At 45.6% G+C, this 490,022-nt stretch overlaps 3 protein-coding genes, 1 long non-coding RNA gene and 1 other non-coding gene across 19 annotated transcripts in view; 4 read left to right on the top strand and 1 right to left on the bottom strand.

Annotated features, from left to right (window-relative positions):
- The window catches only part of LOC131765760 (acyl-coenzyme A oxidase-like protein), a 120,647-nt gene extending 92,856 nt beyond the window's left edge, over positions 1–27,791 (top strand). The window contains exons 14-16 of the mRNA XM_067008285.1: positions 21,844–21,975; positions 24,588–24,649; positions 27,612–27,791. Of these exons, the coding sequence (XP_066864386.1) occupies positions 21,844–21,975; positions 24,588–24,649; positions 27,612–27,791 (374 nt within the window). The remainder of the gene's footprint in view (positions 1–21,843; positions 21,976–24,587; positions 24,650–27,611) is intronic.
- A 28,193-nt stretch (positions 27,792–55,984) lies between these two features.
- Positions 55,985–248,963, top strand: LOC136792066 (acyl-coenzyme A oxidase-like protein). Of its 5 annotated transcripts, XR_010835227.1 has the most exons (6): positions 55,985–56,056; positions 57,046–57,162; positions 79,363–79,516; positions 110,367–110,459; positions 165,103–165,190; positions 199,527–199,607. XR_010835227.1 is itself a non-coding variant. In XM_067006890.1 (4 exons), exons 1-3 carry the CDS (start codon positions 56,019–56,021, stop codon positions 79,496–79,498), a joined length of 291 nt encoding a protein of 96 aa, XP_066862991.1. In that variant the 5' UTR covers positions 55,985–56,018; the 3' UTR covers positions 79,499–79,516; positions 81,342–81,415. The 5 variants fall into 5 exon arrangements, 1 of the variants encoding a protein (XP_066862991.1); XR_010835228.1 differs by lacking the exons at positions 165,103–165,190; positions 199,527–199,607 and adding an exon at positions 124,693–124,802; XM_067006890.1 differs by lacking the exons at positions 110,367–110,459; positions 165,103–165,190; positions 199,527–199,607 and adding an exon at positions 81,342–81,415.
- Positions 248,964–252,062: 3,099 nt separating this feature from the next.
- On the top strand, positions 252,063–298,752 carry BCL2L11 (BCL2 like 11). Of its 11 annotated transcripts, none has more exons than XM_059079686.2 (5): positions 252,063–252,318; positions 254,944–255,080; positions 255,249–255,338; positions 280,751–280,860; positions 294,247–298,752. In XM_059079686.2, the coding sequence occupies exons 2-5, from the start codon at positions 254,957–254,959 to the stop codon at positions 294,343–294,345; spliced, it is 423 nt and encodes a 140-aa protein (XP_058935669.1). In that variant the 5' UTR covers positions 252,063–252,318; positions 254,944–254,956; the 3' UTR covers positions 294,346–298,752. The 11 variants fall into 11 exon arrangements, with proteins under 11 accessions (XP_058935669.1, XP_066863328.1, XP_066863331.1 ...); XM_059079682.2 differs by lacking the exon at positions 252,063–252,318 and adding exons at positions 253,718–254,009; positions 284,409–284,533 and having other exon boundaries at positions 254,944–255,338; XM_067007226.1 differs by lacking the exon at positions 252,063–252,318 and adding exons at positions 253,747–254,009; positions 284,409–284,518 and having other exon boundaries at positions 254,944–255,338; positions 294,247–294,272.
- On the top strand, positions 293,762–293,897 carry LOC131766070 (small nucleolar RNA SNORA31). The gene has a single exon (XR_009338372.1). It is a non-coding gene; the product is annotated as a small nucleolar RNA SNORA31 (small nucleolar RNA).
- A 134,163-nt stretch (positions 298,753–432,915) lies between the features above and the next one.
- LOC136792125 (uncharacterized) lies at positions 432,916–436,812 on the bottom strand. The gene is made up of 2 exons (XR_010835373.1): positions 436,568–436,812; positions 432,916–435,870 (listed from the first exon to the last, which is right to left on the bottom strand). It is a non-coding gene; the product is annotated as an uncharacterized lncRNA (long non-coding RNA).
- Positions 436,813–490,022: the final 53,210 nt, after the last annotated feature.

The following is a 490,022-nucleotide window of genomic DNA, read 5'->3' on the forward strand; positions in this document are numbered from 1 at the left end:
TTTCCATAGTGGCTGCACCAATTTACATTCCCACCAACAGTGCAGGAGGGTTCCCTTTTCTCCACACCCTCTCCAGCATTTATTATTTGTAGACTTTTCATTGATGGCCATTCTGACTGGTGTGAGGTGATGATACCTTATTGTAGTTTTGATTTGCATTTCTCTACTAATCAGCGATGCTGAGCATCTTTTCACGTGCCTCCTGGCCATCTGTGTGTCTTCTTGGAGAAATGTCTATTTAGGTCTTCTGCCCATTTTTGGATTCTCCATCCCCTTTTGATCTCCTATCTGGTATCAAGTTGGTGGCTTCGTTTTCTAGGGACCTTCTCGTCCAGGATCCTGGCCATTTCCCCAGTCAGACCTGCTCATCACATACCTGTTGCCACCTCCACAAGATGGCCGCCTCTAGGGAAATCTTTTGCCTGCCACCAAGGGGATCTTTCTCAAACACAGATCTGATCATGCCCCTCCCACTCAGGAGTTTCCATGGGCTTCCATACGTAGAGAACAGCGTTCTGACCCTTAGCATGGGCTTCAGACCTCCTCCCCAACCTCTGTCCCCTCCCATTTTGCAGCCCTGAGCTTCCTGCCTCCTTTACCCCTTGCTCTGGCATTTTCCTCTGAAGAATTAACTTTCCTCCCCTCTTCTGTATTAGTGTACTCCTACTCACCCTCCAGTGGCCTCTTAGATGTCACCTCCTTTTCAACAATTTGTCCAGGAACCATATTCCTTTCTGTTGGAGGTCTCAGGGTTAATTTCCAGGTCTTTTCCTTTCCGTCTCAGGCAGCAGGTTGGAGAGGCAGACTGCCTTCTTATTCCCCCCAACACATGCCCCTCCACATCAGAACATGTGAACTCCACAACTCAGCCCTTCAAGCCAAGGCCATTTGGCAAAGCCATTCTGCATGGGTGGGTCTGGGAGGAACTGGTTGGTCTTCCTTTTATAATATCTCTGAAAGGTAACCACTCTTTTACTTTCAAAAGGATAAGGCACCCAACTCAAATTGATCTAGAGATTCCATACAAATCAAATGAAAATGTAGAAACATAAATGTTTTGTATAATGATAAACTAATTCAAAAAACGACAAGATAATTCAAACATTTATATATAAAGGCAAAAGAGCTAGAATAGCCACAGAAGTGCCAAGGAAACCCATTAGAGAAAGGATAATCAAACCCCAGCCTCAACCCATCCCTTACAACATGTGTAACAACGAACAAAAATGGGTCACGGGCCTAAAGTAAAAGCAAAAAAAATCCCGAAAACTTTAACATTGCAGAAAATCTTTCTGACCCTGGGCCAGGCAAAGATTGCTTCAGACACAAAAAGCATAAACTATAAAAGTTGGTAAAATGGATTTTATCAAAGTTAAAAACATCTGCTCTTTGAAAAACCACTGCTAAGAAACTAAGAGGCAAAAAACAAACCAGAAGAAAATATTTTCAAAACACTTATCTGATAAAGGACTTGCATCCAGAATACATGTAGAACTCTCACAACCCTTTGACAGGAAAGCAAGTGAATAAATGAGCAAAAATTCTTCAACTGATACTCCACCGAAGAAGAGCTATAGATGGCCCATCAGCCCATGAAGAGATGTTCACCATCATTAGTCGTTAAGGAAATGCAAATTAAGACCATAATGAGATACCATTACACACAGATCAGAGTGGCTTAAAAAAAAAACCCCAGTAAAACACAGCAATAAAATATAAAACTCAAAAACACTGTTGATAGGAAGGTGCTGATGAGGACATGGAGTAACCGGAACTCTCATCCCTTGCTGGTGGGAAGGCAGGATGGTGCGGCCACTTTGGAAAGCACTTCCGTCGTTTCTTGTAATTTTATTTATTTATGTATGTATCTGTGTATGTGTGTATGTATGTATGGCTGCGTTGGGTCTTAGTTGCTGTGCGTGGGCTTTTTCTAGTTGCAGCGAGCGGGGTCTACTCTTCTTTGTGGTGCGCGGGCTTCTCATGGCGGTGGCTTCTCTTGTTGCGGAGCACGGGCTCTAGGCGCGCGGGCTTCAGTAGTTGTGGCACGCGGGCTCAGTATTTGTGGCTCGCGGGCTCTAGAGCGCAGGCTCAGTAGTTGTGGCGCACGGGCTTAGTTGCTCCCCACCATGTGGGATCTTTCCGGATCAGGGCTCGAACCCAGGTCCCCTGCACTGGCAGGCGGATTCTTAACCACTGCGCCACCAGGGAAGTCAGTTTCTTGTAATTTTAGCCATTACCTTACTGTACCCCACCCAGTGACTCCACTCCCGGAGTGTACTGACCCAAGAGAAATGAAAACATTCACCCACACCAAGACTTGTATGCAAATGTCCACAGCAGCTCTATTCATGATAGCCCCCAAAGGAAAATAATCTTTACTGTCCTTCACCTGGGAAGTTGGATAAACAGACTTCCACATCCCACATTTCACTGGCATATCTGCACAATGAAATATACTCAGCAGTAAAAAGGCATCATGCTGAGTGAAAGAAACCAGACTCAGAAGCACATCCTGTATGATTCCATTTGTATGACATCCTGGAAAAGGGAGAACCATAGGGAAGAAAACAGGTCCGTGGTTGCCAGGGTTGGGGGTGGGTTGAGAAAGTGGCATGAGGGATTTTTGGGGCACATGGTAGACATATTCTAAATTTTGGTAGAACTGTAACACCTAGGAGGGGTGCATTTCACTGTAATTGAGTTATTCCTCAGCAAACATGACCTAAAGAGAGCTAAGGTCGGGGAGAGCCCGGGCCCCTCTGCACTGAGACCACCGAGTCTGAGGCCACGTGGACAGTCCTGTGTCCAGGTGCTTTGGGATGCGGTCTCAGGGCTTCTGCATACGGAATTAGTCTGTGTTTTGCGTGTCCAGTTCCCTTGTTTTGCTCACTCAGTGAAGACAGTTGACACCTGTAACCTCGCACAGTTTAACTGGCTGATATCTTGAAGCGGGTTCACCGGTGTGGTCAGGACTGTTGTCACCCGTGGACTTTTTGGACCGAAAGGTGCTGGGTGGAGTGAGGCCCTTTCCGTGGATGGGTTCAGCGGGAGGCAATTGGATTTGACCTTATTCTTCACCCACAAGGCTGCTGCCAGGGCGGGGAGTGCTGGAGGGGCTGCCAGCACCTGTTCTCCAGTCTGGGGGTCCCCTGAGCCTGTAGGAAGCCGGGCTGGGCTGGTCTGGCCCCCCTCCGTGGGGAGAGCGGAGGCCCTGGTGCAGGTGCCTGAGGTCACGTTCCTAGAGGCACTGCTCATCTTATCCATCTGGAAAACTCATCGGTCGGCCGGCCTCTCTCTGGAGACCCGGGGAAGGGGGTTGCAGCTGTTTCTAGCTCTCACCAGTGAGAAAGTAGTGAGAAAGCAGCTCTGTGTTCCGCCCTGGCCACCCAGGCGAGTGTGGCAGGTGTCACCCCAACTCCCACTCGGTTGATTGCGCCGGGCAGGGGGCAGGGCACCGGGCACCCAGCGAACGGGGTGCCCTCTGCACAGAGAAACGAGCCTGCGCAAAGGCCATCGGCGGACTCCTCATCGTACTTAGAAGAACAGCCTTTCCGCCATCTCGGGGCCACTGTGCAGGCCAGAGCTTAGGACAGTCCCGCTGGATGAGGGGAGATGCAGGGTCCTGTGTGCCTTCCCTTGACAGGTGCCGCAGCACCCCGGTCCAGCAGATCACGTGACAGTGAGCGTGCATCACCCATTTTATGGGAGGAGAGCTTGCCAAGGCCCTGCTAGCGTTTCCCTTAAGTGGGAGAGGACCCGGGGGTTCAGGCTGGTGCGCTGGGGGGCCTGGACCACTGAAGGCTTCTCTATGGCTCGACCTGAAAGCTGGGCTGTAGGTTCTACGTGCCCTCCTCCTGAAGGGTGTTTCTCGAGTTTTAATGTACAGTTAAATTGGCAAGAGGTAATCCTGAGACAGTTACGCTAGCCACAGAAAGTTCTAGGTTTATCTCCTTTTAGTCAGCAAGGTGCCTTGTTTATAGGTAGTTGTTGCTTATGAATGACGTTTTGGCTTCTTCTGTGGCTCAGACGGCCTAGACATCAGGAACCTCCTGCAGACTCTAAATTACACAGAGGAGTGGGCCTGTGCGGGACCTGGAGTTCCTCCTGAAGCGGGCAGCATGCGTGCCATCCTCTGTCGGCCCATTGCAAGAGGAATTGTGCCGTGGCAGCTCTTTTTTGTTTTCCTGAGGTGTCTTATCGCTTAGATTATACTTCCTGCTTAGGTTGGTAGAGCGTCAAGTGCCGCGCAGAGAAGTGAACATGTAAGTCTACCCTCTGCGGTCGTTTACAAGGTAGGCGTGACTGCTGGTCGCAGCCGCTCGTCTCTTCCACGAGACAGTCTCCATCTCCTTGGAGCCCACGGTGGGTGGAGGTGGACAGCGGGTGCTCAGAGGCACAGAGGAGCTTTGTGTCCCCGTGTGTGGCTGTCCCCCGATGTCCGCAGCATCCCTGCTCCAGAGAGCAAGTTGGGTTACCATCGGTGCCGCCCTCGTGCTTTGAGGCACACCTTTTGGTTATTTATTTACACCCCAGGAACAGTGGTTTTCAACTGGGGTGATTTTTTTCCTCCCAGGGACAAGTGGTGATATTTTTGGTGGTCCCAATAAAGGAGTGGGGGTACTTCTGGCATCTGTGGCAAGGGGTGCTGCTGACATCCCACAATGCACGGGACAAGCCTCTCACCGCAAAGAACTATCCGGCCCCAAATGCGACTAGTTCCAAGATGGAGAAACCCTGCCCTAGACCGAGAGCTTCTCGAGGTCGGCACAGTATTTATTCTTCTTTCCATCTTCGGGGCTGGCAGGCATCACGTGCTTAGTAGTGGAGACGGAATCGAATGTTATTAAGAGGGTCACATGCTATGTTGGCTTTTGGGTTGACAAAATACTGTCTAGTATTCCCCGAAAGTCTTTTTGCTCTGTTTTATCTCTTTGCTTTTTTGTTTACACGTAGAAACGAAATCGGCTTTCCAATGAATCATACTCATGGGTGGGAGGGAAAGGTAGCCCCGTCCTAAATGGTAGACCACCTCGAATCCATTTATGATTGTCTGTGCAACACTGTAGAAGCACACATCAACAGATAGACTCACTGTCACCCTCGGAGCCAGCCCTTTGCCATTCCTAGTGTGGTGTTCATTGGAGGTACACGGGAGGGTCCTGCCCTGTTAATAATCCACGGGGTGTGACACGTTAGCTGGAAGATAATTGATTATTATTGTACCTCGACTGTCCTATTTCCAATATCCCTCTCTCCAACCTCCCCTCCTTTTTAAAACCTGAAAAAGAAAAAGAAATTCCAGAACATTAAAAAAAATCCAATTGGATGTAGATTCATCTGTTCATTCAACCAGTAAATAAATACTGAGTATCTAGCATGACTAAATAAGGTAAAAGCATACCGTATCTGCCTCTGGTGAGTCTGGTGCAAATACCGTACCATTAGGGTGAAAAGGGAAGTGTTTGAGGTACTGAGTGTGAGTGTGTGTGTGTGTGTGTGTGCGTGTGTGGTGGGTGTGTGTGGACAGTAGGGCATGCCAGGCTCCATAAGGTGGGCTGGAGGCAACTTCTGGGGGAGAAAAAAGAGATTAGCAGGCAGGGGCAGGTGGAGGATAGGATTAGTGTTGCCGATGCAACTTCCAGACTCCCTCCTGTCTGTAGGGATGGTCCAGGCAGAGGCTCACTGCATCCTCACGAAGGAGGCGGCATGTGATGGTCCTACACCATGTGGTCCCGGGGATTCCAACTCAAGCCCCGGACTCCAACAGAAGATGTGTTTCCCAAAGCCTCTGGGGGCTCCCGGGCATGATGCACGTGGCTCACAGCCTTGATCCAGCCCCAGCCCCCAGGGAGGGGTATTTGTTTGCTGGCCACTGGCAGGCGCTGCCGTCCAGCGGGAGAGCAATTACATGACGATGTTTGGGCTGGAAGGGCAGGCCATGCCGATGGAAGATTTCCTCTTAGAACAGATCTACTGGAAGTGAGAACCGAGTCGATTTGTGGCAGTGTGTTAAGGAGACTTCAGCTGGTGTGTTGATATGACGGAGGCTGTTGAGGGCTATCCATGAGTCAGGGGTCTGGAAAGCCCGCTCAACCCCAGGGAAGTTTTCATTTTCTGAGTTTTCATTTCATCCCTTGAGAAAGGGAGGCAGCAGTGGCCCCTGTCTGGTGCAGGGTTAAGAGTTCAAAGACCACTGCTCTGCTCAGCCAGTCCCCCTCCCTGCACACCCTGCCCCCCATCTCTCACACTGATGCAGGACTTGGGGCCAGGAGTGGGGGGCTGGGGAGAGCTACCAACCTGTGCTCCAAGAAACTCTCTCCTACTTGAGATAGTTGACTGACCTCAAGGGGCCTGTTTGGTCTGAACTGAAACCTTTTAGGATCTTCTTTTTAATCACACATCCTCTGTGATTAAAGTAGGCGGGGTGGGGGGTGGTGGGGGTGGGGTGGGGTGGGGGACGGGACGGACAGAAAGAAACGTTAGGTGTTGGAGACAAGTCTGCTCATAAAAAGGGAAATTCTGTTGTTTCTTCTTTTATACTTGTTACTTTTCTTTGTATACCTGAAAGCAAGGGAAAAAGAAAAAAGCAGTGATTCTCCCAGTTGCCAATAGTTAACCTTGACCTTAAAAACAGTTTGGTTTTTTTTTTTAACATCTTTATTGGAGTATAATTGCTTTACAATGGTGTGTTAGTTTCTGCTGTATAACAAAGTGAATCAACTATACATATACAACATATACATATATCCCCATATCCCCTCCCTCTTCTGTCTCCCTCCCTATCCCAGCCCTCTAGGTGGTCACAAAGCACCGAGCTGATCTCCCTGTGCTCTGCGGCTGCTTCCCACTAGCTATCTGTTTGACATTTGGTAGTGTGTATATGTCCATGCCACTCTCTCACTTCATCCCAGCTTACCCTTCCCCCTCCCCGTGTCCTCAAGTCCATTCTCTACAGAGTCTGCGTCTTTATTCCTGTTCTGCCTCTAGGTTCTTCAGAACCTTTTTTTTTTTTTTTTTTTAGATTCCATATATATGTGTTAGCATACGGTATTTGTTTTTCTCTTTCTGACTTACTTCACTCTGTATGACAGACTCTAGGTCCATCCACCTCACTACAAATAACTCAGTTTCGTTTCTTTTTATGGCTGAGTAATATTCCATTGTATCTATGTGCCACATCTTCTTTATCCCTTCATGTGTCGATGGACCCTTAAGTTGCTTCCATATCCTGGCAATTGTAAATAGTGCTGCAATGAACATTGTGGTACATGACTCTTTTTGAATTATGGCTAAAAACAGTCTTGATGTGGATGAAATGGCAGTGTGCTGTGCTTCAGATGCTGCATGCTTCCCCATTTAAGTCTCTTAGACCCTAAGATGAGTATGACTGATTCAGTTTCATAGTGAAGGATGTTAATGCTCTGAGAGGTTGGGGAATTTGTCCAAGGCCACACAGCCACTTAATAAAGACCAGGCTCTTTTCAGTATATTAGGAGCCCCATTAACCTGGGCATAGCTGTAAATACAAATACCATTTGAGAAGATGCTCCACACAAGTCAAAGAGCAACTTTGTAGGAGAAGATACAAGATACACATGATTGATTGTCAAAGATATAAACTACAGTCATCCCTCTGTATCCGCAGAGGATTAGTTCCAGGTCCCCCTTGGGATACTAAAATCCAAGGATGCTCAAGTCCTCTATGTAAAAACAGTACTTGCATATAACCTACGCACATCTCCTGTATACAATGTAAATGCTATATAAATATCTCCCAGTGTGCACCGAATTCAAGTTTTGCTTTTTGGGACTTTCTGGAATTATTTTTTCAAATATTTTTGATCTGTGGTTGGTTGAAACCCCAGTGTGGAGCCTGTGGATTTGGAGGATGGAATGTGCTGTGAAATAAGAAGACCCTGTGTGCTAAGGGGATATACAATGTAAATCTCAACTCTTGCTTAGAGTAACAACTGCACTGACTTTGCTAAGACTCAGATGATGTTGCTAAGACTATCTGATAATTCTCTCTGTGCATCAGAGTCATTTTCATCCATTCTTGCCTTGTTTCACTGAACAGTTATTTTGTATCAAGCAGGATGCCTTTAGCTATGAATAACAGGAAACCCTGGCTGAAGTGTTTTAAGTGGTAAGTGGGTTGTTTTCTCACTTAATGATTCCTGACGTCAGGCAGTTTCAGGGTGGTTATTTCAGTAGCTTGGTGACATCCTCAAGGACCAATGTTGCTTTGATCTTCCCTCTCTGCAACCCTCAGCATATTGGTTTTGTCTTTGGCTGACTCCCTCATGGTCACAAAATGGCTGCTGAGGTTCTTGCGGTCACATGCACATACAACAGAATTTTGCAGAAGAATGTCTATATTGTCACTTTGTAGCAGCATGGAAACATTTTACCCCCAGAGATCCTTCAAGAAACTTCCCCTTATCTTTCATTGGCCAGATAAACCATCTGTCCGTTCCTAAGGCCATCGCTGAAAAGGCTAATTGGTTTAGTGAAGCATAGTGGCTCCACGGAAGAGGGTGGATTACATGAACAGAATTGGGATTCTGTTACTAAGGAGGGAGAGAAGAGGAGTTGGACCAACAACTGGGAATGTTACTACTTAAAACATTTTTATTATGGCATATTTCAAACACAAGGGGTATAGCAATAGGGGATTCTCAATTACGCATCTGGTTTCTACAGTTATCAACATTTTGACAATTTTAGTTCATCTCTATCCTGCCCTTCCTCTCCTGCTGGAGTGTTTTAAGAGGAATCCCAGGTATATCATTTTTTATGTGCTCTGTCTATATATTGAATGCATTCTATATGCCTGGTCACTCAGCCAAAGAGAAAAGCTGTTTCAGGGACAAAGAAATTAGTGAAGACTGACCCAGGATTAACTACATTTTGCTAAAGAGAAAAGACTAAATTCCCTGAAACAAAGGAACATGCAGTATCCAGGGATCAGTGTTTTCTCCCAAGCTTTTGTTCTGGCTGCATCTGGAGTCCTTGGGATGTTAGGAAACAGGTGTCCTGGGAGAATGGGGGGTGGTTGGGGGGAGGGGTCCTCCCTGCCCCACCTAGTCAGACATGGAAGGTGAGTGGAAGTTCAGCATCTCATTTGTCATTTCCACTCTCCGGCGGATGAGGTGAATGCTTTCTAAGAGTGGGTTTTGGTCTGATGACACCTGTTTCTTCATGTTAATAGATTTCTGGGGTGAGATAGAGTCGGGTGATGTCACCTGCAGGTGCGGGAGCCCGTGGTAGCGGTCTGCTGTTTGGCGTTTGTTTCCCTAGGCGTTGCGAGCCACATCTGTCCTCAGCTGTGAGGGCGTATTCACCAGCAGGCTAAAGAAAGAGATGTTTTTAACCAGAACAGAAAGTCAGATGTGACAAGTTGACTCTGAGCTGGGCTGTAGACACATGTACTTTACTTATGACTTTAGCTTATTTCATTTAGTTATGGAACAAAAGACATGTGTTTGTTTTTTTTTCTTTCAAATATCACTGTGGCAGTATCTATTTCCACGTACCCTTTTCTGCATTTCTTGAGCCCACCTGTTCTATTACAGGTTTAAAAGACCCCTCTTCCTCCGTGTGTGTGAAACAGGAAGCCTGCCTTCTGATTTTCCTTTGGTTTGCAAACCTTGGCTCTTTTGACACGAGCTCACATGCTTTATGCGGGGCGGTACTTTTGTATATAACATAAAAAGCAATTCACCATTTCTCTAAATCTGCTTCTCATTTCTGCAGGACAATTAAAGGTCAAATTGCAAAGCTGAATCAGTTATAGCTCCGTGCTCAGGGTATACTCATCCTGAGCTGATTTTATCTACCTGGGCTTAGTAAAATGTTAGTGTTTGCACAGTGAGTTTAAAAGACAGAAGTCTTTTGCATAACTATATTTGAAAAATCTACAAGAAAAAAAAAGAAAAAAGAAAGAAAGAGAATGGACTAATGACATGAGATGATGCCATTTGGCTCAGTATTTTGGTAGCCCGGGTGGCTCTTGGAGCAGTTACAATCTTTTAGCGGAGCTTTCTAGAATGTGCATGTTGTGGTTGGGTGCCCTTTGCTTGGCATGCTGTGCATTTTGGTGCTATGTGAGAATCCATCTGACCCCAATACATTTTATTTGACACGCACAGCTGGGTTGCTGGAGCATGGTGCAGGCCATTAAAAAGAAGGCAAAAGAAAACACAGACAATCTATTCATCAGGACGCTGTGAAAGGGAGACTCACTGGGGTGGCCTCTGGCAGGAGTGCACCTGGGGAAAGAGAAGGGGGGGAAACCACTGGGCGCCCCGGAGCTGGAAATGCAGCTGCCACTGACCTCTGATGTGTCTCGTGGCCAAGCGCTCGGCCAAAGGTGAAACCTGATTGCCTTTCCAACTTGTGGAGTCTCGGTGTAGGGTGCTCTGCAAACAGGAGGGTTGGATGGCTGGACTGATCTCTTATTTGCTGGGGAGTGTATGCTCGCCATGTGCTCGGCACCCAAGGGGAACACAGGCCAAGGCGTTTGCATCTGAGGGATGCACCTGACCCTGGGACCACACTAGGTCTCCCCAGGCAACATCCATCTCACCAAAGATGGAAGAGAGGAGGCAGCCTCTGGAATCCTTGGGAAACCTTTCTTCAGCCGCAAGGATGTTCCAATAACCCCGACTCAGTTCGCGCAACCTGCATAGCCCCCAACCCACTTTCCTCTGCCTGCTTCCTTGCTGTCATTTTGCATCTCTGGTTTTACACCTGTTCTTTTATCCACTACAGCAAGCTTTCCACTTGTGTGTGTATGTGTGAGATTGTCACCTGGAGAGCCATTTTGTAATCCTGTGTCAAGACCCTGGGCAGGTCCCTCATCACCTCCGCTGTGGTAGGAGGCTGGGGTGTCTTCCATCACCTTGGTCATTCAGGCCCTTTCAGAGCGGCCACTCTGAGCCTGGCCTGGGCTTAGACATGGCCTGCTGTCCCCAGCTGGTTCATGGTGTGTACTTAACTCAAGATCATGGATCTTAGTGCAGAAGGTAGAATGCTGGGGGCACCTAAGAGCCTTCCTCTCTGGCTAGAGCTCCACACAGCTCTGCATGGTAGAGACCAGGAGCTTTGGAGAGACAGACAGACAGACAGACTTGGGTTCAAGTCTGGCTCCTCCACTCCATAGCTTGGTGATTCTGTGCACAGCAAGCACTTCTCAGAGAGCCTGGCATAGAATGCCTAGGAAGTGGCAGCCGGGCTTAGCTGCATCTTGGGGACAACATATAGAGCTGGTTGATTAAAATGTCCCGCTTTACCCACAGGTTCCCCTATTCTCCCAGGTGGGAGTGATTCTGGAAATGAGAATAGCTCTATGGAACCAAAGTCGACAATAAATTCTAAAAGGGTTTCTAGAGGTAACAAGGTGTTTTGTTTTGTTTTGGAAATGGGTTTGTTTCAATATCAAGTTTTGCAAAATGCCTCCAAAACCAAACCAGGTTCCAGGCTCATACGGCATTTTCAGAAACCTTTTGCTTTCTTTTTGGTTGCTTATAAAGCTCAGTGAAATTCTACAGTGTATTAAGACAACAAACAAAAACAAAACCAAGAAACCTTAGTCTCGGACTAAGGTCCTTGGCAAATACAGATTGGCAAGACTGACTTAAAAACAACCACCACCAAAACCCAAACCTCTGAAAAATGCGTGTGGCTTTTTCCCGTTGGGACAGCAATTTAAGGTGTCCATTTGCTTAGCTGACCTCTGGGAAAGACCAGGATGAAACGCCTCCTTGGTTACTTTCGACGCTTTATTGATTCCCTGTCCCTCCTTCCCCCTTCCTTGCATACATTCTGCTACTTGACCTGGAACGGGGGAAACTCAAAATCTAACCCTGGTTACGTTATTAAATTGTAAACGTTGAAATTCGCACAGGGTAGTTGATAGGAATTTCAAAACAGGGGGAACTTCTGCTCTGACAGAGATGGAACAAAAGCTCTCTGTCTTTTGGAGGTCACTAATCCCGTGTTGGCACCTCATTGTCACTACGTAATGCCTGAAACACTTGGAATTATTTCTAATTAGTGGGTTTAAGTGGATCTTGCTCTCTGAGCCGTTGACCCCTCGGTGTTTGTTTAGCAGGATTTTCTCACCGGTCTTCACCTTGCTGCACATTGTCTGGCTGTCAGGGCGTCTCAGCTGCTCCGGGTGACCCCTGCAGAAATGGCCGTGTCGTGAGACTCGGGAGCTGTTGTGAATTTTGTGATGACAGATGGCAGAGGCATAAAAGCCACCTCCCCGGGCTTTGTGAAAGGGGATTTGGGTTCTCAGAATCGTTTTCTTCTCTCTCTGTTCTGGAGGCACGTCCGGGATTGCTGGCAGAGCTGCGATGTGGCCCATTGAGGATGGCGAGGCCTCGGAGGCCGGAGAAGCCCTAGTGTGTCACATACACCTGCTTGGGGACACACGCATCCCTGCCGGGCTTTCCAGGCTGGCCTCAGCAGACCTGAGGGGCTCGGCCGCTTGCTCTGTTGGAAAAGCAGGCTCTGCCCTGGAGCCCTGGGGTTTCGTTCGGACAGGACTTCCGCCTGGTTTCTGGAGACGGGAGGGCCAGAATGATAGAGAAGGAGGGCAAAGAGGGAGCCTCCTCCTTGGTTCTGCTTCTGAAACGGGCATTCGAAACAGCTGCTTTCCCAGCTCTGGCTGAGACTTTGAGGCTGGAGCTAAGGTTTTCCCCAGATGCAGGGGGACAGCCAGAAAGAAGGAAGGACAAAGTTTTAAAAATGAGTGCAAACTACAGAACCCTATGTGTGGCTCTCATGACTCACCCCTTGGCATTGACTCCAGCACCTGATGGAAACGAGGTGCTTGCTCAGGGCCGAGTGGAACCCCCCAGGCTCCCAGGAAACAGTTGGCCCCTGTGGAGGTGCTGTGGCTGGCTGCTGGCCAGACCGGGAGGGCAAGGAGACCTCTCTTGCCAATACTGACGCATCAGTAGAAATTCTGGATGTTCAGCTTCTTTGGAAAACTGGGCAGCCCAGCAGCACCCTGGCCCCTATCCCACATGGCAGCCACCAGCTGGAGCCTTGTAGCAGCGGCCACCCTCAGGGGACTCACGCTCACTAGCTTTTTTCTTTCTTTCTCTTCTTCCATCCAGCTAACTGTACTCATTTCCGTGACTAACCCCAGTTGGCATTTGAGGTTGCAAATCTTTCATATGTTCTAATCCCTCCAGAGAATCTGAAATGTAAACATGTAACAAGAACCTTGAAAATCAATCCTCATAAAATAATCCAAGATGCAGAAATCAGTTCATGCCACAAAAAGGTTTCTCTCCATTATCGAGGATTTACAAAACTGGAAACAACATAATAAGGGGAGCAGGTTAACTGAATTATGTTGCATTCCTATACTGGAATATTATATGGGCGTGAAAGTAATGCTTAGGCAGAGTTTTAATAACACGGAAGGATGCTAACGATATAATATTGGGTTAAAATAAAAAGCTACAAATCTGCAGTAATCAAGACAGTATGGTACTGGCACAAAAACAGAAATATAGATCAATGGAACAGGATAGAAAGCCCAGAGATAAACCCACGCACATATGGTCACCTTATTTTTGATAAAGGAGGCAAGAACATACAATGGAGAAAAGACAGCCTCTTCAATAAGTGGTGCTGGGAAAACTGGACAGCTACATGTCAAAGAAAGAAATTAGAACACTCGTAACACCATACAAAAAATAAACTCAAAATGGATTAAAGACCTAAATGTAAGGCCAGACACTATCAAACTCTGAGAGGAAAACATAGGCAGAACACTCTATGACATAAATCACTGCAAGGTCCTTTTTGACCCACCTCCTAGAGAAACGGAAATAAAAACAAAAATAAACAAATGGGACCTAATGAAACTTAAAAGCTTTTGCACAGCAAAGGAAACCATAAACAAGACGAAAAGACAACCCTCAGAATGGGAGAAAATATTTGCAAATGAAGCAACTGACAAAGGATTAATCTCCAAGATTTACAAGCAGCTCATGCAGCTCAATAACAAAAAAACAAACAACACAATCCAAAAATGGGCAGAAGACCTAAATAGACATTACTCCAAGGAAGATATACAGATTGCCAACAGACACATGAAAGAATGCTCAACATCATTAATTATTAGAGAAATGCAAATCAAAACTACAATGAGATATCATCTCACACCAGTCAGAAAGGCCATCATCAAAAAATCTACAGACAATAAATGCTGGAGAGGGTGTGGAGAAAAGGGAACCCTCTTGCACTGCTGGTGGGAATGTAAATTGATACAGCCACTATGGAGAACAGTATGGAGGTTCCTTAAAAAACTAAAAATAGAACTACTGTACAACCCAGCAATCCCACTACTGGGCATATACCCTGAGAAAACCATAATTCAAAAAGAGTCATGTACCAAAATGTTCATTGCAGCTCTATTTACAATAGCCAGGACATGGAAGCAACCTAAGTGTCCATCGATACATGAATGGATAAAGAAGATGTGGCACATATATACAATGGAATATTCCTCGGCCATAAGAAGAAACGAAACTCAGTTATTTGTAGTGAGGTGGATGGACCTAGAGTCTGTCATACAGAGTGAAGTAAGTCAGAAAGAGAAAAACAAATACCGTATGCTAACACGTATATATGGAATCTAAAAAAAAAAAATGGTTCTGAAGAACCTAGAGGCAGAACAGGAATAAAGACGCAGACGTAGAGAATGGACTTGAGGACACGGGGAGGGGGAAGGGTAAACTGGGACGAAGTGAGAGAGTGGCATGGACTTAATATACACTACCAAATGTAAAATAGGTAGCTAGTGGGAAGCAGCCGCATAGCACAGGGAGATCAGCTCGGTGCTTTGTGACCACCTAGAGGGGTGGGATAGGGAGGGTGGGAGGGAGACGCAAGAGGGAGGGGATATGGGGATATATGTATATGTACAGCTGATTCACTTTGTTGTAAAGCAGAAACTAACACACCACTGTAAAGCAATTATATTCCAATAAAGATGTTAAAAAAATAAAATAAATTAAAAGCGTGCCGGTGAGTTTTATGTGCAGTGCAGTCTAGTTACCTTCCCAGAGGTAAAAGCTGTGTCAATATGCATCAAATAAGACTGGAGAGAAATTTGTCAAAATATGAACAGTGCTTGCTTTTTGGCAATGAAATTATCCATGATTACCTCCTCTTGATTTTATTCTGGGCTTTCCACGTAGTCTACACTGAATGTGTATTGGTGTTACATTCAGAACAAAACAGTAAAAAACAGAGAAGAAACAGAGGCCTAGAAGATTAAGGGATTTTCTCTGAGCCTCCCAGCTCATGGGTGACAGGGCAGAACCAAAGCCCAAGGTTCCCGATTCTGAGATGGATGAGGATTCGCCCCACTCGTGAGGATCAGGACGCCTGGGGCCGTGCATCCAGCGTGGATGGCCCCAGGGTTCTCACCCAGAAACCCTGCACCTTATGTGGGTTGCTTGTCTGTATGGGGGGGGCGGCAGATATACGTTTAGATCTTTTGTTTTGCCTTCGATTTCACTGTAATGAGCAACCTTTAAGAACCAGACAGCTGTGCCCCTTGAGTAGAAATAAGAGCTAATCTAGGTGTCATTCCATGCGATGCTGGCTTCGCAACCTGTGCGACTTGCGGGCGTATTCCTTTTGGGGGCGCGCCTAGCCTAGATCTTCTCCCGTTTCTCCTATTCCTCCCTCTTCTACTTCTTTTCCACTAGGGAGGACAAGTCAGAAGAACTCAGGTCCCTTCACTGGGCTGGGGAAGTGACGCTGCTCTTAGAGAAAGCCCCAGTACATCCCTTGCCTCTGCACCAAAATGGCAGCCCTTTCACCAAGCATTCTGAGATCCAAAGAACCGAGTCCCCCTCCTAACTCCCGTCGCTAACTGCTTAGGTGACCTTGGTCAAATCTGTCCTTTCTCAGAGCATCTCCCATAATGAGAATAGGAAGAATATTTTCTGTTGAATGACTTTCTCTAGGGTGTGCGGGAGAGGTCTGATGGGTGACAGGAAAGGTCTTCCCAGTTCCCAAGGAGAGGAGGAGGAGGAATTCCCAGAACCGAACCTTCCAAGGGGGTCTTCACCTCTCAAGGGCAGACTCACGTTTAACCGAGCCCACAGGGACCCAAAGCTGTTCATTATTCTCTAGCAAGAAATTCAGCTGTCCAGTGGTCCAGAGGCCAAAGGCAGATCCACTGGAACATTCCATCCCTGTTGACATGTCCTTGGGAGGTTAATTTCAGGCTTTTTGAGTTATGGGGTATTCAGAAGTGCCCTTTAGCTGAGGGAATAGGAGGCTCTCTTCCCTATGTGGGAATAACCTTTTCATGGCGGACAAATGCTTGGTCCCCGTAGCTGGGACCGTCTCCCAAGGAGAGAGCCCTGCCAATGTTTGCCTCTGGGATTTAACGGTTGCTGTGTTTTCCAGGCTGAGTATCTCTCCCTTCCATTGCGGCTCTGTGGAGTTCATCACGCTTTCCCTGACTGTGGTATAGCTTGGTTCTCGGTCCTGGGCCTGGAGGACAAGCTGGCTCACTGATTGGAGCTCTGGGCTTGGGTGGGCTTTGCCAGTTTCGTCCTGAGCAGCCCTGTGCCCAGGTTCCCGGGGCTGGTGTCTCACTGTAGCCTCGTGGCCAGCAAGTGCTCTGATGAGGTACCTGGTTGTCCAGCAAGTGGGTGGATGTGCAGACGGGGACCCCGGGCAGTTGGGGCGTGCAAGACCAGTTGCCTTCCCGCTCTGCTGACTTAACGCTTTTTGTTTCTTAAAGATTTCTGTATGGTGGATGATTTCTACTTTTCCCTGCCTCTGAAAAGACTCCTAAATGCAGGGCCCTCAGGAGAATTTCTGTTGCTGGGAAAATTAATGCAAACTGGAAATATAGGAATCAGCGTCCCCAGACCTAAATTTGCCTGTTGAAAAAGCGTAATTAATTGTACGTTTCCAGTTGTAAATGCTGAAGGAGGGAACGGGGCAGCTTTGCCTGGGTCCCTGTTCCCCAGCTGGCGTGGGGTCAGAGCAGGATGGTACCAAGCACAGGGTGGGGACCAGTCTGCCTTCTCAGGTCTACCTCTCAGACCCTTTCATTTTTACTTTACCTTAACTTTGCATTTCTAGATCATTGAACTCTGGCCTGATTTCACATTCTGAAACTAAGCCTGTTTCTCAATGCTGTGAAGAAAAGGATGTTTCAGAGCAGTGATGACTCACCTTTTATTTTGAGCCCAGTGAGAAGAATCCAGTCCAAGAGGCACTGAAGGGATGAGCATTTGCTATATTTCTGGATGATTACACCCATTTTAATGTGTTTTTTTTTTTTTTTTTTGCGGTACGCGGGCCTCTCACCGCCGTGGCCTCTCCCGTTGCGGAGCGCAGGCTCCGGACGCGCAGGCTCAGCGGCCACGGCTCACGGGCCCAGCCGCTCCGCGGCACGTGGGATCTTCCCGGACCGGGGCACGAACCCGTGTGCCCTGCCTCGGCAGGCGGACTCTCCACCACTGCGCCGCCAGGGAAGCCCTAAAATGTATTTTTAAAGTGATACATGGCGCACATACCTTGTGCCCTCCCACCCCATTCCAGGCCCGTTCCTGGAGGTCACCACTGTTAACAATTTGACGTGTATCTTTCCAGATGATTTGTATGCATTTTCGTCTGTGTATGTGTAGAGAGAGAGAAACATATAGTGTGATTTATGTGTGTTTTTGCATATGTGATAGTACAATCTATACGTTGTTCTACAACTTGTTTTTTCCACAGGACAATATGTTCCGGAGATCATTCCAAATCATTAAATAACGATCTCCCTTATTTTTAACTGCAGACAGTTGTCCTGTGATAGATTTATTTAACTTGTCCCCCTCCCTCTTTATTTATTTTTTTGGAAATAGAAAGGAGTTTTATTTGAGCCAAACTGAGGAGACACAGATGCGAGAAGCACCTGAGTAGTGTTCTGTGGGATTACAATATGGGGGAGGCTTATAGAGACAAAAACTGAAAAGTTGCATAAATTGTTAAGAATTAGGATTGGACCTGGCAAGAAGTAAGGGTGCTTGTTAAGCAAGCATTGACTGGATAACCTGCCCCTTGTTGCTAGATAGAAAATGATTGTATTTTTCCGTGTATCTAAGTGAAACTCTGTTTCAGTGATAAAATAAAATCAGCCTTTTACCTTTTTTCCTCCCCAGAGTGGTACGTACTATTTAAAAAAAGAAGAAGAAACTAAAGAAAGAACGATCCACCAGGAGAGAAGGGGCTGCCGGCCTGGCTGTCTGTTGACAGGGCCCAGGGCTGCGTGTGAGGGCTGATATGCGGTCAGCGGGCCGTGGGGCCTCGTGGCAGGGGTGTCACGCGGTGGTCGTGGGGTGAGAGCCATGCATGGAGGCGGCCGCAAGGGGTCCGGGAGGTCCCTCGGCCAGGAGACAGAGCTGGGGCTTGCTTGGGGTGGCTCGAGCAGAGGTGACAGTCTTTGAGTTGAGGGGGCCAGAGGTCTGTTTGCCTGTCTCTTTTTAATCACTGAGCATAACCTATGCCCCAAGCACAAACTGTGCCCCAAGCACATGCAGGGCGACTGGGGACCTGTGGTGCCTGAGATCAGGATTCCATCCTCTCATCTGGTCAGGGAGAAAGATGTGCACAGATGTGGTCCAGGAAGGGCTGCCTGAGGTGTCAGACGTGGGTTGGTCTTGAACGGTGAGCACCATAGAAGGAGATTCTAATTTAAACTTATTTTTGAAGCTTGATTTCTTATGGTTGCTCTCTCTGGCTTTGTCATTTTCCCTAATTCCTCCAGGGACTGTCATTGGTGGCACTGGAGCTTTTTCTCGGGGGCTGGGGGCTCCGAGTCCTGCTTCAGGATTGGTTGATCTTCCTTCTACCCACTGGGAAAAGAAGCCAGCCATCAACAGGAAAAATAAAGGGTTGATTTCCTCTGACAGCAATGTTCTTCTTTATCGACCCAGTGACTCCTGGAAGGAATGTCACTTCTGTAGGTTTTCACATCACAACTGGCTAACCTGGTCTTTGTTTTCCATCCTCTTCTCCAGCACACGTCTTAGTCACTTGTCTCACCATCGCTCCTGCTAGAATTTCTTACCAACACCGCATAGAGGTAGAGCTGGTGTGTCTCCCAAGGTGGTCCCTCTGGAACGACCATCTGAGGACATGGAAGTGGCAGAGAGATGGTGGCAGCCAACATTCACTGAGCGCTCACCCTGGCCAGATGATGCTCTAAGCACTTTCCCCATATCATTTATTCTTATCATTGCAGCAACTCTGGGGGTAGATACCACTTGCCTCACTTTGCAGTGGGGGTGACTGAGGCACAGAGAGGTTAGGCAACTTGGCTGAGGTCACACAGCTAAGAATGGTGAGCATTTCCTCCACTCAGTGCCTCCCACCCCTACCTTGGAGCCCACCAACATTGTGAATACTTGGCATTTTGACTCTCGTGATGGGAAATGGCTCTCTGGGAAATGGCTATGGGTGCTGGGTGTTGAAAACCCTGTAAAAGCTGGTTGTTGGTGGTAGTGTTCAGGCCTGGGCTGGAACCACAGAGACTTCCAGATTATGTGATGAAAGGTTCCAGGAAACCACATTTCTGCCTCCTGTCACTCCAGAGGCCTTGCTGAGTCAATAGCATTGTCTTTTGTTCAAATTGCTCTCTGGGGAGGGTCACTTGAGTGGACCACCATTTTTCAGCTCCCCACAATGGATTGGCGAAGGGGTAAGGGGTCGGCTTTGTGGCTCGGATGCTTCCAGATTCCCCTTCCAGAAGGGCCTGCCTCCCAGGGGCCCACCTCACATGGGTCCATGGCTCACATCCCTTCCAGGTGGGCTGGGGTGTGTCTGCGTGAATCTGGGTTACACTGGGGTCCATGTCGGGCAAGGCTCTGCTGTCGGCCCTGGGTGGGGGGAGCCTCCCCATCAGCCAGAAGCTTCAGTTTAAGTGGAAATCCTCCATCAAGAATAAAATTAAATGACTTTCTAAATAATCAGCATCTGTGGAAATCAAAGTATGCTTTGGTCTATTGCTGTATCCCATAAAAATGCCTGGGTGCATTTTTACCTAGTTTAGAGGGTCAGTTGAAGATGCTCTGACTTAAAATGTAGAGCACGTGATGAACCCAAAGGGATGGGATCAGGCCCCTCACTGGGAGGCAGGTGCTGTACTCCTGTGCCTGCCCCAGAGTTATGCATCCCCTGAGCCTGGGGCACCCCTAAGGGTGCCGTTCCAGTCTCACCTCACCTCAGTGGTGCCTCTCCAGGGGTGTATTTATCTTGAGAGACTCCGAGGGGAGGAGGGGAGTGGGGAGGAGGGGGTGGAAAACCCCTCACCGGTCCTCCACACGTTCACGTCGGCCCTTGGCCTCCTTTTGCCCGAGAGGAGGAAGGCCCTAGTGGAAATGCAGAGGAAACAGAAGTTAATGCTTGACTTTTTGAAAGCCAAGAAGGTAGGAGCGATGTAACACAAGTTCAAGAGCAATTTGGCTTGTGGACCATGATTATTGCCATTTTTTGTCTTACCTGTTCACTGTAGAAACTTAACCTGCAGCGCCCAAGCCCTCACTCCTCACCCCACCTCTTTACCTGCGTGATACGCACCTTTGCTGAAAACGAGCAAAGAAGCAGGATGCTTCCCGCGTGCCAGGCAGGGGGGCACGTGCTTACCCGTGTAATGGGTGTGCACCGGTCCCATAACAGGGCTGGGAAGCCTCGCTTACTTTGCGTAAATGAAATAGCTTATTCTGTGCGTTTGGCTGATCAGTAGTGGGCTCCCTTCCTCTCACTGGCCTGGGGTGACACTACGTTCTGGGGCTGGAGTGGTGCTTTAGGGAACAGGGCAGGGCCTGGCCCTTAATCTGCAGTGGCCACTGTCATCACCCTCTGAGGGGCCCTGGTTCTCACCAACGCCCAGCGCTGGTCATCTGACCTGGGGGCGGCGGGCGGGGGAGAGACCCTACAAGCCCTGTGCGGACCCTCCCTCCCCAGGCCGCGTTCGTCGGTCACGGAGAGGCTGAGTGACCCGTGAGTAATTCAAGCCCAGGCTGTCTGTCTCCAGAGCCCACACCCCGAGCCACTGTGTGCTACCCACTCTCAGCTGCCACTGGTCCCTCTGTGGCTGTGGGGCAGACGTGGCCCCTTGCTGTGTCAGCCCAGACTCTGCCAGCCCCGACCTGGCACCCCTCAGTCGTCGGATGGGCCCAACTTTCTGACCGAAAGCCTGGCTGTGCCCCTTCAGGCAGGGGGCTTGTAGCAGGTGTACTGGTCTCATGGGCGCCTGCAGACAGCTTGGTTCATTTCCTTCACAGCCAGTTTAAACCCACGGGGCCAGGCTCTTCTCGTGCGCGGGGGAAATCAGGGAAGTTCCCGTGATTTTCTCCTGAGAAGAGGAAGACCGCAGAGCTGATTCTCCCCCGTGGAATGTTTTCCTGAAGCATTCCTGCCATTTTTCAAGAGTTCAGTAGCCACGTGGAGCTCGTGCCTACCTGTTGGACGACACGGAACGTTTCTGTCTTTGCAGGAGGTTCTTTAGACACTGCTACTGTAGGCAGCTATGCTCGGGCAGGCCCCGTGTAGCCCAGTCTCCCTGCTTTTTAAGGAAGCCTGAAATCTGATTTTTCTTTTAATGGAACCTTCTAAGTCTTAACCACTGGAAACAAATCCAAATCTTAAACAATCAAGGTGTGGCAAGAACACAGATGTGGACTGAGTTCCAGGGGTGGGGAGGGCAGGGCATTAATCTGTGTTTTAACAAACCTTCCAGGTGCTTCTGATGCAGGTTAAAGTTTGAAAAACAGCCTGAACCGTTTACTTTGCCTCCAGTTATGCCAGGAACGGTCAGGAAGAGAACCCGGGTCTTCCGATTTGCAGCCAACATCATCCTCATGGGCGTGATCAAATCTGGGCACCTGGTGGCCAACCTTCCTTGCTGCTGGGCTCGAGGTGGCAGAGCAGGTACCTGCTGGTGGTCACCTGCCATTCATGGAAGGTTCTGGAACTTTCCTAGATTTAGCGCTTTCTGCCTCCTCTGTAATCCCTGTTCAAAACCAGCTCCCTGGCTCAGAGCGTAGGGTTTCTCCTGGCTCCTAGGAAGTACTGGGGAGGAGGACTCATGTAGGGGACCCCAGGTCTGCTTGCCATGTGACAGGTGGGGTTTTGGTTCAAATGAGGTCACAGTAGTGGGGGAAGGGCAAGAGAGAGGTCAGGCCAGCTCGGGCGGGACCTCAGACCCACCTCTAAATCATCCCAAAGCTGGAAAAATCTGTTCAGTGCCTTGTGGGATTCATTTCAGAGTGCCAGATTAATAATGACCTCATTGCATTTCCTCCCAGAATGTGAAATTAATGTCACTTACATGTTGGAGAACATTGTATCAAGCTGTACTTCTGGTTTGAACTTCTTCAATGGACAGGATTTGATAGGAAACTTCATATTCCTAGAGTGAGATAGCACATGTTGGAAAGAACCCTTCTAAGATGTTTGCCCAGCTAGAGCAGCCCGTTTGGAACCGGCTTTGTTTGGTGGTCTGGGGAATGTCTCAGAGGTGTTGTAAAAGGTTCTTGTTATAAAGGGACTGTGAGGGCCTTCCCTGGTGGCGCAGTGGTTAAGGATCCACCTGCCAGTGCAGGGGACACGGGTTCGAGCCCTGGTCCGGGAAGATCCCACATGGTGCAGAGCAACTAAGCCCGTGCGCCACAACTGCTGAGCCCACAAGCCACAATTACTGAAGCCTGCGCACCTGGAGCCCGTGCTCCGCAACAAGAGAAGCCACCGCAATGAGAAGCCCGCGCATCGCAACGAAGAGCAGCCCCCGCTCGCCGCAGCTAGAGAAAGCCCGCGGGCAGCAACGAAGACCCAACGCAGACAGAATTAACAAAAAGTCATTAAAAAGTAAATAAAATAAACGTATTATGGCACCCAGTAGACCACGCTGACAGTCTGCCTTCTGGAGAGAAGTAGGCGACAGCACAGCAAAATAAGCTCCTGGCCCAGCCCGGCGGAGGGGCAGACACCATGAAGCCTGCACGGTGGAGCACTGAAAACTGAGAAAGTCATGACCGCTGTTCATCTCAGGGGATTGCAGGTTCAATTTGTCAGAACCTTGTCGTAATCTCGCCACTTGGGAGTATGACTCAAGAGGAATCTCCCAGTTAACTGTGTGGAGGAGGACAACAGATTTTAGGTCATTTGTACTAAGATGAAGTCAAGTTCAAGGTCAAGATCATCATTATTAAGATGGTCAAGAAAGGAAGCAGCCCCGTCTCCATGGGAGCCAGAAGCAGCAGTTCCACTTAACCTGGGGTCACAGATCAGGGCCCCACAGCCCACTGAGCCGTCTCCCCTGACCCCAGTTTCAGGAACTGTTTTTGGAGACCAACATTCAAAGTGACCTGGGAGCAAGGGGACACTTCCCTTGGGTGCCTGCCTCTTGCCTGTTCTGGGGACACCTGTGCCCTCCTCTTTCCTCAGGTTCTGAAGTCTCCCCCCACAGGTGCTCGCCCTGCCTTTCCCCACCTTTCCTGCGCATGGGCTGGTGTTCAGTTATTTGCTGCTGCATAACGAATCGCCCCAAAACTCAGGGCCTACATCGGTAGCAATCATCACTGCTCATGAAACGTGGGTGAGGAGTCTGGAAATGTTGGCGTCAGGGGTTCCTCACGCAGCTGCATGCAGCTGGGAGTTTGACTGAGGCTGAGATTGGCCTTGAGTTATCCACAATGGACCTCCTGGCAGCCGGGCCCCGTCCAAGAGGCAGGAGATGGAAGCTGCCAGGCCTCTGAAGGAATAGGCCCGGAATGGGTACAGCACCCCTGACTCTGCATTCTTGGGGTCAAAGCAAGCCTGAGCCCTGCTCAGATTCAAGAGGAGGGGCAGTCGAGTGCCATGCAATGGCACCTGGGCTGCCCCAGGTTAGAGTGGGCCGGGGAGAGGTACCCAGCTCCTGGGCGCGTTGATGGAGGAAGGGAGGGTGGCGCCTGCAGATTCCCGAGTGCTGTGTTGCTGCCACCCGCCCTGGGCTCCAGGAGGTTGCAGGGAGTGGCCTGGCTCCATCTGCTTTAAGGCCCAATCAGAGACCTGCGTTGCAGTTATTTAGAACAGTCGTGACTGCTGGGATATTCCCTTCAGCCTGGATTTTGGAACCCCCGGGCTTGTGGATGTCGTGGGAAGGGGACCGGAAGGAGGGGACTGATGGCTGGTCAAGCCCCAAGCCTCCTGTAGAGTGTGACCTTGGCCCATGCTCAAAATTCCATGGAAACGTCACCAAAGAGTGGAGGGAGTGGAGGGGTGATACCAGGTTGCCCAAACCCTGATCAAAATATATTTTTACTTTTCTAGTGAAAATCCATGTAGCATTCTCTTTGGCTCTTTCTGTCTGCATTTGTTTTAACATAAAACAAAGGTTCTAAATTCCTTGCCCTTAAGTCTCTTTGGGACTCTCAGCAGATGTGCTGTTTCTCAGGTACACACCCAGGCACCGGCTCCCCCCACCCCGGCTGCCTCAGGTAGCTGTGGAGAGTGACAAAGCTTGGGGAGCTCTTGTCGTGAAACTGTTCTGTCCCCACCAGGTCTTCTGGAGGTGGCCTTCTCCCAGGGTCCTGTTGGTGGCCAGTGGGAGGGCCCTCAGATGGTGATGGGGGGGTGGGCACCCCAGTTTGATGCCAGGGAGTCCAGTGGCAGCAGAATTAGGAGGTCTGGCTGCAGCTCGGGGCCTGGGCCTGGATCAAACTCAGCTCTGGGGGAACAGCATTGCAGGTGCGGGTCCCCAGGAGGCCAGGAGCCCCGCGTTGCCGGACATTTATTGAGTCTGTTCTTACAAGCTTCTCTCAGTCTTATTTACTTATGCCTCTCACCTCCGGCAGAGGTCCTAGAATTGTCCTCATGTCTCCTTAGGGTTCGTGGAGGGTGAGTAGGGGGCCAGGGTTTGACCCAGGTGCCCCCTCGAACACGGGCCCCACCGCCTCTCTCCAGAGCTGGCGAGCGGGGCTGGGGGGGCTCTGTGCTCCTCTGCTCAGCCCTGCAGTGGCCCTGGCTCCTGCAATGGGAGAGGGTGAAGGGGCGTCCACCTGGGTGGGACCAGAGGGGCTTTGGCCTCGAAGCCCGAATCCACTGAAATGCATTGACTGCATCTGTCCAGCAGGTCAGATTTACATACAGGAGACAGACCCATTGGGAAAAAAACTCAGCCTCCCAAGTTCTGAAACGTCCCTGAAGAAGGTCATGCAGCCCTTTTCTCTCACCAGCATCTGAGGCTGAGGACAGGGCATGGGGTGGCCCAGTGGTGCTGGCATCCATCCCGGGAGGCACCAGCGGTCCCCAGGGCCCCATCTGTGCTCTGACCACACTGGGTGGGCATCCTGAGGCCTGAAGCACCGTGCGTCTGGGTGAGAGAGGCTCTGAGGCTGAGAGACAAACCAAACTCCCCCAGAGCAAAAGGGGCAGGGGATGCCCACATGAGCAGGTGGGCAGGGCTCGCCTTGGGAAAGAGGGCAGCAGGGGGAGACCCCCCAAGGCCACCTGCGGGCTCTGAAGGCTAGCAGGAGGCAGTGGAAGCCACAGAAAGCTTTGGGGTGGTGGGGGGGCGGGGCTGCCCCTCGGCAGGGGAGTGGGCATGACATTTGTGGGCTCCAGGCTGGTAGGCATCGTCAAGACGAGAAGTCGTCTGGTTCTGTGGTTGGTTTCATGCTTGTTGTAAAATGCACCCCCCCCCCGCCCCCGCCAACCCAGGTCTCCCCCCAGGCGGGGCTGGGCCGTCGCTGGAGGGTGCAACAGGCAGCAGGAGGGGAATGATCACATCTCTGGAAGTCAGAGTGAGCAAAGAAGGGGAGTGAGAGACCCCAAGAGCCCGTCCCCTGCTCTCCAGGACCGTGACCTTAAGCCAGTCCATTACCGTCCTCCTTAAGAAGTGAAGGGAGGCCCAGACAACATTTCTGAAGGGGGCTCTGTGACTCTCCCAGGTCAGCATGGGGGAGGGGTGTTAAAGTAATAATAAAATCGCGAATAAGTTATAGTTGCCACCTGCCCGTGGTGGGGTGAGCAGGTCACGGCTGACGGTGAAAGCTGCGGTGCTGAGTTCCTGGTGTTAATGGAATTATTGATTTTATTATTTGCACGAGTGTCTCCAGCCCCACCCTGGACCCCCTGCATCAGCCTCCCTGGGGGTGGGACCCAGGAATCTGCCTTTTATGAAACAGGTGCTTTGGGTCCCAGAGCTGTGAGCTGGGAGACAGCTGAGGTCTCTCCTGTGCCGGTCTCGTCCCCTTGTCCTGCATTAGCTCTTTCCCGGGAAGAAAACTGCCTTCCTGATTTCATACATGGTGTAATCATGGCTGTAAGCCCAGGTATGGCCCCCAGCCTGCGGTGTGGCCTCCGAGCTGGGGTCGTGTCTGCACCCCGGTGACAAGAGAAGTAGGAACAGCTCTGCTTCCCACAGGGACACTTAGACTGACTTGGGAGGTGAGCTCAGTTTCCTGGGGACAGAGAATGCTCTCCACGCATAAATGAACCCGTTGAACATGTCACCTTTTAGAATAGTTTCCTTGACTCTTTTCACAGCAAGGCCCCCCAGAGAGCGTGATTTCAGGTTTCTGTGAGTCACAACACACTTGTACTTTCTTTATTAATATAGTTTTGGGGAAAGAAGAATGTCACTTTGAAAACCGGGTCACCACAAGCCACGAGACTATGACAACCCTCCCCTTTACACCTTTGACGTGTAAGATGCAGGGGAGGGGCGGGGCCCCAGGAGTCAGCGACCCAGCAGGTGTGTGTGTGGTCCAGGTGTGTAGGTGATGGTGTGGTTTCTGGCTGCGTTTCCTACTTCTCTTCTCTGGGACCCCCTTTTCTCCCACCTCACTCCTATCCCTCCAAAGGGAAGCCTGTTTTTTTATTTTTAGCAGCCCAGGTGGTATTGCATCCTGCAGTGGGCCCAGCTCTGCCAGCCCTGGTGGCCACACAGGGGCCAGGCAGAGTTCCCCCTGATCCTGGTGCTGTGTGATATAGGACAGGTTGTCTGACCTCTCTGAGCCTCGGATTCCTCTTTGGTAAAATGCAGAGAGAGTAAACTCCACCTGCATGGTACCTAAATGAGGCCTGTGAAAGATGTTCTTGTCCTCTACGAAAGATGAGACGAGGGCACAGAGTGGGTGAGTTGCTGGCTTGAGGACATGCAGGGAAGAAACAGCAGAACCGTTTCTGGGGTCCTCTGGCCCCAGAACCTGCATAAAGCCACTCAGCTATGTTCTGTAAAGTATCAGAAGTGCCTCTGCTTTCAAGGAGACTGCACTCATCCTTGTATCCGTTCCTCTTTCCTCACTTGGACCTCGGGGCACTTTTACAGATGTCTCTCACAAAGTCCTAAGGGTGGGACACATCCTGTGTGATGGAAAAGGGGCCGCCTCCGAGGGGAGCTGAGGTGCTGGGTCTTCGGGTTGGGGCAGAAAGAGCTGGGGTGCTTCCTGCCAAGGCAGGGGAACCCTCTGGGAGGGGGGAAGCAGGCGGGGCAGCGGTGGTCAGGTGCGGCCAGGAGCTGGACTCTGTCAATTTCAGGGGGAGGCTCTACCCTGTACAGCTTCTCCCTCCGGTCTGCCTAGGACCCCTGTGCGGTGGTTCATGGGCTGCCGGGGAGCTTTCCAGCGGACCGAGGGGACCTCTGCACCCAAGGAGTTCAGGCTGAGCCCGATGGGCCCCCAGTGCTGGTGATGGCATCTGGTCTCACCGGGTGGCATGCTGATGAGTGGAAGACGGTGACACAAACAAGTCGGAATGAATGACAAGCCTCTAAAAGCATTTTTGGGGTCCATTCATTTGCCAAGCCCTGTTCTTGGTGCTGCTATTTGCCAAGCCCTGTTCTTGGCGCTGGGGACTCAGCAGTGAGCAAGACAGACGAAAATCCCTGCCTCGTGGAACTGATACTCTTGGACGCAACGGAAAAAAGATAAATAAGAAAAATGTGAATTAGAATACGAATTGTATATAGTGATATTTAAACTGAGACGGGAAGGCCGGAGTCATTCGGAAACTCGCAGCTTAGCGCCCCCCTGGGTGCTCCCATGGCACGCGCCTGCGCTCCCTCTGAAAGCAGGGACACCCCCAGGCTGTACCTGCAGTGACATCCCCCCATTGTCTCTTACGGTACAGAACCCCGGAGGCTCTCAGTAGGTGACGGTTAAGTAAACGGAAGAAAAAAACCGTCCATCGGGTGGGTTTGGTTGTTTGTGTCAGAGTGATACTCCTGCCCTCGGCGTGGCTGTCTTGCTGTGCCTGCCTCTCCAAGACCACATAGCTGTCCAGTACACAGAGGGTTAAACTGGCTGCTTAGGAACTTCTCAAGGTTAGCCCTCAGCTGCCTTCTGCTTACCCTCCACTCTCCAGGGAGCTGGGCATCTCTGCATCTCGCGGCCTCCTTAGTGGCTCTGGGATCACTAGCATCAGCCCAAGCTTTTGCGGGGATTCACGTGCTGGCTTTTTAGATCTTTCTAGAGAGATCTGTAACTTCTGTCCATTTTTCTGTTGCTCTAATAAGAAATCACACTTCTACAGGATCCGTGCAAATGGGTTTTTGTTTGGTTGCTGTTTGTTCAGATGCTGTAGATCTAGCTGAAAACAGACAGAGCTTAACCCTTTGATCATAACCGCTAAGTCGAAGCAGCTCACAAACACATGGGATTTCCTTTTCCTACACACTCCCCACAGCACTTGGGTCATGACAGACGGTAAAGGTTACCATGTTATCTTGCCTTGACAAAGGTCAGACCCTCTGCTGTCACTGATGCCGCATGTTCCTTTGCTAAAACATTAGAGGCCAGAAAGGCCCACTGGGATGGGACTGGCCACTGGGGACAGTGAGGACGGGACGGGAGGGATGCCTATTGGTGTCTTGCTCACTGGTGACAGTGGCTCTGCTCCTGTCTTGTGTGATGCCTGTCTGGGGAGAGTGCTGCTTCCCTCTGCTGCAGTAATCCTTCTTGAGCACGTCTTCCCTGCCCTTGATCTGGGGGTTGCTCCAAGCTCTCCCAGGCTCTCCAAGGTTGGCTGTGGGAAAATCAGGAGGCTAGCCAGACAGGAGCACTTTTTGGATTAATTCTCAAAATTTCAAACCAAAGCTCAGTGTGAATGTCACCCATCTCCTATGTGAAAATTTAAAATAATCCTCATGCTTTCTGAAACTCACAAGTCTTTCCTGAGCTTCTGCTTTAAACAAAACAATAAAAGACCTAGGTTTTTAACAAAGAATTTCAACTTGGATTCCCAAAAATGTTTACCAGTTCCTTCTTCGTGATTATCCTTCATGGCTAAGGGAGGGGAGAGCAGCAGAAGTGACCGACAGGCCTGTTTCACAGGTTGGGAAAATAAATATACGACAGAGGAAGTGTTTTCTTTCCAGGCACTTTCGAGTTCAAGGGTTGGTAGACTTTTCTGCAAAGGGCCAGATGGTTAATATTTTAGACTTTGAAGGCCATGTGGTCTCTGTCACAACTACTCAGCTCTGCTGTTGTAGATCAAGAGTAGTTGCAGATAATCCACCAATAAATGAGCACGGCTGGCTTCAATACAACACTGTTTATATAAACAGGCAGCCAGCCAGCCAGTCCCACCCTAGCTGGTGGCCAAATAAGAGCTAATACTCAGACCTTGTGAACCCTTCTTTATAGGTTGTGTGTTCTCTTTTGAAAACAAATTCTGTTTGGGTGCAGAGTAGACAAGAAACGGGGAGGGGGAAGGGTAAGCTAGGACGAAGTGAGAGAGTAGCATTGACATATATACACTACCAAGTGTAAAACAGATAGCTAGTGGGAAGCAGCCGCATAGCACAGGGAGATCAGCTCGGTGCTTTGTGACCACCTCGAGGGGTGGGGTAGGGAGGGTGGGAGGGAGGGAGACGCAAGAGGGAAGAGATATGGGAACATATGTATACATATAACTGATTCACTTTGTTATACAGCAGAAACTAACACATCATTGTAAAGCAATTATACTCCAATAAAAATGTTAAAAAAAAAAAAAAAGAAAAGAAACTTCAAGTAGCCCTTCCAGGAAATAGTGAGCATCTAGCCATGCTGGATGAAATGTAAAAAGCATCTCTCTCTTTTTTTTTTTTTTTTTTTTTTTAATGCTTTACTAAACTGACAGATAAAGTGAGGTGAAGTGGTAAGGAACCTTCTCTCCAGGGAAATAGTGTAAATGGAAACTGACAGTGTCCTGGGGGCGTCTGCTAATCCCAGTTTTCCCAGGCTCTGTGCTTGGGGGATGGGATACAAAACCCAGGGCTGACACAAGATCAGGAGTTGGGTTGAGAATTGTGAATAAAGCTGGGACCCAGTAGAGTGACATTGTCAATGAAAAGTAAAACCAGGATAAAAGATGGGAATGATAAGGACATTTCCTGTCTTGACCTTGAATATGATGGAGGGGCCAGAAAACCCAAATGGAGTCCAGGGATAGAGTTCCCATAACTGTAATCCTGATTGGGTTTAAGGTCATCTTAAATTGAGAATACCCCCCCAGGCCCTGGAAACCAATCTGAAATCTTCTCTGGAGAAAAACACATTAAACTTAGATTTCCAGAGCTAATGTTCAAAGGAACATGGACCCACAATCTAAACTCATGTAGCACATGAGGAAATAAGCCATAATGAACTGGGTGGCCAACGTGATAAACAATAGTGTCAGACCTGTAAAGACTGCAGATGTTACCAGGTGTGGAAAATGAAATATCTAAATAAACAAAAGAAGTTATGAAAACACTGACTGAGGAATAAGAGGTTAGCAGAAATGACCAAGAACACTAAAAATTAGCAAATAGAAACTCAAGAGATCAGTTAAATTGATTAGATACAACTAAAGAGAAAATTAGCAAGTGAGAAGTTCTACCTGAAGATATTATACCTAATACATCACATGGAGACAAAGACATGGAAAATATATAAGTGGGATTAGGAAACATGTAGGAACAAGTGAGAAATTTATACTAACGTTTGATTGGCACACCAGAAATAGTCAATACAGAGAAGTGAGGGGAGGAAATAATAAATTAAAAGTGTTCCAGAATTGATGAAAGACACAGATTCTGAGTCAGAAGCACAACCTGGAGAGAGTGAATAAAAATAAATCCACATCTAATTCTGTTGTATTGAGCTGAAGAGCAGGCTGCCAGGGAGGTGATAGATTCCCCACTAGAGAAGAACAGGTGGACTGAAAGAGCCTTCATGACAGCAATGACTTAAGCCAGGAGACTATCACAGGCCCTTACTCCTTATTTTTTTGTTTCCATGGATACTGTCTTTCTCCCTCCTGTAGAATGTAAGCTTCTTAAGGGCAGAAACTTTGGTTGCTCACTGCTGTATCCTCAGCTCTAGGAAGTACCTGGCAATAGAAGATTCTCCATAAAAACTGTGGATTGAATAAATGATGAAATGGTAAATCTACATCTTTTCTCCAATGAGGCAAAAGATGGAAAGACTTACATAAAAGCTTTGTATCTCAGTTCTGACCAGTGTCAGAAAGTTTCACTGCTCATGGATCTCTGCATTTTTGTCTCTTTGAAAAGAGTGCCTCCTACCCCTGCAGGACCCCCTTCCCTCTTTAGCTGGAGCTTGGTGTTGTCCTATCAGTTAGAGGAGTGAGGTCACACATCAACTCTGGCCTGCCTTATCCTTAACAGCATCCTGCTGTGGTCTTGAATAGGTCAAGAGGCCCATGAACCTGTTGCTATTAAAACTTTCAACTTCTGTCATATTCATTTAGTGTCCAAACTCTCAGACATACCCCAGCCCATGGAAGCCTTGTGTTCTGGTGTCCTCCCTCTCCTCACAAGAAAGGCTGGGGGTCTTACCCACTGCTGGTCCTTCTGAGGCAATGATGTAGATCATTCACAAGTTGGAGCCACTTCTAAACAGCTTGAAAATCTCTGCCTTCACCTGCTGGAAATGCAAGGGCTTGTTCAAGGCAGCCCTTTGGAGCCCTACTGGCTGTACATAAAGGATTGAGGTGAAAGTGATCTTGGCCATCATCCAACCAGGCACATGTAAAAGGTGTGTCCCAGAATGCTATACTCTGCAAAAAATGAATGTGATGCCCAAGTAACTTAGGAAAACTCAGTAAGCAGGTTTCTTTACTGCAGTGCTTCTCAAAACCATTAATTTGCTATCCCATGTATAGTAGGACTCTCTTGGGGAGGTGAGTATAGTATGCAGTGTTTCCCAAACTTGTTTGACATTGGCCTTGCATTTGCTAAGGGTCCTCAGGGTCAGCGCTCCTTTGTGACGCTTTGGGCATGGAGTTGGATTTAGAGAATTGTTATAAAAACAATGATTTAGAATAACTGCTCTTAAGGTTTCTTTGCAGAAGTCATTAGATTGTAGGGCTAGTTGTTTCTTAAGGACCCCCCCCCCCAGCTTGCGATGGTAAAACCATCTCATCGGCAAATAGCCAGTATTCATCTTCCAATTCTCTAAACTGGTGGCCACATCTGCCTCACTGCCTGTTTTTAGACATAAAGTTTTGCGGGATCACAGCTAAGCCCATTCGTTCAGCTGCTTTCTTACTATGGCAGAGTTGAGTAGTTGCAAGAGAAACCATGTGGCCAGCAAGGCGAAAAATATTGAGTAACTGGTCCTTACCAAAAAATGGTTGCTGAACCCTATTCTAACTGTGACAGGTGGATCTCTCTAAGGTCAAAACCTAGATGGTCTAATGCCAGGTGTAGCCATCATGCCAGAAGAGATTGCAGGGGCTTTCAGAGAAGAGCCGAGATTCTCTGTTAGCAAGTGTGGACGGGCCCATGCTGGACCTGGTGAGGCGAAGCACTTGTGAGGAGGGGACCAGCAAGTAGTGGTTCTGGGGACCGGGAGTGAAAAGAGCACTTTCCTCTCCCTGCGGTTGTCCTAAGTGCTATTTTGTGTTTAGGGATAAATAATATTTTCTGTTTGAATTTAATAGCCATTATTTTTGTTATTTCAGTAGCCTCTTGATTCTCAATGTTTATCAAAAATAGTTCATGCCCACTCCCTTTGTACCAGAAACTTCTCTTCCAGCAATCTACTTAAAGATACACTGTACCTTATGGAGAAGAGCAGAAATGAATATTTAAGGATAGTATTGCTTATCATAGAGACATACTGTAAATACTTCAGCATCTAACAGGGGAGATGGGTTAAATAAAAAGTAGTTAATCCATATAATGGAATACTGTGTGATTGTTACAAAGAATGAAGAAGGAGGTGGGGTGGTAAAGGAAAGGATGGATGGATATATACAAGCATCTGACAGGGTATGTAAGAGCTTGTCACCAGCAGTTATTTATAGGGTGTGGGTAGGGGTGGAGAAGGAGAAGGTCCTTCTTTTTAATACCAATTTTTTTTTTTTGAGGTACGCGGGCCTCTCACCGTTGTGGACTCTCCCGTTGCGGAGCACAGGCTCCGGACGCGCAGGCTCAGCGGCCATGGCTCACGGGCCCAGCCGCTCCGCTGCATGTGGGATCATCCCGGACCGGGGCACAAGCCCACGTCCCCTGCATCGGCAGGCAGATTCTCAACCACTGCGCCGCCAGGGAAGCCCAATACCAATTTTTAAACCACGTGCATGTATTACTTTCTTTTTAAATTTTTTATTATTAATTTTTAGTGGAGTATAGTTGCTTTACAGTGTTGTGTTAGTTTCTGCTGTACAGCAAAGTGAATCAGTTATATGTATACATATATCCTCTCTTTTTAAGGTTTCCTTCCCCTTTAGGTCACCGCAGGTCACTGAGTAGAACCTACTGTACTAGACAGTAGGTTCTTGTTAGTTATCTATTTTATACATACATAGTAGTGTATATATGTCAACCCCAATCTCCCAATTCGTCCCTGCCCCTTCCCCCCTTGGTAACCGTAAGTTTGTTCTCTACATCTGTGACTATTTCTGCTTTGCAAATAAGTTCATCTGTACCATTTTTCTAGATTCCCCATTTAAGCAATACTATACGATATTTGTTTTTCTCTTTCTGACTTAACTTCACTCTGTATGACAGTCTCTGCAAATACTAGAATTTTTTGCAGTTGTTGGCTGCACTGAGCAAGCGTTTTCCCTGATGGCCCTGACCAGTGTATCACAGTGATCTTTCCCCCAAGCCTGAATTTTCTCCTAAGATCCTTCTGCATGTTATGTTTCAGCCTCCAACTGGCGTTAGCCTTGCAGAAGAACTGAATACGTTGCCATCTCAGATTTCTGCCCCCTATTCTGGGCCTGGAGTCATCCTCCAGAACTGCTGTTTGGCCTTCCGCTGGTTGACTGAGCCCCTACTGCAGGTCAGGCCTGTTTCCTGAAAACTGGTTTGGGGCTACTGTTTCTTGTACTTGCTGTTGAAATCTGCCAGCCTCCATGCTGGCTTTTCCTAGGATGCATTCGTCCGGGCTAATCACTGCATTCCCCACCCAAAACTGTTTTCAGTGTTGGCCGACCCATGGTCCTGAGAATATTGTTGTTTTTCGAGAGGTGTGCAGAAAGCAGTTTAGGAAACGCTGGCCCAGTGTGAATGGGTCCCGCTGTTGATGTTTCTGCAGGCAGATGGCCTGCCTCCACATCTTAAGGATGACCTGAGATGGGTGAACTTTGATCTGAAAGTGAAATAGTTGACTATGTTAGCATGTGCCCTATTTTCAGATCTTGTTGTGAGGAGTGGAAATTTGGCTTCTTTTAAAAAATACATCAAAATGCTTTTGTACGGGACCAGACGGCTGATAGAAAACGCAAGGCACTGAATCTCAGTTTCTCTGCATCCTTTGATCACGTTCCCACCTTTCAATGAGAACAGAGAGCAAAAAACCCAGCCCTGGGCCCCAGGCTCGCACCCACCGTGACACACAGCTGCAGGGCTAGCCAATTACTGGAGGTTGTTTCTAGTATTCCAGCTTTGGGAGCTTAATTTACTGTTACTTTAAAAGTCTGTGTTGCCTTTCTACTTTGGGCAAAAAGTCCAACATTCTTACTTTGGATAACATCCAAGTTTTGTTCTTTCTTTTTCATAATGGCAAGCTTTAGTCGCTTGCCGGCTGACAGTGGAGAGCATCTATTTACCTCTCCTTATAGGTATACAAAATTCCCAATATTCGTTTTAAGAGAAAGATAATTATTTGATAATTTGAGTAAATGAATATTTTAAATGATTCCAGAAAGACTTTACCTGCTGATAAATATTTAGTGCACCTGTAATGAATAGACTGCATCTGTTTTCTCTCTTTTTCAGCCAGAGATTTTAGAGTCAACAAAGTCTCCAATATTTGCTTCCCCTCAAAGATGATAGCCTTAGGGTTGGCCCAAACCCAATCCCCATCACCCTGGTCGGTGGCCACTGGTCCTTGTGACCACAGAATCACCCCAGCAGAGGGCTCGAGGGTGGGATGAGGTGAGGATCAAGTTCCAACATGGCCTCAAGCAAATGATCTCCCTTTGCTGGGATTTGGTTTCTCCTTCTAGAAATCTGGGTTTGCTACTACCTCCCTCAGAGATGATTTTGTGGATTAACTTCTGTAACCCACGTGAATGCACCAGGCACTTGGAGCAGTTGCTCTGGAAATTCTCATTTCCTTTCTTTATCCCAAATAGGCTTACACGTAGCAACCCAATAGTAACCAGAATCTTCTTCACCTTCTCTCTTCCCTGCCCCTAAGAGAAAGTCAGTGGACCAAAGACTCATGGGGCCAAGATTCTCCCTCTTGACAGTCATGCTGGAAGTTGTTCTCGTGGACTCTCAATTTGTGCCAGCTTTGAATCTTCCAGTTTCCCGTTACCTTGGCTGGTGATTATCTAAAGACACAGGTACCCCTGCAGGACAGGGAGGACGAAGAATGATCTCACTGGGACTTGTCACTTCAGCGGTTCACTTAGGAGGAGGAACTTGTAGATTCAAATTATAATAGAACTCGAAGGAAGTCCTCAGTGTCTGGGGGAAAACTGTGTCAGAAGGTGCTACTTAAACCTTATGAATAATGTACTAGTAAAAGGAAACTCATAGTTATGAGATCAAACCCGTCTGTCTAGAGAGAAGTGCAGTGAAAACCGAAGGTGCCAATCCAGGAGCTTTTGCCTGACAAACTGGCTTAATACTACAGCTAAATTTAGAATACTGTCCGCACGGAGTGGGTTTTGTTTTACATTTCAGAAGTCTTCTATCTTATCTTCAAAATGAATGTCTGGGGACATTTTAGTTACTATTCTGCACTCATCCCTGTAGAAGCTTTACACACGTGACGCATTCAGCACTTGCACAGACTGCCTCTTGGATGTCCACACAGCTCTCATGAAATGCAGACAGTGCTTTGTGAGTAGCCGCGTATTTCTGATTGCGTAGGATTGGAAATTCAAGAGCCCATGAAGCAGTAAAATTAACTGCCCCAACTGTTTTTTTAAATAGCTTTTTTTTTGGTATTGATTTTTTAATATGGTACTGTATTGAATTATGGTAGAGTTCAAATACCATAAATTTGCCCATTGAAAGTATACAATTCAGTGCTTTTTTTGTATATTCACAGAGTTGTGCATCCATCACCACAATCTAATTTTACAAAATTTTTGTCAATCCCTAAAAGAAACCCTATACTCATTAGCAGTCACTTCCAATTACCCCTACCCCCAGCCTTAGGCAAGGACTAATCTACTATCTGTCTTTATAAATTTGCCTTTTCTGGCCATTTCATATCAATAAAATCACACAACATGTTGTCTTTGTCACTGACATCATTCATTTAGCGTAATGTTTTCCAGATTCATGCATGCTGTAGTATGTATCAGAATTCATTCCTTTTTATAGTCCAAATACTATTCCTTTGTGTGGATATACCACATTTTATTTATCCATTCATCAATTGATGGACATTGGGTTGCTTTCACCTTTTGGTTATTGTGAGTAATGCTCCTATTAACAGTCATACACACACAAGTTTCTGTGAGGATGTATGTTTTAATGCCTTTACCTAGGAGTGGAAATGCTGGGTCCTATGGTAACTGTATGTTTAATATTTTGAGGAACTGCCAAAAAGTTTTCCAAAGTGGCTGTAGCATCATACATTCCCACCAGCAGTGTATATAAGTGTTCCAGTTTCTCCACGTCCTCGTCAACACTTGTTATTGTCTTTTTTATTATAGCCATCTATTGAGTGTGAAGTGCTATCTGCTTGGGGTTTTGATGTGTATTTCTCTAATGACTCATTATATTGAGCATCTTTTTATGTGATTACTGGCCATTCGTATATCTTCTTCTTTTATGTTTTGTTTTTGGCTGCATTGGGTCTTTGTTGCTGCACTCGAGATTTCTCTAGTTGTGGTGAGCAGGGGCTACTCTTCGTTGTGGTGCATGGGCTTCTGTTTGTGGTGGCTTCTCTTGTTGTGGAGCATGGGCTCTAGGCACGCGGACTTCAGTAGTTGTGGCCCACTGGCTCAGTAGTTGTGGCTCGTGGGCTCTAGAGGGCAGGCTCAGTGGTTGTGGTGCATGGGCTTAGTTGCTCCACGGCATGTGGGATCTTCTCGGACCAGGGATTTAACCTGTGTCCCCTGCATCGGCAGGCGGATTCTTAACCACTGTGCCACCAGGGAAGTCCCCATTTGTATATCTTCTTTGAAGAAATGTCTATTCAATTCTTTACCCATTTAAAAAATTGAGTTATTCATCTTTTACTAGTGAGTTGCAAGTGTTCTTTATATACTCTGGCTACAATTCCCTTATCAGATATATGTTCTGAAAATATTTTCTCCCATTTTTTGAGTTGTCTTTTCACTTTATTGATAATGCCCTTTGAAGCACAAAAGTTTTTAATTTTGATGAAGTCCAGATACTTTTGTTTCTCCTTTGTTGCTTTTGCTTTTGGTATCGTATCTAAGAAATCACTGACTAAACCAAGGTCATGAAGATTTACTCCTATGCTTTCTTCTAAGAGCGTTATAGTTTTAGCTCCTAGATTTAGGTTTATGATTCATTTTCAGTTAATTTTTGTGTATAGTGTAAGAAAGGACTACAATTTCATTCATTTGCATGTGGAGATCCCATTGTCCCAGTATTGTTTGTTGAAAAAAACCCCTATTATTTCACCATTGATTTGTCTTGGCACCTTATTGAAAAACTGATGGACCACAAATGAAAGAATTTATTTCTGGACTTTCAATTTTTTCCATTGATCTATATGTACATTCTATGTCAGTACCACACCTAATTACTATAGCTATGTGGTAAGTTTTCAAATTGGGAAGTGTGAGTCCTATAACACTACTCTTCTTTTTTGAGATTGTTTTGGCTATTCTGGGTCCCTTTTATTTTCATGTGAATTTTAGGAGAAATATGTCAATTTCTGAAAAAAAACTTGAATTTTGATGGGAATTTAATTGAATGTGTATATCAATATGGGGAATATTGCCATCTTAATGATATTAAACCTTCCAATTAATAAACATGGTATGTCTTCCCATTTGTTTATATCTTCAATTTCTTTCAACAGTATTTTACAGTTTTCAGCATACAAATCTTAAGCTTATTTTGATAAATTTTTTCCTAAGTATTTTATTGATTTTGGTGTTATTATAAATGAAATTGTTCTCTTAATTTTATTTTTGGATTATTTATTGTTAGTGTATAGAAATATAATTAAGTTTTGTATATTGATCTTGTATTCAGCAACAATTTTTGTATATTGATCTTGTATCCTTGGTTCATGCTAAACTTGCTTATTAGTGCTAACGGATTTTTAGTTGATTCCTTAGGATTTTCTATATACAAAATCATGGCATCTTCAAACAGATATAGCTTTACTTCTTCCATTCCAATCTAGATATTGATACCTAAAGGACAATTATAAAATGTTCCTCTTTATATCTGGTAACATTTTAAAAATCTATTTTCTGATATTAGTTTATCCACTCCAGCTCTTACGGTTGCTGTTTGCAGGATATATCTTTTTTTTGAACTTATTTGTATTTTTGAATCTAAAGTATATCTCTTATAGAGATAATATTGTTTTTTTAAAAATAAATGTATTTATTTGGCTGCGTTGGGTTTTCGTTGCTGCGCGTGGGCTTCCCTAGTTGCAGTGAGTGGGGGCTACTCTCCGTTGTGGTGCATGGGCTTCTCATTGTGATGGCTTCTCTTACTGTGGAGCACGGGCTCTAGGTGCACGGGCTTCAGCAGTTGTGGCACGCGGGCTTCAGTAGTTGTGGCTCACGGGCTCTAGAGCACAGGCTCAGTAGTTGTTGCGCACGGGCTTAGTTGCTCCGCAGCATGTGGGATCTTCCCAGACCAGGGCTAGAGCCTGTGTCCCCTGCATTGGCAGGCGGATTCTTAACCACTGAGTCACCAGGGAAGTCCTGAAAGAATATTGTTGAATCTCGTTTTTTAAATCTGGTATGACAATCTCTGCCTTTTTATTGGATATTTAATCTATTCAGATTTAATGTTACTATAGATGAGGCTGGATTTACACTTGCCATTTTGCTTTCTGGTTTTTTATATTTCATGTACTTTTTACTCCTCTGTTCCTCCTTTACTGCCTCAACTTACAGTAAGTGAATATTTTTCAGTGCAACATTTAAATTCTTTCAATGAGTTTTAAAGGTATATTTTTTGTGTTATTTTCTTAGTGGTTATTTCAGGGTTTAGGATATACATCTTAAGTTATTGGAATCTTCTGATTTATCTTAATTCCAGCAAGATGTAGAAACTTTACTCCTGTAGAGCTCTATTCCTTCCTTGCCTTTTTGTTTTATTATTGTTATACATATTACATCTATAAATTTTACAAACCTAACAATTTATTGTTATAGTTATTACTTTATATAATTTTATTTCTTTTATAGAAATAAGGGAAGAAAGGAGAAGAAGTATACATTTATAAAGTTTGTTACATTAACCTTCTTATTTACCATTTCTGTATCTCTTATTTTTTTCCTGTGGATATGAGTTGCCAGCTGGTGTCACTGCCTGTTCCAATACAGGTTTGTTCCCATCTACCTCTTTCTTTGTGCAGTTATTGTCAAATGTATTATTACATTTCCATATGTTATAGGCATCGCAATAAATTATATTCAAAGTGTTCTATTTAAATGCTTTTAAAATCTGTTAAAAGAAGAAAGGAGAAGAAATATGTAATTATACCATCTTACATAATTGCCTGCATAATTACCTTTACTGGAGCTCCTTGTTCTTTGTGTGTGGATTTAAATTACTATCTGTTATAACTTGCTTTGAGTCTGAAGAACTTCCTTTAGTATTTCTTATAAGGTAGATCTAGAAATTAATTCTCAGTTTTTGTTCAGTGAAATCTGTTACTCCTGCAATGTACAGTCTCTGATGTCACACCTGAGCGGGTGCAGCCTTGAGCATGTGACTGTGTAGATGAGTGCCTGGGAGGACTGTGGCTGTGTCTACTGTCGCCTTCCCTCCGCTCCCCAATAAGCTTTGTTTATTGTTTCTTTTTTTTAATTAAAAATTTTTTTGTTGAAGTATAGTTGATGTAAAATATTATATAAGTTACAGGTGTACAACATAGTGATTCACAATTTTTAAAGGTTATGCTACATTTATGGTTATTATAAAATATTGGCTATATTCCCCATGTTGTACAGTATATCCTTGTAACTTATTTTATACCTAATGGTTTGTACCTCTTAATCCCCTACCCCTACATTTCCTCTCCCCTCTTCCCTCCCCCCACTGGTAACCACTAGTTTGTTCTCTGTATCTGTGAGTCTGCTTCCTTTTTGTTATATTCACTATTTTGTTGTATTTTTTAGATGCCACGTATAAGTGATATCATACAGTGTTTGTCATTCTCTGTCTGACTTATTTCACTTAGCATAATGCCCCCTAAGTCCATCCATGTTGCTGCAAATGACAAAATTTCATTATTTTTTATGGCTGAATAGTATTCCATTGTATGTATATATATATATATATATATATATATATATATATATATATATATATATACCACATCTTCTTTATCCATTCATCTCTTGTTGGGCACTTAGATTGCTTCCATATCTTGGCAATTGTAAATAATGCCGGTATGAACATTTACCCCATAAGCTTTTGAATTATCTGCCTCTATTGGTATCAAACCAGTTGTTGGTCCCCATTAATCACTAGCTGATTGCTATGTTGTTTTAAGCGATGCCCTGGGCATACATTATGTCACAGTGTGTTTGTGCTCCAGTTAACTTTGGGTCCCTTTACAGAGGAAGGATGTTTCCAGTCTTTGAGGCTGATCCAGTCACAGAGGACACTGCTTAGCCATCTCTTTCCCTGATTCTTTATGTTAAACTTCTGGCTGACCTACCATTTCACTGAACTTATCATCTTTTAGCTTGTTGCTAAAAGAATTATAGAGCTACCAGCAACTCTTAGCTGCTCACCATTAAGGTCTCCACTGTTTGTAAAAACACTCACAGGCACGATCTTCTGCATGCTTTGTTCCAAAAACAGCTGGTTTCCTACACAAAGCTGCAGAGACCTCTGTTCTTACGGCCTGCCTCTCTTCCTGAGAGGATCCTGTGCAATATTCAGAGCCGGGGGTGAGACAATGACTTGCTTCCCCTGATGTGATACCCCTGCAAGCAGGACTCTGGACAGGGATGGTAGCTCCTGGTTTTCCTAGCTTATCCTTCCTGGCATGAGACCTCCATCCTAGAAGCAAGCTGAGTCATGGATGCTCAGGATTCAGGATTCTTGACGTGCTGCGTCTGGAGTAGAGCTTCTGCCCTATGAATGGGGACTGGATGTGGAAGGGAGCTGTAGTCCTCTAGGCTGTATCTGTATCTGCCTTGAGTAAAGCTTCTGTAATATGGAGCTGGGAGTGAAGGGGTGGAGGGAATGAGAGATGCCAGTGGCCTGCATGAAGCCATAGCCCTAGACTGGGAGGTAGTGGGAGGGGGAGCCCCATCCTCTTGACTGCACCTGCCCAGAGTATAGCTCCCATCACACTGAGCTATTGGGAGAGGTGGGGGGAGGGGGATGAGGTTCAAATGATATTTAACTTTAGAATTTTTTGAATAGATGTTTCTCCATTTGCTTAATGTCCTCAGGATAATTTCCTGAGACTTTAAGAGTTGTCTTAGAAATAATTTTCAGTGATTAAATGAAAAGCTTTTGGGTATCAGTACCATTGTATGCAGGTCAGCAAAAGTAGTGGGGTCCAGCTGGGGATGAAAATTGGATTTCCCTTTTGAGCAAAGCTCAGAAGTATGCTGTTATCTCAGGTTCAGTCCTGATAGAGGTGGTACGGGGACCCTGGTCTCCTGATCACTGGCAGATTCTCTGGTCCAGTCTCCACTAGCCTCCCCAAGCCTCTTTGAAATGCATTCACCCAGGCTGTCAGCTTGTGTTGCGTTCTTTGGTATCCCACGATTTGGATAATTTTCAGTGTCCTAAGATCGTACACAAAAACTCAAATGACCTTGTGGAAGTTTATTTCCAGGCAGTATCCCTACAAAGCAGATGAATTATTTTTGTCACAGGCATAATAAATTGTTAATTTTGGAAATGTTTTCTGCAAAGAAAACAACTGCCAGATGATTTTCTTTTTAATTTTCAATTATGTGCAAAGGATACATCAGTACAAAGAAATGAGATGGGCTTGTCGTGACCCAGATGATGGCATTGCCCTTTGGGAACGCCCAGGAGAGGATTAGCACTAGGTAACAGACTAGGCGGATAATTCTGGGCAAAATGTGGCAGTGAAATCTGTGTAGTGAAGGAAGAATGTCCCCAAATGAAGCCCTGGGAAACTGGCAGATATGATAGGTCCCACGCAGGTGACTGAGAGCAGCAAACCGATGGTGAGTTCTCTGGACAACTCTGGCTGAGAGAACTTTGCATTGCTGTGTTCTAGGCCTTGATGACAGATGTGTTCATCCAACACCTGACATCCAGATGCTGGGCGTAAATGAGGCCCAGCGACTGGGTAGATAGAAACCGTTAGATGGAGGATGAAGTGTTTAGTTTTTTCTGGGAGGGGTAGTTATGACAATATAGACCCACTCAAAGAGGTTTTTTTCCCTTAAATAAATATTCCTTGAAGGCACATATGCCAACAGAATAGCAAAGTTTGCTTTTACTTATTATTTCAGTTTTAGAATCAAAGATGAAAAAGGATGCCTGGAAAAAGCTGTGTTTAGGGAGGCTCAGGACTTGCATTAATTTCCTGGCAGATTAGAGAATAAAGTGGGAGAGAGGTTAAACCAAGGACTTGTCTGCCAAGTCAATTGGAAGAAGGAAGATCAAGGGAATTGTCTGAAACCAGGGAATGGCTATTTTAAGCAGATAGGAGCAAGAGTCCGTTCACCTTCATCGGTCCTTCTCCGGTCAGCCTAGTGGCACTTGCTGTAGTTAACTATGTTGGTATATTTATTTCGTATCCCACTGGGGTAGACCTACATCTCTCACCTTTCCTTATCTCTAAAGTTAAAACAAACCACAGAATTACATAGATGAAGGAAAAAAGTGACATGTCCTTTTGTATAGTTTTAAAAACATTCCTCATAGGAAAAAAGGTCCCAAAGCAAAAGCGTTAAACTGATTATCCAAAAAATTTTAAATGTACATATTTCAAATGACACAGTAGAGGAATATCTAAACAAGTATGACTAACAGTGGTTCATTTTCCATAGTACATAAAAGGCCTCTATAAATAAATAAGAAAAAAGTAACATCACAGTATATAAATAAATGAGCATGTGATATGAGACCATTTTAAGAAGACTTATCCATGGCTTATAAACATGTAAACAAACTAACTTATTACTAATCAAAGAAAGATGAGTTAAAGTGAGATAACTTTTTACTTTATTAAATTAGCAAAGACTTTTGAAAGGATAATATTCAGATCTGGTAGAAATGCATTAGGAAGAGCAAACGTATATACTAGGAGAAGGAATAAAAATTGATATACTCTTTCTGGAAAGTGAGTTGGTGATGTGTATCAAGGGCTTTAAAAAAAGGTTTACATGTTTTTGATCTAGTATTATTTTCTCTAGAAATTTACCCTAAGGAAATACTCATTAAAATTGTGACTTCTAGAATATTTAATGACATCTGAAATTGCATACAATGAAATTAGGTAAACAGAAAAGCAGGATATAGAACTCTCCTCCATATGTTACTAATCGAATATATTCCTGTATGTTGGAGATATTCATTATCCCTTGATTATCACAAGCATACTTGTTCATTTTATTTTTTCTGACATTGAAGTGTCTGTAACTGGCACACATGTACCGTGTAATCTTCCTTATTCATGATAGATTATCATTAAGTTGGTGGTACATATTTAAGTACTTTTTTAAAGGGTGGAACTATGACATAGAGTAATATTATATTAACGTTTATGCATGATTTTCTCTCTTTCTCCTTATCTCTCTGTTTGTGGAAGCTAAATAAATCTAATGTTATCAATCAGTTATCACACTTCTGCCAGATGAACTTACTTAAAATTGAAATCTAAGTATGTCAGGTACTTCTGCGAAGCTGGAGTAGATAGATGTACTTTCCCCTATTCCTTCCACTTAGAACAACTAAAAAGTCTAAACATTACATATAAAGCAGACATAAAATGACTCTGAAAGGTGGAGACAAGAAAGCAGACCAGCTAGGACCACCAGATCCAAGGGATGGCACGGTGGGGAGTTCCCTTGCTTTCTTTTTGACTCATATATATTCTAGACTGGGTACTGGTGAAGCTGACAACCCAGAAACAACTGGTAAGAAGGCAAAGAAAGAAGTCTGCTTTGTTTAGCCAAAGGACTAGGAAAAGACACTTGGCAAGACAGAAAACTTTTAGGCAGTACTGCTCTACTTTAGTCAAACACCACAGCAGGAACTGTGTTGCCTCGCACCCATGCCAACAAAGGCCAGGTGGGAAGCCTGGACTTCTGCTCTGCCCATGCTCTAACAAGCTGCACCAACTCTGCCACCACAGTGGTGTCAGAGAAGGCCAGCCAGGGAGCTGGGACTTTCATTCGTGCCAGAAGGAAATTCACACCACCCCCTGGGGTGTCAGTAGAGACCAGGTGGGGAGCCTGGACATCCACCTGTACCCAGTACCTCCTCCCACCTCCTGCTGTGGTGGTGTCAGAGGAGGCCAAGTGGAAAGCCAGAACTTTCACTGCCCTTCGGCAGTAATGATGCTCCATCCACCGCCATGTCAGTGGAGGCTACGTGGGGAGCCAGAATTCTCACCCCTACCCAGCAGTGGGAGGAACTCATCCCCCTCACTGGGGTGTCAACAGAGACCAAGTAGGGAACTTGGACTTCTCCCTCCACCGGACAGTAATGACTCCTTTCATGTCAGAGAAATACAGAGGATTTAAATAAGATCCAGAGTCTCACAACATAACATGAAAATGTACCTGTTTCAGTGAAACATCACTTGTCATACCAAGAATCAGGAAGATTTCAAACTGAATGAGAAAATGTAGTCAATAGATACCAACACTGAAATGACAGAAATGTTAGAATAATTTGAAAAATACTTTAAAGCAACCCTCATCAAAAATGCTTCAAAGAGCAATTACAGACACACTTGAAACATGAAAAAATAGAAAGTCTTGGCAAAGAAATGGAAGATATAAAGGAAAGCCAAATGGACTTTTAGAACAGAAAAATGTTATAACCTAAATAAAAAACTCATTGGATGGTGTCAGCATCAGAATGGAGGGGACAGAAGAAAGAATCAGTGAACTAGAAGATTAAAAAAGAGAGAGAATATCAATAAAACAAAGAGCTGGTTCTTTGTAAAGATCAACAAAATTGACAGACCTCTAGCAACATTGTCAAAGAATAAAACAAAAAAACAAATTACTAATATCAGGAATGAACCAGGGGATATTACTACAGACCCTGAAAATATCAAAAGGGTAATAAAACAATACTAGGAACAACTCTGTAGACAGAAATCTGAAAACTTAGATGAAATGGGCCAATGCTTTCAAAATCAAATACTATAATTCAGCCCATATGTATAACAATTTGAATAACTCTATAACTATTAAGGAAATTGAATTAATTTAAAACCCCCTAAAAAAATCTTCAGGCCAGATGGTGTCATTGGAGAATTCTGCCAAACATTTAAAGAATTAACAATAATTATATACAGCTCTTCTACAAAATAGAAGAGGATGGAGCACTTCCCAAATTCATTTTATGAAGCTAGGAGCATCCTGATTGCAAAGCCAAATGAAGACAATATAATAAAAGGAAATTACAGAACAATGTCCCTCATAAATGTAGACACAAAAATCCTTAGCAAAATATTAGGAAATAGAATTTAGCAATGTAAAAAGAATTATGCACCATGACCCAGTGGGGTTTATTCCAGGATGCAATGCTGGTTTAATATTCAGAAATCAATGCAGGGCTTAGATGGTGTCGCAGTGGTTAAGAATCCTCTTGCCAATGCAGGGGACACAGGTTTGAGCCCTGTTCCAGGAAGATCCCACATGCTGGGGAGCAACTAAGCCCATGCGGCACAACTACTGAACCTGTGCTCTAGAGCCCTCAAGCCACAACTACTGAGCCCACGTGCCACAACTACTGAAGCCCGCATGCCTAGACCCCGTGCTCTGCAACAAGAGAAGCCACCGCAGTGAGAAGCCTGCACACCGCAACGAAGAGTAGCCCCCGCCCGCCGCAACTAGGGAAGCCTGCGTGCAGCAACGAAGACCCAACACTGCCAAAAAAAATATATATATATATATATATATATATAAAATCCACCATATTAATAGGCTAAAGAAGAAGAATTACATAATCATAATCACTTGGTGCAGAACAAGCATTTTAAAGATTCAACATGCTTTCTTGGTAAAAAGTCCCATTTAAATAGGAATAGTGAGAAACGTGCTCAATCCGTTAAGAAGCTTCTACAAAATACGTACAGGCATGCCTTGTTTTATTGTGCTTTGCTTCCTTGCACTTTGCAGAGGTTGTAGTTTTTTTTAAAAAAATTGAATGTTTGTGTCAACCCTGTGTTGAGCAAGTCTACGGGCACCATTTCCCCAACAATATTTGCTCACTTCGCGTCTCCGTGTCACATTTCGGCAATTCTCACGATATCTCAAGCTTTTTCATTATTATCATATTTGTGATAGTGATCTTTGACGTTACTACTACGACTCACTGAAGGTGCTGAGGATGGTTGGCATTTTTTAGCAATAAAGTTTGTTTAAATTAAGGTATATACATTTTTAAAGACATAATACTACTGCCCATAATAGACTACGGCGTAGTGTAAATTTAACTTTTATATACACTGGGAAACCAAAAAATTCACGTGACTTGCTTTATTTCAGTGGTCTAGATCTGAACCCACGAAATCCCAAGGTGTGCCTGTACAGTCAACATTAGACTTAATGGAGAAAGACAATGCTTTCCCCCGAAGATTGAGAAGACAAGGATATCTGCTCTTACCACTGTTATTCAATATAGTGATCAAAGTTGAAGCTAGTACAATGAGGAAAGGGAAGAGCATATAGATTGGTAAGAAAGTAATGAAAGTGTTTCTATAGTCAGATGACTTGAATGTTTATATAGAAAATCCCCCAATATTTACAAAAGTCCTAGAACTAAGAACTGAGTTTCAACATGGTCACCAGATACAAAATAAACATGCAGAAAGCAATTGTATTTTTATATACAGTGAACACAAGGATACCAGAATTTAAAATATAAAATAATAACATTTACAATTGCTCATAAAAATTGAAATACTTAGGTGCAAAGTTAACACTTATATGCTGAAAACTGCAAAACACTGTTGAAAGAAACCAAAGATCTAAATAAATGGAAACACCTACCGTGTTTATGGATTGAAAGACTCTGACGTTGTAGGTACCCTTACTTCTCAGGCTGTGGATCGATAGGGAAAGTGGATGCAGCGGCCAGCCCTTGAGCCACTCAGGCATGGCCCATTGCCAAGAGCAGTCTAAAGCCAGCCTACAGCATTAAGAGATGAATGCCAGCCCTAAAGAGAACTTCATTACTTGGCTTTCATCTGCAGATGCTCAACCTCAGTGAAGGAGAACCCTGGAGAGCGTTGGGGCCTCGGTGTAGGTCTCCTTTCTCTCACTGTGGCCAGGCTTGTGTCTCCAGGATGATAGTAGGCTCTGGCTGGCTCTTTGGGCAGGCAGGATGCACTTGGACCCTACACCAGCCATAGTACGGAGGGGAAAGAGGAGAGAAGGGCTGGCTCCCAAAGGGCTCGGCCCTCTTGCTTCCTCACGCTAATGACCAAAGTGCTGGGGGCTTCTGCAGTGCTTCTGCAGTGGTGCTGTTGATAGAAGATCTCTCTCTCTGTATAGATGATTTTTAAAAGTCCGAAAATAATTCAACAGTGAAATCATTAGGCCACCCAGGGAGTTTCAGCTGTAATTTATAGCTCCATGTCTCCCGCCATTGTAATTTTGTTTTGCATTCATTAGGATGTGAGTTTTTTAAAAGAAAAATCTCAAGGAATCACAGTTCTGACGACTAACATTAACCGCCATGCCACTCACAGATATTACTAAGGCTATAATTCTGGAAAGTAAATTAATCTCCCTAGTGTGGGGACCATCTGAATAACATTCAGGTTCCTCTCTAGGGTAGGCTGATCGACTCTGGAAAGAATCTTCTGCTTCTATGGCAACATGATGTGAAGGAAGGCTCTGCCCGCACCTCCTTCCCTGGCATTATTTTGTCCACCTTGTCCCTCCCTGGAATTTGGGAAGAAGAAAACTGGCTGGTGTTCTGGGGTACATAGAAAGGCAGGTGCTTTTCAAAAGCTTCATGTGCTTTCCAGCACACACACACACACACACACACACACACACACACACACACACACACACTTTTCTAACATATTAGTTGACAACTTGTTTTCTTTTCTGTCAGCAATTTCATTATCTTTAATGTTGAGTGGAAGAGACTTTCCTCTTCACTCTGAAAATCTTTTCACAACAGCTTTAGTGATGCAGAATAGATTAGTGCTTTGTTTGGGTGAAAGAGAGTGTTTCTTTTGGGAAATTTTTAAATGGCTTTCCTAGATCAAGGATGAATAGAGGACTTCCCTGGTGGCACGGTGGTTGAGAATCCGCCTGCCGATGCAGGGGACACGGGTTCGTGCCCCGGTCCGGGAAGATCCCACGTGCCGCGGAGCGGCTGGGCCCGTGAGCCATGGCCGCTGAGCCTGCGCGTCCGGAGCCTGTGCTCCGCAACAGGAGAGGCCACAGCAGTGAGAGGCCCACGTAGCACACACACAAAAAAAGGATGAATAGAATAGAGGGTGATCCTAGGAACTTGGGGTAACGGTAACGACTGTGGTGATGACACCTGCCATGCCTTGAACACCTACTATGTGTCAGGCGCGGGCAGTGTCTCCCTTCGTCCCCTCTGTCATTGCCAGCCCCGATTTAGGGCTGAGGCACCCGAGGCTCAGTGAGTTTGTGTAACTTGCCCAGGAGAGAACGATAAGGGGTCAGAGTCTGTATGCAAGCCAGGTTTGTCTGCTCCAAAGCCTGGGATTTAACCACTTTGTCCTGCCTCCCCTCCTGTGATGCCTGGGACACAGTGATGTTGACTTGGTCCCAGGACGGCCTCCTGGGGGGGCAGCAGGAAGCTCCAGAAGAGGATAAGTACAAACTCAGCGGGAGAGGTAGCCAGGTTCTCTCTTTTATTGTGAAGGCGTTTGAGCCACAGCGTGTCAGGTCCGACCCCTCTTGCTGGTGGAACTGAAGCCTCAGAGAAGAAGCTGGAGTTGGTCGACCTTCAGATCCAAGGTGACCCGGGACCGGCTCTCTGCTGGTCCTTCACAGGAGGTCAGCGTCACTGTGATTACAGCCCAGGGCTATGATGTTGGCCAGAAGTGGCCCACACAATAGAAATATGGAGACAGGGACAGTCTGCCTCCTGTTGTGTCTTATCTGAGGGACTTCTGGGGTCTCTACTGGGGTCATCCATCCACTGATGGGAGGCAGTGGCCTGATCCCAACCCCTTGTGGTTCTGTAGCCTGCTCTCCCAGTGCTAGTGGATGGGGAGACAATCTTTGCAGCCTAAGGTAGCAGAATGTCAGTCCCCACCAGGCCGCGACTGGTCACGATTTTAGACCCATGAGTTTCCTGTTGGGGAAGGGCCTTTATGTTCCTGGGTTTTGATTTGGTGTGACCTTTGAGAATGGGAAAAAAGTAACAGCAAAGGCTGTTTGTCTCTGCACTCTGTGGCCACGAAAACACAGACTCTAGTGTCTGTGTCTGTGTGTTTGGGGTAGCGGTCCCTGCTCTTTCTATATACCTTTGGACACAGATACCAAAGCACCCTCATTTTTTCTGTATCTGAAATATTCTCATGTTTAAAAATTGTCATTTTCACTGACCCCATCGCAACCACTGAGGTTCATCTGTTCTTTTCTGTGGTTGGATTGAAAGACTGCTGAGGGGTGGGAGAAAAAACGGGGTCTGGAAGGTGCAAAAGGTACTTGTTGGGATCTCTGCAGGATTGGAAGGGCATTTTGAGAGCTCTTCCTTGGGACCATGTTGCATATTTAATCACAACCAAGGCTCCTATTAAAGCAGCACTTACCTATAGACTACATACGTATACCTCTCCCATCTCTCCTACAGATGGACTGAAAATTGCCCATTTGAAGAATGACACCTAAAACATGGTGGAGGTCACATGTGGAACCTGATGTTTAAGGCAGGATTGCTTTGTCAGAGCCCCAGGGCAAACTAGTAAATGTTCAACTTAAAAAAAAAAAAAAAGTAGCTAAATTTGTGTGCCCGGCCCCTTCTGTGATCCCAAACTTGACCCCAGCTTGGGCTTGGTTGGGACTGGGTTTGGTGAGGCTTGGGGCTGGAAGTCATGTGTCTATTCTACGCATTACCAGATAATAAGTAGCCAGGTTATTACATCCTGGCTGGCCAGCTGAACCCAATCTGCTGGGTCCAACCGGTGCCATTAAAATATACTGCTTTGGGAACTCTTCTCAATCCTCTGTACTGAGCTATATGGGAAAAGAATCTAAAAAAGAGTAGATACATGTATATGTGTAACTGATACACTTTGCCGTACAGCAGAAACTAACGCAGCATTGTAAATCAACTATACCCTAATAAAAATTTTTAAAAATATCCTGCTTTGTAACATATTTTCCCTCTGGGTTTCTATGTCCAGGAACATCACAAAGAAGGGGAGAATTAGGGACAGATGGGCTGTGGGCTCTCCGAGAGGCTGGGGGGTCTCCATTGGGGCCAGTGAGAATGGGGCGCAGTGGTCCACCTCTGGGGCACTCATGGGCTCCCTGAATCCTCTCTGTGGCTGAGTTATTAACGAGGGCAGGTGGCCATAGGGACTGTGGCCAGGGCTGAGGAATCTGCTCAGCTTTTGTCTACAGAGGTCAGCCCTTTGACAGAGAAGGAGGAGAGTTCTGTCCTCTGGCAGCCCGGATGCCTCTGAACCAGCTCGCACCCCCAGAAATCTCAGGATCAAGGATGGAGGCCCAGCCACAGAACTCTCTTTCTTCCCGTTTGACTGGCTGTCATTCAGAGCAGGCTGATGCAATGATGCTGCAGAGCAAGAAACACGCAAAGCAATTATCTTTTTAGTAGGTCACTGGCCTCCTTTGGGAGAAGAGACCAAAGGGAGGGCTGGGGAGGCAGGCAGCCCGGCCTTCCCCAGAGGCTGCGCGTGCAGTAGCTGCGTGGGTGATTAATAGCTGTGTCACTTTCCATGAATGTTGCTTTAAGCGGCCGTGTTCAAAACTGAGTGGGAACAAAATAAAACAACCCCCAAATAAATGTTTCCTCCAGTTCTTATGAGTTGCTGGAATCCAGAAATAGCTTCTCAAATCTATCATTTTAAGTGGCATCGTTCACAGCCCTCTCGCATGGAGACTGATGCAGACGCATCACTTTCTCTTTTTAAAGACCATGAAAAATTTGAGCTCAGTGACTTTGGGGTTGTTTTCCGGTCCTGAAATAAAAGTTATGTTTACAGAGAAAAATATAGCCTTTACATGGGTTTTTAAAGAAAAATAGTAACCCAGTGGAGGAAAAGGACAGGAAGAATACTGTGTCCATATAGACCATAAACTGGAACAGTAAAAACGTCTGGCAGGCAGTAATTGCTGGCCAGCTGCAGGGATTGTGGTCCTGTGAGTTGTGTTCAGGGCAGTGTGCCAGGATGCTGGCAACCGGAGGACCGGCCTGGACCATCCCAGCCCTCCGTGAAGTCGACTGGGGCCTGAGTATGTAAATAAGAGGGTGACCTCCGCCAGCCAGATTTCTCGCAGAGCACAGAGTCTTGAGGTCACCTCTCTCTGCTGCCTCAGTTGGAACCAGGCTGCTGGCCTGGGGATTGATGGTGGCAGTCTTAGGGAGGACTCTGGCTGCATCTCTGGTCAGGAGAAGGGTCATTAGCCTTGAGTGTCGTATTGCTACTCTCCCCTGGAGAAGCCAGAGAGCACATGTGAAGGGTGAGAAGCCCATGAGAACCTCCTGGCTCAGTGCTTGGGGGGCTGTCAGTGCCTCGGGCCAGAGAAAGGGAGGGAAAGGGTGTGGGCGCTGCCTGCCTTCTGCCCACTCATTTGTTTCTTTCTTGAAAAAAACCCAACCCCAGACCAGCAGTGGGTGGGCTTTTGGGCATAAGGACAGGGTGGGTTCCTCATCTTTGTTGCTTAGTTGCTCCATCTCTGTCGTAACTGCCCACTGGCTCCCACTCGGTACTCCAGTGTCTGTCAGTTGGGCTTTTATCAGAACATCTATGAACGAGCAAACATTCCAAAGAGACGTGGAGGGATGGGTGCTGGAGGAGTTGGCTGTGTTGCTGCTGGGAGATGGCAGGACACTCCATCTGTCACCTTGCTTTCAGCCTCTCCTGCCCACTCACACCTGGCCAGGCTGGGGCACCTGAAGACAGAACAGGCCTACCCTCGGTGAGCTGTGAGTCTTGGCCCCAGGTGCTGTTTTAAAATCCTAGGTTGGGGCTTCCCTGGTGGCGCAGTGGTTAAGAATCCACCTGCCAATGCAGGGGACACGGGTTCGAGGCCTGGTCCGGGAAGATCCCACATGCCGCGGGGCAACGAAGCCCGTGCACCACAACTACTGAGCCTGAGCTCCAGAGCCCACGAGCCACAACTCCTGAAGCCCGCGTGCCTAGAGCCCGTGCTCTGCCACAAGAGAAGCCATCACGATGAGAAGCCCGCGCACCGCAACGAAGAGTGGCCCCCGCTCGCCGCAACTAGAGAAAGCCCACGCACAGCAACGAAGACCCAATGTAGCCAAAAATAAATAAATAAAATAAAATAAATTTAAAAAAAAACAAAACCGTAGGTTGTATTAATTGTTTAGGTATGGTGACAGGAGACGACACATCAGGAGCCCACTGCCATTGAAAACCTAGCTTGTTACTTGCAGTTCCCAAGATGCGGAGGGACGCCGTGCCATGCAGGGCCACCTGGGGAGGCACCAGGACAGGCACCCCTCTGTCAGGGGTCAGAGGGAGTGAGGACAAGAGCTTTTATTGGGGGAAGGCATGGGTGAGGCAGGCTAAGCAGGCTAAGCAGGTTCAGGATTTTTTGGTTTAGGGTAGTTTGAATGATTTCTGCAGGTTTGGGGGCCCTGGGGGCTGTCCTGTGGTCTGGCCAGGGGGAGATTAGGGCAGGGCGACAGTGGTCCAGAGTGAAAGAGCCCCTGAAGGAGGTGGTGGGGATATGGGCTCTGGATTGGCTCGTTGGCAGTGAAAGATGTAATCCTTTGCTCTCTCAAGGAATTGGCAAGTACTGGGAGGGGCAGTCCCTCCAGGGTCAGCAAGGGCCCAGATGGCAACGCATCAAAACATGTGGTTAATACAGGTGCACATAGCGCCAGCATGAAAGGGGAAAGTGCTCCCATGTGGGGGGAGTAACAGATGAAATGCTCCGGGCTGTCTGGGGAGAAGCAGCTGCCTGCTTTGATGGCTTTGGTTTGGTGTTTGAAGGGGTGAGTCCGGAGAGGGGAGGACGTGTCTCCATGGGAGGAGAGGGCTGAACCACCAAAAATATGATGTGTGGTAGTTAGGGGTGAGTGAGGTTGGCTGCAGGCAGAGAGCCTGCCTGGACAGAGGCCCCGTACGGGAGGGCGTCTGCGGGGCTTAGCAGGAAACAGTTGGGACCCTCAAGTAAGGCCGAAGCAGGTCTTGAATGCCAAGCTGAGGCATTTGGATTTTATTCTGGATGAGCTGCCAGGGCTGTTTTGCCCTTAGGAATTCTCCTAATGAATTCATAGACTCGTACAGAATGACTCCGCTTGGCTGTGTATCATAATCACAGAACTTAATTAACAAATTAGGATGCTGATGTAAATTTATTCTGGATGAAAAATAGAAATCCACTGTGGCAGGGCTTGAAAATGCAGTGCCTCCCAGGCTTGCAGGTAATGTCGGTGAGTGGAGAGGGCTCTGGGGATGGTGGGGGGGCGGCCGTGCCCCCAATGGAGGGGTTCACGGCCTCAGACCTCCAGGGAATCGCATCATGGGAATGGGGTCCAGCATTGCCAGAGCTTCTTTGTTTTCAAGAAAGGCTGGAAATGCAGATTCTTGTCGTGAAATCACTTGGTCGCTTGGCAATGCATTAGCTAAACTCCGTCCTGCCTATCGGCACAGTGAAAGGCACTAAGAGGCCAGCTCCATGGACCCTTGGTGGCCTCTTTCTGCTCTCCTGTCACCCCAGTTGAATTGTGAGGGTCAAAGAGGAAAGGGGGTGATTTCAAGGTGTTCCTCCATTGGGGAACCAAGGCACGGCGGGTCAGGGGTCAGATCTGGCATCCAAAGACCTTCCCTGAGGTCAGAGTGAGCCGCTCTGTGGGTGCTTCACTGGTATTTCCTCGTTGCCAAAACGCATTAATTCTTTCATTCATTCAGTGAATATTGAGCACCTGCTGAGTGCCGGCCAAGACCAGCACTACACACACAAAATCAGAAAATGTGATGGGATACTGTCTCAAAGTATATTCTTGTTGTAATATTTTTCAGCGAAACAATACCTAAAAGCCGCTGTGATCAGTCCCTTATTTTGCTGTTGCCATGTGGGTGATGCTTCCTGCAATGATGCTGTGGCACCAAAGGAGGAAATACTGGTGACCGACAGGGTGGGCTGAGCGGGGGTGGGTGCTGGGGAGAAGGGATGCACGAGGCTCTCCCTGCCCACGCCACCTGGGCTGCTTCCGTCCGTGTCCTGGCCTGTGAGCTTCAGGCCACGAGCTCCGTGGCCGGGCCTGAGCCTTCTTGACCCTGGGGGCATGCCTGGCGCCTCGGGTGATGCTGGCACCGAGCAGGCCCTCAGATGTCCCTCAGGGGAGTGAATCGCACGTGGTGATGGCTGGTTTCGGTGGAGAAGAGTTTAGCCACAAACGACCATAGGAAAAGTTCCAGTAGAAACACAGCGTTTCAAAATGCAGGTTAAGAGAGTGGGCACAGATGGAGTTTGTAGAATGACCCGACATTATGGTGACACCATGATTGGGTCTGTGACTGTTGGTTTCACGATGATGCGGCAAGAGCTGAGAGGTTTTCCTACGGACTGTCAGGCTCCTTTGGCACTGTGCCCTGTTGTGGTTGGGATGGACAGAGGGCATGGGCAAAGGCAGGGTGGGGTCATGTTCCTCAGACAGCTAGCTCTCTGTGGGGTGGTCAGATGGCGTCTGGGGAAGCTATGCTCGTAGAAGAAGAGCCTGCGCTCACAGTGTGCCTGTGTGTGTTTGGTGTTAGGTCTGTCCTCACTGCCTCCCTCCCACTTGAGATGGCCAGGTTGTGAATTCTAGATGCTTTATGAACTAAAAAGGTCATGGTACCCTCTTTTTAATTACAAATAGGAAGAACATCAAAGCATGCAGTTATGACCCAGAAAGTATCAAACCATAACATTTTTAAAAATGTGCTGTTTCCTCTCTCTCCTTGAGTGATTGATGATAGGTATCCCCATTTCATTGGCGTCTGGAGCACAGGTTCGCCCCGCCTGTTGGATAACCTAGCACGATGTGCACCTGTGTGCGTACATCTGCGGATGTGTGCAGGTGTGTGCGTGTGAAACGTTTCAGAAATTGATGTTAAGATCGGAGCTGTTCACGGAAGGGAGGCTGCCAAGCCCAGGATTGTAGGGTATCACCCTGCGTGGGGCAGGCCGGTGACCTAGACAGGCCGGGCCTGTGCCTTCTGCAGTCGCGGGATTCTGTGAGATTAACCCACGGGTGATGCCTGGGGACAATCCCACCCCACTTTACAAGCTGCTCTGAGGAGGACCTCTGTTCACCCCTACACGGCTGCATCAGAGCGAAAGGCAGTGCTGTCCGCAGGGCACGGGGTTTAAGGAAGGATGTGGAGAACACCTTTTGCACGAGGACCTGCAGGGGGGGGATTTAGGTGGGCTGAAAATAATGACCCGCCTGTGAATCTGACAGAAGCACCGGGGTTGGCGTGGCCTCCTTGTTGAGACTGTCCTTTTGAAATATGCTTTAGGGTATCATTCCTGTCCTATTAATTATGTCAGGAACTTAGTAAAGCTGAATAATTAATGATCGCAGGGCACTAGGAACTATAAAATGCCACGTAAATGTTAAGGAGTAAAAATTACTCTGTGTATTGAGTAGATACAGTGCTTTAAAAATATTCCATGGTGGGAAGGTTAATTTCCAGAGCAGCTGAAAAGCTTTTTTTTTGCGGTACGCGGGCCTCTCACTGTTGTGGCCTCTCCTGTTGCGGAGCACAGGCTCCGGACGCGCAGGCCTAGCGGCCATGGCTCACGGGCCCAGCCGCTCCGCGGCATGTGGGATCTTCCCGGACCAGGGCACGAACCCGTATCTCCTGCATCGGCAGGCGGATTCTCAACCACTGCGCCACCAGGGAAGCCCTGAAAAGCTTTTTGTTGGACTATCTTCAGAAACTTTTGCCATCTTAGGTACATTTTAGGAGACTGAGGCATTCTGTATTTGAAAGACAAATGGCTGTTTGGGATGATGTTGCCTGTTGGATTTTGGTAAAGTTGTGTCTGTTTGATTCTCTCTAGCCAGAGGCAGTTTGGGCCCAAAGCCAAGGAAGAGGTCAAGATTACTGAGCACCAAATGCAGACCCTGCGGCTGACGCCTCACCTGGCCACGCCCTTGGCCCTGACCTTCGCCAGCAGGTGAGATGCCTCTGGGGGTTTGCCCTCTTGAGGAGAGTCTGCGGCTCTGGCATTAATAGGAGGGAGAGGAGAGAGGCAGGCAGGGGCTTCACATTTTTTCTTTTGTAAAATTTTTTTTAATTTTTAAAAAATTTACTTTTAACTGTGAACACGAAAGAGTCTGTGGTTAGAATCCAGTGCTCAGGTTAAACTTGACCTCTGAATCTTGGTAGTCCATATATACTGATGATGGGGTCCATGAAGAATTTGGGAAGACCCAAACTGACGCTTCTCCAGAGTTTCTAAAAGAAACAGACTCAAACAGTTAAAATTTCTCAACCTCTGAAAACGGTTCTAATTTATATTTTCAAAACTAGGTCAAGATGTGTACGTTTGGGGGCGGGCTGTTGAATAAAAGAGCAATAATAATACTGTAAATTCACACAGAACTTCACATTTTACAGCTGGCTCTTCTTATCTTTGTCTCATAAGCCTAGACATTGACCGGGCAGTTGTGGGTCATTACCACCTGGTAAAGATCAGAAATTAGGAGATTTGCCTAAGATCACAGGGTCCAGGAGTGGGTGGACTGGGAATGTAACTCCAGACTTTGGACCCTTATCTGTGTTCTTTCCTCCCTGTGCAGTCCTGCTTCTTGTGGGAACTACAAGAATTAATTTCTGAATAATTTAGAACCTGCGTGTGTGTCAAACTGACCGCACCAGTGGGGAAGCTGGTGCCAGGGTTTATGAAAAGAAGGTGATTGGAGAGATTCTGCCTGTAGTGTGCTGCTGGCTTGTGGGGCTGCTCGGTTGCTGCTGGCCTGGCTGGGAGGAGCTTGGGTGGGCGCCCCTCTGCCCTTACGCACTCAACGCTGGGATACCGGGGTGTGTGAACAGTGAATCCTGCAGACCGAGCTTCCGTAGCAGCACTAAGATTGATCCAAGCCACCTGGAAGAAAATGTAAATCACTCACATCTAACGTCTTCCTTAAAATATTCTTGAATGTCTTTGGGGGTTTAATTTGCATATTGTAAAATGCACAGATTTTATTGCTCAATGAGTTTTGACAAGCATATACACTGGTGTAATGAACACTTAAACCGAATATAAAACATTTCCGTCACTCCACAAGGTTCCCTCGTGCCCCTCTGCAAGTTGCCCCACTCACCGCCACAGCACAGACAACCACCTTTCTGATTTCTATCCCGATAGCTTTTTTTGCCTGTTCTTGACCTTCATATAAATGGAGTCATACAGTATGTCTTTGTGGGTGTGTCCAGCTTATTTCGTTCAGTGGAATGTCTTGATGTTCCGCAGTGTTGTTGAGAGTTTAATTTTTATTGCTGAGTAGTAACATTCAATGAATAAACCACATTTTTTTATCCATTTCTGTCACTGATGAATATTCAGGTTGTTTCCAGGCTTTTAGCTACTATGAATAAGCCACAGTGAATATTCTAACACAGGTTTTTCATTTTTCTTAGGGGAGATGCTTAGAGAGGACTTGCTGGGTGTTGGGTATGTGTATGTATGTCTAACTTCATAAGAAACTACCTGTTTTTCAGAGAGGTAGCACCATTTTATGCTCTCTTGGGCGATACATGGGAGTTCCAATTGCTCTGCATCCTTGCCAGCCATTGTTATGATCAGGTTTTGTCTTGCTTTGTTTTGATTTTAGTTTATTTTGGTCTTTCTCATAGTTGAATTTTATTACCCTAATAACTAATGACATTGAGTATATTTTCGTGTGCTTATTTGCCATCTGTATATTTTCCTCACCCATTTTTTAAAAGTTATTTTTACTTTTTTATTTATTGGCTGCATTGGGTCTTTGTTGCTGTGCGTGGGCTTTCTCTAGTTGGGGCGAGCGGGGGCTACTCTTCGTTGCGGTGCACAGGCTTCTCATTGTGGTGGCTTCTCTTGTTGTGAAGCACAGGCCCTAGGTGCACGGGCTTCAGTAGTTGTGGTGTGCAGGCTCAGTAGTTGTGGTGTGCGGGCTCAGTAGTTGTGGCTCCCGGGCTCTAGAGCACAGGCTCAGTAGTTGTGGCGCACGGGCTCAGTAGTTGTGGCTCACAGGCTCTAGAGCACAGGCTCAGTAGTTGTGGCGCATGGGCTTAGTTGCTCTGCAGCATATGGGATCTTCCCGGACCAGGGCTCAAACCCGTGTCCCCTGCACTGGCAGGCGGATTCTTAACCACTGTGCCACCAGGGAAGTCCCACACCCATTTTTAAATTGGGGTGTTTATTTTCTTATTGTTGAGTGTCAGAGTTCTTTTTATATTCTGGATAGTTTCTTTGGCATCATATATGTGATTTGCAAATATTTTCTCCCAGTCTGTCACTTTTGCTTTTATTCTCTTAAAAGTGTCTTGATCAGAGCAATAGTTTTAAATTTTGATTCGATTTGATAGCTTTAAATTTTGATTTGTCTTGAAATTGGGTAATGTGAGTTCTTTTTCAGAATTGTTTTGACTCTTCTCATTCCTTTTTACCTTTACTTATACGTGTTAGAATCATCTTGTAAATATCTACAAGAAAGATGGCTGGCATTTTGCTTGGGATTGTGTTGAATCTATAGATCAAACTGGGGAGAATTGACTTCTTAATGTTGAGACTTCCAATTCATGAACACCGTGTGTCTCTCCATTTTTAAAGATCTTCTTAGATTTCTAGCTCCATTGTTTTGTAGTTTTCAACACACAGATTCTGCACATATTTTGTTATATTTATACTTAAGCATTTTACTTTTCTTCGGTGAAATTGTTTATTTCTAGTATATGGGAATAGTATTTACTTTAGTATGTTGATCTACAATCTTGTTTGTAGATTTTAATACATATAGGATTCTTCAGATTACCTATTTCTTCTTGAATGGATTTTTATTTACTTCATCTAATTTGTCAAACTTATGGCAATAGTGTTGGTTGTGGTATTCCTTTATCATCCTTTTAATGTATGTGGAATCAGTAGTGATTTCGTCTCTTTCATTCCTGATATTTTGTTCTCTCTCTCCCTCATCAGTTTGTATAGGTTTATCAATCACATTGCTTTTTCAAAAAAACAGGTTTGATACAATTGATTTTCTCTACCGTTTTTCTGCTTTTAATTTTCTTGATATCTCCTCCAATGTTTGTTATTTCTTTCCTTCTACTTGCTTTGCTTTAATTTCTTCTCACTCTCTCTTTTTTTTTGCGGTACGCGGGCCTCTCACCGCTGTGGCCTCTCCCGCTGCGGAGCACAGGCTCAGCGGCCATGGCTCACGGGCCCAGCCGCTCCACGGCATGTGGGATCCTCCCGGACCGGGGCACGAATCCATATCCCCTTCATCGGCGGGCGGACTCCCAATCACTATGTCACCAGGGAATCCCTCTCTTTCTTAAGGTGAGAGGTTAGGTTACTGCTTTGAGACCTTTCTTCTTGCCTAAATGCCAATTGGGTTAAGTTGGTTGGTTGTGCTCTGCAGACCATATACATGCTTTCTGATTTTCTGCCTACTTGTTCCATCAATGGCTGAGAGAAAGGGGCTGGCATTTGCAGCTATAGTTATAAATTTGTCCGTCTTTCTTCTTTCAGTTTTATTAGTTTTTGTCTCAAGGATTTTGACTTTTTTTAGATGCATATACATGTAAGGATTATTATATTTTCTTGGACAACGATCCCTTTATCGTTATGTAATTTTTCTCCTGATCCCTGAAAATATTCCTTGTCCTGAAGTCTATTTTGTCATATTAATATAGCTACTCCAGGTTCCTTTTGTTCAGTGTTCTCATGGTACATCTTTTTCATACATTCATTTTTAACCTGGCTATATTTTTAAAGTGGGTTTCTTTGTAAAACAGAGGATAGTTAGGTCTTGATTTTTTTATCCAACTTGAAAATCTCTGACTTTTAGTGGGTGTGTTTAGACCAATTGTATTTAAAGTGATTGTTGATATGTTTGGATTAAAATCCACATTGATAGCTGATTTTTATTTTTTCCATCTGTTTTTTTGTTTCTTTTTCCTTTTTTTCCTGCCTGCTCTTAGATTAAATGAATATTGTTTATTATTCCATTTTATCTCTTTGATTGACATTATTTATACTACTTTTGGAAATGTTTTCCTTGTTGACCCAGCGTTTACAGTATACATCTTTACTGAATTAGAGTCTGTGTTGAACTATTATACTGCTTCCCCTGTCGTGTATGGACCTGAAACAGTATATTCCAATTTCCTCCCTTCCATCATTTTTTCTGCTATTGTTGTCACATAATTTACTTTTAAATATGCTGCAAATACACAATATATTGCTACTGTTTTTCTTTTACATAGTTATGTTTTAGAGCAATTAAAAATAAGAAAATTGAATTTTATTTTACCTTTATTCAGTTGCTAACACTGTTAATTTACTTGTATAGATCCAAATTTCTAATTGATACCATATTTGTTCTGCCCGAAGAACTTCTAACATTTCTTGTAGAATAGGTCTGCTAGCAGCGAATTCTCCCCATTTTATTTTTTGAGAAAGTCTTTATTTCTCCTTTTTTTAAAAAAGACATTACCAATATGTACAGAGTTCTGGGTTGATAGTTTATTTTTCTTTGAGCATCTTAATGATCTCACTCTATAGGCTTCTTGATTCCTTGATTCTCATGAGAAAACAGCCATCATTTTTCTGGCTGTTTCCCTATATTCCTCAGATATCCCCACTTTAACTGCTTTTGAGATTTTCTCTTTTTCTTTGATGTTCAGAGTTTGATTATGTTGGCCTAGGTGTGGTTTTGTGGTTTTGTGTGTCTGTGCTGTTTGGAGTTTGTGGAGCCTCTGGGATCTGTGGGTTGGAGTTTTTCATCAAATTTGGAAGTATTTTGGCCATTATTTCTTTAAATATTTTTTCTGCCCCATTCTTTCTTTCCTTCCTATACAGATGTTAACCTGCTTCATACTGTCCTACATGTCACTGAAGTTATGTTCTTTGTTTTCTCTATACTTCAATTTGGATAGTGTCCATGGATCTGTCTTCAAGTTCTCTGTTTCTTTCGTACACAATGTCCAATCTACTAAAAAGGGCTGGTTCCTCCCTGGAATTCAGCTCATCAAGGCTCCCTGTAGCATTTGTTCTTTGGGAAAATACAATTTTTATTTTATCCACTTTCCTTCTTACTGCTATTAAGGGAATAAAAGTCTCTGGTGTCCTTTTATATCTTAACCCTGTGACACTTCTTTTAACCTCAACGATTCCATCTGAAGTTGTCACTAACTCTCTACAAAGTGTCCCTCACCCCATTATACCCCTTTTGTCTTTACCCTTCCAGCCTTGCTTCAACTAAGCCAGATATTTCTTGACACAGAGGCTGGTTTCCAGTGGTTCTCTGATGTGCTTTTTAAAAACTACAGACTCTGTGCACCCACTCCCATGATTCGAATTCACCTGGTCTAGGGAGCATCCCAAGGAATCCAGAGTCTGTGTACTTTAGCTCTTTGGTGATTCTTATGAGCAGCCAGAGCTGAGGACCACAGGAACTTTTTAGGGAGTTTCCTAGCGTGACCTGGAAATAAATTTTGCCAACAGTTAAGAAGCAGCAGTATTAAATTATCATGAACATGTATACTGGATCAAGATAATCTGACAGTGAAACCTAAGAATGTTTTGCATGCATGCCAAAGGCAAAGAAAATTCTTCTTTGAATCTTTTGCCCTGTAGAACTTGTGACTATTATGAAGAGACAAGGTTATCTATGCATTCACTTCTTAATCCACTATTTACAAATCCATGACACCAGAAGTTACTAGACCACATAACAAAGAGGCACTATGTATTCCTCATTTATAGTTTATTTAGGTATAAAATACATATTTGTATACATGTATATATGTTTATAGATATATACACTTATATACACCCATCTTTATATGTAACAAAAGTGTTATATGTATCAACATGTTTTTCTCCTTCAGCGCCATTTTTATTTTTTAGACTGATGTAAGTGTCATATACCTGGATTTTGTAAGAACTCTGTTGTCACTATTAATGAAAATTAAAGTTTCTCTTGATTTTAGGGAGATACTCCTCAAAGGCCAACATGAGAGAAGTAGAGATCACTGTTCCAGGTTTAGGTTTCAAGCGAGAAAGGAGAGGTAATAAATGGAAATTGACTAGTAAAAAATAAAAAGTCACGGAGCTCTTACCATGTGGCATGCATGGGTGAGACAGTGTTGAACAGGACACATCAGACATATGCCCTCACCAAGCTGTCAGTCTAATTGCCCCTGGGACCTTCCTGATTTCCTTGACCTTCACCTCCCTGGGCCTCCTGTGGTCTCTGGCCTAGTTCAGTGTCCCCCTCGTGGCTTTGTTTTCTTTCCCTGTGCCTCCTCGGTGGCAGCAGGGGGCTGACCCACTGAAAATCTGGTTAAAGGAATCCCCAGGACGAAGTGCCTCAGCTGTGGGGGGAGGAGAGGTTGTCTGTGTTTTGAAACAATGCCGGGAGAAGTTGGTGTTTCTGTGACAAAACCCAGCTCTCCTGTTTCTCATTTACCATGCCTGTGGCCTCTCCTCCACCTGGTGAGGAACTAGTTTAATGAAGTTGGTTGTTACATGACAAATGCTAAGTACCCCTCCCCACTACACACCCCACTTTTAAAAAACTAAGGTTATCAGACCTTGATTACGGGTCCCATCTCTCAGTTCCCGGGGACCTAATTCTGCCAATCAACTGGCTTCAGTTTCAGGGTCTGGGTAACTTGAGTTTTGATGGGTTAGATGTTTGTTCGACGCGTCGGGTCCCACTCAAGTGCAGAGAGACGCTCGTGAGCATCCAGACCTTCAGGTGTAGGTGGCAGGAGTGGGAAAAAGAGGCCACTAGCCCTGTCTCTCTTCCCATCTAATGTGACCAAAGCACAGATAGTCAGAGCTTCACGTCACAGGAACAAACAGGTCACGGAAGTGAAATGGGACAGCTTCTTCCAGGGCACATCACATATACTCGTGTCTTCAGCAACCTTACGGCACCTTGCTAGTAGGGCTGCCAGGTAAAATACAGCCTCCCAGTTAACTCTGAGTTTCAGGTAGCCAACGCACACCTTTGTAGTCTAAGTATGTTCCCATGACTGCAACAGGGGGCGTGCCCTTAAGCTAAAAAGTATGCATTGTTTATCTGAAATTCAAATTTTACATGGCGTGCTCTGTTTCTGTTTGTTGAGTCTGGCACTCCTGCTGGAGTTGGACGTGGTCCCTGCCACATGGAGCTTGTGCTGCCTTTGTCTAGGCTTTGACAATAGTGGGTCAGCAAGTGGACCTGGTTCCTGATCCCCTTCCGTGCCCATCGCCTCCACAAGCCTGGAGACTGGGGGAGGGGGGAAGGACCTGCTTGGCCCCTAGAGAGCCCCCTTCCCCCTACCCGGCCCCCTACCCAGCCCCACTCATGTCCTCCTAGCCTTGACAAGGAGGGGACAGAACCGGCTGGCCTTTGGCGCCTGTTTGCTCTGGAAGAGGTGGGACCCATCTCCCCACCGCCTGCCGAGCTGCCGGGCAGAGCCAGCTCCGTGGGGAGGGGACTGCCTCGGCGGGGGGCATCTGTGCCAGGTGAGGGACGGCCACCTGAGGGGCCTGCCAGGGCTCCCCCCCTGCTCTCTCCCTCCAGAACTGCAGAGCTTTGCCCTCGCCCCCTCATCACCCCACCTGTGTGTCGGGTCCCTCTCTGGGCCCTGAGGACTTGGCAGCCAACAGCAAGGTCACAGCCCTGCCTGGGTGGCCACGTGGCCAGGGAGGATTCCTGTTTTCCCTTTGGCTGTGGCTGCTCATCCTTGGGTCACTTATGAACCTCCGTGGGGCTGCTTCTCACCGCTGAGGCTCCGGTGTCCTTTGTGCATCCTGGTCCAGTGCCTTGCCCGTGGGCCCTGGCGTCCGGGTCTTCCTGGACCTGCAAGCTGATGCCCTCTGTGTTCTCACTCACAGACTGTGACCGTAATTAATGGCTGTGGTGGGAATACACGTTCGATAACTGTTAGCTGCTGTTGTGCCATCCCCCCCCCAAGGCGCCTCGAACTTCCCACCCCCATCCTGCCAGTTACCGCATCCTGCGGATTTTTCCTCCCTACGCTAAAAGCACTCAAAGCGCACCTTTCCTGGCATCCCGCCTGGACCCTCCCCAGCTCCCTCTCTTGCCTCCCCGCCCCGCACGTCCAGCCTGGCCCTCGTCCGATCTGTTCTCCGCAAGCACAAGGCCCGAGATGAGATCTGAACTCTCACCCGCCTGCTGGGACCCTCCTGCGGCTCCTGTATTAGATGAAACTCATTCCCTCACGTGGCCTCGGGGCACCTTCCCCTGCCTGGCCCCTGCTGCCCCCAGCCACTCGTCGTGTCTTCTGTCCTCCACCCTGGGCTCAGCCTCACCCCTGCTTCGGCCTTTCTTACAGGCAGCCTCCGCACCCCGCCCCGTCACTCACGCCTCACATCCTTGCCTCCCGTCACCTGGTAACTCACCGTCATCCTGCGAGACACAGTTCAGGTTGTCGTCTCCTCCAAGTCACCTTCTTCCCGGAGCTCCTCCTGGAATCAGGAGCCCTCTGTCAGCTTCTTGGAGGAGCATTCCGGGCTCCTTTTTTTTTTTTTTTTTTCATTTCACCATTACTCTTGGTTTGTGGTTATGAATCCTTCCAGCATAGAAATCGTGGATTCTTAATTTGGCATCTCCACGTCTAAGAGTGCCTAGCTCTCTGCATGAGATACTTCAACTCAACTGAATGAAATCACCTTGTGTGATTACATCACTCTTGGTGGAGCCCAGGGCTGGCTGGCCAGGGCGGTTGGTCACTGAAATCACCCCTTGGACTCATCTAGTGGGATTTGCTACAGAAATGAACTTCCTAGCTTAGAAAGTGACCAACAACTTAAAAATAAGTCAGTAGTTGCAGTGTGCCAGCCAAAAGGAGTATTTGGGGTTTGCCTCTCCTGTTATTTATTCCAGTCCAAATGGGCAGTTCAGTAGTCCAGGCTGGGTTCCAGGCCAGGAGGAGCCACAGCACCATTGTGCTGCTGTCTTTATATTGGATCCAGTCCTACTGTTTTTACCCAACACCTGCAAGGATAAAATTAAGACAATAGCTAATACATATTCAATTGCATACCACGTACCAGGCACTGTCCTAAGGTTTTTATGTGGAGTAACTCATTTAATGCCTCATGACAACAAATTGCTCTCTTTGTTTTTTAATGGATGCCTCCAGAGCACCTGCCTAAAACGGTGCCCGTCACAAAGTAAGATCTCACTGATATTTGATGAATAAATGAATGGGTGGAATGATACTTCATAGTTTCAGAAATTCACCAAAGTCCTGTCCATGTCAGAAAATGGGGTTCAGGATAGTTAAGCCCCTTAGAGTTTCTTCACCAAATGAAGACTCTCTATAACTGTGTATCAAATACTACATATAGTATTTGATAGTATTTTTAGTACTATTTATGATACTACCAAACTGTGTTTTTAATATAGTCCCGATCTCTTACTGCCAAAATGTCTTGTTTACTCTTTTTATGTAATACAGATTTTTGTAAATTGGATCCTGCCCTCTTGCTGACTTAACTGTTTTAGAGATACTCCATCTGCATTTCTCATGAGTCTTGCCTCGATGGTGGGTTCTGATTCTTCAAATGGACATAACCTATAAGGAAATATTTCACGTTTCTAAAAGCATTAACTGTTCAATAAACAGGTTTGGAAATGAAGAACGTTTTTGCCACAGCATCCCGATTTTCTAATTTATCTTCTGGGCCCCTCTGAGTTTCCGGTATCAGACTTTCTTACGACATGTGCCTCTTGGACTCTTACACACCCTGAACACAGAAGGGTTTCTCAGAGCTCCTTGGCAAGCAGACGTGAGAGCATGATAGTGGATAAGCGCCACTAGGAGAACCGCTGTGTCTGGCAGATGGCAGCTCTTCCTCAGCAGGGCCCATGTCCTGTCGGTGTTAAGTAAAATCACAGGCCAGCATTGCAAAGAAATCTTACCAGGTCTCTGCTAAGAGAGTCTCATGATTCTTTTTTTTTTTTCTTAGCTGATTTACTTCTTCTTTACCACCCATTTTTACCCTGGGGAACATCTAGGGGAGTGTGTGTGTGTGTGTGTGTGTGTGTGTGTGTGTGTGTGTGTCTCTATGGTTAGAGAGGTTGGAGGGGAATCATATATACATTTTTTTTTTCTTTTTTTTTTTTTTTTTTTTTTTTTTGTGGTATGCGGGCCTCACTGTTGTGGCCTCTCCCATTGCGGAGCACAGGCTCCGGACGCTCAGGCTCAGCGGCCATGGCTCACGGGCCCAGCCGCTCCGCGGCATGTGGGATCTTCCCAGACCGGGGCACGAACCCGTGTCCCCTGCATCGGCAGGCGGACTCTCAACCACTGCGCCACCAGGGAAGCCCTATACATTTTTTTAAATGACCAAACCTAGGATTCTCTGAGCATCATAGTATTGCAGCCACAGCCCAGGGCATGGGTGACTAAACTCTAGCATAGATTTAGAATGTTATTAACTTCCTCAGGGCACTGACATGCACATTACTTATAAGGAAAAGAGAGTGGTATTTAGGGCTGGAGAACCCTAGGTTTGAATCCTAGCTCTGTCCTAACGTATGTGAGACCTTGACTTAGGTATGCAACCTCAGTTGAGCCCCAGTTTCCCCATCTGCAAAGTGGGGATATGATTTCCTATTTCATACAGTCGTTGTGAGGATCAAGTCAGATGACAAATGCAGAAGCTCTTTGCTTATAGTAGTTGCTTCACACAATTAGGTTTCTTTTCATCCAAGTGCGATTAAACCCATGGTGGTTTCCACGTCTTGTCAATTTGCCCACCTCAAGGGCTTCAGTTATGAGGTTGCATGGTGTTTCCTGTTTGCTGTAGCATGAGGCCCAGTGCAACATATTTTGCATGTGCAGGGTTTATTGAGGAAACGAGGATGTTTAGACATTATAAGATTATTCTGTAGATGGAAGATGGTAAATACCTTGAGCCAAAGTTGATCTTTGCCATTCAGAAAAGGAAAGAAAGCCACAGAAAGGGAGGAAATTGTTGTAATGTGTATACCTAACAATGGGGTATTATCCAGGATATGTAAAGAACACCAAAAATAAAATTCAACTAAAAATAAGATGGGTAAGCCACTAGAACATGGGCAAAAGATTTGAATAGATACTTAACAAAAGAAGATTGTATGGTTAGACAGTAGACACATGAAAAGATGTTCTGTGATCATTAATTAGCCGGGAAACGCAAATTCAAACCATGAGGATTACCGTTACATATCCACTAGAATGACTAAAATTAAAAGGACTTAGGGAGGGTGGGAGAGAGGGTGATGCAAGAGGGAGGAGATGTGGGAGCATGTGTGTATGTATAACTGACTTAGTTTGTTGTAGAGGGAAAACTGACACACTATTTTAAAACAATTATACTCCGATAAAGATGTTAAAAAAAAAAAAAAAAAGAGACACACAGAGAACAGACATGCAAAGAGAGAGGTGAAATGACTCCAGAGGCAGGGAGTGGAGTCATGCAGCCATAAGTCACAGAATGGTGACAACGGCCAGAAGCTAGAAGAGATGAAGTACAACCATGCCAACATCCTAATTTCAGACCTCTGGCCTTCAGAACTGTGAGAGAATACATTTATATTGCTTTAAGCCACCCATTATGGGGTAATTTGTTGAAAAGTTATACAATTATATTTAAAGCCATGAAACTGAAGAAGGCACATTTGAAGATGAGTATAGGTAGAAACAAGAATTGTAAGAACTGACTCCTGGAGTACTCCAAAATCAAGAAATTGGTAACAGAAGAGAAATTAACAGAGGTATGTGAGAGGGAACACCTAAAAGGTATTAGGAGAACCAAAAGAGAGTGTTATTTCAGATCCAGGAAAAATAAGTATTGTAAGGAAGAGTGGGCTTCTCCACCAAATTCAGATAGGTCGAGGGAGATGAATATTGAGAATTGGCATTTATATGTGGTACACTGAAGTTATTGATAATAATTGATTAAAAAAATTGTAATAAAAAAAAAAAAAGGACTGCAAAAGATGGCTTGTTGGCAGGCACGTGGAACAACTAGGATTCCCATACACTGCTGGTGGGAATGTAAGATTGCACGACCACTTTGGAAAATTGTTTGGCAGTTTCTTAAAAAGTTAAAAATACGTCTTCCATATGACCCAGTCACTTCACTCCTACATATTTACTCAAGAGGAATGAAGACATATGTCTCCTCTAAGATTTTTACATGAATTTTCATAGCAGCTTTATTTGTAATAGCTCCGAACTGGAAACAACAAAAATGTTCAACAACAAGTGAATGCACAAATGAAATGTAATATATACATGGCATAGAATGGAATTCTAGTCAGCAATAAAAAGAAACAACTTACCAATACACTGCTCAGTATGGATGGATGAATCTCAAGACAATATGCTCATGGAAAGAAGCAAGACATAACATACACTGTGTAATCCCATTTATGTACAATGCAAACTAAGCCATAGTGACAAAGATTGATCAGTGGTTGTCTGACGATGGGGGTGGAGGAAGGGATGGCTTGCAAAAAGGGATGAGGAATTTTCTGAAAATCGTTAGAAATATTCTGTAGCTTGATTGTGGCGGTGTTCTCATGAGTCATAGACTTGTCAAAACTCTCTAAATGGTGCACTTTGAATAATGCAGTCTGTTGAGAATAAATCAATCCTCAGTAAAGTTGATAAGGAAAAAAAGATAAATTGTTTGTTTAAAGCAAAAATAGCAATAAAATTTATAACATGTAGAATATATTTTTGTCTCAACAATGACATAATGGATGGGAGAATGAAAAGGAATTATATATTGTTGTAAGGTTCTTATATTATCCTTGACGTGGTATAACAGTATTTGAGGGGAAAATGTGATAAGTTAAAGATGCATGTTTTAGGCCATAGATAAATTGCTGGAAAAAAATGAGTAACACGGGCTTCCCTGGTGGCGCAGTGGTTGAGAATCCGCCTGCCGATGCAGGGGACACGGGTTCGTGCCGCGGTCCGGGAAGATCCCACATGCCGCAGAGCGGCTGGGCCCGTGAGCCGTGGCCGCTGAGCCTGCGCATCCGGAGCCTGTGCTCCGCAACGGGAGAGGCCACAACAGTGAGAGGCCCTCGTACCACAAAAAAAAAAGAGTAACACAGTTTAAAATCCAGCAATGCAATACTAAAGATTATTCAATTAATCAAGAGAAGACAGGACCACAGGGAAAAGAACATATGGGATAAATAGGGGAAAAATTGCAAGATAATAGTTTTAAACTCAATCACAATAATTACACTGAGTGTAAATGATTTAAACACTCCTATTTTCAAATTGTTAGATATGATGTTATGACTGAACTAGATGCTTTCTACAAGAAACCCACTTAAAATTAAAGACAAATAGGGCTTCCCTGGTGGCGCAGTGGTTGGGAGTCCGCCTGCCGATGCAGGGGACGTGGGTTCGTGCCCCGGTCTGGGAGGATACCGCATGCCGCGGAGCGGCTGGGCCCGTGAGCCATGGCCGCTGAGGCTGCGCGTCCGGAGCCTGTGCCCCGCAACGGGAGAGGCCACAACAGTGAGAGGCCTGCGTACCGCAAAATAAATAAATAAATAAATAAATAAATAAATTTAAAAAAAAATAAAAAATTAAAGACAAATAGGTTAAAAGTATAAGAATAAAAAAATTATACCTGCAAACATTAACCATAAAAGAGTTGGAGTGGCTATACTAATATTAGATAGACGTCAGAAGAAGGAATATTACCAGAGATATAGAGGATCACTTCATAATGATAAAGCAGTTTACTCATCAAGAAGACATAACAATATAAATGTGTATGGATTCCACAAAATAGCGTCAAAATACATGAAGCAAAAATGGAAAGTACTGAAAGGAAAAATTAACAAATCCAAAATTATAGTTACAGACATCACTCCTTCTCTCTGAGTAACTGATATAATAAACAGACAGAAGACCAGTAATGATATAAATCATATGAACAACATAACTAACAAACTTGCCATAATGACATTTACTGAAAACTCTACCCAGCAAGAGCAGAATACACATTCTTTTTTTTAAAACATCTTTATTGGAGTGTAATTGCTTTACAATGTCGTGTTAGTTTCTGCTGTATAACAAAGTGAATCAGCTGTATGTATACATATACCCCCATATCCCCTCCCTCTAGTGTCTCCCTCCCTCCCTCCCTATCCTACCTCTCAAGGATGTCACAAAGCACCGAGCTGATCTCCCTATGCTATGCGGCTGCTTCCCACTAGCTATCTGTTTTCCATTTGGTAGTGTACATATGTCAATGCCACTCTCTCACGTTGTCCCAGCTTACCCTTCCCCCTCCCCGTCCTCAAGTCCATTCTCTGCGTCTGTGTCTTTATTCCTATCCTGCCCCTAGGTACTTCAGAAACTTTTTTTTTTTTAGATTCCATATAAATGTGTTAGCATATGGTATTTGTTTTTCCCTTTCTGACTTACTTCACTCTGTATGACAGACTCTAGGTCCATCCACCTCACTACAAATAACTCAATTTCGTTTCTTTTTATGGTTGACTAATATTCCATTGTATGTATGTGCCACATCTTTATCCATTCATCTGTCGATGGACACTTAGGTTGCTTCCATGTCCTGGCTATTGTAAATAGAGCTGCAGTGAACATTGTGGTACATGACTCTTTTTGAATTATGGTTTTCTCAGGGTATTTACCCAAGAGTGCGATGCCTGGGTCGTATGGTAGTTCTATTTTTAGTTTTTAAGGAGCCTCCATACTGTTCTCCGTAGTGGCTGTATCAGTTTACATTCCGGCCAACAGTGCAAGAGGGTTCCCTGTTCTCCACACCCTCTCCAGAATTTATTGTTTGTAGATTTTTTGATGATGGCCATTCTGACCGGTGTGAGATGATATCTCATTGTAGTTTTGATTTGCATTTTTCTAATGGTTAATGATGCTGAGCATTCTTTCATGTTTTTGTTGGCAATCTGTATATCTTCTTTGGAGAAATGTCTATTTAGGTCTTCTGCCCATTTTTGGATTGGGTTGTTTGTTTTTTTGATATTGAGCTGCATGAGCTGCTTGTAAATTTTGGAGATGATCCTTTGTCAGTTTCTTCATTTGCAAATATTTTCTCCCATTCTGAGGGTTGTCTTTTCGTCTTGCTTACGGTCTCCTTTGCTGTGCAAAAGCTTCTAAGTTTCATTAGGTCCCATTTGTTTATTTTTGTTTTATTTCCATTTCTTTAAGAGGTTGGTCAAAAAGGATCTTGCTGTGATTTATATCATAGAGTGTTCTGCATTTGTTTTCCTCTCAGAGTTTGATAGTGTCTGGCCTTACATTGAGGTCTTTAATACATTTTGAGTTTCTTTTTGTGTATGGTGTTAAGGAGTGTTCTAATTTCACTCTTTTACATGTAGCTGTCCAGTTTTCCCAGCACCACTTATTGAAGAGGCTGTCTTTTCTCCATTGTATATTCTTGCCTCCTTTGTCAAATATAAGGTGACCATATGTGCGTGGGTTTATCTCTGGGCTTTCTATCCTGTTCCATTGATCTATATTTCTGTTTTTGTGCCAGTACCATACTGTCTTGATTACTGTAGCTTTGTAGTATAGTCTGAAGTTAGGGAGCCTGATTCCTCCAGCTCCATTTTTATTTCTCAAGATTGCTTTGGCTATTTGGGGTCTTTTGTGTTTCCATACATATTGTGAAATTTTTTGTTCTAGTTCTGTGAAAAATGCCATTGGTAGTTTGATAGGGATTGCATTGAATCTGTATATCGCTTTGGGTAGTATAGTCATTTTCACAATGTTAATTCTTCCAATCCAAGAACATGGTATATCTCTCCATCTGTTTGTATCACCTTTAATTTCTTTCATCAGTGTCTTATAATTTTCTGCATATAGGTCTTTTGTCTCCTTAGGTAGGTTTATTCCTAGATATTTTATTCTTTTTGTTGCAATGGTAAATGGGAGTGTTTTCTTAATTTCACTTTCAGATTTTTCATCATGAGTGTATAGGAATGCAAGAGATTTCTGTGCATTAATTTTGTATCCTGCTACTTTACCACATTCATTGATTAGCTCTAGTAGTTTTCTGGTAGCATCCTTAGTATTCTCTATGTATAGTATCATGTCATCGGCAAACAGTGACAGCTTTACTTTTTTTCTGATTTGGATTCCTTTTATTTCTTTTTCTTCTCTGATGGCTGCAGCTAAAACTTCCAAAACTATGTTGAATAATAGTGGTGAGAGTGCGCAGCCTTGTCTTGTTCCTGATCTTAGTGGAAATGGTTTCAGTGTTTCACCATTGAGGACGATGTTGGCTGTGGGTTTGTCATATATGGCCTTTATTATGTTGAGGTAAGTTCCCTCTATGCCTACTTTCTGCAGGGTTTTTATCATAAATGGGTGTTGAGTTTTGTCAAAAGCTTTCTCTGCATCTATTGAGATGATCATATGGTTTTTCTCCTTCAAGTTGCTAATATGGTGTATCACATTGATTGATTTGCATATATTGAAGAATCATTGCATTCCTGAGATAAACCCCACTTGTTCATGGTGTATGATCATTTTAGTGAGCTGTTGGATTCTGTTTGCTAGTATTTTGTTGAGGATTTTTGTATCTATGTTCATCAGTGATATTGGTCTGTAGTTTTCTTTTTGTGTGACATCTTTGTCTGGTTTTGGTGTAAGTGTGATGGTGGACTCACAGAATGAGTTTGGGAATGCTTCTCCCTCTGTTGTATCTTGGAAGAATTTGAGAAGGATAGGTGTTAGCTCGTCTCTAAATATTTGATAGAATTCGCCTGTGAAGCCATCTGGTCTTTGGCTTTTGTTTGTTGGAAGATTTTTAATCACAGGTTCAATTTCAGTGCCTGTGATTGGTCTGTTCATATTTTCTATTTCTTCCTGGTTCAGTTTCGGCAGCTTGTGCATTTCTAAGAATTTGTCCATTTCTTCCAGGTTGTCCATTTTATTGGCATAGAGTTGCTTGTCGTAATCTCTCATGATCCTTTGTATTTCTGCAGTGTCAGTTGTTACTTCTCCTTTTTCATTTCTAATTCTACTGATTTGAGTCTTCTCCTTTTTTCTTGATGAGTCTGGCTAGTGGTTTATCAATTTTGTTTATCTTCTCAAAGAACCAGCTTTTGATTTATTGATCTTTGCTATCATTTCCTTCATTTCTTTTTCATTTATTTCTGATCTGATCGTTATGATTTCTTTCCTTCTGCTAACTTTGGGGTTTTTTGTTCTTCTTTCTCTAATTGCTTTAGGTGTAAGGTCAGGTTGTTTATTTGAGATTTTTCCTGTTTCTTAAGGTGGCATTGTATTGCTATAAAGTTCCCTCTTAGAACTGCTGTTGCTGCATTCCATGGGTGTTGGCTCGTCATGTTTTCACTGTCATTTGTTTCTAGGTATTTTTTTATTTCCTCTTTGATTTCTTCAGTGATCTCTTGGTTATTAAGTAGTGTATTGTTTAGCCTCCATGTGTTTGTATTTTTTACAGATTTTTTCCTGTAATTGATATCTAGTCTCATAGTGTTGTGGTCAGAAAGGATACTTGATACGATTTCAATTTTCTTAAATGTACCAAGGCTTCATTTGTGACCCAAGATATAATGTATACTGGAGAATGTTCCATGAGCACTTGAGAAGAAAGTGTATTCTGTTGTTTTTGGATGGAATATCCTTTAAATATCAATTAAGTCCATCTTGTTTAATGTATCATTTAAAGCTTGTGTTTCCGTATTTATTTTAACTTTGGATGATCTGTCCATTGGTGAAAGTGGAGTGTTAAGTCCCCTACTATGATAGTGTTACTATCTCTTTCCCTTTTTATGGCTGTTACTATTTGCCTTATGTATTGAGGTGGTCCTATGTTGTGTGCATAAATAATTACAATTGTTATATCTTCTTCTTGGATTGATCCCTTGTTCATTGTGTAGTGTCCTTCTTTGTCTCTTGTAATAGTCTTTATTTTTAAGTCTATTTTGTCTGATATGAGAATTGCTACTCCAGCTTTTTTTTTGATTTCCATTTGCATGGAATATCTTTATCCATCCCCTCACTTTCAGTCTGTATGTGTCCCTAGGTCTGATGTGGGTCTCTTGTAGACAGCATATATATGGGTCTTGTTTTTGTACCCATTCAGCCCCTCTATGTCCTTTGGTTGGAGCATTTAATCCATTTACATTTAAGGTAATTATGGATATGTATGTTCCTATTACCATTTTCTTACTTTTTTGGGGTTTGTTATTGGAGGTCTTTTCCTTCTCTTGTGTTTCCTGCCTAGAGAAGTTCCTTTAGCATTTGTTGTAAAGCTGGTTTGGTGGTGCTGAATTCTCTTGGCTTTTGCTTGTCTGTAAAGTTTTTAATTTTTCTGTGAAATCTCAATGAGATCCTTGTTGGGTAGAGTAATCTTGCTTGTAGGTTTTGCCCCTTCATCACTTTAAGTATGTCCTGCCACTCCCTTCTGGCTTGCAGAGCTTCTGCTGAAAGATCAGCTGTTAACCTTATGGGGATTCCCTTGTGTGTAATTTGCTCTTTTTCCCTTGCTGCTTTTAATATTTTTTCTTTGTATTTAATTTTTGATAGTTTGATTAATATGTGTCTTGGCATGATTCTCCTTAGATTTATCCTGTGTGGGCCTCTCTGTGCTTCCTGGTCTTGATTAACTATTTCCTTTCCCATATTAGGGAAGTTTTCAACTATAATCTCTTCAAATATTTTCTCAGGCCCTTTCTTTCTCTCCTCTTCCTCTGGGACCCCTATAATTCGAATCTTGGTGCGTTTAATGTTGTCCCAGAGGTCTCTGAGACTGTCCTCAGTTCTTTTCATTCTTTTTTCTTTATTCTGCTCTGCAGTAGTTATTTCCACTATTTTATCTTCCAGGTCACTTATCTGTTCTTCTGCTGCAGTTATTCTGCTATTGATCCCTTCTAGAGAATGTTTAATTTCGTATTTTGTGTTATTCATCACTGTTAGTTTGCTATTTAGTTCTTCTAGGTACTGGTTAAACGTTTGGTTCATTTTCTCCATTCTATTTCCAAGATTTTGGATCATCTTTACTATCATTATTCTGAATTCTTTTTCAGATAGACTGCCTGTTTCTTCTTCATTTGTTAGGTCTGGTGGGTTTTTACCTTGCTCCTTCATCTGCTGTGTGTTTCTCTCTGTTCTCATTTTGCTTAGCTTACTGTTTGGGGGTCTCCTTTTCACAGGCTGCAGGTTCATAGTTCCTGTTGTTTTTGGTGGCTAAGTGGCTAAGGTTGGTTTTGTGGGTTGTGTAGGCTTCCTGGTGGAGGGGACTAGTGCCTGTGTTCTGGTGGATGAGGCTGGATCTTGTCTTTCTGGTAGGCAGGTCCACGTCTGGTGGTGTGTTTTGGGGTGCCTGTGACCTTATTATGATTTTACACAGCCTGTCTGCGAATGGGTGGGGTTGTGTTCCTGTCTTGCTAGTTGTTTGGCATAGGGTGTCCAGCACTGTACCTTGCTGGTTGTTGAGTGGAGCTGGGGCTTTGCGTTGGGATGGAGATCTCTGGGAGATTTTTGCCGTTTTATATTACGTGGAGCTGGGAGGTCTCTGGTGGACCAGTGTCCTGAACTTGGCTCTCCCAGCTCGGAGTCACAGCCTTCATGTCTGGCTGGAGCACCAACAGCCTGTTATCCACACAGCTCAGAACAAAAGGCAGAAAAAAAGAAAGAAGATAAAATAAAATAAAATAAAATAAAAGTTGTTAAAATAAAAAATAATTATTTTAAAAAATTTAAAAAGTAATTAAAAAAAGAAAGAAGGAAAGAAGAGAGCAACCAAACTAAAAAACAAATCCACCAATGATAACAAGTGCTAAAAACTATAGTTAAAAAAAAAAAGGAAAAAAAAATGGACTGACAGAACCGTTGGACAAATGGTCAAAGCAAAACTATACAGACAAAATCACACACAGAAGCATACACATACACACTCACAAAAAGAGAAAAAAGGAAAAAAATATATATGTCATTGCTCCCAAAGCCCGCCTCCTCAGTTTGTGATGATTCATTGTCTGTTCAGGTATTCCACAGATGTAGGGTGCATCAGGTTGATTATGGAGATTTAATCCGCTGCTCCTGAGGCTGCTGGGAGAGATCTCGCTTTCTCTTCTTCGTTCGCACAGCTCCCTGGGTTCAGCTTTGGATTTGGCCCCGCCTCTGCGTGTAGGTCGCCTGAGGGTGTCTGTTCTTCTCTCAGACAGGACGGGGTTAAAGGAGCCGCCGATCGGGAGCTCTGGCACACTCAGGCCAGGGGGGAGGGAGGGGCACGGATCAGGGCGAGCCTGCAGCGGTAGTGGCCAGTGTGAGGTTGCACCAGCCTGAGGCGCGCCATGCGTTCTCCCGGGGAAGTTGTCCCTGGTTCACGGGACCCTGGCAGTGGCGGGCTGCACAGGCTCCCGGGACGGGAGGTGTGGAGAGTGACCTGTGCTCGCACACAGGCTTCTTGGTGGCGGCAGCAGCAGCCTTAACGTTTCATGCCCGTCTCTGGGGTCCACGCTGATAGCCGCGGCTGGCGCCCGTCTCTGGAGCTCCTTTAAGCAGCTCTCTTAATCCCCTCTCCTCGTGCACCAGGAAACAAAGAGGCAAGAAAAAGTCTCTTTCCTCTTTGGCCGCTCCAGACTTCTCCCGGGACTCCCTCCCGGCCAGCCGTGGTGCACTAGCCCCTTCAGGCCGTGTTCATGCCGCCAACCCCAGTTCTGTCCCTGGTATCCGACCGAAGCCCGAGCTTCAGCTCCCAGCCCCCGCCCGCCCCGGCAGGTGAGCAGACAGGCCTCTCGGGCTGGTGAGTGCTGGTCGGCACCGATCCTCTGCGGGAATCTCTCCGCTTTGCCCTCCGCACCCCTGTTGCTGCGCTCTCCTCCGTGGCTCTGAAGCTTCCCCCCTCCACCACCCGCAGTCTCCGCCCATGAAGGGCCTTCCTAGTGTGTGAAAACCTTTCCTCCTTCACAGCTCCCTCCCACTGGTGCAGGTCCCGTCCCTATTCTTTGTCTCTGTTTATTCTCTTTTCTTTTGCCCTACCCAGGTACGTGGGGAGTTTCTTGCCTTTTGGGAGGTCTGAGGTCTTCTGCCAGCGTTCAGTAGGTGTTGTTCCACGTGTAGATGTATTTCTGATGTATTTGTGGGGAGGAAGGTGATCTCCAGTCTTACTCCTCTGCCATCTTGAAGCTCCCGAGAATACACATTCTCTTGAAGTTCACATAGAATATTCATCAAGACAGACGGTGTAGATTTATAATGATTGAAATCATACAAAATATGTTCTTTGATTAGAATGAAATTACATTAAGAATTAATAAAATAAAAATATTTGGGATAATCTTTACATATTAGGACACTGAAGAACACATAATTCATAGGTCAAAGAAGAAATCACAGAGAAATTAGAAAATATTTAGAATAAAATGAAAATGAAACACAACATATCAAAATTTGTGGTAAGCAATTAAAGCAGTGCTCAGAGGAAAATATATACCTTTAAATGCTTACATTAGAAAAGAAGAAAAGGCTAAAGCCAGTGGTGTAAATTTGTATTTTAAGAAGCTAGAAAAAGAGGAACAAGTTAAACACAAAGAAAGTAGAGTGAATAATAAAAATGAGAGCAGAAATCAATGAAATAAATGGTCAAAGAATGGAAAAAGAATAATTAAGCCCCAAACTGTTTTTTTCTTTCAATAAATAAATAAAATTGAAAGATCTTTAGCTAGAATGATCCAGAAAAAGACACAAATTATCAGTATCTAGAATAAAAGAGAAGGCATCACTATAGATCCTACAGACACTGAAAGGATAAATAAAATTCAATATCATTGTTATTATTGTTACTGATGTAATGTCAATGTAATGCCAATACATTTGACAACATATATGAAATTGAAAAATTTCTTGGAAGATACATAGTACCAAAAGTGGCACAGAAAGAAACAGAAAACCTGAATCGCTTTGTCTGGCATTACTCGTGAAATCAACCAAATATGTAAGAAAAGAAAACATACTGATTTTACACAAACTCTTTCAGAAAAGAAAAGGGAAAGGGAATTTTAGGAGCACCCCGACACCAAAACCCAGACAAAGACGTTATGAGAGCAACATCCCTTATTAGCACATGTGCTGGGGGCACTACTGCATCCCTCACAGGTCTCTGATTGTCTTGCAGGTATGCCGGCATCCTTCTGAACGAGGACATCTTCCGAGGTCAGGAGCTTGTTGGCAGTCGCCCGCTGCAGGTGCTGGTGATGGGGCTGAAGGCCTACAGTTCCTGGGAGAACATCGGCTGCCAGCAGGACTGCTGAGAGTGCACCGGAGGCCTGGTGAGCCCCCACGGGACCCCAGTCCTGCAGGGTCTGCGTGGTTACACGTGTGGGGGCTGACTGTGTGGCCAGTGGCCTTTGGAACCAGCTGGAATTCCCTCCTGCCCTTGTGACCCTGGATGCATTATTTAGTTCTGTCACCTGTGCATGTCCACCTTCTTGCATCCTGCGAGGACTGATGTAGACCATGCTAGTAAAATGCTTGGCCCGTGGAGGCTCACAGTAAATGTCATGAAACTTGGTGGTGGTGGTTGTTGAGAGTATAGGAAAGGGCCAGTGGGGGTCAGATGATCAAAGCTCTGCTCCAATGTTTAAATCCCTTGGGGAGAAGGCAGGAATGACCCCAGGGGTTTCTACCCTGGCAAGGAGGCAAATGGGGATATGCCAAGCATTTAGAGAGTGTATAGAGTGTCCCCAGCCCAAGCCTCAGACCATATTGAGCAGTGAGGGGTGTGAGGTATGAGAAACCCCAGTATGAATCCTTGCAGAGCCGAGGGGACTCTGAGGACAGCTGGCATCTGTGCTCTATTCCTCTACAACCCTGAGAGTGGAGGCGTCTGCGGGATGCAGGATGCCAGAGTCTCTGCATCCCTGTGGGAGCCCAGCGCCGGTGAGAAAGGGGACCCAAGAGGGGTCTCTGAGGACAGGATGTGGGGGATGTGTGGTTGTGGACCTGTGACTTGGTGGCATTGCATGGCTGCAGACATCAGCTCTGATGGCATCTGAGGTTCAGCCCCAGATGACAACGCTGTGTGGGTGACCTCCAGGGACCACACCGCCTCATCGTCATGTGGGCCAGAAGCAGGCACTGCAGGAAGATCAGGGAGGAGGAATCCCCTCTGGGGCCTGAATTCCATCTTGAACTGGACTGAATATTTGCCAAACAACAGCAGCTCTGAACCTGAAGGGGAGGCTGAAGAATTTTAGCCTCAGTGAGAAGGGGTCAAGAGCAAGTCAAGGGTGGTTGTAGAGGGTAAAAGGGGAGGATGAGTTTCTGGAGGGTCCGGCACCAGAGCGTCAGAGTCGGGGTCCATGGAGGGGCGAGGAGGGGCTGGGCCTTCACCGCTGGCAGAGCCCAGGGTTTCTCCCACGTGAACGATGCGGATGGGACTGGGAGCCTCCTGTGTCCTTTCATCGGAGAGTCACCGTGGTCCCGTGGTCACTTCTCTCACGGTGGCTGAGTAAGGATGTGCACCCGGTGACGGGGACCTTGGTTAGTCAGATGTGCGTACTGTGTCTGTGATGGTGGGGGACATGCTTGCTTTTCCAGTGGGAATGATGTCGGGGTCTGCCTGGAAAAGAAGGAGAATAGGGAATAAAGTGACAGCTGGCGCTGGGGCGCAGCTGGACCAGGAGTATAGGTCCTCTGAGGCAGCTGGGGGCAATGGCTTATAATGACCTTAAGTGACCTGACACGTGTGAGGCCCCCGCCAAGGGGCTAGTTTCCATCCACCCAGTGGCCCTGCCCGGTCATGCCCTCTTTCGTTGCCAAGCACCGGCCGGCAGTGCAGAAATGACCCCTTCACCCACCATCTTATGGAAAAGAACCTGACCGTGGAGGGCTGCTTTTCCAGGCTGGATGCCAGACCTGTAATCCCACCGGGCACTGCTGCCTCATGAGGCTTTGTTTCCCAGTAGCTCCTCAGCGATGGATGCAGAGGGCCCTGATTTCCATTTCTGTTCCTTCCCTTCTCCTCTCCACCCCCATATCCACCCAACACCTAGCCCAAGGCTGTTTGTAGAGACATAACTATTTGTTGAAAGAAAAGCATGAGCATCTTCTAATTGTTCTAAGTTATATTTACAAACACCGCATCTTCTGCAGGCAGGAGGTCTCCAGGAGTGAAGTGTGAATGTCTGGGAGCTCCCGAGATGGTACTGAAAACCACCTCTTTCATGGCCCATAGGTCTAGGTAGGTCTTGCTTCAAAAAAATGTATTTTGACACACATTTACTGGGTTTGAAGCCGGCAGCCCTGGGTGTGACCACAGGAGAGTTTTTCCCTTCACTATGCCTCATTTTCCCTATATATAAAATGAGGATAAGCTCTCCTTTGTAGTGGTTGTGAGGGTTAAGTTATGCAAGGTGATGAGCATAAAATGCTTCACATGTGAACCCAGGAAGCAGCAGTTGACATCTTTATGGTGTGCTTACCCTGGGGATTTGGAGAAAAAAAAAATACCACATGGTCTGTTTGGCTTGCCATCGTAAAGATGGATACAGAACCCAGACTGGTATGGCAGGTCCTATGCAGCAGCTGGCGGGGAGGACTCGGTGACATCTGGCGGGGGGCGGGGGGCAGTCCCTGAGCAGTGTCATTTTAGCAATTTAGAGGACGAACGAGAGGCTTCGAGATGGGGGTCTGAGGACCTGCTGGATAAAGGGATACCTGCACACAGGTGAAGGTGTGGGAGTGTGTGGCGCATGTAGGGACACTGGGACAGGCATGGGCTGGGTTCAGGGGAAGGTGCAAGGGAGGAACGGCAACTTTATTCAGAAAGCCAGCAGACCGGGAAGATGGTGGACTCGTGTCCCAAAGAACCATCTTACCTGAGTTAGAATTCAGGCTTCTTTTAGCCTGTGGTTAGTTGTTGCAAACTTCTTGGTGTCAGAATCCTCTGTTCTTGCAGCTGTCCTTGTAGGTCAGGTCACGAAGTTCCTGTAAACCTTCCACAAGACAAATGTTATTCTCTGTTCTGCAACTTCTAATCTCTTGTTTGAGTGGGAAAGTGTGATACCTTTAAAGGTCAGAGCCTTGCAAATGGGCTATCCTGTATACTTTTAGGCTGTAAGCAACATTCTTAACTTGTAGCAAAAGCAATAGAATACAAGGGTTAAAGTGAAAGAACAGATCCAATATGGAGTCAGATTTGTTCTTCCCTATTGCAAAAGGGCAGGGACCAAGTCTTTGATCACCACAGCCCTACTTCTGACTATAGTGGGGAATATCAGTAAGCAGCTGTTGACTGACTAAACAGACTGAATGATAGACTGATAGACAGACTGATGTCCATCAGACAGATGGACTGATGGACAGATGGACTGCCCTGTGCCTCCATTTTTCTTTCTTACCCTTAGAAGTTAAGATTAATCCAAAAAACTTGGCCCCTTTGGTCTTTCCTTGCTTTATTATTACTTTTTACCTGGAACATTTTTTTTAAACATCTGACTCTATTGTTAAGTGTTTGGAGACAAAGAACATTTGGCATTGCCTTGAGGCTACTCATATTCAGAAGCAGGGTGCTATTTATCGGGTCTAAAGCCTGTACAGACCCATTCTGACGGCTCATTTGTTGAGTAATTTAGGAAACAGGGACTTGAGAAGAGGGCTGGGATGGAAAATCATTGTACAATTTATCAAGATATGACTACATCTGGCACCTAATTTTTGCCTCTACTTTAAACATACACCCTGTTTACATCCCGTTTCTCTTGCCCGCTAACTTTCATGTTTGTTACTGTTGCCTGAAGTGAGCAATGCCTGTGGAAGGCAGCTTCTTTGCCGAGGAAAGCATATTTGAAATCACATTTCTTGTAGTATTTTCACCAATTACAGAAGTGGTGCATATCCATCGTAGAAATTTTTGAAACTACAAAGACACTAAGAAGAAAGTAAATAAATCCCACAATTATACTTTCCCAGGGTTGACTGCTATCATTTGCACTATATTCGTTCTATGCATTGTGTACGTATGTGTTTAAAATTTTATAACCTCTCCTTTTCATCTATGAGTTGATACGGATACCCCTTCCGATCATTTCTTTGCAGTGAAGTTTTAACGGCTGGTACCATTTATCATGTAGATGCACCATACTTTATTCAACTAATTATTTAGTGTATGTCAGATTTTTTCTTTATTACAAGTGACACTATAGACAACATTTTGTTTGTTTGTTTGTTTTTTCGGTACGCGGGCCTCTCACTGTTGTGGGCTCTCCCGTTGCGGAGCACAGGCTCTGGACGCACAGGCTCAGCGGCCATGGCTCACGGGCCCAGCCGCTCCACGGCATGTGGGATCCTCCCAGACCGGGGCACAAACCCGCGTCCCCTGCATCGGCAGGCAGACTCTCAACCACTGCGCCACCAGGGAAGCCCCTAGACAACGTTTTAGTAGCAAACTTTTTTCCCACATACCTGTGATTGTTTCCTTGAGATCAATTATTTAAATGATATTTGTATTGTCACCAAAGGTTATACTAGTCCCCACTTCTGCCAGGAGTTGAACACAGAATCTTAATAGTTGGCAGGACTACTGGCTTTCAAATTCTTTTGACCGTGACCTATAGAAAGGGGTACACTTTTCAGTACCACCCCGTATTTACAAACACATATACACAGAATCGAAAAGATAAATTTTATGAAACAGTACTCATCTCACTATTGTGATCTAGTGCTCTAGTATTTTCTTTTAATTTTATGTCATTTTAAGAAAAGCTAGTCATGTTGCATTAAGCTGATTTCATGACCTGCTATGCTAGTGGGTCATAGCCTGTAATTTTCACAACGCAGCCTAGACTCACAGATCAAAAAAGGACCTTGCTATATAGAGTTGAGAGCTGCACCTCAGCAAAGTGTGTCCACGGTGATTAAAAAAAAAAAAAAGCTGGGCTTTCAGGGGAATATATTTTCTAGCTCAGTCTGTGGGGTGGCTTCTGCTAAGACCCAAATCTGATAATTCCGTTTTCACCGGAACGCTACTAATTTGGCCCTTTAGGATTTAAGATTATGTATCTGTAAGTGGGAAAGAGATAAAGGCCTTTAACTATCTCCTGAGCACAGACACTAATAGAAAGTGATCAGTTCTTGCTGGCTGCTGCCTCATCTTGGATCTGAGGGGAAAACTCAATGCACAGCAGCCTCCAGCGTTTGGACCAGGCGAGAGTTCACGATCCCAGAGTTGCTGCTCTTAATCTGTTCCATGGAAACTTTTGGATTCTGAGCGTTTTTCTCTTCATAAATCAGTGTTTCCATAGCACTTGGTGGTCGATTTGAATAACATTATCACTCTGTGTCAGGAAGTCATGAGAAAGTCTTAGGTTGGCTGTTTCTACAAGAGCCTTGACAATCACTGCCTTGCCTGAATGTTGCAGAAGTAGCCCTTAGCAGTGAAGTGGATATATACACAGAGTACAAAGAGAAGGGAACTTTGGGATTGAATTATATTTCCGCCTTGGAACTCCTTTGTTTCCCAGCTTAAATTTTTTCTAACTCTCACTACCTTTTCAGCAAAGTCTGTCACGTTTTGTGCATAAAGCCTGGAATCAGTGAGATTTCATGCAAAACAAGAAATGTTTTTCCAAAATCAGATTCTCAGATGAACACTGGTTGGAACTTCCATAATTCATGTTCATGCAGTCACTCCCTTGCCTTAATGACTGCTGGTTAAGAGTCATTGTTAAGGGTTTGTAAGTTCTTTCTACGTGTGGAGCAGTGTACCAGGTACATATTCCCTGTCTTGAGGGCCAGGACATGTGAGGGGTGCACTGCATGCAATTGGGAGGCCCCAAGGTTTCAGTCAGCTGAGCATTAGTGGACTTTTGTTTCTGACAAAGTTGGAGTAAAAGGCAAGCAGATACACCCTCCTGAGTGAAACAACTAAAAAAGTGGACAATATGTATGAACGAAACAGTTGGCGAGATGCTGGACATCAGGCAGTGAGGGACAGTGATCTCTGAGAGAGAGGAAATCAACCAGATGAACCCTACCATCGCCCGTTTACTGCCTTGCAGGTGTTTCCATGCCACGCCTCACGAGGGAAAACCAAGGCAGAGCCCATGGGGCTGAGTCCAGGGAGACCCACACATCTAGAATTCATAGGATAAAGAACCAGACAGAGAACTCAGAGACCTACAGCCAGTCCCCTGCGGTCATTCCATGGACACTGACTATTGCATAAGTGTGAGGAAACCACTCGAGGCTGCGGAAAGAATCTAACCCCAAAGGATTAGAGGGAACAGGGACCTCCCTGGTGGCACAGTGGTTAAGAATCCGCCTGCCGATGCAGGGGGCACGGGTTCAAGCCCTGGTCCGGGAAGATCCCACATGCTGCGGAGCAACTAAGCCCGTGCGCCTCAACTACTGTGCACCGAAACTACTGAGCCCACGAGCCGCATCTGCTGAAGCCTGGGTGCTCTAGAGCCCGTGCTCCACAACAAGAGAAGCCACAGCAATGAGAGGCCTGCACACCGCAAGGAAGAGTAGCCCCCCGCTCACCGCAACTAGAGAAAGTCCACACAGCAACGAAGACCCGGTGCAGCCATAAATAAATAAATAAAATTTATTAAAAAAAAAAAAAAAAAAAAAAAGATTAGAGGGAACAGTACCTGGTGCTTACATGGGGCTGGGAATAGTGCGTTTCCCCACCAGCCAGTCTGGAATACCTTAAGACTCACAAATGAGAAAGAAAGAAATGTTACCTATAGAAGACCAAAGGTAAGGATGATAGATTTCTCATTGGAAGAAATGCAAGCAAGAAAACGATGGAGCAACATTTTTAAAGTACTAAAAAGAAAAGTAATCTAAAGCTCTATACTCAGCAAAATTATGTTTCCAAAAAAAAGAAGGCATAATAATGACATTTTCAGACTTGCAAAAGTTGAGGGGATTTATCACCAACAGGCATTTACTATAAGAAATATTAAAGGAAATTCTTCCTGCAGAAGGAAAATAATATTGGATAGAAGTATGGGTTTGCACAAAGGAATGAAAAGCGCCAGAAATATCAATAGTCACTAAATGTGTCAATATATAAATTTTTTTTAGTATTTAAATCTCTTTAAACAAAAATCATAACAACATAGTGTGAGGTTTATAACTTACGTAAAAGTAAAAATGTATGATAGTAATAACAGCAAGGCCAGAAGGGGAGAAAACGAAGTGTGCTATTGTAAGGTTCTTGTACTGTAAATGAAGTGCTACAGTGTCACCTACCTGGAAGTAGACTGTGATAAGTTGCAGATTTATACTATAAATCCTAAAGCTTCTACTAAAATAATAAAACCGAAACTTGTAACCAGGTAGCCAACCAAAGAGTTAAAATGGAATTATAACAGTACTAAGTTTATCCAAAAGCAGGCAGAAAAAGAGGAAATATGGGAGAATAAAGAGATTGTTCAAATAGAAAACAAACATCCAGATGGGAGATGTAAACCTAACCAAATTAATAAACACTTTAAATGCAAATATCCCAATTAAAAGGCAGAGATGATCAGGATGGAGGTTGGCTGGCAGGTCCAGACCCTTCTTTTCCTCCCAGAACCTCTGAGGTGATTCCCTGCTCTTGCCCTCTGTTGTGGAGCTGAGGGAAGTGCGGCGAGATGTGGCTCAATGACCCCAAACCTCCTTAGTGAGTCAGGGAGGGGCTGGAACGGGAGCTGGCAGGGGCAGCGCGGGTTCCTGGTGCAGCCGTGTACCTTTCCCGTGCTTACACGTGGTCTGGTCTGCGCTGTGGCTTCTAACCTACGCGTGTAAGCGGAGAATCCACCGGCCTGGTTTGGACGTGTTGAAAACCCTTCACCTGCCTGGTGGGAACGCGGAGAACAGACTCTGCCGGCTCGAAGGAGTCACGTGACTCAGTGCCACTGCTTTCCACCTTCTTCCTTTGAGGATCGATGGGGTTTGGACTTCCCTAGTGGCGCAATGGTTAAGAATCTGCCTGCCAATTCAGGAGACACGGGTTCGAGCCCTGGTTCGGGAAGATCCCACGTGCCGCGAGCAGCTAAGCCCGCGTGCCACAGCTCCTGAGACTGCGCTCTGTAGCCCGCGAGCCACAGCTGCAGAGCCCATGTGCCACAACTGCTGAAGCCCGGGCTCCTGGATCCCATGCTCCGCAAACAAGAGAAGCCGTGCAACGAGAACCCCGCGCACCGCAACGAAGAGTAGCCCCTGCTCACCGCAACTAGGGAAAACCCGTGGACAGCAACGAAGACCCAACACAGCCATAAATAAATAAATTTATTTTTTTTAAAAAAAGGATTGACGGGGTCCACCAAATTTTCAGGCTGTTGATATTTAACTGAACTTGCACATGGCCTCTTTTCTCCACATCCAAGCAAACCCAGATTGAATTTCCTACAATCGGCTGAGTGAGGAGTGGGAAAGAGAACCCTGGATTCCATTTCTCATTCATGTGGGACCGTGTCATGGAGAGGGCATTCTGAGTGGTGCGGGGGCACCTCGTCACAGAAGGGGTGGAATCTCAAGGTCAGGACGCTGTGACCTTGGGCCTTACCCCTGGGAGTCTCAGTTTCCTTCTCTCTTAAAGCCTAATGCGTGGTAGGCACTCAGTAAATACTTGACTCTCCTCTTCCTTCTTCCTGGATGTGATTCCAGTGAAGGGTCCCAACTCTCTCCCCTTCTCCCCTCCCCGTCCCCGACCCTGACACATTCGACCTGCCTGGGAGCTGCCTGCTTAGGGCTCTTTGGGGTGCGGCCTTGGACCCTGGAGGCAAGTCAGATTCTCAGCAAATCTGACTCCAAAGCATCAGCGTCTGCAAAGACAGGCCTGGGGCCAGCACAGGCTGCATGGCCCCCACTGTGGGCTGCGCCCCCCAACCCCCGTAGAGCTGCAGCCCCAGCTGCTCACCTTGGCCCTGCACAGCCAAATTCTTCACAGCGACCTTCTACAGTATCCCTTGGGCCTTGAGTGTTACCTGTACCTGGATGGCCTGGGGCTGTGCCGTCCAACACTGAAAGACGCACCCCTGGGCTCACTGGGTCCTCCGAATCAGTCTCCACTGCAGGGCTTTAGGCACCCCCCTCCATCAGGGCCTCTCCGTGGGCGCCTTCTCATCTCTGTCCCCCGGCTGCTCCGTTTCTCCTCCGTGTATCCCCGAATGCCGCATGGGAGAGTAGAACTGGCTGAAGCAGCATAAAGAAAGATGTGGACAAAATTGGAGCAAGATAAAGTTTTAGAAGATATCTCTGACCCAGCACGATGATAAGGTTATCAGCTAACACACGTCGACTGTTCCTTTCATGTTAGGCACGGAGCTGCTGTTTGCTGTCTGGAGATACAATCCAGCTGGACAATGACAGAATCATTATATTTTAAAGATTGCACAAGAGAACACTGAAACAATTACAAGTGTTTATAAATTAAAGAAAAAGCAGTGGTGTGATGCTGAGCCCTGTGTTTATCCAGTAGACTTAGTCCCAAGACTGGATCCTCAGGGAGATGCACCACCACCTCGTTGATCTGGCATCAGCCATTTCTTGGAACACAGCCAAGGCCTGAAACAAGCAAAACAGAACTCCGAGAATCCCAGAGAGATGACACGAAGTCCATGTGCTGAGGCTCAAGCCCTCAGTCTACTCCTGAAGGAGCCTGGCCTGCTAGTTGACTCTTACATGTGGTTCCTGGTTTCCTGGGCTGCTGCAGACTAGGAAGGGTATATGGGCTCCAAATGCAGGCAGCTAAGAGTGCTGGTGAGCAAACAAGAGCCAGAACAACTAGAAAAACGAAACTCAAAAATCCAAGAGCTCAGGGGGCCAGTTCCCAACCCCAGGGAGGACTTGAAGCTCTTGTAGAAGGCAAAGTGGGCTCCGTGCAGGGAGACAGGCAGGCAGGCAGGTACAAGAAGGACAGTCATTCGAGGGCCTCCCTCCATCCTGGATGCTGCAGATTTGCTATTCCCTGGAATACAATATATAGTGTTTGTTTAAAGGCTCAGCTTTTCACAGCAATCCCCTAGACATGTATCTCTCAAAACAGATCAGTAGGTCAGCCTAACGTGGCAGATACCATTTTGCTCCCCATCCAATTTCATAAGGAGACACAGAGCCAAGAAAAATCCTGGCTTGTGCCTGGGCCATGTGTAGCTAGTGGTGCTGCTGGAGGATTCTCTGTCTGAGTGGTCATGGGTCCGGCTGGCTAGGAATGCATATGTGGGCAGGGTAGGGGGAAATTAAGCCATAACACCAAGTAACTGGGTAGCAGAGTAGAAAGGGTTCAGCCCATACTCAGAAAGGATCCAGGGCCTGATCTGGCAAACCTCCTAAGAAGGGATTGGCTGGGGCCCAAGTGTTGACCTCAATAGAAGGGCCGGCTCTGTGGTTACTGTAGCTGCTTAATCAGCCAGACCCTTTGCTCAGCTCCAGCCTGATTTTTTTCTAGGGCACCAACGAGTCTCTGACCAGCTCCCTCCCTTTCCATTTCATAAACCAAAGACCCCTTTCTCTGGACAGACTGAGAGCCTTCAAGAAGAATCCCAATTCTGGAGCTCCAGATTAAGTCCTAGGCTTCTGTTAACCTCTGCTGTCAGTTTCTGATTGTAGTGATTTAGAAAGACAGCACAATAAAAAGCACTTTATGATGATTCGTTATTTCTCAACTTTGAAAGAATCTTGCTCCAAGGTTAGAGGACTTGGCTCTTACTGTTCAAAAAAGGTTTCCATTCCTGACTCCCTGACATTCCTGAGTCCCTGCTAGGGAAAGTGCCAGGACCTGTGTAGATGTGGCCACCTTTAATCCTCCCACAGTCCTATGAGTGGGAATAAACGTCCACATGGGTGGAGGAATTAAGAGCAGAGGTAGATGCTATTTCTCCGGGTCTAGTGAAAGTTGGGGACAGGGGTTCTAATTCAGGTTTTCCAAATCCTAGCCTTTTATTCCTAATTCTGGACCTTGCTTTTTTTCTGGGGGAGGGAGAGGATAACTTTGTTTCTGGCCCCTGGGTCCCATGATAATCAATGTTCTACACTTAACCCTCATTTAACATTATCCACAATTTGTAAACAAGCCTCTTTGTTTTGTTGTTAGCTTCTGGTCACTGGAAAAAAAAAATCATCTCCTAGTGAGAACATCCACATGTCATATTTGTGAGTGTCTTATGTTCATAGGTCTTATCTTGTCAAGCAAATTAGAGTTGGAAGTAGCAGGTAGTAAAACTGACCCTCATCACTGATAAAGAAAAGAGAGATTACTAAAATGACCCAAGGACGATCCATTTTATTGGCAACGTTCCTTTGAAGATCTCAGCCCAAACTTCTTAAGGGCGTAAAGAAGGCAATTATAAATTATATATGCAATGGATAACATCCAGACATATGGTGTGGATAGAGCTGGCATCCATCCCGGGCCAATTTGCCAAATTTTGAATCTACTGTATTCTCATTGTGTCCTCCCTTGAGAGGGTTCATAACTCCTCAGAAGGATTCACTCGATAGCACATCAAGGAAATATGAATGGGGAAAAAAATGAAGCTTCACAAGTTGACTTCTGAATTTGTGATCATCTCAGTTAAGATTCTTTTGGATGCAAGTAAGAGAGACTCATTACAAACTTGCTCAAGTAAGAAAGGAGAAGATATCGTAAGAGAGAGAGAGATGTATTCTGGAATCCAGGTCTCACGAGGACCAGGAACTTGGAAGGAGTCTAGAGTAGAGGCAGCTCTGCTCTTGGTTTCTCCTTCCCTTAGGGGCATAGCCTCAGGCTTTGCTTTTCTGGTGTCTGTCCATTCTGCATGCTCCTCTGCCTATGTGGCTGCCTTTTGGCTGTGGAGTTTCTAGTATATCCATTCTAGCTACTCTCTGAGATGGTGTCTCATAGATGCAGTGCTGAATCGCCGGCTCAGCTGGCGTCGGTGTCCTTCCCAACTCTGACCTTTTTGGTTAGGGAATGGGGTCACAGATCATGAACATGCCTGCTGATGCCCCACGTGTATGGCTGGTAAGACGGTTCTCAGTAGCTGAGCAGATGTCTGTTATAGTACATACGATAGCTTTAAAAATATTTCCTAGCTAATCCTTTCAGGCTGGTGTATAGAAATGGAGTTGAATTTTTGTATATGGATCTTATATCCAGTGACCTTGTTAAACCGTCATAACAATTCTGATAATCTGTTTGTGGTTCTTTTGCATTTCCTATGGTCATAATCATATTCCCTGTGAAAAATGATAGCTTGTTTCTTCCTTTACAATTATTGGCATTCATTTCTTTGTCATATCATTGAGGTGGCCAGAGCTTCCCATGCAAGGCAATGGTTAAAGAAGTGGTTGATAACGGGTACCTATATTTTATTCTTGACTTTAACGGGCATGTGCTTACTTTTGCACCATTAAGGATGTTACTGGTGTGGATATTCTGCTGATATTCTTTATCACAGTAAGGCAGGTATGTTTTAACCTTAGTTTATGAAGAGGCTTTTGTGTGTTTGTGTGTGTACTCGTTTACTTCGTTTGGTTTTAGAATTATGAATGGATCTAAATTGTATGGAATTATTTACATTCCTTTATTTTACTGAGATAATCACACCTTTTCCTCCTTTAGTCTGTTTATGTGGTGAATTTACAGTAACATATTTTCTAATGTTTCATAAATCTTGGGTTTAGGAATAAATACAACTTAGTCATGGTGTGTGTGTGCGTGTGTGTATGCGTGTGTGCATGTGTGTGTGTGTTTAATTCACTGTTGATTCTGTCTGCTGATACTCATTTAGGATTTTTCCATCTGTGATCATGAGAGAGGCTGTCCTGTGTTACTCCTTCCTAGTTCTGCCCTTGTCTGATTTGGATATCAAAGTTACAACACCCCCATTAATTGACTTGGGGAGGGAGTGTTTCTTCTTTTTCTTTTCTCTCAAAGAGTTTGTATAAAATGGAATGATCTGTTCCTTGCATATTTTATACAAATATCAGTAAAGCCTTGTAGGTCTCCTAGTTGCTTTCTTAGACGTTTAAAATGATTGGTTCTCTTTCTTTAGTGATTGTCTTCTGTTTCTTCTTGAGTCTGTTTTGGTAATTTATATTTGCCTACTAATTTGTCCATTTCTTCTTCTTTTTAGAGTTTATTGGCATAAAGTTCATATATACCCTCTTATCTTTTTATCTCAACAGTATCTGTAGTTATGCTTCCTTTGCCACTCCCGATATTGTTTTCCCCACCCCATCTCTTGATCTGTTTTCTTTTTTTTTTTTTTTTTTTTCCAAATAATAGACTTTTGGTTCTGTTGTTCCTCTCCAGATTATATCTTGGATTTCCATTTCATTGCTTTTTGTCTTCGTTATTTATTTCCTCCTATTCTCTTTGTGTTTATTTGCTTTTTTGCTCTTCTTCTATTACCCTAACTTGCATGTTATCTCACTAATTTTTGCCATCTCTCCAATTCTATTATAAACATTTAAATATATAACTTTAGTTATATATTATAATTATATATTATATTAAATATTATAACTTTAAAAACATTTAAATTTATAACTTTTTGGTAAATACTGCTTTGGCTGATCAACCATGATTTGATATGTAAAAGTTTCTGTTTATCAATTCTAAGCATATGTTAACGTCCATCATGACTTATTTGACCCATGAATTAGCTGAGTATGTTTTCTTTAATTTCCTAACGTCTAGTATTTAAAAATAATAATAGCCAAACTTTGTTGCATTCTTACTATGTGTCAGGCACCAGTCTTCACATTTTGCATTGCTTAACGTCCATAATCTTCACAACAACCTTACAAAGTAGGACTGTTATGACCCCAATATTATGTATGTGAAAAATGAGGCACAGAGAGTTTAAGCAGTTTGCCCAAGATCACACAGATCTTGAGTTAACAGAACCAAGATTCAAACCCAGGCAGTTTGGCTACAAAGTATAATAACCACTGTACATACTGCCTTCTTTTTAGTGACTTCTTATTTTTGTTGTCATAATAAAAATAATTATTATATTGGTGCTTTTACTTAATTTCATTGTAGTCAGAGAAAATGGCCAGTGTGATACAGATTTTTTTTGAAATTTATTATGACCTACTTTGTGACCTAGAGCATGGACAGTTTCCATATGAACTTCAAGATGCATTCTATAATGAGCTGCAGGGTTTTAAATGTGACCAATAGATCAAGCTTATTAGTGGCATTATTCCAATATTCCCTATTCTTAATTGAAGTTTTAGTCTGTCCGATTTATCAGTTATTGAGTGGATTAAAATCTCCCACTGTTGATGGTAGATTTGTGGGTGTCTCCTTGTGTTTCTATCAACTTTGGTCTCAGTCTTTTCAAGTCGTGTTAGTAGATGTTTACAAATTTAGAACTATCCTATGTTCCTAGTGTATTGAATCTTCGGTCCTCCTGTAGTGACTCTCTTTAGCTCTACTAATGTCTTAAAATGTATTTTGTCCAATATTAGTATAAGAACAAAAGCTTCCATTTAGTTGGTATTTGTTAGATCCTTTTACATTAGCGTGAGTTCGCATGTTGCATTTATGTTTCTTATCAATAACACTTACCTGGTTTTTACTTAATTTGCTCTGACAACCTCATTTAAAAAAAAATAAATTTATTTTTAGCTGCGTTGGGTCTTGTTGCTGCATGTGGGCTTTCTCTGGTTGCGGCGAGCGGGGGCTACTCTTCGTTGTGGTGTGCAGGCTTCTCGTTGTGGTGGCATCTCTTGTTGCAGAGCATGGGCTCTAGGCATGCGGGCTTCAGTAGTTGTGACTTGCAGGCTCAGTAGTGGTAGCTCGCAGGCTCAGTAGTTCTGGCACGTGGGCTCTAGAGCGCAGGCTCAGTAGTTGGGCACATGGACTTAGTTGCTCCACAGCATGTGGGATCTCCCTGGACCAGGGCTCGAACCCGTGTTCTCTGCACTGACAAGTGGATTCTTAACCAGTGTGCCACCAGGGAAGTCCGACAACCTCATTTTTATCTGTGTAGTCTAAATATTTATTGTCATTGCTGGTATATTTGTATTCATTTCTTCCATCTTATGCCTTGCTTTCTTTGGTTGTGTTTTATCTCTGCTTGTTTAGGCTTCGTACTTTCTTTCAGATTTATTGTTTCTTTCCTCTTTCCATTCTGCTCTCTTCCGCTTTTCATTCTATTATGTTCATTTTGTGGTCACTCTAGCAGTTGGAGTATGTACATTTAACATACAAAGTCTAAAATTAATCATTATTTTTCCATTCTTCCAGCAATATGAGAGCTTTGATTGCTTTCACTAATCACTAACTCCACCTTCTGCAGTATTATTGTCCATTACTTTAGTCCTACGGTTTTTAATCCCATGCATTAGCCATCATATTTATTATTATATAGAATCAGGGTTTCTCTAGAACTACCACTTTTTACCAGTTTCTTTGCTCACAATTCCTTCTTGCATCTCTTCATTTTCCTTGTTCGTGGAGTACTTTCTTCAGAAGAGTGTGGGTCTGTGGCAGTGGACCTAATTTTTCTTTGTCTGAATGTGTCTTTATTTCATCCTCAGACTTGAAAGGCTAAGTACTGTTAAGGATAGAATTCATGGTTGACAGTTATTTTCTCTCAGCACTTGAAGTTTTTACTGTTATTCTGGATTCCCTTGGTGCTGAGGAATCGGTTGTTTAATTGTAATTTTTCTCTCTGCCCCTTTTAAGATACTTCATTTTATTTTTGGTGATCTATGGTTTCACTATAATGTATCTAGGTATGATTTGTTTTTTATTTTTCCTATTTGGGGGTCATTTGGGATTGCTAAATACATGGACTTGTGTCACTTGACAATTTTGAACAATTTTAGGCCATTGTTGTTTTGAAGACTCTCTCTTCGTGTTCTTATTTTATCTCCTTGGTGTAATAGTCTAATATTTATATCTGTTACCTCTACAGTTTTGATTCTGTTGATTATTATCTATCTCTTCTGATTATCCTTTACTTTCCCTTGCTTTTTGTGATTTTTTTTTTTCTTGAGCCCATGAATTTTGGAACTTTATCTTAGTAGTTCTTTCAGGCCAGAAAGGATCTGCATTTACCTCTGCCAGATGCCTGGAGACTTCAACTCACTTTGAACTAGCTCCTCTGCTTGGAGCTTTCAGGGCATCATATGGATTCTGGCCCCAGAGTCATAGGAATGCAGACCATGGTAAAAATTCTCAGCAGAGATGTTTCTCCCCCTCCACTCACAGCCAGAGCTGAGACTAGCAAATTTCCTCAATATCTTCTTAAGTGAGGGATGGTGTTTTCTCACTTAACCCTTGGTAGGCATTGTTTTCCAGAGGATTACATTTATACACATGTCTTTATATAACTTCTTACCTGGCCTCAACACCGGCTCCCCATTTTGGACTCATGCTCTCTCACTGAGTTTGGCCTCTGAGTATTTCTCTTTACCACTTTGTTATACATCCAAATGATTTTAAAAAAATATTCTATCAAGCATATTTTCAATGGTTTCTACTGGAGACTTAGTTTTTGGTTTTTGTTTTTTTGCGGTACGTGGGCCTCTCACTGTTGTGGCCTCTCCCGTTGCGGAGCACAGGCTCCGGACGTGCAGGCTCAGCGGCCGTGGCTCACGGGCCCAGCTGCTCCACGGCATGTGGGATCTTCCTGGACCGGGGCACGAACCCACGTCCCCTGCATCGGCAGGTGGACTCTCAACCACTGTGCCATCAGGGAAGCCCTGGAGACTTAGTTTTTGTTAAAGACTATCTCATCTGCCATATTGCCAGTGACAGATGTCCCAAACAAATCTGGCTTCCCTTCCTCCATGCTACTTAAACTGTTTCGGGCCAGTCAGCATTGATTCCCTGAGGCTCAGCGCAAAGGATCCTTCTGGGTCCTCACCTACCTGAGCTCCCAGGATCATTCATCTTGGTTGACCCCTCCCTCCTGGATGCACCCTTCTCCCAAGCTTTCAGCACACCATACTCTCAACTTTCTTTCTGCTTTTTTGTCTTCTTAGTCTCCTCTGCCAGTTTTCCTCTGCCTGACCTCAGAATGTTGACATTTCCCATAACATGAGCCTGGGTCCTCTCTTCCCTGTGTAGTTATGCTCTTGATAATTCTCTCCCTTCCATTGGTTTTGAAGACTTACATAGTGAGGACTCTATATCTCCATCCCAGACATCTTTCTGCATCTGCAGAATCTTGTATCTCACCTTCATTTTGTCCAGGCCACTTGGATATCTCTCCGATTCTCACATCTAACATTTACAGATAGGAACGTTTGATCTTTCCACACAAACATACTCCTCTGTCAGGATGCTCCAACTCGGTAAATACCACGCCACACACCTGCCATTCATGTGGCCTGGACTTTCTCTTTCTCATGCACGCACCCAATCCTGTCCAACTCCTTCTCCCTCTGACTCCAGGCCACCCAGGTCTCCCATCTTAACCAACTAGTCCAACCCCTTCTCTCTCGCCTCCTGTGGGCTGTGATCACTCAGCAGCTAGAGGTGTCTTTTATTTATTTATTTATTTGGCTGCACTGGGTCTTCGTTGCTGTGCATGGGCTTTTCTCTGCTTGCAGCGAGTGGGGGCTACTCTTCGTTGCGGTGTGCGGGCTTCCCATTGCAGTGGTTTCTCTTGTTGCAGAGCACGGGCTCTAGGCGCATGGGCTTCAGTAGTTGCAGCACGTGGGCTCAGTAGTTGTGACACATGGGCTTTGTTGCTCTGCAGCACGTGGCATCCTCCCGGACCAGGGCTTGAACCTGTGTCCCCTGCATTGGCAGGCAGATTCTTAACTACTGCGCCACCAGGGAAGTCCTAGAACTGTCTTTTAAAATCACAAGTCATCTTACTCCAAAGATTAAAGTTATCTTATGACTTTGCCCCTTAACTAACATAAAATGAATCCCCCAAATGCCTTTTGAGGTCCCAAGTCACTTGACGCCTGTTTCCAACCTTACCTTTGGGCTGCTCTTCTGACTCATCACCTCCAACCCAGCCTTCTCCCCAGTCCTGAACATTCTGTGCTCCTTCTTGCCCACAGAGTGTTTGCACATGCTGTTCTCTCATCTGGATCACGCTGTCTCCATTTCTCTTCTTTACGGTTCCAAGTTAAGCCCTGAAAACTTTCTCTGGCGTCTAGATTAGAAGAGGTCTTTCTTGTCTATTCTTTCCTCATGGAACTCAGATCTTATCTTTTCTGCACTTAACCACAGATGTTTAAATTACCTGTTCTATTTGTCTACCTGACCAATGCCCGTCTCTCTCCTGAGGACAGGACCGTGTCTGTGGTTCGCAGTGTGTGGCATAGTGCCCTCAACGCGAGACCCTCGGTGTACATTTGGTTATGGGACCCACGAAAGAATTCCCTCCCACCCACTCCCCCCAGTTCATAAGCCCTGAGAGTGCAGGGTCACCCCAAAGCACACAGGACAGGGCGGACAACTTGTCATCACCTCCATCAGAACATTCATCATCAGCTGGGCTCTCAGAAGACCCCACCCCAATCACGGCTGTCACAGGAAAGGGTGCAGTGTGTCTCACACACACCAACTGCCCATATATGAGGGGTTATCCCCATTCAGAGAAACGTTGGTGTAAAATTAATGCAACCCTAAGACCCAGTCCCTCCTGGCTGGTCTATTTTCCATCGACCTTCCTTTAACCAATAAGATGTGATTGATTTTGTCTTTTTCTTCTCCAAATTAACAAAATTTACCCTCAATTTGTTTGCGGGGGTGGGGGGGGGGAAGAAAGCCTGTTTCTAATTTCTGATACATTTATTAAACATAATCATATAGTAAAAAAAAAAAATTAGAGACGTTAAAAACAGCAGGAACATATTAAACTTTCAGTGTACAAAGTTTTGAATCATAAAATATGTTTCATGGGGCCCTCACTGAAATGGGACACAACCTTAATGACATCCACAATTACTTGCTAAGAGGCCCGATGTAACCCAGAAGGCAGGGCTAGAGTAACACATCTAACTAGTGTGCTCTTTCCTCCCAGATCCTGGCCTGCATGTCCCCCGAGGATGCTGTTGGCTTCGGGAGCACAGAGTTTAGAGTTCCCTCTGTCTAGTCCACATTTCTTTTTTTTTTTTTTTTTTTAATTCAGAGTGAAGTAAGCTAATGGAAAATATTATTCACTTTGGGGGGGGATGAAATCTCTTTCTTCCCTCACTCCCCTCTTTTTTTCTCATCTGCCCGGCCCCCAACCTGAAATGTATAAGCAAAGGCCCCCACTTAGGAGTCCAAAGTGGAAGAGAAAGAAGATCATGAGAACAACCATTTCATTTTGTAATGAAAACCCAAGGTGCTTGGGAATGCCTTGAGAGGGTGGCTGAGAGCAGGATTTCCTAAGACTCCAAAGGATTTATTCACATTGGAGAAGCGGTTCACGTTGATTTATCTCTGGTGGTGAGCAAAGCAAGATTCGAGATAACACGGTTCACACACAGACACACAGAGACACAGAGACGCTGCTCAGGCTGCCAGAACAAAGCGCCTCAGGCCGAATGGCTGGAACAACAGAAATGTATTTTCTCACAATTCTGGAGGCTAGACGTCCGAATCAAGGCGTTGGCGGGTTGGTTTCTCCTGAGATCTCTCTGCCTGGCCTGTAGATGGCCGTCCTCTCTTCCATGTGTCCTCACACAGTCTTCCTCTGTGCGCCCAACGTCCTCTGCTTGCAAGGACAGCAGTCATTGCGGATTAGGACACACGCCAGTGACTGCATTCAACCTTAATTACATTTCCACAGGTCTTGTCTCCAAATACAGTCACATCTGAGGTCCTGAAGGTTAGGATGCCAACATAGGAATTTGGGGGGACACAAGTCAGCCCACAACACACACACACACACACACGCCACACTCATGCACACACTCTCTGTCATATTCCTAAAGGCCTCCCCAGAGTAAAGCTTTAGTTTTAACTTGAGATACACCGGAGGCCAAAGTGTCCGGCCTGCCGTGGAGAGATTGCCCACGTGACGGGCGGGCTGAGAACCCAGTCCACTCCCCCATGAGGCTTCAACCACACGTGCGTCAGGAGCGCTCGGCGTGGACACAGGAGCCGAGAACCGTGTGCGGTGCGCGGTCCTCCTGCCGAGTGGGCCTCTGTAAAGCTGAGACAATTGTGAGGCTTGGAAACAGAATCCCAAGAGGGCGTGAGGGAGCCCTGTGGCCGGAAGATGGAGGAAAAATGCCCCAGGCAGGGGTAGGAGGAGAGAACAGGAAGTACATCCCTGGTCATTTTCCTAGAATACTTCAGACTCTTCTAGAAAGTACCATGGAAGGAGCCGTTCTGTTGGCATCCTAGGCACTGAGGAGGCCCTCCTCCTCCTCCTGGGCAGAATCTGGGAGAGATGTGCTTTTGGAGGGAGACAGTGTGATGCTGAGACTGTCCCGATGCCCTGAACGGTGGTCCCTGCCCTTCCCCTTGGCGCTGACGGGTCTTTGCCATCTATGGCAAGAACAGACTGAGTCCAAGCTCCTCATCTTGGACGGGCCTACCTGGGTCTTGGAGGGAGGCTCCAGGGGGGTGCCGGCTTGGAGGAGGTGAGGGCAGCAGCTTTGGCTCCAGGGAGATGAGCGAGCGTTAACGGAGATGGCGGGGCCCTTGCCTGAGCTTTTCTACTCTGAGTCTGGGGCCACAGCCCCGGTGTGTGCCGTGGACCCAAGTATGGGGGCCACTGTCGCCAGAACTCGGCTCTTCTCCCAGCTCTGGGGACCCCGTCAGGGGTCAAGTCTGTGAGAAAGTGCTGCCTCTCCTTCTGGGCTCACGTGGCCATTGCAGGGGGCCCGCTCTCTGACGTCATCCTGGGAACCTGGTCAGTGTCCCTCTAAGTGCCGAGTCTTTGTCCCCTGTCTTCTCCTTCCTCCACCCACCCCCAGGAGAGCTGGTTGCTGGTTTTCGCTGGGCCGGAAGGCTCCTTTCTTCCCCCCAACCTGTAAGGACAGGCGGTCCGCTGCTGGGCTGATTCGAGGGTCCCTTTGCCCTCTGGGGGAGCTTGAGTCACCCCTTGTTTGACCCCCACCAGGAGAGTCAGGGACACTGACCGTTCAGACGACACCACTCAGCATCCAGGCCGGGAAACTGAGGCGAGGTTTACGTGAACCGTTTTGCGGCCTTTCTTCTCGAAGCTGCGGCTGTGTTAGCCTTAACTGTGTTCCATCGACTTTCAGCAGCACCATACGGGAGGGCAGGTCCACGTATGAACGGATCTACCCTGTCTCCAGCCCTGAAAAGTCAGCCTCATCCACCCCCAGAGGTTTGAGCCGGGATCACCTGCGGCCTCAGGTAGCAGTTTCCCCGGGCCTCTGCTGCCCCCTTGTCCCCGACCCGCCTCGTGCCGGTCCTGCTGCTGCTTGATACCCAGCTTGCACACTGAGATCCTGGCCCTTCTCTGCCCAGCCATGGGCTCTGTGTCCTATTCTGTCCCCGTGGCCTTTGACCTTTGTGATCTCTATCAGAGCATGACCGGCCTTGCCCCTCTGTCCACACAGGCTCCTGGGCTTTGCAGCTCCTGCCAGGACGGGGCTGGCCCAGGGGTCCCGTATCTTTGTCTTCTGGTTTGTCTCTTCACCTCCCCGTCCACTTCCATGTCCCTCTGTCCAGCTGCCTGTCTGCTTTATAGAGAAGAAGAGCACAGGTGGGCGGCCGAGTTGGGTGGCTCGGGGTTCCAACCCCGTTTCACCACCTCCCCACATGTTATTTCCCCCAGTCGGTTGCAGATCCTATATTGTGCCCGCATGTGTGCCAGGTCTCACCTCCATGCTGGGGGAAGCGGTGGTGAATGGGGCGAGGTCCGTGCCCTCACGGAGTGTACAGTCCGCAAGGGGCAAAAACAGGCAATAAATATATATTTTTTTAAGGAGTAGATTCTAGCATTCTGTTATATAATTATAATAGAATGGAAAGCTATGATGGAAAATAGATCGCAGGGAGGAGACGGGGAGCGATGGGGGTAGGTGAGGGAGCTGTTTCAGACAGAAGGACCAGAGACAGCCTCCCTGTGGTCCAGACGGGTGTGGGGCGGGGGAGACCGCCGCCCGGAGATCTGGGGAGAGTGTCCCAGACAGACGGATCAGTGTTGCAAAACCTCAGGGAAGGCTGGAGCGGAGTGGGAAAACCTCAGGGACCCTCAGCTTCCTCACCCCCAAAACCAGGGTGCTGAGATGCTGTTGTGAAGGGTGGAAAAGATAGCTCCTGTGTAACACAGAACGTAAAATCAGTCCTCAGCAATGGTCTTCACAGCTGTCCTTTCTCTCAGCTCATCCTGTGGTGCTGGCTTGTAAAGCCTTGTGAAGGTGCTGAGTGATGACCTGACATTGCAGGTGTCTCCGACCTCAGAACCCAGGACCGTCCCTCAATTCGCCACCCATACTTGCTGTGGGTAACCACGAGGTCAACGTTCTTCCTGCTTCCCCAAATCCAGCCCTCTTACTTTCCTCTGGCTTCCTCCCCTGTTTCTGGCTTTCCTCACCCCCGACTCCCTCCTCAGTCTCCTCTGACTATTCCTCCCATGCTGTCATATCTCTCCTCCCTCTAGAACACTCCATGGCTCCCTTTGCCCAGATCTGCTCTGTGGATTTCTGGGGCTCTCCCCACCTGCATCCCTGCAACATCTACCTCCATCCTTTTGATTCCCCCCCACCTTCCCGACCAGCATTTTTCTCAGGGTCTTTCTTTCTCAGGCATCCTTTTATCTCCCACATCATGAGATTATGGATGACTTTTTCTTCTCTTTTCCTTTTTTCTGGTGTGTTTGTTTTTTTATAGTGCTTATATATTGCCTTTAGGAATTCATTTTAAAAGTTCTTTTTAAATTAGAAAGTGTCAAACACACACACACACACACACACACACACACACACACACACACACACACACACACACACACACACACACACACACTGCTTATACGCGTTTGTCCCCAAAGAGTTAGGGGCTCCACATTCAGAATTTAACTTCCTCAGGAAGATGAAAGCAAGTCCCTAGTCAGAAACTTCCCGACGCGGCGTGTCTTTCCCTAAACTGTCAGACACATTCATGCAGAACAAGGACGACCAGGACTTTTCTGAACCTAATTAGTTTCTAAATGGTCACCTCTGCTATGCCAAGGATTTCGACTTTTATGAGGATGGGCCTCTCCAGCCTGTTCTAAGGAAATCAGATCATAACTCTGCCCCTGGTACTTTCAGGAGATTGGAGGCGATGTGTTGGCCTTGGCCTCTGCCTCGCAAGTGGTTGGCCTTCCTCTCTGCTGCTTCATTTTTGTTGCCTGCAAGCTCTGTGAGGGCCGTGAGCCTTGATACCTGGGCTCTGACAGGGCCCTGGAGAGTCTGAAATCATCAGGATAACAGTCACACGGTTTTACTAAATTTTCAAATGAGGAGGGGTGTTCAAAGCTGAATTTCATCCTCTAGAAGAGAGATAAATTATATTCCACGTGAAGAACTAACACAGGAACATAAAGCATCTTTACATTTACTGGATTCCAGTGCCTGTGCTGTGAGAGATGCTGGGATTCCGGTGCTGATTCTGCTGCTATTTTTTTTTTTTTTAACATCGTTATTGGAGTATAATTGCTTTACAATGGTGTGTTAGTTTCTGCTTTATAACAAAGCGAATCAGTTACACATACACATATGTCTCCATATCTTCTCCCTCCTGCGTCTCCCTCCCTCCCACCCTCCCTATCCCACCCCTCTAGGTGGTCACAAAGCACCGAGCTGATCTCCCTGTGCTATGCGGCTGCTTCCCACTGTCTGTTTTACACTTGGTAGTGTATATAAGTCCATGTCCCTCTGTCACTTCATCCCAGCTTACCCTTCCCCCCGCCATGTCCTCAAGTCCATTCTCTAGTAGATCTGCATCTTTATTCCCGTCTTGCCCCTAGGTTCTTCATGACCATTTTTTCATTTTTTTTTAGATTCCATATATATGTGTTAGCATATGGTATTTGTTTTTCTCTTTCTGACTTACTTCACTCTGTATGACAGACTCTAGGTCCATCCACCTCACTACAAATAACTCAGTTTTGTTTCTTTATATGGCTGAGTACTATTCCATTGTATACATGTGCCACATCTTCTTTATCCATTCATGTATCGATGGACACTTAGGTACCTTGCATGTCCTGGCTTTTGTAAATAGAGCTGCAATGAACATTTTGGTACATGACTCTTTGAATTATGGTTTTCTCAGGGTATATGCCCAGTAGTGGGATTGCTGGGTCTTATGGTAGTTCTATCTTTAGTTTTTTAAGGAACCTCCCTACTGTTCTCCATAGTGGCTGTATCAATTTACATTCCCACCAACAGTGCAAGAGGGTTCCCTTTTTTCCACACCCTCTCCAGCATTTATTGTTTGTAGATTTTTTGATGATGGCCATTCTGACCGGTGTGAGATGATATCTCATTCTAGTTTTGATTTGCATTTCTCTAATGATTAATGATATTGAGCATACTTTCATGTGTTTGTTGGCAATCTGTATATCTTCTTTGGAGAAATGTCTATTAAGGTCTTCTGCCCTTTTTTGGATTGGGTTTTTTGATATTGAGCTGCATGAGCTGCTTGTAAATCTTGGAGATGAATCCTTTGTCAGTTGCTTCATTTGCAAATATTTTCTCCCATTCTGAGGGTTGTCTTTTCATCTTGTTTATGGTTTCCTTTGCTGTGCAAAAGCTTCTACGTTTCATTAGGTCCCATTTGTTTATTTTTGTTTTAATTTCCATTTCTCTAGGAGATGGGTCAAAAAGGATCTTGCTGTGATTTATGTCATAGAGTGTTCTGCCTATGTTTTCCTCTCAGAGTTTGATAGTGTCTGGCCTTACATTTAGGTCTTTAATCCATTTTGAGTTTATTTTTTGTATGGTGTTACGAATGTTCTAATTTCTTTCTTTTACATGTAGCTGTCCAGTTTTCCCAGCACCACTTATTGAAGAGTCTGTCTTTTCTCCACTGTATATTCTTGCTTACTTATCAAAGATAAGGTGACCATAAGTGCATGGGGTTATCTCTGGGCTTTCTATCCTGTTCCATTTTACTGGCATATAGTTACTTGTAGTAATCTCTCATGATCCTTTGTATTTCTGCAGTGTCAGTTGTTACTTTTTGGTTTTCATTTCTAATTCTGTTGATTTGAGTCTTCTCCCTTTTTTCCTTGATGAGTCTGGCTAATGGTTTATCAATTTTGTTTATCTTCTCAAAGAACCAGCTTTTAGTTTAATTGATCTTTGCTATCATTTCCTTCATTTCTTTTTCATTTATTTCTGATCTGATCTAACTTTGGGGTATTTTTGTTCTCTTTCTCTAACTGCTTTAGGTGTAAGGTTAGATTGTTTACTTGAGATGTTTCTTAAGGTAGGATTGTATTGCTATAAACTTCCCTCTTAGAACTGCTGTTGCTGCATCCCATAGGTTTTGGGTCTTCATGTTTTCATTGTCATTTGTTTCTAGGTATTTTTTGATTTCCTCTTTGATTTCTTCACTGATCTCTTGGTTATTAAGTAGTGTATTGTTCAGCCTCCATGTGTTTTGTATTTTTTGTAGATTTTTTCCTGTAATTGATATCTAGTCTCATAGCGTTGTGGTCTGAAAAGATACTTGGTCCGATTTCAATTTTCTTAAATGTACCAAGGCTTGATTTGTGACCCAAGATATGATCTATCCTGCATAATGTTCCATGAGCACTTGAGAAGAAAGTGTTTTCTGTTGTTTTTGGATGGAATGTCCTATAAATATCAATTAAGTCCATCTTGTTTAATGTATCATTTAAAGCTTGTGTTTCCTTATTTATTTTCGTTTTTGATGATCTGTCCGTTGGTGAAAATGGCGTGTTACAGTCCCCTACTATGATTGTGTTACTGTCAATTTCCCCTTTTATAGCTGTTAGTATTTGCCTTATGTATTGAGGTGGTCCTATGTTGGGTGCATAAATATTTACAATTGTTACATCTTCTTCTTGGATTGATCCCTTGATCATTATGTAGTGTCCTTGTTTGTCTCTTGTAATAGTCTTTGTTTTAAAGTCTATTTTGTCTGATATGAGAATTGCTACTCCAGCTTTCTTTTGATTTCCATTTGCATGGAATATCTTTTTCCATCCCCTCACTTTCAGTCTGTATGTGTCCCTAGGTCTGAAGTGGGTCTTTGGTAGACAGCATATACATGGGTCTTGTTTTTGTATCTATTCAGCCAGTCTGTCTTTTGGTTGGAGCATTTAATCCATTTACATTTAAGGTAATTATCAATATGTATGTTCCTATTACCATTTTCTTAATTGTTTTGGGTTTGTTATTGTAGGTCTTTTTCTTCTCTAGTGTTTCCTGCCTAGACAGGTTCCTTTAGCATTTGTTGTAAAGCTGGTTTGGTGGTGCTGAATTCTCTTGGCTTTTGCTTGTCTGTAAAGTTTTTAATTTCTCCGTGAAATCTCAATGAGATCCTTGTTGGGTAGAGTAATCTTGGTTGTAAGTTTTGCCCCTTCATCACTTTAAATATGTCCTGCCACTCCCTTCTGGCTTGAAGAGTTTCTGCTGAAAGATCAGCTGTTAACCTTATAGGGATTCCCTTGTATTTTATTTGCTCTTTTTCCCTTGCTGCTTTTAATATTTTTTCTTTGTATTTAATTTTTTGATAGTTTGATTAATATGTGTCTTGGCATGTTTCTCCTTGGATTTATCCTGTATGGGACTCTCTGTGCTTCCTGGACTTGACTAACTGTTTCCTTTCCCATATTAGGGAAGTTTTCAACTATAATCTCTTCAAATATTTTCTCAGGCCCTTTCTTTCTCTCTTCTTCCTCTGGGACCCCTATAATTCGAATCTTGGTGTGTTTAATGTTGTCCCAGAGGTCTCTGAGACTGTCCTCAATTCTTTTCATTCTTTTTTCTTTATTCTGCTCTGCAGTAGTTATTTCCACTATTTTATTTTCCAGGTCACTTATCCATTCTTCTGCCTCAGTTATTCTGCTATTGATCCATTCTGGACAATTTTTAATTTCATTTATTCTGTTGTTCATCATTGTTCGTTAGCTCTTTAGTTCTTCTAGGTCCTTGTTAAACGTTTCTTGTATTTTCTCCATTCTATTTCCAAGATTTTGGATCATCTTTATTATCATTATTCTGAACTATTTTTCAGGTAGACTGCCTATTTCCTCTTCATTTGTTAGATCTGGTGGGTTTTTACCTTGCTCCTTCATCTGCTGTGTGTTTCTCTGTTTTGTCATTTTGCTAAACTTACTGTGTTTGGGGTCTCCTTTTCGCAGGGTGCAGGTTCGTATTTCCTATTGTTTTTGTTGTCTGCCCCCAGTGGCTAAGGTTGGTTTTGTGGGTTGTGTAGGCTTCCTGGTGGAGGGGACTAGTGCCTGTGTTCTGGTGGATGAGGCTGGATCTTGTCTTTCTGTTGGACAGGTCCACATCTGGTGGTGTTTTGGGGGGTGTCTGTGACCTTATTATGATTTAGGCAGCCTGTCTGCTGCTAATGGGTGGGGTTGTGTTCCTGTCTTTCTAGTTGTTTGCCATAGTGTGTCCAGCACTATAGCTTGCTGGTCGTTTAGCGGAGCTGGGTTTGGCATTGTTGTGATGGAGATCTCTGGGAGATTTTCACCATTTGATGTTACGTGGAGCTGGGAGGCTTCTGGTCGACCAATGTCCTGAAATTGGCTTTCCCACCTCAGTGGCACAGCCCTGACGTCTGGGTGGAGCACCAAGAGCCTGTCATCCACACGGCTCAGAATAAAAGGCAGAATAAAAGAAAGAAAGAAAGAAAAATATAAAATAAAATAAAAGTTATTAAAATGAAAAACAATTATTTTTAAAAATTCAAAAAGTAATTTTAAAAAGAAAGAAGGAAAGAAGAGAGCAAACAAACCAAAAAAACAAATCCACCAATGCTAACAAGCGCTAAAAAGTATACTAAAAAAAGGAAGAAAAAAAAACAGAATCGTCAGACAAATGGTAAAAGCAAACCTATACAGACAAAATCACACACAGAAGCATACACATAACACTCTCACAAAAAGAGAAAAAGGGAAAAGATGTATATATATCGTTGCTCTCAAAGCCCACCTCCTCAATTTGGGATGATTCATTGTCTGTTCAGGTATTCCAGAGATGCAGGGTATATCAAGTTGATTGTGGAGCTTTAATCCGCTGCTCCTGAGGCTGCTGGGAGAGATCTCGCTTTCTCTTCTTCGTTCGCACAGCTCCCTGGGTTCAGCTTTGGATTTGGCCCCGCCTCTGCGTGTAGGTCGCCTGAGGGCGTCTGTTCTTCTCTCAGACAGGACGGGGTTAAAGGAGCCGCTGATTCGGGAGCTCTGGCACACTCAGGCCAGGGGGGAGGGAGGGGTACGGATGCGGGGCGAGCCTGCAGCGGTAGTGGCCAGCGTGAGGTTGCACCAGCCTGAGGCGCGCCGTGCGTTCTCCCGGGGAAGTTGTCCCTGGTTCACGGGGCCCTGGCAGTGGCGGGCTGCACAGGCTCCCAGGAGGGGAGGTGTGGAGAGTGACCTGTGCTCGCACACAGGCTTCTTGGTGGCGGCAGCAGCAGCCTTAACGTTTCATGCCCGTCTCTGGGGTCCACGCTGATAGCCGCGGCTCGCGCCCTCTCTGGAGCTCCTTTAAGCAGCTCTCTTAATCCCCTCTCTTCGTGCACCAGGAAACAAAGAGGCAAGAAAAAGTCTCTTTCCTCTTTGGCCGCTCCAGACTTCTCCCGGGACTCCCTCCCGGCCAGCCGTGGTGCACTAGCCCCTTCAGGCCGTGTTCACGCCGCCAACCCCAGTTCTCTCCCTGGGATCCGACCGAAGCCCGAGCTTCAGCTCCCAGCCCCCGCCCGCCCCGGCAGGTGAGCAGACAGGCCTCTCGGGCTGGTGAGTGCTGGTCGGCACCGATCCTCTGCGGGAATCTCTCCGCTTTGCCCTCCGCACCCCTGTTGCTGCGCTCTCCTCCGTGGCTCTGAAGCTTCCCCCCTCCACCACCCGCAGTCTCCGCCCACGAAGGGCCTTCCTAGTGTGTGAAAACCTTTCCTCCTTCACAGCTCCCTCCCACTGGTGCAGGTCCCGTCCCTATTTCTTTTGTCTCTGTTTATTCTTTTTTCTTTTCCCTACACGGGTATGTGGGGAGTTTCTTGCCTTTTGGAAGGTCTGAGGTTTTCTGCCAGCGTTCAGTAGGTGTTCTGTAGGAGCTGTTCCACATGTAGATGTATTTCTGATGTATTTGTGGGGAGGAATGTGATCTCAGAGTCTTACTTTTCCGCCATCTTGAAGCTCCTCCACTCTGCTGCTTTTTGAGTGAGCCATTGCTTAGGTTATTTTAAAGCCCTGATGGCCTGGTTTCCAGGGCAGGGTGTGAACAGTTCCAAAATGTCAGAACAGCAGAGAACCTGTTTCTCCCTCTCTTGCTGGAAGAGACCAGAGCAAAATGATCAAGGAAAAAGTACTTTATGTCTTCAAAATTATTATTTTGAGCCTTTAGCAGGTGTGCTTCTTATATATAACAGCTTCTTCACAAGTCTGAGGTGGTAGGTCTCATGTTCATCTTTTTCGTATCAGAACTTGAGGGGTTATTCAAGAACATTCCAACATAGCCCTTGAGCCTTGCTCTCTTCATCTGTAAAATGGGGTAATGCCTATCTCACAGGCTATTGAGAGGAGGAAAAGGATTAAGTGAAATAATAAAGCGAAGTCTGGTCAAGCACCCAGCTCAGTATCTGGCTTGTGGCAGATACTCGATAAATGGTAGAATGCTGATGGTGAAAGTGAGTCAGCTACTCCCTTGCAGGGGAAACACTCTGGGGCCTGATCACACTCAGTCAGAACCCGATCTCATGTGGTTTGCCCGGGGATCAGGGTGTTTACCCTGTGGTTATGATGGGGGAGGGGAGGCACGGCTGAACTTCTCCAGGCTGGAAATGCCACCAATTTATGTTTCCATAAATGTAATCAGTTTACCTTTATGAAAGTTATGAAGGATTCCTGAGGGTTTGTGAAGATGCCTTTGCTTCTGTGAACTAACACTGCGCAGAGGGCCTGCCCGGACCGCCGTGATGCTGAGGGGGACCAGGGGAAGTAGCGGGGCATCAGAGGATGGCTCCCGGGACAGGAAAGCAGGGATACTCACAGGACTTCAGCCTCTGCAGGCAGTGGTAACCCAGAGTGCCCACTTCTGTGACTCAAGTGGTCGTTTCCAGAAATGAAGCAGGTACTCCAAGGATAACGGGTACCTTGAGGTTGGAGTATACGGCTGCCCACGGGAGCACCCTCTGTGACCCTCCCTGGCCCATGTGGCTTGAAAATTCCAACAGGGGCTGAATCTTGTCATTCCTAGACAGAGCCAAAGTGCTAAGTGTACATACTCCTGGGAGAGGTGATGCAACAGCCACCTGTGATGTAACTTACATGGTAGGGCTGATTTGGAAGCAGATTCTGAGAGTGGGAAGGATTCTGAGAGTTAAGGGGGAGGACAATGGGCTGGAAGAAAGAGAGCACAGAGGCCTTGAGAAGGGGAAGGGCCTGTGGCCAAACGTGGGCAACTCTTCTCCCTCCACGTCTGGCCTGGGGCTGATAGCTTTCTCTGGAGGAGCTGATTCTCCCAGTGTGTGTGCAGAAACACTTCACCACTTTGGAAAGGAGCAGCAGGCTACTGCCATTTAAATAAGGATTTCAGGAAGTGAGAAAAGAAAAAAAGTTAAAAACTAGCTGGAAGCTGGAGTGTATATTTATGATGCAGAATATTTAATGACATGAAGAGGCAGAGTGGCAATTTAGGAATTTTTATGTTGTCTCCAAGAATCATAGGTATATTTGCTGATTAAAAAAGGGTTTGGGTGGGGGAGGCATCATTCTCCTGCATATTTGTGGGGTGTAATCACAAATACCTTGACATTTTTTCGAATTCATAAGATTTGGAAGAGAGAGGGAAAAAAAATAGCATAATTTGTTGAAATATTTTGGAAAAATGTGACATGACTGTTTTCAAATGTTTTTACTACCTACAAAGGCCATACCCTCAAATAATATTTATGGACCAAAAGCTCATGGGATGGGTCAAAATTCTTAGGATGGCTATTCTGGGTAGGAGAAATAGAGTTATTTTCTTTTTTTCAATTGTCTGTATTTAATTTCAAAGAAAATGTTAGTCCTTTATAATCATGGGACTACAAATTTAAAATCTGCTTCTTTTCTTTTTTTTTTTTTTTTGCAGTAGGGATACATGATGGAAAATCGAATCCCAGGCTTAAAATGTGACACAGATGTGTTTGTAACTTTTGGAGGTGACAGTGTTGTAATGCTACAGGTAAGATTCGGGAAATGTTTATTCTTTTTAAACAGCATAATTTTCAAGATCAAGAGTTATCCAGAAATCTGAAATGCTTTATATGTTTTATCTTCATCTGATGTCTTCACTTAATTGGCTGGTGTTTTTCCATTAAGCACTTGATTTTTGCAGTAGTTGAATTGAGGGGGTGTTAATTTATTTCCTAGATGATCTTTGATGCTGAACTATATCTTTTTATGGCTTAAGAAAACTACTTCATGTACTTATGGGTGTCATATAGATTCTACTGGGAAGGCTATTCCCAAAGAGTTTGTAAGGTCCAGTTTAAAATACATAGAGTGAATGAAAATGAAAACACAACATATCAAAAAATGTTGGATGCAGATAAAGCAATGCTTAGAGGGAAATTTATAGCATTAAATGTTTACTTTAGAAAAGAGAATATGTCTCAAAAAATTTTGTTCCCACCTCCAGAAAATAAAAAAGTGGAGCAAAATAAGCATAAAAAAGAGACTAACAAAGAAAAGAGCACAAATCAATGAAATTGAAAAAGGTGAAAAATCCATGAAACAGAAAGCTGATTCTTTGAAAAGAATCAATAAAGTTGTTAACTACCTAGCAAGAATGACAAAGACAAAAAATAGGAAGATTCAAATAACCAGTATTAGGAATGAAAAAAGATACATAACTAGATATCCTGCAGCCACTAAAATAATAATGAGGGAATACTAGAAAATAACTTCACATTAATATATTTGGTGACTTAGAAGAAATTACCAATTCCTCAAAAACCACAAAGACCCAAATGCAGCCACTTGAAATAGACAACCTGTGTAGTCCTATAATGGAAAAGAAATTTAATGTTAAATAGTAATACAAAATCTCCCCCCAAAGAAACCTTCAGGTCTAGGTTTCATTGGAGAATTCTATCAAACATTTAAAGAAGAATTTTACACAATCTCTTGCAGAAAATAGAAGAGAAGAAAACAATTCCCAACTCGGTTTTATACAGCTCATATTACTCTGATACCAAAAGTAAGAGAGTACAATAAAGGGGAAGCTACATATCAAAAACCTGCATGACCTTAGATACAAAAATCCTCAATAAGATTTTAACAAATGAAATCTGGCAGTGTAGAAAATGAATTATATACCATGAAGAAGTGGGATTCATTCCTGGTATACAAGGCAGCTTCAACATTCAAAAGTCAATCAATGTAATCCATCATATCAAGTGACTGAAAAATTAAAAAAATCATGATCATGTTGGTTTACACAGAAAAAGCATTTGACCAAATCCAACAACGGTTCTTGATAAAATCTCTCGGCAAACTAGGAATAGAGGGGAATTTCTGCAACTTGTGGATAAAAAAGTATCCACAAAAAACTGTAGCTAACATCATGCTTAATGGTGACACACTGAATGCTTTCCCCCTAAGATCAGATATAAGTCAAGGATGTCCACTGCTGCCACTGCTATTTAACATGGAGTTGGAAGTTATGGTGAGGGCAATCAGGCAAGAAAAAATAAATAAAATACGTAGAGATTAAAAGGGAAAGAAATGAAACTGTTCCTATTTGCAGATTACATCATTGTCTACATAGAGAATCCAAGGAATCTGCAAAAAACTTCTAGAACTAATAAGTGAGTTCAGCAAGACCACAGGATATAAGATCAATACACAAAAATCAATCAGATTTCTATATACCACTAAGGAACATGTGGAAACTGAAATTAAACATACAATATCATTTACAATTGTTTCAAAGAAAATGAAATACATAGGTGTAAATCTAACAGCTATGTATAGGATCTTTATGCTGGAAATTATAAAATGCTGTCGAAAGAAATCAAAGAAGTCCTAAGTGAATGGAGAGGCATACTAAATATCTTCACAGATTGGATGACTCTGCCCAGGAAACATGTCCATTTTGCCAGAACTGATCTGTCTATCTATATATATTTATATAATGAGATTCCTACCAAAATCATAACGAAGTTTTTTGTAGACATAGACTTATTCTAAGACATCATCAAAATGGTGGAAGAGGCGTTTTCTGCCATCTTTCCCCCAAAGAACACCAGTTTTGACAATTACTCATCGATGAGAGCTCCTTTGTGAAAGCCCAGGAGTCCAGTGGAGAAGTTCCAGCACGTTGTTGGAACAAACAAACAAACAAAAAATCTGAGGTTGAACACACTGAAGACGGTAAGAGGAACAGCTTCCCTTCACCTGTGTTACTCCTCTCCCAGGGTGGCACAGCTAAAGGACAGAAAGACCTTCTCGGCTGGTGATTTCTCCCATGGGGAAAATGAGAGCATGTGAGTGAACAACACCCAGCTTCCCCAGCTGTGCAGGACACTGCTGTAGTAATCAAAACAGTATGGTAGTGGCATTAAAAGAGACACATCGACCCATGGAACAGAATCAAGAGCCCAGAAATAAAGTCATGCATATATGGTCAACTAATATTTGCTAAGGGAGCCAAGAATATACTATGAGTAAAGTAAATTATTTGGAATTAATTATTCAGAATTATTTCAGAATTTCCATTTAATGTGGGCTGGATTAAAAATTGCTTTTCTCCTGTCTCTCTCCTGCCTAAGTGTTGTTTTAAAAAACTCTCCTTAAGGATATTCAGTAATCAGACATGGCACTAATTCACATTCTCCACCTCAGCTGATAATCCAAGTGTGTGAGGTTTTCCACCAGTTTTCTCTTCAGGAGTATATTTTAAACTCAAGCGTGTGGTTCGACATTGCTTGACCCTGAAGGTTGTGACTCAGTGCTTTAATTGAAAGCTCTAGCTTGTAGACACTATGGAAAGGTTGTTTAATTTCGTTCTGGGAGCAGTCCCAGTTTCTAACTATGAAGCGAAGTGGAAGCACAGGAGAAACAGGGACAGCTGGCTTCTTGTCATATAAATGGGAGCATGGGCAGTGACACAGAGGGACTCTGGACCATGGAGGGCAGGGATGCAGGGGTGTCGGGCTGGAGGGAGGCTGAGCTGCCTGCTCGGGAGGACACACGTCATCACAAAGAGGCAGAGCACCCAGCAGTAAGAGCCCATACAGGGTTTTGAGGCCCAGGCTGAGGAAGGAAGCCAGGGATGGTCCAGTTTCACAGTCTGCTGGAAAGGAGATCACCAGAGACCTTAAAACCAGATTGTGGGGCTTCCCTCGTGGCACAGTGGTTAAGAATCCACCTGCCAGTGCAGGGGATACAGGTTCGAGCCCTGGTCCGGGAAGATCCCACGTGCCGTGGAGCGACTAAGCCCTTGCGCCACAATGACCGAGCCTGCGCTCTAGATCCTGCGAGCCACAACTCCTGATGCCCACGCACCTAGAGCCCGCGCTCCACAACAAGAGAAGCCACTGCAGTGAGAAGCCCGCACACCGCAATGAAGAGCAGCCCCTGCTCGCCGCAACTAGAGAAAGCCTGCGCGCAGCAACGAAGACCCAACACAGCCAAAAATAAATAAATAAATAATACCTTTAAAAAACTAGATTGTGTAGGCCTTCTTTGGCCAATTTTCCAGATAGATGTCTTCCAGACACATGCTGGAAAAATACTACCTCAAGCTATGATCAAAGCTTATCAGGAGCTGGAAACACGGATTTTATAAGTGGTGTGGATCAGGGGTCCCCAAGACCACGCCCAGGTTTGATAATTCTCTAGGAGAACTCACAGGATGCCACATATAATCATACTCACGGTTAGGATTTATTGTAGCAAAAGGATAAAACACAGACTCGGCAAAGGGAAAAGGCACATGGGCAGAGTCTGAAGGAAACCGAGCATTAGCTTCCAAGATTCCTGTCCCAGTGGAGTCACAAAGGACATGCTTACTTCTTCCAGCAGTGAACTGTGACAGTACATGTGAGACGCTGTTTACCAGGGAAGCTCATCAGAGACTCAACATCCAAGTTTTTTACTGGAGGCTGGTCACGTAGGCACCCTCTGCCTAGCACATATTAGAATTCCAGACTTTCAGACAGAAAACAAGTGTTCAGCACAAACTGTATTGTTTGCACGAAGTGTTTAGGCACAGAGAGCCAGCCTTGTCAGTCACAGAATGATGGGAACCCTCCCCAAATCCAGGTTCCCAGGTGCCAGCCAAGGGCATCCTTGCAAGCACACCCTTCCAAGAATAGCAGTCTCAGGCCTTCTGTGTTAACTCTTCCACAGTGGGGCTCTAAGATAAGGCAGATGCCCTTCCTGATTTTATTGCTAAGAAAACGAAAGATTAAAGGTGGTGGTGAGTGGGGAAGCATTCCCACAGCATCCAGAATTAGAAGGAAAGAAGATACTTAGACACTGCACCATAGATAAGAGGATTAAAAACCAAGGGGATGACTTCTGGTTCGGGATCATGGCATGAACGCCAACAAGGCAGCTCTTTCCTCTTCAATCCTTTTGAAATAACTAGAAGAAAGAATAGAGGGGAACAGATCTGCAAGGCCATTGACAACAGTAGAGGGGCCATCAGAAGACAGAGGAGTTTGATACATTTCTGGAGACTGGGAAGCAGATGGGATGGAATGGATGGATGAACTCAAGGGAACACTGATGGAAGTGGGAATTGTTTCTTTTGGATGTCTCTGGAGAGGTGCTGAGTCACAGGGATGGAGAGCAGGAGCGGGATGGGGGCAGAGAGCCAGGCATTTCTCTGAAGGCTTGTCTGATGGCAGGACAGCCATCCTCCCCACATCAGAGAACCTGACTACAGCAGTAGCATCCGCCACAGCTCTGGAAACCTACAGTAGGAAGGACACTTCGGTTGCCCAGGGAGGGCTTAGTCTCCTGGGGTGAGAGACTGAGATTTGCTGGGGAAGGAGTGGGGGCAGCCTGCCTGCTTGTTGCCAGTGGACACAGCCTACCAGGAGACCTACAGTTGACATGCCCTGCTTTGTACCCAGAGCTTTCAGACTGCCTGGCATCCACCCAGTGGTGGAGAAGGTGGCGCTAGCTACCCTCCGCTGGTCAACCTGGCCTTCCACTTGAGTGTTGGAATCAGCCCATGTTGGGGAGGCTGTCCCTCTCTGGGCTGGATTCTGTTTTGATTCCACTTATCAAAGCAGAGAGAGAAATTTCAGGAGACCAGGGGACAGAAACTGGTCAGTAATTTTCATAGTATTCTTCCATTACTTACAGGGCTTTCAACCCTCTGCTTGAAGGTGGGATTTTTCTTAGCGATCCTGAAGATACTAGAGCTGCTGTCCCATGATTGAGGAGATGTGGACAGAGCAGGCACGTGCTTCAGAGTTTCTGCAGGCTTTGTATATTTCCCTTTAAGCAAGATAGAAGGTCTTCTGACCCTTTCATTATTTTCCCAGGGCAGAGGTTGTAGGCCCTTGGTGAAATTTAATTACACCCTCCACCAAATCCAATTACTGCCTACACCCATGAAATCCCATTATAACTTTCTTTTGCTTCATTAGAGGTACCCTAGGACAGGTCCCTTCTTAATCCACAGATTTCCTGAGGAATATCAGTCAGAGGCTTTGCATCCATTGTTTATTACTCCAAGAGCATATATGCAAAAATGCAAATGACCTACAGCCTGAGTTGCTTAAAAACCAAGCGTGTATCTCGTTTCCTGCAAGAAAGCTGATTCCTTAGGGATTTCAGGCCCCTTGGGGTATTTTCCCAATGATATTCAGATATTTTGTTTTGTTTTTCTTACTATTTCCAACTTCTGAAAATTTCAAACAGAAATTTCAAGGGAAAATTGACAGACTAGTGCAATAACACTTGGACATGTTTTCTACTTCTAAATGTTAACGTTTTGCTATACTTATGTGGTCTCTTTCTTATTCTCTTTATACACATATTTGTGTGTGTGTGTGTGTGTGTGTGTGTGTGTGTGTGTGGAACCATTTGAAAGTTGCAGACATCAGACACTTCATCCCTAAAAACTTTGACATTCATTTTCTAAAATAAGGATATTTTCTTACAAAAGCACAGTACCATCATCACACCTAAGCAAATGAACAATAATTCCATAATACAGGTTATCTAATTAGGATGATCAGAAACTTAAGGAAGAACCATAGCACATGAAAAAGAAGGAGCAATATGAACAAATAGAATAAGTGGCACTAGGAGAAGCAAAAACCCATTAATATCCCTGGAGATGTGTGATGACCTTACATCCATAAGAGGAAAACACCCCGCCTTGACAAATGAGCACTCAGAGAACTGTAGTGCTTTAAACCATAGTAATCCTAGTGCCAAGAACCACAGTAGATTAAAATTATATGTTTGCTTAATTTTTAAAAAATCCATTATAAAGGCCGAAGGGTAAATTTGAGAAAACTTCGTAGAATGGAGATCAGCAAAACTAAGTGAAGGTGAGTAAAAGGGAAAGGCTAAGAGAGCTGGATGATCGTGTCTAGGAAACTGGTGACATACCTAAAAGAGGGAGCAGAGAACCCAGAAAGGCAGACAAATCCAGAGAAATAAAAGAAGACAATTTCCCACATCTGAAAAAAGTCACTAGTCTTGAAATTGGCAGGACCCACCAGAAAAGGTCAGAGTCTGAAGACAGCCTGGAGGATTTCAGATCACCAAGTAAGGACAAAGAGAGGGCCGCCGAACTTTAGACTGAAGAAACATCAGATTATTTACTAAGAAAAGAGAGTCAGATTGACCTCAGCCCTGTTAGCGGCAGCGCTGAAGGCTGGGGCAGTGCCTCTCAACTCCACCGCACCCATACGTTCCTAGGGATCTTGTTCACATTCAGATTCTGGGGTGGGTCCGCATTTCTGCTTTCTAGCAAGCTCCTCGGTGATGTTGGCAGTGCTGGTCTGTGGACCACACTTTGAGTGGCCAGGGTCTGAAATAAAATGGAACGATGCCTTTAGAATTCAGAAGAAAGTCATTTTGAACGTAAAATTTTATAGCTAGCTAAATTATTCATCAAATATGAGCCAGATTTACAGATACTCAGATGCTCAGGAAGTTTACCTTGCCGTGCACTTTCTGAACAATATTACTTGTAGATGAACTGGAGAAAAGCATAAAGGGAATTAAGAATTAGAAAGACATCCGTGCTTTCTGGAGCTAATCCAAGAGGAGTATGTATAAAGAAATACCTGCATAGTAGTGGTGTAGCAGGCCCAGAACACAATTAGTCCAAATTAGAACAGGAAGTCGGAAGGATGAAAAGAATGACTTCGAGAAAGAAATGATTTCGGGTCAACAGATAGAATGATTAAGAAGCAGGGAGGTCTTAGTGATGATGGAAAAGGCATATGGTTCTTCTTGAAACAAGGGGAGAAATAGTCCATTAAGACTCCAGGAAAAATAAAGCTGCTCAATCAAAAGCATGTTCCAAATAGGAAGCAGACTAAAACATAACACAAGAATCTGTTTGACCTTGACATTTGGAAGCTGCTTCTTCTAGGAGAACAAAAACTAATTAAGAATGGGTATTTCTGGAGTGAGGTCCTGGAGGTAAGGCATTGGATAGGAGACATTTACTTTTTATTTAAGACCATAGTATGGCTTGAAGTTTTTAAAAATTTCCAAATCAAATTTATTTAAAACCATTCAAAGAAACAGTCCCCCCCTTAAGTATAAAAAGTGAGGGAGGGAAGAGAAGGAAGAAAGAGTAACAAAGGGAGGGAGGGAGGCCTCTTCAAGAGAATAAAGGCCATGCCTACAAGCACACCCACCTCTTACTCTTCAGCCCTAATGTTCTCCTCACCCCCATCACTGGGGTGAATTCCAGATTCTTCTCCCAGATGAGCTGGACCTCAGGTATTACAATGGGGTTTGGGGACAAGTATGGTGTTGGGTGAGGACTGGCCCTCAGGCTGCGGAACCTGGACTCCCTCTGTTCCTGGAAAGAACCATACAGTAAACCAGAAGGGACATTCTCAGTGGGGCCCCAGCCTTCTGTCTGTAGGTTGAACCCTAGTGAGATCAGCAGGTGGAGATGTTGAGTTGCCAGAAAGAACACAGTTGCCGACACTCCTAAAACCAGAGGTTGGGTCAACCCAACTGCAGGGCCTCGAGTGTCAGTTCTAAAAGAGACTGAGATCTGGCTGCAAGAGCAGTGGTACAAGGAGCAGGCGGTACGGGGGTGATCAGCCTGCAGATGACAGCTCTGCTTTCCTGAAGGGTGGAACTGCCTTCCTCTTCTGAGGGCCTCTTGGAGAGAGAGAACGAGGGTCTGCCTGACCCAGCAGAATCAGAGGCAGACGGTTCCAAGTGATCTCCCCAGAGATCTACAGATGGGGAGTTTCTCCCAGAATCACCCCTGATGATGGCAGAAACAAACAGGTGTGTGAAATGGGACCAGAGGTAGGCAGAGGGCGGCCTAGGGAAGGCTGCGAAGGCCGTCGGCGGGGCAGCAAGAGCAGACTTGGGACCGAGTCTCAGCCGAGAGGAAGGAGGTGCTGCCCAGGCCAGGGGGCGGCCATTGGAAATAGCGGGAGGGGGACAGCTCAGACATCTGCTTCGGGATAGAGTCGATACGAAGCATTTACAAAATGTGCTCGTTCATTTTGGGGGACTTGGAGGGACGTTGAGATGATGCACTCTTAGAAAAGCTGACCAAGGTAGTTTGAACAGACGTTTTAGTTTTCTCTTTCCAAATCCATCGACCCATAACAGAGCTGGCACTAATTCTTTCAAAACCAGATGTTCCAGCATCTAACTACTGAAAGTTCTCCCCAAGAGCTCCATGTGTGAGGTTTGGGAGAAAGAGAGCCTTCTGAACCTTTATCTGTACTTCTGTGCTCATCAAAGTGACTTCTTCATTTTCTGCACGGAAATCAATCTCGCTCCCTCCCTCTCTCTCGCTTTCCTCCCTCCCTCTCTCTCTCTGTCTCCTTGTCTCCCTTCCTTCTTTCCTTCATTTCTTCCTTTCTTTCTTTCCTTCCTTCCTTTCTTTCTCTTTGTTTCTTTTTTGCTTCCTTTCTTTCTTCCTTCCTTCCTCCCTCCCCTCCTTCCTCCCTCCCTCCCTTTCTTTCTTTCTTTCCTTCTTTCTTTCTCTTTTCTTTCTTTCCTTCCTTCCTTCCTTCTTTCTTTCTCTCTTTCTCTTTCTCTCTCTCTCTCTTTCTTTCTTTCCTTCTTTCTTCCTTTCTCCCTCCCTCCCTTTCTTTCTTCCTCTTTTCTTTCTTTCCTCCTTCCTTCCCTTCCTTCTCTCCTCCCTCGCTTCCTCCCTCCCTCCCTCTTTCCCTGCCTCCCTCCCTCCCTCCCTTCCTTCCTTCCTTCCTTCCTTCCTTCCTCTCTTTCTCTCTTTTTCTTTCCTTCTAGCCAGGGAATCTTTACAGATTATCCTCTAAGAAATCTTACCTTGATGGGGTATCCAGCATCTAAAAGAGGAAAATAACGTCCTTAGTGGAGGATCATGTCCAGTTGGCCTTTTCTGCAACCTCACTCCCTGGGTGACACCTGAGCTGCCCTAAGGTACCTTGAGTTGCCAGATGTAGCTGTAATAAAAACACAGAACACGCAGTTATATTTGTGTCTGCCCATCTTCCTGGGACCCTCAGGGCCAGGTCCAGCTTCATGGGGCAAAATCTGTGCAGTCGTACAGGACCTCGTGCTCAGAAGGGCCTGTGCTTGGTTTGCTGCTCTGCTCTCACCATCTTGAAATTCTTAATAATTTTTGAACAAGGGACCCTGCATTTTTGTTTTGCTCCAGGTCCCAAATTCCATAGCCAGTCCTGCCTAGGGCATGATTTGGGACCCCAATGCCACAAGTACTGCCACTTTGAGTGAATCCATCACCCTACGTGGTATAGACCTGAGTGCAGCCTCACTGCCTGCCTTGTCCTGTTATAGAGTGGATAACATCTGCTGGCTTTTCCTTAGAGACCGTGTTTGCTATCCTAATTGACTGTAAGCATTTCTGCGGTGGTAGCAGATACTACTTGTTAGACTTTTAAATCCAAGTTTCACTGTAGCTGGCATAAATCAGTGAAATACTCAGCATGTAGAAATGCTAGTTGCTTCCTACATGCCTTGAAAAGCCATTCGACCTAAAAAATAATTTTTATTGATGCTCCATAATCAGTGTTCTCTGATGCATAGGATATTCGTTACACATGCACGTTTGTGATGTCATTATTCTGCATACTTGCTCAGGCTCATGGCTTCCAAATGTTGGCTGTAGATTAGCTTGATTCCTTCTACAGATGGGATCTTTTACAAAAGGCAAGAACATAGCTGTTCTGGCTGCTTAGTCCCCTGGAGTTCTCTTAAGAAAAGGGACTCCTGAACAGGTGCAGCAGGACTCAAGCCCTGGGAATTTATCAAGTAAATAGAAGAAAATAAAGAGTATTCACATGTTGAACAAGAGAACTGTGTGAAGAGCCACACAGAGACAATCGCCTGGAAAGAAATAACCTCACAGGTTGTCTTAAGAAAATCTGGTGTAAGTTTTCAAAACACCAGACCTAGATAAGGATGTAATTACTTGTATTGAAAAGAAATATATTTTATTCTATAAAATGGGTTTATTTTACTACTGGGTTCCTTTTTAAATAATGAAATCTCTATTACAACTAAAACATTCAATGTATACAAATTTTACTGAATTTCCTAGTTTTGATCATCATTATTGCACGTGAGATATCACTTTTGGGGTAATCTGGATGGTGACTAGACAAAACCTCGCTGTTCTATTTTGATTTTGCAACTTTTTGTGTATATAATTATTTTAAAATAGAAAGTTAAAATTATATATATAAATATAGTATATTATGTGTTTTATATAATGTTATATAATTTATTTATATTTTAAAATTTATTTATATTTTAAAATTTATTTATTATATAATTTATATATATTATATGTTATAATGTATTCAGGAACACATACATGAGGTCAAAAAAAGCACATCTTCATTGCCCGCTCAGTTGAGAGGGTGACTGATCTATCTTTGCTTCCCCCTGATCATTTATCAAATAAAGTACTGAATTTAGAGACTGTCCTGCCCAAACCCCATGGTAGCTGATAGCTTCAACCACTTAATTCTTCACCAGGGGGCATCGATAGCAGAAAGTAAACTCATTTTAAAAAATCAGGTTTTCTTGTCTCATGACCCTAGAAAAAGATGAATGATTCCAAAAGCAAGGAGCGAAAAGTAAAGAGAAAGGAGCAGAGATCTAAACTGAGGAATCTGCTTTTGTGATATTAGCTAGGCTCCAGTGTGTCTATCTTTTAAGTTTAGCACCTAAACTGAGTTATTATGGTCTTCTAATTTTAAATCTAGTTAAAACGAGTTGATTCTCCCAATGTAAGTTGCTTAAATCAGAAAGGTGGACATCGAGACAAAAGTTAAAGGAAATTATTAAGGAATTGAAAAGATCAGGTGAGATACTAAACATAGGAAGGAGATTTATTTATTTATTCACTTATTTAAGAAAGATTCCTCAACTCCTATCTCTGTGTTGCACATTGTTTGAGGGCACAAAGCAGCAGAAGGACAAGAAACCAATAGCGAGTTGTAATGCTCTCTGTCCTCAGGTAGCAGTAAATTCAATGTGGAAAAATAAAGCAAGGGGCTTCCCTGGTGGTGCAGTGGTTGAGAGTCCACCTGCCGATGCAGGGGAGACGGGTTCGTGCCCCGGTCCAGGAAGATCCCACATGCCGCAGAGCGGCTAGGCCCGTGAGCCATGGCCGCTGAGCCTGCGCGTCCGGAGCCTGTGCTCCGCAACGGGAGAGGCCACAGCAGTGAGAGGCCCGCGTACCGCAAAAAAAATAAATAAATAAATAAATAAAAATAAAGCAAGCAAACGTATGAGGGGAGGGGTGGGAATCAGACCAATTTTTAATGCTGGGAATGTTTTTGCTCTTGTAACAGGAGGGTGATGGAGTTAGAGCCATCATAACTTTAACAGATGAACAAAAACAAAGGATGTGTTAATCCTAGTGATGTCAGTGAAACTGACCTTGATTGCTATATCATTTTAAGTTTAATTCTAGTCAAAGTTAATTTCTCCCATTTTCCCATTGCTAGCAGTGTTCGATTTTTACACTTACTATGTATAGCAGAAGCCACAAAAAAGTTTAGGTCCTTTGGCCCATAATATGGTGATCCTCAAGCTCATTGGACCTAATGTCCTCTTTTTCATAGTAAATATTTTGTGACACCCCCTTTATTATCCTGAAATGAAGTCATGGGTAATATAACTTATCTAGACACATGATTTCAAGAATTCAAGACAAAGAAACAAAAGGAATGTGTAATAAGCATAACAACATAGTAAGACTTAACAATGCCTCTATACATGGAGTTGCTGTAGCATCTCCAGTGTAGACCAAAGTCCAGGCTATGGACCAATCATAACTGGGAACATCGCACCATCTTACATGTCACTGACCTAAAGCCAGTCCCATGGCTGCTTCGAATTCAAGGGGGCAGGGGAATTTAACCTTCCACAGACCCAGGTCGGGGAGAACCTGAAAGCTTTAGTGTAAGAGTCAGGCTGTGGGCTATCAGTTGGCTTCATGAGTTTGAGCTCATGGCATTCAACAGGACACTGGATGTGGCACAGTCCTCTGCTGGGTTAGAGTGTCCCATGCATTGCCTGGCTCTGCCCACCAATGCCAATAAAGTCACCCAGGCAAACGTGCCTTGACAAGTTTCCAGCTTCCCTCTCAAAGTCAGGGTGGCCCTCTTTAAGAACCATTGCATCAGTCAAGCTCATTGGATTTATTCTCAGGTAATAATCAAAAAGAGGACAGTCTGGGCTTCCCTGATGGCGCAGTGGTTGAGAGTCCGCCTGCCGATGCAGGGGACACGGGTTCGTGCCCCGGTCTGGGAAAATCACATGTGCCGTGGAGCGGCTGGGCCCGTGAGCCATGGCCGCTGGGCCTGCGCGTCCAGAGCCTGTGCTCCGCAACGGGAGAGGCCACAGCAGTGAGAGGCCCACGTACTGAAAAAAAAAAAAAAAAAAAAAAAAAAAAAAAAGAGGACAGTGCTATTTGTCTGAATATATTGATACCAAGGATATTAATGACAGTATAAAATTGGAAACAACATAAATATTATCTAATTGAATGGAAATGTTTAATTAGGTATGATTTCTCCAAAGAATATTATGCAGCCATTAAACAGATAAATAGAATCCAAAACAGATTGTGAACCGAAAATATCATTTACGATATCCCATTGATTGAAAGCATTATAACATTTTATGTAATCTATAAAAAACATGAATGTATGTGAAATGAAGAAGGAAATATTCTAAAATTGGTACTCATATGAGAATGAATAAGCAACTTATGGCTGTGTAACAAGCCCACCCCCAAAGTTAGTGCCTTATAACGACACGCAATTGTTAGGGCATCATTTGTAGGTCGGCGGTTTGGGCTGAGCTCTCGTGATGTGATTCCTCTGCTGGCCTCACCGGGGCTCACTCCTGCCTGGCAGTCAGCTGGAGGCTCGGCGGGGCAGGCTGGCCCAAAGTGGCCTCACTGACGTGCCTAGCAGTTGCTGCACACTGTCACCTGGACCTCTCTCTACAACAGCCTAGCCCTGGACATCTTCTTTTAATAAACCTGGACAAGCATGCAGTGTTTTAGGCCCACATTATAACTGTAAAGCTGTGAGGAAAGCAATTGATGGAGATTGTTTTACTGTACATTTCAGTATGATTCCTCAAAGGCGTAATCAACCATAGAATATCAGTGGCATAAAAGAAAACAGACCAGCCACCCATCTGGTCCAGGGAAGGCAAGTAGGTTTTATCTGAAGTGTCACCTAAAATGGTTGGTCTTGGGCTTCCCTGGTGGCGCAGTGGTTGAGGGTCCGCCTGCTGATGCAGGGGACGCAGGTTCATGACCCGGTCCGAGAAGATCCCATGTGCCGCGGAGCGGCTGGGCCCGTGAGCCATGGCGGCTGAGCCTGCGCGTCCGGAGCCAGTGCTCCGCAACGGGAGAGGCCACAACAGTGAGAGGTCCACGTTAACGCAAAAAAAATAAAAATAAAAAAATAAAATGGTTGGTCTTGGGACCACATTAAAAGCTGATGCCTCAAAGGGAAAAGAGAGCAGTGAGTAGTTAGCTAGTTAAGCTGGCCATGGGGAATGGAGGGAGAGTGGTGAGTAAGGGCCACACATCTGCTGTGGGGAAGTGGAGACCTCAGGAAGGATGAGTCTTGTCTTTGGGTCCTTCCAAAGAGTTTGCTAGAAGTATCTGGACCTTACCTTGCTGCAGCAATTAAAGACACTCTGGCATTTATTGCGTTTTTGACAAATGGCTGACAAGTGATAAACTCTATGTGCAGGTTGTGGTTCAGGAACTGCTGGCTCAGTACACCAAGCAGTATGAAGAAAGACCCATCTCCAGCCTGCTCCGAAACTGGACGGAATCAGGGGGTGATAAGCTGAGAACCAGGTACGTGACCGTTCAGGCTGCCAACGTTGTTGACCCGGTGTCTTATTCTTGAGCCTGAGTATACAGGGCCTTGTCATGGCACAACTCACTCCTGTTTAAATTTTAAATATTGATATAAAAGAGAGAATCAACAAGAACCTACTGTATAGCATAGGGAACTCTCCTCAGTACTATGTAATACCTTATATGGGAAAAGAATCGATATAGGTAAATGTATAGCTAAACCACTTTGCTGTATACCTGAAACTAACACAACACTGTAAATCAACTCTACTCCAATATAAATTTTTAAAAATATTTATATGTGGAAAAAATAAATGAATATGTATCTTCAATACTCATGCACCCACAAACCAACTTAAGAACCAGAACATTGCTAATTCTGTTCTTCCTACACCTGTTCCTTCTCTTTGGCGTGTTCACTGTTCCAAGGACTTCACAGGTTTTAATCCTAAACACCCCACGAGGTAGGTTATTATTTCCATTTCACAGATGAGGAAACAGGCACAGAGGTTAAGTGTTTTGCCCAAGGTTACATGACACTAGGTGACAGAGCTAGGATTTGAACCCAGAGAGTCTCGCTTCAGGGTCTGTGCTTTGGGTTGTTTTCATTGATTTTTTTGTATTGTCTTTAAGCTTGAGAAATAAGGCATAATGTGTGTGGTATTCTGTAGCTTCCTGTTTTCACTCAATATTTTGTTTCTTAAATTCATCCAAGTTGTTATGTGTGGTTGAAGAGCTTCTGTCTGTGCTCATAATATTTCGTCATGTGTCTGTGCCACAAGTTGCTCATCCATTTTAATCTCCAGTATCAGTGGATATTTGGGCTGTGTTTTTGACATTTTGAACACGCTCTTATGAAAAATCTTGTGTATGTTTTCTGGGGAACGTGGGCAAGAATTTCGACAGGGCTTTCAAATTTAGTTGCTGTGACTCAGAGAAATACATTCTCCATCACCATGGACACCCACACACCCCTAGAGTCTCCTGCCCTCCCTCCCCACCACAGACACAAGTGAAACAAACATTTCATGAAACAATGCTCATCCTATTACTCATAATGCTCTCTGATATTTTTTAATTTTGTTTTTTAAAAATACTGATCTCAATCCTTTAAACTGATTTCATGAGCCACTGTAGCCATTTGCAATATATTGTTTGAAAAACACTCCTCAGTAGCGTATATGACCCAGGAGTGAAATTGCTGTGTTGTGGGTATGCCAGTGTTCAACTTTACTACATCATGTCAAATTGTTTTTCAGTGATTGTACAAATTTATATCCCCACCAGCAGCATGTGTCTTATGGAACTAACACTTGGTATTATCAGGCTTAATTTTTGTCGATATAACATAAGAAAAAGATCTCTCACTATGCTTTAAAATTGCATTTTCATATTACTGTTACAATTGAGGATGCTTTCACATGTCTGTTTGCCATTTGTATTTCTTCCTATGTGAAATGGCTGTCATGCCTTTTGCCGATTTTTCTTTCTTTTTTTGGTCTTATTGACTTTTAGATATTACAGTTCTCGTCTCCAAGTTTGTGGCTTGTCTTATATTTTCTTTATGGTGCTTTTTGATTAACAGAAATTCTTAAATTACAATTGAGTTTATCAATCTTTTCCATATCTTGTCTACTTTGACGTCATGAAATATACACTTTTTAAAGTTTGAGAGTTTCACCTTTCACATTTAACTCTTGAATCCACTAGAAATTTTTGTCTGTGGTGTGAGGGAGGGATTTAATTTCATTTTTTTTTTCTCCTGTAGGGATTGTCAGTTGTTCCAGCCCCATATACTGAATTGACTGTCTTTCCCAAGTGATCTGGAACATTTATTAAATGTTTATTATTTATTAAACTTATGACATTTATTAAACTTTTATATATGCAGGAGTCCATTTGGGGGCTATTTGGTTCCTAGTCTGTTTGTATATTCTTAATTCAACAATACACATCTCAATTCTACTAGGTTTATAATAGTATAATAATATTATATGGTACTTATTATATATAATATTATTATATTATTACCTTTAAAATATAATTCAGAATTGTTGGCTATTCTGGGTCTTTTGCATGTCCACATAAGTTTTAGAGTTAAGTTTGTCAAGTTTCTCCCAAAAAAAAGAACTTACATACACCAAAAGAACAAATATTGTATAGTTGCCCTTATATAAGGAATCTAGAGTAGCCAAGTTCATAGAGACAGAAAGTAGAATAGTGGTTGCCAGGGACTAAGAGGAGGAAGAAATGGGAGTTAGTGTTCGCTGGGTACAGAATTTCAGTTTGGGAAGGTGAAAAAATTTTGGATATGCATATTGGTGATGGTTGCATGATCAAGTGAATGTACTTAATGCCACTGAACTGTACTCTTAAAAATGGTTAAGGTAGTAGATTTTATGTTATGTTTATTTTACCACAATTTTTAAAAATCTACTGGAATTTTCTTTGAACGTGTATTAAATCTATAGATTTGCAGAAAAATTGACATGCTTTTAAAACTGAACTTCCTCTCAGAAATGTTAATCTCCCAAGTGTCTCCCAGAGTTTGATAATTTCTTTCAAACATAGTATAACCTTAGATTTATTACTAGGTACACTAGAATTTTGTTGTTGTTGTGAAAAGAATATTTTTAAAATTCTGAGTTTTGTTGTTGCTGATTTATTATACACGCAGTTGGATTTTGTACAATATATAAACCTGACCGTAAAAAAATTTCTTTTAAATGTGACTGTAGAATCTTTGAAGTAGACAGTCCTACTATCTGCAAATAATGAATTTTTATTTCTTCCTTTCCAGTTATTCTTTTTTGTGAGAAAGTGTTTTATCCCTGGTTTTAAAAAGAATTAGTTTAATTTTAGCTTAATATTTCACTATTAAGAATATTTGCTAAAGTTTCTTGATAGACACACTTTACTTCCTAAAGAAGCCCCTTTAACTGTTATTTTTAACATATTCTTATTGTTATCAGATGAATTTTACTGAAAATGATTTTTATCTATTAAATTGATATTTCTTCTTTAATCAGTTAATATGATAAATAACCCCTGCATGCTTAAGAAACACTCAATTTTGTTTATTGATTTATGCTTATAAATGTACTGCCTCCTTTGTTCTACTTTTGAGGAGCTTATTGTACTTTTTTCTTTTGTGCATTTTAAAAATTATTATTTTTATTTGGAGGGAGACTTTGATCTTCATAACCCAAATGTATTGAACTAATTTCCAAGGAAACTATTCATTAAAAAGTATAATCTTACAATCCTAATAAGAGACATGGAAAACACAACAAATATAGTATGGGACATTTCATATCTGTTGGCATGAAGTGAAATTTTAAAAATCTGCATTCTGTCCTCCCCCCACCACCCTTTTTTTTAAAAAAAACTACTGCTCAGGTTCCTGTTTATCAGACTGTAGTCTATCTTAAAGCTGGAAACATCAAATCCCATATCCTGGGACTGTTTCACTTAAGTCTCCCTCAGTTTGGGGGTGGGTTTTTTTTTTTTTAAGTTTTTATTTTATACAGTTTCCCTTGGTTTTGTCTCAGTTTGTCCTTGCATACTCTAAAAAGTCAGTGAGTCTTTTTAATATTTCTAGCCCTGAATGGGCATTTTGTGGTGCTGATAGCTTTCCCCGAAATTTATTAGCTGGAAAATTTCCAACATATAAGGAGTTGAAAGAACAGTACAATTCCAATCAGAATCAGTTCCATCCATTCAGGAATCGTGTTCCCAAGCTAGCTACAAATCATCTGCCCCTCCATTTCTCTTCCAGATAGCAGAGCGGGGCTTGTTTCCATCATTTCGAAAGCAAAACAGACTCTCGCCGATATGCAAATCTATATTCCTAGCAAGTCTTCCAAGATAGACTTGAGATGTGCCAAAGGCAGTATTCCAATTGTAAATATTTGGAAAGTTCCAGTCCATTTATTTTGTCACTGTTATTAACCTCCAAAACAGTGCACTTCTCTCTCCCACACATCCTGGTTTTACTGATTCAGGCTGGCTGCGTTTATCTCCTTAAGTCCCCAAACCTTACTTATTCTCATTTATATGTATATTAAGAAAAGCCTTTGTCATCCAACACATTTCCGCACACATAGTGTATGGGGCACTTCTCTAGGTGTTGACAATACAGCAGTAACTGTGGGTCCTCAGCCTTCATGGAGCTTACATGCAAGTAGAGCCGTTGGATGTCAGTCTTATTGACAACTTACAAGAGAAGTACCCATGAGCAGGTGGGGACACGAGGTAAGAAGGGGTGAGAACTTCCTGGTGCCCTGAAATCCCTACAGGTAGGCAGCCATTTGTATGGACACCCAGAGGCTAGCCTTCATCTGAACAGTGGGGGGAGTCAGTCATGGTACTGGGAAGGTTCCATGAGACTAGGTGAGGAGGCCAGGGCTTGGCTCTGATTGGGGCTGTACTGGGTTGTGCAACAGCTCCATTCTGCCCTTTCTTGTCCCAATGAGTGCTTCCTCTCCCCCTCTCCTAACGGGTTGCCACTGGAGGAGCCCTCATGGATCTCAACAGCCTGTGGATCCCTCGGAGACTGTGGAGGCTGAGGAAAGGCAAGCTTCTGCACTGCACTTGAATGCTGTGCCATTTATATTATGAACATTTTCAGACACTCAGGAAAATTGAACTAATTGTAGGGAACATTCATATACTCACTATAGAGAGTCAACTATTAACCTGTGGCTGTGATTACTGTATCACATATATATATCCATGTACCAACCCCTCAACCCATCCTTCGATTCATCTTTTCTTTTGCTGGTGCACTTCAAAGTGTAAACAGCAGACATCAATATACTTCTAAATAATAAATAATTTAGAATGAGAATCATTAACTAGAGTTCAATATTTGGTTACAGGTTTTTCTACTTATGTAGAATTTACCTACAATAAAAGACACAAATCTTTTTTCTATAACACCTTTATTGGAGTATAATTGCTTTACAATGGTGTGTTAGTTTCTGCTTTATAACAAAGTGAATCAGCTGTATATAAACATATATATCCATGTCTCCTCTCTCTTGCGCCTCCTTCCCATCCTCCCTATCCCACCCCTCTAGGTGGTGACAAAGCACCGAACTGATCTCCATATGCTGTGCAGCTGCTTCCCACTAGCTGTTTTACATTTGGTAGTGTATATAAGTCCATGCCACTCTCTCACTTCATCCCAGCTTACCCTTCCCCCTCCCCGTGTCCTCAAGTCCATTCTCTACGTCTGCGTCTTTATTCCTGTCCTGCCCCTAGGTTCTTCAGAACCTTTTTTTTTAAAAAATATTCCATATATATATATGTTAGCATACGGTATTTGTTTTTCTCTTTCTGACTTACTTCACTCTGTATGACAAACTCTAGGTCCATCTACCTCACTACAAATAACTCAATTTTGTTTCTTTTAATGGCTGAGTAATATTCCATTGTATATATGTGCCACATCTTCTTTATCCATTCATCTGTCAGTGGACACTTAGGTTGCTTCCATGTCCTGGCTATTATAAATAGAGCTGCAATGAACAGTGTGGTACATGATGACTCTTTTTGAATTATGGTTTTCTCAGGGTATATGCCCAGGAGCGGGATTGCTGGATTGTATGGTAGTTCTATTTTTAGTTTTTTAAGGAGCCTCCATACTGTTCTCTATAGCGGCTGTATCAATTTACATTCCCACCAACAGTGCAAAAGGGTTCCCTTTTCTCCACACCCTCTCCAGCATTTGTTGTGTGTAGATTTTTTGATGATGGCCATTCTGACTAGTGTGAGGTGATACCTCATTGTAGTTTTGATTTGCATTTCTCTAATGATTAGTGATGTTGAGCATTCTTTCATGTGTCTGTTGGCAATCTGTATATCTTCTTTGGAGAAACGTCTGTTTAGGTCTTCTGCCTGTTTTTTGATGGGGTTGTTTATTTTTTTGATATTGAGCTGCATGAGCTATTTGTGTATTTTGGAGATTAAGCCTTTTTCTGTTGCTTCATTTGCAAATATTTTCTCCCATTCTGAGGGTTTTCTTTTCGTCTTGTTTATGGTTTCCTTTGCTGTGCAAAAGCTTTTAAGCTTCATTAGGTCCCATTTGTTTATTTTTGTTTTTATTCCCATTACTCTAGGAGGTGGGTCAATAAAGATCTTGCTGCGATTTATGTCAAAGAGTGTTCTGCCTATGTTTTCCTCTAAGAGTTTTAGTGTCTGGACTTACATTTAGGTCTTTAATCCATTTTGAGTTTATTTTTGTATATGGTATTAGGGAGTGTTCTAATTTCATTCTTTTACATGTAACTCTCCAGTTTTCCCAGCACCACTTATTGAAGAGGATGTCTTTGCTCCATTGTGTATTCTGGCCTCCTTTGTCATAGATTTGGTGACCATAGGTGTGTGGGTTTATCTCTGGGCTTGCTGTACAGTAGAAACTAACACAACATTGTAAAGCAACTATACTCCAATAAAAATTTTTAAAAAATGAAAAGGCAGTCTACTGAGAGAAGATATTTGCAGATGATATATCTGATAAGGGGTTAATATCCAAAACATACAAAGAATACATACAACCCAACATCAAAATCAAACAAACAACCCAATTAAAAAATGGGCAGAGGACCTGAATAGACATTTTCCAAGGAAGACATACAGATGGCCAACAGACACATGAAAAGATGCTCAACATCACTAATCATCAGGGATATGCAAATCAAGACCACAAGGAGATATACCTCACACCTGTCAGAATGACTGTTATCAAAGACCACAAATAACAAGTGTTGGAGAGGATGTGGAGAAAAGGGAACCCTTGAGCACGGTTGGTGGGAGTGTACACTGGTAAATCCACTATGGAAAACAGTGTGGAGGTTCCTCAAAAAATTCAAAAGAGAATTACCATACAATCCATCAATTCCACTTCCACTAATTTGAAAAGAAATATGCTCCCCTATGTTCACTGTAGCATTATTTATAATTGGCAAGATATGGAAACAATCGAAGTGTCCATCAATAGATGAGAGGATAAAAAAGATGTGATGTGTATACACACACACTGGAATATTATTCAGTCATAAAAAGAAGGAAATCCTTGTATTTGCAACAGCATGGATGGACCTAGAGGGTATTATGCTAAATAAAATAAGTCAGATAGAGAAAGACAGATGCTATATGACTTCACTTATGTGTGGAGTCTAGAAAACAAAACAAATAAACAAACATAACAAAATAGAAACAGACCCATAGGTACAGAGAACAAACAGGTGCCTACCACGGGGGAGAGTGCTAAGGGGATGAAAAGAAAAAGAAAATCAGCTATGCGAGGTAATTAGCTTGATGGTGGTGATCACTTCACCATGTATATTCATATGAAGTCATCATGTTATATACCTTAAATGTATAGAGTTTTGTCAATTATACCTTAATAAAGCTGAAAAATGATTAAAAATTACAATTTACGTAATTAAAATGCATCCACTTAAATGAGTTTTAGCAAATTTATTTAACCATGAAATGACCACCACAATCTAGATAAAAAAACATTTCTATCACCCAAAAACATTCCCTTTTTCCAATCAATGCCCACCAGTACTCCCAGCCCCGGGTACCAGTGGTTCTGCTTTTGTCACTATAGACTGGTTTTTAATCTTGCCTATTACTGAATATCATCAGAATGAAATCATATAGAAGGTACTCTTCTGTGCCTGGCATCTTTTTCTCAGATTAATGTTTTTGCAATTGATCCTTGTTGCTTTATGTAACAGTGGTTCGTTCTTTTCACTGTCAAGTAGTATTCCATTGCATGGATTATATTGGAATCTGTTTATCCATTTATTCGTTGATGGGCATTTTTGTTATTTCCAGTTTGGGGCTATTAAAATGAAAGCTGCTATGAGTATTCCAAAAAAAAAAAAAAAAGTCAACATGAGCACAAAACACAGGATGCTTGTTATGCAAATCAATACAGAAGACGCAGCAAAGGTAAATACATGACCAAAAGTTTGTGCACTCAGAGACAGAGTAAAGAAGACACATCAGAAAGCAAGTTCTTGGAGGCTTCTAAGACCCTTTGGTGCTTTTCCTTTAGATGTTCCTACACCAAGGCTGAAGGGCTGTTTAGAGAGTTCCCACTGCCACTTGCTCCCTGGTTTGAGACTTTCTCCAGGGATTGCTTCTCCAAATCTCTTCCTGTTCATTGTGACTTCCCCTTTGTCCCTTGTCTAATTTGTATAAGTACAAATCCCCTCTCCCTGGTTCCCTGGCCCACAACGATTGATGATTTGACTTGAAGTGCACTGGTCTGGTAATCGCTTGAAATCAACTTTTTCATTATAATCCCTAAATTCAATCCACAGTAAGCCATGGAGAGGCATCTTCTGTTACATTTCCATCCTTGGAGACCATAACTCCCTCCAGCTTCCACATCTAGAAGGTGGAGGATTAGATTTAAATTGGGCTATAATATGAAACGAAAGAGTTTTCCATTCTCCTAATAAAAGCATAGACTCTCAGATTACAAATAAATCTAATCATGAACATTTTGTACAGAAACAAATCTAATTATATACAGTGATGTATAGTTATATACATCAAAAACAACAATGATTTTTTTAAAAAAGAATAAGTATAGATTGGGCAACAGTAAGTTATTTTCAGATATCTTTCAGAAGATTGGGATATTAGTCTGCAAGGACTGAAGTCTCCTGGCAGCACGCACATGAGTGATCTTGGTAGTGTATCCTTCAGCCCCAGTCAGACCTTCAGACCCTGCAAGGACTGGGGCCATAGACAGGTTGCTGCAACCTTGACAGGCCCTGGACCCGAACCGTCTGGCTTCTGGATTCCCGACTTTCAGGAAGTGTCTGAATAATGAGTGTTTGCTTTAATCTGCTAAATGTGGAGGGGTATTTGTTACACGGCAGTAGATACCGAATACAGATTTGGGCACCTCAAAGTTGGGTTCTGATCTAACAAAACCCTAAAATGTGTCTTTGAACCACCAAAATTCCTCAAGCCAGAAGCCGGTTGAGGAAATGACCTAATCACAAACATGTGTACCTTTCATGGTAGCAGGATGCCTCAAGGGAAGGACCAAGAGCCCAGAGGTGGAGCCAAGAGCCATGGAGAAAAAAAAAAAAAACTCTTGGGCATGGGTAGGACTGAATCCTAATCAAGGAACTTCTGATGATGGCTCAGCCGGATTTCAGAATTTCTGTGGATTTCTGACCCCTGTATTCCTCCCATTTTCTTCTTTCCTGAGCAAGAGTATAATCCATTCCTATCCCACTAGTGTGTGTTGGCCATGAAGGGGACAAATAACTTGTTTGTTTAGTTAAAAACCTTCAAATCAAGAGGAACTGTTCTGGAGGAATGCCATCTGAGGAAACTTATCTGCATCTAAACCGGATGTAGATGATGAGCTTCTGGAATTTGGACCAATGCTGGTAATGGGACGGGAGAGAGTTTTTTGGGGCCTTGGGGAAGGGTGAGGGTGGGCTGTGATAGATAGGGTCCAAGGTGGCCTTCAGTAATCCCAGCCTCCTGGCAGTCACATCTTTATACAGCCCACTCTACATTGTACTAGGGTTCGTCTGTAGAACCAGTGGAATACAGCATAAGTGATGGTATGTCTCTTCTAAGATTGCATTATAAAAGTTACTGTGGATTCTACCTTAGTTTCTCCCTCCCTTTCTTGGATCCCTGACTCTGGGGGAAGTCATGTCATGAGCAGCCCATGTGGCAAAGAACTAAAACTTCTAAATCTACATGAATGAACACTGAAGTGTTTCCTCTAGCCCTACTCACATCTCCAGAGATGGCAAGGCCTGGAGCAGTCAACAACTTGATTTCAGCCTCATGGCAGAGCCTGAGCCAGAAGCACCAATCAAGACAGGCCCAGATCCAAAACCCCTCAGAAACCATGTCAGATGATAACAGTTTTTTTGTTTTAAGATGCTAAATTTGGAGACAATTTGTTGCACTGCAGTGGGTAACTAATATAGCATCAGAAAGCAAAAATCATGTTATAGTTTTGGCATTGATACATTTGTTGAAACAAAATTCCAGAAGGAGATTATAGCCTTTAAAAATCACTATTTCTGTCTAATCGTATAAGGGATGACATAGACATTCTTTCTCTGTCAATAAGAATATGATCCCCCAATATTCTATGCTCCTAGATTTTTCGTGATTATACACAGTGCCATAATGAACATTCCTAACAATGCAGTTTTTTGACTTTACATCCAAAGTGTTCTCTACAAATATTGAACCAAATTGTACTTCCCCAAGGTCCACATTTGTCCACACTCATTTTTTTTAACACTTTGTTTCTCCAGCTTTCTCACTTTTTATCTGGGAGTATGTCATATCATATTAGATGCTCTCTGGTACTTATTAAATATTCAGAACTGTTTTCTGCTTAAAATTGTTCTCTTCCAGAGAACAAATAGTTCATAAGTATGAACTGTTTCCTTATTTTGAGAAAAGAAAAACTTTACACACATACAAGTGTGTTTTCTGGTCAGAAAATAAAAACAAACATTAGCTGTGTGGCGTGGCAAAGAAATACAAGAGTTTTAGAATCAGACAATTATTTCTTACCACTTCTGAGCCTTATCCCAATTCTATATCCATAAATTTGGGATAATAAGAGTAGGTACAATACAGATTTGTTGCAAGGATGAAATAAGATAGAATATGTTTTTTAAAAAGCATTTAAGAAATGATAAAACATGCACTCATGTTAATTATCTGAGTTACTACCATTAGTGTAACCATTTTAATAGTCAATTCAATTAAATATTCACTAAACAATACAGTTTTCTAGGGCTAAGCATGGGAAGACTACAAAGATTATTAAGATATGCTCCTACCTTGGGATAAGTCCACTAGTTATAGCCCAAGGCAGGATGAAATAAGTACTAAGTTATGACAGAACCTACAAGCTTAGAGAAAAGAATTTTGACTTCTACATTTAAGTTTGTATTTTTGGCTCAGCTTTTTGTTCAGCTAGCTATATGTTGGCTTACATCTACCTACATTAATTTGGTGTATCTGGAAATAAAATGACCTGGTCAGTAATTTGAATATCTGACCCAAATGGAGTCTGGAGAATAGTCTTTGAACAATGTCCAAAGGTGGGTGATTTCATCTAGAATGCCAAGATCTTGTAAAACTAACCATGTGATTTGGTTCAGGATCTTTTCAAGAAGCAAAAAATATGAGTGGGCTCCAGACGTCTGCTTTTCTTTTGTTTTACAGTAATACTCTTTAATTTTCCTCAAATGCACTTTTTATTTTGGAGACACTTAGCTCACATGCGTTAGATAGCCTGTCTCCCTCTTACCCTAGAGGGAGCGCTAAGAGCTAGAAGTTCACAGTTTTAGAGAGTCAAGACCCCTAGGTCCTAACGAAAGACCTATCATCTGATACTGCCTTTCCCTCCTTGGTGCAGCCAGAATTTAACTTAAAATGGAGCCAGGAAATGTCCTTCTGTGTGGTGGTGGCCATGGAGGGAGCCCAGCCCCATGGCTTGTCTTGGAAGCTCCACTTCTCCAGCTTTCTAAAATCATGCTGCAAACGTTGTTCATCAAGGTCACTATATCACTTTCCCATTAGTGGCGGGGGGGGAGACAATAAACAAAGACTTGTCACTTTGAGAATATTTTATTAAGGACTTCATTTTATAGAGAAAAATCTAGGGGAGAAAAATGTATCCCCTGAGTAATCAATATGTTTAACAGATGACTGATTATTTTCAAATGTGGGTAACAAAAATTGGGCAGGTAGAGGGATGATAGTTCAGGTGAGATGGAAACTGTTCTGGTTAACCAGTTTATTCATGTCTGTCTCTCGTCACCTGTAATATTCTTCTACTGCACTGGTGGTTCCCTCATTTCAGGGTGGGTAGGAATCACCTGGAAAAGAATGATTTTAAAAATCTGATTCATGTTGCCCTCCTCCACACTGCAAGGCTGAGTCAAAAGGGAAAGAGAAGTGGTTAGTAAGTGAATATCATGAATCATCCTCAAAATTCAGGGGCAGTCAACTCACTTGGAAACAACTACCCTAAGTTATTTTTTCTTATTCAGAATTTGAGGTCTAGTTGGAGAAGAATTGGTGGAGGCTGGAAATAAGGTTTTCAGAGATGTAACTTTATAGAGCTTTCTGTTTAGAAAAGTGACAGTCACCTACAGTTTTTATTGCTGTGGTCAGTGCACCCTGACTGCTGTGTGTGTGTGTGTGTGTGTGTGTGTGTATGCACACGTGTGAGACAGAGAGAGAGAGAGACTCTAAAGCTCTTTAGATCTTTAGAATATAATGAAATCATAGTACCTCTGAAGGCTATCTTTCTAACAGATGATGCCAGTTATTTTGTTAGAATTTTAGACTAACAGTTTCTTTGCCCAGGTCACCTGGTTGGCATTTGGAATCTTATGTGAGTTCTTGTCTGTAGAAAGTGTGAGCTGTCTGTTTCAGTGATTGGATGGCACACACATGGCATGTGCTGGAGGTCAGGCTGCCAGAATCTCATCAGTCACAGGTCCTCAAGAGCTTTGGTCCAGTGATGTCTGGTAGATGCAGAGAGGAGCTGGAAAATGCCATTGTCTATGAACCCAAAGAGAATATCTAGTCTGCTTTGCTTGTACTTCTCTGAGAGTTTCAGAGTGGAGACAGGAATCAGAGAGTAACAGCAGCTGGGTTGTGTTTGTTACATTTTTAAAAGCCAATACAGCAACCTGAAGAGCAGATGTTTTACTAAAAATCTCATGGCACAGAAATGCCAAGAGCTTTATTCCAGAGACAGATCATCAAAGACAGGAAACAGGATTAGAAACCAAATTTCCTGAGTTCCTGGTTTGCATTGATCTTGCATCTTCTAACTCCTGTGGTCAAGTTGGGATGGGAAGATGACCAGCAAACCAGGGCAAACTGGTGGAGGGGCCTTTTTGTCTTCAGAGCACTGGGTGCTGCCTATGCAATGGCCACCTTATGCAAAAGTAAGGCTCCGCTGCTGACTGGGGCTTGAAATTCCTTTAATGGGGAACATATACCCATTTCTCAGTGAGAGCTAAGGCTTAAACTCCTGCAACTCAGCAAGGGGGAAAGAGTGACTGACTTCCACATCCCAGTAGCTGTACATGGTGTGAGGAAGGGGTACGTGGTGGTCTGAGAGACCCCAGAGTGGACAGGCAGGGAGATCCGAGGCTGCCTATGCCTGCCTCCTGTGTGCCGTGCTCTCTATATTTTTTTAACATCTTTATTGGAGTATAACTGTTTTACAATAGTGTGTTAGTTTCTCCTTTACAACAAAGTGAATCAGTTATACATATACATATGTTCCCATATCTCTTCCCTCTTGTGTCACCCTCCCTCCCACCCTCCCTATCCCACCCCTCTAGGTGGTCACAAAGCACAGAGGTGATCTCCCTGTGCTATGCGGCTGCTTCCCACTAGCTATCTAATTTACATTTGGTAGTGTGTATATGTCCCTGCCACTCTCTCACTTTGTCACAGCTTACCCTTCCCCCTCCCCATATCCTCAAGTCCATGCTCTAGTAGGTCTGTGTTTTATTCCCGTCCTACCACTAATCTCTTCATGACATTTTTTTTTCTTAGATTCCATATATATGGGTTAGCATACGGTATTTGTTTTTCTCCTTCTGACTTACTTCACTCTGTATGACAGACTCCAGGTCTATCCACCTCATTACAAATAACTCAGTTTCATTTCTTTTTATGGCTGAGTAATAGTCCATTGTATATATGTGCCACATCTTCTTTATCCATTATCTGTTGATGGACACTTAGGTTGCTTCCATGTCCTGGCTATCGTAAATAGATCTGCAATGAACATTTTGGTACATGACTCTTTGAATTATGGTTTTCTCAGGGTATATGCCCAGTAATGGGATTGCAGGGTCGTATGGTAGTTCTATTTGTAGTTTTTTAAGGAACCTCCCTACTGTTCTCCATAGTGGGTGTATCAATTTGCATTCCCACCAGCAGTACAAGAGGGTTCCCTTTTCTCCACACCCTCTCCAGCATTTATTGTTTCTAGAGTTTTTGATGATGGCCAATCTGACCGGTGTGAGATGATATCTCATTGTAGTTTTGATTTGCATTTCTCTAATGATTAAGGATGTTGAGCATTCTTTCATGTGTCTGTTGGCAATCTGTATATCTTCTTTGGAGAGATGTCTATTTAGTTCTTCTGCCCATTTTTGGATTGGGTTGTTTGTTTTTTTGTTATTGAGCTGCATGAGCTGCTTGTAAATCTTGGAGATTAATCCTTTGTCAGTTGCTTCATTTGCAAATATTTTCTCCCATTCTGAGGGTTGTCTTTTGGTCTTGTTTATGGTATCCTTTGCTGTACAAAAGCTTCTAAGTTTCATTAGGTCCATTTGTTTATTTTTGTTTTTATTTCCATTTCTCTAGGAGGTGGGTCAAAAAGGATCTTGCTGTGATTGATGTCATAGAGTGTTCTGCCTATGTTTTCCTCTAAGAGTTTGATAGTGTCTGGCCTTACATTTAGGTCTTTAACCCATTTTGAGTTTATTTTTGTGTGTGGTGTTAGGGAGTGTTCTAATTTCATACTTTTACATGTAGCTGTCCAGTTTTCCCAGCACCACTTGTTGAAGAGGCTATCTTTTCTCCACTGTATATCCTTCCCTCCTTTATCAAAGATAAGGTGACCATATGTGTGTGGGTTTATCTCTGGGCTTTCTATCCTGTTCCATTGATCTATATTTCTGTTTTTGTGCCAGTATCATACTGTCTTGATTACTGTAGCTTTGTAGTATAGTCTGAAGTCAGGGAGCCTGATTCCTCCAGCTCCATTTTTCGTTCTCAAGATTGCTTTGGCTATTCGGAGTCTTTTGTGTTTCCATACAAATTGTGAAATTTTTTGTTCTAGTTCTGTAAAAAATGCCAGTGGTAATTTGATAGGGATTGCATTGAATCTGTAGATTGCTTTGGGTAGTAGAGTCATTTTCACAATGTTGATACTTCCAATCCAAGAACATGGTATATTTCTCCACCTATTTGTATCATCTTTAATTTCTTTCATCAGTGTCTTATAGTTTTCTGCATACAAGTCTTTTGTCTCCTTAGGTAGGTTTATTCCTAGATATTTTATTCTTTTTGTTGCAGTGGTAAATGGGAGTGTTTTCTTAATTTCCCTCTCAGATTTTTCATCATTAGTGTATAAGAATGCCAGAGATTTCTGTGCATTAATTTTGTATCCTACTACTTTACCAAATTCATTGATTAGCTCCAGTAGTTTTCTGGTAGCATCCTTAGGATTCTCTATGTATAGTATCATGTCATCTGCAAACAGTGACAGCTTTACTTCTTCTTTTCCTATTTGGATTCCTTTTATTTCTTTTTTTTCTCTGATTGCTGTGGCTAGCACTTCCAAAACTAGGTTGAATAAGAGTGGTGAGAGTGGGCAACCTTGTCTTGTTCCTGATCTTAGTGGAAATGGTTTCAGTTTTTCACCATTGAGAACGGTGTCGGCTGTGGGTTTGTCATATATGGCCTTTATTATGTTGAGAAAAGTTCCCTCTATGCCTGCTTTCTGCAGGGTTTTTATCATAAATGGGTGTTGAGTTTTGTCAAAAGCTTTCTCTGCATCTATTGAGATGATCATATGGTTTTTCTCCTTCAGTTTGTTGATATGGTGTATCACGTTGATTGATTTGCGTATATTGAAGGATCCTTGCATTCCTGGAATAAACCCCACTTGATTCATGGTGTATGATCCTTTTAATGTGCTGTTGGATTCTGTTTGCTAGTATTTTGTTGAGGATTTTTGCATCTATGTTCATCAGTGATATTGGCCTGTAGTTTTCTTTTTGTGTGACATCTTTGTCTGGTTTTGGTATCAGGGTGATGGTGGCCTCGTATAATGAGTTTGGGAGTGTTCCTCCCTCTGCTATCTTTTGGAAGAGTTTGAGAAGGATAGGTGTTAGCTCATCTCTAAATGTTTGATAGAATTCGCCTGTGAAGCCATCTGGTCCTGGGCTTTTGTTTGTTGGAAGATTTTTAATCACAGTTTCAATTTCAGTGCTTGTGATTGGTCTGTTCATATTTTCTATTTCTTCCTGGTTCAGTCTCAGAACGTTGTGCATTTCTAAGAATTTGTCCATTTCTTCCAGGTTGTCCATTTTATTAGCATACAGTTGCTTGTAGTAATCTCTAATAATCTTTTGTATATCTGCAGTGTCAGTTGTTACATCTCCTTTTTCATTTCTAATTCTATTGATTTGAGTCTTCTCCCTGTTTTTCTTGATGAGTCTGGCTAATGGTTTATCAATTTTATTTATCTTCTCAAAGAACCAGCTTTTAGTTTTATTGACCTTTGCTATTGTTTCCTTCATTTCTTTTTCATTTATTTCTGCTCTTAAGGCTTAGCTTGGCACTTCCCTCTTTGTTGTTTCTGGTCATAGGAAATGTTTCTGTTCTGTGATGCTTTCCTCTCTCTTATTCTAGTTACATTAAACCCAGTTATTACTAGGAGTTGCATTTTCTCTTTTCCCCTCACTTCTTTCTCCATCTTTCTCTCAAAGAGATCACCTAAATTCTCTTCCTATGGAAGCCTATTATGGATAGGGAATGGAAAGGAAAGAAAGAAGGGGAAGTGATGAGAAGGAAAAGGAAGAGGAAGTTATATTTCTAATAACTGCTTGGGCAGTGCAGTCATTTCCTTTTTGTGTGAGAGCTAGAAGGGTCCCTCAGGAGGCAACCTGAGGACCAAAAAGGTTAGTGGTTTCTTCAAGGGAATGCTGTCACCAAGAGCAAAGAGGAGACTCACATTTGGTTATGCAAAAATACTATTTTTTTTCCTTAAACTTTACCCACTATTTTAGTAATCATCTATGGATCTTTCTGGAAATAATCAATACTGTGGTGTTTACTAGTGGGAATTCTATTTCTCTCATTCCTGCTACATTCCTTTATTAGAAGCAAGAGCTGTCCCTTCTCCTCCAATGATTTAATGATTTATCTATTCAATTAATTATTATTTATATCAGTGTGGATTAATGGGTATTTATTGTATATTTGGGTTATGTCCAATTCTACCATATTTTATTTTCTTGCTCAAATTGTTCCAGCTTTGGCCATTGAGATCTCCTTCAGTTTAACTAGCCCCTGTATCTCTGATATGTCCCCATCTTTTTTTTTTTTTTGAAACGTTTCCTTATTTTTTGGTACCATAAAATGTTCTAGGCTCATCTCATATTTTCCCTGCCCAACCTGTAATCAACCATTTCTCCAAGAGTCCCTGGTTCCTTTTATTGGAGAATAGTATTTAAAAATCAATATCTGGTTGCTGAGTATGCTAATTGCTACTGGAGTGTCACTACTTCTAGGCTTGTTCTAAGCTAGAAAATAGATATAGGTTTACTCACTCACACATTCTCATACAGATTTGTATGCACATATATGAGAAACCATGAGTTTATATTGGTAGTTCTGATTCCAATCCCAAACCACAAGCATTCCCTCTTTCCTATTTGTAACTTCTTTCTCTGAGAAATGAGAAATCTGGTTTTCATTGTCTACTGTGTTTACTTATTTGATCTTCCCTAGTATACACATTAAGTAGTTTCAGAATTGCTAACCCATCTGTCTGTGAGAAAGATATTTACAACTAGAATACAGTATTTGTCTTTGTGAACTTAGCTTACGGTATCTAATCAAAGTAGTATTTCCAAAATTACTTCGACTTGTTCTTTCCTTCTCCTTCAGTGAGATTGTGTTATTCATTTGCAGCACAGTTGGGTTCATTTGTGGTTATTTGTGTTCTACTCTGGGATCTCCCAACATCCTGGTTGATTTGAATCCATTCATGTTTTGGCTACATGAAACATTACTAAGTTTCTAAGAATCAAAGCTATACAAAAAGTATACTCAGAACTGTCACTCCTTCCTCACCCCTACATCCCTACTTCTTCCATTCTTCTCTTTTTTCCCCACATACCTCCAATAGGTGAGCAGACTATTTAGTTTTTGGCTTATCCTTCCTTTATTTCTTTCACACAAATAATCAGATACATTTGTATTTTCCTATATTATTTTCTCTCTTTCATGAAGGATCACATACTATAGATACTCTTCTGTATTTTTTTCCCTCTTAACAGTATGTCTTGGAAAGCATTCTACATCAGTTCATAGAGATCTACCTTATTCTTAAACAAACAAACAGAAAAACTGCAGAATAATACACTATGGATGTATCATATCTTACTCAACCCCTCTTTGTTGTGTGCATATGAAATTTAGTATTGCTTAAGGTGTACCTTTACGGTGGATTTCTGGAAGTGTGATTGCTGGGTCCAAAGGTAAGTGCATATGTAGTTTGGTTAAGTATTATCAAATTATCCCTCAGAAGGGTTGTACCAGTTTGCATTCTCCCCAGCAATGTTTGTTTCTTCACAGCCTCATCAACAGAATGTGTTATCATACTTTTTATTTTTGCCAATTTGATAGGTGAGAAATTATATCTCTGTATTGGTCTAAGTTCCATTTCTCTAATTATGAGTGAGTTTGAATAGTTTTTCATCTATGTGAGAGCTATTTTAACATTTTTCAGGTATTATTTGTTCATATTAGCTTCCCATTTGTCCATAGGGATGTCAGTATTTTTGTAGAATAATTTTCTATATTAAGGATCTTATACCTTTGTCATATTGCAAAAATTTCTTCCAGTTTGTCACTTGTCTTTTGACATTGTTCATGGTAATTTTTGCCATGCAAAAAGGTATTTAACTTCTATGTAGTCAAATGGATTTTAACAGAGAGAAAGCCTTTCCCTACATTTAGGTTAAAGAAGAAGTTACTACATGGGAACCTCAATCTTAATGTCCTGGAGTCAGCAGATAGAGTTTGAGATTGTCAGGAAGACTGAAAATTGAAGGGGAAAATTTTTAAAAAGGGAGGAAACTTCAAAATATGTGTATTAACACTACTCAAATCTTTAACTGATATCTGAAATATGCATAGGTGGACAAGACTCCAAAGAGCTCAAGGGATCTTTCATTTGAAAGACTTACAAAGCTGAGCAGAGAATTCAACTGTTGCCTACCACATAGGACACAGAATATATAGTTTGAGTTCTGCCCAGTTAGAGAGGTATGGAAAGCTTTCCACTGGAACACCAGAAGGGCCATGCCTTAGGTATAAAAAACTATGTCCCAAGAAAGGGGATTTCCTCAAGGACGACAAGTAGAATTAAAAGATACTAAAGGCAAAACCAAAAAGATTCTTCCTGACAACGACTTAAACCAAGCCTCTACAGATTCAAGTTTATCTGCTACTGATTTAACAGCATGCTGGAATAAAACTCAACACTCTTCAGAGGAAAATAACAGGACCCAGAATGAGTAGTATTTACAGTGTCCAATATACAATAAAACATTACCAGACATGTGAACAAGTAGGAACATATAATCCATAATCGAGAGAAAAATCAGTCAATAGAAAAAAACACCAAAAATAACTCCAGTGTTGAAATTAGAAGACAAGCACTTTAAAAAAAATATGATGAATTTATTAAAGAGTGGACAGGACATAATAAATGAAATTTTCAGGAGACTTTTGGCAATTTTATATATTTTAAAAATCCAAGTGGGATAGAACTGAAAAATACAATACTATAAATAAAAAATTGGGACTTCCCTGGAGGTGCAGTGGTTAAGAGTCTGCCTGCCAATGAAGGGCACATGGGTTCGAGCCCTGGTCTGGGAAGATCCCACATGCCACGGAGCAACTAAGCCCATGTGCCACAACTACTGAGCCTGTGCTCTACAGCCTGCGAGCCACAACTACTGAGCCCCCATGCCACGACTACTGAGGCCTGCGTGCCTAGAGCCCGTGCTCCACAAGAGAAGTCACCACAATGGGAAGTCCGTGCACTACAACAAAGAGTAGCCCCCGCTCGCCACATCTAGAGAAAGCCTGCACACAGCATCAAAGACCCAATGCAGCCCCAAAAATTAATTAATTAAAAAAATTAATTGGGTGGAATTAGCAACAGATTGGATGCAAAGAGGAAAATGTCAGTGAACATAAAGACATCAATAGAAATCCTTTGAGCTAAAGCTCAGAGAGAAAAAGATTGATAAAAATGAACAGAGCCTTAGTGACCTGTGGGACAGAATCACACACTCTAATATACATGCACTTGGAGTCTCAGAGAAAGATAAGACAGAATGGAACAGAAAAGGTATCAGCCAATTTTTAAAAAAAATGACAGCACACAAATCCAGAAAGCTCACAAGATTCAGACAGAGAGATTGAAACCAAACAAACAAACAAACATAAAAACAGAAGCACATCATAGTAAAACTGCTGAAAATCAAAGATAAAGAAAAAATTGTAAAAGTAGCCAGAGAAGAAGGAACATTAGAAACGGAAAAGAAATGATAAGAATGATGGTTGACTTTCATTAGAAATTGTAGATCCAGAAGACAGTGGAAAAGATATCTCTAAAGTGCTGAAAATAAAAAACCAACTTTCTCCCTAGAGTTTTAGAGCCAGCAAAGATACGTATCAAAAATGATTTAAGGCATTTTCAGGTAAAGGAAAGCTGAGAAAATTTGTCATAAGCAGACCTGTACTAGAAGAAATGTTAAGGAAGTTTCTTCAAGCTGAACAAAATGAAATTGCATGGAAATTTAAATTTAAAGGAAAGATGAACAGTGAAAATGCAAAATGTGTAGGTGAATATTAATGACACCTTCCTTCTTGTCTTAAACTTTTTAGAATTCAATTCACTATTTAAAGCAAATGTAATCATAGTTATTTTGGTTTTATAATGCATATGGAAGTAAAATATATGGCACCTTAGCACAAAAGATGGTATTTAAAGTACTTGGAATTATACTGTTGTAAGGTTCTTATGTTATGCATGAATTGTTATTAATTAAAGGTAGACTGTCATAGTAAAGAATATATATTTTAATAGAGAAGGTAAACTGAGACAAAAAAGAAAAATCCTCAGTCAATCTGGAAGAAGGAACAAAAACTAATGACCTAAGGAGACAGACATACCGTAGTAGTATAGTAGACTTACACCCAACATTATCAATAACTATATTAAATGTAAATAGACTGAACATTCCCATTAAAAGGCAAATAAATTGTCATAGGGGGTTAAAAATAAGCAAAATCTCATCTATATGCTTTGAAGATAAAGATACAGACAAGAGAAAGATATAGCTTGCAACTAGAACATGAGAGCCTAAATTAATATCAGATAAAGCAAACTTTAAGACAAAGAGCATTACCAAGGATAAAGAGGGTCATTTCATGAAGATTAAAAGACCACTTCATCAAGAAGGCAATAATCTGAAATAGGTATGCACCATAACAGACATTCAAAATACATGAAGCAGGGGAACTTCCCCGACATTCCAGGGGTTAAGCATCGATGCTCCCACTGCAGGGAGTGTGGGTTTGATCTCTGGTTGGAGAACTAAGATCCCACATGCCATGTGGCCTGGCCAAAAGAAAAAAAAAAAAAAAAAAGCATGAAGCAGAAATTGACAGAACCAAAGGGAGAAACAGACAAATCCAATAATTGATTAAACAAATAGACAGGAATACAATATGGCTTAAAAGATGTGAACAACACTATCATCCAACTCTATCTATTTAGCATTTATAGACATTTATTGAAAACTACACCCAGAACTACAGTTGCTGTTCATAAGACAAATCTCAATAAAAATTTTAAAATATCAAAATAATACAGAATATTTTCCCTATTGATAATGGAATTAAATTAGAGATCAAAAACAAAAAGATATCTGGAAAAATCTCCCAAATAAATATTAAGCAGCTCATTTCTGTGAATCCAAGAAGGAATCTCTAGGGGAGTTAGAAAATATTTCAAACTGAACGATAATGAAAGCAAAACATATCAGATTTGGTGGATGTAGTGAAAAGAGTCCTCAGAGGGAAATTTATAGATTGAAATGTTTATCTTAGATAAAAATAAAAAAAGGTTTAAGTAAATGATGTAAGTTTCCACCTTAAGAGCTAGAAAAAGAAGAGCGAAGTAAGTAGCATAAAGGGAATGATAAAGATTAGAGAGAAATCGATGAAGTAGAAAATAAACTCTAGAAAAAATCAACAAACCTAAAAGTCTGTTCTTTGAAATGATTAAAAATTGATCAATCCTTAGCAAGACTGACCAAGAGAAAAAAAAATAAGGACTAACTAACAAGATCAAGAATGAAAGAGGGAATATCATAACATATAGGACAGAGATGAAAATACAATAAGGGAATATTATGAACAACTTTGTGCACATAAATTCAAGAACTCAGAATAAATTCCTGGCAAAACACAACTTTCAAGAGCAAGCAAAAAAAAAAAAAAAACGGGGGGAACTAAAAATATCTAGTAAATGAATTTAATTTGTAATGGAAACATTCTACAAAGAAAGCTCTAGGTCCAGATGGTTTTTCTTTTGAATCCTATCAAACATTTGAAGATAAAATTATACCAGTCTTACACAAAACTCTTTCAAAAACCCATATAATACTGATATGAGAACTAATAAGTACACTGCAAAGAAAAAGTTATAAACCAATATTTTCATTACATAGGTAGAAATGTATAATAAAATATTAAAGATTGCATCCAGCAATATATATACAAAGAAAAATATGTCACCAAGTGCATTTACTCCAAGAATGCAGTGTTGATTTAACATTCAAATATCAATGAAATCTACAACATTGACAAAATAAAGGAGAAAAATTATGTGTTATATAATGCATAAAAAAAATTGACAACCTCCAACATCAGTTCATGGTTATATAAAGTCTTACCAAACTAGAAATAGAAACTCATTTCCTCAATTTTGAAACAGCACATCTACAGTAAACCTATAGTTAACATATCTAATGGAGAAATATTGCCCACTTTCCTCATTAAGAGGGAAAACAAGGTAAGAATGTCCACTATCACCACTTCTATTTGACATTACATTGGAGGTCCCAGCTGTGCAACAGCTAGGCAAGAAAAAGAAATAAATGACAAATATTGTAAAGGAAGAAATAAATCTGTCTTAATTTGCAGATGAAATAGTTGTTTAAATAAAAAATATTAAAGACTTTACCAAAAATACCCCCAAACTCTACTAGAACTAGTAAGTCAATACATGGTTACAGGATACAAACTCAGTATCCAAAATAAATTTTATTTTTATACACTATCAATAAACAATTGGAAAACAAAATATAAAATTAAATTAAATTTACAATATCATTAAAAAACATGAAGTTCTTAGGAATATATTTTACAATAAAAATTCAAACAGTGCAAGATCTGTATATAGAAAACTATAAGACATTGCAGAAGGTAATTAAAGAAAACTTAAATAAGTGGAAAAGTATATCACGTTTGTGTATGGAAAGACTCAGTATTGCTGTGATGTTCATTCTCCTTAAATTGGTCTTTAGAGTCAACACCATCTCAGTCAAAATCACAGCAGGACTTTTTGTAGAAACTCACAAGCTGATTTGACAATTCATGTGGAAATACAAATAGCCTAAAATAGCCAAAACAACTATGAAAAAAGTTGAAGAAATGTGCAGGCCTTGTACTACCTGAATTTAGAGTTAATGCTAATGCTTCGATAATCCAGACAGTATGGGATTGGCATAAAGATAAACAAACAGATCAGTAGAACACTATAGAGTCCAGAAATCAACCCACAAATATATGTTCATTTGATTTTTTACAAAGGTACAAAGGAAATTAAATGATGAAGAGATAAATTTTTTCAGCAAATTGTGCAACAAATAGCTAAATATCCGAATGGTAAAAAAATGAACCTTGACCTATTCCTCACATAATACACAAAAATTAATTTGAAATTGACCATAGACAAAGTGAAAGTGAAAACTATAAAACTTTTAGAAGAAAACATAGGGTATCATCTCCTTGGCACTGGGTAAACTAAGATTTCTTAGAAAAAAGATAAAAAGCACTAACCATTCAATTAAATATTGATTGATTGGATTTTTTTCAAAATTAAAAAAAAAATTGTTCTCCAAAAGACACCAGTAAGAAAGCAAAAAGACAAGCCATGACCTTGGAGAAATTATTTGCAACACATGTATCTGACAAAAGACTTTTGTCCAGAATACGTAAAGACCTCCTCTAACTTAGTAACAAAAAGACATAATCTAAGAAAAATTACACAAGAGACTTAAAAGACACTTCACAAAAGAAGATAAAAGAATGGTAATGAGCACATTAAACTTTGCTCAATCTTATTAGTCATCGGGGAAATTGAAATTAAAACCACAATGAAATACCACGACACACCCACTGCAGTGTGTTAAACTAAAATGTTTGATGAAATTCAATCATGGTGACAATATGGAACAAGGGGAACTTTCATAATTGCTGTTGGTAGTGTAAAATAGTAATACCCATTTTGGAAAACAGTTTGGCAGTTCCTTATAAAGTTAATTATATACCCACCCTACGACCAGCACTTTCCTCCCTAGGTATTTACCCAAGAAAAGTGAAACCCTGCTCACAAAAAGACTTATACAAGAATGTTTATAACAGCTATATCAATAATAGTCAAAAACTGGAAACGACCGGAATGTTCATCAATGTGAGTTTGGATAAACCAGTTGTGGTATCTTCATACATCGGAATTGTATCCAGCAATAAAAAGGGATAAAGTACTGTTACCTGCAACCAAATAAGTGAATTTTACATATGTTATGTGTAGTGAAAGAAGCCTGGCAGAAAAAATTAATAATGTATGATTCCACTTATATGACATTCATTCAAGAAGGGGTGAAATTAGCAGATGGTTATCTGGGGATCAGAGAGGGAGTACAGAACAGGGTCTGGGAAATTTCTATACCTTGGCCTGGGTGGTTACATGGTTACATACATGTGTAAAAAATCATCAAGCTGTCAACTTAAGATTTATGCATCTGACTCTATGCCTCTTATTCCTCAATTAAAACATTTAAAGATATAACTTAAGTGGTGCCTCACAGCATTTAGGTTGTTTGCATTAAAGGCACTTATCATTTTTCTGTATATGAAATTGGAAACTTAGAAGTTTCCAAGATTCAGCTGCTGAATCTTGATACACTAATTGGGGAAAAGAAGAAATGGCTAATGGCAACAACATTCACCAAGTATCAGTTCTGTGCTAGACAGTTTTCAGTGTCACACCAAAACACAGTTGTGGGTGCCCAGGCCAGCCAGCAGCATGGAATCCAGAGAGCATGGTGACAGATGATGGGGGAGGTCTGGGCCAGTGGCCAGGGTCACAGGAGTCTGGCAAGAGGTGAGCTATTGAGGGCTGCCCCGAAGTCAGGCAGACATACCCTAGAGATTCTGAACCTTCTATTAGAGATCTTACATCCCAGAGGCTGGACCCCAGGAAGCAGGGCCCTGACCAAGGTGGGAAGGAAGGCCCAGGCATGGACCGTTGGGCAAGTCACCCAGACAGGACAAGGGGACAAGACAGCTTAGTTTCAGAGAGAGGCAGATCTATGGGACATGTACCAAACTCTGGGCTCATGGTTGAAGAGCATACCATAGAAATGACATTTTTCTAATTTATGGCCCCCTAATTACTGGTGAGTTTGACTTGGTATAAGTGACTGAATACTAAACAACAGTTTCTTTTTGGCGGGCCTTTCCTTTTTTTCAGCTTTATTGGATATAATTGACATAGAACATTGTGTAATTTTAAGGTGTACAATGTGATGATTCATATATGGTACACTGATTACCACAATAGTGTTAGTTGACACTTCCATCAGCTCACATAATTACATTTTTGGTGGAGAGTGAGACATTTAGGGTCTACTGTCTAGCAGCTTACAAGTATGTAGTATAATAGTGTTAGCTACAGTCCCCATGCTATACATTAGATCCCCAGAACTTATTCCTCTTGTAACTGGAAGTTTGTACCCTTTGACCAACATGTGTCCATTTCTCCTGCCCCCAGCCCCTGACAGCCACCATTCTACTCTGTTTCTATGACTTCAGCTTTTTTAGTTTCCATAAATGAGATCATACAGTGTTTGTTTTTCTATGTCTGACTTATTTTACTGATCATAATGACCTCAGGGTCTATCTGTGTGGTTGCAAATGGCAGGATTTCCTTCTTTCTTATGCTGAATAATAGTCCACTGTATATGTATGTGTGTGTATGTATATATGTATATATATGAACACTTAGGTTGCTTCCATATCTTGGTTTGTGTAAATAACACTGCAGTGAACATAGGAGTGCAGATATCTCTTCAAGGTAGTGATTGCATTTCCTTCAGATAAATGCCCAGAAGTGGGATTTCTGGATCATATGCACCAACAGTGCATAAGGATTCCCTTTTCTCCACATCCTCACCAACACTTTTTATCTCTTGTCTTTTTGATTATAGCCATTCTAACAGGTATGAGGTGATACCTCATTGTGGTTTTGATTTGTATTTCCCTGATGTTTAGTGATGTTGAGCATCTTTTCAAGGCCATTTGTATGTCTTCTTTGGAAAAATGTCTATTCAGGTCAACTGCCCATTTAAAAAATCGGATTATTTGTTTTTTGGGATTTTTTTAAACAATTGAGTTGTATGAGTTTCTTATATGTTTTGGGTATTAAACTCTTATCACATAGATGGTTTGCAGTTATTTTCACCCATTCTGCAAGTTGCCTTTTCATTTTGTTGATTTGTTTCTTTTGCTGTGTAGAAGCTTTTTAGTTTGATATAGTCCCACTTGTTTATTTTTGCTTTTGCTGCTTGTGCCTTTGGTGTCAAATCCAAAAAAATTGTTGTCAAGACATGGTTTTCTTCTAGTTTTATGGTTTCAGTCTTAATATTTAAGTCTATAATCCATTTCTAGTTAATTTTTGTAAGTGGTGTAAGATAGGGGTCTAATTTCACTCTTCTACATATTTTATTGAAGAGACTATCCTTTCCCCATTGTGTATTCATGGCTCTCTTGTCAAATATTAGTTGACCATACATGCATAGCTTTATTTCTGGGCTCTTGATTCTGTTCCATTGCTCTGTGTGTCCTTTTTTTATGCCAGCACCACACTGTTTTGATTACTGTAGCTTTGTAACATAGTTTGAAATCTCAAAGTGTGATATCTCCAGTTTTGTTTTTTTCTCAGCGTTGTTGTGGTTATTTGAGGTCTTTTGTGGTCCCATATGAATTTTAGGACTTTTTTTTTCTATTTCTGGGGAAAAAACCATTTTTGATAGGGTTTGCTTTGAATCTATAGACTGCTTTGGGTAGTATGGACATTTTAACACTATTAATTTTTCTGATCCATGAACATGGTATATTGTTTCATTTATTTTTGTCTTCAATTTCTTTCATCTTATAGTTTTCAGTGTACAGATCTTTCACTTCCTTGGTTAATTTATTGGTTTTTGATGCAACTCTAAATGAGATTGTTTTTATTTCTTTTTCAGATATTGCACTGTTAGTGTAGAAAAATGCAACTGATTTCTGTATTTTGACTTTGTATCCTACAACTTTACTGAATTCATTTATTAGTTGTAATGTTTTGGGGGGGGACTCTTTAGGATATTCTATATATAAGATCATATCATTTGCAAATAGCAACTATTTTACTTCTTTTCCAGTTTGGATGCCTTTATTTCTTTCTTGCCTAATTGTTCTGGCTAGGACTTCCAGTACTATGTTGAATAAGGATGGCGAGCGTGGGCATCCATATCTTATTCCTGACCTTAGAGGAAAAGCTTTCAACCTTTCACTGTCAAGTATGATGTTCACTATGGGCTTTAACAACAGTTTCTTGAAGTTCTCTGTGATTAGGGGGTTGACACATCCTGGGGCTTGATGCTACTGGAAACTGTAGAATTTGGATGCACAGCATTGAATCTATTATTCTGTTTATTCTGCCCTTCCTCAAGGCCAGTGGGCAGACCATTATGGTCAGCTGGGATCAGGACATTTGTCGAGTTCTTGCTGTGATGAGAGATAGCCTAGAACCCAGCACTTTGCCTACAGCCAACACCTGATAGCAGGACTAAGAAAAGGGAAACAGCAAAGTTGCCAGGCTGCAGGGGCCTCCATGAGGAATGTGCGACCAAGCTCACAGGTGTATGACATTAGGACACAGCATAATGCAAAGGAGGGAATCACATATGTCCCTATAAAGGGCTTAACACCTCCCAGCCTGGCCTCCCAAGTCAGCCAGTGTTAAGTCCAGCCCATCCCCTCATCAGCTTAACAGCCTGGCAGTGGGACAGACCACCACCTATTGACCCTAGAATTTCATGTGGCAGCTCTCGGCGACCTGCTGCTCTTCCTTTCCTGCTCAACAACAGCTCAGGCTTTCCGAATAGGCTGTTTTGTTGTGTTTTAACCCCTAGTGTTAATTCACCCCTTACTCACAAGTGTCTCAAAGTCCTCTCCCTGCTGAGCATACAGGAGCACACAGAGGCTCACGCAATGGTCGTCTCAACATAACGAGATGGGTGCTGTTTCAGAACTCCAAAAGGTTAGCCAAAAATAGAAGCCTCTGAGTGACAGTGAAATAAAAGTGCTTAATCAGGGGCTTCCCTGGTGGCGCAGTGGTTGAGAGTCCGCCTGCCGATGCCGGGGACACGGGTTCGTGCCCCGGTCCGGGAGGATCCCACATGCCGCGGAGCGGCTGGGCCCGTGATCCATGGCCGCTGAGCCCGCGCGTCCGGAGTCTGTGCTCCGCAACGGGAGAGGCCACAACAGTGAGAGGCCCGCGTACCGCAAAAACAAACAAAAAACCAAAAAACAGTGCTTCATCGGAGCTTCAGATATATAGATTTAAATAACCAATTAAGAAAAAAAAAAGACCTGTAAACGTTTGAATTTTTACTGAATGATTCCTTGTATGGCAAATGCTGCTGCTCGGTGACGTAGCGCGCCCTGCACCATGTGGGTTCTGGGGCGTCAAAGATGACTAAGACACGGACTCTCAGCTGGAGGGATGGGTGGCAGGGTGAGGGGGGATGTGCAGTGAGAGGGGTCTGGAGCAGAGAGAGGGCCGCCTCATTTTCTGTGTCCGTGGCTCTCGGAAGGAGCGTCCTTGAGCTGAGTCCTGCATGGTGACCAGCAGAGCACGCCCTTTCACACCATCCCCCGGCAAGGGGAGCAGCACCTTGGAGGCTCGAGGCATGTGACGTGAGCCAGTGACTGTCAGGCCCAGGCTGAGCATCGAGACCTCGGCATCCCAGTTCCCAGGCCGGAGAGGCTGGCCAGAGGGTGACTGTGGCGGTGACGGCGGGTCCTCACCGCGGGTAGCCCTGTGCGCCCTGAGTGCGGGGTTGAGAACCTTCCACCTTCCCTGCAAATGATGGGGGTCATGGCCTATCACTTCGGCCATGGTCGTGGCTGAAGGTGGAGTCAAGAATGGCCCTGGGGCTTCCGTTTGTGGCTGGGGGAGATAGGATGCCATTCGTGGACACGGAAGGACAGAGCCCTAAGGAGTCCAAATTGCAGTGGGTTCCGTGCTCTCCCTCCCAACCTGTTGTTCCCTGAGTTCACCCTAGACCCCCATGGGGTGAGTTTTCTGCGTTCTGTACCCCTTGCCTTTCCCTCACCGCCCCAAGAAGGCCTCCTCCAGCTGTCTCGTGTGCCAAGCACCAGCTGAGCTGCTGCAGAGATTCAGGAAACAAAGATCTTGAGGGCTAATTTCTTTCACATATTAAATGTACATTTTTCTGCCTTATGTCAGCTTGAAGCAGTCGCTAAGGGCAGTCAGGCTCCATAACGTGGTCTTCAGCTAAATGCGAAGATCGTGTTATTGAAACAAGATCTTTCTAGCTGACGGTACTCCAAATGCACGCTTTGGTGCCTGTTAAATCTAGTTATGGTTTCCTGATTCCCACCCCCACCCCTACCTCTATCCCACCATCCACCGGAACATTAGAAGGAACTTGTAAAATGAGGACACTGTTAAGAAAGGAAGACGGCATCCAACATTTGTTTGTTTACCTATCTGTTGTTGAAAATGATCAAGATCGATGTCAGAAGCATGTGTTCAAATGTACGCTTACATGACCACAGAGGTTGTATCATCCAACTTGTTTTCTCTTCTGAAAGGCTAAGTAATAAAAAGCAGTCTCTTCATTTGACACGAAAAGGGAAAAGGAGGAGAAATTGGGAAGTAATGTATTCAATTATAGGAGTCTTTTGCCAAGACCGTATTGATTTCATGTTTTGACAATTTCAGTCAAGCTTTAGTGGCAAAAAGATTCAGAAACAGGTCAGATCAAACGTGTGTCCCCCCTGCCCGTCCCCCACTCCTGGATCTTTTACGTGCCTGACAAAAATACTCAGGTCTTCGCTAGGAAGGGGCTCTGTCTTTGGGGTCTGTTCATATTGCCAGGCCCCAGACCAGAGCTTGGAGGACAGTGCAGGTGAGAGAAGAGAGAAGAGTCTGCAGAGACCCTGGCAATCCCCCCAAAACCTGCAGACGCTGTAGCTGCCGTGCAGCGAGGAGGCTGACCTGGAGCCCCACACACCTTGCCGTGTATACTCCTCTCTACTGAACTTCCTCTCGCTATTTCTATGCCCTCTGAATCCAATTGCATTCCACCCCTTCCCCTGGAATCTACCTCGACTCCCAGCATCTGTGAGGGAGGGTCCTTCATGTGCTCATTGGCCCTGACCACTGGGCTGGGTGCCAGGCAGATCACAGTCCTACCCTGGTCAGAGCAGCGTGGCAAGGGCTCCGATGGATGGATGTGCCCACTTGGCAGGAGGGAGACCAGAGCGGGGAACCTGGGGGAGGGAGAGCTGTCGGTGGGGGAGGTGGAGAGAAGGAGACGTGCACATCTCTGAAGCAGCGGAGGGAGTGCTCTGAGATTGGACAGTGCCGGTTGGAGGGGAGCCTTTGAATGCACGCTGATGGAGAACCTGCTCCCATCACCGTAGGGGAGGATGCTTTCTCTCCTGCTGTGGCCCAGGCTGTCTGTGGGGGAGCCCTCTGTGTGAACAGCGAGGGCCGAGGGAAGGGGGCCAGGTCTGTACTCGCACAGCTTTGTTGGCAGCTGGGGACAAGGCACGCCCTGGCAGACCAGATACGTCTGTGTTTCAGATCTAGGCACAGTTACTGGACTTGCCTGGGACTCACCCTAAAACCAGAATGTCTTCACCATCCACGGCCAGCGCTGCGGAGCATGTGGGTGTGTTGGGGAGGTCCCCAATGCTGGGCACCTTCATACTATCATAGCAGCCATCGTTCTCACGGTGTGTTTCTGTGGGAATCCCAGCCTTGCACCCAGGTGACTCATCTCCCCACACAAGGGCTCTTCCACCCCCTCAGCCCTGCAATGCTACCACCTGCCACCTTCTGAGGGAAGGGGGGATTCTGGTGCAGTGAGCCTAGTGCAGAGCTGGGGCCCAGCAAGGGTCTCGGGGTAGGGTGGGGTGCTAGACCCAAGGGCCCTGGGTTCAAATTCTGACCCAGGCTCTGAGAAGAGCATGAACCTCACGGCTGGCCCCTCCCCTCAGGTCCCCAAAGCCAGGACACAGCCCTCTCTGGGGCATCTTGAGAACATTTACTTCTCCTCATAGGAAACAAGGTGGAACAGTGGACATAAGGGTGCCCCCCTGTGTCCTTTCTCATATATCTATACACACACACATATATATACTTTGCGTATATAGTAGGATGTTGGCTGAGATTTATTTAACTGTCTCTCCTGGAATTGTGGCTCAGGTTTAAAGCTTAGGGTAAAGGTATCAAGAATCCCATATTCCCAGTTTAGGAAGCCACCAGTGAGCTGACAGCTGGTGGACCCAACCACCCTGCTTTCTTTGAGAAGCTAGTGGGAGACAAACCAGTACCTGCCCATTGGTACAGGAAGAGGGCGGCAGGATTTGGGAGAGGGCAGAGTTCAGGGAGAGAGGCTACAGGTGGCGGGAAGGGGGTCCTCTGCTCAAAGCCACCCAGAGGGAACCAAGCTTAATCTGGAAACAAACCTGAAGAGAAAAGGGAGAAATAACATGGTGGGAAAACATGTAATGAAAGAGGGACAGAGAGGTCAGGAGAAAAGACAGCTCAAACGACACAGGAAAAAAAGACAGAAATGCAGACATAGAAATATGATAGGCGAGAAAAACAAAAACCCAGCAAAATAGAAAAAAATACAGAAAGGTAGAAAACTCCAGAAACATTAAAAATATAGACAAGGGAAAAGTGATGAAGTAAGGTTACCAAAAAAGAGAGAAAGGAGTCGTTTCGGGAGAGAAATACAGAAAGATGAAAAAAAGATATTAAAAAATACTGGAAGGCAGAAAAATATATATGGACCACACCCCCACACCCCCCCATACACAAAGACAAGACAGAAAGTCAAACAGGAGGAGAGGCCAGAAGGTGGAGGTGTGGGCTGAGTAGGTGAGGAGTGGCCTCGTGCTCTGGCCACACCAAGGGTGCCGTCAGAGAGAGATGCAGACCGGACCCAGGGAGACCCCAGCCTCCCCAGCCAGGGCTGAGTAGGAAGCACACGGGCTACAGAGGGATCTACAGCAAAAACAGAGGTGAAGCCAGGTGAGCATGTGCTGGAGGTGGGGTAGGTCTGGCAAAGCCAGGCCACAGGCTCTACCTACTACAGAGAAGGAAAGGGAGAGAGAAAAGAAGGAGAAGAAAAAGACTCTGTGGCCTGGATGATTTGGGGTGTACCATTTCCATTACTTTATGAGTTGATCATCTGCTGGGCAGGTACAGGGTTTACTCCCTCCTGGACAAGGGCTCACAAGTCTAGGGGGTGGGCTGCTAAGGACACTGGGAGCAGCTGTCCTGAGGGAGAAAAGTGGAAACTGAGGACAAAATCATTGCTTGACCTACTTCGTATAAATTGTTTAAGTAACTGCATATTGTATTGTTCTCCATATTGGATAGGCATAATTTAAGACACGTGGTACCTGAAGTGTGTCGTAGAATCTGATATCCAAGCTCAGCGAATGTGTATCGTTATTGGTCAGAACTGGACTCCTTTTTTCCACCTGATTCTACCCTCTATCCACAGTAAGATTAAAAGGAAGAGGGTAGATTTAAGAGTGAGGACCGAAAACAAATTCAAAGGACATAGCAAATGGATTTGGGGCTGAGTACCAAGGGAGGAAAGGTTTAAACGCTGCCAAAACAGGAGCCTAGGGCCTCCAATCAAGATGGCGGAGTAGAAGGATGTGGAACTCACCTTTGCCCAAAAATACATCTGCAAATGGAACAATTCTCACAGAATACCTATTGAACACTAGCAGGAGACCTCAGACATCTGAAAGGACAAGAAAGGTCTTCACATGGCTGAGTAGGATTGGTTAATAAAAGACCTGAACTAATTTTAAAAAAAGACAGAAGCCCAAAGAATGCATAAGGCAGGCACTGTGAGTCCACGGCTAAAGCTGGGCCCCTGCTCTTGCTATCTTTCCCTTCTGCCCTCCTGTTGTGAGTTGAATTGTGTACCCCTCCACTCCAAAAGATAGGTTCAGTCCTAACCCCCAGTATCTATAAAAGGGACCTTATTTGGAAATAGGGTCTTGCAGACGTAACCAAGTTAAAATGAGGTCATAGTGAAGTAGGGTAGGCCTTACTCCAATATGACTGGTGTCCTTACAGGAAAAGGAGAGACCTAGAGACACAGAGGAGAATGGTTTGTGAAGATGGAGGCAGATATTAGATATTCAAGTCATTTGTCCACAAGCCAAGGAATGCAAAGGTTGCTGGCAACCACCAGAAGCTAGGAGAGGCAAGGAAGGATTCTCCCCTAGAGCCTTTGGGGTGAGCATGGCCCTGCCCATACCTAGATTTTGGACTTCTAGCCTCTCGAACTGTCAGAGAATAAGTGTCTGTTGTTTTAAGTCATCAAGATGGTGGTGATTTGTCACAGCACCTCTAGGGAACTAATACAACTCCTTAGTGTGGCTTTTAACTGTTCTTACACCTACAAGATGGCTGAGTTCCAAGCAGGAAACTAGAAAAAGGACAAAGAGAAGAGGGCACATGCCAGCTCAGGCTCTCTTTTATCAGGAAAACAGTTTTCACAGAAGCATCACCCAGTAAACCTCTGCTTACTTTCATTGGCCGTGTGGGTCCCACATCTAACCCTGGTTGCAAAGGAGTCTGGAGAGGTGAGCATTTTAAAAATGTCAGCTTTTTACTTTATGTATATATAAATATAATTATAAATATATTATTATAATATATTTGATTTTTATATATTAAAATTCACCAATTGCAAGTGTTTTATCAATGAGCTTTGACGAACACATATGGTCCTATAATCAGCACCACAATAGAACATTTCCATCACCCCAAAAACATTTCTTTGTGCCCCTTTTCGTCTCATCCTTTCCCCTGACTCTGACTCCTGGAAAACATTGATTTTCCATTTGCTGTAGGTTTGCCTTTTTTATAATATAATATAAATGGAATAGCATAGTGCATAGTCTCTTATATCTGGCTTCTGTCACTTAACAAAATGCTTTTGAGGTCCATCCAAGTCGTTGGGTGTTCCTTTTTAATGTGGGGTACTGTTCCTTGGTACAGATGCAGTACAATTTGTTTATCCATTAACCAGTTGGTGGATATGTGGATTGATTCCAGTTTTGCTAGTATGAACAAAGCTTCTATGAACATTCTCGTGCAAGTCTTTGTATGGACATATGTTTTTATTTATCTTTTGTAAATATCTAGGAGTGGAATGGTTGGGTTCATAGTAGGTATATGTTTAATTCTATAAGAAACTGTCAAACTGCTTTCCAAAGTGGCTGAACCACTTGCATTCCCAACAGCCATAACTTTTAGTTGCCCTGCATCCTCAGTATTTAACATTGCCTGTCTTACTCATTTTAGCCATTCTAGTGGGTGAAGAGTGGTATTTCATTGTGGTCTTGATTTGCATTTCTCATATCTTTTTCATGTGTTTATTTGCCATTCGTTTGTATTGTTTGGTGAAGTGTCTGTTCAAATTTCTCGCCTGTTTGTTTAACTGGATTTTGTTTTCTTACTATTGAATTGTAAGTTGTCTTTATAAATTCTGTATGGAAGCCCTTTATTATATATGTGATTCACAAATATTTTCTTTTAATCCATTACCCATGTTTTCATTTTCTTAACAGTGTCAGAAAGAGCAGAATTTTAATTTTGGTGAAATTCAACCTTTTTGTGTCATATGTCATGAAATCTTCGGCTAACCCAACGTCACTAGAATTTTCTCACATAGTTTCTTCCAGAAGTTTTGTAGATTTATCTCTTACATTTAGGTTCATGATCGACTTGGCGTTAACTTTTGTATATGGTGTGAAGTAAGGGTGAGATTCATTTGTTTGTTTTTGCATGTGGCTATTCAGTTGTTCTAGCACCTTTTGGTGAAAAGACTGTTTTCTCCCCATTCAGTTACCTTGGTAACTTTGCTGAAAATCAGTTGACCATGCATGTGTGGCTCTATTTCTGGACTCTCTACTTTTTTCCAGTCATCTACATTTCATTCTTATCCCAACACCATACTGTTGTGTTTACTGTCGCATTATAGTAAGTGTTGAAATCAGTTAGTGAGTCGTCCACCTTTTTTTTTTTTTCCTCAAAATTGTTTTGACCATTCTAAGTCCTCTGTATTTCCATATGTTTTACAATCAGCTTCTCAATTTCTACAAAAATATCTGCTAGGATTTTGATTGGCGTTGTGTTGAATCTGTAGATCAAGGTGAGAAGAAATGATGTCTTAGCAATATGGAGTTCTCTGACCCTCAAGCACCGTATATCTCTCCCTTTATTTAGGTGCTCCCTTTAAATTTCCTTCTGCAACACTTTTTTCACTTTTCATGTACAGATATTGCAAGTACTTTGTGAAAGGTGTCCTTAAGTATGTCATATGTTTGATGTTACTGCAACAGCATTGAAATTTCAAGTTCCCATTGTTCATTTCTAGAATACAGAAATACAGTTGACTTTTGTATATCAGAGTCTTGTATCTCTGATTTTGCTTAATTGGCTTATTAGTCCTGGTAGCTTTATTATATATTCCTTAGGATTTTCTACATAAAACATCACGTCTTTTTATATGAAGAGTGTCTTACTCATTTCCAAATTTTAGGCCTTTAATTTCTTTTTCTTGCTTTATTGCTGTGGCCAGGGACCCCCAGTACAATGTTGAATAGAAGTGGAGATAATGGACAGCCTCATCTTCTTCCTGATCTTAGGGGGAAAGCACTCAGTCTTTGACTATTAAACATGACGTTAGCTGAGGATTTTTTGTAGATCCTCTGTAGGGAGTTAAGTGTTTTTAACTGGGTATATTGCTACCCAAAGCTATTTGGGGTGTTTCTAGGAAAGAAAAAGGGGGAATGGATATGGGCATCCACCAAAGATGAGGCAGCAGGGGTTTCTTTATGAGTTCAGCTCTGTCTTAGCTGTATGATGACTTATTAGGAACCAAGCATTTATTTCCCTTAGAGGCTTTAAGTGTGGGGTGTGGTTCACATCAAACCTGACCAGGTGTGACAGTACATCTTTATACACTGTGTATTGGGGAAGGACAGGTGTTGCCCAGGGAACCAACTCCCCATGAGTCCATTGGGAGGCAGTGTATCCTGTGATTAGGAACGTGGGCTCAGAAAGCTGGGTACCCAGTCCAAACCCAGCTCTGCAGCCTTGGGCAAGACTCCTCAACCTTTCTGTGTCACAGTTTTCTACCTGCAAAATGAAGACAATAAAAGATATCAATAATGCTTACCTGCGGGGCTTCTGAAAGCTAAATGAGCAAATGCAATTAAAGGGCTTAGAACAGTGTCCGTTACCTGGTGCATTTTAAGAAGGGTTTGTTTTGCATAAGGCTAATTTACGCACAAGTTTTCGGGAGCAGCTCTACCACTTGAAGTAAACAACAACGTGTCACTGTTAAAATCCTTTCTTCTGAAACCTCATGTTAAGATTTTGTAACGTTGGAGGGCTAGATGTTTGATTTCTGTTGTTTCACAATGTTTTTGTGCAGTAAGTAAATTTAAACTCTCTATGCATTGCAAAGGCCATTGTCAGTGGGGTTACAGTTGCGGACAGTGACACTCTGTCATTGGCACTGAGTCTACACTTGAGGCTGAACCAGAGTCTGATCTTCTGGTCGGCTCGCTTTGACCACTTGATCATGGGATGGAGTGTGCCCCACACACACCTCTCAAAGGCCTCCCTGCCTAGGCACGTGGACCACTGTATAGCCCTCAGTTGGCTTCAGCCTATCACTTCCGGCCAATCAACTAACTCAAGGGACCAGAGGCTTCTCAGTCAGTTGCTTTCCTGGGCACCTGCCCTCGTAAAGTTGCCTTCCTGTCGACACATTCCAAGTCCTGGGTGCTGTCGAGTCGGGGGTGACTCGTGCCCGGCTTTCTATCTGGGAAGTGGCCAGTGCCAGGGGCCGCTTGCCAGCAAGGATGAGGCTACACTGAGCCTTCTTGAGTGGGTCCTGCAGCAGCACAGTGATGTTGACATGTAAGGAAAAGCACCCAGGAGCTGGCTGGCAGGCCTTCAAGGGGCCTTTCCCCTTAACTTGAACTTGCTTTTTACTTCTGCCTCATCCTGTCGGAGGGGTTAAGCCACAGCCAGTTTTGCAGAAGTCCCTCTGCAAGCTTTTCCCATGTGATGTCCCTTCCTCAAGCAGGGTTCCATGTGGTCCGGCCAGTTTTCTGTCCCTGCTTTTCTCTTGATCAGTCCCGTGAAAACTTACTTTACACGTTGACTTAAAAAAATCTAAAAGTGTCCGCAATTCTACCTGGACACATCCACATTATAGTTGATCCTTCCTCTCTCCTTTCCATGCAATGGTGGGGAGCAGCCGATCCAGGTTTAGGAGAGCCTGTCCCCTGGGCTTCAGCATGGATTTCCTGGCATTTTCCTCTGCAGTGTGATGGGAGCGTTTCAGGACCATGAGTGTGTTTGGACAGCTGTTGTCCTCGCCTCTGCCAGAGATGTTCTGTGGGCTGTTCCTTTGAGAATCGCCTATCTCCACTGTGTCTTTTCCGTTGTAATTGTGACACCAATGCAGGGAGCAAAACAGACATTATCCTCTCCCTCCACTGTCATGAGATGCCCCAGTTTTAGGTGGGGACCCCGAGGCACATGTGACATGGTCCTCTGAGCTGTGCCTTGCCGCCCCAGGTAATCGTGCTAAATTATACATGGGTAGAGGCTTTCTGTGCTGCCAGTTTTTCCACTGGAGCACAAAGCTCTCTGTTACAGGAGGATTTTTACAAAGAAGTCCGTCCTCCAGGCTCTGGAAGAACTGGGGAGCTGGGGAAGGCAGGTGACCTTCCAACCAGAGGACTCGGGGTATGAGTTGGAAGCAAATGGGAAGCAGATACAGAGAGTCTAACTTTCTCCTTGAGTGTTATTTCTTTGAGCAGAGAGAACCGCTGAAAGTTTAAATACCAAGCTGTTCAGTTTGCTTCGAGGGGGAGGGTGCTGTCCCCCACCCTAGGCAGGGAGGCCTTTGAGAGGTGTGTATGGGACACATTCCGTCCCATGATCAAGTGGTCAAAGCGAGCCGACCAGAAGATCAGACTCTGGTTCAGCCTCCAAGGGTAGACTCAGTGCCAACTACAGAGTGTCACTGCCCTTCTCTACGGGGGGAAAACAAAGGCAAGAAGAAACAAAAGAAAGAGTGCCACATTTCACACTCCGCTCTGGTCAGATAAGAATCTGCCTTCCCGAAATGACTGTAACTGCCAGCTTTGTGATTCGGCACCTTTTTCTCTTTTCTGTGTATTTTCTTCATTCTTATTTTATTCCAGTTATATTTCTTCACTTCCCTCTGATTACAAAACAAAATAAAGCAAACGACTTCCTTTATTAGAGTCACTGAAAGACCGTCTTACACAGAGTAGAGCTGAAAAAAAGCCACTCGTTACATGAATAAATGACATAAATGTCCGGTGAGTCTCATTTCCATCCTGATGCTCATTCCCCACACATGTCAGATACGGCCACTGCCAGATGCCAGTACTGCAGATGTGACAGGCATTCAAGAAACAATTTGATGAGAATTCGTAAGATCTACTCTCTTAGCAACTTTCAAATATACAAGCAGTTATATTATTAACTATAGTCCCTGTGCTTTCATCTCAAGAAAAAAAAATGTTTGTAACTATGGTGAACGGATGTGAACTAGACTTATGGTGGTGATCATTTTGCAATATACACAAATATTGAATCATTATGTTGTACACCTGAAACTAACATACTGCTATTGTCAGCTATATCTAAATTTAAAAAAAAACATTTTTAATGGCTCAGAAGTGAAATAATTTGTCCTAACCACAAAGGTGGATTGTAACGGGGCTGTAGTTTCAACTTTTATCTCTCAAGCCCCAAAGTCCATGTGGTCTTTCAATGACAAGATTCCGCTAAGAATCTGTCCATAACATTTCTATAATGAAAATCAAAAGGAATGTTGTTATGGACTGAACGACTGTGTCCCCGCCCCCAAATTCATGTGTTGAAGCCCTCATTCCCAATGTGATGGCATTTGGAGATGGGGCCTTTGAGAGGTCATTAGGATTAGATTAGGTCATGAGGGCGGGAACTTCATGACGGGATGAGTTTCCTTATAAAAAGAGAGAGAGAGAGCGCACCCTCGCTCTGCCATGTGAAAAGAGAAAAAAGGCAGCCTTCTGCAAGCCAGGAAGAGTTTCACCGGAACCTGACCGTGCTGGCACCCTGATATTGGACGTCCAGCCTCCAGAACTGTCAGGAAATGAATTTCAAGCAAAAGCTCTTAAGCAAGAGTTTTAAGAAAAAAGAAAAAGAAAGGAAGAGAAAAAAGAAAAGAAAGAATTTGAAAACGTGGCAGTACCTGAGTACAGTGGGGGCAGGGGGAAGGGAAGGTGGGTCGGTTTTGTTGCAGATGAGATTTAAGTAGTTCGTTCTGGTACTTAGAGTTCTCCAGGCATGGAGTGACCTGATTAAAAACCGTCCCACGTTCTGTGTCCCTCGCCTTCGAATTGTTTCTTCGATGCCTGTCAGAGCTCAAGAATTGGCAGCTGCTGGTGGCCATGCTTGGTATGTGTGAAGAATTCATAGAGACACATAAACTGGACTCACAGTATGTTTATGGCATTTCTCCATCTAACGGATAGCTTCTGGGGGTGATAGAGGCCAGCCTAGAGTTAAGTCTTGCGTGCAACATATCCCCGCTTACTGGTTGTACTGAAATGTGCATTATCTGCCATCTGCCTTGCTAGGAAGTTCGATTCTCTCAGAATATCATCAGCGGTTATATTTCTTCTGTCAATTTGGCAGGTGACGAGCAAGAGGGAGGACTTTTTCAGTGCCTGGAACTCGTGTCTTCACCACGTCACCTGCCTGTCTCTGGCACACATTCACAGAGGTCAGTGGGCTCTTGTCAAATATTTGGGATTGAGTGACTTCTGGGTTATCTGGGACTCGGACTCTGCAGAGAAAGGACAGTCCCCGCTCTGCTCTCAGCCCTTGTGTTGAATTTAGGGTCCCCAGATAATGCCCAGCGTGCTAGGAACACTGACCAAACGACACCCACAAAACCTAACGTTAAGCTCGCTAGGAGCCAGCTGGCAAAATGTTGGCTCCTTAGCAGTGGCTCTCTGCCCAGTGGAGACTGTCATTCCCAAATAAACAAACAGGACGGGGGTGGGTAAAGTGAGGGTGTTTTAATGGGATCACTGCCTGAAGAAGTTCAAGTACCGAAACTACTCAAACCTAACCCCCAAGTTAGCAAGGACGAGTACCACTTTTCAAAGCTATGGGTTCTCAACCGGAGGGGATCGCGCCCTCCAGGGGACGTTTGGTGACAGTTAGAGACATTTTTGGTTGTTGCATCTGAGCCAGGGGTTGCTCGTGGGTAGGGGCCGGGGACACCACACCAGTCAGCACCCTCCCCCTCGAAGCAAAGAGCAATCCAGTCCAAAGCATCAGCGTGCTGAGGGTGAGGAGGTGTGAATGTTCATTTTGGCCTCAAAACACCAAAATCACGTAAAGTCAGATGAGACACTGAAAACAGAGTGAGATCCGTGAAGATACGGCAAATTAGTCTTGAAATTATTGTTTAACCTCGAGGGTCATTTGTTTATTCATCCCTGTATGCCCTTCTCCGTGGCGGGAAAGTGTGATAAGAGGAAGGCGCTCTCTGCGTTTTTGCTGTGTGGAGTTTTCCATCACACCAGGGGCACTGCTGGCTCCCAGAAGGCAGGACTAGGTTTTGGTCGCCACCTCAGCTCCGGGGCCAGGCTGCTGGTCCTGTTGCATCCCTGGGCGCTGTCTCGGGGCTGGAATTCCTTGATGGGCTCTGCTGAGAGTCAAGACGTCAATCCCAGAGTGCCTGTCTCCTGCCCCCCAGCTGGGCACCCTCCCTCAGCAACCAGGCAGCTCGGGAGGGGCAAAGTGCCACGTTATTAATGGCTGTGGGAGTGCCCAGGACCGCCGCTCAGAGCCGACAAGAGCTGGATTGGAGTGAGTAGTTTCGGTATAGACGGAGCCAGGCCTCTCCCCTCCCTCTGAGCGCGGTCCAGTGCTTGGGACCCTGGTGAGCCTCATGGCGTGGGGCTCAAGAGTTAGGACCGGAATAAGGATGCTCAGGTGGGTGTGCACGCGCTCAGGTGAACTTGCCAAGAGCACAGGCTCTTCACGGGGTCCGGGAGGCCGCCAGGGGCACCACCCCCAGGGCCGGCCTTTAAACACGGTGACCACCCCCTGTGATAACGATGGCCTCCCCGACACCCCAGACTCTGATTTCTATCTTCTGCTCCCTGGGGCAGAGGAAGGAGGGGAAGGAGAGGGTCCGAGAAGGTAAAGGAAAAGGGCAAAACGTTCCCTCCCCTGTGGGTCGGTAAGGTACAGGATTGGGTTCCTTGGTTTGCAGATGCAGGAGTTTGAATCTGCCTGTACACCCACCGTATATGAGGCTCCGGGCAGTTGCCGCTCCTTAATCAAACTCAAGAGGGTCAGATACAGAAACCAGAAGGCCAGTTCATCCATCACAAACCCAAACCCAACTGCTGAGTCCCCGCACATGCTCCATCCTCTCTGTGGGGACATCTCCACGTGGGATTCGGTTATCATCAGAAGGTGCCGAGGCTGGACCATCTGGACAGCTCTTTGGGGCGAAGGAGCCGGATCTGAGCTCCACGCTGACCTGCCTGCCGCAGACTCCGGAACCCATGGGGGCTCGCTTCCTGGACAGTCTTGATGCTCTCAGCACCTACCTCACCCCTAGGAAATTTAGGTAAACCTCCCCTCCTCTGTCAGTGGGTCATTTTTCCAGATTTGTTGATCAGGCTGAAACTTATCCGGGATATGAAATAATGCTCAAGACACCCTTATGGAAGGCGAGTATGTCCCAGGTCTTCTCCTCCACTCTGTGTACCTTTATGGCTCAGTTCTCCAGGGTGCTGTGGCCCCAGCACCTGGGCTCCTCCCTCTGGGATCCCGTGTACTCACCAGATCTTGCCCTTCCTGGGACACAAGGATGAACCCTGTGGACTCCAGGTCTCACCTTCATTTAAAAAATGTAGACAGGGCTTCCCTGGTGGCGCAGTGGTTGAGAGTCCGCCTGCCGATGCAGGAGACACGGGTTCGTGCCCCGGTCCGGGAAGATCCCACATGCCGCGGAGCGGCTGGGCCTGTGAGCCATGGCCGCTGAGCCTGCGCATCCGGAGCCTGTGCCCCGCAACGGGAGAGGCCACCGCAGTGAGAGGCCCGTGTACCGCAAAAAAAAAAAAAAAAAAATGTAGACAATGTGATATTTACCGCGGGGTGGGGCGGGCGGGCATTGAGCAGATACTTGAATGCCCTTACCGTAGCACCTGACCCATGGTTAGTGTTCAATAAAACTTTTTTTTATTACTGTTAATTACTAATCTACAAAAACCTTAGTTCCCATAACCAAAGTGGAACATTTAGATCCTTTTGCTTGAGAGGAAGAAACAGAGAAAGATTAAACAGGTTAGGTTCCAATGTATGAAGTCTTAACACCAGGAAGAAATGTCAAGGATTTGATGTTGCCACAGCACCAAAGAAATCCAGATTGATTCTGAATCTTTTATTGGTTAATAACCATGGCAAGCAAGAGTGATGATTTTTAGGAAATTGGCCTCCAGTTCCATGACAGATGAAGAGGATTTGGCCGTAGAAAGTCACAGAAGAAAAATCACAAGAATAACAAGAAAAATAATAGGACTCAGTGACAGCCTCTAGAAATCCTAGGAATATTTTGAAATAGAGAAATCCATCCATAATGAGGAGGTCTGTAAGGATACAGAAGGGGTTCTAATGGTAGGAATGCCCTAAACACACTACCCAGGAAAAATTTCGTCAGCCTGTCATTACGTTCAAATAGCACGCACCACCACCACCATCCCCCGCCCCTGCCCCGGGAAGAGGTCTCCAGGGGCCGGGAGAGGAGGCAGAGGAGCCCATCTGTCTTCGTTGACTGGACCCAGATGTTGCCTTTGGAGACTTTTGAAGGAATCACACAAAGCGGGAAGGGAAAGATCGGGCTGCGAAAGCACAGACCTGAGCGTCGTCACCCCAGATGAAAATGAACTCCACATCTAGCCATTTTGATAAGGAACAAACGGGAAAAAAAGCCTTCTGGCATCAGTTTCCATTTGTCACCTGAAGACTCGGGAAACCATGTTGGAAATAAAAATGTTAAGCCGTCTCTAGTGGTTTCTAAAGTGGGATGTAACCATTACGATGATAAATGATTACTTTTCTCTGATACACATTTTTATCTTGCCCTAGAAATAGCAGTGCTGAAGCATGGTACTGTCTGAACCCCTAAGGGCGTACCAATTCCTAAACCAAAAAAGAGACACTAAGCACTTTTATTAAATGAATTACATCCGGCATTCTCCAGCTCTATGCAGAATTATCTCTTGGTTTTCTTTCTCAAAGCTTCTGAGTAGCTCTCATTATGCTTCAAGAAGTCCCTTTTCTGGTTCTTAATAAAGTGACCACGAGTTTAGGAGGTTTGCATTAAGCGCAGGTTGTAACTATAATTGGAATATATAAGTAGTGTGGATTTCTGCCTATTGGGGGATTAATTTCAGACTCGTCTCAAGGATGTATTTGCTTCCAAACAAGACGTCCTTTTTGAATAAAAATGTGACCACATGCATTATTAAAGCGTTATTTCTGCATTTTACCCGTGAGTCCTTTTTCCAGTATTCATGGGATCAGCAGTTTCCTCCTCATTGTTAATGTGGCTATTCTTTATGCAAATTACATTCACCTTGATTTAGCTTTAGCTTTGGCGTTCATCTTCCAGGAAATTACGGGAATACACTTATCACCTCCTCGAATGCACATTGCTTCATATGCAAGCGCAGAAAAATTAAACGCCACAACTTCATCCCAAAGTCCGGTGTGAGTTTAGGAACTTGTCATCCCCTTACACTTAACTGCAGAAGTCCCTCCAAACCCTGAGTCCTCCCAGCTTGAAGGGCACACATGACCTCTGGGGTGGAACTAAAAGTCAAAAGTCAGCACACGTCGTTCTTTGGATAACGGTTTCTGCCATATTCTGCTGTGACCGCTAGAGATGGAGGTCTGGCGGGTGGGGGAGCGGGGTGAACACCAGAGGTGCTCCCTTGGCTGTGACAGCCCGTGTGCCTTCCTCTCCCATCAGCATCCTCTGCTGGGCCCAGGAGTTTGAGAGCGGTCCCAGCGAGCCCGGAGGGCTCCCTCTGATGGAGGGAGGAGCTGGGGTACCCCTGCCCTGCTCCTGACCTTCCTCTTTGGCACTCATTAAATATGTGGATGCTGGAAGCAGGCGAGGGGATCTGGAGAGCCAAGGCTGGGCAGGTAACGATTTGCTGCTAGGTCCCAACAGACCAGCATCTTGGAGGCTCCGACAATGGAGAAGAGAAGGACCGTTTCTGGCCTCGTTTTCTCTGTCCTTCTCACGTTGTGGGGGGGGGTGGGGTGGGGTGGGGAGGCACGTCTCAGACCCATGGTTCCTGAGAGCACAGGGGGCAACTGGGAGTTGATGGGTCCACGTCAGAGGACGCGGTGGCTGGGAGAGGCCCCCGTGGATGTCGTGCACACTCTGTGGGACTCTCTGGGTCCCTAATGCCAGAGTCCGGGACAATAGAGAGGCTCCCTCTGGGAACCCCAGGAGGTGGCACCACGTGAGGAGGAGAGAACGTGAGAACCGGCACAGTATTAGGAGGGAGAGAGGAAGAGAGTGGATGCACCTTGATGGAGACTGTTTGGAGTAGGAACGGGGGTACTCTGCTCACATAAATGATGGCTCTTAAAAAGAAGAATTTATTTAGCTGAACCTGAGCATGGAAGCCCAGAAACCCTGCACAGAGCGTGCAACCTTGCCACATCGGATTTAAACTTTATGCCTCATCAGCAAATAGACACAGGAAGTTCTAAAACGCCGACGCCCAACTTTGGACCACATTCCGAGCCTTCCCCGTTCTGGGAGAGCAGGGGTGAGGGGGCGTGGCTCCCGGGCTCCAGCGAGTGGAGGAAGATCTCTTCTGCGACATCACGCAGGCTGCCCCCTTCATCATGACGCGGGGTTTCCTTCCCTGAAGCCCCAGGCCACGCAGGTGCACTTGAGGTCTGTGTCAGCCAGACCCGAGGACCCCCAAGTGCTGCCTTCTCAAGAAGCGCTGTCACGCGACCCTCGCCAGAGCCCCCGGGCACCCCGCCCACCCCAGCCCCCCGGGAGTGTGTCACCTAGGAGGTCCCGAGAGAGCTCTGGTAACTCACTCTTCTTTGCTGGAGGTGACGACTTATGAGATGGTTTTATGACAGATGACCTGGAAGATTCTGTCGCACTCGGAAGAGGGAGACGAGGAAAAAGCCACGTCAGACTCTTGGAGGATATATGTTTTGCGGAGGCCCGTGGGGGACAGAATTTAGCCGCCGTACTTGGACCCAGACCCTAATAAATGTCACTTACCTTCCGGGCCCCGGGATATTGGCTGACTGGACTGATGGCCTCCGTCACCGCCTATTCGGTGCCGAGCGCCTGGACCCCGTCACTTCTTCAGTCTCCAGAACAACCTCACACAGCCCCTTGAGGAAACTCAGCTCAGGGGTGAACAGTCACCTCAGCTCACACAGATCTAAGTTGTGGAGCCGGGACTCCGCCCCGGGGCTGGCTGACCCCAAAGGCTTTTAAATAGCATCAGATTTTGAGCAAAGTCCTCCCACCTTCAACTCCCCAGGGGGCTCTCCTTCCTGCAGATGAACGCTGCAGAATGGGCATTCTAGTGTCCTTGAACTTTCGGGGGGGGGTGTTTCTTTGTATTTTATTGAACACATACTTTCCTGGGTTAAAGTTGGCCTGTGCTGCTTTTCGCTCTTCTCGCCGCCTTTGTCTCTGAATCGTGCTTCTTATCTTTGCTATCTCACAGGCTTTGTGTGAGATTAATGAGCACTCATTAATCCCCCACCAGGGCAGTGAGGGAGGGACCACCATCTACCCAGTTTCCTTCTGAGGAAGCTGAGGCACAGAGAGGCTGCCTAAGTTGCCCAGGGCCACACAGCAGAAGGGGAATTAAAATCCAGCAGACTGCTGCCATCTGCCCACTTGGTGGGGCTCCTAAGTGCTTGTTGGACCTGAATCTGGTAGCTGAGCATTGCTAAAGAGGCAAGAAAAATAAACCGTCCTCGCCTTTTTTTTTTTTTTTTTAAAAAAGGGGGGGTTTCTTTGTTGGTTTTTTTTTTTTTTTTTTTTTTTTTTTGCTCCTTTGTACACTGTGTGATCGAAAAATGTACCTTATATGATGAATTGCAAAGACCTGAGCTATAGTCCACACTGACTTTCCAGCTCCTGGTACCTAAGTATTTTCAAAATAAGGCTAATCAGCGTTCAAGTTGGCAGGTGAAATTAACCCAAACGGTGAAAAAGCAAAAATTTGCATAACTCTATATTGTGAGATTTCTGCTAGGAATACGATTAACAATAAAACCTTCTAAACTGTGAATGAAAAGTAGAAGCATAGGAAATCTTGTTTTATCATAGCAATTCTAGGTATCATTTTCTATATTTAAAAAATGGTCCCATATCCCATATTCTAAAGTTGAACATATTTGCAGTAAACATAAGGTTACATTTAGGTTTTAAAGAACAACATGTTCTGATCTCACAAAACATTTAGCAAATAACCTTTGAGTTCACATGAGCCACCCACACAAAACCCAAAATGAGCTACAGAGAAAACATAGAAAAAGCAACTGTCTGTTGACAACCAGATTTTCTTTCAGTTCTTTGAGTTTTCTGTCTATAAATAATCTGTATGTTTCAAATGTGACCATTTTCTTTCAAGGTGTCTCCTGGCATGTTCTCACTTAAGTACACTTGAAAAACAAGAATTCACTGTGTAAATCATGGAAACGATTGAGTTTCTGGCGGGGAGAGCTTCAAAATACATGCTTTTTAGAGACCCAGAGTGTCAACATGAAGCATTAAGATGATGTGTTCCTTCTTCAGTGCATCTTTATCTTTTATGAAATCTGGAGTCTGATAGATCACCAGAGACAAAAACATCATTTTTAACCTAGATCCCAAATGTCACGTGGAAAAATAGTGCTGTGTCTCCTCTTCATGAATTTACCTTTCTCTTTGTTTATGAATTATGGGAATTTGTTTGCAGAGAAAACATAATGCTCTATTAACTTGAACATGATGGCTTTTACTCAGAAATGTGAGAACTGAAAAGAAAAAAAAGAGCATTCAATCCTTTAAGATATAATCATTCAACAAGTTTTGATATATGCTCAAAGTGGCATAAAATGCCACTTTACATGGGGAAAGGATCACCAGATAACTAAAAGTGAGGCTTTCATCAGTATTTCATCAGTATTTCACCTCCCCTATCTGACTCAGGACCCCTGATCTGGTCCATCAAAGTGCATGTTGAATCCTCAATGGGGAAATTTTATGTAACATCAGTGTAAATAGAGATGGGTGAAGCTATCTATTGGGATTTTTTTCCCTAAAAATTACTCAGAAATTCTCTCTGAATTGGCAGCCTAGAAAATAAAATACATTCCTACAGATTTCTGTAATTATAGGTGAAAATGATTCTGTGTCCAAGAGGGCAGCCAAAAAAGGACATACAGTCCAGATGGCATCAAACCTCTTCTTCCTGAGATCTGGAGGATAAAAGTGCAGAAACCAAAAGAGTAAGTTAGCCAAGAAGACATAACATGGCAGAAAAAAATGGCTTTTTCAAATGTTCAAGATAGCTATTTTTAAATATGTAATATAGTTTCTTTTTTCTTATTTTTTTTTTTTGCGGTATGTGGGCCTCTCACTGTTGTGGCCTCTCCCGTTGTGGAGCACAGGCTCTGGACGCGCAGGCTCAGTGGCCATGGCTAACGGGCCCAGCCGCTCCGCGGCATGTGGGATCTTCCCGGACCAGGGCACGAACCCGCGTCCCCTGCATCGGCAGGCGGACTCTCAACCACTGCGCCACCAGGGAAGCCCTGTAATATAGTTTCTTGATGCAATTCCTTGCCTTGTGCATATGTTAATAGTTCTTAATTCCTGAGAAGTTTAAGACAGATTAAATTGTATGCAAACCCGTTCCAGGCCATGGACATGTGGTTGAGTTTTTCTGATCATTGTTATAAAGGTTTTTGCAACAACAGACTAAGGAGGCACTCAGATTCCATCCTAAGCACCAGAGTTGCGTCCAGCCGCAGCTGCATGGGACCAGCTGCAGCTGCGAGCAGTTGACCTTGGTTTGCTCTGGTCTTCCCTCTTGCAAGGAACATGCGAACGTATTGGTCCTAAGGAATGGGATTAAGGCAGTGCCTTGGACTCTGGGACCAAAATGGCAGGATGTCCTGGGGAAGTTGAGACTTGCTCTGTCTCTCAAACTCTGATTCCCCACGAAGAACAAATCTGGCTGGACCCAGCTGAGTCCAGTGTCTACTCAGCTGTCCTTCAGAAACAACACTGATGGAGAACACTGTTCATGCCTCTATCTACCCATCCTCAGCCAACAAGTGCTGCTGAAGGCCTGCTGTGTGCCAGGAGGTGTGTTAAGTGCTGGGGATAGAATATCCAGTAAGAAAGGCCCCTGCTCTCAAGGAGCTGGGATGAGAGTTACCCCAGACCTGGTGCACTGGGAGAACATGGTAGAGACGTTGGCCAGTGTGGGGGGTTCATGTGGCTCCCCACAAAGTCCCAGGTGAGGCAATCAGTGTTTGAGACCTTGATATTTTTAGATATACTTTAAAAAAATTATTTACTTTTGGCTGCACTGGGTCTTCGTTGCTGCGCGTGGGCTTCCTGTACTCGCGGCGAGCGCGGGCTACTCTTGGTTGCGGTGCGCAGGCTTCTCATTGCGGTGACTTTTCCTGTTGCAAAGCATGGGCTCTAGGTGCGCGGGCTTCAGTAGTTGCAGCACTTGGGCTCAGTAGTTGTGGCGCACGGGCTTAGTTGCTCCACGGCACGTGGGATCCTCCCAGACGAGGGCTCGAACCCATGTCCCCTGCATCGGCAGGTGGATTCTTAACCCCTGCGCCACCAGGGAAGTCCCGAGACCTTGATTTTTGATGGATGGGCAAGATTTACCTTTAGTTTGTAGGTGGCAAGCACATCACAACAGAAGGAAGAGCAAAATGGGAGGTGTGAAATGCACAGGTGATTTGGGAAAGCGCTTGTGGTGTGGTGCGTCCAGGATGCAGGGCAAATGTAAAGGGTGGGAGTCGCGGTCCTGCAGCGCCCGTGCGGGCCACGTGTGGGAGCTTTCACTGTCCACCTCCGCAGTCAGTGGGGGTCTGGGAGAGATTCAGAGCAGGGGGAGGCATGGCCTGCTTGGGGCTTTAGGGAGATGCCTCCTATCTGTGGTGTGGAGGGGAACTGTGACCAGGGAGGCTGGGCGAGGCTGTCCAGGAAGAAGCTGGGAGGAAACGAACTCAGAAGCGATGGCAGCAGGACTGGGGCCGAGGGTGGGGTTCCGGAGATGTTTCAGGGAAGGAATCTTCGGGACCTTGAGAGCGATCAGACGTGAAGGGTGAGGTAGGAGGGAACGTGGGGGCTGACGAGGGAGGGGTTGGCTCTGGCAACGGGAGACCAGACAGGATGAGATTGCACTTGGACCTGGGGCACGGGCGGGGCCTGGAGCATGTAAGTGAGACGCTGAGACAGGGGCAGGGCAGAGAGGCCTGGGAGCCACAGAGACACCCCGGTCCTGAGCAGAAGTATCGTGTTAAATTGAGAGGAGAATCCCTCAAAGTGGAACATCGGAGTGGATGCCAGGCCCTGGGCAATGGCTCCTGGCCGTTCTGTCCATGACCCTCCTGGAGACCACAGCTCTTGGTGTCCCGAACTCCGTCACCTCCCGTTCTCTTGGTGGATCAGTGGCAGGGAAGGGTGTGACCTCCAGCTGAGCGCCGCTGTCAGAGTTGTCCTTCCCGGCAGTTGCGAGGGATCTGCAGGAGGTTGGGACACTCCCAAGGGGAAGGCTGTCCGCCAGGGAGAACATAGGGCGATGTGGCCACCACCAATGGCTCCTCTCGCTCTGCCTCCCGGTCTGGACCAGACCCCAGGAAGCATTCCTCGGTCAAGGTGAGACAGGGACCACATCAAAGAAGCGAGAGGACGCCCCGCGCATCTGGACGGGCAGCTTCCCGCGTACGGAGAGACTGTGGGTTCCAGAGACGGGAGTCGAGCTGAGCTAGGCCCTCATGGCTTCCCAGGCGAATGGCCACGCTTGCTCTGGGCTGAAAGGACTTTCCCCAGAGAATCGGTGATGAGTGAGCTCCCTCTCGTGACTTCGAGCCTGAGCCGAGCCAAAGACCACAGGTGGATCTCCTTTGCAACCAGCTTCACGGGAAAGAACCCAGGGAAGGAAGATCGAATGGGCGTGTGATGCTGCAGGCACGGGGAGAGGGGTACAGCCTCGTCCCCGAGGCCCAGACACCGCAGGCAGGGCTCGGCCCCTCACACGGCCGCCCCCTCCTCACAGGAACTGCCCACATCTAGAACGTGTCCGCCCTCTATCCGCGTCTCGTTCCCACAGCTCCGACTAGGCTTCCCACACGTCAGTGAGACCCTGTTACTGTTCCCCTCGCAGGGCCTGGCCAAACTGGCTCTTTACCTGCCTCTAGCAGTGCAGGCTCTGCTGGTGCACGCTCTCCGCCTGTGTGGGCAGAGTTCTTACAGATTTCAAAGGAGAGGAGGGAAGTGTAGTTTATTTGCTTACAAAGTTGCCAGTCCTCCTACTTGTAGACTTTGGGCTCGGAGTAGGAGAGGGAATAAGGTGTGAACACTGTACCCTCATGCAAGTGGATGCTGCCGAGCCTGGGAGGGGTACCAGTAGTTGGCAGATGTCGCAGGACTCCACGGTGGCTTCACAGAGGGTCCGTCGGGGCTGGGTCTTGAGGTGAGAATAGGATCCCCAAGTTGCAAGTGTGGCAGTGCATTCCGGGAGGAGGCGACGGTGTGGGCAAAGACGAAGGTGAGAAAGTGAAAGCTCGTCCAGGGGACGCCAGTGCCCCTCTTCCACCAGAAGGGAGGCTTCTGGGGGAGAGGCCAGGAAGAGTATTGAGACGACGAGCCTGGAAGAGTGGGCTGGGGAGGGCCGGGTGCGCTGAGTGCTGCACTGCAGAGCTTGGCCTCTGCCGGGTAGACAGTAGGACGCCCGTGGAGGGGCTGAGCTGGAGAGGGACCCTCTGACCCAGGCTCCCTTGAGGGGAATTTTCCTGGCCCAGGGGCCATGCTGCACTGGAGACAGAGGCCCAGGGTGGGGGGGGGGGGAGCGGAGCCGCAAACCAGTGAGTGCGGCCAGCAAGCGAGAGGACAGATCTGCAGTGAGATGCTGGCAGTAGGGGTTGAAGGGAGGCTTTGCACTGGAGGCGCAGAGGGCCCCGTCCCCATCCTTTGGAAGTGCTGAGGTCCCAGGACTCCGGCAGAAAGTGCACTGAGACTTAGTTACAGGGAGCTGGAGCCTGTCTGCCTGGGGAAGAGGCACCTTGGAGCTCCTGTCATGCCCGTGGTCACGGAGGAGGGGAGTGTGGTATCTGCCCCGCGTGCCCTGCCTGCTCTCTGGAACGGATCCCGTGAGCTGAGGGAGGAGCAGGCAAGCGCTGCAGGGCCAGCAACCAGGACAGAGCAGGTGGGGGGGTGGGGGTGGAGGGAGAGGGGAGCCAGGACCCTTGCCTGGCACAGAGGCTCCCAAGGGTCGGCTCCATGCCCTTTCAGCCCGTCTCAATGGGCCAGAGGCCGGAACTGCTACACCTGTTGGCTGCCAAGAAGTTAAAAGCCCCCGTTCCGCCTCTCTGTGCTGATTCTGAACACCGAGCTGGAGTTCTTTCTGCAAAGACGCAGCCCTCTCTCTCTCTTGCAACATTTCCCTGTTATGTTGTGAAGAAGAGGCGGGAGGGGGGACTTCAGGAGCCTGGAGTGACAGATAGTTCTGCAAAGGGGGTCGCGCGCATGGCTGTCACTCGCAGGTGAGAGGGGACCGCTGAGGGGCAGCCACTGCAGTCTTCCACCTTGTGCTTGGGCATCAGGGGAGCCTGGCCCTTGGGGCTCCCAGTGGGAGGCAGGCCTAAGCCACCCAGGTGGGACGCCCGCCTCCAGGGCCGGGGAGGCCTCCGTAAGGGAGGAGCCTGCATCTGGGCACAGCGCCGTACCCTGGCGAGCCCGGTGTGCACGTGTTCAGCTCACACTGCTCCAGGTAGAACCTTCCGTTTGGAGGCAGGTGTCAGCCTCCCCATTTCTGCTGCCCCAACACGGAGGCTGGCTTCCTCATCTTCACTGTGGGTACGTGAGGTGCAGGCCACATTTTCCTGCCATTCTGCAGACTCAGCTGGGGCTGAGTTTCCTCTTTCCAGGGATGGATGGGGGGGCCTGGCTTTGAAGAGGCTTGGGTGAGCCTGTATTTTCTCACCGGGTCCTTATTCTCTAGCCTGAGCCTGCAACTGTGTGGGGGACCCACAGTGAGGATACCAGACGAGATTACGAAGCAGTGAAGAAAATATACTCTGTCCTCCCGCCATGGCACGTGTAGCTCTGTTCATCCAGAAGGCCAGGTGGGAATCTAGAATTCTCAGACACCTGGAGGTTTCGTGAACTCTGCAGCCTGGGGAAAAGCATCCGCCCTTTCCCCACCTCCCTCTTTCCCATCCACAGCTGCATTCAGCCTAGACACCCCAGGTCTGTCTACACCCCTCCCAACAGCTTCCCCTTGGCCACCCCATGGGTCCAGGTTGCACACACCAGGAGGAGAGCATTCCCAGGAGGGAAGCTCAAGCTACTTGGGCTGGAGAAGTGGGATGAGGGCTCCAGGCGGGCGCTCCCCCATTACCCCGTGGGGAAGGCTGTGGACAGAGGAATACCAGGGCAGGGCTCTCTAAAGCTTGACAACTGGGGCAGGAGCCCTGGTTCCCAGAGCCCTGTCGTGGGGATTGAGAGAAAAGCTGAAAGAATATTCCGAGACAGGATTCCTGAGGAATACAACCCCTTCTGTAATACGTCCAGGCCAGCTGTACTTGAGAACTTAACGATTGTGCCCCGTCTCACCAGCCGTATTTCAAAAAGGACAACGGCATCGTGCATTTGGTTCATCTTACTTTCCCCCATTATTTGTATCAACACGTCGTCATGATAGCATCCGAGGCACAAGCATTTCTTTGAGTTTTCGGGTATCCCTCGTGTTGCAGAATCCTGCGTGCCTTTCGGAAGCGGCTGCAGGGGTTTGGCTGTCGAACATGATTCATCCATCAGCTCATTGAAGGGGAGGCATATGTATTTCATGCCGGCCTATAATTTTTTTTCTCCCAAACTTACCACTTTTTTGGTTTGGTTTTGTTTTTCACTTCAGGCAGGTCATTTTTGCTATGCCTCCCTCCCCAACCTCAAAGCTAACAACAAGTATGTTACCTAAAAACCTATTGTTGGGCTTCCCTGGTGGCGCAGTGGTTGAGAATCCGCCTGCCGATGCAGGGGACACGGGTTCGTGTCCCGGTCCGGGAAGATCCCACGTGCCGCGGAGCGGCTGGGCCCGTGAGCCATGGCCGCTGAGCCTGCGCGTCCGGAGCCTGTGCCCCGCAACGGGAGAGGCCACAACAGTGAGAGGCCCGCGTACCGCAAAAAAAAAAACACAAAAAACCCTATTGTTCTTTGTGTATTGTCAAGCCGATCTTTTAGTCACACAGGGTGGACAGGCTGAACCAAAGAGGGCTTGACTATACACAGGTAGGAGCCTCGGCAGCCCCTATGGAAATAAATGGCCCCGGGACACTTAAGAGCAGTTGCAACAATTGAAACGTGGACTCAAGAAGATGATTCCCTCCCGAGCCTCTTAAGGAAGAGCGCGCCCCAGTGCGACCCGTGTTCTGTGGGCGCTGGTCTGGCTGCAGCAATCCTTTCTTTTCTCATTAGGCAGGCAGCTCCTTGAAGCAGCAGCAAAGGGAGAGGAAAGTAGGTACCACAACTGCTTTCATTTTGAGGGTTAGTTTCCTATTGAAAAGTTGAGGCGGGAGGAGGGAGAGGAGAGTGAAGTGTCTCCTGGGGTTGTCAGGGGGCCCCAGACCTGGGCCCCACGAGCTGCAAGCCACGTTGCTGCCTTTCCTTCCTCTTTCAGGACTCGGTAGAAATCAGAGCAGGGGGAGGTGGGGGAGAAACCCGCTTTGGGCACGAGAGCATCTGTCACCCTGACTCTGAGGCGAGGGGACACAGCCAAGGAATTGGGGAGCCCTGTTTCTGTTTGACCTGCAGTTGTCAGGGTTGGCTTTTTTTTTTTTTTTTTTTTTTTTTTTTTTGTGGTATGCGGGCCTCTCACTGTTGTGGCCTCTCCCGTTGCGGAGCACAGGCTCCGGACGCGCAGGCCTAGCGGCCATGGCTCACGGGCTTAGTTGCTCCGCGGCATGTGGGATCTTCCCGGACCAGGGCACGAACCCGTGTCTCCTGCATTGGCAGGCGGATTCTCAACCACTGCGCCACCAGGGAAGCCCCAGGGTTGGCTTTTATCGTTTGTGTCAAAGGAGTGAGAGGTGATCGATTCATGAAACGCAGCAGGCCAGTTAAGGGGAAGCTCCACCCTGGGGTCCTGTGTTCCCACAAGTGCACTCCAGTCCAGTTCCAAAAACTGGGTCATGACTTGAGGCCTGTTGGGCAGGACGGGCATAGAACAAACAGGCTAAGACCCAGGCTGTCTTCTGGAGCCCGGAGCTTCCCTCCTGAGAGACGGCAGCACGTGGCACCTAAAAACCAAAGCAAGGCTCACAAAGAAGAACCCAGCATGTAACACGTCACGCCGGTGCATCAAACGGGAGTAAATCGGCGTGATGGGGAAAAACTAGACAAAACCCCTTCGAGGTGCAGAGAATTGGGTGCCGCGCCCCCCCGGCACCGGGCACTGACATCCAGCCTCTGCGTTAGTCTTCACGCGGATGCCAGGAGGCCGGCACCGTCTCCACACATAGCTGGTGAGGAAACTGAGGCTCAGTCAGTGTGTGACTCATCTGTTGTCCGAGGAGGCTGGTGGCGGGGGCACCGTCGAGGATGTCAGGTCAGCTCAGGTCCGTCTGACTCCAGGCCTGTGCAGCTGACCCCTCCATCCGCTGGGCCTGGCAGAGGGTGTTCTCTGAGCAGACTGGGAGGAGAGAGGGAGAGGGTCACGTGGGCCGAGGACCAAGCCATGGTTTGAGGGTGGTGAGGAACGGTTGGAGAGGACGTCTTGTCCAGGGCAGAGGAACTAAGATGGTGGAGGAGAGGAGAAGCCAGAGGGCAGTGCCAGGCCTACCACGGTGGCAGGAGAGGAGGGCTGGCCCTCAGGGTTGGGGAGCAAGTTAGAAGGGTTCCGCAGGCATCAGAGCCGCAGCTGTGCCGTGGGGAAGCGGTGCCTTTGAGGGGCAAGGAGAGTCCGCAGGCCTGGCGACAGGAGGGAAAATCAAAGATCTGGGCCTGGAGGCTGGCGGATGACAGTCCCTCCCACTGAAATGGGAAAATTCAGGAAAGGGATTCCTAGGCGTGGAGCTCAACTGGTTTGGCTTCGATGTATCAATACAGAATTTCAGGGAGCAGCTGCTCTCCTGGGTGTCATGTCTCGTGAACAAGTAAAGGTGTCACAGCGGAGTCCAGCACACAGGCAGCTGGACGCATGGGTGCGGGGCCACCCCAGGGAGGGGAGAGGGGAGGGGGAGAATCTAGTAGCCCTCCGAGGAGGCCAGGAGAAAGTGTTTAGATGTCCACGGCCCGTGCTGAGGAAGATGCTACGTCGCAGCAGAAACCTCTAGCAAATAAAACAGCCACCTTCTAAAAGATTATCTAAAGAACACCCACCGAGTGTGGATTCTTTGGGGGGCGGGGGTGGGGGGGGTTTATTTTTTACAGTAGCTCCTTGTTGGTTATCTATTTTAAATATAGCAGTGTGGGGCTTCCCTGGTGGCGCAGTGGTTGGGAGTCCACCTGCCTATGCGGGAGACGCGGGTTCGTGCCCTGGTCCGGGAAGATCCCACATGCCACGGAGGGGCTAAGCCCGTGAGCCATGGCCGCTGGGCCTGTGCGTCCGGAGCCTGTGCCCCGCAGCGGGAGAGGCCATAGCAGTGAGAGGCCCGCATACCGCAAAAAAAAAAAAAAAAAAAAAAAAATATAGCAGTGTGTACGTGTCAATCCCAAACTCCCAATCTATCCTTCCCCCAGTAACCATAAGTTCATTCTCTTAAGTCCATGAGTCTACTTCTGTTTTGTAAATAAGTTCATCTGTATCATTTTTTTTAAGATTCTGCATATAAGCGATATCATATGATCTTTCTCTTTCTGTGTCTGACGTACTTCACTTAGTGTGATAATCTCCAGGTCCATGCATGTTGCTGCAAATGGCATTATTTCATTCTTTTTATGGCCGAGTGATATTCCATTGTGGAAGATGGGCTGGACCCAGGGGATGGCCAGTGGCTTTGAGTCGTTGGATGGGTGGTTGAGCTATGCTGCCCTCAAAGGCAGGAGGTGAGACTGCCCAGCAGACGGCAGTGAAGGGTGACGACAGGTCAAGAGTGAATGCAACTTTGAGTCTGGAAATAAGACGCTCATCTACACGGGGTCACTCAGTTAAAGCCTTAATGCCCGTCGAAAGAAGTGGATTTAAATCAGAGGGTGGCAGGGAATCATGGGAGCATTTTCGAGAATGAAACAATGCAGTCAAAGCAGCATGCGTGGGACGCAGTTGTGGTTTTGTGCTCATTTACACTGAAACGGGTGCTCACGCGAATGGGCCTTGAGTGAGAGCTGGGCCACCAGCATAGAGAAGGGGAGTGTAATTTGTGTAAAGTGTCTCAGTTAATATTACTAGAGCTTTCATGGCCAGTTAAAATGGATCGTTAATCTTTTTTGCGGACCTTCTTGGTTTCTCTCCACCGTCCTGTTGGAGAATGATGGTAGGGGAAATGCGACTTGAAATATTTGGGGCACTTGTTGGGTTTGCTTGAGTCGACACTGGGCCCCCATCATTCATACCCAGAGAAGACTTAACACCGTGGGAATCACGATGGAGACTTGAGAGAGAAAATGTAGCACCGCCAAATTTACAAAAGCAGGCGGAGTCCTCTAGACGGTGGTCACAGGAAATGAACAGGCAGTCTGGTCATGGGGGAGAGGACAGGCTATATGGTGGCTGAACCCAGGACCTCCCGGCGGTGTGTTTTTTATTTTTAAAATTTTATTAATTAATTTTTTTATTGGAGTATAGATGATTTACAGCGTTGTGCTAGTTTCAGGTGTACAGCAAAGTGAATCAGTTATACATATACATACATCCACTCTTTTTAGATTCTCTTCCCATAGAGGTCATTACAGAGTATTGAGAAGAGTTCCCTGTGCTCCACGGTAGGTCCTTCTTAGTTACCTATTTTATATACAGCCGTGTGTATATGTCCATCCCAGTCTCCCAATGTATCCCTCCCCCTCCCCCTTCCCCCTTCCCCCCCCTGCCCCCAGTAACCATAAATTTGTTCTCTGTAATACATCTGTGACTCTTATTTCTGTTTCATAAATAAGCTCATTTGTACCATTTTAGGATGGAGCTTTGCTGATGGTCACGGCCGTGTACTCTGATGTAATCATCCCGGCTGACAAGGGTGAAGTGACGATACTGGCCCTGCTCCCACCTCCCCGGGACGGGCTCTGTCCCCCTTGAACCTATCACCAAGGAAAGACTGTAGCACGCCACCTCTATCTGTTAGCACCGCGATGTCCTCCTCCAGATAGGGTCCGAAGGGTCCAAAGGGATGCCATTCTCTTTCTCTTTCTTCCTTTCCAGTCACTTTAGAGCGGTTCTCCCCGGCCTTGAGGAGGTGTCCTGAAAAGAGGACCAGGCTTTGTTAAAGAAAGTGCGTTATCACACAAAGCACTGATTGCCTGAAAGGCTCACAGCAGTTTTATTGCCCTGAGGAGAGTTTCACTTTTACGAGCAGGAGTAAATTTATCATCCCTGAGTTTTGTGCTCCTTGGGGATAAACTTGTCATCGGTGGGTAGGAGGGTTGCTGGTTAATGAGCACAGCCGCCGTCCTCGGAGTGCAGCCAAGTGACAGGAAAGTGGGTGTCAACCGCTAGCGGGGAATTTATTCAATTCTCCAGAGGGCTCAGTTGGTTCTATTTAAGCTTATCTGACAGAGCCTTGATTCTTTGAGCAGATTTACAAGGCTTGGCCAAATTCTACGACTCTCACCATACTTTTTAATTAAGACAAAGGATCCCATACGTTCTGTGTCTGCCACGTCTTTCGTCACCGTGGGGAACGCTTCACAAATGAGACTGTTCATATGAACCTCTGGAAGGGGGCATCTTATGTCATAGCTTCCTCACCCTCGAGTGGGAGACAAACTTCTTTTTTTCTGGGTGACCGTCGTTCTCTTTCCTTCCAAATGACAAAGGAGCACGGGTGTCGTCTAACGTACATTTCAGTTGTACATCTAGGTGAGCCAAAAGTGTGGAAAAGCCTGTCCGGCAGCCTGCCTGCATTTAATTAAAGCTTAGCCTTTGAAGGCAGAAAGCAGTAGGTACCAGCAGATCATAAAAGTACAGACACACTTTTCCACCAATGGCTGAGACTCATGTTTTCACCTAGAAACTGTCCTCAGACTGACCTAGAGGCATCTGCATTTCCGTGACGTCATTTCAGTTCTGTACTGTCAGGAAACCACGTGTACCAGGAATTGCATTTCTTTACCTAAATACCATACCAGGTGTTCTCTGACTTTAGAAATGGGTGGAAAATATAGGGCGTCACTAGAAGGGATTTTTCAACTCATTTGCCTAAGATGTGATATTTTCAGTCTGTCTTTTTTTAAAGCTTTCAGTGATGTTGATTTTATAATACAGAAGTGCTGATACCAAACATTGGGTTTGCCTGGGAAACGTGGTCCACCAGGGTCCTGGGTCTTCCAATACACTCACTTTCAATGGCACCATTCAGGCACGGAAACTTTGCTCGGCACTTTGAGGTTTTCCACCCTAAGCTCTCAGTTCCCCACCCTGGGGGCCATTCCCCCAGGACCTTCCCTTCCAGGTACAGACAGTGGCACTGTGATCTTGGAGCAGCTCTTGGCCCCCAGACACTCACCTCTTTACTCCATCGCTAGTCAAGGTGACGAGGACACAGTGCCTTTGGCCCCTTCTTCCTATTCCGTCCAGTGTTTCCTCCTGCCGTCTCCTCCTCCTTGCTTCTCTCCTCCTGTTCATCTATCCACCGTGTTCCCTCCTCCGTGCCTCTGTGGGCTGAACCAGCTCCTATGCGTTGCTTGGTGAGCCCTGCATGGAGATTACCTGCGCATCTCCGAGGCACAGCCTGGGGTAGAGAGGGCAGAGCACAGAGCCTGGCACCAGGAGAGCAGACCTCCAGGCCCACTCCTAGCTGTCCCTGTGGCCTCCACGCCTGGGGGTACCACAGCCACTCTCTTCACATCCACAGAGAGAGGGTAGAAAGAGATGCCACCCAAAGCCTCTTCCTTCTCTCACTTTCTCACCCCCCTGCCATGCACACGTTGCCCCAGGCTGGCTTCTTGGGAACATTTGGTTAGAAACTAACAGTTGAATACTCTGTAATGACCTATATGGGAAAAGAATCTGGAAAAGACTGGATATATGTATAGGTATAACTGATTCACTTTGCTGTACCCCTGAAACTAACACAGCATTGTAATTCAACTCTACTCCAACAAATATTAATTAAAAAAGAGAAGAGGCTTCCCTGGAGGCACGGTGGTTAAGAATCCGCCTGCCAATGCAGGGGACGCGGGTTCGAGCCCTGGTCCGGGAAGATCCCACATGCCGCGGAGCAGCTAAGTCCGTGCGCCACAACTACTGAGCCTGCGCTCTACAGCCCGCGAGCCACAACTACTGAGCCCGTGAGCCACAACTACTGAGTCCACGTGCCACAACTACTGAAACCTGCACACCTAGAGCCCTTGCTCTGCAACAAGAGAAGCCACTCTAATGAGAAGCCTGTGCACTGCAACAAAGAGTAGCCCCTGCTCACCGCAACTAGAGAAGGCCTGCGTGCAGCAATGAAGACCCAATGCACCCAAAAATAAATTTTAAAAAAAGAAGAAGAAGAAGAAACTACCAGTTGGGAGTGGGAGAGGGTTCACATAGCCCAAGGTGTCCTGGAATGATATCCAGTGACATTCCGTCTTTTACATCTTCCCTGTTGGTCTCTGCAGACCGTGCGACTATCGCAACGGAGGGTGCTGTCTGTGGGTGTTTTCTCGATATCTGCAGATACTTGAACTGGCATCATCAAAGAAGTTTCACTCAACAAAAACGTGTGCTCAGTTCATATATACCGAAACTATTTTATGATTTTTTTCTCAGGAGATTGAGGTTTTTTAATGTCACATATCAGAGAGCATCATGTGGGCGTGACAGTGGTGTGCAGGATTTTTGTAGATTGTTCTGTGGGAGAGCTTGCTTGCTCAGGGTGACAGTAGATCGTTCTGACTACAGTCAGCCTGTGGTCAAGTTTATGTTCACTCGAGTGAGCTATTCACTTCCTAGATTCTCTGCAGCCAACTTAAATATTTAACCCCACCTTATTGAGTGAACAGTTGTTGCAGGCAAAAAAAAAAAAAAAAAAATGCAGATTGGTGTTGAATATGGTGTTTTAAAAAACAATATTTTGGGGCTTCCCTGGTGGCGCAGTGGTTGGGAGTCCACCTGCCGATGCAGGGGACACGGGTTCGTGCCTCGGTCTGGGAGGATCCCACATGCCGTGGAGCGGCTGGGCCAGTGAGCCATGGCCGCTGAGCTTGTGTGTCCGGAGCCTGTGCTCCGCAACGGGAGAGGCCACAGCAGTGAGGCCTGCATACCAAAAAAAAAAAACCCAATATTTTGCATGCATACCATTGCATCCCTATACTGTCCCAGATAATTGAGGCTTAAGGACAGATATTTCATGACCTGTGAGGGTGCTCTAGACGCAGACTGCAGAGAAGAGGCAAAAGATGAACACACAGCAGTCGAACCAACGTCTGACACCCCTGGAAGAACAAAGCCAGAGCGTGAGGCTTTGGAGATGGCAGAGGCCAGAGCCTTTATGTGTGACAACCAGGAAGAGTAGGACAGGGAGGAGATGTGGCCCTCTGCCACGGCACCGCTAGTTGTCAGGCAGTAGAACTGTGACCACAGAGCCCCTGGACCCTCACGCTGGGCTTCCTCCTGGACTCCTCCCAGATGACCAGATTCACGGAAAATCCACCACCTCGGCCAGAGCCACCTGGGAGGTAAGACTGACGAAGCCTCCGGTGCGCCGCCGTGGCCGGCGTGTGGAATCATGCTCGTGGCTTGCTGTAAATCACACCCTCTTTGCTGGAGGGAGCTGGCTTCTCTGTGACTCAGTTTCCCCGAATACCAAGCAGAGGTCAAGGCTGTTGATGACTTAGGATTTTCCCACCACTGTGGCCCTCTGCCCTCCACTCCACTGTGGCTCTGGATCTCGCCTAAGCTCCAGCTCCACATCCAAGCTCACTCAGCAGGTCTGAACCTCACCTGTCGACGGCCTCTGTCCTCCCTCCTCAGCCTCAGAGCCAGGGGACAGTCCGTGACTCTGTCCTGGGACTGCCACTCCAGAGCCAGTGCATCTGTTCCCCTGGCAGCATCTTTCAGAGTCACCCCTTTCCTCTGTTCCAGAACAGAGCGCCTGGCCTTGGTCCACTGGGGGCAAGTCTGATCTCCACTCTGCCAGGATCCAGGGTGTGACCTTGGGCGGGTCACTTGGACCTCTTTTAGCCCAGTGTCCTCTTCTGGCAAAAGAGGAAGAGAATTAGATTACTCCAGAGACCCATCCAGCATCTACACTCTGTGAATCTGTGCCTGGACATTGCCAACAAGCCTGCGATTCTAAACGTGCTTGAGAATGAATCAGCCTGGTCTTCCAAATGCTTGTCTCTCTCCTTCGGGCTCAGCCAGATGAACCTTCTCAGAGCCCCTTGTCCTACGTGTCCCTCCCTGGATAAGTTTCCAGCCCTAAGTCTCTCTATCCTTTGAAATAGGGAGATGACAGAAGTCCAGAAACATGGACTTCTTTTTTTTTTTTTTTGAGAGTGAAAGGGGGCACCATTAAAAATTAAGCTTGAATGACAGGCATAAACCTTGACTGTCCCAGGCAAACCCAGGCATCTGGTTAGACTTTTTTTTTTTTTTTTTTTTTTTTTTTTTTCGGTACGCGGGCCTCTCACTGTTGTGGCCCCTCCCATTGCGGAGCGCAGGCTCCGGACGCGCAGGCTCAGCGGCCATGGCTCACGGGCTTAGTTGCTCCGCGGCATGTGGGATCTTCCCAGACCGGGGCACGAACCCGCGTCCCCTGCATCGGCAGGCGGACTCTCAACCACTGCGCCACCAGGGAAGCCCTGGTTAGCCTATTTTTGAGTCAAGTCCAAAATCCCTTCCTCAATCAAATGGCTCTACCTTGCCTGTCAAGCTTTGCTCTCAGTGTTCGGTCCAGCTGTTCCCTGCCTGCCTCCCTGGATTGTCTCCTCTTCAAAACTGGGCCCTCTTTTCAGTGATGGAAATTAGTCATGAGACAGGCCCCTTGGTGCCAGTCTGCATTCGGACCGTCATTTTCTAAATCAACTAGAAATGATCACAGTTCCTCAGTCTGTTCTCCGGGGAGTTACTTACACAACTGGCAGCAGTCTTTCCAGGTTGGCCGTGAGACAGCAGCCCAGCAAGGATCCTCACTGGGACAAAAACATCCTGAGGTCGTCACCAGCCGGGTCTCCCTGCCTTCCTTGGAAAAGCAAGTAGGATGTTCTGGGGAAAGTGGCCATTCCTGATCCGTGCTGCTCCCCACCCCAGGCCAGGGCACAGGAGCTTCTGCTGACCTGCTCTAACTGGAGGGTTGGCTCAGAGCAAGGCTCTTCCACACCAGGGATGCTGAGCGAGTGCCTGGAACGTTCCCCACGCTTCAGCCCCCAGCGCGGTCCCGGCTTGGCCTCTCTGTCTAAGTGCTCTGGCTGGAGGCACCGTGTAAAGTTCAAGGTCGGCTTTTCTGTAGGTGAGATCCGATGTCGCACCACGTCGGCTATAGAAAATGGTAAGCAGAGCCAAGCTGTCTGCTCAAGAATAAATAGACCCACTTGAATCTCTCCTCCCCAGACCGCAGCCCTTCGGCAGGCTGTCACACCAGCAGCAGCAGTGATGCCCTGGCCGTTCTCCATTTGCCCGGCAGAAGGGCAGACTGTCTGGGGCGAAGCGGATGATACCTTGGCCTGAGGACACAAGCAGAGCCGTTTGGGTACCCGCCGTCTGTCCAACTGGCACGCGCAGGGGCCCATCGGAGTGGATGGCCCAGTTGCAGGGTGGCTGGGGCCCAGGTCGAGAAAACCTCCAGAGGCAGTTCCCCGGGAGGGCCCCACTGACCAGAGGCTGGAGTGCTGCTGGAAGCTTCCTTAGCATTTCTTACCAGCCACCAAGGGGTCACGCTGCCCCCAAATGCACAGGGGAAACTGGGCAGATATGGAGGGAAGGATGCCAAGCCTCCCTCCCACACCCCCCCTCACCACTGTGGTCTGGCGAGATGGAGCTTTTTCTCTGTCTAATGATGTTCTAGGAAATCAGACACATGAGTCTTTCCTGAAACCCAGAGTCCCTGAGCGAGTGACATGGCCCAACCCTTCAGTCTCCCAGGTTTACAAAATACAACTTCTTCCCAGAAACGGGCCTTTTCTCCTAGCCGGATGGAATCCTGGTCTGTTAGGAAAGGAGGGTTTTCACAAGACAATGATGACTTTACCTTAACAGGGGGCCGGCAGAGCCTTGAGGAGAAAGGGGATTTTCCACATCACTGCTCCACTGACTCACCTCCCCTCGAAGGTTGAGAAACACCCCAGCAAGCTGGCTATCTAGTGTTCCTTAAGTTGTCATCGTCACAAAGGTTCTTTCTGCTTGGCTTCTCCCACAGTTTGCCTCACCCGGCTCGCTCCCTCCGTGGGACTCGGCCCAGGAAGCAGCATCCCGTTGGGGGAATGGCCCACGCATCCTTGCAGGGCCTTTGTGCGTCTTCGTGCTTTCGAGAAGGCCTCTGCTCCCCCAGCCCCGACCAGCGCTCACCATGGCAACCCCAGCATAGGGGCAGGGCGTTTGCAGGGGACTGTCCCCACCTCGCAAGCGGCTGGCAGAGGCAGTTGGAGCCTGTCAAGTGGGAGAGAAGGGGTTTTTCCCTTTTTCCTGCATTCGAACTGCTCTTTCTTCCTTTTCTCCACATGCGTAGGTAGCAGCTGGTTTAAGCACCAAACCCAGCAGCCGGAAGGTAATCGCAAGCACCTCCCACTGAGTGCAGGGAAAACTGCGATGTCCTGCTTTCTGTTTGGCGGCCCTTTTCCTACCCGAGGACCCCATCGTGGCCCCTTGCCTTTGAGAGTGCCCTGGGCCCCAGGGCAGGAAGCAGGAGCAAACATCCTGTGTGTGCGCCACGCGTGCCTGCAGCCCCTGCTCGGACATCTGCAGCCACTCACGGGCTCAGGCTTCCCACCCAGAGGAAGAGGGTTACCATCTGGGGCTTGACTGCATTTCCAAACCCAGTCCCTCACGAACAGCGTCGGTCCCTGCTCCCAGTTCCTGGAGCCCAGATCATTAAGGGTAGCGGGGTCAGCGGTGGTGAAACGCCGTCCTGTTTCCCCTGTTCTTTTCCTGCTACCTTCTCTGCTCCTCGCGAGCCAGAGCCACACAGAAAGAAGCGAGCGTGCGGCTGACATGGTTCCAAGGTAGCTGGTCTGCAGTATTCACTGAGGACCCGTTATGGGCCAGGTGATGTTTTTCTGGGACCTGGCTCGTTTGAAGAATATATTTCGGGTTTCTTAGAATATATATATTTAATAAGGGAAAAGAGCGACAAGTGGCAAAGAAATCAAATTTCAGACGTAGCGTTACAGCCATCAACGGGTTTTCCCTCATTCCTGTACCTCTGTGCCACTGAGGCCCTGGAATGCCTGCTTCCCTTCATTCCTGGTTCTCTTCCCACGAGTTCAAGCTCATGCCAAGGCTCTGCAGGGCTCATCTCAAACCACCCCCAATCCCAAATCTCAATGACAGTTATCTCTCCTGATGAAACTTTAATTTTGGAAAGGAATCTTTGGTGCATAGGAGTAACTTTTTAACTCAAGGAACTAAATATCCAATGGTTGGAATTTCAGGCTCCCCGATAGGTCAACAGAAGGGTTATTTCGTTGACTTGTCTTCACGTACCTACCACAACCCCTCTTCAGAAACATCTGTGAGTGGCTATTATGTGTCAGGCACTGGAGGTGCTAATAGCAATAAGACCCTCACCCTCAATTCCTTGACTAATAGATGAGACCCCAATAAGCAAGCACGTTGGAGTGGGTTACGTGCTGAGACGGAGGAAATTGGGGGTGTTAACAAAGCACTCAGCTGGGGTGCCCAACTCAGCATGGGTTTAGAAAAGACTTGCCAGAGGAGGTGGCATTCGTGCTAAGTTTCTGCAGGAAATCAAATTTAACCGGCTGTGTGGGTTCCACCGTGCTTACTGGTGGGGTCAGTGTGAGAAGTTGTGTTCCGAGTTTTCCAATTATAGAGTGTTTCGGTTGCACTGATGCATGTCTTGCGAGCTGGCTGCCACAGTAGGGGACCTAGACAGCTGCCTCTTCAGGGGAGAGGTCTCCAGAAGCTTCCATTCTTGTTGGCCATGCACGTTTCCCCAGTGTGCTATAGCTATCTTGAATTCCAGCATTCAGTATTCCTTCCTTTGGCTTGGAAGCCTACCCTAACTTCCAGAGATTAATGTCAGTGTTGGGGATCTCTGAGAGGGAATGCGGCAGAAGCCATCATCAGCTAACAGTTGCCCTAGAATTGTTCTGTGAGCACAGCCTCCAGACCAGGGGCCAGAGACAGAGAGTGAGGCAAGGGGTAGGGGATTAGGAGGAGAAAGGAAGAAGGATTTCCTGTCCTGCGGCCAGAGGGCATGCTTTGTTGTCTGACATTCTGTACTTTGCCCACCTCCTCCACAAAGGGGAAATGGACCAAAGCTTTCCTGGCCAAGCGCCATCATGTGCAAACTCTACACGTGCCTGATTACTTAAGAGGAGCATATGATCCTGCTCTGCCCTTGACACTTCTTTATCAAGCATCTAAATCAACATCTTAAGTGGAGAACCAGCTGGAGAGCAGAAATCCCGTGTTCAGAACGGCAGCACGCTTCCCCAAGTGTGGAGATCTCTCATTCTTGGTCCTGCAGGCCTGTCCTGGGACATGTGAAAGAGGTTCTTGCCCGAACACTCTCCCCTCCATGTCTTCTGTGCACAGCTCAAGGGGCAGATTTCATTTCAGGCTGTTCTAGAAGACAGGGCCGAAAGTAAGAGAGGAAACCGCTGGAGACAAATTAAAAAATTGGAAGAATTTGGTGAAAGCCATCTGTAGGAAAATAAGAGCAAAATTTGACCCTAGGGAACTAGAGTTAGTGGGAGGAGAAAACAGGGCCAGGCCCCAAACTTGTCGTTTTGCCATTTAAATAAAGAGGTCAAGATGCTGAAGTGCCCAGGAGAATTTTCTTGAGTGACTTACCCAGAATATGGAGAAATTCTATCAGGGCATTTCAGTGCTATGAGTCTGGGCTACTAGACATTAACAGAACTACCAAGTGGCTTTTCCAGAACACAGTGAAGGGGACATTAGCACTAAAGTTATATGGGGGCTCATGCTGAATGGAATGGGGCTGAGAAAGGAGGCAAAGCTCAGCACTCACACCCAGGCAGCAGCCCCTGACTGCAACCAAGAACATTTGTGCCCTGATTGAAACTGGAAATGTTATGAGACTTGATGATTTCTGCTCCCTGGACCTGCCCAACTCTTCCTCTTGCCCTGACTGAATTTTAGCTGATCTCTTTGGGGTCAATTTTATATTCAGAACTCTACTGAAACACACACACACGCACACGTGCACACACACCACAGTTATCAACTTTGAGAGAGGAAAAAAGAAAAAAAATTAGTTAGCTCTACCCCCTTCCTCTCCTAGGACCCAGCAAGATCCCTAGCACACAGTCAGCTCTCAGGAGGTAAGGAGGGGGAGGAGAAAGGGAGGAAGGAGGGAGAAACTTAGTTTTGGAATAAATGTCAGGAAAATGGCCAGCATGAAGGTACCAGTCAGTTCAATTGCTGCTTCTTCTCCGAGTCTCCTGATGGAATGTTTTTGCCTTTGGGAAAATCTTTCCATCTCTATCTCTTCTAGGACTGTGAAAAGGACAGAATGGGGATGAGACAACTTGATGTGTTCTTGAAACAGACATCATAAAAATGTTTTCATGGGCTTCCCTGGTGGCGTAGTGGTTGAGAGTCTGCCTGCTGATGCAGGGAACGAGGGTTCGAGCCCTGGTCCGGGAAGATCCCACATGCCGCGGAGCGGCTGGGCCCGTGAGCCATGGCCGCTGAGCCTGCGCGTCTGGAGCTTGTGCTCCGCAACGGGAGAGGGAAAAAAAAAGTTTTCATGAGTGACTACAAATGTGCTTGAAACAATATAGAAAGGCAAATCAAATAAATAGTCTCATCAAAGAAACAGTAAATGCAAGCAACCAGATAGAAATATTAGAACTTAAAAATACAATAACTGAAATAAAAATCTCAGTAGATGGAGTCAACAGCAGGATTGAACTGGATGAAAATGAAAATATAATCAAATTTGTGGAACACAGATAAAACAGTGCTGAGAGGGGAACTTATAGTTTACATGAAATAGAAGAAAAGTTTCAAATCTATAACCTAAGCTACCACCTCAAGAACCTAAAATTGAGAGCAAAATAAACCCAAAGACAGCAGAAGAAAAGAAATAATAAAGATAAGAGCAGGAATCAATGAAATTAAAAACAGGGAAAAAATAGAGAAAAATAATGAGGCAGAGTTGGATCTTTGAAAAAAATCAACAAAGTTGTTAACCCTTTAAAAGTCTAACAAAGAAAGGGCTTCCCTGGCAGCGCAGTGGTTGAGAGTCCGCCTGCCGATGCAGGGGACACGGGTTCGTGCCCCGATCCGGGAGGATCCCACATGCCGTGGAGCGGCTGGGCCCGTTAGCCATGGCCTCTGAGCCTGCGCGTCCGGAGCCTGTGCTCCGCAATGGGAGAGGCCACAACAGTGAGAGGCCCGTGTACCACAAAAAAAAAAAAAAAAAGTCTAACAAAGAAAAGACACAAATCACTAACATCAGGAATTAAATAGATGACATTGGTAAACACCCTGCAGACATCAAAATGATAATAAAGGATTACTGAGAAAGTTCTACACACATGAATTAGACAACTTAGATGAAATGGACCAATTCCTCAAAAACACAAATCACCATACTCAATATGAAATAGACAATTTGAATAGCCCTATAACTGCTATGGAAATTGAATTTATATTTAAAATTCTAGAAAAAGAAAACCTCAGTCTCCAGAATTCACTGGAGAGTTCTACTAAACATTTAAATAAGAATAATTCCACAGAATCTCTTCCAGATAGTGCAAGAGGAGGAAATAAATTCATTTTATGAAGCTAATGTTGACCTAATATCACACCAGACAAAAACAGAACAAAAAAGGAAAAGTACGGACCCATATCCCTTATGAATATAGACACAAAAGTTTCTAACAAAATATTAGGAACTAAATATATTTTTAAAATTATATACCATGACCAAGTGTGGTTTGCTCCAAGGATGCAAGACTGATTCAGTTTCCTAAAATCATTCAATTTAGTTATCCATATTAATAGGCAAAAGACAAAAAAAAAATCACATGATCATATCAATTGGTACCAGAAAAAGCATTTGACAAAACGCAACACCCATTTGTGATAACTCTCAGACAAACAGGAAGAGAGTGAAACCTCCTCAACTTGGTAAAGAGCGTCTACAAAAATCCTATAGCTCAGTGGTCCTCAAGCTTTTTGGCACCAGGGACCAGTTTTGTGGAAGACAGTTTTTCCACAGACCGGGGACAGTGGGGGAAGGGGTGGTTTCAGGATGATTCAAGCACATTACATTTATTGTGCACTTTATTTCTGTTATTATTACATTGTAATATATAATAAAATAATTATACAACTCACCATAATGTAGAATCAGTGGGAGCCCTGAGCTTGTTTTCCTGCAACTAGATGGTCCCGTCTGGGGGTGATGGGAGACAGTGACACCCAAAGTGTGTTGTTTATGTCCCGTCTACTCTGTAAGATGCAGCTTAATTGTAACTTGCCACTCACTGATAGGTTTTTTTTTAATATAAATTTATTTATTTATTTTTGGCTGCATGGGGTCTTCACTGCTGCGTGTGGGCTTTCTCTAGTTGTGGCGAGTGGGGGCTACTCTTCGTGGCAGTGCATGGGCTTCTCAATGCGGTGGCTCCTTTTTTTGTGGAGTATGGGCTCTAGGCGAGCAGGGCTTTAGTAGCTGTGGCACGTGGACTCCAGAGCACAGGCTCAGCAGTTGTGGTGCACGGGCTTAGTTGCTCCACGGCTTGTAGGATCTTCCTGGACCAGGGCTTGAACCCATGTCCCCTGCATTGGCAGGTGGATTTTTAACCACTGCACCACCAGAGAAGTCCCACTGATAGGGTTTTTGTTTTTTTGTTTTGTTTTTTTTTTTTGTGGTACGCGGGCCTCTCACTGTTGTGGCCTCTCCCGTTGCGGAGCACAGGCTCCGGCTCAGCGGCCATGGCTCACGGGCCCAGCAGCTCTGCGGCATGTGGGATCTTCCCGGACCGGGGCACGAACCCGTGTCCCCTGCCTCGGCAGGCGGATTCTCAACCACTGCGCCACCAGGGAAGCCCCACTGATAGGGTTTTGATGTGAGTCTGCCAGCAATTGATTTATTATGGTCTCTGTGCAGTCAAACCTCTCTGCTAATGATCATCTGTATTTGCAGCCACTCCCCAGTGCTAGCATCACTGCCTCAGCTCCACCTCAGATCATCAGGCATTAGATTCTCATAAGGTGCATGCAACCTAGATCCCTCACATGCGCAGTTCACAGTAGGGATCATGCTCCTATGAGAATCTAAAGCCGTCACTGATCTGACAGGAGGTGGAGCTCAAGCAATAATGCACGTGATGGGGAGCCACTGAGACTACAGATGAAGCTTCAGTTGCTCGCCCGCTGCTCACTTCCTGCTGCACAGCCTGGTTCCTAACAGGCCATGGACTGGTACAGGGGGTTGGGGACCCCTGCTATAGCTAACAACATACATATCGCTGAAACAAGGAATGCTTTCCCCCTAACATCAGGAATAAAGCAATGATGTTTGGTCTCACCATTCTTATTCAATATAATACTAAAAGTTCTAACTAGTGAAATAAGGCAAGAAATGGAAATAAAAAGCATATTCTTTCATATCAGAAAGGAAGAAGTAAAACAGTTCCTATTTATATATGACATTATTGTCTATTTAGAAAATCCCTAGGAATCTACAAAACAAGCAAACATCCTAGAACTAAGAAATGAGTTTAGCAAGGTCACAGGATATAAGATCAACATGCAAAAATTGATTGAATTTCTCTATATTAGCAATGAACACTTGGACAGGAAAAATTTTTAAACTCAATATCATGTACAATTTCTCAAAAAAAAAAGTACTTGGGTATACATCTAACAATAGATAGGATTTGCATGCTTAAAACTACAAAATGCTGATCCTCAACAGAATACTAGAGGCTGAGTTGAGCAGCATATTAAAAGGATTATACACTATGGCCAAGTGGGATTTATTCCTGGAATACAAGGATGGTTCAACAAACAAAAAAATTATCTATGTAATATATCACATTAACAGAATAAAGAAAAAAAACATGATCATCTCGATTGATGCATTAGAAGCATTTGACAAAATTCAGCATCCTTTCATGATAAAAACACTCAGGAAACTTTGTCAATATTATAAAGCCGTATATGAAAAAATTCACAACATTATACTCAATGGTGAAAAACTGAAAGCTTTTCCTTTGTCAGGAACAAGATAAAGATGTCTGCTTTCACCACTTCTATTCAACACAATACTGGAAGTCCTAGCCAGAGTAATTTGGCAAGAAAAAGAAATAAAAGGCATCCAAATTGGAAAGAAAGAAGTAAAACTATCTCTATTCACAGATGATATGATCTTATATGTAGAAAACCCTAAAGATTACACAAACATCACACATACACACACTGTTAGAACGAATAATTCAGCAAAGTTGCAGGATACAAAAATCAACATGCAGATATCAGTTGCATTTCTATACATCAACAGTAAACAAAAAGTAAATGAAAGCAATTCAATTTATAATAGCATCAAAAAGAATTAAATACTTAGGAATTAACAAAGGAGGTGAAAAACTTTCAGCAAAAATGTTGCTGAAAGAAATTAAGGAAGATATAAATGGAAAGAAATTCTGTGTTCATGGATTGAAAGACTTAATATTTTTAAGATGTCAGTATTACCTAAAGCTATCTACAGATTCAGTGCAATCTATCAAAATTGCATGACTTGTTTTGCAGAAATAGAAAAACTCATTCTAAAATTCATATGGCATCACAAGGGACCCTGAATAGCCAAAACAATTTTGAAAAAGAAGAAAAAAGTCAGAGGTCTCACACTTCCTGATTTGAAAATTTTCAAGTCTACAGCAATCAAAATAGGGTGGTACTGGCATAAAGACAGATGTATAGACCAATGTAGAAATAAACCCTTGCATATTTGGTCAAATGATTTTTGACGAGAGTACCAAGATCATTCAATGGGGAAACGATAGTCTTTTCAACAAATGGTATGGGGGAAACTAGATATCCATGTGCAAAAGAATGAAATTGGACCATTATCTAACATGATATACAGAAATTAACTCAAAATAGACCAAAGACTTAAATGTCAGAGCTAAAACTATAAAACTCTCAGAAGAAAACAGGAGAAAAGCCTCATCACATTGGATCTGCAATATTTCTTGGATATGACATCAAAGGCATAAACAACAACAAAAAACTATACATGTTGAAATTCATTAAAATTTAAAACTTTTGTGCATCAAGTGACACTATCAACACAGTAAAAAAGCAACAAAATATTTACAAATCACATACAGATAAAAGACTAATATCCAGAATCTCTATATAGAGAACTCAAAATTTAACAACAAAAATCCAAACAACCAGGTTAAAAATGGGCAAAGTGCTTGAATAAACATTTCTCCAAAGGTCTACAGATGAGCAATAAGCATATGAAAAGATGCTCAACATCACTAATCATTAGGGAAATACAAAATCAATACAGTGAGATAGTACTTCACACCCATTAGGATAGCTGCTGTCAAAACAACAATGACAAAAACCAAAATAACAAGTGTTGGCAAGGACGTGGGGAAATTGGAACCCTTGTGCGCTGTTGGTGAGAATGCAAAATGGAGCAGCCGCTATGGTAAATAGTATGGCAATTCCTCAAAATGTTAACCATAGAATTACCATATGATCCATCAATTTCACTTCTGAGCCTACATCCAAAGAATTGAAAACAGTGGCTTGAATGGGTAATAGTACCCCTATGTTCATAGCAGCACTAACCACAACAGCTAAAATGTGGAAGCAACCCAAGTGTCCACTGATGGGTGAATGAATAAGCAAAAAATATGGTATATACATGCAATAGAATATTATTCAGCCTTAAAAAGGGAAGGGAATTCTGACCCAGGCTACTACATGGAGGGACCTTGAATACATCACGCTAAGTGAAATTAACTAGTCACAAAAGGCCATATACTGTATGGATCCATTTATATGAGGTACCTAGAGTAGTCATATTCAGAGAGACAAGTAGAATGGTCCCTTTCCAGAGACCAAGGAAAAGGGAGAATGAGAAGTGATTATGTAATGGATTCAGAATTTCAGTTTTGCAAGATGAAAAATGTTCTGGATGTGAGTGGTGGTGATGGTTGCACAGCCAATGACAAACGAGGAACTGGTAGTGGGAAGAAGTGAGATCAATTCCGGGTTAAAACAAATCAGAGAAAGAACCTGGCTGGATGCTTTTCCACAAGTTGCCCAAACTGTCTACATAAAGTACAGTTGGCCCTCCATACCCACAGATTCCACATCCCCAGATTCAATCAATCACAGATCAAAAACATTCAGAAAGAAAATCCAGAAAGTTGCAAAAAGCAAAACCTGAATTTGCTGCACGCTGGCAATGATTTACATAGCATTTACCTTATATTTACAACTATTTATTGTTGCATAGCATTTACATTATATTAGGTGGTATAAGTAATCTAGACATGATTTAAAGTCTATGGGAGGATGTGCATAGGTTTTTTGCAAATACTACTCAATTTTACATAAGAGACTTGAGCATCGGTGGATTTTGGTATCCTCCGGGGGTCCTGGAACCAACCCCCCTACAGATACCAAGGGGAGGGCTGTAAGAGTATGGTTCTGAGCCAGGCTATGTAGTGGGCTGTATAAGAAGTCTCAGAGGAAATAGCTTCCTCTCTGCCTGCAATGCTGTACTTTCTGAATTTTCCCATTCCCACTGGCCATGTAACGGACAGTGCACTGCAGCACTGCAAAGTAGTAGAGAGTTGATTCGCCTGAGTGTGGCAGTCACAGGAAAGCTTGGATTCTGCAGCCAGCTGTGTGACCCCCAAGTGTCCGTCTGTCCTTAGGGTTGAGAAGCAGTAGAGCCCCAGCCTCCCCTCTGCCCAAGCACACGCAGCATGCTGGCAAAATGATATCTCAGGGTTACCTTCTCTAGAGATTTCTCTTCTGGCATCTGCAAAGGCAAAGATAGAGGTATGGCTAGGCTTCTCCAGCGAGGCATAAAGTAGAATGTGCTTTGGGTCTGCCTGGCTCTCTCACCCCTCACCCTAGCAGATGCTCTGCCTTTGATCCACTGTGATACCAGCACATGGCCCACCATCATCTTTACTAAAGTGGTTCCTCTGCTGAAAGTGGTGATGGACAGAGAGCCATCCCAGGCTCTTCAGTGTCCAGAGACTTGGAAAGAAAAGATCACCTTTATCCTTAACCCTCCTCTGCTAGAGCAGCTCTACCAGAATGATCCAGCTGCCACTGCTTGTCACCTTTCTCAAGAAGAGAGGCTTTTAAGACACAAGAAATACCGAGCAGGTTGGATTAAAAAAAAAAAAATTAAATGAACATCTTCAGGCAGTTTCGAAGAAAAAGAGACTTTGATCTGAACAGCTTCCTTGGGTGATCAAAGCTGTGCCTTCTGAACTGATTAGCCCCTCCTCGATCTTTTTCCAGTGTAATATAAATAAGGCTTCCTCACCTGTGGAAGCTGCTGAGCTCACACCTGGAGCTGATGGCATGGAGGAGACTGGACAGGTGAGCTATGTGGATTCAAGATGGGCATTGTTCCAGTCTGGTCCAATTTTTAATCACTTTTCTATTGCAAGGAATGCCCTTAGAAATTGCAAAACTAATATTTTTTGCTAAGGCTGGCAGAAATTCTTTAACTAAGAGACAGTATCACTGGCCATCAATTTTACAAGGCAGGAAGGCAGATCCCAAGTGGCTAAAGTCTGAGGCAGAAGGCAGAGCACTTCATCACAGTGAGAGAACTAGGTTGTTGCCTGGGGAAACTGTTCTGAAATCACGCTGGTATTACCATGAATTAATAAGCTTTGTTCATCTGCTCTGACACTAGAGGTCCAACTCAGTCCTTTTGCTTCATCTCCTTGCTTATTATGCGGTTCAGGCCATGGATACAGGCTGCCTACTTGGCATAAATTGCAGGCAACCTCCCTTCTTTCTGTTGTTGGTCCCAGTGAGCGTAATGCTCCTGGGAACCAAGGGTCTCAGTCCTACAAATGCACACACCAAGCCCTGATACTGGGCTAGGCGCTGCAGAAATTCCAAGATGCATGAGCCCCAGTTCCTGCCTTCCTGATCCCATTGTGGTCAGGGAGAAAGTCACATGGGAAAATAATTACACCAACAGGAAGAATGTGTAATAAGGAAAGACACACTGCTGTGAGAACCCAGGAAGGGAAGGGGTGACTTCCAAAGGGAAGAGATCAGGCAGGGGTCCTGGGACAAAATTTCAGTACAGGGAACCATTAGAGAATATAGCCATTTCAGCTTGGAGTTTGCCATCACAAAGAGAAAGAGATCTGGACATAAAAGATGATATATTTAAATTATTATACAGCAAAATGACCTTGTTTAGAGCTGTGTAGTTCTATGAATTTCAACACATGTGTAGAATTGTGTAAGTACCACCACAGACTGGATACAGAACAGTTTAACCATCCTAAAATAATCCTTTATGGTATGGCTTTATAATTATTCTTTATGGTATGGCTTTATAATTATCCTCTTCCCCTTCTGATAAACCCTGGCAACCAATGATGTGTTGTCTATCACTATAGTTGTGTCATTTTGAGGATGTTATGTCACTGGAATCATACAATATGTAACCTTTTGATACTGACTTCCTTCACTCAGTATTTGAGGTTCAGCTAAGTCATTGCATGCATCCACAGTTATACCTTTTCATTGCTGAGTAGTATTCCATTGTACGGACGTACCACAATTTAATCACTCACCCAGTGAAAGGCATTTGAGTTGTTCTCAGTTTTTGAAGATTATGACTAGAGATGCTATATATATACATATACAAGTTATTATGTAAACAATTTTTCTTACTCTAGAGCGAATTTCTCAATCTTGACAATATTGACATTTTGGGTCAGTAGTTCTTTGTTGTGGGAGTGCTGTCCTGTACTTCGTAGGGTGTTTAGCGATATCTCCGGCCTGTAGTTACTAGATGTCAGTAGAACTTCTCCAGTTATGACACCAAAAAGTCTTCAGTCATTGCCAAGTGTCTCTTGGGGGACAAAGGTCATCCTTAGCAGAGAACCACTCCTCTAGGATAAATGCTTAGGAGTGGATTTACTGGGTCATGTACATTTAGCTTTGTAAAGCTACTACATTCCCAGTGTATGAGGGACCCAGTTGCTCAGCATCCTCATCAACACTTGGTATTGTCTGTATTTTTTTTTGGCCATTCCAATAGGGATATAGGAATATAACATCTGGTTTTAATTTGCGTTTGCTAATGATGTTGAAAAATCTTTTGATGTGCCTTTTTGCCATCTGTATATCCTCTTTAGTGAAATCTGTTCAAATCTTTTGCCCATTTTAACATCAGATAGTTTTTCCTACTGTTGAGTTTTGAGAGTTCTTTATAAATTCTGGGTACAAGTTCTTTCTTGGATGTGTGATTTGCAAATATTTTTCCCAGTTTGTGACATGTCTTTTCATTCTCTTAAAGTCCTTTGCAAAGCAAAAGTTTTTTTTATTTTGATGAAGTCCAATTTATCAACTTTCCTATATTATAGATTGTGCTTTTGGTGTCATATCTAATAATATATGCTTAACCCCAGGTCATGAAGATTTTCTCCTATGTCTTTTTCTACAAGTTTTAGAGTTCTATGTTTTACATTTAGATCTATGATTCATTTTGAACCAATCTGTGTATAAGGTGTGAGGTATAGGTCAATGTTTATTTATCTTTTGACTGTTGCTATCCAGTTGTTTCTGCATCATTTGTTGAAAAGACTGTCCTTCTTCCATCGAATTCCTTCTGCATCTTTATCAAACTCATTCACACATATTTGCATGGGTCTGTTTCTGCATTCTCTATTTTGTTCCATTGATCTATGTGTCTGTCCCTTGACAAAGCCATGCTATCTTGAATACTGTAACTTTATAGTAAGTCTTAAAATCAAATAGAGTAATTCCTCCAGCTTTTTTCTTCTTTTGCAAGTTGTTTTAGCCATTCTAGTTTCTTTGATTTTTTCATATAAATTTTAGAATTAGCTTGTCTCTATCAACAGCAAAAAATATGCTGAGATATTTATTGGAATTATGTAAAATCTATGGATCAATTTGGGGAGAATTGACAAATGTGCTATGTTGACCTTGCCAATCCACTTCATTAGTTCTTCCTTGATTTCTTTCATCAGCATTTTAAGTTTTTAGCATAAAGATAATATATATGTTTTTGTAAATGTATACCTAAATATTTCATTTTGGGGGGAGCTACTGTAAAGGGTAGATTGTTTTAAATATTGGTTTCTAATGGTGCATTGTTAATATCTAGAAATACAGTTGACATGTTGTATGTCGACCTTGTATCCTATGATTTTGCTAAGCTCACTATTAATTCTAGAGGTTTTGAGTTTTTTTGGCAGATTTCTTGTGGTTTTTTTTATGTAAACAATCATGCAGGGCTTCCCTGGTGGCGCAGCGGTTGAGAGTCCGCCTGCCGATGCAGGAGACACGGGTTCGTGCCCTGGTCCGGGAAGATCCCACATGCCGCGGAGCGGCTAAGCCCGTGAGCCATGGCCGCTGGGCCTGCGCGTCCGGAGCCTGTGCTCCGCAACGGGAGAGGCCACAACAGTGAGAGGCCCGCATACCGCAAAAAAAAAAAAAAAAAAAAAAAAAAAAAAAAAAAAATCATGTTGTCTGTGAATAAGGACAATCTTATTTTTTACTTTCTCTTATATGTTGAATTAGTTTCCTATGGCTACTATAACAAATTACAACAAACTTGGTAGATTGTAATAACAGAAATTTATTCTCTCATAGTTCTGGAGGCTGGAAGTCTGAAATCATATCACTGGGCCAAAATCAAGGTGTCAGCAGGATTGCACTGTCTTTAGAGGCTGTAGAGAATTCATTACTTGCTTTTTCCAGCTTCTGGTGGCTGCTGGCATTCCTTGACCCGTGGCCACCTCACTCTAATATCTGTCTCTGTGGTCACATTGCTTCCTCCTCTTCTGTCGATGGACCCTCTCTCGGTCTGCCTTTTATAAAGATACATGTGATTGTATTTAGGGCCCACCCAGTTAATCCAGAATTGTCTCTTCATTTTGTGAATCTTAACTTGATCACACACACAGAGATTCTTTTTCCTTAGGATGTTTGCAGATTCCAGGAATTAGGACCTGATATCATTTGGTGGCCATTATTCATTCTATAGCACATACCTTCTTTTGGGTTGTTTGAGCATTCTTCAGGATTTCATTTTGAATTATCTATATTTCTTTGTATAGTTTTTTTCTTTTTTGTTGATGCTTTAGGGAGTACAATATATGTACTGAACTTTTACAGTCTGCTTAAAATAAATATTTTACCTCTTCAAGTGGAGTGAAGAAACCTTACCATCATGGAGTTCCTTTTGCCCTCTCCCCTTTGTATATCATAGGCATTTTATAAGTAATCTCCGTACATAGGAAACCACATCAGACAGTATTATGTTTTGTTTTCAGTCATTACACACATTTTCACAGAATTCAAGAGAAGACAAGTCTATCATATTTACCCAGATAGTTACCATTTCTATTGCTCTTCGCCCATTCCTGATGTTCTAAGTTTCCTTTTAGTATAATTTTTCTTCTGACTGAAAAACTCTTAACAATTCTTTTAGAGCAGTCTGCTGGCAACAGTTCCTCCCAGTTTTTCTTCATCTTACAATATCTTGATTTCATCTTCACTCCTGAAGGATATTTTTACTCAATACAGAATCCCGGGTTGATACTTTTTAAGTGCTTAAAAAATGTCATTCCACTTCTTTCTAGCCTCCATGGTTTCTGATAAGAAATTCAGTCATTCAGATCATTGTTCTCCTAGAGGTAATGCATCATTTTTTCTCTGGCTGCTTTCAAGGTTTGTTTTAGTTTCAAGGTGTTTGATTATGACGTGCCTGGGCATGGGTTTCTTGGGGTTTATTGTGTTTGGGGTTCACCAAGCTTCTGAAACCTGCATATTTGTGGGGTTTTTCCCCAAATTCAAGGACTTGTTCAGCCATTAAGTCGTGAAGTACTTTTTCAGCCCTGCCTTCTTCCTTTTCTCCTTCTGGGACTCTGGTGACAAGAAGGGTAGATCTTTTGTCATAGTCCCACAGGTCCCTGAGGCTCTGTTCTTTTTTTCAGTCTATTTTCTCTCTATTGTTCAAATAATTTCTGTTATTCTATCTTCCAGCTCACTGACTCTCCTCTGTTTCCCCTATTCTGATGTTAAGCCCATTTTTATTTTGATCATTGTAATTTTTTACTTCTAAAATTTCCATTTGATTCTCCTGTATATCTTCTATTTCTGTGCTGAAACATTACCATTTGTTTCAAGAGGGTTTGTGATCACTTGTTGAAAAATTTTTACAATAGCTGTTTTAAGGCTTTTGCTAGGTAATTCCAACAACTATGTCATTTTTCTGTTGGTGTCTGTTGATTATCTTTTCCCATGCAAGTTACATTTTTCCCTTGTCCTTCACATGTTGAACTTCAAAACATTATTTCCTGGACATTTTGGTTTTTGCACCTCACAGCTTGCAGAATCTTAGTTCTTCCCCGACCAGAGACGGAACCTGGGCCCTCGGCAGTGAAAGCGCCGAGTCTTAACCCCTGGACCACCAGGGAATTCCCCATTTCCTAGACATTTTGAATATTATGTTATGAGATCCTGGGTCTTGTTTAAATCCCATCGAGAACGTTAATATTTTTGTTTTAGCAATGAATGTATCTGGTTGTTTGGGCTGCAAGTTGCAACTCACCTTCTGTTCACTGTGGTTTCAATGTCACTTTAGTCTTCAGAGCCTTTGCTCTACTATTCTGTTCTGTCCCATGTATGCACCACACAGTGGCCAGTCTGGCACCTGCATTTTCATCTGTTTGCTAGTTCAGTTCTCAAAGTGTTTTGTGTACTGATGTGTGTTACATCCATGTATGTACACCTGGGGTTGAGCCCAGAAGTTCATAAACAACTTTATGGGCTTACTTTCCCAAGCACCCCCGTCTCCATGACCTCCTCGCTACTCTCTGGTTCCCCAGGGCTCCCTTTTCCATCCTCCTTCCGGAATCTGGGGTTTATTTATCTTGGTCTGATGCACACCTGTCTCCAGGGACAAGCAGCTTGAAGACTAGGAAAAATAACTAAACTCATCACCTGTTTGGTGGTACTTTGAATTTTAGTCTTCTCCCCAAATCTGCCTACTATCAATATTTATTTTTCAGTTCCTCAAATAGCTTCTCCACTTACTCTGTCCAGGAGTTATGGCTACATTCAGGATTATTGTGAAGACTAAAGGAGGTGAATGTAAAATACCTTGCAGTGCCTGGCACATAGTAGGTGATTTTAAAATATTGGCTATTATGATTCTATGGGCAGAGATTTCATAGGGGCACATGGACTTGAGAGTAAGAAAAACAGTAAAATATTACTCTGACAATACAATAGATACCAAAAAAAAAGGTGTAATTTGGGACACATTTAAAGAAACCAAGATAAGTGTAGAGAGGACTCTCTGATGGCCATAAGTCTAAGGAAGCTATATAAACGAGAAGCATGGTGATGGGGGGAGACGCTTGTCCAGGGATAAATACAAAAGCGTAGCATTTAGTAAATGTCAGGATGGTCAGATCCCACCATAATGTGAGGCTTGACAAATAATCTGATGAAGATTTAAAAGGCTATTTTTAGCTACACTCAGAGTTTGAAGAGACAGACACCTGGTCTGGGGAAGAAAGCTTTGATGTTAATAAATGCAAACAGAAAGCAGACATACTTGTCTCCTAGAATGTCCCCATCTTCTCTCTGAATTGTAATTTTTGTAAAAAATTACAAAATTACAATGATCAGTTGTGAGACATTTGAAACCAAGGAGGACAAAAGAGATGTCAGGAAACAGTAAATGAGCAAATGTCCACGTTAAAAAAAAAAGATAGATTGGGGAAACGATAGAATTTATAAATCCAAGTTAAAATGCTAGAAATGGCTATTCAAGATAGTTTATGAGTGATTAGAAAAAGATGATCAATACGAGCGTGTCTGTGTTCACTGTGGCTAAGCCTTGCTAAACTAACCTTATTTCCTTTCTTAATCAGGTTGCTAGAAGACAAAATCTGGGGAAGTTGATGTATCTTGGTTTTTGCACAGCACCTTCCAGACTCTTAGGCTATCCTTATGTACAAGCTAGAGAAATATGAGTTATATGAGTTTATTAAATAGATTCTCAAATACTTGATTGAAAAGATATAGACCTATCAGTTGAGTTCTGTGATATAAAGACAAAGATGAGATTGACAAATCTGTAAATGACATAAACACATGAGGTGACTGAATCACTATTCATAGAGATTTTGGAGACTTGAGGTAAGTCATATCAACAAGATGATACTTTAAGAGAATAAACTTAAAATCATCCCTTTAGGGATGTGTATGTGTATGTATGGGTTGGTGGAAAATGGTTCATAGGAGAAAAGGCATAGTAGGAGTGTTAAATGAGCAAACATTGGATGTAAACCAAATTGTATGATATTCTTTCACTCATTTCTTCAAAAAACATGTGGCTGTCATAAAAGCAAATGCCATCTTACTTTGCTTGTAAAAGTATAGAGTCCCAAACCAGGACAGTGATGGTGCTACTGACACTACAGTGATGAGAAAACATCTGGACACTGTGTTCAGTCCCGTGAGTCACCTTGAAGGAGAGAATTAAGCATTTAGAAGAGGCCACCAGGTCCAAAGTGGTACAAGAGCTGGAAGCTGCATTGTGAGAAAATGGCAGTCTGTGAAGGCTGATCCTCTGAAGAAGGAACGCCTAAGCAGAGATGTGAAACTTATCTTTAAATTGTTAAGTGTTGTTAACTGGATACTTTCATACACTCCTGCTTTGCTCCTTAGGCAGCAAAAGTTACAGGAGTAATAGCTATGAGGTATACAGGAAATTGGATGTCAGCCAATCTCTTACTGTGTATCAGCTTTTTTCCCAGACCCTAGGCATACAGAGATGAGCAGGACAAGATCCCTTTCCGACAGAGTTAACAATCCATAAATTCATATTCCACATAGACAAGTGGCTCAGTATGCAGTGGTTCTTCCAACAGTGGATTGGAGAACCGGATGCCTCTTAATGCAGTGAGCTCCCATCTCTGACACATAAAAGGAAACACATTCAGGTTCCATGTGAGGACCTGAGGCTGGGCTGGTGGTATCTGGACCTCCAGGTGGTGTTCTGGTCGCCACCGAGAACCAGGACGCCTGTTTCCCAGGACAAGAAAAGAGGGTAGCCAAAGGAGAGTCCGAACTGTGTTCAAGGAGAAAAGAAAAAGTTCAAAGGCAGAAAAGTGGCCCTGAGCATCGGATACACAAGAGCCACAGGCTGTCGACAGGAGGACAAGTCAGGAGTCGACAGAAGGACAGGCAGGCGTAGGCAGCACAGTGTGATGAAACGTGGGAATGGTGTCAGCAGTCGGGGCTGTGTGGGACCAAGTGAACTTGAACTTGAGATAGGACTGGACTAAGGCTGGATGACCACCTGTCGGGGGTGTTCGAGACGGGATTTTGCCAGACATCCTCCCTTTGCTTTTCCAGCTCTAGTCTCCACCCTTCTCCACCCTGCTCTGGGCTCAGGAAATTGATCTACGTAACTTGCATCAGAGGAATCCTTGCCCTCTGGATCCAGTTAGGTTCTGAGAACAGGAAGCCCCAGCTAGAGACTGGAGATGGGGAGGAGAATGAGGGTGGGATATCCCTGGCCCCTGCCTGCCTTCTTGTGGGATCACCTTGGGGTTTCTGTGTTCCTTGGCTGAAGGTCACAGCTCCCCTAAGGGGACCCTGTCAACACAGCTTTCTCTTCCAGGATCGACATAGCTCTCTTCCCTCCAAACCTAGAGATGATTACAATTGAACTTTGCCTCACAATAATATGGAAAGGGGGGAACAGGTGGGAGTAGAGATAAAACAAGATTGGCTATGAGTTGATAGCTATTAAAGCTGGATGATATAGACATGGAGGTACCTTATACTATTATCTCTATGTTTGTATAATTTTGGAATTATTAAATATGAGACACTAAAGAATAGTTAACTTAAAAGTTACTTGTTGATACAGGAAAACTCATCCATTATTGCTGGATACCACTGATGTCATGACGGAGGTCTGCATGTAGTTTTCAGAAACGTGATAGGAAAAACGTATTGAAACAAAATGCAAATGAGGAATGCTATTTTTATGAAAGGCTAATCAAACCATGCTCAATGGGAAATATCAAGATGATATTATTCAGAATGTGTATTTAGAATATTCTTTCATGAATCAGAAAGAGAGCAAACAGAAATATTACATTTATTTTTAAAAATATATTATGAGTGGACTTCGATTCTAAGTAACCCGGGGTGGGGAAGAATTAGATGAGATCGTAGATGAAGAAGACTGGCTGTGAGTTAATATTTGTTGAACGGGGGGGATGGAGACATGGAAGTCGGTTATGCTATTTTTTTCTAATTTTATATACGCTTTAAATTTCTCCATAGAGTGGTTTCAAAATATAAAACATATACTGCATGTCCACAACGTGACCATTTTCAGACTTAAGAGAACAAACTTATGGTTACCAGGGGGAAAGGGGGAGGAGGAATAGATTTGGGAGGTTGAGACTGACATGTACACCCTACTATATTTCAAATAGATAACCAACAAAGACCTACTGTATAGCACAGAGACCTTGGCTCAATATTTTGTAATAACCTAAATGGGAAAAGAATTTGAAAAAGAACCGAAACTTGTATGGGTATAACTGAATCACTTTGCTGTACACCTGTAACTAACACATCATTGTTAATCAACTCTACTCCAGTATAAAATTTAAAAAAACCAAAACATGACCATTTACATGAAGTATGTATTAACTTTTATGATTTTATGAAATGTAATTTTACGCTATTTCTCATTCGCCTCCTGAGAGTCTGCGTTTTCTAACGTATGTTTCCATTTCTCTCCTCTTCCCCCAGCCCTTAGTTTTGTCTGCTATATGGAACCAAACTGGTGTTGCAGGAGTTAGCCTGGTATCTAGAACATAAATATTCGGCTCCCCTGGCCAGCATGAAGATTAGGCGTCAGGTAAGAATCCCTGGGGTGCGGAAGAAACCCTTCGTGCCTCAGCTGTCGGCTCTTTGCTTTCTTAGAAAACAGTCCTGCCAATCTTTTATCGGTTTCCACTCACAATTTGTTGTGCCTCTGAGACTTCACATCCATGTTTTCATTGCCTACCGTGATCGTATTACACTTCAGAGTTTAAGTGACAGGGAAGTGATTCACCGGGTATGAACTTCTCACATGTAGAAGAGAGGAAGAAATCAAAAGTGCTGGCAAAAAAAAAAAAAAAAAAAAAAAAAAAAAAAAGAGGTATGAAGTGATTTTCATTTTCTTACTTCTTACGAAAGCCTATTAACTCATTCTTTATATTTAGCAAAAAGACCTGGTGGTATTTTTGTCAGTGGTTGCAATGGGAATTCAGTGTGACGGCCACAGAGCACCTGAAAATGAAGATAGAGCCAGTGAATCATCACCGTAATGCTGCTTTAGAAAGAGACTATCAAACAGCACACTCATCTATACAACACATTTTCTGGGTTTCCTCTCTCTTCCAGGCCCCCTGTTTGATGCTGAAACACAGACAGGTATATCCTCAGTCTCTGCATGCGAGGGGGCTCATTATAGCTGGGGACACGAAACTGCCTTCACATAACACAAATAACAACACGAGGGAGTGGACCGTTTCAATGAACTTGGCCACAAGAATAAGTTCAGAGGACAGAGGTCACTGAGGAATTAATGGCGTTCTTTGCTCGACCTGGAAGAGGGGAAAATTCAAAGTGCAGGTGGTGGTTCAACTGAGGAGGGGGAAATGCAGGTGAGCCTTCAGATGGGGTTGGAGACGTGAGCAAAATCACAGAAATGCGAGTACTTAGGACAGACACGTTAAGAAACAGTGAAAAGACCAGTTTGGGTGAAGTCTTAAGTGATAGACAAACCTGGAGAAGCCTGCCGGAGCGAAAGACTATAATGAGCTCAGAAGGACCTTGAAGAATCTTTTTCCTTCTTAGGAGGCAGCAATTATGACAAAAACCATGTATAAAAATACTAAAGGGCTTCCCTGGTGGCGCAGTGGTTGAGAGTCCGCCTGCCGATGCGAGGGACGCGGGTTCGTGCCCCGGTCCGGGAGGATCCCACGTGCCGCGGAGCGGCTGGGCCCGTGAGCCGTGGCCGCTGAGCCTGCGCGTCCGGAGCCTGTGCTCCGCAACGGGAGAGGCCACAACAGTGAGAGGCCCGCGTACGGCAAAAAAACAAAACAAAAAAACCCACAAAAAACCCCCACAAACTTCAGCTCTCTATTGCTATGTAACAAAAAACCCCAAAACTTCGTGGCTTAAAACAACCACCATTCCTCATTCCTCATGGTTCTGCAGTCTAGACAGGGCTCCACTAGATGGCTCTTCTGCTCTACATGGTGTCCGCTGGGGCTGAGTGCTCAAGATGTCCTCCATGTGTGCTAGTCATTGTCCTTGGAAAATGATTTGTAAGATTAATATGAAGGGCAAATTGAAGGTATCTTCTTCCCCTTGCAAGGCATCTGAAGGGACTCTCGGCTTGAGACCCACCCTAAACCAAATTCAGGGTTTGAGGTTTGCTGGAAGACTCAGAGAGTTCAAATAAGGGCAGCAATTTCTTTACCCTCCCCCCGGGGCTATAGCTCTTTGGCATGCAGCTTACTGTCTATGAAATTTCTTGCTTAGTGCTGGCCCTGGTTTTCACTGTCATCACCCTGCTCCACCCCAATTACCATGAGGCTGTCAAAGTGAAAATTCAGATTTGCTGGAAATGGCAAATGACCTCATGGCAGACGCAATTTTCTTACTTGTTTATTACTCTTGGTTCCCATTTTTCCTTTATTTTTTGCATTACTACACTGTCAGATCATTGATGCTTTAAAGGTGTAAAGAAAAAAAAAACCTAGCTCTCTAATATCAGAAATAGAAAGTTCCTTCAATATTATCTCACGTGACCTCACAACAACTGTTTGAGTGATGTTCATTCTTCTTACACGTGCATGAGGAAACAGATCCAATGTGACATAGTAACTTGCCCAAAGTAATACAGGTAGCAAAAACCCATCTCTCTCTGGCTCTAAATATTTTCAGTTATTTTATTTGGTTAGAAATCGGCATCAGCCAGTGACAAAAAGCACACTCAGTGCCCAGTTGTTGGTTTCTAATATCATTTTCCAAAATAGGAACCAGGGTCCTTGGAGAAATGGCTGATTCTGGCTGAGGCAATGAATATACAAGATGAACCTGGAACATCTTCTAGAGCCAGAAAGTCAGAAAGTGCTCAAAACAGAAATAAAAATAGAGAGACCCCACAGTTATGGGGGTATGTCCAAGGGATGTGGGAAGGAACTAACTGAAAGAGCTCCCAGGGGCCAAAGTTGGAACACTTAGAGCAACAAAATAGCTAACATCATATTGGATTTTAACCCAAAGTATAAAATAATTAAACACATGGGAATTCCCTGGCGGTCCAGTGGTTAGGACTCTGCGCTTCCACTGCGGGGGGTGCAGGTTTGATCCCTGGTCGGGGGAATAAGATCCCACATGCGGGATGGCCAAAAAATAAATAAATAAATAAAATTGAGCACAGACAAAGAGGCAAGTCTTCATTAAAGAAGAATTCCAAATGATACATGTAGATGCTCCCAGCTCCAGGAAGAGAAACAATTTTCCTCCCTTGAATGTGAGTTGGACTTAGTGACTTCCTTCTATTTTTAAGAATAGAGTATGGAAAGGGAAAAGAGTTACTTTACAGTGGGGAAATCTGGTAGATCCCATCTTAACCATGTGATTAAGGTTAATATCACCAGTAATAAGTCATGCTGATGACGTGGACCTCTGATATGATGTGATGAGAAGAGTACTTCACCCTTCCCCAAAACCCATAGTCCAGTCATGAAAAAAACATGTACACACAGTACCTGATTGGTACTCCTCAAACTGTCAATCAATGAAAGACAAGGAAGGACTGAGAAACCATCATCAACCAGAGGCAGCCAAGGAGACGTGAGGACTGAATGCAGTGTGGTACCTGGATGGAGTCCTGGAACAGAAAAAGGACATTGGTAGAAAAACTGGTGATACCTGAATAAAGTCTATATTTGTTAACATTAGTATACTAGTATTTTTTTAATCTCAGTATATTGTTTTTATCTTCTTTATTTTTTTAATTGGAGTATAGTTGCTTTACAATATTGTGTTAGTTTCTGAAAGCAAATCAGCTATATGTATACATATATCCCCTCTGTTTTGGATTTCCTTCCCATTTAGGTCACCACAGAGCATTAAGTAGAGTTCCCTATGCTATATAGCAGGTTCTCATTAGTTATCTATTTTATACATATTAGTGTATATATGTCAATCCCAATCTCCCAATTCATCCCTCCCCTGCTTTCCCCCCTTGGTGTACGTACGTTTGTGCTCTATGTCTGTGTCTCTATTTCTGCCTTGCAAGCAGGTTCATCTGTACCATTTTTCTAGATTCCACATATATACGTTAATATATGATATTTGTTTTTCTCTTTCTGACTTACTTCACTCTGTATGACAGTCTCCGGGTCCATCCGCATCTCTACAAATGACCCAATTCCATTCCTTTTTATGGCTGAGTAATATTCCATTGTATATATGTACCACATCTTCTTTATCCATTCATCTGTTGATGGACGTTTAGGTTGCTTCCATGTCCTGGCTATTGTAAATAGTGCTGCAAATGACCCACCTCTTAGAGTAATGAAAATAAAAACAAAAATAAACAAATGGGACCTAATGAAACTTAAAAGCTTTTGCACAGCAAAAGAAACCATAAACAAGATGAAAAGACAACCCTCAGAATGGGAGAAAATATTTGCAAATGAAGAAACAGACAAGGGGGCTTCCCTGATGGTGCAATGGTTGAGAGTCCACCTGCCGATGCAGGGGACACGGGTTCATGCCCCGGTCCGGGAGGATCCCACATGCCGTGGAGCGGCTGGGCCCATAAGCTGTGGCCGCTGAGCCTGCGCGTCCAGAGCCTGTGCTCCGCGGCGGGAGAGGCCACAACAGTGAGAGGCCTGCGTACTGCAAAAAAAAAAAAAAAAAAAGAAAAAAGAAACAGACAAGGGATTAACCTCCAAAATATACAAACAGCTCATGCAACTCAATATCAGAAAAACCAACAACTCAATCAAAAAATGGGTGGAAGACCTAAATAGACATTTCTCCAAATAAGACATAGAGATGGCCAAGAGGCACCTGAGCAGATGCTCAACGTCACTAATTATTAGAGAAATGCAAATCAAAACTACCAGAAGGTATCACCTCACACTGGTCAGAATGGGCATCATCAGAAAATCTACAAACAGTAAATGCTGGAGAGGGTGTGGAGAAAAGGGAACACTCCTGCACTGTTGGTGGGAATGTAAATTGATACAGCCACTATGGAGAACAGTATGGAGGTCCCTTAAAAAACTACAAATAGAACTACCATATGATACAGCAATCCCACTACTGGGCATAGACCCCGAGAAAACCATGATTCAAAAAGACACACGCACCTTAATGTACTAATATTGGCTTCTTAGTTCTGACAATGGGCCATAGTTATGTAAGATGTCAACATTAGGGGAAACTGGGTGAAGGGCATATGGGAACTCTCTGTTGGAACTTTTCTGTAAATCTAAATATATTCTAAGGGAATTCCCTGGCGGTCCAGCAGTTTGGACTTGGTGCTTTCACTGCCATGGGCCCAGGTTCGGCCCCTGGTTGGGGAACTAAGATCCTGCAAGCCACGTGGGGCTTGGCCAAAATATATATATATATATATACATATATGTGTGTGTGTGTGTGTATATATATATATATATATATATATATATATATATATATATATATATTCTAAAATAAAAAGTTTATTTTAAAAAGAAGTCAGCATCAGGGAATGGCAATCAGCCTGGGCTGATTCGAAATAATAAAACTTTTCAGAGTACCCAGGAGTTATGCTGAAGCTCCAGTCTAATGATAATTAATAATGCATATATTTATTCTTTAATAAAAAATCTCAGTGCATTCTCATAAAGATCTTCAAGGTAAGTAAGGCTGATATAATCCCCATGCAGTAAATGAATAAAACTAAGAAACAGAGAAGTTAAACAGCTGCCCAAGTTTCCATCTGATCATAGAATCCAGAACTTCTAATCCTAAACAGAGGTGGACTAAGCATGCAGCATCACCTGTTTGTAGCCTTACTTGTCCACATGGGCACCACAGAGCACTTAAAAGACCTGAGTTCAAAAGCTTCAGAAAGGCCTGCCTGATGTCCCAGAGTGGGGAAGATCCACCCACATACTCCAAAAGCAGCCCAAGTGCCCACTGGTCGAACTGATGCTCATGAGAGATGGGGCTTTGGACTGGGTTTTGTTTTCTTTTCAAATGCAAGCCCATCTCCCAAGCCCTTCCTGGCTGTGATAACTAAGTGCTTTCTTTCGTCTGGAGCTTCCATACTGACAGAGCTGGTCCACATTCATGATCCTGTGTAATCCCCACAAGCACCCTTTGGTGTGAATAGCTGCTAATCAACTTTAGGGACACGGAATCTGAGGCTGACTTGCAGCTGATGTAGTGAGAGGGAAAGGTACTTCTGGACTCCAGTTCCCTGCTGTTCTAGTGACCCCAGACCTGAATTGTACGATGGGGTAGCTCCATCTTTGTGCCCTGATTGTGAGACCTTGGCTCAAAGGTGGTGCCTCTGGGGCTCCATCATAACAAGGCCCCCAAGTAAAAGGTCTCTGTGCTCTTTCCATTAAGAACTTTGGCAGGGGTGTGTATAGAACAATTGTGTGCTTTGTTCTTGGAAAATTTAGTGTCCAGGAATTATCCTGTTTCAGTCTTCATTGACCTAGATGTTTGTTTTGCTTTAGATAATTATCAGCATTAAGGAGGAACTATCAGCTGAGGCTCATTTTAAGGAGGAAAATCTTTCAAAATAACCTAAGTTACCAACCCACTAAAACCAACTTCACGTTGCTTAAAATAAGACAAAACCAAGTGAAAACTTCAGCTTTTTTTTTTTTTTTTTTGCGGTATGCGGGCCTCTCACTGTTGTGGCCTCTCCCGTTGCGGGGCACAGGCTCCGGACACGCAGGCCTAGTGGCCATGGCTCACGAGCTTAGTTGCTCCGCGGCATGTGGGATCTTCCCGGACCAGGGCACGAACCCGTGTCTCCTGCGTCGGCAGGCGGACTCTCAACCACTGCGCCACCAGGGAAGCCCAAAACTTCAGCTTTTTAAAATGATGTATTTTAATGGAAATGAATATTTGGCCCTGAGTCCTCTACCTTATTTTATACCAGCCCTTAAAGTCAACTAAGTTTTTTTTTTTTTTGGCTGCATTGGGTCTTCATTGCTGCATGCAGGCTTTCTCTAGTTGCAGTGAGCGGGGGCTACTCTTCGTTGTGGCGCACAGGCTTCTCATTGCGGTGGCTTCTCTTGTTGTGGAGCATGGGCACTAGGTGCACAGGCTTCAGTAGTTGTGGCACGAGGGCTCAGTAGTTGTGGCTCATGGGCTTAGTTGCTCCACGGCATGTGGGATCTTCCCGGACCAGGGCCCCAACCCGTGTCCCCTGCCTTGGCAGGCGGATTCTTAACCACTGTGCCACCAGGGAAGCCCCAAAGTCAGCTAAGTATTAGGGCTGGCTCATTTTTCTCATTGGAGTGTTTGCTCCCTGAGCTCCCTGGCACAGCTGCCTGGCTCTGTCAGTGCCCACCGGTATTGGAACAGTGACTCTTGGTGACATACAGAGAAGCAAGTACATGTAGACGTGTGGTCAACTCACACACTAGGAAATCCACAGGGGAGGAAGCTCTTCAGTCTATGTGTATCAAGAGAACCACGGACCAGCTGTGGTTGCAGATCAAAAAAGACCCTATTCAGCATGGTGAAAATAATACTTAGCAAAATGTTGAATCAGGTTCTGTTTCCTGCCCTGAGCCCAAATCATGGAACCATGTGAGAATGCGGGTTTTAAAGGACCTGCAGGGAAGTGAGGGAGGGCTGTGTAACCCAGCACAGCAGCGCAGAGGGCCACTCCTCTCCACCTCCCAGAGGGCATGGGAGGCTGCCTGTTAAGAGTAACCATGTTAAAAACCAGACACTCGTTCAGGAAGGGAGAAAATAAATACTGATCATGACCATGGCCAAGCAGTCACGCCACCTCCACAATATTTGATCACATTATACCCACAGCTGTTACTCCTTCACCCAGATGTTGCCTTGATGTCCGGATTGAGTTGTGACCGGCCAGTTCCTTCCTGAGGGCACTGTTTCTGTTGGAGCAGCAGTTGACTGGCACCTTTCCCCGTCTGAGTCCTTCTCCCATGCCTCTAGACTGGCTGTTTTCATTTTGGTGCGTTAGGGTGAAGCTCAGATTCACCAGCACCAGCCCAAGTCCTGTTTTGTACCCTCACCAGCAAGTGGACACAGGGGTGGGCCCAGCCCCTAATAGTCTTACTCCGCCTCAGCGAAAGGAATCCTTTTCCTTCCTGAGTGAGAACTGCCTGGAGACCCAGCTGCAGCAGGGAGGCCAGGGGGAGCCTGTTGATGGCTCTTCTGCTATATTTGCTCAAGTCTAAAACAACCACTAAGGTTTGGGTTTTAGTCTCAGTTTAGTCAATCAAATAGTTGATTCATTAAGGAGGAAAAACATTCAAGCCCGATGTTGATGGGTCATTCAAGTATTGATAGTTTTGAGTCAACGTAGCCACTAACACATTGATTTATTCTTAGGAAATGGGCTTAGAGTAAGAATGTGCAGAAGTGTGGCAGACACTAGACCCCAAAGCCAGGATGCTAGGGGGCTCCTTTGAATTTAGAGGATGGATAACACTTATTTACTATTTTGAATAAGTGTACATTATAAATGCAGTCATTGCCCTGTGGCATAAAGACTTGGGTTGGAAGAAACAGAATAGGAAGAAAAACTTGGGGGAGAGTTCCAAGATGGAAGGATGGTGTTGGGATATTAGCCCTTTTTCTCCTCAAATTTTAACTTCAAGAACACTTACCCCATGCTCGTACCCACGAGACTGAGAAACGGTGCACGTGCCCTTCACTTCCTACAAATGCGGTGTTGGCTGTCTTCCATGCTGCGTTAAATGTTTCTTTTTAAATGGCCGCTCGGATTTCTTATCCTTCTATTTCCCTTTCCCCAAACACCTGGATCAAGGTAGCTTAACAGATGTTCAGATACTGGAATCAAATGCAACACAAACTGAGGTTTTAGGCAAAAGATGTGGCAAACATCCATTGGGTTGGGAAAGGGAGGTGGGGCTTCTCCGTCCCTTGGCCTCACCTACTACCTACAGACTCTTTCTTTGTAAGGAATTTGAGAAAAGATCTCTGGTTCCCCAACTCCTGTCCTTCCCACCCAGTAAGGTCCATCTGACTTGGCTACAAGCGACCGATGAGGTTTTGAGAATGCTTGGCTGTGTCCTTCAGGCTGGTATGGTGTGTAACCACAAACACCCATTCCATCAGGGTGGGGAGGGATAGCTCCTAATGATGGATCCTTGGTCTAGAAGCCAGGGGGGGTGTCATTGAAATGACATCACAATGAAGTGGTGTTACATGGAATGCAATTGAGTCAAATTTTAAAATCCTCTTTGTTTTGAAAGCACCTCCAGAACTGGCTTTAACTTCCTTTCACTATTGTAGGACCCCTGGTTCACTTACAGGAGATGGCAGGAAACAAAATATGAGTGTATCCTGGTCCACCTTCTTTTCCAAGAGCCAGAAACCCTCAAACCAGAGAGACAAGAAAAATATCACTCCCAACAGAGTACCACTAAGAAAAGGGAGAAACTCTCTTTTCCCTCCCCCCTCCCCTTTACCTCTGGCCCAAGCCTGCTCTTCAGTGGCATAAAATACATTGTTGAACCTATAAATGCAGGCCATTCAACTGAGGTTAAGAAAATACAAGTGAGATGTGTTTCTTCACTTTGGCCAGTAAAATGGACCCTGAGGTCACCACCCCTGCAATCCTGGTTCTGCGTGGCAGCCATCTGGTCGACCCTTGTGCTTTGCCTCACAGTACAGCTTTGTGTATCTGGGAGAGCCAGGCTCATTCCATTTCATTCATTCAAGGATAACTTGTTATAACCACAGGATAGAGCAACTTGTTTTGCTGAGCTCCAGCCTCTGAGTTCTTCTGGCACCTGTATTATCCTGGGCTCCCTGGGGAGATACTTGAAGTGCTGGGTAATTGGGGTCCTACTCCATAAGTCTTTGAGTTCATCCCCTCACTATGGGATGCACAGTGAGAATTTCCTATCGGTGTAATTTGTTCCTAAGAGTAGTTGTGTTACACACCAACAAAAGACCTTCCAGGAGGTGGAATTCAGCCGAGTCAAACAGACAGAGCAGACGCCAGTCACAGTTAGGACAAGGGGGGTTTTATTATGATTCTATAATAATAAAATTTAAATGAATTACTGAACTTGAAACAGAAATGATGCCTAGTACATCCACTTTGGTAGAAATTACTAATCTAGCTAGAAATCAATACTTTTAATAAAATAAAATGTTTGTAGTTTTTCTTTTTCTCATGGTAAATTGCCCTTTTCCTTTGATTTTAGAGACTCGATACTGCTGTGTCCTGTCCCACTTCTTCCTTCCTCTGGGGGACTCAAAGAACTTGGTGCTTGGTAAACCATCCAAAGACAGCTAGTAGGGGTGGCCCCATTTTAAGGAACAGAGAAGGGACAGGACTCACTTGTGAGGACCCATACGTCTACAGAAAACCCAAATTCCTCTGTCTCCTTCCTTGGACAGCTGGTCATTCACATCACAAATTTTGGCCTTGAACCACCAGGCATTAATTCAGTTCACCAAACTGGCTACTGCTGAGACAATGTAAGAAAAAATAGCCAGCTCAAGTGTGTGACTTTTGGCAAGGTCTCTTGGAATACAGGGGTTCCATTTCTTAATCTGGGTGATGGCTACGTGTGTGTGTTCATTTTGTGATAATCCAGCAAGCTGATATATACTTACTCTTTGTATCTCTACATTATGCTCCATCTAAAAAGAATACAAAGAAAAAAGAGAAAAGAACTCTCTATTGTGTTTATTAAATCCCTTTGTTAAAACCTAACCTGAGAGACATCTGACTACAATTATGGGGGGTTCATTTTTTAATTGAACTTTTCATTTTGAGAGAATAATAACTTCACATGCAGCTGTAAGAAATAATACAGAGAGATTTCATGTCCCTTTACCTAGTCTTCCCCAGTGGAATCACTGGCAGAACTATAATACAATATCACACCCAGGATTTTGACATTGATACAGCGCAGATACCAAGTGTTTTCTTCACCACAAGCGTTCCTCATGTGGTGCTTTTTTTTCCTATTTATTTATTTATTTGTTTGTTTATTTATTTTTATTTTTGGTTGTGTTGGGTCTTCGTTGCTGTGTGCGGGCTTTCTCTAGTTGCAGCTAGCAGGGGCTACTCTTCATTGTGGTGCATGGGCTTCTCATTGAGATGGCTTCTCTTGTTTCAGAGCAGGGCTCTAGGCATGTGGGCTCAGCAGTTGTGGCACATGGGCTCAGTAGTTGTGGCATGCGGGCTCAGTAGTTGTGGCTCACAGGCTCTAGAGCTCTGGCTCAGTAGATGTGGTGCATGGGCTTAGTTGCTCCATGGCATGTGGGATCCTCCCGGACCAGGGCTTGAACCCGTGTCCACTGCACTGGCAGGCAGATTCTTAACCACTGTGCCACCAGAGAAGTCCCAAGATTTTCTTTTTTTTTTTTTTGCCTATGGATGTCCAGTTTCCTTAACAGCGGTTTCTTGAAAGGTTATCTCTTCTCCATTGAATTGCTTTAAAACCTTTGTCTAAAATCAGTTGGGCATATTTGTGTCATTCTGTTTCTGCATTCTTCATTTTGATACATGGATCTGTGTACCTATTTCTCTGCCAATACCACATGGTCAGTCTTGATTACATTCGTTCCATAAACTTGAAATGTGGTAGGTTGATTCCTCCCACTTTATTCTTTTTCAAAATTGTTTTAACTATTCTAATTCTTTTCCTTTCCATGTAAATATTAGAATAATCTTGTCTATATCTACAAAAAATTCTTTCTGGGATTTTGATAGGAATTATTAAACCTGTATATTGCTTTTTGGAGGAATGAGATCAATACTACACTAAATCTTCTAATCTATGAATATGGTATGTCTCTCCATTTATATAGATCTCTTCTGATTTCTTTCATCAGCATATTGTAGTTTTCAGCATACAAGACCTGTACACGTTTTGTTAGACTTACACCTAATTATTTCCTTTTTTTGAGTGCTTGTAAATGGTATTGCGTATTTGATTTCAAGTGTCCACATGTCCATTGCTAGTATATGGAAATACAGTTGATTCTTCATATGTTGATTTTATATTCTACAACCTTGCTGAACTTGCATATTAATTCTAGAAGATCTTGTAGATTCCTAGAATATTCTGTACAGACAAACATGTCATCTGAAAATAATGACATGGTTTCATTGGATATAGGATTCTGGGTTGAAAGTTATTTTTTTCAGCACCTGAAAGCATTTCTGGCCTTCATAGTTTCTAATGAGAATCTGCTGTCATTAAAATCATTTTTCCCTTATGAATAAATCATCATTTTTCTCTGTTTTCAAGGATTTTTAAATTTAGTTTTCAGAAGTTTAATGATGATGTGCCTTGATTTGTATTTCTTAGAATATAACCTGGTTGAGTTTCAGTCAACTTTTTGAATTTGTTGGTTTATGTCTTTTGCCAAAATTGGGAGTTCCCAGTCATTTCATTATGTACTTTTCAGCCCTGCCCTCTTTCTTTTCTCACAAGAACTCTGATGACATTTAAGTTAGATCTTTTGTTATAACCACACAGGACCCTTAGCCTCTGTTCTTTTTTTTTTTTTTTCAGTCTATTTTCTCTCCATTGTTCAGATTTAGTCATTCCTATCATTCTGTCTTCCAGTTCACTAATGTTTTCCTCTGTCTCCTCCATTCTGGTGTTGAAACTATCCACTGAATTTTTATTTTGGTCACTGCATTTCCTTTCCATTTTTAAATTGAAGTATAGTTGATTTACAATATTATATTAGTTTCAGGTGTATGACACAGTGATTCAATATCTTTATAGATGATACTCCATTTAAAGTTATTATAAAAGAATGGCTATATTTCCCTGTGCTGTACACTATATCCTGATGCTTATTTTTTATACATAGTAGTTTGTGTCTCTTAATCACATACCACTAACTCTCCCCTACCTCCTTCCTACTCCCTATTGGTAAACACTAGTTCTTCTCCATATCTGTGAGTCTGTTTTTGTTTCGTTATATACATTCATTCTATTTTTTAGATTCCACATATAAGTGATAATATAGAATATTTGTCTTTCTCTGTCTTGCGTTTATTTCATGGAGCATAATACTCTCTAGGTCTATCCAGGTTGTTGCAAATGACAGATTTTCATTCTTTTTATGGCTGAGTAGTATTACATTATGTATATATACCACTTCTTCTTTATCCATTCATCTGCTGATGGACACTTAGGTTGCTTCCATATCTTGGCTATTATAAATAATGCTGCTATGAACATTGAGGTGCATAATCTTTTCAAATTAATGTTTTCATTTTCTTCAGATATATACCCAGCAGTGGGATTGCTGGATCATATGGTAGTTCTATTTTTAGTTTTTTGAGGAACCTCTGTACTATTTTCCATAGTGGCTGCACCAATTCACAATTCCACCAACAGCATACTAGGTTTCCCTTTTCTTCACATCCTTGTCAGCGTTTGTTATTCGTAGACTTTTTGATGATAGCCATTTTAACAGGTGTGAGTTGCTATCTCATTATGTTTTTGATTTGCATTTCTCTGATGACTAGTGATGTTGCGCATATTTTCATGTGCCCGTGGACCGTCTGTATATCTTCTTTGGAAAAATGTCTATTCAGGTCTTCTGTCCATTTTTTAGTTTCTTTGTTTTTTGATATTGAGTTGTGTGAGCTGTTCATATATGTTGAATATTAACCCCTTGTCCATCATATTATTTGCAAATATTTTCTCCCATTCAGTAGGTTTCCTTTTCATTTTGTTGATGGTTTCCTTTACTGTGCAAAACTCTTAAGGTTAATTAGGTCCCATTTGCTTATTTTGGCTTTTATTTATTTTGCCTTAGGAGACAGATCCAAAAAAATATTGCTACAATTTGTGTCAAAGAGTATTCTACCTCTAGAAGTTTTGTGGTTTCAGGTCTTACATTTAGGTTTTTAATTCATTTGAGTTTATTTTTGTATATGGTGTGAGGATATGCTCTAATCTCATTCTTTTACATGTAGCTGTCCAGTTATCCCAGCACTGCTTTTTTTTTTTTTTGATTGTCAACTTTCATTTTTTAATGAAATTTACATTCACTCAAGATTATGAGGTAATTCTGGAAGTTGCTGAGAAAGATATTAACAACACATTTAAAAAAGTGAAATAGCTTTGTCTCTGTCATTGCTAGGTGTATAAATAATTTGTATTTGAATGTGTCCTTTTTTAACATCTTTATTGGAGTATAATTGCTCTACAACGGTGTGTCAGTTTCCGCTCCACAACAAAGTGAATCAGCCACACACACACATATGTTCCCATATCTCTTCCCTCTCCTGTCTCCCTCCCTCCCACGCTCCCCATCCCACCCCTCCAGGTGGTCACAAGCTGTATCTCCCTGTGCTATGTGGCTGCCCCCCACTAGCTATCTATTCCACGTTTGGTAGTGTATATATGTCCATCCCACCCTCCCACTCTCTCACAGCCCACCCTTCCCCCTCCCCACATCCCCAAGTCCACTCTCCAGTAGGTCTGCATCTTCATTCCTGTCTTACCCTCAGGTTCTTCGTACCTTTTCTTTTTTTTTTTTTTAGATTCCATATATATGTGTTAGCATACGGTGTTTGTTTTTCTCTTTCTGACTTACTTCACTGTGTATGACAGACCCTAGGTCCATCCATCCACCTCACTACAAATATGTCAATTTCAGGCTCCCTGACTTCAGACTATACTACAAAGCTACAATAATTAAGACAGTATGGTACTGGCACAAAAACAGAAATATAGATCAATGGAACAGGATAGAAAGCCCAGAGGTAAACCCATGCACATATGGTCACCCTATCTTTGATAAAGGAGGCAAGAATATACAGTGGAGAAAAGACAGCCTCTTCAATAAGTGGTGCTGGGAAAACTGGACAGGTACATGTAAAAGTATGAAATTAGAACATTCCCTAAAACCATACACAAAAATAAACTCAAAATGGGTTAAAGACCTAAATGTAAGGCCAGACACTATCAAACTCTTAGAGGAAAACATAGGCAGAACACTCTATGACATAAATCACAGCAAGATCCTTTTTGACCCACCTCCTAGAGAAATGGAAATAAAAACAAAAATAAACAAATGGGACCTAATGAAACTTAAAAGCTTTTGCATAGTGAAGGAAACCATAAACAAGACCAAAAGACAACCCTCAGAATGGGAGAAAATATTTGCAAATGAAGCAACTGACAAAGGATTAATCTCCAAGATTTACAAGCAGCTCATGCAGCTCAATAACAAAAAAAAAAAAACAACCCAATCCAAAAATGGGCAGAAGACCTAAATAGACATTTCTCCAAAGAAGATATACAGATTGCCAACAAACACATGAAAGAATGCTCAACATCATTAATCATTAGAGAAATGCAAATCAGAACTACAATGAGATATCATCTCACACAGGTCAGAATGGCCATCATCAAAAAATCTTCAAACAATACATGATGGAGAGGGTGTGGAGAAAAGGGAACACTCTTGCACTGTTGGTGGGAATGTAAATTGATACAGCCACTATGGAGAACAGTATAGAGGTTCCTTAAAAAACTACAAATAGAACTACCATACAACCCAGCAATCCCACTACTGGGCATACCCTGAGAAAACCGTAATTCAAAAAGAGTCATGTATGAAAATGTTCATTGCAGCTCTATTTACAATAGCCAGGACATGGAAGCAACCTAAGTGTCCATCATCGGATGAATGGATAAAGAAGATGTGGCACATAGATACAATGGAATATTACTCAGCCATAAAAAGCACAACTTATTGAAGAGACTGTCTTTTCTCCATTGTATATTCTTACCTTCTTTGTCATAGATTAATTGACCATAAATATATGGGTTTATTTCTGGGCTCTCTGTTCTGTTCATTGATCTGTCTGCTTTGTGCCAGTACTGTGCTTTTTTGATTACTGTAGCTTCATAGTACAGTCTGAAGTCAGGGAGCATGATACCTCCAGCTCTGTGTTTTGTTTTTTTTTCCCTCAAGATTGCTTTGGAAATTTGGGGTCTTTTGTGGTCTGATATAAATTTTAGGATTATTTATTCTAGTTTAGTGAAAAATGTTATGATTATTTCGATAAGGATTGAATTAAATCCATAGATTGCTTTGGGTAGTATGGAAATTTTATGATATTAATTCTTCTAATCCAAGAACTCAGATATCTTTCCATTTCTTTTTATCATTTTCAAATTCCATCATCAATATTCTATAGTTTTCAGAGTATACATATTTTATCTTCTTGGTTAAGTTTATTCTCAGGTATTTTATTCTTTTTGATGTGATTGTAAATGGGATTGTTTCTTTAATTTCTCTTTCTGTTAGTTCATTATCAGTGTATAGAAAATCAACAGATTTCTGTATATTCATCTTGTATCCTGCAACTTTGCTGAATTCATTTTTTAGTTCTAATAGTTTTTAGTGGAGACTTTAAGGTTTTCTATGTATAGTATCACCAACTTTGATGAGAGTTTTTATCATGAATGGATGTTGAATTTTGTCAAATGCTTTTTCTGCATCTATTGAAGATTTTTTTCCTTCCTTTTGTTAATGTGATGTTTCACATTAATTAATATGCGGGTATTGCACCATCCTTGTATCCCTGGAATAAATCCCACTTGATCATAGTGTAGTATCCTTTTTACATATTGTTGAATTTGATTTGCTAATACTTTGTTGAGGATTTTTGCATCTATATTCATGATAGATATTGACCTGTAATTCTTTTTGTAGTGTCTATCTGGTTTTGATATCAGTGTAATGGTGGCCTCATAGAATGAATTTGGGTGTGTTCCATCCTTTTCAATTTTTTGTAATGGTTTGAGGATAGGTATTAGCTCTTCTTTATATGTTGTTAGAATTCCCCTGTGAAGCCATGTGGTCCTGGACTTTTGTTTGCTGAGAGTTTTTTTTTTTTTAATAAATTTATTATTTATTTATTTATTTATTTTTGGCTGCCTTGGGTCTTTGTTGCTGCATGCAGGCTTTCTCTAGTTGCGGTGAGCAGGGGCTACTCCTCGTTACAGTGCATGGGCCTCTCATTGTGGTGGCCTCCCTTGTTGCAGAGCATGGGCTCTAGGCACACAGGCTTCAGTAGTTGTGGCACATAGGCTCAGTAGTTGTGGCTTGTGAGCTCCAGATTGCAGGCTTCAGTAGTTGTGGCCCACGGGCTTAGCTGCTCCATGGCATGTGCGATCTTCCCAGACCAGGGATTGAACTGGAGTCCCCTACATTGGCAAGCAGATTATTTAACCACTGCGCCACCAGGAAAGCCACTCCCCCCTTTTTTAAAATTAAAAATTCAACTTCCATACTAGTGATTGGTCTGTTCAGATTGTCTGTCTTCCTGATTCAGTCTTGCAAGCTTGTATGTTTCTAGAAATTTGTCCATTTCTTCTAGGTTGTCCAATTTGTTGGCATATAACTGTAGCATTCTCTTATGATTTTTTGTATGTCCGTGATATCAGTTTTTATTTTCTTTCATGTCTTGTTTTGTTTATTTGGGTTCTCTCTCTTTTCTTCTTGATGAGCTTGGCTAAAGGTTTATCAATATTATTTATCTTTTCAAAGAACCAGTTCTTGGTTTCATTGATCTTTTCTATTGTTTTTTGTCTCTATTTTATTTATTTTCTCTCCCATCTTTATATCTCTATTATTTCACTCCTACTGCCTTTGGGCTTTGTTTGTTCTTCTTTTTCTACTTCTTTGCTGAGATTTTCTATTTTTTTCATTTGTTTAAAGCATGGTCATAATTACTTACTGAGGCATTTTTATGGTGGCTGCTTTAAAAATCTGTGTCCAATAATTCTAACATTTCTGTAATTTCAGTGTTGGCATCTATTGCTTGTCTTTTTCATTCAGTTTGACTTCTGATTGAGGTCTGGACATTTTGGGTATTATGTAATGAGACTTTGGATCTTGTTTACATCTTCTGTTTTAGCTGGATTCCTCTGACAGTGCTCCAGTGGTGGAAAAGGCACACCACCTCATTACTGGCTTATAGGGATGGAAGTCCATATTCTCCATTTAGCCTCTGCTGATATGCAAGGTTGGCGGGGGCGAGGGGGTCTGTCCTTGTTACTGTGGGGTGGGGGCAGAAGTTTCAGTTATCAGCTTGGTGGGGAGGGGTAGGAGAGCCTCATTGCTCTCCCCACAGGACTTCCAATGACACTGACAGTGTCTTTGCTACCACCATGGGATGGTTAAGTCGACTCTCACTAGGCCTCCTCTGACAGCATCCTGTCTAGAAGAAGAAGGGGTACATTGCTACTTCCAGGTGGAGGTGGAAGTCCAGGTTCCCCATGTGGTCTCCATTGTCACCATGGGGGGGGTGAACCTCATTACAGCCTATGAGGGTGGAAGACAAAGAAGCTCACTCAGCCTTGAGAGACATGGGTAGTGGGGGACACAGTTTTTCTGTGGTGTTTGGCTGGAGTAGATCTGTTATTGTCTAAAAGTTTTCTGTCTTTCCTGGTCCTTTGGGAGAAAAAGCAGGCTTTTTTTGAGATTTTTGTCTGCATCTGTTGACGTTCCTGGGTTGCCAGTTTCTTTAGCTCTGAATGTGGGATGTATGAGGTCAAAAGAAAACCCAGGGAATTCAACGCTGTGTTGTTCCTGAGGTTCCAAAGTCCCTAGACAGTTGGTCTTCTCTTCACCTTTCAGAGTCTTCCTATCTTTGTTTTATATTTTGTGTTCAGGGTTTTTAGTTGTGCTTAGTGGGAGAGTAGGGAAAAGTACATCCATCCTCCAGAAGTGACCTTTGACTATGATTTCTTTTTATAAATTTATTTATTTATTTATTTATCTATCTATTTATTTTCGGCTGCGTTGGGTCTTCATTCCTGTGAGCGGGCTTTCTCTAGTTGTGGTGAGTGGGGGCTACTCTTTGCTGTGGTAAACAGGCTTCTTATTGTGGTGGCTTCTCTTGATGTGGAGCACAGGCTGTAGGTGCGGGGGGTTCAGTAGTTGTGACACGGGATCAGTAGTTGTGCCTTGCTGGCTGTAGAGTGCATGCTCAGTAGTTACGGCACACGGGCATAGTTGCTCCTTGGCTTTTTGGATCTTCCTGGATCAGGGCTTGAACCAATGTCCCCTGTGTTGGCAAGCAGATTTTTAACCACTGAGCTACCAGGGAAGTCCCTGACTATGATTTTTGAGAAGAGAAAATGATATCTTGGTCAGATGCTTTCTGGAGAGTTTTGTGAGTTCATCTGAACCCAGATCAGTAGTCTCCCTGGACCTTCCAGTTGTTGTTCCATCTAAAAGTCTGCCTGCAACTATTTCATCCAGTGGCAATACTTGACTTTATTTGGAGGATCCTTTACAGTCCTTGCTGGCCTGAGAAACTGATTTACTGATTCCTCATTCCCATAGGCCCAAGCAGGGAATTTGGGGACCTTTCTATGGCAAAATGTGGGAAACAAAATATGTTGAGTTTTTCATAATGAAAAATAATTTTTCACTTCAAAATTAAATTATTATGATCATCCTACTTTTTAGGTGCCGAAAGTTATCATTTAAATAAACAATAATGGTAAGTAGTGCTTTTGTTTTGTTATCCTTACTTGACTAAAAAAAAGAAAAATGTTGGGACTCCAGGAGGGCTCACAGCAAGGAGTACTTTCCAGAACGTCTGCTGCCAGTGTCCTTGTCCCCATGGTGAGCCAGCGCTGCACCCCGCCTCTGCAGGAGACCCTCCAACACTAGCAGCCGTGTGGATGACAGGGTCTTGGTGCTCTGGCTGTGTGTCAGGCCTGAGTCTCTGCGGTGGGAGAGCTGACTTCAGGACATTGGACCACCAGAGACGTCCTGGCCCCATGTAACATCAACTGGCAAGATCTACATCTCATTGCTAAGACCCAGCTCCACCCAATGGCAAGCAAGCTCCAATGCTGGATGCCCCATGCCAAACAACTAGCAAGACAGGAACACAAACCAACCCATTAGCAGAAAATCATAGTAACTTCACAGGCACCCCAAAACTCACCACCGGACGCAGCCCTGCCCACCAGAAAGACAAGATCCAGCCCCACCCACCAGAACACAGGCACCAGTCCCCTCCACCAGGAAACTTACACAAGCCACTGAACCAACCTCACCCACTGTGGGAAGACACCAAAAACAACAGGAAGTACGAACCTGCAGCCTGCGAAAAGGAGACCCCAAACACAGTAAGTTAAGCAAAACGAGAAGACAGAGAAATACACAGGAGATGAAAGAGCAAGGTAAAAGCTGACCAGGCCAAACAAATGAAGAGGAAATAGGCAGTCTACCTGAAAGAGAATTCAGAGTAGTGATAATAAAGATGATCCAAAATCTTGGAAACAGAATGGAGAAAATACAAGAAAAGTTTAACAACGACCTAGAAAAACTGAAGAGCAAACAAACTGATGAACAACACAATAAATGAAATTTAAAATTTTCTAGAAGGAATCAATAGAAGAATAACTGAGGCAGAAGAACGGATAAGTGACCTGGAAGATAAAATAGTGGAAATAACTACTGCAAAGCAGAATAAAGAAAAAAGAATGAAAAGAATTGTGGACAGTCTCAGAGACCTCTGGGACAACATTAAATGCACCAACATTCGAATTATAGGGGTCCTAGAAGAGGAAGAGTAAAAATAAAGGGTCTGAGAAAATATTTGAAGAGATTATAGTTGAAAACTTTCCTAACATGGGAAAGAAAATAGTCAGTCAAGTCCAGGAAGCACAGACAGTCCCATACAGGATAAATCCAAGGAGAAACACACCAAGAAACATATTAATCGGGCTTCCCTGGTGGCGCAGTGGTTGAGAATCCGCCTGCCGATGCAGGAGACACGGGTTCGTGCCCTGGTCCGGGAAGATCCCACATGCCGCGGAGCAACTAAGCCCGTGAGCCATGGCCGCTGAGCCTGTGCGTCCGGAGCCTGTGCTCCGCAACGGGAGAGGCCACAACAGTGAGAGGCCCACATACTGCAAAAAAAAAAAAAAGAAACATATTAATCAAACTATCCAAAATTAAATACAAAGAAAAAATATTAAAAGCACAAGGGAAAAGCAACTAATAACATACAAGGGAATCTCCATAAGGTTAACAGCTGATCTTTCAGCAGAAACTCTGCAAGCCAGAAGGGAGTGGCAGGAAATATTTAAAGTGATGAAGGGGAAAAACCTACAACCAAGATTACTCTACCCAGCGAAGATCTCATTGAGATTTGACAGAGAAATTAAAACCTTTATAGACAAGCAAAAGCTAAGAGAATTCAGCACCACCAAACCAGCTTTAAAACAAATGCTAAAGGAATTTCTCTAGGCAGGAAACATAAGACAAGGAAAAGACCTACAGAAATAAACCCAAAACAATTAAGAAAACGGTAATAGGAACATACATATTGATAATTACCTTAAATGTAAATGCTCCAACCAAAACACACAGACTGGCTGAATGGATACAAAAACAAGATCCGTATATATGCTGTCTACAAGAGACCCACTTCAGACCTAGGGACACATACAAACTGAAAGTGAAGGGATGGAAAATAGATATTCCATGCAAGTGGAAATCAAAAGAAAGCTGGAGTAGCAATTCTCATATCAGACAAAATAGACTTAAAAATAAAGACTATTACAAGAGACAGAGAAGGACAGTACATAATGACCAAGGGATCAACCCAAGAAGAGGATATAACAATTGTAAATATTTATGCTTCCAACATAGGAGCACCTCAATACATAAGGCAAATGCTAACAGCCATAAAAGGGGAAATCAACAGTAACAAAATCATGGTAGGGGACTATAGCACCCCACTTTCACCAATGGACAGATCTTCCAAAATGAAAATGAATAAGGAAACACAAACATTAAATGACATATTAAACAAGATGGACTTCATTGATATTTAGAGGACATTCCATCCAAAAACAGCAGAATACACTTTCTTCTCAAGTACTCATGGAACATTCTCAAGCATGATCATATCTTGGGTCACAAATCTAGCCTTGGTAAATTTAAGAAAATTGAAATCATATCAAGTATCTTTTCCAACCACAACACTATGAGACTAGATATCAGTTACAGGAAAAAGTCTGTAAAAAATACAAAAACATGGGGGCTAAACAGTATGCTACTAAATAACCAAGAGATCACTGAAGAAATCAGAGGAAATCAAAAAATACCTAGAAACAAATGACAATGAAAACACGATGACCCAAAACCTATGGGATGCAGCAAAAGCGGGTCTAAGAGGGAAGTTTATAGCAATACAATGCTACCTCAAGAAACAAGAAAAATCTCAAATAAACAACCTAACCTTACACCTAAAGTAATAAGAGAAAGAAGAACAAAAAACCCCCAAAGTTAGCAGAAGGAAAGAAATCATAAAGATCAGATCAGAAATAAATGAAAAAGAAATGAAGGAAATGATAGGAAAGATCAATAAAACTAAAAGCTGGTTCTTTGAGAAGATAGACAAAATTGATAAACCACTAGCCAGACTCATCAAGAAAAAAAGGGAGAAGACTCAAATCAATAGAATTAGAAATGAAAAAGGAGAGATAACAACTGACACTGCAGAAATACAAAATATCATGAGAGATTACTACAAGTAACTATATGCCAATAAAATGGACAACCTGGAAGAAATAGACAAATTCTTAGAAAAGCACAACATTCTGAGACTGAACCAGGAAGAAATAGAAAATATGAACAGACCAATCACAAGCACTTAAATTGAAACTGTGATTAAAAGTCTTCCAACAAATAAAACCCAGGACCAGATGGCTTCACAGCCGAATTCTATCAAACATTTAGAGAAGAGCTAACAAATTTCTCAAACTCTTCCAAAATACAGCAGAGGGAGAAGCATTCCCAAACTCATTCTGTGAGGCCACCATCACCCTGATACCAAAACCAGACAAAGATGTCACACAAAAAGAAAACTACAGACCAATATCACTGATAAACATGGATACAAAAATCCTCAACAAAATACTAGCAAACAGACCCCAACAGCACATTAGAATGATCATACACCATGATCAAGTGGGCTTTATCTCAGGAATGCAAGGATTCTTCAATATATGCAAATCAATCAATGTGATACACCCTATTAACAGACTGAAGGATAAAAACCATATGATCATCTCAAAGGATGCAAAAAAAGCTTTTGACATATTTCAACACCTATTTATGATAAAAACTCTCCAGAAAGTAGGCATAGAGGGAACTTGCCTCAACATAATAAAGGCCATATATGACAAACCCACAGCCGACACCGTTCTCAATGGTGAAAAACTGAAACCATTTCCTCTAAAATCAGGAACAAAACAAGGATGCCCACTCTCGCCACTGTTATTCAACATAGTTTTGGGAGTTTTAGCCTCAGCAATCAGAGAAGAAAAAGAAATAAAAGGGATCCAAATAAGAAAAAAAGAAATAAAGCTTGTCACTGTTTGCAGACGACATGATACTATGCATAGAGAATCCTAAAGATGCTACCAGCAAACTACTAGAGCTAATCAATGAATATGGTAAGGTAGCATGATACAAAATTAATGCACAGAAATCTCTTGCATTCCTCTACGCTGATGATGAAAAATCTGAAAGAGAATTTAAGGAAACACTCCCATTTACCACTGCAACAAAAAGAATAAAATACTTAGGAATAAACCTACCTAAGGAGATAAAAGATCTGTATGCAGAAAATTATAAGACACTGATGAAAGAAATTAAAGATGATACAGACAGATGGAGAGATATACCATGTTCTTGGATTGGAAGATCAACATTGTGAAAATGACTATACTACCCAAAGCAATCTGCAGATTCAATGCAATCCCTATCAAATTACCACTGGCATTTTTTACAGAACTAGAACAAAAAATTTTGCAATTTGTATGGAAACCCAAAAGACCCCGAATAGCCAAAGCAATCTTGAGAAAGGAAAATGGAGCTGGAGCAATTAGGCTCCCTGACTTCAGACTATACTGCAAAGCTACAGTAATCAAGACAGTATGGTACTGGCACAAAAACAGAAATATAGATCAATGGAACAGGATAGAAAGCCCAGAGATAACCCTACACACATCTGGTCATCTTATCTTTGATAAAGGAGGCAAGAATATAAAATGGAGAAAAGACAGCCTCTTCAATAAGTGGTGCTGGGAAAACTGGGCAGCTACATGTAAAAGAATGAAATTAGAACACTCCCTGACACCATACACAAAAATAAACCCAAAATGGATTAAAGACCTAAATGTAAGGCCAGACACTATCAAACTCTTAGTGGGAAACATAGGAAGAACACTCTTTGACATAAATCACAGCAAGATCCTTTTTGACCCACCTCCTAGAGAAATGGAAATAAAAACAAAAATAAACAAATGGGACCTAATGAAACTTAAAAGCTTTTGCACAGCAAAGGAAACCATAAACAAGACAAAAAGACAATCTGCAGAATGGGAGAAAATATTTGCAAACCAAGCACTGACAAAAGGCTCAATCTCCAAAATATACAAGTAGCTCATGCATCTCAATATCAAAAAAACAAACAACCCAATCCAAAAATGGGCAGAAGATTTAAATAGATATTTCTCCAAGGAAGATATACATATTGCCATCAAACACATGAAAGGATGTGCAACATCACTAATCAGTAGAGAAACGCAAATCCAAACTAGAATGTGGTATCACCTCACACTGGTCAGAATGGCCATCATCAAAAAATCTCCAAACAGTAAATGCTGGGGAGGATGTGGAGAAAGGGAGCCCTCTTGCACTGTTAGTGGGAATGTAAATTGACACAGCCACTACGGAGAACAGTATGGAAGTTCCTTAGAAAACTAAAAATAGAACTACCATATAACCTAGCAATCCCACTACTGGGCATATACCATGAGAAAATCATAATTCAAAAAGAGACGTGTACCACAATGTTCACTGCAGCACTATTTACAATAGCCAGGACATGAAAGCAACCTAAGTGCCCATCGACAGATGAATGGATAAAGAAGATGTGGCATATATATACAATGGAATATTACTCAGCCATAAAAAGAAACGAAATTGAGTTATTTGTAGTGAGGTGGATGGACCTAGAGTCTGTCATACAGAGTGAAGTAAGTCAGAAAGAGAAAAACATATACCGTCTGCTAACACATATATATGGAATCTAAAGAAAACAAAACGTTCTGAAGAACCTAGGGGCAGGACAGGAATAAAGACACAGACCACAGACGTAGAGAATGGACTTAAGGACATGGGGAGGGGGGAGTGTAAGGTGGGACGAAGTGAGAGAGTAGCATTGACATACATACATTACCAAATGTAAAATAGGTAGCTAGTGGGAAGCAGCCGCATAGCACAGGGAGATCAGCTCGGTGCTTTGTGACCACCTAGAGGGGTGGGATAGGGAGGGTGGGAGAGAGATGCAAGAGGGAGGGGATATGGGGATATATGTATACATATAGCTGATTCACTTTGTTATACAGCAGAAACTAACACAACATTGTAAAGCAATTATACTCCAATAAAGATGTTTAAAAAAATGTTGGCAATCACCAAATTGCTTTTCTTTCTTTTTCTCTTAATTAAAAAAAAAGTGAGATCTATTTTATATACACTGAAATGCACAAATGATAATGGTACCATTCAGTGAGTTTTGACAGATGAAAAGGTAGATTGCATAGTGCACACACCATCCATCATCTAAGAAATTTCTCTCAGCCCTTTTTCTATTAATACCTTCCCTTCACTACCAAGGTTCTGTCTTTGTCACCACTGCTCAGTTTGTTTGCTCTGGAGTTTCATAGGAATGGAAGTAGATAGACTGGATCTTCTGCTCAGCATGATGTTTATGAGATGTTGAGTAATTCATTCCTTCTTTTTATTTTCTGAGTAATATTTCATTGTATATATCTCTGCCAAACTCTCCCAACTCCCTCTCCCTCTCAAATGCTGACTTCTCTAGAACTCTGCTATGAGTCCAGTTCCTGCAGGCTGACTTCAGAAATTGTCCTTGTTACCTCCAGCTGACCTCAACTGCATCATTCCACAGTTATTAAGGTACAATGTCCTGTCTGTACACACCTGCAGGAAGAAAAAATTACTGAAGATTTAAGATCTTTTAATTTTTTTCTACATTAAATGAGTTTGATTGTGTTAAAAAATTGTTTATTCTATTGTTGATGGATGTTACGGATTTAGGATGTTACGGATTTGGCATTATTATGAATAAGATTGTCAGGATCATTTTTTTTTTTTTTTTTTTTTTTTTTGCGGTATGCGGGCCTCTCACTGTTGTGGCCTCTCCCGTTGCGGAGCACAGGCTCCGGACGCGCAGGCCTAGCGGCCATGGCTCACGGGCTTAGTTGCTCCGCGGCATGTGGGATCTTCCCGGACTGGGGCACGAACCCGTGTCTCCTGCATCGGCAGGCGGATTCTCAACCACTGTGCCACCGGGGAAGCCCCAGGATCATTTTTGTTCATTTTTTTTTTGCACATGTTTTCATTTCTTTTGGTAAATACTTAAAAGTGGTATTAATGGATGTTGTAGTAGATATTTATTTAACTGTCTAAAAAACTACTGTAAACAGTTCTCCAGAAGTTGTTATACCATTTACAACTTTACTAACAGTGTTTAAGAGTTCTGTTGTTCCACACCCTCACTGACATTTTGGTGTTGTCAACCTTTTTAATTTAGGTATTCCAGTGGGTACGTAGTAATATCTCATTGTGTATTAATTTTCATTTTCCTGATATTTAATGGTTTGGGGCACCCTTTTGAGTGCTTCCTTGTTTTTCACGTGTCTTTTGTCAAGTGTCTATGTTTAAATCTTTTGCCCATTTTAAACTATGTGCTGTTGTTATTGTTTTTAAAAACACCAAGTTGTTAGGGTTTGTCATACATTCTAAATACAGGTACTTGGATTTTTCCCAGTCTGTAGCCTATTTATTCATTTTCTTAATAGTATCTTTTGAGAAGATGAAGTTTTAAAATTCAATGAAATAAAATTTTTAACTTAAAATATTAGCTTATAAATTTCCTGGGAAATAAAAGGGGCAAATATGATTTTGATTGTGATTGCATTAAATCTATATATCAGTTTGGGGAGAACTGATATTTCAACAATTCATGAACATGGTATATCTCTCCATTTTATTTAATTCCCTCCAACAATGTTTTGTATTTTTCAGTAATAGAATCCTTGAACATATTTCACTAAATTAATTTCAAAAAATTTTAAATATGTTTTAAAGATCTTGCCAGTGGTATATTTAAAATTTTCATTTTCTACATGTATGTTACATATATGTTCCATATTTAGTACACACACAATGAATTTTTGTACATTGACCATTGACTTGTACAATAAGCTCACTAAAATCACTTAATAGTTCAAGTAGTTTGTTTGTAGATTCCCTGAGATTTTCTAAGTACTCAATAATATCATCTGAGAATAAAAACATTTTACTTCTTTCTTACCAATCTGTATTTTTTAATGCATTTTTCTTGCTTTGTTGCATTGACTGAGACCTGAAGGTCAGTGTTGAAAGGAAAGATTGAAATGAGGCATCCTTGCTTTTTTCCTCGGTCTTATGGGGAAAGACTTCTATATTTTGATATTAACTGTAAGTTTTTCATAGCTGTCCTTTATCAGATTGCAGAAGCTCCCTTTTACTCCTATTTTGAGTTTCTATCTTGAATATTTTGTAATTTATCAAAAGCTTTTTTCTGAATCAATTGTTTTCTGCATATCGATCATATAATTTTTCTCCTTGATTCCATTAATGTAATCAGTGACATTATTTTTTAGTTGTTGTTTTGTTGTTGTTGTTGTTGTTGTTGTTTTAATATCATCCAAGGTGCATTTTGATTTTTTAGTTTTAAACCAGTCTTGCATTTTGGGGATGAATCCCACTTGGCCATGATGCTGGTCCATTTTATATATAGATGATTTTACATGCAAACACTTTGTTAAAGATTACTGTATCAATGTTCATAAGGAATACTGGTCTTTTCGTTCCTTGTTATGATCTTGTTAGCTTTTGGCATCAGGGTATGCTGGCTTCATAAGAGGAAAAATATGTTCTTCACCTTCTATTTTTTTAAAGAGATTTTGTATAAAATTGTCAATGAGAGTTTTTACCTGGTGTAATAATACCCTCTGAGAATAAAGAAAATTGGGGGACAATTTTTTTGTAGTGAGAAGACTCTCATGGCAACAAATCTCCCTGTTTTTACTCATCTTAAAATTTTTAATTTCATCTTCATTTTTAAAGGACAATTTCACTGTATGTTGAATTTTAGATTAATTTGTTTTCCTATTGTCTTCTTTCTTTCCTTGTGTCTGGTGAGAATTCAGCTATCATTCTTATCATTTTTCCCATGCATGAGATTAAGTTTTCTCTGACTAAGCTTACAATATTTTCTTACCTTTTGTTTTAAGCAATTTTACTATGGTGTACCTAGGTATGGGATTTTTTTGTTTGTTTTAAAATTTATCTATTTGGTGTTCATTGTATTTCTTGAATATATAGAGGATGTTTTATATCAAATTTGGAAACATTTCAGCTATTACATCTTCTAGAATTTTCTCATTCTCTCTGACATCTGGGATTCCAATTGCATGTATGTTAGGTTGCTAATATAATCTCACAGGGCACTGATGTTCCCTTCATTTTTTTTTTTTTTTTCTTTTTTCTCTCTGCCCCACTTAGAATAATACTGATCTGTTTTCAAGTGTAGTAATCTTTTTCTGCAATGTTCATTCTGCTATTAAACCCATCCGTGAATGGGTTTGTTTCATTTTACAGTATTTTCAATATTTAAATAAAACATTTATTCTATTTCATTTTTAAATAGTCCTTTTTTCAGTTCTAAAATTTTCCTTTCATTCTTTTTTAGAGGTCATATTTATCTCATGAAGTATCCCATTTTAATCTATTATATCCATTTTTTTCTTATAAATTCTTGAATACATTTATAATCATTGTTTTTAAAATTTTGCTAATTCAAATAACTGGTCATCTGTAAGTTTGCTTTTACTAATTGTACTTTCTCTAGATTTGGGGTTATATTTTCCTGCTTCTTTGCAGATCTTACACCGTTTTATTATACTCCAGACACAATGTATAACAGATTTTATTTTCTTTTGTTTATTTCCTTTTCTTTTGTCTGGTGGTTAGGGTATGGGGCTGATCATTAGGGTTCCAGAGTCAACTTGAGCAGGGGCTGCTTTAATTAACCCAACCCCCATGCCCACCCCCATACTGCCTTTTCGGTCCTGTCAGCAGTTGAGTTGGCAGGATGTTGGAACACAGTCTCAGAAATCTTTGATTCAATTTTGGGTTCAACTTCTGGTTGTTACCATGGGAGCTAAGTTCTCTTGAATCATTTTACATCTTAACTAGAAGTCCTCCCAAATTGCTTTTGAAATCATTTGGTTGATGAAATTCAAAATTCCAGGACCAATGGACACAGAATTTCTCCATAATAACTTGGGACTCTTACTGTATATTTAGTTCTGGCAGTTTGTGTAGCTTCTGCTTCTTGAAAAAAATAGTTTGACTGAAAATTATTCCTTCTTGGGTATGTTCACATTTCTTTGGGTCTGTACTTATATGGCTGAACTATCAGCTGATTAAAATGCCATAATCTCATGTATGAAAACGTGTGAAGCTAGTAGTGAAGTTTTACTTTAACCACCTAATTTAATATTCTTTCTCGGTTCATGTAAATGCCTTTGTAGAAAATGCTACCAAGGGCGGCATTGTGGTTACTTTAATTCCATTGCCAATACTTTTATATGGTTTCCTGTATTCTAAAGGGAAGGCTATATGCACTTGTCTTCTTTTTAAACTTTTCCTCTTATGAATCACTAGCAGTATGAATAAATGTCAGAAGTTCTTATTAAGTGGTTAAAGTTGATACCTCTGTCTCAGCGTTCTTGATTTAAGTAATGATGATTAAGCAGACTTTGTATTAGAAAATGCCAGAGTTATAAAAAAATTGTTTTTTATTACTAAGTAAAGAACACGCAATAATAATAATATTTATAAATACTCTGTGCCAAACTCACTTGGTTCTGACATTTTAGAGATAAGGAAGTCACAACATCAGCATTCAAAGTCCTACTCCTTTACTAAAACGGGCTTTGCCAGCAATACTTAGAAAAGAACAGAATTATGTACTCTTTGGTCGAGAAACATTGCAATAGGAAAAACACTTGGAAGGTAAATTTGTCTCTCCTCAAAATAAACTCTCTAGTTAGGCTAAATGAAGGCATTTTTGTTGTTGTTTTTGTTTGGTAAGGAGTGCAGTTTCTCCATTCTAACATCTCAGACTATGCTAAACATTTTTATCAGATGAAGAAATAATCAGCATGAAATACAATTAATATTGATGCAGAGAAAATATTAAGCTGGAGTCCTGATTATTTAACAGAACCACAGAATTTCATTTCATGCTAATGAAACCTGGCCATAGCAACCATGAGAATGTATGTGTTCTTGAGACCAAGAAGCTAAGGGCTGGCCCCGCCTTGAGGAGCTGGCCAGTGGTCAATAGAAACAGAGCAGAGCTCCCCTTTCCCATGGTTGTTGGGTAAATTGACAGGGCTAGAAGCACAGCACACAGTGTGCGATTCTGCCCCACGTAAAGGTTTCAGGTATGTTTTTCTTTATGTTGACCACTAGCCTGGAATTTGGGGCTAAGGTGGCAGATTAGCTGTTACAGACCTACCATTCTGACCCTTTAGACAATGTTTGTCTACAGAGGCAGGCAATTCTGCAAGAGAGGTGAATGGATGGGAGAGAAGTTGGAAGTCTTCACAACAAGTGGTACCAACTGCAGGGTAATTACTTAATTGATGCGATTTTCACTCATCACTCTTTGACAGTCAGCCTGTTGCTCTTTGAAGGGATTTGACTTGTGTTTGGTGACTTAAGGTGTGGACCAGAAGAGCAGGAAGGCCTGTGTAGGAGGAGAATCCACAGAGCAAGCGGCCCTCTGTCCACAGGTAGGGAATCTGTTGTTTCTTGAAGACCCTTGTATCTGAGCCTCATTGGCTCGTTTTCTGGAGGGTTGAAGCCTTGTCCTTCTTGGGAAGAGCATCAGACTGGCCCTTTCACGTCATGGCGGCTAGCTCTGAAGCCAGTGTCCTCAGCACCTTCCTTCAGAGGCAACATCTGAGAGGCCTCTTGCATCACCCATTGCTGTCCTAAGTCCTCTTGGGGAGCCTGAGGCAGTGCTTCTGGTCAGATCCATGCTTTCCACGTTGGACACATGTGGAGCATTGATTCTGACTTAGGGAGAATAGCACAGGTCACATGTTTGCTACAGTGGTGGAGGCATTTCCTCAGGGCAACACCCCGTACCCTCCAGAGACTGGGAACAGTGAGGCACTGGGGGAAAGACGGAGGCAGAATGGAAGCTGTGGAAGCAGAAAGCTCTGGATGAAAACCCTAGTTGTCCCAGTTATGAGGTATGTGACTTGGAGCAAAAATCCTAAACTCTTTAAGCCTTGGTTTCCTCATCTGTAAAATGGGCTGGTAGCTGACAGACTTGTTACGAGGACTAAAGGAGGCGGTTGATATAAAGGCCTCGTCTGTAACCCGGCACACAGTAGATATCCAGTAAATGGCCATCTCAGGGAGCAGAGCACAGAACGCCTGGGTCACATAGCCGATAGGCCACTGCACGATGTTGTTATAAAGATGCTGGAGATGCAGAGATGCTGCCACATCAAGGCAGCCGAGTGGCTCCCTCTGTACCTTTACGTGTTCAGCCACCTGGGAAGGGGCGTGGAAAGCATGGACCCTACGCGGAAGAGGTGACTCCTTGGCAAAGGCTGGGGGGTACCAATCTACAACATGTCCGCTGGGGGCTAGGATTGAGCAACACTAGCAGGGGATAGCAGCAGAGGCTAAAGGCAGGCAAAGGTGGCCAGAGGCACCTGGCAGAATCTCAGTTATATGTCCCAGCAGCAGTGAAGGCTGTAAATTATAGGCACAAGCAATATGGAAACCTCACTTCACCCATCACTTCAACTTATTCCCTCATCTCATCTTTTAGATTTAAAAATATTTGTCGATTAATTGTTTTAAGCTTCCCCTTCTTTGAAAGTTTCTGGCTCACTTTCTAGTTAATCCAAAATAAGTCCGTTGAAGAAGAAGGGACAGAAAATTACGTGAATAGCCCCCCAATATCTAACAATGCCTTAGAAAGTAAAGACGGGCTACGTAGAGATTCCTTTTGAAAAGTATGTGTAAATGCTATCTTATAACAAGTGTATCTGTGGTTTGGTTTGGTAAGGTTACAAGTGTCCACTTCTGTGCTTTAACCAGCTACAGTCATTGGTACCAAGAAGGACACTCTTGCAAATCACCTTTAGGACACGCACACACACGATGTCATTTCACACATGAGGAAACAGGTCAGGGAAGGCTATTGGCCCACGGTCACAGTATGAGGGAGTGGTGGAGCCTCACTCCACACCTTGGCTGCCTGGTGTGCTTTCGTGAGAGAATTCTCTGCAAACCCATCACCCCTGATTTCCCAGGCATCTGGGGGTCAGATGCCCATGTAAACCTTTTGCTCTATCATCCACGCACATGAAATGCTAGCCATGTAAAATCTAGCTCTGCTATTGGAGGTACCTGATCTGAGTAGCATCTATGTGGTAATGAGACATATAAGGGCAGGTATTATTCTTTTATTTTTAACCAGCCCAGACCTCCTGAAAGATACGCTCCAAAATATCACTCTTTAAAATCAATGTTTTTCCAAAAAAATAAAATATAAAATAAAATTTTCAAATGAAATCAATGTTTCCAATGGGTTTACTACCCTTTTGTAAGGCAGGTCATCCTTTCCTCGAGGTCAGCGTAGGCATGGGAGGCCATTCTGTAGGTGATGGTGGAACTTCCCCTGGTCCTGGCTGCACTCTCCCAGGCAGCCAAAGCCAGAAGGGGTCTCAGAGTGCAGGGGGGCAGCCACTCGGCCATCGTTCTCCCTTGGCAAGTCGAGCAAAAGCCTGAACAGTGCCATGTCACCTGCCAAGAGCAGCTGTGTTCTTCTCCTGTGTCCTGACATTCTGTTACTGACCCAAGAGTGAGTTTGGGAAGAGATTTTAATAACACCCAGAAAGATATATCCTTTTGCTGCTTGACGCAGTCAAAGCACTGTCAGAGGAGGCCAGGTACAACCAGAGATTTAACTAAGAACTGGAGTCTCAAAACATAATACCCCAAATGTCCAAGCTTCAGTTGAAAAACAGGCATCAGACCAAGAACAAGGAAGATCTCAAACTGAATGAAAAAGGACAATCAATATATGCCAAGAGATGACAGAGATGTTGGAATTATTTGATGATTTTAAAGCAGCCGTCATAAGAATGCTTTGAGCAGCAATGATGAATACACTTGAAACAAATAAAAAATAGAAAGTCTCAGCAAAGAAACTGAAACTGTAAAGAAGAGTGAATGGAAATTTTTGAACTGAAAAAATATTATTTATATATATTTATATATATATATATATATATATATATATATATATAATAGTCATACATAGATAATACAGATGAGAATTAAGCATTCAGGGAAAATAAAAGTGACAGAAAAGCAAATGGAGGGCTTTTCCGGTAAGTGGCCTGTGGTGACCTCTAAAAATGGTTCGCTATTCACTTGACCCAGAAAACCCCACAAAATCATGCAAGTCAAGAGGTTCAGATCCTCATGTTCACTTTAAGAACACTCGTGAAAGTGCCCAGGCCATTAAGGGTAGGCATATGTGAAAAGCCACCAAGTATCTGAAGGATGTCACTTTAAAGAAGCAACATCTGCCATTTCCTCGTTACAATGGTGGAATTGGTAGGTGTGCCCAGGCCAAACAGTAGGGCTAGACGCAGGGTTGGTGGCCCAAAAACAGTGCTGAATTTTTACTGCACGTGCTCAAAAATGCAGAGAGTAATGCTGAACTTAAGGGCTTAGATGTAGATTTTCTGGTCACATCCAGGGGAACAAAGCCCCCAAGATGCGGCACAGGACTTACAGAGCTCATGGTCAGATCAACCCATACATGAGCTGTCCCTGTGATCTTTACTGAAAAAGAACAGATTGTTCCTAAACCAGAAGAGGAGGTTGCCCAGCAGAAAAAGATATCCTAGAAGAAACGGAAGAAACAAAAACTTACAGCCCGGGCTTCCCTGGTGGCGCAGTGGTTGGGAGTCCGCCTGCCGATGCAGGAGACGCGGGTTCGTGCCCTGGTCCGGGAAGATCCCACATGCCGCGGAGCAACTAAGCCCGTGAGCCATGGCCGCTGGGCCTGTGCGTCCGGAGCCTGTGCTCCGCAACGGGAGAGGCCACAACAGTGAGAGGCCCGCATACCGCAAAAAAAAAAAAAAAAAAAAAAACTTACAGCCCGGGAATAAATGCTGCAAAAAATAAATGCAAATAAAAGTAAAAAAAGAAAGCAAATGGAGGGAATCAGTATCTAGCTAGTACCTACTATGTGACAAGGGCAGTAATGCTAAATGCTTTATTATTATTATTATTATTATATAATAGAAATATATTATTACATATTTATTACTTAACCCATACAAAACCCTAAGAGAGAGATAATATTCTCTTTCTACAGATGCAGAAACTGAGGCTTGGCAAAATGAAATGACCTGTCCAGGTTCTTTCGACTAACGTAGCAAGTATTTTAGGATGGCTTTACAAAGGCAGTAAATCTGTAACCAAGTACAGAAGAGACCTTGTTCAGTTGCAGGGCGTCAAGTGAGGGAGAACGGAAACGTGGTCCAGATCCCGGTAGTGAAGGGTGTCGTGTGGAAGGCAAGGTAAGTTTCCTTGGCGCCCAGTAGGAAGTGCAGATTGTGCTTGGATGGTGGATGCGGAAACTGGTTATGGGAACTCAAAACATCGAGTGCTGCTAAAGGACTCAAGTTCACAATCGGTCATTTTACCTTAACCTGAGAAGCAGGTGGACGTGATTCCAGGCTTTGGGGAAGAAGAATGATCAGATCAAAAAATACTCGAGGAAGGTAAGAATCTAGAGAACGTAATGGGGGTCTGGATAAAGGGGCTACGGAAAAGAGCGGAGGGGGTTCTCGAACCAGATTCCAGGATAAAAATAAATAGAGCGGAGGAACTCTGGATGACTTTTCCATGGCTGATGAAGACAGACCACAAAGATGAATCGACCTTTCTCATGTTTGAGGTGTGCCTGAGGGATGTGTGCTGATACCCCCGATACCCATTTCATTTAACATTTTCAACTATTTGGAGAAGGTGGTTCACTGAAAAGAAGCAATACATTCTGATGTTGTTTCACACACATGCGCGTGCACCCATTGTTATGAAAGGTTTCAGACAGCTCAGAGGGGTCGAATCGTACGATAAGGGGTCTCTGTACCTGTTCCCCAGCTTGTCACTTTCACGCCGCCATCCTCTCCCAAGTGGAGTCCACAACTCAGTTGTTGCAAAACAGAGGTGTTGATGTATACCTTCATCTTTAAGGAGGATGCTCTTTCCAGCTGTTTTAAATGAGAAAATTTAGGCATCACAGAATAAAGAGAAATCCAACCAGATAGAAGTGGCAAGTCATGCATCCATGTACCCATGCCTGATTTCACACCCTGTCAACTCAGCCCCCCGAGTTTATGTGTAAGTGGAGAGATTCGCATTGAAACTTACCTGGATATGAGTTTCTTGGAAGCTTTTAGAGGCCTTGATAATGGTTTTGGGGGATAAAGAGTTGATAACTTTCTGCTTTGCTGCCTTTTGCAGCTTACACTGTGGCCTTCGCATAAGTACCTCATTCCATCCTCTCAGCCACTTTGGGGATCAGACCTGTCACCCGCACTCTAGAGTAGACAGACTCCAGGCCTTGGAGATGAACACCTGCTGGCCATCCTTGTTTAAGACATCTCTGGGAGTCAGGAAACACTGCAGTCTTGGTGAAGTGAGGTGACAAAGAGGCAGCCGTCCATCACACAGGGTGCCTCTGGCTTGGCCTGACCAGACCCCATCTGTTTCCCTCTACTAATGGCACAGGAGAACTTAAGCATTTACAAGACTTGGGATCCCTAGTTGCAAATATTTTATGTCTTTTTTCCCCATCCTTGACACTTGCTTGTACTGAGGATTTATGTTGGAGGCTAAAGCCCCTCACAGAGATGCTGAAGGAGTGGGAGATGGTTATAAGGCAAGTCCTGGTGATTTGCCTTCTAAACTGCACTAGGGAAGTGGGCTAGGTGGTGGCCTGCAGTGAGACCTCCAGCCTGCTGTTCAAATTCTCTCCCAGATACCCACTAACTGGACACTCATCTGGCTTTATAAGCTATTCTTTCAGGACTGACATTCTCTCTTTTCCATTAAGCCTATTGTCAGCTACACCTGTCAGCAGCTTTAATTGTACAATTATAGCACTGTCCTCAGATAACTAAGGTAAGAAGGTAGAAGTGCAGCTACAGATAGCCCCAATGGATGGCAATTTGAATTACAATTTTTTCTGGTTTCAGTTACCTGTTGCTGTGTAACATACAACCCTGAAACTTAGTGTCATGAAATAACAGTTGTTTATTTCTTGCAATTCTGTGAGTAGGCAACCTGGGTTCTAGTATAGTTCTTCAGCTGGTCTTAGGCAGGGCCACTGCAGTCATCCGAGTTTAACAGGCCCGAGGGCCTCACTCACGTATCTAGCAGTGGGTCTGGCTCTTGGCCAAGGCACCTCGGTCCATCTCCACATAGCCTCTCACCATCCTCCAACAGACTGGGCTTCTGCACAGCAAGGGGTCTCAGGGTCCCAGGGAAGCAAGAGCAGGAGTTGCAAGGCTTCTTGAGGCCTAAGCTCTGAAACTCACACAGTATCACTTTCTGCACCTTCTATTGGTCAAGTCACAAGGCAGCCCAGATTCAAGGGATGGAGAAAAAGACTCTCTCACAGTGCCCAAGCAAGAAAGGGGCTAATTAAGGGACATTTCAACTTGGGGTAAGGGACTTTACACAAACACAGAACAGCATAAGGTCATCTGGTACTGGGAACAGAGATGTGGGGATATGGGAAGAGGCAGGAAAACCTCTGCACAGAGTCTTAGGAATAGCTGGGGTGTTGTAAGCACACCGGGTACCTCGCACCTTGGGCGTCTGTTGTATAACTCACGCCAACACCATGGAAAAATAGAGTTTGTTTAGAGGGCTGTAAAGCGTAGTCACTGCCCATCCTAGGCCATCCTGCTCTCCCAGCTGGAAGAAGGAAAGCAGGGAGAGTCAGAAAGAGGAAGAAAAAACTAATCTACTGCAACCAGGTGGGGATGGGAGGCAAAACCGATGTTATAAATCCCTCCCCCCAAATCCACATATTCACATATCCACATACTGGCCCTCCCTCTTGGGCTGTTTCCTGTTTTTTTAAAGTAGACATTCTCAACTCCTGCTCCCTGGATACTTCGAATGGATCTCATGTTCTTATTTTTAGACCAGTACTTCCCTTGCTTTGGGGCTGTCCTTTTAAACATTTTCTGCAAGAATTTATAACTTGTTCATATTCTCTTACTTTTAAAGGGCACTTCTCCATTGACGTTTTTTCAAAAGCCGGTGAGTATTCTTTGTAAAGAGATGGGTGGGCTTGGGGTGCTTTATCCAGCACAGTTGGCTCACATACTGGCAGGATGGGGTGAGGGAAGGTGGCTACAGTATGTACCATTTTTTATGCTTACAGTATGGAAGTATATGTTTGGTAAGAAAACTAAACTTGTATAGTACTTGGCTAAGTCCCAAAGGGCTCTCTGGTAATAAGGAAATGCTGGAATTGAGTACTAATCAATGCTACAGTAGTTACCTAAGTTTACTTTGTATGAAGATCGTATTTGTAAAAAATCTCTACAACGGCTCAATAACTGCACGAGGTAGGCGGCCTGTCTCTGCAGTGTGCTCCTCTAACTCCAGTGCCCAGCAAACCCCTAACACAGGGTGGACTACAGTACATACTTTGTAAGTAGAAGAATGATCACTATTATTATCGTCCCCAGAGGCAGAGGTGGGAGGCTACCTGGGATCAGAGTCAAACGCCCTATAATAGGAATGATGCCTGATCATTCCACCTGGACAGTAATCATCGTGGGTTCGTGTTGCAGCCTGTGACACACGGAGAAAGCAAGAAGGAGGGCTCTTTCACACAGCCCCGGAAATTCAGGTTTAGAAAGAATCTTAGCAATCAACAGTCTTCTCAGTCAATCCAGTATTCCTCTTTAGAGGGTCTTTGGAGGGTTTGGTCCCTGAACACTTATGTGCAAGGAAACACTCTTTTTCACCAGCCATTGGATTCCTTTTTCATAAAAGATCTACTTTATTCTCACTCTTAGAGGTGTAAAAATATCGAATAGAAACCTGCCGCCTGTAATTTCTACCTCTGGACCGTTATTCTGTGTTCGGCCTCAGACAGACCAAACCCATATTCTCTTGCACACAGCGCTCATTCGAATAATTGAATTTCCCCTGTTGCGGAATAGATGACAAAACTGGTTGAGTTTCATAATGCTAACCCAAAGGAAAAATTGTCTTGAATAATGATATTACAATACGTGGAGAGTTTAGGGATTTGTACACCATCGCCTGGTTTTGAACTGTGTGTGTAGAGACATTGAGAGTTGACAGATTAGTCAGGGATTTGTCAGGAGTATTAATTACAAACTTTGAAATCTTGGTCAGTGAAAGTTCATCATAGTGCATCTTGCAAATATGATCAAAGACTTTTCAGTACTGATTTGATGATGCTTAACCACAGTGTGTAAAGAATGAAGGTTTTCATTAGAAATTACTGATGTAATAGAGCACGCTGCAAGGGAAGATGGATTGTTGGACTATTAAAATTCATGCTGTTCCCCCACCCTACCCCACCCCTCTTTGGGGGGCCCAACTCTCATTGTCTCTGAACACCTGAAATGGAGTTTTGAACTGCTGCAAAGATGTGTAGTCTTTTTTTTTTTTTTTTTCTTGCGGTACGCGGGCCTGTCAGTGCTGCGGCCTCTCCCGTTGCAGAGCACAGGCTCCGGACGCACAGGCTCAGCGGCCATGGCTCACGGGCCCAGCCGCTCCGCGGCATGTGGGATCCTCACGGACCGGGGCACGAACCCGTGTCCCCTGCATCGGCAGGCGGACTCTCAACCACTGCGCCACCAGGGAAGCCCAAAGATGTGTAGTCTTAACAGCATTAGTGCGGCTCAGCGATGACCACCACCATGAGGGCACAGGTGGGGCTGGTGTTAAGTGATGTATTTAAAACCATAAAAATGAACCATAAAAACCTGGGGGCTAACTGTAATTTGGTGAACGAAAGAAATTTACGGCTGGCTGAAAACTTGAAAAATGGAGGAGTAAAGTGTGTAGCTGGTAAGTGGAAAGGAAAGCAGTTCTTCTGTCTTGCCCTTGTCAAGGTTTAGGAAAACAATCTTATTTTTGAGAGCTTTTTTTTTTTTTCTTTCTCCTGCCACCTAAACCATGGGAAATGAAATAAAAACACACTCAATGCAGCTCCTCCAAAATCACTGGGCTGCATTTCCCTCTCCCTTCGGCAAGGAAGACTTATCCGTGCCTTCCAGAGGTTGTCAGAACATGGAGGGTGTCAGTGGGGTTCTTTTGTGCTAATTTCCCACAGGTAGATTTCCCGCAGCAGCCAGGTGGAAGGCACACAAAGGTGCCAGTGCCTGGTCTTGGTCCCCCGGTCCCGGTCCCGTTGTGCTGGTGTTTCAGGAAACATGGCCTGCTGCCAGCCATGGGTGGGAGGTGCTAGTCCCTATAGAACTGGGGCACGTCTTCTCTGGTTCACCTGTTCTGATGCTCTTCCTGTTCAGTTGCCTCTGTACGCCAGAGGGTGGCACCCCAGGCACTCCAGAGGTGGAATGGAGGAAAAGGGAAAGAACTGGAGGAGAGGTGGGGGGAAGGGGATCGGAGGGGAGAGAAGGGCTGGAAAGGGGAAAGTTGATCAATTCTCTGATTTTGGTCTCCGGCTGCCAGCTAACTTGGAGCCCACCCCTACCCCTTCACGGAATAAGCGGGCTTCGGCCAGACTAATTGTCAGAGTTAGGAATTTCTAAGATGAGAAAGGCTTGTGACGGTGACCAACAGCCTCTATCCTCCTGGGTCCCAGGAAATCGGAAGGGAAACTAGCGTCGGCGGCTGCTCGGTGTGCCGGGGCTTCGGGGGTGGGCGTAAAAGCCGCTGGCACCAAATCGCGAAGAGTGAGCACATCTCTTTGTGTCGTGTTTTGCAGTTGCTCTATTTGTACAACTCACTGAAGGATGATGCCCTGAGGGTGATCTCCGCCTTTAACATCCCACACACCTCCCTCCACGCACCAATCGCCGGAATCGCCAACCCGATGGCCTCCTGGGCCTTCTACCCAGCATCGCAGCATCCCCTGGCCCGGGAAGGAGCGCGGTCTCCGCGGCCCAAGCTGGGAGCCAACTTATAGCGGGGGTGGGGGGAAGGGTGGTGGCCCGCCGGCAGCTGCCAGAACGCTTCTCAGACGCCTGGAGCTCAAGGCCGGCTGGCACGTGCTGGGCCGCGGCCCTCAGGGATTTTGGTCACGCAGTGGGGGTCCCGCTGAGGCTGGCGAGGCGCACTTTGGCTGTTGGGAAAGGGAGCCAGGTGGCAGCCCCGAGAGTGTGGCGTTTTATCCTCTCCTTGTAACCACGACTGGCCGGGCCGTGCCCTCTGCCGCCTAAGTCACCAGATCCCCCTAGACAAAGTGGGCTCCCCTTCGAGCGCGCTCCAGAACCGGTTGCCACCAAAGGCCTCCCGTTGTCAGTGGTGACTCAGATTCCCAGTGATATGGGAAGATTGTTGTGCTGGGTGGAAAGAAATAAAACTATGAAAATCAAACACCCGCGGGCAGAGGTTCAGTCCAGCAAGCGATGCTTTTCCAGCCCCCTTGGGCTCCGCGAGGAAATACACGAGAGGGGAGAGGGAAGTGTGAGCCTGGAGTTTTGCTCTGGGCAAAGCACGAACCCGGGCTCGTCCCTCCAGGGCAGGCAGCTTCCGGAGGGACCGCAAGACAAAGCGCAGAAAATGTTTTGACCGAATGAATGTGTAATCTATTCTTGAGACGAGCAAAGATACAGATGAAGTTGAATAAAGATATTAAGCGTTAGGAAGGTTCCCGCTGCTTGCAGAGGACGGGGAGTTGGAGCGGGGCGATACACTGCAGTTAAGTTGGTTTCAGAACTTGGAGAGACCACGCCGGCGACGCCTGTGGTTCCAGCGAGGGCCGTAGATGTCGCCCGACTTCATTCTTGCTTTCAGTCCAAGCCATCCTCCGTTCTCCCTCTCCACATCTCGTGGAGGAGGCAGGAGGGGACACCGCTCTGCTTGTGTCTGCAAAGGCGACATCCAGGACCGGAGCGGAGACCTAACGCCCACGCGCCCTGCTCTAGACTCGGACTCTGCGTGAGAGGGCGGAAAGGGATCGTGGTCACCCGATGCCAGGCGCTTGGCCGAAGCTCCCCAGCACAGTCTGGGTTGCACGAACTGCCGCCTCCGAGCCGACCTCCTACTTGTGCCCCAAATAAGAGCATTTAGACGGTTGCTTTGCCCGACTCCTTTTGTGGGTGTGTGGGTGTGTTCACAGGGTCACTAGAGCAGACGACGCGGGGGCGGCGGAGCTGCACAGAAGCAGAAGACAACCATCAGGGTTTTTTCTGTGTGGTTCTTTTCCGGTCCCTGTCTGCATCGTCCAACTCCACGGAGAGCGCGGAGCACTCGGCCGCGCGGCGGGTTTGGGGCTCTTCTCCCGCACAGCTGGTTGCTCCCTGTTCCCCGGGTGCCACGATAGGCGGTTAAGGCGCAGAGTTTGCCTGCGGCCGCCACCTATAACCACTTACGGGAGAGCTCCAGATGCGGGCACTGTAGACCTCTCGCCTCTGCGTCTACTTCGCCACATCCACACCCACGTCCTTCCCCTCCTGCAGCGAAATCCCCGAGGTGGAGCCCGGCGCGCGTTCTCGAGGCCTCCTTCACGTCGCTAAGGACTCCCGGGAGGATGCGCTGAGAAGACTTTGACCTGGGGCTGTGTTGCCACGCAGACGTTCTGTTATCTGCTTACAAAACATAAAAGTTGACCAAGGTGGCCAGACGGCGGGACAACTCGTCACTCTCTTGCTTCTCTGCACCGAGGCACCCTTCTGAGGTGCCGGTTAGGGAGGCCCCTAAATTGAGTCAGTAGTCCATCTAGCCTGGTCTCTCCCGCGGCGGGATGTTCCACCTCCCAACCGATTTGCCCCCCACTACTCCGCTGCGGGCCTCTCAAAACCAGGGGAGCCCAGGAAAGGTCAGAAGTGGGAATGCAGGACGCATTTAAATGTCAGATAGGGGTGCGGACCTAGAGGAGGGCCAGGGTGTTCACGGAGTTTGGTCTTCCGGGGAAGGAGCGGGAGTGGGGCCTTCGGACACAAAGGACAAGGGGGATGGACAAGGGGGATGGGGACTCGCAGGGAGAAAGGGTGGGAGGTATTGCCCTCTCCCTACTGCTCTCCACGGCGCCGTCCGAAGCCCTCGGCGCTGTCTTCTCTGGCCGTAACACGCCCAAGGACGGTTCCTGGACGGTTCTCTGAGAGCCCAACAAATCTCGAGTATCCCAACCAAGTGGAGGCACCATCCTCTCTCCCACCTGGAGGCCACGACTCTTCTCAGTTCTTTTTTCTTAAAATGATTTTTTTGAGTTCTTTTTTCATTTCCCTATTTCACCTGCTCTGCGCTCACTCGCTTCCCGCCTCGCACCAGGGCTGCGGAAAAAAACGCCTCCGGGGATCGTCCTGGCCCTTTTCTCAACTCCCCACCAAAGGATATGCCTCTTACCGGGGGTGCGGCGCGGGAGAAAAACTAGGTGCCCCTGTGGGGTGGCTTAGAAAGGGCGCCTAAAAAGTACCGCGTGAGGCGAGGGCGAGGAAGATGAGCAACCTGGAATCTGGAAGGGAGGAGAGCTCAGAGACACCCCGCTTACCCTTAGACCCGCGTGTTCCCGAGGACCCACCCAGTCCTGGCGCCTGCCCCAGGGCGGCGGAGAGAAACTACCGAGGCAGAGCCTGGGCTCAGGGGCGCCTCCTGAGGCTTTCCGCTGGCGGCAGCGGCCGGGCCTGGCTCCGAGTGTGCCCGGAGCACCCCCTCTGTTCCACGCGCACGCCGTGGCCACCACTGGATTGCCGGGGGGGGGGGGCGGAGTTGGCGGCGGGGAAGAGAGGAGAGGGCACACTTTGGGGTGGGGGATGGGTGCGCACAGAGCAGTCCACAGCCCAAGTCACTCCAGTAAACACGCCCGGCAGGGGCAGAGACGGCGGCGCGCGCAGCTGGGAACCCAGCAGGGACACCCCCGCCTTTACCTGTCCGTGCCTGCAAGCGCCGGCGGCAGCGGCGCCGCGGGGGCGGAGCTTGCCAGCCCGCGCGCCGGGCGGGACTTAGCGGGGGCGGGGCCCGCTGTGATTGGGCGCGAGCGCGGGGCCTCTAGCATGAGCTGCGGAGCAAAGTCACGCAGGTTTCATTTCGCTCCGCGCAGCCTCCAGGTTTCGAGCTTGTACGAGCGCTGCGTCCCTCGTCGCCGCCGCCGTCACCAGGTTCTCTCAGCCGCCCTGAGCGCCCTGCCCTCTGAGGCCAGCATCGCTTCAGACTGCTGGATTCGCCTCGCTCCCGCCGCCGCCGCCGCCGCCACCGCTTCGGTGCCCTTCCCCTGGCTCTAGTACCCCCAATGTCTGACTCTGACTCTCGGACCGAGAAACGCAAGGTAAATACTTCCGAATCCCGGGGAGCAGGCCGGGTACTGATGGAAGATTGGCGCGGGAGCCAGCACGGCGCCACCTCCAGCACGCTTCCCGCGCACGTGCAGGCAGAGGCGCGCGTCCCCGTCCGGCTTGTCGCGCGGCAGGAGGCGGTCACCAGTGAGGGTCGAGTTCCCTCCCCAGGCAGGTCCTCTTTGGGGAGGGGTCGTCCGCACCGAGGCTGCGAACAGTTAGTCGAAGTACGGCTTGGGCGGGGATGCGGCGCGTGGGGGTGGTGAAGCGTCTCCGGGCCGGTTGGGAGAGGCAGCGCGTGCCCTCCGCACTGGCCCGGGAGCTGGGGGCCACCGCTCCGGACTGGGCTGCGCGCCCAGCCGTGAAGTCTCGCCGCCCGCCCCGGCGGCGCACGAGTAGCTGCCGCGAGGTACGAGCCGGTCTCGCGTCTCGGCTTTTCTCGGGCGCGGGCCCGCTGTGAAGGGTTTATGGAACAGTGATGGTGATTAAACTGACGGGACTCGGCTTTTCCTTTTACTCGTTCAGGCCGACGTTTTGGGCAACTGCTGCGTTCGTCCTTTCTCGGACGTGTCTGGGGGTCCTGTCCGGTATGCGGGCGCCCTGCGGAGGATGCCAGACGCACGATCCACAGACAGCGAGAGACAGAGGGGCCTCCTAACCTGCCCGGACCGTGGGGCCAGACCGTCTTAGCGATTCGGGCGTGCCCGAGCGCAGTGCTGGCTGGCAGTGCCGTGCCCTCGGGGGCCTGTTACTCGGGGTTGGCGCAGGTAGTGGAAGGCCCGCCGGACACCGGGGATGGGACTATGGATGTGTTCCTTGTCTGCGGTGGTCACGTGTGCGCGCGGAAATGCGCGTCGGTGGCCAGTGGTAGCCGCTCAGATTTGGTGCGTGTCCCGTGGCGCACGGGGAGAAAGAGGGAGGAAGTTGGAGGAGGATGGGGGCTACAGCTGCGGAGGGGGTGACCTTTAGGGTCCGCATCTTAGCGGGCCTGGGCGGGGTGTCGGCTGCTGGGACTGGAGTCTGGGGCCGGCCGTGAGGGTCCTGTTCTGTCTCCAGGTGACTGGCTACTGGGGGCGGCGGGAGCTGCGGAGGCGCGCGCGGCTCCCGGACTGGCGGAGGGGCGGGGCGGGGTAGCCTGGGCAAGCCTCCGGCCCCGAGGCCGCGGAAACCTTCGCCGCGGCTCCAGCCGCAGCGACCGCCGGAGCCGCGTTCGGAGGCGAGTTTGTCAACAATCGCCTGGCCTTTGGCGGCCTGTCGGGCAGGCGCCGCCCCCGCCGCCGCAGGCGATTGGCTGTGGCGCGGAGCGACCGCACGAGGGCCAATTGGGAGCGCGGGCACCCGGCGCCAGCGGCGCGGGGAGGTCGGCGGAGCCGGCGGCGGCGGGCGCAGTGCGCGAGGGGAGGAGCGGGAGGAGGCGGAGGATGTTCCCGGCGGCTGCGGCCGGGGCAGCGCGGACCAGAGACGCGGCGTGCGGAGCCCTCAGCTGCCCGGCGGAGCGCGGCAGCGGACGGGCGGCGAGTAGCAGGCTCTCCGCTGCCCCGGGCGCTCCGACCGCGAGTCCCGGGCTTTGTCTCCCGGGCCGCCTTCGTGTTGACGGTCAGGGGGCTCCGGGTCGGCGAAGGGCGCGGGCTGGGCGCCGCCGGGCCCCGGCCCCGACGCGACACTCGGAAGGGAAGGGGCGGACGTGAGTTTCGGCCTGATTGCCTTCGGAGGGGAGAGTCTATGGGGTACGGGAGCCGCACACCCCGATGCCGCCTAGCGTGCGGAGTTACTTGTGGACTTTGCAGGGGTCGCCAGGGGACGGCTTTGGGGACCCCCTCCCATTTGAAGGTGTGCACCTAACAGTGCGGGTGTACTTAGGAGAAGTTCCGGCGACTTCGGTGTGGTGCGCTGCCCCCCCCCCCCGCAGCCGGAGGAGGGGCGCGCGAGCCGGGAGCGGGAGGGACCTCGGGCGGGCGGAGAGCCGGAGCCCGGCTGGGCCGAGCCGCGCTGAGTTACAAACTCTATTGTGACGCACTTACTACGAGTGACGGCCCTTGCCAAACCTTCCCCAGACTTGCTGTCCTCAGCACTTTCGGCAGAACAATGGGGCCGGAGCGGGGAACGCGGCCAGCCGCCTGCAATCGCTGCATCTGCGCCCGCTCCTGGGCTCCAGCGCTGTATCTGATCCCGGGAAATCAGAGCCCGCTGGGAGTTTCTGACTTACTCTAGTCGGGCCTGAGCAAAGAGCACATGTGAATAGATCTCAAACAAGCAGCCTCTCCTAAAACGTGTGTGTGTGTGTGTGTGTGTGTGTGTGGTGTTAGAGCACTAGTTCCACTAGTAATTGACATTGTTGCTGTGTTTTGTTTGGTGGTAGGGAGTTTAGTTCTTCTAGTCCCTCCTCCCCACCTCACCCCCCCAAAAACAAAGATAATGCTACCTTTGTTATGCAGGTTATTTTTACTATTATTTGGAAGAGCGTATGGAAAACGATTCCTATATAAGCAATGACAGTGTTAAAGTGTTGGGCATTAATTCTAAGAAATTTTCATGAATAGGTGAAAGTCTGTCCATTTAGGTATTCGTTGTAATTATTATTTGGCTTAAGATAACCCTAGTTTTAATTTTCCTTGCAGAAAAAAAGACCAAATGGCAAAGCAACCTTCCGATGTAAGTTCTGAGTGTGACAGAGAAGGTGGACAATTGCAGACTGCCGAAAGGCCTCCTCAGCTCAGGCCTGGGGCCCCCATCTCTCTACAGACAGAGCGGCAAGGTAATCCCGAAGGAGAAGGGGACCGCTGCCCCCAAGGCAGCCCGCAGGGCCCACTGGCCCCACCGGCCAGTCCCGGCCCTTTCGCTACCAGATCCCCGCTTTTCATCTTCGTGAGAAGATCTTCCCTGCTGTCTCGATCCTCCAGTGGGTATTTCTCTTTTGACACAGACAGGAGCCCGGCACCCATGAGTTGTGACAAATCAACACAAACCCCAAGTCCTCCTTGCCAGGCCTTCAACCATTATCTCAGTGCGATGGGTAAGCAATGCCCGGGGAGCAGCAGTGCACGTGTGGTTGCTTGACTCTCTGTCCAGAGGCTGTGTGTAGCACTTAAAGCCCCCTTTGAGAATCCTTTGACAGATATATTCCATGTTTGGTGGGGAATGACGGATACGTCAAATCCAACCAACATTTAAGAAACACGTTACCAAGTTTTGTGGCAGCGATGAGTTGAGGTCCAAGCATCAGCCTATTGGGCAGTATATCTCGAACCTCATTAAAGTATCTAACTGTGGCATGTTGTCCTAACCACTAAAATTTCCTCATTAATGACATTCTACTTGAAAGGGACTCAATCAGTTACGGCAGATAGAGTAATAACCTAACCAAAAGTGTGGAAGAAGGGATGAGAGAAGTGAATCATTTTCAAAAATGACATTTTAAGAAGATGAAATAGTTCATATCAGCATTACCACCATAGAACCATGAAAATATTTTGTTTTCTACTTAGATTCCTGTTTGGGCTTATTTTGTGTGCTTGGAGGGTTTGGACATAGTACCAATAAGATTAGATTGTGGGTCTTTATTTCAGGGATTAAAGACAGTTTCAGAGTATGAAGGAGGAGTGGCAAACATAAATGCCTAGAAAAATCTGGCAATCCCATCGGTGAGGGAACCGACCTGGTGGGGATTATGGCAGCTTGGAGAGTGTTTGCCCTTGTCCATTTGGCTGCTCCCAGTTGGGGCTGTGAGGGTGTGTGGTCTCAAGGTGGTAGGTTTTCCTAGAGGACCAGATAATCCGAGAATGCAGATTTTGATGCCAAATCTCCTGATGCTTTGGCAACTTGTTTAAAACTTTGAAAGCACTGTGTAAGCCACATAAAAACATCTGGGGGCTTGACTTGACCTTTGAGCCTCCACGGTATGGCTTTGAGTATGCAGAGTTCTTACCACCCTGATCAAGGGGTGAGTGTGTCAGTTCAAATCGCTGTTCCCCAGTAGTGGAAAAGGTTCATGTCTTGATCAGGATTCACTAGAATCTCATTTACCATTTGTCCAGATTAGCCCTTCTGCGTTAAAGAGATACAAGTAAATTGGCAGCGTTTCCAATTAAGAAATCCAGCATAGATTCTATTAAAACATAGGTGACACCATGCCAAAGGCTAACTAAAACAAAATCATCAGAGTAGCCACGTAACTGCTGGAACACATGAGAAATCTTACTTTTGCAAATACCGTAGACTTCAGTCTTCATAATCTTCAGTGCAGTAAACCGTGCAGGTCCATCCCCATGTTGCAGAGTTAGCAAGAACCTCAGGACCTCGGTCATTTGTCAGAGGTTGGGCACACCTCGGAAGTGGCAGGCAGATGACAAAAATACCAGCGGCTATACATGTTGGCTGCGAGTCTCCTGCTAAATGCTTTCTTAGGACCCCTCCTTCGGGAAAGGAGCTGGAAGTTTTATTATTGCTGTTACTTTAGTTATTGCTTATTGCTCCTCCTGAGCTTATTTTACCCTTAGAAGGTCTTGGTGCTTGCATATATTTTTCTGCCCTTGAAAATGCTCTTGACTATATGAGGACTTACGAGTAAATGAGTTACTAAATGAACTAATGGGGCCTTATGGTGTGTGTGTTTAAAACCCCATGTACTTTAGGGATCCTCTGGAAGCCATTATAGTTTTTCCATGCAGATCTCTGTATCAGGTGGCTTAGTGCATGGAAATAGTTTCTCCTTCCCTGGAATATTCCTTCCTTAACCAGGAATAGTGAGTGAGGTAGCGTTTTGTTTTCTTTCTTTTCTTTTCTTTTTTTTTTTTTTAATAGGGATAGGAATGAATGCTTTTTTTTGGTGATGTGCCGTTTAGCAAGCAAATTACAAGGTAAGCACCGTTACTTGAGATGGCAGATGTAGAGCTTTAGAGAGATCACAATCTAAATTATTAAACAAAGTTATGGATTTACCTGTGAGGTGTAAAGTACTGGATCCCGAGGTATAATTTTATATTATTAACTACATTCCTGTAGGTTGGTGTGATAACTTAGAGTTTAATGCATAGGATTAAATGATAAGTTCTGAGGGGTTTGTCTGGAGTTAATGCACCAAGGTAAGTTTTCAGTATTAAGTTCTTGCGAGGTTTGTTTGGGTGAGGTGGGGGGAGGAGGTGGGATGTGGGGAGGGAGGAATTGCTGGTGGGAGGAGGGGATTTAGATGTGAGTGTGTTAAATTAAAGAATAAAATTTGTACCGTTCGTAGTCTGTAACTTTTTTCCCTGGCTATTCTTAAAATAGTTCAGTGCCCAGCGACCACTGAAATATGCTGAGTTGGTAAATTTGGGTTCTCTAAACATAGCCGTGTTCAGTACTCCTTACTCAGCCATGTCCATTAAGATCTTCAGTGAAGCTTTTGATAATTTACTGCAAAATACATTTTTTGACAAAGAAGTCATTATATTGGTTTCAACCAGTGCAGCACAAATGTGAGGTTAGAAAGAGGTCCTCCTTAGGGCTTTCTTTAGCCACAGAGCAGTTTTCTGCTGAGTGACTTGGGGTGGAGAGCATGTATGTAGCAGTTTTGTTCTTGCACTTTGTTCTACTGAGAAAGTAAATTCTTGTCTGGGATGTACAGCAGTTGGGTGTTTGTACTAGAAACGTCTTCCTATTTTCCCCCCTTGTCTTCAATTTTTCTGAAGGTATATTCAAAGAATGTTATATTCAGCTGTGAGAGAGAGAGTTTTTCCACTTTCACCAAACTTTATTCTGTTTACACTCTGGGAGGATTAACCTGACAAATGCCCTCTTAATCAGCGAAGAGCTGATTATTCGAATCAGAATCACCAACCGAGGTGTATCAGAATCACCAACAGAGGTATTGGTTTGCCGACTGCCTTTTTGGTGAGTGTGCTTATTCTGTGTGTATTTTTAATATAAATGTGTACTAAATTCTGTACAAATTCGTGCTTTGAAGATGTAGTCAAAGCAGTTGCAAATCAGAGCCGAGAAAGGTCAGGATATAGGTGAATGCTAGTTAGTAACAACTCTCATACGTCATTTTGGTAAATGACTTAAACGTTATACTTGTTCCCTGGCACATCAGAAATCATGGGTGGGAGCTAATTGCACTGTTCTTCACGTCCATCCCTCAGCATCTTGTGCCTGCTTTAGCTGGTTACCAGCCCCTCTTTTAAGCTGTGAGCTCTCAGAGTAGGGTTGGGGGGAGGGGCATGATGTCCTGCAGCTCCTTGGGAGATGTTCAGCATCATTTGACCTTTGCCCTTTCCATAGAGCTGACCAGGGACAAATAAGATTTCCCAAAAGGGGGAGATTGGGATTGATATGTATACACTAATATGTTTAAAATAGATAATAACTAAGAAGAACCTGCTGTATAAAATAAATAAGTAAATTTAAAAATAAATAAATTTAATTAAAATGTGAAAAAAATGAAAAGTAAAGATTTCCCAAAAAGTTTTGCAAGAAGAAGACCCTGCCAACACCTGTCAAAAAAACAGTTTTGTTATTTGGATCCAGCTGTAAGGTTTGTCAGGTAGGAGTGACAGGTAACGGTCGAGCCCAGCACAGGCCCGGTGGGGAGACCACACGTGAGTATTGAGCGCTTGAAATGGGACTAATCCAAACTGAGATGTGCAGTCAGTGTCCACACACACTGGAGTCTGAAGACTTAGCATATAAAAAAGAACGTAAAGTATCTCAGTCATTTTTATATTAATTGTATGCTGGGATTTTTTAATATGGGAGTTAAATTATATATATATATATATATATTTCGTGTGTGTGTGGTAAACACAAAATTTACCATCATAACTGTTTCTAAGTGTACCCTTTAGTCATGTTGAGTATCTTCACATCTTCCAGTCCTCAGAACTTTTTCGTCCTGCGAAACTGAAGTTCAGTAGCCAGTAAAGCACCTCTGCATTTTTCTCTCCCACCCAGGTCTTAGCAGCCACCATTTTGCCATCTGCCTCTGTGATTTTGATGACTCCCTAACTACGTACCTCATGAGTGGAGTTGCAGAGTATTTGGCTTTTTCTGACTAGCTTATTTCACTTAGCATAATGTCCTCAAGGGTCATCTCTGCTAAAGCGTGTGAAGTGGATTTCCTTCCTTTTTAAGGCTGAATAATATTCTGTTGTATGTGTAGACCACTTTTTCTTTGTCCATTCATCTGTCGATGGGTATTCGGGTTGCTTTCATCTCTTGGCTGTTGTGAGTAATGCTGCTGTGAACGTGGATGTACATATGTCTCTTTAAGCTCTTGCTTTCCATTCTTTCAGATGTGTACCCAGAAGTGGGATGACTGGATCATATGGTAGAACTATTTTTAATTTTTTAAGGAGCCTCCATACTGTTTTCCACAGTGGCTGCACTAATTTACATTCCCACCAACAGTGTCCCTTTTCTTCACATCCTCACCAGCATTTTTGTATCTCTTATCTTTTTGGTAATAGACATTTTAACAGGTGTGAGGTGATAACTCGTTGTGGTTTAGATTTGCAGCTCCCTAATGATGAGTCACTTTGAGCATCTTTTCCTATACATGTTGGCCATTAAGTTTGTTCTGAGATTAACTGGACTGGTTTCTTTTTACTTTTTTTAAGTGTGGGTACTAGAAAAATATCAAATTAGATTTCCCACTGGCATTCTGTTTTAACAGGATGCTTGGGTTGGCCTGGCGGATGGAGGAGCTGGACCGGGCTTTGTGCTTTTGCAAGCCAGACCTGATTCTTCCACTCAAAGCACATCATGTCCGTGGAACTTACTCCTTTGGTTGCTTTTGTTGACTTAGACGGGTGAAAGTGATTAATCTTGTAAGCATCTTAAACATCAAGTGAGCTTCGTAGATGTGTTCTCCAGGCAAACATGAGTATCCGTTTTGTTTCACCTCTTTAAACTCTGTGGTACATGCAGGCTTCGAAAAGGTGGAAGGCGGAGTGATATGGTTCCTCGGGCACCTCAGGGTGCCCTGGAGCCTGATGACAGAGATAGAATCTTCTTTGCTGAACACCTGGTTCTGGCCTTCAGACCCCCCCCAGGGTCACTTGTTTGGACACCAAGAGAAACAAATTCACTTCGTATGTCCTGTGTGGGGAGAGAGAGTGGCGAAAGAGGGGGAAAATTTTCTTTACTGGTTCCAAACAAAATTTAGTAATTGATAGCTGTCTAGACATTTTTAAGTTTTACATCTTTAAAAGGACTTTATTGTGAGATAGTTCTAGTTTGACATGTGCAGTTGTAAGAAATAACCCAGAGAGGACCTATGTGTGTGTCCTTTACCCAGTTTCTCACAATGGCAACACCTTGTCTAAATAGTACAGTATCATAGCCAGCACATGACCTTGATAGACTCTAGCTGCCTTATGCCGATTTCACCAATCCCGCATGCATTCCATTTGTGTGTGTAGGAGTGTGTTTACTTGTGTGCAGTTTCATCAAATGTGTAGGTTTGTGACAGTCAAGACCCAGAACAGTTCCATCTCAAGGATTCTCTTGCTACCTTTGTATATCACAGCCAACTCCCTCCTGCTCCCTAACCCCTGACAGCCACTAATCTGTGCTGCATATCTATACTTCTGTTCTTCCAAGTATGCTGTCGTGTCATACTATATGTGACATTTTGAGCTTGGCTTTTTTCACTCAGCGTAATACCTTTGAGATCCACCCAGGATGCTGTGTGTATTAGATGTACTACAGTTTAGCTATTGACCTGTTGAAAGACGTTTGGGCCGTTTGCAGCTCTGGCAGGGACCTGGCACAGCTGGCACGTGGGGGGCATTTGCCAGCCTGCATTGGACGTTACACATTGTCCTCGGGTACATCTTTGGGCAGCTGCCAGTTGAAGGCCATGGGCACAGTCTTCCTGGTGAAGTTACCCATCAGACTGGCCACCAAGGCTTCACCAGGGCAACAGAACTGCCGCAGTGAACTGTGCTGTATGGGTTTTTGTGTGAACAGAGTCTCATTTCTCTGGGATAAATGCCCAGAAGTGCAGTTGTTGGATCCTGCGGTACTCGAGTTTTTTAAGAAACTGCCAAACAGTTTGCCAGAGTGTGGCTGTGCTGTTTTATATTTCCATCAGAGATGTGTGGGAGATCCATTTTTTCCAGATCTTGGCCAGCATTTGGTATTACCACTATTTTGTATTTTAGCCATTCTGACTTGTGCGTAATGGTATCTCATTGTAGTTTTAATGATGTTGAATATTTTTTGTGTGTTTTTTGCCTCTGTCTATCCTCCTGTGAAATGGTTGTTCATGTCTTTCACTCATTTTCTAATTGGATTTTTTTTTTTTAACTCTTGAGCTTTGAGAGTTTTTACGTGTTCTAGACTGAAGCAAGGCCTTTGTCAGGTATGTGATTTACAAATGTCTTCTCCCAATCTGTAGCTTGTCTTTCTGTCCTCTTCATAGAGCAAAAGTTTTTAATTTTGATGACGTCCATTTAATCAGTTTTTCCTTCTGTGGATCCTGCTTTTGGTGTCCGGTCTAAGAACTCTTCACCAGGCTCTAAGTCCCCAAATTATTTTCCTAGATTTTTCTTTTTTTTCCTGGAAGTCTTATAGTGTTACATTTTACACTTAGATCTCTGATTTATGTTGAGTTAATTTGTGTGTTAGGTATGAGATTTAGGTCAGTGTTTATTCTTTTGGACTGTGGTGCCCAGTTGCTCTAGCGCTGTTTGTCGAAAAGATTTTTCTTTTTCAATCTAACGGCTTTGCACCTTGGTCAGAGATCAGTTGTCAGGTTTGTGTGGGTTTGTTTCCAGTTTCTCTTTGGTGTTCCATTAATTGATGTATCTGTCCCTCTGCCAATACCACACTGCCTTATTACTGTGGTTGTGTATGAAGCCACTATAATGGGTAGAGTGATTCTTCAGACTTTATTCTACGTTTTCAAAATTGTTTTAGCCTAGGCCCTGTGCCTTTTCATATAAATTTTAGAATAAGCTTGTCTTTGCCTACCAAAACCCCTGCTGGGATTTTGATAGGAATTTTGGTAGACCTGTAAGTCACTTTGGAGAAGAATTTGCCTCTTTACTATGCTAAGTCTTCTAACCCATAAGCAGGGGTGTCTCTTCAAGTATTGAGGTCTTTAGGTGTTGTAATTTTCAGCATAAACATCTTATGCATATTTTGTTAGATTTTATTTACCTTGGAGAAATTGTTAATGGTACTTTGTTTTTTATTTCAGTTTCTGCGTATTCATTTTAGTATATAGAAATGCAATTCATTTTTATGCATTGATCTTAATATCCTACAGCCTTGTTGAACTCTAATTCAAAAGTTTCTTGGAAGACCTATCTAGACAATCATGTAATCTGAAAATAGGCACAGTTTTATTTCTTCCTTTCTGATTTGTATTTTATTTCTTTTTCTTGCCCTAATGCACTGGCTAGAACTTCCAGTGCTATGGTGAATAGGAGTGGTGAGAGCAGACATCTTTGCCTTTTCTGCTGATCTTAACAGGAAAGCTTTCAGTCTTTAACCATTAAGTATGAAGTAGCTATTTTGTAGATGCTCTTTAAAAATATGAAGAAATTTCTCTTTATTTCTAGATTGCTGAGAGTTTTTATCATGAATGGAATGGATGTTGGGTTTTATAAAACATTTATTCTGCATCAATTGATATGATCATGTGACTTACGTTAGCCAGTTGATATGCTTGCTGTGTTATGTTGACTTGCAGTATTAATCTACCTTGCATGCCTGGGATAAATCCTTCTTGGTCAGGGTGTAGTTCTTTTCATAATTGCTGAATTGAACTTGCTAATATTTTGTGGAGGGTGTTTGTGCCTAAGTTCATGAGAGGTATTTATCTGTTGTATTAAGACTGTCTGGTTTTGATCAAGGCCTTAATGGTGGGTTGCATAGTGTTCCCTCCTGCCCTATTCTGGAAGAGATTCTGTAAAATTGGTATTAATGTTTCTTTAAATGTTTGGTGGGATGCTCTAATGAAACCATCTGAACCTGGAGATTTCTTTTCTGGGTGTTTTTAAATTACACATTCAATTTTTTAGTGTTTATAGGACTATTCAGTTTATCTGTTTCATCTTGGTTGAGTTTTGGTACTTTGTGGTTTTCACGGAATTGGTCCATTTCTTTTAAGTTGTTGAATTTTTGAGCCTATGAAGTGTGTATAGTGTTCCCTTATTATCTTTTAAAATAGATACAGGATCTGTTGTGATAGCCCATTTTATTCCTGATATTGGTGACTTACGTTTTCTTACTTTTTAATCTTTATCAGTCTTTTTAATCTTTATCAGATTTTGTCAGTTTTGTTTTTTTAAACACTTTTTTTTTTTCTTGGCTGTGTGCAGCATGTGGGATCTTAGTTCCCTGACCAGGGATCAAACTGGGGCCCACAGCAGTGAAAGTACGGAGTCCTAACCACTGGACCACCAGGGAAATTCCCCAGTTTTGTTTTTTTAAACCAGTCTTTTGTTTTGTTGACTTTTCTCTATTATTTTCCTGTTTTCAGTTCTGTTGTTTTATTATTCTTCTGTTTGCTTTGTGTCTGTTTTGTTTTTCCTAATTTCTTGAGGATAGAAACTTAGAGTAGTGTTTTGAGACCTTTCTACTGCAAGCGTTTAGTGCCATAAATTTCCCTTCTCTCCTGCTTTAACTGTATCCCACATGTTTTGGTATATTGTGTTTTCATTTCCATTGACTTCGCTGTGTTTTCTTTTTATTTCCTTTGAGACTCCCTTTCTGACCCTAGATTATTTAGACATGTGTTGTTTCACTCCCAAGTGCGTGAAGACTGTCTTGTCTTTCTGTTATTGTTTTCTTATTTGATTCCAATATGGTCAAAGAACGTACTCTGTATGATTTCAGTTCTTTTGAATTCGTTGCGGTTTGTTTTACGGCTCAGGATATGGTCTGTTTTTGGTGAATGGTCTATGAGTGCTTGAAAAAAAAAAAAAAAAACAACACCTGTCTTCTGCTGTTGTTGGTTGGCATGTTCATTATGTATTTGTCGATTTAGTCTTATTGGTTGGTTGTGTTGTTTGGTTCTTCTGTATCTTTGCTGATTTTCTGTCTAGTAGTTCTGTCAACTGCTCAGTGTAGTGTTGAAGTGCCCAACTAGAATGGTGGCTTTGTCTCTTTCTCCTTTCATATCTGTCAGATTTTGCTCCGTGTATTTCGAGGCACTGTTTGCACATTTTGAACTACATCTTCTTGTTAGGTTGATATTTTTATCATTGCTACAAAGCATAGCCACCCCTGTTTTTTGTAAAAAAATATTAGCAATGTTTACATGGGATGTCTTTTTCCATCCTTACTCTTCCAGCCTACCTATGTTGTATTTGAAATAAGTTTTTTTGTATACAAGGTATCTTTAGATGATACTGTTTTTTTCTGCCACACCCAATCTGTCTTTTTAGTGGTGCAATTTAGACTGTTGACATTTAAGGTACTTGTTGGTATGTCAAGAGCTTAAGTCTGCCATTTTACTATCTTTCTGTTTCCTCTGTTTGTGTTTCTGTTTCCTATTTTCTTTTTTTCAACCTTACTGTGAGTTATCTGAACATTTTTTAGGATTCCATCTTGCCTTTTTTTTGGTAGTGTTTTTACATAGATTGCTCTGCTATTACACTATGTAGATGTAACTTACTATAATCTACCACCGTCAGTGGCGTCACCATTTTATGACTTCACTTGCAGTGTAGGTACCTTACTTCTTCCATTTAGGTCCCCTTACCTGCCCCGATTTTCAAATATAATTGTCTTAAATATTTCCTCCATATACATTGAACACCATGTCAGATGACGTTATCTCTTTTGCTAAACGTAATTTAAGAAACTCCTGAGAAGTAGGCTAGTTATTTACTCCCACTTTTTCCCATTCCAATATTCTTTCCTTTCTGAAGTCCTAAGATTCTGTTATCATTTCCTCCCTGTTGAGGGGACTTCTCCAGTCATTCTTCAATGACAGGCCTGCTGGCAACAATCCTTAGTTCTCCTTCATCCGCGAATGTCTTTATTTCCCCTCGCCCCCCTGCACCCCCCCAAGGATATTTTCACTGGTTATAGAATTTGCGGTTGACGGTTGTTTTTTTTCAGTGCTTGAAAAACATGCCACTTGCTCCTGACCTTCATGGTTGCAGGTGGGAAATCCTTTGTCATTCGAATTGTTCTCCTGTAAGTAATGTGTCATTTCTGTCTGGCTGCTTTCAGGGGTTTTTCTTTGTCTTTTAGTTTCCAGAAGTTTAATGTGGCTTGGATTTCTTTGGGTTTATCCCTTTCAAGGTTCACTCGGCTTCTTGAATCTCTGGTTTGATATTTTCTGCCAAGTTTGGGAAGTTTTCAGCCATTATGTCTCTGGATATTTTTTCAGTCCCTGCCTGCCTCTTTGGGGACTTCCGTGACAAAAGAGTATTAGTATTTTTGTTGTGGTCTGACAGGTCCCCGAGACTCTGTTCATTTTCCATCATATATTCTCTTTGTTCCAATTAACTAAATTCTACTGATTAGCCTCATGTCCGCCGATTCCCTCCTGTGTCACTTCCACTCTATTATTGGTCCTTTCCAGTGATTTTTTTTTTTTTTGCTTTTTTACTTTAAATGTATTTTTCAGTTCTAAAATTTTGCCTGCTTCTGCTGGGTGGGGTGGATGTTCAGATCCCTCCTGGGCCTTGCTGCTACTTTCCCGGCAAAAGCAGGGCACCGACCAGCACGGCTTCACGGAGCCCAGTCGGGGGTGTACACTTAGCTCCCCTGGCCCCTGTTGACACCTGGAGGGGGAAAGGTGGAGGGTTGACGTGCAGGCCTTGTTTCTGCAGGGCGGGGGCCAAAGCTCAGTTCCTCTCTGCTCCCTGTCTACACCAGCGTGAGGGCTGGCGGGGGCGCAGGTGGAACACACCAGCCCTTCCTTCCACCACCTCGTTCCCCTCACTGGTGCTGGGTGTGAGTTCCCCTTCGTTCTTCATGCCGGGTGGGCGTGGAGGCTCAGTGACCCACCGGGTCCCACTGATCGTTGAGGCTGGGGTATAGGGGGATCAGGGGGCCACTAGCCCTGTTTTCTACTACCTCATTCAGTCTTGCTGCTGCCAGGGGCTGGGCAGGTTCAGCTTCCCGCTAAGCCTTCCCGGCTGGCCTGAGGTGGGGGAAGTGAGGGCTGACTCACTCTGACTTGTTCTGTTTCATTGCTTGTCAGCATTGGGTGGAGGTGGGGGCTGGGCCCGCTGATACATGGTGTGTATGTGTGTGTGTAGTGGCGACTCACCCTGCCTGGTACCACCTCCATGCTGCATAGTCAAGGTGGAGCATCAGCTGTCTCTGGGGCCCTGGAGGTGGGGGGAATCACAGCGCCATCTGTTTCCACCGGGCAGGGCCTGGGAGATCAGCTCCCTGCCTCACCTGCCAGTACCACCTGAGTGGTTTCAGAGCACCAGCCACCCGTGCTGGGCAGCGTGCAGTGTTCAGCTGGAGTAGGGTGGGTATGGCCAAAAGGCTTTCTGTTGGGGGCCCCCGTTCCCCAGTCCTTTAGCTAAAGAGAACAGCTTTCCTTGGAGCGTTTTCTCTCTGCCTGTTGGAGATCACGTTGCAGGCCTCTGCAGTGCCCTGGCCGGGGTGTACGGAGGGTAATGAGCAAACCGGGGAACTCGCCACCCTGTCGTTCTTCAAGCCCCGTGGTCCCCAGGCAGCCCCCGCTCTTTCCCCTCTCAGTCCTGCCAGCTTAGTTGTAAAAAGGAGGACCTGAGGGAGTAGGGTGACCCCACCTTCATGGAGCTAAAAAATCTGTGTCTTCTTTTGACTGTTTATGATTGGTATTGATTGGCTCTGGTTGCAAAGTACTACTCCGAATTTTAGAAATCACCTCTTTCACCCTTTATTTTTATTCTCTATATGGAATAGTAGGTTTTTAATGTCAGGAAGCGGTTTAACAGTAACCCTAGCCAGTTTCTTCAGGTACTCACTGCAGTATCTATTGTTGTGATTTCCCCTGGTGATGTGCCCTCAGAGGGTACACACCGTGCCACCCTCGAACGCACTGCCTGAAAATGTATGCGTGACACAAGTCTGATTCCACATGCCGTAAGGGAACTTCTCATCAGGAAAATGGTAAGTCCTGTAGTTCTGTGTGATTGGACTCTAAGGCCAGGAGAAGGATCAATCATCCACTGATTTGTCTTGGTTCGTATTTAGGGCCTTTGTGGTATTAGATTTCTAGATAGACATATGCACATAATTGCCGGTTGAATGCTCGAGTGTCTTGATGGCCTTGCTTCCTGACCTACTTGAAAACCACTGAATTGGAGCACTTGCCCAGTGCCCGAGTCTCTGCACGCCCCTGGTCTGTGGTCACCCTGCTTGTGTTGGATGGGACTCCCAGTGGGCCAGCAGCCCCTCCCACCTCCCACACTGGAGTCCAGTGGGTCTTCATTCCTCCTTTGTTGGGTCAGCCTCAGCCTCAGTCTGTTCCTCCTGTGACACAATTTCCATCTGCTTTCACCTTCTGGTCACTGTCCTCTGGTCATTCTGCTTGGTCAGTGGCCAGGACCCGTGCCGGGGCATGTGACCTAAGACTGCTTTCCTTCTCTGTGGAGGTCCTGTGGACCCAAAGCGAACGTCTGTCCTTCAAGACCCGGCCGCCTTGGTCCTGGGCCGCGTCGGGCACCGGGCTGTGAGCACCGTGCCGCCGACCCTGCTCTGCAGGCACAGAACAGGGCCTGCCATTCCTTCCTGTTGTAGGAAATGCTGACAGAAACGTATGTGCAGAGGGCTCATCATGGCGCTTTTGGATACCAACCGGAAAAGTATTGGCAGTCCACGTGGTATGGGAAAACCTCTACAGTAGCCAGACTGTGGTGCTGTCTTCTAATGATGTGAAAAAGAATAATCGCACGGAAAATGCTCCTGGTATAATGTCCAATTTAAAAAGGTTACAGAGTCCCTGGCGACATCCTAGTGTCATAGTCTGTTTGTGCTGCTGTAGTAAAAATACCACAGATTGGGTGGCTCCAATCATAAACATTTGTCTCACAGTTTTGGAAGCTGGAGGTCTGAGGTCAAGGTGCCGCCACAGTCCGGCTCTGGTGGGGGTCCCCCTTCCTAGCTGGCAGGTGGCCACCTTCTCGCTGTCCTCATATGATGGAAGGACGGCAAGCTAGCTCCTTGACCTCCTCTTACAAGGGTACTAATCCCATTCATGAGGGCTCCACCATCATGACCTAATCACCTCCCAAAGGCCCCACCTACCAAGTACCATCACACTGGGGAAGAGATTTTAGCATCAGAGTTTTGTGGTGGACATGAACGTGTACTCCATGACATATAATTTGGTATCAAGAAGTTTATAAGCATAACAAGAAGATTAGAAGGAAAATATATCAAAATGTTAATAGTGAATATTTTTGTATTCAACTTACAGGTAGTCTTACCCGTTTTTGTTGTTGTTGTATATGGAAAATCATCATGGCTAGCATTTATAATAGAATAAATTTAATAAGTAATGTATATTTAAATTTTTCTCTTAACGTGAATCTTTATTTGTGGCGTGCACAGCAGCTTGTCACTGTGGCATGTACGATTTCAGTATTAACTTGCTCATATGATTTGGTATTAACTGTCACGCCCCTTATGATTTCATCCAGATGAGATCAAGCTTTTGGCCCATCACCATGAGTACTTTGATGGACATTAGCCTCCTCATTTACTCTTTTGGAGTCCGCCTCTTATTTTAGCAAAGTGAGCATTTGACTGTAAAACATCTTCATCTGGCAGGGTTACTGGTTGATTCAGTGCCCATGAGCTGCTACTACTGCCTTACCTGCAGGGCTGTGCATGGGTCTGGAGCAGGAGGATCTGGATGGCATCCGGCTGTTCTTCAGACCCATGAGTGACCTGGGCGGATCTGTTAGTCCCTCTGGGCTTTGGTTTCCTCATCCATCGGGTGGAGACAGAAGTGCTCACTTCCAAGGGTTGGGGGACTTCTGCATAAGCTACTGGGCAGAGAGCAGCTGGTAGGGACTCGGTCGCTATTTTCTTTGCTGTGCAGCGACCATCATGGCCACGGCAGGTCAGCAAGCATGACGTAATGAAATGTTCTTTTCTCCTTTCCATGGAAAGGAGCTGTCGTTTCAGAAGTTTAGGCAACTCACAGGGAAGCGAATTATCAGAAAATGCTACTATAATTCTAACCCTGCCAGGTCCCAGAACAAACAAACAAAAAAAGAAAATCTGTTCTAAAAACTGGCCTGGGAGGTCCAAATCACGCCTCACCTGCCTGTGAACCCGTATATCACCCTGAGAAGGAACCTTGGTGAATCTTTAGACCGTGGAGAGACATCTGGAAACCCACACTGTGCCTGGCTCTGTCTGAAACGGGCCTGTGCTGGGGACACCTGTGGGAGACGGCCTATTGGATTTGGCAGAAACTTCACAGAAGTTCAAGACGTGTGTTTGGAGCAAGAATGGTCTGGAGACATAAGACATAGGCTGAACTACTTTTTCCTGCAATCAGAAGTTTTTGCACCTTTTTTTCAAAATAAAAGTTATTTTGCTTGTGGATTTAACATTAGAAATATTCATTGCCTGACTAGAATCAAGAATTTTAAAACAGCTTTAAAATTTTTTTTTCCTTCTCCCTGAGGAAATTCTGCTCCTTTGGCCATCGTTAAATTTTGGTTTTTGCTTCTGAGTGAGCAGATCGTGAATCCTTGGGAACTTTTGCTTCACACACTGTGGGCTGACCAATGCCAGCAGTCAGTACAAACATTTCCCTGGTGCACGAGTTGAAGCCCAGTTTATAAGAGGCTGGCCTTCGTGGTTTTAAGTATTTGCTTAGGATGAGTTGATATTCCCAGTGTCCTGTGGGAAACCCAAATTCACTTTGCATTTCCTCTGTTCTCTACCCTGGACCAGATCCCCACAGCTTATGAGTAGAGTTGTGGTTCAACCAGACGGTGATGAAGCAGACCAGCTCCTGGGAGGGGGCTGCTTGGCCACGTGTGCCCGCAGGCCAGGAGTGAGGGCCGTTCAAGGCCCTGTCTGGTTGGTGCTGGAGCCTGGGCCTTGAACCTGGGCCTTCGGCACGGGTGTCTGGCTCTCTGCACAGGGCACCATGCTACTTTTTCTTTTTGTTCTTTTTTCTTTTTTTTTTTTTTTGGCTGTACGCGGGCCTCTCACTGCCGTGGCCTCTCCCATTGCGCAGGCTCAGCGGCCATGGCTCACGGGCCCAGCCGCTCCACGGCACGTGGGATCTTCCGGGACCGGGGCACGAACCCACGTCCCCTGCATCGGCAGGCGGACTCTCAACCACTGCGCCACCAGGGAAGCCCAGATGCTGCTTTTAGTTTGGGTTTCACGGCCCTTCCTTAGGTGTGAAAATGGTTTTGGAGCTAAAATTTCTAAAAAATGGACTCAACCATTTCAGTCCAAGAGGGTGTATGTGTTAAAATTAAAACTGGTTCGACACAATAATTCTCGACTATGTGAGTCGCTCTGGGAACTTTTTTTTCCCAGAGAAAGTCACGTCCTGGACCAGAGCGTGGATCCCACTCCAGTTCCTAAAACATTTCGATGTAAGTGATTTATAGATTTGGTGAGTGATTTGAGACTTCTTTAACAGAAGCTTGCTTATGTGGAAGGGACCTGTTTTTCTCTTGCAAACGTGTGTCGGGGTCAGGGCGTGCACGTATGGGGTGAGAGCCACACTTGACAACCTTAGTTTGGGTGAGTTTGCCGGGGAAGAGGCTAAAAGAAGGTTTCTTATTTGTTTTTTCCCTTGAGAAATTTTTTAATGCCGAGTAGGCTAGAAGAGAATTCTGGATCTATGCTATGTTAGTGTATATTTGAATTCAGACCTCAGTTGCTAAACTGGTCAAAACCACTCGCCAACTTAAGGAAATGATTTGGTACGTGGCAGAACCACATATATTTGTTGATTTAAAGAGAATTCAGTGATATTTAAGGCAGCGGATGAGTGCCCGTGATTCTCTCTTTTGTCCTGTGGATTTTATCACTGGGCTCGTTTGAAGCTTAGAACTGGGTTTTCTCTGTAAGGAAAGCCTGACACATACCATACACCATGCTTCGTTTTCTCTCCGGTCCTTTTTTCTGATAGCTTGATAGGAATTGCTGGAGTGGAAGGTTCCAGCAGGTGACCCAGGCCAGTCTTGGTCTTTCCTCTGAGGCTGCCGTCCAGTCCCCGGGGCAAGTCCCTCCACCTGCCTGGGGACCAGTGTCCTCCTGAACTGGGAGGGTGTTGCGGCCAGTCTGCAGCGGTCAGAGCACTGAAGGGTATCCAGTGTGGGCGGGGTGGGAGTTGCTCTAGACTGGAAGGACCCTGTCGAGTCGGTATTGCACAGTGGTTTTTCTCAGCGCGGGGGTAAGCAAACTGTTGCACCCAGGATCTGAGCCCATGAGATGGTAGAGCTTGGCCAGCAGCTGTGTCTCTGGAGGGGAAAGGACATCAGGAGGAAGAGGAAGAACCTGAGAACCTGAGCAGATAAAAAGACCTTTGATACCACCAGAGCAGACATCTTTCAGTGCAGAATTCTACACATCTGACACTTGTATTTGCCCCAAGGCAGTGACTCTAACTTCCATTCTTTTCCTGTGTTGGGGGTGGGACATGGCACAGCCATGGACAGAACATTTCTGTGGTTTGCAGAGAAGGCCTAGGATCTGCAGCCCCCCACCCCCTGAATTGCCGTGTCGTGCGCGGAGTTTAGGTGGTGGCTTGAACGAGGTCGGTACAGGCTGGTCAGTGGATGAAGGAACTTGGGCTCCAACCATCTTTCTGATTGATGGCTCACAATACCAGTCAGATTCTCTGCTCGCTTTAGCCTTTTGGTTTTCTTATTTTTCACCCAGCGTTCAGTTCTTACACTTCTTTTTATCATTGAGTTTCCTACAAAAGGTTTTGGGGCTGTGTTCACCTGTGTCCCTTTCAGCATAAACGTGCTCTCCAGATGCACAAGCTTTGTGAGTTTTTTAGGGACAAGTCAGACAGCCCAACTGCAACAGACATATGTCTTGAGGCCAAATATTTAAGGTATCAAATGTCCAAACACAGTGATTCCGTCCTTGTGATTATGCAAAATAGTGTCTGGAATTGAGGTGTAATGTTTTCCCTCTTGATAACGATGTGGGATAAAAAGAGGCAGCTGCCTCTTGTGAATTTGTTTTAAGTGGGAAGCTTTCATTATGCCTCCTCCCTTCTGGTGTGTTATCAGTCACCATATATATGCGTTCACAGATGAGCACTTCACTTAGTGCGTTGCCAGTATACATTTTAACTGCATAAATAAAATTACAGGCTTTTACACGTCTTAATTGGAAAGCTGTTTTGGATGTAGCTTTTCAGGATTCTGTTTTTTGCCCCTTGCCTGGGTCTCCACTATCATTAGGACAAAATAACAGTGATGCTTAAGACCTTTGTGTGAACTAAGGAGAAGAGCTTTTTTTGTCACCTGTTTCCTGCCACCAGCGTTAAATTTTATAGAGGAAGCCACACACACTCTGTAATCAAAAATTTTTATATTTGTAGTTTAAATTCTCATTTCCTCCCCCACATCTGATTCTGGGCCAGGAACAACGGATGGTTACCGAAAGCTAGTAACTTCAGAATTGTTAACGCTTTATTTCTAAGGAACGGTCTTAAGTGAATTAACATGTAGAGTTGTATATTATTTATAACTTCCCTGGCTGTAACCACTTAGGCAGTCCCAATCCAGAATTCACTTCTAGACTACTTTGCATTAACCTTAACCACTTAAGTCTTAACCACTGCCGGGGTTACAGTTTAACCCCGGCAGTGGTTATAAGATGCCATGCTTCCACTGCAGGGGGTGAGGGTTCTATCCGTGGTCTGGGAACTAAGAAGCCCGCACGCCGCGTGATATAGCCAGAATGAAATCAAATAAAAGGTCTCCAAAAAGCATTTCTCTTTCTGTAGTTTTGCTGGAGTGAATAGTGAAATAAATTGTCTGGATTGGCATTTCCCTCCACTGTCAGTGGAAGGGTCATGAGGTTGGACTCGTTCTTCTGAGTAAGACGGCACAGGCACAGTCAAGTCCTCCGTGATATTCTGGAAGGAATCTAAGACTATGGAAGTAGAGACCCAGCTGTCCTGGAGACAGTGGGGCTAGTGGCAGTGCAGGGAAAGCAAGGAACAGTAGTGTCCCGTGTCCTGCTGCCCCCGGCCAGACCCACTGCAGACCCCAGCCCCACGCTGTTTAGAGCATCATGTTTCTGGAGCGTCCCGAGGGGGGGGTCAGAGTGTGGTGATGGAGGGCATTCCCAGGGCCCGTCATAAAGGCACGTGGAAGGAACTGGTTCCGGACCAGATTTGGGGCACGAGGTGGCAGTTGCATTGATTAAAAAGAGGGGTAATGACTGAGAGGGATCATAGATTGTCTTTGTAGCCCCAGGGGACAGAATCTAGATTGGGATCGGGGTTAGAAGAGAACATTCCAGTTCCCAGGAGGGAGAAGTTTGTAGCGCCTAATGCCTATCAGCGAGGACTGCAGTGCCTTAGGAAAAGGGGTGCACCAGGCCCAGGGCGGGCGACCAGGCGTCGTGGTGCAGAAGGCTCCTGCCAGGTCCCCCACCTGGCGAAAGCTGCTGGCTCCTGCCGTGACCCAGAGTTAGCTGGGTATGTCCTCGGACATAGACATAAAAACTCGGGATCTGGGTTTGCTCCTGGCCTTGGCTTCTAGAAAATATGCGTGTAGAGGACAGCTCAGGGGAGGTGGGTAACTAGGTCTTCTGAGGTTGAAGAAGGCATGACACATTCATCTTAATGCCTTTAGATTCATATTTTATTGTAGGATACAGTTAAGGTCAAAGGGGGAAGATACGGACACTAGTTTCCAGACTCGTACCCAGTTTCACAGCCTTGGTTTACTGGCAGTTTCCAAAGGGTCAGACTGGAAATTGATCAGAGCAGCTTATTTTGATTTTCTTACTCACGGCCACGTAAAAGCAGTGGGCAATACACATGGAAAGAGTAAGTGTGAAAACCCTGGCTACATCTCATTCGCTTTCTTAGTTTTGTTTTGTTTTTTTGTCCTAGCAGCTATTTATAAAGCACCGTCTTGAATTCCTGCCACTGCTCAGGCTTGACCCACGTGTGTACCAGGGAAAAGCAGGTTTAGGAACTTCATGAGTACTGATGCCGAATACTATCTCTTTATTTTATTTCTAATCCATTTCATTTTCATCCAGTGGTTCAGTGGAATTGATACAGTATTTATCAAAAAATAAAATGATGGAATTGAGAAATAATAGACCCAGAAGGGGAGGGGTGTGTGTGTGTGTGTGTGTGTAATTGGGTTCTTTTGCTTTCTGAGAACAGAGTTGAAGGTGATTTCTGATAGCATTTACTGCAGTCAGTAAATGACAGTAAATGACTGATAGTCAGTTGCTATCACGGCAGCGGCCCTCCTTCCCCTGTGGCTGGGAATTCTGGAGCTGCTGAGACAGCCCCGTCACTCAGGTGGGTTTCCTATGGAAACCTCGGCCAGCTTTCTGCTTGCTTCCTTTTTGTGAGCTGTGGCTAAATCTCAACTGATAAAGATACTTCTGAAGATAGCCCCTTAAGTAAGGAGCCTGTTGGGTTGAATAAACATCCCAGAATTTTTACTTCTCCAAATGAGTGTTGACCTTCACCGTGGCCACGTGCAGGAGCCGTGCTTCCTCCGAACATTTTTTGGAGCATCTTTTTTGGAATTGGTTTAGCCCTGTTTTCAGAGCCAACAAGGAAGTGGTCCTTCATGTCTTCTGGTTCAATCCAGAGTCTCCTCGGGGATAGAGATGGACAGCCCCGAAATGCCAGGAGGAGGGGCTGGCTTTCTGCCCCCACAGTCCCCGGTAAGTGCCGGGCAAAATGAGCACTTATTTGCCTGACTATTACGTTCTGTGGTGTGTTTAAAATAAAAACAATAATTTCTTCAAAGTTATACATTCCACGTCTCTTCAGGGACCAAGACACCCTTTCTCAGCTCTGAGTTGAATATTGATTCAGAGCTCAGTTCATGTTGATTAGTTGAAAATCTAATCTCAATTCTACCCCAGTATTTGTAAGCTCACCGAACCTCTGAAAACAGTATGGAGTGAAATGTTGCCGTGGATTTTCGTTTGGTTTCTGGTTCTGCACTTGAAGCTCCAGTAGTGATGTGCTGGGAACGCAAACAGCCGCTGGCCCTGGGACGTGAGAGCATCCTGTCCCCGAGGATGATTGCAGTGGTGTGAGCGCATGTGTAAGACACGGTCTCACCGCCCCCAGGATGCTTCTCGCCATCGGCACAGCAGCCCGGCCGGGCGTGGGAAGATGGCGGCGAACGTCAGAATGTGACCTCAGCTCCTTTGAACACCTGCCCATCGGAACAGTGGGGTGGAAGCGGTTGGACGTTCAGGAAAAATCAGAAGGTTTGGCTTGACTGATGTGGAGCTCATTATGCATCGACAATCTCGTTTTTGTAAATTTTCCCACTCTCACTGGCGGTGCTACAGAAAGCCCTTTCCGAAAGCCTCAGCCTGATTTCACTATCAGCCACTTAACCACGATATTAATTTTTTTTCAATCGCTGAGCTTTTAAGATTTGGAATTACCCTCTGGGCTGGAAACTAGTTTTGTAGCTGAACCACAACGGTCTGTTAATGCGATACTGCACATCGTTCAGTAACTCGAGTTCTTTGGCGTTGAAAAAAATGTCCTCCTTTCTACCCACCCGGCACACTGGTATAGATTAATCAGAGACCTCGTGGTTTTTTTGGTTTGGGGTTTCTTTTTTTCCTATAGGAAATCAGGTTACCTGAAATGGTAGATTCTGAATTGCTAGATTTCAGAAAACTCTAGCATTGTTTCCAAGAGTTTTGATGAAAATTCAACTAACATAGCGCACTTTTGACAGAATTGCCTGTGTCTGACACAGTTGCATTCCAAAGTTTTGATTAGTGGCTTTGGTTAGAAAATCTGGGCCCAGCAAGTTCCCCAGCTCAGAATGGTGCTTACAGGATCGGAGCCGGCCTTGTGTGGACTTCTGGTTACAGCTTTGGAGTAGTAGCTTTACATTAAGAGCTGTTTATACTTCACTGTGCCTTTTCCTCTTCCCTCCCCTCCCCTCTCCCATTTTAGCACCAGGTTTATGGCATGAAATGCTTTCTTAAATGCTGAAACTACATTTTCTGTGGGTGAAAATGTACCTCATCACAGTTTCCCCTTTGAAGTTCTTACGTTTATGTAAAATTGCCTTAGTTAAAAATGTGATCTAAGTAATAAGAGCTTTTGTTTCAAATAAAGACCCATTTTATTGATCAGGTATCAATAATTGCGGCTGTTAAGCACATTGCAGAGAGCATAATAAAATGTTTATGTTTGATGCTTATCTGTCTTACAGGCTAGAGATATAAATGTAAATGATCTTTTTGATAAGTGGATTATATTAGCATGGGAGCAGGCTGACTGAGTATCTAGAAAGGATTGTAAGAGTGAGGGTGTGTTTTTTGAGTATCCCCTGCCCTTGAACCCCACCAGCTCCAGGTTCGCCTTCGGAAGACCGAGCCACGGATCCCTTCCGCATCGTGGTGGTTCATGCTCTGGGTCACTGTGGGGCAAAATTCAGCAAACTGGTGATACAGGGAATAAAAGCCTTAATTCTGGCTCCGACCAGTGCCGCCATGGGGCCGACAAGCAAATTCTCAGGTCAGCCAGACCCCATTCTTAGTCCTGCTAGGTTCTCACGTGACATGAGACCACGTGTGATGGACGCCAACATTAAACTGGTGATGAAGTTAAGGAAAAGCCCCCGGCCCTCCCCTCGCCACCAAAAGGAGATATTTTGTTACTTGAGAAATAATCTTTGACATTTAGGTGGCAAAAATCCACTGTATTAACTGAGATTAAGGCCACCCTTTTAAAATATAGGAATAGGATGCCTTTGAAAATACTCACAATAGAATTTTTATCTTACGATCTTACCTTAAAACCAATACTCTCTGTATTTATGGGCTAGGTTTTATTGCAGGGTGAATGTTGGTCATTAACTTTAGGTTTATTCAAGGAATAAGAACAGTATTTGCTTCTCAAAAAACTCCCAATTCTTAAAGCCAAGTGGTGATAGCTGCTGTGTTAAGAGTAGTCCAGACACATCAGTCTCCTTTGCAAACGTTAATTTATATTGTATGTTACTATTCTATAGAAAGTTCAAAATTATATATATATATGTGTATATATATATATATATATATATATATATATATATATATATATATACCTAAGCACAGTTGCTAGCTCTCTTACTGATCTGTTTCTTCAGTTAGTGTATGCTAAGTCTGGTCTAACCAATTATCTTTGGCTAATACAACTCTCCCGACTCCTGAATGTTCTCCAGAGACACAGGTCTGGGCCCCAGAACTGATCTGTGGTTTCTTCCTCCTGCTCAGGATTTCTCAGGGCCTGGTCTGTGGACCGTCCGCACCAGGAGTTTGCAAGAGTACAGCCTCCAGGGCCTCACTGCCAGACCACGGGGATGTGTTTCTCTCTGTGCATTTATTGAAGCTAGCGGTTAGAACTCTTCTTTCTGTAGAAGAAACATGTGCTTATCTTCTTCCCCCATGAACAGCAGGGCATTTCTCTCTCAGATGAACAAGTTGGATCGGGTCCCCAAGGTTCCTCATGTCCCCAGCTGCTGGCCAGGCTGGCGCAGAGTCACTGGGTGCTCATTTTGATGTGCACGGGCTCCAGTCGTGGTGCTTCTGGCCGTCAGCCCTCCCGTGAGCCAGACAGAACTTTCTAAACCACGTAGGTAAGTGAAGGGTGTTAAATAGAATTCAGTAGACTTCACCTGCAGGTGGGGGGAAATTAACCGGGGGAGTGAACTTCCTTTTGTGTTATAAGAATACATGGTATGAGTATCCTTGTCCAGAAGAAGTTTATCATTTAGTTGCAGTTTAGCATTTAATCTGCAGGCATGTAAGCTGCTCGTGAGGGCAGGGCTTGGGCGTGTTTGGTTGCTGTACCCAGACCATCTCCTGAGCAGCGTCTGGCTCATGGGCATTCATACTCATTGGGTAAATTAGTGAGTATCTTGATGTACTAAACTTTGGGTAACTTGCCAACAGTTTTTTTTTTTTTTTTTTTTTTTTTTTGCGGTATGCGGGCCTCTCACCGTTGTGGCCTCTCCCGTTGCGGAGCACAGGCTCCGGACGCGCAGGCCCAGCGGCCACGGCTCACGGGCCCAGCCGCTCCGCGACATGCGGGATCCTCCCGGACCGGGGCACGAACCCGCGCCTCCTGCATCGGCAGGCGGACTCTCAACCACTGCGCCACCAGGGAAGCCCTTGCCAACAGTTTTTACCAGTGTGTCATCTTTGTAAAATACGCAGTCTAGATTTCACAGATTCTCTTTGGATAATTGGCATTTTCTGCATTTCTGACTCTAGGGTTGAAGGCAGATTTAGTCTCTCGAAGAGAGCCAAGTGTAGTGAGAAAAGAGTGGGGCTCTGGAGCCGGGGAGAGGTGGGCGACGGGTTCTGAGCCGACCACGTGGCATTCTGTGCGCTGCTCTGGTCACTTGTATGTGTGGATACACGCGTCTCCCTGAGCTAACGCTGCAGGTGATGACCGCAGTGATCAGGCTAAGAAAAGAGGCTTTCCTTTCCCTCCGGGGTGAGTTAACTTTGTAACAACAGCTGCTAAAGTCAGGGAAAGAGCACTTGATTGGCTGATAGTATAAAAAGATAGTAATGATTTGGTACCGCTGATGGACAAAATCCTTAAAGCACTGCAAACCCAGGAGAAGGGGGTGAACTATTACAGACCACTTGGCATCACATATACCCTGAAATTCTGTTTTCTGCCGGTTTAGCTACTTAAAATTTAGTGTTAATAGGCTTGTACAGAGTAACGATAGGATTCGTGACAGAGGTACAGCCAAGGCAGTTTTCTGTGTGGTTGGAGGGGTATTCGGGGGACACGGCCTGGCTTATCCCAAAAGTTTCCTGTCGTAAGCCTTTGTGCTTGTCACCAGGCATCCTTGGGGAATCTCCCCTCTGGCTCGTTGCCAGCACAGATGATTCTGGAGAGGATGCACGTGTATTCTTTGTTCGGTGCCCCACACCTGTGCACACGCGCACACACACGATGCCCTGCCTCTCAGACTTTGTGGGATTGTCGTTCATGTCTCTTGGGTGAGGGCCCGGGAGACAGAGAAGTTGGGGCAAGGGGTTGAGGAGACTTGGTAAAAACTCAAAAAATAGTTCACTTTTAAGTGTTTTTGTAGACCTAGGAACCAACGTCACTTTTATTTGTAATGATAAATAAAACTCTTAATACAACATACAAAAAAATTTTTTTTTACAAAAATACAAAACAGGAAGCTATATTCATGTTATGGCAAAATCTAAGCACAATAGGTGCTTAAATTTTTCGCTGTGGTTAAAACGTAACAACACGTGTGTTTAATTGCCAGTAGAGTGTGCTCCTTTTAACAGGAAGTTAGCGTAAGCTGTATGTGAATAGCAGTTGAAATCCAATAATCTCATCTCTTTTCCTGTTACCCGTGTTACCCAGCTGTTCTCTGAGTGTGGAGAACACTTTTCCTCGTGGTACTTGGAGAATATCGTCTTCCTGATGCTCGGTGGGATCTTTGGACAGCTCACATTTTTGTGCTCCATTTTTGGCCATCACGTGGCTTTGAAATGGGCCCGTTAACCAAGGGCTGAATGTACTGGGTGTGGGTGGGAGTGACAGCTTAATGAAAGGGTGAACCTCCCTCTTGTTTCTCCTTTCAAAAAAGCCTTTGCTCTTACACCCAAAACATTTCCTTTCTCCATGTGGTGTTTGCAGACTTGAGCCCATCTTTCCTGGCTGCATTAATATCAAAACAAAACATGCAATTATGCTTTAATTTGGCCCCTTGGTGGCACTTGTGCAGGCTGGCTGTGTATCACTGCACCTCCTTCCATGGAAACAGGCTCATTCATTTCTCAAGTTTTCACTGACTTTGCTTTGAATACAACCATTCCATATTCCTCGATGACGTGTGACATTTTCCTAGGAATTTTACCTTGCCTTAAGATCAAAATATAATAGTTATTTTACGGATGGCCTAAATTTTTACACTCTCATATGTTTCGAGGCTATTTCTTGGGCGGCATCGATTGTGGCGTTGTTGTGTTAGTTTGCCTTCTCGAAATGGAAGTATGTAATTGACTGGCCAGGAGATTTTTTAATTTGGCAATTCTGAATCTCCAGTTGTTGTTGAAAATTAAATTACTCTGTATTCCTTATTCATGAACCAGAGTTAACGTAGCAGAGCCTGCCACCATAATCTCGAATGCATGATTGTAGCTCTTGAAGTTAGGGAGCGTCCCAAAACATGAAAGCATGTGTGAGATGGGCTTGCTTCTAGAAACTGACCTTTGGAACTTTCTAAATGATCTATGGAAAACAATGTGATTTTTGTTCTGTTTGTTCTGATGCAGCTTCCATGAGGCAGTCTCAGGCTGTACCTGCAGATATGCGTCCGGAGATATGGATTGCGCAAGAGTTGCGGCGTATTGGAGACGAATTTAATGCATATTACCCAAGGAGGGTAATGATGTTTTCTTTACCCCCTTTCTCCCTCACACCCTACCTCTCCCTGCCATTTAAAAAAAAAAAAAAAAAAGAAAAGAAAAGACTGGTAATAATCCTGTGATTATTCTGGAAATGAGTGATATTACCTATGTGTGACCCACCATTCTTCCTCCTTTCCCATTTTCCATTTGCTTTATGGCTGAATGTAAGTGGCGGCCATTAGACAAAATCTGAGGCTGACCAAGGGATGGTAGGAGCACAAACCTTAAACCCTCCGTGCTTGAAACAAAAGGGATTATGTATATGCTTTGAAATATTCCCGTATAAATATTAACATAGTCTTCAAGTCAGAGAGGGAGTTTCAGCCCTCCCTGGAGACAGTTTGGGTCAAAAGTAAAGAAATTTTTAAATTTCCATCTTCACTCAGCCAAAGGGAATGATGCCAGATCTACAGTAAAAGTCTCCCCCTGTGATTTGCCAGGCGGTGAGTCAGAGCAGGGAAGCCTCTGTGTCATTCCAGCCCCCACTGCTGTCGTTGGTGTTCATTTATTGAAGTGTATTAGGAGGCCAATAATTAATAGCCTGTAACTTGGGGTATAAAAATTTTAGACCTCGGGCTTCCCTGGTGGCACAGTGGTTGAGAACCCGCCTGCGGATGCAGGGGACACGGGTTCGTGCCCCGGTCCCGGAAGATCCCACATGTCGCGGGGCGGCTGGGCCCGTGAGCCATGGCCACTGAGCCTGTGTGTCTGGAGCCTGTGCTCTGCAATGGGAGAGGCCACAGCAGTGAGAGGCCCATGTACCGCAAAAAAAAAAATTTTACACTTCAAATTGAGTGCCCCTGGGATTTTTTTTTTTTTTTTTTTTTTTTTTTGCGGTATGCGGGCCTCTCACTGTTGTGGCCTCTCCCATTGCGGAGCACAGGCTCCGGACGCACAGGCCCAGCGGCCATGGCTCACGGGCTCAGTCGCTCCGCGGCATGTGGGATCTTCCCGGACCAGGGCACGAACCCGTGTCTCCTGCATCGGCAGGCGGATTCTCAACCACTGCGCCACCGGGGAAGCCCCGCCCCTGGGATTTTTGAGGTGTGCTGTTGGGTAAAAAAAAAAAAAAATTCAGCCTTAGATCTTACTCCGCAAGCACAGAGTGTATTTTGTTTTGCCCAGTGGCGATATATGTTACCATTTGGACACCTTATTCCCATGGAAGACATTTTAAAATGTGTAGGGTTTAACTCAGGGAGTTAGGCTCTTATGAGCATGTGTGACTACTTCCTGTAGGGGTACCACCAGCAAATGTGTGAGAGAATGTGATTTTGGCTTGCTTATTACCTATTTTCTGGCAATCATGTATGAAGGTATTTCTGTTGATTTATCGAAAAGGAAGTACTTAACAATTATTTTCTACAAAATAAGATTTAATATCATTCTTTCTTACTGTGTTACTTTTCATCTGAATCCTTTTCTTCCAAACATTGTTTCTTATGAATACCTGTTAAAGATTTTTTTTTTCTTTCTTTTTTCTTCTGGAGAGAGTTTATGCTTAGGACCCCCCAATATTTCTGTCCTGCTTTAAATGTTACTCTCTTTTGTAGCTAGCTGTTGCTTAGTAAACAGATGTAACATTACCTGTAAATTGCTTTCAATCAGTCTTGTTTTCCTGTTGTATACAATGCCTTTGAAGCTTTTTAAAACATACATGGAGATGTTTTCCCATTACAAGAGAGTCTTTCATTTCTTCAGTATAGAATCTCCATAAGGGAACTAGGTAGGGAGTTTCAGAAAACTCACACTGGATACTCTTTATCCCTTCTGTAGGGTGTGTATGTGTGTATTTGATGGGAAATATGCTATCGTGTGATTCTGTCATTAAACGGGAGATGTCACATTGATGAACGGGCTCCGGAATTTCTTGTGATACTGGGTCTAGCTGGCGGCATGCCCGGCCGCCTACCCCTGGCGGGGACCCACTCACAGAACGTGAATTCCCTCTCAGCCTAGATCTGAAATGGCAATCACTTTGGCAAGGTGGGTTGTTCTGTAATTTGCCACAGAAGTTACCGTTGCCCTAGTTCTTCTGCCTCGGTTTCGCTGGTGGGGTTTCAGGGTTAACTGTTTGTGTGTGGACTCGGCTGTCCCGCTTGACTAGGAGACAGTGGTCAGAAACAGGGCCCTAGGGTATTCGGGACGTCGGTCCCTTCAAGAGCGTAGGCTGAACGTATCCAGTCCTGATTCTGGAACGTGTCACGAATCCAGCAGGAAGAGGTCACTTCTGACGGCTATGGCGGCTTCTCAGGCTGAGCCTGGGCCGTGAACTGACCGGCACGCTGGGCCTGCCACCTCCCCATCCCATCTCAAAGCGGGTTGGTAGAGGTCCTTAGGGCTCCAGGTCTGGCTTGGCTGGGGCTCCCGAGGAGAAGTGAGGCTGCCGGGCTCTGGTGCCTTCAGAGTCCAGGGAGCTCTGGACACCGAGATGAGTCGGCACAGCTCCATCCTCAGGGGGTTGGATCAGACCCTTTGACCAGAGAGCCAGATGTGTTTAAGAAGGTTTTGCAAAAGTTCCTCTTTAAACTTACATGAAGTATCAGTGACTCTGCAGAGCTTTCCCCCGAGCCTGCCTGGATGGGTCTGGCTGATGCATCTCTGTGGTGGCCTTGAATGGTCGGTGGTGAGACATGGGCTAGGGTGGAGGGGGGGGGCTGGAGCACAGCCATGCCCACACGTAGGCTGCCGAGGTGGGGGACAGTTCAGATCACGTGCAGAGGAGACACAGGCCATTGGGTGCTCTTCATCGCCAAGCCTCTCCCGTGCAGGTGGGAGGAGAGCCTCTCACAGGTCACACCCCACCTCCCCACGTGCTCCCAGCGTTATTACACGGTTTAATATTGAAGATGCTCATATCTGTTTTTTTCAAATGAGCTGTAACCTGTTTGTTCTCAGTGCTTTGGGTAAGATAAATAGAAGTGAGTCTCATTGCAGTATTTCTCAACGTTTGTCATCGTGAACCTTATTTGGCGTCTCTTAAAAAGAACCAATGCAAAAATGCAGTCGCTAATCATTGAAAGGACTCTAGCTTTCTAAGGAGGCTGGAATATCAGGGGAGGAGTTAGGGACAGACTCTAGCTTATAACCTCATTTTTGAAAAATGAGACAGACTTATTCTCCAGGTCTTATAAACAGCCAGTTCCAAACAGCAGGCTCTGAAACTCGGGATAGTGACACAGTGACCCCAGGGCCGCAGACGCCTGTCTTAAGAGTTGTTGGATTCAAAACAGTCCATTGTCTGCAGTCACACTGATGGGCCATTGTTGAATGTTGGGGGTGGAAATCTGGGGAGGAAATGGGAGGGATTCTGCTTCCAAGTTACGCACTTGTCTGTCCGGGGAGGTGTCCCTTCTTGGCAAGCGGAGTCCGTCGCCGCGCTGCTTTGTGGCGGACCGGAGCCTTTTAAACATTCGGTGTCTCTACTTTTGCCTAATACTGTTACAGTACGTTTTGTAAAGTGTTGGTCTTTTGTTGCCATGAGCCTTGCGAAGCCTGACAGGATATTTTCCCGTTTTTTCAGTTAGAGCAATAGAGGAAGTTGTCGTGTAGTTGTCATGTGCTCAGTGCACTTGAGGGCAGTGGGGAAGCATGTGAGACGGAGCTGTGGAGTCTGAACCCTTGAAGCAGGAGGTGAGAGAGGCACAGGTGAGCGCAAAGCCCCGGTGCATGTTCCCTTCTCCTTTTGTGACTCGGTGGGTGTCATCGCCCCAAATGAACCCTGCCAGGGCAGGGCAACCCGCCCCTCTACCTGATGGGAGTTTTACTGCTCCAGGTCTGGTGTATATATGTAACTTTCTGTTTTGAAATAATTGCAGACTTTTACGCCAAAGTTGCAAGAATGGTACAAAGACCCCTCTTGTATCTGCCACGCGAGTCCCCTGCCGTTAACATTCTGCCATGTTTGCTTTAACGTCCTCCCTCCTTGTACCTACCTGTGTGCAAACTATTTTCTGAACTGTTCGAGAACAAGCTGCAGGCACGATACTCCTTTACTCTGAAATTCATCAGTGTGTCCTTCCTAAGAATAAGAGTATTCTCTTGTGCAACTGCAGAGTGATTAGCAAGATTGGGAAATTAACAACGTGGCAGTACTGTTGTGTCATCTGTGGGTCTTATGACTGCAGACTTCTCCAGTTGTCCCAACAGTGTGACATTGTGTCCTCCTCCGTGCATCATATCGGGAGGCACAGGGTGTCAGTTTGTCCCGTTCCTGGGACTCTGGTCAGAGGTGGTATCCTCCACTACAAAGTCAGTACTTTTTCATTTGTCATAGAAGGAACGTGTGTATAAATGAGGAAGAACTTCCCTTTCTCCCCTGTGTTTAACTTCGTTTGTCAGCTTTAGTTCATGGGTCCGTGTTTAGTTCAGCAGGTTGTTATGCGTCCCTCTCGATACTTAATGCTCAGATTGTCACAGATTTGGCCACTGGCAGCCCCGTGGTGTGTCTCCACCATGTCATTAGGCATTAAAGTGCTGCAGCAGCCTAGGCACATGTAGAGCATGTAGTGGGACAAAACCCAAGGGTCCAGAGAAGTGGTGGAGCTCTGGGATTCGTTGCTGGATTACCTGCAACCATACGGTGTCCTGGCTCCATAGCTCCCCGTGTCCAGCTGTGTGAGATCACGGGGAGGGAGGGCGAGGGCTCTCGGGGAACACCGGGCAGCCAGGGACGTCAGTGGGGAAGCTGCATCTCTGGGGCTTTCTGAAGAGGGCAAGCAGCTGGCTAGGAGCCGCGGTGCAGCGGCATCTGTGTGTGTTGCAGCAGCTGGCACCTTGAAGCCTCCTCTTCCCCGTGGGTGGGGGCCTCCACCCAGGCATCCAGCTTTCCTGTTGTTTTTGATAGCCTCTGCTGGCTTCTTTCACAGTTCAGAAGTTGCGTGAGTGCAAGTCCAGGTCCCATCTGCTGGAGGGATGGGCTGTGGTCCCCTGCAGGTGTGGGATGCCGTGTGCTCACCGCACGTTCTTGGGGATGGTGTCCAATTGGATGGGATTCTTGGCCCTGGCTGGGGTTGCAGTCTGAGGCCGTGGAGAGGGTGCTAGACCCTTGAGAACGTGAAGACATGTGCTCTTGGGGTGATCGGCCCCATTTTCTAACCAGCGTGCCCCGGCTCCCCCCTGCCCCCAGTACCGATGCTGGGATCACTCACCTTCTTGCCTTGCCGTCAGCTCGCCCAGCTTAAGTCACTCTTTGCTCAAGTAGGCTGCTCTTGGTTAGCTGTGGCAAGGGGATGTCCCGGTGGGGGGGTGGGGGTGGGGGCTGCAGTGGCCAGCAGCGCGCAATGCTAGGACAGGCTCTCTAGAAGGGCCAAGAAGTGGATGAAAACCCTTTCGTTGTTTGATCACAAGAGACAGTGTATCTTTTGTTCACACTGCCTGCCTCCTACTTCTGTCCCAGGCGTGTGCAGGCGTGAATTGACCGAATGACATAGAGGGAAGTGTAGCCCTGAACCAGACAAAGTAGAGAAGAAAAGGTGGCTGGCAGTCTGGTTCTGAGGGAAACAACAATTTAATTGGTGTCAACACATTAGCATTTTCGTGTAAGTTGACCCGCGGACATCAAAGGGGCTCTGGCCGCAACCCTACTGGGAGTCAGAACTCCTTCCCTGCCTCAAGACAAAGGAATTGATAAATGACTCACCTAAGGGCCGGAAGCTGAAACTGTTTGGACAGAATTTGGACTCAAACTCCAGTCCTTTTGATTTCACGTATTGTGATCTCTAATTGAACACACACTTTTCCCCCCACTTTGCTAATTTTAAGTAAAATGAAACAGGTACCATATTGAAAAAAATCCGTGTGTAAGTGAACCTGCACAGTTGAAACCCATATTGTTCAAGGGTCACCTGTACTGTATGTGAACTTGACATCTGTATGTGTTGTCTTTCCTAACAAGTGAAATTCCGTGTGCTGTGTGATCCTTTTTCGGAAGGGATATTCTTCTATAGATGGTCTTCTGTAGCTAGCGGACGGGGAGAGGTCAAAATCGTAGCTTGTTTGGTAATAGCATAAACCATACTTATGTCCAGAGATGCATGTTCTCAGACGGCCCTCTTTTGAGGCCTCCGTTAATCACATGTTGGAGTCTAACAAAATAAGATGCTTTCTATTACTGTCTGAGAAAAGGATACTGAGAAATCTCCATATCAAACATTAAAACTGGGCCCATCCTATCTCATGGGGTGATACCCCACATTTGTCTCACACAGGTTGATAGAATGACAGTTCCAGCTGTGAGCAGGATAAATTGATGCCTTCCAGTTATTTGGGATACAGTTTTCAGGTTTAATGAGTGTCTTCCTGGGAGTTGGATAAGGCAGTTGTGGTCTTAAAAGCCTTGCACACCTGTCTGACACATGCCATGTCCATACCACACGAACAGTGACAAGACGAAGAGAATGAGCCCATCACGGAGACGCCAGAGCCTGTGAGAGAGAAGAGCCCTCCCTCCTGTGACATCAGCTCTGCTGTGTTTCCCTGAGACCTTCCCCGAGAGCATGGGGTTCAGATTATCCCCATGGAGACTGTGGCTGTGGAGGGCCGAACGAGGGCTTTCCATGACTTGTGGAGGATAAAGGGTGATCTCGTAGGAAGACGCAGCTCACAGACAATTGCAGGGACCTTGGGGTCAGACTCCGTCTGTCCCCCTTCAGGGAGCCCCATTTTCGTTCAGTCTCTTAGGGATGTAGTGACGATTAAACCAAAGCAGTTAGAGATGCATCTAGAAAATGCTGTCCATCATCCTGTGCTACCATCCTTCTGTTTTCTCTCACTTTGAGCTATAGTTGAGACTTTTCTCCATCGGTCTTTAAGCTTTGGATAGAGAGATACTAGTAACTTTGTTTACCTGTGTGTCTGCTACATACCCAGCTCGTTAAAGGAAATGTCGGGGTGGGGGGGGGACCCCGGACGTGCTGCGTCTGTCTGGGTTACACAGATGTGAGCCGAGGTTGAGGCAGTGGTGTGTGTGTGAATGGCTGGGTGGACACCAAGCTGGATGTGGCTTGTGTGCTCGCGCCCACCGCCCGCGAGGGCACCGCACCGTCGGGCTGTGGCAGGTGGGCACACCTGCATGGCTGCCTGGCCCTTGGGGCACCGGAGGCCATCAACACGTAAGCATTTGGAGATGCAGGTGCCTGGAGGGGGACTTCAGAGAGGTCTAGCTGGGGTTTTTTAAATCTCTTGAGGAGGAAATGGAGATGCACTTTGAGGCTCGGCCCTCCTGCAGACGTACAGAAATAATCAGCCTATCACGTCATCCTCCGCTAGACTTCTTCCAGCTGAGCCAAAGCAGAGGGGTTTGAGCTGCGGTTAAAGTGCTTACATCTCATTAGCATTTGTTGGAGGCTGGGGCATTTTGGAACAGCGTGTTCTTGCTCTGCGTCTGATATTTTGTCTAACGGTGCCTCGTGCGGGAGTTGTAAGAGCCATCTCTCCATCTTCTCCGTGGCTGACACGGGGTGACACACCTCGAAGGTCACGGGCCAGGGTTCTTCATTTCAGCCAGCTCGGCCCGTGGGGCCTGGGGGCCGACAAGTTCTCTAGAGATCTACTGCGGGGAGGGGGAGGTATTGTACTAAGAAAATCCAGCACATGCCAGGTTAATGGGAGAAGTCATTATTTGTCCTACCAAAAGCGGTACCTGTTATAGATTCTTTGAAATGATGCGCTGAAAATTGGAAAGCGGGATTTGTGCAGATGCAGTCTCTCTGCGATGTTTGAGGATCACATCATCACCCTAGTGGGAGAGCTCACTTCTGGTGCTTGGGGTGGAGGGGGGCACCGCATCCGGCCAAGGAGCTCCGCTGGCACCCCTTTCCACAGCTGTGTTGACATCAAAGCATGTTAGGCACTAGCTATGCAAATGCCCATGTTGCCTTGGTGATAAATAGAAAGTGAATTTGGTCTTTGGGCAGCGTTGCAGCAGCATGTCTGACACCTGAGAACAGCAGTGGATATGGAGGCTGCACTGGAATCTGAGCTGAGATGTCCTTTGACTGTGGTTCTTTGTCTTAAAGTGGAGAGAGACCAGGTCTTCCTAGCAAGTCTCCACCTTGAGCTCGTCACACATGGGCCCTGTTCCCCTCTCTCTGACCTCTGTGGCACACGCTTGTCACTTAAAATAACGTTTAGATTGATAGGTTGTGGATGGGTAGAGGTGGTCCTCTGTCCGTCGCCGGGGCCACTCTGTCCCTTGCCTCACTCTGTCACCTGTGATTATGGCAGCTCTCAGCACTGTTCTGGAAGATGCCGTGACCGCCCCTGGGGGAGCAGACTCCATCCAGACAGACAGACACTCCATCCTCACTTGCCCAGACTGGAGCAGAGGTTCTCTCTTTGTCAGAGTCCTTCCTGGCCTCAGAGTCCAGAATTCAGTCTCCTATAATGTGTCCCCACTTAAAAATGTATCTACCTTAAAAAAAAAAAAAAAAAAAGTTTAGGATGTCTTAGGCATTCAGTGTTGAGATTCTCTAAGAAACAAGTTTTTGAACAAATTTTTAAAAACTGCTCACAATCTCAGAGTTTCGCGGGTATACCTTGCTTTTTGGTTCGCCTCCTAGAGTTTGGTATTGAGCTCTTTGTGATAAGACGGTGAAAAAGAATGTCCTTGTTAACTTGACTGCCAGGAAACTCCTCCCTAAACTGTGGTTCTGGTGCAGCAAATCTCAGCCCTAGTTCCCAGGGTAGGCCTCTCTTTCTTAATATTTGCGATCTTCCTCAACCTTTGTTTTTACTGTGCTGTGTACATCTGCGTGGTTTTGAGGGTGAGCCCCCCTGAGGAATGCTGAGTAGTATACCTGGGGGTTGTACCTGCCGAGTCCCTTGGCCCAGCGAGGTTTGAGCCTGCCTTTGGAGCCCGGATTGGCGAGTGTGTGTTCTGCGGTGAGCTGGAGTTGAGCCGAACTGTCGCGGTTACTTGGTGGTTCCTGATCCGCAAGCTCCGTCTGTGAAAGGGCGGGAGAGCCACGCTGGCTCGGGGGGTGGTGAAGACTGAAGAGGCGCGTGCCAGGTGGTTCCATTTATCGGTGACAGCGGGCAGCCCTTCTCATCCCCGAGCTCAGGCTCACAGAAGTCCGAAGGCCTGCTGTGTCTTGTGTACTTTCCAGAGGCCGGGCTCCTCTCCATCTGCAGGAGAGGGAAGCGGGATCACAGCGGCCCACTGCAGGTATGCCGTGGGCAACCTGGCCAGTTCCCCGGGGCAGCCTGGGCTCCAGGCCTTTTGCGTGCGGCACACCTGCTTCCCTGGTTTGGCTGTGCCTGTCTTGGCATTAAAATGTCATTAAAGTCCCCGATACTTGATGGGTGGTCTCGAGTGCAACCTGAGGCGGTCCCGGTGCTGCAGCCGTGGCGGTCGCCGGCGCCGTGTCCAGCCCCTGAGCCTCCTCTCCTGTCCCACCCCGCGCGGAGGCCCAGCTCCTCGACATATGGGCTGCTCCCCGGTCATGACAAGTCAGCCTGGACCCTGCTTCCCGCTCCAGGGCAGACCCTCCGTACAGCCCACCCCGTCTGCCACCCAGGTGAGCCTGCGGCCTCTGGTGTGGACGTGCAGGGAACTGTTTGGGATTGCCTGCCGAATGCTCTTGACACTATCTCCAAGGTCATATCCCACATCTTCAAAGAACACCTAAGTCTGTCCAGGGAAACTCAGAGCTCCTGAATCCATCGCTTACCTTTATGGGACGATTCTTGGATGGAACAGTCCCGGAATTTGACACTGCTTTTCATTCTGGCTTATTGTGAAAAAGCAAATACTATATTTTACCATAAAATACGATTTTTAGCAAGCCATCTGCTCCTTCTTGTGTGCAGGGCCCTGCCTCTCCTCCTGTAATTCCCTCTCCTTTCCTCCCAGTCACTCTTCTTCCTCCGACTCAGCATGGGGGCTTGGCTCTGTGCCTTCCTAACCCTGGCTCTCCTGGCCCCGCTGCCCGCCTCTCTGGCCGATGCTTCTTTCTCTGTCGTTGTCTTTACCTCTGTATTACCCTTGTCACAAGATCGTGTTCATTCGCATGGCTCTGTCCCTCAGCAGAGTGTAAGCCCCGTAAAGGAGCTGCCGTCATGTTGCTCTGTGGACAAGAAGGACCCTCCACATCTTGACTGTGTTTTGGTGTAGGCTTCAGGTTTCACTGGAACGTGTCGATGTGTTTCCGTCTGCGAGGTGGGAACTTGCACTTGCCTGCCTCTGGCTCCTGAGACAGGGCAGCTTTCTCTCGGGCTCTTCTCATCGGTGGTGGCACCGTGAGCGCCCTCTACGGTGGGCTGCACCGTGCTCCCCTGCATGCAGTGCTGGGGACTCAGGAATGCCCGCGAGACTTAACTGGGTGTAGACGTGCTACGAAGTTGAGCGTTGCCTGTGACGCCGGAGCCCCTCAGCCAGAGAGGAGCATGGACTGTCAGGATGGCCATAAAAGTCAATCACCCCAAATAATACACTTCTTGATCTAGACCACGGAGGTGAAAATCCCAGTTGGGTGGGATCCTGCACTTTGTACGTGTGTGTGTGTGTGTGTGTGTGTGTAAGACATAAATCGTTTGTACCTAGGAGCGTATTTAGTTTTTTCGTTCTTTCCCCAAATGAATCATTGTAATATATCTTTCTAAAGTGTTTTTATGATTTAGACTGAGACAGCATTACGCAACTCTGAGCTGAGAAGTTTTGTTTTTCACTTAAAAGGTGAAGGACCAGGAACAATGATTAAGCATGAGCGGGTGTATTAGTTTGCTAGGACAGCCCGAGCACAGGACCACAGCCAGGGGGCCTTAAGCGGCAGAAATGTGTTTCTTCACCGTCCTGGGGGCCAGAAGCCTGAGATCTCATGCTGGCCGGGCCGACCACGTCTGGCCTACGTTAGCATCGTCAGGCCCAGACCGTGTGCTCGGTGACTCCCGTAAGGAAGCTGATTGCTGCGGCTGCAGGTGTCAGAGGGCAGCGCGTCTGCCCTGGCGCCAGCTACCCATCCTCCAGCCGTTCGTGAGGTGTGGGCCATGCACGCTATGCCAGCAGCAGCTTCGGTGGGGCTCTGCCTGCTGTCGAGGGCTTTCTGGGCTGCCAGGGCTCTTGGAATCAGTGGTAATGGCTTCCTCCATGGAATGTCGTCCGAAAGCAATCGTTCACTGATTTAAGGGCGTGTGCCGTGTGTTGTCACGTGTGCTGTCGAGGGGCCAGGTGTCCCCGTATCCTCGCTAACCCAGATGTTGCAGCATCTTCTCATTTGTCAGGGGTTGGGTGTTCCTTCTAACAGATCTTTTCCTGCATTCCCCTGCCACCCTGGCATGTCTTTGCATACCCCCCTCCCATATTATTTTCACGTGACACGAAAGCAACAGTCTAAAAAGCTCGGGAAGACTTCTCTCATCCTACACCTGCTGTACTGAAGGGTGCGTGGAAGGTTTATCCTCTCAGACGCTGCCAGTTCTGGAATATAAAATTGGCTAAGTGTCAGCAGTTGGGGTCTGTCCCTACTGTGTGACCCAGTCCCCTCGTGGCATCATTTCGACTCCATTCTCCGGTCCTGCTGAGGCCAGCAGTGACTGTTTGGCTTGAGATTTCCCACCTTGAAGTGATGGTTTAGCTCAGCTCTGCGTACACTTTCTTCATTTTAGTAAGTCGTGGTTTTATTTTGAATAAGCCTCTTTCACCCTGTTAATATTAGTCTCAACTAAAATTAACCTTCCCCTAAATTATTCTCACCCAGAAGAAGCAAAGTAATTTTGAAAGTTAAATCAAAACAAAGCAATCTTGTGTGTCAAGCAGATAAAAATCGCAGACTGTGGTTACGGAGCGCCTCTACAGGAATCGCTTACATAAAGCTGATTTCCTCCAGTCTGGTTCCTGGTTCTGGAAGGAGCAAGGGAAGTGCTCCGGCCTTATCACAATTCCATCCTGTACAACGAGCCCCAGAGGGCTGTGTAAACAGTGGCGAAGAGGGAGCTCTGCTTGCAGCTGGCGTCTGTGGACAGCGATTGTGTCTGGGAAGGGGACGCCTGTCCTCAGCGTGCCCCGTGGCCAGTGGTCCCGTGGATGTGTGTTGGAAAGCACCCCCCCAGCCCGCCCGAGTGAGAAGGGGGGTGGTGGAGCGCTCCAGACAGCAGGGAGCTGGCCTGGGGTGTGGATTTCAGACCTGAACAGGGAAACCGGTCACAGCTCCTGACATGGAGGCAGATGTGCTCTGTTGCCAGCTTTGGCTGCTCTGAGTTTACACCCTGCACTTAACCCACGAAATGGGTTAGAGCTCGAAGGTGGAAGACCCAAGGACCCCTGAGACCTTGAAATACCCTGGCCGTTTCCTTTGGAACAGTTTCTCAGCTTGTCATGATCCTGTGGTGGTCCCCAGCAAACAGGGCTTTTCTATTTCTCGTCGCTCTCTGCCCGCCCCACCGGGGTACTGGAGGGGCCAGTGGTGGACGCCGCCTGTGTCAGTGACCATGGCCGCAGCACTGGACCAACAGCGCTTACCCAGCGGAGCCGCCCACCGACGGCCAGAGACGTGGTGGCGCATCAGTGCTCCACTTTATTTAGCTTCTTAGGGCAAATTACCCTGAATCACTGACTTCTCAAGTGAATGACAGCCACCCGAAACTCACCCTCAAGGGAGTCTGAAACATATTTGAATGTTGGTAACTTGGGCAGTAAGGTGGTTACCTCGCATCCACCAAGTTCTTTCTTTTCCTCCCTTCCATCTGCTTTACCTGCGCCTCTCTTCACGGGACCCCCCCCCCCAACTCCGGGACTTGGGGTGGCTTTTCTCCAGCACCTGCGCAGAGCCGGTGGGGATACTCGTTTTCCGACGGTTGCTACATTTCCTGATCAGGGCAGCTCCGGCCAGCGATGGCGTCACCTGTGGAAAGAATATGTGGTTTTTAGAAGGGGAAACAGTGCATCTATTTGACAGACCTGGAGCAGTTACTGTCTGCTAAGATTTCTACTACAGATGCAAGAAAAAAGGGTCCTCACGCTTTCTGTCTGTCTGATTGTGTTGTGGCAGCCCAGATTGAATGGGGGAATACAGGGAGAAACTGCAGCTCACAAATAACCTTGTGCACGGTAAAAGCCTCCTTTACTCCAGAGAAGAATTTACAAGAGTTTACAATTTTTAAAAAAAGGGCGGGGGAGGTGGGGAAACAGATTCAGGGATTCTCTTTGAGTCTTCCAAACATCCTTTTGGTCGCTTTAAAGAAAACCATCATTTGGTGTGCCTGCCCTTGATGCAGTGACGTCTCAGGGAAGAAGTGGCCCTTTAAGAGGCACCTTCATAGCTGTTCAGATGGGATTGGTGGTTCCCTTAAATTATGGGTTCCCCCGCCAGCCCCCGAAATAAGTCGGGGCTGGAAAGTAAGGAGCTTTCCTTTTGTTGTTTCAGGTCTTTCTGAATAATCACCAAGCAGCCGGAGGTCACCCGCAAATGGTGTTCTTACGGCTGTTACGCCACATTATCCGTCTGGTGTGGAGGATGCAGTGACAGCGGGTTCCTCACGGAGCCGGGATGTGCAGACATTTTGCTCGTTCGGACCGGACCGACAAGCCCAGCACCTCGGTGTCTCGGTGTCCTTGCTGTGCGGCCCGAGGTCCCTCGCCGGAGGGGGCGGGCGGGGAGCCTGCCGGCGTGTCCCCGGAGGACACCGAGCTGCACGTGGACCTGACCTTGTCTTTCATCATCACCACGCGGCCGAATTTCTAACAGAAGCTTGTTGTGAATGTAAATGAGGGAGGATTTTCTTTTTAAACAATGTACAAAATCATGGTTCTTTGGAGCAGGATTTTATGCAAGAATGGTGTTTACATGCCGTGTGTTTTTTGTTTTTTTTTTTCTCCCACCTTCTTTGATAAGAACAGGTTTTTCAAAAAGGAAACGGAAACTTTTTAACCAACTCGTGAGTGATTTTTGTACTAAAATTTTAAGAACCTTTTGCCTACTCTCAGAGGATTGTTTAAACTCTGCAGTGGAAACTGAGCCAGCTGATTTATAAAGCTGCCTTAGTTTATTTTTAGAGGTAACCATACAGCATTTTTAAACAGGAGAGGTATGATGTGGCCCCTCCCTTCCCTGCCGTTGCCTCTTGGACTTTTTTTTTTTTTTAAGTCATTATTATTAATACCAAAAAAGTTCTTATGAAATGGAGCTGGTAAAAGGGGCAGAGGGGTCTCTTGTCAGCCTATATCGACATGCCACTCCCATTTTGTAAATATCTACTTACCTCCTTAAATTCAGTTGCATCTGTGGCAAAATTTCAGACTCTTTTTTTTGTGTTTCTCCTTACGTCCTTAGGTGACGCTCCGCCAGCCTGTCGGGACACTGATGCATACATTTGGTCCAGTGTATTTCCATGGTAAAAAGTATAATTGGGTCTGAACGTGAGTCAGTATCTGCCTGTATCAGACCCAGGTCTGTTTGTCTATTGGTAGCTTACTCACTGGGAGGGGCTCGATGTTGGTTTTCGTTTGGTTTTGATGGGCTTGTCGTTCAGAAGTGTTCTGAAGAGGTAATTACGGCAGTCATAACACAGAAGGTATGCGCTGTTGGCTTCTCTGGATGCAGGCCTTCCCGTATCACAGGATGGACTCTCAGCCTAAGGTCCCAGGTGGTGAACATGTCCACGTGCAGCCGAGTTCCGTGGAGGCATCCAAGCCCGAGCCCTTGTGAGAATCGGCGCAGTCTATGGGCGGGACTTGAGACAGCCGTTTCCTGGGCATCCCGGCTTTTTGTCCAACTCAGAGTTCATCTGGCTTTCAATGGCTAACACTTGGTTCCCGCTCTTTGAAACATAGACTTATTTCTGCTCTCAGCAGTTCCATTAAAAAACCCCGTTGGACACAAGTCTGAGATGGCCCCTTGGCCTTCTGACAGATGTCTGTGTCACTTGTTCCACTTCTCTTGGGACGGCTGGATTTTGTCAGGCCCCCTTCACGCAGCCACTTCTGTTGGGGATGCCCTTGCCCCGCACCTGCCATGATTATGGCAGAGAATGGAAGCCCGCGAGTTGGTCAGTCTTTTCAAAGGCAGTGAAACTACTAGGGAGACCCAAGAAAGACAGATTAGGGAGCATTGAAAGAGGGGAGGTGGAGATCGTTCTGTGAACCCCATCACTCTTACGGTTTTAGAAACCTCAGATCATTAAAGAGCTGTTTAAAAAAGATACGTGATTTTTCAGATGAGTCAACAGTGCCAACAACAACTATCGTTATTTGCTTTTGGCCCATCGAGAACCAGTGTTTTCACGTTATCAGTTGGAAAAATTGATTCATTTTTGTATCTTCATAATTTTATATAAGTATATATATATATATATGTTGCATATACACGTTTTCCTTAGGTAGAGATATTTGACTCCAAATATTCTTCCTTCTAAAAGTTTTCTTTTTCCCCAGATATCTTCTTGGGGTCTTGAATTGTTTTAAAGCTGTGTTGAGTCTCAGCTTGTGTCCTTGACATGTCTTGAACCCCTCTGCAGGGTCCTCAGGTCCACGCGGTTGTTTGGGTGGTTGGTGGAATTGCAGCCGTGGGCCTGCTGGACACACACACCAAAGACGTATTTGGTTCTGGGCCGCTCCCCTCCCAGGATCTCCATACTCTATACGGGCAAGTCTCTCGGACTGGAGCACTTTATTCTGTTCCTTCAGCCCTGGTGCCCGGGGGCTGAGTGCTCGCTCGCCCACGTGCAAGTTTACCTCGGGCTCGGCGGCCTCCAGGCCCCCGGGCTGGCCGTGGAAGCAGCTGGTGAGGAAATTAGAGATTCTATGAATTGTAGAAGTATTAAGAGGATGTTGCCCCAGGACTTAAGAGAGGTGACTGGACGTCTCTGTACTGTACGTATCTGTTTATCAAGATGCCTCCCTGCAGAAAGTATACCCGCTGTGGGTGTACCTTTGACTTCTTATTTTCCCTTTCTTTGACTTTTTATAGAGAAAAAATAACTCGATCCCTTTTTGGAAACTGAATGCGGGTTTTGTGCCTTGACCACCTCGTCTCACGTGAGGTTTGTAGAAAGTGTCCTGTGACTTTTCACAGAAATGCAATAAACACACACGAAATTAACTTCATGAGTGAATCTGCAAATTACCTGGACTCCTGTTTATGAAGAATTTTTTTTTTTCTTGGTTGTGGAGAAACCAGGTGAAAATTTCTTCCAAGTTAAAAAAAAAAAAAAATGTACACAGTAGACGACAGCTTTCTCCTGTTTCCCCTTCTTAATATTGTATATATTTTGACTATTTATTAGATTAGGAAGTCATATTTTACTTATCAACTGAGCCAAACGTCTGTGTGCAATTATTATGTTTCCTTTACCTTTCTTGTAAAATTTTGTACAGCATAAATGAGTAAAAAAAAAAAAAAAAAAAAAAAAAATCACTGTTTTTACTAAACTTTTTCAGAATTGAGGATTGTAAATATTGTAGATTCTTTTTCTGTGTAATGTGTCCTACTGTTTCATAATGCTGTAACTTGTAGAGATGTTGTATATTTATTTCCAGCTTATTTAATGTCTTAAATTCTGAAAAGTGTTGACCTCCCTGACCCCTGCCCCCTCTTGTCCTGTTAATTGCTTTAACTCTGAGCAGGCCTACTGGTCTCCCCGGGGTTGCCCTCCAGCTTTGGTTCCTGGTATTTCTAATCAAATGGGTTTAGATTCTTAGAGTTTGCTGTCCTCATGATGAAGTTTGTGTTTAGACAACAATGAGAGACCAGAAACCTAGCAGGCTGTCAAATTCTACTCTAGAACTTTCCAGTGACTTTCTCGTGTTCCCAAACAGCTAGCTTCTCATGGAAGCTAATGCTGTTAACTCCAGGCTGTATTTTAAAGCCAAAATATATATGCGTTGGCGAGGGGGGGGGGGGGGGAGTTCGTTCGGGTTTTTCCATTACATCTTAGGGAAAAACCCGAACGAACTTCTTTTGGGCCAGCCCCAATACGTGTTATTGGCAGTTGGGAAGGATTTTTTCCATTGAAAATTCATCCCTGACAATACCATGTTCAGAGAAATGGAAACGTCTTCTTCTGGAGGTGCTGTTGTGAGATTGTTGGGGGCAGGGGCCAGGCAGGATGAAGGCACAGTGGGACCAGAGGCCCCTGCTTCCAGAGAGACTTCAGGACCTCTTCACACCACTAAACCCCTCACTGGTAACTGATGAGTAGTTGAGTTCCCACCACCCGCTCTGTGGCTTCCTGTGCTTTGAGGTGCGGACTTAACTGTGTGTGTTCAGGAACTAATTGTACAGCCCCTGCCCTGAACCATTCGGTCCCTGCATTTGATCCACACCTGCTTCTTCAGGGTGACGCTTTCCTTCTTCTCCAAAGTCTTCGAGAGAGGTTGGGGGCCCCACTGGACTGGCTGTTAAGAAGTGGAAGCTTGAAAGAGACTTCCTAGCGGTTCTGTGTCGATGGCTCTGTCATCCCTGCTGGTTTAGCCTGGTGCCTGCGTGTGTCCACCCCACACACACGTGTCGCTAAACCAGCTGGGGTAACTCCTGTCCTGCTCCAAACAGCATTGTGTGCAAGAAGCAGCCTCAAGCTCCCGGCTAAGTAACTTGACTACTTTTATTTGGAAATTTCAGACTTTAGAAGCTCTCTTACGTTTTATGTCCAGGTTCTGTGACCACTAGTTACTGTATCAGAACTCATCAGGTACTCATTTATAAATAGCACTGATCTGTCTGTATACTGATTCATCACTAACTTGTTTCCTAGGACCCAGCGTATGTAGCATATGTATTGCAATTTCCCTGGCTTACTTGTGTTTTGCACTGATGAATTTTGACAGGGTAATTGCCACTTTACTTGTGCAATACTGCTGTAAATAACTGCAGATTTTTTTTTAAAGAAACTCAATCTTTTATGTTCTTAATGAATTTTATATAAATAAAACTTTCAACTAGTTTTGGTGAGCTGTTTGATTTGTTTCACGAAATGGTGGAGAAATAGCTGAAGTCATATGGATATGTACACGCCCACACTCTGCCCTTATCAGTCATACAGTGTATTACAGACAGGCAGATTTCGTGAATTCTCCAAGTCAATTCTGTGTCGTATACTTAAAAGCAAACCACTCTTTAATAAAAGTTTTGAAGTGGCTGGGGAGAGCGACTGCAGAGTTTTCTGCCCACGTAGTCAGGTATGACTCAGCACCTGGATGGGGGGGGGTACTAAGTGACAGATCTGAACTGTATTGATTAGTGATTATAGCAGATACCCTGCCATCTCACCCCGTCTCATAGTTTGAAGAAATTTCAAAGGATGGAAGTCTGGTTTGACTCTAATAGAAAACTGTTCTATAGCACCTGCTCGAAGCCACGAATCAACAGGTGCCTGGACCCGTGTGTGTGTGTGTGTGTGTGTGTGAGAGAGAGAGAGAGAGAAATCACTGCCATCTTATAAGGGTCCACGGAGTTTTGGGAGACCTGTGCTATGTGGTAGGTGTGAACTGGTTTAGGAGTGGCAGAGAGAAATGCTGATTTGGGGATGGAGGTTATAAAATCCTAAATAAATTACATAATTTGCCACTTTTGCTCTGAAATAAGTGCTGGGAAAGTTAAAGCCTGGGTGAGCTTTGTTTTAAACTGGTAATAGATTAATGCTTTTCATTGTAATTAGGCAAGTAGTACATGTGTGTATATATACATTTATTTCAAATCAAGTGGTGGTTCTGGCTCATGTTCTGCATCCTGCTTCCTCAGCAAGGCAGGAGTTTGGATTTTTCCAGCCCATTTTCTGTGTGTGTGTGTGTGTGTGTGTTTACTTATTCAGCAGTTTTGCTCTTCTGTAAACGCTGTACAGTCAGTGTGTGGTTCTGACTTAGTGGGAGGTCATAGGTTTTTCCGTAGTGACTCCATTCTAACCACTGCACACAGGAGTAAAAGCTCCTTGCCTGGTGTCCTGCTATGGCTTTTCTGCATCTTGGGCGCTACCTGGTCCATTCTTCTCCAGCCTGCAGGAGAGGTGCTGGGCCGATGGTTCAGGGTGGTGGGATTAGCAGCTTCAACAGACTCACAGGTGCTGCCGAACTGGCTGTTCTGCTTCACAGGACCACCCGCTGACATCTGCCAAGCCTTGCAAGATGATACCAGCCTGGAGGGGGGAGGGGGATGCTGTTGTCTGAATTCAAATTTTCTACTTGCAAAGAGGATGATCTTTTCAGACATTGTTGGCATCTGCTTTTTTTTCTAAAGGGCTTTGCTTATTTTCAGTTGGGTTTTTTATTTTCCCTATTGATAATTATTAGCTCTTTGTATATCCTGGGTAAAAATCTCTTACATCTTGGCAATACACTTCCTCCAGTCTGTTATTTTTTTTCTCAACATTTTATTATGGAGATTTTCAAACATACAGAAAAGTTGAAAGAGTGTACAGAGAACACTCATATACCCACCACTTAGATTCTACCTTTCACATTTTACTCTACCTCCTTGATTCTGTATCTATCCATCCATTCTTGCATCTTACCTTGTGATGCATGTCAAAGGAAATCGTAGTTAGCAGCAGCAGCCTTATCCCTAAATACTTCAACACGTACATCATTTAGAGTTCATTAATTTTTTAATGAATTTTCTCTGAGATAAAATTTACAGGTAATACAACAACTCTTAAGTATGCATTTGCTAAGTTTTGACCAGGATGCAGATGTCACCCAAACTCCTATCAAGATAAGGAGCATGACCGTTGTCACTCCTAAAAGTTTCCTCAGGCAGTCCCTCCCCTCTTGCCTCCAGGGATGACCTCAGTTCTGATTTTTCTTCCACCATAAATTAGGGGTTTTTTTTGGGGTGGGGGGCGGGTTGCGGTATGCGGGCCTCTCACTGCTGTGGCCTACCCCGTCGCGGAGCACAGGCTCCAGACGCGCAGGCGCAGCGGCCATGGCTCACGGGCCCAGCCGCTCCGCGGCACGTGGGATCTTCCCGGACCGGGGCACGAACCGGCGTCCCCTGCGTCGGCAGGCGGACTCCCAACCACTGCGCCACCAGGGAAGTCCCATAAATTAGTTTTTAGGTAGAGTTTGAATGGGATCATGCAGTATGTGGTCTTTTGTGTCTGACTTCTTTTTTGCTCAGCATAATGTTACAATCATCAGTCGTTTTCCTCTTTCTTGCTGAGTAGTATCCTATTGTGTGAACAGACCACACTTTCTCTGTTGTCTTATTAATGAACACCTGAGCTCTTACAGTTTGGGCTAGGATGAATAAACCCTCTATTAATATTCTTGAACACATCTTTTTGTGAACGTAGGTTTTATTCCACTGCATGTCTTCACCCTGCTGTGGTGTATTTGAGGTAGTTCTCACCGCTTTAGAAGTCAGAGTTATTAATCTGACTTAGGTTTCTGCATTTTGTATTTTAAGAGCCCTTCCCTAGGCCAAAGTTTTAAATATATTTTGTGATATATTCTTCCTGTAATGCTACAGTGTGTTTTCATCTTTAACCCACCTGGATTTTTTTTTTTTTTTTAATGATATGATGTGACTCTAACTTAATTTTTTTCCCCCATAGACAGCCAGGAGTGTCCTCTTTTCTTCACGTGAAATGGCTCTTTGACATCTACCAAATTCTCCTATTATGTGCTTCTGTTTCTCAGCTCTTCTTTTTTTCCAGTGATCTTTTTGTTTTCATCTACATTATGCTCATTACTGTGGTTTCGTAATATGTTTTGAATTTCTCGTCTTTATTTTTCAAGATTGTCCCGGCCAATCCACGTTTTGTCTTTCATGTGCACTTTGGAATTAGTTTAAGCATCTTGAAAAGTTCGGTGGGTGTCTTATTTGGGGACTGCAATGGCCATATTCATTTAGGCAGCGTTGCCATTTTCCCAAGACGTTTCCCAAAGCAGCCAGCTCGTAGTTTCATCTATTAGGCTTCTTTTTGATGCCGTTAGTGTGCTTGGCTTTTCTTCCCATACATCCTGCACATTTCTTGTGAGCTTTTCGCTAGGGGGAGGGATGGGGATCGGCCAGCACCCAGCCCACCCACTGCCCGCTTTCTTATTACCACCACAGCTGCTCTCTGTGTGCCTGCCCCCCGCCCTTGCCTTCCACCTTTGCAACTTTCCTCGCCCCCAGGACTGCGGAGGGCAGCCGTGGCCTAAGCTGGGCCAACCCAGCACTCTTCCCCGGCACTTTGAACCTGGAGCAAGCGAGGCAAGAAGGGGCTGATGGGAGTGCAGCATCCTTGTAGCTGGGTAGACAGGGAGGCACGTGTGCTTTCCCTGGCCGTGGTGCCTGCTGCCCGCGTGCGTGTGCCTGGTCTCCACGCTTCCTTGAGCGCAGGGCCCCTCCCGTAAGTTCTCTCTGGGCTAAGTCAGATGCTCTTGCCGGCAGCCCGAAGCGCTGACTCATTCCTACCTGTCAGGAAAGACCGATTCGAGGGTTGTTAGGAGCCCCCCTATAAACAGTACGAATTCAGAAGGTGTGAGGTGATAGGTTGATGGTTAAAATCCCCCTTTGGGCGAGACCAGAATGGGGCTGTGAGAAGATGGGAAATGACAAGGCAAAAGGATGTTCTCTCACTGTCTCTCACTTCCACCACTGGGCCTCCTTTGCCTGAAACCTCTCTTTCCTGAGGCAAGCCCTAAGTCCTTAGGAGAATTTAGTACCAAGAAGAAGATACAGTAGAAGGCCCTTGTTGCTGGCGTGTTAGCCCGTATATGACGTGCATTTCCAAAAGGGACTCCAGAAGGGGAAGTTATACTAGCTGCTCAGCTTTGTCTCCTTAAAGCAGATTTGGGGAGACTTAGCTCTATAGTAACCCCTCAATCTACTGACTAAACAAGATCAAACTTGGGGAACCATTCTCACAATACACCCTAAAGGTGCCATGTTCCATTGTAGGCAGGCTTTCTGGTCCGGAAGGACATCAGAGAGCTTATACCACCTCATTACATTTTTAGTCCTCTAGGTGGTCATTTGCCTAGACAATTTATTCAATCCAAGTGTGTCTGTTAAGATCCTACCATCTCTCCGGTGCAGATAAAAACATAAACGTGCTTAAAACTGAGACATGCTTAAAACTGAGACCCTTGCTCAGGGTCTCAAGGCCAGTAAGCGGAAAGACCACAGTAAAATTCTGTACTGGAATCCCAGCGGGAGCTGTTTCCGGAGCTTGGAGAGTGAGAGACTTGCGGCTCCCTTGGGTGTCTCGCCCCACCCCCATCCGGCTCCCAGAGCCCCGCACGCGAACCCCCATCACCCGCTGTGACAACTAACCATTGGGCACTTGGTATGTGTGAGGTCCTGGTCACAGCACCCCATCATCTCAGAGCAAACAAACAGCCCTTTAAAGAAACTGCCGTTATGACCCCAGGTGCCGAGACAGGGAAACTGAGTCACGGGGCATTTAATCTGCTTGCCCGGGGTCACCGAGCCCGTGGGTGGCCGAGCTGGGGTGTGAAGCCGGGCAATGGGGCTCTGTCAGCGCACACATAGGTCTACCCGCTCCTCCGTCCCCCTCTCAGGTCCCAGCGGAGCGGGTGCGGGAGGCTGAGGCCAGGCAGGGTCCGCCTCGGAGGGGACGCCCGCGAGGCTGCAGGCCTCAGAAGAGTTCCGCACATTCTGGGGACTCACGTGATTGTGGCCTGGTCCCAATCCACCTTGTAGGGGAGGGGGGGGCACTCCAGACCCCAGGCTTTGCTTGCATCTCCGGCCACCAGGGCATTTCAGCTTTACCAATGGCTCACCTCCCTCTGGAGGCCCAGGTCCTGTATTTCTTGCCTCAGACCTCCTGCAACTCTCGGTGACCTTGCCTGAGGGCCTGCTGTTGTCCCGAGAGTGCTGGGTATGGCCTGAGCCTGCTGACTGCTGCCGTCGCCCTGTAAGGCGTGGCCTCGGTCTGGGGGAAGCTGTGGCCCCCTCGTTCTTTGCCCGCTGTCCCACTCACGCCACCACCAGGGAGAAGCAGCTCCCAGACATTTGTTCACATGTAAGGCCATGTTAGTGCCGGCATCCTGGTGATGGAGCAAAGGGGTCACAGAACCCCCAAGGGTGGTCTCTCCACTAGAACGTAGAGTGAGTGAGGTAGGTCCGGGACAGCCTGGTGTGTATCCGTTGGGAGCAGTATCCACTCTCCCCCATTCGCCCTGGAACCTTTGCCCCCAGACCTGGAGCAGGAAGATGTTACCCAGAGCTTCCCCGGCCCCCAGCATCCTGCCACGCGATGTCTCTGTTCCAACCCTGCAGCGCCCAAAGCCCCTGCATGACCAGCTCTCCTCTACCTCTTACATCTCACTGGCCTGCTCACTGTTTCATTTGTTTTTCGGCTCATCGTTTGTTTGTTTTTCTCTAAGACTTTTTTTCAATGTGGGCCATTTTTTAAGTCTTTATTGAATTTATTACAATATTGCTTCTGTTTTACGTTTTGATTTTTTGGCTGCGAGGCATGTGGGATCTTAACTCCCCAACCAGGGACCGAACCCACACCCACTGCATTGGAAGGCGAAGCCCTAACCACTGGACCGCCAGGGACGTCCCCTCTTCTTTTTAAAAAAAAAAAAAAAAAATACGTATGGAGGTACAAATACATACAGTCAAGTGCACAGTTTTCTCGACAAACTTTGACTCATGTCTATAGCTGAGGATTCATCTCCCCGATGAGGATGCAGAATCTGACCAATTTAAAGGGACAGCAGGGGCTTCCCTGGTGGCACAGTGGTTGGGAATCCGCCTGCCGATGCAGGGGACACGGGTTCGTGCCCCGGTCCGGGAGGATCCCACGTGCCGCGGAGCGGCTGGGCCCGTGAGCCATGGCCGCTGAGCCTGCGCTCCGCAATGGGAGAGGCCGCGACAGTGAGAGGCCCACGTACCACAAAAAAAAAAAAAAAAAAAAAGGGACAGCAGTTCAGTCCTGCTGCCCAAGGCCCAGGCTCACTCCTGCCCTGTCCTCTTGCTCCGGGGCCCCTGGGCCGGGAGCCATCTCTGCAGAGGCATGAGGAGAGGCTGGGGTTCTGGCTGGGGTCCCCCAAGGGCATTCAGCAGCCTCTTACGGCCCCTCTAACAGGAAAGGAGAACCTGTGGCTCTGTCAGTAACTCTTCCCCGCGTGAAGATTCAACCGTGACCTTCGTGTCAATATGTGTCACTTATTTGTGCTGAGAAGCCTGACACAGAAAGCCCTGGATGTGGAAGATCTGGCTTTTTTTTTTTTTTCCTATACATTTATTTATTTACTTATTTATTTTTGGCTGCGTTGGGTCTTCCTTGCTGTGCCCAGGCTTTCTCTAGTTGGGGAGAGCCGGGGCTACTCTTTGCGGTGCGTGGCCTCTAGGCACGCGGGCTCATTAGTTGTGGCACTCAGTCTCAGTAGTTGTGGCCCGCAGGCCCTAGAGCGCAGGCTCAGTAGTTGTGGCGCACGGGCTTAGTTGCTCCGTGGCATGTGGGATCTTCCCGGACTAGTGATCGAACCCGTGTCCCCTGCATTGGCAGGCAGATTCTTAACCACTGTGCCACCAGGGAAGTCCCCTTGCTCATTTTCTTAAAAAGTAAATCCTTTCTGTTACCTTGACATCTGGACCATTGGAAGAGGAGAGCCAGGTGCCAAAGCTTTCTCAGTCATTGGATAGCATTCTGAAAAGCTATCTGGGGAACAAACATTTTTCCTTCTTCTGTCAGCATCTAGGAAATCTCTATCCCATTTAAGTGTAGGTGAAAGGATTTTATTGTCTTTAACTCAAATAGTCTGGAAAAATCTTGCCTTCATTCCTTCACGTATTCATTTGACCAGCAAGTGTTTATTGAACATCTATTATGTACCAGACACAATTGATTCCAAGTGCTCAGGACTCAGCAGGAACCAGGCTGCTGAGACCCCTGCCCTCCGAGGGCTTACATTCAGTGGGGCTGAGGGGCCTAAGACAAACTGGTGAACAAGATGAGCAGACAGTGAAAGGCGCAGGAAATAAACAAGGTCAAGTGTAGGGGAGCAGGTCTGGTGATGCAGCGGGTCTCCTGGTGCAGAGGGTCTGGTGGTGCAGCTAAAGCAAGGAAGGCCTTTCCTCTGAGCCCTCAGGATGAGCCAGGAGCAGCCAGCCAAGAGCTGGGAGAAGAGACCAGACAGAGGGACCAGAGCCACGGAAAGGAGGCCGGGAACAAGTACCGTAGAGGGAACATTTGGGGGCTGGGCTGCTCTAGGCCACATCCTAGAGACGGGCTCCCTTTAAATTCACAGGGCAGTGGAGGCCTTTTGTTACAGAGCCAACATAATCCAATCTGAATTATCTGAGAAAGATTCCTCTGAATTCCAGACTAAGGGAGGTTGAAGGGACATGATGGCTGACTGTGATGTGTGATCAGGGATTTTCCTTTTGCCATAAAGGACACGATTGGGACAAATGGTAAAATCTGAATCAAATATGTAGGTTAGATAATAGTATTGCATCAAGGTTAATGTCCTGATTTTGACCATTGAACCACAGTCGTTTAAGAGAATGTCCTTATTCTTAGGAGACACACACTGAAGTATTCAAGGGTGAGGGGCGTTGCCTGTCTGCAGTTTACTCTTAAACATTCAGAGAAACATATCATAGGCATACATGTGGGTTATATCTTGGGGGTGTGGGAGAAGGAAGAAGCAAATATGGCAACATGTCAACATTTGGGGAACCTGGGTGGGGACTGTAAGGAAATTGTTTACACTATTTTGCAACCTTTTTGTAAGTCAAACTAAAATTTTTATTTTATGTCAAAACAAAAAGTGAAAAGTGTAAGACCCCTCTGGCTGCACCTGGATGGTGGTAGTGAACAGAAGTGTAGGCGCAGGGGACCGTCAGGGGTCCTCCCAGGAGGCCTGGGATCTGGTCCTAGACCTGAATGGAGGGAGAGATGCTCGAGGCGAGAGGAGACAGGTCCTCCCAATGAGGAGAGAAAGAGAGGACAGGATGCTAATTGCGGACTTTGGCCAGAGCGATTGGTGAGAAGAGAAACTGGGTGGAGGAGGAGTAGGAGCCCTCCCCAGAGGGCTCGTGGAGAGTTCTGTTCTCTTGAGCTGCCAGCTCAGCTCAGGGCTGATCCAGAAACGGTGTTATCAGCTCGTTTTAAAGGGAAAATGTTGGGTTTGGGGAAAGAAATCCCAGCCAGTTGGACGGCAAACCATTGGCTGCTTGAAGAAAGGCTACAGCGTAAATATTTAGGCATTTACTTTAACGAAACACATTTTGCAGAACACAAAGGGAGGAAATGGGGTCTTTAATCATGAGAGATGGGGGACGACCCATATGGAGCATCTACTGAATACGGGGCCGGATGCTGCCTGGGAAGGGGGGTGGGGAGTCCTCAACCTTGGAGGACATTAGACTCCCCCAGGGTTTTTTTACAAAATACACACCTCTTCAAAACTCCAGTGGGATTCCAGTGCAGTGTTTTTTGTTTTTAAAGCTCCCTATCCGCGATCCAGTGTGGCGGGGTTTGTGAGCTTACTGATCAGGACTCCCGTGGGTGACTCCGGAAACCCCGGGGCTGGCAGCAGCATCTCTGGGTGAGTGCATCACCCGGGGAGAGTGCTTGGAAGGACACCACTCAGTAAGGTGCTGTTTGTTTCAATTTCTCTTGCAGTTGCAAAATGTTCAATCCTCAGTTCTGTCTCTCTCTGTCAGTGTGCCCTGGCACAGACATCCACGTGTCCTGCCAAATTCAGGGTGAGTAGGAGGACAGAGTGGGCTGGAGGGCCCAGGGCCAAGGCCAAGGCCTGTTGTAGGTGAGGCCGCCCTAGTCTGTGTGCCTGGGGAGAGCCCCGTCCGTCATCAGGTAGGACAGAGCCTCCTTGACAAAGCCAAAGGGCCCGGCGAGGTCAGAGACGTGGGAAGGGGCCGCCGGCTGGGCTCCGCAGGAGCAGAGGTGGGATGCAGTCGGCGTGCAGAGCAGGGAATGAGCGAAGGTGTGAATGGCACCCAGCTCTTTGCAGCTCGGTGGGCGTGGCACGTGAGGGCATCTTGGAATTGTGCGGAGATAGGTGTGGAATGACGTAGTTCTCACTTTAGCCAAAGAGTGTGGCAACGCAAGCACCCCAACAAGTTAAGAGAGCACTCAACTGGGTGGAAAGAGGAGAGGCTCCCCATCTCCCTCCAGACCCCTGATAGCCTCCCTTTGTGGGACCCGGTCATGTGTGGTCTTTTATTATGCATAGATGGGGAACATCAAGGCAGAAGTTTCTTAAAACTTTCTTCCAGAAGGAATTGGGCTTAAAATACTTGCTCAGGGGCTTCCCTGGTGGCGCAGTGGTTGAGAGTCCACCCGCCGATGCAGGGGACACGGGTTCGTGCCCCGGTCTAGGAAGATCCCACACGCCGCGGAGCGGCTGGGCCCGTGGGCCATGGCCGCTGAGCCTGCGCGTCCAGAGCCTGTGCTCCGCAACGGGAGAGAAAAAAAAAAAAAAATCGATGAAGTGGACTTAATCAAAATTAAAAGCTTCTGCTCTGCAAAAAAAAGAGGGGGGGGGGGTTCCCTGGTGGTACAGTGGTGGAGAGTCCGCCTGCCAATGCAGGGGACGCGGGTTCGTGCCCCGGTCTGGGAAGATCCCACGTGCCGCGGAGCGGCTGGGCCCGTGAGCCATGGCCGCTGGGCCTGCGCGTACGGAGCCTGTGCTCCGCAACGGGAGAGGCCACAACAGTGAGAGGCCCGCGTACCGCAAAAAAAAAAAAAAACAAACTTGCCCAGCAGATGGCCAGGGCTGCCCTGGGACACCGCATCTCTTATCTGACAGCTGTCCGCGAAGAGGCCACGGGGAGCTGTTCTCAGAGCATCAGAGAGACTGAGCTTTGGGCCATCCTCACGGGTCACGGCCCTGTTGCCTCCATCTGGGTCCAAGCCATGGGGCTGACCTGCCTGGTGGGGCTCTGAATGTCTAGACAGACAGACAGGCTGAGATGAGAGAGGACACACTTGCCCCCGTGGCTGAAACCTGGTATGGGGCCAGCATGGTCAAGTACACATGGATCAGAAACAGTGGGAAGGAGCCCTGTTTGGATTAACACACACGTTCCTGGGTGGCAAATCCCCTTTTCTAAAAGCATAAACACCTGGGAAGGCAGACATAAAATCTGAAGGACTTTGGCCTCGGTGAGTTGTGTATGTCAACTTGTATCAGTAATACCACACTGACTTAAAAATAATCCCAAGGCAAGGACAAAACACTTTCACTGTTATAAAACTGGACTAATATTACATTTTTTCCCCTGAAATTACTTTTCAGAGTTCATAAGTATACCTACCTTATCAGGAGGAAGGAAACAGCAATCATAGGACAGAGTACAACATTCTTTTGGATTATTTATGCTTTTGGGGGGGTCTGATTCTGAACCCTTTGAAGAAGTGAAAGACTATAAAAAAAGTAAGTTGGATGGTTTCTTTCCAAGAAACATCAAATGAAACTCCAGTTTCAGAGAGATAGAGTTCTTCACCAGTGTTCCCAAATGCCAGGAACCTTCTTTTTCATGTTTTCTGTGACTGAACGTTAGTTGCCTTAAGCCTGCCATGATTTTCAGTTGAAAATATCTGCAGAGGAAGCAAACCTGGCCGGTGAGTGCAAGAGGCTTCATTCCCCATGACTGAGAAGGATCAAATGCTGATCCAGAGGAGAGCTGTGAGTACTGCTCAACACAGAGTCAAGTTCTGGGGGGGGGGGGGGGGGGGGCAGCTTTGAAACTGACAAGATATTGACCTGTGCGGATCAATCAAACAGCCTAGAGCCCCTACGCTTCCTCTTCCGGGCTGCCTTTTCCCCACCCTAGGCCCAGCTCTGTGAGTTAGTTCTCATGAACGCTAGCAGATGACTCCGAACGCCACAGAGGGCCAGGCTCTCTCCCCGCAGGGCTGTGCCCCAAGTCTTCAGAACCCGTGCAGGTCCAGACCCAGCCTGTGGCCAGCCGAGGAAGGGAAACCTCCGCAATCGCATCATCCTCTCAGTGAACCACATTCTGAAGACCCACCACCCTCTCCTTCTCTGACGTTATCATGTCTGATGCTAGAGGCGGCTCTAGACATTTGTCCCTGTCGTGTTTCATGTGTATGTGTGTATCTGTGGCAACTGCACATCTGTGACCATTGGTAGCAGCGTCTCTTGTTGAGTCTGAATACAGTGATCAAAGGCTATGCCTAAGAAAATAATAACCAACAGCACAAAGCAACATTTATGCCAAAAGAATGTCCCTGTGTGCATGAATGCATGCGTGTGTGTGCGTGTGTGTGTGTGTGTAAACATGCCAGTATGGTGGAGTTTGGGAGGGACACTCTAATATTTTTATTGGTCACCTCATTGCACCTGAAATGTTCATGTACTTTCTTCTTTGATGCCCATGTCAGTTTCCAAAGGTAACTGATGATCACCGCCCAGACACACAAGTGTATTAGATTTCTAGAGATGCTGTAACAAATTACCACAAATTTGGTGGCTTAAAGCAACAGAAATTTACTCATTCACAGTTCTAAAGGCCAGAAATCCAAAATCAAGGCGTCAGCAAGGCTGTGCTCCCTCCGAAAGCTCTAGGGGAGAATCCTTCCTTGCTGCTTCTGGCTTCTTTTTTTCCCGGTACTCGGGCCTCTCGCTGTTGTGGCCTCTCCCGTTGCGGAGCACAGGCTCCCGACGTGCAGGCCCAGCGGCCATGACTCACGGGCCTATCCGCTCCGCGGCACGTGCGATCCTCCCGGACCCGGGCACGAACCCGTGTCCCCTGCATCGGCAGGTGGACTCTCAACCACTGCGCCACCAGGGAAGCCCCACTGCTTCTGGCTTCTGACACCATAAGCCAGGCCCCCGTCGGCTCACGGCTGCCTCACTCCTGCCTCTACCTCCATTGTCACATGGCCTTCCCCTCTGTGTGTCTTGTGTCTCCTTTCTGTCCCTTGTCATGGGATTTAGGGCTTTCCCAAGCAATCCAGGACTGTCTCATCTCAAGATCCTTGACTTAATCACAAAGACCCTTTTCCCAAATAAGGTCACATTTCTAGGTGCCAGGGATTAGGACACGAACCTGTCTTTGGGGGGGGCTACAGTTCAGCCCACTCCACGGGGTGATATTTAACACTTATTGGCACTTAATTTGCTCCAGGCACTGTTTGGTGCTTTATCTGAATTATCTCATTTAGTCTTCACAGTGACTTGAGGAGACAGGTACAAATTACTGTCCTCAGTTTTACAAGTGGAGGTACCAAAGTGCCCAGAGGGGAGATAAGTCTCCAGGGTCATGCATCTGGAAAGTGCCAGAAGCTGGGCAGTGGTGCTGCAGAGCCTGCTGGGAACCCCACCGCCCGGCTTGGCTCTCAGAGCTCACACGTGGCTGCGCCTCCCCGCTGGTCAGGGCTTTCTGTCCTCATCCTTGGTGACATCTACATTCTATCAGATGGACCATGCAGCACCTTAACCCGCCTCAAATCTGGATTTCCAGACACAGGTCCTCACCCCCCACCACCCCAGTGCCTGCCACTCAAGTTCCCCCCACTGCCCCATTCCTTCCATTTCAATGCACTGAGCCCCGCCCCTGCCCCAGGCCTCTCAGCTGGCCTCTCCTCCCTTCCCATCCAGCCTCTGCTCCAACATAGGTTCCCTCAGCAACTCAGCCTTTCTCTTGTAGGTTACAGCCCCTTGGCAAAATACCAGCCCTAAATGAACCCTCCCATCTGCCTGCTTCTTGCCTGCAGCAGAGCTGTTGAGTGTTTTGGGAGATAATCACACAACAGGGTTGGCTGCTTTGCTCTAAATTCAGGATCTCAGCCTGGGCGCATCCAGCAGTACCGCCAGGCAGCCCCACCGGTCTCTCTGCCAGTCCGCTGTCCCACTCCCTCACGAAGAGGATGCTCTCACACCTCCTCCTCCGCCCCTGCACTTTCCCTCCAGTTCCCAACTCTCATCTCCCCAGCACCAAACTCACCCCCCCCCCACCCAGATAGGCACCTCTTTTGCTTCTTCCTTCCTAGACTGATGGAGAAAAGTCTCTCCACCTGTGCTCTGGATTGGTCCCTCGAGCTACTCAAGAACTTCGCTCCCTCGGTGGTGTCCTCCCCGCCTTTCACACGGGTCTCCTCCTTTCTCAGACATGCCCCTCTAGTCCTCCTACAGCAACTCCTCCCCTTGACAGCCACCTCCTGATTCCTCGATTCTCTTTCCAAGTCCAGTTTCTCCAGAGTTTGATGCACGCACATGGTCCCCACTTTCTCAACCCCATGCACTCCAGAACCCACTGCAGCCTGGCCCTGTTCCCGATGCTCTCCTGACACCACTCAGTCAAGGTCACCCATGGCCCCCCCCTTGCTGGGTCCAGCCCCACTGTGGGGCTTCATCTGAGTCCTTTGTCTGCTCCTTCCTTCTGGAAACACCCTGCTCTCCCAGTTCCCACGCTGAACACTCTCCCAGTTTTCCTCCTTCACCGGCCAGTCCTTCATGGGGTCCTCCTTTTTCTGACCCCTAAATATTGGTCTTCCTTAGACCCCCTTGGGCCCTCGCTCTTCACTTTCCACCCTCACTTCCCAGCTGATGCCATGCAGTGCCCTGGATTTAAAGACCGTTCTTATGCCAAAGATCCCAAGTCTGTATTCCCAGCCTGGACTTCTCCTTGGAGCTTCCTTCAGATTTGCAGATTCCACTGCCTACTGCCATCTCCACTAGATCTCAGACATGGCAAATTAGCACATCCAGAGCAGACGCAGTTTCCCCCTCCAGACCTGCCCCATCCTTTCCCCAGACTTTGCCATCTCAGTCAATGGTACCCCCTCCCCTCTCTTTCCCCTTCTCTCTTCTTACCGACTTGCTTTCTAAAGTATATCTGGAATCCACCCTTAACACAGCCTGGAAGACACAGCTCTACCTCCCCAGCCTCAGCTCAGAATACTCTCCAGAGACCCTGCTCTTCTTTCTGTTTCTACTTCCCTTCCCCACCCAAGCTCTTTCCCACTTAAAGGTCTTGCACACACCATTTTTCTTACGTGGAATGTTCTCTCCTGTTCTTCATCTAAGTGTTAGTTTCCAGTGTTGCCCATTTGAAGTGACCGTCGCTAACCACGCCATCTAAAGAAGGTTCCTCTGGACTTCGTCATTTCTGCCCCTCAGCTATTTTCTTCATCAACATCACGACTTCAAATTGTTTTCTTATTTGTGTTGTGACTATTGTGGTTGACTTTCTCACTTGAATAGAAGATGCAGGGGAGGCCAGGGGGTTGCTCACAAGACATCTTCAGGACGTGGAACAGTGCCTGACCCGTTACAGATGCTGAGTGAAGGATTGAATGATTGAAGGAAGAAAAGCAGGAGTCTAACCACATCTGTCTGATTTCGGAGCTTTGCTTTCTCCTCACATTCCACATGGTAGTCAAAGAGGGCTTCCTGGAGGAAGGGAGGTGGATCCAGAAGGATGAGACCCCCATGCCTTGTCCCCTGCCTTCTGATCCCACCAGGTCCCATACTGCTCAGCCCCAATCATGACAAAATGGCTTTGAGTCTGAGCTGAACTTGTCTCTCCCGTACATCTAGCCTGTGAAAGAAAGAAATTGGATACCAGCTCTTCTAAGCCTGCTGCCAGCACCTCCTTTTCCAGGCACAAGTGTTTCCAAACACTTCTATCCTCCAAGCTCCTCCCACCTGCAGCTACCTCCAAGGGTTACCCCAGCATCTGGTCCATTCCTCAGCATCCTCTAGGTCCTGCTTAGCGTTTAAGGTCCAGCCCCAAACCTCCTCCTGGAACTCTTACCCAACCCTTCCTGAGGACCCTCAGTTCCTCAAGCATGTCCCTGCTGTCTCCTGTCTCAGGACTTTGCTTTTCTCCCATGGACTGGCTCTGTCTTGCTAGTTTCTCAGGACTTCAGTAACAACCAAACCCCAGCACACAGTGGCTTAACACTGGTGGGGCATTAACAGGCCAAGGGGTGGGGTTTCAGACTACAAGTCCACCGTGATTCGGTGAGAGGCTCTGCTCCCCATCTTCCTCATTCAAGGACACAAGCTGATGAGCCTCTACCCTCTAGAGTGTTGCCAGGCATTGTGGCGGGAGGAAGGGAATGCGGCATCGGCTCTCCCCAGGCATCCACCCCGAAGTGTTCCGTGTCACTTCTGCTCCCATATTACAGGCCGGAGCCATCGCAGGGCCACACCTAATCCGGGAGGTGAGGAGAGGTGGAGAGAAGAAAGTGTGATCCTGTGAAGTGCTCAGTAGCACAAGCGATGGAAACAGTAGTGAATAACCCCCATGGCCTCCACCCCAAATCAACTGGGAGTTCCCAAAGGCCAGGGGCTGGGTCTCATGCTCTCTCTCCCTCACCTAAAACTTGGGCCAAGTTCTGGCAAACTCTCCCTTTCCCCTAAAACAGGTTCTGGTGCATGGGATCATTTGGCTGAAGCCATCAGGACAGCTGCTGGTAGAATTTTGGGTCAAATTTTATATATTTTTTTTATTTTTTATTTTTTATTTTTGCAGTATGCGGGCCTCTCACTGTTGTGGCCTCTCCCGTTGCGGAGCACAGGCTCCGGACGCGCAGGCCCAGCGGCCATGGCTCATGGGCTTAGTTGCTCCACGGCATGTGGGATCTTCCCGGACCAGGGCACGAACCCGTGTCTCCTGCATCGGCAGGCGGATTCTCAACCACTGCGCCACCAGGGAAGCCCTTGGGTCAAATTTATAGGAGCTTACCTCTCCCTGAGCTGTGCTTTTTAGCCACAGACCCCATTTCTTTCCCTGTTCGTGTCCCCATGCCCCACTCCACTCCCGGCCCCACCCTGAACCTCCAACCTGATCTCTCTAGATCCCAGGCCAGTTCCAGCTCGGGCCATCTCAGATGCACGGGTTGAACGGTCTTGTGCCCGCCCCTGAGGACACAGGACCACTCCTTTCTGTTGGCTACAAGGTGTTGAGTGCTCCTCAGAGGTCAGGCACTGGGTTAAGTGCTTTCTCATATCATTTGATGATTTCTTGGTGAGAGGCTTTCATCATGAAATCCATTTTACCGATGAGGATACTAAGGAAGGTTCAGAGAGGTTGAAAAATGTACTCGAGGTGTCCAGCTGGTAGGCAAGATCTCTGGGCTCTCCGCCGCCAGTCTGACTCCCCACCCCACCTGCCCTGTGACTGGTCCGTGGCTGAAGGAGTGAGTGGAGCCAAAGGTCAGCCCTTGGAGCACGTCGCCAGCTCCGTGGGGAACTAAGTGTTCTCTGCGCGGGCTGAAGAGCATAGATAATGGTGGACTTTACCACTCAAGTCAGCAGGGCTAAGTGTAACTTTTCTTTGATAAGCTTGGATTTTATGTCTTTAGGAGCAAACAAACAAACCATAAAAGAGCAGCGAGTTTTAATGGGCATTTTGGAGAACATCCCAGCTCTTGGAGCTCTGCCCAAGGGCAAGAGTGACGTAGGCAGGCACAGCGGGGGCGGGGCGGGGGTGGGGGGGCTGCTCGGCACTTCCCACCCGCTGCCCAGGCTCTGAGCTGAGCCAGCTGAGCGAGTGTCTTCGCTTCTGAGAGCTTCCCTTTCCTCATCTGAAAAGTGGCAAGGAGTCAGCCTCATTTCCACTCTGTCAATCAGGTACTATGGTAACGACCCAAAGCATCTCCACTTAGACGGCTCTGGAACGAGAAAAACAATCCTAGTGATAATGATATCTAACTTATCCTGGCACCATGTTCCAGACCAGATGCTAAGAACTTTATTATCTTTTACAATTATCCCGGTTTATATATGAAGAAAATGAGGCTTGGGCAAGTTAAAAAAATATGCCCAGGCTCATGGTGTTTGTGAGGGATGGCGCTAGGCTAGAGACCCAGAAAGACTTCCCGGGCCTTGCTCTCAGCCACTAAGCTTTGCCACGGAGGGTTGACAATGGTGATGTAAGAGATGATGGCAGTGAGAAAGATGGCGGTGGTGGCGGTGGCGGTGGTGATGGTGGCGGTGGTGATGGTGATGGTGGTGGTGATGGCGATGGCGGTGGTGGCGGTGGCGGTGGTGGTGGTGGTGATGATGGTGATGGTGGTGGTGGTGATGGTGATGGTGGTGGTGGTGATGGTGGTGAGGAGAATTCTGATGACTGATGGCCCCAAGCTCTCTGCTAATCACTTCCCCCATTCTCAGCCTCTTCTAGAGGTCCAAGCCTACCTTGGCTGCCTCACCAGAGGGAATAAGTGGGTTTACCTGAAGGAGAAGGTACCAGGTGCTTGACCAATCCCGCCCTGGTCCGGTCCCATTTCCTCTCCAGGGAGCTCTGCGAAGTACTAGCAGGTTTGTCGAGGGAGAGCCCCTCCCAGGGCCCCACTGAGGCAAACTCTGCAGGGCACAGCTTCTGCCGGCCTGAGGCATCTTCCCAACGAGCTGCTCTGACCAGCTCTCTCTCCTCCAGCCTAGAACGCTTCCACATGCCTCATCTCGTCTGCCCAGCCTGGAATGCATTTTCTCATCCACCCTGCCACTCAAGGTCTAGCCATCCTGCAGGATCCAGCTCAGGAACATGTGGTGGGTCAGCTTGTTCACCCATGCATCCATCCATCCATTTATTCATTGATGTTTTTCAACCACGCGTACATATATACATACATGCCAGGGGTGGACGGTGTAGAGGAAGGAGCACAGGTTGGGCCAGCCTGGTTTAGTCTGTCCTTTCTCAGCTGTGTGACTGGCCAGTCACCTCCCTGAGCTTGTTTTCTCATCTGTAGAATGTGGACCATCAATGACGCTGTGTGCATGGGGTGAAATAATGGCTCATCACGGCCCCAGCGTGAACACTGAACCCCTCCCTCCAGTCCCCTTCCATTGATGGCGTTTCCTTTCCTCTCCCGCCCTCTCACCCACCTGTACGTCCATGGCTTCCCCCCACCGTGGGCTTGAATGGGAGCGTGATAATTCAGCAGGTCAGTCATGGCTGCAAGGGAGGCTCTGGGGACCCTGGGCTGGTCTTCTCGTGAATCTGTGGCCCCGAGGCCTAGGCTAGGTTCCAGGCAAAGGCTCGGCAAAAGCTGGCTGGTTCCCTGGAACAATGAGCCATTCCATACGACATGGGCCTTCTTGGGTATCCTTTCCAGAGTGGGGGGTAGAATGAGATGGGTTCCAGGTCCTTCCCCCAGGCCTTTCAGGTGCCGGCCTGGGAAGGAAACTTCTGAGCAGAGCACGGGTCCCCTCTGCTCCCGTCACTTCTTTTTTTTTTTTTGCGGTATGCGGGCCTCTCACTGTCGTGGCCTCTCCCGTTGCGGAGCACAGGCCGGACGCGCAGGCTCAGCAGCCATGCCTCACAAGCCCAGCCGCTCCGCGGCATGTGGGATCTTCCCGGACCAGGGCACGAACCCGTGTCTCCTGCATCGGCAGGCGGACTCTCAACCACTGCGCCACCAGGGAAGCCCTCCCGTCACTTCTTGATGGTGATGTACCCAGCCAGGCTACCTCCCTCTGGGGTGCCCTGTGCAGAGGGGGAGTGTGTGTGTGTAAATGATGGAGGCCCTTGGTGGTGAGGGAACACTGGGCCTCTGTCACAGTGAGCAGGAACCTCCCGGCTTATCCTGATTGGCCCGCTGCAGGGTTCATGGAGGGGAGAGCCCACCTGGAAGTTTCTGCCTTTGACCTGGTAGAGCTCAGCCCTCTTAGGGGACGCCCTTGGACCTGGCAGGGCTTGCCGGCCACCCTTACTAGGATGTCGGGGCGAGACCAGCACCGGGGGCCTGTGCGTCTGGATACCACCCATCACCGTGTGTGCGGGTGCAGAGGCCTAGAACAGGCAGTCAGGGCCGTTTCACCACGACACCCTGGACTGACCACGGGGAGGAGGTCCTATATGACCTTGGCTGTTGGGACGTGAGAAAGGATGAACCAGGCTGGTATTTTTTTGTCCAAACCTTCAGATAAGTTTTTTTAAAAAGCCATTGAGTGACTCTGGCTCCCGCTAATACACAGACCCATGAACATGCACCCACCGCCCCCAACTCCATGGTCTTTTGAGTGGAAAGGGCTGGGCAGGAGAACTTGCTCTTGACCTCGCCCTGCAGCCAGGGCAGCTGTCCAGCTCGGATCCCTCCCCTGTCCCGCACAGCCAGACGTCCCTCAGTGCGAGGGGCCCCCGGACAACCCACACTGAGCCCTCCTCAGTCTGTCTGTGCAGAGTCTGTGGTCAGGTCAGCCTCTTGACCCCATCGTCAAATCCCACACACAAATCACACCAACAACAGTACCCTTGGGGGCGGGGAGGGGGATGGCAGGGGTCCTGTTGCAATGTCATTCTCTCTTCCTGGCTCACTGAAAGCGCTCACCACTAAGAGTAAGGAATACACACACTCTGCGTTGTCTTGCAGCCGAGTCCGCTGGCCTGTGCCCTCCTGCCTTGGGTCCCCAGGGCGGGCCCCTCACCGTCACCGCCGTGGTCCCCATCATTACTCTCTGCTCAGAAGAGCACAGTGAAAACGCTTTACAGCCTGCAGACCCGGCTGTGATCTCAGCCTCTGGAGAGCGTCTCATCGCGATGGCAACCTCCCTACCGCCTTGCAAACTAGACAGGCTGGCGTTATTGTTACCGTTCGCGCATCCGATGCAGGAGAAAGCCCGGGCTCGGCTGGGTCTGCGGCGGGGGGGGGTCTCTCGCCCTGCCAGCAGCCTGGCTGCTCTGCCCGGGGGGCCCCGTACCGGGAGTTGGGCTGGGGGCTCCATGCCCGGCCAAGAGGCTGCGTCCTCTGCATGGCAGGCGGGGACCACGCTGGTTTGCGTGGCAAAGGCTCAAAACACGTGTGCTCAGTGGAAGCGCTACGTACGTCCTTCGAAGGCGAAGATGTCTGGGTGGGAGCCCTCTGGCTCCATATGCAGCCACTGGAGGGCTTCCTTCCAGAATTGGCTCCACAGAGCGAATGAAGATACCACTTTTCAGGCTTTGCTTCTCAGGCCAGTTTCTTCACACCCAGGTCTTTTCAGAAATGCATCTGTGTCCAGGAGTGAGACCAGGCAGGCCCCTGCGGAAACCATCCTCTGATTTTAGCCCCAGGGATGCCAGATACCTGTCTGTGCTCCTGCCATATTGGACCACCTAGAGAATTAAAATGCAGATTTCTGGGCCTCAGATCCCCCAAGAACCTGATGCAACAGGTGTGTGTGGCTGCGTGGGGAATGGGGATGGGCATCTACCTGTCAAATCTCCCAGGGAAGGCTGAGGCCAGCCAGGCTTGGGAACCCTTGGGGGCCCCCCTGCATGGGAGCCCAGCAGCCTGGTGGGATGGCTGCAGCTGTGAGCTCCAAGGTCCCACGGCCTGCCTACATCCTGGTTCCTGCACTTGCTGTGGTCCTTTGCTTTGTCACTTAGCCACCCTCTGCCTCGCTTTCCTCCTCTGTGAAATGGAGATAGGGACTTCCCTGGCGGTCCAGTGATCAGGACTCCAAGCTTCCACCGCAGGGGGCGCGGGTTCCATCCCTAGTCAGGGAAGTAAGAGCCCGCACGCCACGCAGCCCGCCCCCCCAAAAAAAATGGTACCTTGTCAAGTGGAGATAATGATAGTGGTGTGATCAGAGTGTCATGACAACGATGAAAGGAAGTGTGACACCAGAACCTCAGCTTCCGAAGCCAGGGGGGAGAGGGGGTGGGTCTTTGATTTGGGCTGCCCTCTGTGGGTCCCTTAGGATGATGAAGCCAGAACCTTGGCCCTACCTGCAGACGGGGAAGGCAGGAGCCTCTCTCAGACTCCTCTCCAAGACACATCCCTCCCCTGGGAGCCCACAATTCACTGCAGACCACACAAGCCAGACAGACACACGAGAGGATTTTTTTCAAAACACAAGTGAATGCAAAAGAGGGCTTCTATGGTAACAGCAGAAATACTTTTAAAAAAAGATTAAAAAAAAAAAAAACCCAAAACACAAGACAGAAACCAACACAGCCTAGAGATTGCTTGCTGCAGTAGACTGGCCACAGGGAGAGCAGGGAGGCTGGCAGTCAAGGTTTGGCGGGGGGCGGGGGGCAGGGTGCTCACCACAGCCCCTCGGCTGTAGCCTTGACCTGCAGCCATCTCCATGGCTGAGCCAGGAAGCCCGAAGCCTCCTCCAGTGGCTGTCAGCCACATGTACGATGCCAGAGGCCAAATCCCCTCCTGGCCAGACCAGACAGCGAGATGTGATTCTCCAGTTAATTTTAGTCAGCTATGAAACCTCAGCCCAGCTCCAGTGACAGGGGAAGAAATTAGCATCCATGTGACCAGCGACCATCACTCATTTCCTAAAATGTAACATGTTTACCTCTTTGCTCTCCCGTTTAAGTGAAGAGAGGTTCCTTTTCCCAGGAATGGCTCCCTAGAGAGGTGACAGTCAGGGACAGCAAAAAGCTCACTGCTGTGCTGCCACAGCTCTCCACCAAGCGTGTCAGGCCTTGGTCTGTTTCTTTCCAATGTCAGGCAGATTTAAGAATATTTATCTCATCTTTAAGACACATGCAGAGTCAGGAATACAGCAAGGCCAGCCTCCTGGTCCCCTGGCAGTTTCCCTACATCTTGCGAGGTCAGGAGCTGTCTCCTTGAATGGGTCCCAGAAATCTTACCACCCTCCGCTTCTCTGCCCTCTAAAGAGAGATCTGTCTGCTCTTAAACCGGTCAGGTGCTCTTCTGAGGGTGGGCTGTGATTCTTCTAAATATGCTTGAATTCACTCTGAAGGTGGAGATCGTGGGAGACTTTCACATCAACGTCTGCCCTGTTTCCATTTTCCCTGTCTCCTATAAGTCACAGACCCACTAATTCACTTGGTATCTGACTCACTTAATACCTCACCCAAGGGTGTGCAGCTCTCCATCAAATCCGTGACGGTCGTCAGAATGTAGGTCCGGTTCTGTGAACCCAAATGGTAACGGTATTCTTCCCACATGCCCACATGATCTAGGGGAATAGCCACGTAACCTGAGGGGTCCATATCCCCCCTGCACGGACGTTATCACATTCCAAACAACCCTGTGAGATTGGCATGGTGCCAAGCATCCCCTTTTCAGATGACTAAATAGAGGCTCAGAGAGGGTGAGTGACTTGCCCAAGGTTGCAGAGCTTGTAAGTGATAGCGTCACACTTGGCACCCAGCCTCCCGGCCTCTGAGAGCCTTAACCCCCTGGGCCTCCTGACCCTGAGCTCTGCTTCCTGTGATGGGCTAGGAGTGCACGGCAAACCTTTGCAAAACGTGGCACGGATTCTTGCTGATCTTTGCACAGAGGCCATGCCCATTCGGACTCTGTCTGACTGTTTTCAGTATGGATATCAGCCGCTTATACCATAAGACAGTGGATCTCAACCCTGGATGCTCATCTAAACCATCTTGGAGCTTTTAAAATTTCCAGTTCCCCGGATGGTTCACCAAACCAATCCAATCGGAATCTCTGCAAGAGGGACCCAGGGGTCCATGTTTAAAGCTCCCAGGAGGTTTCTGTTTGCAGTAAGCTTAAGAACCACCACCTAGTGATGAATTAGCACGAATCAGAGGCTCTCCTAGGGTGTAACCTCCTTCTTATATTTTTTTTTGTAACCTGATACCTTTTGTAGGTGCCCTGGATACTGCCCTCCTGCAGTAGGAAGGGAAGTGCGTCTTGATACGTGTGTGGTTTTACCGTCAAAAAGCAGCCATAATGCTTATTTAACCAGCTTCGGAAAGCGCAACTCAGTGCTTGCTTTGCCAAAGCCCAAAGGGTTATTTCTGGCAAACATTCTCCACTCTGTGTGATCAGATGTGCTAAATAATGTTCCCACAGCAGCACTTGCTTGTTATTCAGAGATGGGTGACCCCCTGGCAAACTCTGCCAGAAAACCCCCCTGGCTCTGCTGTCCAGTGGCTTGAAAGCTGGAGGCTGGGGGGCAGGCGGTGGGCAGACCACTCTGTCTTGGGAACTGTGTAAGCGGTGAGCGCCTTGAGCTGGCCGCCATATGTGTGCTTACTGGTGCATGGTGTACTGCAGGGAGGTCTTATCTGGTTAAGCTCTTTTTGGTTAAAAATATTTTGATGACAAAAATTAGAAGGGAAAAATAAAATCCATAAATTCTCCATCCTTCCAGGCTTCTTCCCAGGATATATCTTACGGCCACACTCATTTTATTTTATTTATTTATTTATTTATTTATTTATTTATTTTGTGCGGTATGCGGGCCTCTCACTGTTGTGGCCTCTCCCGTTGCGGAGCACAGGCTCCGGACGCGCAGGCTCAGCGGCCATGGCTCACGGGCTCAGCCGCTCCGCGGCACGCGGGATCCTCCCGGACCGGGGCACGAACCCACGTCCCCTGCATCGGCAGGCGGGCTCCCAACCACTGCGCCACCAGGGAAGCCCCACACTCATTTTCTATAGACACTTGTGCATCCCTGATTTTTTCTCACTTACCACTTTGCTTCACTGTTTCACAGGCCTCGGTCACCACCACAAGCTCTCTGATCGTCCACTGTTCTAGCTGTTCAGACTGCCTCCGTCTCTTTACAGTCACGAATAACGCTTCAGGGAATAGTTTATATATGCAGCTCTGTCCTTTTTCTGATGTATCTGTTTAACATAAATTTCTAGAACTGGAATTACTGAGTAGCAACTTCTTAAGTAACTCTGTTACCAAATTGCTTTCCAGAAGATTTATATTAATACATATTGCCATTAATACTAGATACATGGCAGATCCCATCAGATTTCACCAGGATTGAGTGTTTTTCATTATGGGCAGATTAATATACAAAACAATGCCACATCATTGTTGTAATGTGTATTTCTTTGATTAACTAGCAAGTTCCATTCATTCATTCACTCATGCACTCCTGGATGAATTTATTCATCGGATGCCCATTCTGTGCCAGGCACTGTTGTAGACACTGGACAGACAGCAGTGAACAAAACAGACCAATATCCCCGCCCTTGAGGAAGTTACCTTCCCGTGAGCATTTTCCTGTTTTGTCTGTGCTCTGGAAACCGTGTGACTCAGTCACAGTAGGGGCCGGGCATTTGGGCAATTTCCATGTATTCGTGCAGCCCAGCACAGCAGGGGCTTCTCCGATACACCTTTCTGCAGCTGATAAAGACTTCCTTGCCTTTACTTCCTTCCACTCCCATCGGCCCCATCCAGCTCTCTGGACCTCGAGTCCCTGCTCATTCTGGCACTGGCTGCCCTGCCTGGGTAGATGGAAGGCAGGCAGAGCTGGGGGAAAAGGTGGGCTGGCCAATGCCCAAGGGCTATGGTACCAGGGGTGCCATAGCTGTCCTGCCAATCGTCCCACGCCCACTCTGGAAGACCACCATTTATGCCGCCTCAGAAACAACAGCAAGTTGCAACATCCCTTCCAGATAAAAGCTGGATGGTGACGGGAAAAATGTCTGCTTGTAGGGCCACCAAAGGACCAGCCAGCCCAGGGTGGACACACATCTGTCCTACCTGGATGCAGATTGGAAGATCCTTAGTCTCCTAGCCTAAGTAGATGCCCACTTGAATGTCCAGTCCTGAATCTGCCTGTCCTACAGCTGCGCTTTCTCCCCCAGAAAATGAATTCAGAAAACACGGATGTGAAAACATTCAGAATATTCTCCGCAAGCATGGTCGATCATTAGAGCCAGTATGGCGGGTCTCACCCCACACTCTTAACGTCTGTGCTTGGGGCGGTCAGGGGAGCAAGTGGCTTTCCTTGTGGGCTGCCTGCCAGAGAAGCTGGGTCTTCATAGTGTAGACTCACCAGCAGGTTTACTCCCCTGGGGTCCTTGGCTCCTTCAGTGTCTTGGTAATTTTTTTAAAATAAGAATTCACGTATTTCTTCTATGAAAGCTAGAAAATAAATATATACAATAAGAAGGAAATAAAACATTATCAGAGAGAGCCACTGTTGACATTTTGGTATATGTCCTTTAAAGGTATGTGTGTAGATGGGGACTTCCCTGGCGGTTCAGTGGTTAAGACTTCGCCTTCCAATGCAGGGGATGCGGGTTTGATCCCCGGTCAGGGAGCTAAGATCCCACATGGCTTGCGGCCAAAAAAACCAAAACAGAAAACAGAAGCAATATTGTAACAAATTCAGTAAAGACTTTAAAAATGGTGCACATCAAAAAAATCTTTAAAAAAAAAGGTATGTGTGGATGCATGTACGTATAGAAAGATAGATAGATAGATACATAGATAGATGATAGATAGATATATGCAAAATGGGATCACTGCAGTGTACACATTAGGAAATATACTTCTTTTCCACTCAGCATTCTATTGAGTGTAAATAACTTTCCATGGCCCTGACCTCCTTCATCAATACTTTTCACAGCTGCATGGTACTCCACAAAATGGAAAACTACAGCATACTCAACAGTCCGTTCACAGTAACTTTTTAAGGTAAAGACACATGGCAGCTTTACACACAAAAGACAAGCTGAATTAAATCAAAAGACTTTTATTCAATTTTGTCCCAAATTTCTTAGGACCAAAAAATTTTAAGAAGATGATAATGATGATCATTGGTTAATATACTTGTTCTTTGGAAGGTTCTAATTCTCACATTCAGTGAATTTGCCCTGGATGCACCGAGTATGGGCACAGAACCATCCTGGATCTGGAGAAGTAGGTGGCTTTGAAAATCTGTCACACTGCGTTACCAATGCTATGAGTTTGCTAGTGGTCAGAGATCGTTTTGGTCGCCACAGAAAAAAGATGTTCACTCCTTCCTAAATCTTTTTGATTAAACCAGTGCTTTGGTCTGATGCCCTCTCTCCTCCAGGAAACAGCATCTCTTGACCAGTTAAAAATCCTTTTGTGCTTTTAAAAAAGAACCTGACACTCCAACGTGAACAAAGTGTTTTGTGTTTTGTCTCAGTCTTGCCCCAAATGCAAGCATGAAAAAGACACAAGAATTTAGAATGAGTGAGAAGCAAAGTTTGGGCTTGTTTGGAAAAATGCCTCTAAAACTAAAATATGAGTTTTTGAACAATAAAAGTATTGATAAAATCACACCTCTGAAGTAAAACGCTCTCATCTGCCTCACCGATGTTTCCTGTTTTGGTTAACACATTTTAATTGCCTTCTTCGGAATTTCCGCTGTGGCCCTCCCACCAACCTTCATGTCTGGATGGAGTGCCACATGCACTGTCCAGTAATCCAGAGCTCTGGAGGTTCCAGAAGGGCCTGGAGTCACTGCTTGATGTGATATCAACCTCGCTCAGTTATCAGCCATCTCAACCAATTACTACCAGGAGCTGGACAGCAGGGAATTCAGCACCAACACAGGCCCGGGTGCTTACCAGTCTTCAGAAGAATTTTCAAAAAGTCTGGGGACCAGCCTGTGCTCCGAGATTGGGCTCTAAGGGGTCTGCGGCAGGGGGTCCGGACATTGGTTTGGTTCCTACTGGTTGAGCTCCCCTCAGCAGGACTCTCACTCTGTAATGTGATCCCTTTTCCGGGAGAAGAACGCCCTGCATCTGTGGTTGAGGGATTGTTTCTATGCTATTGTTATTTATAAGTTATTTATAAGTTCCTACCTCTTGAGGTTCTCCCATTGGCGGGCCCTGGTCCCTTCAATCAAATGGAATATTTTGGTGAAGGCTAGCTTCCCCTTTCCAGGGCACGCAGGGGCTCAGTGAATGGAGGCCCCATTGCAGTAACAATTTTAGTCAAGCTTTTCTCTAGCATGCTTTTCTCTTACCTCTACATGGCTTTTTATAATCTTTTATTTTGATGCCAACAGTACAATTACTATATTACATTCACTACAAGCGACTACACATCCTCTTTGGAAGTGGGCAGAGAAAACTTGCAGCTAAAGAAACATCTTTAAGTGTTCCCAAATAGATATAAATAACATAGTATGCTTATGTATTGTTGGTATTTTCAGGGCAAAATAGGGGAAATATACTTGGTGTGGTTGATAGTTTCCAAACATGGCCACCATCAATTCCTTCCTTCCTTTACGCACCGATTGAGATGTAGGATCTATTCCCCTCCCCAGCCTGGGCTGGTCCTATGACTGCCTTGACCAAAGGACTCCTACAGAAGCGTGTTCTGGGACTTCCGAGTCCAGACCTTAAGTGGGCCTGGTGGCTTCTGCTTACTTCCTTTTGGACCTCAGCCTCCATGATACCAGAAGCTTGGGTCACATGGCATGTGGATGGAACCAAGCACCCTGAGGATAGCTCAGCTGGGGTGCCAGTCAGCAGGCAGCATCAGCTGTCAGCTACATGAGGAGGGAGTCTTGGAGACTCCAGCTCAGCTGAGCCCCAGATAACTAGCCTCTTCTGCCAGGGCCTCGTGGAACAGAAAACCAGTCCAGTTGAGTGCAGTCAACCCACAGAATCATGAAAGATAATAAAATGCTGCTTTAAGGCAGTACATTTTGGGGTGGCAGCAATAGATGAAAACAACAATAACAAAGAAAAGACTTGGTGCTGTGGCTTGCTCCAGGTTACGGCAATGGTGTTAATCAGGGTTCTCCAAAGAGACAGAACCAATAAGATGTATGTATGTATACATACATATATGTAGGTAGATAGCTAGCTAGCCAGAGAGCTAGATGGTAGATAGATAAATAGCTAGCCAGCTAGCTAGATGATAGATAGATAGATAGATAGATAGATAGATAGACAGACAGACAGACAGATAGTCCAGGATCTACAGGGCATCTTGGCAGCCTGGAAATTCCAGCAGGAGTAAATGTTGTAGTCTTGAGACCAAAGGCTAAAACCTCAGGCAGAATTTCTACGTTGCAATCTGAAGGCAGAATTCCTTCCCCTTTGGGGAACTTCAGTCTTTTCTCTTAAGGCCCTCAACTGATTGGATGAGGCCCACCCATGTTATGGAGGGTAATCGGCTCCGCCTTATTCAAAGTCTACTGATTTAAACATTAATCGCACCTAAAAAAGACCTCCACAGTGACTTCTAGATGGTTTTTGACCGGACAAGGGGGTACCGTGGCCTCACCAAGTTGGCACACAAAATTTGCCATCACAGCAGTGAAACTTCCGTGAGATGCCGGGCATTCAGGCCCGCACACAAGACTGTCACCCCTCTGTTATTGCTGCAAACGACGAATGTGAGATGCCCAGGGCCAGCCATGGGCCAGGCACTGTGGGAGAGCCTGGTTTCAGTCCCTTGAGTGGGGAAAGGATGAAGGATGCACCTCCTTCAGATAAGCTCCTTGGTCCTCTTCAGTCGATGACTTTCTACACCACAGTCAGCGGGTCTCCAGTTCCCTCTCTGCGTGAGTTCAACCCTGAAAGGAGGGGAGACGTTTCTGCTCACTTCTTCAGCCAAAGATCTTAGAGAGCCCAGAATCTAAACTCATCCCTCAAAGGGAGACCAGATGGGAATTGGACCGGCCATTCATCGTAAAACGGTTCTTTGTACCAAACGGCCATTTTCACAATTCCCAGTTGCTAGTAATAGGGAGCTTCTAGAAAAGGATGACCAATTTAGTTTTAAGGACAAATGAATAAAAAGCTTTGCTTTCTTTTTAAGGACGTCTGTTCGGGGTTTGTAAAAATAGACAACTGATTAACTGCTCTCTCCTCTGGCCCGGCCCTCTGCCTGTTTACGGCCCTCCCAACGGACTGGTCTTTTTAAAGCACAGATCTGATCGTGTGATTCTCTTGCTTCAAATCCTTCCCTGGCTCCCTGCGGCTCATGGCAGTTTTCCAAAACGTGGTGTATAACATACCAGATGGCTTTAGGTGGCATAAGGTTGAATGTTTTTATTTTGATGGTTCTATTTCTATTTTTATGGTTATCTTCTATTTAGGACAAGTAAGGTGGTCTTCCATTTTGGGTAGTAGGATAAAATTTATTTTTTGGTTGATGGGAAGAAAAATATTAGGTTGATAGTGATCTAGGTGGTGGCAAATGGCAGTAGTCATACAGACGGACTCAACCTGAATCTGCGGAGTGACGTGAGCTCGGGGCCCCAGGGGATCTGCCTCCCGCCCTGCCTTCCTCTCTTCTCCTCTCTGTCGGGACCTAGCCTTTACCTTCCACAATAGTAAAGAACCAACAACTCCCAGAACTACGCCAACCCACTGACTGGAATGCTCTGCCCCCATCCCATCATGGCCAACTGGAACACTCTTATTTATCTTTCAAAACCCAGTTTAGGGGCTTCCCTGGTGGCGCAGTGGTTGCGAGTCGGCCTCCCGATGCGGGGGACGCGAGTTCGTGCCCGGGTCCGGGAAGATCCCACATGCCGCGGAGCGGCTGGGCCCGTGAGCCGTGGCCGCTGCGCCTGCGCGTCCGGAGTGGCTGGGCCCGTGAGCCGTGGCCGCTGCGCCTGCGCGTCCGGAGTGGCTGGGCCCGTGAGCCGTGGCCGCTGCGCCTGCGCGTCCGGAGTGGCTGGGCCCGTGAGCCGTGGCCGCTGCGCCTGCGCGTCCGGAGCCTGTGCTCCGCAACGGGAGAGGCCGCAACGGGAGAGGCCACAAAGGTGAGAGGCCCGCGTACCGCAAAAACAAAACAAAACAAAACCCAGTTTAGGAGTTGCCACTTTTGGAAGGCTTTTTCTGAATCCTCCCCTCCCCACGAGCCCTGGCAGAACTGATCGCACCGCTGACAGCCTAAAAATCATAACCTGTGGCCAGAGGTCCTCAGAAGTTTGGGTGTATATAGCCCGGGAAGCTGTTGCACTCAGGCTCTGAGGAAAAGACCCCTATGTCCTGGACTGTCAACTGATACTGATACCCAAGGGCAAGTGCTAAAACAGAGGAGCCTTGTTATTTCCTGCCGTGACCCCAGGGTGGCTGCACCTTGTCTGAAGGGACTCCCTCTCAACCAGTGTCCCAAACACAGGGAAAACATGACCTCTCATGTCCCTGACTCCCCTCCACAGCCCTAACTTCTCTTCCCAGGAGAGTGAAGAGGGCCTGTGGGGTCTGTCCCCTGCCTCCTCCCAGCCAGGGTCCCCCCTCCCCACTGTGTATCTCCCTAACAGCAGGGAAATCCTTTCTGCTCCCCCATCCCCAAACGGAACATCTACCCCTGCCTTTACTAAGCGCCCAGATCAGTCTCATTTTTCCGCAGAGAGAAACAGTCCTATTGTTATCACCAGCGAGTGTGGGTGATGGACGGGGGAAGGAGTTTGGACTAGGGCTGTGTCTTCCCCATGGCTTCTTTCTGTTTCAGTGGAGCAAGCTGGGGAGTGCTGGGCTTGATTCCCCTAAGTGGGATGGAGACAGGCTTCTGGTGGTTTCCAGTTCATGTACCCTGATGGGCAGCTGGTCTCAAATCTTCGTTCTGTTACTTACAGTTACACTAGCTGGGCTCAGGTACTTGGGTGCCTGTCTGTGAAATGGGCATATGGAATGGACCCTGGAAACTCCTCTGTATGCATGGCCTAGCTTTCTGTCTGGCTCCGCCCTTTCCCCCACTGCAGGGGTGGGACCGTCAATCAAGGGAGGGGGTGAGCCCATAACCCGAACGACCAATCAGAAAGCCACGTGCCTGAGCTGCAGTGATTGGCCCTGGCATGGCTCAATAAGAGTCCTTTGGGGATAACTGGTATGGACCCTGGGCCAGAGAAGGTCTCATATTCTGAAATCAAGAAGTCAGGAGCAGGCAAGAAAGTGGTCCAGAGAACAAAGTCAGTACAGAGAAAAATGGAGTTGAAGAGAGAGAGGGAGAGAGGGAGGAAGTGGGGGAAGGAGAAGGAGGGAGAGATTTGAACTCACGGACCAGCCCTCTAGTATGAGTGGCCTCTACCACTTGGGGTAAGAGTCCTGACCTACAGTGAGGGTTAAAGGCACTAGCACATGAGAAAGAAAGCTCCTGATCATAGGCCTGGGCCAGTGTAACCCAATAAATAAGAATTGTGCCCATGGCCGCTGACACCCAGTTCTGCTCAAGAAGACCAGCAGGGGCAAGTGGTCCTGGCTCAATGCATGAAGTCTCAAAGCAACCCTGCTTCTCCCCTGAGAGGTCACCCTGCTGTTATCTAATTACAGCCAGGCATGGAGAGTCCCCTGGGCTGTGGTTAGGTGCTATCGATGGCTTCTGAGACCAGCTGTGAAGGGAGGGGCAGCCTTCCAGCACTTTCTACAGAGAAACCTGTCATCACTTGCAGCCCAACAGGCTGGAGCTGGGATGCTCTCAAGTCGAGAGAGGCCTTGCTCTCAGTCACTGAAGAGAAGACCAGCCAGACTTTGGTTCTAAGCCAGTTCTGAGCCTGGACCAGTTCTCCAAGCTGTTGGAAGCTCAGCCTCCCCAGAAGAGATCCCTTTTGGCACATGGTAGAAAATGAAAAAACCATAGCTCCCTGCCCCCGACCTTGATTTCATTGTATATTTTTTCTAAAAAAATTTTATTGGAGTATAGTTGATGTACAATGTTGTGTTAGTTGCAGGTGTACAGCAAAGTAAATCAGTTATAAATATACATATATCCACTCTTTTTTGGATGCTTTTCCCATATAGGCCATTACGGAGTACTGAGTAGACTTCCCTGTGCTATACAGCAGGTTCTTATCAGTTATCTCTTTTATATATAGTAGTGTGTATATGTCCATCCCAGTCTCCCAATCTATCACCCCACTCCCTGCCTTATCCCCTGGTAACCATATGTTTGTTTTCTACATCTGTGATTCATTCTATATTTTTTTGAAATTGAGATATACATTACATACAGTAAAATGTGCAAATCTTACTTATGCATTCCCACCTAGATCATGATCCAGAGCAGTTCCATCACCCCAGGGGGTTCCTTCCTGGCCTTTTCAGTCAACATCTCCCCAGAGGTAACTACTATCTGACTTCTATCATCATAGTATTGGTTTTGCCTGTTCTTGAACTTCATAAAAATGGAATCACACAATACAGTCTTTCTGTGTTCAATTTCTTTCACTCAGCATAATGTTTTTGAGATTCATCCAAATTTAAATTACATGGATCTTAGTAGTTTGCTCTTTTTCATTGCTAAGTTGTTTTCCATTGTATGGCTACACTGCAATTTAGAGTGTGTCTTGATAGACATTTAATGGATATATGGGTTGTGTCTTATTTTTAGCTATCACAAATTAAATGTATAAACATTTTGGTGGACATTTACTATTACTTCTCTTTGATAAATTCCTAGGAGTGGAGTTGCTGGGTGATTCAGGAGGGAAATGTTTATTTTACTAGAAAATGCCAAAAATTTTTCAGTGGTCTTGTACCATTTTGCATCCCTACCAGCCGTGAGAGCTCTGCTTTTTCTACATCTTGCCAACTTTTAGTATTGTCCATCTCTTTAACTTTAGCCATTTGAGTGGATTTATGGTGATATTTCATGTGTGGTTTTAATTTAGAGTTCCCTCATGAATAATGGGTTGAGAACATTTTCACGTGCTTATTGGCCATTTAGATATCCTCTTTCATGAGGCATCTGGTCACTCAAGTCTTTTGCCCATTAAAAATATTTTTTTGCCAAAATAGATTGGCATTGTGTATTACTTTTCTACTGGAAGCAATATGAAAATTACTCGGAGTTATACTTTTATCCCTTCCAGATTATCTGCATTAAAATCATAATTTTTCAAATAACTGGTCCAAAAGATAAGAATGAAAATTCAGTATTAAAAAAATCTTCAAAGCAACTAGGTATTAAAAATGAAGACACAAGTTTCTTCTATTTATGATGAGGAGAAATAGTTTAAACAAGATTTGACATAAGAAATTTTTAAAGTCTAACTGGACAAAAGATCAAAAGTTAATTAGAACAATTTTCAGTTGGAAAATACCATTTAGGCATTTTCTAGATCCATTACAGTAGTTATATTTCTGGCAAAAATCAATAGGAATTCTAAGATATAATGTCAGATAATGGAATTTGGGCAAACAACTCTCAACCTCACTTTTATTTAACGTATATTACATGCATATGTTGCTGATGGGGAAGGTTAGGGATCCACAAGTATGTACTGGGCCCCCAAGTTCCCCCTTCGGTGGGCTTCTTGAGTTTTCTCTGCAGCCTGTTTTTCTTTTGCCATTTTAGCTGGTGTTCAGTTAAAACCTTTTATAATCCCACATGGAAAAGCAGATTATTATGTTTTTTCTGGACTTAACATATTCCTGCCCCTGGGTTTCTACTTTGTAGCTTGTCTTTGTCACTCTGCTGTCTTCGTTTATACATCATTTTCTACTCAGACACATGGCCATCAAGTTAAATCTAATTTTATCTTCCTTATACTTTTATGTTCTTGTTTTCTGCGAGCTTCACTAGGCTAATCCAGTTGTCCTGATTGTATGCTCCTAAATCAATTAGTCTTTCCCTCGGTCTACCTAATTCACAGAGTCTTCCACCAACCAGAACACATCTCACAAAGCGGAAAGCATCTTACCTGTTTGCTGAAGTCTGCCTCAACTGCAAACGTTTGCTTTCTGGCCAAACTGTTGTTAATTTGTCAAATCACTGCTGTCACCTTAGCGAATTCCTATTTGGATGTTTTATGTTACATTGAAGCCTGGGCTTTGTCGTCGAATATCTGAGGCGTCCCTTGACGTCTCCCTGCTGTAGTGTCCTTATTGACAAACTGACGTACAGGGCTGTTGCAGGATCAATAGTGGCTATTGCCTCTTTCTTCCTCAACACTGTAAACTCCTTGAGAACAGAGACCATGTCTTAAGAATCTCTGTTTCCCAGTACCTGAGAGCATATCTCACACATAGTGCTTATTAAATGTGTGGAGGATGAACAATATTTTCTAGATTTTTTTTTTTTTTTTGTGGTATGCGGGCCTCTCACTGTTGTGGCCTCTCCCGTTGCGGAGCACAGGCTCCGGACGCGCAGGCTCGGCGGGCATGGCTCACGAGCCCAGCCGCTCCGCAGCATGTGGGATCCTCCCGGACCGGGGCACGAACCCCCGTCCCCTGCATTGGCAGGTGGACTCTCAACCACTGCGCCACCAGGGAAGCCCTTTTCTAGATATTTTTAGATATGAAAGGCTTTGTTGAAGCACAAGATTTTCTGATAAGAAGTAGACTGTTGCTTTAGATGGCTATGCCCAGACGGGGCCACCTTAGTGACAAGACTTGGTACGTTTGGGGTGCCAAGAACAGCCCTTAGATCTGGGCCCCTTCACGGCAGTTGGGTTGAGAAGTCTGCTCAGGGAAGCACAAAAGGGAAGGAGAGACTGAACATGATGTTGGAATCATTCTTTAGTGAGAGCAAGATCTCCCCTGGAGTGCAGAGAGGAAAAATCTGAAGTTAGGAACTGACAAGAACAGAAAAGAAGCATATTTTATAGATTATTTAAGAGCAATTAAAATGAAGACTATGGGATTTTTTTTAAAACAAACAACTTAGGAGACAATAGTTAGTTCCGAGACTAATGTAGCTGGTAGGGAACTCTAGTCTGTGGTCGGCTGTAGGTACTTTCCACACCCATGAACCACCACATAGACTTAACCCCAGCAGAGCTCAAGTTCAGATTCTCTAAACCGAAGAGAAAAGCCCCGAGTTGGGTTAACTGACAGCCACATGCTAAAGACAACCAGATATGAAAACAAACAAAAAAACGTGTGTGGAAACAGCCACGTTCTGGTGGTTTCTAACGTAATTATTGTTTCTTTCTCACGGTGATTTGCATAATGTTGCAGACGTGTTGTCAGGTAGGCTCCAGCTAAGTGTGCAGATTTTGTGTGCACCTGTTGGCAGACCAGATAGAGTACAGTCTTATGAGAGTAAAGTCCTGCTACTTTCCGTGGCCTTATTTATTTATTTTTTTTAAGCAGCTTCACTGTGGTATAAGTGACATACAAAAAACCACACATATTTAAAGTATACAAAATACGTTTTCACATATGTATACATCCATGAAACCATCACAACAATCCATACAGTAAACATCTCCATCACCCCCTGTACGTTTGTAGTCTCTCCCAGGCTTCCCTTCTCTTTCCCCTCCATCCCTATTCATTTGTTTCATGTCACCGTAGGTTTTCATTTTCTATAGTTTTATGTAAATGGAATATACAGTATGTAGTCTTTTTTTTTTTGCCTGACTTCTTTCACTCAACATTATGTTTTTAAATTTATACTTATTTTTTATTGAAGTATAGTTGATTTACAATGTTGTGTTAACTACTGCTATACAGCAAAGTGATTCAGTTATACATATATACATTTTTTAATATTCTTTTTTATTATGGTTTATCATAGGATATTGAATACAGTTCTCTGTGCTCTACCATAGGACCTTGTTGTTTATCCATTCCATATGTAAAAGCTTACATCTGCTAATCTCAACCTCCCACTCCATTCTTCCCCCCACCCCCTCCCCCTTGGCAACTAGCAGTCTGTTCTCTGGGCCTGTGATTCTGTTTCTGTTTCACAGATAGGTTCATTTGTGTCATATTTTAGATTCCATTATTTCTTTTTTATTACTGAGTAATATTCTATGGTATACATGTACCACATCTTCTTTATCCATTCATCTTTTGATGGACATTTAAGTTGTTTCCATGTCTTGGCTATTGTGAATAGCGCTGCTATGAACATAGGGGTGTGTGTATATTTTTGAATTATAGTTTTGCCTGGATATATGCCCAGGAGTGGGATTGCTGGATAATATGGTAATTCTATATTTTTAGTTTTCTGAGGAACCTCCATACTGTTCTCCATAGTGGCTGCACCAACTTACAATCCCACCAACAGTGCAGGAGGGTTCCCTTTTCTCCACATGCCCTCCAGCATTTGTTATTTGTATCAACATAGTTATTTTTGAGATTTATCCATATTGTGTTTATCAATAAATAATTTCTTTCTTTTTTCTGAGAAGTGGTCCATTGTACAGAGGTACCACAATTTGTTTTTCCATTCTTCTGTGGATGGACATTTTGGTTGTTGCCAGTTTGGTGCTATTACAAATAAAGCTGCTATGAACATCTGTGTACAAGTCTTTGTGTAGACATCTGCTGCCTTTTCTCTTGGAATTGAATGTCTGGGATGTGTGATAAATGTTTAACTTTTTAAGAAGTTTTAAACTTCCGAAGTGGTTGTATCATTTTACATTCCCACCAGTGGCCTATCAGGATTAAGATCCTCCACATCCTCTCCAGCACTTGGTATGGTCAGTCTTTTTAATTTTAGCCATTCTGAAATATGTGTAATGGTATCATATTGTGATTGTAATTTGCATTTACCTAATGAGTAATGATGTTAAGCATGTTTTCATGTGCTCATTGCCATCCATATAACTTCTTTGGAAAAATGTCTGTTCAAATCTTTTGTCCATTTTATTTTTAATTGGGCTATTTTCTTACTATTGAGTTTTGAGAGTTCATTATATATTCTAGACGTAAGTGCATTATCAGATATATATGTGGCAAAAATTTTCTCCCAATTTGTGATTTGTCTTTTCTTTCTCGTAATAGTGTCTCTCAAAGAGCACAAGTTGTTAATTTTGATAAAGTTCCATTTATCAATTTTTTTTTTATGGATTGTGTATCTGGTGTCGTAGCTAAAAACTCTTTGCCTAACACAAGATCACAAAGATTTTCTCCTATGTTTTTCATCTAGAGGTTTATAGTTTCAGATTTTACATTGAGATCTGTAATCTATCTTAAATTATTTTTATATGATGCATGTTATGGACTCAAGTTGATTCTTTTGCACATGGGCATCCACTTGTTCCAGTGTCACTTGTTGAAAAGGCTGTCCTTTCTCCATTTAATTGCTTTTGCACCTTTGTCAAAAAGCAGCTGTCCAAGTGTGTGTGTGTGTGTTTGTGTGTGTGTGTATTTCGGGTATATGGCACATAGAAATACAATAATATTTTATAAGTGTCCTGTGTCCTGCAAGCTTGCTAAATTCACTTTTTAGTGTTTTATTTGTAGATTCTTGACAACTTCATACATACATAATTATGCCAACTGTGGCTCTTCACAGTCCATGCCTTTTATTTCTGTCTCTTGTCTTTTTGTGCCGGCTAGCACTTCCAGTACTATCTTGAAAAAGAGTAGTGAGAACAGACATCCTTGCCTTGTTCATGACATTAGGGTGAGAAGATTTCATCTTTCATCATGAAATACGATATCAACTGTAGGCTTTTCATAGGTGACCTTACACAGGATGGACAGTACTTTTCTGTTCTTAGTTTTCTAAGTTTTTAATCAGGAATGGGTGTTAAAATTGGCCAAATTTTTTCTGCATCCTATAGAGATGATCAAACAGTTTTTCTCTTGTAGTTAGTATAGTGACTTGTACTGATTAGGGTTTGCATATCAAACCAAACTTGCATTCCTGGGATAAACCCCATTTGGCCATGATGTTTTATCCTTTTTATATATTGTTGGATTAAATTTGAAAATTTTTCTTTAAAAATTGTTGCATTTTGTTCATGAAAGTTACTTGTCTATGTTTTCTTTGCCTGGCTTTGGAATCAGGGTAATAATGCTGGACTCTTAAAATGAATTGGAAGTATTCACTTCAATTTTCCTAAAGAGTTTATGAGAATTGTTATTCCTTCTTTCCTAATGTTTGGTATACTTCACTTGTGAAGCCATCTCAGCCTGCAGTTTTCTTCATGAGTACATTTTAACTACAATTTAGTTTATTCCATAGAGAGAGGGCAATTCATGTTATTATTATATTTTAAGTGAGCTCTGATAATTTGTGTCTTTAAAGGAATTTGTCCATTTCATCTATGTTTTCTAATTTACAGGCTTAAAGTTGTTCATAATATTTTCTTATTATCCTTTTAATATCTGTAGAATCTGAGTGATGTCATCTTTATCATTCCTGATATTGAGTAATTTGTGTCTTAATATTTTTTTCTTGATCAGTCTGGCAAGAGGTTTTTAAATTTTGTTGATCTACTTAAAATACTAGCTTTTGGTTTATTGACTTTTCTTTATTGTTTTTCTATTTCATAGATTTTTTCACTTTGAACTTTATTATTTCCCTTTTAATTCTTACTTGGGTTTGATTTGCTCTTCTTTTTCTGCTTTTTTCAAGTGTGAGTTGAGGCCATTGACTCAAGATCTTTCCTTTTTTCTAAAACAGACATGTAGTGCCATAAGTTTCCCTCTAAGATTACTATAGTGGCATCTTGCAAATGTTGATATAGGGTGTTTTCATTTTCATTATGTGAAAATAATTTTTTTTAACCTTTTGATTTATTATTTGACCAATGAGTTATTGAAAAATGAATTATTTAGTTTCAAAATATTCGGGAATTTTCCAGATACATTTCTGTTAATGATTTCTATTTTAATTGTAATTTTTTTTCAGAAAACATACTTTTAAGAACTTGAATTTATTTAAAGTTAAGCATTATTTTATGGCCCAGAATATATTACATCTTAGAAAATGTTCCAAGTGCCCTTGTAAAAAATGTGCATTCCGTTGTTTCTGGGTGAAGTATTCTATAAATGCCAAGTAGCTAAATTGTATTAATAGTATTGTTCAAGTCTTCTACATCCTTTCTGATTTTCTGTTTACTTGTCTATCAATTATTGAGAGAAAGGTATTAAAATCTGTAACTCTAAATGTGTATTTATCTATTTCTTCTTATAGTTTTGCCAATTTCTGCTTCAGTATTTTGAAGCTCTTTTATTAGATGCACATACATTTATTTAGGATTGTTACGTTCTCTTGAAAAATTGAGCCCTTTATCTTTTTTTTTTTTGCGGTATGCGGGCCTCTCACTGTTGTGGGCTCTCCCGTTGCGGAGCACAGGCTCCGGACGCGCAGGCCCAGCGGCCACGGCTCACGGGCTTAGTCGCTCCACGGCATGTGGGATCCTCCCAGACCAGGGCACGAACCCGCGTCCCCTGCATCGGCAGGCGGATTCTCAACCACTGCGCCACCAGGGAAGCCCCAAGCCCTTTATCATTTTGAGATGTCCTTCTTTATCCCTGATGATATTCTTTGCTTGAAATCTACTTTTATATTTATATGGCCATTCAGATTCTTTTTATCAATGTTCACATTGTATATCTTTTCCCATCCTTTTTCTTTTAACCTATTTATACATTTCTTATAAGTAGCATGCAGTTGGAACTGCTATTTAAAAATATCTAGGGCTTCCCTGGTGGCGCAGTGATTGAGAATCCGCCTGCCAATGCAGGGGACACGGGTTCGTGCCCCGGTCCGGGAGGATCCCACGTGCCGCGGAGTGGCTGGGCCCGTGAGCCATGGCCGCTGAGCCTGCGCGTCCAGAGCCTGTGCTCCGCAACGGGAGAGGCCACAACAGTGAGAGGCCCGCGTACCGCAAAAAAAAAAAAATAAAAAAAAAATAAAAATAAAAAATAAAAATATCTAATTTCGCAAACTCTGCATTTTATTAGAGATATTTAGAGCATTTACATTAAATGTAATTATTGATATGATTAGGTTTAATCCAGTTATCTTGCTATTTTTTCCAAAAATTATCCCATCTGTTCTTTGCCCCCCCCTTACCTTTTCTCTACCTTCTTTTGGATTAATTGGATATTTTTATGACTAAATTTTACCTCTTTTGTTGCCTTATTTGCTCTCTCTGTTGTGTTATATTAGTATTCCTTAGTGTGTATAGAATACATATTTAATTTATCAGGTCTACTTTCAGGTGATATTATACCCCTTCCCATGTAGTAAAAGAAGCTTACAACACGATGCCTGCACTGCTCCCCTCCTGGCCTTGATTTTATTTTTGTCATTCATTTTACATGTACATATATTTATTTATAAGCATCATTCTAATCATTATTATTTTTGTTCACATAGTCAATTATGTTTATAGTCATGCTTACTTTTCTTTATTTCCTCCTGAGGTCCTGAAGTCTTCTGTTATCATTTTCTTTCTATTTAGAGCACTTCCTTCAGTCATTCTTTAAGGGTAGGTCTTCTGGTGACATATTCTCTTAGTCTCCCTTCATCTGCAAATGTCTTTATTTTACCTCTATTCCTAAACAATAGTTTGACTTCCTGTTTCCAGTTCATCATATAAGAAGTTTGGAAGTCATCACTCTGTCCTAACATCAAGCAAAAGGCAGAGCAAACTGAAAAATCAACAACTTTTTGATTTTCAGAGAAATGAGATCACAAGGCAAACCACGTCTCCCAAAATTGAAAAGACAGATAAGCAAATAGTGAGAATCACTTCTATGGGAGTAAAAATTCCTGAGGGAGCAGAAACCAGAGCCAGGGTAAGAAAACCTGAATTGCCGGAGGCTCAGCGTGGACAGGTCTTAGGGTCAAAAACTCCAGGGAGTCCTATCATAGGGAGCCCCCACACTTTTGTCAAATTTGGGAAATTTTTAACCATCATTTATTTGAATACTTGTTTCAGCTGCACACTTTTTCTCCTCTTTTCTGGGATGCTCATGATACCAATGCTAGATCTTTTGTTATCATCACACAGATCTCTCAGACTCTGTTCATTTGTTTTTTCAGCCTATTTCCTTTCCTATTACTAAGACTGGGTCGTTTCCAGTTATCCATCTTCAACCTCACTCATTCATTCCCTGTTGTCTCTAAACTACTATTGAGCCCATCCTTTGGGTTTTAATTTCAGTTTGTATCTTTCAGTTTTATCATTTCCAACTGGTTATTTCTTTAATAGTTTATATTCCTTCACTCAGATTTTCTAGTTTTTTCTTTTGTTTCAAGAGTGTTTTCAATTGCTCATTGCATAATTTTTATAATCGCTGCTTTAAAACACTCTTCAGAATATTCCAACATCTGAGTCATCGTGGTGTAAGCATTGGTTGATTGTCTTTTCTCATTCAAGTGTGATTTTCCTGGTTCTTGGTGTGACAAGTGATTTTTTATTATATCCTGGACATTTTGGCTACTGTGTTGTGTGACTCTGGATTCTAGTTAACCTTTTTTTTAGCAGGCAGTCACCCTGTTTAGGTATAGTGGTAGGTTGTGGTAGGGGTGGATGTTTAATTCCCCCCTCTCAGCCCAGCTGGTACCTTCCTGAGAAAAATGGAGCATCTGTTCACATCCTCTTGCTGGCACTGAGGAGAGTGTAAGTTCAGCCCCCTCTATGCCCTGTTGACACAGTGTCCCTCACACCACTTCATTCTATCTTGTTGCTGCCGGGTGGGGATGGATGCTCAGCTTCTCTCTGAGCCCTGCTGACACCAGCTGTAGAAAAGCAGAGTTCCAACCAGTGTCCCTCCACACTGCCTCAGTCAGTCTTGTTGGTGCCAGGTTGGGGGAGGAGGTTCAGCTCCCCAGTGGACCCTTCTAGTGCAACCCCAGCGGGGGACTTGGAGTGCTGCCTCCTTCTGCCATAAAGGGAGTGGACCATGAGCTCCCACTCAGCTTGAATGAATCCTCTGAGCAGGATCGAGGGGAGGGGGGAGGGGGCACAGGATTCCATTGGTGTTTGGCTTAAGTAGGGCAAATACGATCAAACAAGAGTTTCTATTGTTATGTCGCCTTTTGCTGGTTCTTTAGCTAGGGAAGCAGGCTTTATTCTTAGAGATTTTTTGTCTGTGCCTGTTGACAGTCTTGGGTACCCCATCCAGGATGTGTAGGAGACAAAACAAACACACAAACACAAACTTTTCTAAAAAACCAAACAGGGAACCCACTGCTGTGTTGTTCCTCAAGTCCTGCGTCCCTTAGGCAGTTCACTTTATTCTTTCAGACCCTTTTCAGAGTTGTCTTTTGTTTGCTATGTTGTGTTACATCCAGAGGTTTTTAGTTGTAAGAGGGTAGGACCTGGGGGGAATGGGGCTACTCCACCTTGGCTGGGACTGGATGTCCTCGAGGATCTTTTAAAGACATTAAATAATAAGATAAAATTCCTATTATTTACACATGTATTTACCATATCTAGTACTCTTTATTCCTTTGTGCAGGTCCATATTTCCATCTGATGCCATTTACCTTCTGCCTGAAAGACTTCCTTTAAACTTTCTTGCAGTGTGCATCTGTTTCTGAAGAATTCGTTCAGCTTTTGTATGTCTGCAAAAATCTTTATTTCTTCTGCATTTTTGAATGATATTTTTATTGGGTATTAAGTTCTAGGTTGACAGGTTTTTTTTTTCCTTTGTGAATATTATAGGAGAGATGCTTATCTTATGAAATTATTATGAGAGTAATGTGAAATTATTATGGGAAGTCATGTGAAGTAAGCAATCACAGATATATAAAATAAGAAAACTTTACACCCAGGAACTAGAAGAAAACAAAACTTTTAACTATTTTTCCCTTTGTGTGGTGGAACTATTCATTATCAATTTTCTTTCTATTTTTCTAGGGTTTTATTTTACCCTCAAGATTTTCCCTAACATGTACAGCTTTTATAATGGAAATAGTTTCATTATATTAAAAAGCAATGAACAGATATTCTAGGACAGGTGACTAAATTAAATATGGTGAAAAGTCAGGGAAGTGAGGAGATTGACTGTGAAAAGTACAAGAGCACTTTTTTGGGGTGATGGGAAGGTTTTGTATCTTGATAAGGATGTGAGTTACACAGACGTATCTATTTTTCAAAATTTTAATGTTAAGATTTCATGCATTTCACGGTATATAAATTTTACTTCAAAACCAAAAAGAACTGTATGCCTATAAATTAATTTGTTTGAGATGGGGGTGGAAGACAGATGAAGGCAGAAAGTGGATCGTTATAGAAGGCGGTGATAGATACACAGGGGCCCATTAGACTCTTCTGCTTTCTTTGTGTTATGTTTGAAATTTTCATGATAAAAAGTAAACACAAATGCATAGTCCCTCTGATCTAGAGAAGATGCTGACCACTTTCTTCATTCCTAGGAAAAACAAACACAAGGAGGAAATGAGAATAAATTGTAAGAGAGAAAGTAGGTAGCTCAATTAGGAAGATATTTCATCACTAGGAAAACCTCTCATGGAAAGAGCATCTTAGTGCCTGATCATCTTTAACATTCAATCTTTATTGGCTTTAGTTACAAAAGTAATATAAACTCAATGTAAAATAATTATCCATTAGAGAAAAGCAAAATTTAGAAAATGAGTTTCCTGTATCTTCACAGCCCCCGAGATCATGACTCTCAATGGTTTAGTAAGCCATTTAGATTTTTTCGTGTCTATGTGTATGTGCCTGTGTGTGTGTGTGTGTGTGTGTGTGTGTGTGTTGATGGAACTGGTGTTACAGTATATCTATTATTCTGCTCCTTCCTCTTTTTTGCTTACGCATTCTGCTTGGAGGTCTTTATAAAACAGAATAAACAGCTGTTTAGAAGCAGAAGTTAAAACCAGATGAAAAGGAAGCTTCTTTCTCTTTGGAGTTCAAGAATGTGCCAATTTTATACACATTTTAAGCTCTGACATGATCTTAAATATGGATTTTTACCTAAATACATAATTTTACATGAATAGTATGCTTTTTATCTAAGGACACACACACAGACACACACACAGACACACAGACACACACACACAAACCAACAAAGTGACAGCAGTGAAAACAATGGTGAGATCCTAAGGTTCCATGGCGGTTGCAGGCAGCTGGGCTCTGTGGCTGGGGACTCTGCTTAGTGGAATGACTCAGCAAAGCAATGGCCTGGGAGCAGAGAGGAGGCCGACCAAGATTAATTGCCGTCAGAAGGAACATTCTTTTCAGCTGGCTAATAGCTCTCTTAAGATAATGAAAGTATTTTAGGTTCCTCTTTGTCCAGATGCAAATAAACGGGTGAGTTAAAGTCACTCCCAGTGCAAAAGAGAGTGTAGAACACACATAATGAAGATGAAATGCTTTCCCCCTAATTTTGCATACTTTCTTGTCTGCGCTTAAGTCTAAAAGATATTTGCCTTCACCTGATTTACATTCAGATTTGTTTCTCACTTTGTAGGTTGACCCATCTCCGTTGCCCCACAGATTGTCAGTTTCAAATATCATGCCCCTGATTTTGTAGCACTGGCCCTAAAGAATCTCAGACAAGACCCAAGAATAAGAACCTACGTGCGGGGGTAGGGAAGTGATGAGGTGCCCCTCATAGGATGGAACTCTGTCTTGGGGTTCTTTGTATCCTACAAAGCTTGGCTCTAAGGAGCCCCCAGCATCTCCATACGTGCTTTCTGGTTGATAAATTTTCTCCGTAGGGATTATTTAAGACGTGTTTTGATGCTTCTAAGAGCTAGCTGCTGTGACACATGGTGAGTTGAGATGGGACAACGTCAGATCCAGTCGCAGCCATGTTATAACACCCCCGTGCTTTGCATAAAGCCTCATGCGTTCACTTATTCATCCATCCATTTGTTCAGCTGGCTCTTTCTACACAAAATTCTGACACTAGGCTTTGGGCTATGTGTGTGCCCTATACACCTGGCCTAGTGTCTCCTTCAACTTGAGCCTGCTCTCTTAAGACACCATCATGAGTACATCTCAAAGCCATGCTCCACCCTCCTCCCACTGGAGGACCAGAATGCCTCCTCGTGTTCCTCCAGGCCCAGGCATTGTGACTGCCACTGCCCATGAGAACCTCAGAGCTCCCTGCCTGCCCCCCTCACCCATCCCTTCTCCTTGGCCTCCTTCCTCACCAGTTCCTTGGAGCCTCTCCAGTGTTGAAACCTTCACTTCCTCAGGCTCCCCCTGGGGTCCTCATGGGCCCATGCCAGATTCGTTGAGAGACTGCCCATTTTAGAGCCCAAGGCCTCCCCACACAGGCCTCGTGTGAGATCTCCAACCTTTCCCCAGTTAAGATCAGCTTGTCACGTCCCCAGACTTCTTAAGATCCCAAGGAAAAGCAGTATAGCAAAGGTCTGTCCTTGCTTCTGTGCCCAGCCTGCACCCCGCCCTGTCCAAACCAAAGCAAAATCCAGCCCTGGGAGGTCGGGCTACCCTGCCTTTCTCGCCTGAAAGGCTTCTTCCCACCCACCTGAAGAGGATTCTCAGTTGTCTTTTTTATCTCCACTTGGCAACCCTCCAATCTCTAAAAAAAAATTGTTTTTGTTATATCACATTATAGCAAATTTGAAAAAGAAAAAATAATCCCCCATCGCTTCCACCCCCAGACGCAACCACAGTTATCATTTTGGTGGAGTGACTCCGATTCCACTTTGCTGTGAACGTTGTTTTCACTCGCTCGTCATCCTTATATACACACACGGACTTGTGTCCTCTTATTGTCGCAGGCACTTTTCCACGTGGCTACGTTGTTCTCACGGCCATCGTTTCAAGACCTAACACAATATTAAAACATTTGTCATGCGCTATAATCTGAACACTCGATACATCTGTCAAAATGACAATTAACACTCTAATGAAACTTTCCTCCATATCTTGCTTTATTTTCTTTGGAGAGAGGGTCACGAACTCTTGCAATTCTTGACAGATAATGATAAATTGCTCTCCATGGGAGACTATACAAATATATACTGTCAAGAGCAATGCGTGAAGATAACAGTTTTACCATATCCTTCCCAACGTTACAAATTGTCATTAAAATGATAATTTTTGTTAGTGTATTAGACCAAAGCATAGTCCTTTATTGATATTTCAATTTGATGCCTAATCTGAATGTTGACTGATTTTCTGTGGACTAGTTAAGTCACCGTGGCTCCGAGCCAGTTAAGTACCCGCAGTGTTTCTATACCTCGGAAAGCTATTTTTCATAGAATTTTGGCAAAGGCTCATTACCTCTGGCCATTGATACCAGGCACGCCACGCATCGCAGAGCTTTGACAGGCTTGTCACTTCTGACCACCGATGCCAGGAAGGCCGTGTTTTATAGACCCAGCTCTGTGTTTATTTGGAAGTGGCTCTTCCCCATCTCAGGAAGGACTTGGCAAGGGTCCTGTCCTGTCACGGTGAGTTAGGTGCCTGTCTCCCTTGGCTTGGGGAATTGGCCTGTGGCACTGGAATTGGGTACCAGGTGCCACCTCCTTCTTGGCTGCCCTCTTGGTGACACCTATACCTGAAGCGCCCGGTGGCCACTGGTCTGGGAAAGTATTCCTGGACTGTTTGGTCACAGGTCAGTGGCATCTAAGGAGTGGCCCAGCAGCAAAGCCCCTCGAGGACTGGTGGCCTCCCCAGAGAAGGCTCTAAATCATGTGTCCCCCTCCAACTGCCACCACAGCTCAGTAAAAGTCCGTCATGCCCAAGCACTTGTTTGTGTGTGTGTGTGTGTGTGTGTGTGTGTGTGTGTGTGTATGTGTGTGTTACGTGGGCCTCTCACTGCTGTGGCCTCTCCCGTTGCGGAGCACAGGCTCCGGACGCGCAGGCTCAGCGGCCACGGCTCACGGGCCCAGCCGCTCCGCGGCCTGTGGGATCTTCCCGGACCGGGGCACGAACCCGTGTCCCCTGCATCGGCAGGCGGACTCTCAACCGCCGCGCCACCAGGGAAGCCCCCAAGTACTTTTTGAGAGTAGAGTTCAGAGGGCTTAATTAGGGATGGGGCTCTTAGATCAATGTGGGCAGAAGAGAAGAAAACAGCCCTAAGAATCGGAGTGTGAATGAGGGGGAGAATCCAGCAGCAGAGGTTACAAAGTACCAGGTTCAAGGTTGGTGTGGCCACATCCTATTCCAGCCCAATTCACTGACTGTAACGGGAAGGAGGCTAGCAGGTATGGGAGCCCCAGGTAGCTGATGCGTGGCTTCCAGAGGGAAAGACCCAGGAAAGACAGGGAGGTTGAAGAAATAGGTCAATTTGACAAATAACCAATCACCATTTACCAAAGGCCAATTAACTGAAAACTGATTTATTGAAAATCAATTTGCTGAAGAACCCATTTCCCTGATGAACAATCCCTGGAATTCCCCCAAAAGTTGTTTTGCTCAATTACTTTAAAAGTTATAGAAATTTGTGTGCTATGGTTTCTACAACACTGAAGATTTTTCTGTAGGTTTGGTTGGCTTTTTCACATAAGTTTAGTAGTTTAGCTTGGTTTACAAGTTTTCAGGTGTATTTTCACCAGATATTTCCCTGTGGATTTCTCAGTCCATCTCTGGTAAATGTCAATCTTATGTGGGTTTCCATATTTCAGAAGCAGGGCACTTCTTGAATGCCCAGTATACATATATATATTTGGTGCCAGTGGATGGATTTTCCCTCAACTGCGTTTAGTGTCAACTCTAATTTAAAGACTTGTGCCTAAATTGAACTATAGCTCCCACTTTGGGATTTTGCCATTGGGGAAGTTGTCATGGATATGTGAAAATTAACATGCAGAAGAAACATTTATTTGGCTGAAGGCCAAACCACTTTGAAAAAAAAGAAAAAGAGAGAAGTTGCAAATTGGTGTAAAATTATGCTTGAAGGGCAAAACTATCTTCTCTGCAAACCAAAGGTTAAAGGCTCATGCATTATCAAAACCTTTTCTAAGTAATTTTTGAGAAGTTGTCAGCTTTAGAAATGTGAATCGCATACCCATACATCCAATATAAAACAGTGGTGGAGAAACCCAAAATAAAACTTATAAACTAGAGAAACACCAACGGCCAAAATGTTGAAAAGCATCATTAACGGCTTTTGAAACTTCCTGTGCAAGACCTATTATGACACATTTTGTAAGTAATTAAGAGAAATACGTTTTGGGGGATTTGGCAGTCTGTGGAATCGGTCACTTGGCAAACTGAGCTTTAATAAGTTGGCTTTCTGGTCACAGTGAGAGTTGGCGTTTGGTAAATGGTCTTTCAGAAAATGGCTCTGTTTCTGCAGTCAAATGCTCTACCTGCGAACTCTACCCCCAAATGGCTCTGTTTCTCAAGAAGAGGGTGAGAAGGAGGCTGAGGGAGAGACTTAGCTGGTTCTGAAATGGGGGAGGGATGTGATCCCAAGATTTAGAATCTGCTGGGAAGGAGGGGAAGGAGGAAAGTGAGGTTATGCACAGAGATGGGCGTGAGAAGAGTTAATTCCAGAGGCATGGAGAGTGGGTCCTTTGGCTGAAAGGGGTGAGAACATCTGAGGACGGAGAGTCTGGGAGCAGGAGTGCCTGGGGCCTTGAAGAGAGGAAGCCGCTCGCTGGACACAGGGAAGCTGGTCCAGCTGGGACCGAACCAGAGAAGCTCCTCCGCACACCTACCGGTGTGATTTCTTCAGCGGTCCCCCACATCCTGGGTGTGACCAGCTGGATTGCTTTTGGGGTTTGGGGTTTTCCTGGGCAGGTGCTATGGGAAGATAAGGGAGGAAGAGATTCAAGGATGATGGAGAGAAAGATTAGAAATGAGAAGCCCTAGAAGCCAAGATGGTCGTGAACGCAGAAGCAGGGGAATGCGGCCGGGCGGAACCGGGGTCTCCGTGTGGTGCAGCGTCTGCTGAGAGTGAAGCAGCTGGGGAAGAGGAGAGGGTGTGGGAAAGCTGGAAACGGAGTTAAGACTCTGAAGTGCAACAATGCTGGGGGCACAAGGGTCTCCTGTGGCCTTGGGGGCCCAGGAGGGAGTGTGTGGTGGGGGAGGGACCTTGGAGCTCAGATCGATCAGGGGACATGGGAGACCATAGCATTGGCTGAGTCAGCCAGAGGCTCTGAAGTTGCCAGAGTGAGATGTGAGAGAGTATTTAGTGCTGTTCTCAGGCCCAGCTCCAAGCGCTCCTCCTCACCTCTACACACGCACACACACCACCCTCACCACCACCGGCTCTGCTGCTGCTTCCACCGCCACCATTAACTCTTCTCCCCCAGAGAAAAAAGGGCTTTGAATCACTCCTCCTGGCCTCCCCCCTCTCCCCATTCCTATGTCCTTCCTCCTTGTCCCTGCCTGGATGGCAATTAACACAGTCACAACTCTGGAACCCGCCTCTGTTTCTGGGCAGACATAGCCATTCATCCATGAGAGAATAAAATTAATCTATTTCTATCTTCGTGCTGCCCCGACTGTCTTTCCTCCCACTCCCAGGGGACGGCACTACCACTCCCCATGGCCCTCAAGTTCCTTTCCATCCTTCACCCTCCCTGTCTGCCCTGGAGGCAGCCTCAGCCCTCTGCTGGTGATTGTGTACCCCTGAGGAGCCTCTGACCTACATCAGCTCCTCATCCTCTTCTCGGAGCTCAGCCACAGCCTGGAGTGCAACAGTGACTCCTGGGGTTGTGGACTGGAAAGCCCTATTAAAATGCTAATATGGCATCTGGAAGGGGTAAAGTATCAAAACAGCACTGAACATTCAGTGCTGAGGCTTCCTCCTGCTTTGAGCAGTCTAGGGAATGCAATTCACAGGGCTGTGCATCACATACTGAATGACATTTCTAACCTGTCCTACACCTGCCGTGATCCATACGAAGCTTCCTCTGCTCTCATGCTGAAGGCCAAGCACCACCCAGGGACCCCCAGGCCTCAGGGATCTTGCAGCTGCCACTGCCCAGTGTCATACAGAAATATAACAGGAAAATCTCAAATACTTAAAAACTAAACAACCTACTTCCAGATAATCCATGGTTCAAAGAGGAAGTCTCAAGGGAAACAGACACTGAACTGAATGAAAATGAAAATACAACACATCAACAGTTGTGGGAATTTTAAAGCAATGCTTAGAAGAAATTTTATACTGTTAATGCTTTCATTAGAAAAGAGGAACATTTTCAAATGAGTAATCTAAACTCTTACCTCAGGAAACTAGAAAAAGAAGAGCAAAAATAATCCCAAAGCAAGCAGAAAGAAGAAACTAAGAAGATATGAACAGAAAGCAATGAAAGTGAAAGCAAACAAAAAAAACAAAACAATAAAAAAGAGAGAGAGAGAAAATTCATGAGACAAAAGCCAGACCTTGAAAAGATCAATAAAATTAACAAACCTCTAGCAAGACTGACCAAAAAAGGGAAAGAAAACACAAATTACCAATATCAGGAATGAAGCAGGAAAAATCACTACAGGTCCTGCAGACCTCAGAAAATTAATAAGAACATAGTATAATACCTAGGAATCAACCTACCTAAGGAGGCAAAAGACCTGTATGCAGAAAACTGTAAGACTGATGACAGAAATTAAAGATAATACAAACAGATGGAGAGATATACCATGTTCTTGTATTCGAAGAATCAACATTGTGAAAATGACTATACTACCCAAAGAAATCTACATATTCAATGCAATCCCTATCAAACGACCAATGGCATTTTTCACAGAACTAGAACAAAAAATTTCACAATTTGTATGGAAACACAAAAGACCCCGAATAGCCAAAGCAATCTTGAGAAAGAAAAACGAGGCTGGAGCAATTAGGCTCCCTGACTTCAGACTATACTGCAAAGCTACAGTAATCAAGACAGTATGGTACTGGCACAAAAACAGAAATATAGATCAATGGAACAGGATAGAAAGCCCAGAGACAAATCCACACACATATGGTCACCTTATTTATTTATTTATTTATTTTTGCGGTATGCGGGCCTCTCACTGTTGTGGCCTCTCCCATTGTGGAGCACAGGCTCCAGATGCGCAGGCTCAGCGACCATGGCTCACGGGCCCAGCTGCTCCGCGGCATGTGGAATCTTCCCAGACCGGGGCACGAACCCATATCCCCTGCATGGTCACCTTATTTTTGATAAAGGAGGCAAGAATATAAAATGGAGAAAAGACAGCCTCTTCAATAAGTGGTGCTGGGAAAACTGGACAGCTACATGTAAAAGAATGAAATTTGATCACTTCCTAACACCATACACAAAAATTACCTCAAAATGGATTAAAGATCTAAATGTAAGTCCAGACACTATAAAACTCTCAGAGGAAAACGTAGGCAGAACACTCTGACATAAACCACAGCAAGATCCATTTTGACCCACTTCCTAGAGAAATGGAAATAAAAATAAACAAATGGGACCTAATGAAACATAAAAGCTTTTGCACAGCAAAGGAAACCATAAACAAGACGAAAAGACAACCCTCAGAATGGGAGAAAATATTTACAAATGAAGCAACTGACAAAGGATTAATCTCCAAAATTTACAAGCAGCTCATGCAGCTCAATATCAAAAAAACAAACAACCCAATCCAAAAATGGGCAGAAGACCTAAATAGACATTTCTCCAAAGAAGATATACAGATGGCCAACAAACACATGAAAGGATGCTCAACATCACTAATCACTAGATAAATGCAAATCAAAACTACAATGACGTATCACCTCACGCCAGTCAGAATGGCCATCATCAAAAAATCTTCAAACAATACATGATGGAGAGCATGTGGAGAAAAGGGAACCCTCTTGCACTGTTGGTGGGAATGTAAATTTATACAGCCACTATGGAGAACAGTATGGAGGTTCCTTAAGAAACTAAAAATAGAACTACCATACGACCCAGCAATCCCACTACTGGGCATATACCCTGAGAAAACCATAATTCAAAAATAGTCATGTACCACACTGTTCATTACAGCTCTATTTACAATAGCCAGGACATGGAAGCAACCTAAATGTCCATCGATAAAAATGGATAAAGAAGATGTGGCACATATGTACAATGGAATATTAGCCATAAAAAGAAATGAAATTGAGTTATCTGTAGTCAGGCGGATGGACCTAGAGACTGTCATACAGAGTGAAGTAATTCAGAAAGAGAAAAATAAATACCATATGCTAACACACATATATGGAATCTAAGAAAAAAAAAGGTTCTGAAGAACCTAGGGGCAGGACAGGAATAAAGATGCAGATGTAGAGAATGGACTTGAGGACACAGGGAGGGGGAGGGTAAGCTGGGACAAAGTGAGAGAGTGGCATGGATTTATATATACTACCAAATGTAAAATAAATAGCTAGTGGGAAGCAGCCGCATAGCACAGGTAGATCAGCTCAGTGCTTTGTGACCACCTAGAGGGGTGGGATAGGGAGGGTGGGAGGGAGACGCAAGAGGGAGGAGATATGGAGATATATGTATATGTATAGCTGATTCACTTTGTTGTAAAGCAGAAACTAACACACCATTGTAAAGCAATTATACTCCAATAAAGATGTTTTAAAAAAAAAGAAAATAGTATGAATAACTCTACATATATACATTTGGCAAGTTACATTAAATTTAAGCTTAAAAAGCACAAGCTCCCACAACTCATCAATATGAAATAGATAATATAAACAGCTTTATAACTGTTAAGGAAATCCAATTCATTATTTTAAAACTGGGCTTGACCTTAAAGCACATTCCATAAAATGAAAATTGGTAAATTGGACTTTACAAAAATTAAAAACATTTGTTGGTGACATACCCTGTTAAAAGGATAAAAATACATGCTCTATATTACAAGACAATATTTTCAAATAATTCCAATAGTCAATATTCAATAAAGGACTCATATCTAGAATTTATAAAGACCTGTCAAATCTCAACAATAAAAAAATAAACAATCCTATTAGAACTTGGGTCAAAGAATTGGAGAGATATTTCATCAAAGAGGATATATAGGTGGCAAATAAGCATGTGAAAACATCTTCAACTTCACTAGCCATGGGGGAGATGCAAATTAAGACCACCATCAGATATCACTATATATCTATAAAAACAGCTAAAATAAAATTTAAAATAGTGACAATATCAAATCCTGGCCCAGATGGTAAGAAACCAGATATCCTACATTGCTGGTGAGAATATAAAATGGTACAGCCACTCTGGAAAATAGTTGAGAAGTTTCTTAACAAACTAAGCATACACTTTTTATATGACATAGCCGTTATACTCCTGGACATTTATGCCAGGTAACTAGAAGCTTTAGTGCACCCAAAAACTTGTACATGATTCATTATGGCAGTTTTACATGTAATAACCGAAACCTGTGAACAACCTAAATGTCTTACAGTATAAGAATGATTAAACAAAATGATACATCCATACCATAGAAAACTACTCAGTAATAGAAAGGAAGAAACTCTTGATACATGCAACAACTTGAATAGATCTTAAGGGTGTTATATTGAGTAAAAAAAGCAAATCTCAAAAGATCACATATTGCATGATTCCATTTATACAAAATTATAGAGACAGAGACTAGACTAACAATTGCCAGGGGAGTAGTGGGTGTAACTCTAAAGGGTAGCATGAGGGAGTACTTTGTAGTGAGGGAATGGTTCTGTATCTTGATTGCAGTGGCGGTTATAGGAATCTACATCTGTGATAAAAGGTATAGAACCACACACACACACACACACACACACACACACACACACACATTTTACTCATGTCAATTTCCTGGTTTTCTTATTATGCTGTAGCTAGGTAAGATGTTAACCACAGGGAAACTCTGGAGAAGAGTACATGAGAACTTATCTTTACAACTTCGTATGAATCTATAATTATTTTAAAATAAGAAGTTTTTTGTTTGTTTGTTTGTTTGTTTGTTTTTATATTGTTCCATTGCTTTCTGGCCTACATGGTTTCTGATGAGAAATTTGTAGTCCTTTAAATAATTGCTCCTCTATAAACAACAGGTCATTTTTTTTGCTGGCTGCTTTCAAGATGTTTCCTTTGTTCCTAGTTTTCAGTGGTTTAATTATGATGTGTCTAGTGTTGATTTGTTTGAGTTTATCTTATTTAGAATTCTCTGAGCTTCTTGAATCTACAAGTTTGTCTTTTGCCAAAGTTGGAAAAGTGTCCCACCATTATTTCTCCACATGTTTTTCTCAGCTCCCCTCTATTTATCTTCTCTTTCTGGGACTTTGATAATACAAATATTGTCATCATTTTCTATCATCATGAGTCTTCCTTCTGAGAGACATCTTTACTTTCCTAGAATTCTCATCTTTGGGCCAAGTCTGCATTGTTCATCTCCAAGCTGGAGTAACTTCCATACACTCACCTTCTTTACATTCACTCTTGGGTTCCCAAACCTAGCTGGCAAGTGGTCAGAATGAGGTTTCCTTCACAATCTAACAAGAACATCATAATCCGTGGATTTCTTTAATCTTGCTCTTTTTTTTTTTTTTCCAAGTTGAAGCTAACCTATTGAAATTCTTCTGTCAGGACAAATAATTTCTCAGCCACCACATCTAAGAGTCTCTCTACATTAGTCAACCCTGTTGCCCTTTTACTGAAGTGCTCTTCCTGGATTTCTTTGTCCTCTTACACTCCTTCTCTGAGCCTTTCATGCTCCTTCTTTCCTCCATTGACTCCTCATCCCTCTTGTCTTTTTTTTTTTTAAGTTTTAATTGAGGTATAACATGCATACAGGAAAGAGCATAATTCTTAAAGGTAGAGCTTGCTGGAGTTTTACACACATACCTGTGTATTTGTGACCACCACCCTGAATGAGACAGAGGACTCTTTAGGAAGCTCCCTCATATTCCTTACCAGTCAATCCATCATCCTCCCCTGCTCCTCAATAATCACTACTCTGACTTTTATCAGCATGGATTGCTTAACCTGTTCTAGAACTTTATATAAATGGAACCATATAGTATACGCTCTTTAGTCTGGTTTCTTTCACATGTGATGTCTGGTAGAGTCATCCACGTTTTTGTGTCCATCTGTAGGTCATTCATTTTTGTTGGTAGGCAGTATTTCATTGTGAGAATATGCCATAATTTGTTGATCCATTCCACTCCTGATGAACATTTGGGCTTTTTCCCCTTAGGTGTTGTAAATTCAGCACCCGTCAGTATTTTGTCTTCATTTTTCTTCAAGACGTCTCACTCCTCTTTAAAATGACCCAGAACAATAGACGTTCAGCTTTCCATGGAACCTGCCCTTTCCCAGGGCTAGAGCAGCACCTGAATCACTTTCTGACATCAAGTTATCTGAAGTCAAGTTATCAGTCAAGACACACAAAGAGGGGAAGTGGAAGTCAGCATGAAGCAGTGTGTGATCAAGCAATTGCAGACTTTAGGAGGCATGAGGGGGAGTTTCAGGGCCTGTCTCAGATCTGTAAGGTTCTGTGGGCCAGAGTCCTTGGCCAGGGGGAGCAGGCAGCGGCAGACAGCTCATCACCGGTGCTCCCTGGAGCCCGGCAAGTCTCTAAACTGGGGTTGGGCTCCCTGGCCTTCTGCCTGGTGCCTTGAGGCAACCAAAATGAGAGCCCGAGAGAGCCAAGAGCCACAAGGTTGTTTTTGTAAGACTTAAAGGGATTATGTCATCCATCTAGCCCTGTTTGCCCGAGGGAAGAACCTCAGGTCTCCTCCCTCAGGATCCTCAGATACCTCTTCCCAGGAGAGGAGTAGGGGAAAGAGAAGAGAAAGTGGAGCCACTAGACAGGCCGGGGCAGCTGGGGATGGACCTTGGACAATAGTTGACAGGCAGCTGCGAAGGGGACCCCACCAGGCACTACTCAGGGAAATCCAGATGGGTAACCTGAGTGATGTTTGTGAATGCATTAGGGCTACAAAGCTGAATGTTTATGTGAATATAATCAAAGAAAGGGGGAAAGATTTGGGAGAGAGACACCCGAGAAAACCCCAAGAAAGCCGCAAGACCTAGATGAGAACTGCCCATCTGATAATGACTGGGTGTGCTGTGGGGTTAGTGTTTATTCCAGACAAAGCCAGTGCTTTCCTGAGATCTGGTGACAATTTGGGGCACATATATTTAGGGGGAAGGGCAAGCCCTGGGCAGAGGCTTTGAGTAAGGGACCTGGGTTGAGCCTCAGCCTGGTGGTCCTCTGCTCTTTAGCTTCAGGCAGCCCTCTGTCCCCTGGGCCTGCAGAATCTCTGCCTGTGGATGGCAAGTAGACCAACCTACCTCCATTGGCCCTTCTGGGCTTAAGAGGTCCAGCCCTCAGGTCCAGACTTGCTAAGGCACTGGTCATCGACCTTCACAGTGACCTTGTCAGCACACACTGAGCCATGCCCCATTGCTTCTGAGATATATTCAAACCCACAGCCAGGTTTGCTTTGGTTTCTAAACTGACTGCGGAAAAGGAAGTCACTTTAGAGTCCAATCCTCATAAAACTTCTCACATTAGCAGGCATCGATTTGCCTGATGATTTTGCAGTTTATTTTGAAGCACAAATTCGTATCTGGGAAAGAACCGTTGACTCCAACATCCTCAGAGAAGGTTAGTATGAGATGCTGATCGGGTCACTAAGAGCAGGAAAAGAAATGTAACACCCGTCCTGGCAATGCCAGGGGTTGAAACAACCACCACAAACCTAAGGGATGCAGGTAAAACTCAATCATCTTCATGTTCTGTCAGTGGCTGTGCGACTTGCTCTTTTTGGGGTGCATCCTTCAGACTCTGAGTCACTGCAATGAAATGATGCAATGTTTGTGAATATACTGTACCACAATCAGAAAGGGCTCTGGTGATGACAGAGATACTGGTGCTATGAAGAACGTGAAGATGGAAAAAAGCACCATTTCCAAACTCATGTCTTATTTTAAATATGAACATGTCCCCCCATCACCAGTTAAATAGATATTTAACTATTCTCTCTACATTCCTAAATGTTGATCAAAACATTGCTTACAGAACTTCTGATTGAGAAAGTCATCTACAGAGTTCATCTTAAAATCAGTATATGCTGTCCCTCTAATCTAGAAGAACATGAACAAAAGATATAATTAGGCCCAACCTGTAAATCCCCTGAATGAGCTGCTACCCAGGAAGAAGATCACCACACACAAGATCAACAGAGCCCAGCCCGCCCCTTGACCCAGGCCTCGGTGCCCCAGACTTCAGTGTAGACCCCTGTCCTGTCTTCAGCTGTCTTGAAGGGGTCTTATAATCATGTCCTTAAAGTCTCTGTGCCCCTTGCTATGTGAGAGATTCAGATGACTTGATGACCAGTTCATGACCGGATGGTTGCAAGGTGGGCTTTTAGATTCCCAACAGGGACCACGGGGCCAGAGTGCAGGTGTGTGTATGTGTGTGTGTGTTGTGACAACAAAGAACGGCAAATCCACATTGGGGTTCTTTCCTTTCCTCTTCTCTCTCCTTCCTCACTGGTTACTTCCATCCATCAAGAGCTTCAAGCCCTTGTGATAGAGGGTGTTCAAATGGGTGAGGGCCTGGCTTGGTCTCTGCCCTGGGGAACAGCTGCCTCTGACATTCAGAAACCCACGGCTCAAGGACAAAGCTCTCCAGCTATTTCTTCATCATCACCCACTTGTCCCTCAAATTTGACTAACTCTTCATTTTGGTGGGGGTGGGGCTGATATTCTGGTTGGAAGGGAAGAAGGGGGACAGGATTGTGAGGAAGGTTGTTCTCTATTTTCAAAATAAAGAACTTTAGCCTCTTCACTTCCCCAAATGAGGCTTTCCCTGCAGGCACATTTTCTGGTTCAGTGGCTGCCCAAGACACACAGTGAGAGCCATCTCCAATCACATCTCTCTGTTCTCTGAGATCTGGCTTCCCAGAGAGTTGGAACGGCCATCTGAAAAGGAGCCTGTTGGAGAAGTGAAGTTCTACTGCAACACACTGCAAGGAACTTTTCTGATTCTTTCCTCTTCTGAGATAAGCCGCCATTAGTACTTAGTGGAAATAAGCAGGTTGTCAACAGGGCACCGCCAGGAGGGTGGTGTGTAGTGGAAGGTAGCCTGGGGTAGACCATCGATGAGATGCAGAAATTAACCCAGCAGTCCAATAAGACAATAGGATCTGAGGATTTCTCCTCCAAGTGCTCCTGGCTGTGCTGGAGCTCCCTCATCCCTTTGGGTCTTACATGATCAGAGTTGAGAGAGTCTAACTCAAGACTTAGGTTTTTGGTCCATCAGAGATGCATAGCAACCCCAACTGCAGAAGGCAGGGGGGAAAAACTACTTTACAGGTCATGACAAGTTCTCTGGAAACATATCCCAGATGCTTGCTTCTATAAAGAACTACTCCTCTCTCAAATCAGGGCTCTTTTGAGTGCATCCCAAGACTGGCCGGGGTGGGTCCTCCATGTCTCTCTATCTATGTTAGGGTCTAGATGCCCACACCCACTGTGAGGCACTCCCCTTCCCACTGCGAGAGACTGTTGACAGCAGGCCAGCACACCCTTTCTGAGGCCAAAACTGAAACGATAACAGCAACAACGTAAAACCCCCTTTCTGAACCACAACTCGGCCTTGGAGTGTAATTTTTGAGAATATACTTCTCCATTCCTTGAATGGTTACCTTTGTCTTGATGGCCCTGCTATTTATGTGCTCTGAGAACTCTCTGGAAATCCCTTTTCCAAGAAACGCGCAAGCTCTTCAGGGACCATGTTTACCGAATCTCCTGTCTCAGTTATATCTGAAGGGGACTGCAGGTCAGATGCTGCCAGCACAATCAGGGTTTCTGACAAGCCTCAAGGGCCCATGTATCTTGTTACCACACTCCAGCCACGTAGACTAACTACGTCTCACATCCAAACCTCGGAGCTTAGCCCAACTTACTCCCTAACATTTTCTCGCCTTGTGGTCTCAGAACGGAGTTTCCACCCAGCCCCTGAGATCTGGGGATTAGAGAGAAGGGAGCTGGATCAAGTCCTCTGCCCAGGACACCTGCAGGTAGCGACCCTTTTCTTTCAGACCCACCCCTGGAGCTACAACACAGGACCTCTGAGTCACCAAACAGGCCCCTTGTGAGGTAGAGAAATAAAACAAAACAAAACAAAAAAGTATCCTCAGGCCCATTGGAGGAAATGGCTGTCATCATGCGGTTGTGGTCTGAGGTAGCGTCCCAGCCTAGGGGCCAGTCTTGTGGTACAGTGGAAAAAAAGGGAGGGGGGGCTCTAGGGCCACAATGACTGTATCCTGGCTCCATTAGTCATGAGCAGAGATCATATGCTCACTGAGTCTGTTTCTTCAACTGCAAAATGGGTTGTTGAAAGGATGGAGATAACCTATGACCACATATTATGGGGTCAATAGGTTGTAGCAGCTATTGGCAATGATATCATTGTGATCACCATTATTGTTATCGTTGTCATTGCTGGTAAGCCTTAAGGATCTTTGGAAAATAGCTCCTAGGCTATAAACTATAATTTCCAACTAAAATCCTTCCTGGGCCAGAGTAATGTTAGGTCTAAATTTTTCAAGCACTGGGTCTGACTATAGAGAGTTTTAAATGCTGCACATCATGTCAGCAAAGATTATAGGTTCTTCCCCGGTGTGTGATGCATGTATGTATGCAAACAAGGCCTCCTGTGGACAACAGAACCAACCTTCTCCTGCAGCTCCTGCTAACTTCTCATTAGAAACAACAGAGACCAGGAGACAGTGAAACAACATCCTTAAACTGCTCTAAGAAGTAAATTGTCAGCCCAGAATTCTATCTACAGTGAAAATATCCTTCAAGAATAAATACAAAATAAAGACAATTCAGATAACTAAGAGAATTCATCATCAGGAGACCTGTACAATAAGAAAAATGAAAGTTCTTCAGACTGAAAAGAAATTATACCATTGCAAAGGGTGAATTTCAGGATAAGTATAAAAGACTATTTTTTCACTTAATTTATTTAAACTGCATATGATTGTTTAAAGAAAAATCTGTAATGCTGTCTTGTGGGGTTTATAATTATGTAGATGTAATGCATATGAAAATTATAGTGTAAAGAATGATTGGGGGTAAGTGGATCTATACGATTGTAAGGTTTCTACAGTTTATGTAAAGTGGCACAAACTTAACTCTCACAGATTGTAAAAGGAAAGGAAATACATTGTAATCTATAGGCAATCAACAAAAAATGCAAAAAAGTATAGCTAAAAAGTCAATACATAAATTAAGAAGTAATTCTAAAATCTATTAAAATAATTTTAAAAGAAATTAGGAAAAGAGGAACAGAGGAGCAGAAATTAGAGGCTGCAGACATAAAACAAATAATAAAATGGAAGACCTATCTCCAAATATATCAATAATTACATTGAATGCTAATGGACTAAAAACTCCAATGAAAAGCAAAGATTGTCAGAATGGATAAAAACACTTTCTGTAAGAGACCCACTTGAAACAGAAAGAAACAGATATGTTGAGAGAATGAATGGAAAAAAATACCATGAGAATAGTAAGCATAAGAATGCTGGGGTGGCTGTATCAATATCAGATGAAGTTAACTTCACGATAAAGAGTGCTACCAGGTGTGGAAAGGGACATGTCCTAATGATAAGCATCAATTCAACAAGAAGATATTACAGTGATAAAGGTATGTGGGCCTAATAACAGAGCTTTAAAATAACACAAAGCAAAAATGGCAGAGTTAAAAGAAGTAGACAATACCACAATCATAGTCAGAAATGTTAACACCTCTCCTCAGTCATTGATAGAACAACGAGGCCTAAAATCAGTAAAGACATAGACTATCTGTACAAAACCATCACCACCTTGACCTATTAATAATTATAGAACACTACACCCAACAACTGAAGAATACACATTCTTTCCAGATACATGTGGAGCTTTTGTCAAGATAAAACATATGTTAGGCCATAAAATGTCTTGATAAGTTGAAAAGGATGGAAATCCTACAGAGTATTTTCTCTGTCCAAAGTGGAGTTAAATTAGAAATCAATAACAATAAGAAATCTAGGATGACCCTAGATATTTGGAAATCAAATGTCACACTTCTAAATAACCCCAAAGAAGAAATCATAAGGAAAATTAGAAAAACTTTTGAACAGAATAATAATGAAAATACAACATAGTAATATTCATGAGCCGTAGTTAAAGCAATGTTAAGAGGGAAATTTATAGTTTTACATACTTATATTAGAAAAGAAGAAAGGTCTAAAATCACTGCCTTCAGGTTCTAATTTGAGTCTAAAAAAAATGGGTAAAGAAAGAAAGAAGAAAAAAGTAAACCCAGGGGCTTCCCTGGTGGCTCAGTGGTAGGGAGTCCGCCTGCCGATGCTGGGAGCACGGGTTCGTGCCCCGGTCCGGGAGGATCCCACATGCCGCGGAGCTGCTGGGCCTGTGAGCCGTGGCTACTGGGCCTGTGCGTCCGGAGCCAGTGCTCCGGAGCGGAGGAGGCCGCAGCAGTGAGAGGCCCGCATACCACACACACACACACACACAAAAATGTAAACCCAAAGTAAGTAGGAGTAAAGAAATAATAAATATAAGAATAGAAATAGATGACGTAAAAACAAAGAATAGAGAAAATTAACAAAACCAAAAGTTGGTTCTCTAGAAAAGATCAACTCTAGTTAGACTAATCAAGAAAAGGAGAGAGAATGCAAATTATCAATATTAGAATAAAAGAGGGGTCAACACTGAAAATGCTACAGATATTGAAAGAATGGTAAGAAAATATTTTAAAAACCTTTACACCGGGCTTCCCTGGTGGCACAGTGGTTGAGAGTCCGCCTGCCGATGCAGGGGACGCGGGTTCGTGCCCCAGTCCGGGAGGATCCCACATGCTGCGAAGCGGCTGGGCCCGTGAGCCATGGCCGCTGAGCCTGTGCGTCCGGAGCCTGTGCTACGCAATGGGAGAGGCCACGGCAGTGAGAGGCCCGCGTGCCGCAAAAAAAAAAAAAAAAAAAAAAAATATATATATATATATATAAACCTTTACACCAACAAATTTGACAACTTAGATGAAAAGGACAAATTCCTTGAAAAATGCAACTTACCATAACTCACGATTGATAAAATAGAAATCTAATTTTAGTATATGTGCTGCCGAAGTGAGCACGATAAAATAGAAATCTAAATAGCTCTACATCTATTTAGGAAATTGAATTTATTATAAAAAAATGTTCCCCAAAGAAAACTTTGCTCAAAATAGTTTCATTAAGTCTAACATTTAAGAGAGAAATAATGCAAATCTTTCATAAACTCTCTCAGAGAACAAACGAGGCAAGAATACTTCTGAACTTATTTTATGAGACCAGCATAATTCTAAAATAAAACCTGACAAAGAGGGCTTCCCTGGTGGCGCAGTGGTTGAGAGTCTGCCTGCCGATGCAGGGGGCGCGGGTTCGTGCCCCGGTCCGGGAAGAACCCACGTGCCACGGAGCGGCTGGGCCCGTGAGCCATGACCGCTGAGCCTGCGCGTCCGGAGCCTGTGCTCCGCAATGGGAGAGGCCACAGCGGTGAGAGGCCCGCGTACTGCAAAAAAAAAAAAAAAAAAAAAAAAAGAATATAAAAGCCTCAGGAAGAAATTTAACAAAAGATGGGCATGGGCAAGATCTCTATTGAAGACTACAGAGCATTCCTGAGAGAAATTAAGGAAGACCCAAATAAATGGAGAGATACATCCATGTTCTCAGATTGGAATCAAGTTGTGAAGATGTTTCAGTTCTCTAAAAATTGATCTATAGGATCACTGCAATCCCAACCAATTTACAAACTGATTCTAAAGTTTGTATAGACATGTAAAGAATACCTAAAATAATCTTGAAATAGAAGAACAAATTTGGAGTGCTCAAACTCTGACCTGAAAACATAAAACCACAGTACAAGACAGTGTGGTACTGGCAGAAGGACTGATGAATAGATAAATAGATCTGAATAGAGAGCCAGGAAATAGGTCCTTACTTAGTCATTTCATTTTTGATAAGATGCCAAAGCAATTCAATGGAAGAAAGAAAAGTCTTTCCAAAAAAAATGGTGCTGTGTTAACTGGATGTTCATATGGAAACAAACAAATAAAACCTCAACTCCTTTCTCACACTATGTACAAAGATTAATTTGAAATGAATCGCAGACCTTAATGTAAAGCCATAAAGCTTTTAAAGAAAAACATAGGAGAATAACTTCATAACCTGGGGACAGGCGAATGTTTGATAAACAGAAAAAAACATAAAAGAAAAATCAATAAATTAGTCTCTATCAAAATTAAAAAGTTCAGCTGATAGAAGATTCCATTGAGAAAATAGAGGTGAGGACTTCCCTGGTGGTGCAGTGGTTAAGAATCTGCCTGCCAATGCAGGGGACACGGGTTTGATCCCTGGTCCAGGAAGATCCCACATGCCGGGGAGCAACCTAAGCCCCTGTGCCACAACTACTGAGCCCTTGTGCCACAACTACTGAGCCTATGTGCCACAACTACTGAAGCCCACGTGCCTAGAGCCCATGCTCTGTAACAAAGAGAAGCCACCGCAACAAAGAGTAGCCCCCACTCGCCACAACTATAGAAAGCCCGTGTGCAGCAATGAAGACCCAACACAGCCAAAAAAACAAAAACAAAAACAAAAACAAAACTAGAGGTGAGCGTATATTGGGAGAAAATATTTGTAGAACATCTGAAAAAGAAATGATATCCTGGATATATAAAGAACTCTTTAACTCAGTGATGAAAACCCAATGCAGTTAAAATGGATGAAAGAGTTGAAGGACATTTCACAAAAGAAGATATTCAAATGGCCAACAGGGGCGTGAAAAACACTCAACCATTACTCATAAGGGAAATGAAAATTAAAACCACAAAAAGATACTACCACAGACCTACCTAAAATGCCGACATCACCAAATGTTAGTAAGGATGTGGCAACTTCTTATAAAACTATACAAACACCTACCCTGTGACCCAGCAATACCATTCCCAGGTGTTTTCCCGAGAGAAATGGAAACATACATTTACAAAAAGACGTGTACAGGAATGTTCACCGCAGCTCTATTCATTGGAGTGGAAAAACTGGAGACGTGTCAGCTGTTCCTGGGTTGGAGAATGGATCAGCAAATGGGGATATCTTAATAAAGTGAAATGCTACATAGCAATAAAAAAGGAACAGACTATCGATACACACAACAACAATGATGGATACCAAAACATTACACTGAGCAAAAGGCGGCTTACAGAACAGTACACTCTCCTTGTGTTCACATGAAGCCCTAGACCAGACAAAACTCATCTACAGTGGAACAAAGCAGAATTGTGGTTGCTCCTCGGAATGGGAGGCTTGACAGAAAAGTGGCATGCGAGAATTTTCTAAGGTGATGGCAACATTCTTTATCTTGATATTGGTCAAAAGTCACCTCAGGGGGCTTCCCTGGTGGCGCAGTGGTTGAGAGTCCGCCTGCCGATGCAGGGGACGCGGGTTCGTGCCCCGGTCCGGGAGGATCCCACGTGCCGCGGAGCAGCTGGGCCCATGAGTCATGGCCGCTGAGCCTGCGTGTCCAGAGCCTGTGCTCCGCAACTGGAGAGGCCACAACAGTGAGAGGCCCATGTACCGCAAAAAAACAAAACAAAACAAAACAAACAGGGACTTCCCTGGAGTCCAGTGGTTAAGACTCCGCACTTCCAATGCAGGGGGTGTGGGTTCGATCCCTGGTCGGGGAGCTAAGATCCCACATGCCTCAGGGCCAAAAAACCAAAACATAAAACAGAAACAAGTGTAACAAATTCAATAAAGACTTTAAAAAATGGTCCACATCAAAAAAAAGGTCTTTAAAAATTTTTTTTAAAAAACAAAAATCTCAAACACATAAAAACAAAAAGAAAAAACAGAACTGAACAAAAGAACAATAATAAAAACAAGAAAATCCCCTCTGGTTTCCTTTTGGCTGTATTTCCATGTCCAACAGAAGAATGACAGCCAGTTGTCATGGAAAGATCCCTGAACAGGGAGTCCAGAGAGCTCACTCTGGTTTCCTGTTGTGTGGCCCAGAGTGGATCGCAGCCTTTCTTGGGACCTCCCTCTCCTCACCTGCAAAAGGGCCACCAGGTGAGTCCCTGAGGGCTCCTGACTCCCTTGAGATGCCAAGATTTACAAAGCTGCCTTTGAAATCGCAAGGGACACATCTGTGAGATTCAAGAAGGTGTCTCACACACAGACATAGAGAACAAATGTATGGATACCGGGGGGGGGGGGAGTGGGTGTGGGATGAATTGGGAGATTGGGATTGACATATATGCACTATTGATACTATGTATAAAATAGATAACTAATGAGAACCTACTGGATAGCACAGGGAACTCTACTTAATGCACTGTTGTGACCTAAATAGAAAGGAAATACAGAAAAGAGGGGATGCATGTATATGTATAGCTGATTCATTTTGCTGTACAGTAGAAACTAACACAACATTGCAAAACAACTATACTCCAATAAAAATTAATTAAAAAAAAAAAGACGGCATCTCACAGGAAGGATGAATTGTAATAGCAACTGAGCACTTGCTGTCCACTAGGCCTCAGGCTAACTGCCAGTAGGAGAGGAGGATGCCATTTTACAGATGAGGAAACTGAGGCTTAGAAGGGTAAGTAATGTGCCTGAGTCAGTCGGAATTTGAACCCAAGCAGGTGGATTTTTGGCCCAGACATAGACTGGGACTGAAACTGAGAAATTGCCTTTTCCATCATTTTTACTGGTTTGGTGGCCATACATGCTGTTTTTCTGTTGTAACTATATCCCTGCTGGACCCATGCGGCGTGTGGAAAGTATTAAACGGGCGGGCTTGCTTCAGTGCTTGTCCTGATGGACATATTACACCTCTGAGAGGCAGGACGTTTTAACAAAGAAACACAACTTAAGAAAAGAATGTGTGTTGCTTTCTGGATAAAAGATCAATTTTTTAATTACAGTTTGCTAATCATAAATCCTTTCAGGATTGTCATTTTTTTAAATGCACCTGGCATTTATTCTCTTTGAGATGCAGGTGGAGATCTGCATTTCTAGGCCTTCTCTTTTTGGTTTGCAAATATAATGCTTTAAATGAAAATGCAGTGCAAGCAGGATAGCAGGGTACCCTCGCCAGGGTAGCAGAGGACACCAGGCTGTCCTCTCCCAGATATGCTTTGCTGATGGTGTAATTCAGTCTGAGTCCAAAGGCCTGAGAATGGGGCAGGCGGGATGGTGGTGTAAGACCTGGTCTGAGTTCGAAAGCCCAAGACCTAGAAGCACTGATGTCCTAGGGCAGGAGAAGATGGATGTTTCAGCTCAAGCAGACAGTGAATTTGTCTTTCCTTAGCTTTTTTATTCTATTCAGGCTCTCAGATTGGAAGATGCCCAAGGCATTGGTGAGGGTCCTCTGCATCCCTCAGTCTACCATTCAAAGGCTAACCTCTCCCAGAGACACCTTCGCAGACATGCCCAGAGGTATTGCTTTACTGGTTATCTTAGCATCACTTAGACTAGCCAAGTTGACACATAAAATTAACCATCACAGCCATTTTGTATCACTGGAAACAGGAAATACCAGCTGGAGAACAAAAAAGATATAAGTGGGCTGCCTAAATACAACACATTAATACATATAAATACAACATTCATCTTAAAAAAAAAAAAGTAGTAAAAACATTTGTAGTTTTAGTCCTCACTTTAACTCCTCAAAAAGTGTAAAGATACTCTGTGCAGTAAGGGGCAGGTAGAAAATTACTGCCATTTCAAATAAGCTTACATGTGAAAATTCCATCCATGGCTCCAGTAATAATTTGAGGCCTCCTACAAAGAGCACAATCTTCTCTTTCCAAATGAAAAGACAAGACTAGGGTGGGTCAGAGATTTCATAGCCTCCTTGATAAAACAAAGTTAAAGATAACATAATTTAAAATCATCCTATCAACGTTACTGGATATAGTTCAGACTGTGGTCATGGTACCACTGAGAAAAAACAGCTACCAATGAGATTCTCTTCGTCATGGGCTAGTGGGGCCGGGATGGGGAGATATGAATGTATAAAGAAGATGTGGCACATATATACGATGGAATATTATTCAGCCATAAAAAGAAACAAAATTGAGTTATTTGTAGTGAGGTGGATGGACCTAGAGTCTGTCATACAGAGTGAAGTAAGTCAGAAAGAGAAAGACAAATACGTATGCTAACACATATATATGGAATCTAAACAAAAATGGCTCTGAAGAACCTAGGGGCAGGACAGGAATAAAGACACAGATGTAGAGAATGGACTTGAGGACACGGGGAGGGGGAAGGGTAAGCTGGGACGAAGTGAGAGAGTGGCATGGACATATATACACCACCAAACATAAAGCCGATAGCTAGTGGGAAGCAGCCGCATAGCACAGGGAGATCAGTTCGGTGCTCTGTGACCACCTAGAGGGGTGGGATAGGGAGGGTAGGAGGGAGACGCAAGGGGGAAGGGATATGAGGATATATGTATATGTATAGCTGATTCACTTTGTTGTAAAGCAGAAACTAACACACCATTGTAAAGCAATTATACTCCAATAAAGATGTTAAAAAAAAAGAAAAGGTCATGTTTTGATTTTCCAGTCTCAGACTGACAAAAGTATATACAGTTTAATGTTGTTTTTGGCTAAACCAAATGCCTCTTCAGTAAAATTAAAGTTGAAGGAATTATAAATAGGATCTAATATTGAAGGCTCTTGCAAGGAGGTGAAGAGAAGGAGGAAAGTTGTATCCCAGGCATCTTAGACCGTTTTCAGTGTGTGGAACCTAAAACTCTAGGCAGTAGGCACTTATGACATGTTTTTGATTGGGTAAAGGAGTCCTGCATTTCCAGTATGGAAACAAGGGTATGATACTCAGTACACAGTAGGCCCTCAATAAGTACTTCTTGTCCTGTACTGTAAGCCTGAATAATCAGCCCTCGTCATCTCTTCTTACGCCTGTAACCTCTTTCCTAAACTGTTTATGTTCTTCTAGATGATTCTTCGGACATGAGAATCAGCTTACCGTAGGTCATTAGAGCACAAGGAATAGGTCCGCCACTAGGGCTTAAGGAGTTTGGCCCCTGTCCAAGACCACCACAAGGAAAAGTAGTGCAATCTGCACACGTGGCACCTCCTGACCCGAGCCTAAGCTTGTCCACTCTTGACCCTGTTACCAAACCAAACTTGGGTCCATTTGCCCGCACAGAGTAAAGCCAATGTACTGACACCAGGTTGTAGTGAAGGAAAATGAGGCAGTTATTGCAGGACACCAAGCAAGGAGTTCAGGACAGCTCGTGCTCAAAAAGCCAGAAACCCCGATGGGTTTCAGCAAAGCATTTAGGGAGGGGCGTCCCAGGGTGTGTGATCAGCTCGTGCACAATTCTCTGACTGGTTGGTGGTGGGGTAACGGGGCGACGTCACGGGCGGGCGGTGAACATTGTCAACCCTTAGGTGCCGGTAGGTCTGGGGGCTCCATGCTTCTCATTATCAAGTAGTTCATTTCTTCCCTTTGGTGGTGCTTTTAGCATCTGTAAAACAACTCAGGAAATGTACATCAAATACTGTTATCAAGGTCCTTAAGGGAGGAGCTGGAGCAGAGGATATGGGGGAAGGGCCTGCCCGGGAAGGTCCCATTGGGTCCTGCTTGGTTACAACCCAAGACCGACCGAGGTTCCCGGGCACAATCACCTCCACCACGGGGGAGGGGCTGTCTGCTACGGTTTGGCTCAAGAGCCCCTACCGTGGCTTAACTTGGACCTGCATGGTCCTCTTGCTTCCTCTGAGGTTTAAACCGTCTTTCTTCTTCCTGGATCCCTTTTGGAGTTTGTTCAAGGAACATACAGTCACTGGGTTCCTTCCCTCCCTCACCTCCCTAACCGTGTTCTTAAGCCACATCTGCATCTCCCGTCCCCAACCACTGACCGCTCTTCTAGATTCACCGTCATCATGGCAACAACACTATAGCCCAGATGTCAGCAGTTCCCTATCCTCTGGATCCTGCACGCATAGGGTCAGTCTGTTTTTCATCCCATGCCTAACTCAACCTCTTCGAGGTAAACAAAAAAGAGGCCACTTTTCCACAACTCTTTGTGTGTGTGTGTGTGTGTGTGTGTGTGTGTGCGCGCTAGGCGGGCCTCTCACTGTTGTGGCCTCTCCCGTTGCGGAGCACAGGCTCCGGACGCGCAGGCTCAGCGGCCATGGGTCACGGGCCCAGCCGCTCCGCGGCACGTGGGATCCTCCCGGACCGGGGCATGAACCCGTGTCCCCTGCATCGGCAGGCGATTCTCAACCACTGCGCCACCAGGGAAGCCCTTCCACAACTCTTAACGAAAAGCATAGACTTGACAGACGATGTTGAGTAGCCCGAGGAAGAGATTAACTCCACATATTTCAAAGCCCGCAAAATTCCCTATGAAATAAATTTCTTCTTTCCCAAAGTTATTTCTCTTTTGAGATCTCATCCTTGATGCTCCTCCTTCTGGAATCCCCATCCTTTCCCAGGAGCACCGAGTCCTTCCTCTCTTATCTAGAGCAGCTTCTCTGTTCCTCTGAAGCCTGTGTGCCCAGCCCTGGCTTTTTACCCAAGTGAGCTCAAAACACCTGCCCAACAGATTTGAGTCTGCTCTACAAGGAGTCTCATAAAATCTTCCTCAAAACATCACTTCCACCCCATCACCTCCACCACTTACTGCGTGTTCATTTGGGGTCAGGCAGAGAACTTGGCCTTTAGATATATTACCGCAGTGATCTTATGAGTCAGTAATACAGTTACGCCCACTTAATGAGTGAGAACACTAGAGTTCTGAGAATCACTTTGCCAATAAGCCGTGTTAACACCACTGTGATTCTGTAACTTCAAGTGGGCCCTTCTTGCAGTTGCCGAGCTGTTGGTTTCTTCCCAGCAGATTCCTTGTCTCATCCCCAATAGTAGTTGCCCTGGGCCCTCATCAAGCCCTTAATCCAAGGCCAGATGGCCTCTGTGGTTTCTGCAGAATAGTTTCTTCGATGGACCTCCTCTTTTGCAGACAGCTGTTTGGCTCCACCCTCCTTCTGGTGAGGCCAACATTTCTTAAGCAGCAACTGTTCTAAGCACATCTGGCGCATTATTGCAATGAATCCTCTCCACGAAGCTGGGGGTGGGTAGGTTCTATTAGTATTCAGTGCCTCCTCGCTGCTTTAAAACTCCACAGCATCTTTGACCTGTCCCCTTCCATGACCTCTTGTCCAGGCCTGGGGGGAGCTCCTGCATTCCTCTTCTGTGAGGCTTAATCGGCTCTAATGAGAGCAACGTGCACGGGTTCCTGCTACTGACACAGGTGACTTCAGGGCACGGAGGGGCCATCCCTGGGAAATGACTGGGAAGCCCGATGAGAAAACCACGCAGGGTACGTGTCTTACTGACTTCATAACCAAAGAATGAGACATTTGGGGACCTTTTGTGTAGAAGCAACTTCAGGGCCAACAGCAGCAAAACTGCAGAGAGGATGACTGAACACACGGAAGCTCCCTGGGCAGTGTTTTTTTCATATAGAAATTTCTACCGTACCAATGAACAAATGGGCAAAGCAAGCTACAAGACCTCGATTCTGAAAGATGGTAAGGGGTCTGGCACAATATTAGCAATCTGACCCCGGGGAGAGCAGTTGGGAACTTTGTGCTGGTACCTGCTGCCCTAATTCTCCTAAGCTGAGAGGTGTGTGGGCAGCTATGCAGGGCCAGGTAACAACACATGCCGGGAGGGGGCTGTTGACTACGTATTTGGTCTTTGATTACTATGGCCGAAGGCGGATTGGTATCTTTATGCATCTAACTCAATTCAGCAGTTCCCTCATAAGCCTCCAGGAGCAAAAATGTTCAGAAGAGTAAAGTCTCATTTCACTGTGCACATTTTCACCAAAAATCATATGACCTCAAACTCTGCTGTAAACAAAATCCCAGGCAAACAATGGGGTGTTCCGGCCAAGACCCAGATTTCCTGAGCCCAGATGACACCAAATTTAATTCAAGCACTGAGTGTGAAGTGGCATTTTATTGGGGTTTTTACTTGCATTTATCTAATGACTAACAATGGTGAGCATCTTTTCATTTGCTTATTGACTATTTGTATATCTTTTTCAAAGAAATGTCTATTCAGATCTCTCATCCATCTTTTAACTGGGGTATTTATCTTTTTACTGTTGAGTTGTAATAACTTTTTTATGTATTCTGGATACTCAACTCTTGTCAGATATATGCTTTGCAAGTATTTCTCCCGTTCTGTGAGTTGGCTTTTCACTTTCTTGATGGTGTCCTTGAAACACAGAAGTTTTTAGTTTTTATGATGTTAAATGTATCTATTTTTAATTTAGATGCTTATGCTTCTGATAGCATATCTACGAAATCATTGCCTAATCCAAAGTCACAAGGGCTTATGTTTTCTTCTAAAAGTTTTATAGTTTTAGCTGTTACACGAGGTCTTTGATTCACTTGAAGTTGATTTTTTGCGTGGTGTGAGTATGAAGTCTAATTACATTCTTCTGAAGGTGGATATCTAGTTGTCTCAGCATCATTTGTTGAAAAGACTATTATTTTCCCATTGAATTGTCTTGGAACTCTTCTTGAATATGAATTGACCATAAATATATGGGTTTATTTCTAGACTGTCAATTCTATTCTATTGTTCTATGTATCTCTCCTTATGCCAATACCATGCGGTCTTGATTACTGTAGCTTTGTAAAAGTTTTCAAATCTGCAAGTGTGAATCATTTAACCATGTTCTTCTTTTAAAGATTATTTGGCTATTCTGGGTCCCTTATATTTCCACGTGAATTTTAGGGTTAGTTTATTGATTTCTCCTTAAAGGAGGTTGAATTTTGGTAGGCATTGTGTTGAATCTGTTGGTCAGTTTGGAGAGCATGGCCATCTTAACAATATTACATTTTACAATCCACAAACAAGAAATGTCTTTCCATTTATTTAAGTTGTCTTTAATTTTTTCAACGTTTTGCAGCTTACAGTGTATAAAATTTTATACCCCTTTGATTAAATTAATTCCTAAGTATTTTATTCTTTGTGATGCTGTTATAAATGGAATTATTTTCTTAATTTAACTTTTGGATTATTCCTTACTAGTGTGTAAAAATTCAATGTAATTTTAAAAAATACTGATTTTGTATCTGGCAACCTTGCTAAACTCCTTTATTAATTCTAATAGTTTTTTAGTGGGTTCCTTGGGATTTTCTATATACAAGATCAGAGATAGTTTTACTTCTTTGTTTCCAATCTGGATGACTTCTATTTCTTTTTCTTGCATAAATGCCCCTGCTAGAAACATCAGTACAAAGTTGAATAGAAATAGTGAGAATGGATATTTTTGTCTTATTCCTGATCTTAGGCAGAAAACTTTTAGTCTTTCATCATGAACTATGATGTTAGTTGTTATTATTTTTTTTTAGGGATTCTCTTGGGGATTACAATTATCACCTTAATTTATGACAATCTAGTTTATATTAATACCACTTTAACAATACTAAATGGTTCAATAGTATGTAAAACTCTGCTCCTACATTGCTTCATTTCCCTCCCCCCTCTTTTGTTCTGTATTGTACAAAATGCATCTTTATATTTTGTATATCCATCAATAGACATTTGTTATTATGGCTTTATGCAGTTGTCTCAAATCAAATAGGAGAGGAAAAAAGAATTACAAACAAAAAGTACATCTGTACTCTCTTTTACATTACCTATGTAGTTACCTTTACTGGTCCTCTTCATTTATTTGTGTGGATTCAAGTTGCTGTTCTTTCATTTCAGCCTGAAGGACTCTTCAGTATCTCCTATAGAAACAGGTCTGTCAATGACAAATTCTCTCAGTTTTTATCTAGGAATGCCTTAATTTCTTCTTCATTCTTTAATAACTTTTTTTCTGGATATAGAGTTCTTGGTTGATCATCTTTTTCTTGTAGCACTTTTCACATATCATTCCACCACCTCCTGGTTTCCATGGATTCTGAAGAGAAAACAGCTCAGTCTTATTGAGGATCCCTTGTGTGTGACAAGTCAAGATTCTCTCTTTGTCTTTGACTTTTGAGATTTTGATAATGATGTGTCTAGGTGTGGATATATTTTACTGTGTCCTACTTGGAATCCATTGAGCCTCTTGGATGTGTAGTTTCATGTTTTTCATAAAATTTGAGAAGTTTATGGACATTATTTCTTCAACTTTTTTTTTTTCTGCCACTTTCTCTTTTTCTGCCCCTCTGGGACTCCCCATTATGTGTATGTTGGTATGCTTGATGGTGTCCCACAGGTCTCTGAGGTTCTGTTCATATTTCTTTATTCTTTTTGCTTTCTGTTTCTCAGTCTGGATAATCTCAATTGACCCCTCTTCAAGTTTACTGAGTCTTTCTTCCTCCTGGTCGGATCCATTGTTGAGCCCTTCTAGTGAATTTTCAGTTATTGTACTTTTCAATTCCATAATTTCTATTTGATTTTTTTTAGAAAATGATTTCTATCTCTTTATTGATATTTTCTATTAAGTGGGACACTATTCTCCTACTTTCCTTTAGCTCTTTAGACATGATTTCCTTTAGCTCTTTGAGCTAAAGTTAAAGACTTTGTCTAGGAAGTCCTATGTTTGGGCTTCCTCAAGGACAGTGTCTGTTGATTACATATTCCCTTTTTATGGACCATACTTTCTTATTTCTTTCTATGTCTCATAATTTTTTTATTAAAACCTGGACATTTTAAATAACAACGTGGCAACTCTGGAAATCAGAGTCTCTCTTCCACTTCCCTGGTTTTGTTGTTGTTGCTGTTTATTGTTGGTGTTTGGTTGTTTAGTGACTTTTCTGATATAACTCTGTAAAGTCTGCATTCTTTGTCCTGTGTAGCTAGTGAAGTCTCTGCTTGATTAAGTTAATGGTCAGCTAATGATAGGACTGAGATTTCCTTAAAGGTCTGAGGGCCCTCTAGATTCCCCAGAATATGTCAGAGCTTTTCATATTATTCCTATTCCCCAGTTTTTACTTTAAGCATTTTGGTTAGCCTATTGTTTGTCCCAGCTATTATCCACTCCCTCAAACATCCATGGAGTTGAACAATTACCTCTAAATGTTTTTAACAAATGCACTAGAGGAAATGGCTTTTCTACTGGGGAAACTCCAAATCAGATTAAACAAGGACAAAGTTGCAAGTGAGGTCTACCAGAGAACCACCAGACTGGTTTTTCTCATGATAGAAGCTGTTGGCTTTCAAGGTTACCATGGAGCTGGAGAGAGAGTGATGGGCGTGGGACAGGTTAAAATGCCGTAAAACTCACTGTTTTGTGTTGCTTGCGTAAATATTCCCTGGAAAGCTGCTAGCATTTGGTTAATTTCCAGAGTTCTGAAAAAGGTGACTCTATTTTGATCAGTTTTATCATTGCTTTTATTTTTAATTTACGTTATTTATTTTATTTTTTTGGCTGCATCGTGTCTTAGCTGCGGCACACGGGGTCTTCATTGCGGCATGCAGGATCTTTAGTTGTGACATGCAGGATCTAGTTCCCTGACCAGGGATCGAACCCGGGCCCCCTGCACTGGGAGTGTGGAGTCTTGACCACTGGACCACCAGAGAAGTCCCCTGCATTAATTATTAATTAATTGTTTCACATCAATTTTAACCAATTCATTTGGACTATGTCACCCATACACATTTTTATTAAACTAAATAAAAACTAATGAGGTTTCTGACTAAAGAAAGAAAGAAAGCCAAAGAAAGAAACATGACAATAAGCTGTGCCACATTCTTAGGGTTAAAGTCACATTTTCTAGTAGGCATTTTGTTAAATGTAGTATTTCAAACATACATGCAAATGAGCCTAGCCTCAACATTTGTCATTTGGTGGCCCATTTTCTATATCACCCTTGTATCTGTGTCACCACCTACTTCACACCCCATTCCTGTATTATCTTGAAACAAATTTCAGTACTTAGATAACTTTGTTTGTAAAACATTCAGTGTCTATCTCCAGAAGATAAGAGTTCTTTTTTTTTTTTTTTTTTGGCAACAGCTTTATCAAAGTATCATTGCCACTTAATAAACCTTATATAATTAAATTGTATATTTGAGTAGTTTGGACATATTTATACATCTCTGAAACTGTCATCCCAATTAAGATAATGAACATATACATCACCCTCAGAAGTTTCCTTCTGCCACTTTGCAGTTCCTGCAGCCTTGCCTTCCAACTCCCTCTCCCCCAGGAGGCAACTACCAATCTTTCTGTTACTATAGATTAGTTGCATTTTTCGACAATTTTATGTAACTAGAATCATAGTATGTACTTGTTTTTGCCTTTTTCTCTTATTCAGCATAATTATTTTGATATTCAATCATGCTTTTGTGTACATGAATGTTTTCTTCCTTTTTATTGTTGAGTAACATTCTATTGTATGGATATGTTACAAGTTGTTAATCTGTTCATTTGCTGGGGTCCTCTTGTGCTGCTTTCCATTTTTTATAATTTCAGAAAAAACAATTATGAACATTGGGGCACGAATCTTTGTGTGAATATATTCTTTCTTTCTTTCTGTGTAATAACAAGGGGTGGAATGGCTGAGTCATATGGTAGATATATTTTTAACTTTCTAAAAACACTGACAAAATGCTCTTCAGAGTGGTCATACTATTTTCCATTCCCACCAGGAGTGAATGAGTGTTCCAGTTGCTTCACACACTTGCGAACATTTGGTATGGTCAGTCTTTTTCATTTTATTCACTCACATGGGTTAGTGGTATCTCATTTTGGTTGTAATTTGCATTTCCCTAATGACTAACAATGTTGAGCCTCTTTTCATGTGCTTAAATTCCAACTCTGTGCATTCTTTGGTGAAGTTTTCTTTCAGATCTTTTGCCCACTCAAAAAATTACATTGTTTGTCTTCTTATAAATAACTTATTTATAAGTTCTAGTACAAGTTATTTGTCATGTATATGTTTTGCAAACATTTTCAGTCTGTGGCTTTCCTTTTCATTTTCTTAAGTGTCTTTTGAAGAACAAAAGCTTATTTTTTAGTTTGATAAGATCCAGTCAATAGATTATTTCTTTTATGATTTGTGCTTTATTTGTTGAATTTAACAAATCGGTGCCAAAACCAAGGTCACTAAGATGTTCTCGTATGTTTTCTTCTAAGAGTTTTATAGTCTTAGCTCTTACATTTATGTCTATGATCTATTTTGAGTTGACTCTTTGTATCATGTGAAGTAAGGATTTTTTTTTTTCTTTTTTTTTTTTGTATATGGCTGCCCATTTTTTCCCAGCACCATTTGTTGAATATTACATTTCTACACTGAATTTCCTTGGTGCCTTGTCAGAAAAAAAATCAACCATGTACATGTGGCTCTATTTCTGTATTACTAAGTCTGTCCTATTGACCTATGTCTATCTTGACACCAACCCCACTGATTATTTTAACTTTATAATAAGCAATGGCAATCATAAAGTAAATTATAAAGTTTCATAATAAGCTTTATGAGAGGATGTAGGGCTTAAGAGGTTCCTGGGCTGCGCCAGTGTGTCTGTCCCCGTATCCTGGAGGGTCTTGTGCCCCTTTAGGCAGTGAGGCTGGAGTGAGGGGAAGCTTTGAGGTCCTCTCCTGCCCTGGCACAGATGAGAAGAGAGACAAGGACTCTGACTCGGGAGTCCAGTCCAGCCTGTACCACCCAGCGTGACCAGTTAGGCTAATTCTTCAGAGGGAGAGAGCAGATGTGATGAAAAGTGACTGATAAAAAGCACCAAAGAGGCAGGTGTCATTGCCTCCAGACAAAGAAGACAAGGAAGACAGCAACACAGCAGCTTAGGAAAACCAGCCACTGGTAGGTTCAGCCAAGAGCGTGGCTATAAAATTCAGGAGAGCCAAATATCCCCCTTTTCATCCCTGCCTCTCTACTAAAAATAAATAATAAGAATAAAATCCCCTGCCACGGTTTTGGGTGTTGAAAGAAGGGGCACGTTTGAATTATACCGAGGAGAAAACTTCAGCTTCTGGCAAAGGACTTCTCGCAGGGCTCAGATGAGAGGCCATGCCTGGCTTGTGAGGCCCACACACCAGGGCGGTGTGCCTGGAGGCCACACTGGGCTTCAGGAAGACCCCGGAGGAGACTCAAAATCCATAATCACAGGATGAGCAGAGACCTCCCGGAAAATCAGAGGCGTGGACACTGTTAGAGGGCCCGGCTGAGGTTGTGGTTGGCTCCGGGGAGGATAGAGGGAGGATGGTCCCCAGAAGACACCAGAGCAATGAACGGACTAGGAGACGGGCACTGCTTCTCCAACACTTGGGAAGGTCTGGCCTGTGGTCTGTTCGGCTTATAAAGCCCAGGACGCCCAGGACCTCATCACTACATGTGTTGGGACAGAACTGGGACTAGAGTGCCTCTCTGCCCCCACGAAGTGACTTCTGGGAACCTGGAGTCCCCAGTCAATCCGAGACAACCCAGCGCAACCGAAATGCCCGGCACCGTGTCTCCAGCTATGCCTGAGCCGTTTTGGAGGCAGAAGCATTAAGACAATCTTGCAGAGTTGGCCACTGCTGGCCACAAGAAGGGACACGGCTGGGGTTCAACTTCCTCAACTCTCCCCGTCAAACAACAGAAGTTTTACAGTTTTCAAGGAGATAGATCTTAGCCTGCTTTTCCCTTTTCGTTTTAGCCAAACTTACCCTTGACAAAGTTCCATGTAAAACAACAAAGAGTCAAGAATTCTTTACTTTGAGAAAATCTTGTCAAAGTCATGCCCTAAAGGTGTTCCCCAAACTCACATTTCCGGGCACAGACAGCTTTGGGCCAGTGCATCCCAGCTTTGGAGTGTGGGCTCCCATTCCAGGAGCTGCCCTGTGCAAGGGTGATGCGTGGTGCAATGCATTAGGAACCGTTGCTCACTGTGTCCCCTTTGGAAGATTCACAAAGCAATCAACGTATCAGAGATTCCAAAGCCCAGGAAAGGGTGCTCCACGTCATTAGTTCACTAGGGAAATGCAATCAAAGCCCACTTCACACCCACTAGGATTGCTAGCATTAAAGAAGAGAGACAATAAAGGGCATTGGTAAAGACACGGGGAAATTAGAACTCTGGTGCACTGCTGATGGGAATGTAGCATGGTGTAGCTACTTTGGAAAACAGTTGGGTGGGCCCTCAAAATGAAATATAGAGTCACCGAGTTACCCAGTAATTCCGCTTCGAGGTATATACGCAAGAGAATTGAAAAACTTTTCACACAAAATGTGCCCGTGAAATGTCTACCAACTGAGGAAGGGATAAACAAAATGTGACATCTCGAGACAATAAAATATCAATCCTCAACAAAAAGGAATAAAGGGCTGATGAACTTAGATGAGGCTTGAAAACATTTATGTTATGGAAGCCAGTTACAAAAGGCCACATGTCGTATGATTCCGTCTATATGAAACGGCCAGGACAGGCAAATCTACAGAGACAGAAGGTAGATTAGTGGTTGCCTAGGTGGGAGGGTCATCTCAGATGGCCACAAGGTTTCATTCTGGGGTGATGAAAATGTTCTATAGTTACCATGGTGATGACTGCTCAGCTATAAATATACGAAAAGCTATTGCAGATGCAAACTATTATATATAGGATGGATAAACAACAAGGTCCTACCGTATAGCTCAGGGAACTATATTCAATATCCTCTGATAAACCATAACCAAAAAGAATATGAAAAAGAATGTATATAAATGTATAACGGGTCATTTTGCTGTACAGCAGAAATTAACAAAACATTGTAAATCAACTATACTTCAATAAAATAATTTTAAAATAAAACCTATTGGACACCTAAAATGGATAAATTTTGTTATGTATAAATTCTAGCTCAAGAACGCTTTTTTATTTTTTTTTTTATTTTATCTTATTTGGCCATGCCGTGCGGCTTACAGGATCTTATTTCCCTGACCAGGGGCTGAATCCGGGGCCTCAGCAGTGAAAGCACCAATTCCTAACCACTGGACCATCAGGGAACTTCCAATAAAGCTTTTTATTTATTTTTTTTCTAATAAAAAGGTTTTCAAGAAAGCCTATGCTAAAGAAATCTGCCTCAATTGGTCCTGAATTCATCGAACCATCACATTTTTTTTTTTCTCACATTAACACCCAAAGAAACTGATATCCTAAAAAACATGCTTTAGGAAAAACTGCTTTAGAAAACAGGAGTTTGGTGAAAGAATTTGTTTCTATGAACACATCTTTGGCGTGGTTGGGGTAAACCATTTTGTATTTTATTTACATTTTTGACGTGTCAATGTCTTGTCTTCTTGGTGGCTTTATATACATTTGGGGAAGGAAAGTGTGATGTTTGTCTCTTTGAATCCGTGTCCCCTACCAGCCATAGAGTAGTTTGTACAGTAGGCATGCCATAAATATCCAAGTGGGACTTTGTGTCTCTAATGAGTTAATTCAACCAGTCAAGCAAATCAGAAATTACTTATTAAGGGCCTGCAAATGCTAGGCACTGTCCTGGGTGCTGGGGATACAAGAGTGAGGAAGGCAGAGGTGGGGCTGCCCTCACTTAGGGTCCAGTGGCTGGGTCCCTGCCAGGGGACCCACACAGTGGAGGCACCTCTCCCTGGGGGCGAAGTTCTAAAGTCACCCCAAGGCACATTTTTCACGTACTCAAAACTTCTGAAAATCCTAACGGAGGCACTGCATTTGAGATCACCTCCTTTGCTGTTGAAAAGTCCACACAGCACATTTCTACATTTTTTTCTCCAACGCTGGAAAAGATGCTGTCTCTGGTTGAGTCCCAGTTTCAGACCTCTACTTAGAGGCCATACGGTAAAACAAGGGGCCTCCAGCCTCAGCAGCCAGCAGGAGGGACAGCACAGACAGACAGAGGGATGCACTAATATACCCTCCACTCCCTATCCACTTCCGGGGATAATGAGCATGACACACGAAGTACTGGCACTGTCCAAATAACTTTTATTTATTTAGAAAAATGTGTTGAATTTGCTTAAGTGAGCTTGTAATGTGACTCTCCTGCTTCTGGAAGTTCGGCCTGATCTACAAACACTGGGCTTTGAAGGAAGACAGAAGCCCCGGAGACCCAAAGGACAATTGGTCCACAGCTGGCCAAACCTGAGGACAGAACCCACTCACCTGGGGTCTCCTAAGACACCCAGTGAATTCCTTGGAAAGGTGCCCCCAGGAAACCACCTCAGGAAGGAATCTGAATGTGATATGAGGACCCCACTGAGGACACTCAGCACAGGCAGCCTCTCTTCCTGTTTTAGAAGCAGCAGGAAGTCTCTGGGGAGAGCTGACAGGCAAGGTTACCAGCTCCACTGAGAGTTCCTGGGAAACCGGTCTTGCCAGCTTCTGTGGGGTCAGAGGGCAGCCTTCCCAGCAGGCTGCCTGGCTCTCTAGAGGCTCCTGGGACCCAACCCACCCCTAGGAGACTGGGGCAGGAAGTTTCAGCAGATTGGGCTTCTGGGTCACTGCCCAACGATGTACCTTTTCATCCCCCCAAATGCATCTGAACACAGAAGAAATGCAAGCCTCAGCTGGGTGCTCACATGAAGCTTTGCAGCCGAACACGTGGGGGGCTGGATGAACACCTGGTCTCTCCCTGGTTCCGATGCTTGAAGCTACCCAATTTACATGTAATTAAAGACGCAAGTTTCAAAACGCAGAGTCTGGGTTGGGGATAGGAGGCCTCCCCCATCAGTTGGTTTTGTTTTGCTTTCCCTCTGCATATGGGCCTTAAAATTTGCCAAGAAAGGTTACAGGGGCTGAGATTGTTTAGTTTGGAGATGAGAAAGCTCAGGCATGACTTAACTACTGTCTTCAAACACGCAGAGGCATTTATTACAAGGAGGGATGAGCTGCCTGTTTTCTTCTTAAACTGCAAGAACAGAAAGCAGTTGCAATAAAGGGAGGCTGCACACTGGACCCTCCCTGAGGGCGCCCCCTCCTTGGCTGCTGCTGCCAACGTGGCCGTCTGTAGAGGGTTAACATCAGTGGAGTCACCCATGTGGCCGCTGTGCACCCACTAGGACGGCCCAGACATCTAAGTCTGGTCTCTAGCAGCCAAATGAAGTGCAAAGATTCTGTTGGTCCCAACTGGGGTTGGGAACTGCCCCTGCAACCAGCAGAATGCCTGACATACAGTTGGGTAACAGACCTATGAGGATGAAATGTGAGAACCAGACGTCTCTGATGGTGGGTGGGCTTGAGGGTGTGGGGAGGAAAGACTGGTGAAGGAGAAGGTGGGCTGCTTGGGAGGCCAAGGCAAGGGGCTGATCAGGCACAGCCCCAGCTGAGCTACAGCAGGAGGGTTCTGGATAGAGTGAACCTTTTATATTCTTTACCTGCTCTGGGACCAGGGCTGAGACCTCAGACACTGTGGTACTGTGATATGACAAGAAATATATATTTGATTTTCATCCTCTGTTCCAAGCACAAGAGCTCCAAAAACCCTTGGCATTTCCTGAGTGACAGGGGAGAGAAGAGCATCTTTTGTGATTCATAATGAGCCCTTTTAACCATACCTGAATTTATGCTAATGAGGTGATTCTTGGGGGGGCTTCGGGGCTGGTTGCCAGAGAAACTAACCATATGACTAGAGGGTTGGAGCTTTCAGCCCACCCCCAACCTCCATGGAGGGGAGAGATACTGGGGACTAAATTAATCACCAAGGGCCAAGGATTTAATCAACTCTGCCTATGTAATGGAACCCCCATAAAAACCTGAACAAAGAGGTTTGGAGAGCTTCCGGGTTGGGGAATGTATCCATGAGCCAGGAGGGTGGTGCACCCCAAACTCCATGGGAGCAGAAGCTCCTACATTTAGGACCCTTCCAGACCTCTCTCCAGCTGTTCGTTTGTATCCTTTACAATATCGTTTACCATAAACTGGAAATAGTAAGTAAAACTATTTCCCTGACTTCTATGAACTGTTAGAACAGATTATCAAGGCTGAGGAGGAGGTCATGGGAACCCCCAATTTGTAGCCAAACCAGACAGAAATGTGCGTAACCTGGGGATCCACTACTTGTGATTGGCGTCTGAAATGCAGGGAGTTTTATGGAACTGAGCCCTTGACCTGTAGGTTTTGTGTTAACTCCGGGTAGTTAGAAACAGAACTGAACTAAATTGTAGGACATCCAACTGGTATCTGCCGAGAATTCGAGAATTTCTTGGCTTGGAAAACCCACGTGTTTGCTATGAGAAGTATCGTGAGTAGAGGAACAACTCTCCTTTCAACATCCTTCTCATTTGTGGTTCAGTCCAAGGCCCCCTCTCCAACTCATCCTCTCTGTAAATTCCATCCACACTGAGATCTAGTCCTCCACCCTCACAACAGCTGATCAGTTCCACCGGTTTCTCTCTGTTCCTTAGGGCTTGGTTAGGTCTTTGGGGCCCTCCCCCAACTTATTCCACACCCCCTGTTCCTAAGCAGATTCTGTTCCTCCCTCAAGATCCAACTCAAGTGCCCTCTTCCTCCACCCTTGCCCAGGCTGCCCTTCTGCAGCTATGCACCTCCGTTCAGCTCCTCTGCAGGTGGGATCACACATCAGGGGCTGATGGCTCTATGCCTTGGTCTTGTCTTCCCAAATGGAAGTCCCTTAAGAGAACGGACTCCCTGGGACTCCTGCTGTGGCTGGGCTCCCAATCCATCATCACGGTTCTCACAGACAGTTCCAAAGGGTCATCCTAGCTCCAGAGTTCCCTGTAGGGTCAGCCCTATGTCACTGTCCTAGTCGCTCACTGCCTCTTCTTGCTCCTCCTCCTTTCACAGGTATTGATCCTGAGGACACCCCACAGTAAACATTCTACCTGCTAATCTCTGTTGTGGACTGAATTGTGTCCACCTCAACGTTCACGTGTTGAAGTTCTAACTCCTAGGACCTCAGAATGCGACCTCATTTGGAGACCAGGCCTTCAGTGAGGTAGTCAAGGGGCAATGAGGTCATCAGGGTGGGCAGTCCTTGGGGCCTCCAGATGAGTTGCTGGGGCCAACGCATCAGAGTGGCCAATGTGATGGGACAAGCCAGATCTGGTGGGGACCTCAACCTGCCTTTCTAGTGTACCTTTTTCTAATGCATAAAAATTTCTCACCGTCTTCCCCCATGACCTTGGTGATTTCTGGGGGGACTTTTCTTTGCCAGCCCTTCCAATTTTCAAGTGGATCTATTTGATCCTTTGGCATTTAGGTTTTTGTGGAAGGAACTCTGCTCATTCCTGCTTCCTAGCCTTTCCGTGAAGTCCAAAGGCAAATGCCCTGACCCATTTCCCACTCCTTCCATTTGACATTCCCTGGTTGGTGAGTCAGGGGCAGCCTCCCTTTCCACTCTTGTCTAGACACACATGCCAGCTTGTTCAGCTGTGCACAAGTGAGGATAACAAGCGACGTGTTCCAAACTGGCCTCGCCTCCGTTCTGGATCACCTCGTCCCTTTGTTCACCCTTCCTCTAATCCAGGGGCCCCCAGCCCCAGGGCTGCAGACCTGTGCTGGTCTGTGGCCTGTTAGGAACAGGGCTGCACAGCAGGAGGTGAGCGGCGGGCTCCAGCCAGCAAAGCTTCATCTGCACCTCCCCATCCCCCCCCCCCCCATGGCTCTCATCACCGCCTGAACCATCCCCCAACCCCCGCCCCAGCCATGGAAAAACTGTCTTCCACAAAACCTGTCCCTGGTGCCAAAAAGGCTGGGGACTGCTGCTCTAGCCCCTCTATTGCTGTGGTGCCAACACCTACACGGGCTCGCCTTCTGAATGGGTGAAAGCACGTCTTTGTTTTCCGAGGTGTAGAGGAAGCTGGTGAAGGCCAGACATTGAGTCAGGAGCACAGCCCAAGGCGGTAGGAGACCAGAGAGGTGGTTTCTTGCTAAAGGTTCATATCCTAGACCCATACTTCCTCAGCCTTTTCTGTCCTAAAGAGTTTCTGGAAAACTCTGAAGTGTGTGCTCTTTGAGGCTGTTTTAGAAGTGAGATTTTTTTCCATCCCAGGTCCTATAGCTCCTGACTTTTTTTTGTCTGTGATGTCTTCGGTGGTTTCTCCTCCTTGTCTTTGAGAATGGCCCTGCCCCTCCCTCCCACATGGCACCCGCGATGTCTTCCAGGGATCGTGGCTGAATTCCAGGGTCTCTGTGCTGAGCCCGTCTGAAACCTCAAACCATTGTAATGAGTCCCACGCAAGGGTATTCCTTTTTCGACATCATCATCCTTCCTTTGTCTGTCCTACAAGGTCACAAACTCAACATGTTTATGGTGGAGCCACTGTGTACAGGGTGTTATCAGTGGTAGCAGGGAAGTGAGGTCTCTGTTCTCAAGCTGTGTTCAGGTTAATGTCCTTTGGAGGGGTGCAGGGAGGAAGAGAGGGAGAGTAGAAACTGATTGATGGCCATCACGTGCCAGGTGCCCCCAATCACACCTCCCAGCCAAGGCGTGCACCCCATAACCAGGTTAACGGGCTGGACCTGGGTGTATTTCTAAACAGTGGAACGTCAACACTTGAATTAGGCTTTTCTTTTTTCCCAGTTTTTAAATATATAACAATTTAACTAGAATGCTTTTGTTTCCCCTCTGGATTTCTTGATTTGAAATGGGGTTCCTCCAGCAAGTCGATTTGCTCAGTCAAGTCCTGGGTGATGGTTTCTCTAGGACTTTCCACTCTATTGACCACGGTGAGCTCATCCACAAGACACCGTCCTCTCCTGCGGCCACCTTTCCCTCTCTGTCTGGTAGCCTTGTTCTACTGGACCACGTCCTGGTTGAAGGCCTGGGGGTCCTGACTCCTGGCTAGCGGACACAGCCTCATTCTACTCCTGTTCCCCAGTTTTTCTCCTGGTTGCTGGACACAGGCCATGGCATTGCTCTGTACACTGTTATCTGGAACTTTCCATTCCTTGGCTCACCCCATCTCCAGCCCTGTGGTACTCTATGTGGGCCCAGTCTCACCCCCCTCCACTGCCTGGGAAGCCGGCCTGAATGAAGGGGTTCAATACCCATAATACTGGTGGTTGAGGAATGGGGGCCCGAGAGTGTATGTTGGCAGTGACACAGACATTCAGAGGGAAGTTTTGCATATTCATAGTATATTTGTAAGTGGAAAAGGAAGCTCACAAACGAGTGTGCAATAGGATCATATATATATGTATATATGTCTATGTATGTGTCTGTATGTATATATGCATACATACAGATTATATATACATATATGTATGCATATACACCCATATACATTTAGACATACAGGATAAATGCATTACTCTGCAATTACACACCACTCAGATGCATAAGCAGAGAGAAAAATGCCTGGAAAGATACTAGAAAAATATTCAACAAAGTGTAAATGTAAATAGCAGTGGTTAGATTATAGGTGACTTTAAGTTTTTCTTTTTACTTAGTTGTATTTTCTAGTTTTTCTGAAAAGAATGTATTATATAACAAAAAAATAGTAAGAGAAGAAAAAACAAATTGTTTTCTATAGCTGCAGTCCAAGTACCGGGTTCGTGGAAGACAATTTTTCCACGGACAGCAGTGGCAGGGTGCGTGGGGAGGGGGGCGGATTGTTCAGGCAGTAATGAGAGCGATGGGGAGCTGCAGATGGAGCTTTGCTCGCTTGCCTGCTGCTCACCTCCTACTGTGCAGCCCAGTTCCTAACAGGTCGCGGATGGCCACCGGTCCACGGCCTGGGGGTTGAGGAACCATTTTCTATAGTAGTTCATAAAATCCAAGCACTGCTCTTGGGAATGTATTTTATCTGTGGATCCAAGGCCGGGGGCAGGGTGGGGACGAGGGGTGAAATAGAGACTGCCATGGGTGGTTTTTGACCACTTGGTGGGAGCGTCTCTGAGCTGCTCAGTCTCCCGTGTCAGCTGATCTGGGTTCTAGATCTCACCCTGCTTCTGAACTCTCTGTCCCTCACTTTCCTATGGAAAATGGGCAGATTCAGTTAGCATCCCAGGGATGGCAAATCAGAGAAGGTATATGAGCTTCTCAGCTAGGCTGACAAAGATGCTGAGCTTGATCCAGCTTCCTTGGGAGAGAATGCTGTGATTGATTAGTGATGTCTGCTCTGGGAAGCGCATGGCAAAGTTGCCACCAAACCCTCTCAGCTGAGCACACAGCTGCAGTCCTGCCCTCCTGGGCTCCCCTGACCTTCCTTCAATACCTTGATTAACACTGTTATTGTGTTTAGCAATTACACAGTGGGAGCTCTGTCTTTTTTATTTTTTAATTGCCAATACCAGAGTCTGACTCACATAGGCATTCAGGAATGAGTATGAATTGTAGATGGATTACTCTGAAAGGAATTAACAAATGTGAGTTCTATTGCTAAACATAGGTGTGCAGCTTTTCAAGGAACTCAGGCCGTTGTTTGGATGTGTAAGTTCTGCTTTATTAGTGTACTGTTTAAAGCACACCAGGTTTTAAAATTAATATCTATTAGAGACAAGAAGCTACCACATTCCATCATCCTATGTGGGTTTCAGTGTGTGTAGGAGGATGGTGTGGGCAGAGAGCTCTGACTACCAGCCCACCATCTATCTTTATCGTATATATTTTTATTGAGGTATAATTGATGTAAAACATGACATTAGTTTCAGGTATATTTGATATATCTTTATCATACTTTTGACCTGCCTTATTATAGTGTGGTAGTTTGGACTCAGGGTTTGAATTCAGGCTGGATTATTTGGGGCAAATCACTTTATTGTCACTTTACTGTCCCCAGGCCTCAGCTTTCTCATTCACGAGAGGTGCCTTCTGACTCTGAAAGCTCCATGACCCTGTGTTGGTTCTCAGTCTCCACGGAGACTTCTTCCCTCCTGAGACCTCCCCTGACCCATTCTCCAGATGGATAAGTTGGTGGCAGCTTCTCTCTTGTGACTATTTTAATGAGACATCATTTGCACCTGAAAATTTCAGCGAAACCTCGGAGATCTCACATCCTTCCCTTCCTCCCGGACCTGCACACTTTTCTTTCAAACAGACTGACAACTTGGACCTGGAGCTGTTCCTCATCCTGCTCTCCACGACCCCACACCGCTTCTTTCTCTCTCACTCTCCCCCAACATCTGTCCTGTTCTTCTTTTTTTAAATAATACTTTATTTTTTTGATGTGGACCATTTTTTTAAGTCTTTATTGAATCTGTTACACTATTGCTTCTGTTTTATGTTTTGGTTTTTTAGCTGCGAGGCATGTGGAGTCTTAGCTCCCCGACCAGGGATCGAACCTGCACCCCCTGCATTGGAAGGTGAAGTCTTAATCACTGGACCCCTGGGGAAGTCCTGTGTCCTGTTCTTTTTCCTTTTTTTTTACAGCCCCTTGCTGTCTTCCTATCTTCAGCTCCCAGGGAAGGGAATGTTACTGCCCTTCTACCCCCTACAACAGAACCTTCCAGAGCCTCTCCCATCCCTGGTCCAGGTCCTCAGTCTCCCTCCTCCCCCCCCCCCACCATCCAGTGCTCTAACCTGGCTCCTCACCATGGTATTTCCCCCTCTGCTAGGGGGGATGGGCACCTGGACACCGTCTGGTTAGGAAAAAACAGCCCACGCTGACAGTTCCAACTACTGTAATTGCTTTCAAGTGTTTGAATGCGTTATGGATGGGAGCTGGGCCACGGGCAGGGGCCAGAGAGCTTCGCATATTCACAGGATGTACTTGGACAAACAATCCAGGACTGCAAAGCCTTCTGGCTGCTGCTCCTCGGCTCCCACCCCAGCTCCATCTGACCTGATGCTATTCAGAGCTGCTTCAGCACAACAAACTGATGTTCTTTCTTTCTTCTCTCTCTCTCTTTTTTTTTGTTTAATTTTTATTGGAGTAGAGTTGATTTACAATGTTGTGAGACTTTCAGGTGTACAGCAAAGTGAATCAGTTATGCAAATATATATGTCCACTCTTTTCTAGATTCTTTTCCCACATAGGTCATTACAGACTCTCAAGAGAGTAGAGTTTCTCTTTTAAACAGGTTTTTAGTGTCTTCAAGGATGCTGCAGCAAGATTCAAAGGTCCCCTCTATGTGGGGCTCCCCGTGGGGGAGAGCTAAGCCCCCGAACCTGCAGGGCCTTGCATGTAAATGGCAGCTGAGAGGTGGGCACAGGGTTCCTCTTCTCCCCAAGTCCTGAGTAGGAGGATTTCTGTCATAAGCCCAGGGGCGACCCCAGGGACAGAGCGAAAATAACGGAGTGGCCACCTGACCTTGGACACAGAAGCTTCTGGAAAAGCAGAGTGGCTCAATGCCTGGCATTGTTAGGAGGCTAGGGGAAGCTGATTAAATGCTCCCTGCTGCCTGGGACCGTCCTGAGATGGTCTGGGGGTCTGGGGACCGAGTAGTCCAGGGCCAGGTGTCTAAGTGGCAGGGCTGGGTGGGAGGGTGTAGGTCTTGGGGCAGGTCTTTCGCCGTGCCCCTCTTCAGGAGGCGGCCGGGAGCTCTCTCCCCGCTCTGCTGGGGGGCGGGGGCATTGCATGTGATAAGATGAAGGGGCTGCCCCTCCATCCTGTCCCTGGGGCTGGATTGCGCTCCCAGGTCCATTGCCAGCCTTGCTCTGAAATGGCTCAAGACTCTCACGGGCCTTGCTGGTGGTTGGCCCTCCTCACTCTGCCTGGGATGAGAAACACAGCCCCTCTCCATCCCCATCCTCAGTGGCTCGCCAAGCACCAGATCTGAGCCCCATCCATATGTGACCTCACCAGACCCCACAGCCCAGGACGCAGGGGCCAAGGCCGTGCTCATGTCCCGGGAGAGGCAGGTGAGACCTTGAGAGGTAAGCGGCTGGCCACCTTCACACAGCTAGAGTCGCCGGGCTGGGCTGGAACCCAGCTGGCTGACTCGGCCTGAGCTTTATCCCTACAGCTGACCAGCGTCAGCCACAGGTGGTCTGTCTCGTAGGAAAGGCACAGATTCCCAGGTGTTAGAAACATTCTGGTTAATGCTCAGATTTTGGAGTTTCCTAACCATAGAACCTGAACAGATGGTCTCAGCTCAGGGTACCAGGAGGTTAACATGAAAAATGGAGTAGGAGTAATGGTGTAGTACAGATTCTACACTGAAGACCTAGGTTTTTGTTTCTTGTTTTTTAAACTGAAGTATAGTTGATTTACAATGTCGTGTTAATTTCTGCTGTACAGCAAGGTGACTCAATTTTCTATTCTTATCCACTGTGGCTTATCACAGGGTGTTGAATATAGTTCCCTGTGCTATCCAGTAGGACCTTGCTGTTTATCCATACTATATATACTAGTTTACATCCGCTAATCCCAAACTCCCAATCCTCCCCTTCCCCCATGCCCCTCCCCCTTGGCAACCACAAAACTGGTCTCTATTGAAGACCTAGGTTTTTTTGTTTGTTTGTTTTCGGAACGCGGGCCTCTCACTGTTGTGGCCTCTCCCGTCGCGGAGCACAGGCTCCGGACGCGCAGGCCCAGCGGCCATGGCTCACGGGCCCAGCCGGTCCGCGGCACGTGGGATCTTCCCGGACCGGGGCTCGAACCCGCGTCCCCTGCATCGGCAGGCGGACTCGCAACCACTGCGCCACCAGGGAAGCCCGAAGACCTAGGTTTTAATCCCATGTTTGTGCTTCCTAATTAGCCCTTAGGCGTGGGCCTTTGGTCTTATTAATGGAGGTGGCTTAGAACTCACACAGACCCTTACGAGCCTCAGTCTCCCCGTCTAGACGGGAAGAGTAGCACCAGCTCTCTCACGGGGTGAGGACTAAACGAGCCCAAGTGTGTGAAATGCTCAGCCCAGCCCCGGATGGGTAATGACTGTTAGTATTAGTATTAGCGTGAAGGGCAGTGGCCGGGGGCCAATCACTCAACCTCTGTGAGCTTCCATTTCCTCATCAGCAAAACACGGACATAAAAATAACCGTGACACAGGAGGCTGGGAGGGTCAGAAGGAAAATCCTTGTAGGCGGTCAATGATTTATACCCGCAGTAGCAACTTGTTCGAATCTCCTCTGAGCTTTGCATGGCTCGGTTAGACGCTTCCCGACCTTTTCCCAAAGCTGAGCGTTACTGAGCGTTTGGCATCCCGATCTCTCCACGTTTTTAAAGATGTCCAGACAGTTGTGTCCGAGAATGCAGTACCCTGTCAGCCGCGGCCCTCTCCCCCACCCCTTGTTCTTCTTCTTCTGGGCTACACGGTCCACCGAGGCCAATGGGAACTCGGAGGAACAATGAATGGCCGACTTTGGGGGCGGGGCCAGCTCTAATCTCTACATCTTTGTGTGAATATCTTCCCTGGGGTGGACATGCCGAGGACTGGGGACCCGGATGTGAGCTGGATCTCACCCCCAGCTTCTTGCTGTCAATAGCCACCCCTCGGGCCGTGACCTGCGTCCAGGCTGTGAACCTACGCGTCAGGGGCCAAGCAGGGCTGTAAAGGGACAAGAGAGAAGCCGGCTGAGCACGAGGCAGTCAGTAGAGTGGGGACGTGGGGGCTGAGGGCCCAGTCCCCGAGTCCTAGGTGCCACATGACCAGCTCTGGCCAGCACTCCAGGTGCAGGCCCACGAAGGCCAGGCCTTTGAACTCTTCAGGAGAAGCCAGAAATCGAGATATCTATATAAAGGTTTCCTAGCTTTTAATGATCACTGTGCAGGTCAGAAAAACACATCTGGGGCTTCCCTGGTGGTGCAGTGGTTGGGAATCCACCTGCCAATGCAGGGGACACGGGTTCGATCCCTGGTCCGGGAAGATCCCACATGCCGCGGAGCAACTAAGCCCGTGCGCCACAGCTACTGAGCCTGTGCTCTAGAGCCCGCGAGCCACAACTACTGAGCCCACATGCCACAACCTAGACCCCCTGCTCCGCAGCAAGAGAAGCCCACCCACAGCAGCAAAGAGCAGCCCCTGCTCGCCGCAACTACAGAAAGCCCACGTGCAGCAACGAAGACCCAGCACAGCCAAAAATAAATAAATAAAATAAATTTATTTTTAAAAAAATAAGAGAAAGAAAAACACACCTGCAGTGGAATCCTGGGTGGGGGCCACAGCCGGCCCCCCTGCTGCACTTGGCCTCAGTCATAACCATAACCCTGGCACCAGGGGGCAGGGATGTGCCCCTCCCTCCCCCACTTTTCCTGGGGCTTCTGGTCCAATCACCCCAGCCTGACACTTCACTGTTCCCCACTCTAGCTCTCCCAGCTCAGGGGCTCCCCTTCTACGACCACGCCTGTCCACTAAAAAAGACTGCCACACCAAACCCTTGGCCTGCGTCCATCTCCTCGCCCCAGAGGTCCTCAACCCCAAGGCAGCACTCAGTGGCTCCCCCAAGAGATATCTCTATGAACAAATCCACCAGGTGGGAGGTATCTGGGCCCCACCTCCCAGCTGGTGTCCCAGGACCCCGGGTACCAGCTCGTCACCGGAAGAGCAAATCCTGACCGTTCTGCTTTCCTGCCTTTGCTCTGGCTGTGCCCGCTGAATGTGACTCCCTCCTCCCCAGACCAACCCTCCAAAACTTAGCACAAGTCTCAATGCTTCCAGTGTGTCTTCTGGAAAGATCTACCTGCTCTTCCCGGATCCCTGCTGTCTCGAGGAGGGTTTGACACCAGCGATTTTATACTGGCTATTGCTGCCTCTCCAGGGCTGCATCCTTTTCCCCACTAGAGTTTGCTGGGCACCAGAGACCCACCTGCAGCCTAAAGTACTTTGGAGTTCTGTTTGTCCTGCACCCAGGAGGTGGTCACCAAGGGCTTAGGGAGAAACTAGGAAACTCGGGCCTTGCTTATCAACCAGTATTATCCACCATTTTTCCTTTCAGATCTCCAGAGAATGGCAAGCAGCATCTGTGTTTCCCTAATTCAGAGAGCAACAGTCCTTTTTGTCTGGCTCCATACCCCGTGCCCTGCAGTGCTTGTTTCTACAAGGTCTGTCCTGGGTTTGCAGGAGGAACCAGAGAACAACCTTTGTGGGTGAGCGCGGCCTTGTATTTTGCTGCTGTTTGTGTGTGTGTGAGTTCCTGTTCGAGAAAAGATCCTTCCAAAAGCAACTCAGCCCATGTGCCAAGACCATGCTCAGCACACCCACGTGGCTCGCATACCTGTCAGACCAGGGCTGGAAGTGCACTGCCCCGGGGACACCTGTGACAGCCAAAGCCAACTTCCCGGAGGAGGCCAGCGTGCAAGTGGGGCCATGCACTGGGATCCCAGAAAGGGTCTCTTCTGTGGTCTTGCCCTTCACTTCTCCACTCTGCTTTCTCCTTTCCACGATCAGCTGGAGAGTGACAAAAGTGGTTCTCAGCTCTCAGACTTTCCCCTCAGACAGGACTGTTGCCCAGTAATGGTTCTGCAGAAAATTCCTATCTTCAGATTTTATAAGATGCAACTTGAATCAAAGGGTTCTGTGATCAAAGATGTTTGGAGAACATTCGACAAACGTTCATCATGTTTCTGCAGGACTTCTCAGTGCCTTTATTGTGTATGGCTCTTCAAGAGCCTGACAGTTGCTGTAGCACTTCTAAGCTTTTTGAGACCATGGGGTGCGTTTGTTCAAGGAGGCTCTTGAGGGAGTGCATGGCGAGAAATGGGTTCCAGGAGGTGTGGTTCTGCAAGACCAGCCCCAGACCTGGGCCTGCTCACCATACGGGGCCCTCATGCAACAGGACCCTCTTCCCCACTCCAGCCACGCCGGCTTCACTGTAATTGTTTTCCCATATGTGTCCTGTCTGGTTCCGTACAACTCTGGCCACTGACTTCCGGAATTCTAAGGCCTGACACAGGCCTGTGTGTCCCGAGGTTACCTCTTGTCGCTGGCAGCCTTCTCTATGAATTCTGGAATGAAAAGTACAAAAGCCAGTGGCCAGACTGGCACGGCTGGCCACACGTGGGCAGGACCCATGCTACACTCTTCTTTGTCTGCCTCGTGATCCTGCCATGGCCAGGGAACCCCAGGGCTCTAAGAACCCGGTCGCCCTGCGCTCACACCAACAGACATTTACAACGGAACATGATTTTCACAGTGGCTCTTGGGAGTCTCACATGAGTTGGACCTTCAGCTGCCACCCCATGATTTTTAACTCCTATTTTCTTTGATTCTAAGATGCCATCAATTGTAAGACATGGCATTGTTTTCAGAACAGCTTTTTTTGTGGGAGGGAGAAAAAAAAAAAAAAAGAAACACCCATGTAATGTACCAACTGATTGTAAGACGTATCCTGAATCCAGAATAATTAAAATCTGAACAATTGTGTGCCTTGGAATTAAGGAAACAGACTATTTCTACAGGTCAGGGTTGGCTTCCTTTTTCATCACTCCTGAGGAAGCTGAGATGCCAGTTCCAAGGCAGAAGGCAGGAGGCTGGGTGCTGGGCAGGTGTTTGATCTCAATCATCACTGACCCTCCACACTGCCAGCCTCTGTGCTAAGTGAGAGGAGGGTGGGGTAAAACGTGCCCCACCTCTACCCTCCAGCAAACAACCATTGGATCCTGTCAGGAGGCAATGCATCCCCTGCAGCTTCCCAGAGGGAAAGGCAGTGGTGTGTAACTCCCAGAAACACAGCAGGACTGTCCAAGTGTGTATGGAGCCAGCTCTGCAGACTGTGCAACAGAGCATCACTCTCTTTTTTTTCTGCAATGACATCAAAATTACTACTAATAAAGATAAAACAGAAATTCACTATGAGTACTTTGGAGGAATTAGGAACTGACAATGACCCACCAGTGGTTCCACATCACGGGGGATGCACCTCTGCTCCATCACTAATGTGATCCCCTGCCTGCGTGCCTCAGTTCTCACTAACACTCTGTCACACTACTGATGGGGGCAGGTCCTCGGGTACCTCCCAGTGGCCCCGGGCAATAGGATCACATTGGAGGGATGTCCAAGTGCAAGAGAAGGCCTGGATGGGGACTTCCCCAGTGGCCCAGTGGTTAAGGCTTCGCCTTAAGATCCCATATGCCTCGTGGCCAAAAAACCAATATGCAAACAACAGAAGCAATATTGTAACAAATTCAATAAAGACTAAAAATGGTCCACATCAAAAAAAAAAAAAAAAAATCTTAAAAAAGAAGGAGAAGGCCTGGGAGGAATGACCAGGGAGGATGTGGGAGTCTTCAGGAAGTGATGATATTTAAGGTGGTTCCTAAAAGTCAGGCACGGTGTTGAGGCTGGAGATTTTAGCCAGAGAACCGAGGCCGGAGGCAAGTTGCGGACTAGTGAGAAGTTTGCTGCTGGGACGTGCGGGCTGCGTGGTGGGAGATCCGGGGGATTGGAGCTGGGCTGGGCTGTGAAGGGAGTTCGGACTTTGAATTTATCCTGTTGATGTGCATCATCTTTTTTTTTTTTTTTTTAATATTGGAGTATAGTTGATTAACAATGTTGTGCTAGTTTCAGGTGTGCAGCAAAGTGTCCAGTTATACATATACATGTATCTAGTCTTTTTCAAATTCTTTTCCCATTTAGGTTATTACAGAATACTGAGCAGATTTCCCCTACTGTATAGCCCAGGGAACTCTATCACCTTCTTGCTGACTGATTTCTAGACCTTATTTTCAACAAATCAGCCGAAGACACTTTACACGTTGCCATGGCTGCTGCAGGCATCCGCAGTGCCCCAGATACTCTGTTGTTTCATGGATCACGGTCCTGGGGGCAGAGCCCCCCTTGTAGACCGTAGTCACCGGCACACACACCTTCCATCTGGGGAACCTGGCTGTTCCTCCTTCTGGAATGTTCTTCGCATAGGAAAGTGCATGGCTCAGTGCTCATCTCATCCAGGTCTGAGCGGGCTTCCTTCCTGAACCTCTTACTGTGAACCCTGCCCCCCTCCTTCTGTCTCCTCCATCATGCCTTGTTATTCCGCGGGGCGCTCTGCATGCATGTTTGTTATTTCTCTGTCTCTCCACAGGACTGTGAGCTCTGTCTTGGCTTCATGCTCAGAACATGGTCTGACACTTAGCAGATGGGCAAGGTGAGGGCCCCTCAGATGAGACTGAGGTTGACACCCACTGTGGGATTCCATCACTTGGTAAACAAGACCCAAATGTGAAGTCTGAGGCGCAGGATGTGGGGATGGGGGTGGAGGGTGGAAAACCGAAGAGACTTCCCATGGCAGAGGCTAACTCTGGACCCACCTAGAATTCTCAACTTCTTAAAGATTTCTCTAGCCAGGAGGAAGTGGCCAGGTGACGTCCCCGAGAAGGGTTACAGGAGGCGAGAATCAAGCAAGAAAGCATAAGGCAATGACGAGGATTGAAAACCGGCCCCTCTCTCTGGACTACTCCATTTTCCTAGGTCTTGGGAGAACCGGCCAAGAGAGCCACCAGGCTCTGAACCCAGACATGTCTCACCCTGACCCAGCTCCCAGCCGCACCTGAACGTGGACCCAGGGCCGTCACTCCCTGAAGCGGCTCCTCTGAGAGCCTCCCGTGGCGTCGGGATACAGGTTTGCTCAAACCATCACCAAGATCCACTGAGCCCAGTCTCAGGCTGGCCCAGGTGAGACACGCTTCTGCAGGGTAATCTCTGCTGCCACGTCGTGCGTATCCACGCTTCACAGAGACCTAGTCGGAGCACCCCGACCCCGGTGTGGCTCTGAGGGCAGCACAGGCATCATATCTCAGTTAAGAAGCTTTGGAAATTGAGGCTCCTGAAGGCCGAGGAACTCCCCCCAAATCCCTCACCCCATAATGGCACTTCGGGGAGGGAGGTTCCGACCAGCTGACTTCTCTGCATCTCTCTCACCCATCACACTGGCTTCTCTATGGAGCCCAGCACTGCCAGCCCCAGACTCATGGAGCCTGGTATCCAGTAGGTGCTCAAATGATGTTTTTCATGAAGCCCTTCCATGTCCATTTTCAAGGCCACGGGTTCAGGCAGAAGTCCCTGGGAAAGAGTATTACCCCAGAACGGCTCTCTGGAGAGACCCAGCCAAAGGCGGTATCAACTGAAGGAGAGACTGAAGTTTCCTTGAAAGTAATCCCTCTCTTGACGTGACCATTTGAAAACCACCCAGTGAAATGGGAGTGGGCTTTAAAGCATGGAAATAGATACTGGGCCCCCCACCTGGACTCAGAAGGGAGAAGAAATGTGCAATATTGGGTCTTTCTCTTTCTTCCCCTTTTGTTTTCAGCGAAACAATGAGCAGTCCTGAAGTTGGCAGCCTCTAAGATGACCCTCGATGACCCAACCCACCTGTATCTACACCTTTGAGGGTGGGGTAGACTAAGTGACTTGCTTCTATATTTCTTTGTTGATTTATTTGGTTGTGCCAGGTCTTAGTTGCAGCTTGCCAGCTTCTTAGTTGTGGCATGTGGGCTCCTCAGTTGTGGCATGCGAACTCTTAGTTGCAGCATGCGTGTGGGATCTTAGTTCCCCGACCGGGAATCGGACCCAGGCCCCCTGCACTGGGAGCGTGGAGTCTTAACCACTGTGCCACCAGAGAAGTCCCCTAAGTGACTTGCTTCTAATGAGCAGAATAGGGCAGAAGTGATGGGCTATCACTTCTGATATCAGGTTATGAAAAGACTGTGGCTTCCATCTTGGGTGCTCTCTCACCCTCTCTGGGATCACACAGCCTAGAGGAAGCCAGTCACAGTGTCCTGAGGTTACCTATGGAGACACCCAGGTGGTGAGGGATGGAGGCACGGCAACAACCACATGAGTGAGCTTGGAAACACTCCCACGCCCCACATCAAGCTTTCGGATGAGACCCCAGCCAACAGCTTGACTGCAACGTCATGAGATATCTTGAGCTACGGGCACCCAGCTAAGCTGTGTCCATGTTCCTGACCCACAGATAGTGTGGGATGACAAATGTTTGTTGTTTTAAGTTGCCAAGTTTGGGGGTGATTTGTTACACAGTTAAAGACAACTAATAATAGGTCTTCAGCCTGGTGATGAACAAAAAGGGATGAGGAATTCAGAGAGGGTGACTCTGGTAAAAATGGGAAACTTGCAGATGTCATGGGTAAAGAGCTAACATCTGCAGAATTCAGAGAGGGATTTCCAGAGCAATTCAAGGTTAGAGTAGAGAAACAAAAGGCCAGTGGGGCCTCATGGTTGCACCAAGCACATGGCGTAATCCCAACACAGAGCCACTCTGCTTCCTCTTAGCCTTTCTAGTGAGGCTTCAGCGAGCAACATTTTCAACCCTGCAGCAGCAATGTAATAGCATCAGCGAGTAAACTTCTAAATCAGATTGCTGCCCATCTCAATTAGATCAGAACCTCAAGCAGTGGTGTTTGGGCAATCACATGTTTTTTTGTTTTGTTTTGTTTCTGTTCAAATGATGTGTTCATTTTCTTGTTGCTTTCTTTCACAAAATGTGTACCTTTCACTGAAAGATATGTGTGTGTGTGACTGTGTGTGTGTGTGTGTGTGTGTGTACATTTATAAATTCACCACTACCACGCCCTGCCCAGGTAATTGCTACTCTGATCTCTATCAGCATAGATTAGTTTTGCCTGTTCTTAAACTTCCTACAAATGGAATCTCACCGTGGGTCGATTTGCTCGCTAGTTGAGTGATTTGGGTGAGTTAGTGATTTTCAATGCCTCTGTTTCCTTGTCCATAAATAAGGGATAGTCAGAGCACCTATCTCATGGGGCCATTGGGAGGATTAAAGGAGGTAATACATGGAAAGCACTAAGAATCATGCCTGGCTCATAGTGAGCGCCCAATATATAGTAGCTGTTACTGTTAGCAAGCTTTAAAGTGTTCCTCATTTTATAGGACAAGAAATCTTGTCTTTGATGCTGATCTCTGTTTGCTCACAGCAGCCTCAAGGTGCTATAGTTTGGGTCAGATACCACCATCAGGACCCCAGCCATAGGCAGTCCACGGTCAGCTGCCTTGTATGGCATGTGTGGGTGCGCTCTATGTCTCGTCACAGGTCCCAGGAACCACATGACACAGGCATTACTTTTCCCATTAAACAACGAGGAAGGCTCCAAGAGGCTAAATAACAATCTCAGAGTTTCTCGGTACAAAGGGATAAAACCAGGATTCAAATTAGTTCTCTCCAGCTCTGAAATAAATAGGTTTTCTCATCATTATTATTTTAAAATAACCTTACAGTTGTAATCTTGTGCACTTCTTCCACGTCTTTCTGCTCTCTTTCAGTCCCATCGGCCAAAACCAGAGAAAGGGCAGGAGACAGGCAGCCTCTGTTAGCACCCTCATGAGTATCAGACCAGGGGTTCAGCTGTGTCCCTGCCTTCACAGCGACAGTCTAGTGACAGAGGAAGTAAGTACAGGAGGCTAGGGCTGGAGGTGAGCAGCTTTTCACATCTCAGAATGCGGAAGAACAATGAGTTGAATAACCCTCAGACAACGTGAGAACCAGCGTGCCTAGGTTTTGTGAAAATCCAGAGGTTTTGAAGAGCGCTATGAATGAATGAGTGAAATTTGAAAAGAAGTATGCATCTTAATGTTCACAGCAGCATTTTTTTACAATAGCCAAGCTATGGAAGCAACCTAAGTGTCCATTAGCAGATGAATGGCTAAAGATGTTATATATACATACATATATAGAGAGATAGATAGATAGGAATATTACTCAGCCATAAAAAAGGATGGAATAATGCCATTTGCAGCAACATGGATAGACATGGGGGATATTATACTGAGTGAAATAAGTCAGACAGAGAAAGACAAGTACTGTATGGTGTCACTTATATGTCAAATCTAAAAAGTACAACCAACTAGTGAATATTTCAATAACAAAAAAGAAACACGTTCACAGATATAGAGAACAAACTAGTGGTTACCAGTGATGGGGGAGGGGCAACATAGGGGTGGGGAATAGGAGGTACAAACTACTGGGTGTGAGATAGCCTCAAGGATATATTGTATGACATGGGGAATATAGCCAATATTTTGAAATAACTGTAAATGGAGTGTAACCTTTAAAATTGTATAAAAAATAAAAATAAGTAAAGGAATGAGTGAATGAATGAATGAATGTGTGTATGTACATCTTTAAAAATCAGAGAACACATGACCACGCTGGAATACAAAGAAAATCATAAATAAGTTTCCCAAATAGAAAGCAGATTGTGGATTCTCTGACCACAGTGCAAGAAACCTTGGGTCAACTACAGAAAAGAGGGCCAAATTAATAAGCAAAATCAAAATGTGAAATAGTTCCAGGCTACACGAGGGATACTTGCTGTCAGGTCTACCTATGATATTTCAGCTAAAAGTTACCCTAAGAGTCTAGGAATTGGTGAGCCTGGGGTGCTACGTCTTGGTGAACAGGAACTGGTTTTAGAGAGGGAGGGGTATAATAAAAATAAATACTTGGTCTCTGTCCCCAGTTCCTGGCATAGAGTGCCTAAAATGCTCAGAACTTACTGTCCTTTGTATGCTCATGAGATGACCCATGGGGAGGCCCTAGATAGCTTCAGGATGGGACTAGTCAGCCAGCAAAACCAACCACAGGATTAGAGGGTTAGAACTTTCAGTCCCACCCTTGACCTTCTGGGAGGGGAGAAGGGTGGAGATTGAGTTCAATCGCCAATTGGCCAATGGTTTAATCAACCATATCTATGTAGTGGAACCTCTATAAACATCCCTCAGCAATGGGATTTAGGAGCTTCTAGGTTGGTGAACACACGGGGGTGCTGGGAGGGTGGTACACCCAGAGAGGGCATCAAAGTGCTGCCCCTTCCTCCATGCCTTGCCCTACACATCTCTTCCCTTTAGCTCTTCCTGAGTTGTATCCTTTATAACAAATCGGTAATTGTTAGTAGAGGACTATCCTTAGTTCTTTGAGTCATTCTAGCAAATTATTGAAGTTGAGGAGGGGGTGTGGGGACGCCTGAGTTTGTAGTTGGCCAGGCAGAAGTGTGGATAGCCTGGGTTCCTCATTTGCAGCTGGCATCTGAAGTGGGGGCAATCCTGGGGGACTGAGCCCCTAACCTGTGGGCTCTGCTGTAACGCTGAATAGTTAGGGTCAGAATTGGATGGAATTGCAGGACATCCAGCTGGCTTTGGAGAGTTGGAGAACCGGTGTTGGAACAATGTACTTGGTGTCAGAAAAAAACCACACAGGGAGACTCAGGCTTCAGGGCTCAGCTTTACGCAAGCAGTGGGGGGGACAGCTGGAGACAGAGCATGGCTTGCTGGTCCCTGTTCCCTTAAAACTCACATCAGAGCCAAAATAGCACCCTCTCAGCTTCTCTGCTCACTTCTGTTTTTGCTTATTTTCCAACCAGTCACTTCCAAGACATATAAATGGGCATTTCTACAACAAAATTTCCATGTTTGTGCAAATGTATGATTCTATGAGAATATTTAATACTTAATTTTGGTATTCTCATCTTAAAGTGGGTATTCACTTGTACTGCTATGCAAAGACATGAAAAGAATGACTTGGGACTAAAATTTGGCTTTGTACTTGCTGTTTGCACTTACTTTGCTGTGTGACTTGAATTTTCAAGTTACCTCTCTGAACCTCAGTTTCCTTATCTGTAAAAATGGTGATTATAATACTCGGGCAAGAGGCCATTACATGAGATAACATATGCAGGAGCCCCAACCCAGTGCCTGGTTCAGGGAGGCATTAGATACAGACCGGGCGTGGTTGTTACCTTAGTCTTTTGATTACAATACGCTTGAAATCTTATCTGTAAAATAAATTTCAACCTACAGAGTGAACTGAATGACACACGAAGGTCATGATGTACTACTATGGAAAGTGCCAGCTTCCTAGGGGTTTGGCAGCCTCCGAGGCGAGGACCAAGAAGAAAGGGTCATGTCGGTGGGCAGAGAGACCCTGCCCCTCCATCCCCTCCACTCCCATTTTAGCTGGAGGCCCCAGAACTCTAGCCTCAGGGGAAGCTTCCGGAATTCCAATCTGGGTTTCAGGCCGGTGCATTCCCGAAGGCCATCGGGTGGTTTCTCCAAACTTTAGCTGGCTTTCTCTTCCTTCTCTGTATCTCCGCGTTTGCTGGGAAGGACCTAGAGAGGCTCCATTCTCCTTTATTTACCAGCCAGCTTCTTTGTTTCCAGACTCAAAGTAATTCATTAAGATCATCTACTTTACCCTCCAAATATTCCTGGGATTTCTGCTGAGTCATACCTCTGGGTTCACGGCGCTGGAGAAATGTCCCAGAACTGACACTGACGGTGGCACGGGCAGAACGCAGAGGGTGTGGGCGAGACACTGGCTGGGCTGTCCCTCTGGGGTTTATTTGATGTCCACCTTTTCATCGATAACGACGGGGCCATGATGGGGGATGACTAGGGCCAAGCGTCTGGGCTCAACGGAAGGTGCCCTTTCCCGGTCCATCCTTCCCTCCTTCCCAGGTCTGATCTGAATGTGGCGCCACCTTTATCCAAGAGACCCTCTGCTCCCCCAAACAGACAAAATTCACTGCCCTCGTGTGCCTTACAATGAAAAATGTTAACAAGTTGCTGCCTGAGACCCTTAAACTCACTTTGAGTCAACAGATGTTTTCCCAGCCCATCCCAGCCCCGATGGAGAAACAGCTGGCTCTGGATGGCTTCCTATCACCACTAAGAGAAAACAACATCCTTAAAGAAAACGCCTCTGAATACTCTAAAATATCTCCTCCTCCACACGCAGAGGTGGAGATGAGCATAGCACTGATTTTGTTCCTTCCCAGTGACTCACCTGCATGAAACCCCTGTGGTGCCAGCTGCCAGAGTCCTCAGGTCCTAAGAATTGTCCCAGGGACCTGTAGCCCAGTGGAAAAATCTTAGTCTTATTTCCTGCTACCCCCAGGGTCCTTTTCTCATTTCTCAGCCCCATTTTAAGAAACATGTTCAAAACCTAAGGGTTCAGTGCTGAGGTCATAAGGGTCAACCCACATGAGTGACTCAATTCTTTTCCTGTCAATAGGTCTCTTGGAGGGGAACTTGAACCCACTGGAACGGACATGGGCCAGCCCCTCTCTGGAGCAAAGCGCCACCACGCTGTATAGTAACTAATTTCTGCAGCCCCCCAAGGCCTTGTGCGTGGTCCTCTGCACTGGCTGTGTCGAGCTGGACAGACCCCCACCCCTTCCTTTGCACTCTTATCTTTGTAGGGTCACCAGCCTCTGGGTGTCCACCGTGCTTCGTGACCAGACTCAATGTACCACAGGGGGGTTATTGCACCTGGTCACCTCTGTGTTTTGCTCCTCCCTGGGCTCCTGCAACGCTGCTGGTCTGTAAGGTTTGCCACCAGCATGCAGGAACACCCCAGGGTCACAGCCTGGCATCTGGGGCACTTTTCCAATATCTTCTACTCCTGTACACTTATCTTTACTGGAACATCTCACCAGACACACAGAAACCCTCTGTACACTTCTCTTGGGGAAATATTTCAAATACATGAACAAGTGGAGAGAAGAATATAACAAATATCCATGCACTCCCCATGGCTTCATTAAGTCAATATTTTGCCACATTTGTGTCAAGCCTTAAAAAAAAATTAGTAGGTAAACATTATAGACACAGCTGGTGGCCTCCTTGATTCCATTGTCCATCCCTCTTTCTCAGAGACAGCACGACCGTGAATTTAGTGTATATTAATCTCAAGAATGGGTTTTAGATTTCCCTATGGTGTTTGTCCATAAATATTGCATACATATTTACATACATAAATATTACATACATATTTACATACATAAATATTACATATTGTTTTGCATGTTTTTAAATTTTGTGGAAATCTACCCTACGGTATATATCCTTGTGAACCTAGGTTTTGTCATTCACCATTGTCTTTAGGTTTACCCATGAAGGTATGAGTTGCTTTCACTTGTTTATTTTAACTGCTGTATAATATTCTATTGTATGAAAGTATCACTTTGAATTTATCTATTTCTTTTTTTTTTTTTTTTTTTTTTTTTGCGGTATGCGGGCCTCTCACTGTCTCCGGACGTGCAGGCTCAGCAGCCATGGCTCACGGGCCCAGCCGCTCCGCGGCATGTGGGATCTTCCCGGACCGGGGCACGAACCCGTGTCCCCTGCATCGGCAGGTGGATTCTCAACCACTGCGCCACCAGGGAAGCCCCTATCTATTTCTTATTGATGATTTTCCAGTTCCGTTTTAGCTTTTCACTGGAGCCACAGACAAGGCTGCTGTGAATATTTATGCATGTGTGTGAATTTCCCATTGTGGATCCCCACCCTCCAAAGAGATGGTCCCCACTCTACATCAATGGCACAGAATAAATTCCCAGTGCTCCCTGTTCATGCCAGTACTTGGTACTGGCACACAAACACTTTGGCCAGTCTGATGCGTAAGAGGTTGTGATGGTTCATGTTATGTGTCAGTTTGGTTGGGCCTATTCTGGATGTTTCTGGGTGGGTGTTTCTCAATGTTTATATGTTAAATGGTGGACTTTGAGTAAAGCAGATTGCCTTCCATAATGTGGATGAGTTTCATGCAATCAACTGAAGGCCTGAATAGACCAAAAGGCTGACTTCCCCAAGCAAGAAGGGATTCTCCAGCAATCTGCTCTTCAGACTTCACCTGCAACATCAGCTCTTCACACTTGAACTGCAGCATCAGCTTCTCCCTGGGTCTCCAGCCTTCTGGTCCACCCCACAGATTTTGGACTTGCCAGCCTCCATAATCATATGAGCCGACCCCTTAAAATAAACCTCTTTCCATACATATGCACATCCTATTGGCTCTGTTTCTGGAGAACCCGAACACAGAGATGGTATCTCTTTGAGTTTGCATTTGTCTGTTTACTAATGATGTTGACCATCTGATCAAAATTCGTTTGACATTTGGATTGCCTCATCCAGGACTTGTCCTCATCTTTGCCCATTATTTTTATTGAGCCATTTTTTTTCTCAGTGATTTGTAGGTGTTCTGGATTCTGACCCTTTGTCAGTTGCATGACTGCATTGCAAGAATCTGTATCTGACTTGACATTTAACCTTTTTTATAAACAACGTTTTTAAAAATTAATGTAGTTCTGCTTATTCTAAGTAGTCTATTACTTTTTGCATAAATGTTTGCCTTCTTGTAACTAGTTTGAAAAAATAATTTCTTACTCTGAGTTCCTAAAGATAGTCTTCTATATTTTCTTCTAAATTGTTTAAAGTAGTGGCTTTTTACACTTAGGTATTTAATAAACATAGGATTTATTTTTGCATGTGTTGTGATGTAAGTAACTAACTTATTCTTATAGGGATAACCTATTACTTCCAGGTTACTTATTGAATGAGCTCACCTGTCCCCTTTTTTTTTAACTAATCTGTAATGATCCTTCTGTCATAAATCAAATTTCCATATGCATAGGTCAGTTTCTGAGTGCTCTATTCTTCTATTCATCTATATGCTATCTCTGTACCAATATTTCACTATCTGCATTATCATAACTTTATAATTAGTCTTGATGGTTATCAGCCTTTTAATTTTATGAAAAATACCCTTTGTGATTTTGGACAAAATTGTATTGAATTTAGAGAATAACTAGGGGATGATTGACATCTTTGTTAAAGTCTAGTTTTCCATTCAAGAACATGATAAATCACTCCACTTTTAAAATATTTTTCCATTTTCTTTAGCAGTACTTCAAAGTTTTCTCCAAAAAAAAAAAGCCTCCCCAAACTGAATCAAAACCAAAACAACTTGCACATCTTTTGTTAAATGCATGCAGAGATATCGTATAGCTTTAGTTGCTAGTATAAATGAGATTTTCTTCCTGTTATATTTTCTAATTGGTTTAACTACTGCATAAAATAGTACTAATTGTTGTGTATAGATATTACATCTAGCATATTTGTGAATTCTCTTTCCATTTGACTAGCTTATTTGAAAATTCTCTTGAATTTTCTATGTAGATTATTATATTTTCTGCAAATAAGGACATTTTTGCTTCTTTTTTGGTCAATTCTTATTTTTCTTATTTCTTTTACTTGCTTTAGTGCCCTCAGTGAGACTTCTGGGATACTGATAATGGACATCCTTGTCTTTGCTCCTGATGTTTATGGGAAGATATCTTTGATCACATTAAGGAAGTCCCCTATCATTTCTATTTTGAACACTCACCACATTTACTTTAAATCTCTTACGTTTTAAAAATAAATTCATTCATTTATTTATTTGCTTCTGAGTATACTTTCAGTTGCCAAATTGTTGAATTTTGATACGCAATACTTTTCTTGTCAGTCTGTCCCAAAGAAATTTCATTTGTAATTTTCTCTTTAACCTATGAATAATTTGAGTTCCCACACATACGAGTTTGAGATTATGTTTTTAGTATTGATTTATAATTTAATTGGTTTGTGTTTAGAGAATATAATCTGTGTGATTTTGGTGAATTCTAGACATTTGTTCAGTCTTTCTTTGTGACCTAGCGTGTGGTCAAATTTTCAAATGATCTATGTATCTCCTAAGAAAATGATGACGATTTTTCTTTGGTTGCAGACTTTTATACACACTCACACACACACACACACATACACATATGAAATAATGCCCATTAATTTTACTTTCTAAATCCTTTATATCCTAATTTTTTTCAGCTGCTTGCTTTGTTAATTCCTGGTGAAGTTAGATGAGTCAAAATCTTTGACCTGTAATTCTGTAAATTTGCTTACTATATTTTGAGGTGTGTATACATTAGATGAGTATACATTTAGAACTAAGATGGCTTCTGATCTGATGTCTTGATTATTATGTGGTTTCTCTTCTTCTAATTTGTCTCTTATTGCTAGCAGTGACCTAGTATATATTTTTCTGTCCCTCTATTTTAAATAACCTTTCTGTGTGGTTTTGTCTTAGATTGTATCTTGGAAGCAGGATATAATGGGACTTTTTAGAGAAATCCAATCTGCTAATTGCTCTCTTGGAGTAGATGAGTTTAAGCCTATTTCTAGCTACTGTAATTATTATTTTGCTATTACACGTTTTGTGTGCTTTTTTAAAAAATTATTTTTTTCTTCTTTCCTGCCTTCCTCTTACTCTATTATATAATGAGTACTAGAGTGAAGCTCCATGAAGAAGAGTTTGTCAGGGTCCTGAAATCATGAGGGAAATATACCTGCAATACCAGTAAAACCTACTCTCTCTTGAAGCAGCCAGTGCTCCCTGGGCTGAGAGCAGCTGAGCTACTGACTCTTAATAATTATTCCTTGAATAAAGAATGATGCTAATTCAAGACTCACCTGGCTCCAAAATTCTATTTCTAAAGCCTACGTTGTCATTTGGCATCACTGAGCCCCTGCTCTGCGCCTGCAGACAGAAGTGGGACCACCGTGTTGCCTTTTGGCAACAACTACCTGAAGCTGATTATCAGCCATCCCTTTTCGTGGATCCACTTTCCATTTTACCACTATCCTCACCAGGGATGGCCTAAGGTGAGGCAAGTGAGGCCCAAGGAGCAAAATTTAAGGAGGCACTCACTTTCAGGTGCCAACCCTGTACTTGCAAGGCCCTGAGAGTGAGTGCCTCCTTAAGATTTGTTCACTGGGCAACTTGCTGGCCTTGTCCTAGTCTTAGCCCTAGTCCCCACCACTCTCTACTCTCTCCCCAGCGGTGAGGCTGTGTGCGAATGGTCACACCTTGCTTGCTGTGTTGTTTTACTACAGAGTGAAGAGGAAAGTAAACTATTTCTGGTATTCTGTCTCCATCAAAATTGAATAAACAAAATAGAGACCCAAAAAAGCCCTGGGTTTCATCTGCTTGATTCACCTATGACATTCCCCATGGTCTTGAGTTTGAGAACCCAAGGTTCTCAGTTGGACCATGAAGGGGCTTGAGTGCCAGGCTCCAGGGTCCCAACAGTAGGAACTTTAGACAGAGGAATGACAGGAACAAATATGTCTTTTAGAAAAACAACCCTGGCTTCTTTTTGTCTGAGACCTGATATGGTCTGAGAAATCAAAAGGCTCCTGCAAAGGTGAGGGCCTGGGGAGGAGAGGGCGGCCAATGGAAGGCCTTCCGACGTGTCCCTGTGAGACAGGACTCAAAAATTACTAAATAGTTCTATCAAGGCTTCCTGGTTAAACGAGGAGAGAGGACAGGAGAAAGTGGCCTGTCTGCTTTGGGTAAGCTGAGTTTGAAATCAGGTCAGGACAGCAGGGTGTAGTGGTATAACAAAGGCCAGGACTAGGAGGACTCCTGTCCCGTCCCGTCCCCCCCGTCCCCCCCCCCCCGTCCCCGCCCCTCACACCCAGCCCTCCCTCACTCCAGGCTCTCCCCAGGGGGGCCCCATCAGCCTTCTCAAGTCTGCCTCTGTTTAGAGCTGCCCCCGTGGTCTGAGCCTAGCAGGAAACAGACCCCTCCAGGCAGCCAGTTTTATTTATTGTTAGCAGGCTGAAAAGGAGGCTGTTATTTCACAGCAGAGATAAAAGTTAATCACAGATTAGAATTGCCCCCCAAATATCGATGACTTCATTCACCCGAGTCCTGGCTCCAGGGGGAAGTATTCACCTCTGCTGAGTGGCCAGACCAGTTCAGCCAGTTCTCTGCTCTTCAGAATGTAGCCCAGCCTTAAACAAAAGCCTGGACTCCTGAATAGAGGGCATTCATAGGCAGTCAGAGTCACTCTGCAGACCTACTGAGTGCCCTGCAGTCTAGACGTTGGATTGGAGAAGGTCTGTTTACTCTCTGCCCTGCCTTTTCCCCAGACCCCTCCGCCCCTCTCTCATTACAACTTTTATCTGCCAGCACCATCACCCCGGGAGACTCCCAAACAGAAAACCAGGCATTGAGGAGAAGAGACAGGAGTTACAAAAGAAAAGTTCCTGTGTTCCAAGGCAGGGTGATTTCTCCATTCTGACGATCAGGTGTAGGGCTAGGGGAATTTATCCCCTTGGGTCACCTGAAAACTGGATAAAATTCAAGCTGTGTTTGAAATAAAAAAAATTAAGTTATTATTGTTTGCAGAAAGCTCTCATGATCCTGGATCCCCCGACCTCCCAGGCTCTGGCACCAACCCTGGCCTCCTGAGCTAGAATATTCTGATCACGCAGGAAAGTCCTGAGCTCAGCTGGCTAAAGCGCACACAACAGAGACACCCCCCCGACCCCACAACAGCTTTGGCTGGGACAGGACTGGGTGGCCTGGATGCCAAGCTAGGCCGCCCTGATCACTGGCGGGGTTGAGAAACTAAGCTTTCACAGGAAGGCCAGAGGCTAATCAAGGCCAGGGAAAGGCAGGTGGCACAGATGCTTCAAGAATATGACAAAGCTTGTTGTAGGGGAGCAGTTGACTGGGCGATTTTTATTCCCAAAGTTGGAAGAAAAATGAGTCACCCATCAGAGTGAAAGGGATTCCAGCTGGAGGCCCTCCGAGGTACCCACCACCCACTAGAGAGGGTGCCAGGCCCCCCAGCCCAGCTTTCAAGGCCCCCCCCGTAGCCTGCAGCACCTCCTCCTGTTCTTCTCGAAGCTTTTTCTTGCTGCTGCCCTGCCCTGCACCTACCAACCACTCCAAGCATCTTGGCTCCATCCTCCAAGGGGCTGGCCCTCCATCCAGCTCAGAACACACCCCCTCAGCCTTTTTGCTTGTCTACATTTCTGCTTCTGTCAAACCCCAGTGTGACCCAGCTCCTCTGATAAGCCTTCCTTGGGCCCCTGGAAACCCCTCCCCTCAGCCCAGCCTCTGGACCCTCCCTCAGCACAGAAGAGTGACCCGCAGGGAATATGGGTTGGAAGGGACCAGGGGAGGGGTCCATCTGAATGTTTTCGGTGGATGATGAGGAGGATGGGTTTATAATGGCATCAGTGCTACCATCAGAGTGGAAAGTCCCGGATTACTGAGAACCAAAGAGATGGTGTTCTGAGGATCAAGGGGAGTGAGGGAAGCTCAGAGCCCGCAGGGCAAGGGCAGACTTGACTTCAGAGGCTAAAGTGACCTCAGGAGAAGGCAGGGAAACTAAAGCGACACCCTCTGTGGCAGGGTGTTGAGATCCAGGATGCAAACAAGAGAATCAATCAAAACTCTGCTCTGCGTCTGATGCAGCCCAGGTCCCCGGGCTCCCGAGAACAGGGGAGGCCATGGTGCACAGGCTTTAGTGACAAGACAGTGCCCAGGAGCCCAACCTCCTATACGTGAGAAAAGGAAGGAGAGGGTAAGATCCACACATTTCTACATTTTCAAAATATAGGGAGGGACTTCCCTGGCGGTCCTACCGTTAAGACTTCGCCTTCCACTGCAGGGGCTGCAGGTTCGATCCCTGGTCGGGGAACTGAGATCCCACATGCCTCAGGGTCAGAAAACCAAAACCATAAAACAGAAGCAATATTGTCACAAATTCAATAAAAACTTTAAAATGGTCCACATCAAAAAAAAAATCAAAAAAAAATATATGTATAGGGAAGTCGAAGTTGGATTTTGAATGTGATTCTCATTTTTATTTTTTGTTCAGGGTGGTCGATGAGCTTACTCCTAGTAATGGCTGAATCCCATCACAAAGGCGGCCTTACCACCAGGAGGAATCATTGCTGCCTCGTAGCACACCCTGTACATTGCTGGAGGCTTCTATCCGGCCCATTGCCGAGATTTGGGGGTTGGCAGGACTGTTGTCTCATGGCGCCCCCTTTATAAAAGATCTCCCAGTAGTAGGTACTGTATTATAAAATGTAAAGTGTGTCTCTCCAGTCGAGCCCTCGAGAGACAGGGAGACGGAGGGTGTCAAGGAGGGGAGTGGGTTGAGATGGGTGCCGGAGGGGATCACAGTCCTCCGTATTTCCGAAGCCTGCGGGTCCAACCTGATGGAGCCCATAATAGAAGCTGAAGGCTTAAGATGTTCTAAGGATTTTTCTCTTCTTTTTAAGGAATAATAACACTCACCACAAGTGTGGATGGAGGCACATGCTCTGCTGAGAAGCAGAGCAAATTCCATATCTGTTCATTTTAGAAGAAAAAAGAACCAAAATCCCTGCTCAGTCACTAAATCTGCTCCCGAATCCATTGCCATGATTAGCACGAAAGCAAGACCCCACGTGTCCACCAAGCACGTGAAATGGCTGTTTTGATACCGGAAGTGCCAACAGCACCCTGCTGTGAGGTGTACGTCCAATTGAAATGAACCATCTTTAGTGTGGCCCCAGCACAAACCACATGAGAATGTTCATTTCCTTCCACCCGAGACCTGCGCCTTTGAAGTTACCTGGGTTGGTTAGGGATCAGAGTTTGCTTTTGCTTGGATCCCCAGGCCTGCATGGTATGGACCCTGACAGCTGCTCTGGGGCCTCTAGGGCACCCAGCAGCCCCGTGGAAGACCCCTAAGTCCACCAGTGTCATTTTTCCAGCATCCCTCGCATCTCTGGCTGGGACCCTCCACTCTGCAGAGCCCTGAATTCAGGGACAGGGTGGCCATGGTCTCCTGGAAGCCAGCACAGCACTTGGTGCTTGGAAGGTCCACACGACTCTTTGCTAAAGAACAGAAGGAATGAGTGAATGCACAAAAAAAAAAAAAAAAAAAAAAAAAAAAAGCAAATCTAATAAAGAAAGAGGGCAAGACAAATATTACAGCTGATGCACTGTTTTCAGCCTGAAAACTGAGGTCACTTCGCTCATTCTAGCCTGTCTCTAAATGCAACTTCAACGTCTATAATTCAAATGTAGTTTTTAAATTGTGCATTGGAAGGGGGTGGAAATTCTTTTCAGTCCTTTTAAGACTTGCGTATCTGTAATGGAGCGTTAATGGTAGAATGGTGGTCAGAGGGTCTTAAATTTGGAGTCCATCCTTCCCAGCACCCAGGGCGCAGCCAGGGCCCGCACAGGCTACCAGGCACAGAGCTGCAAGGGGCTGGGCCTCCCTCTTGCAGCCCTGTTGCCTGCTGCCTCTCTGTCCTGTTTGGGTCCAGCTCTGGCCTTTGCTGCCCAGTTTCACACCAGAGGGCTCATATCTTATAGATTAAGTGCTCCCTTCCTACGTGTTGGCAAACTAATACATGACATTGCTTGGGTTCATGTTCAGGTAATTTTCTTCTTTATTTTCCTTTGTAAAATTTATATAAGAATAAGCTCTCACTGGAAATAATTTGCACCATAGAGATAAAGCAAGAGTCCCTCCGGACCCTCCCACTTTATGAACTGGGTGGTCACCTTTTTATCTATTTTTCCATTGGGTTGATGGTGTGGTCTTTTCTCTTACAGATTGATAGGAGGTCCTAATAGAGTCTGGATAATAATCTAGCCTTTATGTGTATGTGTATACATTTCTGCATATATGTAGATATATTTGTATATGTATACACACATATGCATAAATACACATACATACACACATCTGTATATAATATATTACAAATATCTTCTCCCACTCTGTGGCTTTTCTTGTATCTCAGCTTCTAGTGATTTCTGATTTTGAATCAGAAGTTTCACATTTTGATAAAGGCTGACATCACTCTTTCTCTGTTTGCCTTTGTGATTTGTGTTTGCTTGAGGCCGTGCCCTCTCTAACTCCAAGGTCATAAACATGTTGTCCTATCTTTTCTTTTACTACTTGAGTCTTTCTTCCATGGGTAGCCAATTGCCCCAGCACATTTGTAAGTGAGGAGAATTGTAATTGGCCCCAGATCCCACGGGTCTCTATTCAGGGAAATTTTGAGGTTGTTTTTGCTGTCTGCTGCTTGCTTTGGGGTCTGCCCCTCTTTGCTAAAGTGGAGAGTGGAATGTAACCTGAGTTGGTGCAAAGGTTGACCTTTGAACCAAGTTTTACTTTATCTCCAGTCACTATTTGCTAACTCATCTGAGAGTTTTGCCAAAGATAACATAAGAAGTACCCTCTTCTGGTTTACACAGTCTGCTCCTCGGAAAACGAGGGCATTTGCCTGCCCTGCTTTTCTGGCATTTCTGGGAGTGACTGTTTTCTGCATGACTTTTCATTGGCCAGGCTCCCCAAAGGGAAACACTGACCAGCAGAAAATGTGACAGATCACAGAAAACAAACTCAGTCTCAATGGAGACTTGAAAACATGGCCCCTGGACTGTGAGTTCATCGTTCCTCTTTGCCGCTGGTTACTCTTCGAGATTATAATTTCACAAGCCCTGTTATTCCTGTGCAACGACTTGTAAATTTCATACATGTGGAACACATGCTTATTTTGGAGCGGGGCCTGGATTCTGCATCCAACTCTCTTGGTTGGGGGTGAAACCAAGCAGGAGCCTGTGGGGCTCCTGGGCACGGAATCCTTTCTGTGTCCCGTGTTTCTTGTTTGTAGGGAATAAACTCCAGCCTCCACGACCTTCCCTGGGTTCCAAAGGGCAGATTCGAACCGTTGCTAGTCAGGGAAGGGAGGGGATGCAGAGACAAGGGAGGAGCAATGAAGAAACAATAGTGCAGCCTTGGGGTAGGGTCCTGGCTCCACCTCAAGCGATACACATAACAGTATCTTTGAACTCTTCTACAGAACTAAAATCCCCAACAAATGGAAGATATTAAGTACTTGATGAAGCATTATTCATTCCTTGAGAATCAGAGAAGCTCATCAGGAGACCACCTGAGCCCAGATTAAAGGAATGCAGGCCCTGCACACATCCCTATCCTGATCAGCAACCCACCCTTGAACCATTGCTATAAAACTCCTCACCAAATCCCTCCCGGGTTGGAACACACAGTTTTTCAGGGCACGAGCCCCCTGTGACCCCCTTTGCCTGGCAAAGAAATAAAGCTATACTTTTCTACTTCACCCAAAACTCTGTCTCCGAGATTCAATTCAGCACCAGTGCACAGAGGCTGAATTTTTGGCATCAGGGGTACCCATGCCATGCTTAGATGAGCCAATGATGAACCCTTCTCCCACTTTTGATACCTTTTATGGCCAACTGTCCTTCTCCTCCTGAGGATTTTAAAAACCTGTCGTGCCACAAAAAGCAAAGAGCCTCAGGTCCTTCAGAAAAATACACAAAATGGGAAACCCACTCACAGATCACGAAGAGTTAACGACAGGTCTTGGAACATGAAGTGGAAATGTTAAGATGTGACATAGATATTTCCATGGGAGAGTAAGAAAAACTGCCTCTTCATTTAGGGTTCATGTCACCCTTGAATGTGAAGACCAGCCCCCTCTGAAATGACGTGGCATTACAGCTTTTCCTCATGTAAACATTCCAGGAGGAGGACTCCAGTTCCCGCAAAGGAGCAAGGTGGGATCAGAGGCCAAGGGTGAGAACCCCTGCTCGGCCCCTCACTCTTGGGGCCCCTTGAGTGAGTGAGTCCCTTGCCTCTTTGGGCTGCAATTTTCTCATCGACATAATGGAGAGGATCTCATCTAGAAAATTCCACAAGGTCATGTGAAAAACAACTCTGTCAACAAAAGATACGGAATTGTTGGGGTGCTTCCTTGTTTGACACCTCAGGGCCTTTGCTGCTCCCTTGTCCACACAGCCTCACTTCTGGCTCCCTCGCAATGTTCCGGTTGTGAAGATCTTCCCCATATGCTGTGATATTGACCAAGTCTACCAAATTTTGCTTTTTTTTAAAAAAATAAAAGTTTAGGGCTTTAAAATTAGAAAACATGGGACTCCCCGGGTGGTGCAGTGGTTAAGAATCAGCCTGCCAATGCAGGGGACATGAATTTGAGCCCTGGTCCAGGAAGATCTCATATGCCGCTGAGCAACTAATCCCGTGAGCCACAACTACTGAGCCCACGTGCCACAACTGCTGAAGCCCATGCCTCTAGAGCCCGTGCTCCGCAACAAGAGAAGCCACCGCAATGAGAAGCCCGTGCACCGCAACGAAGAGTAGTTCCCGCTCGCCGCAACTAGAGAAAGCCTGGGCGCAGCACCCAGTGCAGCCATAAAATAATAATAAATAAATAAAATTGTAAGATTTTATAAGCTGGATGAAGATGATCAAAAGGTACAAACTTTCAGTTTGAAGAAAAATAAGTACTGGGGTGTCATGTACAATAGGGTTAATATAATGACCACTGTTGCATGTTTCCTAAGAAAGTCGTTAAGGGAGTGAATCCTGAGTTCTTCACACGGGAAAATAAGATTTTTATTGGGCTTCCCTGGTGGCGCAGTGGTTGGGAGTCTGCCTGCCGATGCAGGGGACACGGGCTCATGCCCCGGTCCGGGAAGATCCCACATGCCGCAGAGCGGCTGGGCCCGTGAGTCATGGCCGCTGAGCCTGCGTGTCTGGAGCCTGTGCTCCACAACGGGAAAAAAGATTTTTCTTTTTCTTTCATTTTGTAGTATGAGATGATGTATGTTCACTATGTGTATGGTGGTCACCATTTCCTGATATATGTTAAATTAAATCATGATGCTGGACGCCGGAAACGTACGCAATGCTGTATGTCAGTTATGCCTCGGTAAAATTGGAAGAAAAAAAGGAGAAAAAAGAAGTCTTATAAATTTTATACGGTTGAACCCAACTTTCAGATAGAAATGTGTCTTGAGGTTTACAGTTTTCTAAAACGGAGTCTGGGAACGTTTGACCTCAGAGTTAGCACGTGGGCCCAGAGGTGCCACAGGCAGGGCTGGGGGAAGAACAGAGTTAGAAGCCACGTGTGTTCGCTGCCCTGACACACGTCCACGCGGGGAAGGCCTGTCCTGTGAGATCCCCTGCCCGCGGCGTGGACTCTCTATCTTCAGACAGGTCTAGTTACCTCAGAAAACCTAACCTGATGTGCAGTCTAACAAAATTGTCAAAACCTGCCAATACGGCTCCTACCATTTGTCGTGGAGCTTGTGGGGAGCAGAACTCCTCTTTTTTTTCTTTAAATTTTTTATTCTTATGCAATTTTTAAAGGTGACTTTCCATTTACAGTTATTACAAAATATTGGCTATATTCTCCATGTCGTACAATATATCCCTGAGCCTATCTTACACCCTACGGTTTGTACCTCCCGCTCTCCCACCCCTACCTGCCCCCCCTCCCCCACCCCACTGGTAACCACTAGTTTGTTCTCTATATCTGTGAGTCTGCTTCTTTTTTGTCATATTCACTAGTTTGTTGTATTTTTTAGTGTCCATATATAAGTGATAACATACAGTATTTATCTTTCTCTGACTTACTTCACTTAGCATGATACCCTCCAAGTCCAGAGCCTCATATTTAAAGGCACTTCCGAGGTGATTTGGAAAACCAGTGCAGGAAACTGGAAAGAATGCATTCCTAGAACGCTCTGTGACTGCTGGGTTCACTTACAGGTTCTAGAGCCAAGAGGGATACCAGATACAGAGGAGCTGATGACAGAAGAATCTTGCCAAGTGGAGAGTTGGGGGGGCCAGTAGAAGCGGGGTAGGGCTCTGCACCTAGCTCTCGGAGAGGAAGCTTCTGGAAGTCCACTGGGACTCTGCAGGTTTCTCTTGCTGAGCCAGTGTTAACGAGGATTTCAGTCCTGACAGAGCCCCCCACCAGGTTTCCCCTCTCCTCTATGGCCCCAGGTCCTCCCCGACCTCAGTGCCTTGGCAGGAGCTTCCTTCATTTTCCATCCCGACTTTCTCTCACTCAGTTTCCCCTCTTGCATTTCCATTTCCCCTTTTCAGTGTAATGTGTCCTTTCCCTCCCTCCCCGCTCCCCGACTCCAGCGATGCTAATCCAAGAAATGCATCCAGAATGGGGGTCAACGCACAGTGGCAGCTGCCGACGGCCTGAGAGACCCAGGCCCTGGTGGAGAATTCCACTACACTGGGCCACACCAGGAAGTTCATCTCTCTTAGTCTCCTCACCTGCAAAGGGTTAATAATGCCACCTCGCAGGCTATGTTGGTCACACCAAGAAAGAAGACTCAGGGTTCTTTTGTTTTTTGTTTTTTAAAATTAATTAATTAATTAAATTTTGGCTGCGTTGGGTCTTCATTGTTGTGCATGGGCTTTCCCTAGTTGCGGTGAGCAGGGGCTACTCTTCGTTGCGGTGCCTGGGCTTCTCACTTCGGTGGCTTCTCTTGCTGTGGAGCAGAGGCTCTAGGTGCACACGGGCTTCAGTAGTTGCAGCACACAGGCTCAGTAGTCGTGGCGCATGGGCTTAGTTGCTCTGTGGCATGTGGGATCTTCCTAGACTAGGGCTCGAACCCGTGTCCCCTGCATTGGCAGGCGGATTCTTAACCACTGCGCCACCAGGGAAGCCCTCAGGTTTAAAATAATCCCTAAAGTGCTCTCCACATGAATCTGAGGGATTGTGACTAAAATGTTAAAATAACCTTTCCCCCTTCCCTGTCCCGCCTGTGATGGTGCATTTACCCTTGAGAATAAGCCAAGGTGCTTCCGGGTAAGTCAAGCATCAAGGAGTACCTTGAAGTACTTAAATAATGCATGTTATTCTTCTAGCATTTTTTGTGACTGTATTTCTAAAACTACATATTTCTGTTCTTTAGAAACAGCCCCCAAGGATCAGAGGTAAGTGTTTTTCTCAGGACCCAGGTCCAATTAAGAGGCTAGCCAGGGTTTCCCTGGTGGCGCAGTGGTTGAGAGTCCGCCTGCCGATGCAGGGGACACGGGTTCGTGCCCCGGTCTGGGAAGATCCCACATGCCGCGTAGCGGCTGGGCCCGTGAGCCATGGCCGCTGAGCCTGCGCGTCTGGAGCCTGTGCTCCGCAACGGGAGAGACCACAACAGTGAGAGGCCCATGTAACACACAACAAAACAAAACAAAAACAAAAAAAAGAGGCTGGCCAATGATGCATCTCTACCTGATGTTACATGTTATGCAAATTAGCCCCGCCCACCCAGTGTGGCCCCTCCCAAGCTCCGCCCACCAGCCCTGGACCTTTCACAAGGGCATTCAGAGCTGTCAGAATTCCATCTGCCTTTTAAATCCTTTTCTTTCTTTACCCTGTTTGCCTCTTGCTGCCAGCTGGCATCTCCTGTTTCTCTCCCAGCCTCAAACCGCCCTCCCACCCCCGGGGGGGGGGGGTCAGTCCTAGATTCTTAGCCCTGAGCACAGACTGGCTGGAGAGAAAGACCCCGGTTGTGTTGGTATAAAACGCCTCCCACTTTGTGGCTGGGTGTGTCCTCCAGATTTATTTTAGAACAGTCATTTTCGATTTCTTTAGGGAATGGTGCTTTACCAGCATGACCAGTTTATTGGAAGGATCCAATAATGAAAGCAGTGGGTGGTCTTTCAGATTTGGGTTATACTATAATCATATTATAATAGGAGGCAGCACAGTTTAGCGGCTCAAAGTTTGGTCTGCGTGGTTTGAATCTCAGTTTTGCCATGATGAGCTCAGTGTGGTTTTGACCTTTTTAAATGACTTTATGTAAGGAAGGGGGAGGAGCAGAGGCATGTGTCTCTGCTGAACCCTGTCCAGCCCTCACGCCAGGGCCTGCCACAGATTAGGGGGACCTTGAGGACACCAGCTCCTCCCAGGGGAAAGTGGGAGTGGGGGAGGTGATGCTCTGCTCTCTGGAAAGCAGGGGGGCTTGGGGAGAGATGGCGCCTCTGTCCCACCACATATACAGTACAAAGTGGGGCTATTTTGGAGGCGATGCAGTGCTTGAGGGTGTTTTGTAACATTCAGACCACTCTGAGTTAAGAGTAATTCTTATCTGTAAAACAGAAATCACGATAGTAGCTCCTGGATAGGTTACTGCGGTGACTAAAAGAAGCAAAGCCCAGAAAGTGCTTCAAAGAAGGCCCAGGACAGGATGAGTACTCAGCCTCACCACGGGGGCTCTTGCCATCTGGGAGAGCATTTCCAAAACGATTTTCCCATTTCTTTTTTATCAAAGGATGTCCCAATAGCCACCAGGCACAGTGCCATAGGGTTAGGGTCTCTAGGTTCTGTGTTTACAGTACAGTCTTCTTAGTTGGCTCTTCCTGGCCTTCTTTAGAGAGGCCTCAGAATGGTGCTGAAGGATGGATATCAGAGAGGCCTTTCATACCCATGGACACCCATGGGTCTCGGGAGAGTGAGGAGACAGCACTTTCTGCTGCCTGTTGGGGAGTGGACCAAGGTTACACTTTCCCAGAGTTCATGGTCACACCGTAAGAACCTATATACCATCCCCCAAAGAGGTCTTTTTTTTTTTTTTGGTGGTACGCGGGCCTCTCACTGTTGTGGCCTCTCCCGTTGCAGAGCGTAGGCTCCGGACGCACAGGCTCAGTGGCCATGGCTCACGGGCCCAGCCGCTCCGCGGCATGTGGGATCTTCCCGGACCGGGGCACGAACCCATATCCCCTGCATCGGCAGGCGGATTCTCAACCACTGCGCCACCAGGGAAGCCCCCAAAGAGGTCTTTACACCACAACAAAAAGAGGCAAACTCTTGTCAGACCTTGGAGGCTACCTGCAGTAACATTCCCTGAACATTTAACAGTCTCCAGTCAGCGTGAGAATTATCTTTAATTTACGAGGAACCTTGAGTTGAATAGGGTTCTCCCTCCTCCACTGGATAGGACGCTGCTGTGAGGGTCAGCATCAAGCTGTCACATGTGGGCGTGGCACCAGCACACAGAATAGGCCACATGCTCGTCCCACCAAAAACCTAAGAGAAGCCTTGGTTGGGTATAAAAGACCATGGTCTTATACACTGGAGCACAAGAGGCATCTTGTCTTTGGGGTCTTTTCACTGAGATGTGTCATTATTGCTTCACTGAGAGGCCAAGTCTTTGAGGAGGAAAACATTCTTCTATCCCTCAGGGCAAACCTGTTCAAGAAGATCTCCTTGGAAGTGAGTGGAGGAGCAGGGTGTCCTCTCTGGGGAGCCAGCTGTGCTGTGGGGGGAGAGTGCAGCACTTGGAATCATGGCGTTTGGGGCATTCTTTGAAGTTAGTTGTGACTTGTGACTTACTGGGGCCAATGAAATGGGAGTTGAGGTAACAAGTGCCTCTTCTCTGAAGAGGCCCGTAAGCCCAGGGCTTGATATACCACGTCCCCTTCTCCCTGTCACAGGGACCGATGGCAAACCTAGAAGGGAGTTTTCATCACCCTGCACCCCTGAGTGAGGGTGACACCCAGCAGAGCCTTGCTGATCCAAGACAGGCATGCAGTATGTGCAACATATACACCTGCGCTGGTGCAGACACTGAGTTTGGGGTTTATTTATCACCACAGCATGACCAGCCTATCCAGATGGATACCGTTGACATCCAACCATATTCCCTACTGGCCACATCGGACGCATGTCCAGGGAAGCCTCATGAACTTGGGAGCCAGGGGACCTATCCCATTTGACAGATAAGGAAACTGAGGCTCTGAGAGGTAAAGTCACATAGCTGACTCGGAAACGGGCACCTTAACCACCCACTACCCCATAGACTGGGTGCCTGGTAAACAACAGACATTTATTTCTCACAGTTCTGGAGGCTGGAAGGCCAAGGTCAGGGTGCCAGCATGGTCAGATTCCAGTGAGGCCCCTCTTCTGGGTTGCAGACTGCTGTATTTTTTTCTTTTTAAAAAAATTTTATTGGAGTATAGTTGATTTGCAATGTTGTGTTAATTTCAGGTGTACAGTATAGCGATTCAGTTATCCATATACATATATTGATATTTTTTCAGATCCTTTTCCCATATAGCTTATTACAGAATATTGAGTAGAGTTCCTGCTATGCAGTAGGTCCTTGTTGATTATCTATTTTATATATAGTAGTGTATGTATGTTAATCCCAAGCTCTTACTTTATCCCTCCCAACTGTGTTTCCCTTTTGGTAACCATACGTTTGTTTTCGAAAGCTGTGAGTCTGTTTCTGTTTTGTAAATAAGTTCATTTACATCATTTTAAAAAAATTAGATTCCACATATGAGTGATTACCATATGATATTTCTCTTCTGCTGACTTACTTCACGTAGTGTGATAATCTCTAGGTCCATCCGTATTGCTGTAAATGCCGTGATTTTGTTCTTTTTTATGGGTGAGTAATATTCCATTATATATATATGTACCACATCTTCTTTATCCATTCCTCTGCTGATGAACATTTAGATTGCTTCTATGCCTTGGCTATTGTAAATAGTGCTGCAATCAACATTGGGGTGCATGTATCTTTTCGACTTAGGGTTTTCTCCAGATATATGCCCAGGAGAGGGATCAGACTGCTTATTATATTCTCACATGGCAGAAAGAGGGCAAGAGGACCCTCTGGGGTCTCTCTTATAAGGGCACTAATCCTATTCATAAGGGTTCTGCCCTTAAGACAAAGTTACTCTCCAGAAGCCCCATCTCCTTACACCATCACATTGGGAGTTCAGATTTCAACATGAATTTGGCTGGGATGGGGGAGAAAGGACACACACACACACACACACACACACACACACACACACACACACACACATATGCACATCTAGTCCAGAAACAGGGAAAAACTGTAGGCCAAACGGGGACCATGGTGGAGAAGAAAATAGGGCAGCTGCTCTTCTGCTGAGCGATCCTTGGGTGGGAAGGTGACCCAGATCATCCCATTTGCTAAAAGAAGTTTAAAAATACAGATTTTTTTTTAATGTGCAAGGCAAGCTCCTGATTTGTAAATCTTGACAAGTAATTATAAAACACACGTGTGCCAAGCAAAACACATCTTCAGACTGAACGTGGCCCCCAAGCCTCCAGTCTGTGACCTCTAGAAAGGTCTGGAATCATTTTGCTGCTCGAAGGCATGTTATTGGGGGCAGAAACTCCTTGTCTAAACAAGGAGTACGTCTGGAATCACTGTCGCCTGCCTGACATGTGGGTGGAGTTGGCTGCCATCTGGACCACGGCATTTCAGAACCCACCACCTGCTGCAAGGGATGTGACAGTCCATAACTGGGGACAGAGTTCTTGTCTTTGGGTTTTGTCTCCTGGTTAAAGAGGGAAGAGATATGGGAACACATGTGTATGTATAACTGATTCACTTTGTTGTAGGGGAGAAACTAACACACTATTGTAAAACAGTTATACTCAAATAAAGATGTTAAAAAAAAAATAGATCAGCCTTGACTGCCTTCTCAATAACTCTTCCCTTGGTAAAAAGCGGTAAGTCTGAAGATAAGGCACTGAAGTTGGGCCCGTGGTGGGTTTGGTGGTGAGTTGGCTTCCTGGGGTGGGACACAGTGGGGAGGAAAGAGAAGGCAGGGGGTGGGCATATCTGGAGGCTACCTTGATCTATTTCATTGTTTCCATTCTGGCCCACGTGGGACCCAAATTTGGCCTCCAATGTACGATCTTCAATTCCCAACAGCGCCTGAGAAAGCTCACCGATCACAAGGTGACTTTCAGCTGGGCCAAAGTAACAGTTGCTATAGAACCCCTCATACTCAGTTCTCTCAAAAGCACCCTGAATTTCCACCTGTGGCTATTTGTAAAAAAGATGAGTTTCCTTCACCTACCCCGACCTGTTCAACTTCTTACTAATATCAAGCAAGTTCTGGGAGAAGACAGTCTTATACACACTCTGAGACTGAACGTACATAAGGATAATGGCCAGTGCATGGATAAGATAGAACTCAGACCCACCATTTGCAGCACCCAGCCCAGGAAGTCAAACAACTCCATAGCAATTGGCCTCAAACTGCCAGGACTTGGTTAATAACTGAGAGTTTCCCTAGCTGTTGTCCCCACTTCCAACTAGGGAGCAACAAGAGAAAGACAGATGTGCATCCCAAACCCATGCCATAAGGATGACCTACCTACAGCTAGTTGCCGCCTGCAGCTTCCCCTACTGACAGCCTCCAAGCAGGGCACACCTGGAACCCTCCCTCTTTTCCGCCATGAATCTTCCCCTCCCCTGCCCCCAGCCCAAGCCCTGCCTGCCTCAGTGACGCCAAACGCAAGTGATGGTGTCTTATGCCCTGGCTAGGACAAGCCCCCACTAAACAGCCTTTGCTTGTTCTCACTTAGGCGGTTTTTGTTCATTTCCACAGCTCACGCACACTCACACGCAGTTTGGTTGGCAGTCGGGGTCACCCCCAGGCTCAGGCTAACGCCACAGACCTGACTCGGAGGGGACAGTTCCGACAGAATCGATGCACCAGCCTGTCCCAGATGAAGGGAAGGGGGCCCAAGAGATGTCCGAAATCATCGTGTGGTGACCAAAGCTTTATTAACCTGGAGACAATGGAGCAACTGTCCAGGGGCAGACAAAGCAAAATGCTGGAGTCTGGGACAAGCAGAGCTTCCTGAGTGGCCTGGGCACAGATTTCTGCAGGTCGAAGCTGGCAGTGGAAAGGCCAGCCACTGACCATGAACGGGCTGGGCCACGAGGGCCGGCAGCCCTGTCACCTCCTCGCCGGAGAAAGTCACAAAGATTCTTAGCAGCCCAGAGGCAACTCATTCTTTGAGCCTCTGAAAATGAACCAACTTTCCACCTTTATCAAGTCACCAGACCTACATTAAACTCGACTAAAAGAGTAGGTCTTGGGAAGGAGACAGCATTTTGTCATAGAAGAACAGAATGACATCAGGGACGGAGAGCTTTAAATATATCAGACCTGTATTTTGCTGGGAGAAGCAGTGGGAAATTATCTGCAATGGAAGCACGGAATCTTAACCACTTGACCAGGGAAGTTCCTAGAAATTTATAATCTTAAATAAAAAGAAGAATTGGGATCATTTGGAGGTGTATTCCTGGCTCTCTCTCTCTCTCACCAGTTTCTGATATTTTAAAGCCTCAAGAGAAGAATTAAGAGTTTTTCTCCAGACACGATGCTACAAAGAGCCGCATTTAGAAGTGCTGCCCGGAGCTTGGGAGATCAGGAGGGAGGGTGAGGAGGTAGTAGGTTGCAGCCTCCCTGGTCCCAGCACAGGGCCCCAGTGAATGGGAAAAGAAGGTGCTAAAACATCTTCATGCTTCTTTAAGAACGTCTGCCAATGACCTAAACCGAGGTCTCCATTCCACGCCTGTTAATTAGGCTGACTTTGTGGAATCTGCCAGAAGTCTGGAGAGCAGCTCTCCTGGCTCCACTGCCTCTGTGCTGTCACGTGACACAGCAGTTACTGTGGAGATTATCAGTTGTGAGTGCGTTGTCCATAAGTTGAACTTGCATCTGACAAGTCAAATTTGTCAGTTTGGGAAAGAGTAAAGATGGTTCCTTTTTTTTTCTCTTGAAGAGATTTCCTTGGCTCCTCCCCCTTCCCCTTTCCCCTTTCCAGCCGGGGTAGGCTTTTCCCACTTTGTGGTCCAGAGCTGAAGAAAGGTTGTTTTATTCTCTCCTGTGATCTGTAGAGTCTGCAAAAAAAGCTCAGAAGCTGGCACCGGTGGCCCTCCGTGATGATTTAGGGATAAAGTCAAAAGAGTCCTGTGATTCAACTGCAGACCACAGGGCACCAACCATGTTTCATCTCTACTATGATGGGAACGGTACGCCGGTGGCTGGGCTTTCTCTCCAACGAGTATATTTAATTTCCTTCATTGGCATGAACTTCCCCCAACATACTACTGATAATGCGTGTGCACATGTGTACGTGCATGAGCGCATGTGTATTTGCATTGCTGCTCTCTGTCCCTCTGCAGGTAACGACTTTCATGGACTGGCTTTAACAGATTAAAGGTGAAACAGCCATTTAATAAAAGCCACCCCACCAAGTCAACTGACTGGGAGAGGCTGGGATGCAGCCAGGCCAAGAAGGGACAGACAGGCAGCAAGTCCGCTGAGGCCATCACACGACTTTGACAGGGGGTTGGGAAAGAGGCTCCCCACATCCAATGAACCTGCCTCTCCTGGTCCCAAACACCTTTGTTTTACCTTGCTCCTCCTTTGGTTCATTCAGCTCCTAACCAGCACCTAAGGTTATTGGAGCCCTGAGCCAGTCTCTCATCTATCACGTATACGACCTTACATTCAAAGGGCCCCCAAGTTTGAGCGCCATAACTTGGAGTATTGGTGCCGCTGGCCTTGATCAGATAGATGCCCCCTCCTCTTGGAAGCCTTCCTAACCTCTCAGATGAGCCCAGGCCTGAACCGGGAAGGTGGGTTCCAGAGTCTCATCCAGCCGGGGGTGGGTCTGACTCCAACAGTGTTCCCCCTCCCCTATTAATTGTAGTGCCGATAGGTCCCCCCTTCATCAGTAACATAAAAGTTTCCAACAGATATAGACATTTTCCCCCAGACAATTCAGCTGCAAGATCCTCAAAGACCAAACCAAAAGCAATTCCTCAAGAAACAGCAGCAGGGCAACCAAGAATCACAATTTGATTCTGTAATTCTTGAGATAGACCCACTTCGTTTGAGCTCAGCCAACCACTTATCTGTGCCTGAGGCTTTCATTCTGTTACCTGTGTGAGTTACCCTTTTATTCTGACATTAACACCAGTAACCTTCTCTCTTCCCCTCACTTAAATGAAAAATCACCCTTGGGATTTTTATCTGGTTGAGGACAGGAGTCTTGCCTCAGACTTTGATCTGGGAAATGTTAAGGAAACAAAAACAAAGCAAAACAATAAGAAAAGCCATTCAATTATAAGCATCTGTCTTTTTTTTTTTTTTTTTTTTTTTCCTTTTTAACAGCTAAGGTGGGAGACTAGGGTCCTTTTGTTCAGCAAAGAATCTTAGTGCCTTTGGGAATAGGAACAGCAAGGTCTGGAGCCCAGAGGGACCTGGGAATAAAGATCATCTGCTCCGTGTGGGAAAGGATCAGTACTGAGCACTGGGGGTGGGAGTGGAGGGGAGAGAAGGAGGGGCGGCAGCGCCGAGGGGCGGAGGGGCGGAGGGGTGGAGGCATGGAGGGGTGGGGGCGTGGAGGGGCGGAGGCGTGGCGGGGTGGAGGGGCGAAGGGGTGGAGGGGCGGAGGCGTGGAGGCGTGGAGGGTGGAGGGGGGGCGGGGGCGGGGGCGGGGGGGCGGAGGCCAGTGGTCCGCAGCACAACTGGAGGCTGATGCCTGAGGGAGGACGACCAGGGATGGAGTGGAAGTTACCGCTTTTTCTTGTTCCTCTTCCTGTAACTCACCCAACACCTCTGGCCACAAGGGAGGACCCCAACTGAGGATACCGTTGCCTCATTCTCCTGGCTACAGGACCTGGCATGAGAAGGGAGCACAGAACACCTGCGCCCGCCAGGTTTAGCGGGAACCTGCCTTGTGCAGCCACCTGCGGAGCCAGGGGTGGGCCCTGGTCACCCCGTCTGCCTCAGACTCTGGAGTGGTGGCCCACGGAGCCCACTGGCTCCCACGTTGGGCCCTGAGGATGGTGGCTCAGGAGGTGACACTGACAAGTTCCATGCTAGGACTGGCCAGTGGGTAACCCAGATCCAACATTTCATGGTTTTTCGTGTGGGCTACATGGCCCAGCTCACACAGAGGCACACGTGTGGCCAGAGGACAGCAAGGAGCCTGATGCCACCACGTCCAACTCGGTAGTGCCCCACTGCTGAGCCCTACCCGGAGACCCCCTGCCTGGGGTCTCTGAGGCTGCCCTGGGTCAGACCCCTTGGTGCCTGAGGGGAACAGGAGAGAATGATGGACAAAGGTCAGTAATTTTTTTTACTAAGGCCAACCCTGTGTTATCAGCCAGGCCCTGTTGATGGTGTGAGTGTGAGTGTGTGTGTGTGTGTGTGTGCATGAGTGAGTGTGAATGTGTGTGCCTGTACACGTGTGTTTATGTCTGAGTGTCTGTGTGTGTATATAGATATATGTGTGAGTAGGTATGTCTCTGTGTACAAGCGTGTACATGAGTGAGTTTGAGTTTCTATGTGTGTGTGTGTGTGAATTTGCATGTCTGTGTATGTGCATCTGTGTGTGAGTTTGTGAATGTCTATGTGAATGAGTATGTGTATGTGTGTGTCAAGGTGTGTCTGTGTTACACATACGTGAATATGTGTGTGAATGAGTGTGTCTGTGTATGTGTGTGAATTCGCATGTCTGTGTATGTGTATCTGTGTGTGAACACGTGTATGGATGTGTGAAGGTCTATGTGAAGGGGTGTATCTGTGCGTGTGAAGGTGTGTCTGTGTTACACATGTGTGAATATGTGTTTGAATGAGTGTGTCTGTGTGTGAATGTGCATGTCTGTGTGTGAATGTGCGTCTGTGTGCCTGCCTGTGTATAGATGGATGTGTCTCTATGTGTGTGTGCACGTGTGTGAACGTGTGTGTGAATGCACACGTCTGTGTCTGTGCACAGGTACGCGTGTGGCAGTGGTGAGAGGCGGGTGGCACCGAGTCCCTCTCCTGGGGGCAGTTCTGGAAGCCTCGGGCTGCTGCCGGCCCGGCCGGGGCCTGTACACGCCCGCGTCTTGGTTGGAGCCCAGCCTGCTTCTCCACTGACCTCACAGGAGGCTGGGCTACTCTAGGCTGTAGGGGGGGCTATTGAGTTGGGAGGATAAGGACCATGTTTCAGACATGAAGTTCAGGTCCAGCCCAGGGGAGCTGACGTTATGAGCGCGGCAGCGCCCGCAGTGGACGCTTTGCTGAGAAAACGGTGCCTTTACGCAGCGCCCCAGTCTGGGCGAAGCCCCATCATACACACCTCATCGCTTCATCTCCCAACCGTCCTGCCAGGATCGGCACGATTAGCCCGTTCTTTAGGTCTGGACGCGGGGACCCAGAGGCACGAAGCAAGGTTCCCCACGGCGGGCAGCCCTGTCAGGGTCTGAGTTGGGCTTGGGCAGAGCAGGACCTGCGCTCGCCCCACGCCTGCCTGTACAAGCACCCAATGGGCACACGGCGCTTCCGGAAAGGTGGCCAGCGTCAGGGCAGGGGTCTCTCACCCCTGGGGGCATCGAGCCCCCTCTGCCTCCTTATGGCCGTGCAGAACTGCCAGCCCCCGCATGGTTGACAAGGTTAGGGTCTCCAGGCCCCTCTCCTCTCTCTGCTCTGCGAGTGGGACCTGGTGCTGGGGAGAGCAGAGGAGGGCCTCTCCCAGCTCCACCTTCACGCCCATCTCCTTCCTCTCAGCTGCATATCAGTGAGGATCCAAGGGCTCTGCTGGGTATGAACCGGGGGTGGCTTGAGCACCAGAGAAGAAGAGGCAGAGTCTGTGCCCCTCCTGTATCTCGCTCCGAAGTACAGGACTCTTAGAAGGTCTAATTAAAATATAGTCAGTCCCCTACAGGTGAACGAGTTCTGTTCCGAGAACGCGCTCGTAAGTCCAATTTGTTAGTCAGTCCAACAAAGTTAGCCTAGGTACCCAGCTAACACAATCAGCCCTATACCGCTGCTTTTATGCTCGCTTCCGGCCATCCTGGGCTTGAAATAAAGATACTGTACTCCTGTACTCTCTACAGTAGTGTGCAGTAAAGTACACAAAAGCACAACCACCTGTAGAGGATGCACACACGTGACAACGTGCCAGCCGTGTGAACTAACTTATGTGACTAGACATGCGAACGCACGTTCATATCTTTGAAAGTTCGCAACTTGGAGGTTCGTAAGTAGGGGACTTACTGTAGGTTTTGTAAAAGCACCATAAAACCCCCTAAATGACTGCAGTATTGTATTCAGCGGGGAAAGGCAGGCAATACACAGGACTGTCCCCCAGTGTCACCTCTTTGTGCCACAGCAGCCAGCTGTGAGCTCAAGTGCCCATCTCCTGGGCTATCATTTTATTTTCCTGAGTGCTGCCAGGTACACGTTTCTAGAAGCCCAGCACTCCAGCTCGTCTGGTGAACAGAGATACAGGCCAGGAGCCAGAACCGGAACATAAATACACAAAGCCAGAAACCTCATGTGCTGATGCAGCTGAAAGGTAACAGATATGCGCCTTATGGAGAAGCAGGCTCTCCAGAAACCAGCCAGAAAACTCTTCCCACATCCACCCCCAGATGCACAGCTCACGAGCTGCCACCAGCTCGCAGAGACGGCAGCAGCAGTGCTCCTACAGTGGCAGCCACAGGAGGGCCAAGCTGGCGCTGCTGGGAGAACGGGCCCACACCCAGCCAGGCCCTGCTCACCGCTGCCTTCCTCACTCCAGGGGCTGGGGGAGGATGCAGAATCATCTCAAAGTACCTGGGGCCTGTTGACGGTCCCCCAGCCCCTCTCAGGCTACCCACAGATCCACTCTCTCCAAGGGTTTAGCTGGTAGGGGCCACCCATTGATTTACGTAGGGGCCCATGCACCTCTGGGGAGGCACCAAGATGCTGAGCTGAGGGTCACGGGGTCAGCCCTCAAGGGCTGTTCCCTCTGCAAGCCTCATGGCCATGGGCTGCCCTTCCAGAGCCCCTGAGTGCACAGATGCACGGCGAGGTGAGAGCGACCGGGTCACATACACGGCCCAGTGAGGGCAGTCTCTCCGCCTCCCCGTTTGGAGAGGGTGCCATGGCAGGGTCTCAGGAGAGACCATCAATCCACCCGCCTCGGCCCACAACAGGAGAGGCCTAGGCGGGGCTACACCAGCAGCCCTGAGCCAGTCTGAGCTAGATTCCCAGTTCCTCTAACCCGCCGCGTGACCTTGGGTAGCTCAACGCACTGGGCCTGTTTCCTTATCTGTACAATAGGCTGAAAATAGGACCCACCTCACTGAGTTGACCTAAGGATTAAACGAGGTTTTATGTATATACACAGACATAGCTATACACACACTCGTGTGTATATATGCAATTATATATATAAATATGAAGGAACTATATATGAGTGTTTAGGTACATAAATATACATGAGATTTTATATATAAATATCTATGAGATTATAACTACATATTTAAAGTACTTAGAACAATGCCTGACACATAGTGAAGGCTCCATAAATATTAATTGTGCTGCTTTCTCTTCTTCCTCTGGTTCTCATTATGATAAGCACAGTTTTGGAATCAGGCAGCCTGGGTTCAAGTCTCCATCTAGCCCCTTAATAGTCCTGTGAGCAGAGGTGAACTTCCCCAGCCTACCCAATATCCGTAGATTAAGGTCCGTTAGAAATCATAGGCCTTAAACTGTACACTTAAAACTGGCTAAAATAGTAAATTGTATGTTATGCATATTTCACCACAATAAGAAAAACTATCATCAATTAATACCAGGTATTTGTCACACAGGTATCAGGAATGCATTAAATGAAGTCCATACTTTAATGATCGTATTACCTGAATGAGTGATGTGATGAGCCGTGTGTCTGGGGCATGGCATTGACATTTGGAAGAGACCTTGAAAGTGGGATCACGGTGGACCTGGGGATCTGGGAAGCGTCCAGGCGAGATGCCAGGGAGGCTGGGCCCCCTGTGGCTCTGGGATGGAGAGTCTGTGCTGCTGCACCAGGGACAAGCTGGTGGCCCTGGGGACAATGCACTCGGGCCTCTGGACAAGCCCTGCCTCCCGGGCAGATGTCTGGAGGAGGATATTTCCAGGGTTGTCTAGGCAAGAGGCCTACCTGCCTTCTTTCCAGAACTTTCCAGGAAGCACGCTCCAGCGCAATCTCACAGTGCAACAGGCATCTCTCTGCCCTGCTCACCCCCAGGTGACCCACGATGCCTTTATTGCAAAGCTCCAACAGTGAGTGGAAGGAGGGTTTCAGTGTGACGGCTCCAGGTCTGAAGGTGACCCAGGAGTTAGGGGCCGGGAGAGCTATCATTCATCACCAGGTGCCCACATGCCTTCCTCTGGTTGTCTAGGCAACCTGGCAGGCCCTCTGCCTTCCCACCAGGACAAGCCTGCTGCTTCCCATCATGCAGACAGGGTTCTGGCGGGGAAGGATGGAAGCGGTACGGACCGTAGGTAGGAGCCTGGGGGACCCTGCAGGAGGCCACCTCACTTGCTGAGCATCCCACGTGCCAGGCATTGCGCCAGGCACATCCTCAGGCACCCTCTGTCTTAATCCTTCAGAGAAAGCCTCTGATTTAGGCCTCGTGATCCCATTCTGCAGAAGAGAAATCTGAGGTTCAGAGATTCAACAGTCGCCACCGGGTCCCAGCACCAGTAAGAAAAATGGAATTTGAACTCAGAATTGTCAGATGCCAAAACCACATGGTTTCTCCCACTCCAGAGCTGCCCACATTTCAGCAATTCATGCTCCACCATGTGCCAACTTTACTTAATAGATAGTCCTTACGATCAACTTTAAATTAAGTCATGTTTTACTTAGCTTTGTCCTAAACAACAATATCCCTGAAATGATGGATTTGATGTGCACGTTATACTTTTTCCAAATCTCATTAAAATTTCTCTATGACTTTCTTTTTTAAAACATTCATTCATTCATTTTTATTGAAGTAGAGTTGATTTACAATTTTCAGGTGTACAGCAAAGTCATTCAGTTATACCTTATATGTATATACATAAATATGTATATATATATTCTTTTTCAGATTCTTTTCCATTATAGGTTATTACAAGATACTGAATATAGTTCCCTGTGCTATACAGTAGGTCTTATTGCGTATCTATTTTATATATAGTAGTGTGTATCTGTTCATCCCAAATTCCCAATTTATCTCACCCCTACTTTCCTGCTTTGGTAACCATAAGTTTGTTTTCTATGTCTGTGAGTCTATTTCTGTTTTATAAATAAGTTCATTTGTATCATTTTTTTTAGATTCCACCTATAAGTGGTATCATATGATATTTGTCTTTGTCTGGCTTACTCCATTTAGTATGATCATCTCTAGATCCATCCATGTTGCTGAAAATGGCATTATGTCATTCTTTTTCATGGCTGAGTAATATTCCATTGTGTGTGTGTATGTATATATATATATATACACACCACATCTTCTTTATCCGTTCGTCTGTCGGTGGGCACTTAGGTTGCTTCCATGTCCTGGCTATTGTAAATAGTCCTGCAATGAACACTGGGCTGCATGTATCTTTTCGAATTAGAGTTTTTGTCTTCTCCAGATATATGCCCAGGAGTGGGATTGCTGGATCATATGGTAGCTCTATTTTTAATTTTTTAAGGAACCTTCATACTGTTTTCCATAGTGGCTTCACCAATTTACATTCCCAGTGTAGGAGGGTTCCCTTTTCTCCACACTCTGTCCAGCATTTATTATTTGTAGACTTTTTAATGATGACCATTCTGACCAGTCAGAGGCGATACCTCATGGTGGTTTTGATTTGCATTTCTCTGATAATTAGCGATGTTGAGCATCTTTTCACGTGCCTGTTGGCCATCTGCATGTCTTCTTTGGAGAAATGTCTATTTAGTTCTTCTGCCCATTTTTTTGTTTGGGTTGTTTCATTCTTCGATATTGAGCTGTATAAGCTGTTTGTATACTTTGGATATATATGACTTTCAAAATAAAATAACACACACGCCCCCTGCCTCCATCTTGCCAATCACCACACCCACCATGCTCTGGGAAACACCCCGCTGGGATGTGAATAAGAGAAGAATTACATATGCGAAAACGGAAACGCATCTGACACTAGTCTTAAGGGCGATCAATAAACGGGTTTTAGGCCGGTGACCAGAGGTGATTCTGAGAGTCTCCTGGCCAGCGATGTCCTCTCAGGGCAGGAGGAGGTTTGTAGGGAGGAAAGATGCAGATTGAAAGGAGAAAAGTAAGGAGGAAGCACCAATAAAATGTAAGCTGGCTGCAGGCGAGTGCATGAATTGTTTCCTAGGACTGCCATACAAATAATCATAAACAGTGACTGATAACAACAGAAAGTTATTCTCTCACAGTTCTGGGGGCCAGACGTCTGAAACAAGGTGTCAACAAGGCTGTGCTCTCTCTCTCTGAACGTCCTAAGGTAGGACCCTGCTTTGCCTCTTCTAGCTTCTGGTGGTTGCCAGCAGTCCTTGGCTTGTGGCTGCATCACTCCAATCTCTGTTTCTGTCTCCATGTGACCTTCTGTGTGTGTCCCTGGGTCTCTGTTTTCTCTTTCCATAAGGACACTAATCATTGAATCAGTGCCCATCCTACTTTAGTATGGCCTTGTCTCAACTAATTATATCTGTAGAGACCCTATTACTAAATAAGATTGCATTCTGAGGTTCTGGGTGGACACGGATTTAGGAGGACACTGTTCATCTATGGACGGTGTGAGCACGTGCGTGAACACGTGACTCAATGGTGGTGCGGGGAGGGGAGGATGAGAGGCGCCTGTTGGTGAGAAGCAGCTCCGTGGGGGAGAGGTGCCCTGGAGAGGATGTATGGGGACACTCCGAGTGTCTCTGGTCCCCTCACTGCTGGGTTCTTCTAGAACTTTCCACCTTTGTCAAGAGAGGCGATCAGAGATCACCGGATGGTCTTCAGGCTTTAAAGTTCTATGTCTACGCAAGTCTGATGTCCAAGGACATCCAGAACTGTCAGATCAGAGACAGAAACGCATGACCCAGAGCCGCTGGGTTCCACACCACAGCTGATGTCCTTAAGCAGTTCACCGAGGGTGGACGCCCACGGATGGGATAAAGAGGGAACAGGGTGAGGGAAGGGGCCAAGGTGGACAGGCTCCAGGCCAAGGGGGCTCACTGTGGCCTGGGGCAGCGCCCACTGTGGCTGCCTTTAGAGGGACAGGCAGGGCAAGGGGTGAGCGTCCTCTTGTTTCCTGCTGACCCCTCCCACTGTGGTTCCAATGATGCTGGACTCTGCATAAGGAGCTCCGGAAACAAGGGCCCAGAGGGAACGCTGCCATCGTGGGGCTGTGCAAGGAGAGTGGCAGCCCGCCGGGGCACACCCACGGTTGGCAGAGGCTGCCCTGGGGTTTGGTGTCACTCATCCTGCAGGTCAGCCTTGTGTGAAAGAGAACATCACAGCCCCGGCGAGGCCCCTTTGGTTTCTACCAGACTTAAGAACGTTTGAAAATAGCAACAGTAAGCCCCCATGCTGGGCTTAGAGGAAGGCTGTCCTGGAGTCTTGCACTGTCCCATCGGGCAGCTCCTCCCTGACCCCGCTGAACCTGCCTGGAGGCTCTGGGGACACCTCGATGCTTTAACGTCAAGCAAGGACAGATGGTGTGGCCTCCGTGCCTGGGGTGGGAAGTATCTGGAGCACAGGCTCTTTCTGTCCCCACTTCTCAGGGTGGCTTGTGATCCTCTGGCTCTGTGTGCTGACGGCCACCTCAGTCCTCAGTAATTCAAAAGCCACACTCGAGCGTCGTCCAGCCTTGGACTAGGCCTTGACATACAAAGGCTTAAAGACTGTCCCAAAGTGAACCACTGGCCTTGTGGAGTGCAGAGGCGGGATACACGCACACATATGGTTACACGGATGTAAGGGCGACATGCTCCCGAAACACAGAGGAGGGGTCTCCCGCTGCTCCTGGTGTGAAATGGCCACCCTTTGGGTGTCTGTTCAGCTCACGATGTCCTCCTATCTGGAAACCGCCTCCCCCCTTACAGAGATGGGCCTTAGGTAGCACTTGTGCTCCACAAGACCTTGGCTTTGTCAGGTGCTCCAGAAAAACAGAACCAATAGGACACACACACACACACACACACACACACACACACTGATTCGTCGTAAGGAATCAGCTCACATGATTATGGAAGCTGAGAAGTCTCAAGAACTGCAGTCAGTAAACTGGAGACCCAGGGGAACACAAATGTAGTTCTGGTCCAAGCCCAGAAGCCTGAGAACCAGGGCTTTGATGGTGTGAGTTCCAGTGTGAAAGCCAGCAGGCGCAAGACCCAGGAAAACCTGTGCTTCAGCTTGAGTCTGAAGGCAGGAAAAGATCAAAATCCCAGCTCAGAGGCAGTCAAGCAGGAGGAGTTCCCTGTGACTCGTGGAAGGGTCAGCCTTTGTGTTCTAGCCAGGCCTTCAACTGATTGGATGAGGCCCACCCACACTAGAGAGCAATCTGCTTTACTCAGTCTATTGATCTAAGCATGGAACTCAGGCAAAAAAAGCCCTCTCAAAAACACCTGATTTAGGGCTTCCCTGGTGGCGCAGTGGTTGAGAGTCCGCCTGCCGATGCAGGGGACGCGGGTTCGTGCCCCGGTCCGGGAAGATCCCACATGCCGCAGAGCGGCTGGGCCCGTGAGCCGTGGCCGCTAAGCCTGCGCGTCCGGAGCCTGTGCTCCGCAACGGGAGAGGCCACAATAGTGAGAGGCCCGCGTACCACAAAAAAAAAAAAAAAAACAAAAAAAAAACACCTGATTTAGAATAACGTTTGACCGAACATCTGGGCACCTGATGGCCCAGTCCAATTGTCAATCAGATTCCCTCCCCAAAGGAATTTCCCACTAGGAGGGGGAGACCAGCTGGTCTCTGCCTGGGCAGACCTGGGTCCCAGTGGATTGGAGGTTTTCTTTCCAGACTCCCTCCAAGTCTCCTTCTCAACCCTTGAGTCCCATAAGTCACCACCCCTCCCCGCCCCTGTATCTGGATCACGTGCCCACCTTTTTCCTTAAACAAACTTGGGCTGAGTTTCCTTACCTGCAGCACTCCTGGGGCCCCTGTGAACACTGGCTTCTTTTCATCAGGCCCTCCTTCCGCTGTGGGGTCTTTGGGGACCCCTCCCTTACCCCAAGCTGTTACCACTGGGCTGGGTCACCCCCAGCAAACTGGCCTGACATAGAGTCTTCCACCCTCCGTTTTGTGACAGCATTCAGGGTGAAAACTGGAAACTGCGTTTTTATTTGTGTGTATGTTTGTTTGTTTGTTTTTTATCACCAGCCACTCACTTCTAGAGACGTGTTTCCACCCATGTGGTCACTAACCTGTGGTCACTAACTAGCCCTGGCGCCTCTCAGAGCCTCCTTCAGTGCAAGTTTGAAAGATTTTAGTGGATAAACTTACAAGTCCTGCAAATTGGTGTGTCCAGAAATGCCAGTAGAGTCGGATATCTGGTTTTCATAACAATTCTAGTTACAGAGGCTTCTCCTCCATCCTTGGCCTGGTACGTGCAGGATAGTTAAAACTAAAATGTCAAAGAGGAATGATTTAAAGCCAAGTTCTGGCTAGGAAGTGGGCCTTGGGAAACCTGCCTTGAAGTGCTTTGTTTTATATGTGGAGGAGAAAAAAGCAGAGAGATGGGAGGACAGCCAACCCCGTGTGAACACGGCTGCGTCTTTGCAGGGCACGTGGAAATCTGTGGAATGATTTTATCCTCACGCTAGCTGGAGCGTCACTCAGGTCTCAGGTCGAATCGAGGAGGACTGAGTTCTCACAACTACAGGTTAGGAAGAAGCCTCAGAGATGACATAACCTAACCTCTCACCTGTCAGGTTGGGAACACGGAGGTCCTGAGATGCTCCAAGTCACACAGCCAAGCAGTTGGGGGCTGGGCTTCACACAGTCAGACCCCAATTCCAGATGGATTAAAGTCTGAATGTAGAAATGAAACCTTCCAACCATAAGATAAGTATCTTTGTGATCTCGTGATGGGGAAGAAAGGACTCATAAGCCAGACACAAAAAGCACAAACCACGTTAAAATTAAGAACGTCACTCCATCTTAAAACGAAAAGGAAAACCGGCATCTTACATGTGAGTTTCCTGGGTTCTGAATAATTCCTATTAAAAGCGAGAGGGAGGGTCTCGTGGGAAAGAACGGCGGTGTCCCTGTGCCAGGAAGGCCACTAGGTCCCTTGCAAGCATCCAACCCCTAAGGCAGTCCTGGGAGCCGGGACTGTCACTGTCACACGGGCGAAACTGAGGCTGGAGAAGCCTGTTGCTAATCACAGTCACATATCTGGTGAGTGACAGGGACCCCCTGTCACCAGCCTCCGCCAGCATCGCCTGTGGATCCATCAACTCCCCTCTCTCCCTCTGATCAGCGCGGTAGCTGAGGTGCCCTTTACAAAACGCAGGTCAGATCATGTTACCCCATCATGAGGCTCTTCACACATGTCATGGTAAACCCAAACTCCTACCTGTCCTGGCGCCCTTGGTGATGTGGCCCCTAATTTCCCTGCCTCGCCTCTTCCCACTCTTCCTTTCTCCCTGGCTCCCACCATGCAGGCTTCCTCAGGGCCTTTGCACAAGCTATTCCCTCACCAGAGACCCTCCTCCCACTTCCCCACGTGACCAACACTACTCAGTCTTAAACCCCACCACCTGGGAGAACCCTCCCCTGACCTGGGCACCCACTCTGTTAGGACTCACTGTACACAATTTGTTTCTATTTGTTTGTTTAACCTTTGTTGCCGTAATAGACTCTGTGCCCTAGAACGGCAAAAATAGGCGATTTTATTCTTGACCGGACCTTTAGCTCCAACACAGTGCCTGGCACATAGTAAGTACACACTTGATAAAAATGTGTTGGCTGGATGCTGGATCCATCCTGAAATGCTTGGAGCATGGTCCCTAGCCAGCTGTGTGACCTCAGTGACTCACCATTACTTTCTTAGCTTTATGAAACCCAAGCAAGTCTACCACACCTTCCAGCTCTGACACACCCACCCACCTTCTCAAAGAGAAACAGCCCTACTGTGCGCCAGACACCGTGCCAGGTGCCGGGGAGGCTGCACTGTGTAGTGTCAGGCAGCCTCCGTGACAAGTCTAAGCTCACATAGCCTCCAGCTTCCCTGGAGGTGGCTGCCTCCCCAGCTGATGGTCTGCCTGGCCAGTGGGGCACTCTCTGGCTGGGGAGGTCATTGTGGGGTCGAGTTCCAGAGTCAAGGAAGGATGTGTAAGATCCCAAAAGCCGAGGTAGCGAAGGAGCGACAGCTGGTGGCCAGTCCGAGGATGGAACCTTCAGGACAGCCACTGTCCCTACTGAGGATAGACAGGTCGGCTGCAGCCCTGCCCGCCCTGCCCCGAGCACCCTCCCTTCGGGGTGTTATTCCCATATCAGTCCTGTCTGTTGACTTGAAAACTATTCGAGGAAAGTGAATCTTTCCTCCCCTCCAAGCTTTGTACAAAACCGTGACCAAATAATGGAATCTGTGAGTCTTTCTTGGTGGGAAGGAAACCTGGGTGCACATTTCATCTGTGCACAGCCGGGGTGGTCAGCAAACCTGGCGGCCGACAGGACAGGCCCCTGCCAGCATTTTGACAGCATCTTCCGTCACCAGCAGGCCCCCTCCACCGTCTTTTCTTCACAGTGTGCCATTTTACTTTTTAACTACGGTTCTAAAATTTACCTGGCTTGTCTTAGGAAATTCCCATGAAGACATTCATGGCTTCCAAAGGGAAATAACTTCCCAAGGGAAATAAGCAAAATCCAACTGCAAGGATATTTGGAAGGAAAGCACAGGGCGGTGTGGCCAAAAGGTCAAGCTATGTGAATTCCACCCTGGGTTGTGATACTGACAAGCTGGGCAGCCCTGGGTGGATTTGCTGCCCTCTCTGGTCTGTTTCTGCCTCTGCAAACGGAAGGTTCAAGCTCGGTGGCCTCTGGCTCTCAGCTGCTGTGGTTTCAGACCTCAGTCAGGGCTCTTTGCATGAGGCCAGGATGCTGGGTAGAGAGCTTCCTTAGGGTCGGGCTTCTGAGGACGGGGGAGTCCCCTGACCGGGGCCACAGAGCGAGGGGCTAGAATGGGCTCTGGGCCAGAGACTACCTGGCTCCTGGGAAATGGCAGAGACACTGGCCAATCCTGGCTGTCCTTTGAGGTACAGCCTCCTGTTCCTTTGCACAGGTAAGCGCCCAGCCTGAGGACCAAGAAGTGCCACGTCCTGGGCTTGTGGGTGACCTCGACGATCTCGTTTAAGCCCCATCAACCCTGTGTGGCGGAGATTGTCACCCCCATCTGACACTTGAGGAAATGAAGCCTCAGACAGGCTAATCAACTTGCCCCAGAGCACACGGAGGTAGTGGCAGGGGTAGGGTGTGCACACAGGCCCATCTGAGGTGTCCGTACCGGGCTGCACGCCACGGACGGCAGAGGACAGTCCGGGGAGCAAGTCTGAGCTGATGGCCCCTGCCCTGTCCCAGCTGGGCTGGGATCCTCACTAAGGATTTGCAGACACATAGGAGAGCTATTCCGGTTAGAAGGTCCTCACGTGTTTGCCAAACTAAGCCCTGGCTGCAACCAACAGATATTCACATTCTCCCTTCCACTTGTCCACATGTTAGCTTTGGTTCGATACATCCACCCTGTAGACATGCATGTCAAAGGCAAAGCGTGTGTCTGGTCAGTGAGATCAACAGCCCAGCTTCAGGGTCCAAAGGGCTCTTGGCGCCAGGCCGGTGGCCAGCTGTGTGAACTCGGAGGTGGCAGTTCGGACGTTCATTCACCAAGACTGACTTCGGCATTGATCGGTTTGCAGAAAGACTCCACAACTGTCAAGGGATGTTCACCAAGTTTGCAGGCGAGGCAAAGGAGAGGCCAGGGGGCCCCTGAACAAGGAGCACGGTGGGGTGGGTGATCCAGAGAAGGCGCACTGAACGGAGGTGGAGGATGACCTGGAAGGTGGGGTTCAAGAGCAGCAAAGGTCGAGGTCCTGGAGGAGAGTTAAGACTCACAGACTTGGAGAACGAACTTACGGTTACCAGGGGAGAAGGGTGGGGGAAGGGATAGTTAGGGAGTTTGGGACGGACATGGACACACGGCTATATTTAAAACGGATAACCAACAAGGACCTGCTGTATCGCACAGGGAAGTCTGCTCAGTGTCATGTGGCAGCCTGGATGGGAGGGGAATTTGGGGGAGAACGGATACATGTATATGCAGAGCTGAGTCGCTTTGCTGTGCACCTGAAACGATCACAACATTGTTAATCAGCTATATGCCAATATAAAATAAAATGTTAGGGCTTCCCTGGTGGCGCAGTGGTTGAGAGTCCGCCTGCCGATGCAGGGGACGCGGGTTCGTGCCCGGTCCGGGAGGACCCCACATGCCGCAGAGCGGCTGGGCCCGTGAGCCGTGGCCGCTGCGCCTGCGCGTCCAGAGCCTGGGTTCCGCAACGGGAGAGGCCACATCAGTGAGAGGCTCGCGTACCACAAAAAAATTTAAAAAAAGTTTAAAAAAAAATAGATGACCAGGGAAAAAGCGCAGAGTAAGAATCACATGTGCCCCTTACAGGCGGAGCTAAGGGGCCAGCTCAGGCCTCCTGACTCCAAACCTCGGGCTCTTCCTGGGTGGTCACTCAGCCCCCTGCGTGTTCTAGAAAGTTTCCGTGCCTTCCTAAACAGACTTACCAGCCTGGGAGGGAACTCGGATGGAAGTGGCTTCCAATCAGAAGCAGAGTTCTCTGCAGCACATTCTTTTTCATAGTTTCCATATTGTGTTGAACTGGTGGGGAGGGGAGAAGACAGTGGGCTGTCCAGAAAGTTGCCATGTGACCGTGGCCAGGACAGGGTGCAGCTCGGGTCAGTGCGGAAGGCAGGGAAGGCGGCAGCAGTGGCAGAAGTAGATCCTCCCCAGACCTACCGGACCTAATGGCCTTGGAGAAATGGCAGGGGAGGTAGTCATGGCAGAGGTGCTCCTTATAAATGGTTTTTACTGTGAAATATATCACACAGGCACATTTTGAAATGTATCTCACGTACAGCAGAGCACGTACATTGGATCCGAGCTGTTTAAAGAATTATCATAAAATGAACACTTGAGGATCCACACCCAAGTTTAAAAAAGATAACAGCCTCTTCACCCCAATGTGCATAGCAGCACGATTTCCAACAGCCAAGACACAGAAGCAACCTAAGTGTCCATCAACAGATGAATGAATGAAGAAGATGTACTACATGTACACAATGGAATACTACTCAGCCATGAAAAAGAGTGAAATCATGCCATTTGCAGCAACATAGATTGACCTAGAGACGATCGTACTCAGCGAAGTAAGTCAGAAGGAGAAAGACAAATAGCATATGATACCACTTATATGTGGAATCTAAAAAAATGATACAAATGAACTTATTTACAAAACAGAAACAGACTCACAGACATAGAAAACAAATGTATGGTTACCAAAGGGGAAAAGGGGGGGGGAGGGATAAATTGGGAGTTTGGGATTAATAGATATATACTACTATTTATAAAATAGATAAACAACGAGGACCTCCCGTACAGCACAGGGATCTGTATTTAATATCTCGTAATAAACTATAATGGAAAAGAATCTGTAAAAGAATATGTATAGGACCGAATCACTTTGCTGTACACCTGAAACTAACACAACATTGTAGATCAACTATACTTCCATTTTTTTTAACAGTTAAAAAAAAGAAAAACATACCAGCATCTTACAGAAGAGTCCATTCTCCTTCCCTCCAACAGAGGTAATGACCCCCCCTGACTTCCATGTCAGCCGTTCTCTTGCTTTTCTTTATAAGTTGTACCACATACGTATGGTCCCTAAACAACACATTGTTCAGTTTTGAGAAAGTTTTGGGAAAGTGATGAGCAAACACAAGCCCAGCCATGTGAAGAAAGGGCCCCAGGGCCCCAGTAGGCAGAAGGCCCAGGAGAAGGTCAGACGAGGCAGAGCGTCTGCATCAGAGGCTGGCCTCAGCTTCCCCGATAACAACACGATTACCTGGTGTCCTGGGAACCGGGCCAGGAGGCAGGCCGTTCTGCCAACACATCAACCGCAGCAGAGAAACCCGGGCTAAGAGGCCCAAAGGGACAGAGTAAGGCAGCTGGTGTCCTGAGGAAACCCCACTGCCTTCCCATCCTGCCTCTTTACCCATCGGTGATGGGGGGATCGGGCAGAGGTGATCCCACACACACACATACCCCCAGAGCATTTGGGGTGGAGAAAGGGGATGATTGAGCACATCAGTCCCAGCAGGCAGGACTAGGAGAGTGGAGGGGTTAATTGAGACCCTGAGCAGTAAAGCCAGGTCAGCCTGCATTCTTGGCAGGAGTGGGGGGGTGTGATGCAGGAGGAAGCACCCAGAGTAAGATCCTCAAGGGTGGGGGACTGAAAACTTCTAAGAACAAAGGTGTCTAATGTTTAACTGAGAGTCTTTGGATTAATTCTGCCCATAAATATTTACTGAATACCTTCTATGAGCCAGGTACCCTCTCCACCCACCACTCAGTAAATTCTATTATGTACACAAATGTCTTTTGAGACTGAGATTTTGTGTGATGTCACGGAGGGGCTGGGGCTCGTCTCTGGGTTTGAGGACCTGGGCGATCTGGGGGACCATCACACATGGGACTAAGCCAGCAGAGGGTTGGAACTGGGTTGTGGAAAGCTACAAGAGCCCACAGCAACTTGGGGTGATCTTACCTAACCCACACCCTAACATCTCATCTCTCACTCTCCCACCGCCATCCATCGGTTCTCGTCACGCGTGTCTCTGGACTAGTTATCTTTCTGCGTGATCAACACCAGCTCGAGGGCAGGGACCCAGCTCTTGCTTCTCTGTCCCCACCGCGTGCTTAGGACAAGTTTTCATCACAGTCAGTAGGTTAGAAAGAAGGTTTGGAAGCAACAGCCGTGATCTGTTTCATCGTGATGCGGCTTTGCTTCAAATGGGACATCAGTCAAGGACTAATCTCATCTGAAGAGCAAGGAAGTCAACAGCAGACAGTTAACATTTTTCTCAGGGGGAAAAGAAACATTAGAGTGTGTATTTTTCCAGTCGTGCGGCCAATTAATTTCCCCAAATGGTCATTATGCAAATATTTTAAAAAGTAGAAAACTCATATTTAATGAGTGCCTATCGCATGCATTATATCTTTGATTCCTCCTGGATTAAACAACAAAAAAAGTATCACTCAAATCCTGCAGGGTGCTCAGCTCTGGGACGTTCTCTAGTTGTGACTGAGACTCGGGGAAGAAGAGCCCTGTGCAGCACAAAACGCACCTTTTGCTCATGTCCAGGCCTCCTCCTGTTAGAAGGCAAGGCTGGGGCCACCGTGGGCCACACTGTTAGCCGGTCTGTGCCACGGTCCCCTGTGCTACCATTGATGAATGAGCAGGGCCAGGCGCAGAACCAGGGCCCTCCCTGCCCTCACCAGGGATGGTTCCTTTTGGGTAACTGAAGCAGGGCATGAAGAGTCAATGGAGGAAAAGCCCTCAGGGCGGGCAGAAAATGAAATCTCCCAGCTCACCCAAGCATCAAACAAACAAAACCCCAATCAGAAGGTAAACAAACAAGAAATGTCAAGCGCCATGTGAAATGTCTGCTTTTTCAGAAAGCCCCGAGTCCAAACTGTGCTATATGGTAAGATGATTAATTCTCACGTCTCCCTCAAACTACAGAATTTACCCAACAGCCATGACAATTCACATCCAGATTAATAAATGTCACACGGCTGCCTGATACATATTAAGGAAGCTGGAAACAAACTGATGAGATTGGAATCATCTTCCTCGAATGAATAGGGGCAAGTGACGAGAGGGGAGAGGGTCCTGTGGACAGGAAGGGCTCTCAGAGCAGATGTGGCTTCTTGCAGGGACCCAGATGCCACCCCCAGGACTCAGGGACCCCTGTCAGGAATAGTATCAGATAGTTAATTATATTAACTCCAACACTTTGTGAAATTATGTGTTCAGTAGGTAATTAGCAAACAAGAATTACACCTCTCATTCCTTCTTCAAATTACACCTCTAATTCCTTCTTCAAATTCTGATTTTGGACCCTGGACTCAAAAAAGACCGAGGTACTCGTAACAGTTGGAGTTTAGCCACTGAGGGAGTTAGCATTTCCTGGGGTGGAGGGAAAAAAAGAAACAGATAAAAAATTGCACTAGAAAGTGAAATTGGATTTTTTTAAAAAATCAATGAAGTAACCAGGCTATTAAAATGGAAAATAAGTCTGATGTCATTCTGCAAAATAAAAGGGTTGAGTCACATGCAGAGCCACTTAATTAAGCACAGGAAGTAACAAGAGAGCTTGAGTGATTTTGCCCGAGAATGTCAGGATTTCAAAATGAGTGAGGCTTAGGCCAACAGCGTTCCTTCTAATCAGAGAGTTAAATCCGTTCTTTTGCCCTCAGGACATCTTGATACATTTGAAGTTGAGGAAGAGCAAAAGGGAAGGTATTAAAAATGATCCAAAAGGCGCCCAAACAGGGAAAAGAGTGAGCTTTCTATTGTACTTCAGTTCCCCGAGATAGTGTGAGAGGAAGACCCCAGAGTAGGCACTGGGGCTCTTTGGGACAGGAAGGCACTCCGGGCAGGGATGGAGGAGGCTGCGCCCACCTTCACAAGGTCAGAGGAAGGTGCCTGAAGGTCTTTCCAGGGTCCCTCGGATTGCAGGCTTTCCGTTGCGCCTGTAGCATTTGAGAGGGGTGGAGGCCAGGTTGTGGGGTTTAACAGGAGTGATGTGGGACTCGCAGGGAACTCTGAGGCCGTCTTCCATGGTCCACCTGAGCCAGTGTGGAAGTGGTGCATGAAGGGCCTGGCGCCTCCCCTGCTTCCACCTGGCCGCTGTCAGCCCAGCCAGCGGGCAGGGCTGCAGGCGCCCCCAGCACAGCAGCAGCGTTGGAATGAACGCCCAGTCCCAACCCAGAGAAGCCCAAAGTGCCCGTGGAGCCCTGAGCCCCACGGGGAGGAGCTCCTGGGATCCCGGATCCCAAACTACAATAGACTAGACTAGAACCAGGGTCCATCTCTGAGACCTGAAGCTCACTGCGTTACCCACACCCTCTCCTTCCCCGGTTATAAAGGCCGTTTCCTTCTGGCTGCCAGGATGAGCACAGTTCACACCTAGAACTTTGGATGCCGGCTGCCTGCTGTGCCTTCATTATTATCATGATTTTTTAACTTTGCTGGTAGTGCGAGAATGTGGAAACTCTAACCCCTAACTCTGACCTGGTTTGGGTCTGGGCTTGTTTGGAAGATCTCAGCACCCAAGCGGAGTGTGGCTGCCCGCTGAGAGCTAAGCTGAGGGGTCCTGGAGACACGAGGAATGGCCTCTTTTACCAGAAGTGTGTGGAGTCCTCTTCCCTTGGTCAGTAAGGCAGTCCGTTCTGAACAAGCTGGAGCTGAATTAGTAGTTAAAACCCCCAAACTGGCCACAGCCAGGTAATGCCCTAAACCCTGAGGACAGGCCGACGCTTTCCCGATGTTAACCAGAGAGTTAAAAGGGGGCAATGCTCCATTTGTAACCTCAGCCGACATCAGAAGTGATTTTCCCCCGTGTGATATTTCTTTATTGCTTCATCCTGAAATTGACAATGCAGCCCTGCATTTCCCCCTTATCTTTCTAAATGTTTCTTCTCCCCATTCCACTCTGAATAGGACTGCTCAACAAAAACACAGCAAAGAAATATTTGGTGTTCCCACTTCTTAACGGATTAGCCAGTTCAGAACCAGGTAAACGAATTGTATTCCTCTTTTGAGGGCTATCCGGAAGGCAATGCACTTATCTGATGCCAGCAGAGCATCGGGTTGTCATGCTGGGAGCTTTGGGAATAATAGGATATAATTATTACGGGCAGCAGTGGAGTGTGACAGTTAAGTGTATCCCCAGTAATATTGATAATTCTCACGTGAAGAATCTTTTCTAATGAGAGAGACCACGAGGGTCAGGGGTGTGGGTGGAGGGAGGTGGTAGCTCTGCATCCAAGGGAAATAGAGCACGGCCTGGGGTGGGGGTGTCCAACATGGCGGATTCATTTCCGTGTTGCTGTTTTCAGCCGTGTGACCCTGGCCTGCCCACTTCCCCTTTCCGAGCCTCAGTGTCCTCATCTGTTAATGGGACCAGTCACGGAACCTACTTTGTGGGTTGTGGTGAGATTCCTGGGACAGTCCTGGGAAGAGTTAGGCATGGTCTCTAGGACAGAATATGTGCAGAACTCTTCTTAGGAGCTGCCATATCAATATTTTGTTCTAGTGCAGCTCTTGCTTTACATAGTGGGTTGAGAAGGCCAGAGAGAAAATATGAATCACACTTTAATAGTCACTGGTGTAATCTGACCTGGCTTCATCTTTGCATGAGTTCAAACATCAGAGAGAAAAGGGAGTATCAGTGCAAGAGAGAAAACATGAATTTAGGGCAGCCTAGAAACCATAGTAAAATGTTCCTGCAAATTGCAGCAAATGCCTCTCTAGGGGACAAGCCCGGGAAGGAGTGACCCTGACTCAGGCGATGGCAGGGGGGCAGCAGGACATCACAGGGTACCTTCCTTAGGCCCTCTGCCTGGCACTCCCTGCCAGCCTCCACAGACCCGATGGCCAGAGCTGGGGGACCGGGGAATGTGCTTGGGGAGGCCTGCAGAGAGAGGGGTGGCATCCTGTGTCAGGCACTCAGGGCCTCTTAAGAAACCCATCCCCGAGGCCCACACCTCCCCACGTGCACAAAATCTCCTTCCCAAGTGCTAACACTGAGAACCACCCTTCTGCTTGAAGTATGCACACCAAGCTTTGAACCAGCCTTGAATTCCAGTTACCTTTGCAAAGTTCATCGAGGGGAAACCTGGCTGTGCCCTGGGGTCAAAGTTCAAATGTCATTTGAAGCTATGACGGTCAGTCACTGCGGGAAGGGACAGGAAAGGGAGAGACAACGTCTCAGGCCTCTGAGGCCATCCTCCACTGGGGTAACAGGTTCATTTCCCCGTTACCCACCCTCCATTCCCAATTCCCAGGAAGGCCTCTCCCCCGTCTAAGCAAATCCATCCTCCCCTCAGGTCACAACACTGTCCCTACATCTTCACCCATCCCTGTTCGTATCCTGCTTGCTGTTCTGTCTGACCAAGAGGGACTGGGGTTGGAACCCCGGCTCTGCTGCTCACTGGCCCAGTGCCCTGCCCTGGGGAAGGGAGGTGATTTGCCCATTTTTTCATCTGTCCATCGGGGACTATCTGAGGGTTGGCACGTCTCCTCAGATAACAGGCCTGGCACGGCCTCCTGATCTACGACCTGGCCTGACCCCTCCTCTGGAAGTCCTCCCCTTGTGATCTCAGCCCCTGGCTGCTGCTGTAGCCCTACTGTGGGCAAACAAGCTCCCACACCACACCCACCACCCCCGGGCGCTGACTGCCCTTCTCTGCCAGCTGGGCCCTAACCCCTCTCCTGGCTCCCTGCCCAGCCTCTCACCTGGCACCAGCGCAGAAGTGCAACTTGCTGAGACCAGGAACAAGTTGCACTTGTCACTCATTCCAGTTGAGTCATTTTCTATGTCTCAGTGGTCAGCTGCACAAGGAGAAGGGGGTGACATCCCCAGACTTCCACAGTCTCTGCCCAAGGGGTCCCTCCGTGCCCCTGCCCTGGGGAAGCATCACCCTGCCACTGACGTGCCCGGAGCGGTCTCCTCGGCCTTGGCCTTGCGGGGGGCGGACTTGGGGCCACTGCCGCCAAGACTTTGAGAGTAAGGCAGCTGGGGCGTCACCTCTCTGTGGGAGAGTAGAGGGGGCTTAGGGTGTTCTGCCGAAGTAAAACCCCATGAATTCTCCATCAGGCACCAGCTACTCCAGATGCACAAACATACCCTGAGGTTCCTAGAGAGGAAATACTTATAAAGCCTTGTATGGGTCTTGACCCTTGATTCTCAGTCCAGTGGGAATTGGATATTTATCTGGGAGGGCTATGATTTACTGTATGTACTGGGGTTCTGGCTCTTCCGGTCCAGTCCTACTTCCGGTTGGCCCCCCAGTCTCCTTTTGGGGATGCCTCCTCCCCCATCGTGTTTGGGGCCCGTGGGAGAATATTGTAGGTGTCGCCCTCCACCATGGAAGTCTAGGAAGCAAAATCCTTTCTCTCCCTGCCCTTGGCCCCTCCCAGAGGGGTGTGTGACCCAACCAGGTCCTCATCCAGGGTGTGGCATCTGCAGTAGTGAAGCAGGGACAGAGGGGCAGTGGGTCCAGCTGGGACCTGGGACAGACAGCCTCTTCTACAAGGCAAGGGCTGTGCTTGCTGCTTTCCCAGCCCTCTTGAAGCAGCCTGGGTTCCCCCGCTCCCAAATTCCCTGAGCTTCCTTGTCAGCTTCCCTTGCGTTCTTTTGTCTGAGCTGGCTGGACTCTATCTCTAGCGGTGATGGAATCTTAACTAATACTGCCGGGGACACTGCCGAGCCTGCAGTGAACTACCCTAAAACACGAGGGGGGTCCATGACGGTAGCCTGGGTGGGCATGTCATCAGGGAACAAGATAAGAAGTTCTGGACTGCAAGCATGCCAAATGCGTGTAGTCATTGCTAATAGAGGGTAGTCATTGCAAATAGCTGTGATTGATGTCTCTGTCTTTTGGGAGACCTTGTGTGTGTGTGTGTCAGTGTGTGTGTTTCTTTCTTACCAGTAAATTAATAAAATGTAGCTTCTTGTGTTGTCCTTCCTCCTCTAAAGAAGTGAACATTTTATGCCAGGAGGACTTTCCCGACCTGGGAAACATCTGATGCTCCAAAACACTCTAGTGGCACCTCTGGATTTTCCAGAAATGCACAAGGCCATTCCATTTTGCCTGAGGGATGTCTGCAATCACTACATCTGTTGGCGTCCCAGGACAGGTCTCTGCAGAGCTGAAAGCTCACCCTCAACCTAGTCCTGTGGACCCCAGGGGTGCCTTCGTAGCTGAGACAAGAGCCTGTCGATGGTGAGGAATGAAGCTCTGGGACAAAGGTCAATGGCCCATCCCTCCATGTTCTTGATAACCTATGATGTGACACATTTCTCTCAACATTTCTTTTTTAAAAAGTGTACAATTCCGTGGCATTAAGTACATTCACAGTGTTATGGAACCGTCACCACTATCTATTTCCAAAACTTTTTCATCAACTTAAACAGAAACTCTGTGCCCTTAAACTGTAACCCACCCCCTGACACAGTCCTTCTTTCCCCAGCCGCTGGTAACCACCATTCTACTTTCTCTCTCTGTGAACTTTCCTATTCTAGGTACCCCTTCTGAGTGGAATCACATAATATGTGTCCTTTTGTGTCTGGTTCACTTTAATTAGCACAATGTTTTTAAGGTTCATTCATGGTGCCGTATGGATCAGCACTGCATTCTTTTTTAAGGCTGAATGATATTCCACTGTAAGTATACACCACATATTATTTAGCTAGTCATTTGTAAGTATACACCACATATTATTTAGCTAGTCATTTGTTGATGGACTTTTGTATTGTTTCCACCTTTTAGCTATTGTGAACAATGCTGCAATGAAGTATCTGTGTAAGCCCCTGTTTTCAATTCTTTGGGTTGTGTACCTAGCAATGAAATTGCTGAGTCATGTGGTAATTCTATCTTTAGATTTTTGAGGAACCACCAAACTCTTTTCTGGAGCAGCTGCACCATTTTACATTCTCATCAGCAATGCACAAGAGTTTTAATTTCACCACATCGTCTCTGTTTTTATTATTATTTTTTATTGTTCTTGCCATCCAAGTGGGTATATAGTATGTCCCTGTGGTTTTGATTTACCTAATAATTCATTATTTGCCTAATAATAAATGATGTTGAGCATCTCTTCATATGCTTATTATCCAGTTGTATGTCTTCTTTGGAGAAATGTCTATTTAAGTCTTTTGCACATTTTTTAAATTAAGCTATTTGCCTTTTTTGTTGTTGAGCTGTAAGAGTAATTTATATATTCTGGATATCAAGTCCTTATCAGATATATGATTTTCAAATATTTTCTCCCATTCTATAGATTGTCTTTTTACTTTCTTGATAATGCACAAAAGTTTTGAATTTTAATGAAGTCCAACTGAACTATTTTGTTCTTTTGTTGCTTATGGCTTTGGTGTTAAATCTAAGAATCCACTGCCAAATATGACACAATGAAGATTTACTCCTATTTTTCTTCTGAGAGTTTTATGGTTTTAGCTTTTATATTAAGGTCATTGATCTATTTTGAGTTACTTTTTGTATGTGGTATGAGGTAAAAGTTCAACTTCATTCTTTTGCATGTGGAAATCCAGTTGTCCCAGCACCATCTGTCGAAGTGACTCTTCTTCCCCGCAGGATGGACTTGGCACTTGTCAAAAATTCAACTGGCCGAAGATGTATGGGTATATTTCTGGACTCTCGATTCTATTGCATTGATCTCTATGCCTATTCATACGCCAGTACCACATTGTTTGGATTACTATAGCTTTGTCGTAAGTTTTGAAATCAGGAAGTGTAAATTCTCTGACTTGGTTTTTCTTTTTCAAGATTGTTTTGGATATTTGGGGGCCCTTGAGATTCCATGTGAATTTGAGAATAGGCTTCTTCATGTCTGAAAAAGGCTGCTGAAACTTTATAAGGATTGCATTGAATCTGTACATTGCTTTGGGTAGTATTGACATCTTGACCGTATTAAGTCTTCCTACTCATGAACGCAGGGTAGCTCTCTCCACTTATTTAGGTCTTCTTTAATTTCTTTTGGCAACCTCTAAACCTTTCCTGAGCCTGTTTGTGGCTATGACTTACATAACCTCTCAGGATAATGATAGCCATATGTTTCCCTTCCTCACTACACAAATTAGTGTTAAAGCCAATAGAAGATGCTGTCTCTTTCCATTTTTGCAGGTCCCCTTAATTTCAGTATTTTCAATTTTGGTAAGCAAATCCCAGTATGGGCTATTGATTGCTTTCACGATTTCCTTGATATTATCAATACATACATGCCCTCGGAGTCACCATCTCCATAGATTAAAAATTCTCACACTTTTTGGTGTCTCCTTACACCAAGTTTTATCAGTTGCCCTTCTCCTAGTTTCTGTTATATTTCTGACCCAATAAGCAAACTTAAATCCAACCCAGTTGTGTTCTGCTCAACCTGTGTTAACATTTGGTTGGGAAAGAACAAAATGTCCAGTGTATTGAAGAAGAAAACCATAATCCCTCATTCCCTGAGACCCATTCAAAAATTGAATGAATTCAAAAATGAGGTGTTGACCATATATCCAGGTGCCATGGCAAGAGGTACTGGGAACACATAGCCTTGACCCCTGGGGTGTCACAGGGTGAAGAGCCACAGAACAAGTGGGGAAGCCCAAGGAAGCAGAGAGGCTTTCCAGCTGGGGGTTTAGGGGAGACCCCATGGTGGAGGAGCCATCCTAATTGGGGCATCAGGGGAGGGGGGTGCTTCGACTCAGAATTAACAGAATGCCATCAGAAAGCAGAGCTGAATTTTCATGAACAGCAGGAGGAGTGTGAAACTTCTGAAAATGAATGCTAAATTTTATTTTATTTTATTTATTTATTTATTTTTTTTGTGGTATGCGGGCCTCTCACTGTTGTGGCCTCTCCCGTTGCGGGGCACAGGCTCCGGATGCGCAGGCTCAGCGGCCATGGCTCACGGGCCCAGCCGCTCCGCGGCATGTGGGATCTTCCCGGACCGGGGCACGAACCCGTATCCCCTGCATCGTCAGGCGGATTCTCAACCACTGCGCCACCAGGGAAGCCGTGAATGCTAAATTTTAGATGTATTAGGATATGTGCATTTTTATGGGGGAAAAAAATCCATGGTTTCCATTCGATTCTCAAAAACGTAGGTCAGGCTCAAGAAAGATCCTTCCTAATGAGGGCTCATTTCACACTTGCTACTAGAAAGCTCGGCGTGGGTGTGGGGAGTTATGTATATGGGTCAGAGGTTAATGCATCCACTGGCACCTAACCTAGATTCAGGGTGCCTTCAATGTCCTAAAATTGTGTCTTTGTTTTATGTTTTTATTTGTGTGCATTTTCAGGAAATGGTCAGAAGTCACAACCGTAATAACTAAGCACTGGGGGCTCTTGGAAGGCAGATTCTCCCAGCGAGGAGACATGACAGATGCAACCCCAGAGTGAGAAGTAGACGAGCAGGCAGGCCCGGGCAGGACAGGGAGGCTTTAGGTATCAGGAAGCTGGACTAAGGCCCTGGGCTGCAGAGGGACCAGGTGGAGAAACCCAGAATTTGAGAGACAGACAAAAGAAAAAGAATTCAAATCAGGGAGCTCTGGATTCAACTTCCAAAGCTCAGGGCCAAAGCTTCCTTCTGATGGGCCTTGTCTGAAGCCCAGCCTTGATGACGATCGCCTGACCCTCAGCCCCAGAGCCTCTTCCAGGGCCTCCTGAGAGCACCAGCCCCCCACTTCCTGGGCTCTCCCTGCAGAACAGCGACCCCCCCCCCCGGCAGGAGCAGCTTTGGGCCCAGAGAGGGTCTGACACGTGACAGATACTATGAGTGGCTGCACCTGGCCCCCCAGCTCTCCCAAATGCCGAGGGCCCTCTCATTCTCAGAAGGGGACCCTCTGGAGGACTGGGGAGTCACACGGATCACATGAACTATGGCGCTCCTCTGTGTGTGTATTCGAGAGCTAAGCTGTGCCAAACGTTCCCCCGCCCCCAACCCCGCTTAACTTTGACCATTATGACACCCGGTCAGAGCTCTCCGGAGCTGGGATCTCCCTGACCTTGCAAATGCAGAGGCTCAAACTCTTGCGGCTCTCAGCTCTGCATTGTGATGGGCCTGGGAGGGCGGGCAGCCTGCTACTTGACCCTGTGTCCTATTTCCAAAGCAGGTGGCGGGACTGTCGCAGGGCATGGTCAGAGGAAGCCCTGACAGTGAGTTCAAAACACTCGCTTCGTTTCCTGGCTGAGAGTTCCTTTTTTTTTTGCAGTCACAAGGGGCCCTGTGAATGTGGCAGGAGGAACTGCAGGGGTGGGAGCTGACCCGAGCCCGTGGAGGGAAGGAGAGCCCCCGCCCCCCCGCCCCCTGATGGCACACGGGCTCGTCCGGGGCTCAAGGGCACACAGCCTTGACCTCTGCCTGCCCAAAGAACCAGCTGTTTCTATTTCGACCAACTTGGTTGAAGAATATGAGAATTGACTCCTGACCAGCAGCATTCCACCAAAATCATAAAACAAACATGCCATCGTGTTTTACCAGGGAGAGCCACTCTCTTGTTTTTTCTGTTCCTCCTCCTTGGACGCCTCTGTTGGCTGCTGACTCACCCTGCAGGTGACCTGCTGCCCCCCCACCCCAACGTGTGTGAGCTCTTCGGCCATTTGCAGCCTGTGCTTCCCCCATGAGTCAGGGAGAATTGCGACATTCCTGAGCAGATGTTACGGAGGTGACACGGTGGCCACAGGGTGGGTACCGAGGATGAGATCCGAATCTTGGGAGAGGAGAATTCACACTCAGGTTTATTTTGAATCAGCTGAGTCATGGCTGCTTCGAGGACACTGCTCAGCTGTTGACACCAACAGCAAACCTCGAACCTGGGGGCATTTGTCTGGGGAAAATTCAAAAGTTTCTAGAAAATGTGATTTCTAGTAGAACTAGATCAGTTTATTTTTCTGATGAAAACGTAATTTTCTATAATAATTTCAAGAGGTTTAAATGTAGAAAAATTAAATTTTCGCTCCTGCTAAACAAACCGTGGTTCATATATTTAAACATTTAAAATCTACTTGCAAATTACAGTTTGCTCTAAATTCGGTACAGAAGGGAGGGGTGGGTACAGGAGAACAGGGAAGACCCTGTGGTGAGAGAGTTCACAGCTCGCGCAAAACGTGATCAAGGTATCTTTTCTTTTCCTGTCTGCAATGACGTTGACATTTGCAGTTTGGTGAGTGAGTTGTTTGGTTTGGGGATAGAACCTCTTCCCGAAATCTCAAAGGAGTCAAATTGAGCATCTCTCTCTCTGTCTCTCTTTTTTTTAAAGATTTATTTTATTATTAATTAATTAATTTAATTTATTTTTGGCTGCATCGGGTCTTAGTTGTCGTGCGAGAGATCTTCCGTTGCAGCGCACGGGCTCTTCGTTGTGGCACACGGGCTTCTCTCTAGTTGTGGCGGTGGGTTTTCTCTCTCTAGTTGAGGCGCGCGAGCTCAGTAGTTGTGGCACGTGGGCTCAGCTGCCCCGCAGCATGTGGCATCTTAGCTCCCTGACCAGGGATCGAACCCGAGCCCCCTGCATTAGAAGGCGGATTCTTTACCCCTGGACCACCAGGGAAGTCCTCCCTGAGCATCTCTTGGGATGCTTTTCTGTTCCCTGAAGCATCTTTGCTTCTTCTGGCTTGAGGGGAAGCGGGCCGGGGGGAGGTCCTCAGCCATGCTGAGTCCTCTCGAGTCCTGGGTGGCCAGGTTGCACTGTCCGGGAGGCGTGAAGCTTAGGAAGTCCGCTCCAGCCGTCCCCACAGACGGGGATGGCTGGAGCGGACTTCCTAAGCTCTGCCTGGTGGGCAGAGGGGGCTCCGCAGATGTGAGCTGAGGTGAAAGGTGGGCTCACTTTGGGCTGTGCACCCTTCCAGTGCCCAGGCAGGAGGGCCCCACTGGGGACCAAGACCCCCAGAGCCCGCCCCTCCTGCAGGTGCCCTGGGGTAGCTTGAGCCGCACCAGCGGGTGGAGAAGTCGGGCGGCAGAGAAGCAGGTGGACTGCCTCCTGTCTCCACCTGTCCTTAGTGGAGGTGGAGGCCTCACCGCAGCCTTCGGACGAGGCCCGAGTCTGACTCCTCACACCCTCTGTCTCCCACTCGCTTATTTAACCCTTTGGTCTGACGATATGTCTTTTCCCTCCTTCCCCCAAACAGATGGGACTTTGACACATGTTGCAGCGGGCAGTGGGGGGCTGTTTAGGGCACGAGGGGCACATGAGCCAGAATCACCCACGGCTTCTACAAGAACCACCCCCAAACCCAGGTCTACGTCCCCAGCAAAACCCTTCCCAGACCCCTTTAGGCAGTACTTCCCCTGCAGGCCCTGACCTCCCCTCTTAGCCCGAACCCTCCCTAGAAGACAGCTTCTGAAGCCTCCCCACTGGACAGCATTCCACACCCCCCGGCCTGCCCTTGCTGCTAAGTTTTTATTCCGTGATGCCCCTAGATGGTCCCCGGAAGCCAGACGGCAGAAGCAGCTGAATGGATCATCACAGCCTCGGCCTTGTCTCCTGCCCGGACCCATGTCCCCTGTGCCCTCTGTCCTGCTCTCCCTCCTCCCAGCTTCCCATTACTCTCTGCCTCTCCCTCCCCTCCTCCCTTCCCTCCCCTCCCTCTTTCTTCTTTCCTTCAAGCATCACTTTCTCAGCCTTGACCCACCCTAGGACCCAGAGCCTGAAGAGTCCCGAGGGCTGCAGCCCTGATACCTCAGGAGCTCCCGGGGCTCCTTTCTTTCTCCCAGATGCCCAGCGCTGCTTCTCTGGCTTTGGTGAATCGATGACCACTTATGCTGAGCTTTGTGATTTGCCCGCTCCAGCCCGCCCAGGGCCAGGGAGCAAGCTTCCGCCTTCCTGGCTCCCTCTTCAATGCTGTCCCTTGGGTAGTCACAGGCCCGCTCCCTCGGGGAGGGTACTTGGTCTTTGTCACAGCCCCGGCCTCCGCCTCTAGTCCCTGGGGACATCACCCCAGCTCCTTCCCCCATCCCGGGGGAACATCCTCTGATCACGCCCCCAGCACCTCCCTCCCTGGAGCCCGCTGGACCATCATGGCGGCCTGGCCTGCCCCCCCACCTCCCACGTACACGCCTGGAATTTCCAAAGCCCCTCAGACTAGGTGGCCTCCTTCCCAACACAAAGATGCTTCCCTGGAGCGTTCTGTCACATAAATTCTTCCAAGAATTCGTTGCCAGGGAAAAAAAAAAGTTCCCTGAAGAACTGGTGTGTTTTCTTTTATTAGACAATAAGGGCTGCATACCATTCTGTTTTCCTTTCTTTTTCCCTTTCCTTACCAGGAAGTTCAGAGCTGCACTCGTGCTGATTACTGATGCAATCATCAACCCCTTTGCAGTGCTCTTCCTGCTGCCGTTTGTCTAGTCTATTCTTGGACCTGTGTCCCCCGTGTGCTCGCCGTGAGTCAAGGGCAAGCCGGGCACTGCAGGTCGGCTGTCCAGGCCGCCCTGTGGTCTTGACACCTGCCCTGCCTTTGTCCCTCACCCGGTCCTGGAGGTTCTCCAGGCATTCCTACCCACTTCAGAGTCCCCTCCTTGTATTGGATTTGGGGTCCTGCCCTCCCCAGCCTCTGGCCTTGGGGTCATGGCGCCATCCAGAGCCATCCTTGACCCTCCATGCCCACGAAGTGGGAGCTTTCCAAAGAAACAGAAGGCGTGGCGCCTGGACGCTGATGCCTCGAAGCCTGCAGAGGCTTCTGGCCAGTGGACTTAGCTGCTCTTCTCTTTCTCGGTCAGTTCCCACTTTGCCCCCCATTCTGGGGCAACAAGAAGGAGAAGGTGGGAAAGGGGGAATTTTGGTCTCATAAGTGGGCGGAGGGGATCTTGGCAAAGAGGGAGGTCGGTGACTCTTAGATCAACGCCAGCGAGTACAGCCACCCCTGGCGGTGGCTCTTAACCCATCCCTGGGAAAATCCTCATCCCGGCGGGTCCAGGTGGAGCCTGCAGTGAATGCTGACAGATTCCCCTCCCCAGGCCCCAGAATCAACGGTTTGGAGGTACTTCTGCAACTTCCTCCTGTCTTCCCAGACTTCTAAACAGAACAATAAACAGGACAGAAACTTGCAGTCAGCAGGGAACGATTTCTTTTGGGGGAGGAAGCTCAGCCTTGCCCCAAGCCCCAAGGCAGACCAAAGGCTCTTTCTCCCCTTGGGGAGAAAGGCTGCTTCCGGTCAGCTTTGAGTATTTTCTTCAGCACGACTGTGTGCGGTTACAGTGGAAGCTTCACCCCAAGTGATAACTGGACATGAAAACCACTCTCTCTGGGCTTATTCATCTGCACAGCCCAAGGAAACTGGAGATGTAAAACCCTTTTAAAGTTCAGTGTAAGTATGGCGTTAGAGCCACTAACAGAACCAGAAAAGGGCTTCAAGTAAAGTGCAAAGTTTACGACCTGAGCCTGTGGCCTCCACCAGCTCTATCAAATCTGAGACGGACAGACACGCTTCAGGTCTCCAGACATCACGCCATCTCACTGATTTGTTGGGTAAGAGTGTGAGCTGGGTAAAGAGCCATCCTTAATTCCAGACTTGGCTTCGAACTGCTCATAGGATTAAAGCCTCCATTGTCTGCAGCCCTGAGCCTCAACCGCAGCATCTGCCAATCGGCCCACTGTCAGCTCCACGGAAGGACAGGCCCAGTGTCTGGTCACCAAATGGACCAGCATCTGAAACAATCTTATAAATAAACACGGGGGATAAGGCTCGTGTGCACACGTTTGCTGAGCACGGGATCTCCCCGCCGGGCGGTGATTGCACATCCCCGCCCTCCCCAGCTCCTCCATCTCCATCAGTGGCTGGAAAGCTTTGAAAGGTGCAAGAGGCGACCCATCAGGAGTGCCCTGTATGCCATCGCCCCACCCAAGAGAGAGCTCCAGGCCCAGGGGATAGGCTGAGAATTGACTCGTGCTCTGCTTTTGCCTGTCTGCCTTTCCAGGGATACTTCTGGCGCAAATCAGGAACAGAATTTGAGAGGAGGCCTGCCTCTTCCCAGACTGCCCTGCCACCCTTAGTCCTTTGGCGCCTGCCCTGAATTCTTTCCAGATCCTTGCAGAGGCCGGGCTCTGGCCCGTGCTCCAGATGGGCCGCATTTCCTCCACCTTGGTCTGTGGCTCAGTCAGGGGTCAGCAGAGGAAAGAGCCAACAGGACACACAGAGACACACACAAGAGGAGATTTACTCTACGGATTGGCTCACATGTTACACAGGTTGAAAAGTCCCGTGACCAGTTGTCCGCCAGCTGAAGGACCAAGAGAGCTGGCGGTGTGTTTCAGCCCGAGTCCAAAGGCCTGAGAACCGGGGGGCGGGCTTGATGGTTAAGTCCTGATCTGAGTTTGAAAGGCCGAGAACCAGGAGTGATGTCTGCGGGCAGCGGAAGACGCATGTCTCAGCTCAAGCAGAGAGAGAATGAGTTCACCCTCCCTCTGCCTTTTTGTTCTCTTCGGGGGCCTTGGGGTTGGGGGCTGATGGCCACCCATGCTGGAGAGGACCTCTGCTTTACTCAGTCTACTGGTTCAAACGCTAGTCTCCTCCGGAAACACCCTAACACACATCCCCAGAGATGTTTCGCCCGCTATCTGGGCATCTGCTAGCCCAATCGCACTGCTGCATCACATTAACACCACAGCCTATCTCCTCCTTCCTTCCTCCCGTCCCAGGCTGCAGGCCTTCTCCTGTCCCCCCAGGACTATGTCAGGGTCCCCTCGGTGCTTCCGGGGTCACTGTGGGGTGGTTCTCCCCTTGTGGGTCTTCCCCGGGCAGGACCAAGTCAGTCTGAGTCACTGATACATCCCTGGTGCCCCTTAGAGGCTCTGGCAACAGTGGACTCTCAAAAGTAATGCATGAAAGCAGCTTTGTTTACTGAATACGGGCCTCCGACTGGACAGAGTCAATAGTTCACTTTGGAGCCGCTGGCAGGCAGAGTCCAGCGCCCTGGGGAGGGTGGGTCCTCCACATCCAGGGAGCTGCCATCAGTTCTAACACTTGGGACTCTTGGGGCGGGGGGGTAGGGGTCTGTTTCCGTGAAGCAGCTTGGGTTCTAGGAAAACCAGAAACACGTGGATGGAATGGGATGGGCTCACTCATTTTCCAGGTTGGAGTTGCCTAGGCAACTGGACGGATATTCTGCCACCTACACAAAGGCAGAAGCTCCAGGCATCCTGACTCTGCAGTCACTATGGACCTCTAGGATTTGGCCCAGTTCCCCAGCACCCAGCACAGTGCCTGACCCAGGGCAGCTGCTCAACAACGGTTGTCTGAATGAGTGTAGGAAGAAAAGAATGGATTTACGGACAAAGACATTTTTTCTTGGAAAACTGATAACGTAGGCCCAGCTGTGTACCTGGAGACCTTTCTACTTAAACTGGAAGGAAAAAAAACCCCCAAAAACCTCTTTTAAAATATATTCAAAGATAATTTCCCAGGTCCAGTCCAGTGTTTACTATCCCACATGAATACGTGGAAACACCGAACAGCATCTTCACTTAAATGCCTATCAGGATGAGAAGGGTCCATATGACGAAATACCTACCACCTGGCAATGAAAATGACCTGCTGAAGAGGACGGGTAGCAACAAAGACAGAATCAACAAGATGGAGAGCGGAAAGAGGACTGCAGAATCCCTCCATCTGTGTTAATGTGTAAAACCTAGTAAACAATGGGGGTGTATGGTGGGGCATCTAACTGCATCTTCTTTAAAAAGATCTGAAGCCAATATAATAAAATGCTCTCATCTACTGTGTGTTAAATGTTGTCACTATTAAATCACTATTCATGTATTTTTATTTATTTTATTTTTTTATTCATGTATTTTTATATTGCTCTCTGACGTTTTTTGTATATTTGAAAGGTCCATAATTTTTGGAAGCAATACTCTTCTCGATTTATCAGAAATAATTTAAGAACCAAGTGGTTTCTTCGCTTAGCCTTTGCTGTGGAACCGAGCAGAGTTATTTAGAGTTATTTTATTTGGATAGTGCAAAAATCACCCTCGGGAACAAGGATTTTTTTCTTTGAATTAAATTCTCCCAGTTTCCTGACTCCCCAAATCAGCCTCCCCCTAACCAATCAGGCTGCGCCTTAACCAATGCAAGTCCTTAATGGAACACAACAGTGTCCCCTGCTATGAACACCCCACCTCTCACTCCTCCTTGATCCTCCCCCTTGCCTCCTACTCAGCCTTCCTCAGACATCTGGGGTCCCCCATGGCCATCACCAAATCATCAGACAATCGTTCACTTAATGATAATAATCGAGATATCTACGCACTAGAAGCAATGGTTTTTAAATTTCAAGATGCATCAGAATCACCTAGAGCTTGTTAAAACAGATTCCCAGGCTCTACCCCCAGAACTTCTGATTCAGCAGGTCTGGGATAGAACCTGAGAATGTACGTTTCTAACAAGTTCTCAGGTGATGCTGACACTGCTAATCCAGGTACCACACTCTGAGAAGCGCTGTACTGGAGGCTGTTGGAATCACATCTCTGCCTCAGTCTGTGCTGCGCGTGCTAATGAGAGTGAGTGACACGTCTCCTGTGAACCGGTCTGTCCCTTCCTGGTGCCCTCTGCCCCCCAAATTTCATCATTACCACAATATCTGGCGTCGATCTTTATCTTCATCTTTCTCAGCACAGAACAGATCTAATCCTGTTTAGTCTGGACCAAGCCAACTCTCGACCAGAAGAGACCATTCAAAACTAAGTAAACGGGCTTCCTGGTGGCGCAGTGGTTGAGAGTCCGCCTGCCCATGCAGGCGACACGGGTTCGTGCCCCGGTCCAGGAGGATCCCACATGCCGCGGAGCGGCTGGGCCCGTGAGCCATGGCCGCTGAGCCTGCGCGTCCGGAGCCTGTGCTCCGCAAAGGGAGACGCCACAGCAGTGAGAGGCCCGCATACCGAAAAAAAAAAAAAAAAAAAACTAAGTAAACATTACGGTGTGAAGAATGAAGAGAATAATGGGAAAGGAGATGAAAAGCCAAAGAAATGATAGAAAGGAAAGAAGGAGAAAAACAAGGCCAGAGATTGGGAAAGAGAAGAAAGTTGATGCTTTCCATTTTCACCAATAGTGACCCTGGAGCTAGCCGATGTCCTCCTGCTTCTCAGCCAGCAGAGAAAGAGAAGAGAGGCCATTTTTCATTCCTGTGGGCAAAGAATCACCTCAAACAACAATAAGAAATCGTCAGCATCAGAGAAGGATAGTTTATGACAGGCAGGAATTCCCCCTTTTGAAAACGCACAAATACAGAGGTCTGTTGTCACCGTCTTTTGTGAAGCCTTCAGATGTCCTCAGGACCTGCCCACATTCTCCTGGAGGCCCACAGCCCCTGAGTCAGCCCCACAGCAACGTGGGCCCACAGGGCCTGTCCCCGCGAGAGCCCACATCCAGACACCCACGTTAGCAGGATGAGAAAGTGAGGTGACATTTTCCACTCTCAGGGGCTCTGGGCTTAAACATGCATCCTTGAGTCAGGAAACGTATCCCTGGCAAACTGCACAAGGTGGGCGGGGAGGAGCTGGGCGGGACAGGGGGCGGGGCTTGGGCCTTTACCAAGGTCAATGCTGGGAGAGGGGGAGGGAGGAGCCATCCATTCCAGAATTCCCCTCCCTCCCAAGTGCATGGGAACCCCTGGGCCCGCTCCCCCAGATTCTCCAGTGCAGTAGGCCAACCCTGCGTATTCGCAAATACGGAACTTGTGGCTACGGAGGGAGGGCCGAGTGTGCTACGCCATTTAGCATAAGGGATTTGAGCATCCCCATATTTTTGTATCCACAGGGGGAGGGGGGGCGGTCCTGGGAATAATGCCCTGCGGATACCGAGGGAACCACTCTGACTGGCCTCGAGTGGAGTCTGGCTGCCAAAAATGTCCACAGGTGACCCTAAAAGACAGACTGGAGTCTCACGGTTCTAGAGTTGAGTGCAACCCAACACCCTCCCCCTGCAGGAGAGGAAACTGAGTCTCAGAGAGGCCAAGTGACCTACGTCAGGTCACATAACAAGTTAGGGGCAGAAGAAGGGTGAAAACTCCGATGTCCTGACGAATGTCCTCAAGTCGGGAGAAAATAAGTTTTCTACGAGCTGGAGGTTAGAGCTAGTCGGCTGTCTCCTCCCATGTCAGCTTCCACCGGGAGGACGGCCTCCGACAGTCACTTAGGGACACCTAGGAATAAAGCTCAGAGCCTGACAGGAACAGAATCCAGGTCTCCTGTGTACATTTCCCTGTGGGGCTCTGTCCACATGCTGCTGAAAGGAGGCCGGAATGTTCCTATCCTGTCAACTGGGCTCCTCGGAGGCCTGATGCCTTCAGGCTGCTGGCTGTTGAGTCCTCTGCAGGAAGTTACACTGGGTCTGGCCAGTGCCTGGGACACGGAATTCCTCCCTCTTGTATCTTTTTTTCTTTTTATTTTTTTTGGCCGCCCCATGCGGCTTGCGGGATCTTAGTTCCCCGACCAGGGATTGAACCCGTGCCCCTGGCAATGAAAGCACAGAGTCCTAACCACTGGACCCCCAGGGAATTCCCACCTCATGGTATCTTGACCCCTCAGAGGGAGCGTGTGTGTCACTTTAGATGGTGGCATGGAAAAGTGACACAGAGGGGCATAAGCAAGAGTAGGAAATGAATCAGAAACAGAAAAATAGTGCAGGGCAGCGGTGGTTTACTGAGTGTCCTCTCTGTCAGGCACTGAGCTTTCAGCATATGATCGCGGACAGTTCGTGAAAACCCTCTGGCAGGCAGCCCACTAGACAGACGTGGCCAGGAGCCGGTGCAGGCACTGCTGGGGAGGGACTGTGACAGGGTTGGGGAGATGGGAGCTAGAAGGCCAGGCCTTACTTGCATTTGATTTGCTGAGCACACCAAGCCAGACCTGGACCAAAGCAGGCTGGGAAACTCCCAAGATACTGGAGAACAAGGCAGGTTTTCCAAAAGTAGGAGGTGCCATAGCCCCCATTTTGCAGGATGACCCTCATAGCTTAGAAAAGAGTAGGGCTTCCCTGGTGGCGCAGTGGTTGAGAGTCCACCTGCCGATGCAGGGGACGTGGGTTCGTGCCCCGGTCCGGGAAGATCCCACATGCCGCGGAGCGGCTGGGCCCGTGAGCCATGGCTGCTGAGCCTGCGCGTCCGGAGCCTGTGCTCCGCAGCGGGAGAGGCCACAACAGTGAGAGGCCCGCGTACCGCTAAAAAAAAAAAAAAAAAAAAAAGAGCAAACTGAGGTGACTGGGCACAGTGTCCTGGGTGAGTCTGACCGCCCACCCTGAGCAACCCCAGTAACTGGAAAGAAAAGGAAACTGTGAGGGCAGAACGCCAGCTGGTTGAAGCCCTACTTTTCTCACCTGTACACGGGTTGATGTAGGATTAGGTGAGAGTAACACAACCCAGCCCCCTGGGCTGTTGCTCAGCACGCAGCGAGCGGTCCACACACAGTAGCTATTGCCATGGGTCCTGGCTTTATTATGAGCATCTAGAGACTGCTTTTCCTTCCTTTAGTCTCTTAAACAGTCTCACTAAACCCTAGAAACAGAAGCAGCAATGGAGTGGATGAGAGCTGGTCAGAATCCTGCAATGTCATTTTCATGAGAATGCAGCCGAATGTCATCCCCAGAACAGCTTCTCATCCACGTAAATGAGTTGTTTGCTGCATCTTTGTCTTTTAAACGCTCCACGGGTTCCACTGGAGCCTTTCTAGGAGGGCCTACGTGGCCTGTTACTAAACACCACCTACTCTGTTTTACTGAACCTCAGGATTAAGCGGCTGGAATCGGCGTGTGCGCCTCGGACGCCTCCCACAGGGTCAGTGTGGGGTGGCTGGAGAAACCGCCCAGTTCATCCATCGCCTACTCGTTCATTCATCCATTCATTTACTGAACACCACCTCCGTACCAGGCACTGATTGAGGTGCTAGGAAGAATAACATGCTAGTGAAGGGAACAGAGTACAGACAAGAGACCGTCAGGGGCGCTGATGAAGGTTAGGCAGGGCACAAGGCGGAGAGCGATGGTGTGGAATGGGAAGCCTGTCTGGAGAGCGACCGCTGAGAGCTGCGGGATCAGAGGGCCAGGGATGTACTCCAGGCAGAGAGAGAGGCAAAGACGAGGATCCCAGGCAGGGGCCCCCTCGTTAGCCAGCGTGGGTCTCAGCAATTAACTAACCAGATTTCACGTTGCCAGCCTGAATGCAGTGTGCTAGCCCAGCCCTCTAGGGTGGGCAGACCCTAGTCACATTTATGGGGCCTTCGTCTTCTGTACCTCTTCCCCTTCCCTCCAGCCCTGCCCCGTCCCCCATGACACAAAGCAGAGGTGAGATAGGAAGCACTTGGGCCCAGGAGCCCCCCATCTCCCAACGTTGGCTGCTCTGCTTGGAAACCATTAGAGAATGGGGAGTAGCCTTCTCCTTCCTCATCTGTAAAATGGGGATGATCCCTGCTTCACAGGGTTGTTCAGAGATTCACAGGAGACACAGCAGAGAAGACCCTGTGTAAGATGTGAGGAGCCACCCAAGCCCAGCACAGCTGGAATTGGGGCAGCGCGGAAAACTGGCTGGTCTCTGTAACCTTTGCCGTCATGTCCCTTTCCTTTCAGACAGGAGGCATCCCTAAAGCTTTCTCCCCTACTTGCCTTAAAACCTGTTGCACGCAACTCACAGAATTTGGAATCAAGGCTAATTCGTCATCTCCTCTGCCAGTGGGGGCTCTGCTTTTATGAGAAAATCAAACATTAAGCCAAAGAAATGGCTCTCTAACAGGGGACATTGCAGCCATCACCTGACAGATTCCCCGAGGGAATGTATTCCAGGGGAAAGACTTCTCTGACTTTTACTTACTTATTTATTTATTTTAAATAATTTTTGTTTTAATTTATTTTTGGCTGCGTTGGGTCTTCGTTGCTGCACGCAGGCTTTCTCTAGTTGCAGTGAGCAGGGGCTACTCTCCGTTGCGGTGCGTGGGCTTCTCTTGTTGCGGAGCACGGGCTCTAGGCACATGGGCTTCAGTAGTTGTGGCACGTGGGCTCAGTAGTTGTGGCTCATGGGCTTAGTTGCTCCGCGGCCTGTGGGATCTTCCCGGACCAGGGCTCGAACCCGTGTCCCCTGCATTGGCAGGTGGATTCCTAACCACTGCGCCACCAGGGAAGTCCTTCCCTGGCTTTTAGAGCATCTCAGGCTGTTTCTGCCCATTCTACAGAGAGGCTCTCCATCCTCCCCTCCCTGACCCCAGTGGCAGCCACCTGGTTGGGTGTTGGTTAAAAGCATCCCTTAGAGGCTGACGAGTCAAGGAGGTGACATTGGTTTGCCTTTGGCACCCTTCCCAGCCCCAGCCAGGGCTCCACCCATCAGACTCTCCCTTTTCTGTCTCTACATCACGTGGTCACTGGATACCTAGCTGTTCCAACCGAGAGGCCAGGGTTTCCCAGAGGTTTCCTATCTATTGCCCAAGTGTTAGCTTGGGCAATAGATAGGCTCTACCTCCCTGAGCAAATGCTGTGTCTGCCTCTTTTTCTCACCTAAGAAATTGGAAGAACGTCCCCTGGCCTTTCTGGGTGGTCATCTACCCTCATCTCAGCATCACAGATGCTGTTCTAAGTGCTTCACACGCTAGTCATTGCTCCCAGCAAGCCGACAAAGTGGATTCCACCACTATCCCTGCCTCACAGGTAGGGAGATGGGGCCCAGGGAGGATAAGAGGTGAGGGTGGGATTTGAACCCATGAGGTACACTTGCAGAAGCCAAGATGCTCACACAGCCCTCACACAGCCCTCTGCAAGGCCGCTCAGGGACACGCGTTTCTGGCTGTCCGTCCACACAGCTGCCTCTCTCCTCCAGCGCATCCAGATGAGGCCGCCTGCGCCCATTCGCTCCTAGCAGGAGGCATAGCCAGCTCCCTCCCTGGGCCCTCCTAAGGAGGCTTTTGGAACCTGACTTTGATGGTAGGAAGACAAGAAAAGGAACCAAGTGGGAGGAGGTGACAGCTAATGTTGGAGCAACGAGACTCCCTGATGTGGGGTGGCTGCTAGGTGTCCTCGGAGACCTGTGTCCTTACTGCTCAGCTGACAAGCCCCTTTCCCTCCTCGGCCTCGGCGCCCTCCTCTGCAAACCGGGGGGCTATGCTGGGTGTCCTCAAAGGCCCATCCACTCTAAAATAACTTCAGCATCCTACTGGGCAGGGGAGATGATGGACCTCACAAAGGTGGTCTGTAAAAAATGTCCAGCTGGTTATACCAACACCTCTCACCCTGTGGGTTGATGGGAGTGAGGGATTGGAAGGTCCTAAGATCTCATGGTGAAACAAAGCAGCCTTTCTGTGTAGGGCCCTTTCTTTCACCAGATATACTTTCCAAATTAGAGCCTCTTTTCTCATTTAAATAAGTGCCTGGATGATTTTAGCCACCTATCTTAGCAAAGACGCCTTAGTATCTTCAGGATCTCAGCAAAAGCTCTCTAGATGTTTCCAGAGAGAGGAAATTCCCAAAGAATTCTGTCCCCAATTCTGTATGTCAGGGGGCATCAGCATGGGATGAAAAAAATGGGTCCCTAGCGAGCTGTGTGTACAGTGACAAGGGAGGGCTGACTGTGGCGCAGACTCCCTTGTCCCAGGGGGTCATGGTGTCTGGTGAGCAGATGGGCGGGGTAGCACGAGGCCTGAGAGTCTGGAGGTGGGGGAACCAAATTCCACACACTCAGTGAAGCAGATGGGCTGAGAGGGGGGCAGGCTGCTCTGTCAAAAGGGGCCTGTCCTGCCTGTGGTTGGAAGATATCAGGACACTTGGCGTAGACTGTCTATAAGTAAGTCATTTGTGAACCCACTAACTTTTCTATTAATTTCTTTGCTTATTGGCTCAGAGGGAGAGACCAGCATCTTGGTTTCTCACATTTTTGACCAGCACATAAAACACTCTTTGTGAGGCAATGAGGATTTTGTGCCTCTTTTCAACTTTGCAAACCCAAGTACATTCTTTTTGTTTTGTTTTGTTTTTATTTTTGTTTTCTTGCGGTACGCGGGCCTCTCACTGTCGTGGCCTCTCCCGTTGCGGAGCGCAGGCTCCAGACGCGCAGGCTCAGCCGCCATGGCTCAAGGGCCCAGCCGCTCCGCGGCATGTGGGATCCTCCCGGACCGGGGCACGAACTTGTGTCCCCTGCGTTGGCAGGCGGACTCTCAACCACTGCGCCACCAGGGAAGCCCCCAAGTACGTTCTTTTAAGGAAACTCTTTATCGAAGCGAAACACGCAGAGAGAAAAGTGCACGAATGATAAGCATAAGAGCTTGACAGATGTTCAGTGTCCAAAACTATGAAATCACTGCCTAGGTCAAGAAACAGGACATTAGCTGCACCTCAGAACCCCTTATGCCTCTTTCCAGTTACATCCCCAAATAACTACCGTCTGGACTTCGATCTTCATTAGCTTTGTCTGTTCTTGAACTTGGTGTATGTCGAACCATTCATGGTACCCTCTTGGTTGTCTGGCTTCTTTCCCTGAGCATGAAGATTTCAGTTCTGTGTCACCGTGTGCTGCATTCGAATGCTCAGTTTCACTGTTAAGGACTCCACAATATATTAATCCATTCCACTGTTGTTTCCAGTCTTTGGCTATTATAACTGGATGGTTATGAGCAGCTCTGTACCTGCCTTCAGTGTTCAGAAGTATGTGTCTCAGTTGGGTGTATACAGAGGGGTAGAAATGCTGAGTCATGGGGGTATTACAACACTCTGCACTCAATACTGCCAAACAATTTTCCAAAGTGATGGTACCACTTTACGCCCCCACTGGCCAGTGGATGGCAGGTGTATTTGCCCCATATCCTCGCCAGCACTTAGGTTATTCGTCTGTTCATTTTCAGCCACTCTGGCAGGCGTGTAGATGTGTCTCCTTGGGATGTCACTGTGCACTCTGCATCTCATATTTACTGGTAAACTATATAACTTCTTTGTGAAGTGCCTATCCAAGTCTTTGGCTCATTTTTTTCTATTGGGGTATGAATGATTTATGGAAATTTTTAATGTATTCTGGATACAAGTCTCTTATCCGTTTTATGATCTGCAAACATCTTCTCCCACTCTGTGGCTTGCCTTTTCACTCTCTTAATGGTTGCTTCTTGCAGTATTTCCAGAGTTTATCATTGTCCCTAGCTGAGAGGAGAGAAGAGAGGAATGACTTTATGCTACCCTGTCTGGAGTAGAAGTCCTTTCAATAACTTTTCAATGAAAGAATTCATTGAATGAGTCACTGGTAAGTCCATCTTGAATACAATTCATTGACTTAAATATAGCCAGGCTATAAAAAGGAAACAAACCACAGACTCTTAGAATTGGTAGGCTCTTAGGCTCTAGCCCACCTTCCTTCACAAAGGAGACCTTTCCATAGAGCACCCACCCCTCACATATGGACCTCCACCATATCATGGGATTGTGGGAATTATTCAACTAGGGGCCTCTTTGTTGCACTCTGGGCAGAGATAGTCAAGGAAAACTTCATGGATCCATCATACAGAGCTAGGGAGAAAGAAGCAGAGTAGCCAACTTTAATTTCTGTAACTAGTATATTTCAGGACAATGCATGAACACCCAGTAAAGATGAACGTGGATTATGGATGAAAAGGGCACACGTGGAGAAGAGAGAAAGCAAAACAAGTGAGCTTTTCAAACATACAATTTCACTCCTTCTCAACTCAAAAAAGGAGGCAGAAACCTGCTGTCCAAAGCAGGAAACACCAGCTGACAAACTGCCCACTTGGCACCCGTGAGCCCCAGCTGGCCCTCTGACCCCACTCCTATTTTAAGTCCATGACGTACAGTCAAGCTTTCCTTTTCTGCACCTGAAAGAATGACTTCAGTCCAGACTGAGTCCTTGTTAGAAGGGATGGAGTTATTTTTAGACCTGGGCCCGTAGTTGGCCTCAGTCTAATCACTGAATCTTTCAAGGGAATGGAAAGCTGACTTTCTGAGTAACATCCTACCTGGTGTCCTACTAGAGGGAACCTTATTTCTCAGACAGTTTGTCAGCTTGGAGCCAGTTGCTGCTGCCAAGGATGACTCTTGGCTCTCCCATTGCATGTCACAGACCGCACTCTGAGCCTCCCACGCCAGAATATACCCACCTTTCCAGTGGAAGTGAGCCCCAGGCCAAGATGTTCTTTCCCTCACTGGCTTACTTTCTCTGGGAAGCATGAGAACACAGCCAGATCTTGGGGGGTCCAAATCTGGATTCTGTGGCTCACAAGCTGTGGCTTTGGGCAGATTACTTCTTGGGGACTAGTTTCCCAATCTACATAAATCAGACTAATAACTCATGGTTATAAGGATTAAGTAAAATGTAAGTAAAAAGCAATCCATGGTGCTGGTGGTAGGGAGTGCTCAAAAAATTTTAGCTGCTGTTATTATTATTATCATTATCATTATTATTATTAAAGTGCTCAAAGCACTTTTATGTGTTGTTTCATCCTGTCTTAACAAGAATCTTATGAGAGAGGGGTTATTGTCCCCGTGTTATAAATAAACCATTTATAACCATTCTGCAGTGAAGCTTAGAATGGATGTGTGAGTTGACAAGTCACAGGACCACTGAGCAGGAGAACTGAGTTTTCTTGGCTCCAGTGACAGTCCTGGGGGCAGCACAGCAGACAGTGCAGGATCACATACAACAGCAGCAAGTAGTAGTAATACCTGCAGCAAGTACACTGCTCAGTTGTCTTTACATTGCTCTCACTTAATACTCACAACCACTATAGGCTCTTGTTTCTGTCATAACCTCCATTCAGATGAGGGGACCAAAGTTCAGAGAGGTCAAGGAAGGTGCCCAGGGGTACACAGCTGGGAATGGTGGAGTTGGGGTGTCCACTTGGTCTTCCATTCCCAAGCTGTGCTCTCAGCCCCTGTGCTTCTGTCTGCTGCAGCAACACCCTCAGAACAAGTGGAAGCACTTGCTTGATCAATGCAGCCAGTGAAAGGAGGACAGCTTATTTTTCTATGTGGACAATCATGCTGCCTGCAACAAAAGATAGTTTTATTTCTTCTTTATTTCTTCTTTTCATATGACTTTTATTTCTTTTTCCTGCCTTATAGCAGTGGCTAGAACCTCCAGTACTGTGTTAAATAAGAATGATGACAGCAAACATCCTTGCTTTATTCCAGAACTTAGAGTGAATGCACTAAGTCTTTCACCATTAAATACAAAGTTTGATGGAGGGTTTATGAGGTTGAAATATTTCCCCTCTGTTCCTAGTGTACTGAGAGGGTTTTGTTTTTTCATCATTAATGGGTATTTAATTTTGTCAAATAATTTGTCTGCATCAATTGACATGATTATATGCTTTTTTTTCTTTGATCTGTTGGTACGGTGGACTATATTGACTAATTCTCAAATAGTGAATCTGTCTTACATACCTGGCATTAATCCTTCTTGGTAATGGTACCATATTCTTTTATAACTTGTTGTATTTGATTAAATTTGGTTGATAATTTTTGCATCTAAGTGCTTGACAGATCTTGGTCTTTCGCTTTTCTTTCTTTCTTTCCTTTTTTTTTAACTGCCTCTGGTTGGTTTTTATGTAGTCATCAGAAATGATAACCACATAAAAAGAATCCCCTCTCCTATTTTCTGAAAGAGACTGTGTACAATTGGCATTAATTGCTCTTTAACTGTTTGGTAAAATTTTCCAGGGAAAGCATCTGGGCCTGAAGATTATTTGGGGGGAGTATTTTAACTACATACTCAATTTCTATAATAGTTATAGAGCTGAATAAATTATCTATTTAATCTTGGCTGAGTTTTGGTAGTTTGTGGTTTTTGAGGAATTGGCCCATTTCTTCTAAATTGTTGAATTTATAAGCATAAAATTGTTTGTCATATTTTCCTATTATCTTTTTAATGGCTACAGAATTTGTTGTGGTATCTCATTTCATTCCTGATACTGGTGATTTGTGTCTTCTCTCTTTTTTTTAATCTTTGCCAATCTTGCTAGAGTTTATTAATTTTACTGATGTTTTTCTGAAGACCATCTTTATGTTCCCATTATTTTTTCTATTATTTTCCAGCTTTCAGTTTTATTGATGTTCACTCCTTAGTATTTCCTTCCTTTCATTTGTTTTGAGTTTAGTTTGCTCTTTTTAAATTTTTTGAAGTAGGAACTTAGATTAGTTATTTGAGATAACTGCTTTCCAATGTAAGCATTTAGTGCCATAAATTTCCCTTTCATCATTGCTTTAGCTGCATCTCACAAATTTTAATATATTTATCTTCATTTTCTTTCATTCTATGTACTTTTAAAATTTCCTTTGAGATCACCTCTTTCACCCATAAATTATTTAGTTTATTGTTGAGTTTCCAGGAGTTTGGAGATTTTCCTGGTTTTGATTCCTCCTCTAATTCCATTATGGCCAGACTCTATATGACTTCAATTCTCTCGAATTTGTTAAAGTTTGGATGTGGTCTATCTTGGCAAATGTTCCATGGGCCCTTTAAATGCTGTTGCTGGACAGAGCATTTTATAAATGTCAATTAGATCCTTTCAGCTGATGGTATTGTTGAATTCTTCTATATTTTTTCTTTTCTATATTTTTGCTGCTTTTCTCTTTAGTAGTCCTATAAGTCCTGAGTGGGAGGTGAATGGGGAATTTAAGCTCCCAACCACAGTAGTGGATTTATCTCGTTCTTCTTTCAGCTGTCTTAGTTTTTGCTTCATATATTGTGAAATATGTTGTTGTTTGGTTCACAGGATGGCTGTTATCTTCTTTGTGGATTAATCCTATATGTCAACATGTAATCTCCCTCTTTGCCCATGGTAACTTTCTTTGCTCTGAAATCTACTTTGATATTAACATAGCCACTTCCTTTTGATGAACGCTTGCATGGTATATGTTTTTCCTTTCTTTTGCTTTCAGTCTACCTATGTCACTGAATTTGAAGTGGGTTTCTTGTAAATAACATCTAGTCGGGTCATGCTTTTTGATCCATTCTGTCAATCTCTACCTTTTAATTGGTGTACTTAGATCATTTATATTTAAGGTAATTACTGATCTATTAGGACTAAGTCTGACATTTTATTATTTGTTTTCTGTTTGTTCCTTCTGTTTATCATTCTTCTGTTTCTTTTTTATTGACTTCCTCTGGGTTACTTGAACATTTTTAGAGTTCTTTTTTGATTTAATTATATTTTCTGGATATCTCTTCATACAGTTTTCTTAGTGATTATTTTGTATGAAGACTCTGTTGCTGGGAAACCTTTGAGAGTGAGGAAGAAGCTGCTGGTGGGCCTGGGTCTCCTTATGCCACTGCGTAGAGGCCAAGGAGACGTACGGTTTCAACTGCTGCTGCAGCTGTGGGTGATTCAGACCACCTGATGGTATCTCAGTTTGGACCAGGAGCCAGAAGTGTCCAGGGCTTTGCTGCTGCCAGTGGCCTGGATTGCCTGCAAGGACCCTAGGTCCTTGCAGACAATCCAAAGGAGGCTGGAACTTCTTACTGGGTCTCTGTCGTGCTTTCCTTTTCCTGGACTTTGGCCAGGAAGATTAGGATATTCTTGGGGTTTTTTGTTTGTTTTGCCTGAGCCTGTTGGTGATTCCAGGTTGCAAGCCTCTCCTGTGCCCTGTTCAGGGTGCATGGAAGATAAAAAAGCTCAGGGAACTCAAAACGTTGTTGTTTCTCAAGTCTTGAGGACTCTTGCCAGTCTACCTCCTTCTTTTCCAACTTTCAGAGTTCTTTTATCATTGTCTATTGAATAGTTTCCAGAGTTTTTTGTCGTATTTAGAGAAACAGGGTAGGGAAAGTGAATCTACACCATCTTGTTCCAGAACCAGATGCCAAAACAGCCTATTTTTTAAATGTTTCAGACATATTTTCTTTCCTGGTTGATTTTCCAGAAAGCAGAAAAAAATACTGTCAGTGGTGCTTCCTATGATCAGAACTCCACCCTCTGCTTTCTTGGAAGAGATCAATTGCATTATTCAACGTTTCTCTGAGCCTACTCTGTATTTAGTCCACAGGATATTAATTCCTTTGGAAAACCCAAACAGGTTATCACTTCTTTCCTGGATCAAAAGTTGATTCATAATGTAAAAACTTGTCTGTAACACAGAAAACGGCTTTTCTCTGAGTTCTTCCCATTCCTCACCCAGTGTCTTGAAGGAAGAGGTTTTCCTTTGGAGCCGAAGGCTACTACTACATTTATCTAGAAACAGATTACCATGGAACGACTGGAGTTTTCTTAATTACAAATGTTTAGCTGCACCAGCAAAGACCTCGTATCTGTGTTTTACTTGTTTCTCATCTTGGACCTTTGCCTGGCAATATTGGATGGGCTTTTGGCCCAGTGACCTGCGGGAAAGTGCAGTATTAAAACCTGGAGTTAATGTTTTGAATTTACCACAGACACAGTAGCCAGTACACTATGCCAGCTGATCGAGCTTTCCCCTCATCAAAAAAAATTAAAAAATAAAAATACTGCTTTCTATACCCTCACCATAGAGATAATCTTCTGGTTTCTCTTAAGTAACCAGAGAGTAGAGAGAGAGAAAAAAAATCCAATTTGCTGAATAACTTATACCTTGAAGACACAGTTTGGGAAAAGTACACTGGATTTAACATGACTTATACCACTCTTTTCTTGTGCCATATATATCACTCTTCCCAAGATTTTGAAAACAGTTATAAAATGAATTAAAATATGTGGCAAAACTTGTGAGTTTACATGATTTTAGGCTTACATCAGTACAGTGATTCATACAATGTGGTAAATAAAAGAAGCTTTAAAAATGGAATGTCTATCCTTAAGTTGAAATTGAATGTTCACATGTGAAGTAACACATTTTATATATTTTTCTTCTGAATTCCCCTTATCTCCACTGACCATCTTCAGAAATATTTTTTCGAAACATATACCATTTTCTGGCACTACAGGAAAAGTTTATTGCTTGAGTACAGGGTTAAAAGGAAGCCAGTAAATTAACATGCTCTACTTGATATGGGCACTGCTCATTCCAAATTTTCAAAAGACCCAGAGAAATCACGTACACACAACTAACCAGCATATTAAAACCGCTTTTATAGATTTTTTGAAATTATTTTAAAAATCTGTGTTGAAGCACATTTAATTTCTTTTAATTTGTAAAAGAGGGGCAATTTGAGTGATTTTCATTTACAAATGAAGGGAAGAGTCCCAGAGAAGTCTAAACCTCAGCAGAAAATGCGAACATAAAAGTTTACGCAAAACCTCTATTTCCCGTAGACATGTGTAAAATGAGCATTTTTTTTTTTTTTTTTTTTTCGGGTACGCGGGCCTCTCACTGTTGTGGCCTCTCCCGTTGCGGAGCACAGGCTCCGGACGCGCAGGCTCGGTGGCCATGGCTCACGGGCCCAACCGCTCCGCGGCATGTGGGATCTTCCCGGACCGGGGCACGAACCCGCGTCCCCTGCATCGGCAGGCGGACTCTCAACCACTGCGCCACCAGGGAAGCCAAAATGAGCATTTTATATCAATCTCTCCACACATTATTCGCCCTCTGCACTGATAAGGCAAAAAAAAAGACAAAAGCAAACTAAAAATATGAAAAAAAGTGACTGTCTTTGCCTCCCTTCAACAAATCTAACGTTAAAGAATAAAATAATAATAATAAACAAATCAGCTCACAGAGAAAACTGCTTTTCCTCTGGTTCCTTTTGAAGTGAGGCTCCTTTTATTTTTTATTTTGGGAAACCTGCAAATGAAGGCTTCCTTGAAAATGGATGAATTCTGTAGAGTTTCCAGACTCAGAAGATAAACAAAGCAGTCAATTTCTCTCCCCTCCCCACCCCTACCCTGTAAATAGCCTCAAGCCACAGTCTGGGCCTCCCTCTACTCCCAGCGTCTACCAGGGGGCTGGGGGCTGGGAAGGCCAGTGAGGCAAGGGTGAGGCTGTGGGGAAGGGGAAGGGGAGGGGGAGAAAGGGAGAGCCAGGGGAGGTGTGCTCAAGGGGTGAACTCCAGCTGCCGCCGGTTGACAAGATCACATGCATGCCCGCACACACAAAATGTACACAGTGGAACTGGGAGAGAGAACTGTTAAAAAAAAGAAAGAAAGAAAGAAAGAAAGAAAGAAACGAAAGAAAGAAAAAAGTACTGCTACATCAGCTAAAACTCAGTCATGTTCTTTCCTGGTTTGATGTCAGCTCGAAGGACTGGCTTGGAATTGCCCGCAGCGATATTGGGCCCCTGCCCACACAGCAGGCAGACAGCTTTCCCAGCCAGCAACAGGCTTTTAATAAAACAGAATGCTGTCCCATTTACTAAGGCCACTGACAACTGTCCTGAGAATGGGCCCCAGTCCAGAAGAACTCCCTCCCCCAAAGCAGCAGCCCTGTTCCTTATCGGGAACACCCACTCTGGGGCTGCTGGCCCAGGAGAAAGGCCCGTCTCCCAGGAACTTGCTGAGTGAATGTTTGCAGGCGAACACCCCAGATCCTGCAGCTGCCTGCTTCTACAGGGTCCTCACCATCCTTGAGCGTGCTGCCCTGCTAATTCTAGGAGTGCATTTTGGCTTTTATGAAGGCTCCGACCTTGACAGTCAAACGGGATGGGTTTAAAAATAAGGAGCTGGCTTTCATAGGAAGGTTGAAGACCTTTTGTCCCCCTCTTGCCACAGCAAGCTCTCATGAATCATGCCAGGTCTGGATTTGGACCCGATTTCCCATCTCAAGTGTAAGGAACTTTAACATTTTGGGGAGGGTCACAGGGCTATTTGTTTTCTCCCCTCTTGGAATGAATTGGAGTATATTCCATTTGGGACTAGTTTCTGAAGTTTTCAGCTGCAGTCTGATAAAACAACCCCACTTAATGGGTGGAGCTCCCAGGGCCGGCACCGCCTGGACTGCCTTAGGGCATCGGAACTCTGATCCTGAAAGTTCTCCAAGAATATTGCCCCTAGCCCCAGAGGCATCCACAGGATCCTGCTGCAATGCACAGAAGTGGCTGAGCATAGAATCCACACCATGCAACCAGCAAGAAGACTTTGATGACCTCATATGAGACTGAACTCCAACCTGAAGAGAAGTCATTGTCATTGATAGGAAAGGTGTGACAACCTAGATTCTATCCCCACATCTGCCCTGGCTTCCTATATAGCTTTAGACAACTTAATATGTGTGTAACTCAGTTTTCCTCATTTGTAAAATGCAGAGCAGGTTGCTGGAAGAGAGCAAATCATCAGATCATAGGCTGGTACTTTCCCTTACCACACCCATGCAGGCATTGTGAATCACTCACAGCACCTTTCAGTGCCCAGATGTGAGACCCAGTCAGCCATAACCAATCCATCACAGGTGGCACCTGAGTAAAGACCTGTGATGGTTTCTAAGTTTTCTTCCAAGTGTGATGGTCTATGCGCCTTTGAGTCTAAATCCAATCTATGGAAGTTCTGGGGAGGAAACTGAAGGAATTGGTGTTACAGGTGGTGTTTTCATTCCTTCTTTCACTTGAAGTTCGTGACTTTGGCAGTGAAAGGGGGAGAGAGGAAGTATACGGAGGGAACATCTGGGCATGTAGATGGTGTCAGAGTGGAGAACTGTGTCTTCTGGACCGCAGCCCAGATCCACCCCAGAACAGTGGGGTCCTGGCAGGAAGCAAGATGTATGAACCCAAATCCGAGAAGAACACGCTGCAGGAGACTTGCTAGTGTGACCAGAAAGAGTTTAACTGGAAACTTCAGAGGGAGGCATTTTTAAAAAGCTCAAATAAATCTATAAAACCAGAAAAGATGAAGCACAGCCCTAGAATATCAGCTAGGTCCTTGAAAGTCAAAGAAACTGCTCTTGCTGACTCAAGCAAAAAGGGAAACATATTAGAAGCTACAGAGAAGCTCACGGAGTCAACAGGAAAGCTGGATTCTGAGCTCAGAGCCAGTTCAGCCCAGGACAGAAACTCTTCCACTGTCAGGCGTCTCCGTGGGGAATGAATGGGCTGCCTTTGCTCACTCAGTCCAAGGCTGCTTGACCCAGCTTGGCTCGGGACTGCCCTGGGGCAGAGGAGGGGGCTCAGCAGACAACATTGTGGACACCTTTTCTACTTCCCTGCAAGGGGCACAGCACCTGGACTCCCTGATCCACTGAGATGGCACAGGGGTCAAGGTCGGGTCACAGAGGGTCATGGAGCTGCACAAAGGAAGGGGACAGGGATTCCAGGCTACTGAAAAAAAAATGGTGCCTGGCACTGTATGTGACAGTGTCACACCATAACCACAGTGAGTGACCGGACTTGTATTAGGACAGCCCAAGAGTGCATGGCAGAGAAGTAACACACAAACATAAAATCCGGTCCAGCAGGCCCACTGGGCAGAGTTGAGGGTGATTCCAAGGTTAATTGCCAGGTGTGGAAAACCCATCTGGAAGGCACGGGTGGGGTTAAAGGACAACGAAAAAGCCAATTAATTACCAGCCATGAGGACCAAGCTGAGGGGAGTACAGGATGGAGTCTAGCAGGTGTCAGAGACGAGCATCAGGGCCAGGGACGGGGTGAAGGAGGGAGTAAAAAGCGGGACCTGTGGGCAGGCCTCAGGGTCATCTTTTTCCACTCTGGTGGGGTCTATCTTGCTGGAAAAGAGCAGCGTTTAAAGGCTAGCTGCCATCAGCTGCAGAGCGGAGGAGGTGCCCAGGAGTTTCCGTGAAATCACTCACAGTCAGGAAGGCTCCTGAGCTCTGCTTTTTGGGGAGCACATCTCCCAAATTCAGAGCCCAGCTCCCCCTTTCCTGGGCGTGGTGCCAGTTCCCAGGGGTAGGAGCCAGGCTCTGTGGTCCTGATCCTCACCATGGCTCTGCTGGGCTGGGGGCCCGGGTGGCGAGGAGGTTGGGGGAGGGCTTGGTGGAGGAGGCGGGCGGGGGGAGGGGCTGGAGCACCATCTTGCTCCCAAATGAAGCAGCAGCAGAGCCCGCCCGATGGAGAGACCCGAGTCCCGAGTCCCAGGGACATTGACAGGGCTCTGATCCAGCTGTGCCTGAAGCCGATCGACTTTGGGACTTTGTTTGATGGTGAGCCCTTGGGGAAAATTCCCTGAGCCATAGACTCTCTTTTTGTGTATAAGCCAGTTGGAGTTGGATTTCTATCGATTGTAACCACAAAGGGGTTTCAATAATAGATAGGTAATAATACGGATATTGGTCAGTATGCACTGACAGTATGCACGGTTTCCTTCAAAACAACTCTAGGAGGTTAAAGCTATCATCATGCCCATTTTGACATGAAGAAACTGAAGCCTGGAAAGATGGCCAAAATTTCCCAGTGCCACACAGTCTTAATTGGAGGGGCCAGGGGTTCCAGTGTCTGATTCCAAGTGAGGAAAGAGATTGGGGGAAAATCCCAAATTCTGCTTATGTAATAGTGACTAATCCCAGCGCGGGACAAAGAGAAAGGAAATAGCTAGGAAAAAACCCGACGTGGTCACAAAGGGTGCTCCCTGGTGATCTCAGATCTTTAGAAAGGCCCCCAAAGGTGAAGAGAGACACAGAATCAAGGAGAACATGCCTGAGGGGCCCGTACCTGTGAGAACAGTCCTGGGAAGGGCTAATGCCCAGAGGAAGCAGAGGCTATTGTGGAGCCATAATGTTATGAGGGTTTTTAAAGCTACTGCAAGAGGAGAACAAGGAAGGGACAGGGTTCTGCATGGAGAAGATGCTCAAGTGTAAAGGCTTGACAAAAAGGAGTCAGATTCAGCAATTTCAATTTAGCTTCCCTGTTTTCTCGTTCTTCATAATGTCCTTCCAAAGGTAGAACCCCGGGCTGGTGAGAAGACAAGGCGGCGCTCGGATACCCAGACATGCTAAATGAGTTCGTCTTCAGCCCAGACAAAGACGGAAGCCCTCAGAGGACCTCAGAGAAGCACCGTGATTAAGCACTGGGAAGCTGACCCCTGAGCAAACTGTCCGTTTTCAAAAACTGTAAAAGGGTAGATTGCTTGATGGTAATCCCTGGGGGAATATTCTAGAACCTTTGACCATGCAGATTGAAAACTTCTCAAAAAGAACACGGGGGTGGAGGACTTCCCTGGTGGTTCAGTGGTTAAGACTCTGCCTTCCAATGCAGGGGGCACGGGTTTGACGGGGAACTAAGATCCCGCATGCCAAAAAGGAAAAACAAGCAATTCAGCTCCTTCATGTATTGAAAAAAAAAATTATTAAAAAAATAAAAGAACACGGGGAACAACATGGGTTCAAGTCCCCCACCGCTGCCCCCACCCCCGCCACCAAACACCTGGGAGTCTTTTGTGATCAAACAGGTGCATCTGGTAAGCATTGTATACCTAAAATAACATCAGCCAAGCAGTTGACAAAGTCTCGTTCTTGAAATGGAGGAATGTGGACCAGGTGAAAATAAGATGAGGTGGATCCCTAGCTAGTTGAAAAACAGAGCCCAAACAGAAAGATGAACACTCTGAAGTCTTGTTGAGGTCGGGGAGGTGGGGATCCTAGATCTGTGCCAGCGGCTGTGTCCTTCCACCTGCCCAGCCCTAACGGTGTCCCTGGAGTGTCCTTTGACGCCACTGATGGCACAGAAATCAGAGCCGCACCACGGTCGAGGGTATCAGTGCTGGGGACTGATGCAAATCCATCAGCTAGCCGCTCCCTGTGGACCCTAGGAAACTCACTTCCGCTCTCGGAGCTGCAGTCTCTTTCTTGGTCTGCTCAATGGGGATAAAAACAACCCCATTCCCCACCCGCCCCCCAGCGATGTCATCCGTAGGGCTGAGGCTGGGGGTGTGAAGCACACAGTTCGGCGTCCGGCCATGACAGCTGATGCCTTTGTCATCATTAGGCTGTTGCCCTGGTGCTGGCCATCTCTGTGCCACCCCACTGCCCCGACCTGGGAGGCACAGGACCTGGATCCCCGCTGCCTCGGCTCCAAGTCACAATAGCCTCGTGACTTTGGTCAAGTCACTCCACCACTCCACGCCCCGGTTTCCTCATCTGCAGACACAGCTTTCAAAGCCTTGAACGAAGATGTCAAAGGCACTTGTGTCAAATATGTGGGCAACTAGAAGCTCAGAGGGACAATAAAGGTAATAAATAACCAAACCATGAATGATGCAAACTCATTTCAACTGGATAGAATAAGAGGCCAAACCAACAAGATCAATAAAAATCGAGTCAGAATATATGTCAATAAAGACACGGAGAATTAAAAATGAAACACAGAAGAACATGCAGGGTAGGGGCATGGCTATTTTGTCAGCTGCCTGTGTGAAAATAAGATCTAAGGAATAACCCAAATGTCCAAAAGTAGCATGTGAAATAGCTAATGGACCAAAGTGAGCTGGGAAGCCATGTACAGTTCTGAAGGCTGAGAAGTAGGTGTCAGAATATTCTGACACCTTGGAATTTAAATGGAAATTATGCTACAAGATGAAAAGCCAAAGCCCAAATGTTATCTACTTGATAGACATAGTTATGTAGACGTGTTGCATGCACATTTATAGCAATTGGTGGAAAATGTTTCTCTAAAAGTTGTACCCTCACCCCCAGAACAAAAGAAAGTCTGGTAGTTTTCATTGCCATGGAGTTAATGTCAGTGAGTAATGCATGGGATTGCAGAAAGCTGATGTAGCTTTAGTTGTATCAGTGGAAGTATAATGTCTCTATAATGTGCTGGCCCCAGGGGCTGGTCCAGGTACCAGGTATGGCAATCTCCTAAGAGCTCATCCAGGTAACAGGCGTGATGGGACACAGTGATGGGTGTGGCCATCCCACACAAACTGATTCAAGTATACTTCTGGACTGACCTTTTGAGAAGAAAATTAACAATACCTCCCAGAGAGATGGAGGAATTAAATGTGGAAATGAACTCACTGTACCACAAAAAGGAAATAGGAATAAACATTTATCTGCACCTGGGAGGGATGAAAGCATCCTAAAGATAAAATTAATGGGAATAATCATAAAGGAAAATATTGGTAGACATAAAAAATTTAAAACTTCTCAGGCATAAATTACCATAACAAAATTAAAAGACAAGAAAATAACTGGGAAACATATATGACAGATAATGGGTAATTATGTGTGTGTGTGTGTGTGTGTGTGTGTGTGTGTGTGTGTCCGTGTACATAGCACAAGACTAACAGAAAAACAGGCAAAAAAACACAAGCAAGTCTTTTTTTTTTTTTTTTCCGGTATGCGGGCCTCTCACTGTTGTGGCCTCTCCCATTGCGGAGCACAGGCTCAGCGGCCATGGCTCACGGGCCCAGCCGCTCCGCAGCATGTGGGATCTTCCCGGACCGGGGCACGAACCTGTGTCCCCTGCATCGGCAGGAGGATTCTCAACCACTGCACCACCAGGGAAGCCCCACAAGCAAGTATTTTAAAGGAAACTAAACGCAAATGGTCTATAAGAAATTAAAAGATGCTCAAACTCAACAACAACAAAATAAATGCAAATAAAAACAGTAAGCTAGGGACTTCCCTGGTGGCTCAGTGGTTAAGAATCCGCCTGCCAATATAGGGGATACAGGTTCGATCCCTGGTCTGGGAAGATCCCACATGCTGTGCAGCAACTAAGCCCATGCGCCACAACTACTGAGTCTGTACCCTCGAGCCTGCGTGCCGCAACTACTGAGCCCACGAGCCGCATCTACCAAAGCCCGCGTGCTCTAGAGCCTGTGCTCCGCAACAAGAGAAGCCACTGCAGTGAGAAGTCCATGCACCGCAACGAAGAGTAGCCCCCGCTCGCTGCAACTAGAGAAAGCCCATACGCAGCAACAAAGACCCAGCGCAGCAAAAAAATAAGTACAAATTTTAAAAAGATCAAATAAAACAAAACAACAACGGTAAGCTAACATTTGTCTTTCAAGATGGCAGAAATAGACGACGGTACATACGAGGGTACAGGGACAGGGCAACAGTGTAGCTGGGGGTGCTAATTAGAGTCTCCCTCCTGCCACTCAGTAGCTGAGTGCCTTAGAGTAGTTTATTTAGCCTTCCAAGTCATAAACTGAAGATAATCATAATTCCTGTCTGACAGGGATGTCAGGAGGATTGGCTGAGATTAATCTCACCCAGTGGTGACACTTCATGAAATTTTTTCTAATTAGAGGCAACCCAGCCAGGTATGGCTAAATAATTCATGATACATTTATAAGGTGAACTATTACACAGACATTAAGCATATTATAAAAGACTATTTCCTAATGAAAACTGCTAGAGATCTTATGATCCCAGTATTGTAAAGTAAAATACGATATATTTTTTTTTTTTTTTTTTTTTGTGGTACGTGGGCCTCTCACTGTTGTGGCCTCTCCCGTTGCGGGGCACAGGCTCCGGACGCGCAGGCTCAGCGGCCATGGCTCACGGGCCCAGCCGCTCCGCGGCATGTGGGATCTTCCCGGACCGGGGCACGAACCCGTATCCCCTGCATCGGCAGGCGGATTCTCAACCACTGCGCCACCAGGAAAGCCCACGATATACTTTTTTATATACAGAAAAAAAAAATGGCCAACATTTTGTTTCTTCTTTCATCTCTAGGTGATGGGCTTTACAGGTGTTTTTTTTTTTAGAAAAAAAAAAGCTATAAGGACAAAAATGGTATTGAAACTAAACAAAGTCAAAAGGAAGCAAAATATCTTATATTGTGCCCTGACAATGTCAATTGGCATGTTTAGATTGCTGGGAACCTTGAATTACATGAAGTAGTTGGGGGAGATGATTATGTGCAGCCTGGAAGAGACAAGGTTGTGTGAGGGCCATAACATCTGTCTGCACATGTCTGATGGATGTCACATCAGGGCGTGTCCCAATTCTGCCCCTTGGAACAGCATGTCACCTGCCTCTCAATGATAGTACCATCCAGGGAAGATTAGGACTCCAAGGTCTAGAGGACTTGAGGTCACACTCGGGCCCCTGGGGAGACTCTCCCAGTGGCCGGTGGCCATCTTGGCCCAGGGGAGCAGGCATGGACCCCACTCTTCTGGGGGTTTGGATTTGATAACTTCTTTCTTTCTTTCTCTTTAAGATGGCAACCTGTAAAATGATTAATTATGGGACAAAGAGGAGGGGTCAGTGTAATCATTCATGGACTGAGAGTATGAAAGGGGGGAGTGGTTAACATGATTCTCAGGAATATTCTACCTTACACAGAAAAAATGAATGTTGGATTCATTTCTGAGACTTTCCACCCTGTTGCTCTGTGACATACTGTAGCAGAGATAAAACCAGTCCAGAAGTTGCTTCATCACAGTTGAGTAAAATTTAAATAATTTCTCAGTGGACTAGGTCTGTAAAAGCTGGGTTAAAAAGAAGAAGGTAACCCAATGATACAGATCAAACCTAACCCCAGGAGTGGAGGCTGTGTCACAGGTTTCCAAGTGGGAGTCAATTAATCATCAATAAGGATCACACGTCACTGGCCACAACAGAGTCAATGTGACTGTTGAGGTAAATATTGGAAGTGAGCAAATTTGGCACCCGATATCCATTCCCCACCCAAAAGTGTAGGTCCCTAAATATATGTACCCATAGAAGAGCTTGTTTCTTCTTGTCTTTCTGCTTCTACCCTCAAGGTCACAAGACAGCTGCGGGAGCTCCTGCTTTCACATCCATGTCCCAAAGAGGGAGGAAGGGAATATCTCCACAACTGAGTCAACTTTTTTTAATATACTTTCCCAGAAGTCCCCCATCATTTAGGTGGGCTGCCTGATCCAGAAGTGGACAAGTGACCCAGAACCACTAACCAGCACACCCCATGTCCCAGTCCCAGTGACCAGTCCCGGATGAGCAACTGGTCCTGTCATTGACGTTCCCAGATGTCTGTCACCTGGGCTGCTAAGAGGGCAGGCTGTGAGCTGAGCTTCTGGCAGCCAACTCACAGCCACCTCTGGGGGTGGAGGTGGAGGATGAGAGGGAGGCAAAGCAGAGAGATGGGGTGACTGAGACCCAGCCCTGCTGACGTCACCAAGTCTGGCCAGTCTTGGACTTTTTCATACAGGGCCAGCAGTGTGAATGCTCACCTTCGAACCATGGGGGACCAGACTGCTGGGTGATGGAGGAAGATTTAAAATGTGACAGAATGCGAAGGTAAGCCAACAGAAAAGGTTGTAGTTTCTAAAGTGAGGAGTACTTTCTCTGTATTTTAAACCATAGATAAAAAGGAAGGCCTTTGGGGATGTTTCCTGGCCTGGCCTTCTGAACCTGTGAGTTATCTGTTACTCACTTAAAAGCATCTCTTTTCCTCGCAGCGGGAGGCCCAGAGAGAGCCAGGGGCAAGCAAGGCCAGTGGGGAAAGATGGGCGATTCAGGAATAGTACTGGGACTACAGGGCAGCCATCTGGAGAAAAATGGTTGTAATAGGGAAGAACAAATCTGACTCCATATTAGATTTGTGTCTTTTACTTTAATCCTTGTATTCTATTGCCTTTGCTTTGAGTTAAGAATGTTGCCTATAGCCTAAAATATACAGGATAGCCCATTCTCAAGACTCTGACCTTTAAGGGTATAACACTTTTCCATTCATACAGAGATTAAAAGCTGCAGAACAGAGAATACCATTCGTCTTGTTGGAGGTTTACAGGAACATGGTGACCTGACCTACATGGACAGCTGTAAGAACAAAGGATTCCAACACCGAGAAGTCTGCAACAACCCATCACCCCCCTCACCTGGCCTTTAAAAGCGCTGAAACCCTTCCGTTCAGGGTTTTTTGGGCGTGAGCCACCCATCTCCTTGCATGGCCCTGCAATAAACGCTTCTCTGCTCCAAACTCTGACGTTTTGGTTTGTTTGACCTCACTGTGCATTGGGCACACAAACTCGCATTCGGTAGCAAGGTGAATCCACACTTCAATTACTACATATCCAACCCAAAGCTACACGGATCAAATAGCTAAATGTAAAAAAATGAAACCATAAAAGTACTAAAAGAAAATAATAATAATTTTTTCACTTCAGAGGGGGGAATACCTTTATTAGCATAAACACAAAACACAAAACCAAAAAGCAAACTAATTTGATGAAAATAACTACATAAAAACCAAGTTTTCTCTGCATGGCCAAACCTACCACAAACTCAAATGTCAAACTGAGAAAAACTATTTTAATTAATATCACAGACAGCACAAATATCCCTCATATATAAAGGCTCCTCTAAATCAATAAAAGACCAACACTCAAGTGGAAAAAAGGGCAAAGGATGTGAACTGACAAGATACAGGAATGGGAATACAAGTGGTCCTGAAGCATTGGAAGAAACACTCAACATCATTCAAGGAAAGAAAACGCAATTTACATTTACACCAAGATACCATTTTTCAGCTTTCAGATGGTCTAACTTTAATCACATGCCGTATTCAAAAAGATGTTTGGAAACGGGCACTTTTATTCATCCTAGTTGTTTGTAGAATAGGACGGTTTTGATGGAGAGCAATTTTGCAACATCAAAACCACAAATGCACTTATCCCTTTACCTGGGAACTCTGCTTCTGAGAATTCATCTACAGAAATTCTTACACGTGTGTGAGCTACGTGGACATATATGGATATTTAGGCAACATCGCTTGTATTTGCCGAAGACGGGATATAACCGAAACGTCTAACATTCTGCAACTAGTTAGATAAACAGTAGTAAAGTATGTTGTCCTTTATGCAACAAAATAAAGTTGTAGTTTGTGCAAAGAATAGCCCCGACAGGATCCTTAGGAATCTGACACTGATGGTTGTTGCCTCTGGGGGTCCAGGGAGTCAGGCTGAGAGGGAGACTCTTCTCCACACACTGGTTTGAATCTCTGACACTTTGGACCATGGGCAAGGGTTATCGATTAAAAATACTTTCTAAAATTTAAAAAGTAAGATACGTGTGTTCTTTTCTTTCCCCAGGGGCAGCCAGATACAGCAGGCAAGTAGCTGGGTGCCCAGGTGGACGCCATACCCCTGAATCCTGGCCAGGTCACCACAGCCTGGCCAGATATCCTAGGCGTCAAGACCACAGGATGGAAGGTCTGGGGCCGGACCTCAGCTGTGTGCCGTGTGGAGGCGTGTTCCACGCTCACTCGTGGCCCTCACCTCACGTCTGGGGGCCTGCTGGAACCCTCTCCTCTGCTCGGAAGTTTTCATCTAATTGTGAATTAATTAGTACACGTTAGCGGTGAATCCTACAGCCTCTCAAAATCCTTTTGGAGGCAGGCAGAGGAGAACATGTTTTAAACCCGACATGCATTAAAATGTCACAGTTACTTGTGCCCCCTGGTTACCGGGGAAGGGGAGGGGTTCATGGATGGTGACCCAGTTCATGACCAGGGCCCCGTTCACAGCTCCAGGTCCCCTCATTTGACCTCTCCCCAGGGAAGGTTTCAAACAAAAGCCGCCAATCTGCTCTATTCACTGCACCTCAATTAGAAACAAACTCTCACCGACCCTGGGCCCTGAGCGGGGGTGAGCCCATCGCAGGGTCCCACGGCTTCTTCAAGGACAGGGCTGCACTGTGGCTCTGAGCTCTGTCGCAGTGTCACTACACTCAGGTTCCTGGCTCAGAGTCTGTCTTCTGAATCCCAGCAGCTGTGGGTGACGGCCTGCTGCTAAATCCCTAGCGGGCCCAGCTTGGCACTCAGCTCCTTGGCGAGCTCCCAGCTAGCACGCCGTGAAGGACGGGTGTCCTTGTGGCCCTCGAGGGCCTGGCCAACTGCCGCCTGTGGATGTTGATGCAGATGTTGAAGGCTGTCTCGACCCCTCTGGAAGGTTTGCATCTACTCAGGGCTTCCCTCAAGGCCCACTCGAGGCTGGCTGTCAGAGGAGTCCAGCAGAGAACCTGGGTTACTCTTACAAATGGCCAGATGGAGACTGTTGTTTGTTTGTTTGTTTATCTATCTATCTATTTTTGGCAGGGGAAGATTTGTTTTGATTATATCTTTTTAAAATTAAGTTGAAGTACAGTTGATGTACAATGTTGTGTTATTTTCTGCTACACAGCACAGCAATTCACTTATCCATATACATAATGCATACATATATGTTCTTTTCCAGATTCTTTTCCTTTATAGGTGATTACAAAATATTGAGTATAGTTCCCTATGCTATACAGTAGGTCCTTGTTGGGTACCTAGTTTATATATCGTAGTGTATATCTGTTAATCCCAGCCTCCTAATGTATCCCTCCCCCACCCCTTTCCCCTTTGGTAACCATAGATTTGTTTCCTGTATCTGTGGGTCTATTTCTGTTTTGTAAATAAGTTCATTTGTATCTTCTTTTTTTTTAGATTCCGCACATAAGCGATATCGTATATTTGTCTTTCTGTTTTTCCAGGAGGTAAGGAAATGCTGAGTCAGAGGCCTGGAGCAACCCCCTCTGTGGATGAGCCTACCTGGGGGTGTGTGTGCACAGGCGCGTGCACCTGTGCACAAGTGCACGTGCATGAACGCTTGCACGTGGGCTGGGTGTGCATGTGTGGGTGTGCACGTTCGTGCCTGCGTCCACGTGGGCACCAGGCAGGTGCAGACACCCCCCGGCAGCTGCACAGGCCTGCCCCGTGGTCTCACTGGTCTCCCCTTCCCGTGCAGCAGAGGTTTTACACACGGAAAGCTTAGAGAAATTGGCCACCTGCCGTGCAAGGTCAAAACATCTGGGTGCCTGGCCTGGCCAACAGGGCTCTTTCCGCCGGCAGAGGCGCTGCCTGGCGAGACGTCGGCTGACCTGTCGGTGGACAGGGAAGCAGAGTCGTTTCCTGTGCCTTTGATGTTGGGGCCCTGAAGGGTCAGCCTGGGCATTTGTTCTGTGCCCACTTTTCTGGCTCAGGAGGAAAGTAGGCCCACGCTGGGCAGGAAGCACAGCTGCCAGCATTTCTGGTTAAGGACATGATGAGGGAGGAAAAAAGGAAGAAGGAGAGAGGGAGTGGGGCAGGGGAATAGGAGGGACTACCAACTTGGAGTGGAGGGGAGGGGACCCCGATGAGGTTTGGAGAGAGCAAGCAAGGAGCTTGGTGCAAACCCACACCTGCGTTTCTCTCTCGAAATCACTCGCACGCAGGCTGATGGGAAGCAGCACAGGCCCCGCCACCCGGGGCTCCTCCGTGTCTGGCTGGCTGGGTCTCAGATCCACAGCAGTCATTTCTGGTCAGCTCTGGGCTCTAGACTACGGCCTTAAGGAGACGGTCAAGGTGGCTGAAAGGGTCTCCTCACCATCATGGTGTCCTGGCTTGTTTGGGGGGACGGGAGAGCCCTTGCAGCTAACCTGCTGGGGACCTCCGGGGAATGACACTCCTCCCCTGGGCCTCACCTTCTCTTTATAAAAGGCATGTCCTGGGCTTCCCTGGTGGCGCAGCGGTTGAGAGTCCGCCTGCCGATCCAGGGGACGCGGGTTCGTGCCCCGGTCCGGGAGGATCCCACGTGCCGCGGAGCGGCTGGGCCCGTGAGCCGTGGCCGCTGCGCCTGCGCGTCCGGAGCCTGTGCCCCGCAACGGGAGAGGCCACAGCAGTGAGAGGCCCGCGTACCGCAAGAAAAAAAAAAAAGAAAAAGGCATGTTGAACACTAATTGCAAAGTGGACTATTAAAGTATTTATCTGAGAGGAATGGAGGGTTTGGAAGCGGAAGCCAGGGGCAGTTTGTTAAATGTGGAAATGTACGGTGTGCGTGTTCACGGGGGACTTTTCCTGAAAGCACAAAATATTGCCACAGTGCTATTAGGTAGGAGGTCCTGGATCCCTAGATACACACGTGGGTGGAGGAACATCTGTAGCAGCAAAAGGGGGTCGACGGTCCACGACCGCATGTCTGTATGAAGGCCAGCGTGTGTGTGTGTGTGTGTGTGTGTGTGTGTGTGTGTGTGTGTGTGTGTGTGTTGGGGTGAAGGGGACTCCAAGGACCCCTGAGGAGCGTATGGAAAGTAAAAGTACCCAACACTCAGCTCAAGCAATTGCTTTTCTCCTGGAGGCTAAAATTCACGGGCAGGTAGCCAACAAGCACATTAGGATAAGAGATGTAATCTGTTTATAATACGTTTGCAAAATACATCTTGATGCAGTGAGTGCGCGGTGCGCCCTAACCCGCGTGACACTGCCTCGGCCCGGTGGCCTCGCCGGGCGCACCGGAGCTCACAGGCCAGCGTTTGCGAAGCCCAGCCCTCACTTCTCACTCATCCGCTTCCCTCTGGGGTGGATAAACACATTCCCAAAGACCACAGCTGGGGGGTCTGGGAGCCAACAGAAGCTGCTGCTCCCTGCCTTGCTGGAGCCGTCGCTGCAACCGAGGCAAAGACTCGAAATCTCCAGGTTGGAAGACACCCCAGAGGTCACTCATCCCTCCGATGCAGGGAGCCCGGGTCCCTGCGGATATCCTCCTGCAAGGGCCTGGGTTCTGCCAGCCCTCCCCCCCACCCCCCGCTCCTGGGTAAGGCACTGCCCCTGCCAGCAGCACACTGCTGTCCTTCCCCGCATCTACTGTTTCTGGGTCTATAGCGCTGCCACTCTTCAGATAATAGCAAACCAGCATTTATTGGGCATTTACTGTGAGCCTGGCACCGTCTAAGCACTTTATCTGCATCACCTCATTGGACCCACCCAGCGACGTTTGAGAGAGATACCATTATTGCCCCATTTTACAGATGTGGAAGTGGAAGCTGCAGGGCTTAAAGGATTTGCCCCCAATCCTGCCATCCGTGGAATTCGTGTGGAGTCTGGGCTTGAACCCAGGTTTTTTCATCTCTGAATCCCAGCTCCTTCCCATCCAACTCCCTGTTCTCCCGACCACATGGACATCCACACAAGGCTTCTCTCAGACCCACGCAGGTCCACCCCACCTCACTCCCCTCCTGGAAACACCCTCTAGCTTTTTTCCAGATCTCTCCCACCGACCTCTACAACTTCATAGCCCCAAAGGGCAGGGGTTCCCTTTGCTAGAACTGAGTAAACAACAAAACGCAGTGGCTCAAAGCAGCCCGGTGAGGGTCGGACAGACCCGACTTAGCATGCTGCTTTAGCCTCAGCAAATGCCTGTCTCCTCTTTCCCATGGGTAAGAATAGGGACCTACCCACAGGGTGGGTGTGAGAGTTAAACAAGACAAAACAGAAAGAGCTCCCAGCCGGGGTGTTCGCACAGGAGCGGCAGCTCTGCTAAGGGGGTGTGTAGTGACAGATGTGATAAGGGAAGGAGGACATGCGGGTGGATGTCGGCCACCAAGTTTCACTCCGTCCCCAACTTCTGACTTTAAGAATCTCCCACCAGCAGGAGAGGGTTTGCTCAAGGACGCACACACGAGGAACCCTCAGACCTCAGCCTGGCCGTGGCTTTCTCACTCCACGTTAGCATTTCCTGGGGAAGCACCTGCAGGAGTGGGAAGGGCGTGGGCCCAGGGGCTGGGGAGACTGAAGGCGCCCCTCCAGGAAGCCAAGGAGAAGGTGGGCTCGGGCAGTGGGCACAGACCTCTGATCTGGCTGCTGTGGAGTTCCCTGTGCCATCTTGGCCAGCTGCCTCCTCTCGGGGCCTTGGGTCTTTCCACCCTTTAGGGATGATGGCAAAGTCAATTCTGAAGTTCATGAATTCCCAGGCATGAAGGTGCTGTACAAACATAGACTTTTAAGCAAAGGTCCTCGTGTCTTCAAACCTCACCTTCTCTAAGAATCCTCCCTGCCCTCCTCCGAGGCCCTCCCTTGACCTCTGGAGCTCAAATGACATCCCACCTACCCCTGGGCCACCTGTCAGGCTCCACCCATGCACCTGGCTTTATTCTTCCTTCATAGCACACATTGCTAACCCATCTTATATGTCTATTTCGTGTTTGGTTTATTGTGCCTCTTCATTACCCTCACTAGAATGCCAGCTGCAGCAGGCAGAGATCTGAGTCTGTCCTCTTCCCCGCTAATCCCACGGCCTCGAATGACTCCTGGCACCGAAAACAAGCTCACTAAATAGTGGTTAAATGAACATATGAACGAATGAAGGAGTGCCTTTCTATCATTTCAGAAAACTACAGAACTCAGTATGTCAGAGCTGTAAGTGACATTTTCAAATATGACCCTGTGTTCTGATGAAGGTTTATTCAGACCATTAAAAAATATGCTCAGATTAAAAGGGCCTGGAAACAGCTCAGGTGTCCCTTGATAGGAGGATAGATCAACAAGCTGTGGTATATTCGTGTGATGGAATGCAACCCAGCAGTAAAAAGGAGTGAAGGACGAAACATAGATAAATCTCAAAACATTATGTTGAAGGAAGAAAGCCAAACACAAAAGAGTGTCTGATGCATGTTCCCATTCCCATGAATTATAGAACAAACAAAACAATCTTCAATGCTAAAAAGCAAAACAATGTTTGCCTCTGGGGGGGCGGTGGCTGGGGACAGGGATTGACTGGAAAGGAGGATGAGGGAATTTCTCAGGTGATGGACCAGACCCTATAGCTTGATAGAGGGTGGGTTTTACTCATCAAACGGTCCACTTAAGATTTGTGCATTTTAATGTATGTACAACTTTTATCTTAAAAAAGAAAGATATAGACAAATACTGAACTGTAATTAATAACACGCATGCTGAGGTATTTAAGGGTGACTATTTGCAACTTACTTTGAAATGCACCCTGAAAGTGAGATGAGGACTTTCACTTCCAGGAAGTTGGAACAGCCATACTTATCCATTCCTCCTGCCACCCACCACTAAAAACCCTGGACATTACATACAATACAAACATAAGAAGATTCTGGAAGGTGGAGAGAAGACAGACCGATACAGACCTCGGGACAGGTAGAACAGGGTGGTGAGCTCTCTGGTTTCTTTTTGCCTTGTGTATCCCAGGCGAGGTATTGAAGAAGCCTGGAACCCAGAAATTCCAAAAGAGAGCAAACAAAGACGAAGCTCCCACAAAAGCCTGCTCTCTCTAGCCAAATGGCCCGGAAAGGGCCAGCCCAGCGAGAAAGAAAAGTTTTAGGCAATAACTGTTCCACTCTAGCCAAACACCACAGAAAATACTGCAGCCCTACCTTCATTAGCAAAGGCCAAGGGGAGCCCTGACGTCCCCCCTCATCACCAGGCCGAAACATGCCCTAACCACCCTGCCCCACCCTGCCTGCCTCCCACCCCAGGGTGGGGTCTGAGAAGGCTGAGCAGGGAGCTGAAACTTTCATCCCCACTCAGTGGTCACAAGCTCCTCCCCACTGTCAGAGGAGGCCACGCGGGGAGGCTGGACTTGCATCCCCACACAGCAGCAACAAGGAGCAAGGGTGGTATCTGGGAGACCTAGTGGGGAGTCAGGACCCTCTTAACCTCACAGGGGTAGCAAGGCCACGTGAAGAATAGCATCGAGGCACTCTGACACCACCACATGCGGGAGCTATCAGTGGAAGCCTAGCACTTCTACCCACACCCAGCAGTAAGAAGGAGACCCCTTCCTCGGGTGTCAACAGAGGCCACGTGAGGGACCTGGACTTCCACCCCATGTGGCAGTAATGAGAGAGCTCACTGCCACTCCCCGCCCCCCCACCTTCACCCACAGTGTCAGAGGAAGCCAGTGAAAACAGATCGAAATAAGATACAGAGTCTCAAAACATAATACCCCAAATGTCAAGCTTTCAGTAGAAAATTGCTCATCACACCAAGAACCAGGACGACCTCAAACTGAATGAAGAAAAGCCAATGCATAAATGCTAACACCAAGATGACAGAGATGTTAGAATTATCTGACAAACATTTTAAAGCAACCACCATTAAAATGCTTCAAAGAGCAATGACAAATACTCTTGAAACAAATTAAAAAATAGGAAGAGAGATGAAATATGAAGAACGAAATGGAATATTTATAACAGAAAAATACAGTAATAATAACAGCAACAACCAAAACACCCACCTGAATGGAGGCACTCAACAGCAAAATAGAGTAACACACTGACCTGGAAGATAGGACAGCATTAAATATCCAATCTGAACAACAGAGAGAAGAAAATAGGCTGGGAAAAAAAAAAAAAAAAAAAAGGAACAGAGCCTCAGGGACCTGTCTGGCTATAGCCAAAGATCTAACTTCTATGATATCCAAGTTCTGGTAAGAAAGGAAAAGAGGGCAAAACTGAAAAAGTACTCAATTAAATAAGGGCTTAAAACATCCCAAGTTTTGCAAGAAAAACAAAAGCGCAAACAAAAACACACAGATTTAAGAAGCTGAGCAAACTTCAAACAGAATAAACCCAAAGAAATCCATATCAAGGCACATCATAGTCAAACTTCAGAAAAACAAAGAGAAAAATAAATATATTGAAAACACAGAGAAATGACACTAGCTATGGGGAAAAAAATTTGAATGACAGCACATTTCCATTAGAAACCATGGAGGCCAGAGTACTCTCATGTCCTGAAAGAAAAGAACTGCCAACACAGAACCATATATTCAGTTGCAAGGTCCTTTCCAATAAAGGATCCTTCAGGAATGAAAGGGAAATAAGACATTTTCAAAAAAAGAAAAACTAAGAATATTTACCACTAGCAGGTATATCAATACCACATAAGAATGGCTAAAAGAAGTTTCCTAAACAGAAAAGAAACAATAAAAGAAAGACTTCTGGAACGTCAGTAAGGAAGAAACAACACAATAAGCAAACATATTGGTAATACTGGTAAATACAATAGACTTTCCTTTTCCTCTTAATTTTTCTAAATTATGTTGACAGTTGAGGCAAAAACTGTAACACTGCTAATGTGATTCAAAATGTATGTAGAAGAAATATTTAAGACAATTATATTATAAACAGGGAGGGGAAAGGAATGTAAAAAGAGATAAATGTTCTATGGTTGACTCAAACTTGCTAAATGATGACGCTCGTTAACTACGGTCTCAACAGATGCAAAAAAATCATTTGATATAATCCAACAGATATTCCTGGTAAAAACTCTCGGCAAACTAAGGCTAGATGGGAACTTTCTCTATCTGATAAGGGGCATCTACTAAAAACTAATAGCTAACATCATTATTAATGGTGAAAGACTGAATATTTTCCTCCTAAGATCAGAAACTCTCACAGATTCTATTCCACATTGTACTGAAGATTCAATCCAGAGCAATATGGCAAGAAACAGAAATAAAAGCGAGCTAGATTGGAACTAGAGAAGTAAAGCCATCCTCATTTGCAGATGACATGAGAATCTATGTAGAAAATCCTATGGAAACAGAAAGTTACTGGAATGTAAAAAGTGACTTTAGTAAAGATATGCGGTATGAGATTAATGTACAAAAAATCAATTGTATTTCTGTATACTTTCAATGAACAGTTGGAAATTGAATATTTTAAAATATCACTTACAATAGTATCAAAAAGTATAAAATATTTAGGGTAAATCTGACAGAAGATGGACAATATCTATACACTGAAAATTACAAAACATTGCTGAAATTAAAGAGAACCTAAAAAATAGAGAGATACTGAGTTCATGAGTTAGAAGACTCAATATTTTTTAAAAGATTTTTTTAATTGAATGAGTCTTTAAATTCTATAGTGCTTTGCAATTTTCAAAAGTTTCAC

Source organism: Kogia breviceps, chromosome 11 (assembly GCF_026419965.1).
Source record: "Kogia breviceps isolate mKogBre1 chromosome 11, mKogBre1 haplotype 1, whole genome shotgun sequence".
Classification (NCBI taxonomy): domain Eukaryota; kingdom Metazoa; phylum Chordata; class Mammalia; order Artiodactyla; family Physeteridae; genus Kogia; species Kogia breviceps.

Coding starts and splice junctions, on each gene's coding strand:
- LOC136792066 (XM_067006890.1), top strand. CDS start 56,019: ATGTGCACCTGTGTGCGTACATCTGCGGATGTGTGCAG. Junction 56,057..57,045: donor ACATCTGCGGATGTGTGCAG/GTGTGTGCGTGT, acceptor GATTCTCTCTAG/CCAGAGGCAGTTTGGGCCCA. Junction 57,163..79,362: donor GCCCTGACCTTCGCCAGCAG/GTGAGATGCCTC, acceptor ATTGTCTTGCAG/GTATGCCGGCATCCTTCTGA.
- BCL2L11 (XM_059079681.2), top strand. CDS start 253,747: ATGTTCCCGGCGGCTGCGGCCGGGGCAGCGCGGACCAGAGACGCGGCG. Junction 254,010..254,943: donor TCGGAAGGGAAGGGGCGGAC/GTGAGTTTCGGC, acceptor TTTTCCTTGCAG/AAAAAAAGACCAAATGGCAA. Junction 255,339..280,750: donor CCATTATCTCAGTGCGATGG/GTAAGCAATGCC, acceptor GTTCTGATGCAG/CTTCCATGAGGCAGTCTCAG.